This window comes from Aquarana catesbeiana, linkage group LG04, assembly GCF_042186555.1.
Source record: "Aquarana catesbeiana isolate 2022-GZ linkage group LG04, ASM4218655v1, whole genome shotgun sequence".
In the NCBI taxonomy this organism is placed as follows: domain Eukaryota; kingdom Metazoa; phylum Chordata; class Amphibia; order Anura; family Ranidae; genus Aquarana; species Aquarana catesbeiana.
In genome coordinates, this window is record NC_133327.1 from 165,701,417 (window position 1) to 166,278,132 (window position 576,716).

Here is a 576,716-nt window from a genome sequence, read left to right on the forward strand (position 1 = left end):
TCAGGACCAAACCAAAGTCATCCAAGGAAGGAAACCCAGCGACAGGGTCATGGGCAGCCCAGGCTCATTGATGCAGGTGGGGATCGAGGGCTGGCCCTTGTAGTCCGATCAATAGAAGAGCTACTGTAGGTCAAATTGTTGAGGTGTCCAAACACACAGAGCATCGCAGTTTGTTGCATATGGCGTTGCGTAGTCGCAGACCAATCAGGGTGCCCATGCTGACCTGTATTCACAGCCGAAAGTTCCTACAATGGACACGTGAGCATCAGAACTGGACCACAAAACAATGGAAGAAGGTGGCCTGGTCTAATGAATTCAAGAATAGTTTGAGAACATAGCAATGAGTTCAAAGTGTTTACTTGGCCTCCCAAATTCTCCAGCTCTCAATCCAATCAAGCATCTTTGTGACGTTTGACGTTGCTTCCGTCATCCAACGTCATTGAGTCGAGTGGGGGTCATCATTCTCTCACTCGACACAGTGCCTCAGAGGGGAAAGGATCGGATCGTCTCCGCCGCTACCGGGGCACCTCTTTCACCACCAATAAAAGTGATCTTGCGGCGAATCTGCCGCGGAGACCACTTTTATCCTAAAGAGGACCGCCCGCCATTTAAGAAAATGCCGGGGTTATGGCAGCTATCTGCTGCCACAATCCCGGCATTCTACGTCAAAGTACCGACGTACAATGATGGCGATTTGTGGTAAGTGGTTAAGGCTCCGTTCACATCTAGGCGTCCCAGATCATGAGCAAAATCGTCGCGATTCTGTCCGCGATCCCAAGCTGTGGGAAACACTTGCAACCCCATCACTTTCATTGGCACCCTGATCGTGAATGTCGCCCGACGAATCGTGGTAAAATTGTGCAAGCAGAATCGCGGGCAACCTGTCGCCCAAAAGAAGTTCTTCAGTCATTCATTCTTCTTCTTCATGTGCGGCAATTCAGGTTTGCGGGCAGAATCGCTACGATTCCACCTGTGATCCGGGACGCCTAGATGTGAATGGAGCCTAAGGGAGTTTTTCACAGAAAGGGAAGAAAAAAAAACAAAGTATAAACATTATAAAGTATTAACTGCACACTTGAAAATGAAAAAAACAGAAGCCATTTTTGATAGTAAGTTACTTTAAGGCTCCATTCACGCTTGTGTGACTTGTCATGCAACTTTGGACACAAAATAGTATGACCAGTCACAGCCCATGTGTTTCAATGGAAGGCGTTTAAATCTATGTGACTTAAAAAGTTTCCTGCACTACTTTGAAGTGACTTTCGCGCAACTTGAGTGCCAAAGACTGTAAACTCTCTAAAGTCGCACCTTCATGTTATCAATTGATACTACAGTGATCTCCACTAGCTTTTGGGTCTTGTGCTGGCAGCTGCTCTGCTGCATTGTGAACACAGGAGGTCACTCGCTTGGCACAAGCGCCATTCACAGAACATTTGGTATTTTTTCAATAATGCAACGTATTCTCTGATTGGAAGAGGTAGCGTCACAGGTGGTGATGTCACAATCTTCACCTCATCCAATGCCCTCCTATTCCACAGAATAGGAGGGTTCTTCTCCCTCACAGCTGCAGTCACTTTGGAAATCGGTGTGTGATCACAGTGACCTGTGAATGAATTGCAAGTCCTGTCCAATCGCAGACCTGTTGTGGTTCTTTATGAAGTGCGGTAATCTGCACCCTTGTAGTCCATTAACACTTCCTGCAGCTCTCCAACTAAAGCCCATATAGAAGTACAGACAGGGAGCTGCAGAAAGCGTCTGCAGGGGCCTGGCATTGCACCCACAAGTCACTGGGGGTTCAATGCTTTACAGGCTCCTGTGAAAAAATAATACATGAATATTTTTTTTCTTGCAAAAATATGTGCATTTATTTTATTTATAGGTGAACTTTAATCTAACCATATATCTTACCAATCTTCTTTAGATCTACCAACAACTATGCAGTCAAGTGCAAGGGCTTGCCTGGTTGGATACAAATTGACTGTCCAGTTTAGGAAAGTCCTCATATTACATAGTTTTGGTAAATTTAATGTTGGCCATATATAGTGTAAACTGAATGATCAATGTAAAATTTGAATCAGACATTGATCAAGCGAGACAAAAATGGCATGGTCGAGTAATGAGTAACGCATAGTGACAATTTTAAATGACCCGTGCAGGTTGGCTGTAGGGTGAAAAAAAAGATTGTACTGGGGTGAACAATAGCTTTTTTTTTTTTTTTTTTTTATTTGCGCAAATTGTGAATCACAATTAATCTAAATGTAAATAAACGTGATAGAAACTATGAGAATGTGAAAAGATATAATAATACTCTGTAAGTTAAAGCGGGGTTCCACCCAAATTTTGAACATTATCTCTATGCATTCTCTTCCTTGCCTAGATGCTGACATGCTGTGTAAAAAAATTTAAATCGCCGTAATTACCTTTTTTTTTTTTTTTTTTCTAATCTTCTTAGCACTTCCTGGTTTTCCTCCCATGGGAGTAGGCGTGTTTCTAGCCTCTCCCAGACCTCCCACAGTCCCCTGGGAGCTAGTCTCAAGCTTCCCAGCATGCATAGTGCAACAGCGTCATCACAACATCTCGGTGAATGCTGGGAGCACAGCATTCACCGCATCCAGGAAATACATGCTTGTGGGCTTCAAATGCCCACAATGAAGATGGAAACCGCCTTCAGTGAATTTTATAAGTTATTCTTTACAACGAAATCGGACACAGGCGGACTTATTACACAGAACATGTGAGTAGATAATCATGAGAAGAAAAGTTTGTGAATGAACTCCAAAAAAATAAAACGACAGATAGGTTGACCCCCGCTTTTGTAAAAAAAAAAAAAAAAAATCCTTTGCAAGAGCCAGCTAAGAAAAAATAAGTGGGACTTTATTTAATCACAGAAAGATACAAAGTCAAAACAAAAATAACAGTTTCAAATACAAAAAAATGTAGCTTAAAATAAAATTAAAAGAAATAAAAACAAGATGTTTGCTTTCTCAAGGCCTCATTCACACTTGTGCAACCTATCATGCGACTTTGGACCACAAAGTCGCATGGCAAGTTGCACCCCATGTTACCCAGTGAGTACTTTTCATATCTGTGCAACTTAGACTCATTCCAATGGGCAGGGCATTCTGGGAGCGCTCCCAACCCACCCCAAAGACGCTGCTTGCAGGACTTTTTGTAACGTCCCGCAAGCGCACCGCCTGAGTGTGAAAAGTCACACTTAAATGAATGGGAGGCGGTTTTCAGGTGCTTAGCAGAGGCTATTTCCAGTGCAAAAGTGCCTGAAAACTGTGTGAAAGGGGTCTTAGGGTCCTTTCACATGGGAGGTCTACCCAATGGACGCCGATTTGCTCAGTGGGGGCTCGATTCACTGATCCCCACTGAGCAGGCAGATGAATATGTCCTTCTTTGCTCACTGTGCTGAGACTGACCTGTCAGGGTCCTGCTCTCCTCTATGGGGAGATCAGATAAAAACGGACCGCCTGTCAGTTCTCATCCAATCCTATCCTCCAGACAGATGGAAAATAGGGTCACCATCCATCTGGATTTCACAGACCGGATTGGATCGGATAGCAGCGGGTGTCAGCGGACATGTTACCGCTGACATCCGCCACTCCATAGGAGTGAGATGAGTATCCGATCAGGTCCGCCTGAAAGACTGACACGCAGACCTGATTGGGAAGCCCGTGTGAAAGGGGCCCTAAAAGTAGTTCCTGCACTACTTTGGTGTGCCTTGAGGGCTATAGACTTCAATGTAAACCCTCAAAAGTCACACCTGCCTGAAATACATGCGACTTGTGTGTGACTTTGTGGAGCACAATCACATTATAAGCCAAAGTTCACTCTTCCAAAGTTGCATGAAATCGCATCAAAGTCACAATAGAAATCACACGGTTTTGGAGTCGCATAAGTGTTAATGGACTCTGACTATAAAAAATAGTGTGTGATTTCTATATTTAACATCATGTCCCACAGGGTGCAACACCATTGATTGACCTAGATCCAGATTTTTTTCCCATTACAAACCAATCGCCTTGGGTCAGTTGAAACTGTCACTATCTAGACTGCTGCTCATTGCTCAGTCATGCCATTTTTATCTTGCTCAGTCGATATCTGATTCAATAGTTTTGTTGAATTATTCATTGATCATCCAATTTTATTGAACCTTGTATGGCCTCCATAAAATGAATTGTACAAAATATGGTATGGCCAGACTGTAACAATGTGTGGTGATCTTTATAGCACATGCACACAGCAAATTAGGGCTGTACACCATACAGATTAGCGTATGGCCAGGTTTTCCGAGCAGTCGTGGACAGGAAGCCTGTACTAAGCAATGACAGGCCGATACTGTCCACTGCTGTCTGTATGTAATTGTACATGGAGTGATCACCTGCAGTTAGGGAAGGACATGTACCCCTGAAGGTGAACTGTCTGCACCCCTAGATTGTAAGCTCTATCGAGAAGGGCCCTCTGGTTCTTCCCGTATTGAATTGTATTGTAACTGTACTGTTGTAAAGCACTGCGCAAACTGTTGGCGCTATATAAATCCTGTATAATAATAATCCAGGGGTGCACATTTGTCCCTGACCACAGGTAATCTCTCCATGTGTGTTTACATGTAAACATCTGCTGAAAGACACAGAATATATATATTTTTTAACTTTATTGAAATGTCACAACATGACAATAGTATGCACTGCAGCACAATGCAGTGTAGTGATTCACTACACCACGCTGCGCTGTGTAAGGCTGGGTTCACACCATTACGAATTGGATGCAAATTCCTCGCATCCAATTCGCAACAGCAGATGTTGACCGGCTCTCTATGGAGCTGGTTCACATATCTCCGCTGCGGCTTCGGTGCAATTTGCACAGGGGTCCTGTGCATTTTTTTGGTCTGTTTCAGGTTGGAATTCAGTTAAAAATTCGGACTGAAATTGTTCCTGAAATGTTGAGGGACGCACTGGACCCCTGTTGGGAGCCGCATCGATATTAGGTGTGAAGCCAGCCTAAAACTGCATTCTCTCCTGTTTTTTTAAACCAACACAGCCTGTTGGTGTGGATAATAGGAACATAATGAACATGAAATAACAGGACATAAGGTAAAAAACCTTATCTTAGGTGTTGGGACTGTATTGGGTAACGCTGCGCAATGCATATGGTGCAAACAATGAGAATGTCTATCTAAAGGGAAGCTGTGGTTCTTTCTTCCTCACAGCACTGGCTGGCCCTGTGTAGACCTGTCCCTAGATAGGAAGTACACAGCAGGCAATGTGAATGCACATCTAAAGGCATGCAGGGCTGCATTATTTTCTGTAACAGCAGCCTGTGTGCAGCCATAGCCCTTGGTCATGTGACCTGGTAATAGGCGTCACATGCTGTGTAAGGAAGAGGGGGATGTGATTGATTTGGATGGTCATGCAGTGTGCTGTTCCACTCAGTGTCACCCACTTTGAATTTTCCTCTAGCATCGTGTCAGTAAGTGCATTGAAGTCCTAGACTACAGTGTGGCGGGAGCTCCAGGACTGCAGTCATGGCATATATGGTAAGAACGTCAGTGTTGCCTCTCTCATCTTGTTATGAGACCATAATGGACAGAATTCAGTCTACCATGCAAAAAAATAATATTGTTTTATGTTTCATAGTTTACAGATTACTTCTGGAAACCGCATGCTGTCCCACACCAGGACAACACAGTTTTTTGCAGACTATGGTGTTCCAGCTGGTGGGGAACTACTGACCTCAGCATTCCTGCTTGGACTTGTAGTTCTACAACCGTGCTGGGGAATCCTGAACATGGCTTCAGTCAGGCTGCAGACCTGGTGGTCATGGTTTTGTTCCCTTCAGCTCCTCCAACCTTGCAGGGAATTAAACGGTGCAAAACGTTTCTTTCTTGCAACTGTCCCCATCCCTCACGAGGCTGTCATTTTCTTCTGTGTGCGGGTCTTTGGTAATCTTCATTGGCCAGCGTAGACCGACATAACTCATGCGCAGGAGTTGGCCATCCCGGCACACACATGGATCGGCCTGGGACTGTAAAATGCACATGTGCAGCTCCGTTTACATTCTGGAGAACACTGTGAGCAGGTAGGTGTATTTTATTGCAGAAGAGATGTTGTATGTCTCTTCTATACTAAAAAGCCTGCCTGCTCACAGTGACTGACAGTGGAACTTTAGTTCTGCTTTAATAAACAAGAATGTGTGGACGTGTGAAAGGTAGAGTTTGTGTGGGAACACGTAGGAGAGACTCTGAGTTTTATATAGCTTCAAGTGAACTTTCAAGGGCTCGTTTGCATGTACGACAGCCATTGCAACCCCTCTGAAAAGTGATCTTGTCTGCTCACTGATAGGCAGTGAGCAAACCGTATGTCGCCTCCTCACTGCTTGATTTAACCTTGTAAGTGCCATTCTGCAATTTCGCTCATTTTGTGGGGCAGCTCCACAGATTTGCATGGTTTGAGTTCAACGTTATTAATGCCCCCTGCAATTGCGACATGCTGATCAATTATTACTGCGGCCATGAAGCACAGCATTGCAGCTACAGATGTGGTCTTTCCCGAATGGTTGCGTGCCTGTGTTCAAGTGGGCAGTTGTGAAAGGGGTAGTAAAATTGTAGCTCAACTGCCTGGCTGCACATGTGAACAGACTGTCTTCTGGAGGTCCAGGGGGTCACATAAGTGGGTTTGGTTGGTATTAATGAGGGATATGTCATTTGTTAGCCTGCTTCTTTGCATAAATGATCAAAATGATACAAGTATATCCTGAACTGTAAACAATTGAGCCCTTTCCTCATTGCTGCTAAAGTGTAATAAATTATTTATATATATATATTAATTATATTCTCACGATTATTAAATTTGGGTTTATATTTTCACCACACAAGACAGTGGTCTGGATTCTTCTACAATGAAGATAGATGAAGGTTACATAGAGCAGCATGGAGCTATCCCTTTAAAACTGAAAACATGTTCTGTGGCTGATTAAAGTGGTTATTAAACTCACTTGGTGCCTTTTCTGCATTCAATTAGCCTCAGAACCTGTGTAATTCATATGCGTTTGGGTTAAAGGAATGAGGTGGCAATTCTAATGAGCGCTCCGGTGAGTAGTTGGAGTATAATGTGTTTTCTTTGTTCTATTCTTTATGTACAGGATTGCAGAGGACTATACTTCCCGTCTCAGTTACCTGCTGTATCCAGAAAGATTCAGATTGGGTTCTAGGTCATTTCCATGTTTCTCCGGCCACTGAAGCTCATCCAGCCAAAGGACAAAAATGCAAAACCACAGAATCTGGTAACATTTGTACGGCTGCTGTGAATTCACTTGGGAATCCTCACAAGCGACACAATGGTGCAGGTTTACAATTGCCATCCTTTTGGCTCTCAGAGGATTGTGCAAACCAAGCAAGCACCGGAGGTATTTTGCTGTGGCCGGGATAGTGTGTTTGTGACCTGTGCCGGTGGATGTAAGGTGGAAGTCTTCACGGTCTGCCAAGAGCTGTGCCAACCTCTCTGCAGCTTTAACACACTTGGGAAAGTGCTTCAGATGCATTACAGTGAAGTAGGTAAGAAACCTCTGAAACCTGAAAAATTTTACAGGGGTTATGACCCTCCCCTACTCCAAAAAAAAAAAGTTTTGCCTTTAATTCTACTGTAAGTGATACTGAAGTCTCGTTTTTTTTTTTTGTTTTTTTTCGTTAAAAATAACAAGCATGTTATACTTACCTCCTCTGTGCATTGGTTTTGCACAGAGCAGCCCAGATTCTCCTCTTCTCGGGTCTCTCTTCGGTGCTCCTGGCCCCTCCCTCTTGTTGAGTGCTCCCACAGCAATCAGCTTGCTATGGGGGCACCCGAACCGCAGCTCCCTGTGTCCATTCAGACATGGAGCTGTGGCCTGGCCCCACCCCGCCCCTTTCTCTCTTTATTGGCTCACTGACTTTGACAGCAGCGGGAGCCAATGGTGCTGCACTGCTGTCTCAGCCAATGAGAAGGGGAGTCCAGGACAGCCCAGTCTCTCGTGCAACATCCGCTGGATCTAGATGGACCTCAGGTAAGTATTAGGTGGGCTGAGGGGGAAGCTGCACACAGAAGGATTTTTATCTTAATGAATAGAATGCATTAAGATGAAAAAACCTTCTGCGTTTACAACCACTTTAAGGAAAAAAATTATAAACAAAAAGTAGGGTCAAAGCTCTTTTGGCCATACTTCTCTCATGTGGGTCACTTATTTTTGCACTCCTGTGACCTAGATTTAGCCGACAACAGGCTAAAGCCCACTATCGGCTGACATCACAAAGTCGGTCTAGGCTCTTCAGGAACTCTAACAATAATGTTCAGATCTTCCCAGATGAATGTTCGTCAGCTTGCTCAGCCTCACAGTAAGCTACCGAGAGCCTGAGCTAGCCACTCCCGTCCCCTCCATAGTTCTCTGTGCTTAGAGTAAACCAGAGAGCTGAGGGATCAATGGTCTTTTATTACTCGGCTCTCGGGTTGTAGAGCCTGCAGGGGAAAGCTGCAGCTTTGATCGATGCTGCAGCAATCTAGGTGAATATGAATGTTTGTGTGTCCATGTAGATGCTGTATCCCAATTAACATGAATGGGACTGCCTGCATGCGGATGCAGGGCACACCTGTGCAGGAAAAACTTGGCCCACACATGGGTGTACACTTAAAGTGGGGTTCCACCCAAAAAAACAAAAATACATAAAAAATCCTAAAACAAAAAAAATTTGGATATTTTTTTTTTTTTTAACTTACCTCTAAATGCCTGTTGCTAGGGGGTCCCCCGTAGTCTGCCCCTTCCAATGCCTGGGCTGGTGACATCACTTCCCCCTCGGCACAGGAAGGGCTCCGCTCTGCTCCCTCCCTCCTGTCAATCATCTGGGACCCATTACAGGTCCCAGGTGACTGAGCAGCCAATCGCGGCGCCACTCGCGCATGCGCAGTGGGTGCCAGGCTGTGAAGCCACAGCCCGGCGCCCACAGTTGCAATGCCGGCGCCACTGAACGGAGGGGGAGACGAGCGGGGCTTCGATCCCCCACATCGCTGGACCCAGGGACAGGTAAGTGTCCAATTAAAAGTCAGCAACTGCAGTATTTGTAGCTGCTGACTTTTAAATTTTTTTTTTTTTTTTTTTTTTTTTTATGGGCCCCCTGGGTGGAACTCCTCTTTAAGTACGGCCCTGTGATCAAGGCCTAAAGGCCCGTACACACGATCGGACTTTTTGACAACAAACATGCAAATTAGCTGTTTTGGGGCAACATTTGACCGTGTGTACGCTCCATCAGACAAACTTTTTTTGGTTTTCATCGGACTTTTGTTGGCTGTGCGAACGGACAAACTTTCCGGCAACAAAAGTTCGATGGAGCAAAGTCCGATTGTGTGTACACAAAGCCATCGGACTTTTGTACAAACTACAGTCCCCGCCCGCGAGAATGTTTCCAGCGCGATCCCATCGCGCTGGTTCTCGGCGACAGGGTACTGTACATCTCGCGCTGGCTGCAATAGGAAAAACACATTTTCCTATTGCAGTGAGCATGAAAGGGAATTCCCCTCTGGTAGCATACCGGGCCATTAGGCCTGGTATGGATTTTAAGGGGAACCCCTACGCCGAAAAAACGGCGTGGAGGTCCCCCCCAAAATCCATACCAGACCCTTATCCGAGCACACAGACCGGCCAGTCAGGAAAGGGGGTGAGGACGAGCAAACGCCCCCCCCCCCCCCTCCTGAACCGTACCAGGCCGCATGCCCTCAACATGGGGGGGGGGGTGCTTTGGGGCAGGGGGCGCCCTGCGGCCCCCCCACCCCAAAGCACCTTGTCCCCATGTTGATGACAAGGGCCTCTTCCCGACAAACCTGGCCGTTGGTTGTCGGGGTCTGCGGGTGGAGGGCTTATCGTATTCCAGATGCCGGCCCCCCACCCTATGTGAATGAGTATGGGGTACATCGTACCCCTACCCATTCACCTGTGGGGAAAAAAAAGTGTCAATAAAAAAACACACTATACAGGTTTTTAAAGTAATTTTATTAGGCAGCTTCGGGGGTCTTCTTCCGACTTCGGGGGTCTTCTTCCGACTTCTCCGCTCTCTCCGGCCTCTTTTCCCGGTGTCCGGTTCTTCTCCCACTCTCCGGCCTTCTATCCCGGTGTCCGGTTCTTCTCCAGCTCTCCGGTCCTTCTGCCGGGCTCCTCCGATATCTTTTGCTGCTCTTTTGCTAGCGGTGGCCCGGTCTTCTCCGTCGTCTTGTTCCTTCATCTCTTCTGATGTTGACACGACGCTCTCCCCCACTGTAATGCTGTGTGCGAGGTGCGCGACGACTTATATAGGCATGGGGCGTGGTCACTGGGTGATGTCACGCCCCATGCCTATATAAGTCGTCGCGCACACAGCATTACAGCAGGAGAAAGCGTCGTGTCCACATCAGAAGAAAGAACAAGACGACGGAGAAGACCAGGCCACCGCTAGCAAAAGAGCAGAAGATAGCGGAGGACACTGGGAGAAGAGGCCGGACACTGGGAGAAGAGGCCGGAGAGAGCCGAGAAGTCGTAAGAAGACCCCCGGAGCTACCTAATAAATTACTTTAAAAACCTGTCTAGTGTTTTTTTTTTTTTTTTTTATTGACACTTTTTTTCCCCAGGTGAATGGGTAGGGATACGATGTACCCCCATACTCATTCACATAGGGTGGGGGGCTGGGATCTGGGGGCTCCCGGATTCCGATAAGCCCTCCGCCCGCAGACCCTGACAATCAACGGCCAGGGTTGTCGGGAAGAGGCCCTTGTCCTCTCCAACATGGGGACAAGGTGCTTTGAGGTGGGGGGGGGCCGCAGGGCGCCCCCCTGCCCAAAGCGCCAACCCCCCGATGTTGAGGGCATGCGGCCTGGTACGGTACAGGGGGGGCTCGCACGTCCCCACCCCCTTTCCTGACCGGCCAGGCTGCATGCTCGGATAAGGATCTGGTATGGATCTTGGGGGGGGGGGGGGGGGGGGGGGGGGGATGCCGTTTTTTTCGGCATAGGGGGTTCCCCTTACGATCCAAAATCCATACCAGACCTAAGGGCCTGGTATGCTCCTGGAGGGGAACCCATGACGGTTTTTTATTTAAAATTTGGCGTGGAGTTCCCCCTCATGATTCATACCAAACACATGTCGGCAATGCTTGTCACTCATCGCGAAAGGAAAAAACATATTTTTCCTTTCCTGATGAGTGAGCCAGCTCAGCGCTGGCTCCCGCGACGGGGCTCGCAGGTGTCAAATCTCACTGATACGGAAGTTGACCAAAGGGTGGCAGGAAAGAGCTGAACAACCACATTTGGTGAAAGTTGGATGAAAAAGTCCTGCCGTGTGTATGCTTAATTAGTTTAAGGCCAACGCCCTTTGTACAAAAATCCACGGGAAAGTTTGTACAAAGTCCTGTCATGTGTATGAGGCTTAAGGGTCATCCAGCAATCTTTTGTCTGCTGTGTGCTTCGACACTTACTCTAGTGACAGTGTCACTGTTTACAAATGCTGCAATTTTAATTTTTATGTGAAGTAGACAAGTTTTCTTCTGCAAGCCTCCAAGTGCCAGGGAGTGCTCAAATACATGTACTTATCACTGGCTTCTTTTGGAACTGGTGTGATGTAAATCTATTATTCCTGTTCTTTGTCCATAGGAATGGCCTTAATCCATTTTGAAAAATGCCTGTTACTTTATACAAGTCAGTGCCGCATGCCAGACCGGATTGGGCCCGCGGGCCTTGTGTTTGCCATCTGTGCTCTAGTGTGTGGAATTGGGTCAGGGTTTATTGCAGGTCAGGCTGGATGACTCATGCAGGCAGGTCTCTGATACCTCCCCCTGGATCCGAAAGTTTGGAGAAACTTCTAGAAGTTAGCAGGCATAGGGCTGATCTGCATACTTGCGGGAACTTGGCCAATCCCCAGGCAGAATGCTCTGGCAGGGTGGCTGAGTCGGCCCTTAAATATGGATGAGTCATGCCAGCAAAGGAGTCGGGTGGAAGATGGAGTGCTGAAAAGGCTATTGGTGGCCTAGGAGGGATCCCCCAGATCTAGGAGGGTGTCTCTACCTCCAGGCTGGGCTTGGGCTGAGTCAGGAAGACCCCTACAGCATTACGGTTTGTCTAGGAGTCTCATCTGAGAAGCAGTGGGAGTAAGGAGGACAGAGTGAGTACATCAGCACACCCAGGGAATTTCAAGGTGAGAGACTGCCACTTGTAGAAAGCTTTCTAAAGAACAGCATTGTGCTTAACCCTTTTATCCTTGCCTTGGGAGATCTTCAGTTTAGCCAGGAGGGCTGGTACTGCCTGCAAGCCGTGTAGCTGGAAGCAGTTCTACACAAGGAGAGGATACACTCCTCTGTTCAGTTTTCCTCCATTTTTGTGACCTCTCCAAAAGGGGCTAAGAGCTTCTGGTCTGTAAAGGACTTTTGCTACTAGTCCACTAAGGACTTTGTGGGGAAAGAATGGAAAGCAGTTCAGGGGTTTTTTTGAAAAAAAGAAGGAAGTTGTCCTCCTTTTGTTCTTTACTTTAATTTGGGCATCCCATACATCCCTTCACCCTATTCAAATTGTTACCCCTAATAAAACATCAAAAACAAAGCCAAGGGACTGACTTCTTGTGTTTGGATGCAAATGGAAAATGCGTGTTGCCTGGCTGTGCAGGAGTAGGGGAGCCAGTCACCGGCAGCCTCTGCAGGGGTAGTGCTACACTTATAATATCAAATTATTCAGATGTATCATCCAATATCAATAAGTAGAACAAAAATACGATATGAAGTGCACAACCTAAGAAAAATGTGTACACACAATTAATGCGATACAATTAGTGCAAAAATACTCCAAAGGTTCTATAAAAGTGCTGAGTCCAATAAAGTGCCCGTGAAATAAGTGATGATAAAAAACAAAAAACAAATAGGGGTTCATAGTAAAAAGTTTATCCAAATATAATCCAAGTGAATCCACCACTGACTGTTAGCAGCCACTTCAGTGCACCTTCACCCTCCATGTGAGCACTCTAATGGCCTTACCAGAGCCTAAGACCTCAATACCATGGGCCAAAACTTGCTTAAAGATATTCCAACAGCAACCACCACTCTGACCTGCCAAATCTATGCTACGGTAGTGAAGTCCCCATAGGTACCAACTGCTTGTCACTCTGTTTATCAGGGTTGCCAAGCTCCCGCAGCATTATTTACTTGCGGAGCACATTTTTTACTGGCAACCTGAGAAATTACAAAACTTCTATTGAAAACAGTGAATATTTGAACAGTATAAACATGATATGGAAACCCTGACAATAACAAAGTAATTTTCTTGAGTTACACGTAAAAAGTCAACACAGCATGAAGTTATCAGCCCCTGATATTTACTGGCAGTTGTAAAAAAAAAATCACAAATTTTTACAAACTGACGGTTGGCAACCATGCTGTATATTAGAATCTCCCAAAACGCCATATATGAAAAAAGCAAAATTCTCTATGGAGCATTACCACATGAAACCTGTCATTTATTGAAAATGTATTGCACTTACAGAGTAGTATGATAATCAAGTATCACAATCCTAGGTGCAGGTATTGCACGCCGCTCCATTATCCTCTGAGTACGCTATTGATTGAAATGCGCTGAGGCAGTGACATCATAGTGCAGCATAGTGCACATCAGCGTTTCGGAGCAGCATGCGAGTCCCACACTTAGGAATGTGATGCTTGATTATTATACTTTAAGTTTAATATACTATGCACAGAGGTTTTTGCATACAATAATAGTTAATACCATTATATCTCAAGTGGTTGTAAAGGCAGAAGGTTTTTTATCTTAAGGCATTTTATGCCTTAGGTTTTTTCACCTTATTGTGTGCAGCAGCACCCCCAATACTTACCTGAGCCCCATATCTATCCAGCGATTGTCCCTTTGGCCGCCCGGGAATCTCCCTCCTGATTGGTTAAGACACATCAGCGGCGCCATTGGCTCCCACTTCTGTCAATCAAACTCAGCCAATCAGGAAAGAGGGGGATGGGGCCGAACCACAGCTCCATGTCTCAATGGATGGACATTACTGCAGCTTGGCTCGCGTGCCCCATAGCAATCTGCTTGCTGTGGGGGCACTCAACAGGAAGGAGGGGCCAGGAGCACCGAAGAGGGACCTGAGAAGAGGAGGAACCAGGCTGCCCTGTGGAAAAACCACTGCACAAAGCAGGCAAGTATACAAGACAAGTATAAGACTTTACAATCACTTTAAAGTGTTTGTTACCCCAACCTTTCCTATTCCTGATATGTGCCTGCTGTACCATTTACTTGTATGCAAAAGTACCCTGTTCTCTTTTTATTGCTTCCTTTGTGTGAAATCCCTGGTGGTTCTTGCCAGTCCCTCCGCATTCCTATTAAAAAATGCTGGGAACTCGGCCTGCTATCCTCCAGTGATCAGACTTGTCCTGGTACACCTCCCCTGCACAGCTTTTCACTGGGAAGATCAGCATACTGCTGTTTCTACCCCCCCCCCCCCCCCCCCAGCTTTTATGCAGGGGAAAAAAAGACGTATTAAAAATGTTTTTTTTTTTTTTTTTTTTTATATCTATACACAAATGTTTTGCCTTTCACTTCTATTTTAAACTGTATGGGTTGTTTTACAAGGTGATTGCTTACAATCACTTTAAGGCCTCATTCACACGGGCAGCGTCAGTTTAGCCACGTTAAAAACGCATCAGCTCTTATCCGTCTTCATCCGTCTTCCGTTCCGTTAATCTCCATTTTCAGCCGTCTTCCCTTCCGTTAACATCCGTTTACATCTGTTAAATATACCCGTTTACATCCATTTTTGCATCCGTTTCGATTCGTTTTACAGCAGTTTCTGTGGCTTAGATGACATTACCCAGAAAGCATTGCTCCTCACATGCTGCATTGCAGTTTTCAGTGAGTGACTTGTCCTTTCTGTGTCCTTCCTTTGTCCTTGTCTGTGCTAACTGCATTTGTGCCATGGATTCCAACAATTTTTGGGACAGCGTGACATTGTTTGTCATATTTGCCTATATGTAGAGAAAGGAGAGCAAGAAAAGCAGATTGTGACTAGGAGCTGCACCTGGGAGACATCTCTGGCCATGGTTCTCCTTGGGAATGTACTTTCTATTGTCCAACTACTGCCTGGGTCATAGGTTGAGTTCACAGATAAACAAAAAAAAAATTATTTCATCAAAGCGGATCTTAACTGATCAGACGTTCACGGACATTGTCTGTTAATGTCAATTAATATCCGTTTTCACGGATCTCGACGTAGCCTTGTGCGTTAAAAAAAAAAAAATTATAAAATCGGAAGTTAACGGCTGGTCATCCGTTTGCCCATAGGAATGCATTGTCGTCCGTTAACGGATGGAAGAAAAATGGATGGGCAGTCCGTTCGCGTGAAAGGGGCCTAACTCTGTGAATGTATCTCCTTTCGGTGACCACACCCTTTATATACAATATAACATTGGGGTTTTGTTTTGTATGTAATTTTTTTTTTTTTTTTTTTTGTACCTTGAGAAATTGTCAATAAGAACATATTGAAACAGAAAGTAAAATGAATGCAGCTACCTCAGCTCAGCTAAGAACATGTAAATGGAACAATATTTCATTTCTGTTTTTTTTTTTTTTTTTTTTTTTTTTTTTTTTTACGTACTTTAAGCAAAGGGTCAAGAATAGACTTAATAAATAAAAAATGATAGATTTTCCGCTACAGAAATGAATAACTAGATAGAAGCATTCTAGTAGAAATTTAATTTTTATATTTGTGTTTTTACACCCCTCTAATGTTTTGTCCCTCAGGAGATTACTTGGTAACCATTGAGGAGAAAAATAATATTTCCTCTCTGCGGACGTATGTGAACTGGAGATGCCAGTCTTTAGGGAGCTCCCGTGTCAGTGTGCGAATGGTCGGACTCCAGTTGGATACTCTGTCTCCTGCCTCATCAAAAGACCAAATGGAGATTATCGAGATGCCACTTTCTGAGGACCCTCTCCGTGTCTCATGTTGTCCTGTGCGAGGAGATCTCCTGGTTGGGTGCAAGAACAAGCTATTGATTTTTAGTATGAAGTACATCCCCGTTAATGGCATGCCAGTGTTAGATTTTGACAGATCCTTGGTTTTACAAGTCTCTGGGATTGTGCCTGCTGAGGTGTATTTTTGTGCCAACCATGTCAGCATAATGAGTGATCTAGAAGTTCTAGTGTTCAGGCTGACATCTGAACATCAAGAGGTATTGCCAGATATATCCACTGCTATTACGGATCTGGGAAAACTGCAAGAGAAAGGTGACATGCCATATGTTTTTTTTTTTTTTTTTTCACACCACCTAATGTATTGCTGTTTACTATTTACCACTGTATGTGCCACTTACAGACCAGTCGGCAGTAAGCATTTGGGGTTGATTTACTAAAACTGGAGAGTGCAAAATCCAGTACAGCTGCAAATGGTAGCCAATCAGCCTCTAACTTCAGCTTGTTCAATTAAGCTTTGACAAAAAAAAAACTGGAAGCTGATTGGCTTCTATGCAGAGCTACACCAGATTTTGCACTTTTCAATTTTAGTAAATCCAACCACATTGTATTCTTCCCAGATTGGGTTAAAATTGCAGAATATTAAATACAGTAACCAATATGCTGTTTGGTTGGGAAAGCATTAAAGCGGTAGTAAACTGCAAAATATTAGCATAATGTGCTTGTATGCATTGCTGGACAGAATTTTTATGCATGCAAATACTCACATTTTTATACAACCTAGCCTCGTGTTTTTGCGGACGATATACATCAGTACTGTGTACAAGTACCCTATCTGTTGGATAAAGGTGCATTTAAAAAAAACAATTATTTAAATATGCATTTAATTATTAAAATATACCTCTAATTATAATAATCAGGACAGGCACTAAATAAGACTACCTTTTTGAAAAAGGAAAAAAAAATATATACAGTATCTCACAAAAATTAGTACACCCCTCACATTTTTGCAAATATTTTATTCTACCTTTTCACAACACTGAAGAAATGACACTTTGCTACAATGTAAAGTAATGAGTGTACATTTGCTGTCCCCTCAAAATAACTCAACACACAGCCATGAATGTCTAAACCGCTGGCAACAAAAGTGAGTACACCCCTAAGTGAAAATGTCCAAAGTGTCAATATTTTGTGTGGCCACCATTATTTTCCAGCACTGCCTTAACCCTCTTGGGCATGGAGATCACCAGAGCTTTACAGGTTGCCACTGGAGTCGTCTTCCACTCCTCCATGACGACATCATGGAGCTGGTGGATGTTGGAGACCTTGCACTCCTCCACCTTCCGTTTGAGGATGCCCCACAGATGCTCAATAGGGTTTAGGTCTGGAGACATGCTTGGCCAGTCCATCACCTTTACCCCCAGCTTCTTTAGCAAGGCAGTGATCATCTTGGAGGTGTGTTTGGGGTCGTTATCATGTTAGAATACTGCCCTGCAGCCCAGTCTCCAAAGGGAAGGGAGCATGCTCTGCTTCAGTATGTCACAATACATGTTGGCATTCATGGTTCCCTCAATGAACTGTAGCTCCCCTGTGCCGGCAGCACTCATGCAGCCCCTGACCATGACACTCCCACCACCATAATTGACTGTAGGCAAGACACACTTGTCTTTGTACTCCTCATCTGGTTGCTGCCACATGCTTGACACCATCTGAACCAAATAAGTTTATCTTGGTCTCATCAGACCACAGGACATGGTTTGCGGGCTTTCTTGTGCATCTTCTTTAGAAGAGGCTTTCTTCTGGCATGACAGACATGCAGACCAATTTGATGCAGTGTGCGGCGTATGGTATAAGCACTGACAGGCTGACCCCCCACCCCCCACCACTTCAACCTCTGCAGCAATGCTGGCAGCACTCATATGTCTATTTCCCAAAAAAAAGACTCTGGATATGACACTGAGCACATGCACTCAACTTCTTTGGTCGACCATGGCGAGGTCTGTTCTGAGTGGAACCTGTCCTGTTAAACTGCTGTATGGTCTTGGCGACTGTGCTGCAGCTCAGTTTCAGGGTCTTGGCAGTCTTCTTATAGCCTAGGCCATCTTTATGTAGAGCAACAATTCTTTTTTTCAGATCCTCAGAGAGTTCTTTGCCATGAGGTGCCAAGTTGAACGTCCAATGACAAGTGTGAGAGCGATAACCCCAAATTTAACACACCTGCTCCCCATTCCACACCAAAGACCTTGTAACACTAACGAGTCACATGACATCGGGGAGGGAAAATGGCTAATTGGGCTCAATTTGGACATTTTCACTTAGGGGTGTACTCACTTTTGTTGCCAGCGGTTTAGACATTAATGGCTGTGTGTTGAGCTATTTTGCGGGGACAGAAAATTTACACTGTTATACAAGCTGTACACTCACTACTTTACATTGTAGCAAAGTGTCATTTCTTCAGTGTTGTCACATGAAAAGATATAATAAAATACCTACAAAAAATGTGAGGGGTGTACTCACTTTTGTGAGATACTGTGTGTGTGTGTATATGTGTGTGTGTATATATATTATATTATATTTTGTTAACTGACACTACTCAATTTGGCCTAGGCATCAATGGCCCCTGGTCACAAAAGGGTTAAGTCTTATTCAAATGTGAGCAGTGTAAGTACCTGGATGTGATCTGGCATCAGCCTTTTGTAAACCCTGGACAGCATATATATATTATAACACAAAGTAGCAAGGAAACGTTTTTATATGTATTTGTATATTATAATTATTATTATTTTTTTTTTATTATACACACATAATTAATTCTATCTATCTATCTATCTATCTATCTATCAAACATTGACACATCAAAGCGGCGCTATTCTCAGTCACAAACTATGACTGGTAAGTAAATGTCTCTGTTAGAAATACTAAAAGAAGAATTTCAGCAAAGACACAAAGTAAAACTTGGTATGGAGTCTCCAGCTGGATATAACGAGTATGTGTAGCAGATCTGATGAGTGCACCTTTCATCATCTGTTATGTCACCACGTGGTGCACACACCCCGTTCGAACTCACCAAAACCCAAAAGGTTGATAGGCCTTATATAGCATCCTCATTCGATCACTCAGTTCAACTTTTCCAAATCCTCCAACACCAAGTGTGTCAATGATGTTAAAATCTGTAAGTTTGAGATTGCCAAAGAATGCTGCCTCCGCTTCATATATTTGCCATTAGCGATGATATCAGAGCCTGAGCATGTTCAGATCACCATCCTGGAAAAGCTCTAACCAGGAGCTATATAGCAAAAAAAATGAAAAAACCCAATGGTGATCAAATACCACTAAATAAAAGCTCTGTATGGGGAAATAAAAGATAAAAATGTAATTTGTGTACGTTGTATGACCGCACAATTGCCAGTTAAAGTAGCACAGTAATTTCTCGGCAAAGTATTTAAGGTTGAGATCTTCCCACTTGATGACAAGATGTATTATCTTTGTTGGTCCTTTGGAGGAAGTACATCTTTGTAGTTACAGCGACTCGAGCATTTGTTTTCACTATTCTTCTAATGATGTACTTTACACGATAGTATCTTGTACTTCAATAAAAATGATTGAAATATAAAGTAGCACAGTGCTGAATTGCAAAAATGCCCTGGTCATGAAGGGGGTAAAACCTTCTGGAGCTCACGTGGTTAATGGGCTATTTTTTGTCTTTGACTGGAGTTCCACTTTGTTCTTTTGCTACCGTCTCTGAAAGGCTTGTAAGTACTCACACAGTATTTTATTCTGTAGGTAAGAAAGATGTACTACCCCTGAAATCATCTCATTCATTGGAGTGTGAAGACTATGTTGTGTTTGACAGACCTGTGGAATTGATTGGTGAGGAATGTAAATCCTGCAGCATTGTGATCACTCCAGAATCCACTGGATTGTCCGTAGATCCACTAACAACTTTCCATATCAGCTATTTGCTTTACAGGTAATTGTTATATAGTTACTTTATGGTGTATTTTTTTTTTTTTTCCGCCACAGTTTTACATGGGCAGTCCCAGTAGATAAGATTGCATTGTATATGGCTATCTTTAGTGTATCGAAGTGTTTTACCCTATTTGGGTATTTTATTTTCATGTAACAAAACACTATTGTAAACCAGGCAGAAGAAGCGTTACATGCTTAAGGCAGTTTTATAAAAAGAAAAAAAATTCTGTGTATCTTCCCCCATATAGTCAACAGTGACTGACCCATCAGGATATGTGATTTCCACACGTCTGTTTCCTACCAGGTGTACTGTCAGTGGTACAGTAATTCTCCAGAATAATACAAATAAACCTGTATGCGGCCCTACGGTACCTGAAATGTCACATATTTCCTACATATCCAAGTCAGGAGTTCATATCTTTTATGTGTCCATGCGGAAGGAGCATTGTAATGGATCAACAACAGAAATAAACCAATGGTTTAGTGTAGTGAGACGGACTGTGTTATTTAGATACATTGTTTATCTTACATATATTTGGAATTTTTTGTATATGTAAATACCCCCACCCCCCCTACCCTTAATAAAGCCTTTTTGCATTTTTGTACCATAAGCCGTAGTTGACCATTCCCCTTTTTTGCTTTCTGGGGACTCCCTTGTCTCCTCTTTCTGTTGTTGATATAGTGCCATTGCTTTTAGGGCAGGTATCCCGTCACATATTGACGAATCGGCTGGTACTCTATTTGCTGTTTGCTACTTTGGTGAGTGTGGATTCAAGGACCTTTTACCCCCCATTTTTTGCATTGTAATGGAACCCACCTCAAAAATGCAGCAAGCATGCAACAAACCTAGACACATAGCTGTAAATGCATCTTAAAGCGTAGTTCCACCCAAAAGTGGAACTTCCGCCCATTGTACTCCCACCCCCCCCTCCCACTCCCGTGGGTATTGAAGTCATGGCTGGGGCTCCCTCCTCCCCCTTTCGCCCGGCCAGTAGGAGAGAGGAACAGAGCCTCGTGCATGTGCAGTAGGGTTCCCGGCGTGAAGCCGAAAAGCTACCCCGCCGGGTTCCCTTACTCACAATGCACCTGAAGGCTAATGGAAACATCGGCTGCGGTGCCGACATCGCTGGGCTCCAGGACAGGCAAGTGTCCGATTTATTAAAAGTCAGCAGCTCCTGGCTTTTAATTTTTGCAGCGGTGGGCGGACCTCTGCTTTAAAAGGGTTTATGAATATTGGTTTACATTTGGGACTAAACCCTCCTATAGTTTACAGCCAAAAAGGCTGCCATTGTAGCCTCTGTTTGATCTGCGGTTGCCAAGGTGCTGCACATGTGATCGATTATGATATCGGCCATTTCTTGGCTTGACAGTTTGGTAGAGAGCACAATCAACTGTGACAGTTATCATTCATGGCATGCCTTGAATGTACCTGTTTTGGGAAACAGTTGAATTGATAAGTTTAATTCTGCTTTAAAATAACTGCCTGTGCAGAGAACCCCGTACCTGCAGATGACTAACTCAGAAAACTGAATAAAATCTGAACTGGCAGGACCGTTGGAGGAAAAAACTCTCAAAGGAAAACAAGAAAAATGGTGAGAGGTTATAATCACAAACTTATTGATTATTTTTTTTTTATATATATATATTTTTGGAAGCTAGGGTGTGTTTAAAAAAAAAAAAAAAAAAATATATATATATATATATATATATATATATATATATATATATATATATATATATATATATATATATATATATATATATATATATATATTTTTTTTTTTTTAAAGTATCGCAAATGCACAACGCAGAATTCCCAGACTACAACAATTATATATCATTTACTTTTATACATTTATACATAAAGTGCTGCGCTAATAGAATAAAATAAAGTCTTTAAAGCGGTAGTAAACTCTGTAAGAAGAAAATAAAGAATTTCCACCTGCACGGCAATCTCATAATATGCTGGTATGCCGTTCTTTCTGAGCGAATGCGCCAGTGACATCACCGGCTGCTGCTCGCAAGAATATCTCCTAAACGGTGCATGTTTTAGGAGATATTAATGTTACTTACAGTTAAGCTTTTATTATAAGGGCACCTGTAGGTATAAATAAAATTTCAGGTTTTTTTTTTTTTTTACCACTTCCAAGTGGAGGGAAGAAGCCTTCTGTTTGCAGCAGCCTCCCCTTGGCACCCCCTAACACTTAACTGAGGTCCCTCTAGGTCCAACGATGTTGCAGGAATGTCTCGGCCACCGGGACTCCCCTCGTCATTGGCTGAGACCGCAGCGTGGTGCCATTTGGCTCCTGCTGCTGTCAGTCAGCCAATTAGAATAGAAAGGGGGTGGGGCCGGGCCGCAGCTCCGTGTCTGAGTGGACACGGGGAGCTGTGACTCGGCTTGGGTGCCCCATAGCAAGCTGCTTGCTGTGGGGGCACTCAACAGCAGGGAGGGGCCAGGATCGCAGAAGAGGAGGATCCGGGCTGCTCTGTGGAGGTAAATATAACATGTGTTTGTTATTTAAAAAAAATTAAAAAAAGTTACCTCCACTGTGCAGTTGGTTTTGCACAGTGTGGCCCCGATAATCCTCTTCTGAGGCCCCCCGGCGGCGCTGGTAGCTCCTCCCCGCATCATATAACCCCCCCTGGGAGAAGAGCTCTCCTAAGGGGGTTACCTTGCGGGCGCGCTCCCGAGTCCAGCATTTGCCTTCATAGACGCAGAATGACGGGTTCGACCCCGCCCCCCGGTGCCTGCGTCATTGGATTTGATTGACAGAAGCGGCAGCCAATGGCTGCTCTGCTATCAATCTATCCAATCAAGAGCCGAGAACCCCGGGCAGAGGAGGAGCGCATCTCCGCCGTGGGAAATTCCAGGACTCGGGTGAGTAAGACCGGGGGGGCTGGGGGGCTGGTCACTAGAAGAAGTTTTTTTCATCTTAATGCATAGGATGCATTAAGCGGAAAAAACACGTAGGTTTACAACCCCTTTAAACTTCCATCACTGACTTTACCTATAGGTAAGCCTTATTATAGGCTTACCTATAGGTAATATACTTATCTCCTAATTGGGCACCGTTTAGAAGATATTTACTGTACATGCAACCAGTGACCTCATTGGCGCATGCGCTGTAAAAGAACGGCCACCCATGCCATTCCTTCAGTTCCCTGTGCCGTAAACAGCGGCTCCCACACGCATGCGTGGGAGTGACGTCTTTGTGGCTCTGGCTAGTCACGGACCCGTAAGCAAGACAGGTGAAGATGGAAGCAGCATCCAGCTCTGACATCTCGGCGCGGGACGGCTTCGTTTTAAAGCTGGATTAACACATTGTATGTGGGTTTTCCCGCATCCAATTGGCATCACAGGAGAGTGTGTCTGGCTCTCAATGGAGCCGGTTCGCACATCTCGATGGCGGCCGCGGAGCGCATTGCACAGGAGTCCTGTGCGTCTTTGGCTCAGTTTTAGGTCTAAATTCAGGAAATTATTCGGGCCTGATTTGTGCCTGAAACGGAGAACAGGGGTGCACCGGATCCCCTGCTGTGAGCTGCATCCGCACTAAGTGTGAACCCAGCCTAAGGTAAATTTAACATAATGTGCTTGTATGCGATACATACTACCACATTATGGCTTTTCCTTGCAGGGTAAAGAAAAAAAAAAGCGGTTTACAACTGCTTTAAGTGAAAGAGCTCAAACACAAATCTAGTTCTTGAGTAAAAGACTTGCATGTAAAAGAAAATCTTCCAAAGTGAAAACAGAGCCCCACCCCTTCTTTGGAACCAACGACTATGTGGTAGATCAATCCGTCACCTACTGAAAAAAGCCACCACCAAAGGGAATCAGGTGTACTCTTGCCAAAAAAACAGGGGCCTTCTAATGAAAGAAAGGTCAAACAAAGCTATTTAACATGTAGTCCTCCAAACCCTCCACAAACGTGGGCGGCACTCTAGGAACTCCGGACCATCCTCAATCACCGATTAATGGCCATAAAAGAGATGTACAAACCATGTAGTGTAAAACCCTTTTTTTAAAAGTTTTAGTAAATATAAAAAATGCCACTCGCCGTATTTAAAATAGGATTGCACAATCATAACAAGCTTCCCGGCTGACAAAGATGGCGTTTACTGTCACTTCCAGTTGACGCAATGACGCAAGCCTGTCCCTCTGCCCTACTCGTTTCAACACAAAGAACTTCTTCCGGGGCATTTTTATACAATTGGTAGTAACAGTGTGAGCCTTAAGGATCATTTGAAAGAATATATGTATAACTATTTACAATATTTGATATTTTATTTATTATTCATTACAGTTATTTGGTGCTGACAGTTTATGCATTCCTTTTACATACTGTACATTCGCATAAGTCTCTGTCCTCAGGGAGCTTTTCAGTCTTGGGTCCTCATGTCACATCCATCTTGTATATGTGTGTATATATACATACATACATACATACATTTATTATTATTATTATACAAGATTTATATAGCGCCAACAGTTTACGCAGCACTTTACAATGTATAAGGGGGACAACACAGTTACAGTACAGTTCAATACAAAAGGTACAGGAGGGCCCTGCTTGTAGAGCTTACATTCTAAAGGGAGGGGGTGGTGGTACAAAAGGTAATAGCTGCAAAGAATGATTTTACATACATACATACATACATACATACATACTAGGGTCACTTTGGACAGAAGCCATTTAGACTACCAGCATGTTTTTGGCATGTGGGAGGAAGCTGGAGTAACTGGTCAAAACCCTCAAAAAGCACAAGGAAAGCATGCAGATGCCATGCCGATCATATACTGACCAGGATGGTGATTATAGATCTTGTGACCATTATTTGAACAGTTTGTTGCAGCAAAGATTTTCTACCTTGGGTGTGAAAAGCTGCTGTGTGCAGTGTTTTTCACAACTGTAGGAAGTGTTTTATTTCTGCATTTTATTAGATGCCATAGGTGTTTTATTAGATGACTTTCAGAAAAAGTATACAATATTTTAAAATATTAATGTTTGATATTTTACATAGGAGGTTTGCACCAGATTTTACAGATGGCTTCAGTGTTGAATATACAAGATTGCACTCCTTACAGCTTATGCCTACGTACAAAACAGGTAAATTATATGATGTATTATTAATGTTAATTGGGTTTTCATACAAATTGTTTTGTTGATCAGTTAAATCTACAGTTTAATCTGACTTGATCCAGTGTCCGTTATTTTCTTCGCTGTCTGCTTCTGTTTCACCCGATGTAGCAGCTTGCTGCGTGAACTCTGATCTGTGTTAGAAGATTCCTCGGAGCACTCATATTTGACACGGAGCAGACGTAGAGGGAAGTTAGATATGTGTAAAATCATGTGTAGATCAGTTTGAAAATAATCTCATCACCTAGTGCTAATGTTTTTAAAACACCTTTATGTATAAAGTGTAATTATACATGTACTGTTTCTAGCTTTACGGTGGTTTCACTCTACTGTTCTTTTTCACATAGCAAATCTGAGTCAATCAACTCAATAAAAAGGTTCTCCCTATTAAGCTGATATCTTGGCAGTTGCTAAAATTGAGACAAAATTATTGAACACTGAAGGCTAATCTACAAATATTAATTTTTAATATGATAACAATATGAAAGTGCAAGCTTGTAAATGTTATTAAAGGTAATCCCTGTAATTTTAACAAACTATGTGAAAATACACTATACCTTTCCTCCAAAATCAATTTGTACTGGGGAAATTTGTAGATGACATTGCAACATATCCTTCTACAAAAATGTTAGTTGCCTGGCTCTCATCATAAAAAACAATACTTGGAAAGTATTGAAAGTAACTGGGGTCTGGTAACTAGCATTTGTTGAAGGAGCTCTGCAGTTGCAGCCCCTATATCCCTCTCAGAACAGGCTTTCTTTAAAGTGGTTGTAAAGGGTCAAGGTTTTTTGCTTTAATGCATTTGGCAAGGGGAGGAGCCAGGACCGCCGGCGCGGGGACCCAAAAAGAAGAGGATCGGGGCTACTCTGTGCAAAACCATTGCACAGAGCATGTAAGTATAAAATGTTTGTTTTTTTTTTTTTTTTTTTTTTTAATTTTCTTTAGAATCACTTTAAGACTCCTGCTACACTACTTTACTACAGACAGACCAAACATCCAAAGTAGGCGTACACAATTAATAAGATTGCAATTGTATAGTAGGCATCATAAAGTAGATCATCATACGTATTAGAACTGCACGATTAGTCAAGATCGCGATAACAATTCTTGACGATTAAAGTGTTTCTCGATTTTCTTTCTATGCAAAGAATTCTCTCTGCTCTTCTGAAACCACAGCCATCAAAAGAAAGGAAGGAAAAAAATGGGCAGTCTGCCAAGAATCAAAATATTCTTTATCAGTTGAACTTAAGTATAAACATTGTAACAATTTGTCAATGGAATAGACTTCGTGTGTAAGTGAAAAAAAGTTTAACCACTTAAACACTAATACAACTGATATTTGTTGGTTTCAAGATAAAGATTTTTTTTGGCTAGAAAATTGAGAGAGAGAGATTTTTTTTAATAGACACCCTAGAGAATAAAATGGTGGTTGTTGCAATATTTTATGTCACACTGTATTTGCGCATCGGTCTTTCAAATGCAATTTTTTGGAAAATGAATTAATGATTCATTAATTCATTTTTTTAAAACTAACCAATAAAGTTAACCCCTTTTTTTTTTTTTGTATATAATGTGAAAGATTTTACGTCGCGAGAATCGTGATCTTTTTATTCTAAGCAAAAAAAATGATTCTCATTTTGGCCAGAATCGTGTAACTCTAATACGTATATTGTTATACTGCAGCTCCCCAAAATTACTGCCAGGGTTTCATGAAAACAGAAACATCTGGTTGTGGGTAGAGTAGGCACATCTGTCTCCCATTCACCTTGATCAAGGCTGTGCTCAGTGTCGGGGAGCTCAAGTATCAGGCTTGAATATTGTCATGTGTGTAAGTTTCAAAAAGTTTGTATGTGAATTTACAGTGCGGGTATCCTATGGCAATTTTTTTTATATGGCCATAAAGCAGGTTTATTTTAATGGCTAAAACTTTTTTGGTGATACTTATGGTTAGGGTCACAGGAGTACATTCACTTGTTCTCCTGCCGACAGATAAGCTGACTGATCAGCAGTCAGCAGATTGCTCAGTTCTCAATCAATCTTAGAGCTGGCGGCGAGGGACAGCGATGCTACAGCATGGAGGGGAGTATGTACATTAGTTTTTTGTGTAGCCCGTATTTCTCTATAAAACAGGGCTTCAGGCTCCTTGAGAAAAAAATAGAGTCAGCAGCTATAAATACTGTAGCTGCTGACTTTTAATATTAGGACACTTACCTGTCCACGAATCCAGTGGTGTCTTCAACTGAGCTGATTTTTCAGTCGGCTCTTGGGTGCTGCCGCCACCATCTTGGGTAAGGGAAAACGACAGTAAATCCTTGCGGCCTCACAGCCGGTTCCCTGCTGCGCATGCACAAAGCACGCTGTGCTTTGTGAATGGTCCGGCGGGGGAAGGAGGAATGGGAGGCTGACTTTCTGGATGAGTTTGCTGCGACAAAGTTATCCAGAAGTGGGAGCGGGTACCTAACAAAACCAGGTATTCGCTCCCCTTCCCCCCCCCCTCCCCCCCGCAATGGTGCCAAATGTGGTAACATTGAGGGGGGGCAAATAAGTGGAGCTTCCCCCTTTTGGGTGGATCTCTGCTTTAAGTATAGATGCAGTGTAAAAAGTACACACTATAGAGCGATATTCTTTGTTCATATTTCATGCCTGAGACTTACAACCACTTTAATGCAGAAAATGCATTAAGGTGGTTGTAATGAGTGAAGGCTTTTGCTTTGTATGCATGAAGGTAGAAAACCTTCAGTATTCCTGATCAAGCCATGTGTAGACTTCTCCAGGGTCTCTCTCCTCACTGGCTGAGACACAGCCAATAGCTCTCGCTGCTATCACAGCCAGGGGGGGGGGGGGGGTGACTGAGCCACACCCATAGACACAAAGAGGCGGCTCGGGAGCGAGCACGCATAAGTGATCCCAGAGCACTTTGCAAGGGGGAGAGGCCAGAAGCACCAGCCGGGGACCCGAGAAGAGGATGATCGTGGCTGCCCTGTGCAAAACTATTGCACAGAGCGGGTAAGTATAATGTGTTTATTTTAAGGGAAAAAATTGAACCTTCAACCTAGGTTTACACTGGAGCGATGCAGGAACCAGCGCAATTCCGGTGTCTGTTCCCGCATCGCTGGATGTATATATAATTAGTGTACTTACAAAATTTATCAAATATAATTTACAACCATTGGGACGGAGCAGGCAACCGGCTAGAAGCTTCAGGGGGACCACCTGGTGGTCCCCCTGAAGCTTCTAGCCGGTTGTCTGCTCTGTTCCAATGGCTGTACAATATATTTGATACCCTTTGTAAGTACAATACTTACAGTGGGAGCGGAAAATATTCAGACCCCCTTCAATTTTTCACTCTGTTATATTGCAGCCACTTGCTAAAACCATTTAAGTTCATTTTTTTGCTCATTAATGTACACACAGCTCCCCATATTGACAGAAAAACACAGAACTGTTGACATTTTTGCAGATTTATTAAAAAAGAAAAACTGAAATATCCCATGGTCCTAAGTATTCAGACCCTTTGCTGTGACACTCATATATTTAACTCAGGTGCTGTCCATTTCTTCTGATCATCCTAGAGATGAATCTACACCTTCATTTGAGTCCAGCTGTGTTTGATTATACCGATTGGACTTGATTAGGAAAGCCACACACCTGTCTATATAAGACCTTACAGCTCACAGTGCATGTCAGACCAAATGAAAATCATGAGGACAAAGGAATTGCCTGAAGAGCTCAGAGACAGAATTGTGGCAAGGCACAGATCTGGCCAAGGTTACAAAAAAAATTTTGCTGCATTTAAGGTTCCTAATAGCACAGTGGCCTCCATAATCCTTAATTGGAAGACGTTTGGGACGACCAGAACCCTTTCTTGAGCTGTCCGTCCGGCCAAACTGAGCTATCGGGGGAGAAGAGCCTTGGTGAGAGAGGTAAAGAAGAACCCAAAGATCACTGTGGCTGAGCTCCAGAGATGCAGTCGGGAGATGGGAGAAAGTTGTAGAAAGTCAACCATCAGTGCAGCCCTCCACCAGTCGGGGCTTTATGGCAGAGTGGCCTGACGGAAGCCTCTCCTCAGTGCAAGACACATGAAAGTGCGCATGGAGTTTGCTAAAAAACACCTGAAGGACTCCAAGATGGTGAGAAATAAGATTCTCTGGTCTGATGAGACCAAGATCTTTTTGGCCTTAATTCTAAGCGGTATGTGTGGAGAAAACCAGGCACTGCTCATCACCTGTCCAATACAGTCCCAACAGTGAAGCATGGTGGTGGCAGCATCATGCTGTGGGGGTGTTTTTCAGATGCAGGGACAGGACGACTGTTGCAATAGAGGGAAAGATGAATGCGGCCAAGTACAGGGATATCCTGGACGAAAACCTTCTCCAGAGTGCTCAGGACCTCAGACTGGGCCGAAGGTTTACTTTCCAACAAGACAATGACCCTAAGCACACAGCTAAAATAACAAAGTAGTGGCTTCACAACAACTCCGTGACTGTTCTTGAATGGCCCAGCCAGAGCCCTGACTTAAACCCAATTGAGCATCTCTGGAGAGACCTAAAAATGGCTGTCCACTAATGTTTACCATCCAACCTGACAGAATTGGAGAGGATCTGCAAGGAGGATTGGCAGAGGATCCCCAAATCCAGGTGTGAAAAACTTGTTGCATCTTTCCCAAAAAGACTCATGGCTGTATTAGATCAAAAGGGTGCTTCTACTAAATACTGAGCAAAGGGTCTGAATACTTAGGACCATGTGATATTTCAGTTTTTCTTTTTTAATAAATCTGCAAAAATGTCAACAATTCTGTGTTTTTCTGTCAATATTGGGTGCTGTGTGTACATTAATGAAGAAAAAAATGAACTTGAAATGATTTTAGCAAATGGCTGCAATATAACAGAGTGGAAAATGTAAGGGGGTCTGAATACTTTCCATCCCCACTGTATATGTGTGTGTGTATTTTGCCTGAAATAATCATATAAGCTAGTTTTATATTTTCTTTTTTGTACTCTTACTAGACCTATCCAGCTCCAAAAGAAGCGTTTTGATAAAGCAAAACTAATCGAGCAAATCTTCTGATCCTTTGAGATATAATATCAACATATTTTTAACTGGCTTTATAAATACCTGTTTTATTATTATAGGGTTACACCCTTTCAGGTTACTTTTATATATTATCCCCCTTTGGGGTATTGTTACCTCTAGGCCTCTCTAGGGCCCCGCAGTTTAGTCTACTTTGGGCTGCTAGGTGGTCACCTGAGATATAAATCCTATTTTAGTCACTTTCACTGATTTATGTTCTTTTAAAAATGGTCTGTGTTTTTTCATAAATAAAATTGTAAAACTTTTTAAATATGCCTATAAAGTCCATTGCTTTTTTCTCCATGGGTTTAAACATTCATTAGGGCGTGGCATAGTATACTCCTTTGTACTTTCCACAGTGCTACCCTGTGGTGATAGTCTTCTTCATATTTTGAATCTATACAGAGTGAGCTCCATAATAAAGGCATTTTACTCTGCAGATTTAAAGTGCTAACTAAAGCATTGGCTCTCTGCATAGGGCTTTATATGTAAAATGGCCTCTATATAAACTACATTTCACAAATGTAATAAAGGAAGATATGAACCAGGAGAACAGTTTTTTGCTTTCATGTTTGCGTTTGTAAAGCTCTCGGAAATGAAATATTGTCCCTCATTCATTGGTAATCTTATACTTTGATTTTCTGTACTGGTGCAAAAAAAAGTAACCGCCAAAATGTTTCTTTGTGTTTTTAAAACAGGAAGTCATGTTATCGCAGATGCAATCGGCACCAAAATAGACCTGTTAAGCCTATTTTGTTTCTTCTCCATGCCCCATGCTGGCTACTTGTACAGTTTATTGAACAATATACAGCTGATCTCTGTTTATCAGTACCCAGAGAGGTCCCAGCAGGCTGTCCTCACTCCTCAATTACTGCACGTCATCACAAGGTATTCTACTGTCTATAGAGCATGTAGTAGAATTCTAGAAAGTTTTTAGTTTTATTCTGTTTAAGTTGTGTTTTTTTTTTTTTTTTTTTTTTTGTATTTGTTTACTCTGGGGACTGGAACATCACATAAAAAATGAGTTATGATGCTAAATCACTGCTTTGGCTAATTCATTTGTGTGTGTGTGTGTGTGTAAATTTCAGAACATCAAAGAAGCGAACTAAGATTCTGAAAATGTCAAAACACGCATAAAATTTTATGTACAGTAGTAACTCGAGCAAAAAACATGAATTTAAAAGTATACATTTTATTTATATATAAGATTAAAAATTATTGATTAAATATTTAAAAAGAATATAGATTGTAGTCATATATGTGTATAACAGATCAACTAGTATGGTTACCAAAAACCTCAACCAAAATAAAGTGGTGAAATGAGACATCCGACGTGTTTCAAAAGTGAGGGATTACAGTCTTCTTCAGAGATGCTCATATAATGGGTATAGAGGTATTCAGGTCATTTTATAGTTCCTTCACATGGGCAAGCCAGGAATCGTAAAAACAAGTGATTGTGCTGCCTCAAGTGTTCTCAGACTAGGGTAGAGGGCGCTGTGGTTCGGCCTGCAGGGCCACAAGGGGCATTCAAAGTAAGGTCAGGTATCCACAGAGGGATCAATGCTGTAATACCGTGGACATCATTGCCATGCTACTAAATGTGGCCGTCATCCAATAATAAATGCAGTACTGGATAGAGGGTGGATGGCTGGATTGTGATCATCTAGTATAGACTCACAGGCAGAAGAAGGCTAGTGGAAGCAGATGAGCTGCAAAAATGGCATAGGTTTTTGGTTATCGTACTACTGTTGAGCTATTGATTAGAGAGATAGATATAGAGAAATAGATATAGAGATATATCTACAAGCCATATTCTTTTTAAATATCTAATCATTTTTTAATCTAATATGTAATAAAATTTTATACTTTTTATCTCCTGTTTTTTGGAGTTTATTTTTTCTGACATGTCCATAGTGTCTTCTCTGTTGGAGGGTATTCTTTGATGCTCCTGAAGCCCTGCTATTTTTGTGCCGGGTTCCTTTCCCACTAGTGCAGCTGCAGCCAAACGCACAGCTGTTCACTCTTCTGGCTCAAGAAACTGTCTAGGGGTTGCCTTCTTAACATTTATTGCTGAACAAACTTTGATAGGGCACAGGGAGCTGTTAGATACTCCAGAATACTAAACAGTAATAGGAGGGCATTCTTCACTCTGCAGCTACTTCTTAAAACAGTCCCGTCAACAATAGCTCCGGGAATGGACAGCACTGCCACACCATAACTAATGTTCCGTGCCAGGCAAGCCTTAGCATTAGTGCACCAGACGTTAACCGCAACAATCACCCAGGTCCTGCACTCAGGTCTGTACTCCCAGGTCCTTGGTACTTGGATGCCTCCCTCCAGTGTCATGCAGACATTTCCTCAGTGGACGCTCCAGATCCTAAGTGAAATCTCCTTGGTTTAGCTTTAGAGGTTCTTAGCAAGTAGTCCCCCCAGCTTTAGCATAGTTAGGACCTCGATGAGCTAAGGTAATTTTCAGCTGGGCTGCCTGGGAGAGCAGCAGCCCTCCATACTGAGAACTTCTCCTCCAGGACAAGAATCCCCACTGCTCCAGCCCTAGCCTATTTCTGTGCTCTGTAGCCACCCACTGGGCACACTTCCCCAGGGATTGGCTGAGATCCCATAAATATTCTGACTACTCATTTGGCCTGCTCCACTCCTATGTTCTGGAGTCTTCCAGGAAAGCAGGGAAAAGCAGTCAAGCCTACAGCTTGTGGGTCCACAATCCCATTCAAAGCAATCAACAACTTCTTCACTGATTACAGATTAAAAAGAACTTTAATTTACCTGACAGCCTAGCATCTAAAGAGAGTGCTACATCTTCAAGAGACCTGATGAAGATTTTTAATACATAGCACAGATAATATGCACTATTCTGCCTTTTGTACAGGAATAATTTGCAGTGTTTCACTGTAAGATGCAGTGCGGTAACAGTTCGGGAAGAAGATCCTTATATTGACACGACTATGAAGGTATGTAACTTGTGATTAGCTCTATGATGCTTCGTACCATGGTAGTTTATCTGCTCTGTGGGATGTAGATTTTACCAGCAAACAGTGGCGGCCTGTCCGTTAGGGGTGCCGCTCCTAATCCATGCGCCCGCACCCTAATCTACATGCAGGGCTCCAGACGCATGGATTTAAATGTGTTTTTATTTTTTTTGACGCAGAATAAGAGCCTGAGGCTCTAATTGGCTTAAAAAAAGGGTGGTGTTGGGGCGCAGAGCACTGCGCCCTGAGCCCACCCAGTTGTGTGACAATAGCCACCCCCCCCCCCCCCAAAAAAAAGGAACACCAGCCACCACTGCCAGCAAAATAGTCCTTTGTTTAACATTAGCGTGATTGACTTGCCAAGGACATTGTAGGAACACTGTCCCTTTTAACTTTATTTCATTAGTCTAGCTTTGTGGGTCAGTGTTTTTTTTTTTTTTGTCTGACAGATTTAAAGTAGTATTAAACCCAAAAGCAAATAAGCAAATATTTATTACATTGTATCACCAATTCTTAGATTTAAAGCATGCATTTGTTATTCTTTCCCTTATTTTCACCTGGTGATCTGGCCAGTAAGTCTGTTTTTCAAAAGAACAAGCTCTCTTGCAGATGTAACAGATTTATGAGCCAAACCAATTACCACTGACAGGGGTGCTTACAATGATCAGCATTTATTTATGTAAAACTTTTATCTAAATGTGCTGGTCCATCTTTGTCCTCCCCACAAATTGGCAATGCTGCTGTCCAAAAATGCCCCTGTGCCCCTTGATCCATGTGTATTCCTGGCCAGATCACCAGATGAAATCAGAGGGGAAAAAAAAAGAAAACGAATACAGCCACCACATCTAAGGGTTCAGAAGCTGCAATAAATTACATTCTTGATTTTAGGTTTAATGTCACTTTAAAGTGGAGGAAAAGGCTAGTTCACACCAAAAAATGTCTTCCAGATCCATTTCAGATGCATTTCTGCATGTGTGTTTTTGATGCATTTCGGGATGGGTTCCATATGCTGTTTTTTTTTTTTTTTATGTGTGTAGGTGTGTTCTGGTACAATCTTGCTGCCTTTTAACACATTCAAGTTCAGTTCAATGCAGGAAGAATGCAGCATGTGGTTTGTTTTTGTTTTTTTTTTGTTTTTTTTTGTTTTTCTCTCTCTAGAATTGGAGCGCACTGGAACTGCAAGCACTGATGTGAACTATGCCATTAAAAACCATATAACCTACTTTCTATGCGTTTTGGATGCAAAAAAATAACTATTCTTAAAAATGTTCTCTCTCCCTTCTCCTCCTCCTCCTCCTCCTACCTATCCTGTATACCATGTATAAAAAGATGCACTTACTTACCTATTTTTAATCCTTTTCAGTCTGGTCATGTGATCCTGCATCTTTGTATCCCCTGTATCAGTGAGTGGCTGCTGCAGTGGACAGGAGGGAATGCCAACAATGGCTGGGCCATGGGAGCCTATGGGTGACATCAAGGCTCTGGGAGTTCACAGCCATTGTCAAGCATTCCTTTACACAGGGAAGCCGGAGCTGCAGAGTTATGTGACCAGACGGGATTAAAAAAAAGAGGTAAATATACAGACCTTTTTTTTCAAAGGGTATGCGTAGAATGAAGGGGTGGAAACGTTTTTAAGAATAGTTAGTGCTAGATTTTTCGATCACTTTAAGCCTTTAGTGATAATGATCCTGGTTATAGGACACATCTCAATTGATCTTTTTTTGCTGAGCCCCTCATAGTTTTTCTAGCAAAAATTGTGTTTTATTGACACTTGTTCCCCTGTTCATGTTACCTCTCACTTTGAAAGCTTGCTGTGATCCAGTGACATACTGGATCTTTAGCGCAGGTTAGATCTCAAGCTAGAATCTGACTGGTTATCTCTTTGAATGCGTTTTCTATACTGTATTTCCTTGCGCTGCTCGGCGCTCACGTGACCGGCTGCTGCTCCCTCTCCCGATCGAACAGGTACAGTGAGAGGGGCAGAGAATCATCCGCTGACATCAGTCGGGAGGATGAGAGAGGCGAATGATCACATGAGTGGTGCTAGGAAATACAGTATAGAACGGCATCTTTTTAAATAAAACAGATGCACTAGAGACATTGCATTCGGGAAGGCAGATGAGTGCCTAATAATAGTTATTTCAGCAGGAGGGGAGGGGCAGGCCCTGACACAGAGCTGACAGGCAGGGAGGGGAGGGGGAAGAGGACAGAGGAGAGCTGTGGATGATGGAGGCACATAAACTGACCACGGTGTCAGGGCTCAGCAGCCATGATAAACTGTGGTCAGTTTACAGGGGGAGGGCAGAACCAGGCAGGATCAGCCAGGTATTTAAGATGATACAGGGGGCCAAATTACACAGCACAAGCGTGGTGCTGTATAACATGCTTTAAGGAAACAGGATCATTTTTATTTTATTTTTTTTTAGGTTAACAAACGTTTTAAGTTGAGATATGGCGTACCCAGGACAGCTGTTGGCTATTGCCACAATCTAAAATGTTATAGACCGATTTTTATTTTCAATATATTGTTTTGTAGCAGTGTACTTTGAGGAGAGGTGGTTTAAAATACAGTGCCTTGCAAAAGTATTCACCCCCATTGGCTTTTTACCTATTTTGTTACATTACAGCCTTTAGTTCAATGTTATTTTTTAATCTGAGTTATATGTGATGGATCAGAACACAGTAGTCTAAGTTGGTGACTTAAAATTAGAAAAATACATACATAAAACTATTTTTCAGAAATAAAAAACTGATAATTGGCATGTGCGTATGTATTCACCCCCTTTATTATGAAGGTCATAAAAAGCTCTGGTGCAACCAATTACCTTCAGAAGTCACGTAATTCGTGAAATGATGTCCACCTGTGTGCAATCTAAGTGTCACATGATCTGTGATATATATATATATATATATATATATATATATATATATATATATATATATATATATATATATATATATATATATATATATATATATATATATATATATATATATATATACACCTTTTTGAAAGGCCCCAGAGGCTGCAACACCTAAGCAAGAGGCACCACTAACCAAACACTGCCATGAAGACCTAGGAACTCGCCAAACAAGTAAGGGACAATGTTGTTGAAAAGTACAAGTCAGGGTTAGGTTATAAAAAAATAGCCAAATCTTTGATGATCCCCAGCAGCACCATCAAATTTATCAGAACCAAATAGAACATGGCACAACAGCAAACCTGCCAAGAGACGGCCGCACACCAAAACTCATGGACAGGGCAAGGAGGGCATTAATCAGAGAGGCAGCACAGAGATCTAAAGTAACCCTGGAGGCGCTGCAGAGTTCCACAGCAGAGACTGGAGTATCTGTACATAGAACGACAATAAGCCGCATTCTCCATAGAGTTGGGCTTTATGGCAGAGTGGCCAGAAGAAAGCCATTACTATCAGCAAAAAACAAAATGGCACAATTTTGAGTTTGCGAAAAGGCATGTGGCAGATTCCCAAAATGTATGGAGGAAGGTACTCTGGTCTGATGAGACTAAAATTTAACTTTTTGGCCATCAAAGAAAACGCTATGTCTGCCGCAAACCCAACACATCACATCACCCAAAGAACACCATCCCCACAGTGAAACATGGTGGTGGCAGCATCATGCTGTGGGGATGTTTTTCAGCAGTCGGGAATGGGAAACTGGTCAGAGTTGAGGGAAAGATGGATGGTGCTAAATACAGGGATCTTCTTGAGCAAAACCTGTACCACTCTGCGTGTGATTTGGGGCTAGGACGGAGGTTCACCTTCCAGCAGAACAATGACCCCAAACACACTGCTAAAGCAACACTTGAGTGGTTTAAGGAGAAACATGTAAATGTGTTGGAATGGCCTAGTCAAAGCCCAGACCTCAATCCAATAGAAAATCTGTGGTCAGACTTAAAGATTGCTGTTCACAAGTGCAAACCATCCAACTTGAAGGAGCTGGAGCAGTTTTGCAAGGAGGAATGGGCAAAAATCCAAGTGGTAAGATGTGGCAAGCTCATAGAGACTTATCCAAAGCCACTTGGAGCTGTGATAGCCGCAAAAGGTGGCTCTACAAAGTATTGACTTTAGGAGGGTGAATAGTTATGCACATTTACTTTTTCTGTTATTTTGTCTTATTTGTTTGCTTCACAATAAAAAAAAAAATCTTAAGTTGTGGGCATGTTCTGTAAATTTAAATGATGCCAATCCTCAAACAATCCATGTTCATTTCAGGTTGTGAGGCAACAAAACACAAAAAATGCTAAGGGGGGTGAATACTTTTGCAAGGCACTGTATCTGCATTTCTGTCATCATTCCACAAAGACTGATAATGTAGTCACTGTTGTGTTCCCAGACTTGCCCACCTGTCTCTATGGATGTTTGCACACTAAGAATGCAGCTCTTTATCGGACTGAAAGGCATTCAGCACTTTAACAACTATATAGTTATCTTGACAAAGGCAGATCTTGAAGATGTGCCAGAGAAGGGGAAGAATTCAAAGAGATTATCGTAAGTTTAAAGCTTACTTTTTTTCCATTTATTTATTTTAATAATTGTAGTTTCACAATACAACAACTTTATTAGTCTGTGTGTGTATGTATATGTATAAATCTCTATCTATATATAGATATATATATATATATATATATATATATATATATATATATATATATATATATATATATTATAGCCATTCCTTCATTCCTTTTCCCAGTGTATAATAAGTGTATAATAGGTATCTCAGAATAGGTCATATTAGTACCCTGCAGAGAGACCACTGCTTCTATACAGAGAGCATGGCACAGGCTTTTCTTCTTAGATGGTGGTTGCTTTCTGAAGAAAACAATCTGTAAGGCATCGATAAGGTATAAATGGTTGATCTGATGGCTCATTCAGTTCTGTAAACAATGGCTTAAAGCGGAGCTCCAGGCTCCTTCAGAAAAAAATACTGTAGCTGCTGGCTTTTGGCTTTTACCACGAATTCAGTGGTGTCTTTTACCCAAGCCAATTTTTCAATCAGCTCTCAGATGCTGCCGCTGCCATCTCGACTAAGGGCAACCAGCAGTTGCCTACTGCGAATGCGCTTTGTGAATGGCTCAGCGGCGGGGGCAGGAGGAGGGGGGACGAACGTCTTGCTGAGTTTGCCGCAACAAAGTCAACCAGAAATGGGTGTAGGTTCCTGTCAAAACCAGGTACCCGCCCGCCCCCCGAAAGGTGCCATATGTGGCAGCAGAAGGGGGGGAAGAGGCAAACGAGCAGATCTTGACCTTTTGGATGGCACTCCGCTTTAATGGGGTTGTAAACCTTCAAGGTTTTTCACCTTAGCTTACATGTCTGATAAAGTGCATGCGCGCAAAACATGTAAGCTACGGCAACCTTTTTAGCTTGTGGTCCGCCGCTACACCCAGGGTTCCTGCTTCCGGAATAGCGCTGATGTCATCTTGCGCGCCCGGCTCAAGTGGCTACATTCGGCTTCCCCGGCTCCATCCTCCAGCGGTGGCAGACACACTACATCCTAAATGACTTGGCACAACGCTGTTGGATTACAGAGGAGAGTTCCAGCCATCATTGCAGCTAGCCAGTGTCTCCCTGCTCACACGGTATTCCTCTGGATTCTGACAGTACCTCACCTCACGTCAGAAGCAAGAGGCAGTCCATAACCCCACTTTCTTCCATCAAGACAATACTATTCCCTACACGTTTTGGAATGATCTCTATCCATGTGTGACCGGCGAGCCTCCTGAAAGCATTTAACCCCTTCTCATCCAGACATGGTGGTACTGTTTTTAATTTTAATATAATAGTTACATAGCTATATGCTTTATTATCTGCTGCAGTTTTGTACCAGCACCAACAGCCTTTGTAATTTGCTGGGTAACTGTTTACAGTGCAAAAAAAATTAGTGTCTAGCTCCTGTAGAATTACAGTTCATGTGGAGAATTGAGACTAAGACCCCTTTCAAACTGGAGGAATTTTTTAGGCGCTAAAGGGCTAAAATTAGCGTCTGTAAAGCGCCTCCCCTGCCACCCCAATGTGAAAGCCTGAGTGCTTTCATACTGGGGCGCTGTGCTGGCAGAACATTAAAAGAAAAAAAAAGGCTAGCAGCATCTTTTGGGACGGTGGAGGAACAGTGTATACACCGCTCCTCTACGGCCCCTGCCCATTGAAATTATTGCATTGCTTTTCCAGGCGCATCGGCAGCGGCGCTACACAGGCGCTCTTAACCCTTTCTTTAGCAGGGGTTAAAAGCGCTAACGTGGCTGCGCTGTTAGTGTAAAAGGGCTCTAAGCATGAGAGCATATTGGTAATCACAAGGTAAACACATGCAAAACCTCTACATCTTCATCTACAGTCTTCAGTAAAAAGGTAAATGAGCCTATGTTGAGCAAAGAATGCAATTTTGTTAGAGGAATTGAGGAGTCTGCATTGTAATTAATGCTGGGTACACACATTAAGTTTAACCCAGCGGGCTGAATTAAAAAAAAAAAAAAAAAATTGGTCATCTTACTAACTAAGTAATATTCTGACAAGGGCAACTACTTCCCCACACGAAAACACTGATCAGGGCTTGCAGTTATTGGTAGCTGATTGGCTGCTGGTCGGATGCTGTTTTCTAGCAATAAAGTTCGACAGAAGCCAGGCGTGAGACCGGCTTCTGTCAGACAGGCAGCTGTACACACTGTCTGAATGACAGCCGGTTCCTGCTTGAACCAGCCAATATTCGGATCGTGTTTACCCAGCTTAAAGCCCCTTTCAAATGACTGTTCCGATCAGGTCCGCCTGTCAGTTTTTCAGGTGGACCTGATCAGACAGTCTATTCACCCCTATGGACCAGATTACCCCCGCCTACCTCTGATCTGATCTGCTCCACTAAGAACAAACAGAAGGGATCCATTCTCCTCTGTGCAGGCAGATTGCAGGGCATTCAGGTGTAAAGTGTGTTAGAAGATTTTAAGTTTATTATTATTTTAAGTGATAAAAGTTTCTGAAAAAATATGTTATATGTAATTTGTGATGGTCTCTGAAGGTTACAGGACAGAGGACAGAGAGGAGTGGTTTTGCTGGGTAGATATTTCTATTTTGAGTTGCTATGTCAGGACAATGGGTGGAGTTATACAACTGTATCTATAGACTGAAGCCATGTAAGAATGGGTGTTATTCTAGGATATGCTGACATAACATTATGAAACAGTATAAGGCCTCTTTCACACGGATGATCCGTATGTCCGTTTTTCATCCATCCGTTTTCGGATGAAAAACGGACATACAGTCATCCCTATGGAGCGTCGGATGTCAGCGGTGACATGTCCGCTGACATCCGACCCGCTCCGATCCGAAAAGTGTAACGGAGGAAAAACCTACTTTTTCCTCCGTGATCGGATCGGATGACGACGGACACTACGGACCGTCATCATCCGATCCCCCCATAGGGGAGAGCGGCGCTCTGACAGGTCCGTCGCTGCACAGTGTGCAGCGATGCACCTGTCATCTTCCTGCTCAGCGGGGATCGGCGGAGCTATCCCCGCTGAGCAAGCGGATGTTCACGGGGCGGATCATGACTGATCTGCCCCGTGTGAAAGAGGCCTTAGAGTGCACGAGAGTTATGGTAGGGAAGAATAGAGTAGGGTTGAAGAGATGGGAAGTAACCCTACTCTTTGGAGAATGTAACATCAAGATGTCTCCTCCTCCACCTGAGACCATCACCATGCCATATGTTACCGATGTCAGTCTTGTCTTTGCTTATCTTTCTGAACAAATAAACAAACAACCTTTTCTGGAAGCATGGTATGGACGAAGGATTCTTCAATTTCTACTAAGAAATGAATTCCTAAAAGTAAGTTGGAAATGCAGCCTTGGACAAAGTACAGAAACATATCTCCTATACACCCTACCCTCTAGGAGAGAGGACACTGACATATAACACAAACACATTGCTATACATCCAGAAACGCCTCTGAGAATAAGAATATATAGAATTATAGTATTTATACTTTTCTTCAAAGTGGCAGTGGACTCAGTTTGCATCCGGCCGCCAATAGAGCGCAGTGGGCTCTGTCCATGTCCACACTGCAGAAAGTGAGCAGACACAGACATGTCATCCGCCTGCTCTGCTCTAATGGGACAGATCCCCCTGATGATCAAAACTGAGTCCGTAGCGTGTGTAAGGGGTCTAAATGTCTAGCAATGTATAATTTTAGTTTTTCTTCATATTCTTCTTTATATTTACCTATTTTTTTTACATTGTAGCAGAAAGTCAGGAAGTACAAAGACCAAAGTTTCATCAGAAACAGAACATGGCTGGAATCTCTACATTGTGAGCACTACACCACCTATCCAGCTCTACAGAGAAATGGTATTTACTTTTTCTAAACAACGCAGTATACTAGAAGGGCATTCTCCTCCAGTTTTAGGCCCAAAGTCAAATGCGTTTGTTCTCATGACAACTGCTCCTCTCTCCATATAAGTCAACCGGAATGTGCAAGTAGTATGAATCAGGTAAAATTCTGCTATCAATACATTCTGAATGATCTCAGCAGCATCTCAAACTGGTGTCAAATTCTTTATTTTTTTTTTTTTTTTTGCCATTTGTGTCCCACTGCGGAGATTTCCCTTCACTTCCTGTCCCATAGTCAAACAGGAAATTAGAGGAAATCCCTGCAAATTGAGGGAATTCCTTGAGGACCCCCAGGTCACCAGAACCAGTGTCCCCATTGGAAGATGTCCCCCTAAATTTGGTATTTTCTTTTTACTTTCAATGATTATGGTAAACAGGACCATAGGAATAGAGAGGGTGAGTCTCCTTTTAACGGGGGCACAGACCGCAATAAAAACTGACACGTCCACTCTATCCAAAACGAAAAGAAATTGCCTTTAGTGATACATTCATTTACTTAGTAAGTATTAAATTCTTTCAGTCATTAGGACAGCCAGAAAACTGCATTTAAAGAAATGAAATTGCTTATTCCTTTTAATGCAAGTTTCCCTTTATGCCACGTACACACGAGCGGACTTTACGGCAGACTTTGCCCGGCGGACTTTTCGACAGACTTTACGACGGACTTTCTGAATGAACGGACTTGCCTACACACGACCAGCAAAAGTCCGTCGAATTCATACGTGAGGACGTATGACCGGACTAAAACAAGGAAGTTCATAGCCAGTAGCCAATAGCTGCCCTAGCGTGACTTTTTGTCTGTCGAACTAGCATACAGACGAGCAGACTTTTCGACTGGACTCCAGTCCGTCGGATAGATTTGAAACATGTTCCAAATCTAAGTCCATCCAACTTTTGAGTAAACAAAGTCAGCTGGAGCCCACACACGATCGAATTGTCCGACGAAATCCCGTTCCTTCCGGCAAAGTCTGCCGTAAAGTCCGCTCGTGTGTACGTGGCATTAGTGCTATTTGAGTTTCAAAAAAGGTAGCAAAACTTATAAAATCTGAAGTAACAAGGTTTCAATGCCAACAAAACTTTTTTTATGTGTTATCTTTAAAATGTTTGCTGAGCCCAAACCCCTGCTGAATCTGTATTTTTCTTCATTATACTGCTGGGGAGATGCTTGGCTCTGCTGAGAGCCTTGCTTCCCAAGTCATCCTGCAAAAGTTGTCACAGTTTCATCTCTTAAAATTCAATGAAGCACACAGCTTTAACTTTGATATAGAGTTGCAAATAAGACTCCATAATGCCCTGTACACACGGCCGTTTTTGCCGTCGGAATAAACTCCGAAGGTTTCTCCGACGGAATTCCATTCAAGCGGTCATGCCTTCACACGGTCAAACCAAAGTCCGACCAAAGTCCAACCGTCAAGAACGCGGTGACGTACAGCACGTACGACAGGACTAGAAAAGAAGTTCAATAGCCAGTAGCCAATAGCTTCCGTCTCGTACTTGCTTCAGAGCATGCGTCGTTTTTGGTCCATCGGAACAGCATACAGATGAACAGTTTTCCCGATAGGAATTGGTTCCGTCGGAAATATTTAGAACATGTTCTATTGCTAGGTCCATCAGAATTTTTGAAAAAAGCAGTCCGATGAGGCATACACACGATTGGAATATACGATGAAAATCTTCCGTCTGACTTTTTCTGTCGGACATTCCGCTCGTGTGTACGCGACTTTAGTCTGACTGTTAGGAAATACTGCAAGAATGCTTGGGCCCAGCCAGACAAGGAAGAGAGTAAAGCTGGCCACTTATTACATCTCGATTGCACAATCAATGTACAACCTAGACTCACAAACCTTTAGATTCACAAACTACTAAGTAATGCAAAAGATTGTACAAGTCCCCTCCCACCCCCCACAACTCAAAAACAATTGAGTGGTGTTCTGCTGATTACTATAGATTACTATAGATATTCAGTACAGGGGTCCAAAACATGGTTTGTCGAATTAGGCAATGATTTAAACTGTAGCAACTAAAGTAATTCAATATTATTATTTTTTTTTTTTTAGCTATTTCCATCTTTTTACCTTTCACTAGGTGGAATACAGTAAGAGATATGACACTGTGAAGACTCAGGGCAGTATCCATCTTCTCAGTGAGGCGCACCTGTTGCTGAGATCTGCACTAATGAATCCAGACATGGTAACCTTGGCAGATAAAGAAGAGCTGGAGGCAGCATTCAGAGAGAGTTGTGCCCACTTAGGGGACTGTTTCAGCAGGTTGGTGATCCTTCAGTAAATTCTCATTAAAATACATGAATACTCTTTTTTTAAAGAAAAAAAAAAAAATACTTTTATTAACTTAGGCTACGTTCATCCCTTTTGCATGCTGTGCGAGCTGCTTTTGCATGGTCATGGCAGCCTATTCATTGAAATGGGTTGCTGTGCCTTGCAAAAAGCAGGGAAAAGGACCTTGCACCTTTTCAGAAATCGCAACTCGCACGGTAGCCACACTACAGGGCGTTTCCCCATGCAGGTGCGACATCCAGTGCGGGCGGCATGCTGTTAAGATTAATGGCACCTGCCTGTGGGTCCCACGTTTTGTGTGCAGGTGGTTGCAGCTGCGGGATGAAGTGCGGGTCCTGCAGCGGTTTCCACCCACACAACTGTGAATGTAGGCTTAGAAGATGTTATTCAGAGACCATAACTCTTCAATATTATTATAAAAAGATATTAAGAGAAAATTGTATATTCCATTAGCTATACCTGCTATGAGCGCTCCCTTACCTATACAATTTTCCAAAGCGCTTTCAATCACTGTCTTTTGACTTAATTTTGTTCTAAATTACTATCTTGCTGTTATATTTTACATCAAAATACTTTTCTTCAATAGACTCTGCTTTCTTAGCTTTTCCTGTCATCTTCTAACCTAAATTTACCAGCAACCAAAAACCACCTTAAGACCCCTTTCACACCGAGGGCGTTTTGCAGGCGCTATAGCGTTAAAAATAGCGCCTGCAATCCGCCCTCAAACAGCTGCTCCATTGTTTCCAGTGTGAAAGCCCGAGGGCTTTCACACCGGAGCGCTGCGCTGGCAGGACGTCAGGAAAAGTCCTGCCAGCAGCTTCTTTGGAGCGGTGAAGGAGCAGTGTGTTTACCGTTCCTCCACCGCTGCTCCCCATTAAAATCAATGGGGCAGCGCTGGGATACCGCCGGAAAAACGCCACTATTGCGAAGCATTGCGGGCGGTTTTAACACTTTCTCGGCCGCTAGCGGGGGTAAAATGCGCCGCAAAACCGACGGTAAAATGCACCTAAAAATAGCAGCGTTTTACCGCCGACGCTATAGGCGGCTCGGTGTGAAAGGGGTCTAAAATGTTTCAAGGAAAGAAGGATCCGCTGCTCTAGGTGTATGTAATGCCTCTATTGGGACCTGATAGTGCTCGCCCCGGCCTGCCTCTGTAGTATAATTGAAGAAAAGACGGTTGCACATACAAAGGTTCCAGAATGCCTTTATTTGAAATCATCGTGATAACACCAGGGACACCAATAAAGCACTCCCGTAGATGCGTTTCACACAAACAACTAATCATTACAATGACTATCCTGGCTGGCAAAGCTTATACAAGACCACCCTTGCATCAACAGGTGCTTATTGTGTGCTAATAATCAGCAGCAGCTACACATCATTATCAATGATTTGCATAAATCACTAAACTAAAAGACAACTCTATCCTCAACAATCATTATATATAAATATAGATACGTGTATAATAACAAAAGCAGAATAAATGTACACATGTATGCACAAATAAATAAGGGACACCCCAGCAACATCAAATGTATTGAATATTAAAAACACTAATGGGGATCCTGCTCCACACATAAAGTCACTAACACTTTACATTCGATCTTTATATACATTTATCAAAAAAAGATGGGGGGGAGGAAAGAGCATATAAAAACAAAAGGGAAAAAAAGTTCCATGAGAGTTATGTAAAAACAAAAACAAACACCTCATGAACACAAATTAAATGCTAAACAATTTCGAAAAATATATAAAAAAACCTATATGTGTGAAAATAATTTGAATCAAGAATATAAAATTCTGTACATATAGGCCAGCAATGTACTACTATGTATGGAAACTCGCTAATGGTTCAAACACACCAACAATGTTTTAAAGGGCATGCCGACTTCTTAGATAACCACATATAAATACTGGCAGCTGGAAAAAACACAACTTGGGGTGTGTGCTACAATAAACTTGTAATATCAAAAAAACCTGTGTGTTACATAGAAGAAAGAGATATATGCACAAAGCCCTATATATCAAAAATCATAAGAGATAATTTTTATAGACCAGTATGTCGACCCTTGTAAATACCTTGAAGGTTCATTCCATATTATCCTAATGGGTACATAAATCAAGATATAGCTATGCTAAGTACACAAATCCCTAAGTAGCAGAACCATGTACGGCGGTGTCTTAAGAGTGATCACATGTATAGACAAGCAAGGAAAAAGTGGTAATAACCACCATACACCATACAGAACCCTCCAATACACTTCCCAACATTTTGGTGGACGGAGGTGCTACTGGATATATTCATTAAAAAGTGACTGACGTCCCATTCAAAGTTTAAGCCTCCGGAAATCCAAGTCTGTAAATCAAAGATCCAGAATACTTCCCTCTGACACAAAGTCCATAAGGCATCGCCCCCTCTTTTGGGGAGCCTAATTTTTTCTATGACCTGTACCCGCATTGCTGTTTTGTCCCCATTGTGGCAAACATTGAAATGCCACATGGTGGATAGATTTTGCTCCACACTGTAGACATGTTCCTGGAAGTGATCACGGAGGCGTCTCGTAGTTCTTCCTTTTTTCCTTTGTTTTTATGTTCTTCCCCCCCCCCCCGCATCTTTTTTGGTGTTTTTTTGACACATGTGTATAAATGTCAAATGTAAAGTGTTAGTGACTTTATGTGTGGAGCGGGATCCCCTTTAGTGTTTTTAATATTCAATACATTGGTGTTGCTGGGGTCTCCCTTATTTGTTTGTGCGAATATATGGATATTTATTCTGCTTTCATCGTTATTATATATGTATCTATATTTATATATAATGATTGTTGGGAGGATAGAGTTGATTTTTATTGTAGTGATTTGTTGTAAATCATTGATCATGATGTGTAGCTGCTGCTGATTATGGCCACCCAATAAGCACCTGTTGATGCAAAGGCGGTCTTATATAAGCTTTGTCAGCCAGGATAGTCATTGTAGTGATTAAGCACAAGGTGTTTGTGTTAAATGCGTGTACGTGACTGCTTTTTTGGTGTCCATGGTGTTATCAGTGTGATTTTTAAATAAAGGCATTTTTGGAACCTTTGGATGTGCAGCCGTTCTTCTAATAACGTGTTTACCTGTGATTTTACGTCTTCATTAGGGGGAGCATTTGTGCCAAAAGAAGTGCCTGTGCGTTAGTGCAAATACATATTAAAGATTGCCATTCGCATGAGGGACACCAGTCTTTTGTAGCCTCTCATAGGTGCCAAAGGATGCGTATTGCATTGTGTTAATCGCATCGCAACAAAAGCAGAACATTCGATTATCTATCAAAAGACAGTGATTTGGATTATATAGCTCTTACATAAAGTATATAGGTAAATTATAGCCTATACCCAGTATAGCTAATGATTCATAAGATGTTCCCCTAATATCTTTATAAAGATAATATTAAGCTGTTATGGGCACTGAGTTATATCATTTGTTGTGCAAAATTTGCAGGTAAAGCAATTTTGAATTAGTTGTAAGTAGCAGCAATTAGATGGAAAAAAAATAAAAATCAAGCTTCCTGTAAATCATACTTTTGGTATAGTTATTAGTGCAGTTAGAAAATACTTGGGGAAGGCAAATGGAAAAAGACACTGAATTAACATGGCAAGCAACCCACTTATGAGAGTTTAAACCTGCATGACTGCTAATGAACATTGAGTATTGAGAAAATTTCCCTTTGTTTAAAATAGACCCGTAGGAATTAATTACTAACATAGTATCAAAGTTTCACAGCCATCTTCACCACAGCGTGACAACTCTCCTTAACTGCCAGGCAGACTAGTCACATGACACTCTCAGACACGACCAATTACTTCTCCTCCCACCCTCACCTTTTCCAGCGAAGATATAAAAGTGCAGAAACTTTTTGAAAGACCCCTCATATATTGCAGTTTCCTAGTCGTTCAATGTAGTGGCTGCATCAGATTTTTTTCTTTGTTTTTTGGCTACTTACATTTTCAGAAAAATTCTTAATGATCCTTCAGGAAATATTATGCCCTTGGAAATTCCAACTTCCCGGCTGTCTTCTGTGAGCTACAAATCAATGCCATGCTATTCAATGGACATATTGAGAGAGGGGAAGCTGTTTGTGGTCTGGGGTAACAATTCGGCTCCACCTTAAATAAAGCGTGTTTGCCCAGAATGGTAGTAATTGGCTGACTTACCAGGTGAAAAAAAAGGGAAGGAAACCTGAAAAAAAGAAAGCTAATGCAGCCACAACATCTAAGGACAGGTTAGCTGCTAAGCTATTACATTTTTGTTGGTTTTTGATATGCCTTAAGACTTTTTGGTTTAAAAAAAAAAAAATGATGTGGCATATATGGGGATTAATAGCAAGTCTTTACTGATTTTTAGTCTTCACAGATATGGCTGCTATTACAGTATCCTAAAGTGATGATATATGGTATGGTCAGCATTTGTAGCATAAACATTTATACCCATATGGTGACATTTTGTACACATACTGTAATATAGCAGTTTTTACTGTGGCAAACATTAGCACTGGGTTTTTCAAGATGGTGGATGATCATCTACTAGTAAATAATTTAATTTGCCAAAGAAGCAGATCCTAATTGTTTGCATATGGTCTCTCTCCAAAGCTGGCCATATACTGACCGATTTATGTTTGTTTAGCCTGCAGGCTGAATGAAAAAATAATCGATTCCTCCATCCACAGATTACAGCATTGATGGATGAATCTCCCACCATGAACAATTGTGTTTTGACAGCCAACCCCGCTTGTTTAAATACCTAAACAGTGGCTATCTCTGATTGGATGCAGCCTCTTTTCATCTGACAATTTTCCATACAGCTCCTTCACTTTTTCAATTAAGGGATGTCAGATGGGAGGCAGATGACCGGGCCACCCACTAACTAAATTTTGACTTTCATTAGGAACCGCCCGAAATTCTTAGTGTATGACTAGCTTAACTAAATGTCTGTAGAGAACAGAAAGAGATGGGGACGGTTGCCATGAGTTCAATTTAGTCTTAGCCCTAAAAATTGTATAAAAATGCTAAATACAATTTAGGATTTTTTTTTTTTTTTTTTTTTACCTGTAACTATCTCGACCTTCAGATTGGACACCAAGAAATCCCATCTGGCACTTCCTTACTACAAAATGTCCGGTCTATCGGTGTCTGATGTAATAGATCGCGTTCTTTCCAAAGATTTTCCTCAGGAGTATGGGAAAGGCTTCATGTTCTACCTCAAACATTCTCTTTGTGAAGAGCTGGAGGAACAACTGAGTGAAGTATACATCTTTTTGTTAATGCATTGCTATCAGTAAAGTTTAACCGGATTGTAAAACAATTTAAAAGAAATCAATTTGTGAAAACGATAGGTGCTGTAATCAGTAACACATGATTAAAATGTCTATACTTATTTTGCATATCAAGGAATTTAGGGAAGGTTAAGATTACTTTACCACTGACTCATTGACTGTACACTGCATGTACATCTACAGTGTATATAGTCATTTTGTGTGCAACAACTTGAAGGAGCGCAGGAGGGGAAATTTTTGTTGCAGGCCATTCTGTAAAATTTGTTTGTAAAGTTTACTGCTGAGATTGTTTGGGGTTTACGGATCTAAAATTGTTTGTTCTTTATTCTGTTTTAAGGAAGCGGCCTTGAGAGTATTGCAGATATTTAAAGCTACAGAACCACAGCAGTTGCCTAATGTGTTATCCAGTCCTTGCATGGTTAATGTGTGTCCAGTTAAAGCGATAGATTTCTTGGAAAAATTAGAGTCTGTGGCATCTTCAGCTATAATCTCTCTTACAAAGGCGACCATGGCACTGAAAATGCATGATCTTCAGAAGTATGAAGCAGAGATGCAGCGTCATCCAGAGGTGAGACGTCAAAAGTGACAAAATGTTGGTGAAACAGCTTCAAGCTTGTATAATTGTTATTTCATGACTAGCTGGGTTCTGAAAAACAATGGGGCTACGCAAAGTGAATCTTGCATTAGATTTGCAAATAGGATGAAGCTGTGTTCCCCTACCCTAGTCAAGGACAGTTAAAGCGCTAGTAAAGCCCGCTTGGTGATTTTTACCTACAGGCAAGTCTATAGTAAGGCTTACGTCTAGGTAAAATGAATGTCGCCTAAACTGCACCGTTTAGGAGATATTCACCCTGGATGCAGCCAGTTGCCTCACCGGTGCATGCGCTCTGAAGGCATACCCCTTGCTGGACCTACAGAGCTTTGTGCGCACGAAACCAGAAGAAAGACTGGGGGAAGATGTCAGCGGTGACCGTGTTCTGCTGGAAGGCTTCATTCCAATTGCCTTACCTTTTTTTTCAAAAAACAGCCGTGGTTTACTACCACTTTAAACAAATGGGTTTTTATTTTCTTTCAAATGACCAAATAGTTAAAGTAAACACAGCTTCATTTTATTTAATAAGCTCAGTAAACATTCACTTTGCTAAGTGAACAGTCTTTATTCCTTTAGTGGACCAATCCCAATGCATTAGATAAAAAGTTCAGTTTACCCAAAAGTGAGACTGACCTTTTACACCCAATAAACTCCTGGTTCTCTTCCCTACCCTGTGCACTTGATCTTTAAGGGTAGATGTAGACATGTCTCAATCTCTCTTGCCTCCGAAGCACTCCAGAGGCTACTGACAGGTAATTTTCCATTGCTGGGAAAAACTGCAGTGTTTTTTTTTTTTTCATTCAGCTTTCGGCGGGGAAGGCCGCTGACAGCTGATGACTTATCCGTTGCAAAGGACGCAGCAGCCGGCTTCCTGGTCCCGCTCCTTAACAACCTATTGGCTGTGCACTCTGCGGGCAAACATCCCGCTGAGCGCACAGGAAATTTGGGTGTTTTGCAGAAAAACCCAAATGGGTGATGTTCAGGCCGAACTTGTGCCTGGCCCGAACCGCTCGCCCATCTGCCTAGGTATAAATCCACACTTGCCAAAAGAGATGGAGTTCTGACTAATTGCTCAGGAGGAGGGGAGGCATTACAGGCAGTGCATACAGAGCCCGCGCAACTCCTGCCCCCCTCCTCCTAAGCTGCCACACGAACCATTGCTCTGCTCTGCTGTGCTGACTCTTCATCAGTCAAGACTTGCTACCCACAGTCAGCTATTAAGGGCACAGGGAGTGTGAAAACTGTCAGCTTGTGATTTTAAATGATCGCAGCTAGAGTAGAGCACTTTTATTCACAAAAAAAAACACAAACTGACAACAGCACACACTAGCTTTTAACTAGTTTCTCTTGGACAAGTGTAGTAGCCAATGTGTGCTGTCATCATCTTGTGTTTTTCCGAATAAAAGCACTCTTGTTCAGCCACAATCATTCACAACACAAGCTAACAGTTCTTACTGTCTGTGCCCTGAAGAGCAGGTGGCAAGTCGAGACTCTTGTGTGCACTAAACAGGAGAGGTAAGAAGACATGGTGCTGCAGAATGGAGAGGGGATAGGGCTCAGTGCTAGTTGTAACTCTTTCCATAAGAATGCTCATATTTTTAAGCTTAGGTCACTCAGCTTAAGTGACCCCATTGGATGCTGGCGACTAGAAGGTTGTAATGGTGCACAATGAATACATGTGGCTTTTGTAACCTAGTCAGGCTTTATCCAACCGCTGGCTTGTATACAATTATTGGGCAATTTTTAGGCATTTTGCCAAGACACCCCTTAAGAAACCTTAAGGCATCTCAGGGTGCCTTGGTACCCTGTTTGAAAAAGACTAGTGTAGAACACTTGTGCATGTTTTTAGCAGTGTCTCCAGAATCACTGGGTTCATGTACTGCTTTCTGTGCCTTTGGTGATGATGTTCAGTAATGTATTGAGTAGATTGAGCGTTGGGGTCAGTCCATTGCAGAAAGGACTGCCCAATTTTTTGAGGGGAGAAGTACTCTCTTCTCAGCATACAAGATCTCAATCTATTTGTATTTTTACAAACTACAGATGAGTATCATTCAGTACATAAGTTTTTGTTAATATTTCAATGCTCTTTAATGTGTCACATTTTTCAGGATAAGAAAAACTTAATTCCAAGCTCCCATAAAAGCAGAATTGGTCAGTAATAGAATTATCTGCATACATAATTCATATAATTTATGGTTTAGCTAACATTATGCAATGCATCTTCAAAAAAAATAACTCTGGAGTGCAAACAATTCCTGTTGTTGAAATCACTGCAGTTTACTGCACAAATTGTCTCAGCAATCCTGGCTAACTAATTGCGTGGATAGGTCTAAGGGCCTGTTCATACGTTTGCGCATCAGAATCCTGGGCAGGATCGGGCTAAAATCCCTTTGCAACCTCTGTTTGGGTGCCATTCTTTTTTAATGGCACACCAAATGCAGCTACTAGATACACATTTTGCTGCGCTACGATGCTACACACCCAGTACCCAAAAAGGTGTAGGGGGTTCTTTGGCAACCCAAGTGAATGAGTTGCCCTATGCGTGATGAGCAAAAAAGAGCTAAGAGTTTTGGCAGAGCCATGAACAACAGTATTGCTCATGTAAACACCCAGACTCCTTATGTCAATCAATGAATGAGAGCACATTGGCTCTACCCACCAGCAGCATAGGATGCGTAGCCAAGGTGACTTGCTTTACACAGACAGCCACGGTGCAGGATCATTGGTCAGATTAAAAATGGCTTAGAGGCAGTATGGCACAGTGCGCTGCACCAGCTCGTACAGGACACAGTCTGGTTCCAGTACTATGTTTTTCTCTGTGTAGCACTATCCCCTGAAGGGGCCACTGGAAATAGACAGGTTCCCCCTAAGCAGTACAGAGTCTGCCTGCCACAGACACAGTTCAATGTACACTGACAACACGAGATGCCAAAACCGCTATCCGGAATCAATAGGAGGTCAGACTTCTTGGCACAGATTTTTATAGTAGCAGACACATATGCAAGTCCTACACCCAGGTTTTGCTCACAATGTCCCAGGAGCTGCCACTCAGATTTTACACAACATTCTTCAGTGAGGGTGTCAAAAGATTCTTCTCCAGACCAGGACTTCAGAACAGTGCCCTCCAGCAAAAATTCATTAGCAATCCTCTCCAGGCCCCTTAGCACAGCACCTGCTGAGACCTAAACTGCAACTCCTTGTCTCACACTAGCTGCCTCCGGAGAAAAGCCTTCCTTGTATAGGAAGAACACTGCCCAGGCCTCCAAAACATGTATCACCTTCCTCAGCCACATCTTGTCTGCTGCCTCCCAGTTATTGGTTCTGGTCTGATAAATATTCATAAATCAATGGTTAATCCTCCTACTCTATGTTCTGGAAGCTTCTTCCAGAAGCAGACAGGAGCAATCGACCACTGACCTTAGGAAAACCTGATCTGACCTAAAAAACAGATTACCACTCCACTGAGTACAGTGAAGCCAAAAACTAACGTTGGCCTAACTTTTGGCAGGGTACTACATCTGTCTTTAATATAAATCTTTTGAAGACCACATAGTTTGTGTGTTTTGGTTTTTAGTTTTTGGAAATTCATAGTTATGTATATCTATTGATCAGTTTTCAAAAATTCTCCTGCAGATTCTACTGCTGTATGGTTTCTTGGAGGAGCCTCGCCTGCTAATGATACGTAAGAACAAGGAGATCATTCCTACAGAGATGGCATTTTATTTAAGAGACACCTTGCCTGGACTTCTTATTGCTGCCTTAGTGGCTTTTCATGAAAACAGTAAAATGAATCTGAAGGAAGCAGAGTTATTTTTTAAGGTGTGATTGTTGTAATTATTGTAACTTTTTTCTTATTCATTGACTTCAGTGTAATAGTGTTTGGTCGCTCTTTAGAATGGAAAACTAAAAACAGATTTATGGAAAAAACATTGTAATAACAGTCATGGATGATTATATTGTAGAAAATGCATAATCACACGTAGGACTTCCTGTTCAGTAATTCTGTAGAAAAAAGTATCCCATGGAGTTCTTTCTGCATAACACTTCAAAGAGAATTCTATGATTGGAGAAGAGACCGGTCACTTGACTTTTATGGGTAAGATGACCAGGCCCCCCCCCCCTTTTTTTTTTTTTTTTTGTCATTCATTTGAATAAATGGCGTGCCGCTTGCTTCAGAGTCTGAATGTAGTGCACATTTTTTCACCTTTCACACCATGTGCAGTGATGCATTTTTCTGCACCTTGTCAATGCCAGTTTTAACAGGGCACATAGAAAACTGTAATGCCCCGGAAACAGTGCATCTCACTGCCAGGCAAAACAGACACCAGTCCACACATTATAATGTGTACTCTGCTTAGTGCTTTATAAATGTGCTTTTTGATAAAGCAGTAGTAAGGCCACACCACTGCTTTCAAAATATGGGCCTTAGAATTTAGGAGTTCTGTTAAAGAACCAGTCGCCAGGGAACTTACTTTTATTTGCAGCAATACAGAAGGATAAACAAATGTATGTGGTAGCCATGATTTGGTCCAGGGATGGGGACTGGCTTTTTGAATTAAAAGTTGTTAGAAATTCTGTATATAGCTCTACAGAACAGACAGTGCACAGTATAAATGGACTTTATCTGCTACTTAACTGCAGACAGGAAACCGGAAAACTTTTTATTCAGGAAAAAACATAGTTTACCCATAGATGCAGCTACAAAGTTATAAAACAGCCATCCACTGGTTGAAGAATATACATATCTCTATTAAATACTGGTGTAAAGTAGTTGTTGCACAAAATACAATTCTGTATTCCAACAAAAGTAACCCAGAATCATTGTTTCAGGACAGGTCAGTACTTCTAATAGGAACAGCTGATTGCTGTATTTTAAGTGTATTAAAATGCCTACTAATTCTTGCTTGTCAAAAGAAGTTTATTGAGTATACAATGTTATAAAGATATATAAAGTAAGTTTACAAGGATCTATAAAGTAAGCTCATTGTTTTACAGTAGGGTTTATATAGGTAAATATCATGAAATTTCAAATATTAAACATTGGGTTCACGTAAACCTAAATTAAAGATATATATCATTTCCTTAGTTACTTTTGTAGGTATTTAAATGATTTATACCTACTATACATATTTTTTACAAGTAGAGTGTATATAGGTCAAATAAATTCTGATAATGAGCTTTAATCGTAAGGTGGAGAAAAGGAAAGAGAAAGAAGAAAAAGGGTTGAAAGGTAGAGGTATGGTCCACAAGGTTGTCCCGCTCGTCAGTTTATTATTCTTTTTAGTTCTCTTTGAAGCCTTAGAATGGGTGTCACTGTAAGTCATTTAATCTGTTACCATGGCAACAGGACAGAGTCATTGAAGTTTGACAGGAACTGTTGTTTTATCCAAGGATGCCAAAGTTTTTCAAATTTTGGAATTTGATTTTGATCGATGGCTACCATCTTAGCATGGGACATTGTATTATTCATTCTGTGAATTGTTTCTGCTAGTACCAATGTAGGAGATTTCCATGCCTTGGCCACTGTTTGTTTTGCAGCCGTTATTAGTTGGATCATAAGTTTGAATTGAGAGAGTGTTAACCATTCCGGTTTTAGATTAAGTAAAGTTAAATATGGATCTGGTTGTATTATTTTTTTAAATATTTTAGATGCAATCACGAAGACTTCCTTCCAGAAGGTTTGGATTACTGGGCACGTCCACCATATGTGTAAATATGTGCCTATTTCTGGGCATCCTCGAAAACAAAGAGCTGAGGTATTAGGTGAATATTTTGCCACTCTAGCGGGTACAAGGTACCAGCGAGTTAGGACTTTATAATTTGTCTCCAGTGCTAAGATGTTGGGTGAAGATGACTTAGATGTGAGCCATATGTTAGACCAGTCCGTGTCTTCTAAAGTTCGTCCCAGGTCCTCCTCCCACCTCTGAACGTAAGAGGGTCTATTAAGATTTGCTACTCCATATAATTGATTATAAAGTGATGAAATTGTACCTTTAGCAAATGGATCTTTTGTACAGATTGATTCAAAAATGGATAATTGGGATAATGATGTATCCCCCTTTGGGAATGGTGTATAGAAATTTTTGATTTGGAGATATCTAAATATCTCAGAGTTTGGTAGATCATATTTTTCTCTAAGCGATGGGAATGAAAGGAATGATTTAGATGCTATGAAGTCATTTAGTTTCTGAATGCCTGATGTTGTCCAAGCTTTAAAAGAATTTGGGTAGATCCATGCCGGATAAAAGGCTGGATTTCATCGCTTCTCGGCCTTTTGGCTAAGATCAATGGTAGTATCTGTTCTTATCAGTTTAATATCTGATACGTCCCCTATCTGGGGACCATATATTAAATGGATTTTTAGAACAGGGAGATGGAAGAAGAGCTTGCTCTGTCCACTCCACGCATCGACCTGGTATTGCAGTACCTCCAGGACCGGTGCACAAAAAAAAAAAAAAAGGCTGGATTTCTGATAAAAGAAAGGAGAGGATTGTGTGGAGATTGTAACTGATATTTGGTTTTTAGTTTATCCCAGAGAGATAAGAAGTGTTTAGTTATGGGATTATGAATTTTAAAGCGGTCTTTAGGATCAAGCCATAATAAATTTGATATTAATAGAGGGTCATTTTCTGAAGCCTCTATAAATACCCATAATGGGATTTCCTGTTTTGCATGGTATTTGGACAGACTGGCCAAATGTGCTGCTCTGTAGTAGTTAGTAAAATTAGGGTATCCCAGGCCTCCTTTATTTTTGGGAAGATGTAGTGTGTGTATAGGTATACGTGGTTTAGAAGAGCCCCATATAAACGAAGTTGCTCTTTTTTGTACTATTCTCAAAAAATAGGAAGGAATTGGAATAGGGAGGACTCTGAATAGATAAAGCAATTTGGGTAGAATAGTCATTTTGATTGCATTAATCTTCCCTATCCAGGATAAAGGAAGTTGCGACTATTGTTTTATTAGATTTGTGATCTGTCTTAATACAGGAGGATAATTGGTTGAGAATAAGTCAGAATGAGATGCTGTTAAATGAATTCCAAGATATGGGATTGATTTTTCTGCCCATGTGAATGGGAGTGCAGCCCTAGCCGGGATCAATTCCATGTTTGTGAGTGAAATATTAAGCACTAGGCATTTCTTAGGATTAATCATAAGGCCGGATAGGGCTGCAAATCCATCAAGAGCTGGTATTAAGTTAGGACCAGAGACCTGTGGTGATGATAGAAAAAGTAATATATCGTCTGCAAATATACATAATTTGTGTGTAATACCTCCTACTTCAATGCCAGTTATAATTTGGTTTGTTCTGATGTATTGGGCCATGGGTTCGAGTATAAGGGCAAATAATAAGGGAGATAATGGGCAACCCTGTCGGGTACCTCTTTCGATATTAAAGGCTTCAGATTTGTATCCAGCATATTTTATATAGGCTTTGGGTTTATTATATAATGCTTTGATCCATGTTAAAAAGTGGGGTCCAAAACCCCATTTTTGTAATGAATATTGCATATATTGCCAGGATACTGTGTCAAATGCCCTCTTAATATCGAGAGATAGAAAACATAAAGGGATCTTCCGTTTTTTAGCAATATGTGCCAATAACACTGCCCTGCGTATATTATCGCCTGCCTGTCTATTTGGCATGAAGCCTACTTGATCTCTATGTATTAATTTTCCTATAATGCTATTGAGGCGTTTTGCTATTATTTTTGCTAATAATTTAATATCGAGGTTTAACAGAGAGATAGGCCGATAATTCACACAGGAAGTATCATCAGAAAGGGGTTTTGGGATCATACAAACAATTGCCATTAGTGTTTCTTGCCGAAAAGAATGTCCATCTAGAAGTTTGTTAAAAGTTTCAGTGAGAATGGGAGAGAGTATTTCTGAGAATGTTTTATAGTATAAAGCCGAGTAGCCGTCTGGGCCTGGTCTTTTGTTAAGTTTTAGGTCTTTTATGGCGTTAGCAACTTCATCTATAGTTATAGGCTCATCCAAACTGCTTTTTTGATTCTGAGATAACTCAGGTAAGGTTATTTTTGAGAAGAAGGATTCAGCCTCTGTAGGATTAAATTCATTGTTTGTCTTGTATAAAGTTGCGAGATGTGAGTGAAATTTATGGACTATTTTAACTGGATTACAAGTGTAAACATTTTTTGATAATTTCAAACGTATTGGTTTGAAAGATTTGTTAGTTGAATTTAATGCCCGAGCCAAATATGTACCTGGTTTGTTTGTATTCATGTAGAAATTGTGTTTGGAGCGTTTGAGGGATTTATCAACTGACTCAGTGAGAAATAGATCGTATTCCAATCTAGATTTTTCCAGATGAGATTTTGTACTCTGGGATGGATTATCTTGAAATGATATGTAGGCTGCATTAAAATTGAGTTCTAGTTTTTTTGCTAGATTTTTGCGTTCCCGTTTAAATAGTGCCATTTGTCTTTGTATTGTACCACGCAAGACCGGCTTATGAGCTTCCCACAGTGTTATTGGGGAGATGTCTGTTGTATTATTAATTGATATGTATTCCTTTAAAGCTTGTTCAATGGCCATCTGATGTAGTGGGTGTTTGAGCATTATGTCCGGTAAGTACCACGTTGGGTCATGCGCTTTTGGTATGGCTGAGGCTATAGTAGTGTATACTGCATTATGGTCAGACCACGGAATCGGAATTATATCTGATGCAATAATTTCTGGTATCATTCCTATTGTTAGAAAAATATGATCTATTCTGGTGAAGGTTTGATGAGGGTGCGAGAAATAAGTGAATTTCTTTTTCATTGGGTTACTTTCTCTCCATGAATCTACCAGATTGTATTTGGAAAGAAGTTGAGAAAAAGGTAATCTAGAGGTTATTTTGGATGGTGTAAAAGGTGATTTATCTAGAAATGGGAGGAGGACCTGGTTCGAATCCCCACACATTATCACTATTCCTATTTTGTGTGTATTAATCACTTGTAATATATGTAAGAGGAATGGTGTAGGTTGTTTGTTAGGAGCGTAGTAGGAAATCACCGTGATTGCTGTATCCATTATATAACCCATGAGTATCAGGTATCTACCTTCTGGGTCTTTAATTTCTGATGATAAAGTGAATGGTGTGGATCGGTGAAATGCAATTAGAGTTCCCCTTTGCTTGGTACAGGCAGAAGCCGTGTAAATTTGTTGATAAAAAGGAGAAATATATTTTGGAGTAGAATCTTTGGTGAAGTGTGTTTCTTGGAGGCATACTATGTGAGCCTTCTTGTTATGGAAAGTACGGAAGGCTTTGGTCCTTTTTTGAGGGACATTTATTCCCTGAACATTCAGGGAAAGTATATTCAGTGGTGCCATGGCAATAGATCAAATAGTTTTGACTTACTTTTTGTTATGCAGAGCTGACTGCGCAGATCAACCTGTGTGGACTGAAGAGATGAATAGATAGAAAAGAAACTAGTGAATTCTGGAGTAAAGAGTAAACAAAAAACATATGAGATTAGATGATACATTGTATAAATTATTTTTTGCAAGTAATCACAATTTACCCGTGAAAGAGAATAAATATCTTTCTCAGGGGAATAAGTGCCTTCGTCACACTCCCACATAATATGGTTGGGAGAATGAGGAGGGCTAATGGGGGTACACGGATCTTCCGCTTACAGGAGAGAAGTGCTATGTCAAAAGACATCAAAATGATGTTTCCTTAATTGGAGTGCAGAATATAGTTTTTGTTTAAATTATTTATTCCAGGGTGGTTGTATATGGTTAGTCTTGCCCTAGGCTAAATAATTCAGTTAGAAAGGTACTGTTAATAACTTTGGTATTGATGAAGATAGTTTGAATTATTTTGGGATTTTAACCCTTTTAGAGTAAACAATTACATATTTTATTCATATGTAACTGTTTAGATATGTTAACTCATAAAATTGAGGTTGTATTGCTTCAGATTAGAATAAACAAAAACATAATTCTAGGAACTAGTTAGGTAATAATATATTTGTTTTAAGAAAAGAAAGAAAAAGCTTCCATTACTTCTGGATTATTGAACATATTTGTCCTAAAAAGTAATAAATCTATTGTTATTACCTGATAATATATAACTGAACAAGAATTTCCTTATTTCACTTATATATTCTAAGGCTATATGAATCAGAAGTAATAAGAAATATAACTGGAATGTAACATGATCCCACACAGTGTGTGACTATCAGAATGCAGTTACATTCAGTTATAAATACAGGTTTTTTATAGAGAACCATCTCTTAGTATAATAAATGAAGAGATATCAGGAATTAGGATGTCAGTCCATTGAATCTTCTTGGTCCATGGATGATGTGGCATAACGGCCTCTTTTGTGAGAATGATGATTCCCATTTTGTTCTGAAATTTTCTGGGTGCTGCCTGAAGGTGAAAATGACGCCATTCTTCTGCGTGTGGGAGTGTTGCTGCTTGTGGGTTCTGTCAGATTTAATTTTAAAAGGGTTTGTTGTAGTTCATCTGCTGATCTGCTTCTGTAAATTGTACCTTGGTAGTTAAATCTGACTGAAAAGGGGAAGCCCCATTGATACATAATGTTGTGGCGTTGCAGTTCCATTAGTTGGGGTTTCATGGATCGTCTTTTAGTAATAGTAAGTTGGGATAGGTCAGCAAAAATTTGATAATTGTGTCCTTGAAAATTAAGTTCCTTTTTTTCTCTTGCAGCAATTAGTATTTGTTCTTTCGTTCTGTAATAATGAAATTTTGTGATGATATCACGTGGGGGTCCATCTTTCTTTTTGGCTGTGAGGGCTCTGTGTACTCTGTCCAGTTCTAAACGTTCAATAGGGATATCTGGCTTTAGTTCTTGTAATAGAGCAGTAATAGTAGATTGCAGGTCTGTCACAGTTTCAGGTATTCCCCTTATGCGCAAGTTTGAACGTCTGGCTCTATTTTCGTAATCTTCGAGCTTAGTTTGAAGTATTAAATTCTCTTTTTTTAATTGTTCCAATTCTGTTATATTTTCTTGGGTTGTAATTTCAATTTCATCCATTTTTATTTCTAAGGCTGCGGTGCGGTTTCCCAGCTCTCTTATTTCTTTGGTTAGGCTTTTTGTTATTTGGTCTGAGGTTTGTTTTAAAGCCTTGTGAAGCATCTTTTCAAATTGTAATAATATTACTGGGGATACTGAGGAGGCTTGTGGAGAAGTTTGTGAGAGAATTTGTTCTGTATCTGACTCAAATGGAGAGTCTTGCTGTGACATTTTCTGTCTGTGAGAGCGCCCTGATGCTGTATATTGTGAGGTGGCTGGAGCTGCTTCAGCTGCAGTGAGTGCCTGTGAGCTCTTTGTGAGGTGATTTTTATTTCTGCCACGGTTTCCTCCCAGTACCATATTTCCTGCCCAAACTTTCACAGTTTGTTCCCTGAGGCAAAAAGGTTCAAATGGATACCTTTTGAGCCTGCAGGCTCCGCTTTTTCCTTCTCTTCTCCCCTCAGCGGTGTGGAGCTCTAACAATGCATGTCTGCTCCACTAGGCTCCGCCTCCTGCCCCCCCCTGCCTACTAATTCTTAATCGAGGCTGACCGGCTCCTGAATTGTACATTAACCTGTCCACCCCTGGATTATGTTTGTTTAAAGTCTAAAATTAGTCAAAACATAAAAAAAGATCAGCATTAGGTACAGTACCTACAATGAATGTGAAGTGTCCCTTGTGCTGCAGATTTAGTTGAAATCTTAAGTCCTCTGACCTCCTACATACGGAGGTTAATACGAGCCACAGGACCTGTCGTATGTACTCATCAAGAGTGCAGATTATGCCTACCCTTTAGGGAAAGGAGATCTATGAATGAAGGAGTCAGCCTTTTCATTCATGTGCTCACCCTCCATTGATAGAGCACGTTTCATTTGGGGAAGGTAAAGTACAGCTTCTATGAATGGAGGAGGGGGGCAGAAGGAGCAGGCTTAATTGCCACTCTTGATGAGCTCATATGACGCATCCTCAGCTCATGTTCACTGTTGTGGCAATGGTAGATTTCTGCCATAGGGTACAGGGGAGATTAGAGGATTGAAGATTTCAACGAAACCCATTGCTAGTTAGGGACGCTTCACATTGATTGTAAGTACTGTCCCTTGTGCTGATTTTTTTTTTTTTTTTTTTTAATGTATTGACTAAACTTAGACTTTAACTTGAATTTTGTTAGTATCTTTTTGATTGCTAATGCTTCCATTGCTTTACCACAGGTATTGTCATGTCATGCTTCAGAATACCAAGGATCAACATCACAGCAGCCAGGCAGCTAGCATTTTCAGAAGGAGGGGTCAGTAATAGCAGCCTCCAACTTTCTCATGCCAGAATCCCTTTTAAGAAAAATCTGATTTTTAAAGATTTAAGGATGACTGCCTGGCAAATGCATTTACTTCGTCCATTTATAAAATCACCAGATGAAATTTCAAATCAGCCTTAAAGTGAGTTTGTCATGGGAAAAGTCATTGGGTTAAAATCACAGGCCTCCTTCATAAAATGCAAGTTGCCTGGCTATGTCTGATTTCAGTACTTTTTCTGACATGCTTTTTCTTGATCTGTAACTCAAAAAGTGTCATTGTTATGCCTAGCATCATAATGGCTAACTTTTTTACTTATGTGTTTTTTTAAGTTGTTTAACTGACTTTAGCACAGCATTTTGATATGGGAGATGGGCCTTCAATAAATAAGTGGACTTATATTGCAAGGTACACTTTAGTAATTTTGCATTGTAGAAAATACTTTAATTGAAATCTGTAATGAGAGAACCATAGTCTGTCATCTTGGGACTTTGAGTCATTGTCCCTGGGCTTGCATACAGCTAGTCAGAGCTCCTGATCTAGGTCAGCAACTCAGAAAGCATTGAAGCCCTTGGATCAAAACAATGCTTGGGTACTAGTCTTTTTGATTCATTTGAATGGGCTGCTGTACCTGAGGGAAATTCAGAGGAAAGGCCCCCGACCCCTTATCCAAAACACACCCGATGGGCAGCCACACAGAACTGCATGGTGCGATGGCACCATGCAGTTTCGCGCACCTGAACAAAATACTTTTTTAGATGTGTGGGGGCGCCATTAAGAATAAATGGCACCCCTGGGTGTCTGCTAAAGAGCAGTGCATTTTGGCTGTGGATTAGGAACGCCTACGATTTTATACCTGCTCATGTACCCGCAATGGTGTGAACCTAGCCTTAGGGCAGCTTCACACTGCTCCGGTGCTGTTCTGATGCTCTTTGAGCAAAGCGCAGATAACAAGCAGGTTTCCCATAGACTTCTATAAAGTCATGTGGCTTTGGTGCGGCTTCAGAACACACCAAAGATGCAGCATGCAGGAGTTTGGGTGCACTTTCTAAAACCACACCAGGACCTTTATAGAAATCTATGGGAAAGCGCAACTAACCTGCACAAAAATCTGGGCAGTGTGAAGTGGCCTTTAACCTTAATTCCAAAAGCAGCAGAAATCGCACTCTGTAGAGCTCAGTGAGGAGAGCTCTGACAGCTGATTGGAGGGAACGGACATACCCCTTGCACACAGAATTGGAACTGGTGTCAGGAAAACTTGTCCAAAGTGATTCATGATAGCATAGGAACAAAGCAGCAGTGAGAATTGACACTTAGTGCTCTTAATTGAGAACACACTATAGCAGTATATGCTTTGTTCATATTTCATGTCTGAGGTTTACAACCATTTTAAGAATTTTGTCAGAGGGAAAGGTGGCAACAAAGAGCAGTGGTGGTTTTTATAAAATAGATGTGCACGGAAAATTTCGGCTGCCGCAAATTATCGGCCAAAAACTGTTTTTTCATCTGGCCGAATGAAAAAAAAAACAGCCGATACCAAAAGGGGGTGGGTGCCGCCCATTGCGGGAGTGTCATCCTGGCGCACCCAGTCCTCCACTCCCTCCTTCTCCTCCCCTCAATCTCCGTGTGTCACGGAGCTGAATTGCCGGCTGTAGTAATAGTGTCCCGCCTCCTGTGATAGACTGCACACTGATCCAATGGTGGGACATTGAATCAGCGTGACGTGATTACAGGAGGCTGGACATTGTTACTGCTGCCTGGGCAATTCAAATCCAGCTCCGTGTCACACGGAGATCGCCGCTGATGCGGACACAGGCAGGCTGCACATGATAGGCACTGGTGGGGCTGCTGGGCACTGGCAAGCTGCATATGATGATCATTGATGGGGCTGCTAGGCACTGGCAAGCTGCATATGGTGGGCACTGGTGGGGCTGCTGGGCACTGGCGAGGCTGCATGTGACAGACACTGGCGAGGCTGCATGTGACGGGCACTGGTGAGGCTGCATTGATTTCTTGTATCATGTCTGCTAGAGGTGCACCGAATGAAAATTTTGCTAATACTATTAGCAGTGTGTTTAACCACTTCCCGCCCGCCCTATAGTGGTTTGACATCCGGGAAGTGGTTTTGTTATCCTGACTGGACGTCATATGACGTCCAGCAGGATAACATGCCGCCGCGCGCCCCCCGGGGGCGCGCATCGCGGTGATCTGTGGAGCGGTGTGTCAGCCTGACACACCGCTCCACCGATCTTGGTAAAGAGCCTCCAGCGGAGGCTCTTTACCACGTGATCAGCCGTGTCCAATCACGGCTGATCACGCTGTCAGTGGGAAGAGCCGTTGATCGGCTCTTCCTCACTCGCGTCTGACAGACGCGAGTAGAGGAGAGCCGATCGGCGGCTCTCCTGGCAGGGGGGGTCTGCGCTGATTGTTTATCAGCAAAGCCCCCCTCAGATCACCACACTGGACCACCAGGGATGCCGCTAGGACCACCAGGGAAGGGGCAACGTGGATGGCCAGGTATGTACCCCATGGCCTTCCACATGTGCCCAATCTGTGCCAATCAGTGCCCACAAATGGGCACTGATTGGCACCATTATGTCACTGATCTGCCCAGCAATGCCCAGATCTGCCCAGCAATGTTTTATCAGTGCCACCTGTCATTGCCGTCGGTGCCATCTGTCATTGCCCATCTATCAGTGCCACCCATATGTACCCATCAGTGCCACCCATATGTACCAATCAATGCCACCTACGAGTGCCCATCAGTGCCACCTACGAGTCCCCATCGGTGCCACCTATGAGTGCCCATCAGTGCCGCATACCAGTGCCACCTATCAGTGCCCATCATCAGTGCCCGTTAGTGCCACCTCATCAGTGCCACCTCATTGGTGCCACCTCATCGGTGCCCATCAGTGCCGCCATATCAGTGCCCATCATTGAAGGAGAAAGCATACTTATTTACAAAAAATTTTAACAGAAACAAAGAAAAACTATTTTTTTTTCGAAATTTTCGTTTCTTTTTTTATTTGTTGCGCAAAAAATAAAAACCACAGAGGTGATCAAATACCACCAAAAGAAAGCTCTATTTGTGGGAACAAAATGATAAAAAATTTGTTTGGGTACAGTGTAGCATAACCGCGCAATTGTCATTCAAATTGCGACAGCACTGAAAGGTGAAAATTGGCCTGGGCGGGAAGGTGTCTAAGTGCCTGGTATTGAAGTGGTTAAGTAAGAGATTGCAGACATGATATAAGACATGGTTAGAGGCTGCTGACTGCATTTTTCTTGACCTTTCTTGCACTAAAGGTGCCAATAATGGCCAACAAATTATTTTTAATCTGATGATATTAATTAAAAAGTTGAATATAATACAATTGTATATAAAAATATAAATATTTTTTCAAAACTGTCATTTTCGGTATTGGTTTCGGTTTTCGGCCTACTGCATCCTTCATTTTCGGTTTTGTGTTGGCATTCATGCTTCCCTCAATGAACTGGAGCTCCCCAGTTCAGGCAGCACTCATGCAGCCCCAGACCAGGACACTCCCACCACCATGCTTGACTGTAGACAAACACACTTGTCTTTGTACTCCTCACCTGGTTGCCATCACACACGCTTGACACCATCTGAACCAAATAAATGTTATCTTGGTCTCATCAGACCACAGGACATGGTTCCAGTAATCCATGTCCTTAGTCTGCTTGTCTTCAGCAAACTGTTTGCGGGCTCTCTTGTGGATCATCTGTAGAAGAGGCTTCCTTCTGAGATGACAGTCATGCAGACCAATTTTTGATGCAGTGTGTGGCGTATGGTCTGAGCGCTGACAGGCTGACCACCCCCCCCCCCACCCCTTCAACCTCTGCAGCAAGACTGCCAGCACTCATATGTCTATTTCCCAAAGACATCCTCTGGATATGATGCTGAGCATGTGCACTCAACTTCTTTGGTTGACCATGGCGAGGCCTGTTCTGAGTGGAACCTGTCCTGTTAAAACGCTGTATTGTCTTGGCCACCGTGCTGTAGCTCAGTTTCAGGGTCTTGGCAATCTTCTTATAGCCTAGGCCATCTTTATGTAGAGCAGCAATTCTTTTTTTCAGATCCTCAGAGTTCTTTGCCATGAGGTGCCATGTTGAACTCCCAGTGACCGGTATGAAAGAGTGAGAGCGATAACACCAAATTTACACACCTGCTCCCCATTCACACCTGAGACCTTGTAACACTAATGAGTTACATGACACCGGGGAGGGAAAATGGCTAATTGGGCCCAATTTGGACATTTTCACTTAGGGTGTACTCACTTTTTTGGCAGAAGTTTAGACATGTGTGTGTTGAGTTATTTTAGGGGACAGCAAATTTACACTGTTATACAAGCTGTACACTCACTACTTTACATTGTAGCAAAGTGTCATTTCTTCAGTGTTGTCACATGAAAAGATATAATAAAATATTTACAAAAATGTGAGGGGTGTAGTCTCTCTTGAGATACTGTATATGTACAGTATGTATGTATTAGGGTTTTTATTTATTTGTTTTTTGTTCTTTACTTTTTTGCTTGCAATTTTTAACCTGTTATTCTTTTTTTATATAGGTTTTGTGTGAAAAATCCGATGACAATGATGTTCCACAAATGCTTGTAGATTTTTGGGAGGCCCGTCTTTCCTCCTATCCTCCAGACTCCATTCTTCAAGACATTCTGTTTAAACTTACATCACATTATGTGTGTCGAATATGTAAACCTCAGCATGAGTGTGTCAAATCCTTGAAAAGTGCAGAGGATCTGGTGAGTCGATGGCTCACAACCATCCGTTTTCTTTTTATTTACTGTGTGGTACAGTATTGTATATCTACTTTTTTTACTAAAAAGCATTCAGCTTTGTTTTAAGATGATGGATGGATGCTGTGTGTTTGTACACTAAAAAACAATCTGTGTTTGTAGAGAAATTCCTGCAGCCATTTTGGAGTGATCAGCCCATGGGTATCAAAAATGGTTTCCTCAGGACCGTCATCTTGTGATCAGTGTGGAGACTTGATAAAGTTACAGGTATAATATTTTTGTGGTTCTTTACTTCAGTAAGGTCTTGTACCTGCTACAGAATTTAGAATAGGCGGTTTTCAGCCTAAATACAGTATATCTGAAGGGATTTTATGGTTGGTGCTGTTGGGTAGTGAAGCTCCTGTTTTGTGTGTGTGTGTGTGTGTGTACCTGAAATTAATATAATTGGTATGGGGAACAAACAATCTCCCTGGTCAATCAATATCCTTAGTCAGGATGGACATTCAATTTCTACTGCTGTGTTGTGTTTGCACAGCTATCGCTTTTGTTCCCTGAGCAGTCCTGAAGGTTATTCACTCAGATATAAATATTTTATATTTTGACTTGTGGATGACCTCCTAAAGAACCCTAAGGCTGCATTCACACCTGAGTGTAGCTTCTTAGAGTGTTTTCTCACACGTTTCTATGCACAATTTTGGCAAATTTTCATGTGTGTTTTTAGCACGTTTTTTACCGTGTTTAGGAGCTTTGGCTTTTTTTATTAGCCAATTGAGAAAGCTATCATCTGTTGCATCATTTTATTAATATTTCCTTTTTTTTTTTTTTTTTGTTAGGGTAAAGAGTTAAAGTAATACTAAAGGATTGTTTTTTATTTTTTTAAAATAACAAACTTGTCATACTTACCTCCATTGTGCAGCTCGTTTTGCACAGAGTGCCCCCGAACATCCATTTCTGGGGTCCCTTGGCGGCTCTTGCGGCTCCTCCCCGCATTAGATAACCCCCTTGTAGAAGTGCTCTCCCGAGGGGGTTACCTTACAGGCGCGCTCCCGAGTCCAGCATTCGGCGTCTATAGAGGCCAAATGTAGGACTCGGCCCCGTCCCCCGCATCATTGGATTTAATTGACAGCAGTGGGAGCCAATGGCTGCGCTGCTATCAATCTATCCAATCAAGAGCCGCAAACCCGTGGAGAGAGGGATGGTGGGGACGCGCCGACGGAAATTCGGGGCTCAGGTAAGTAAAACGGGGGGCTGGGGGGGCCGGTGACTGCAAGGTGTTTTTTCACCTTAACGCATAGGATGCATTAATGTGAAAAAACATGAGCCTTTACAACCCCTTTAAGGTTAGGATTAGAGGTTTGGGGTTAGGGTTTGGGTTAGGGGTTAATATTTTATTTATTGTCTTTTTTTATCAGTTTTTTTTGTTAGGGTTAGGGTGTTGCTACTACTGCTTAATAATTATTAATACTAATAATTTTATATATTTGTTTTAGGTTAGCCGCCACCATTTCCAGCACAGGCTCTAAAGGTCCGGAACTGTAAGCCGGACCTTCAGAGCGCATGCGCTGATAATGTTGCATGCATGAACTGTGTTTAAGAGATATTCACAGTACCTACAGGTAAGCCTTATTATAGGCTTGCCTGTAGGTACAAGTGGTAGTACAGAGTTTACTACCACTTTGATGAGTGGTCCAGTGTCGTTAACAACGGATGAGTCATCAGCTGTCAGCAGGATTCTCCGCTGACCGCTAAATGTAAATTAAACAATCGTTGGCAATATAAAATTGAGAAAAAAAAACACAGCCACGTTTTTTTTAAAAAAACGACTTGTTCAAAATGTCTTGTTCTGTCCTTACAAAGAGGCAGGGTTTGGGGCGGAGAATTTATTTCTGTAAATGTGGATGAGCACAGAATCGAACCAAAAGTTTGGGAAAAGTTTAGAAGAATGAAAATTATAATGTGGACATTTTCCTTTTCCTTTTTTTCAATTTTATGGACATTCATTAGCCATACACAAGACTTTTGTTTTTCTTTGGGACTATTTTTCATTTGGCCTAAAGGCTGTCATGCCCCTCCCACTTGCTTTTATGGATTGTCACGCCCCTTCCCCCTTTATATTTTATGGACAATTGCTATGCAGCTGAGATTATGTGTTTATTGTTCTCTGTTTTTATGTGTTCAACCTGTTCCCGTCCACGCTATAGCGGAATGACAGCTACAGCACTAACCTATATTGCCGGGAGGCTGTCAATAGACATCCTCCCCTTTGCACGCTCCACGCGCACCCCATGCAGGACGTGCGCAGCGCGCGGCTGCGATCACTGAGTCAATTAGATCCTGGCCCCTTACCATGTGATCAGCTGTCAGCCAATAACAGCTGATCATGTGATGTAAACAGAAGATCGGTAATCGTTTTTTTTCTCCTTGCGCTGATAGCGCGAGGAGAAAAAATTGACAATCACTGGCTTCTGTGTAAGGGACATCGGTCCTGAAGAGGCACAGCCGCCTCATCTGTGCCAACCAGTACCACCTGCCAGTGCCCACACAGTGCAATATTAGTGCCAACTATCAATGTCCACGAGTGCCACCTATCAGTGCCCACCAGTGGTGCCAATCAATGCCTCATTAATGCTGCCTATCAGTGTCACCTACCACTGTCCATCACTGCCACCTATCAATGCCCTTCAGTGCCACCCCACCAGTGCCGCCTATCAGTGCTCATCAGTGCAGCCTCATCAGTGTACATCGATGAAGGAGAAAAATTACCTGTTTGCAAAATTTTACAACAAAATATAAAACTGTTTTGTATTTTTTTCATTTTTTTAACAAAAAATAAAAACCCCAGAGGTGATTAAATCCACTAAAAGAAAGCTCTATTTGTGGGAAAAAAATTATAAAAGTTTCATTTGGGTACAGTGTAGCATGACCGCTCAAATGTCATTCAAAGTGTGACCGCGCTGAGAGCTGAAAATTGGTCTGGGCAGGAGGGGAGTTTAGGTGTCCAGTAAGCAAGCGGTTAAGATAGTGGTACATTTATGGGAAAGTAGTCCAGGTGAATGTCGGGGGCAACAGGGTTTGTGATTGTCACATTCGTGACAATAGAGAGGATTGAAAGGGTCATGTGAAAAGCCCCCCTGTTTTGCAATCTATTTTGCAGTTTCCACTGAGCGGATTGGTTCGGTTTGGTACGGTGCGCTATTTTGAGTGTTTCCATTATGAAAGCGGCCCATACAACTGAACCGCACCATTCTGGGTCCTGCTTCAGATGTGGGGCCGTAGAAAATGGTATGGTTCGGTTAGGGCAGAGCTACGATACATTCCACTGATTGGACGTGTGATGCCATGCTAGGCATTTTTTCTAAACCCACGTATGGCCCCTGGCAGTTCCACTTGCAGTGGAAACGCTCACCTGAATAGGCTGGACCATTCTAGGCCTTCCAAACTGTACCGAACCAATCCACTAGGCATTATATACTAACTGCACCTTTAAAAGTTATCTTGCTGATTAACCACTTAAGGACTGAGCCTCTTTCTGAGATTTGGTGTTTACAAATTAAAAACTTTTTTTTTTTTTTTTTTTTGCTAGAAAATTACTTAGAACCCCCAAACATTATATTATATTATATTATATTATATTATATTATATTTTCTTTCTAATGCCATAGAGAATAAAATGGCAGTCATTGCAATACTTTCTGTCACATCGTATTGTATTTGCACAGCAGTCTTACAAGCGCACTTTTTTTTAATTCAAAAATAAGATTTATATTGTGAAAGACTTGACCCTTAATCTCCATAGGCGACGTTTAAAAAAATTCTACAGGTTGCATGTTTTGAGATAGAGGAGGTATAGAATTATTGCTCTCGCTCTAACGTTCGTGGCGATACCTCACATGTGTGGTTTAAACACCGTTTTCACATGCGGACGCTGCTCACATATGCGTTCGCTTCTACAAGCGAGCTCGGCGGGACAGGGCGCGTTTACACTTGTTTAATTTTTTTCTTATTTTACCTTTTATTTTTTATTTTTACACTGTTTTTTAAAAAAAAAATTGTCACTTTTATTCCTATTAAAGGAATGTAAACATCTCTTGTAATAGAAAAAAGCATGACAGGACCTCTTAAATATGAGATCTGGGGTCAAAAAGACCCCATCTCATATTTACACTGAAATGCAATAAAAAAATAGAAAATTAAATGTCATTTAAAAAAAGTCTCTAAGAGCTGTGGGCGAAAGTGACGTTTTGATGTTGCTTCCGCCCTGCAATGGTATGGAGATGGGTTGGGGCCATATGTCCCTCACTTGTCTCCATACCACACACGGAAGAGGACCCGATGGCCTCCGGCGGCTCCGGTAAGCGGCAGAGGGCACCGTAGCGTGGCAGGAGGGGGTGGCCCTCTGCCGATAAGTGATCTTGCTGCGAATCTGCCTCAGAGACCGGATTTATCTGAAAGCGGACCACCCGCTGAAGAGGAGGATACCGGGGTTATGGTAGCTAGTTGCTGCCATAACGGTATCCCTCTTCAAAGTACCGACGTATAACGATGGCGGGGCGGTCCGTAAGTGGTTGAGTAAATATATATTGTTGTGTAAGAAGTGTCTTGTGTTGAACACAAAACTAGACATAGGAAGTGACGTATGTGTCATAATATGGTCTACATTTATATCTGTCTAGGTGACATAATGATATTGTGATCTAATAATATTGTGACATTGTGATTGGTTGATGTAATTTGAACATGTACCCTTATTGGTGGAAGGTGGTCAGTAACGCCCATATTTCACCCATATTTAACACCTTGTCTGAACTAGAATAAAGTGGAACAGTGTATTGTAGAGCAAACCTGTCTTGTGTCAATCATTGTGTCCCCTATGCATAGAGATATATTCGGGTAAAAGCAACGTAATCGGCCGATAAGGTAATTTGTAATTAGATAAGATAATAGTCAGGACTAGTGATTAAAGGTGAAATTGCACTTTTCAGTCCCTCTGTGTCTGCTGTTCCCCTGGACGATTTGTTGGCGGTCCTGGAATCCTTAATCTCGTGGGTTGAAGTGGCGTGCGGGCGTAAGGCGTGTAAACAATGCCCCCTCCATCTTCTGAGGAGGACTCCGATCCGGAGACGGGCTCCGCTGTAGTGGGTGGTCTCTGCCCGGAGGGCTCAGATGATGCGGCCCCTGATCCTTCGGACAGTGAGGAGGAATCCTCAGCGTCCATCGCTGCACATGAAAAAGCGCTGGTGGGTGCACTCATTATGGCAGTGCGCGTTTCCTTGAAAATTGAGGATCCGGTGGGGGTGTCTGAAGAGGTGTTGGTTCCCTGTGGGTCTCATAAGCCGGTTCGCACCGCTAAGGTGTTTCCTTACCTGTCTTATTTTGATTTATCTATAAGGATTGGGAACGCCCGCAGTGGTCCTTTTCAGTCCCGAGACGTTTTTTGGTGCGTTACCCCTTTGAGAAGAGTCTCCTGTCGTTGATCCTCCCGTATCTAGGTTGAACAGGGCAACCATGATTCCAGTGGAGGGGTCCCCTTCTTTCAAGGACCCTGCTGACAGAAAGCCCTAGGCAGTCGCTCGGTCTATGTTTACGATGGCGGGTTCGGCTGTTCATCCAGTGTAGGCCACGGCTCTGGTGTCTCAGACGCTTATTGAGTGGGCTAAGCTATTACACCGCCAGTTGGGTAATGAGCAAGTTTCTCTGGTCTGTGTGGAACTGGCAGACCAGTAAGTGCAGAGGCTCAATTATGTTTGTGATGCGGCCTTGGACACGACCCTGATACTTTCTAAAATCTCTGTGTCGGCCGTTGTTCTTTGCCGATTGCTTTGGCTTAAGTGCTGGTCGGCAGGCCAAACATCTAAGAAGGCTCTGGTGGATTTGCCTTCCCAGGGTGGGCGGCTATTTGGAGCCACTCTGGATGACATAAAGGATATTACTGGGGGAAGAGTACCTTTCTCCTGCAGTCCAAAAAGGGCAAGGAGTCCCGTCGCAGGCAGGGCCCTCCATTTCCGTTTTACAAGCGTTTTTTCGTCTGCCCGGTTCTGCAGGCAAGGGTTCCCAGCCTACCAAGGCTTCCGCAGGTGTACCAAAGCATCCTTGGCATCGGAAGTCTGCGGACAAGCCCTCTTCCGCATGAAGGTTTACCCCTGACTTGCGGGTGGGGGGTTGCCTTCGGTGGTTTGCGGACCGGTGGACTGCCCTTCTTTCCGGCCATTGGGTCCGCAAGTTTCTTTCTTGTCCACCAGACAGGTTTTATCCCTCCAATCTTCATCTTCCCCGTTTCGTCGGCAGGCTTTGTTTGGGGGCAGTGCAGGACTTCTTCGGGCGAGGAGATTCCGGTACCAGTTTCAGGGTTTCTACTCCAAATCTGTTCATAGTTTCAAAGAAGGAAGGGGTTCGTCCGATCCTGGAATTCAAGCCACTCAATTATTTTGGGAAGGTACGGAGATTCAGGATGGAGTCCGTTCATTTTGTGGTGGCCGTGCTTCATCAGGGGGATTTTTCTGGCCTCCCTGGACATCAAGGACACATACTAGCATGTCCCCATCTGTGTCAGGCACCAGTGTTTCCTTTGCTTTGCGGTTGGACGCGCACTATCAGTTTGTGGCACTTCCCTTTGGCCTGGCCTCGGTTCCCCCCGGGTCTTCACCAAGGTGCTGGAACCGGTTCTGACATTGCTGAGACAGCGGGGGGATCACGGTCGTGGGCTACCTGGATGATCTCCTACTGTGATCGCCATGCAAGCTTTACAAGAGTTCGGCTACGTGTTGACCCTCCAGAAGTCTGTGTTGCTCCCGGCCAAACGCCTGGAATACTTGTGGTTGAGTCTCGACTCTGCACGGGCGAGGGTTTTTCTTCTGCCGATCAAACTTCAGACCCTTCACTCAGCGGTTCGGTTGCTTCTGTCCCACAAGTCGTCGTTTCTACATTTTTTTGCATGCGGGTTCTGTGCCTCTGCAGTGAGTGTACAGTTTGTATAACATAAATTTGCTGTCCCCTCAAAATAACTCAACACATAGCCATTAATGTCTAAACCTTGTCTGGCAACAAAAGTGAGTACACCCCTAAGTGAAAATGTCCAAATTGGGCCCAATTAACCATTTTCCCTCCCCGGTGTCATGTGACTCATTAGTGTTACAAGGTCGCAGGTGTGTTAAATTTGGTGTTATCGCTCTCATTATCTTACTGGTCACTGGAAGTTCAACATGGCACCTCATGGCAAAGAACTCTCTGAGGATCTGAAAAAAGAATTGTTGCTCTACATGAAGATGGCCTAGGCCAGTGATGGCGAACCTTAGCACCCCAGATGTTTTGGAACTACGTTTCCCATGATGCTCATGCACTCTGCAGTGTAGTTGAGCATCATGGGAAATGTAGTTCCAAAACATCTGGAGTGCCAAGGCTCGAGCATGATCCCCTCCCTTCGGAGACTGGGCCGCATGGCAGTATTCCAACATAACGACCCCAAACGCACCTCCAAGACGACCACTGCTTTGCTAAAGAAGCTGAGGGTAAAGGTGATGGACTGGCCAAGCATGTCTCCAGGGCATCTGTGGGGCATCCTCAAACAAAAGGTGGAGGAGCGCAAGGTCTCTAACATCCACCACCTCCGTGATGTCGACATGGAGGAGTGGATGAGGACTCCAGTGGAAACTTGTGAAGCTCTGGTGAACTCCATGCCCAAGACCCCATTTAACCCCATTATGTTACTAAACGTCTTAGGCCTGGTTCACGCCTATGTGTTTGGTGCTTTTTGCAGAAACACACTACCATTCATTGAACTTGGTTTCCTATGGGACATGTTCACATCTATGCTTTTTTCAGCTGCTGCTTATTTGGATCAAGGACTTTTTTCAACGCAAAACGGTGCTTTTTTTGGTTCAATATACTTCAATGGAGAAGCTGCAGAAAAGCATGTAATGTGTTTTTGCAGTAATTTGTGTTTTTTTTAATTTGCCCAACAACAAATTGGCCAAAAAAAAATATGCAAAATGGCAGCAAAATCACCTGCGCAAAAATCAAAAAGCACTGCAGAAACAGATAAAATACAAACTGCATAGGTGTGTGCCGAGCCTTATGCTGTCCACACAGATCAATTTTCATGCAAGAATATTCATACGAAAAATCTTTGTACATTCGCTGAATGAAAAGAATGTTTGACATTTTCACTTGCTTTTAACATTCTGTTTTAAAATGAATGTAATTTCTGAACGAAAACAACATACACTGCCTGAAAATTCTTTTGACCAAGGAGTTTTCTATTTCTAAATTTTCCTGTCACTTTGGTTGAAAGCTAATGTCTATTTGACCCCACTAACAATTAGAAAATCGAACGAACGTTCTTAAAAATTAAATTTTTTTTTTTTTTTTTTTTTAAGGAAGACATTGTTTTTCTATGGCCAGTATATATTCTTTTACAGTTCTGTTTGAAAATCTGCAAAACAGTCTTAAACTTTTTTTTTTTTTTTTCTTTAAATAAAAAAATGTGATCTCGGAGTCTGATATTTACCAGATTCACCCTCCTAACAGTATATACAGTATATGTCTTCTGTCTGTTATTCTCAGAGTGGATTAAAGATTTTGCTCCCTAACCATATAGTTGGTTACTTATATTTACCACTGCATATTAGGATTTTTGACTTGCCGTAAAATCTCGGAGTTCATTGACAGACACAGCCTTCTTTATTCAGAACCATAGGGTTATATCGCCCCCTACAGGAGTAGGACACTAAGCAGACAAAAAGACTTGGCTACGCCCATGGGCAGTCGTAGGTGATATACACCCCCCTCTCTGCTACAGGCCTTCAGTTATGTAACAAGCAGTATCAGAAGTATTAAAAACTCCATAGAGGGGTGGGTGCTGTGTCTGTCAATGAACTCAGAGAAACGTATTTTACGGTAAGTCAAAAATCCTATTTTCTCTTTCGTTCATTGACAGACACAGCCTTCTTTATTCAGAATCATAGGGATGTCCCAAAGCAGTGCCAAACATGAGGGGTGGGGCAGCCAACAAAAAAAAAAAACCCAAGCCAACTAGACCACCTGGAGCTCAGTGAAAACAACCTGGAGCCCACCTGATCAGCAAAAAAACCCCTTCACAAGGAAAAAACCCTCTAGACCGCAGCCTGCAGAACTTTGCGGCCAAAAGAAGCATCCGCAGATGCCAGCACATCCACTTTGTAAAATTTTGTGAAAGTGTGCACCGACGACCAGGTGGCCACCTTGCAAACTTGCGTTACTGACGCCTGATGACGGAAGCCCAGGAGGCACTCGGCACCCGAGTCGAGTGAGCCTTCACCGGGAAGGGAGGAACCTGACCCTTGATAGAACAGACCTGATTCACCGTCTGCCTGATCCATCTAGAGATGGTCGCTGAGGAAGCAGATAGCCCCTTTTTTGGCCCGTCCATGATCACGAACAGTCTGACCTTCGAAAAGACTCAGTGGACGCCAAATACACCCTAACTGCCCGTACCACATCTAAGGTGTGCAAGGCCAATTCCCTCGGATGTTGCGGCCGGGGACATAGAGAAGGCAACATGATGTCTTAATTTAAATGGAAATCAGAGACAACCTTTGGAAGGAAAGAAGGACAAGGACGAAACACCACCTTGTCCTCGTGAATCACCAGGTAGGGCGTGCGACATGATAGCGCTGCCAACGCTGATACCCTGCAAGCAGAAGTAATAGCCACCAAGAAGGCCACCTTCTGTGATAGCGTGAGCAGGGGAGTTTCTTGAATATCCTCAAACGGAGGCTTCTGTAGAACTGAAAGTACAAGATTCAATTCCCACGGTGGCAAGGGGGATCGCACTGGTGGAACCACATGTCGCACTCCCTGAATGAAGGTACGCACCAGGGAATGCGAAGCCAGGGTTCGTTGAAAGAAAACCGCCAAGACCGACACCTGACCCTTGACAGTACTCAAGGCCAAATTCTTTTCAACGCCCCTCTGAAGAAAAGCCAAAATCCGAGCCACCGAAAAGGAACGTGGTGAAACCCCACTGACTCACACCATAAAATATACGCTTTCCACGCCCTATAATATACCTTCCTGGAAGAAGACTTTCTAGCTGTGAGCAGCGTTGGAATCACCGACGCAGATAAGCCCCTATCCTTCAAAACCTGGCTTTCAATAGCCATGCCGTTAAAGCCAGCAATGGTAAGGCAGGGTGGAAGATCGGCCCTTGGGATAGCAGATCCTCCCTGAGAGGCAGCCGCTAGGGGGCATCTGCGACCAGACGCACCAGGTTGGCGTACCAGGACCGATGAGGCCAGTCCGGGGCCACTAGAATGACCAGAATTCCTTCAGCCTCGATCCTGCACAACAGCCATGGCAGAAGCTTGAGAGGAGCAAAGGCATAGATCAGACTATTCTGGCCCCACGGAGCAACCAGAGCATCTGAGGCATCCGCCAGAGGGTCCCGAGACCTGGCCACAAACTTCTGCACCTTCCTGTTTCGGGATGCCATCAGATCTACCTCTGGAGATCCCCAGCGTAGGCAGATCTGTTGAAATACCTCCTGATGGAGAGACCACTCCCCTTGGTCCAATACTTGACGACTGAGGTAATCCGCCTGCCAGTTGTCCACGCCCGGAATGTGAACGGTGGAGATGGCCGGGATGAAACATTCCCAGGACCAATCGGGCATCGCTCCAGACAGAACCCCCTCGCCACCGAAGTGGGGGGCTGTCGGCCATGAGGGAAGCTGTGACTGGAGCCGAGACCCTGTCGTATGTGACGTTTAACTCGCAGGGCTAGCCCCTGTCCAGTGAGGCTATGTCGCGGCCGACCTAGCGCATAGCTGCGGTCTGCACACGCTCGCTGGTCAGACTGGGGTGACCACTGGATCGAATGTCCAGCCCGTCGCCCAGCCCGGTAGTTGATTTGTAGAAAAAGTCCAGGGAAAAAAAAAAATAAAGTTGCCAGGGAACTAGGTCCTTACTCCTGACTAGGCAGAAAAAACTGAAGGCCTGTAGCAAAGATGGGGGTGTATATCACCTAGGACTGCTCATGGGCATAACCAAGTCTTTTTGTCTGCCTAGTATCCTACTCCTGTAGGGGGCGATATAACCCTATGGTTCTGAATAAAGAAGTCTGTGTCTGTCAACGAACGAAAGAGATATTTAAGAATAAATTGCCTTTTTTAAAATTTTACATATTAACTAAATTATAAACCACACTTTTTTTAAGGTTATTAACCGATTAATCGAAACAATAATTGGCCAACGAATCGATTATGAAAATAATCGTTAGTTGCAGCCTTAAACGCAACATTATGAAATAAAGATTTTCCACTAATGGGTGTAAAAAAGCTATCATATGGTGTAAGAATTTTATTGATTACCCCCTGCCACGATAATGAACCAGCAAGTGAGAGAAAATCATCCTTTTTCCAAGTTAGGAAAATTTGATTTTGAAAGGTTTTACTGTACAGGTGCCCCCATGAGATTTTCATTCTACTCCTTTTCCAGATCCCCCATGACTTGTGGGGACACTACAGCCTGGAAATACTTGAGAGGTTGTAACCCTTTACCATCCTTGCCTAAACAAAAGCTTTGGGTGGAATTTCTGTGATCTGTGGTTGTCTGCATCACAGATAAGGGGCTATCTTACTAGCAAATGCACCTCAGGCCACACATACTTACATGCAGGTGCTGAGAAAGTGAGAGGGCCTTCTTCAGTATTGTCTACCCAACAGTAAATTGCTTTATGCAATTGTCCCTATAAAGAGTTGGTTTAGTTTTTTTTTCCTTTTTCTCCTTAGGAAAGGCAACAGTCAACCTATGTCAGCTTTTTTGCTCTCTGTGCAGTTATCGTTGTCTTGCCACACTGCCTTTATCTTCATCCCATGCCTAATAAGTGTCAGTACCAATAAGACATACAATGTGGCATTGGTTGTTGGTGGTAATAATTTATGAACGTGTTAATCAGTGGGAAGAAAATCAGTCCTAAACTTATCGTCTGTTTTGCATGTAGTCTCTTCTCTGTGGACCATCTCTAGAAATTGCATCATTCCTCCCATTTCTGGATTTCATACCGCAAGAAAACAATTCACATTTGAGCATACACCTTATATGCGCAACTCGTCTCCTTAACTACGAGAGCTCAATAGAGAGACTTCTGGATCGGTGTCCTGAAGCTGTTACTTTGTATGCAAAGCATGAGATAAAAAATGGAAGCCAGGTAAAGTCTAAACTGGTATTGATAAAATGAACATTATACAGTATGTTAATGAATACCATATGCATGTGTGATTTGTAGCTTAATATGTGACTTAGAATTAATGTTGCAACTGTATATACTGTATTTAGCCATGATTTTGTTTGTGTGGCTTTTATATTTATGTATGGTATGGTAGCAGACCGCTGATTCAAACATTTTGGGGAAGACATACACATCAGAACGGGTTTTCACTATACTTAAAGGACAAGTAGGGCCTAAGCTCTTTTGTCCATACTTCTCCTATGGGTCACAGGAGTGCACTTAGTTCTGCACTGACCCGTATTCAGCCGACAGTGGGCTAAAGTGCGCTGTTGGCTGATGTCACTCTGCTTGTCCAGACTCTGGAGGAATCCTGCTGAGAGCCTGAGCCATTCGCTTTGGCCTCCTGCACAGTACGATGCTCCAGTGAGCGCTGGAGGGGCAGAGCAGGTAGTAGTCTGTATTCTTTGATCGCTCAGTTCGCGGTCTTAGAGGCGGTGGGGGACATGCTGCATCCACCTAGGTGACTATGATTGTTTTGTTTTATTTAACCATGTACTTCACTTTTAAATGTAGCATTTATTGACTACAGGGTAGTATTAGATTACAAACTTTTAAAGGAAGTGAACAAATGAACCAGTTTACCATAAATAAATGTCCCTGTATTTGGCTGTTTATGGGGCACAAGCAGAAGGTGACAATACTTGCTACTGTTGAATTCAGAGGAAAAGAAAATGTAGAATTATCCTCATCTGCTTGACACAAATGCTGGAAGTATCTAGAGCTCATCTGTCAGTTGGCAACAGCACATGATACTATTGTCGCTAACAGGGTGTGGGGCATTAGATCCCCAACAAAAGCTTCTGCCTCTAATGTGCTACATTGCTACAATCATTCATCACCCACTCTTGTTCTATTGTGTACATGATGTGCTAAATGTAGCCAACATGTCACATAGAAGCACTCCATTTGGTAGTTGGTTTGCTTGGGGAAACAGAAGCATACACATCACCTTCTGTGTTTTTCTACTGAGCTCACATGATCACATACTAGTTCAGGTTCTGATCAGGACAATTATGTGTGCCCCAACACTTAGAGCAGACTTAGGCTTTCATATACAAGCCTGCCATGAACAGTATATATGGTATTAAGCAAAAAATTTCTGTTTTGAATTTCTTAAAATTTTACTTTATTTCAATCATACAGTATTATTAATCATTTATTGAATCAAGATGTGTTTATTAGTACATTTCTAGATTTGAAGCTCTAAAATTGTTAAACAATATGTGTAGATTTCCTGCAGATGTTGAAATGCATTCCTACTTTTTGTTTTTATCGGCACAGGCACTCTGGTGGAACAAGCTACTGCCTGAACTGTGCACTCGAATTCGAGAAAATGAGAACACTAATGACATATTTATTTCAGCTTTAAAAGGTGAGAGAGCATGACACATGTTGCCTTAAAGTTTAACTCCAGACTCATTTTTATTTTTAATAGAGTAGGGCAAGGGTTACATTCGCTGTTGGGTTTCATTACTTACTAAAGTCATGACAGAAGATTTCATTTGTCCTAATGACAGCATTGTTACTGCTACAGCAAAGTCTCCTATAGAGACATAGCAATAAAAAGGGAACATGGTCTTTACTTTTTGCTAAGCCTACTAGGAAACACGTTTTGTTTTTGTTTTTTGAGATTTCCCCATTAGTTCTGCTCTGGACACAGAAACAGACAGCAGGAAGAAATTGCCCCAGATGAGAAATGGGCAATAAACAAAAATCAAACAGAAGTCCTAGGAAAATTAGTAGCATATAAGGTGAAGTGATGGAACACAAACATTTTAAATCAGTGTAAATAGATTCACTCACACTCCAATCCTGTTGATGGGAAGCCATCTGTTGTCTTTGATATGTATGTATATTTATTACTATTTAATATTGTTAAGCCTAGGTTCAAATTGCAGTGATTTGGCATGCGATTTGACGTGTCAAATCGCATGCCAAATCAGCATCGACCATCCGAATCGGTGCAACGCCGACTTTGGGGCGACGCACCGATTACCAAAAGTAGTTTCTGTACTACTTTTGGCGAATTTGGGGTGCAATTTGTATAGACATCTGTGCAGCAACCTGCTCAGATGTCTGAACCTGGGCTAATTGTAACATACTGTATATTGTTGGACCTCTTGAACTGGTAAAAGTACCCCCTGTCTAATATGTTCTTTCTTCATCTCTTGCATACTCATCTTGTTTTAGATACTCTGGAAATTATATCCATGGAACTTGACCTTCAGGACTTTCTGAATGTGCTGCCTGATGATGGCATTGCAGCATTCTTCTTGCCTTACCTTGTAAACCAAAGTGAAAAAAAATTGATGGTTTAAATTTGCTGCTGCTGCTTTTATGTCTTAATCCATACCCAAAGTTACAATGTGGAATCTATTATGTAAAGTATAATACACAGCTCAAACTGAGTTTCTGTTCTATGGCCCTACGCACAAAAAAAATATGCCTCTAATGGAATGTTATGTGAATAAGTTAACGTGACTCAACGCTAACTGACTTTGGGACCAGCAGATAGAGAAGACCATGAAGAACCCGGAATCCAATACACCCAAAAGTATGTCAGATGTTGGAAATATATTCAGTCACCATAGCTCCTCATGAGTACTGGCACTGAGTGTAATTGTGATGGGACACCAGAGTATTAACCCTTTTCTATATAGACAGGCCATTTAATCTTGCAAAAAGAGTCCCTTTAAAGAAATTAAGTTCAAGGTCATATTTACTGGCTTTTAGACTCCATATGGCTCAAGCGCCAATATTTTGGTTATATATGTGTGATATACACAATTATTTTTCCTGTGCTGCTATTATGTGATAATTTTTAAAGCTTTAAAGCACCAATTTGATTCACACCCTACAAAACAAAAATATTCTAATTATACAAATAGTGCAGTACTACCCTATAACATACACTTCTAAGAAAATAATCTCACACGAAAATACATTTTCAAGTATAATTAACTGTGCTTGATTCCAGTTCTTTCAATGTGATTTACACACACAATAAATCACACAGTCCTTTCATAATAATCTTTTTGTGATCACTCTTCCACTTCCCATAAAGTTTTCTTCACCTTATAATATTTGTAAACGCTCTGTGCTCCACTTTCACCCAAGGTATGCTCTCATCTTATGAACAGGACCTATAACCACAAGGTCCAACAACCACTTTTTCCCCATCAGGGTTACATGAACTCTCCAGCTCTCTGTTGTCTCTGAAAGGACTGTAATCAAGCACTGTGGATTATATAAAAGTTTATTTTGGTGTGACATTATTTTCTTAGAAGAGTATTATAGGGTAGTACTGCACTATTTGTATATGTGTAATATGTGTGTGTAATATATTACAAAAAAATTGATCTGCCAACTGCTATTTTATACCCATGAGTCATTGGACTGCAGGGGCAAGAGTTACCATTGGTTATTCCAGCTTTGCTTTTTGGGATCTTTCTGCTGCAGTTTTGCTCCTTAAAAAAGATTTCCAAGAGGGAGAGGTAGACATTTCTGCATTTGCCACAGCAACTGTTTGGTTGGGAAATCAGGCGCTGAGATATTTGCAACTGGTTTCCTGGCACATATAGTATATGTAAAGCTGGTCAGTGATTCATCATTCTGGCATCGATTCAGAATTAGAAAGCTGCAGTTCTACTTGGAACTACCCTTAAATTCTAACCTTTCCTTATCAGTAATATATTGTATATCTTCATGGTCATTCTAAGAGACAATGGGTGCCTGCATACCACCACCGTATATCTTCCTAAGCTAAAAACCTAGGATTTGTAACTAATGCAATATCAATTCCTGGCATGTAGCTGTGGCTTTTTCTTTCTCATACCACACTATTTTACTATCACTGTTTTGTGTTGCTTCATTGACCAATAGTGAAGAAGCAGGGACAGAGCAGAACTCCGCTTCAGGATTGGAACTTGGGTAGTTGGACACTAGGAAGCATATAAAAAAGTGATATAAGTCAACCAAAAACCTAAAAAATCTGTTGTGAAGGGAAAAACTAAAAGTAATAAACAACAACATTGGCAAGTATGAGTGAACCACTTAGCAACTTTTGATCACAAACAGGGCACTTTGGAGATGATCAGCCTATTTGGTTATCAGGATATGCTTGATAGCAGTTCCTTAGTGCTTTCTGGGTGCACCCAAGAAAAAACTCGAGAGGTATGCAAATTCTTGCTCTTTCAACAGGATTGGATAGAGTCTGAGTGCTGTAATATTGCGGACAGGTTTTAGATATTTATCAACAAGAACTTGGCAGCTATAAACCCTAACCAGTCTTTGTGGATTAAATCGTCAATTAGTTGCAAGATTCGTCAGTATAATCCTATAATAATGATTGAAAAGCGTGATTGACCAATAAAATCGGCTCTGGGTCCTTTGTTCCAGGATGATATTGAGTTTCATTTTCCATCACTCTGTAAAAAAAAAAAATATACATATTAATACTATACAGAATTCCTGTAAACGTGTGTAAGTATATTGCTCATTCACAGTTGCTATATACACTACTGTGCAAACATTTTAGGCAGGTGTGGAAAAAATGCTGTAAATTAGGAATACTTTTATCAATTAAAGTAATATTAAAGGCAATTTTTTTCTAAAAAATAAGAAACATACCTGCTCTGTGCAGTGGTTTTGCACAGAGCAGCCCCAATCCTCCTCCTCTTCTTTCGTCCTCCCCGGCGCTGGCTCGGGAGCCAATGAACCAATGAGGAGGAAGAGACCCAGGAGAGCTGCTGGTTTTTTTTTTTTTTTTTTTTTTTTTTTTTTTTTTGTTTTTTTGAGATTGGGGCTCGCGTAAGTATTGGGGAGCTGCTGAACACAGAAGGTTTTTTTACTTTCATGCATAGAATGCATGAAGGTAAAAACCCTTAAGCCTTTAGAACCACTTTAACAAAATGGAAAGTAAATGAAGAGAAATATAAAGACCGTACACTGTAGGTTTTGTGTGTGTTTAATATTTTGTGTATTTTACTGTTCTTTGATGTTTCCTAATGTATAACAGTAAAATATACGGAAATTATAAAACAAAAAAAAATGGGTATGGTTATTTTATGCTTCTTATGACCTTGTCTAAAAGAAGTCCATTAAGAAAGGCTGAAAAAAAAGCTGGGAAAAATCTTAAGGAAAGACCAACTACTTTGGTCTACAGCCTTGGAGCTGCATGCAACTCTTCTGTATTTAGTGTGTAACCTCTGGGCTTGAGCAGCCAGTAGTTAGTGTTTTCTCTGTATATGTTCTTATGCTTGATCAGCTTTTGACCTGAACTTGAAGGCATGGACATCTCCCCTCACTGTGTGTTGCGTCAAGTATTCCCACTCCCAGAATTGCTACAATGTAGGAAATAATGGAAGCTCAGATAATCCGTTCCACAGCCACTGCTGGTCTATGCAGTACTGTATGTGGCCAGAGGTGCGGGGGCGCCGGTGTATGCAGTACTGCATGTGGCCAGAGGTGTGGGGGCGCCGGTGACCCTCAGAGACACTCGAACGGAGTGTTTCCGAGCGTCGCCGAGTTCTACATGAAGCGCTGCGAGCCACCAGCTCCCTCAGATCTCTGATCAAATACAGAAATGCACACACCAGCAGCTTAAATCCTGCTTGTCTTGCGAGACAATGCTCGCAAATCGAGTCAGAATTTAAGAAAAAGAAATTCGCACGTATTGCGAAACGCTCGTAATCTGCATTATCCGCAATCCGAGCTTCCACTGTACTAGCCAAAAATCCAGCCAGCGAAAGAAAATTTATTAAACGGGTTTCTGCTGGTTAAATGTTTTGATGGTATTTATTTTACATTCTTACCCTTTTTCTTTATACTGTGGCAAGTAGGGATGTCCGATACCACTTTTTTAAGACAAGTACCGATACTTTTTTTCAAGTACTCGCCGATACCGATACTTTTATTGTTAATGTCACGTGGCAGTATTTTTTTTTTTTTTTTTTTTACAATGCTTTCTTTTTCTTTCCTTTTTTTAGAGGGGGAGGAGCTGGACGCTGTCTGTGTGACAGCGAAACGGAGAGGGACAGCGGAACGGAGGGATCATGGAGGATGCGGTGACGGTCAGCAGTGATCGCGTGTGGGGGAGTTACAAGCACCAATCACCGCTGTATAAATTTCACTAAAGCAGCTGAAAGCCGCTGGGGGAGAAGCTTGTAACTCCACCACTCGCCGATCACTGCTGACTCTCACGGTATCGGGGGAAGCATCTGGAGCATTTGCCTGAGTAAAAGTACTAGGGCAAAAGCTCAGTATCGGTATCAGCACAACCCTTGGGGCAAGTCATTTCTTCTCTCATTCATTGGGGGACACAGAAAGTAATTTCTTTACTGATGACCCTCCTAACCAGCAGTTGTTGAAATATAAATTAGAAATGTGCTCTCTCCTCCACACATATTCCCTGATGATGTAAAGGAATCCCCTTGACAAAGTCTCCTATGATGAAACACGTTGGGGTGTGGTTTAGCAACAGGAAGTGAGCTGTCTACTCGGACTGTTTGGATGAGATGCTGAGACACAGAGCAGCTTGCGTCATAAGGTGTGCATGTGTTCTAGCCTAACAGTAACACCGGAAGGCAGTTATATTTGATGCCATGGATATTGTCAACTTCAAGTAGTTTTCTATTTAATAAAGTGAGTTTTTTTATGGCATTACACAATTTAGTCCCCTTTATATCTTCATAGAATATGTATGGAGGAGAGAGCACATTCCTGTGAATAGGGAATCCACAGGATTGAGCAACCATTAATTTGAGCCCTTAATGCTGTTCTTATGCAGGTGCATCTCAATAAATTAGAAAATCATGAAATAGTTAATTTATTTCAGTAATTCAATTCAAAAAGTGAAACTCGTATATTATATAGATTCATTTACACAGAGATATATTTCAAGCATTTCTTTCTTTTAATTTTGAAGACTATGGCTAGTGAAAACCCAAAATTCTGTATCTCAGAAAATTTGAATATTGTGAAAAAGTTCAGTCTTGTAAACTCATGGTGTCACACCCTAATCAGCTAATTAACTCAAAACACCTGTAAAGGTTTCCTGAGCTTTTAAATGGTCTCCCAGTCTGGTTTAGTAGGTTACACCAGTGGTTCTCAACCTTAGTCCTCAAGATCTCCCAACGGACCATGTTTTTCTTTACTTTGCACAGCTGCTTGAAATCCAATATCAATGACATATTTATAAAAGCTATTTTATCTAAGGGAAGTTCCCAAAACATGACCCATTGGGGGTACTGGAGAACTGAGGTTGAGAACCACTGGGTTACACAATCATGGGGAAGACTGCTGACTTGACAGTTGTCCAGAAGACAGTCATTGACACCCTCCACAAGGAGTGTAAGTCACAAAAGGTCATTGCTAAAGAAGCTGGCTGTTCAGAGTGCTGTATCCAAGCAAATTAATGCTCAGTGGTCCAAAGTCCTCTTTTTCCGGATGAAAGTAAATTTTGCATTTCATTTGAAAATGCAGGTCCCAGAGTTTGGAGGAAGAGTGGAGAGGCACAGAATCCACGTTGCATGAGGTCCAGTGTAGAGCTTCCACAGTCAGTGATGATTTGAGTAGCTAGTCCTCTGCTGGTGTTGGTCCACTGTGTTTTTATCAGTACAAAGCCAGCGCAGCCTTCTACCAGTAAATTCTAGAGCACTTCATACTTCCTTCTGCTGACCAGCTTTATGGAAATGCTGATTTCATGTTCCAGCAGGACTAGGCACCTGCCCACACTGCCAAAAATACCAATATCTGGTTTAATGATTATGGTATTTCTGTGCTTGATTGGCCAGCAAACTCGCCTGACCTAAATGCCATAGACAATCTGTGGGGTATTGTCAAGAGAAAAACGACACCAAACCCAACAATGCAGATGAGCTAAAGGCCGCCATCAAAGCCACCTGGGCTTCCATAACACCTCAGCAGTGCCACAGGCTGATCGCCTCTATGCCACGCCGCATCGATGCAGTAATTCATGCAAATGGAGCCCCGACCAAGTATCAAGTGCATACTATACTGTACATGGCCATACTTTTCAGTAAGCCAACATTTCTCTATTAAAAATCATTTTTATATTGGTCTTATGTAATAATCTAATTTTCTGAGATACTGAAATTTGGGCTTTCGCTAGCTGTAAGCCATAATCATCAAAATTAAAAAAAAAAAAAAAAGAAATGCTTGCAATACATCACTTTGTGTGTAATGAATCTATATATCATGAGTTTCACTTTTTGAATTGAATTACTGAAGTAAATTAACTGTTTGATGAGGTTCTATTTTTTTTTAGATGCACCTGTATAAGACAGGCATATAGTTCTGGTGAATGTCTGTTGGAGTGGTGACATACAGGAGCACTAGTGTAACACTAATGAAGTTGGGTGTCACGTTTAAAATCACTGAGAATCATTTTTACAGTGACACTTGATTGTGTAGAGTTTTTAACCACTTACCGACCGGCTCCTGTACATATACGTCGGCACTTTGAAGATGGATATCTCGGTAACAGCAGTAGCTGCTGCCACAACCGATGTATCCATCTTTACAGGAGCTGGTTCTGTGTACGATAATGGTGGTCTCTGCGGTGGGTTCGCCGCGAGATCACCGTTGGCGGGTTCGCCGCGAGATCACCGTTGGCGGCGGGAGAGGTGCCACCCCCCCTCCCGCCGCTCTCCGCCGCTTACCGGAGGCGATCGGGACCTTTCTGTGCCTGGGTATGGAGACGAGTGAGGCTAAGATGGCCCCCACCCGTCTATACCATTGGACGGCTGAAGCGACGTCATTACGTCAGCTCCGCCCACTTTTCTTAAAGGCATATTTTTTTATTTCATTTTTTCAAACGACTTTTTTTTTTTTTTTTTTTTTGCATCTTAGTCCAAATATGAGATCTGAGGACATTTTGACCCCAGATCTCATATTTAAGAGGACCTGTCATGCTTTTTTCTTTTACAAGGGATGTTTACATTCCTTGTAATAGGAATAAAAGTGATCCAATTTTTTTTTTTTTTAAAACAGTGCAAAAATAAATATAATAAAGTAAAATTAATAAGAAAATTAAAAAAAAATTTTTTTTTAAAGCACCCTGCCCGACGAGCTCGCACGCAGAAACGAACGCATATGTGAGTAGCGCCCGCATATGAAAACGGTGGTCAAACCACACGTGTGAGGTATCGCCGCGACCGGTAGAGCGAGAGCAATAATTGTAGCCCTAGACCTCCTCTGTAGCGCAAAACATGCAACCTGTAGAATTTTTTAAACGTCGCCTATGGAGATTTTTAAGGTTAAAAGTTTGACACCATTCCACGAGCGGGCGCAATTTTGAAGCGTGACATGTTGGGTATGAATTTACTTGGCGTAACATTATTTTTCACAATATAAAAAAAAATTGGGCTAACTTTACTGTTATCTTATTTTTTTTATTCAAAAAAGTTAATTTTTTCCAAAAAAAGTGCACTTATAAGACCGCCGCTCAAATACGGTGCAAAAAAAATGACCGCCATTTTATTCTGTAGGGTGTTAGAAAAAAAAATAGTATATAATGTTTGGGGGTTCTAAGTAATTTTCTAGCAAAAAAATGGTTTTAAACATGTAAACACCTAAAATCCAAAACGAGGCTAGTCCAAGTCTGCTACTGATACACTGGACGCCATTTTTTACATTCACGTTGTTTGCACTTTATGTATTTAGTTGATGATGTATATGATTTTGTTGTTTGGATTAATTTATGCACAGCCCAAAAAAAGTTTTTTACGCATGTGTACATACATGGGAAAACACGCATTTATTATACAGCCCATCCTCGCATTTTTACACAGGAATTTTCTGTCAGTAATCTGATGTTCATACACCAGCACTATGTGCAAGTACCCTAATAGAGCATTTTCCCAGTTTCCAATTGTCCCGGTAGTACTACCATAGTTTCTAGCTGTCTTCTGAAGCATGCTGTGGTAGTATGTGACAGTGTATTGTAACATTACATACACTCAGTGTCAAGGGTGGCAGTTAAAGTAGAACTATAGGCAAAACTTTTTTCTGGTGCCTCCATGGCAGCATACCTGTGATAAGCTTCACCTTGAGCTTCTCCCTCAGGACCAGTGAATATTATAAAAAGAAATTATAAAAAGAAAGGATTAGGGTACCCCCTGAATTTCAGGTTTGTTTCTGCTTCATGGGCAGCCAGAGCAAACGTATCTATTGAGACCATCTGCAGAGCGGCAACATGGTCATCCCAGTTTGAGACACTACAGGGTGGACACGGGCTCTATCATCTGTGAAGTTTGGCAGACAGGCTATTAAGTTGGCCTTTGCTTGTTCTGAATAACCTTTTTTCAAATAAATATTTCTCATTCATTGACAGACACAGACTTCTTTATTCAGAACCATAGGGTTATATCGCCCCCTACAGGAGTAGGACACTAGGCAGACAAAAGACTTGGCTACACCCATGGGCAGTCCTAGGGGATATACACACCCCTCTCTGCTACAAGCCTTCATTTTTTTTCTGCCTAGTCAGGAGTAAGGACCCAGTTTCGTGTTGGGATCTCTTGTCCTGGCAATTTTTATTTACTTTTTTTTTTTCCTGGATTTTTCCGGTGCGATCTACAATCAACTGCCGGGCTGGGCGGCGGGGCTGGACATTCGCTCCAGTGGTCACTCAGGTCTGGCCACCAAGCATGTGCAGACCGCAGCTACACGCTAGGTCGGCCCTGCGAGTTAAACGTCTCATGAGGTTGCATACAACCGGGTCTCAGGTCGAGTCGCAGCGTCCCTCATGGCCGACAGCCCCCCAGTTCGGTGGCGAGCAGGTTCTGTCTGGAGTGATGCCCGCTTGGTCCTGGTATGGTGAGTAAAGGTCCCCCTCTCCCCTTAGGGGTTTTTTTGTGGTGGACGCGGGCCCCTCCCCATGTTAGCCGGTCCTGCGCCCTGCACCCTCTTCCTCTCCCCCTCATATGAGCTAGTGTGTCTGTGGTCTTCCCTAGTACCTGAGGACTTCCTATGTCCGGGGGCCATTTTTCCATAGCCGGCGTCCTTTTCCCTAGTGCCTGATGACTCCTATGGCCGGCGGCCATGTTTGTGTAGCTCGGCGGACATGATATGGTGGATTTTTGATTCCGGCAACGGCGGCCATTACTGTGTAGCCCAGGACACTGTTTTTTTGCAGATGGAAGCCCCTCTTTTTAACTTGGCACTGACTCCTGTGCTTTCTTCTCCCTTGGACGCCACATGTGTGCAGGTTGACATCTGAGGCAGCAAGCGCTACATTAGTGGGGTGGTGGGTCTGGGGGATCCCTCCTCTCTCAGCTGCAGGCTGTGGGGTGTCTTGGTGGTCCGGTACCACTACCGGTGTGGGGGGGTGTCTCATTGTAGTGGTCACTCTTGGGGTGGAGCTCTCCTTTTTCTCTCTTATGGAGTTTCCCCACCTGACCCCCTGTTAGAGGCTGCAGGTCCCTCTGGGTCCCAGTCATCCATTGACACACTGATGGCGGCCCTGGAGTCCTTTGTGTCCCGGGTGGAGGTGGCTCTTGGGCGGCGGAATAGCAGGAAGCGTCCCCTGCCTTCCCCTGCTTCATCTGTCTCGTCAGATCCTGAAACTGATTCGGCTGCCATGGACGGGGCCCACCCTGCGGGGTCTGCGGCCGTGCTCTTAGATCTCTCGGACAGTGAGGATGATTCCTCGGCCCCAGTGGCTGCGCACGAGAAGGCGCTGGTGGATGCACTGATTGCTTCTGTGTGGGAAACTTTTAAGATGAAGGATGCAGCCACGGCTGTTGTGGAGGCGCCGGTCCCCTTTGGCACTCACAAGCCACCTCACAAGGCAAAAGTGTTCCCTTATCCCTCCTTTTTTGACAAGTTTGTCTATAAAGATTGGGAGCGTCCAAAACGCCCCTTTGTGATCCCAAAGTATTTTGCTGTGCGTTATCCCTTTAAGGAGAGTCTGCTCAAAAAATGGACAACTCCGCCTGTGGTGGATCCCCCGATTTCCCGGTTGAACAAAACCACTAAGATTCCTGTTGAGGACTCTCCGGCCTTTAAAGACCCGGCTGACAGGAAGGCAGAGTCTCTGAGCCGCACTATGTTCTCTATTGCGGGTTCAGCGCTTCGGCCGATTTTGGCTATTGCTCTGGTGTCGCAAACGCTGACAGAGTGGGCGAAGCTGTTGGGCCTTGAACTGGAAGGGGACCAGTTTCCACCTGCATTCATGGAATTAGCGGACCAACTGGTCCAGGGGCTGCAGTTTGTCTGCAATGCCTCTTTGGATGCAGCTCCCTTGCTTTCTAAGCTATCTGTTTCAGCGGTAGTGCTTCGACGGGTTTTGTGGCTGAAGTGTTGGACTGTGGACCAGGCCTCAAAGAAGGCCCTAGCTGATCTGCCTTTTCAAGGCGATCGTTCAGAGGGGCCGCTCTGAATGATATTAGGAATGTCACAGGGGGAAGGGTACTTTTATTTCACAGCCAAAGAAAGGAAAGGAGCCAAGTCGCAAGCGTGGCCCTTCCTTCTCGGCACACAAAGTTTTTTCATCCCTCAGGGTCCACTGACAAAGGCTCGAAGTCTTTCAAGCCCCCCTCGGGAGGTTCTAAGCAGCCCTGGTCAGGCAAACCGAGAGCGTTTCTCCAGACCCCCAGATAAGGCTCTTTCAGCATGAAGAGGCGCCCTCACCTGCAGTCCGGGTGGGGTGGACGTCTTCACTGGTTTCCGGCCCGTAGACCTCTCCGATAAACGACAAGTGGGTCCACGAAGTAATTTCATCTGGTTACAAGATCGAGTTCCAGACTTGTCCCCCAAGCAGATTTTTTTCTGTCCAATCTGCATCTGTCTCCAGACCGCTTGTTAGCCCTCCGGGGAGCGGTACAAGGCCTGTCGCTCCGAGGGGCGATTGTCCCAGTTCCGGTGTCGGAACTTTCCAGGGCTTTTATTCAAACTTATTTACAATCCCCAAAAAGGAGGGTACGGTACATCCGACTCTGGACCTCAAGGCCCCGAAACCGCTATGTGCGGAAGTTCAGAATGGAGTCCATTCGATCCGTGGTGGCATCTCTTCATCAAGGGGGCTTTCTTGCCTCCATCGACATCAAGGATGCCTACCTGCACATTCCGATTTTGTGCACAGCACCAGCGGTTCCTCCCCTTTGCGGTGGGAAAGGAGCATTATAAGTTTGCGGCGTTACCCTTTGGTCTCGCCTCCGCTCCTCGGATCTTCACCAAAGTGTTGGCCCCGGTTCTGGCACTGCTGCGCCAGCGGGGAATTTCTGTTCTGGGCTATCTGGACGACCTTCTGCTGCGAGCGGCCCTGAGTGGCGACGTGGAGATCAATGTTTGGATTCTGGCAGATTTTGGATGGCTGATAAATTACCCAAAGTTTGCGTTGACCCCAGTTAAGAAATTGGTTTATCTGGGTCTGACTCTGGATTCCGCTTGGGCCAGAGTGGTCCTTCCGCAGGACAAATTCCAGAAATTATAGGCGGCATCCCGCTTGCTGCTGTCCAGCAGGTGGGTCTCCCTGCAGACTTGCATGCGGGTACTGGGCCTGATGGTGTCTAAGTTTGAGGCGGTCCTGTTCGCTAAGTTTCATATGAGACCCCTGCAAAGGGAAATCTTGTTAAAATGGGACAAATGTGCTGAGTCTCTAGACAGTCAGTTTCGGCTGAGTCAAGGAGCCAAAGGGTCCCTGATCTGGTGGCTTCATTCCCTGACTCTTCGGCAGGGGAAATCCTTTCTCCTGCTGTACTGGACGGTGGTCACCACCGATGCCAGTCTGTCCGGATGGGGAGGAGTCCTGGGCCTGAGCTCAGCTCAGGGTCACTGGATGCTGCAGGAATCCAGGCTACCTATCAACATCTTGGAACTCCGGGCGATCAGACTCTGTCTGGATCATTGGACGGATCGGCTTCAGGGGCTCCTGATACAGGTCCAGCCAGACAATGCCACGGCGGTGGCCTATGTCAACCACCAGGGAGGAACGAGGAGTGTTTGCCGGCCTGGAAGTAGCCGGCATTCTGTAGTGGGCAGAACATTTCGTCCGGGCCATCTCCACCGTTCACATTCCGGGGGTGGGCAACTGGCAGGCGGATTACCTCAGTCATCAAGTAATTGGACAAGGGGGATTGGTCTCTCCATCAGGAGGTATTTCAACAGATCTGCCTATGCTGGGGATCTCCAGAGGTAGATCTGATGGCATCCCGATTCAACAGGAAGGTGCAGAGGTTTGTGGCCAGGTCTCGGGACCCTCTGGCGGATGCCTCAGACGCTCTGGTTGCTCCGTGGGGCCAGTATCGTCTGATCTTTCCTCCTCTCAAGCTCCTGCCACGGCTGTTGCGCAGGATTGAGGCCAAAGGAATTCTGGTCATTCTAGTGGCCCCGGACTGGCCTCGTTGGTCCTGGTACGCCGACCTGGTTAGTCTGGTCGCAGATACCCCCTGGCAGCTGCCTCTCAGGGAGGATCTGCTATCTCAAGGGCCGATCTTCCACCCTGCCTTACCGTCGCTGGCTCTGCGTCGGTGATTCGGACGCTGCTCAGAGCTAGAAAGTCTTCTTCCAGGAAGAAATATTATCGGACGTGGAAAGCGTATATTTCATGGTGTGAGTCAGTGGGGTTTCACGCATGTTCCTTTTCGGTGGCTCGGATTTTGACTTTTCTTCAGAGGGGCGTTGAAAGAAAGAAAGGTGTTGGCTTTGGCTTTTTTTTTTCAACATTCCCTGGTGCTACCTTCATTCAGGGAGTGCAACATGTGGTTCCACCGGTGCGATCTCCCTTGCCACCGTGGGACTTGAATCTTGTACTTTCGGTTCTACAGAAGCCTCCATTTGAGGATATTCGAGAAAATTCCCCTGCTCACGCTATCACAGAGGGTGGCCTTCTTGGTGGCTATTACTTCTGCTCGTAGGGTGTCAGAGTTGGCGGCGCTATCCTGTCGCACGCCCTACCTGGTGATTCACAAGGACAAGGTGGCGCTTTGTCCTTGTTCTTCTTTCCTTCCAAAGGTTGTCTCTGCTTTCCATTTAAATGAAGACATCGTGTTGCCTTCTCTATGTCCCCGGCCGCAACATCCGAGGGAATTTTTCTTGCACACCTTAGATGTGGTACGGGCAGTCAGGGTGTATTTGGCGGCCACTGAGTCTTTTTGAAGGTCAGACTCTGTTCGTGATCACGGACGGGCCAAAAAAGGGGCTATCTGCTTCCTCAGCGACCATTTCTAGATGGATCGGGCAGAGGGTGACTCAGGCCTATTCTATCAAGAGTCGGGTTCCTCCCTTCCCGGTGAAGGCGCACTCGACTCGGGCACTGAGTGCCTCCTGGGCCTTCCGTCATAAGACGTCAGCAACGCAAGTTTGCAAGGCGGCCACCTGGTCGTCGGTGCACACTCACAAAATTTTACAAAGTGGATGTGCTGGCATCTGCGGATACTTCTTTTGGCCGCAAGGTTCTGCAGGCTGCAGTCTAGTGGGTTTTTTCTCTCGTGAAAGGGGTTTTAATGCTGGTCAGGTGGGCTCCAGGTTGTCCTGGGGTTTTTTTGTTTTTGTTGGCTGCCCCACCCCTCATGTTAAGCACTGCTTTGGGACATCCCAGTGGTTCTGAATAAAGAAGGCTGTGTCTGTCAATGAACGAAAGAGAAAATAGGATTTTTGACTTACCGTAAAATCCGTTTCTCTGAGTTCATTGACTGACAGACACAGCACCCGCCCCTCTATGGAGTTTTTAATACTTCTGATACTGCTTGTTACATAACTGAAGGCCTGTAGCAGAGAGGGGGGTGTATATCACCTAGGACTGCCCATGGGCGTAGCCAAGTCTTTTGTCTGCCTAGTGTCCTACTCCTGTATAGGACGATATAACCCTATGGTTCTGAATAAAGAAGGCTGTGTCTGTCAATAAACTCAGAGAAACGGATTTTACCGTAAGTCAAAAATCCTATTTTTTTTTTTCTAAGCATGATCCTACCCGTTTCAGCTAGTTATTTATCACAGATATGCTGCCATGGAGGCACCAGGAAAACTGAAAATTGTGCCATACTTACTGTAATTTTTTTCTCCCTGGTGCCTATCCATGGCAGCATATGATACCGCTCTCGGCTGAGCTATATTATGGATAATGCTTAGGGTACCCTAATACTTCCTTTTTTAGAATAGTCACTGGTCCTGAAGGAGGACCTCAAGGCAGAGCTTATCACAGGTATGCTGCCATGGATACCAGGAAAAAAAATACAGTGGGTATGGCACAATTTTCTGTTTTTTTTTTTTTTTTTTTCTTTTTTTTTTTTTCTTTTTGGATAGAGCAAGGAAGGGTTTTAACCCCTGTCAGATTTTTTTTTTTCACCATCTCTGTGCCATTGTAGAGATTTCCCTTCACTTCCTATCCCATAGCCAAACAGGAAGTCCCTAAAAATTAAGGAATTCCTTGGGGACCCCCGGGTCACCAAAACTAGTGTCCCCATGGGAAGATTTTCCCTCTATTACTTTTCTGGGAACAGCCCAAATTTGGGATTTTCTTTTACTTTCTCTTTCAATGATAATGGTAAACAGAACAAATGTAGAGGGTGAATCTCCTTAAAGGGGGCAAAGAGAGCAATAAAAACTGACAGGTGAACCCTTCTCCACACTATCCAAAACTAAAGTTTTGCTTTAGTTATACTTAAGACCTTCTATATTAAGTAAGTTGATCACTACTGGTTAATCCTTATAATTAACAATGCATAATTTACATAATGACCTACGTGATACATCTCGGTTTGTTTTTATCACACACAAGAAAAGACATTTTTTTTTGCCTGGGTATATTCTACTTACTCTCCAGCACAGTGTACACAGTCACCATTCCACCATACAGATGGTCATCCACATGGCAGTGCAAAAGCCATGTTCCTGGGCTTCTGGCATTCATTGAAGCAGTTTGAAAAGTGCCAGGAAGAAAATCAAATACATCCGCCTGGAGTTTCCGACCCCTCTAAATTACACAAAATGAGTAACAGTTTAATGAATAGTTTGCATATTCAGCTTTAAAGCCTTAACTGACATTCTGTAACGTTAAACATATATAGTGCCAATTGGAGGATGTCTATACATATGAAAACACATCATACTGTTTATATAACATGAGACATATCCCTGCTAAAGTTACAGAAATTTGCTTAGACATAGTAAAGCTGATATATTGAAATCACAGAAAAGAATCTCAGCTGTTTTCCCATACTAGGTGATGCATTTCATTTTTAGAGTGTAAGCTCTAATGAGCAGGGCCCTCTGATCCCTCCTGTACTGTATTGTAACTGTACTGTCTGCCCCATGTTGTAAAGCACTGCGCAAACTGTTGACGCTATATAAATCCTGTATAATGATAATGGCCTTAGTTTAAAGTGGAAAACCAGGCTAACTATGAAATACTTGCCCAATAGTCGTTTACATTGAACTGGACCTTATCCTGTAATGTTGTAGATGTTTTGCTGCTAATCCAAGCTGCTGATTTTAGTCTTTCACACTGGGGGGGCGCTAGTGGTAAAGCACCGCTAATTTTAGTGGCGCTTTTGGAACACTAGTGGGGTGCTTTTAACCCCCACTAGCGGCCGAATAAAGAGTTAAAAGCACAGCTGCCGAAGCGCTTTGCTGGCGCTTCGGCAGCGGTGCCCATTGATTCTAATGGCAGGGGTGGTGGAGGAGCAATGTATACACCCAAAAGATGCTGCTTGCAGGACTTTTTCCTAACATCCTGAAAGTGCACCACCCCAGTGTGCAAGCACTCTGGCTTTTACACTGGGGCTGCAGGGAAGGCGTTTTTCAGGCACTTTACTGGCGCTATTTTTAGCCCAAAAGTGCCTGAAAAACACCTTATTGAGTTTCTGAATATACTGTACACTAGTATTTTCAGCCATGATGATGTCAGTCACCCTAATTCAATCACAATGGACTGTTTTAAGTTACTGTACAGGTTAATTGTCCAAGAACAAGATGGAAGCTGTGAAACCATTCTGTGGTAATTCTATAATCTAATCCCACTGTGTCATGAAGTCTGGTTCACTTGTTAATCAACCAAGTTACATGGCTGAAGATATGAACTGTCGAATTGCCAAGGTAGAGCTGTTGAAACGGCACTATGTATAAAGTATGGGTGATAGATACAGTTTAGGAATGTTTTTTTCAGTTTGAAGCGGATGATCTCTTTCATGCCTTTTGTAAACCAGTTGTCTTCTTTGTCCAAAATGGGTACCTCACGGTCTTTGAAAGACTATTCCTATTCCTTAAAGGAATGTAGGTGCATTAGGGTAAAAACATTTCACCATTTGTTCCCCCAAACACTTACCTGACTCCTCTCTGTAGCTCTTCTCTCTTCACTCCATGCTCTCACAGGACAATGAGAGGAGCAGGTTGCAGGGAAGAAATTTGCTTGATTCCTCCATCAACACAGATAGTGTTGATGTGGGAATCCCTGCTGGGTTCTTGTCTTCTCCCGGTAGGGGAAGCCATCCCCGCCGTGAGAAGACATGGATTATTGTTAGCGGCTATTGCAGCCGCTAGTGATAATCGCAGGTAAAATCCATCATGCTGGTTGTACCCAAGCTGATCGATCAACTTGGTACAATCAGCCTGCCCATACACCGTTTAAATCTCGGCCAGGTTCTTGCTGAACCAGCCGAGATTCAAGCTATGTATTGCCTGCCTAACTTCCGCTAACTTTACCACAACCTGGATAAACGAGAACCATCACAGATAGCTATATTAATAGTTAGCATATTGTTCTATCCCAAATATATTTGTAATTTTGTCCAGCCAGCCCTAAAGTTTGCACATCCCTAGCAGCCAGGACACCACGGAAAACTGGAATGATTTCCTGTAAAACCACATGTCCACCCAATTATTTTTAAAGAGGTCTCCCACCTAAATTATTTTATAGAAATCACACTATATTGACTGTACTGTGCCTTACCCCTTACATAACAAAACTGTATCACAAATACATTTGTAGGTGGATTTTTGAGGCAAAACTCACAAAAATAACCATTAAAATTCAGATAATTTTATTAAAGTAAAAAAAAAAAAAATCTTTATCAAAAGTTATCTATCTTCAAATAATCATTTCTTTTGATGCAAATTTGTAATTTTTTGTAAGGGGTGTGGCACAGTATAGACAACATAATGGGATATCTGTAAAATAACTAATGGTTCCTATGGTGCATTATTTTTTTTTTTTTGGCTTCCACTAAAATGCAGAAAAGAAACAATTGGTCTGGTGTCGCCCGTAAGACACCTCCATCCCAATAATGTACAACAAAACACAGAAAGGTCACCCTGGGACTTTAAATGAGGTGAATACGGTTAGCCAATGAATATAACGAAGTAAGTACAGTCTCAAGATTTATTCAGAAAATGTCATACATAACAGCATGAATGAATACCAAGCTGATGAGATGGTACATATAGTATAAAAATTGTCATTGCACGTACAATTATATATAAAATGCAGTATACACAAGCATCTATAATAACCCTGCATGTTTCGTGAGACAAGACTCTTCTTCAGGGGTGAATGTGTCTGTGATGTATCTAAAGTTAAAAATAGAAAATAAAACAAATGGGTATATGCACAATGATGATAATTATGGCAGAGGGGGTTAGAGGGTTCTAGCACGAGAGACCCCATACTCACGAATTGGCTAGGTCAGGTTGCCAAATGCTGGATTCCCAAACGGCAGCAGCAACAGATGTCCAGCTCGGGAGCGGAGGGGGCGTGATCAAAACTGACCCCAACAGGGGGCAACTGGAAGGCAGACATGGCATGGGTCGAAGTGTGTCTCCCTAAAAGTTTCACAATGTCCATTATGGCAACCTGACCTAGCCGATTGGCGAGTATTGGGTCTCTCGTGCTAGACCCCTCTGCCATAATTATAAATAATTACCATAAATATTTGTTTTATTTTTACTTTAGATACATCACACACACACACGTCCACCCCTGAAGAAGCGAGCCTTGTCTTGCGAAACGAGTAGGATTATTATAGATGCTTGTGTATACTGCATTTTATATATAATTGTACGTGCAATGACAATTTTTCTACTGTATGTACCATCTTATCGGCTTGGCATTCATTTATGCTAAAAAAAGGGGGGTTTGGCTAGATAGTCCTCAATATAATACGGCACCTCATCCCAATTAATTTTGTAACAGTGGGGAAAAGGTAGGGGGATTATAGCGGTGCCGGGATTTTGAAAAGAGTGTATTGCTCTCATGGTTTAGAGAAGCAGGATCTCCCAATCTATGGATAGTGTAGGACCCACTAATCATGGGGTACTTTGCCGCAGTAAGTGGGCTTAGCACCATATAGCAATATGGTGTGACCAAATCCCCATATTTTTTTTAAATGTTTTTTTTTTTAAATGTTTAGGTGTTTTAAACTAGCCTTGCTGGAAGTAAATGTCTTTTTTGCATGTGTGCGCTGTAATATTTTCTTCTACTGTACAGTCTTATGGCTGCACCATCTTTAATGCATCTTTTAGGGTGTGCCCACCAAATATCTTGTTTGTTTTTTTTTTTTTTATGTTATGTAAACAAACACGGAATGCTGGACAGACTGGAGAGCCAACCTAAACGGTGGCGCTCCAGAGTGCCAGATGATGTTATGATGATCCAGGTGGATCATACGAAGTGCTAATGGCAGAAAGCGGGCTGGCACTGCTGGAGGGCAGTGCCAACCTTGGGTGTCCATACAGCCAAGGCGGCACAGGGAACTGCACTTCTCAGGGGGCTGACCGAGCACGCCCCTGTGGCTAGGCCATCAGAAGGGGAGGGGTGGAGGGGGGGAGAAACTGGGGGCAGGAAAAGAAGAACCAGGGAAGGGACCGGACGCGGGCACCCAACAGTAGGGGGAGAAACGGGACGTAAGCTTGGGCAATGATGATATGATTTTCATTTTGAATATATACCATTATGGTAAAAAACATTATTTCCCCACTTGTTCTTATTTCCCTTTTTTTGTCCTTCCTTTTTTCAGTAACTACTCATCTGTGACCCCATCTAATTTTTCACATGATTATCAGCACACTGGGCGCCCTTATTTTCTCTTGTTTTTACTAAGATACAGACTGTGAGTCATTCAGAGGCTATGTTAGCACTATTTCCCTATGGTTGGATATTCAGACATATTCTGGGCATCCACCAATACGATGGCATTTATACTCTGTTCTCTTTTTTGTTTCTCGGGCCCTTTTTTTCGCCCCCTGCAGCCACCCTATTTGCAACATAGGATCTTCGGTTCACTCCGGGGGATTGTAGGTCCGCCTACTGTGAATTACCGGTAGGTACCTAACAACCATCGGAACGGGAGGTGGGGTTGGGGTGACCTGATGGCCGGGGAGGTGTTCCCATCGGGGGGGGTTGGAGTGGTCGCTCGTCCTGGCAATTTCTTTCTTGGGGGGGATTTTTGGCCATGTCCGGTAGCTTCTGAATGTGCAATTGAACTTGGTTTTGTCTATATATATATATATATATATATATTTACATTTTTTTCTGATTATTTATTTCTTTATTCAGAATTCATGAAATTAATACAGGTATAACCATCTTTCCCTGAGGAAGCCAATGTAGGCGAAACATGTAGGAACATAGTACCTGTTAACAAGACCTGCCGTCATACCACTGGCTGGTTCTTGCATTATCGCTGTATATGCTGGTTCTGTATTCTGTACTTTTTTTGTATACCCTTCTTTTAAATCTGTTTGTTAATAAAATATTATATTTTTAATACTTGTGTATTACTTTACAGTATTCAAAATCCTGGCACCGCTATAATCCCCCTACCTTTTCCCCACTGTTGTTACATTCATTTATGCTGTTAGGTATGTATGACATTTTTTTAATAAATCTTAAACTGTATTTACTCTCGTTATATTCATTGGATAATCGTATTCACCTCATTTAAAGTCCCAGGGCGACCTTTCTGTGTTTTGTTGTCCACTAAAATACAGGACAGAAAATAGTATTCTAAATTTACTGCTGTTCCAGTTATTTAGACCTCTTAGAGATCCTGGGTCAGCTTTGCTGGCAGCTAGAGTGTGATAGTAGAAGAACTCCAAACATTCATCTCCCCTTTTGTGCTGCCTATCCCCAACACAATCCTTCCTCTGGAGTTCCAAGGGTAAAGGCTGACCTTGGCTGCAAAGTGCTGTTCTCTGGCACCCCCAGCAATGTTGCCCAGAGGGATATTCGTTTTTATTGTGCCTTGGGCCTCTACTGCAGCATGAGTTTTTATAAACACTTGCATAATTTCTATTCTAAATCCTTTATTGACAATCCCAAATTAGCGCCACTTTGGCAACTGAAATCTGTGTTTTAAGCAAGATGCTCACAGGTTTGTACCTTTGTACTTTTAAACCTTCAGGTCACCTTGCCCAATCAAAAGCTTTGGGTGAGTTTCAACCCTTCCCAGAACTCTTACTCCTAAATCTAGGACTTGATGGACTTTGGCTCCAATTGAAGGCAGCCCAAAGGCCACAAATAGGTGTGTAAGCTCCAAATCAGGTGAAGTATTTTATTCTTTAAATATTTAAATCTTCATACCTATACTGGAAAACAAGAATTTTAGATTTCAGTGTTGGCAGTGCCTATGATCTTGTCTCCTGATAATAAAATTATGCTGTTTACTGCATTATTTGAGCTTGTAAAACAGTTTGTACAGGTTTTTTTGTATTCTTGATCTTCTTTTAAAAATCCTTTTGGCTGATTTTGAAACTAGAGCTGAACATTACATCTCACAATTCTTTCTACATCAAATCTAATGTCAGATGCTTGTGTAAAAACATTTTTAAAACTGAGTTAAATAATGAAAAAAGTATTTTCCAAATTACAGTAAATGTGGTTACCGTATATATCAGGCTATGGCCATGCCAATGTGCTGTATGTATATCAACTTCATTCCCCATACCCATGATGTGCCAGACTACATGATCCCCAACCTTCATGGTCAGTTCAACAGCATTGGCATACATTCTTCCATTGATACCTGTAAGAAAGTCTTTGATTACATTATTGCACAGCTATTTGATTAACAAAGTGTTAGCATCACTGTTTTGTGAAACTAAGTACAGCTATTTAGCAGTATTTTATGTATAGTCAGCCATTCTCAAAGTGCTTTATCCTGCTGGAAAGGACAATGCCACTGTCAGTGATCTGTTCTGCTTAGTCAGAATCCTGTTGTTTTAAAATTATGTACTTGTAACCAACTCAGGACAAGTGGTTGTGTAGCATTTAACTTTGCCACTATTTGTGATACCAGTGATATCAAATACTTACCGTAATTTTCCTTTCCTGATAGACTCCTTGGCAGCATACGTGTGGGTTAACTCCGCCTCCATTCCTCCCCTAAAGGACCCCTCTCCCATAAATCTTTGCTTCAAGCCAGCGGCTGTGTTCCGTAACTAGCTTTCTCCAGACATTTGGGAGGGAACTCCTGCTGCCATGGAGTCTATCAGGAAAGAAAAATTACGGTAAGTATTTAATAGGAAATTTTCCATTTTCCTGACAGACTCCATGGCAGTATATGTGTGGGAAATAACTCACCGTACACGTGCAGGTGGGCAAAAGAAAGTTTTACACTGTCAACCGACAGTACTTGTAAACCAAAATTAACTGATGATAGGGCGGCTGATTCAACACAGTAAAGGGATACAAAAGTGTTCATAGGCGACCAGGAAGCCACCCTGCAAATTACTACGGGAGCTACATGACGCAAAGCTGCCCAAGATGCAGACCCACTCCTGGTCGGGTGAGCAGACACTACCTCCAAAGGAGCCAAGCCCTTGGCTCTGTGAGCCTGTTGGATGACCTAGGCAATTCGTGTTTCATGTGATGTAAGTAAAGACAGCACAAGCCATTACTGCACTGAAGCCATGTTCAGCACAAGCCATTACTGTATAGAAGCCATGTTTATTGAATAATAACCAGCAGGAACAGGAAACACCACACAGGAAGTGAGTAAAACAGAGATTCACCATAGGAGTTGCATCTAAAGAAACATAACATCCATGACAATCTGTGCCCCAATCACCCTAGATGAGACACGTTTCTCTGTCCTTTCTGCCAAAATAATGAACAGGCGTTCTGAAGCCTGAAGCAAGCTGTAGCTTGTAGATATGACTACAAAATCTAAGGGATTCCTAAAATTGAAGGAAGGCACTTCTGGAGGTCAAATCAGGATTCTCTGTTTACTAGACATGCGCTTTAAAAAACTAAGCCACAGCACGCTTTCTCCCACGCAAGTTAGAATTCTAAGATTGGCAGAAAAATTTCTTGGCTCCCACAAAGACTGATGCACCCTTGGGAATTGAGTCAAGCATAGGTAACAGCACCGATTGACTTGAAAGAACATAAGAAAGTTCTCCATGACCAGTGAACCAATCTCTAAAGTTTTTTATGCCAACGTGATAACCGGGAAAAGGCAAACTTGACAGAGGCCTTTAACAAAGACAGCCCTAGAGCACTCCGATCCAATTCCCAAGGGGAATTTGAGTACAAGAGGGAGACTCCATTGGAAAACCTCTGCTTACGCCGAGGTCTGAGCCCAGCTGCTTCCTTGAAGAATTGTTGGACAGGAAAGATGCCTAGACTGGAAAACACCTGTGAAGGCCGATAAAGCTGACACTTGAACTCCAAGGGAGCTGACCGATAGAGCCAGAATTAAATCCGATTGGAGAAAGCCTAGAATATCTAAAACTTCTAGAACACCACATGATCTGACAGCAGCAGACATGTATTGAACAACTTTGACCAGATTCTCCCGTCAACTTTGTCTGCGTTCATTTTTCTAGTATTCAAGAGAGCGGAGATGACTCTGGAAGAGTAGCCAAGGACCTCCAATCTCGAGAACCAGACCGTCAGACGCAACCATGCCAGATATGGATGTAGAATTGTTACTCAGGGACAGAAGGCCTGGCCTGAAGAGAAGGTGAACTGGGTTCCAGAAGCTGAAGTCTGCTAGCAAGGGAAAACCATTGACCTAATTGGCCGATAAGGCATCACTGCCACCACAACCTCTGTTCTGAGTCGAGTCTTTGTAGAAAATCCGAGGTTGACCAGGACTGGAAGAAATGCATACGTTCTACTGCATTTCCAATGATTCATCAGAGCATCTGCACCTGAAAACCTCCACAAGTAGAGACCATTCGTTGTGGACTGGACTGGAAATAAAATCCGTTAGAACATTTTGGACTCTGGGAACATATGCCGCTGGGCAGTAGGCTCGATTCTTCTGAGCCCAAGACATAATTGGCTCCGCTTCCTGTAATAGAGAACAGGCTGCGAGTCCCCTGGCTATCTTTTAACACAGGAGACCTTCCAGAAAGGCCACCTTCTCCAGATTCTACTTGATCCTCAGATCCGTAGACACCATAGTGCCAATCATTTTAGACACTGAAAGGTGCGCAGGTGGGAAGAACACTGGGCCAGGAGTATTCAGATCCAAAACATCGGGATCCAGAGCCAAGGCAATGATCCAAGATTATATTGAACTGAGCCCCAAGGTCCACAAGACACTTAGTGGGCTCCAGGTGTCTCCTTGCCAGATGCAGAGCCAGACGAATTTGAAGAGAATAGAAAAAACCTGAGCTCTGGGCTCCAGCAGCTGTCCTCTGTCTTGGGACAGTAGGACGAGGACATCCATGTAACTAGGCAGGCGTATGCTCCTTGTTTTGATAAAGACTAACAACCAAAAAGGCCCTGAAAAAACGCAGGGTGATGTTGAAAGCCCGAAGAGCTGGAGATTGTCTTGACCTACAGTGAACAGAAGGAACTTGTGGAAGTCTTCTACAATGGGCACATGAAGGTAAGCATCTTAAGTCTATTGGAAACAAGCCAGTCACCTGGCTGGACCCCCTATGAATCGGGAATGATGTTTCCACCTTGAACGTCTCCTTTGCTGAGAATTGTCTCAGGTGTGCAAGGTCTAAAACTGTTCCTCTTCATGGCCATAAAAGGGGCAAGCACCTGCCCTGAAATCTCTTGCATTCAGAGACTGGCACAGCAGTACTTTGCGACACCAGCGACTTACTTAAAGCATGAGTATATGCTTTCTTTACCTCAAGGCGAGGAAAAATCCATGGAAATGCATTGGAGAAGATGGAGGACTTCTGATGGACCATGCATGTCCCGAAAGGACCACTTTGACGTCCCAATAGTCTGAAGCCCAATTCAGTAGCTTCTTGGATTCCAAGTAAAATGTAAAAATGTGCGATCCTCGCACGCTCTGAACTCTAGACTGTCCTCTTCTGGCCTAGCCAGTGCTGGTCCTGAGGTAGGACCTCAACATGCCAACTGTGGCCCGGTTCCGGTGCTATCCAGCTTGCCAAAAGATGAAGCTCCCTAAAAGGGAATGCTACACTATGCCTATTGTAGGTGGGAACAGCAAGCCCAGGCCCCAACCATAGCACTAATTTTGCCGTAACTGACGAAAGCATCACCCGTGCCACTATGTGACTGATGAAATTTGGAGCCTTATCATGGAAACCAACACCAGCTCCTGAACTACAGATTTCTTGAAAACGCTCCTGAATACTGATACTGTGCCCGCATTCTCCATCCACATTTCCATCCTTTTTCGATGTGGCCACAAGAGCCCAGGCCGACTTTCGGGCTATTCACTGCATCTTCCAAGGAAGAGCGACATGCTTGCTTGCCTCATCAAGGCCTCAGCTATTTAGAGAGGCAGCCTTTAGTTGCTTCACATCCTTATCTCTGAATGGATAGAGCTTGGCCATCTTACTCAGAAGGGAGGGATGTCTCGCGACCTTGCTCCACCTATCCAAAATGATGTTCCCTAGTTCTGTTAAGAATGAGAATTCAGAACACTCTCTATGGCGGTGGGTGCATAGAGGAGGATTCAGAGCTTCTGCTTTTGAAGGCTGGACCTTGACGGTGACCTATGACAAACACATCTGGAAAAAAAAAATGTTGTCTTTATCATCTCATGTGGTGTATTGTCAACCTGACCTAGAAAGACTCACAAAAGCAAAATAGGATAGAAAGGAAGTGATTAAAAAATCCCAAAAGTGTACCCAGGTCAGCAAGGAAAGGAAAGGGTTAAGCCCACCCTCTCATACCTCCTACACCAGGGCTGGCCACACGGGGGGGGAGCAGTGATACATCCACAGTGTGAAACTGCACAGAAAGACTGACAACCTGCACCGGTGATCAAATCATAGTAGAATCGCACAGAGACAGCATACAAGGGTGTTACTGCAGAGCATACCCTGTGATAATTGCACACAGCACATTGGGAGACTGCTGCAAGCTGCCTACAGAGAAATCCCTACATCATTTCTCCCCTGAAATTATGCCACCACCGCAGTGGGCAGGAGCAACCCAGGGATGCCCAGCTGGAAGAGAAAGCAGCGACTTGGAATGCAAATGCACCCTAGCTGCCATAGACTGGAAGACACTAGAGCCAGAGAAGAAACAGACAAACAGAAACACACAAACTGCTGCCATGGAATATGTACTATAAAAGCATACATCACCGCACACGGCAACTTCAATCCTGCTTCCACGATCAGACCAGGCAGGTTGATCATACCAGGCTTGGGGCAGATAGGGCCACCTGCTAACAGCTGGGCTGTCTGGCCATTGCACCGCTTGCCTGCCAATGGCCAGGCTTTAGCTCTTCCAGCGCCTCTTTCGTTTGCCCACTCCATACCCTGCTAACAGCCAAGGCTTATCATAGTATCTTCCGTTTAGCTCGCTCCATACCCTGCTAATAGCCAGGGCTTATCTGAGTATCACGACCTGTCTTCCCAGTGCTCGCTGCCGGCCGGTCTTGATCACGGAGAGAAAAAACTACGACGAATAACCAAACCGGTCCTTAGGAGGAGGACAAAAAAGGAACACGGCCGCTGGCTTTGGAGCAAAGATTTATGGTAGAGGGGTCCTACAGGGGAGGAGTGGAGGTGGGCTTAACCCACATGTATGCTGCCATAGAGGTTGTCAGGAAAACTTTATTTTGCCTACCCTTCATGGGAGACTATCTTTTCGACTCTAAGTACACACTTACCCCAGTTCTACGGGAGTAAGGATCAAAAGTGCAGGTGGAAAATGTTCCTCCAAGTCTGGTTTCAGTTCCCAGGGCCAGTGCCAAGACAAGGTCATCTCCAGTGCTCGAGGTGAAACTGTGCACTCTCCTTCGCTTCCCCCCCCCACTCCACAACCACCCCCTACCATCACCCACTCCCTGTAGGGCCAATAGCAGGGGGTGCCAACATGTTTGTGGACACTGCAGGCAAATTAAATGTTTAAAATAGGTGCACAAATATGGGGCTGACAGTGGGAAGGGAAAACATTTCCCTGAGTCAATGGTATCACTAAAGTGACAGTGGTGTCACTGGAAGAAAATATGTCCCTGAAATGATGGTGTCGCCGTGTCGCCAGAAGGAAAAAAATGTCCCTACCACGGTGGTGTAACTAAAAAAGTATAAAAGTGTCCCTGCCTCGGTGAAGTCACTGGAAGAAAAAAAAAAAAGAAAAAAAGTCCCTGCCTCAGTGGTGTTACTGAAAAGAAAAATATGTCCCCCCTGTAAGTGGTGTCACTTGAAGAAAAAAAATGTCCCTGCATTGGTACTGTCACTGGAAGTACCAAATGTCTATGTGATGGTGGTGGAAGATACACCACCAGATGCACCCCCTTCTCCCCCATACAGAGCTTTCCCTCAATCCTTCAACCCCCCCCCCCCCCAACTACAGAGCTCTTCTCCCAACCTCCACCCCCACCCCCCAGTATAGAGTTCCTCCCTCATCTCCCCCACTACGAAGCTCTTCACCCATCACCTCCCTAGTACTAAGCTCACCCCTAATTCCCCTTCCTCTACGATACAAAAGTTCTCCCCCCCCTTGAGTACAGAGCTTTTCCATCTACCCCACCCCCAACTGCTTACCCATTTAGGAGAAGTGGTTGCCAATAGGCTAGGTTGTCAGGGACCATGCTGTGTGAGAAGAGGCACGCTGTCACTCAAACACAGAAGCCAGATTCCTGTGTTGAATTCTAGGTTTACAAAAAGTGACTGTAGGGAACGCAGGGCTAGTGCCAGGGGTGGCAGTATCAAGTACTGCTGTGCTCTGCATGACAAAAAACCCTGCTGTCACTCCTTTCAGTGAGGATGGGAGAAGGCAGCTGCTGAACTCCCACCACACTCCTGCCTCTACATACAAAGGGTGTGACAGCTCGGGGTGACAGCTGAATGAAAAAAAAAAAAAAAAAAAACATTGCTTGCAATAGAAAAAAAGTGAAAAAACGTTTCTTTTTTTTTTTTTTTTCGGGACCGAAAATGTCCCCTGATGTAGATCCATCATCGATCATGACGCCGCTGCCACTGTTTTTTTATTTTTAATAAAGAAATTGTCAAAAACTGTGTGTGAGTTTTTAAAGGCCTGGTATGGATTGGGGGGGACCCCCACGTGTTTTTTTTTTTTTTTTTTTTTTTTTTTTTTTACATTTTTCTATTGTCAGCAATGGTATTGTATTGCCAGAAATTTAAATGCGATTTTTTTTCTTTTATAAATGTCAGTTTTGCTGCAGTAGGTTCTATACATGGTACAGATGCGCCACTTTACAGGCAGACTAAGGGGACCCCTCAGGCACAATATTCAAAGGAATTTTTCATGTTTACTGTTTCACTTTAAGCATCATTAAAATCACTGCTCCTTTAACCAGTTCCCGACCGGCCGCTGCAGTTGTACTGCAGCAGGTTGGCTCCCCTGGGCGAGCGGCCGTAACCCTACGTCAGCCCTTTAAGACACTGTAGGAGGCGATGCGAGTGCCCAGCGGGCGCGATGACCACTGGGCACCCGCGTTCGCTCATGACAGATCGGGACCGGGATCTGTGTGTAAACACACAAATCCCGGTTCTCTCGGGAGAGGAGAGAGATCGCGTGTTCATACTAAGTATACTGATCGCTGTATATTTGTCAATGGTCTCAAAAATTTGTCAAAAGTGTCCAATTTGTCCGCCGCAATATCGCAGTCCCGATAAAAATCGCAGATCACCGCCATTACTAGTAAAAAAAAAAAAATAATAATACTAAAAATGCCATAAATCTATCCCCTATTTTGTAGTCGCTATAACTTTTGCGCAAACCAATCAATATACGCTTACCAAAAATGTAGAAGAATACATATCGGCCTAAACTGAGGAGAAAAATTGTATTTTATTTTTTTAAATTTGGGATATTTATTATAGCAAAATGAAAAAGATATTGTGTTTTTGTCAAAATTGTCACTTTTCTTTTGTTTTATAGCGCAAAAAAATAAAAACCGCAGAGGTGATCAAATACCACCAAAAGAAAGCTCTATTTGTGGGGAAAAAAAGGACATCAATTTTGTTTGTGTACAGCCTCGCACGACCACGCAATTGTCAGTTAAAGCGACACAGTGTCGCATTGCAAAAAATGGCCTGGTCATTGAGCAGCCAAATCTTCCGGGGCTGAAGTGGTTAAAAACATTTTTTTTTTGCATTGGTACATGTCCCCCAAGGCAGTAGCTGGGCCCCCATACCCTTTTTACAGCCAATAACCTGCATATAATCCTTTGAAATGGGGACTTTTGATTTTTCAAGTTTAGGTCCCATAGACTTCAATAGGGTTTGGAGGCCGGGTCTGAACTTTTGCTATTGTAGCACGGCCCCCTAAGAGACTGCTTGGATTTACCTGCTCATCTGCACTGCCATGACCTGATTAACATTCCAACCCACCTGACACTCTGGGTTCAGACTTCTTTGCACCACCTTAAAGTAATAAGTCAGACAACTCGTCTGTGCGTTTATGTTCTGATAATGTTTACTAGAACAGTTTAGGGAAGATATTTTCACAAATAAGAGATCATAGATCTGCTGAGTTTTGGACAGTCAATTATATACACACATGTACGGTGGAATACTGCTTGCACTTGAAAGGATAAATAAAGATTAGGTAGTTATACTGACAAATTTCTAAAAGGAAAACCTCGGCCAGCCTATAAACCTTTAACCCTAATGAGAGGTCGGACTTAATGGCAGTGGTATATGGGCCTTGTAGTAATAATGACATCAATGTCCCCGTTGCAGATATGGTCTTCATCGGCAGTAGGAGCTTATTAACTTTATCCAATGAGGAGTAGTAGCAAGCAATAAGGTTTCTTGGAATGGTAGAAGCTAAAGGTGTCTATGCACAGTGTTCAAGAAAGGTTCAGTAAAGTATTCCCAAGGTAAAGAGGTCTGTGTAAATTGTCCCAGTGAAACCATAAGAAAGGGTTTGTAAAGGACCAGGCGATTTTAATGCCTTCCGGACAGAAGCTCCTGTAGCGTCACTCATGCAGCAGATCCGCCGTATCGATCTCCCAATGTGAAGCTCAGAACACAGGTTGGTGGGCGACCAAAGTGGTGCTGGATGGATGTCTGATGGACGGCAAGCAGTGCTAGGCCCCTCTCATCCGGGTTGAAATGTTGTACACCGCGTGGTAGGCCGCGACCTCTCTCTCCATGCACGGAGAGGTCTGTCTCGCATCAAGCCCAGGAGGAAAAGAGCGCAGGGTGGCGCTTTGGCTTCTTTTATAGCTCCTCCCAGCAATCTCTCTGATGGTAGTAAAGATCTCTGAGATATGTAGTCCAAGGGCATAGTCATGCGAAGTAATTATTAGTCTGAGGAACTACTCATCCCATAATCCCTCTAGTTTGACTCACAAACATGTCAGTTGGCAACACTGGGCACTAGAGGGTCACGCGATGCATAGAAACACCGGAGGATCACTGTGCTTGCAATTGTAGTCCACATTGCTACACTATCTTTGGGAGTTCTGGTTCGAACCGGGGGGGAGGTTCGGCACATCTCTACTCGCTGGCAGGGGACCTGAGAAGTGGAGGTTCGGAGCACAGAGCAGGTAAGTATATCATGTGTTTTATTTTTAAAAAAAAGAACTTTTATCTTTACAATCACTTTAAAGTATTTTTTGGTGGTTTTAACACATACAATGAAAATTAAATAAAATCAAAATCAAAAACTACCTTAAAATATACCCCTTTCAAAAACACACCCTCTAAATAAGTAGCCTTTTTCCAAGCAAATTTTGCCAAGTAGCTTAAAGGACTCATCTCTTGATGGGTTGAGACACAGCAGTAGTGCCATTGTCTCTTACGGCTGTCAATATAAGTCAGTCAGCCAATCAGGGGTGTAGAGGGGGGGCGGAGCCAGGTTGGGGCGCCGTGTCTGAATGGACACATGGAGCTGTGACTTGGCCTAGGTGCCCTCATAGCAAGCTGCTGTCTGTGGGGGCACTAGACAGGAGGGAGGGGCCAGGAGAGTCGATGAGGGACCCGAGAAGAGGAGGATCCAGACTGCTCTGTGCAAATCCACTGTAAGAGGAAGTAAGTATGACATTATTATTATTATTTTTTTTTTTTTTTAATGAGACTTTACAATCACAGCCTGTAATATCCCTTCATTACCAGGCCATTTTTCAGTTTTCAGTGCTGTGATAGTATTCCTGACAATTGCTCTGTTATGCAACACTGTACCCAATTGAGTTTTAGATCATTTTTGAAACAGATAGTTTTCTTTTGGTGGTATTCAATAACCACTATAAGAAAGAGAAAAAAAAAATGGTTACTTTCTATTAAAATAAAAATGGCAGAGTAGTTTTACCCCCCCCCCCCCCCCCCAATTACCCTTTATTTGGAAAGTAGACATCCAAAGTGCCTTCCAGTTCTTATGGAGATTTTTCTATGTCTGTGTCCCTCCCACCTCCTTTTGTCATCTGCATTCTTATTTGTATTAATTTCTCTAGAGAGCAGTTTTGCAATCTTCTTTGTCTTCATTTATGCACATGTAACTGTGTTATTATCACCATACTATTTTTGTTATAACTACATGTGACCATTTACTCTTTTTTTTTTTTTTTTTTGGATGGATATGTCACAGTGGTTTGTGTATAGATTTACATATTACTCTCTCACACATTATCTTTATTTTTGGTTTACCATTTCAGCCTTATGTGTAACCATGAAACTCCACTTTATTTGTAAATCTGCAATCTCTCTGGGTTCTGACCTATGTTCTGTCTTTTTCTGCCACAAGCGCAACCACCACCTAATTGAATAAATGTACCTTTTTAATATGCTATTTTTTTTAAGGCGGAGTTTGCTTAGGTATATATATCTTGCCATTTTTGTTCTAAATTAGCTACGACTAAAGCCGTGTACACATGAGCGGACTTTTCGACTGGACTGGTCCGACGGACAATTCGACCGTGTGTGGGCTTCATCGGACCTGCAGCGAACTTTTTTGGTCGAAAATCTGACGGACATTAGATTTGGAACATGCTTCAAATCTTTCAGACGGACTCGAGTCCGGTCGAAAAATCCGCTTGTCTGTATGCTAGTCCGACGGACAAAAACTGACGCTAGGGCAGCTATTGGCTACTGGCTATCAACTTCCTTATTTTAGTCCAGTCGTACGTCATCACGTACGAATCCGGTCTTTAGAAAGTTCGTCGTAGCTCCGTCGAAAGTCCGTCGGAAAGACCGTCCGACCTTTGTTGTCAAAAAGTCCGACCGTGTGTACACGGCATAAGGTTTCTGCTGCAACGTGTCAGCGGTATTGTTTTATTGTCACTCCGATGTAACCAATAAACCACAGTTCAAGGATTTCAGTGTTGCCGGCTCTTCCTATTGTTTAAGACACCCAAAGTGATCTAATTTGTGTGCCACAATTTATTTGTACATTGTATTTGATACATTAATGTACAGGTTTTATACAAAGGAAGTAGGAAGTAAAAGGGGTTAAAGTACTGGTCACATACAGTGGCATCATGGAGATGAAGAGATTAATGTTCAGATGTGCAGGATAAGGGGGTGAAAGTTTTAATATACAGGTCACATGATAGTAAAACGACAAACAATCGATGTGTCAGATTGTTGAGTGAATAGATCAGCAGCTGCTGATCCATTCATTCTGCCCCCATTCATAATGACACCTGTTATAAAGGCAAGGGGAGGGATCAACACTGTAAACGGTACCATGTGATCGCTGTGTTGACCATCTCAGCAATCACATGGTACCCAGCCCCTTGGATTGGCAAAGTTCAGTGTCTCTGTGTACCCAGCTAATGACAACTGGGGGCACAGTGATTACTTGGTGGATTTCCCACCCAATGGTTATTTATCCAGTGCTGTTCATAAACACCACAGGGTAAATAAAGGGCTGCTGACCCACCAAAAACATGCCCTAGTACAAAAGTAGTTAACAAGTGAAATTAATAGTTTGAACTTGGCGAAATTTGTACTTTTGCCAAATTCACTCTGCTCATCTCTAGGCAATATGTAAACTCGAACAATAAATACAGATATGGTCTTTTAAAAACACCATTGAAATTGATTTGGTATATCTGTTCAAAAAGTCAAAATAAAGCCTCCTGAGCCTGCCAGAAAGCTTGTGAGCTAATAACTTCTGGTGCTATTTGAGTTTAAAGTGATACTAAAGTCTGTTTTTTGTTTTTTTGCTTAAAAATAACAAACATGTTATACTTACCTCCTCTGTGCAGTTGGTTTTGCACAGAGCAGCCTGGATCCTTCTCTTCTCAAGTTCCTCTTTGCTGCTCCTAGCCTCTCCTTCCTGCTCAGTGCCCCCCACAGCAAGCAGCTTGCTATGGGGGCACACAAGGCGAGCCACAGCTCCCTGTGTCTATTCAGACACGGATCCATGGCTAGGCCCTGCCCCCTCTCCCTCCTCATTGGCTCACTGACTTTGATTGAAAACGGTGGGAGCCAGTGGCGCTCCACTGCTGTCTCAGCCAATGAGGAGGGGAGTCCTGGGCAGCCAAGTCTCTCCTGCAACATCGCTGGATAGAGATGAGCTCAGGTAAGTATTAGGGGGGCTGATGCACACAGAATGTATTAAGAATGCATTAAGATAAAAAAACATTCTGCCTTTACAATCACTTTGATGACCCATCCCAGTTCTTACCTTGCGCTTCTGCCAAGATCAACAGATATATTTGTCTGTACGTGAAGGATATTTGAAGGAATTCAAATGGAGAAATGTGCATGTATTACAGAGATAAATTGCCATTTTTTAAAAAGTTGTCCTTTCAACACTTCAATGCCTAATTAGTATTGTCACTTGTGTTTGGAACAGCATTCATATAATGTCAGAAAGTAGTGGATTGTGAACCAGGGATTTTGTATTCTTAAGCTGCCTTAAGGCTGGGTTCACACTAAAAACGGATGTGGCTGGCAGCAGGGGTCCGGTGGGTCCCGGTTCTCTGTTTCAGGAACAAATCAGGCCCCAATTTTTGCCTGAATTCAGACCTGAAACAGAGCCAAAGACGCACAGCACTTTTGTGCAATCCACTTCGCAGCCATCATAGAGATGTGTGAACTGGCTCCATTGAGAGCCCATCAGCCTCCTGTCATGTAACTTGGATGTGGTGAAATCCGCATCCAATTTGTACTAGTGTGAACCCAGCCTTATCCTTTCATTAGCAATGTGATAACTCTAAAGCTGGTCATAGATGATTCTTGTTTTGTTAAACCAGTGAGTTGAAAAAAAAAAAAAATTGATTCCCCCATCCACACATTTAAGGTGAATGGGGGAATCCTCTAGGTGTGCCCTTGTATTCTGACAGCGCTGAGACTTCCCTACTATCAGAATACGCTGATTACTGGTGCCCACAGAAATCAATCACCTGAATTTCGATCCATGTATAGCTGGCTTAAGGATACCTTGTTGAGCAAACAATTGCACATTCCAAATCAACACAAGTGTTTAGAAGAGTCTCTGTAAATTTACTAGCAAGCTAAATATTTGATTTGCCTTTAGTCCCAGGTCAGCCGGTGCAACTTGTCATGCAATTTGATAGTTTCAAATCTCATGACAAGTCGAACCCTATTGTCCACAATGGAAGCGGTCAAATCGGTGCGACTTGGACTACATCAGAGTGGCACCGATTTTGAAAGTAGTTCCTGCACTACTTTTTGCAAATTGAGGTGCGACTTGCATAAACATCTAATTCATGAAGTCCCACAGACGTACAACTTTGAAATTGTGCAGCTTAAAGTGATGCTGCACGATTTCAAAGTCGGATTCAGTGTGACTGAAGACTTATGTTAGCTAGGAAAAGTAATAATCCACCAGGAATAATAAATATAGTCATGTACTGCAAAAAAAAAAATACATACTGTGTTTCTTATTGCTTTCAATAAATTCATCACTCCCTTTGTCCACTTCATTTGGACTTAAGCAAAATCTTTTGATATTTTCCTCTATATACCAGGACCTACTTTCATCAAATATCATAAAAAGTAAGGCAAATCTTAAGATCGGGATCATTTGTGCCATTATTGGATTAAATGATCTTTTACAAATCACAATAGTTCCAATCAATCCACTGTAGGTATCCTAAGAAAAAAAAAAAAGATACAAATTGTCAGCTCCTTTTTCCAGTGCTTGTACTCTTAAGCATCACCCACAAAACAAACAATTTCTTATGGCACATATGGCCATTATTTTTCACTTATAGATGGCCGGGTTCTTGATCCATCATTTTAATACCCCAAATGAGGTATTCTTACTGGAGTACTTTCTAGCTTTATTCCTTAGCAAAACTGTGACTTTTCACTTTGCCAAAATTTAAGCAAAACTTGGGACATTTTAATGAAATGCATTAGAATCAATAGGGATAGCTAGATTTTAATATTTTGGGTATTTTTAAGGGTGTAGTGGCTTCTGAGGGTTAGATAAGCTCCTTTCAAATATCTTTTGACCTGTTCTTATGGTTTCAAAAAAATGCCCCCTTGTTAGCTAGGAAGATGATGGTAAATACTAAGAACCCTAAGAGAACCTTAACTCTTGTATATGAACAAAGTCATGTGATCGTCATATCAATGCTTACATACTGTAGTGATTAAATGTTTTTGACTATAAAACAAAGTGCTAAGGTTGACTTTATCAATTAATCCATTAAATCATTGCTGACACACATAAATTTGCCTTGTTAGAAAACAAACCCATGTGATTTGTGTTTTTGTTTTTTTTACATTCAAACTCATTTGGGCCAAGCAGTCCACAAGGTGCAATTCAAAGCTAATGTTGGCGAAGTTGTTAAATTAATTGTAAAATCTATTTTGGCACAATTACGCTGAACTTATTTAATATAAATATGGTAACTAGCCAGATCTGAAAAACATAAATTTCTTATAAGCTGATACTTCAAAGTGCAATGTACTTTGGCAAATCCAATTTAACTCAATCTCTGGGTCTTTTTCACATATTTGCTTTAACCGCTTAAAGCGGAGGGCCACCCTAAAAAAAAAAAAAAAAAATGCATTAATATTCTTAAAAAAAAAAATTTTACTTACCAGAAACCCCGGTTGCTAGGCAGTCTTCCTAATCAGCCTCTTCCTATTCCAAGGCGCTTCCTACTCTTCGGCGAGCGGCCCCTTTGCCTTCTGGGACATGTGTGTGTCCCAGAACACAACAAACACCATTCACAAAGCGCCGCGTGACTCATGCATGCGCAGTAGGAAATGGGCAGTGAAGCCACAAGGCTCCACTGCCCATTTCCCTTCGTTAAGATGGCTGCGCCAGCAGCCGATGCGATGGACGGATCGGCCTCGGGGGGGCCGACATCGCGGGCTCGCTGGACAGGTAAGTGTCCTTATTAAAAGTGAGCAGCTACAGTGTTTGTAGCTGCTGACTTAAAAAAAAAAACACTGCGGCCGGAACACCGCTTTAAGGACAGCCCCACGTACATATACTGCAGCAGGGCAGCCATTTAGCGTGAAATTACAAACCTGTTTTTTTTTTCTTCTGGGTGATTGGACACAGCGGGAGCCAATCAGCAGAACCCGCCGATCGTTCCCGAGGCAGACAGAAATGGTGATCTGTCTATGTAAACAAGGCAGATCGCCTTGCTAAGCAGGAACACGGATCTCTGTCTTCTTATAGTACAAGCACCCCCACACAGTTAGAAAGCACCCCCTAGGAACACATTTAACCCTTTGATTGCCTGATGTTACCCCTTCCCTGCCAGTGTCATTAGTACAGTGACTTTATTAGTGTTACTGGTCCCCAAAAAAGTTTCAAAAGTGTCACTTAGTGTCCAATTTGTTCGCTGCAATGTCGCAGTCCCGCTATAAGTCGCCGATCGCCGGCATTACTAGTAAAAAAAAATTTTAAAAATTCCAAAAAATATCCCATTGTTTGTAGACACTTTAACTTTTGCGCAAACCAATCAATGTACACTTATTGGGATTTTTTTTTACCAAAAATATGTAGCAGAATACATATTGGTCTAAATTGAGGAAGAAATTTGATTTTTTAAATTTTTTTTATTGGGTATATGTTTTATAGCGGAAAGTAAAAAAATATTGTTTTTTTTTTTTTTTTTTCTAAATTATCTGTCTTTTTTTGTTTATAGCTCAAAAAATAAAAATTGCAGGAGCTGATTTGGGTACAGCATCGCACGACCCTGCAATTTTGTCAGTTAAAATAAAGCAGTGCTGTAACATAAAAAATGGACTGGTCATGAAGGGGTTAAAACCTTCCAGAGGTGAAGGGGTTAAAGAAGAACCTTGCAAGTTTTGAACAGAATTGTAAAATGTTAGAACCTCTGTTGAGTTTAAATTGCTTTTGGTTTCCCTGCTATAGAGATTTCTGTCCCTATGATAACCTGTCACCAGAACAGGAAGTGAATAGAAATCTTCCTAACAGGAACATGTAGATAAAAATATGATAGAGTCCCTTCTCCACTCTATCCAACAAGTTTTGGCTAAAGTTCCAATTGCAGGAAATAAATTACTGATGTATGATCTAAACTTTAAATAAAAACAGTATTTGCATTGTTGTCCCTGTAAGGATAAGCAACACGCATTCCTGTTTTTGTTACCTCCTGTCACTAAGACAAGAAATAAAGAGTAATCGCTAGAGTTTACTCTACTCTTGTTTCTACCAATGACTAAGGTTGACCATACATGGTATGATCCTAGCTTGACTTGGGCATGACCTCTGACAATCAGCCTGTGTGGGAATGGCTAAGGGAGCAACATTAAACTCCTGAATTTCAAGAGGTATTTCTAAAGAGAACTTTTCATCTTGTACATACCCTGTCTCCCCGAAAATAAGACCTAGCGTGATTGTCGGTGATGGCTGCAATATAAGCCCTACCCCCCAAATAAGCCCTACCCTGTTTCCCTGAAAATAAGCCCTACCCTGAAAATAAGACCTACAAGGACTTTAACTAGGGCTTATTTGGGGGATAGGGCTTATATTGCAGCCATCACCAACAATCACGTTAGGTCTTATTTTCGGGGAAACAGTGTAGCATACTAGTACAAGTTACTGGAACAATCATTTCTCTGTGTATGACAGTAAGAAAATGGGATACAATCTGAAATTCATCCAAAATGCATGTAAGGAAGAACCAGTTTCCGTTTATAAAAAAGACCTCCTTGTCTACATGTGTTTGGTAATATACGTGGGACAAAAAAAGATCAGCAAATAAAAGTGTAGTATTAAAGTGGAAGTAACCCCTCCTATTGTTTCCAGCCAAGAAAGCTGCCTTCTTGTCCTCTGTTTAATCTTCAACTACCATGATGCTGCACATGTAATCAATTATGACACCAGCCATTGGATGGTTTGACAGTTTGGTTGAGAGCACAGCCAATGTGACAGTTACATTTCTGGCATGTGCTGGCAATGTAACGTTTTTTTTAAACTGTTAAATCGATGGGTTTACCTCCGCTTTAATGTTTAAAGGAAAGCTCTGTTGTGAGAAATACAGTATGTAGGGTGTCATTGCCTTTTGAAAAGTCCAGTTACTTTGATCTCTTTGGCCTCAATACCTTCGGAGTCACTCTGGAACAAGAATGCTGCTAGCAAATCACAATAATGTTAGAGCTCTGACTATATATACATATTTTAGGCCAGTGACTGAAAATTTATGGAAACCCTAGAAATAGCATAACAGCCAGTTAACTAGGATTTTCCAAGTAGAGTTTGGAAGTGATTTGTATTTTCTCAGTACATCCTACCTTTACCTTTGAACTGTATCAAACTCAAAAAAGAACAAATGTTACCTTTACTGGATCAACATCAGAGTAGTATGCCCATGTCAAACAATCTGTTTCATCCTTGTTAGGTCCGGCTCGTTCAGGAACATCCCAAACATATGTTTCTGTATGACCTGAGAATATAACATATATAAAACAAATACGTTTGAAACAAGAATACAGTATAAAAGTGAAAGAAAACGTTGAATTGATTGACTGGTGGTTATGATTTTTATTTATTTTTTTAAACAAAACTGAATAATAATACCCCACTAGTGACATCAATGTCCCCCCTTCCCCTAGTGTCCAATCACTCCCCACACTAAGCACCAATACCCCCCTTTTCCCAACTGAGCACCAATTTACCTATTTTCCCCACTCAACACCAATGCCCCCTTTTCTCCTTCATTGGTGCATTATTTTAGGCCACCGACACTAGGAAATTATTTTTTTCTTGCTGACCAACATTTTTTCTCCCAGCTGAACACAGACACATTGCCCTCCCACTGACCATTGATGCTGGCCATTTTTTTTCTCCTGCTGGCCACCTACACCTGGCCTTTATTTTCTTTCTGCTGACAACCATCAAGCATTTTTTACTGCTGTTGACATGCAACATAGGCTGCACTAGGTCACATACTACTGACTCTTGTGTAATACGGAACATGCTGTACATAACATACTCTTGACCAAAGTGTTTATTGTCTCAGTTTCTGTAGGCTAAATAGTTTTTAGCCGTTTATTGGTACTTCTATAAGGTAGGTGCAGAAACTCTAGCCAGTATTTGCAACTAAATGCATGGCTACAGTTGGGGTACTTTCACACTGGAGTGGTGGGTCCATTAGCAGTAAGGGGGCCGCTAGTTTTAGCGGTGCTTTACCGTCATTTTAGAGGTGCTTTTCAGCCACTACTGGGGCGCTTTTAACTCCCGCTAGCGGCCGAAGAAAGGGTTAATAGCGCCTGTGTTGCGGTGCTTCGGAAGCGCTTTTCAGGCGCTTCGGAAGCGCTGTCTATTCATTCCAATGGGCAGGGGCGGTGTGGGAGCGCTGTATACAGCGCTCCCACACCGCCCCAAAAATGCGGCTTGCAGGACTTTTTTTCCCGCCCCTCAAGCCCACCGCTGCAATGTGAAAGCACTCGGGCTTTCACATTGGGGAGGCATGAGAGGCAGTTTTCAGGTGCTTTACAGGTGCTATTTTTAGTGCTAAAACACCTGAAAACTGCCTCAGTGTGAAAGTAGCCTTATGCACATCCCCTAAGGCCAATGCGGCCACACCATCTTTTGCCACAGCACACACCATATGTTTTACCCCTTCTACGGTGTCCCTCTTTTTCAGGTTCTGATGTGGGTAGGTATGCAAGTCATAACGTGCTTCATTCTCACTGATGGAATCTCCCATCTGTAAGTGGACTTTCAAAGTTAATTAACTTTAGCATTCAGAAATAAGTTCTCATATTTTCTTTTCCTATCCTGTCTCTTTCCCAGTTTAATCATTAGAATTTGGGTTGTTCTTAAAAAGGTACTTACCAGGTTTAGTTGGCTTTTTTGTATTGCTTTCTGGCTTCAAGCCATGTGCATACATTGAATATGTTCTGGTAGCTTTGTTCATAAATATTACTTTGATTTTATCACCAATATTAGCATATAAGATTGGACCTGTAACAAACAAGTTTTTTCTATCTTAGTGGCAGACAGCAAACATATAGTTAAGGGTAAACTTAGTTAAAAGTGGAGGAAGTGGTAAACAATCTATGAAGATACGTAAGGTTCACAATCATATAAAGGAGTGCTTACCTTGGATTCCTAAATGAACTTCTTGTTTTGTTCTTCTTTTACGACTTTTAAAGGTTTCATCTGTGTAGCCCCGGTACACAACTTTCTTATATAGAGGACCAATAGTTGTGTTTGTTCTGTTTAAAAATATATCTCCGGGTCTTTAGGGGAAAGTCAGAGAAGTTTGTAGTTTAATTTATGCCCTACGTGAAATTGACACTAATAGTTATCAGACATGCAGTTCAGATAGATTTAAAGTAGTTGTAAACCTCAGACATGAAATATGAACAAAGCATATCCCTCTATAGCAGTGGTTCTCAACCTGGGGGTCGAATGACAATTTGCCAGGGGTCACCGAATCCTGGGCTGTTCCTGAAGCCTGCACCTCTCTCCCAGCCTTTTTGCGGCTGCCCAACTGGGCTGTTCCTGTAGCCCGCGGCCGCCCACTCAGCCTCTTCGCTGCTGCCCATTCAGTTCACGGCATGGCTGGGGGGCAGAGACTAGAGGTCAGCTGACTGGTGAGGAATGTGAAATGGGAGAGGCTGGAGGAGATCCTATCTCCTGATTTTGGCATAGATGTCACTGCTGCGAGACACCACAGAGCTGGAGACACAGTGAAGCCGGAGACACAGTGAGTAACGCCACCTGTGACCAGATCAGCAGATGACCTTGATCAAGAGCACCTGAGTTGGCTGATCAGAACTTCCTCCCAGCACTGCCACTCATCCCACCCCCTGCCAACACTGCCACTCATCCCACCCCCTGCCAACACTGCCACTCATCCCATTCTCCCCACACCCCACCAAGGAGTAAAAGAAGAATAAAAAAAAATAGAGAATACATGGAAGGGGGAGGAACAAACATAAAAGGGAGAGATCGAATAAGAGAGAACAAAAAAAAGACAGCTAGAGAAGGATGGGGGGGGGACAAGAAATTAGGATAGAGAGATAAAAGGGAAAGAAAGGAGAACACAGAGGAAGAGTGGTGCATCCTAGAATGTACCATAAGGGGTTTTAATACTGTACGAGTGGAATGGACTCGGGGAGCACTAAATGTCCATGGGTTAGGGGCGCAAATTACTTGTCTTGCCTTGGGTGCTGACAACCCACGCTACGAAAATAATTTTACTGTTAGGGGTCCCCACAACTTGGGAAATTTTATCAAGGGGTCACGGCACTAGAAAGGTTGAGAACCACTGCTCTATAGTGTGTACTTGTCTCAATTAAGAGCACTGATGCCCCGTACACACAATCGGACTTTCCAACAACAAAACCGTGTAATTTTGTTTGAAGGTTGTTGGCTTCAACTTGTCTTGTATACACACGGTCACACCAATGTTGGCCAACAATTATGAACGTAGTGACGTACAAGACGTACGGCAAGCCGATAAAAAGGAAGTTCAATAGTCATGCGCCACCCTTTGGGCTCCTTCTGCCAATGTCGTGTTTGGTGAGCATTGATTCCGAGCATGTGCGTTTGTACTTTGGAATGTGGTCCGACAGACTTGTGTACACACAATCGGAAGGTCCGACAACACGCATTTGTTGGCGGAAAATTTGAGAACATGCTAGGCAACATTTGTTGGCGGAAAGTTCGACAACAAGTGTCCAATGGAGCATACACAAGGTCGGACTTTCCGCCAACAAGCTTACATCCAACATTTCCCATCGGAAAATCCGATCGTGTGTAGGCGTCATAAGTGTCATTTCTGCTGCTTCATTCCCCTGCTATCAGCATGAATCACATTTGAGAAGTTTTCCTGACTCAAAGAGAAAAAAGGTGACAGGGGTGGGATCTCCAGCTGGCTGATAGCCTCAGCTTTGATCTTGTGTAAAGGGTGTGTGTGGGGGGGGGGGTTTGTCCCTTCTCCCCCAATCATCTCTCAGAGCTCTCCTTACTGAGCTCTACAGAGTATAATTTCATCTCTCCTTCCCCGTTTTCTGACAGCTCAGGCACACTTTATAAATTCTAGACTTTGAACAGATGTAGAGAAGAGATGACTGCAAATAGGAAGGTGCAACTTATGCAGGAGGATTTGTTTCATCTCTGTGTATCACCTGAGAACAGTCACTTCACTGTTTATTATATAGTGGCTTACCAATTCCTAGATGTAATAGTTGTGTTAGTTTTCTTTTATAGGCTTTTATTTTCACCTGGTGATCCAGCCAGTAAGTCTGTTTTTCAACAGAAAAGCACTCTTGCAGTTACATGGATGAGACAGACCATTTAACACTGGCAGGGTGCTTAAAATGATCAACTTTTATTTATTTCTGTAAAATCTTTACCCCAAAAGGAAAAAAAAAAATTGTCTGCTGTAGCTAATTATAAAGTATTAGCTGGAGTTTAATTTCAATTTCTGGTGTAGTTAAATGTGCTAGTAATTTTAACACCCCCCCCCCCCCCCCCCCGACTGACAGTGCGTCTGTCCAAATCTGCCCCATGTGCTTATTCATCCAGAGTGATGGGTGTTACTGGTCAGATTACCACGCGGGAAAACAGAGGGAAGAAAAGCTTAAGGCTGGGTTCACACTATCTTTGCATGATCTAACAGCAGGGGTCCGGTGCGTCCCCGTTCACCGTTTCAAGCCCGATTTCAGCCCTAATTTTTTGCTGAATTTGGACCTGAAACAGACCAAAAGATGCACAGGGCTCCTGTGCAAATTCGCACCAGAGATATGTGAACCGGCTCCATAGAGAGCCGGTCAAAATCTCCGGCTGCTTTGCGAATTGGATGCGGAGAAGCCATATCCAATTTGCAATAGTGTGAAGCCAGCCTAAAAGAAGAAAACTAATACAGACACTACATTTAAGGATTGGTAAGCTGCAATATACTGCATTTTTGGTTTTGGGTTTAACCACATAAGGACCGAGCCTCTTTTTTTACACTTGTTATTTACAAGTTAAAATTATTATTTTTTTTGCTAGAAAATTTACTTAGAACCCCCAAACATTATATATATATATTTTTCTAACACCCTAGAGAATAAAATGGCGGTCGTTGTTTCTGTCACAACGTATTTGCGCACTTTTTTTGGAACAAAAACACCTTTTTGAATTAAAAAATAATACAGCAGTAAAGTTATCCCAATTTTTTTTTAGATTATGAAAGATAATGGTACGCCGAGTAAATTGATACCCAACATGTCACACTTCAAAATTGCCCACGCTTGTGGAATGGCAACAAACTTTTAACCTTAAAAATCTCCATAGGCAATGTTTAACAATTTCTACAGGTTACCAGTTTTGAGTTACAGATGAGGTCTAGGGCTAGAATTATTGCCCTCGCTCTAACGATCGCGGTGATACCTCACGTGTGTGGTTTGAACACCGTTTTCATATGCGGGCGCTACTCACGTATGCATTCGCTTCTGCTAGCGAACTCTTTGGGACGGGGTGCTTTTTTCTTATTTATTTTAAATTTAAATTTTTTATTTTGACATATTCATTATATTAGAATGATTCATTTTCATAACTTGTTTACTATATTTGGAATTGTTTGGAATTGTTTCATATATAATTGTTTCATATACTCCCTTGTCACCTCATCCCATGCTCGCCTTCAGGACTTCTCCAGAGCCTCCCCCATCCTCTGGAATGCTCTACCCCAATCCGTCCGTTTTTCTCCTACTTTATCCACTTTCAGACGATCCCTGAAAACTCATCTCTTCAGAGAAGCCTATCTGGCCCCCACCTAACAACTGTACATTTATCTTCTCAATCAGCACATCACCCACAGTTATTACCTCTTGTATCTCTTGACCTCCCCTCTTAGATTGTAAGCTCTAAGGAGCAGGGCCCTCTGATTCCTACTGTATCAAATTGTATTGTACTTGTACTGTCTACCCTCAAGTTGTAAAGCGCTACGTAAACTGTTGGCGCTATATAAATACTGTATAATAATAATAATAATAATAATATATTCGGATTTGTTTCATTAATTTGTTGTTCCAAATAGATTCGTATTTTGGAAGATTGACTAAATTCGTTTAACATGTTAAATTAGTTATTTTGGGAGATTAATTATGAACTTATTGGATGAGGAATCCATCAGAATTTTCTAATCATAACATAACGAATGGAACTAAATTAATTATAGATTCATTAGTTATGTTATGATTAAGAGATTCTGATGGATCCACCTCCATCCAACCCTAATACAATAAGTAGGAATCATCATCTTTTTTCACTTTGATACCTTACTGTATTTATAGCTATATGTTTCCATTTTATAAATAGTGAATTTTTTATAATAACAACGAAGAATGTTAATGCAATTTAAAAACAAATTGGATCCGAATCAGTTTGTATTATTCATTATGTTGTTACATTATTTTGGATGCTGGAAATATTAAACTAAAAGCTCTTTGAATTTGTTGTTTCATAATAATTTATTTTGGATTTGTTGAAATTTGTTACCATTGTGATTCGGATATTCGAATCTGAATAACGAACATTTCATCTGGATTTCGATTCGTAACAAAACTAATTGCACGTGTCTAGTATGTATGAAATGTTTTCTTGTCAATATGCACTTTTACATCCTTTGTTAATCTAGTGACAGAATATGGTGAAAATATGTGAAGAAAATTCACTTTGCAAAGAATACCAAATCACACGCAAGGAAAAAAAACATGCTTGCACATGATTAGATGAGTGATTGGTTAAGTGAAAATTCTCTTGCAAAGTGATCTGCCTATTTGGCTTTAGGAAATAAACCCCTTTATATCTAAATGAACTCTCAATGCATGATAAAGATATTAAAATGTTACAACCAGAAGGTAAACAATGTATGTAAAGTACAGTGTATGTCTATAATTAATGCTAAAGTGTGTTTGTAGACTTCTTAAATACAAGAAGCTTGGTGCTAGAGTGTGTCTGTTCTAGTGATGATCTTAGGAGTATGAAAGAGAAACTTATCAAATGACATTATGATAGTGCTGTTGCATTATGTGTGATCTTATATATAGATACACATAATGCTATATTAAAGTGACCTTGTCAGGTTACTAAAACATCCAGCTGAAAGTTTCCTGCAAAAAGAGTTCTTACTTTGCCTCTTTGGCTGCCCCTATCTTCTAGCTTCCCTCCATTTCAAATCTGCAGCCTCTGTAAGACTCTTTGGCATTCAAAAATTCCATACCCATTTCTCCCACTGCAACATGGTTCCATCCTTTGACCTTCACGTCACTGCTGAGTCCTGTAGTAATGTGGTTTTGGAAGATGGAACCAAGGCCTGCAGCAAGGGACACAGACTATTGACTATCCCAGAAGTGTCAAATACTACATAGTCATATGGAGGCTGCAATACTGGAGTGGGTGTAAGGTAAGAAATGCAGGCTGCTGGAGAGGGGAGTATAAGAGTAATTTTCTTGCATGGATTTATCCTTCAAGCTCTGTAATATTAACAAGCTAGCTGAGACTTGAATTCATGAATGAAAAGGGCGGCAAAAACCAGTGTATTTATAATAGGGGATTTACCACCACAAAAATGACAGGTTGAAGGACACTGCTGCTCGAGCAAGATGATATCTAAAGTTACCACAGCTCACTTTTTTGAACAGTTTATAGAAGTAAGGCCCTTTTCACACGGGCGCCTCCGTGGAACGGATTCCGCTTGCTGAGTGGGAGATCGCTCTGCTAAGCAGGCGGACGACAGGCCCTGTTCGCTCCGCTGTATAGAGCAGACACGGACATAGTCCCGCTCTTCTCTATAGAAAAATGGGATGAAAAACCACCTGTCCATTCTTATCCGATCCTATCCGATCAGCCAGACGGATGGAAAGTAAGACCACCACCCATGTGGATTTTGACGGCAGGATCGTATCGGATAGTGGCAGATGTCAGCGGACATGTGTCCGTTGACATTCGCCGCTCCAAGGTCCAATCAGGTCCACCCGAAAAACTGACAGGTGAAAAAACGCAAAGATCACATCAGAGAGAAGATGAGAGCCAAAGTTTCACTTAAATGAGCCACAGGGATCTAGCAATGAAGTAGTACATAGTCATAAATGGTGATAATTGCATGGTTGAATAGTGAAGCAATCCAGCATGAAATTAAATGGAAATCACATCCAACCTGTGATGATCATGGTTGGGGGATGAAAGTTTTCTAGTGGCCAATGAAAGAGGTGTATCCAGATATGGCAATCCGATCAAAACACCTCACAAGCAAAATAACACCCCTTTTGTGTCAAATAAAAAAATCTGTTCAGCCGATATACGGCAATCAGAGCATGTAAAAGCGTGGAGCCAGTGGCCGGCGCAGGTGTGTGACAGAAGCTTGATCTTCAGTAATGAGCACAGGAGCTAGTGAAAAAAGGCAAATGGGAAGCAGAAACAGTCATGCATGTTTACATATTTCTTGTAGGAGAAAGGAACGTCTCCAAACATTATTTGGTAACTTGCAAGCTGGTCCTAGCTTCACAGGGTAATGAGCCTTGTAAACAGGTGATAAGCAGACGCCTTCCTGGGATATGTGGCTTCCGTGCTGGTTGTGTAACTGAACCCTGGAGCAGAGGTTTAGGCAATTCAGTGATAAAGAAGATTCCTTTCCAGACTGTGTGTATGATTGCTTGCCTTGAACATATCAAAACCTCATGCCAAATCCAGGGGCAGCAGATGATGGTAAAGCTGCAGAGATGCGATGTCTCGCTCAGCAACTGTGTGCACTAGACCACTGAACCGTCCAAGCTACAGTGGAGACAGGTAGGAGTGTGTAGTGGTGTCAGGCATGTGAAGACAAGACAAGACATCTACATGTTTCACTAGGGAAACCTAGCTTTGTCAGGACGTAAAAAAAAAAAAAAAAAAACTGAAAACTGACAGGTGCATCTGATCGGACAGCCCATGTGAAATGGGCCCAACATCTAGAAATTATGCTTTTGAGACAGTTTACAGCTCTCAAACAATGCAAAGATTATTGCAGATGTTCACATGAATGAAAATGTTGTAACAGTGACCAAACATGATGTGTTTATTCTAGACTATAAAAACTAGTACACAGTGCAAAATACAATTTAGTACACAGACTGTAAAAAGTATTTTCTTCATATAGCAATAAAAAAAAAATAACAATATACAAATTTATCAAAAAAGCTAAAATATAAGACCTGGACATGTAGACGCCATAAAATATGAGACCAGAGCGTTGGTTTCTGAGGAGAGCTATAAGGCATTAAATGACTCCTTTGACTCTGTGGGGTTGATTTAATAAAGACAAGTAGGCTTTTCATTTTGCAAGGAAATTTCACTTTTTGCTTAGTAAATGAAAAAAAGCTCTGCTCACTTCCAACATTCAATCATGTGCAAGTGAAACTTGCTGTTTTATTTTCCTTGCCCATAATTGGGCATTATTAGCAAAGTACTGTTCATTTTCACTTCATTCACTAAGTTAATGCTGTACCCTGGTCTATGAGGCTACTCTGTATACCCTGGTCTGTGAGGCTGCTCTGCATACCCTGATCTGTATGGCTGCCATTTTTACCAGACTGAGACATTAGGAGGGGGTTCCGGACGGAGCCTCACAGCCTTTGAGTCTATTGTGGTGAGAGGGCACCTGCCCATGCTATATTTCTTCAGTTAAGCAGTTATCAACATACCATTTATACAGTTATTTCTTCTGCTTTGCTTTGTGGATTACAAATACTGCAGTTTAAACTACAGGCTAGCTGAAGATATCTGGAGTCAAAGAACTTTTACCATCTTCCTTTTCTGCCAAACACTGCTGTTCTACCTGTAGTTTGAACTTTGACTTACAACATAGGGGGAGCAATTGAGTACATGTGAGACATTACACTGTGTTATTGTATGTAAGGAATTTTGTATTGCAATTTGGTGTGTGTACTGAGGCATCAGTGGGGAGGTGTTTAATATAAGTATTGAAAGATATTGAATACTTATCCCATTGTACACCTGTTAACTTTATAATCACACTGGGAGTATATGTAAACAGTTCTGCATATCTGAATTAAGTGATACCAGTTGTTAATTATTGCTTGAGTTTATTCATATTGGTATTGTGTTCCATTATTGACTCTAGTAAATTTTCTGAGTGGTTCAGTCACATTGTGTGAGTTTCTCATTGCTAACATCCTATAGCAGAATGGAACCCAAGGTTTCAGAGGTAAGAGAGGATCTGCAGAGTCGGGGTAGCCAGTGGGGTATAGAGTCAACCGGCAGCCCTCACAGGGGTACCGCTACATGTATACCCTGATCTGTGAGGCTGAGCTGTATACCCTGATCTATATACCCTGGTCTGTGAGGCTGAGCTGTATACCCTGGTCTGTGTGGCTGAGCTGTATACCCTGATCAGTGATGCTGGGGCTGTATACTCTGTCCTGTGATGCTGGGGCTTTATACTCCTGGCACTATGGGTGGAAGCAAGTGGAATACATGGGACGGAGTGGGTGGAATTTAGAAGGGGTGTGGCTTATGAGAAATGGGACTGGTTAAAAATGAAGGGCGGGGTCTGGCGCCCCCCCATCCTAAAACTTCACCAGCCGCCACTGGTTGGAATACTGCCCCGTCTCTGAAGGGAGTGGGTCATGCTCTGCTTCAGTATGTCACAGTACATGTTGACATTCATGGTTCACTCAATGAGCTGTAGCTCCCCAGTGCTGGCAGCACTTACGCAGCCCCAGACTATGACACTCCCACCACCATGCTTGACTGTAGGCAAGACACACTTTACTCCTCACCTGGTTGCCGCCACACACGCTTGACACCATCTGAACCAAATAAGTTTATCAAGGTCTCATCAGGCCACAGGACATGGTTCCAGTAATTCATGTCCTTAGTCTGCTTGTCTTCAGCAAACTGTTTGCGGGCTTTCTTGTGCATCATCTTTAGAAAAGCTTTCCTTCTGGGACGACAGCCATGAAGACCAATTTGATGCAGTGTGTGGCGTATGGTCTGAGCACTGACAAGCTGACCCCCACCCCCACCCCTTCAACCTCTGCAGCAAAGCTGGCAGCACTCATACGTCTCATTTCCCAAAGACAACCTCTGGATATGACGCTGAGCACGTGCACTCAACTTCTTTGGTCGACCATGACGAGGCCTGTTCTGAGTGGAACCTGTCCTGTTAAACCACTGGTCTTGGCCACCGTGCTGCAGCTCAGTTTCAGGGTCTTGGCGATGTTCTTATAGCCTAGGCCATCTTTATGTAGAGCAACAATTCTTTTTTTCAGATCCTCAGAGAGTTCTTTGCAATGAGGTGCCATGTTGAACTTCCAGTGACCATTATGAGAGAGTGAGAGTGATAACACCAAACTTAAACACACCTGCTCCCTATTCACACCTGAGATCTTGTAACACTAACAAGTCACATGACACCAGGGAGGGAAAATGATTGATTGGGCCCAATTTGGCCATTTTCACTTAGGGGTGTACTCACTTTTGTCGCAGTTTAGATATTAATGGCTGTGTGTTGAGTTATTTTGAGGGGACAGCCAATTTACACTGTTATACAAGCTGTACACTCACTACTTTACATTGTAGCAAAGTGTAACTTCTGCAGTGTTGTCACATGAAAAGATATAGTAAAATGTTTACAAAAATGTGAGGGGTGTACTCACTTTTATGAGGTACTGTATACAGATAAGCTGTGAGCACCATTCTGATTACCCAGCCAGTGGAGGCGATGCTTGCAGAGCATTATTGTGTGCCAAGCCAGGGACCAAGCAGGCCAGCAGAGTGATGCTTGAGGAGTATCTGTGAGTGCCAAGCTAGGGACCCAGCAGGGACGCGTGGGTGACGCTTGAGGAAGATACTGAGTGGGAAGATTGGAAGAGCTCAGGGGATCCAGTGGCAAGTGGACCAGGAAGTCTAGTGAAAAACTGGGAGCTCAGTAGAGTGAAGTTCTACAATAGGAGATAGTAGAAGAAGTAAGGAGTTTGTTGCAACCTTTGTTAGAAACTGTTACAAGATTATTGCCATAGGAGACAGCGATCCTACTCATGCAGATGTGGTGTCTGGATGGGTGCCTTTCCCTGCATTGCTGTCTGCCTATAGAAGTCTCGGAGTCTGCCAATTAACATTGCATCTACTTAAGGGTGTCCTGGCCCCAACCCTCTCTCCAACAGTTCTGTTCAAGAGACAATAAATCTCTTTGCATTCAAGAAGTGTCTGGTGCTGATCAATCTACCTTGCATCACACCCACCATGCCTTGTAACCCACTCTACACAGAAGGATGTCCCTAACTCTGGAGGTCACCATTAGGCCTCTGGGGGCTCGGGACCGCGCTACATAATTTTTCTCCCTTCTGCGCTGTTCACACTTGAGCATTTTTGACACTCAACAAGCAAAAACCTAATGTTTTCAATAGCCCTTGTTCACTTCTGAGCATTCTGTCGCTTGCAGAAAAACACCTGTTGCTCAAAAAGGTACATGAGCTACTTTTTAGGGAGAATTGAGAACTTTTGTCCCCATAGACTTCAATAGAAATACCTAAGAAGCGCAAAATCTGCTTTTTTTGAGTGTTTTGTTGTGCGTTTTCTGCTCAAACAGCAGCTATCTGTCCTTTTTTCAGCAGTACCCCACACCTTTTAGTTGAAAAACGCCTGACAAAAGCTGCAAAAACATGCAATTCTGCTCCAAAAAATGCTTGCCAAAAAAAAAGCTTGAAAAAATGCTTGAAAACTTAACGTTTGTGTGAATGTAGGATAACCGCTCATCCCAAGCAGCAGATCCCATACCATGATTACGCTCATCAGTTACCTCTCTCTACTCTCCCTGCCAAATTTATGGAAAAATTCTAGCCCATTATGTTGCACTTACCTGCAAACGAAGCCCGCGATGTCTCCACTGTCCCCACTGGTGGCTGCATCCATCTTCACCCCTCTTCCTTCCAGGGGCCGTGGACTCCAGTTCTGTGAGTGGCCGGAGTTGCCTAACGTCACTCCCACGCATTTGCACGGGAGCCGCTGGTCACGACACGGGCCCTGTAAAAACAGCACGATCGTGCCCTTTTATTAGTGCGCATGCGCTGATGACAATGATAACTAGGAATCTTAGTGCTCCAATAACACACTCTAACCAGTGACTTATACCCGAGTTTTATGAACCTGGTAAATTAAACTGACAAACCTTCCTCGGTAAAAATATATAAAGTGACTGGTGCTTTAAATCCAGCTAGTAATCTAGCAATTAATATATACACTTTCTAAATTCACAAATCATAAAGTGACAATTAAATGTGCAATCTTATATAAAGTGACTGGTGCTCTAGTGAAAAAAATATATATAATCATAAACACAGTCCTTTTAAATTCATAAAAGCAAAGTCTTTTTGAAAAAAGTGACAGGTGCTCTTCAGTCGTGTTTTCTTTTATCTGTGAACTTGTGCTGGTGCTCCCCTAAAGGTGTTGCATCACCAGAAACATTCACCCCTAGAAAGGGTATTCCGCATTTACAGTATATGCCACTGTGTAGCAAATCCACACATTTAGATAACTCTCCTCTCTTTACTCCTTTGAAAGTTCAGCCCCTCCGTCTCATCAACATGCAGAAAAAGATGCTCCCATAGCATGATACCCGTGCCACTTCTCTTTTCTTGGCGAGCGGGATTGTTCTCTCAGGAATGTTCTTTTCTTCCTTGTATCTGCACCATGCAAATAGTGGTCACACCAGATACTGACTGGTTTTCGGAACCCCCCCCCCTGCACATTTTAGAGTGGCCTTTTATTGTGGCCAGCTTAAGTCACACCTGTGCAATAATCACGCTGTCTAATCAACACCTTTATATGCCACACCTGTGTGGTGGATGGATTATCTTGGCAAAGGAGAAGCGCTCACTAACACAGATTTAGACAGATTTGTGAACAATATTTGAGAGAAATAGGCCTTTTGTGTACATAGAAAAAGTCATAGATCTTTAAGTTCAGCTCATGATAAATAAGGGTGTTGCGTTTATAATTATGCTCACTGTATATAATTTTTTTCACTAGAGCACCAGTTACTTTACATAAGATTGCACATTTAATTGTCACTTTATGATATATGAATTTAGAAAGTGTATTTATTATTATTTGCTAGATTACTAGCTGGATTTAAAGCATCAGTCACTTTATATATTTTTACTGAGGAAGGTTTATCCATCTAATTTACAGTACCAGGTTCATAAAACTCGGGTATAAGTCACCGGTTAGAGTGTGTTATTGAAGCACTAAGATTCCTGGTTAAAGCGGAGTTCCACCCAAAAATGGAACTTCCGCTTATCTGGTTCCTCCCCCCTCTGGTGTCACATTTGGCACCTTTCAGGGGGGAGCAGATACCTGTCTAATACAGGTATTCGCTCCCACTTCCGGAGATAGATCGCTGCAGAATCTGCGGCGATCTACGCCATGTCCGGCCCCTCTCCCCCATCCCCCCCACTGTCTTCTGGGAGACACACAGGTCCAAGAAGACAGCAGGGACCAGTCAGGGCGTCTCGCGCATGCGCAGTAGGGAACCAGACTGTGAAGCCACAAGGCTTCACTTCCTGATTCCCTTACTTAAGATGCCAGCGCCTCCACCCGGGAGCCGAGGAACAGGTCAGCTTCGGGTGAGGACATCGCGGGCGCCCTGGACAGGTAAGTGTCCTTATTTTAAAAGTCAGCAGCTGCAGTATTTGTAGCTGCTGACTTTTAATTCTTATTTTTTTTGCCGGAAATCTGCTTTAAGGATTTATTTCACTCATAAGAACAGCGCCACCCTTACTGCCTTAAAATCATCATTCACCATACACTCCACAGGTGGTTGTATTAGTAAGGGCAGCAGTTCCATTTATAAACCCACAGCCATTTGCGCGGGCCACCCTTAACTTCTTTTTCAGATGTTTCTTAGTTGGCGCTCTGGTCTCAGCATATTAGCAGGCTAGCAGGACAGACTCCGGCAATTGTGACAGAAGCAACCACTGACTTTCACTAACCTCTTTGCCAGGTCCGGACCCCTGTCCCTTTTAAAAACACACAGAACCAGGGAATTGGACCCAGGAAAGCTCTCCAAGAAAGAACCAGTAAAGGCAATTAACACTAATGCCGCGTACACACGATCGGAAATTTGGCCAGCAAAAGACCGATGAGAGCTTTTGGTCGGAAAATGCGACCGTGTGTATGCTCCATCAAACTTTTGCTGGCCAAATTCCAGCCAGCAAAAGATTGGGAGCATGTTCTCAATTTTTCGGTCGTAAAAAGTTCCTATCCGGAAATGCGATCGTCTGTAGCAACCCGACGCGCAAAATTCCTACGCATGCTCGGAAACAATTCGACGCATGCTCGGAAGCATTGAACTTCATTCTCTCGGCTCGTCGTAGTGTTGTACGTCACCGCGTTCTTGACGGTCGAAAGTTCAGTGAACGTTTGTGTGACCGTGTGTATGCAAGGCAAGCTTGAGCGGAATCCCGTCGGAAAAGCCATCATATCTTTTTCGGACCAAAATCCCAATCGTGTGTACGCGGCATGACTTTCCCGACTGGGGCAGTGTAAAACTCCACTTGCCTGCATATACAACAGCTATTTTCCGTTCCACTGTTCTCCCCTAAACTTGATATGTCCCATTGTCACCAGCCACATCCCCACATATTCCTATCCCTGCCCTATCTAGGTACTCTGCTCCTCTTTTCCGCCACCCTGAAATACTCCCATTCTTGATATCTACTTGTAAATCTTGCTTACGTCTTCAGGATGCAGTGACCCCGTGAACCATTCTACTCCTCAGCTCAGTAAATGCCTGAATGATCCTCATTCCATTACTGAAATCTACATCATCTAAGCCCTTTCTTTTTAGTCACTCTTTAGCAATATTTACACTTTTCTGTGCATGTTTATGCTCCTTAAAATGCAAATAATTATACTTTATATCTTTATACCCCAAACCTGTCTCATTTTGTAATATTTACTATTATAAAGAAAAGCTAGTAAAATAACAAAATGCAATTACCATACTGAATACAATAACTACATTGCTAACCTATGGTTTGTTTGGGATTCTATCTCCCTCATAGATAAGATACATTCATTTAATATAACAACATATATTAAATCATTAAAAACAATAAATATACATTATAATATAGCATTTTTTTTACCTGTTATTGCTATCAGGATACATTGCATATTCCCAGTCACGGCTCGGGGAATAGTTCCAATCTATTTCTTCAGCAGCAATAAAATATGTGACAATGCGGGAGGCAGGTGATTGTTTAACACTGCTTTTGCCGCATGCATCCACCCTGTAGTGCTGTCTCATTCCGGCTGTATAATGGTCAGCAACCACACATTCAACATTAAAAACACCTGATGGGAGCACAGACATATTTTAGTGTATTACATCTACATGCCCACGTATTAAAAGGCAAAAATAGGAATTTTAACTTACCTATAAGTACAGGACACACGACTGGTATTCATAGTCTATGGGTTAAATACAGGCTACCTTCAGGTGACTGGACACTGGCAAACAATTGGACTGGACCTCCAAGCAAAATAAAGAGGGACTCTTGCGAACAGAAGCTGTGGCTGTCAAGTAGACCCTGGCAGCACACTATATATATATATATATATATATATATATATATATACTATTGGGATTTGAGCATAGGTATATCTTATTTTTTCTGCATCATCCAGGAGGTGTGACGCAGTTACCTCATCCTTCTGAGACCAAGGAGGAGAAAATCTTCCAAATTTAAATTGCTTGCACCGAAAAGCATTAGAGACAAAATGGCAGGGTTTACTACAATAAATTGAATAACTCCCAAATCTTCTGCCTTTAAAACTGCACAGTGTGCTACACACTGCTGATAGTGTTTTAAAACCAGAAACTGGTGTCAATGTACAGGGAAACACTGTTTTATCTTGTCCACAACACTGGGCCTACTAAAGGTCCAAGCTATGAGGTGGGCATATATCTGAAGGGTATCATCAGAATGTGGGAATCATAGAAATGGACCATGACTCTGGATGTTTATAACATCCTCCAGCATGTTGCAGTTCATGTCAAGATGAGCCCCTAACAAAGGATCCAGTGCCTGAAGCAAACATTATAAAGTGAAGGTAAATTGGATATCTGGCGCTCCAGGAGGCAATGCCCTTAGTTTGTAATAATGTACATTTGATTAGTCAGTCTTTAGGTAAAAACAAAGTTGAACCACGGTAAGGGGGTGATTTAAAAAGAGGCAGCCATCCTCAGAGTGTGTCCAGCAACTCTGCAAAAGATATAAAAGAAACAAGGGGGGGGGGGGGGGTGCCTCTCTAAATGTAGTATTAAAACAGTATCATTTATTGCACAAGATTAAAAACACTTACAAGATATAAGTGGGAGTCATGCTGATCATAAGTATGTAGTCCTGGCAGTTCTACTGTGTCCCACAGGCTCCTCGCACGATCCGGGTAGCTGGGAGAGGTTCTGGTGTGATGTGCTGAACAGCTGTACATTCAGGAAAACCTGGAAGTAGTCAGATCCATGCTGTCCAGCTTGAACAGGGAGAGGAAATGATGTCACCAGCAGAGGGCGGGAGGAAGGGGTCAGGACTGTCTCTGTGGAATGAAAGGCTACACACTCACAGCTCTTTCTACTGGCCTGTGTTGTTCTCTGGAGGAGAGCATCATTAAAGACACCCTCCTGGGCATGACATCGGCAGCCATAGAACTACAACGGTCAGCAGACCAAAGGCAATGGGATGAAGGAATTTCGGAAAAATAGTAGATTATAAATAGTTTGGCTTGCAAAGGTTGACAGCTGATGCAAAACAGAGCACATACTGAGCTAAAAAAGGCCAAAAATCAAACTAAGGCTGGGTTTCCACTAGTGCGACTCATCATGCGACTTGGGACTGCAAATTCGCACGACAAGTCGTTCCCCGTGATTTCCAATGAGTACCATTCATATCTGTGTGACTTCAAATCAGTCCCTGTACTACTTTGGTCCCACTTTAATGCGACTTGAGGTCCATAGAACTTAAGAATACACAGGCATTGTTTCCAATCGCAACAAAATCCTGTTCAAGCTGGACAGCATGGAGCTGGCTACTTTCTGGTTTTCCTGAATGTACAGCTATTCAGCACAACATCACACCAGAACCTCTCCCAGCTACCTGGATTGTGTGAGGAGCCTGTGGGAAGCAGTAGAACTGCCAGGAATACATACTTATGATGATCATGACTCCCACTTATATCTTGTAAGTGTTTTTAATCTTGTGCAATAAATGATACTGTTTTAATACTACACTTAGAGAGGTGCCCCCCCCCCCGTTTCTTTTTGTATGTTTTGCAGAGTTGCTGGACACACTCTGGGGATGGCTCTTTTTAAATCACCCCCTTACCGTGGTTCAACTTTGTTTTTACCTAAAGACTGACTAATCAAATGTACATTATTACACTACTAATACTACAACTAAGGGCATTGCCTCCTGGAGCGCCAGATACCCAATTTACCTTCACTTGAATATTGTGCCCATTCTCTGTGCTGCGCCACTTGGAATCCCCTGATTAACTGTCCACCTATGTTTCACCCTCGTTTTTTTTTTTTTTTATATATATAGTTTTTTTGTTTTTTTTTTTAATTTACATATGGTTGCATTATTGTTGTTATAATGGAGCTTATTATGAGCATTGAAAGGGCAAAATATAATATATTAGACAAATGTTTTTCTTTGTTTCCAGCCCATTTCTTCAGCAACTGTCCTCTCCCTTTGGGTCATCTATTTAAATCCCTGTGCACCACATTTTGTAAATTAGAGGACGTAATTTTTTCTGCCAACCAGCAATGGTGGGATGGCTTTTTTCTAGAACAATACCTCCTCCACAAAATTACTCCTAGAGGACTTCGAGTCCTCAAGCATTGCTCCTTTTTAAACCCAGATTTGCTGAAGGATTGGGAATATATTTCCGAATTGTGTACGGAAAAATGGATGAAGGTTATCATTTCACAAAGAAATAGGAAATATGAGACCCTCATCCGAAAGATTAACCACTTAAGGACCGAGCCTCTTTCTGAAATTTGTTGTTTACAAGTTAAAAACAGTCTTTTTTGCTAGAAAATTACTTAGAACCCCCAAACATTATACATTTTTTTTCTAACACCCTAAAGAATAAAATGGCAGTCGTTGCAATACTTTCTGTCACACCGTATTTGCACAGCGGTCTTACAAGCGCACTTTTTTTGGAAAAAATACACTTTTTTTTAATTAAAAAATAAGGCAACAGTAAAGTTAGTCCAATTTTTTTTATACTGTGAAAGATAATGTTACACCGAGTAAATTGATACCCAACATGTCACGCTTCAAAATTGCGCCCGCTCGTGGAATGGCGACATACTTTTACCCTTAAAAATCTCCATAGGCGACGTTTAAAAAATTCTACAGGTTGCATGTTTTGTCTTACAGAGGAAGTCTAGGGCTAGAATTATTGATCTTGCTCTACCGATCATGGCGATACCTCACATGTGTGGTTTGAACGTGTCTCTCCCCAGAATTACTTTGGATCATCGTTGACTCCTTTGTTTATTGGGCCTCTTGCCATGCTGAATTTTGATACTGTGGAGAGAATTTTCCTTTGCAGTTGGCAGAATTCGTTGTCGCAGTTTTCATGGCCTACACTGGCTGCTGGTATTACCTGAGACAATTTGTTTTAGGCCCCTTCATTCTTATCATTCATGTATGGGGAAACAATGTAGGGCATTACCGGCCTGTAGATTCCACCTCCTCTATTAGGTATAGTATTGCTCCGTGTTGTGCCAGTTTTACCTATCTATTGTTTGGTCCAACATTGTTCCCCTTTTCTGGCTTTGACCGTCACAAACTTTATTCTTATTTCTAGTTCTTCTTTGGAGCTGATTCGCTGCAAGGTGAATGCCTAGGTTTTCAAATTTGTCCATAGGATTGGTGGCATTGTTGTCTGCCGCTGGGGTCTTGAGGGAGATAACAGTATTTATTAAGACCTGATGGGGTTAATTTAAATGGCCTAAATATGTTCACCTCAGCCTACAATTTGGTGTCGAGCAGGTGTTGGCTGCAGTGGGGCACTCGTCATTGTACCACTGTATTGCGTGTGGCAGTTTTGACCTTGCCAGCAATTGACATTGCTTTATGGGCTATGCCCTCAAGTTAAATTCTGGGGTCAGTCTAATGCCTGTTTGGCACTGATGGTAAGGACAGGCCCCTAAAGGCGCATACACATGATCGGACTTTCCGACAGGAAATATTCGATGACAGGCTGTTGGAGGTAAATCTGACCATGTGTATGCTCCACCGGACAATTGTTGTCGGACTTTCCGCCAACAAATGTTGGCTAGAAGGTTTTCAAATTTTCCGCGGACAAATGTGTGTTGTCAGATTGTCCAAGCATGTGTACATAAGTCCGTTGGACAAAAGTCCAAAGTACATACACGCATGCTCGAAAGCAAGGACGAGCTGGAAGTGGTCGGCCTTGTAAAACTAGAGTTCGTAATGGAGATATTACATTCGTGACATGGCAAATTATGAAATCTCTCAATGCAGCGCATTCTTTTCTTCTTTATAATGGTATAATAATGAAGCTGCTTTGCTGGTGATATTGACAGAGTTCTGCCAAACGTATTTCTTTTTTTTTTTCTAGTGATCTCCAGAATAATTTTTTTTTTCTAGTGATCTCCAGAATAATTTTAATAATTTTTTTTTCTAGTGATCTCCAGAATAATATTTTTTTTTCTAGTGATCTCCAGAATATTTTTTTGGGGGTCAAGTTGTGACAAAACCATTATTATCTCGTATTTTTGAAGCTCAAAGATACAACTATGTTGGTGTCCCTTGTTAATTTGACATTGTATTTTTGAAATGTCACTGATTATTTAACTCCTTCATGCAGCATAAAGGGGTTAATTAACACTGACACTGGTGCCACTAATGCAACACAAAGGGGTTAAGCAACTACCACTAATGCAGCAGTGACAGTACATTAACCCCCTTCATGCTGCATATTACAGAAATACCGTTTGTGATCAATTAACCTCCCCTCAGCCCCCCCCCTCCCAATAGAAAGAGTTCAATAACTCATCTGCAGACAGTTACATAGTTACATACTTAGTATGTGAGGTTGAAAAAAGACACAAGTCCATCAAGTCCAACCTATGTGTGTGATTATATGTCAGTATTACATTGTATATCCCTGTATGTTGCGGTCATTCAGGTGCTAATCTAATAGTTTCTTGAAACTATCAGTGCCCCCCGCTGAGACCACCACATGTGGAAGGGAATTCCACATCCTTGCCGCTCTTACAGTAAAGGACCCTCTACGTAGTTTAAGGTTAAACCTCTTTTCTTCTAATATTAATGAGTGGCCACAAGTCTTGTTAAACTCTCTTCTGCAAAAAAATGTTATTCCTATTGAGGGGTCAACAGTACGGTATTTGTATATTGAAATCCTATCCCCTCTCAAGCGTCTCTTCTCCAGAGAGAATAAGTTCAGTGCTCGCACCCTATCTTCATAACTAATATCCTCCAGACCCTTTATTAGCTTTGTTGGCCTTTTTTGTACTCGCTCCATGTCCAGAACATCCTTCCTGAGGACTGGTGCCCAGAACTGGAGAGCATACTCTAGGTGCGGCCGGACCAGAGTCTTGTAGAGCGGAAGAATTTTTGTTTTATCTTTGGAGTTGATCCCCTTTTTAATGCATGCCAATATTCTGTTTGCTTTGTTAGCAGCAGCTTGGCATTGCATGCCATTGCTGAGCCTATCATCTACTAGGACCCCCAGGTCATTTTCCATCCTAGATTCCTCCAGAGGTTCTCCCCCCAGTGTATAGATTGCATTAATATTTTTGCCACCCAAATGCATTATTTTACATTTTTCTACATTGAACTTAATTTGCCATGCAGTTGCCCACCCCATTAATTTGTTCAGATCTTTTTGCAAGGTTTCCACATCCTGCGGAGAAGTTATTGCCCTGCTTAGCTTAGTATCGTCCGCAAATACAGAGATTGAACTGTTTACCCCATCCTCCAGGTCGTTTATGAACAAATTAAATAGGATTGGTCCCAGCACAGAACCCTGGGGGACCCCACTTACCACCCCTGACCATTCCGAGTACTCCCATTTATCACCACCCTCTGAACTCGCCCTTGTAGCCAGTTTTCAATCCATATACTCACCCTATGGTCCATGCCAACGGACCTTATTTTGTACAGTAAACGTTTATGGGGAACTGTGTCAAATGCTTTTGCAAAATCCAGATACACCACGTCTATGGGCTTTCCTTTATCTAGCTGGCAACTCACCTCCTCATAGAAGGTTAGTAGATTGGTTTGGCAAGAACGATTCTTCATGAATCCATGCTGATTACTGCTAATGATACCGTTCTCATTATGAAAATCTTGTATATAGTCCCTTATCATCCCCTCCAAGATTTTACATACTATTGATGTTAGTCTAACTGGTCTGTAATTCCCAGGGATGTATTTTGGGCCCTTTTTAAATATTGGTGCTACATTGGCTTTTCTCCAATCAGCTGGTACCATTCCAGTCAGTAGACTGTCAGTAAAAATTAGGAACAATGGTCTGGCAGTTACTTTACTGAGTTCCCTAAGTACCCTCGGGTGCAAGCCATCTGGTCCCAGTGATTTATTAATGTTAAGTTTCTCAAGTATAATTTAAATCTGTCCTCTGTTAACCATGGAGGTGCTTCCTGTGATGTGTCCTGAGGACAAACACTGCAGTTTTGGTTACTGAAGCCCCCTGATTCCCTTGTGAAGACTGAGGAGAAGAATAAATTCAATACCTTTGCCATCTCCCCATCCTTTGTAACCAGATGTCCTTCCTCATTCTTTATGGGGCCAATACGGTCTGTCCTCCCTTTTTTACTGTTTACATACTTAAAGAATTTCTTGGGATTTTTTTTGCTCTCCTCCGCTATGTGTCTTTTATGTTATATCTTAGCTGTCCTTATTGCACCCTTACATTTCTTGTTGCATTCTTTATAAAGTCTGAATGCTGATGATGATCCCTCAACCATGTATTTTTTGAAGGCCTTCTCCTTTGCTTTTATATGCATTTTTACATTGGAGTTAAGCCACCCAGGACTTTTGTTCGCTCTTTTAAATTTATTACCCAATGAGATGCATTGGCTAATGCCCTTATTTAATATGCTCTTAAAGCAAACCCATCTCTCCTCCGTGTTCTTTATTCCTAAGATTTTATCCCAATTTATGCCTTCTAGCAAGGTTCGTAGTTTAGGGAAGTTGGCTCTTTTGAAATTCAGTGTCTTTGTATTCCCCTTTTGTTTCCTATTTGTGTAATTTATACTGAAGCCAATTGACCTGTGATCGCTGTTACCTAAATTGCCCCGTATTTCCACATCCCTGAACAGGTCTGTATTGTTGGTAATCAGTAGATCCAGTAATGCTTTATTTCTAGTTGGTGCGTCTACCATCTGACCCATAAAATTGTCCTGCAAGACATTTAGGAACTGGAGAGCCTTAGATGAAAGCGCGGTTCCCTCTGCCCAGTCTATGTCTGGATAATTAAAATCTGCCATTATGATAACACTTCCCATCCTTGCTGCTAATCCAAATTGTGATAGGAAATCTGTCTCCCCTTCCTCCCTCAGGTTAGGGGGCCTATAGCATACTCCCAGTATTATTTTCCCCTTAGCTTCCTTTGGAGCTCTACCCATAAGGATTCCACCTCCTCCCTAGCTCCCTTAGCGATGTCATCTCTCACATTCACTTGCACATTATTTTTGATATATAGGCATACCCCTCCCCCTTTTATACCCTCTCTATCTTTGCGATAAAGGGTATACCCTTCAATGTTTGCCAGCCAATCATGAGAGCTGTTGAACCAGGTCTCTGAAATTCCCACAAAATCCAAATCCTCCCCGTATAACAGTATCTCTAGTTCACCCATCTTGTCCGCCAGGCTCCTGGCATTGGTGAACATGCCACGTAGTTTAGACTGGTCGCATATTGTGTGTTCCGAGATTGCAACTAGGACTTGCTACTATATTTACCTTGGGTTTATGTGCTTTGGTCAACCTACCACTAATGCCCCCAATACTACCCTCTGGAATATGTTCCGCTGACTATCTCTACCTCTGGACCCTCCCCCCCATCACCTAGTTTAAAAACCCCTCTAACTTTTTGGCCATCTTCATTCGCAACTGATCTGCACCCTCCTCATTTAGGTGCAGTCCGTCCCATCTATAGTACCGGTTATCGACTGAGAAGTCGGCCCAGTCCTCCAGGAACCCAAACCCCTCCTTACTACACCAGCACTTCAGCCACTTGTTTACTTCCCTAATCTCCCTCTGCCTTTCTGGTGTGGCTTGATGTACCGGTAGTATGTACCTGAGAATACTACCTCGGAGGTCCCTTTCCTCAATTTAGCTCCTAAGTCCTTAAAAACGGTCTTTAGGACACTCCATCTGCCTCTGACTTGGTCATTGGTGCCAACGTGCATCATGACAGCTGGGTCTTCCCCAGCCCCTCCCAGTAATCTGTCCACCAGATCTGTGATGTGCTGAACCCGAGCGCCCGGTAGACAACATACTGTTTGGCGCTTCAGGTCTTTGTTACAGATAGCCCTCTCTGTCCTTCTAAGAATTGAGTCCCCTGCCACCAGAATCTGTCTTTCCTTACCTTTCCCTTCACTTCCCCCCCACTCTCACTGGAGGAGTTCTTCCCCTGGCAGCTAGGAGAGTCCCTCAGCTCCAGCAGTGCTGGTCCCTGACTGGTTTCACCAATGTCACTCAATGGAGCGTACTTATTGGGATGCTCCAGCCCTGGATCGGCCTCCCTGGAACTTCCCCCTCTACCCTTCCTGACTGTCACCCATCTACTCTTCCCTAGTGCCTGCACCTCTTTGTCTCCACCCGCCTCTGTGCTGGCCCCTGCCAGAACCTGCCGTGTACGTTCCTGGCTCTCCTTTAATATGAACGGATTTCTCAGTGCTGACAGTTGCTTCCCCAGATTCAGAACCTGGGCTTCCAGGGAAACAATGCACTTACATTTTGCACAGCAGTATTCATCCTCGAACGGATGATCAAGGAACGCATACATGCTGCAAGATGTACAAAGAGTCGCCTCTCCACACCCGCCGGGCATCGTACCTATTAAATTTAATGAGGATTGGTGATTATACCCTGTCCAAATTACCTAACAACTAGCTTCCTGACACTAATATTCAAGACAATACACAGGTACTCAACAAGACAATACACAGGTACTTGCAGACCTACGTGCACTCGCAGAACTACGTGCACTCGCAGAACACATGCAGAACTACGTGCACTCGCAGGCTACTCGCAGAACTACGTGCACTCGCCGACTGCTCGCAGAACTACGTGCACTCGCAGAACTACATGCACTCACAATACACAAGTATACAGTACACAATACACAAGTACTAACGATCCATACACACTACTCAGACAACACTCAGGTACTCACACTACACAGGTACTATGACCCCTGTTATAACCTCCTATTTTCAACTCTGGTTTTTAACTCACCACTTAGACCAGTTCCACTAACTCTGGTTTTTAACTCTCCACTTAGATCAGTTCCACTAACTCTGGTTTTTAACTCACCACTTAGACCAGTTCCACTTGGACAGAGTTCCAGCAGACTCAAAAATGAGCAGGCTCACAATGAGATCTACACGAAGTTATATAGGCCTCAAGCACCTGTGAGCAATTAACCACTCCCCTTAATTAGTAGGCTGAAGGAAGCAAAGAAAAAAAAAGTTGTTTAAAAAGTGTCAGAAAAAGGTGTTAAAAAGCTACAAGGAAAAGCCCCAAAAAGAACCTAAAAATGCAACCCAGCAATCACCAGCAGTCAAAAAGCAAGACTTGTTCACTCTCCACTCAAGGTCCCCACTGTTTAGCTTCCAGCCAGCAGTCTGGTTGGAAGCTAAATCTGCAATCTGCTTACTTGTGTGATGCACTGCTTGGCTCCTCCTTCTCTAGTTTGCACTCGCAGGTCGCAGCTGCGGCAGGCAGCAGTGCCTTATGCTCCTCTCCCAGTCCGCGGGGACTAGGAAGCACCTGTCAGGCGGAGACTACTCCACCTGACAGGGAGGTGAAGGGCAGGGCTGGTCTTAAGCTTGCGCCGGGTGCAGGAGCGCACTTGGCACATGCTGCAGCTATTAGCATGTAGCGTGGCCGATGTGTACAGTTAGTGTATGTGTCCAGCAAGGCTTTAGCAGCATGCTGCCGGCACTTCTCCTGCGCCCCCCTTCCTCCAGTAAATGGTGCCGCCCGGGGCATCCGCCCCTTTCACCGGCCCTGGCTGTGGGTAAATAGTTTGGAAAATGTGACTTTTATTTCACAGCAGGTCTGTTTGTGGACAGGGTCTGCTGTGCCCATGCACGTGGGGTACCACCTCGCCTGAAGGCATGCTTACCAATGCCTGGGACCAGGCGGAGGCTGCGGTCATGTGAGAAGCCAAACATTAAAACCATCCCCAACTCAGAGCCACCTGTGTGCAGCAGAACCACTCCCCCACAAGGGTTATTAGGTTCTTTTGCAGAACCGGTGGTGCCATTCACTTTGGAATTGTGTGCAGAAGTTGATTGGTGTGGTGGATTACATTTATTTGGACTTTTCCTTTTTTTTCACATGGTTTTTATATGAAATATATTTACTCATGAATTTATATTTATTAAGCACTTTATTTATGAAAGTGTATTCATGAGTTAATTAGTATTTTATTTTTTGTTGTTCATTTAAAGGGACAGCAAACCTTTATATAGTATTTTGTCAAGTTTGTCATATCTAATGCCCCTATAGGTGGAAGGGTGCTGCAGTTCTAATTTCACCTATTTTAGTTCACTTAGCGCAAGGATATACAATTTGGGGTTTTAAATATACAGAGTTCCTCTGTAAGATGTTTTGTCCCATGTCACTACACACTTGTGTTGTGTAGCTGTATCAGCCAAATGATCAGACCAGTGGTGATATGCAAATTCTACCTTACTAAACAATAGTAATCAACATAACATTGCATAGGGGATATCATATGAGCAGGGGAGTATAGTATAAAACAGTAAGGAACACAGCAATGAAACATATAAGAACAATTATACAAATGGCCAATAGATGGCAGTAGAGTTCATGATTTCAGTTCAGCTTCTGAGAGATAGAAGACAATTATTTCTAACATGTCCACCTTATGAAGGATGGTCTTGGGAAGCTCATGGCTGTGTGCATCTGGGTTGGCACAAGCTTCACACTAGCACTGCTGCTGTTGTCTTCGGTCAGGAGGTTCTGGTGGCTGAAGATAGGGCCACCCCACTGCATTGGCAGCCTCTCCAAATGGACTGTAGTAAAGTTCTCTCCGGTGACTGGGGCTTAGATAGATGCTGCGTGCTCTTGTGCTCACTGCTGGTGGCCCGCACACCAGACTTAATGGGGGAGAACCCACCACCTGGTGACAGCTCACTTGCTCAGTCACTGCCTGGTAGGGTTTCTCTAAGCACAGGAAGCAGGGAGGAGCTGGAATTTATATCCCCTGGGCGTGTCCAAGAGCTCAGGGGATGCTGGGAGCCCAGAGGATTGTGGGAGTTTGAACTAAAGGGACCTGCAACCTGACTGTAGATAAAGGGGCACTCCGCCACACTTGTAACTGAGATATTTGCATTAGGAGGGACACGCTGAGCCTGCGTCCACTCCACCAGTCCATCGCCTACTGCAGGGCTGCCCAACCTTTTGAGGAGCGAGGGCCACTTTAGCGACTTGGTAACAGGTCGCGGGGCACATTGAGCGTAGCAGACAGATAGCAGGTCTGTGTCCACTCGGCATATGTAGAGCAGACATAGATGCAGCCTGCTCTACCCTAAGGGCCCTCTGATCTGCCCAGACAGAAGGGGACAGATCCCCTTCTGTTTTTTTAAGCAGATCGGATTGCAGATAGGCAGTTGTAAGCAGACACAAGTCTGATAACATCTCCCGCTCTATAGAGGTGAATGGAGGGTACGATTGGGTCTGTCTGAAAAACAGGCAGACCCGATCGGACCGATCGTGTGAAAGGGGCCTAAGGCTGCTTTCACACTGATGCACAGCGGTTTACCTGCATTTCAACTGACCTCAATCTTCACTTCTTCCTCAGGATTCCTGCAACTGGTTGCTGCTGTCCCCCAGGTGGTTATAACTGGTGGCTACTGCTGGCTGTCCTCCAGGGCTGATACTGCTGTTGGGTACTGCCGACAGGTGCTGGTACTGCTGGCTGGTACTGCTGTTGGGTACTGCCTGCTGGTACTGCTGGCAGATACCGCTGGCTGGTACTGCTGGTTAGGTCCTGATACTGCTGGCTGGTACTGGTACTGCTGGCAGGTACTGGTACTGCTGGCTGGTACTGCTAGTTGGTACTGCTGGCTGGTACTTGTACTGCTGGCTGGTACTGCTGGTGGACACTGGTACTGCTGGCGGTTACTGCTGGCTAGTACTGCTGGCTGGCACTGGTACTGCTGACTGGTACTGCTGGTGGGTACTGGTACTGCTGGTTGGTACTGGTACTGCTGGTGGGTATTGGTACTAATGGCAGGTAGGGATGAGCTTCAAGTTCGAGTCGAACTCATGTTCGTCTCGAACATCGGCTGTTCGCCGAACAGCGAACAATTTGGGGTGTTCGCGGCAAATTCGAAAGCCGCGGAACACTCTTTAAAAGTCTATGGGAGAAATCAAAAGTGCTAATTTTAAAGGCTTATATGCATGGTATTGTCATAAAAAGTGTTTGGGGACCTGGGTCCTGCCCCAGGGGACATGTATCAATGCAAAAAAAGTTTTTAAAACGGCTGTTTTTTCAGGAGCAGTGATTATAATAATGCTTAACGTGAAACAATAAAAGTGTAATATTCCTTTAAATTTCGTACCTGGGTGGTGTCTATAGTATGCCTGTAAAGGGGCGCATGTTTCCCATGTTTAGAACAGTCTGACAGCAAAATTAAATTTCAAAGGAAAAAAAGTCATTTAAAACTACTCGCGTCTATAATGAATTGTCGGTCACACAATACACATAGAAGTTCATTGATAAAAATGGCATGGGATTTCCCTACAGGGGAACCCCGAACCAAAATTTAAAAAAAAATGGCGTGAGGGTCCCCCTAAATTCCATACCAGGCCCTTCAGGTCTGGTATGAATATTAAAAGGAACCCCGTGCCAAAATTTTTAAAAAAATGGCGTGGGGTCCCCCCAAAAATCCATACCAGACCCTTATCCGAGGGGGAGACGAGAGAGCGGCCCCCCCTCGAACTATACCAGGCCACATGCCCTCAACATTGGGATGGTGCTTTGGACCCCCAGATCCCGGCCCCCCCTGTGTGAAATGGTAATAGGGTACAAAATTACCCCTACCATTTAACAAAAAAAGTGTCAAAAATTTTAAAAATGACAAGAGACAGTTTTTGACAATTCCTTTATTTAAAGTCTTCTTCTTTCCATCTTCTTTGGGTCTCCTTCCTTCCTTGCTTCCTTCTTCCTTCGGTTTCTTCCTCCATCTTTTTCTTCCTCTGGTTCTTCCTCCGATCCTCTGCTTCATGCTCTGGTGTTCTCGTCCGGCATCTTCCTCCGCGGCGTCTTCTTCTCCGCTTCGTTCTTGGGCCGCTCCGCATCCATGGGAGGCTCCCACTGTGTGACGCTTCTCTTCTTCTGACACTTCTTAAATAACGGAGGGCGGGGCCACCCGGTGACCCCGCCCCTCTCTAACGCACAGGGACTTGACGGGGACTTCCCTATGGGTTTCCCGTGATGTCAGAGGGGGCAGGGTCACCTGGTTACGTAACGGGTTACCCCGCCCCCCTCTGATGTCACGAGGAAACCCATAAGGAAGTTTTGTTGTCAGACTGTTCTAAACACGGGAAACATGCGCCCCTTTACAGGCATACTATAGACACCCCCCAGGTATGAAATTTAAAGGAATATTACACTTTTATTGTTTCACTTTTAGCATTATTAAAATTACTGCTCCCGAAAAAACGTCAGTTTTTAAAACTTTTTTTTGCATTGATACATGTCCCCTGGGGCAGGACCCAGGTTCCCAAATACTTTTTATAACTTGCATATAAGCCTTTAAAATTAGCACTTTTGATTATTCATGTTCGAGTCCCATAGACTCTCCCATAGACGATGTTCGTGTGTTCGAACAAATTTTTTGCCTGTTCACATGTTCTGGTGCGAACCGAACAGGGGGGTGTTTAGCTCATCCCTACTGGAAGGTACTACTGGCAGCTACTGGTACTGCTGGTGGGTACTGGTACTGCCGGCTGATACTGGTACTGCTGGTGGGTACTGGTACTGCTGGTGGGTACTGGTACTGCTACTGCTGGTGGGTACTGGTACTGCTGGCTGGTACTGGTACTGCTGGTGGGTATTGGTACTGCTGGCTGGTACTGGTACTGCTGGTGGGTACTGATACTGCTGGCGGGTACTGCTGGCTGGTACTGATGGCTGGTACTGGTGACTATTACTGGTGGCTGATACTGGCACTGCTGGCTGGTACTGCTGGCTAGTACTGGTACTGCTGGCTGGTACTGCTGGCCGGTACTGGTACTGCTGGCTGGTACTGGTACTGGTGGCTGATACTGGTACTGGTGGCTGGTACTGGTGACTGGTGGCTGATAGTGGTGACTGGTACTGGTACTGGTACTGCTGGCTCTGGCATTGCTGGCTGCTGTCCAAGATTGTGGGTTCCTATGCATTAGTGTGACAGAAGCATGCGGCTGCAGTAGAGAGCAGAGCCGATGCTTCCTGTCACAGGCGGAGTACATTTGGTATCACTCCGCCTGTGAAGGAGCCGGCGCTATACAGGAAGCATCGGCTCTGCTTCCTCTAGCGGCGACATCATTCTTCGCGCTGATTTTTGAAGGTGGCGGGTCGGGAACCCGTGATCTGGGCTTTCTGACCCGCCATCTCAGAGCAAGACGTAGCGGGCCACATCGGAGGGCACCACGGGCCACATGTGGCCCGCGGTCCAGCGGTCGGGCACCCCTGGCCTACTGTTACCACACTTCCAGTAACAGAATGAAGCCCTGCCATGCACATAGCGCAGACCTCATTGTGCACTTATTAAATCTTTTCTTCCTGTACCTTAGGATCAGGTCTTGAATCTCCTTAACACTAGTCTGCTCCCGGTGACCGGGGGAAAAGGGACTGCTAAAGGGAGGCAGCCAGCGCATTGACCCCCTTGCTACCGGAGAACCTGTCACCTAACAAGGTAGCTTGCCAAATGACTGGTTGCTGTTGTACTCTTCGGTTACCCCTGGCAACTACCTCCTCTTTACCTGGCTGAGTTAACCCTTTGTAGTGATGTTACTCATACCCCATAGTGCTTTTCCAAACCCAGGTTCTTTAGGATACATAAGACCCAACATGCACCCCTTTGAACAACTTCGGCCTAAGCTCAAAGCAATTGGAATAACCTTACTGGAGATTTGGCATAACAGTTGCAACAGAGGAAAACATCTTTTCCCTAACTAAACCTATTTGTGGCTGTCCCAGCATACCTCCATAGGAATAGTCCTTAAGGGTAAAATCCATGAATGAAGAGTCCAAAAGACATTGTCCATAATGATGGTATCCCGATGAGTCAGTGACCCCTGAAGTGGACAACAAGTCCCAGCGACTCTATTGTTCTTGTCTGTCACATTAGCGTGCCCCCCAGGAACTCAAGCCCCTCTTCCTTTTATATGACACAGGATAGGAGGACGGACCCCAGAAAACCCGCAAACTTAGCCCGGAGAAGGCGGTAAAAACATTAACCTCTTCTCCCGGACCTGGGCAGCCAAACTAACTCACAGTTGGCAACCTGCCTATATGTTTGCAGCTCATTATAAAAAAATTTAAAAATAAACAAACTGTTTCCTGATAGACTTCATGGCAGTCTATGCGTGGGTTAACCCCGCCTTCTCTACAATGCTATAGGACCCCACTCCCATAAATTTGAGTTCACAGCCAAAGACTGCGTTCCTTTTTTGTCCTCCTCGTTGGACCTACAAGCAATGTACTCACGTTTACGGATGTCCAATCGATCCAGGTTGGTGCCGGGCATATGTTCTTAGCAGTGTCAAGATAGCCCAGGGCCCAGCCATGGCAGGGTGCGTGGCTCCAGGCCTTTACGTCCAGTGGTGGGAACGGCCTTTGTATGCCCAGGCGTGGAGGATCCACTGGTAAGGTCTGAAGATACCTCCATGGCAGCAGTTTGTGTATATGTGCCTCTTTTCTTTCTTCCCCTCATGCGCCCTGTCCCCTTTGTTTTGTTTTGTTCCCTCTATGGTGCCTGGAACGCTCCTGCCTCCCAGGACACAGCTCCCCCTCTCGGATCGAGGCTCCGTCGCTTCCGGTGCGCAATCCTCGGACGAAACCGAGGCTTGGTTCCGCGCATGTGCAGTGCGGCCGGGGTCTCGGCGGCCGTGCAGGCACTCTACGGCGGGTCGCCATTGCGAAGGCGCAGACCGGACACGGCGGTGACATCACTATGGCGGGGATATCTAAACCCCTGTGAGCCCCTGTCACGTTGGGGATTACTGTGGGCAGTTTGCGGCAGGCACCAGGCTCTCAGGTTAAGGTAAGCTCCGGCCTGGGGGTATGGTGCAGGGGGGGGCGGCGGGCAATTTGTCAGAGGCTTCGCCCTTGTTTCCCCACTAATTAAGGCGGTCAAAGAGGCCCTTAAGGGATAGATCCTTCCACTCCCCCAGCTAAGCAAAGGAAGTTCTTTAACACCTGGGGAAGGAACGTCCCAACTTCCCGGTCCTTTCCATGTGAAGTAAAACCTCCAGATTATACCCCTTCAAGGCAGAGGCAGTGAAACATCTGGAAAACGCTCCCCTCGTAGACACAGCACTGATGCGACTGGCCAAACACATCACTCTTTCCTTAGAGGATGCTGTATCCTTCAAGGACAGGCTTAAGAGGAGAACAGACCAAGACCTCAAGAGGATTTACAGGCTAGCCGGTATGGCTTGCAAACCCACCTTGGTGCTCGCGGCCATGTCCAAGGCCATGGAGGCCTGGACAGAGAATGTGGACTCCGTGCTTAGGGGAGCCTCAGAAGAACTGGCCAGCAGTCCAGGAATTGAAGCTGACAGCTGCCTTCCTGGGGGAGGCTTCGATCGACCTTATCTGCCTACTGGCCCAGACTGTGCTGTCCTCAGTCACGGCTAAGTGGGCCTTATGGTTACGCCCTTGGCTCACCGATCCAGCATCCAAACAAGCCTGGTGTAGGATCCCCTTTGAGGGGCCCTCATTGTTCTGCAACAGGCTGGACAGTGCTATAGCCCAGACCACGGGTGGGAAGTCGGGCTTCCTGCCTCAGGATAGGCGTCTGCTCGGTCAGAAGAGGCCCCAGCGCAGAAGACGCAGTACTAAGCAGTCAAGAAAGGCACGCTCTTATAGGCCCGGCCGAGACTTCAGAACGAATTGGAGCAGAGGGCAGGCATCCTTCCAAAAGCCCGATAAAAGCCAGGCGTCCAGTGGACGTGAGTCGGCTAAGTTGTTTTAAGATTGGGCCTGTCCAGGCGGGTCGGGGGGGAGGCGCATCTGCTTCTCTTCCAGCAGGTCTGGGTAGCCTCAATCTCGGACTAATGGACCATCAAGACGGTCTCCACAGGCCACACATGGTCCTTTACCAGTCATCCTCCCCCCAGATTTATTTCTACCCTGCTTCCACGGTTAGAAGAAAAGAAGCAGGTGTTACTGTCCTACGTGGATTCGCTGTTAGCACAGGGAGCAGTGGTGCCTGTCCGGAAAGGCGAAGAGTTCCATGGGGTATACTCCCCTCTCTTCTTGATGCAAAAGAAAAACGGTTCATGGCGCCCGTGATAGACCTAAATTATCTAAACAGGTTTATAAAATATGAAAGATTCAAAATGGAGACGGTCTACCATCCAGCAAGCGGACATACCCCGTTGGGTTGTGGCTCATCGGAGCACCCCGACACAAGGGGCCTCCAGACCTTTATTCTGAGTCTGGAGGCATCATCCCCCTTGGGCCGCAACACTTTATGCAATTGTCAGGACATTAAGTTGTCCTGTACATGCGCACTAGCTTTCAGCCATCTTGCCAGAAGTTGCTGCCCTCTTTGTGTATCGGCGGCTCTGTCGACGCCTGACGTCACTGAGTACATTACACGGTGATGCCGGGTGCTGATTCGGCCAAAGGACCGCCTATCGTGGATTGTCACTGCTCGACAATTAGGCTGCAGATGTCCGGGCGTGCCACCTGGTTGGGGCTCGCACGGTTCATCTGTCAGCCCTTCAGTGCAGGTGCACAGCATTGGTGGGATAATCAGTTAAGCCACCCCCACCCTATCCCCCATATATACCTGGCATGTTGCAGCAAATCACTTGCTGCACAGCCAGGACATTCGTTCTACCTCTGTCATTTGGAGACTATTGGTGGTCTAAGGTACGAGATGCATTTTCATGAGTCGGCTTTTTGTTCCTCTGCTTATACCTCCTTATATATTGCTTTTCCTATTTGATGAATGTAATGCTAGATCAATGCACTATTGGGGTTATGCAGCATATTTCCACACTGCAGGGGGGTCACCTTCTTTGCGTGCAGTCTCTGCTCAATACTGAATCTATGAACAACTGCAGGTTTCCCTTGCATACTATTTCGCCTACTTCTTATGCATCTCTACTATTTGAGGTTCAGTCTAACAGATTGACTTCCGCCTTTTATACATACATTTTCTTTCTTTTCCGGCTTATTTACGCCCCTCTTTCATCTACTTTCACTCCGGCAGGCATTCCGCTTTTGGCTATCCCTGTGTGCCCTGATTCGCCGCTCCCCTGCGGGGAAGATGCCCGTTCCAGCCATTCACATACTCTCATAATACATGCTGTTTGGGAATCTCTTAAAGACCTATCGTGGGGGAATATTGGTCTGCTGCCTCCAATTCTCCCCACTGAATCTTGTTATGTGACTTAGCATTTTTTGAGGCGTGAGGTACCATCTATTTTCAACGGGGCTGTGAACTATCTTAAAAGGAACATATGACCTGTGAGTATTATGTATTGCAAATGCTTGCTTTTCTCTGCCATGTTGAAACCAATTATCACACCAATTTATATCTGCCTACTAGTTAATTTATTTACTCATATGTATATATCTCCAATAGAATTATATCAGAATGCTTCCATTTAACCCCTGAGGAAGGAAATGAACATATTATCAATTTGCCCTTTGGTCTTTGTTTCGAAACATGTTGGGATTTGTTGCGACCACTACCTATATTTGACTTTATGTCTAGAATTTTGTGTGTCTCAACATCTAGCAGCTGTTATATTCTAATCATGTGTCCCATTCATATGTTTTTAGATGTTTATTGTTTACACTACCTTATATTTCCTCATTGAATAAAATGTATACATTTTTTATACCTTTTTAGTATTTTTGTCTCTTACATCTTGACATTTCTCCTACCCGTACCATCCCCTGGGGGCATTTTCTCCAATTTTACCATCCAGCAGGCCGTGCAGCCAGGCAATTGGCTAATCTCAGTCGACTTAAAATACGCCTATTTTCACGTGCCCTTGGCAGAAGAATTCCGCAAAAACCTCCTACTCAAGGTCGGGCAGGAACATCTACGGTTCACCTGCCTCCCTTTTTTGGTTGACGACCTCACCCTGAGTCTTTTCCAAAGTTCTTCTGGCCATGGTGGCCCTCATCAGAACAAAAGGACTACGCTTGTACCACTATCTCGATGACCTCCTGCTACTATCCCAAGACAGGGAGCAACTGCTGATCCACAGGGAGCAGGTTATCACCACACTGTTCGAATTTGGTTGGCTCCTAAACCTGGAGAAAAGACACCTGGAACCAGTCCAGCGCCTGATATACTTAGGGGCCCAGTTCGACATGGTGGAAAGTACCATCTCTCTTCCAGTGGAGAAGATCCCAGTCATTCGAGAGAGAATTTCATGGGCCTTGAGCTCCTCACACCTGAGGGCCTCAAAGTGCCTAAAAATTGTCGGCACGATGGTCTCTATGACCCCCAAGGTCAAGTGGTCTCTGTAGGGGTTACATCCTTTGCAGACAGGGTTTCTCCAGCAATAGAACTCAGGAGACAGCAATCAATCCATTCACATAACATCAGTGATGAGGAACAGCCTCTTTTGGTGGCCCATTGCCCCCGTCTCATGGGTTATGGTCACGACCGATGCCAGCGGTGCTGGATGGGGAGCCCTCTGCAGGTCAGAACTTGCACAAGGCAGGTGGGATGCCCGTCTTCACAACCCGGGCTCAAACTTCCTGGAACTACGGGCAGCCTGGTGTGCCCTCCAATCCTTCACTCATCTCTTGAAAGGGGAATCAGTTTTATTGAGAATGGACAACACCACGGAGGTCTCCTATGTGAAGAGGCAAGGGGGCACTCGGAGCTCCACCTTGCTCCAAGAAGTCCAGCCCATCATGTCCTGGGCTCAGAAAAACCTGGCCAATATTTCAGCGGTCTTCGTCCCCAGAGTCCAGAACGTCCAAGCGGACTTCCTGTCTCGCACACAGTTAGACAACAATGAGTGGTCCCTTCATGTGCAGACGTTTGAATGGTTCCTGTCCTTTGGAGTCAATCCCGAAGTAGATCTATTTGCATCCCCCTGCAACTTCAAGATCAATAAGTATTACACTCTGGGCCATTGCAGCCAGGCCTTCGGAATAGATGCCCTGACAGATAGGTGGAGCTTCAACAGGGTATACGCTTTCCCCTTCCAACCCGAAGCGGGGTCGAGGTGGTGGTGATAGCGCCTTACTGGCCGAACAAGCCATGGTTTCCCCTCCTGACCCAGCTCAGCTTCCAGGACCCGGTGCCTCTTCCTCTCAGGCCAGACCTTCTTTCTCAGGGGGCAGTCCTGCACCCTTGCCCGGCGTTACTGAGACTGATGGTCTGGTTCTTGAGAGGGAGAGGCCTGAGACTCTCGGGTGCGCGTCAAGAGTGATTTCCACCCTCATGAGCTCAAGAAAGGCGAGCACGAATAAGGTCTATAGGAGAATATGGACCAAGTTTGTTGAATTCTCATCCTCTAAAGACAGATCGTTCAGAGATCCAGGAATCTAGGATATCCTCAGCTTCCTTTAATCCGACCTAGATCTGCCTCTATTCATCAGCTCTCTTAGGGTCCAAGTCTCAGCCTTGTCAGCCTTCTCTGGAACATCATGGGCCATTCACCCTCTCATCCGGCCGTTCTTCCGTGAGGCGGCAAGACTCAGGCCCCAAAGAAGGCCAAGATTCCTCAGATGGGATCTTCCCCTTGTTCTCGACTCCCTGTCTGTACTGTGGGATCTGCTCCACTTTCTATCAAAGACCATTCTGCAAAAGTCACCTTCCTAGTAGCCATCACTTCAGCCAAGAGGGTTTCTGAGATCGGGTCCTTGGGTGATGAAGAACTATTCCTGACGTTTTTCCCGGACCGGGTGGTCCTCATCCCTATGCCCGACTCAAACCCGAAAGTTACTTGAGTGTTCCATGAGAACCAAGAAATTGTCCTACCTACATTCAGGGCCCCAGGGTGCACTGAAGTTCACCCTCTGGATGTAGGGGAAATACTGAAGGAATACCTGCAAGTTACTTCCTCCTTTAGACGTTTTGACTACCTGTTTATCCTGCACTCTGGCAGTAACAAAGGGAAGCAAGCTTCGACCAGAACGATTGTGGCCTGGATCACCCAATCCATCAAGCAGGCTTATAGGGCTAAGGGCTTGGCTCCTCCAGAGGCGTTGATGGCACATTCCACCAGGGGTATGGCGGCTTTGTGGGCAGCAGCCCGGCATGTGGCCCCAGACGTCATCTGCAAAGTGGCCTCATGGGCCTCCATCAACATCTTTATGTCACATTATTGCATAGAACCTGCTTCGCTATCTTCTGTGAACTTTGGTTTAAGAATCCTGTCGGTTGATGGGACAAATTAAATTTCTTTTGTTCAGCATACATACCCATGTAGTTTGGCTAGTTATTTCCCACACATAGACTGCATGGAGTCTGTCAGGAAAACTGAAAGTTTATTATCAAATACTTACCGTATTTTTCCTTTCCTGGTGGACTCCATGACAGATGGAGTTCCCACCCGTTGGTCATAAGTTGGCTAGTTACGGAACGCAGTTTCTGGCTGTGAGCTCAAATTTATGGGAGTGGGGTCTTATAGCATTGGAGAGGAGGCGGGGTTAACCCACACGTAGACTGCCATGGAGTCCATCAGGAAAGGAAAATTACAGTAAGTATTTGATAATAAATTTTCTGTTATTTGTCTTCTGCTAGGGTATCAGTAGTCTACAGCTGGCCATACACCTTACAAATTGATTGTACAGTCTCTATACAACCTCCCATTATGTATTTAAAGGACCACCCTAAGCAATATATTCAGCTGATATCCTTGGTCCATTGAGTACATAGTTGTTGGTAAATCTAAAGCAAATTGTACAATTGAATTTTACTTTGCACTGTCAGTTTACCATTTCTCTGCACTGTTAATAAATATGTATAAAATAATATTTTGAACTGATACATGCCATTTATTTCTAATTGCATTATTTAAACATTTAGTTTTGTTAGCTTGTCTAGTAAAAATGTATAAAGTGTTCTCCTTATAGCAAATCTGTCCACCCCTCCCTCACCTGTGGAAGAGTATTATGCTTGTTTGTTTAGGGGATGATCTAAAACAGATTACTTGCCTTACTCTATGGTCCATGACAATCGGTTGTCCTTTCCTCCACTCTCCAGTGCCATAACATGGATGGGCACTCCTACATTATCACATTGAGTGCAGGACCAGCAGTGGCCACTGATGCTGCATTGTACATAATGACGTTGGTGAGAGGGGTGGCAACAAAATTGGTTGTAGATCAGCAAAATGTTCTGCTTCAAGGTACTGGTTGTCACAAAGGGAACTGTTGGGGAAGAAGACTTAGGGACCATGGAGTAAGGCAAGTAATAATCTTACACTTTGTCCATTCAGGGAAAGCAAATGTAACCAGGTGCTTGGCTAAGAATGAGAGCGAGAAAAACACTGGCTGCAGCCGCTCTCTAGCTGCTGCCCTGCTGCGCTGAACTGGTTAACAGCTATTTCAGCAAAAGGAGTGTAGCCAGGTGCTGGACTATAGCAATATGGAAAAGGAGACATTGCCTTTTATTCTTCTCTCACTCAACTGAGATACTGTTGAAATGCTGCACCATTCTCCTCTAGTCAGCAGGAGGAGAGCTGAAGTCAAGCAAGCTTATAGACTTCTATGCAGAGCGCTGAGAATCTTGAGAGTTGTAGTTTGAGATGGCAGCCATATAATGGGAAGAAATTAAAATCCCAATAGGTACTGTTCAATAGGAAGAGTGGAGAGATGATTTTTATTGTACTGCCCAGGAAAGCTCTTCCTCTTGGTACCTAGGGAGTTAGAGAGAGCACCTCTTGTCTGGATATTTGGCTGTCAGCAGGAGAGCATACCTCCGCAAGAGACTGGGAATGAGGACATCTGAGGGCAGCGCAGCACCACCTACATCACAACACCTGCACCGCTGCAGCAGGGAGACTGGAATGTCCACTCGCCCTCTGCTTTACACCACTGATCACTGGATGTTTTTGAAGAGAGACCAAGGAGGGTCCCCTTCTACAGCAACAGGTCACTGCAGCATCCTGGGGACTGGTGAAAGGGCTATTTGCCTATTGCTGATACTGCTAGCATAGACTGAGCCACAGAGAGAAGGACACCCAATCTTTACTGCACCCATACTCACACTATACGGCACTTATTCCAAACCTAGACTGCACCTATATGAACACTATACTGCTTTATACCGAACCTTTACAGCATCTGAACCACATTTACCTCGCACCTGTGTTGACACTATAATGTACCTATACTGCATGCACGATAACTGGGGCTGTCGTTAAACCCACAACAGTAAAATCAGTCTGTATATCAAGTAAAGTATGCTTGTCATACTCACTGTGGAACCTAAGGGGTTAATCCTCTGCATCGTGTAAAAAGGCTGTTTGATCTTTTATGCACAGATCCTCCTTTTCTTCCACTGACTACAGAACAGGTCCAGATAAGTCAGAGTTACTGGAGTCAGACTGCACATGCTCAGTTTGGTGTGTATTGCAAGAGTTTTTTTTTTCTTAGGAGAGCGCATGTGATCAGCACAGGGCCAGTCAGCACTTTCCAGACAGAGGGTCAAGGGAAAATACCGCTGAGCGGTATCTCTCAGGGGACATTGCACTACATCCTAGCCATTCTCCTAGAATGCACTCTAAACTAGTTATAGTACTTTTATTTACATTGCATTGCTTAAATGCACTGTTTATTGCTTATTAATGAGGTAATTCCAGTTGAGTGGTACAACTCTATTCTAAGTTGGCATAGTGATTATACTGTCTAGAATACTGTGTCTGAACCTATCATCTGTGTGTTCATTTGGGCTGAAATCAGCATTGATTCTAACCATTCTAACTAGGGGTATCACTATCTGGTTAAATGTTGGCTGTGCTTGTGCATGTCCAGTATAAACAATCCATGCTCACCTTCGTTGTCTGGTCTCATCACAGCAGATAATGAGACATGTGGAGATATGCTTACAACATCCCTTGTGGTATTATATAACTGGAAAGTATTTCCTGTGAGGTGAATTCCATGAATATCATGGGCTGCACCAAGTCCAAGAAAATGCCAGCGCACTGTATGTCCTACACACAAATTCAAGCCAGGCTGATTCCCATACATGTACCCATTGATAGCTGCAAACAGAAAAGAAAAAGTTCCATCAAAACCCTCAAGAAACCCTCATAGTTAAGTCAAATTTAGGGTCCACAAAAAGCTTCAGAAGTGAAAATAATTACAATTCTTTTTTAGTCATGTAAAAATTACATAGCATATGAATATTTTGTATTCTTTTAGGCTGGCTAAACACAGTACAATATAATCATTCAACCACCTTTAGACCTATCAAAAACACTGCTCTCTCTTTCTCTAACCCATTGTGCTTTGGAACCCTTTGTCCTGGATATACTATATTACCAAAAGTATTGGGACACCTGCCTTTACACGAACATGAACTTTAATGGCATCCCAGTCCATATGGTTCACTATTGAGTTTGCCCACCCTTTGCAGCTATAACAGCTTCTCCTCTTCTGGGAAGGCTGTCCACAAGGTTTAGGATTGTGTCTATGGGAATGTTTGACCATTCTTCCAGAAGCGCATTTGTGAGGTCAGTCACTGATGTAGAAGAGAAGGCCTGACTCGCAGTCTCCGCTCTAATTCATCCCAAATGTGTTCTATTGGGTTGAGGTCAGGACTCTGTGCAGGCCAGTCAAGTTCCTCCACCCCAAACTCGCTCATCCGTGTCTATATGGACCTTGTTTGTGCACTGGTACGCAGTCATGTTGGAATAGGGAGGGGCCATCCTCAAACGTTTCCCACAAAGTTGGGAGCATTAAATTGTCCAAAATGTCTTGGTATGCTGATGCCTTAGGAGTTCGCTTCACCGGAACTAAGGGGCCAAGCCCAACCCCTGAAAAACAACCCCACACCATAAATCCCCTCCACCAAATGATTTGGACTAGTGCACAAAGCAAGGTCCATTAAGACATGGATAAGCGAGTTTGGGGTGGAGGAACTAGACTGGCCTGCACAGAGTCCTGACCTCAACCCGATAGAACACCTTTGGGATGAATTCGAGCGGAGACTGCGACCAGGGCTTCTCATCCATATCAGTGCCTGACCTCACAAATGTGCTTCTGGAAGAATGGTAAAACATTCCCATAATGGTCAAACACTCCTAAACTATGTGGAGGAATGAGGAAAAAATTAGCTTTTTAAAAAAAAAATTGGGGCGATTTAATACAAAATATTGTATTTTTTTCAAAATTGTCGCTCTTTTTTTGCTTATAGCACAAAAAATAAAAACTTCAGAGATGATCAAATACCACCAAAAGAAAGCTCTATTTGTGGGAAAAAAGGAAGTCTATTTTGTTTGGGTACAGCAACGCACGACCGCACAATTGTCAGTTAAAGCGACGCAGTGCCATATCGCAAAAAATAGCCTGGTCATTGAGCAGCCAATTCTTCCAGGGCTGAAGTGGTTAAAGTTCGCAATTTTTGGAATTTTGGACATGTTCGCCAAACACACTCCACAAATTGATTTCTAAAAGATTTGCCTATTGCTATCAGTGGTTGCTTGCAACCAGCAATTTCTGATATAATAAACACTTTGATCAGAAGTAATGGTGGTCAGTGACTGGCTGTACAAATAACCCATCACCGCCTCCCCAGCATTGGTGGTCAGTGGCTGCCTTTAAAAATGACTCCTTCAACATGTGGTAAATGGTTGGTTGTAAAAAACACCCCTCTCCCCTTCCCAGCATTGCTGGCGGGCACAGTAACCACCCGACCCCCCTTCCCATCAGGACTGGAGGTCAGTGGCTGGCACAATACCTCCCCCGTACTCTCCCAACCAGCATTGGTGGTCAGTATAAGGCTGTAACAATAGCATTACACCTCCTGTATTGGTGGTCAGTGGCTGGCTGGCTTGCTGGCACAATATTTCCCCTACCAGCCTTAGTAATCAATAGCAGGCTGTAACAATCACATCCTCCCCCTACCCCTAGCATTAGTGATCAGTGGCAGACTGTAACAAATCCCCATCCTTATCCATAGGGCATTTACAACCGAGAGCAGATTCCCTTCATTCCTCCTCTATAGGATGCTCACACTTCAGGTAGCAGATCCCCCTCCATCCTTTCCATAAGACACTTACCCTAGAGAGAGTTCCCCTCCAACTACCTATCACTCACCCTTCAGACAGAGGATCCTTCTCATCCCCTCTATAGAACACTAACCCCAAGTAGCAGATCCTCCCAACCCCCTCATAGACACTCACACATTAGCCTGCAGATTCCCTTCATCCATTCTATAGAACACTCTCATTAGGTAAAATATCATATCCACCCTTCTATTGGACACTCACCTTTAGGCTGAAGATTCACTCTCCCCAGGTATCTGATCCCCTCCACCCCCCATAGGTATCAGATCCCCTCCATCTCCACTCCAGCATGCTGGAGGCACTGAAGGGCAGGTAGGGGTGAAAGTCCAGCACCAGGTAGTAGAACCATTATCTGACTGCTCCTCCCACTGAGTATCAGAGTTGCTAAATGATCAATAGGTTGCTTAGTTGCTCTTATGCAGCGTACATACGGTCTGCCTTTTCGACCGGACTGGTCCGACGGACCGAGTCCGGTGGATGATCCGATCATGTGTGGGCTTCATTGGACCTTCAGCTGACTTTTCCAGTCGAAAATCTGACGGACTGTAGATTTGGAACATGCTTCAAATCTTTACATCGTAACTCCGCCGGACCCAGAAATCCGCTTGTCTATTTGCTAGTCCGACGGACAAAAACTGACGCTAGGGCAGCTATTGTCTACTGGCTATCAACTTCCTTATTTTAGTCCGGTGTACGTCATCACGTATGAATCCGTCGGACTTTGGTGTGATCGTGTGTAGGCAAGTCCGTTCGTTAATAAGTCAGTGGGAAGTCCGTCAAAAGTCCGTTGAAAGTCCATCGGAAAGTCCGTCAGACCAGTCCGGTCGAAAAGTCCGCCCGTGTGTACGCGGCTTTACTGAAACATGCAGTGCAGGACAAGTGTCAGGAAGTCTTGGTACACAGGACTGGTGCATTTCAACACAAAGGAATGGGAGCTTGTATGGCCTTGTGGATCTGAATTGAAGTGAGGTTTTATGAGGACATGCCACTTCTAAATCAAGAAATATTATTTTTTGTAGGAATATATATATATATATATATATATATATATATATATATATATATATATATATATATATATATTTGTGAAAATGCAAAAATGGCAATGGGGCTCCAGAACACACACATACTGCTATTGAGATATATATATATAATTTCATTGATAACTAATAAAAACTTTTTGTAAATGACTTACCTTATATATAAAAGTCCAGCAATATTAGTGAGACTCAAAAAAGTCCAAATAAACAACAAAAGTGATAAAACTCTTCCACAGCATAAAATAGAATCCTTCATGATGTTTGTTGAAAGGAAATCCAAAGATGCAACTGCATCACCTTGTTTCATTGAAATTTCATGAGTAAGACTTCTGTGACCATCAAAGTGAACCACCGCCACCACAACTGAAGCCAAGGCTAAGCAGAAGCTTGGACCTCAAAGCCTAGAGGTCAATCTAAGCATGGATATGGCATAATTCCATACAAGATTAATGGATGGGACCTTTGCAGGTGGACCTAACGCCACTAGCTCACTGTTCCCTTCTGCGCACTCCCTCATGAGACATCATATGAAGGTTCAGAATAAACCAGGGGGTCTGGAAGCCCCTTGCTTTGCCACCTCGAATAGGACTTATCCTACCTACTCTCTGATCCAAAAACTTTGGCTATAGGTGCGCATTTTACAGGGCGCTACAGGTTTTACAGACTACAGTTCACTATGGGGCAACTCTGCATAGGGAGAAATGAAGAAACTGTCTTGCACTGGGAGGTGGAAGAGATGGGGCATCACTCACTTAAGGCAGGTCTTTCGAAATGGCAATTTCTGCTCATTTGAAGACTTGCAGACCACGTTTCACCTCCCTTCCCTTGCCTTTTCTTTCATCTCAATTTGAGACATGTGTGTTCCAGTGTCTTTTTTTTAAGCCTTTTGTTATGTTGCATACGTGTTCCATGCAGAAAACATGCAGCAGGTTCTACTGACTGCATTGGACTACATTGCACTGGTGTGAACTAGGGCCATTGGAATACATGGAATGCACATGCATTTTTGATGCAGATTAAAAATTCACTGGACTGCATCTGGTGTGAACCATAGCGCAGATACACTGTATGACTATTTTACTTTAATTTTGGAAAGAATCTGATAAGATCTAAACTTACAATGTTTTGTATTAGCCTCTTGGAAATCAGGATCTTCCACATCCACTGACTCTGGGTTGCCTGTAAATTGATTGATGTTACTGTGAATGTACCAGCTTTGGTTCTCATCAAATACAGTAGGCATCACTATAAAATCATTATCTGCACCTGTCTGCAAAAGGTAGAAAAGGAAAGTCAGCTTATCCCTGATCTTAGACTCTTTTTTTTCAGTTTATAATTTTTATTGATTTTGCATAGGAAATACAAAGTACAATTTGGGATTGTACGTCGTGCAACAACGTTTTTGTAAACAATTTATGATATAAACATAAACAATATAAGATATAAACATAAGTCCACAAACAGTGTTCAAATGTAACCAGTAGTAAACATGCGTTGGTGAGGGTATTAATGAGTATATTCAGTCCATTCCGCTGGAGGGGCACCCCATGTGGGATCTTTAGTGCCCTTAAAGCGGAGAGGCCTGTCCGCATATTCAAACATGTTCACTGTACTTATCTATTAAGAACTATTTGATTTAAATGCAAATGTCTCCCAGTAGAGTTGCAAATATTGCTCGGTCAAGAAAGTGAAATCTAAGGTGTTGTGCTATTATGTGGGGTGTGCAGTTTTAGTCCAATCAGTCCATGGTTGCCAGTTTTTCTGTGCTTTTGCTGCATGGCCTGTGTACTCTGCAGTTGTGATCTCATAACTGCAGTGTAGGGCCACTATGTCGACAACTTGGGTTAATGTCGGGGGATTGTCGGATTTCCATTGTCTAGCAATATAAGTCTGGCCGCCAGTAGAATGTGTGTAATTACTAGTCTGAATGTAGGGTGTATTTCTTCTATATTTAGGTTTAAAATTGCAAGTGCCGGTAGTGGATGGATCTTGGTGCGGGTTATTTGTGATAGTAAGTGGAAAACATTTTCCCAGTATTTCTTAAGGGCAGAGCATGACCAGAATACATGAAATAGGTCACTTGGGGAGGATTTGCATCTCCAACAAGTGTTGGGAATTTGTGGGTTAAAGGATGTTATTCCTGATCTTAGACTCTTTTTGGACAGGAAAAGAGTGGTATTCTTTATAATGCAGTAGGAAGCAGTATAGAATTTTGTTTGGGCACCTTAACAGTGAGGTCCTTTTGAAGAATTGACCCTCCTGCGATACACCCAAGTAGAGAACATACATATGTGCAATTGACAAACACTGATATTTCAGATTTTGATAGATGTTGGCTGAGAATAGTGTAGCACCCTCTAGTGTGCTACTAGTGTTAGTGCAGACAAATTTATGTTATGACTTATGGTTAGTTTGTGAGTCTGAAATTAGGTCAGGGTTTACTGCAAGTCAGGCTGAATGACTCTAGGAGGCAGGTCTCTGGTACCCCCCCCCCCCCCCGGATCTGGAGGTTTGGAGAAACTTCTAGAAGTTAGTTGGCAGAGGCCAGGAGGACTGATCTGCATACTTGAGGAAACTTGGCCAATCCCAGGGCAGAATGTCCTTGCAGGGTGGCTGAGTCAGCCCTTAAATATGGTGGAGCCATGCCAGCAGGGGAGTCAGGTGGAAGATGGGGTACTGAGAAGTCTGTCTGTGGCCTAGAGGGGACCCCTGGGTCGGGGGGGGGGTTCTGCCTCCAGGATGGGCTCAGGCTGGCTTATGAAGATCCTGACAGCATTATGGCTAAGAAGCAGCAGGGAGCAAAGTGGACAGAGTGAGTACATCAGCACACCCGGGGGACAAGGGGAGAGAGACTGCCACATGTAGCAAACCTTTCAAGAGAACAGCACTGTGCTTAACCCTCCCTATCCCTTGCCCTGGGAGATCTTCAGAGAAGCACATCACTGCATACAGAGATTCCCCCCCTCCCCCAGCAGCCTATCAGGCACTCTCCTATAGGACTGACTCACGCTGAGCATCCCGGAGGGGTTTACAGGGCCGATTTAATGAGCAGGCACTTCCCGGTGACCCTGCACTTTCCTTGTGCTTTTAGCTTTGCAAATTTGTCCTGCTTAGCCATCGGGTTGGCAGGGGGCCCAGCGGTGTGTGGGGGTGGGGGCAGCGGTGTGTGTGGGGGCCCTGTCATCCATTTTCGGTTGTCCCCCGGGGATCTTCAATTCGGAGGCAGCCGGAGTTGGTGGGCGGAGCTGTGGGTGTGGCTACCTCCTTCACTCCTCCCAAAGACTCGTTCACAGGCTGATCCTGCAGCTGAAGGAGGAGACAGAGGAGAGAACACAGCAGCCATGGGAGTTTTAATTACCAGCCATGCAGTAAGTTACCGAGCACATTGTTACTACATACAGCCCTAGCCTGCCGTTATACCACCCCAACCTGACCTAGACCACCCCAACCCGCCCTAAACCATCCCAATTTGCCCTATACCACCCCAACCCGCCCTAAACCACCCAACCTGCCCTATACCACCCTAACCTGCTCTAGACCACCCTAACCTATCCTATACCACCCCAAGACTCAGCTCCTTGCACAGATGGAAAGGGCTGCAAGGGCTGGGACAGTGATAATAATGGGAGATTTTAACTACCCAGAAATTGACTGGAGTAATGGCACTGCTGGGACAGTTAAAGGGCAAAAATTTATAAACCTAGTACAGGACAATTTTATGGTCCAGTTTATGGAGGCCCCAACTAGGAATGAAGCTCTGTTGGACCTGGTAATCTCAAACCATGCAGAGCTTATTACTAATGTGCAGATAAAGGAACACCTGGGTAGCAGTGACCATAACATGATTTCATTTGATGTTAGCTGTAAACAAGAAATACATAAGGGAAAGATAAAAACACTTAACTTCAAGAGAGCAAATTTTCCAAGGATGAGGGCTGCTCTCGAGGACTTAGACTGGGAGGGAATATTGGCAGCGATAAACACAGAACAGAAATGGGAATTCTTCAAAAAGACTGTTTGGGACCTCACTGCAAAGTATATTCCCATGGGCAATAAGTTTAAAAGGCTAAAAAGAAAACCTATGTGGCTCACGGTCAAAGTTAGAAAAGCTATAAACAATAAGAAAAGAGCTTTTAAAAAATATAAAAATGAAGGAACACTAGAGTTGTTTAAATGCTACAAAGAATTTAACAGAATATGTAAAAAGGAAATCAAGGGTGCAAAAATTCAAAATGAACGACAGATCGCAAAAAATAGTAGGACAAACCCCAAAAAATTCTTCAAATATATTAATAGTAAAAAGGTCATGTCTGAGCATGTAGGCCCTTTACAAAATAATCTAGAGTGGGTGACTGGGGACAAGGAGAAGGCTAATTTATTAAATACTTTCTTCAGCTCTGTGTATACAAAAGAGCATGGGGAAGCTCATGTCCATAATGGGGGTGGTATTGACACAGCCCCCAATTATCCACAATGGCTCAAAAGGGATATGGTCCAGAAATATTTAGACAGAATAAAAGTGGATAAAGCACCTGGACCTGATGGCATCCACCCACGGATCCTAAAAGAATTGAGCTCTGTAATTTCAAAGCCATTGTATCTAATTTTTAGGGACTCATTAATGACAGCAATGGTACCACTGGATTGGCGCAGGGCGAACGTGGTGCCTATATTTAAAAAGGGATCAAAGTCTTTACCAAGTAACTATAGACCTGTTAGTTTAACTTCTATAGTCGGGAAGATACTGGAGCGTTTAATAAAAGACCACATAGACGAGTTCTTGCTGGAAAAAAACATTTTAAGCAACAGACAGCATGGATTCATGAAAGACAGAAGTTGTCAGACAAACCTGATTTCTTTTTATGAAGAGGTAAGTAAAACCTTGGACAGAGGGGTGGCTGTGGACGTGGTTTACTTGGATTTTGCAAAAGCGTTCGATACAGTTCCGCACACACGGCTCATGTGTAAGCTAAAGTCTACAGGGTTGGAAATATCAGTTTGTAAATGGATAGAAAACTGGCTAAAAGACAGAATTCAGAGAGTAGTGGTTAATGATTCTTACTCTGAATGGTCTAAGGTTATCAGTGGTGTACCCCAAGGTTCAGTGCTGGGACCCTTACTCTTTAATATCTTTATAAATTATATTGGGTCTGGGATCAAAAGTAACATTTCTGTCTTTGCAGATGACACCAAGCTATGCAGTGGAATAACGTCCTTACAGGATGTCTCCAATTTACAAGCCGACCTCAATGCACTGTCTAATTGGGCGACTATGTGGCAGATGAGGTTTAATGTTGAGAAATGTAAAATTATGCACTTGGGGGCTAAGAATATGCATGCATCATACATTCTAGGGGGAGTACAACTGGGGGAATCCGTAGTGGAGAAGGATCTGGGGGTTTTGGTAGATCATAAGCTCAATAATAGCATGCAATGCCAAGCTGCGGTTTCCAAAGCGAGCAAAGTTCTTTCTTGTATTAAGAGAGGTATGGACTCCAGAGAGAGAGATATCATTTTGCCCCTGTTCAAATCATTAGTAAGACCTCATCTGGAATATGCAGTTCAGTTTTGGGCACCAGTTCTCAAAAAAGATATCGGGGAACTGGAGAAAGTGCAGAGAAGGGCAACCAAACTGATAAGAGGCATGGGGGAGCTCAGCTATGAGGAAAGATTAGAGGAACTGAATTTGTTCACTCTTGAGAAGAGGAGAATAAGGGGGGATATGATCAACATGTTTAAATATATAAGGGGTCCATATAGTGAACTTGGTGTTGAGTTATTCACTTTACGGTCAACACAGAGGACAAGGGGGCACTCTTTACGACTGGAGGAAAAGAGATTTCATCTCCAAATACGGAAAGGTTTCTTCACAGTAAGAGCTGTGAAAATGTGGAATAGACTCCCTCCAGAGGTGGTTCTGGCCAGCTCAGTAGATTGCTTTAAGAAAGGCCTGGATACTTTCCTAAATGTACATAATATAACTGGGTACTGACATTTATAGGTAAAGTTGATCCAGGGATAATCCGATTGCCTCTCTGGGATCAGGAAGGAATTTTTTCCCCTGCTGTAGCAAATTGGAGCATGCTCTGCTGGGGTTTTTTGCCTTCCTCTGGATCAACTGTGGGTATAGTATTGGGTATATTGTTTTTTTGTTTTTTTTGTTTTTTTTATGGTTGGACTGGATGGACTTGTGTCTTTTTTCAACCTGACTAACTATGTATGTAACCTGCCCTTTACCACCCCAACCTGCCCTAGACCACCCTAACCTGCCCTAGACCACCCCAACCTGCCACTATACTACCCTAACCTGCCACTTCCCTATACCACCCTTACTTGCCCTATACCACGCTAAACTTCTCTATAACACCCCAACCTGCCCTATACTACCCCAACCTGCTACTATACTACCACAACCTGTCACTATATCACCACAACCTGCCACTATACCACCCTAACCTGTCACTATACTACTCTAACCTGACACTATACCGCCCTAATCTGCCACTATACTACTCTAACCTGACACTATACTGCCCTATACTACCCTAACATGCCACTATACTACTCTAACCTGCCACTTTACCACCCTATACTACCCTAATCTGCCACTATACCACCCCAACCTGCCACTATACTGCTGACTGACTGCTCTATTACTACATACCACTCACTGACTTCCCTGTCACTACATACCGCTCACTGAGTTCCCTGTCACTACATACCGCTCATTGACTGCCCTGTCACTACATACCGCTCACTGACTGCCCTATCACTACATACTGCTCACTGACTGCCCTGTCAATACATACTGCTCTATTGACTGACACTTCCTGCTTTTAAGGTAGTGTAAGTTTATAATTTTGCAGTACATTTGTTTAAAAAAAAATGTAATAGCTTTATATCGTTTTCCCTACTATTTAGTTATTCCTTGCCAATTCATTTCTTTTTTTTTTCTTAAAGTTTGCCTAACTCCAGTGATCTTTGAACTCTTTCACGTTGCTCAGGTAGATCTCCACCTCTCTAAGGTTGCCACCCCCCCGATCCAGGGCATTCAAAAGATTTTGAAGAAACTGTCCACATTTTGAAATACCTTCCCAATTCATTTGAATTACCCTTTCAATATGTAAATAAAGGTCTAAAATAATATCCACTTAGAGTATCTTGACACAGTGGGAGTATCTTGGCGTGCAATGGAAGTTGCGGGTGGTAATGGGGGGGTTCAACTTTTGCATCATGCATAGATGGGTTGAATTTTGAACAAAAATTCTTAAGAAAAGAATGTTCTTAGAAAGTTTGTTTTTCTAATCGTTAGTGGGTCAAATTGACGTTAATTTTCGACTTTAGTGACAGGAGAATTCAAAGCAGCAGGATGGAAATTTTAATTTATAAGTGTATGTGGTGTTCGTTCATTAAAGTCCATCCGTTCCAAAATAAATATTTAAAAGCAAGCAAGATCTTTCAAATGACATTTAAAATGATTGTAAAGGCTCGCTTTAAAAAAAAACAAAAACAAACCTGTTATACTTACCTCCTCTGTACAGTTGGTTTTCCACAGAGCAGCCCAGATCCTCCTCTACTCAGGTCCCTCTTTGCTGCTCCTAGCCACTCCCTCCTTTAAGTGCCCCTCAGCCAGCAGCTTGCTACAGGTTGTCACCCAAGCCGAGTCAGTGCTCAGTGTATCCATTCAGACACGGAGCCCAACCTGGCCCTGCCCCCTCTGTCCCCTGATTGGCTGACTGACTTTGATTGACAGCTGTGAGAGCCAATAGTGCCGCTGCTCTGTCTCAGCCAATCAGGAGGAGTGTACTGGATGGCTGAGGGGATCATGAACACTGCTGGAGAGAGAAGGAACTCAGGTAGGTAATTGGGGGGTGCTGGGGGGGGGCTGCTACACAAAGAAGGTTTGTAAAAAACCTTCTGCCTTCACAACTCCTTTAAAGTTTTACTAAACCCAGGATCCAGCATTCACTATATCTGGTCTCCCACAATACACAGAACATGGAAATACAATTATTTTAGTAAATCTAAACTGCTAAATACCTTTTTCTCATCAGCAGTATGTAGCAGTCTTGTGACTTCTATCAGTATCTGGCCAAGCACTGGTTAAAGCTTGTTAGGAGGAGTTTTCATTCTCCTCTGACTGCCCTATGAGGGTACATGACCCTTGACCCTGCCTGGACAGTACTGATTGGCCCTGTGCTGATCACATGCAGTCTCCCAAAAAAAAACAAAAAAAAAACCTCTCTGCACTTGGAGGCTAAGAATATGCATGCATCATATATACTAGTCGGAGAACAACTGGGGGAATCAATGGTGGAGAAGGATCTGGGTGTTCTGGTAGATCTGCATATACAGGCTGATTACTGTTGTGGGTTTAGTAACACTTTAAATGTTCTGAGAATTTTCATATTAATTTTCCTAAGACTTTTCCTGAGAATGTTCGTTCAAAATCCTATTCATCCATGAAGAGCTTGCATTAAAGCAGTGGTTCTCAATGCCTGTCCTCAGGACCCACTAACAGGCCAGATTTTAAATATTACCTTGGGGAGATGTAGACTAGAATACTGCAATCACTGAGCAGCAAATTATATCACCTGTGATGTATTCAGTTATCTTGCAAACCTGGCCTGCTGGTGGGTCCTGAGGACAGGAGCTGAGAACCATTGCTTTAAAGAAAGAAGGAGCAGGATTTACCTGATCAGTGTCAGTTAATGTTTTACACACTAACAGAGGACCCACAAGACCAGAGTAGGTGTCTTTGACTGGATCCACTGATGAAAAATAAAGCCATGCTATGCAGTCCGGGTCATCCTTTGTGGGAGCCACACTCTCTGGTACAGTCCATCTGTATGTTACATTGCCCCCTGGAGCCACATGGGAAGCACTAGATTGACCATTTTGATCTTTGGTAGCAAAACCTGTTGAAAAAAATGTAATTCAATGTCTTGTTTTTTTCAATTAATATATTTCCCACAGTATTATAAATGTAATTTTAATATAGCTACAACTGTTTATATGATACTACAAGTGTAGCACCCCTTAGTAGGTTACTAGTTTTAGGTAAACTTAGTTTTGACCTTCTTGTAACCAAGAAGAGCAGTTATAGTTAGTCTGTTCTGGGTTCTGCGGGTGCATGTAATCGGGTGTAGGGTGTAGCGGCTTCACAGAGGGAATCACACGTACTGACTTTATAAACCAGGCAATGTTTATTACCAGAGAGACGGTAGTAGAAAGAGTATTTACAGCAGTAATGCAAGTAGTTTCACTCCAAGCATGGAGGCACAGATACACAGCACAGTCACTTCTGATGTAAGCGGTAGTTGTATTCGTCAGCACTATAGGCACTTTCCACTGACTGACACAGTATAAACCCAAGCACACAATGCGTATCTGTAGAGGCTGATATTCACACACGTTACCCGGTAAAAGCGGTATTCCTTCAGCAGATGGATATAAGCATCTGATATGGGAAGTCTTTCATCCGACCAGGATTGCTGATGCAGGACTCCATAGGAACCCTGAGCTATCCCTCACAGGCCGGAACACTCTCCCTATCTTCTCCTAACTTCCCCTGATAAGCAGGTTCCCTCTTCCTGTCTATGCACACACTTGAACTGCACTAAAACATGACTGGATTTCTTATATAAAGCATCCACCCAAAAATGGCGACCAAATCTCCCGAGATTTGCTTGTCCTATTAGGACACCAGGCTTCTCCAAAATGATGCTGGAGACAATTATAGAGGCCAAACAGCTCTGAACATATATACACATAAACATATCAAATAGGCTGAAAAGTGAGAATATACACTTGCTAACCCACTACCTCTTGCAGCCAACTAGGCTGCCATGCACCACAGCTGCCTACATGCAGGTTTGCTACTTTCCTTTTCATCCCACTGAGCTGTGGGATAAAGTGGCCTGAAAACCTTTGACCCTGGCCTACATATTCATGCCTCTTCAGCCAATCCCTGGTCAGTGAGTGACCAGCAAGGGCTGAGAGGGGTATAAAGAGGCTGGGGCCTGGAACAGCTTCCTCTTGTTCCTGGTTGAGTAAGAGGCATGAGGGCTGAGGCATCCCTAAAAGATCAGCTGCTCCTTCTTGGGCTGGCGGGCTTCTGCAGTAAGCTCATCTGAGGATCCAGGACACAGGCAATTAAGTAAAGAAGCTGACGGATACTGCAGGTGGCAACACAGTATTCAGGGCACAGTGAGCACCAGCCTTTTTGGTCTGTAACCACTTGCCTCCCGCCATATAGCAGAATGACGGCAGCAAAGTGGTTGTGATATCCTGACCGGACATCATATGACGTGCCCAGGATAACACAGCCAGCGCGCGCAACTCCGATCATGGTAGGAAGCCTCTGACAGAGTCTTCTTACAACATGATGAGCTGTGACCAATCACAGCTGATCATCGCGTGAACCAGGAAGTGCCGGTAAACAGCAATCCTCGGTTCATGCTGACAGGGAGAGCCGCCGATCGGAGGGGGGGTCTGTGCTGATAATCAGCACATTGATTATCAGCACAGCCCCTATCAAAAGGTGATCATCAGCTGCAAATCAGTGTCCAACACCTGCCAGCCTGTCCCCATAATAAACGCCTGTCAGTGCCCATAACAGTGCCGATCAGTGCCCACAATAGTGTCAATCAGTGCCCAAAAAGTGCCACTCAGTGCCCCATCAGTAATGCCTGTCAGTGCCCCATCGAAGTGCCACTCAGTAATGCCTGTCAATAGCTCCTCATCAGTGCTGCCTATCCAGTGCCACCTATCAGTGCCCATCAGTGCCGCCTATAAGTACCCATCAGTGCTGCCTATTGGTGCCCATCAGTTTTTTTTTTAAACTGTCAGTTTTTCTTGTTTATAGTGCAAAAAATAAAAACTGTAGAGGTGATCAAATACCACCAAAAGAAAGCTCTATTTGTGGGAAGGAAATGATAAAAATTTAGTTTGGGTACAGTGTTGCATGATCGCGCAATTGTCATTCAAAGTGCTGAAAGCTAAAAATTGTCCAGGGCAGGAAGAGGGGAAAGTGCCTGGTATGCAAGTGGTTAAAGACTAATCTTTTCTTTATTCGGGAGAGCTTTTTCACAGTACATCCAGGACTTTACTCCTGCCATGGTGGATATAAATCAAGGATTTGAAAAAAAAAATCTGATTTTTTTGATTTTTATCAAATTTATTTTAATGAAATGCTTTTGGAGTAAAAATCTATCTAAAGATAATTTTCTATTTAGGATACATTAATAATTTAGTTTATTCAGCATTAAATGGAGCTTAGTTATGTAGCATGAGCCTGTATATTCTGCAATATTTAAATTTTTGGTAAACTCATTCAATTAATCCAAGCTCTGCAAGCTGAGATAGCATGCTCTGCATTGATGCATTCACACAATTTTACAGTAACCATGAGATAAACCAAAGTTCAGGAATATTCCTTTATCCCGTTGTTTTGCAAATCTATGCACACTACAAATTGTATGATTGAATCGGCTCTAATATCGCTGTTTTACTAACCTAACAGCTTATTATTCTAAATAGGAAACCTTAATTTAGTTTGCAAATATTAAAGATTCTAACTACCAGCAAGAATAATTCCTTACATTTAAAGAGCACCTGTCATTTCAGATCCATCACCTGTTAGCGGGCATCCACTCACCTGCTGCCGCCACGTCCCTCACCTTGTTGTGTCACTGCTGCATCATCAGCCATCCTATTAAAGTGAATGGGACTATCGGTGAGTCAACAACAGGTCAGAGGAGGAGCCGCTGCGAGACAGAGATGACAGTTGCTCTTTAAAAACTATGATTTAAATCGAGTTGATTTAAATCAAGCTCTTTTACTGGTGAATTAAATCATGATTTAAATCAACTTGATTTAAATAAAATCCACCCTTACTCCTGCTAAGGAGTTGCTGTTTGGAATCAGTTCATCCTCCACATTAAAGAGGGTGGTTTTCACTCTAAAGGAGCAGAACAACTTTAGTGTCCTCAACTACAGTTGGTTACTAGTTTTGGAGTATCCCAAGGCTCACCCTCAAACCATTCCCAGTTCTTTTAGCAAAATAAACAGCAAAAAGACATGTACGATCTGTTCTTTGACTTGAGTGCCTGTGAATTACCATGTGCCTGGCTATTGTGTGCCTATTAAAGTGGTTGTAAACCCTTTACTACCACTTTAACCTACAGGTAAGCCTATAAGGCTTACCTGTAGGTACTGTGAATATCTCCTAAACTTGCACCATTTAGGAGATATTCACTATATCTGCATGTGCAGAAATCATCGCAGTGGCGGAACTATAGGGGTCACTGCAGTCGCACGTTCCGTTCTGCCGCTGTGGGGGGCCCCAAGACCCCGCATCTCCCCCTGCACCTCTGGCTGTCCATTTAGAATGAAATGAGCGGAGGTGGGAGGTAACGATCGGCAGCTCTGTTGCCTGTGGGAGGTGGGATCTCCCTGGGGCTTGTAGTTCTCTTCCTGAGTCTACACAGTGGAGAGGGGAGGAGCCACTGACCCGAGCATCTAGCAGTTTTACTCTTCAGTGTACAAGTGAGTCGGCTCTGTACACTGTTACTGATACATGCTCGGTCAGAGGCTTCTCCCCTCTCCACTGTATACACTGGGGAAGAGAACTACTAGCCTCATGGAGGTCCCACCATCCATGGACACTATAGAGCTGCCGATCGTCGCCTCCCACCTCTCCAGCCCAGGTACCAGCCAGGTACACGGGGGCAGTCTCGGGACCCTGATGTAAGAGGGGGGCCCTCTGGGGACACTAATGTAAGAGGGGGGTCCTCTGGGGACACTAATGTAAAGGGGGCTCTTTGAGGACACTAATGTAAGGGGGGCCCTCTGGGGACACTAATGTAAGGGGGGCTCTCTGGGGACACTAATGTAAGGGGGGGCTTCCTGGGGACACTATTGTAAGGGGGGCTCTCTGGGGACACTAATGTAAGGGGGGCTCTTTAGGGACACTAATGTAAGGGAGGCTCTCTGGGGATACTAATGTAAGGGGGGGCTCTCTGGGAACACTAATGTAAGGGGGAGCCTCTCTGGGGACACTAATGTAAGGGGGGGTTCTCTAGGGACACTAATGTAAGGGGGGCTCTCTGGGGACACTAATGTAAGGGGGGGCTCTCTAGGGACACTAATGTACGGGGGGGCTCTCTAGGGACACTAATGTATTGGGGGGCTCTCTGGGGACACTAATGTAAGGGGGGGCTCTCTGGGGACACTAATGTAAGGAGGGGCTCTCTTGGGACCCTGATGTAAGAAAGGGGCCCTCTGGGGACACTGATGTAGGGGGGGGGTCTCTCTGGGGACCCTGATATAAGGAGGGGCTCTCTAAGACCTTTATGTAAGGAAGGGCTCTCTGGGGACACTAATCTAAGGGGGTGGGCTCGCTGGGGACACTAATGTAAGGGTGGGCCTCTCTGGGGATACTAATGTAAGGGGGGGCTCTCTGGGGACACTAATGTAAGGGGGGGCTCTCTGGGGACACTAATGTAAGGGGGGCTCTCTGGGGACACTAATGTAAGGGGGGCTCTCTGGGGACACTAATGTAAGGGGGGCTCTCTGGGGACACTAATGTAAGGGGGGGCTCTCTTGGGACCCTGATGTAAGGAAGGGGCCCTCTGGGGACACTGATTTAAGGGGGGTCTCTCTGGGGACACTGATGTAAAGGGGGCTCTCTAGGGACCCTGATGTAAGGAGGGACTCTTTGGGACCTTGATGTAAGAAGGGGCTCTCTGGGGACCCTGATGTAAGGAGTGGCTCTCTGGGGACCCTGATGCAATGAGGGGGGCTCTGGGGACCCTAATGTAAGTAGGGAGGCTCTCTGGGGATCCTGGTGTAAGGGGAGGCTCTCTGGGGACCCTGATTTAAGGGGAGGCTCTCTGGGGACCCTGATGTAAGTAGGGAGGCTGTCTTGTGACCCTGATGTAAGGGGGGGCTCTCTTGGGACCCTGGTGTAAAGAAGGGGCCCTCTGGGGACACTGATGTAAGGAAGGGCTCTCTGGGGACCATGATGTAAGGGGGAGCTCTTTGGGGACCTTGATGTAAGGAATGGTTCTCTGGGAACCTTGATGTAAGGAGGGGTTCTCTGGGGACCTTGATGTAAGGGGGGCTCTCTGGGGACCCTGATGTAAGGAGGGGCCCTCTGGGGACATTGATGTAAGGCAGGGACTCTCTGGGGACACTGATGTAAAAGGGGCTTTCTGGGGACCCTGATGTAATGAGGGGGGCTCTGGGAACCCTAATGTAAGTAGGGAGGCTCTCTGGGGACCTTGATGTAAGGGGGGGCTCTCTGGGGACCCTGATGTAAGGAGGGGCTCTCTGGGGACCCTGATGTAAGGAGGGGCTCTCTGGGGACCCTGATGTAAAGAAGGGGCCCTCTGGGGACACTGATTTAAAGGGGGGTCTCTCTGGGGACACTGATGTAAGGGGAGGCTCTCTGGGGACCCTGATGTAAGTAGGGAGGCTGTCTTGTGACCCTGATGTAAGGGGGGCTCTCTTGGGACCCTGATGTAAAGAAGGGGCCCTCTGGGGACACTGATGTAAGGGGGGCTCTCTGGGGACACTGATGTAAAGGGGGCTCTCTGGGGACCCTGATGTAAGGAAGGGCTCTCTGGGGACCTTGATGTAAGGGGGGGCTCTTTGGGGACCTTGATGTAAGGAGGGGTTCTCTGGGGACCTTGATGTAAGGGGGGCTCTCTGGGGACCCTGATGTAAGGAGGGGCCCTCTGGGGACATTGATGTAAGGCAGGGGCTCTCTGGGGGACACTGATGTAAGGGGGGCTCTCTGGGGACACTGATGTAAGAGGGGCTTTCTGGGGACCCTGATGTAAGGGGGGGCCTCTCTGGGGACCCTGATGTAAGGAGGGGCTCTCTGGGGACCCTGATGTAAGGAGGGGGGCTCTCTGGGGACCTTGATGTAAGGGGGGCTCTCTGGGGACCCTGATGTAAGGAGGGGCTCTCTGGGGACCCTGATGTAAGGAGGGGCTCTCTGGGGACCCTGATGTAAGGAGGGCCTCTCTGGGGACCCTGATGTAAGAGGGGCTTTCTGGGGACCCTGATGTAAGGGGGGGCTCTCTGGGGGACACTGATGTAAGGGGGGCTCTGGGGACCCTAATGTAAGTAGGGAGGCTCTCTGGGGACCTTGATGTAAGGGGGGGCTCTCTGGGGACCCTGATGTAAGGAGGGGCTCTCTGGGGACCCTGATGTAAGGAGGGGCTCTCTGGGGACCCTGATGTAAGGAAGGGGCTCTCTGGGGACCTTGATGTAAGGGGGGGCTCTCTGGGGACCCTGATGTAAGGAGGGGCTCTCTGGGGACCCTGATGTAAGGAAGGGGCTCTCTGGGGACCTTGATGTAAGGGGGGGCTCTCTGGGGACCCTGATGTAAGGAGGGGCTCTCTGGGGACCCTGATGTAAGGCAGGGGCTCTCTGGGGGACACTGATGTAAGGGGGGCTCTCTGGGGACACTGATGTAAGAGGGGCTTTCTGGGGACCCTGATGTAAGGGGGGGCTCTCTGGGGGACACTGATGTAAGGGGGGCTCTGGGGACCCTAATGTAAGTAGGGAGGCTCTCTGGGGACCTTGATGTAAGGGGGGGGGCTCTCTGGGGACCCTGATGTAAGGAGGGGCTCTCTGGGGACCCTGATGTAAGGAGGGGCTCTCTGGGGACCCTGATGTAAGGAAGGGGCCCTCTGGGGACACTGATTTAAAGGGGGGTCTCTCTGGGGACACTGATGTAAAGGGGGCTCTCTGGGGACCCTGATGTAAGGAGGGACTCTTTGGGACCTTGATGTAAGGAGGGGCTCTCTGGGGACCCTGATGTAAGGAAGGGGCCCTCTGGGGACACTGATTTAAAGGGGGGTCTCTCTGGGGACACTGATGTAAAGGGGGATCTCTGGGGACCCTGATGTAAGGAGGGACTCTTTGGGACCTTGATGTAAGAAGGACTCTCTGGGGACCCTGATGTAAGGAGGGGCTCTCTGGGGACCCTGATGTAATGAGGGGGGCTCTGGGGACCCTAATGTAAGTAGGGAGGCTCTCTGGGGATCCTGGTGTAAGGGGAGGCTCTCTGGGGACCCTGATGTAAGGGGAGACTCTCTGGGAACGCTAATGTAAGGGGGGGCTCTCTTGGGACCCTGATGTAAGGAAGGGGCCCTCTGGGGACACTGATTTAAGGGGGGTCTCTCTGGGGACACTGATGTAAAGGGGGCTCTCTGGGGACCCTGATGTAAGGAGGGACTCTTTGGGACCTTGATGTAAGAAGGGGCTCTCTGGGGACCCTGATGTAAGGAGTGGCTCTCTGGGGACCCTGATGTAATGAGGGGGGCTCTGGGGACCCTAATGTAAGTAGGGAGGCTCTCTGGGGATCCTGGTGTAAGGGGAGGCTCTCTGGGGACCCTGATGTAAGGGGAGGCTCTCTGGGGACCCTGATGTAAGTAGGGAGGCTGTCTTGTGACCCTGATGTAAGGGGGGCTCTCTTGGGACCCTGATGTAAAGAAGGGGCCCTCTGGGGACACTGATGTAAGGGGGGCTCTCTGGGGACACTGATGTAAAGGGGGCTCTCTGGGGACCCTGATGTAAGGAAGGGCTCTCTGGGGACCTTGATGTAAGGGGGGCTCTTTGGGGACCTTGATGTAAGGAGTGGTTCTCTGGGGACCTTGATGTAAGGAGAGGTTCTCTGGGGACCTTGATGTAAGGGGGGCTCTCTGGGGACCCTTATGTAAGGAGGGGCCCTCTGGGGACATTGATGTAAGGCAGGGGCTCTCTGGGGGACACTGATGTAAGGGGGGCTCTCTGGGGACACTGATGTAAGAGGGGCTTTCTGGGAACCCTGATGTAATGAGGGGGGCTCTGGGGACCCTAATGTAAGTAGGGAGGCTCTCTGGGGACCTTGATGTAAGGGGGGGGGCTCTCTGGGGACCCTGATGTAAGGAGGGGCTCTCTGGGGACCCTGATGTAAGGAGGGGCTCTCTGGGGACCCTGATGTAAGGAGGGGCTCCCTGGGGACCCTGATGTAAGGAGGGGCTCTCTGGGGACCTTGATGTAAGGGGGGCTCTCTGGGGACCCTGATGTAAGGAGGGGCTCTCTGGGGACCCTAGTGTAAGGAGGGGCTCTCTTGGGACCCTGATGTAAGGAGGGGCTCTCTGGGGACCCTGATGTAAGGAAGGGGCCCTCTGGGGACACTGATTTAAAGGGGGGTCTCTCTGGGGACACTGATGTAAAGGGGGCTCTCTGGGGACCCTGATGTAAGGAGGGACTCTTTGGGACCTTGATGTAAGAAGGGCTCTCTGGGGACCCTGATGTAAGGAGGGGCTCTCTGGGGACCCTGATGTAATGAGGGGGGCTCTGGGGACCCTAATGTAAGTAGGGAGGCTCTCTGGGGATCCTGGTGTAAGGGGAGGCTCTCTGGGGACCCTGATGTAAGGGGAGGCTCTCTGGGGACACTAATGTAAGTAGGGAGGCTGTCTTGTGACCCTGATGTGGGGGGGGGCTCTCTTGGGACCCTGATGTAAAGAAGGGGCCCTCTGGGGACACTGATGTAAGGGGGGCTCTCTGGGGACACTGATGTAAAGGGGGCTCTCTGGGGACCCTGATGTAAGGAAGGGCTCTCTGGGGACCTTGATTTAAGGGGGGGGCTCTCTGGGGACCTTGATGTAAGGAGGGGTTCTCTGGGGACCTTGATGTAAGGGGGGGCTCTTTGGGGACCTTCATGTAAGGAGTGGTTCTCTGGGGACCTTGATGTAAGGAGGGGTTCTCTGGGGACCTTGATGTAAGGAGGGCTCTCTGGGGACCCTGGTGTAAGGAGGGGCCCTCTGGGGACATTGATGTAAGGCAGGGGCTCTCTGGGGGACAATGATGTAAGGGGGGCTCTCTGGGGACACTGATGTAAGAGGGGCTTTCTGGGGACCCTGATGTAATGAGGGGGGCTCTGGGGACCCTAATGTAAGTAGGGAGGCTCTCTGGGGACCTTGATGTAAGGGGGGGCTCTCTGGGGACCCTGATGTAAGGAGGGGCTCTCTGGGGACCCTGATGTGAGGAGGGGCTCTCTGGGGACCCTGATGTAAGGAGGGGCTCTCTGGGGACCCTGATGTAATGAGGGGGGCTCTGGGGACCCTAATGTAAGTAGGGAGGCTCTCTGGGGATCCTGGTGTAAGGGGAGGCCCTCTGGGGACCCTGATGTAAGGGGAGGCTCCCTGGGGACCCTGATGTAAGTAGGGAGGCTGTCTTGTGACCCTGATGTAAGGGGGGCTCTCTTGGGACCCAGGTGTAAAGAAGGGGCCCTCTGGGGACACTGATGTAAGGAGGAACTCTCTGGGGACACTGATGTAAAGGGGGCTCTCTGGGGACCCTGATGTAAGGAAGGGCTCTCTGGGGACCTTGATGTAAGGGGGGCTCTCTGGGGACCTTGATGTAAAGAGTGGTTCTCTGGGGACCTTGATGTAAGGAGGGGTTCTCGGTTCTCTGGGGACCTTGATGTAGGGGGGGCTCTCTGGGGACATTGATGTAAGGGGGGGCTCTCTGGGGGACACTGATGTAAGGGGGGCTCTCTGGGGACACTGATGTAAGAGGGGATTTCTGGGGACCCCGATGTAATGAGGGGGGCTCTGGGGACCCTAATGTAAGTAGGGAGGCTCTCTGGGGATCTTGATGTAAGGGGGGGCTCTCTGGGGACCCTGATGTAAGGAGGGGCTCTCTGGGGACCCTGATGTAATGAGGGGGGCTCTGGGGACCCTAATGTAAGTAGGGAGGCCCTCTGGGGATCCTCGTGTAAGGGGAGGCTCTCTGCGGACCCTGATGTAAGGAGAGGCTCTCTGGGGACCCTGATGCAAGTAGGGAGGCTCTCTTGTGACCCTGATGTAAGGGGGGCTCTCTTGGGACCCTGACATAAAGAAGAGGCCCTCTGGGGACATTGATGTAAAGGGCGGCTCTCTGGGGACACTGATGTAAAGGGGGCTCCCTGGGGACCCTGATGTAAGGAAGGGCTCTCTGGGGACCCTGATGTAAGAGGGTCTCTCTGGGGACCTTGATGTAAGGGGGGGTTCTTTGGGGACCTTGATGTAAGGAGGGGTTCTCTGGGGACGTTGATGTAAGGGGGGCTCTCTGGGGACCCTGATGTAAGGAAGGGCTCTCTGGGGACCCTGATGTAAGAGGGGCTCTTTGGGGACCTTGATGTAAGGAGGGGTTCTCTGGGAACGTTGATGTAAGGGGGGCTCTCTGGGGACCCTGATTTAAGGAGGGGCCCTCTGGGGACATTGACGTAAGGGGGGCTCTCTGGGGGACACTGATGTAAGGGGGGCTCTTTGGGGACACTGATGTAAGAGGGGCTTTCTGGGGACCCTGATGAAAGGAGGGAGGCTCTCTGGTGACTCTGATGTAAGGGGAGGCTCTCTGGGGACACTGATGTAAGAGGGGCTCTCTGGGGACCCTGATGAAAGGAGGCGCTCTCTGGGGACACTGATGTAAGGAGGGGCTCTCTGGGGACCTTAAGGGACCTTAATGTAAGGGTGGGCTCTCCAGGGACCCTGATATAAGGAGGGGCTTTCTGGGGACCTTGATGTAAGGAGGGGTTTTCTGGGGACCTTGATGTAAGGAGGGGTTTTCTGGGGATCTTGATGTAAGGGCGGCTCTCTGGGGACCCTAATGTAAGGAGGGGCTCTCTGGGGACCCTGATATAAGGAGGGGCTCTCTGGGGACCCTGATGTAATGAGGGGGCTCTGGGGACCCTAATGTAAGTAGGGAGGCTCTCTGGGGACCCTGGCATAAGCGGAGGCTCTCTGGGGACCCTGATGTAAGGGGAGGCTCTCTGGGGACCCTGATGTAAGGGGACGCTCTCTGGGGACCCTGATGTAAGTAGGGAGGGGCTCTCTGGGGACCCTGATGTAGGGCGGGGCTCTCTGGGCACCTTGATGTAAGGGGGGCTCTTTGGGGACCTTAATGTAAGGGGGGGCTCTCTGGGGACCCTGATGTAAGGAGGGGCTCTCTGGGGACCTTGATGTAAGGAGGGGCTCTCTGGGGACCCTGATATAAGGAGGGGCTCTCTGGTGACCCTGATATAATGGGGGAGCTCTGGGGACCCTGATGTAAGGAGGGAGGCTCTCTGGGGACCCTGGTGTAAGTGGAGGCTCTCTGAGGACCCTTATGTAAGGGGAGGCTCTCTGGGGACCCTGATGTAAGGGGAGGCTCTCTGGGGACCCTGATGCAAGTAGGGAGGCTCTCTGGTGACCCTGATGTAAGGGGAGGCTCTCTGGGGACACTGATGTAAGAGGGGCTCTCTGGGGACCCTGATGTAAGGAGGGGTTCTCTGGGGATCCTGATGTAAGGAGGGGCTCTCTGGGGACCTTAAGGGACCTTAATGTAAGGGGGGCTCTCTGGGGACCCTGATGTAAGGAGGGGCTCTCTGGGGACCCTGATGTAATGGGGGGCTCTGGGGACCCTGATGTAAGGAGGGAGGCTCTCTGGGGACCCTGGTGTAAGTGGAGGCTCTCTGGGGACCCTTATGTAAGGGGAGGCTCTCTGGGGACCCTGATGTAAGTAGGGAGGCTCTCTGGGGACCCTGATGTAAGTAGGGAGGCTCTCTGGTGACCCTGATGTAAGGGGAGGCTCTCTGGGGACACTGAAGTAAGAGGGGCTCTCTGGGGACCCTGATGTATGGAGGGGCCCTCTGGGGATCCTGATGTAAGGAGGGGCTCTCTGGGGACCTTAAGGGACCTTAATGTAAGGGGGGCTCTCTGGGGACCCTGATGAAATGAGGGGCTCTCTGAGGACCCTGATGTAAGGAGGGGCTCTCTGGGGACCTTAAGGGACCTTAATGTAAGGGGGGCTCTCTGGGGACCTTGATGTAAGGAGGGGCTCTCTGGGGACCTTGATGTAAGGGGGATCTCTGGGGACCTTAAGGGACCTTAAAGTAAGGGGGAGCTCGCTGGGGACCTTGATGTGAGGAGGGGCTCTCTGGGGACCCTGATGTAAGGAGGGGCTCTCTGGGGACCCTGATGTAATGAGGGGGGCTCTGGGGACCCTAATGTATGTTGGGAGGCTCTCTGGGGACCCTGATGTAAGGGGAGGCTCTTTGGGGACCATGATGTAAGTAGGGAGGCTCTCTTGTGACCCTGATGTAAGGGGAGGCTCTCTGGGGACCCTGATGTAAGGAGGGGCTCTCTGGGGATCCTGATGTAAGGAGGGGCTCTCTGGGGACCTTAAGGGACCTTAATGTAAGGGGTGCTCTCTGGGGACCCTGATGTAAGGGGCTATTTGGGGACCCTGATGTAAGAGGGGCTCTCTGGGGACCTTGATGTAAGGGGGGGCTCTCTGGGGACCCTGATGTAAGGAGGGGCTTTCCAGGGACCTTGATGTAAGAAGGGGCTCTCTGGGGACCTTGATGTAAGGGGGGCTCTCTGGGGACCCTGATGTAAGGAGGGGCTTTTTGGGGACCTTGATGTAAGGAGGGGCTCTCTGGGGACCCTGGTGTAAGGAGGGGCTTTCTGGGGACCCTCATGTAATGAGGGGGGCTCTGGGAACCCTACTGTAAGTAGGGAGGCTCTCTGGGGTCCCTGGTGTAAGGGGAGGCTCTCTGGGGACCCTGATGTAAGGGGAGGCTCTCTGGGGACCCTGATGTAAGGGGAGGCTCTCTGGGGACCCTGATGTAAGGGGAGGCTCTCTGGAGACCCTGATGTACGGGGAGGCTCTCTGGGGACCCTGATGTAAGCAGGGAGGCTCTCTGGTGACCCCAATGTAAGGGGAGGCTCCCTGGGGACCCTGATGTAAGGGGCAGCTTTTTGGGGACCTTAATGTGAAGGGGGGGGCTCTCTAGGGACTCTGATGTAAGGAGGGACTCTCTGGGGACCCTGATGTAAGGAGGGGCTTTCTGGGGACCTTGATGTAAGGAGGGGTTTTCTGGGGACCTTGATGTAAGGAGGGGTTTTCTGGGGATCTTGATGTAAGGGCGGCTCTCTGGGGACCCTAATGTAAGGAGGGGCTCTCTGGGGACCCTGATATAAGGAGGGGCTCTCTGGGGACCCTGATGTAATGAGGGGGCTCTGGGGACCCTAATGTAAGTAGGGAGGCTCTCTGGGGACCCTGGCATAAGCGGAGGCTCTCTGGGGACCCTGATGTAAGGGGAGGCTCTCTGGGGACCCTGATGTAAGGGGACGCTCTCTGGGGACCCTGATGTAAGTAGGGAGGGGCTCTCTGGGGACCCTGATGTAGGGCGGGGCTCTCTGGGCACCTTGATGTAAGGGGGGCTCTTTGGGGACCTTAATGTAAGGGGGGGCTCTCTGGGGACCCTGATGTAAGGAGGGGCTCTCTGGGGACCTTGATGTAAGGAGGGGCTCTCTGGGGACCCTGATATAAGGAGGGGCTCTCTGGTGACCCTGATATAATGGGGGAGCTCTGGGGACCCTGATGTAAGGAGGGAGGCTCTCTGGGGACCCTGGTGTAAGTGGAGGCTCTCTGAGGACCCTTATGTAAGGGGAGGCTCTCTGGGGACCCTGATGTAAGGGGAGGCTCTCTGGGGACCCTGATGCAAGTAGGGAGGCTCTCTGGTGACCCTGATGTAAGGGGAGGCTCTCTGGGGACACTGATGTAAGAGGGGCTCTCTAGGGACCCTGATGTAAGGAGGGGTTCTCTGGGGATCCTGATGTAAGGAGGGGCTCTCTGGGGACCTTAAGGGACCTTAATGTAAGGGGGGCTCTCTGGGGACCCTGATGTAAGGAGGGGCTCTCTGGGGACCCTGATGTAATGGGGGGCTCTGGGGACCCTGATGTAAGGAGGGAGGCTCTCTGGGGACCCTGGTGTAAGTGGAGGCTCTCTGGGGACCCTTATGTAAGGGGAGGCTCTCTGGGGACCCTGATGTAAGTAGGGAGGCTCTCTGGGGACCCTGATGTAAGTAGGGAGGCTCTCTGGTGACCCTGATGTAAGGGGAGGCTCTCTGGGGACACTGAAGTAAGAGGGGCTCTCTGGGGACCCTGATGTATGGAGGGGCCCTCTGGGGATCCTGATGTAAGGAGGGGCTCTCTGGGGACCTTAAGGGACCTTAATGTAAGGGGGGCTCTCTGGGGACCCTGATGAAATGAGGGGCTCTCTGAGGACCCTGATGTAAGGAGGGGCTCTCTGGGGACCTTAAGGGACCTTAATGTAAGGGGGGCTCTCTGGGGACCTTGATGTAAGGAGGGGCTCTCTGGGGACCTTGATGTAAGGGGGATCTCTGGGGACCTTAAGGGACCTTAAAGTAAGGGGGAGCTCGCTGGGGACCTTGATGTGAGGAGGGGCTCTCTGGGGACCCTGATGTAAGGAGGGGCTCTCTGGGGACCCTGATGTAATGAGGGGGGCTCTGGGGACCCTAATGTATGTTGGGAGGCTCTCTGGGGACCCTGATGTAAGGGGAGGCTCTTTGGGGACCATGATGTAAGTAGGGAGGCTCTCTTGTGACCCTGATGTAAGGGGAGGCTCTCTGGGGACCCTGATGTAAGGAGGGGCTCTCTGGGGATCCTGATGTAAGGAGGGGCTCTCTGGGGACCTTAAGGGACCTTAATGTAAGGGGTGCTCTCTGGGGACCCTGATGTAAGGGGCTATTTGGGGACCCTGATGTAAGAGGGGCTCTCTGGGGACCTTGATGTAAGGGGGGGCTCTCTGGGGACCCTGATGTAAGGAGGGGCTTTCCAGGGACCTTGATGTAAGAAGGGGCTCTCTGGGGACCTTGATGTAAGGGGGGCTCTCTGGGGACCCTGATGTAAGGAGGGGCTTTTTGGGGACCTTGATGTAAGGAGGGGCTCTCTGGGGACCCTGGTGTAAGGAGGGGCTTTCTGGGGACCCTCATGTAATGAGGGGGGCTCTGGGAACCCTACTGTAAGTAGGGAGGCTCTCTGGGGTCCCTGGTGTAAGGGGAGGCTCTCTGGGGACCCTGATGTAAGGGGAGGCTCTCTGGGGACCCTGATGTAAGGGGAGGCTCTCTGGGGACCCTGATGTAAGGGGAGGCTCTCTGGAGACCCTGATGTACGGGGAGGCTCTCTGGGGACCCTGATGTAAGCAGGGAGGCTCTCTGGTGACCCCAATGTAAGGGGAGGCTCCCTGGGGACCCTGATGTAAGGGGCAGCTTTTTGGGGACCTTAATGTGAAGGGGGGGCTCTCTAGGGACTCTGATGTAAGGAGGGACTCTCTGGGGACCCTGATGTAAGGAGGGGCTCTCTGGGGACCTTAAGGGATCTTGATGTAAGGGGGGGCTCTCTGGGGACCCTGATGTAAGGAGGGGCTTTCTGGGGACCTTGATGTAAGGAGGGGCTCTCTGGGGACCCCGGTGTAAGGAGGGGCTCTCTGGGGACCCTGATGTAATGAGGGGGGCTCTGGGAACCCTATTGTAAGTAGGGAGGCTCTCTGGGGTCCCTGGTGTAAGGGGAGGCTCACTGGGGACCCTGATGTAAGGGGAGGCTCTCTGGGGACCCTAATGTAAGTAGAGAGGCTCTCTGGTGACCCTGATGTAAGGGGAGGCTCTCTGGGGACCCTGATGTAAGAGGAAGCTTTTTGGGGACCCTGATGTAAGGGGAGGCTCTCTAGGGATTCTGATGTAAGTATGGAGGCTCTCTGGGGACCCTGATGTAAGGGGAGGCTTTCTGGGGACCTAGATGTAGGGGGAGGCTCTCTGGGGACCCTGATGTAAGGGGAGGCTCTCTGGGGACCCTGATGTAAGGGGAGGCTCTCTGGGGACCCTGATGTAGGGGAGGCTCTCTGGGGACCCTGATGTAAGTAGGGAGGATCTCTGGGGACCCTGATGTCATGAGGGGGGCTCTGGGGACCCTGATGTAAGTAGGGGATCCACACCCAGATATGTAACAATTATATATATATTTACAGTATCTCACAAATGTGAGTACACCCCTCACATTTTTGTAAATATTTTATTATATCTTATATATATATATATATGTGACAACTCTGAAGAAATGACACTTTGCTACAATGTAAAGTAGTGAGTGTATAGCTTGTATAACAGTGTAAATTTGCTGACCCCTTAAAATAAGTCAACATACAGTCATTAATGTCTAAACCACTGGCAACAAAAGTGAATACACCCCTAAGTGAAAATGTCCAAATTGGGCCCAAAGTTTCAATATTTTGTTCGGCCACCATTATTTTCCAGCACTGCCTTAACCCTCTTGTTCATGGAGATCACCAGAGCTTCACAGGTTGCCACTGGAGTCCTCTTCCACTCTTCCATGATGACATCACAGAGCTGGTGGATGTTGGAGACCTTGCACTCCTCCACCTTCCGTTTGACGATGCCCCACAGATGCTCAATAGGGTTTAGGTCTGGAGACATGCTTGGCCAGTCCATCACCTTTACCCTCAGCTTCTTTAGCAAGGCAGTGGTCGTCTTGGAGGTGTGTTTGGGGTTGTTATCATGTTGGAATACTGCCCTGAGGCCCAGTCCCTGAAGAAAGGGGATCATGCTCTGTTTCAATATGTCACAGTACATGTTGGCATTCATGGGTCCCTCAATGAACTGTATCTCCCTAGGGCCAGCAGCACTCATGCAGCCAAAGACCATGACACTCCCACCACCTTGCTTGACTATAGGCAAGACACACTTGTCTTTGCACTCCTCACCTGGTTGCTGCCACACATGCTTGACACCATCAGAACCAAATACGTATATCTTGGTCTCATCAGACCACATGACATGGTTCCAGTGATCCATGTCCTTAGTTTGCTTGTCTTCAGCAAACTGTTTGCAGGCTTTCTTTTGCTTCATCTTTAGAAGAGGTTTCCTTCTGGGATGACAGCCATGCAGACCAATTTTATGCACTGTGTGACGTATGGTCTGAGCACTGACAGGCTGACCTCCAACCCCTTCAACCTCTGCAGCAATGCTGGCCGCACTCATATGTCTATTTCCCAAAGACAACCTCTGGATATGACGCTGAGCACACGCACTCAACCTCTTTGGTCGACCATGGCGAGGCCTGTTCTGAATGAGACCTGTCCTGTTAAACCACTGTATGGTCTTGGCCACGGTGCTGCAGCTCAGTTTTAGGGTCTTGGCAATCTTCTTATAGCCTAGACCATCTTTATGTAGAGCAACAATTTTTTATTTCAGATCCTCAGAGTTCTTTGCCATGAGGTGCCTTGTTGAACTTCCAGTGACCAGTATGAGAGAGTGAGAGCGACACCTAATTTAACTCACCTGCTCCCCATTCACACCTGAGACCTAGTAGCACTAACGAGTCACATGACACCGGGGAGGGAAAATGGCTAATGGGGCCCAATTTGGACATATTCACTTAGGGGTGTACTCACTTTTGTTGCTAGTGGTTTAGACATTGATGGCTGTGTGTTGAGTTATTTTGAGGGAACAGCAAATTTAGACTGCTATACAAGCTGTACACTCACAATTTTACATTGTAACAAAGTGTTATTTCTTCAGTGTTGTCACATGAAAATATATAATAAAATATTTTCAAAAATGTGAGGGGTGTACTCACTTTTGTGAGATACTGTGTATGTGTATATATATATATATATATATATATATATATATATATATATATATATATATATATATATATATATACACACACACAATATATATATATATATATATATATATATATATATATATATATATATATATATATATATTTATACATATATATATACACACACACACACAATATATATATATATGTATGTATATATATATATATATATATACACACACACACACGTATATTATATTATTATATACATTTGTATGACTTTCTTTACTTCGCTGCTATGGGCTCTAGCCCGAGATCTTTTGTAGCCAGACTAGTCCCTGGTCTTCGCTGCACAAGAATGACACAAATCTACACTTATGAATGTGTTAGCGTTATAAATGTGTCATTTTAACCACTTCAGACCCGGAGGATTTGGCTGCTCAATAACCAGAGCACTTTTTACAATTTTGCACTGCGCTGCTTTAACTGGTAATTGCGCGGTCATGCAATGCTGTACCCAAACGAAATTTGCGTCCCTTTTTTCCCACAAATAAAGATTTCTTTTGATGGTATTTGATTGCCTCTGCGATTTTTATTTTTTGCGATATAAACAGAAAAAGACCGAGATCTAGCCGGGATCTTTTGTAGACCCAGCAACGCCCCTGGTGGAGGCCCTTCATGGTTTCTTGCACCGGGGCAAAGAAGATTCTAGTTACGCCTCTGCATCATCGGCACATGCGCACTGAAGAAACGGCTCGCTCATGCTGTTTGTTAAGTAGCTGTGCCGTTAGCAGCGGCACCCGCATGGGAGTGTCATTGCAGCTCCGGCCAATCACAGCGCTGGAGCCCGGAACCCAGACATAAGATGTCTGCGATGTACTGGGAGGGCGGACGCCAATCCAGGGCATCGTTCTAAGGTAATTATTTCATAATTAGCTAGTATTTGATGCATACTAGCTCATTATGCCCTTGTTTCGCAGGGTTTGTTTTAATTTTTTTTTCTTTTTTTTTTGGTTTTTCCCCGAGGTTTACAACCTCTTTAAGGAATGGAACCTGGGACCAAACAGCCAGACTAGTCCCTGGTCTGTGCTGCACAAGAATGACACAAATCTACCCTTATGAATGTGTTAGCGTTATAAATGTCATTTTAACCACTTCAGCCCCGGAGGATTTGGCTGCTCAAAGACCAGAGCACTTTTTACAATTTGGCACTGCGCTGCTTTAACTGGTAATGCAATGCTGTACCCAAATGAAATTTGCGTCCTTTTTTTCCCACAAATAGATATTTCTTTTGATGGTGTTTGATTGCAATTTTTATTTTTTGCAATATAAACAGAAAAAGACCAAACATTTTGAAAAAATATTTTCTACTTTTTGTTATAAAAAAATCCAATAAACCCAATCTTAGTCATACATTTAGGCCAAAATGTATTCAGCCACATGTCTTTGGTAAAAAATCTCAATAAGCGGATATTTTTGGTTTGCGCAAAAGTTATAACGTCTACAAACTAGGGTACATTTTCTGGAATTTACGCAGCTTTTAGTTTATGACTGCCTATCTCATTTCTTGAAGTGCTAAAATGGCAGGGCAGTACAACCCCCCCCCCCCCAAATGACCCCATTTTGGAAAGTAGACACCCCAAGGAAATTGCTGAGAGGCATGTTGAGCCCATTGAATATTTTATTTTTTTGTCACAAGTGATTGAAAAATGAAAAAAAAAAAAAACATTACACAAAGTTGTCACTAAATGATATATTGCTCACACGTGCCATGGTTATATGTGGAATTACACCCCAAAATACATTCTGCTGCTGCTTCTCCTGAGTATGGGGATACCTCATGTGTGAGACTTTTTGGGAGCCTAGCCACGTACAGGACCCCGAAAACCAAGCACCGCCTCCAGGATTTCTAAGGGCATACATTTTTTATTTCACTCCTCACTACCTATCACAGTTTTGAAGGCCATAAAATGCCAAGATAGCACAACCCCCCCCCCCCAATGACCCCATTTTGGAAAGTAGACACCCCAAGCTATTTGATGATAGGCATGTTGCGTCCATGGAATATTTTATATTTCACCACAAGTTGCGGGAAAATTAAAATTTTTTTTGCACAAAGTTGTCACTAAATGATATATTGCTCAAAAATGCCATGGGCATACGTGAAATTACACCCTAAATAAATTCTGCTGCTTCTCCTGAGTATGCGGATACCACATGTGTGAGACTTTTTGGGAGCCTAGCCGTGTACAGGACCCCGAAAACCAATCGCCGCCTTCAGGCTTTCTAAGGATGTAAAATGGTGATTTCACTTCCTCACTACCTATCACAGTTTCGGAGGCCATGAAATGACAAGATAGCACAAAAACCCCCCAAATGACCCCATTTTGGAAAGAAGACACTTCAAGCTATTTGCTGAGAGGCATGTTGAGTCCATGGAATATTTTATATTTTGCCACAAGTTTAAAGAAAATTAATTTTTTTAAATTTTTTTTTTTTACACAAAATTGTCACTAAATGATATATTGTTCAAACATGGCATGGTTATATGTGGAATTACACCCCAAAATACATTCTGCTGCTTCTCCTGGGTATGGGGATACCACATATGTGAGACTTTTTGGCAGTCTAACCACGTACAGGACCCGAAAACCAATCACCGCCTTCAGGCTTTCTAAGGGCGTACATTTTTATTTTCACTCCTCACTGCCTATCACAGTTTCGGAGGCCATGAAATGCCCAGATAGCACAACCCCTCCCCAAATGACCCCATTTTGTAAAGTAGACACCCCAAGTTATTTGCTGAGAGGCATGTTGAGTATTTTGCAGATCTCGCTTTTTGTCACAAAGTTTTGAAAATTGAAAAAAATAAAATAAAACTTTCTTTTCTTTCTTCATTTTCAAAAATAAATAAGAGCTTCAAAATACTCAACATGCCTCTTAGCAAATACCTTGGGGTGTCTACTTTCCAAAATGGGGTCATTTTGGGGGGTTTTGTGCTATCTGGACATTTCAGGGCCTCCGTTAGGGTACTTTCACACTGAGGCATGCGGGCGCTGGCGGTACAGCGGCGCTTTGCCGGTGGGTTTGCAGCGCTGCCCCATTGTTTTCAATGGCAAGGGGCGCTTTAGGAGCTATAAATACACCGCTCCTACAGCGCTCCAAAGATGCGGCTTGCAGGACTTTTTTGACCGCCCTGCAAACGCACCGCTCCAGTGTGAAAGCCCCAAAATCTCACACATGTGGTATCCCCACACTCAGGAGAAGCAGCAGAATATATTTTGGGGTGTAATTCCACATATAACCATGCCATGTTTGAACAATATATCATTTAGTGACAACTTTGTGTAAAAAAAAAAAAGAAATTGTAATATTCCCGAAATTTGTGGCAAAATATCCATGGACACAACATGCCTCTCAGCAAAAAGCTTAAAGTGTCTTCTTTCCAAAATGGACTAATTTGGGGGGGGGGGGGTTGCTATCTTGACATTTCAGGGCCTCCCAAACTGTGATAGGTAGTGAGGAAGTGAAATCACCATTTTACGCCCTTAGAAATCCTGAAGGCAGTGATTGGTTTTCAGGGTCCTGTACGCGGCTAGGCTCCCAAAAAGTCTCACACATGTGGTATCCCCGTACTCAGGAGAAGCAGCAAAATGTATTTTGTGGTGTCATTTCACATATGTCCATGGCATGTTTGAGCAATATATCATTTAGTGACAACTTTGTGCAAAAAAAAAAAAAAAAGAAGAAAAAAAAGTTTGTAATTTTCCCGAAACTTGTGGCAAAATATAAAATATTCCATGGACTCGACATGCCTATCAGCAAATAGCTTGGTACTTTCCAAAAAGGGGTCATTGGGGGGGGGGGGGGGGGGGGGTTGAACTGTCCTGGCATTTTATGCACAACATTTAGAAGCTTATGTCATACATCACCCACTCTTCTAACCACTTGAAGACAAAGCCCTTTCTAACATTTTTAAAAGCCTTTAAAAAAACCTTTACAGGTTACCACTTTAGATTTACAGAGGAGGTCTACTGCTAAAATTACTGACCTTGATCTGACCTTCTCGGTGATACCTCACATGCATGGTGCAATTGCTGTTTACATATGACACCAGACCGACGCTTGCATTTGCCTTTGCGCGTGAGCACGGGGGGACATTCATTTTTATTGTTATCTCAGGGAATGTAAATATCCCCTATGATAGCAATAGGTAGTGACAGGTACTCTTTTTGAAAAAGTTGGGGTCTATTAGAAAAAGGGGAAAGAAAGAAACTGCACATAGGTGAAGTGTATAAACAGTGAAAAAATGAAAAAAGCTGCGAATTCCTGTATGCAACACAAACACAGTAAATCAAAAATAGAAAGAATGAAATCGCGCTGAAGAGGGGACTGGTGACCATACAGATGACCATCAATCCTCCTTGTTAGTGAATAAGTGAAAAATATATAGAGCATATATAATATAATGAAATACAAATGTGAATAAATAAATAACAAGTAAATAGTCCATCAAGTATGCATTACTCATATGCAACAGTGGAAAATGAAAAGTCCATATGTAGACAATATAGATGAATCACCCAGGTGATTAATAGAAATCAGTTGAAATCTTGCTGAATAAAAGCAAAGTGCTTGGTCCACCACCATATATAGAGAGACTGGCCGCTTACCAGAAACTCATGACCCTCCACTACAGAGGGTCAGAGTGAGCTGTTTAAACTGTTACTCCGGGTCACCATCGAAAGACCGAAAAATTGGCACTGGGATGGGACATCAGGGGCCTTGGTGTGATGATGGGACATCAAGCTCTCAACACAGTGGATATGATATAAAATAGAAAAGCTCCAATAGTGTAAAATCGTTTAACTTTATTGTAAAATCAAAAAAAGAAAACACTCACATGTTGGTATTCAATATTAAGCGACTAGGAAAAAAGTCTGGAGCGCCGGCCGGAAGCTCATAGACAACCCGTCCTACTGGTACTGGTATCACAGCAGTGGTGGGAGGTGACGCGAACACGTCGCTCCGCCCTACGCAGCGTTTCGTAATAGAGTTACGTCGTCCAGAGGCCATATTATATATGCTCTATATATTTTTTCACTTATTCACTAACAAGGAGGATTGATGGTCATCTGTATGGTCACCAGTCCCCTCTTCAGCGCAATTCCATTTTTTCTATTTTTGGGGTCTATTAGACCCTAGGTCTCTCCTCTGCCCTCAAAGCATCTGACCACAGCAAGATCAGTGTAATTAAATGCTTTCCCAATTTCCCAATGGCGCTGTTTATATCCGGCGAAACTTAAATCATGAAATACTCGTAGCTTCTGGCTTCTTTGGCCATAGAGATGATTGGAGCCATTCTGGTCTCCAATCAGCTCTATGTTCAGCTGGCGGAACCACCGGCTGCATTCTCGGGTTCCCTGTTGGGATAGGAGAGTCTGAGAAAACCATGGAAGACGGTGGGAGGGGGGGGACGTTCCCTCCCACTGCTTATAAAAGCAGTCTAGAGGCTAATGACGTAAAACACGTACGTCGGGACTATAAACGGGGCAGTAGCCAATAGCTTTTGTCTCTTAATTTATTCTGAGCATGTGTGGCACTTTGTGCATCGGATTTGAGTACACACGGTCGGAATTTCCGACAACGGATTTTGTTGTCGGAAAATTTTATAGCAAGCTATCAAACTTTGTGTGTCGGAAATTCCTATGGAAAATGTGTGATGGAGCCTACAGGGTCCTATCACACATTTTCCATCGGAAAATCCTATCGTGTGTACAGGGCTTTAGACTTACCATACCTGCAAAGCAAATACAATAAAACATAGTCAAAATAAAACATTTGAAAAAATATATGCTGAAGCATTGGGGCAATCCGCCCCTAATGTTAGGAGCAAATCGCTCCTCCACCCCTGCCCCCATGCTTCGGCATATATGCTCTTTTTTTTAATTGTGGTGGTGAAATCACCTCCTACAGCACTGGAGTCACGGCTTTTTGTATCGTGGGAGCAAACGCTTTTGCTGTCAGAATAAATAAACCCATGCTGCAGCTGAATGGCGTATCTGCTAAGCAAATGATGGTTAACAATAACAGTATAACAGTAAGACTTACCATACCTGCAAAGCAAATACAATAAAACAGAGTAAAAATAAAACATTACAGTTCTAAAATACAGTAACAAAAGAGAGAGAACAATAGAGCAGACAATAGAGAGCTAATGTAAGAGAGAGAACAATAGAGAGAAGAAAAATAAAACCACAACTATTTTTGGCTTTTTAATTTTTAATGTTTTTTTTTTGTGTGTTTATTGATTTATTTATTTATTGATTTATTTATTTTGCACTTTTATATAAACTGTAAACTGTAAATGTTCCAGATTATTGTCTCTTAAAATGTGATGGCCATCTCTTCTTTCGAGACCCTATGTTAGTATGCCTAGGACTGTGCAATGCTGTACCCTACGCTAATACTCCACTAGTGTGTGGTAGCGTTCGAAACAGTCACCAATGCAAAGACCAGGTTGGTCAGGACAGGAGGGACAATAAAAGCGGGTGTCACACCTATATCTGCGCTTTCTACAGACACAACATCTTCTTTGGGGTTTCCCTGGGTAGGGGTACCAGAGAGGACATGCGGAAAATGCCTCTCATGCAGCCGGCTCATTGCATTTGGATTGGGTAGTTGGGCCACAGCACCGTCTGGAAACAGAAGGGCTGTGATAATCTCTTCCTGGAATTTAAGGAAGGATCCAGTTCGTTCTGAAGCTTTGTATAGCACATAAGCATTCAGCAGAGCCAGTTGAAATAAGTATACAGACACTTTTTTGTAACAGAGTCTGGCCTTACGGGCAATTAGGTACGGCGCCAACAACTGGTCGTTGAGGTCCACCCCTCCCATATTAGGATTATATTCGTGGATACAGAGAGGTTTCTCCACAACACCAGTTGCCGTAGGAATTTGGACCGTCGTGTCTGCGTGAAGGGAGGACAGAACAAAAACATTCTTATTATCCCTCCACTTCACAGCGAGCAAATTATTACACTTCAAGCAGGCTCTCTCCCCCAGCCTAAGATGGGAATATACAAGCCGCTGGGGTAAGCCCCGGCGATTAGATCGCACGGTGCCACATGCGCCAATTTCGTGATCAAACAAGTGACTAAAAAGTGGCATGCTCGTGTAATAATTGTCAACATACAAATGGTACCCCTTTCCGAATAAGGGTGACACCAAGTCCCACACAATCTTACCAGCGCTCCCTATGTAGTCTGGGCAGTTCTCCGGCTCTACGTGACTATCTTTTCCCTCGTAAACCATAAAACGATATGTAAAGCCTGTGGCCCTGTCACAGAGTTTATACATCTTGACCCCATATCTGGCACACTTGCTGGGAAGATACTGTTTGAATGACAAGCGGCCAGAAAACTTAATCAGGAACTCATCAACGCAGAAAACTTGATGTGGAGTAAACAAGGCTGCAAACTGTTGGTTGAAGTGGTTTACGAGGGGCCAAATTTTTTAGGGCCGATCAAATCCAAAGTCACCCCGAGGACGACAGAGTTAATTATCATTGAAGTGCATGAACCGCAAGATCTGCTTGTATCGTGTCCTGGTCATGGAGGCAGAGAACACGGGCATATGGTGAATTGGGTTAGTGGACCAATATGACCGCAACTCACTCTTTTTAGTTATGCCCATGTCGAGGGATAGGCCCAGAAAGGTCTTGAATTCGGAAACCGTAATTGGTTTACAATCTCTGGCAAGGGAGGACTGGGGATTAGCGGCGATGAATTGACCAGCATACAAATTACTTTGGTCCACAATAGATCTATAGAGATCTTCCATGAAAAACAGTGAATAAAAATCAAGTGACGTAAAATCAACTGTTTCCACCTGAATTCCGGGTTGGCCAGTGAATGGGGGAAGTACGGGTGCTGCAGAAGTGGTGGGCTCCCAATTAAGATTGGCAAATGCAGCAGGAAGGGCTCTATGGGCTCGACGGGCCTGTCTTTGTCTTCTTCTTGGTGGCAGCGGGACATTACTCGTGTTAGCCACCTCACCAGCTTGAACTGCACTTATGGGACTCGCCACGTCACCACGTGATACTGCAGTGCTGGATGTGCGACCAGGATGTACTAGGCTGCTGGTGCTTGTCGGTTCACCAGAAGGATGAGCGGCACTAGCACTGGCTCTCTGCTCCATACGAGAGCCGTGCGTTTCTTGCACCTCAACGACAGCAGAAGAACAGGGTCAGATACACCGCCCCCCTCTGACGCACGGGGACTTCCCTATGGCTTTCCCCGTGGTGTCAGAGGGGGCGGGTCACAGGGTGGCCCCGCCCTCCATTATATAAGTGCTGTCACCTGAACAGAAGCGTCACACAGCGGGAGACTCCCATTGAGGCGGATCGGAGGACAAAGCGGAGAAGGAGGAGCCGGAGGAAGATGCCAGACGAGAAGACCGAAGGAAGAAGCGGAGGAAGATAGAGGAAGAAGCAGGGGAAGAACAAGATGGAGGAAGAAGAAGAACATCGAAGGAAGACCAGAAGAAGATGGAAGAAGAAGCGGGGAAAGAAGAAGTCATTAATAAAGGAATTGTCAAAAACCATCTATTGTCTTTTTTAACATTTTTGACACTTTTTTTGTGAAATGGTAGGGGTACATTTGTACCCCATTACCAATTTACATGGGGGGGTGGGATCTGGGGGTCTCCTTGTTAAAGGGGGCTTCCAGATTCCGATAAGCCCCCCGCCTGCAGACTCCCACAACCACCGGGCAAGGGTTGTGGGGATGAGGCCCTTCTCCTCATCAACATGGGGACAAGTTGCTTTAGGGGGGCTACGCCAAAGCACCTTCCCAATGTTGAGGGCATGTGGCCTGGTACGGTTCAGGAGGGGGGGGCGCTCTCTCGTCCCCCCCCTCTTTTCCTGTGGCCTGCCAGATTGCGTGCTCAGATAAGGGTCTGGTTTGGGGGGAGCCCACGCCATTTTTTTAAAAATTTTGGTTCGGGGTTCCCCTGTGAGGGAATCCCATGCCGTTTTTATCAATAAACTTTTATGTGTATTGCCGGACCGACAATTCATTATAGCCGCGAGTGGTTTTGAATGACTTTTTCCTTTAGAAATGTCATTTTGCTGTCAGACTGTTCTAAACACGGGAATCATGCACCACTTTACAGGCATACTATAGACACCCCCCAGGTACGAAATTTAAAGGAATATTATACTTTTATTGTTTCACTTTAAGCATTATTAAGATCACTGCTCCTGAAAAAACGGCCGTTTTCAAAACTTTTTTTGCATTGATACATGTCCCCTGGGGCAGAACCCAGGTCCCCAAACACTTTTTATGACAATAACTTGCATATTAACCTTTAAAATTAGCACTTTTGATTTCTCCCATAGACTTTTAAAGGGTGTTTTGCGGCTTTCGAATTTGCCACAAACACCCCAAGTTGTTCGCTATTCGGCAAACGGGCGAACAGCCAATGTTCGAGTCGAACTCGTGTTCGACCCGAACATAAAGCCCATCCCTATTGGGTAATATACGGCGGGTGCCCTGATGCTATAAAAAAATATCTAGCTAACCAGCGTCACCCGTGACAGTAATACAGTGATCACTGGTGACAGGGGGTGATCAAGGGGTTAAACCTTTACTAGGGGGGGTTGTGGGGGTCCCTAGACCTATCTGGGCCTACACAAAGTACCCTAACACTGTTTTTTGTCACTAATGACACCAGTACACTGATCAAAAAAAATATGAACACTGCACTGGGTGACACAGTGACAGGGAGTGAAGGGGTTAACTGGGGGAGGGGGGATCGGGGGGGGGGGTGAAATATATGCCTTTGTGTACTTGATGTCGGTGTAGTGTTGGTGCAACTCACGGTTAGATGTTATCTCTCCTCTCTCTGGAACAAAAAGACTTCCACGACAAGACATCACTTCCCCTGCAATGTTTACACTTACACATGCAGGGGAAGGATCTCATTCGCCAGGAGCGATCACCAGGTCCAGGCCAGATATCAATGGCCTGGGCCTAGGGATTGATCGGTTCTGGATCAAATCCAATCATCGCGGCCGCTGAGGGGTCGCGACCGTGCTCCTGACGTAACATGATGGCGATTCGCCCACCCATGCCATTCTGCCACAGTAAAACTGCGGCGGCTGGTCGGGAAGCGATTAAACGAAAAAAAAAAAATAGAATACCACATCATTCAATAATCATTTAGCATTCTGAATGATAAATTATACAGTGCCTTGCAAAAGCATTCACCCCCCCTTGGCATTTTTCGTGTTTTGTTGCCTCAGAGCCTGGAATTAACATGGATTGTTTGAGGATTTGCATCATCTAATCTAAAAAACATGCCCACAACTTTGAAGATTTTTTTTTTAATTATGAAGCAAACAACGAATAGGACAAAATAACAGAAAAAGTCAATGTGCATAACTATTCACCCAACTAAAGTCAATACTTTGTAGAGCCAACTTTTGCGGCTATCACAGCTCCAAGTGGCTTTGGATAAGTCTTTATGAGCTTGCCACATCTTACCACTGGGATTTTTGCCCATTCCTCCTTGCAAAACTGCTCCAGCTCCTTCAAGTTGGATGGTTTGCGCTTGTGAACAGCAATCTTTAAGTCTGACCACAGATTTTCTATTGGATTGAGGTCTGGGCTTTGACTAGGCCATTCCAACACATTTACATGTTTCCAATTAAACCACTCAAGTGTTGCTTTAGCAGTGTGCTTGGGGTCATTGTCTTGCTGGAAGGTGAACCTTCGTCTTAACCTCAAATCACACACAGTGTGGTAGAGGTTTTGCTCAAGAATATCCCTGTATTTAGCACCATCCATCTTTCACTCAACTCTGACCAGTTTCCCATTCCCGACTGCTGAAAAACATCCCCACAGCATGATGCTGCCACCACCATGTTTCACTGTGGGGATGGTGTTCTTTGGGTGATGTGATGTGTTGGGTTTGCGCCAAACATAGCGTTTTCTTTGATAGCCAAAAAGTTCAATTTTAGTCTCATCAGACCAGAGCACCTTCCTCCATACATTTTGGGAGTCTCCCACATGCCTTTTCGCAAAATCAAAAGGTGCCATTTTGTTTTTTGCTGAAAGTAATGGCTTTCTTCTGGCCACTCTGCCATAAAGCCCAACTCTATGGAGTGTACGACTTATTGCCATCCTCAGGGCCGCCATCAGGGGGGTACAGGCAGTACTGAAGTAAGGGGCCCGAGTGTCCCAATGGGCCCGGCTGGCCAGGGCCCGCTCCACCTACAACACAGCAGCACAGTTTATTTTATACTGAGATTGGCCGGGACAAGGTCAGGGGGTGTGGTCAGCTCGTGAGCGCGGTGACCCAGCCCTATCAGGTGCATGCATTGCAGATACCAGAGAGCAGCATGGAGGGTAAGTCACAAAAGTTGTGTGTGTGCTGCTGTGCCCCTGTGCTAACAAGCTGGCATGATTGAGTTGAATTGTAGAAAATAGATGAGGATGGCTCTGGGTGGAAATGAGTTACATTGTTTAGAGCCTCTTCATTATGTAACTCATCCCCACCCAGAGTCATCCTCATCCATTTTCACAATGCAACTCAATCATCTTCATCCCCACCCAGCACCATCCATCCATCCCTCTCCACCATGCATCCCCACCCAGCACCATCCATCCATCCCTCTCCACCATGCATCCCCACTCAGCACCATCCATCCATCCCTCTCCACCATGCATCTCCACCCAGCACCATCCATCCCTCTCCACCATGCATCCCCATCCCCACCCAGCACTATCCATCCATCCCTCTCCACCATGCATCCCCATCCCCACCCAGCACCATTCATCCATCTCCACCATGCATCCCCACCCAGCACCATCCATCCATCCCTCTCCACCGTGCATCCCCACCCAGCACCATCCATCCATCCCTCTCCACCATGCATCCCCACCCAGCACCATCCATCCCTCTCCACCATGCATCCCCACCCAGCACCATCTATCCCATCCCTCTCCACCATGCATCCCCATCCCCATCCAGCACTATCCATCCATCCCTCTCCACCATGCATCCCCATCCCCACCCAGCACCATCCATCCCTCTCCACCATGCATCCCCACCTAGGACTATCCATCCATCCATCCCTCTCCACCATGCATCCCCACCCAGCACCATCCATCCATCCCTCTCCACAATGCATCCCCATCCCCACCCAGCACCATCCATCCATCCCTCACCACCATGCATCCCCACCCAGCACCATCCATCCATCCCTCTCCACAATGCATCCCCACCCAGCACCATCCATCCATCCCTCTCCAGCATGCATCCCCACCCAGCACCATCCATCCATCGCTCTCCACCATGCATTCCCACCCAGCACCATCCATCCATTCCCTCTCCACCATGCATCCCCACCCCCACCCAGCACTATCCATCCACCATGCATCCCCATCCCCACCCAGCACCATCCATCTCCACCATGCATCCCCACCCAGCACCATCCCTCCATCCCTCTTCACCATGCATCCCCTTCCCCACCCAGGACTATACATCCATCCATCCCTCTCCACCATGCATCCCCACCCAGCACCATCCATCCATCCCTCTCCACAATGCATCCCCACCCAGCACTATCCATCCATCCCTCTCCACCATGTATCCCCATCCCCACCCAGCACCATCCATCCCTCTCCACCATGCATCCCCACCCAGCACTATCCATCCATCCCTCTCCACCATGCATCCCCACCCAGCACCATCCATCCATCCCTCTCCACCATGCATCCCCACCCAGGACTATCCACCATGCATCCCCACCCAGCACCATCCATCCATCCCTCTCCACAAAGCATCCCTATCCCCACCCAGCACCATCCATCCATCCCTCTCCACAATGTATCCCCATCCCCACCCAGCACCATCCATCCATCCCTCTCCACAATGCATCCCCACCCAGCACCATCCATCCATCCCTCTCCAGCATGCACCCCCACCCAGCACCATCCATCCATCCCTCTCCACCATGCATTCCCACCCAGCACCATCCATCCATTCCCTCTCCACCATGCATCCCCATCCCCACCCAGCACTATCCATCCACCATGCATCCCCATCCCCACCCAGCTCCATCCATCTCCACCATGCATCCCCACCCAGCACCATCCATCCATCCCTCTTCACCATGCATCCCCTTCCCCACCCAGGACTATCCATCCATCCCTCTCCACCATGCATCCCCACCCAGCACCATCCATCCATCCCTCTTCACCATGCATCACCACCCAGCACCATCCATCCAACCCTCTCCACAATGCATCCCAATCCCCACCCAGCACCATCCATCCATGCCTCTCCATAATGCATCCCCATCCCCACCCAGCACCATCCATCCCTCTCCACAATGCATCCCCATCCACACCCAGCACCATCCATCCCTCTCCACCATGCATCCCCACCCAGCACCATCCATCCCTCTCCACCATGCATCCCCACCCAGCACCATCCAACCATCCCTCTCCACCATACATCCCCATCCCCACCCAGCACCATCCATCCATCCCTCTCCACCATGCATCCCCACCCAGCACCATCCATCCATCCCTCTCCACCATGCATCCCCATCCCCACCCAGCACCATCCATCCCTCTCCACCATGCATCCCCACCCAGCACCATCCATCCCTCTCCACCATGCATCCCCACCCAGCACCATCCATCCCTCTCCACCATGCATCCCCACCCAGCACCATCCATCCATCCCTCTCCACCATGCATCCCCATCCCCACCCAGCACTATCCATCCATCCCTCTCCACCATGCATCCCCACCCAGTACCATCCATCCATCTCCACCATGCATCCCCACCTAGCACCATCCATCCATCCCTCTCCACCATGCATCCCCATCCCCACCCAGAACTATCCATCCATCCCTCTCCACCATGCATCCCCACCCAGCACCATCCATCCATCCCTCTCCACAATGCATCCCCATCCCCACCCAGCACCATCCATCTATCCCTCTCCACAATGCATCCCCATCCCCACCCAGCACCATCCATCCATCCCTCTCCACCATGCATCCTAACCCAACACCATCCACCCATCCCTCTCTGCCATGCATCCCCATCCCAACCCAGCACTATCCATCCATCCCTCTTCACCATACATCCCCATCCCCACCCAGCACCATCCATCCATCCCTCTCCACCCAGCACCATCCATCCATCCCTCTCCACCATGCATCGCCACCCAGCACCATCCATCCATCCCTCTCCACCATGCATCCCCATCCCCACCCAGCACTATCCATCCATCCCTCGCCACCATGCATCCCCATCCAGCACCATTCATCCATCCCTCTCCACAATGCATCCCCATCCCCACCCAGCACCATCCATCCATCCCTCTCCACCATGCATCCCCACCCAGCACCATCCATCCATCCCTCTCCACCATGCATCCCCATCCCCACCCAGCACTATCCATCCATCCCTCTCCACCATGCATCCCCACCCAGTACCATCCATCCATCTCCACCATGCATCCCCACCCAGCACCATCCATCCATCCCTCTCCACCATGCATCCCCATCCCCACCCAGGACTATCCATCCATCCATCCGTCTCCACCATGCATTCCCACCCAGCACCATCCATCCATCCCTCTCCACAATGCATCCCCATCCCCACCCAGCACCATCCATCCATCCCTCTCCACAATGCATCCCCACCCAGCACCATCCATCCATCCCTCTCCACAATGCATCCCCATCCCCACCCAGCACCATCCATCCCTGTCCACCATCCATCCATCCCTCTCCACCATGCATTCCCACCCAGCACCATCCACCCATCCCTCTCCACCATGCATCCCCATCCCCACCCAGCACGATCCATCCATCCTTCTTCACCATACATTCCCATCCCCACCCAGAACCATCCATCCATCCCTCTCCACAATGCATCCCCACCCAGCACCATCCATTCATCCCTCTCCACCATGCATCCCCACCCAGCACCATCCATCCATCCCTTTCCACCATGCATCCCCACCCAGCACTATCCATCCATCCCTCTCCACCATGCATCCCCATCCCCACCCAGCACCATTCATCCATCCCTCTCCACAATGCATCCCCATCCCCACCCAGCACCATCCATCCATCCAGGGGCGTAACTAGAAATAGCAGGGCCCCATAGCAAAATGTTGTATGGGGCCCCCCTGCAAACAGCCCCCCCCCCACAGCTGCCCTAGTGTCAATACAGCGTAACCTGTGCCCAATACAGCGTGACCTGTGCCCAATACAGCGTGACCTGTGCCCAATACAGCCTGGTCTGCCTGTGCCCAATACAGCCCCACCTATGCAGAGGAAGAGGCAAGCCACCCGGATCAGCAGAGAGTGGGATTGCCCGCTGTAATAGCTTTCATTTGAATTTCCCATCTTCCCGGGGCTCATCGTCACATAGCCCCACCTCTTGGCCCGACGCCTTTGATGACGTCACATGTCCCGCATTGGATCGGCGTTCTGTCTATCAAAGGCGCCGGGCCAAAAGGTGGAGCTATGTGACGTGAGCCCCGGGAACACTGGAAGTTCTAATTAAAGCTATTACATCGGGCAATTCAGCTCTCTGCTGATACGGACAGCTCACCTCTTCCTTTCCTCTCTCTTACCCTGGCTGGGAGACTGTGCCGGCGGTGCTCTTATCCTCACTGGGCCCCACTTGGCTGCGACCCGCATGGGTCGCTATGGTGGTAGTTACGCCCCTGCATCCATCCCTCTCCACAATGCATCCCCATCCAGCACCATCCATCCATCCCTCTCCACCATGCATCCCCATCCCCACCCAGCACCATCCATTCATCCCTCTCCACCATGCATCCCCATCCCCACCCAGCACCATCCATTCATCCCTCTCCACCATGCATCCCCATCCCTACCCAGCACCATCCATCCATCCCTCTTCACAATGCATCCAAATCCACGCCTAGCACCATCCATCCCTCTCCACAATGCATCCCCATCCACGTCCAGCACCATCCATCCCTCTCCACAATGCATAGCCATCCATGCCCAGCACCATCCATCCATCCCTCTCCACAATACATCCCCATCCACACCCAGCACCATCCATCCCTCTCCACAATGCATCCCCATCTACATCCAGCACCATCCATCCCTCTCCACAATGCATCCCCATCCACACCCAGCACCATCCATCCCTCTCCACAATGCATCCCCATCCACACCCAGCACCATCCATCCCTTTCCACAATGCATCCCCATCTACATCCAGCATTAAAATAGTGTTAAAATAAAAGTGAGTGCACCAAAGGACTCCAGAGATGGCCAGTGGGCGGATTTGGTGGGACAGACAGTGGGCAGGCCCTGAGGAATGTTGGTGGTCAGGCCCTGGGGGGCCCAGGCCTAAAGCTGTGTGGGAGCCCCAAAATTTCTGATGGCTGCCCTGGCCATCCTATGTACAGATACTCAAGTCTCTGCTGTGGAACTCTACAGCTCCTCTAGGGTTACCTTAGGTCTCTGTGCTGCCTCTCTGATTAATGCCCTCCTTGCCCGGTCCATAAGTTTTGGTGTGCGGCTGTCTCTTGGCAGGTTTGCTGTTGTGCCATGTTCTTTCCATTTGGTTATGGTAGATTTGATGGTGCTCCTAGGGATCATCAAAGATTTGGATATTTTTTTATAACCTAACCCTGATTTGTACTTCTCAACAACATTATCCCTTACTTGTTTGGAGAGTTCCTTGGTCTTCATGGTAGTGTTTGTGCCTCTTGCTTAGGTGTTGCAGCCTCTGGGGCCTTTCAAAAAGGTGTGTGTATGTAATGACAGATCATGTGACACTTAGATTGCACACAGGTGGACATCATTTCACTAATTATGTGACTTCTGAAGGTAATTGGTTGCACCAGAGCTTTTTATGGGCTTCATAACAAAGGTGGTGAATACATACGCACATGCCAATTATCAGTTTTTTATTTCTGAAAAATAGTTTTATGTCAATATTTTTCTAGTTTTACTTCACCAACTTAGACTATTGTGTTCTGATCCATCACATATAATTCAGATTAAAAAAACCATTGAACTAAAGGCTGTAATGTAACAAAATAGGTAAAAAGCCAAGGGGGTGAATACTTTTGCAAGGCACTGTAGTAGCTATGGGTTACAGCACAGGATAACCCTTAGGGCTCATTCAGACAGGCACTGAGATCCATCCTTCGCGCTGAGCTGCTGTCTTCTTCGTATTTATCAAACCTCAGAGCTGCATGCAGGCAGCCTATAGAAGTGGATGCAGACACAGTAGTTGCACAGACACAGTCACATGTCAAAATCTGACATGCATGCAGGAGTGGGTGCACAGAAGCCTGCACGCAGCTTCAAGGTGGATGCAAACAATGAAAACAGTAGCTCAGCTTGCAGGACAACGCATGTCTGAATAAGCCCTCAGAAAACAGAACAAATATGTTCCACGTTTTCCTTGGATACTAAAAGATAGTTAATAGAAGTCTCAAAGTATACATAAACCCAGTTACTATAATCTCATATAATCTTTAATATGGCAATGTTGTTTCAAAAGCAGTTTTAAATCTTTTTAAATTTACAGCATAACCACTTCAATACAGGGCGCTTAGACACCTTCCTGCCCAGACCAATTTTCAGCTTTCAGCGCTGTCGCAATTTAAATGACAATTGCGCGGTCATGCTACACTGTACCTGACCTAAATTTTTATAATTTTGTTCCCACAAATAGAGCTTTCTTTTGGTGGCATTTGATCACCTCTGAGATTTTTATTTTCTGCTTAACAAATATAAAAAAAGACCGAAAATTTGGAAAAAAAAAATTTTTTTGGGGTTTCTGTTACAAAACTTTGTAAATAAGTAAGTTTTCTCCTTCACCGATGGGCACTGATGGGGCTGCACTGCGGGCACTGATAAGGCGGCACTGATGGGCACCGATGAAATGGCACCAATGAGGTGGCACTGATGAGTTGGCACTGATGGGGCACTGATAGGTGGCACTGATGGGCACTGATAGGTGGCACTGATATGCAGCACTGATGGGTACACATAGGTGGCACTGATGGGCACTGATAGGCAGCACAGATGGGCACTGATAGGCAGCACGGATGGGCATGGATGGGCACTGATAGGTGGCACTGATGTACAGTAATTGATGGTACGGATGAATGCCAATCAGTGCCAAACAATAATGCCTGCCAATCAGTGATTCCCATTGTGGGCACTGATTAGCATCCATTGTGGGCACTGATTGGCATCCCTGGTGATCTAGGGTGGCATACCTGGTGGTGACATCCCTGATGGTCCAAGTGGCGTCCCAGGTGGTCCAGTGTGGGCATCCTCAGGGGGGCTGCGCTGATAATCAATCAGCACAGACACCCCCCCCCCCATGAAGGGAGCAGCCGATTGGCTCTCCTCTACTCAGGTCTGACAGACGCGAGTGAGGAAAAGCCGATCAACGGCTCTTCCTATTTACACTATGATCAGCCGTGATCGCACACGGCTGATCGTGTGGTAAAGAGTCTCCGTCAGTGACTCTTTACCTAGATCAGTGTTGCGGTGTGTCAGACTGACACACCACTCACCGATTGCCGCGATATGATGCCCGGTCAGGATAATGAAACCACTTTGCCGCCGTCATTCTGCTATAGAGTGGGCAGCAAGTGGTTAAAAGAAAAATAAAATAATACTTGGTGATATTGGTACAAAAGTACTTTTTTAGCAACTTCCTTGTATAAGGTGAGAGCACTCTGTCCCTCTCTACCAACTGTGCTCTTGATTTACCACCCTGTCACATGCACTTCTGGTGGCATAGTTGGCTGTTCACTTTGCAAATAAAGTAATACTTTGCATGGGAATTGCCACTAGAAATTAGTGAATGTGGTGAAACTTCCCATTGCAAAGAATACCTAAACATGAGCAAGAAAAGTAAAAAAACAAAATTTTTGTTTGAACATGTTTGAATTAAGAAGTTAACAGAGGTTCAACTCATTCACTAAGCTCTTGGAAAAATTCCCATGCAAAGTGCAAATTCCCTTGCAAAGTGCAACCTGTTAGAGAGGTTGGAAACCTCAGAATTTGAAATGAACACAGCATATTCTTCTATAGTGTGTGCCTGCTTCAATCAGAAATACCTAGTGTGAATCTTGTCTGCTCTCTCCTTCTTCTGCTATCTACATGAGTCACTTTTGATAGTGTCAGAAACAAGCAATCCTGGGAGATGATCCAGCTCCTCTTGCAGCACACAGTAGGTAATTTACAGCCTCAGCTGTGCAAGTTTCCCTATGAGACTGTGTAGAAGGGAGATGTGTGTCCTTTACCTCCACTCAGGTTTCAGATTACACGCCCCCTGCCTTCTTGAGCTCAGAAATGTAGTGTAAACTCTGTAATTTGAAGAGCTGCGGAAAAGAGTGGGCTGCAAATAAACAAGTACAATTTTTGTAGGAGGATTTGCTTCATCTCTGTGTATTATTTGGGGCTAGTCACTTCACTTGGTATATGTAAGAATTTACAACCACTTTAACCTTTGTTTATAGTTTTATTGAGATGGCTAAATAATGAGTAGTAGGAGGGCTGACCCCCCCCCTGCCCCCCCCCCCCCTCCTTTACTGGAGAAGAAAGACATTGAAGGTTTTGCATAAATTATTTTCATTGTTACGGTCAGAGGAAATAATTGGAAGCCTTATCAAACCATGGATAAGTAATAACTGTAGGAATGGTATTCACCTTTAACAGTATCACCAGCTTCGTGGACAGCACCTTCTATATCCTTTTGATTGCTCACTCCATGGGCCTGAATGTTGTATGTACGGCTTGCTTTGTTCTTAAATATAACCTCAATTTTATCTCCTACTTGTACCCTAATGAGAGGACCTAATAATTGAAAGAATCAATATGGTTTTACAACAAAAAAATAATTAAAACACATATCTCATTTTCTCAAACTGGCCACATACTGTACATCATGGTTAATGCTTTTGCAGTGCTTTTACATTGTCCACAGATCAGAAAACACACCTGCCTTAATTTATATCCTGAAGGAAGTGTCATGCTGTCCATACACTAGATGAAAAATCGTCCGAGTGCGCTTTTAAAAAACTAACATACGTTCGTGAGAGCAAACGATCATGCCATCAGGTAATGACCGATTTTCGAACAATAAATCGTTTATGAACATCAACATATAAAAAGGAAGTAACAAAATGTATTTGAATTCTGCACCCTGGCTTCCTGTGGTTTACGTATACAACCAGAAGAGCAACGTGCGTTCAACAGAACAAACCTTGTGCGTAGTGAACATCTCTACTGCATCACCTACATCAGCACCACTTTCAATATGGATGTGGATGAGAGGACCATTTCCATAGTAATGCTTGGAGTGATGGCTATACAGCAAGCAGAGGAGCCCAAAAGCAAAAGGCGAAGGTTATGGAGTAAACAGTGGCTGAAGAACCGTGATAACTTCTCTCATATGAGATTGGCTCAAGGAAAACAATCCCGATGATTATCGGAACTATCTGATGATGCCTGATGAGTCCTTTCAGCTGCTCCTGAGTCAAGTGTCACCCCTCATAACAAAAAAGGACACAGTCTTAAGACTTAGCATCACAGAGGAGCAGAGACTGGTAGCAACACTTTGTTTCCTGGCAACTGGACGAAGTTTTGAAGATCTCAAGTTCACCACTGGAATCTCTGCCCAGTCGCTAGGCCGCATCATACCTGAGACCTGCCAAGCCATCATAACAATCATGCAAGACCAATACTTAAAGGTAATGACATGGTGCTTTTATTTTTAACTCTCAAACACTGTACAACAGAGCTTGCTTTGTTAATCTTTGCATTTTGAAGCTCTAAACATATGAGAAAACTCAAACTAGTTCATAACATGTCAAACTGACAAACATAAAATGTTTTAAACCAAATGTATGTTCACAAAGATGTGTACTGATAATGTCCCCAGTTGTTTTGTGGATGATCCTGCTGTGTGAATGGTACATGCCACTGATGCATTTGTTTAGGTTGTTGAGATGATTGGGTGTGTGTGGTTTTGTGCTCAGCTAAGTGCATATTTGTGGTGAGCTCCCCTCTTAAGCCTTTATTAAGAAGCTGAATGAGTAATGGTTCCAGTAGTTGTTTTTGGTCTTGTGACATCCGGCGTATTTTCTTGGCAGTAAATGCACCCAGGTCAACACTTTCATCCCTCTTCTGATTTAACGCTGCAGATGCTTGTAGTAGAAAGTTGCCTGTAGGCTCAGGCCTTGTCTTTCTCTTTTTGTTCCTGCTTTCTGGTGATGATGTCACAGTTTGTGATTCATTGCCAAATAGATCCTGTATAATAAAGGAAAAAATAAAAATGTATAGATAATTAAGCCTAAAAATGTTTTCAACATATATTTTCACCTTTCACAGCTACTGGCATCTGTGGAGGAATGGAAAGCAACAGCTAAACAATTTAACGACTATTGGAATTTCCCCAGTTGTGATGGTGCCATAGACAGGAAGCGTGTTCGCATAACGCCCCCAGCAAAATCTGGCTCCTTCTATTTTAATTACAAAGGCTACTTTAGCATTGTCCTAATGGCAATCGTGAGTGCAAAGTTTGAGTTTATGTTTGTGGACATGGCATGGCAAAAATGGACGCATTTTCTCATTGTTTAAAAAATGGACTTCTGAATCTACCATCCCAAGAGGACACTGTGGAAGGACTAAACTTTATATTTGTTGCAGATGATGCATTTGCATTATCTGACCATGTGTTGAAACCATTTGCCCTTAAAAACCTTACACCTGATCAAAAAATATTTAATTACAGATTATCTCGTGCTAGACGAGTTGTAGAAAATGCATTTGTATCTTCCATACAGCAATAAATGTAGCCCCCCAAAATTGACACTATAGTTCATTGTTGCTGTGTGTTGCATAATTTCTTAAGGTGTACTACCTCCACATACATGCCACAATCCATGGTTGACTGGGAAGATACTCTGTCTGGGGATGTCATGCCTGGTGAGTGGCGTAATGATACTGAAGGGCTTTTAAACCTAGGCCGTGCCCCAACATGTCTCTCTAGTCAACTAGCCCGTCAGAATCGCCTGGATTATATGCAATATTTTCTGGGTCATGGAGCAATAGATTGGCAAAACAACCTCTAAATGGTATGTAAATTGGATTGTCCGCACTTTAGCAATTATTTCAGTACTAACCACAGGTGTCATGTTATTTTTACCTTAAGAACTCAAATGTACAAAGGTACTGTTAACTTTTGGCTTTAAATTTTGATGTGTGGTGTAATTTTGTATGACTTATTATCATTAATATAGATTTTCTTACCTGTATATATAAAAGTGTATAATAAAAACCTATATGATTACTTACCTAACTGTCTGCCATTTCCTCTAGTGTTCCATCTTCTTCATCTCCTGAAATATTTCCAGTGATACAGTCTAAACTTGACACCGATGGTCATGCTTCCTCCTGGTCAGTCAGAAAACGGAGACTCTCAAAATACCACAGGCGTGGCATGTATACTTGATCTGCACCTGCACCAGAATTTTTGGAACCATTAATTTTATTCAATTCTTTTTTGAATATAGTACGCAGATTTGCTATTTTTTTGGTCACATAGGATATATCTGCTTTGGCATACACAACCATGCATAGTTCCGCTAATTTAGTATGCGCTTCATTACACTTAAAACGGTCTGAATAGTCTTTGGAGCGTACTTTCCATAGTCATGGAAGGTCTCTGTACATTTCAATGAATTGGGGCAGGAAATGTGGTGAGGTAAATTTGTCCACCATTGCTCCTGAAATAAGAAACAACGCATCATTATGCAGTTGCCAAACTACACCAAACAATTAATACCCTAGAACTATTGTACTGGTCTGCTTACCTTCAGCTGTTATGAATCTTCTGTGGATTGGTCAGTGTAATCGTTCGTGACAACGTTCTGTATGCCGGGTCGGCGTGTACTGTGGTGCTCTATGGGAGTTTCCAAGCTTCGCCCCTCTTCTTCATCCGGCACCATCTTTAGCAGCAGAACGATGGCTGAAGAAAAGGAGCATGCCATTCCCGAACGAATAAGCCGCCACAGGGTGAAAAAAAAAAAGCAACACTTAAATACCTGGATGAGATGAAAACTATGGTGAAGATTCTTGATAAAAATTATTATGATGGAAGGCTCTACAACTACCCCAGGCCTAATACAAGAAAAGACACCATCATGGAGAAGGTTGTCCATGTGATTGAGAAGAAGTATGGTGTGGAGCGAACAAAGGACCAGCTGTGCAAGAGATGGTCTGACTTGAAGCATAGGGAGGAAGCCCAGTTGCAGAAAATACATAGAATGATCAAAAAAGGTATTTTAGATTATTTTCTGCCATTTCTGCTCTCAGCTAGGCATGCAATCCATCTAGTCTTCACTGCAATGTCTTAATCAATGCAAACCATATTCTTTAGCATGCATGCTTCTGTGATTACATTATTATGTGCAAGAATACTGTACTGTGCTGCAGGAAAGGTGTTTTTTTTTAATATGTGTAAACTGTCTGAGGAACAAGGATTCAGTTCCCTCACTGCTCAAAGATTGATAGCTGATCTTTTGAAGTTCTCATCAGAGTTAGGCCTCATGCACACGAGACGCTGTTAAACTCGCGTTCAGAGGCAGTTGGACACTTTTTTCTGACCTCACTTTGGGGCCCCATATCTCGGGGCTACTTAGTGCTAGGAACCCCAAATTTTGTGTGAAAATACAGTGGACCTAGCACTAGAACATTTTCAAATTTGGGGTTCCTAGCACTAAGTGGCCCTGAGATATGGGGCCCCAAATTTTGGGTCACAAAATGTCAAGCACTTTTCTGCAGCAGAGAATGACATTTTCTGACCTGAATTCAGGGCCCCATATCTTGGGGCCACTTGATGCTAGGAACCCCAAATATGGATATGTTGTAGTGCTAGGTCCACTGTGTTTGCACACCAAATTTGGGGATCCTAGCACCAAGTGGCCCCGACATATGGGGGCCCCAAAGTCAGGTCGGAAAATGTAATTCTCTGCTCTGCAGGCGCTTCTAGACGCAAACGCGGTAAAACGCGGCAAAACGGGCATTTCTAAACGCCGGTTTCAGCTTTTAAAAACATGTGTTCAGCAGAGTTTGCACCAGTGTCTCGTATGCATGAGGCCTTATGCCCCGTACACACGGTCGGATTTTCCGATGGAAAATGTCCGATCGGAGCGTGTTGTCGGAAATTCCGACCGTGTGTGGGCTCCATCGGACATTTTCCATCGGATTTTCCGACACACAAAGTTGGAGAGCAGGAGATAAAATTTTCCGACAACAAAATCCGTTGTCGGAAATTCCGATCGTGTGTACACAAATCCGACGGACAAAGTGCCACGCATGCTCAGAATAAATAAAGAGATGAAAGCTATTGGCTATTGCCCCGTTTATAGTCCCGACGTACGTGTTTTACGTCACCGCGTTCAGAACGATCGGATTTTCCGACAACTTTGTGTGACCGTGTGTATGCAAGACAAGTTTGAGCCAACATCCGTTGGAAAAAATCCTAGGATTTTGTTGTCGGAATGTCCGAACAAAGTCCGACCGTGTGTACGCCCTATTAGAGAAATGCAAAGATCACTTGACCTCTGTCCAATAAAGTTTTATGTTTGTAGTTTGTAAATTGTAACGTGTCACTTTTGTCAATGTTTTTTTTCTTTCCTTTTTGTATACTTCAGTTCATGTGCTCATTGTTTGCAAAAATTTGCACTAAAACGTCAGCTATTTCTAATGTTGAGGACAAGCACTTTATTGTGGAAGTATTATGTTTTACATACTGCATCTGTAATGTGGGTGCTTCATGCACATTTATACTTCAGGGCTGCCTAGGAAAAACCTGGTTTGAACAAAGCTGTCTTTAAAGTTTGTGCAGCCAGTCACCTCTACTATAGTTTTATGCAGGCACAAGTCAAATATGTATGGACACATATGGTAGTAGTGTTTTCATGCACCCAAATATCCCATATGTGGGCATACACTCATTTCACTATAGGGGTGACTGCCATCACAATCTTTAAAGATAAACTCAAACCAGGTTTATTCTGCAGGCCAAAATCTCCAGGCTACTGATAATGTTTGTCAAAAAATTACAGTTTTGAAAACCATGAAAGATAATTAAAAATCATTGTTTTATGGATGTATAATGTTATGTAAAATGTGACAATAATGTTTAACATTTTTGGAGGATATTAAGAAAAAAATATAGACAGGAAAAGTTTGTAAAACTATTTCTTTACTTTATCAAAAAAAAACAAAAAAACAATGGCAATAAAGTTTTAATATTGCATATTTGGTCTGTTGTATTAGTTTTTTACAAGATAGGTATATCACGATTGACGAGGTTGCAGGTCATATAGTTGATGATGTGTATTATTTGGCGTGACCTTTTGACGTGAACGTTCTTTGGCACAAATATTTCCGGGTTAAATGTTCTTCACCCATGCGCAGTAGCAACCATTCATTTTTTCACGGACGAATAACGCATTAACCTTGCAATTTATCGTTCATACAGCAGAAGTTTTCCAAACTTGCCGCTCGTTTTTTTTGCCACAAATATGTCACAACCGATTAACGATTTGTGCCCATTAACTGGCCGAAAAATGAACGAAGTGTCTAAATTACTGATTTTCATGCGATTTTTTATCTAGTGTATGGTCAGCATAAGTTAGGTTTGTTCTATCTGTATATTGTTAAGATACAGAATACCTGGAGTCTGGAATTGTGAAAAACTCATTAGAGGCTCATACAGAGTTTCCCCTTACAAAGAACTGTGTTCTCCTAAAATATAGTTTAATAATCTGTTCTAAATTCATACGTATTACACAACTCTGCTATTGTGTTATTGTGGACAAAGTTGCAATGTACTGCCAAATGACATGTGTACTAATTTGCTGTACATTGCTCCTTTTCTGGGAAAGGGCTATTAACAACAAAAAGTCCCTTTTGGATAACCCCTCTGTTTTGTTATCATAAGTTGGATTTATTGAGACCAGTATGACAAATAACCTCTACTCATAACCCAGAGGTCAAGAAGACCATATGTAATGTTGAAGTAATTAGTTGATGACTTGTGTTTTGGGACCATGCCATGCATAGACAAACATTCTGTAATTTCTTTATAAAAGCTGAACTCACATTTGTTGGATTACCACACTCCCTTCAGCTGTGGTCCAGTGTACACTGTTTTATCTGTATGAATGTAGCACCCTCTACCAATAGGTAGGTGCTAGTAATGTTTTTTTTCTTACTAGGGACAGTCAGCACAGGCAAATTTAGGCAGGCCTATGCTGCAGGCTAGGCCTGTCTGTTTTGATCTGGGGGCTGGGAGCGGTCGGAGTAGCAGTGGGTGTGACCACCTGTGCTCTACTTCTGGGTGCCTCCCCTGTTTCCAGGGAGAAGATTTTGGAAGAGGGGTTGGGCCTGGAACTGGAGTGGCAGGCAGCTCATGTGGGAGCCCTGACCAATCCCTAATTGGTATTGGCAGGGGGCGGGCCTCTTATATAAGCTGAAGTGATATGCCACGGGGGGGGGGGAGAAGTCGGCTGAGTGAAGTGAGGAATGGAATGATAGGCAGCAGCAGGAGGGCACCCCCATCTGGGGGGTGTACAGATCGCAGGAGGAGGCCCAGGGAGAGCTGTGAAGGAACTTTACCTCTACACGATCATTGGCAATGTCTTTATCACCACACAGTCGGTGGTAAAGAACTCCTGGAGCAGAGGGGCAGGTGAATCTGTTGGAAAGCATGGTCCGGTCAAGTTCTTCATTAAGGACTCAGGGCAGTGGAAGGTCAGTGAGTGTTACCACAGTGGAGGGCTGGATGTGCCAGGAAGTCTGTGAGGGAGCTCTGCTTCTACACGGTCATTAGCAGAGTCTTCATCAGTCACACAGTGAATGATGGGGAGTCCTGGATCAGAGAAGAGATTGTGGGGATCTGTGTCAAGTTGATGTGGCCTGAGGGCATAGGATTTGCAAGTTGGGCTGGCTGGGAACAGTAGTCCACCATCTAAAAACATGCTTTTAAACTACCAGGGAGAGGTTCTGCAGGTCTCAGGCCTAGTAGCGGCGAGCAACCAGAGCCTGTCTAGGACCTTATTCAGAGTGGGTCCCTATTACTCAATAGAAGAAGATGTGACATGACTTTAACTTTGTACCTACATGTAAGTTTGTGCAGGAGGAAACAAGTCTGTGCAGGAGGAAACAAGTTTGGGCAGGAGGAGAAAGAGTTCTAAGACCATCATTTTTACACGGTCAAATGTGATGTCTTCATCCTTCACACGGTGATGGATGGGGAATTCTTAGAAGGAATAGTGTGCGGAAGTTGAGCAGAGGAGGAGATTCATACTCAGTTTAAATGCACATTCAATCTTCTGGCTCTAACTTGATGCTATTTTACTTGAATCCTAAAATATGATGGCAATGATATGTTCTATGGGTATCCCATATCCCTGTTCCCTATCCAAGTTGTACCCCCCCCCCCAATAAAACAACAAAAACAAAACCAGCAAAAGACTGTTCATTGTCTCTGGAAGTGATGTATGAAGTCTGGCAGCGGGGTGAATTGGTGGATTGTTTGTTACTAGCGGCAACTACATCACTACATGTATATTCTCAAGTAAACTTGAACAGGCAAGAATGCTATCAGATCGTTAATGTCTTTTATGTCAAAGGCGTACTTAACAGTATGCACATTGTGGGGTTATTGACAATGAATGTCAATGCACTACAACTCGCATATACAACTGGTTGAACCAAGCATTAATGCTCGGAAGTGACCTCAAACTGCCTGTGTATGAGCCCCCTTAGACCCTATCCATTAATTAATGTATACTCAGATACTGTATACAGTATCTCACAAAAGTGAATACACCCCTCATATTTTTGTAATTTTTTTATTATATTGTTGTGACAACACTGAAGAAATTACACTTTGCTACAATGTAAAGTAGTGTGTGTACAGCTTGTATAACAGTGTAAATTTGCTGGCCCCTCAAAATAACTAAAAACACAGTCATTAATGTCTAAACTGCTGGCAACAAAAGTGGGTACACCTTTAAGTGAAAATGTCCAAATTGGGCCCAATTAGCCATTTTCCCTCCCCGGTGTCATGTGACTTGTTAGTGTTACAAGGTCTCAGTTGTGAATGGGGAGCAGGTGTGTTAAATTTGGTGTTATCATTCTCACTCTCTCATACTGGTCACTGGAAGTTCAACATGGCCCCTCATGGCAAGGAACTCTCTGAGGATCTGAAAAAAAGAATTGTTGCTCTACATAAAGATAGCCTAGGCTATAAGAAGATTGCCAGGACCCTGAAACTGAGCTGCAGCACGGTGGCCAAGACCATACAGTGGTTTAACAGGACAGGTTCCACTCAGAACAGGCCTCGCCATGGTCTACTAAAGAAGTTGAGTGTACATGCTCAGCGTCATATCCAGAGGTTGTCTTTGGGAAATACTGTAGATGTATGAGTGCTGTCAGCATTGCTGCAGAGGTTGAAGGGGTGGGGGGTCTGCTTGTCAGTTCTCAGATCATACACCGCACACTGCATCAAATTGGTCTGCATCTCTGTCATCCCAGAAGGAAGCCTCTTCTAAAAATGATGCACAAGAAAGGCTGCAAACAGTTTGCTGAAGACAAGCAGACTAAGGACATGGATTGCTGGAACCATGTCCTGTGGTCTGATTAGACCCTTTAGACACTTTTACAAACATAAGGCATTTTTTCTGCAAAAAGCTTCTGGCTTCTAGAAGAGTTAAATAAACGTCCTGTGTGCATGATGGCCTGTCTATTGCCTTGATAAGAAGCTATACCTGATGTTTAAACTGAAGCTGACAAATAAAGCAGACTTTTAAGTTTATAGAACTGTGGTGGATGTCTGTTTTTTCTTCTGATCCTGACAACACACACTGAAAGGAAAGAAAAGTTGCATTTTTATGCATTTGATCCTTAGTCTCTAAAAAGAGAACGATAGCTTGCTAGGTGACAGACTTTCTCAAAATATTTAAGTAGAAATATGGCAAAAGCCAAAAATGATATGTCTGATGCCTTCTGTTACTTTTATTAACACAGCAGCTTTATTTTTCGGAGTTTTCCCATTAAAATAATCATTTCAAATGATGATCCTGTCAGTAGATCCATTTTTTTTTCACTTCCTTCAAAGAAAAAAATGCGAATTTTCTAGCAAGTTCAAAGACACATTGCAAGTGAGCAAAAAATTATTTGTGGATGGAAAAGCACTGCAAGTAAGCATTTACACTATTTATATATTTTTTTTTACCTGCAAATTTTTAAGTTTGTGAGACATTTTTTTTAAAGTATGGTATTAGTATCTCAGAGCCTCCTAAACTACCTGGATATATTTCGAAGTCCTGAAACAGATTCTTTTGTATAGTGTGGACGGGCGAAACTACAAAAACAGTTCTAATTTTTATGCTGCTGAAATTGTAACCATTAGTTGTAGTTACCTGCAAATGAGGTAACTACAATTAAAAGTGTTCTGTCTCCAATTGCCTAAAATTAAAATAGCCTCTGTATTTTTAGGCTACATGCATATTGGCTTAAAAAATGTTGCTTCTACAGGAATTTTGTGTTCTGCCTGTAGAAGCAGCTCAATGTTATCCTATATGTCCATGTACATTAGAGGCATATTTTGAGCTCAACATTTGGAGGCAGAAAAAAACCCTTTTGGTTTAAGTTTCTGATTGGAGCTTACTGGCAGAAAAAAATGTAAAACCCTCCTAAACTTTGTACAAAAAATGCTCTATATGAGCGTTTTTTTACTGCCAAGAGAACAGATGTTTTTTAAGCCCAGTGTGCATGGAGCCTAAATCTTAGAGGCTTTTATGGGACATAATCCAATCAATGACAAGATATTTTATACACCAAGCATCTATTTTATACCTCTTTGTATTTCTGTAAGAAAAGTGTAGTAAAATCACCAATTACCCAACATTCCAAGATGTATTTCCTTTTTAGATCTCGGTTTTTCCTTAGTGAAGGTTGAGTCTGTGAATTCCCTATACAAGGCTTTCATATAACATCCTCCAATTCTGTTGTCATTTTGGACAAAATATGTTGCTGACTCACTGAAAGTTATTGATAATAGAAGTTATATGTTATGCAATGGTTATCATTTGGTTATTTACATATCTTGATTTAACAATAGGTTTAGACATTAAGGATGAGAATGAATTTAAGCATAATTAAATACATAATTAAACTAAAGCTGAACTGATGGATTTTAGTAAAAACAATAAACTTGCACTGCATGGGTAAACTGCTCATTGAGTCTAGGGTTAGAGGAATATCCTGCAATATATACTTTATTCATTGCTTCCTGGGTAGCCAGCACTCTTCTCTCCAACTAGTTATGGGTGGGCCCTTGCCATCCTCATGTACAACACAGGACTACTAGTCCTGCATTGTATTTAATTATGGCACAGTGCAACCATCGGCTGGAGAGCCTTAGGAAAGAGGCTTCCAGACACCCTTCGCTGAATGTGCTGGAAGCCTGCTGGAGAGTGGAATAATTTTTGTGATGTTGGGAGCGCTGAACCTTAGATAGATGTGTTATAATACTATTGACGGTTTACGGTCCTAGAGACTGCTCACCAGCAACTGTGGGGTCTTAAGAAATCGTTTGCACACCAGACACAACAGATGTTTGAAAAAGAAGTCCTTTATTGCCGCATGCCAGACATATATGCAGGGTATAGATAGTTGACGCATTTCACACGGATATCCCGCACTTGTTCACAACACCAAACTGATCTCTGTTCTGGCTATTTAAAGGTATGTCACTAGCTAGAAATACACCTGAAAAACATGCCTGAATTAGGAGACCAGCTAATAAAGAAGACACTGACATTGGGATTAAAAACATTTTATGACTAGTAGAATAGAAAAATACTAATAAATTATCAAATTAATCACCAATAAAGTAATAGATGAAAAATTAGAAAAGAAATGAAAATGGTGAAAAATAAAAATAAAAACAGACCAAAAATACAAAAACACAAAGACAACACATCGATTATACAAAAATAGGAAATTAGGATTGTTTAAAAATAAGATATATAAAATCATTTCATTAGAGATAACCAGCAAAAACTATGAAACTAGTAAGTTATGACCCCATAAAGGTTATATAACCCAACATAAATGGAGTAAAACATTCATGTTTAACAGTCATCACTTCAGGTATGTACTTACAAGAAGTCTAGTAACTATTCCACAGAATTGAAATACGGAATCTAACATACCAATAATACAAGCAAAGATCAAAAGTCACAGCTGACATTATCAAAAGTTTAGAAACATACATATATCACATGTGTCAGCAGGAGAAGATAAATTGTGTGATGTGTGGAAATGGAACAATAAAGTGTGGCGCTAGTATAGCATTAGAAAGAAAGTGGTAAGGAAAAATAATAATGGTGTCTAAAAAAGGGGGATCAAAGTCCTAAATAAGTGATGATTACACCAGTGATGAAGGGGTATCTCTTCAGAAGTAAAACAAAATCAATAAATGGTACAAGGTGAGAGCAAGTACAAAAAATCTGAAGAGTAACTGTGATCCAGTGTGTCTGATGTGATGGGAGTGACCCAAATGACAAATATCTCAAAACTAAAATCTCAATGTATATATATAATGAAAAAAAACACACATAAATATACTGTGAATAAACTCAATATTAGATGTCCATCAAAGTGATAACATGGCATAGCCCATGGGTGAACTCAACCAAATAGACATGTGGGATATTAGTGTCCATCACTATCGAGTAGGATGATCATGGTGTCTATGCGACACGGTGGGTGCTCCAGTCCTCATATATGTTAGAGGGAGACTGTTAGAAGCATCTCTGTGTGTAGATGAGTTCTTCTCTCAGCATGATGGTAGGTATTAAAACAAAAAAGCATAAAATGCCCTTACCAGAAAGGGTGGACTCACTGGCTGTGGGCGGTGAGTCAGAAAGGCTTGTACCGTCAAATGGTGTGATGGAGCAGACCGTAGGGTTATTCCGACCAGGATCCTATCGGTGGACTTGGCTTTGAGGGAACGACCGAAGTCCCCGAATGATGTATCCCTGGGGGAGTTGAACCGGACTGGGATATGTTTAAAGCCCACTTCAATCCTCGGCTGAAAACCACCCCATCAACGATCATCCATGCGATAAAGCGAAGAGAAAAGCAGAAAAACCTCCACATAGTGTGAATCCATTTAAAGCGTTGTTAATTTTATTGGTATAAGAATTACAAAAGATTATATCCAATAAGTAAAATAATATGTAAAACCTGGGCAGTAAAAATACGGCTCAAAATAAAATGAATAGCGCAGTGAGTGATGGTGAGGGTAAAACAAAAGAACCCGACGTGTTTCATCCTCTAAGACTTCTGCTGGGGTATGAATCTGCCCTCCATCCACTGCGCTTTATATAAAAATAATAGATAATCATGTAAAACAGCTGTTAGCAGTAACGTGTGGCATGACTTCCAGGTTCGGCAACGTCACAGACAATCTGCGCTCATGTGACAATTGAAAAGCCAATCGTGTCCCCCTCAGGCTGGACAGGAGCCAAGCCTCACTCTTATCCTCCAATCAACGCTCCTACGTCCTCCTTGTAGGGCGATGGTCACATGATAACCACGTGATCCATCTTATGCGGGATGACGTAAAGGCCGCTCCGGCGCAGCGTGTCATAGGAGGCAAGAAGTGGAGGCTCACCGATCCAAAACCTGGAACGCATACATTTGAGTGATCATGTACCCTCAAGGCTGGACAGGAGCCAAACCTCGCTTTTATCCTCCAATCAGCGCTCCTACGTCCTCCTCGTAGGACGATGGTCACATGATAACCACATTATCCATCTGGTGCGGAATGACGTAAAGGCCGCTCAGGCGCAGCGTATCATAGGAAGCAGGAAGTGGAGGCTCGCCGATCCAAGGCCTGGAACGCAAACATTTGAGTGACCGGAAGTGGAGATATAATTCCAACATAAAGTCAATATGTGCGACTATGTCGGAAACGGAAGTCAAGTCACAAAAGCAGTCTGTAGTAAACCATAATTAAAAAGGGAAAACTCATGCATCAAACACCAATGATGGCTGGTGTGCATCAATAACCCATAATGATAATGTATATAACTTAACCCCCTGTCAGGGCGTGGCCTGACCTGGCATGGAGACGGACGTCTAAACCCAGAGCTCCGTCCACCACGGGAGAAACTCTAAGAAGCCGGGAGGTATTCTCACACTAAACTACCCTTGGACAATGGGCACTGCTTCCCGATCCTCCTCTGCCTCCCGCTCGAGGTCCCCCAGGGATCTAACCGGGTCACAAAGCCGCCATATACCGGAGATGTTCAGAGCCGGAAGAGGCAATATGGCGCCTGTCCCTCACGGCACACCACACTCTGGAACACAGCCACTGCCACTAACCAACTCGAACACATCTGACTCTAGTCAGAACCGCGCCAATGCTGAGGGAGACGGGATAGTACTCATCCCCCAGCCTCAGCTCAACATCCAGGATCTAAGATTGATTGCTGACGACATTAAGGACACTTTATCCGCCGCCATCGCGGAGCTGCGGCTGGATTTTCGCGCCTTGAACGAGCGAGTCCTGAGAGTGGAGACAGTGACTGAACGCCACGACACCGCCATTCACACAGTCACTGAGCGCATTGACTCCCACACAATGCAGATGCGCGATATGCAGCGACAACAGGGGTCGGAGGCATAATCTCCGTGTCAGAGGCCTCCCGGAGGCCATTGAGGGGGAGCAGGTCTCTCGAGAGGTAGTGAGCCTTTTCAACGGCCTTCTCCACCAACCCCCGCAAACCCTCATTCAAATGGAGAGAATACATCGCGCACTGCGCCCCAAGGGATGGGAGACAGACCCCTCACGGGACATAATATGCTGCATAGTGGACTACAAATTAAGAGGACGTCCTAAAACAAGCCAGGGGCAGTCAGCAGATTATACACGCGGGTGCACATATCCAAATATACCAAGACCTTTCTGGGATCACACTACAACATAGAAGAGACCTGAGGCCACTCCTGGATGTCTTAAGGGAGAAACGTATTCTCTACAAATGGAAGTTTCCCTTCTGCCTCTCGGCTTCCAATAACGGCCACACAGCACTACTCAAAGTACCAGAGGATCTGCCTCATTTCTGCGCCACACTTGGAATCGCCACAGTGCCAGTGCCTAATTGGTATGCCGCCTTTCGCATGGTCCCATCACACCCTGATCAGCCTAGAGATGAACCTATGGATGCTCAAGAGTCCAGACACCGCAGAAGACGCTCACCCTCCACCCATAGGAACCAGCCCAACTATCGGAGCGGTCCTGGAGCTGACTACATCATCACCTCCCCACGATCCAGAAGGAGGCGCAGGGACTGCTAACATCTGGGCGCAGGGATTCTCCCTCTCTGTTACACGTTTATTTTTATTTTTGTTGAGTTTTGTTCAGTGCCTTTGCTGAAGACCTTTTGTTCCGGGACCCAATTTTTGTCTCCCATACATCACTACAGATGTGAGGACACTAATGGCTGTATGTTGTATTTCCAATCACATCCGTACATGTACGCTGGGTCACAAGATCTCCACAAGGCACCCGTGCTCACTGTCAGGCCTTTCTGTCTGTTTGCAGATCAGCATTCAGTTTGCTGCCCACTTCATCGCTCAGAACTCCCTGGTTACAGCCTCAGGGCATAATACTGAACTACTCCCAACCTGGCACTACAATCCCCACAAGTCTGAGCGACCTCGGACGCCGCCCGGCAACACTCGCGGAATCTCCTAAACCGAGCCTCCTGCGGCGGATACACTCGGATCTCTCGACCACACAGACGCCAGCATTACACTCCCACCCGAAGGGACAAGAGCTGCTCCTCTTCATTCAACAACACTGAGTGCCCTGCTGAACTCAAAACTCCCACTCTGACCGCCTGTCCTACCTTAGGCTCCAGATGCATCATCCTCAAAGGAACCGACCGGCTGGTACACCAAGACAGACGCCCACTTACATCGCCGTCAAGTTATTTACGGACTCACGCCTACAATGTTCCGGTAATATCACAGCCATTAAGGCAAGATTCTAAGTACGAGTTTTATCTTTTGGTTCTCCGTTTTTACTTTATATCTTCCTTTTCAGCACAGCGGACTGTTGGCTACATAGCTGACCTGCACCAGTTTATTTTCCTAGCAGCTCAGTGTAAAGTAATAGTTGTTAGAGGTTAATTATGCTGTTAAGATAGTTAAAGTATGCGCTGATACACACAAGTCACCTTACCAAGGCTAAACAAATCTCCCTATTAGGTGTTTTTTAAGGTTGCAGAGCTTAATTTTTGACTGACGCCGCCACCCTTCCCTGCCTTTCACGGAACACGAGGTGGGTGTGGGGGGTGAGGAGGGGTCAGTTTGGCGCCCTCTCCCATGGATGGGGAGCATGGCTGACACGTAAACCTCCCCACTGCTAGCCTATACATTACCCATAGCTAGGGTCACCTCTCACTGCCACACCACTACCGGAGCACTGCCTTGTTACTGCCCTATCCATTGGGTTGATGACCCACCCACTATGGATGATCCATTAGGTATACCTACCCTTCTCACACTACCAACCATCCCGTGGTGGCGACTCACATCACGTTCACTGAACGTTACCCTCATTTAGTCCCTCACTGCCAGGGTTTTCGGCCAACCCCCATACGGACTCGGTTAGGGGTGTTGTCCCACCCATCGGGACTCTCTCCCTGCACGTGTTCCGTTCCACACCGATTGCTACCCACGAGGTTGTTGGATAAGTACTTCCACACCTCTTCGGATACTTTCCGGGTACGCGCACACCTGACTCACATACACCCTCAGCTTCCCGGATTTCTCCCCTTCCCCCTTGCTACCCTCTTCTTACCCCCTCCCTCCACCTATGGCGGGCACACAGGACGACAACTTTCCTACAGACACAACTTCACAACAGTTACACTCGCTCAAACTATACTCCATAAACATCCGGGGCCTTAACGTTCCGGAAAAGCGATCCAAACTTCTCCATTCTCTACAACAAGCCCACACCCACATCGCACTCATACAGGAGACCCACTTCCGGTCGGACTCTATCCCTAAACTTAAAAATCACTACTTCCCCACAGCCTTCCATTCTTCCAACTCGGAAGCTAAATCGAAAGGTGTCACCATACTCATCTCCAAAAATTGCCCACTCCAAGTATCAGAAGTACAAACAGACCCAATGGGACGTTTTCTTTTTATCAAAGGCACCCTGAACCAAATACCTCTCACCATTGCAAATATTTACGCTCCTAATACTGGCCAGGTAACCTTCTTCTGTAATACTCTACAGCAACTTTCCAGCTTCCAATCAGGAACCCTCATCGTGGGCGGCGACCTTAACGTTTCCCTATCCCCCTCCATTGATACTTCAAATGGGACATCTTGCCTTTCCTACAGGGCCCTAAAGTCGATCAAGCAACAATTTCATAACCTACTACTCCATGACACGTGGCGCACGCTACACCCCAAGGAAAAAGATTTTACCTTCTTCTCCTCCCCACTAGGGATGAGCCGAACACCCCCCCGGTTCGGTTCGCACCAGAACCTGCGAACGGACCGATAGTTCGCACGAACGTTAGAACCCCATTGATGTCTATGGGACTCGAACGTTCGAAATCAAAAGTGCTCATTTTAAAGGCTAATTTGCATGGTATTGTCCTAAAAAGGGTTTGGGGACCCGGGTCCTACCCCAGGGGACATGTATCAATGCAAAAAAAAACTTTTAAAAACGGCCGTTTTTTCAGGAGCAGTGATTTTAATGATGCTTAAAGTAAAAAAAAAAAAAAAAAAAAGTGAAATATTCCTTTAAATATCGTACCTGAGGGGTGTCTATAGTATGCCTGTAAAGTGACGCGTGTTTCCCGTGTTTAGAACAGTCCCTGCACCAAATGTCATTTTTAAAGGAAAAAATCTCATTTAAAACTGCTTGCGGGTTTAATGTAATGTCGGGTCCTGGCAATATGGATGAAAATCAGTGAGACAAACGGCATGGGTACCCCCCAGTCCATTACCAGGCCCTTTGGGTCTTGTATGGATATTAAGGGGAACCCCGCACCCAAATTAAAATAAGGAAAGGTGTGGGGCCACCAGGCCCTATATACTCTGAACAGCAGTATACAGGCTGTAGGTTTGTTGTTAAGTAGAATCTCTTTGTAATTTTGAACGGGTACATTTTTAACGTGTTTAGCTCCAGCCAAAAAATCTTTTTTAAGCTTTTTGGAAAACATAGGGAAGGGTTATCACCCCTGTGACATTTGTTTTGCTGTCTTTCCTCCTCTTCAGAAGATTTCACCTCACTTTTTGTCCCAATGGATTGGAAAGCATCAGTGGAAAGGAGAAATGTTTTTCCCATATTAACTCTTACAGGAGAGAATTTCCCTTCCTAGAGGTAGATTTATTCTCACTTCCTGTTGTCTCCTTCCGTTTGCAAGTAGGAGTCGTTTGTAAGTTAGTTGTTTGAAAGTAGGGTCCTGCCCTATATACTCAGCAGAAATTTGGGCCTTAGGTGTTGCTGTGGCCACAACACTGTAAGCCCTCACAGGGCTCTGCTGTGAAATATTAGATCAAGAATTGTAATTACATGCCCCTGTTGAACAGGAGCTGAAAAATTAGGCCTTAGGCACTGGTGCTGGTGCCACAACACTGCAACCCCTCACAGACACTCTAGTTGGAATGCAGGAACGAGCCCTGCTGCAAAGTATTGCATCAAAAATTGTAATTACACGCCCCTGTTAAACAAGGGCTGAAAAATTGGGCCTTAGGCACTGGTGCTGGTGCCACAACACTGCAACCCCTCACAGACACTCTAGTTGGAATGCAGGAACGAGCCCTGCTGCAAAGTATTACATCAAAAATCGTAATTACACGCCCCTGTTAAACAGGGGCTGAAAAATTGTGCCTTAGGCACTGGTGGTGGCGCCCAGAACCAAAAATGCTCTTACAAGCTATCAGCGTGATGATTGAGGAGGAAGAGGATAATTACTCAGGAATAGTCACTCAGCATCAGCATAGGCAGTCTTTGAAGGGATCTGAGATTTCAAAAAAAATTATTCAGTTACATCAGCATCAGGTGCTTGGTAGCTGGTGGTGATCCAAGACTCATTCATTTTTATGAAGGTCAGTCGATCGACCGAGTCAGTGGACAGACGCACCCTGTGATCGGTTACCACGCCTCCAGCAGCACTGAATGTGCGTTCCGAAAGAACGCTGGATGCAGGACAGGCCAGTAGCTCAATTGCATACTGTGCAAGCTCTGGCCAGTGATCCATCCTCAAGACCCAGTAACCCAGAGGATTTTCGGTGGGAAAGGTGTCCAAGTCTGATCTTGCCCCTAGGTATTCCTGCACCATGTAAAACAGACGCTGGCGATGGTTGCTGGAACCGATCATACCTTGGGGCTGCGGACCAAAAAATTGTCTGAACGCATCGGTCAGACGGCCACCTTCTCCACCGCTCCTTCTTTGACTGACCGAAGCCTCAGCAACACGTTGTCCAGAAACAGGAGTTTGTAACCTCCCAGTCTCTGGGAACGCGTTGCACAGACCTTTCTGCAAGGCCTCCCGAAGATGTTTCATCCTCTGCTCCCTCTGCGATGGCAAGATAAGGTCCGCAACCTTACCCTTGTAACGTGGATCAAGGAGGGTTGCCAGCCAGTATTGGTCCTTCTCCTTGATACCACGAATACGAGGATCCTTACGCAGGCTTTGCAGGATCAGGGAGGCCATGCAGCGTAGGTTTGCTGAGGCATTGGGTCCGGAGTCCTCTGGGTCACTAAGGACGACATGGTCCGCAGCCACCTCCTCCCAGCCACGTACAAGTCCATGTGTTTCTTGGGACTGATCCCTTAAAGACTGCTGCTGATGCTGAGTGCCAGGCTCCACCTCCATACTGACACAATCTTCCTCCTCCTCCTCCTCCTCTTCCTCCTCGTCCTCTTCCTGTGTGATCGGCGGGCACGCAGGAACACTGTCTGGATAAAGGGGGCCTTGAGAGCTAAGGAAGTCCTCCTCTTCCTGCCTCTGTTCTGCCTCAAGTGCCCTGTCCATTATTCCACGCAGCGTGTGCTCCAACAGGTGGACAAGGGGGACAGTGTCACTGATGCATGCACTGTCACTGCTCACCATCCTTGTGGCCTCCTCAAATGGTGACAGGACAGTGCATGCATCCCTGATCATGGCCCACTGGCGTGGGGAAAAAAAAACAAGCTCCCCTGACCCTGTCCTGGTGCCATAGTCGCACAGGTACTCATTGATGGCCCTCTGCTGCGTGTGCAGCCGCTGCAGCATGGCCAACGTTGAGTTCCACCTGGTGGGCATGTCACAGATTAGGCGGTTCTTGGGCAGGTTAAACTCCTTTTGGAGGTCCGTCAGCCGAGCACTGGCATTATATGACCGGCGGAAATGCACACAGACTTTCCTGGCCTGCCTCAGGACATCCTGTAAGCCCGGGTACCTGCCCAAGAACCGCTGCACCACCAAGTTAAGGACGTGAGCCAAACAGGGCACATGGGTCATTTGTCCCTGTCGGAGGGCAGAGAGGAGGTTGGTGCCATTGTCGCAAACCACCATTCCTGCCTTAAGTTGGCGTGGCGTCAACCACCTCTGAACCTGCCCCTGCAGAGCTGACAGAACCTCTGCCCCAGTGTGGCTCCTGTCCCCCAAGCACACCAGCTCAAGCACCGCATGGCATCTTTTGGCCTGCGTACTTGCGTAGCCCCTTGAACGACTACGGAGCACCGCTGGTTCCGAGGAAGAGGCCATGGAGGAAGAAGAAGAGGAGGGGGTGGAGGAGAGAGGTGTGTCACAATCATTAGCATTTTGGAGGCGTGGTGGCGGAACAAACTCCAACACTACTGCACCTTGTCCTGCATCCTTCCCAGCTGCCAGCAGAGTCACCCAATGCGCCGTGAAACTTAGGTAACGTCCCTGTCCATGCCTGCTGGACCATGAGTAATATGCACCTTACCGCTGACCGCCCTGTCCAGCGAGGCATGGACATTGCCTTCCACATGCTGGTAGAGAGCCGGAATCGCCTTCCGTGAGAAAAAGTGGCGTTTGGGTACCTGCCACTGAGGAACTGCACATTCCACAAACTCACGGAAGGGGGCAGAGTCTACCAACTGAAAAGGCAGCAGTTGAAGTGCTAGCAATTTTGCCAAGCTAGCATTCAACCGCTGGGCATGTGGATGGCTGGGAGCAAACTTCTTTCGGCGGTGCAGCAGCTGGGGCAGGGAAATTTGCCTGGTACAATCTGACGTCGGTGTACCAAAATCAGATTGCCCACAAGTACGTGGCTGTGACACACCTAATTCTACACCTTCATTCCTCTCAGTGCAGGTCTCAGAGAGGACTGAAGGTCTAGTGGGGTTGGAAATCTCAGCTGATGAGGAGCAAGCAGAGGTCCTCTTTGTTCTTTGGTGTGGGTCTTTTAGATACGCTTGCCAACGAACTGCATGGCAGGTCAACATATGTCTGGTCAAGCATGTGGTACCCAAGCGGGAGATGTTTTGGCCACGCGAGATACGCTTGAGACATATGTTGCAAATAGCAGCGGTGCGATCTGATGCACTCGTCTCAAAAAAGGCCCACACCAAAGAACTTTTTGAATAACGCGCAGAGACTGCAGCGCCCTGCACATGTGGAGCTTTGGGGTGTGATGCAGTCAATGTGCTGCCCTTAGGCTGGCCCCTGGAGGGCATCCTGCCTCGTTGGTGATGTGCCGCCTCCTCCTCCTCCTCCTCTCTCCTATCAGGCACCCACGTTGAGTCAGTGACCTCATCATCCCCTCCCTCCTCATCACTGGAGCAAACCTGGCAGTATGCTGCAGCAGGGGGAGCATGACTGCCAGATTGCTGTCCTTCTTGGGCACCCCCTCTGTCCGTGCTTGTGTTACTGCCTTCATCGAGCTCAGTATCATCATCAGAGCCTTCCAAACGCTGGGCATCCTCCTGGAGCATGTACCCAACACTGTGGTCAAACAGTTCGAGGGACTCCTCAGGAGGACATGGTGGGGCTAGGGAAGGAGTCACTGATGACATTGAGCTGAGGGAAGAGGCCGCTGCTTTGCCAGACAAAGCACCCTGGGCATGGGTGAGAGAGGATGAGGAGGATGAGGACGGCTTGGTCATCCACTCGACCAAGTCTTCCGCATGTTGCGGCTCAACATGGCCAGCTGCCGAAAAAAAGGCCAAGCGTGTCCCATGGCCACGTGCTGATGAGGATGCACCGTCTCCACGACCAGCACTAGACACAGAGCCTGCTTGCCCTCTCTTATTGGCTTGTGACTGTCTGCCTCTCCTTCTTGGCCTTCCAGACATACTAATGGCCTGTAGCTGCACTAAGCTGGGATATATATATATATATATATATATATATATATATATATATATATATATATGTACTGATACTGTAGCTAGCAAAATCAACTGCCTGCCTGTAGTATGAGAACACCACCAACCTTCTACAGGTAGCTTTAGCTGAACACTGTGAGCAAGACGCACCCCACTAACTTGTAGGTTTAGCAGAACACTGTGAGCAAGACGCACTGCACTAACTGTAAATAGTCTAGCTGCCTGACTGTAGTACTAATAGGATCAAAAGAACACCAGCAATTTTCTTTAAAATACTGTAACAAGACAAGCCTGCCTGTCAGTAAGAAGATAACAGGAACGGATCTAGCTGAACACTGTGAGCAGGACGCACCCCACTAGCTTGTAGGTTTAGCTGAACACTGTGAGGTGGACGCACCCCACTAACTTGTAGGTTTAGCAGAACACTGTGAGCAGGACGCACTGCATTAACTGTAAATAGTCTAGCTGCCTGACTGTGGTACTAATAGGATCAAAAGAACACCAGCAATTTTCTTCAGGTAGCTGTATTTACTGTAACAAGACAAGCCTGCCTGTCAGTAAGAAGATAACAGAAACGGATCTAGCTGAACACTGTGAGCAGGACGCACCCCACTAGCTTGTAGGTTTAGCTGAACACTGTGAGGTGGACGCACCCCACTAACTTGTAGGTTTAGCTGAACACTGTGAGCAGGACGCACCCCACTAACTTGTAGGTTTAGCAGAACACTGTGAGCAGGACGCACTGCACTAACTGTAAATAGTCTAGCTGCCTGACTGTGGTACTAATAGGATCAAAAGAACATCAGTAATTTTCTTTAAAATACTGTAACAAGACAAGCCTGCCTGTCAGTAAGAAGATAACAGGAACGGATCTAGCTGAACACTGTGAGCAGGACGCACCCCACTAGCTTGTAGGTTTAGCTGAACACTGTGAGGTGGACGCACCCCACTAACTTGTAGGTTTAGCTGAACACTGTGAGCAGGACGCACCCCACTAACTTGTAGGTTTAGCAGAACACTGTGAGCAGGACGCACTGCACTAACTGTAAATAGTCTAGCTGCCTGACTGTGGTACTAATAGGATCAAAAGAACACCAGCAATTTTCTTTAAAATACTGTAACAAGACAAGCCTGCCTGTCAGTAAGAAGATAACAGGAACGGATCTAGCTGAACACTGTGAGCAGGACGCACCCCACTAGCTTGTAGGTTTAGCTGAACACTGTGAGGTGGACGCACCCCACTAACTTGTAGGTTTTGCTGAACACTGTGAGCAGCACGCACCCCACTAACTTGTAGGTTTAGCAGAACACTGTGAGCAGGACGCACTGCACTAACTGTAAATAGTCTAGCTGCCTGACTGTGGTACTAATAGAATCAAAAGAACACCAGCAATTTTCTTTAAAATACTGTAACAAGACAAGCCTGCCTGTCAGTAAGAAGATAACAGGAACGGATCTAGCTGAACACTGTGAGCAGGACGCACCCCACTAGCTTGTAGGTTTAGCTGAACACTGTGAGGTGGACGCACCCCACTAACTTGTAGGTTTTGCTGAACACTGTGAGCAGCACGCACCCCACTAACTTGTAGAATTAGCAGAACACTGTGAGCAGGACGCACTGCACTAACTGTAAATAGTCTAGCTGCCTGACTGTGGTACTAATAGGATCAAAAGAACATCAGTAATTTTCTTTAAAATTCTGTAACAAGACAAGCCTGCCTGTCAGTAAGAAGATAACAGGAACGGATCTAGCTGAACACTGTGAGCAGGACGCACCCCACTAGCTTGTAGGTTTAGCTGAACACTGTGAGGTGGACGCACCCCACTAACTTGTAGGTTTAGCTGAACACTGTGAGCAGGACGCACCCCACTAACTTGTAGGTTTAGCAGAACACTGTGAGCAGGACGCACTGCACTAACTGTAAATAGTCTAGCTGCCTGACTGTGGTACTAATAGGATCAAAAGAACACCAGCAATTTTCTTTAAAATACTGTAACAAGACAAGCCTGCCTGTCAGTAAGAAGATAACAGGAACGGATCTAGCTGAACACTGTGAGCAGGACGCACCCCACTAGCTTGTAGGTTTAGCTGAACACTGTGAGGTGGACGCACCCCACTAACTTGTAGGTTTTGCTGAACACTGTGAGCAGCGCGCACCACCCTAACTTGTAGGTTTAGCAGAACACTGTGAGCAGGACGCACTGCACTAACTGTAAATAGTCTAGCTGCCTGACTGTGGTACTAATAGGATCAAAAGAACACCAGCAATTTTCTTCAGGTAGCTGTATTTACTGTAACAAGACAAGCCTGCCTGTCAGTAAGAAGATAACAGAAACGGATCTAGCTGAACACTGTGAGCAGGACGCACCCCACTAGCTTGTAGGTTTAGCTGAACACTGTGAGGTGGACGCACCCCACTAACTTGTAGGTTTAGCTGAACACTGTGAGCAGAACGCACCCCACTAACTTGTAGGTTTAGCAGAACACTGTGAGCAGGACGCACTGCACTAACTGTAAATAGTCTAGCTGCCTGACTGTGGTACTAATAGGATCAAAAGAACATCAGTAATTTTCTTTAAAATACTGTAACAAGACAAGCCTGCCTGTCAGTAAGAAGATAACAGGAACGGATCTAGCTGAACACTGTGAGCAGGACGCACCCCACTAGCTTGTAGGTTTAGCTGAACACTGTGAGGTGGACGCACCCCACTAACTTGTAGGTTTAGCTGAACACTGTGAGCAGGACGCACCCCACTAACTTGTAGGTTTAGCAGAACACTGTGAGCAGGACGCACTGCACTAACTGTAAATAGTCTAGCTGCCTGACTGTGGTACTAATAGGATCAAAAGAACACCAGCAATTTTCTTTAAAATACTGTAACAAGACAAGCCTGCCTGTCAGTAAGAAGATAACAGGAACGGATCTAGCTGAACACTGTGAGCAGGACGCACCCCACTAGCTTGTAGGTTTAGCTGAACACTGTGAGGTGGACGCACCCCACTAACTTGTAGGTTTTGCTGAACACTGTGAGCAGCACGCACCCCACTAACTTGTAGGTTTAGCAGAACACTGTGAGCAGGACGCACTGCACTAACTGTAAATAGTCTAGCTGCCTGACTGTGGTACTAATAGAATCAAAAGAACACCAGCAATTTTCTTTAAAATACTGTAACAAGACAAGCCTGCCTGTCAGTAAGAAGATAACAGGAACGGATCTAGCTGAACACTGTGAGCAGGACGCACCCCACTAGCTTGTAGGTTTAGCTGAACACTGTGAGGTGGACACACCCCACTAACTTGTAGGTTTTGCTGAACACTGTGAGCAGCACGCACCCCACTAACTTGTAGGTTTAGCAGAACACTGTGAGCAGGACGCACTGCACTAACTGTAAATAGTCTAGCTGCCTGACTGTGGTACTAATAGGATCAAAAGAACATCAGTAATTTTCTTTAAAATTCTGTAACAAGACAAGCCTGCCTGTCAGTAAGAAGATAACAGGAACGGATCTAGCTGAACACTGTGAGCAGGACGCACCCCACTAGCTTGTAGGTTTAGCTGAACACTGTGAGGTGGACGCACCCCACTAACTTGTAGGTTTAGCTGAACACTGTGAGCAGGACGCACCCCACTAACTTGTAGGTTTAGCAGAACACTGTGAGCAGGACGCACTGCACTAACTGTAAATAGTCTAGCTGCCTGACTGTGGTACTAATAGGATCAAAAGAACACCAGCAATTTTCTTTAAAATACTGTAACAAGACAAGCCTGCCTGTCAGTAAGAAGATAACAGGAACGGATCTAGCTGAACACTGTGAGCAGGACGCACCCCACTAGCTTGTAGGTTTAGCTGAACACTGTGAGGTGGACGCACCCCACTAACTTGTAGGTTTTGCTGAACACTGTGAGCAGCGCGCACCACCCTAACTTGTAGGTTTAGCAGAACACTGTGAGCAGGACGCACTGCATTAACTGTAAATAGTCTAGCTGCCTGACTGTGGTACTAATAGGATCAAAAGAACACCAGCAATTTTCTTCAGGTAGCTGTATTTACTGTAACAAGACAAGCCTGCCTGTCAGTAAGAAGATAACAGAAACGGATCTAGCTGAACACTGTGAGCAGGACGCACCACACTAGCTTGTAGGTTTAGCTGAACACTGTGAGGTGGACGCACCCCACTAACTTGTAAGTTTAGCTGAACACTGTGAGCAGGACGCACTGCACTAACTTGTAGGTTTAGCAGAACACTGTAAGCAGGACGCACTGCACTAACTGTAAATAGTCTAGCTGCCTGACTGTGGTACTAATAGGATCAAAAGAACACCAGCAATTTTCTTCAGGTAGCTGTATTTACTGTAACAAGACAAGCCTGCCTGTCAGTAAGAAGATAACAGAAATGGATCTAGCTGAACACTGTGAGCAGGACGCACCCCACTAGCTTGTAGGTTTAGCTGAACACTGTGAGGTGGACGCACCCCACTAACTTGTAGGTTTAGCTGAACACTGTGAGCAGGACGCACCCCACTTACTTGTAGGTTTAGCAGAACACTGTGGGCAGGACGCACTGCACTAACTGTAAATAGTCTAGCTGCCTGACTGTGGTACTAATAGGATCAAAAGAACACCAGTAATTTTCTTTAAAATACTGTAACAAGACAAGCCTGCCTGTCAGTAAGAAGATAACAGGAACGGATCTAGCTGAACACTGTGAGCAGGACGCACTGCACTAAATGTAAATAGTCTAGCTGCCTGACTGTGGCACTAATAGGATCAAAAGAACACCAGTAATTTTCTTCAAAATACTGTAACAAGACAAGCCTGCCTGTCAGTAGGAATATAACAGGAACGGATCTAGCTGAACACTGTGAGCAGGACGCACTGCACTAAATGTAAATAGTCTAGAAGATAACAGGAACGGATCTAGCTAAACTGAATACAGTGTATATATATATATATATATATATATATATATATATATATATATATATTTATATATGCAACACCTGGGATGCATATATATACACAATACACTTTAAGTGCAGCTAACTGACTGACTGTCCTGCCTAATCTAGCTAACTCAAATGAAATGACACTGTCTCTCTCTCTCTCTCTAAGCACACCGGAACACACTGCACAGGGCCGCCGTGCAGGCGGCCTTATATAGTGTGGGGCGTGTACTAAATCCCCTGAGCCATAATTGGCCAAAGCCTCCTTGGCTTTGGCCAATTATGGCTCTCTGTTAAGGCGGCGCTGTGATTGGCCAAGCATGCGGGTCATAGTGCATGCTTGGCCAATCATCAGCAAGCAATGCACTGCGATGCCGCAGTGAATTATGGGCCGTGACGCGCCACACGAATTTGGCGCGAACGGCCCATATCGTTCGCAATTCGACGAACGATCGAACAGCCGATGTTCGAGTCGAACATGGGTTCGACTCCAACACGAAGCTCATCCCTACTCCCCACACAACAAATACTCAAGACTTGACCACTTCTTTCTCTCCCAGACAGAGCTCTCACACCTAGCCAAAGCAACCATCGACCCGGCCATCCTCTCGGACCACAATCCCATTTCCATGACTCTACGACTGCACTCACCCACCAGGAAAGCACATATCTGGCGTCTAGACAGCTCCCTATTGACAGACGAGATATACATTCAGAGACTGACCACTTGCCTTTCCAACTTCTTTCGGGATAACTCGTCCCCAGACGTGGCTCCCACGGTTACATGGGCAGCTCATAAATGTGTCGTTCGCGGGGAATTGATGACTATAGCTGCACACTGTAACAAACTCAAGAACTCTTGCCTAGCGGAGTTGATGGCTCACATTCGTACACTAGAGCAGACACACAAGGCCTCCCTCGCCTTATCAACACTTGCTGAACTTTCTCAAGCTAGGGAAGAACTCCTGGACGCACTGACGACAGCGGTCAAACGCAAGTACACCTTATCACAAAAGCTATATTACGAATTCGGCAATAAAGCCGGTAAACTATTGGCGAGAGCTCTTCAATCCAAAAAAGCTTCTCACACCATTCATAAGCTTACTACTCCCAAGGGAGAGGCAGTGGTCACAAACGAGGGCATCTCTGCGCAATTCGTACAATATTTCACCAAGCTATATAACCTCCCGCGTACCCAAAGTACTGATGCAGCGGCTAACCGTAGGAAGACCCTAACTGATTTTTTAACACGATTTGGCCCCACCCAGCTCACCCCAGAGGACTCGCAGACACTTGACCTCCCAATAACGTCAGACGAAATCCTCCTTGCCCTCAAACATATGAAGACAGGCAAAAGCCCGGGACCGGACGGCCTCACGGCAGCATATTACAAATCGTTTCCGACAATTCTCCTACCACATTTAACCAAAGCACTTAATGACCTTACAACAACCTCGGTAGCTCACAGAGACCTATTGGAAGCTCACATCACCCTCATCCCGAAACAGGGCAAAGACCCCTCTTTGGTACCCAACTATCGCCCCATATCGCTCCTCAATGTCGATCTAAAAATATACGCGAAAGTTTTGGCTAATCGTATCATCCCCTTCATCCCATCCCTGGTTTCTCTAGATCTGGTCGGTTTTGTCCCGGGCCGCGAGGCCAGGGACAACACCACGAAGGCCCTCAACATTCACCATTGGCTTTCTAAAACTGCCACACAAGGATTCTTTCTCTCACTGGATGCAGAGAAGGCGTTCGACCGGGTCGCTTAGGACTACATGGAAACTACTTTGCAGGCAGCGGGCTTACCACCACGCATGCTAAACATGATTTTAGCACTATATGCCTCCCCGACCGCTAGACTCCGGATTAATGGTGGCCTGTCGGACGCCTTCTCTGTATCCAATGGGACGTGGCAGGGGTGCCCCCTGTCGTCCCTTATTTTCATTCTGACGTTAGAACCCCTACTCCATAAACTGAGAGAAAATCCAGCTATCAAGGGAATTAACATCCACCCAAAACAGTATAAATTAGCAGCGTACGCTGACGACATTCTACTTTTTTTGACAGACCCTATCACGACCATCCCTAACCTTCTGGCGGACTTTACCCTTTTCAAAACTTTATCCAATCTTCAAATTAATTCTGGTAAATCCAAGGCCCTTAATATCACTTTACCAAGGGAGACGGTGAACCTGTGTCGTAGTAATTTCCCATTCGTTTGGGAGAAAACCGAAATACTATATCTAGGGATCAAAATCACAACTGACCTAAGAGACCTCTACGCCAAAAATTTCCTCCCCCTACTCCGTTCCATCCAAGGCGACCTACAGAAATGGAACCTAGGTTCCTTTTCCTGGTTGGGCAGAGTAGCAATATTAAAAATGAACATTCTACCCGGATTCCTCTACCTCCTTCAAGCCCTTCCGATCTCGTTACCTGCTTCCTTCTTTGCCTCCTATAAACTTCTTTCCTGAACCTTTGTGTGGGCCTCCAAAACTCCACGTATTGGCTGGGACAGACTAGTTCTCCCTAAAAGATTGGGGGGTCTGGGTCTCCCAGACCTCCAAAAATATCACTTGGCCTGCCACCTGACCAGACTGGTGGATTGGCATCTACATCGTCCCTCCAAGGACTGGATTGCACTAGAAGCATCATTAGCACGCCTGCCCTTAGCCAACACACCGTGGATGACCCACACCAATGTTCCCAAGGAATTCACTACTCACCCTCTCATCGGGACCACACTTTCTCTGTTCAAAAGAGCATGCCAAATACTGGCCTTCACACCCTTACCAGGCCCCATGACCCCTCTGGACGATAACCCAGCCTTTCCCTCGGGTCTTTTCCTAAAAGACCCTGCCCCTGAAACCCTCATTGCACCAGCTAGAGCACAGAAATTCTTCCAAAATGGGTCTCTCCTCTCTTTCCCTACACTTGTAACTACCCTGCCTAATTACGACATACCCTTTTACAAGTACTTGCAAATCAGACATTTCCTCCAACCCTCTATCCAACACTCTCACTGGCACAGAGATCTCACGCCATTTGAATCTCTTTGTACTTCAACAGAACCTCAAGGCCATCTCATTTCCTCAAATTACGCCCTACTGTTTGCAGGCCACAAGTTCAAGGATGACACCCTTACACAACAATGGGAAAAGGACCTAGCCCTAAATCTCACCCCCACAGAGTGGGACCACATATTTACCCTCATGCACAAGGGTTCCATTAATATCACGACACAGGAAAATAGATACAAAATTTTCTAGAAATGGTACCGAACCCCCGACAAAATACACCACTTCCACCCCTCTGTTCCTTCTACCTGCTGGAGGTGTAATAAAGCTAGAGGTACTCTACTTCACATCTGGTGGGAACGCCCCCTTATCCAACCCTTCTGGTCAGACATCCATGAACTGATCTCCCAAATCACCACATATACTCCACACTTCTCCCCAGCCGATATTTACTTCACCACAGACAAGGGTCCCCCACCTCATACAAAAAAACCCTAACTATTCACCTGATCAATGCAGCCAACCTCTGCATCCCTGCACGCTGGAGAAACCCCTCCCCCCCCACAGTTCAGGACTGGATTCGCAGGGTAGACCGAATAGCGGAAATGGAGCAACTCATCTCCCAAGCCGCGGATACTCCTACCAAATTTCAGGCCACTTGGGCCTGTTGGACTCATTATAGAAACTCACAAACACAACAGGCCTTGATCCAGCCACCCCCTCAGACTCTCTGAGGAGCTCACGCGACATGTTCACTGGTGTCCCCCCTTGATAACACACCTGCCCCCTCTGTCCCCCCTCTCCTCTTACCTCCCCCCACCATCGATACTGACCTGTCATTTTCATGAAGCCTAAAGCTCGCCGTATCTCTGCATATCACACATGCCGTTACTCAATAGTGGCTTCATATAATCTTCCTCCGAGCGACCGCCTCACCCTCGGCCCGCCCTACACCTTGGACGACTTCACTTCTTTGTACAAATTCTAAATTTCAGCCGCCATGCCGTTATGTTACATGCTACATATGCCTTGTCAAGTATCCCGTTCTCGTTCACAGCTATAATCCCGTCGGGGGTGAACGGAAACGGGATTATTCATAACGCGGTTTGGCCTTGCTCCGCAAACCACACCCGCCCTCTCTGAGCTTACATCCATGGTTGTAAGTGGCAATATCTACTTTATTATACTGTTGAGCCACATGCATGACTACATGTGCCTATATTTGCTCTTGTTCTTATTCTTCTGATCTATATGTGCATATTGCCCATTGATTGTTTGTTTCTCTATGATGTATGGCAAACTTTACATGTTAACCTGTAAAATTTTAATAAAATCTTTTGAAAAAAAAAAATAACTTAACCCCCTGTGTGCCATACATATGAAAAAATCATATGTGGAAATAATAACCAGAAGACACAAAAAATATATGAATACATGAATAAAGAGGGTTATCGGACAGACCATAGTTAGTGCCAACAAGGGTCTGATGATATTGTTAGTGAAAAGGAAAATTGAAAACATAAATGGGAGAAAAATAAAAATATGATATGAAGTAACTATTATTAGATACAACCCTCATTACAAAGGGAAAGCAGAAAATATATGTGTATGGAGATTATAACCTAATTCCACCAATCAGGGTAGAAAAGGAAAGAGTGGGGGAAGGGACTAAAGTAGACGGGACAAATGGAGAAACTGGTAAGCTATGAAGTAAATGTTTCAATTTTCCGTGCTTTACATGTGTTAAGCCTACATACTGTACACTTCTGACAAGGATAAAAGCCTTTTAGGTCATGAAAAAAAGATGGAATTTTAGCGGAGTCTATTACATTTGGTGCAATTTGGCCCCCCTAAAATTCCATCTTTTTTTCATGACCTAAAAGGCTTTTATCCTTGTCGGAAGTGTACAGTATGTAGGCTTAACACATGTAAAGCATGGAAAATTGAAACATTTACGTCATCTACAACTGGAAAGGTATATATGATGAAACAGTTTGCTACATGTACCACGAAGTTCATTGTTTACCTCATCACTTGTCCCTGTGGAAAACAATATATAGGGCGCACAATACGCAACTTTGCTATAAGAGTGAATGAACATATCACAGCCATAAAAAAGGACACACTAATCACAGTGTACCCAGACACTATCTGCATTATCACAATCAGAACCCATCAGGAATGAAATTTCAAATTATAGATAAATTCGTGCCACACTGGAGAGGAGAACCTAATGTAAGAGGAGTCTCTAAGTTAGAAACTTTTTGGATACATTTAGTCAAATGTTACGAACCATATGGACTTAACATTGACTGGGATATCAATGCCTTTATTAATCAATCTTGAGCATTGGTGTCCCCTTATGCTTCCTTGAGACACTTCTTTTGATGGTCTACATTTTTATTTTATTTTATTTTATTTAGGGATCTTATTGGACCTTTTCCAGTTTCTACTAGATTTTTTGGACCACTGGTTAAGGGACACATAACATAAGTATCCTGGTAGTCAGCCATTACCTTTTATAAACACGTAGTCACTGTATCAATTTTAACCATATACTGTAAGCTTGAAATCTTAGCTTACCAGTTTCTCCATTTGTCCCATCTACTTTAGTCCCTTACCCCACTCTTTCCTTTTCTACCCTGATTGGTGGAATTAGGTTGTAATCTCCATACACATATATTTTCTGTTTTCCCTTTGTAATGAGGGTTGTATCTAATAATAGTTACTTCATATCATATTTTTATTTTTCTCCCATTTATGTTTTCATTTTTCCTTTTTACTAACAATATCATCAGACCCTTGTTGGCACTAACTATGGTCTGTCCGATAACCCTCTTTATTCATGTATTCATATATTTTTTGTGTCTTCTGGTTATTATTTCCACATATGATTTTTTCATATGTATGGCACACAGGGGGTTAAGTTATATACATTATCATTATGGGTTATTGATGCACACCAGCCATCATTGGTGTTTGATGCATGAGTTTTCCCTTTTTAATTATGGTTTACTACAGACTGCTTTTGTGACTTGACTTCCGTTTCCGACATAGTCGCACATATTGACTTTATGTTGGGATTATATCTCCACTTCCAGTCACTCAAATGTTTGCGTTCCAGGCCTTGGATCGGCGAGCCTCCACTTCCTGCCTCCTATGATACGCTGCGCCTGAGCAGCCTTGCGTCATTCCGCACGAGATGGATCACGTGGTTATCATGTGACCATTGTCCTACGAGTAGGACGTAGGAGCGCTGATTGGAGGATAAAAGTAAGGTTTGGCTCCCATCCAGCCTTGAGGGTACATGATCACTCAAATGTTTGCGTTCCAGGTTTTGGATCGGTGAGCCTCCACTTCCTGCCTCCTATGACACGCTGCGCCGGAGTGGCCTTTACGTCATCCCGCATAAGATGGATCACGTGGTTATCATGCGACCATTGCCCTACAAGGAGGACGTAGGAGCGTTGATTGGAGGATAAGAGTGAGGCTTGGCTCCTGTCCAGCCTTGGGGGGACACGATTGGCTTTTCAATTGTCACATGACCGCAGATTGTCTGTGACGTTGCCGAACCCGGAAGTCATGCCACACGTTACCGCTAACAGCTGTTTTACATGATTATCTATTATTTTTATATAAAGCGCAGTGCATGGAGGGTAGATTCATACCCCAGCAGAAGTCTTAGAGGATGAAACGCGAAAGGTTCTTTTGTTTTACCCTCACCATCACTCACTGCGCTATTCATTTTATTTTGAGCCGTATTTTTACTGCCCAGGTTTTACATATTATTTTACTTATTGGATATAATCTTTTGTAATTCTTATACCAATAAAATTAACAACGCTTTAAATGGATTCACACTATGTGGAGGTTTTTCTGCTTTTCTCTTCGCTTTATCGCATGGATGATCGTTGATGGGGTGGTTTTCAGCCGAGGATTGAAGCGGGCTTTAAACATATCCCAGTCCGGTTCAACTCCCCCAGGGATACATCATTCGGGGACATCGGTCGTTCCCTCAAAGCCAAGTCCACCGATAGGATCCTGGTCGGAATAACCCTACAGTCTGCTCCATCACACCATTTGACGGTACAAGCCTTTCTGACTCACCGCCCACAGACTGTGAGTCCACCCTTTCTGGTAAGGGCATTTTATGCTTATTTGTTTTAATACCATCATGCTGAGAGAAGAACTCATCTACACACAGAGATGCTTCTAACAGTCTCCCTCTAACATATATGAGGACTGGAGCACCCACCGTGTCGCATAGACACCGTGATCATCCTACTCGATAGTGACGGACACTAATATCCCACATGTCTATTTGGTTGAGTTCACCCATGGGCTATGCCATGTTATCACTTTGATGGACATCTAATATTGAGTTTATTCACAGTATATTTATGTGTGTTTTTTTCATTATATATATCCATTGAGATTTTAGTTTTGAGATATTTGTCATTTGGGTCACTCCCATCACATCAGACACACTGGATCACAGTTACTCTTCATATTTTTTGTACTTGCTCTCACCTTGTACCATTTATTGATTTTGTTTTACTTCTGAAGAGATACCCCTTCATCATGGGTGTAATCATCACTTATTTAGGACTTTGATCCCCCTTTTTTAGACACCATTATTATTTTTCCTTACCACTTTCTTTCTAATGCTATACTAGCGCCACACTTTATTGTTCCTTATACATTCACAAGTTGTCAGATTGTTGTGTTGGCTGCTTCACTATATATATTTTGTGTCAAGAGTTGGCGCAGCATTTTTTCACATAAATCTTGATGTGTGGAAATGCACAACGTAATATGACCATTTCCAACAAAAAGTGATACATATAGAAACCACATGTTCACTGGAATATGGAAAGCCGAAGAAGAATACGTCAGCTAACAAGTGGACCGGGGAAAAAACATGAACACTTGGACCGGGATGTTGTTATTCATGGTAATGTGTAACATCCCATTCATAGTTCAACCCATACGGAATGCGAGTTTTGAAATGGAATATCCAAAGAAACTCCCTTCTACATTGGAGTTTAAAAACATCCCCCCCTCTCTTGGGTGTATTAAACCTTTCTATAGTCTGTACCCCCACCGCTGAGTTCTTACCATCATGATATTGGTTAAAGTGTCTGGCAATATTCGTTGAATGATTTTTTTTCAATACTGTAGAGATGTTCTTGAAATCCATCCCGAAGTCACCTAGTAGTGTGACCTATATATTGCACATTACAGATGGTACATGTTACAATATACATGACATACCTACATATGTATTGCAATTATAAAAAGAGGTCAGCCTGTGCTCCCCCCCATTGGAGGGTGAGCAGACCACATCACCCTTCGTGATGTACTGCAGCAGGAGCAGCCAGTCACCCCACAGCCATAATTGCCCTTGAAATACAACCAGGTAGTGGAGGTGATTTTAGTAGATCTAAACAAACTAGGTAACAAAAAGTTTCCTAAAGTAGGAGCATGTCTGGAAACAAAGTTAATTCCATCTTTCAGAAGGTCAGCACAAATACGATCTTCACAATATTCCTGATATCATTGAATTCTTCACTGAAGGGCGTACTGATAGTTGGCCTGTTTCTGTTGAACTGTTTCCTATTTCCCACACAATCAGTGCGCTGAGTTCCTCTTAGGAGATCTCTTCTATGTTTCGAATTGGCAATTGATAGTGCCCTCTCAAGTATATATCTTGGATAGCCCCTTTGTAGAAAACAAAGATAAAGAGACTGCACTTCCCTGTCATAAGTGTGCTGGTCATTACTCCCCAGCTCTCCACCCTAAACAATAACACCCCTCCCCACCTCTTCACCCTAAACAATAACTCCCCTCCCCACCTCTCCACCCAAACAATAACTCCCCTCCTCACCTCTCCACCCTAAACAATAACACCCCTCCCCGCCTCTCCACCCTAAACAATAACACCCCTCCCCACCTTTCCACCCTAAACAATAATTCCCCTCTCCTCCCTAAACAATAACCCCCCTCCCCTCCTCTCCACCCTAAACAATAACTCCCCCCACCTCTCCACCCTAAACAATAAGCCCCCTCCCCACCTCTCCACCCTAAACAATAACTCCCCTCCCCACCCTAAACATTAACTCCCCTCCCCACCTTTCCACCTTAAATAATAACACCCCTCCCCACCTCTCCATCCTAAACAATAACACCCCTCCCCACCTACGTGCTATGTCGCAGTAAATTGTGGGCGTGGTCAAGCAGTGGGAGGGGCTTAAGTTATGTGGTTAAACAAAACCTATGCTTCCTTGTATCTTTAAAATATGCTTTGATTTCTTTGTCTGAGCGTAACATAAAGATCTTCGTTAAAATAGTCAGAGACTGCAGAGGCATGGTCATAATACAGAAGACTGTCAGAGACTGCAGACATGATATAAGAGATTACATAGTTACATAGTTACATAGCTGGTAAGGCTGAAAAAAGACAATAGTCCATCCAGTTGTAAGGTACCTGTGATAGGTAGTGTCCGAAGTGGAGCTTGTGTGCTGAGGATTCAGGTGAAATCAGGTTGGCAAAAGATCAGGCAAAGCAGTACACAATCAAAATCCAGAGAGTGGCCAGGCAGGCAAAGGTCATACACGAGCTGGCAGTGAAGTACAAAATCAGCAGGCTAGAGAGCAGTCAAGAATTCAGGCAGAAGTTCATATACGGTATTCAGAGTCACAAACCAGTCACAACACCCAGGGAGCTAGTCCACACAAATGGGCACTGAGAGATAGGTATTTATGGGCTGCTTTGATTGTAGATTGTCCACAGCTGGCAGCAGGTGGGGCTAGTGAGTCCAAGGTAATGCATCAAATTGAGAAAACATAGCCATAACTCCAGAGCTCTTCTGTGGCACAACAAGTAAGACTGCAGCTGTGGGACCAGGAACATCCCTGTTCAAATACACCCAGGTACATGACAGGGCCCCCTCCCCAGTGGACCCCTCCGGGGGCATAGCGGGGCTTAGTGGGAAAGGAGGCATGGAAGTCTCAAATAAGAGCAGGAGCATGCAAATATTTGGCTGGGTCCCAGGTCTGTGACGGGATATCCCTTCCAATGAACCAGATACCGTAGGCCATGACCCTGTCTTCTGGAATCAAGAATCTTAGAGACTTTAAACTCATTTTGTCCATCAACAAGAATAGGAGGGGGTAGCTGTTGCGTTCTGGAGTAGCGATTGAAGATTGCCTTTTTGAGGAGGGAAACGTGGAATACGGGGTGCATCCGGAGAGAGGAGGGCAATTTCAACCGATAGGAGACTGGCCCGACTCGAGCAATAATTCTGAATCGAGGGCCCAATTTGGTAGAAGGTTGTTTCAGTCTCACGTATTTGGTTGATAGCCAAACTCTGTCCCCCACCACATATGGAGGTATATGGCGTCTTCGTTTGTTGGAGAAAAGCGCATACTTGCCTGCTGACTTCCGTAGTAATAAGCAAATCTTTTTCTAATATAGCAGAATATTTTTCACCCGCTGATCTGCTGCTGGTAGACCAGAAGAAGGCTGAAGTAGGGCAAAAGTCTGAGGGTGATAGCCTAGGGCTGTGTAAAAAGGTGTGGTATGAAGAGCACTGTGTCAATGGGAATTTATGGCGAACTCAGCCAAAGGCAAATACTCAGACCAGTTGGAGTGTAAGGCATTGACATAATGTCGAAGATAGGTTTCTGGGGTCTGGTTCATGCATTTGGTTTGACCATCTGTTTGAGGGTGATGTGAGGTAGAGAGTGAGAGCGTTACCCCCAGTTTCTTGCAGAACGCTCTCCAGAATCTGGAAACAAACTGGGATCCACGGTCTGAGATGACAGTGGTAGGTATGCCATGATATCTCATAATATGGGAAAGGAAGAGGGTAGACATTGCTTCTACTGTAGGTAATCCCGGGAGCGGCACAAAATGAGACATTTTTGAAAACCGATCCACTGTGACCCATATAGCAGTCATGCCCTCAGACTTGGGTAAGTCTGTAATGAAGTCCATAGTCAAATGGGTCCAAGGCTGGCGAGGTGCCGGAAGTGGTTGTCCAGTCCAGTAGGCAATGTGCGGGGTATTTATTAGCAGCACAAGTTGGACAGGCAGCCACATAGTAATATCCCTTTTCATATGAGGCCACCAGATGAAACGCTGCAAGGTCTTAAAAGTGATGGTGACACCAGGATGACCGGATAACACACCATCATGTGCCCAGAGGAGTACAGGTTTTCTGAGGCTATGGGCTACAAACAGGCGACCTGGTGGTATCTTCAAGCCTTGGGGAACATGATTCTGGGTTTCTTGTAACTGTTGGGAAAGAGCCGTAGAGATCTGTGCGACAATTTTGTGAGGTGGGATTATATACTGCTCGGTAGGTTGATTTTCTTCAGAGGTAGCGAACTGTTTTGAAAGAGCATTGGCTTTCGTGTTTTTATGCCCAGGAACATAAGAAAAAACAAAATTAAAATGGGAAAAAGACAGAGCCCATCAAGCCTGAGGTGAGTTCAAATGTCTTGCAGTCTGAAGATACAGCAGGTATGTCTGCTATACAGATGTCGCCATTCAGACAATGCCAATTTGATAGCCAGTAGTTCTCGATTCCCAGCATCGTAACTCATCTCCACTGGAGAAAACTTTCTAGAAAAAAACTCTACAGGATGGATTCTACCGGACTTAGGCTGTCTCTGGGACAGCACGGCACCTACTCCTACCTCAGAGGCATCAACCTCAACTATATACTGGAGATCGGGATTTGGATGCTGAAGAATTGGAGCCTTGCTGAACATGTCTTTTAATTGCTGGAAAGCCGATTCCGCTTCTGAGGGCCACACCTTGCAATTTGTACCTTTCTTAGTCATAGCAGTAAGGGGGGTCGCAATGGAGGCAAAACCTTTGATGAAGCGTCTGTAGTAATTTGCGAACCCTAAAAAGCTTTGGAGCCCTCTTAAAGTGGTCGGTTGGGGCCCATTGCAAGACAGCGGAAAGTTTTTGAGGGTTCATTTGAAAACCAACAGCACTTATAATGTATGCAAGGAAAGAAATACGGCTTTGCTGGAAACTGCATTTCTCAATATTCGTGTAAAGATGGTTTTCTTTCAGTCATTGTTATACCTGCTTTACACGTGAGATGTGCTCTAGACGAGTCTTAGAAAAGAATAAATTGTCGTCCAAGTAGATGATCACAAAACTGTTGCTGAAATCGTGAAAAATGTCATTAATGAAACGTTGGAAGACAGCAGGGGCAATACACAACCCAAATGGCATAACCAGATATTCAACATGTCCATTACGAGTGTTGAATGCAGTCTTCCACTCGTCCCCGTCTTTAATTCGAATCAGATTATAAGCCCCTCGTAGATCCAGCTTAGAGAAGATAACGGCTCCCTTAAGTACATCAAACAGTTCAAGAATGAGAGGCAAGGGGTAGGAGTCTTTTACAGTGATTTGATTTAACCCTCGATAGTCTATGCATGGTCGAAGAACCCAATCTTTTTTTTCAACAAAGGAAAGACCAGCCCCTACTGGAGAAGTAGGGGCCAAGTTGTCTTTTTACGTATTCCTCCATTGATTTTTGTTCAGGCAAAGACAGGGGATAGGTCCTTCCTTTGGGAAGAGGTGCTCAAATTAATCAAATTCATTGCACAGTCAAAAGGACGATGTGGACGATGTGGAGGTAAAACCTCTGCCTTTTGCTTGCAAAATACGTCTGCAAACTCATGGTATTCACGAGGCAAGGTAGGTGGGATGGCCACGGAAGCCAACAGACAACCAGAAAGTCTTTTGGGTTGAGACAAACAGTTGACGGAACGACCCCCAAGAGGTTAGTTCTCCATTTTCCCAATCAAAAGAAGGGTTATGTTGTTGTAACCAGGGGTAACCAAGGATAATGGGCAGAAGGCAGAGAATCAATAAGAGACAAGACAACTTCTTCTTTGTGTGGTACACCTACCTGAAGGGTAATTGTTGTATTCTCAAATTTTACAGTGCCATCTCCCAAGGATTGTCCATTCAGGGTGGTGATGTTCAGGGGTCTAGACTAGGAACAAATGGGATGTTATTTTCTTTAGCAAAAGTGTAGTCCAAGAATATGCCAGCAGCTCCAGAATCCACAAAAGCCTCACATGAGACAGGTTTAGAGGGTTAGGTGGAGATGGCTTACTTCCATGTGTTCCACAGGTGCCTGAGGTTCAACTGAGATTTCAGATTCTGGCTGAGATGGTGCTTGGAAGTTAGGGGCCAAATGGTAAACTGGCCTAGAAATCTTGCGAGTTCTAAGTCTCTCTTAGCACCTTTCATGATACCGGACATCCAGACGAACACACAGCTCTATGAATTTCTCAAGGTCTTCTGGACTATAGACTAATTTGTCCTTGATGCGATCTGTAAGACCTTTTCAGAAGGCTGTACATAATGCCCTTAAGTTCCAATTAGTCTCAGCAGCCAGGGTATGAAACTCAATAGCATATTGTGCCACAGACCTGGTACCTTGTTGTATGTCCAAAAGTGAGTACTCAGCTGCAGAAGCTCTATCTGGCTTGCCAAATACAGTCTGGAGAGAATCCTGAAATTTGTCAGCGTCTTGCAGCACAGGATCATTGCATTCCAGGTAAGGAGAGACACAGGCCTTGGCTTTCCCCTTTAACAAGGAAATTACAAAAGTCACTTTGGCAGACAAAGTGTTAAAAGTCCCAGGGTTGTTGCGGAAATGCAAACGGCAAACATTTAAAAAGCCTCTGCAGTCCTCAGTATCACCACCAAATTTTTCAGCCAGGGGAAGTTTGGGTGGTACGGAAGAGGCAGGTTTGATTGGAGCAGGAGTCTGGACCATTGCAGAAGTACCAGGCAAGCAAGATTTAAGCATAGTACAAAGTTCATCTAACTTGGCGTCCAGGGAAGAAAGATGCTGTTCACAAGCTCCAATCAATTGTCCCTGACGTGAAATCGCCTTAACAATCTCAGCAGGGTCCACTGCCATTGTGGCTCGTTTGCAATTTAAGGTACCTGTAATGGGTAATGTCCGAAGTGGAGCTTGTGTGCTGAGGATTCAGGTGAAAACTTAGTCAGGCAGATCAGGTTGACAACAGATCAGGCAAAGTGGTACATGATCGAAATCCAGAGAGTGGTCAGGCAGGCAAAGGTCATTCACGAGCTGGCGGTGAAGTACAAACTCAGCAGGCTAGAGAGCAGTCAGGAATTCAGGCAGAAGTTCATATACGGTATTCAGAGTCACAAAGCAGTCACAACACCCAGGGAGCTAGTCCACACAAACTGGCACTGAGAGATAGGAAGTGCTGCTATTTATGGGCTGCTTTGATTGTAGATTGTCCACAGCTGGCAGCAGGTGGGGCTAGTGATTTCAAGGTAATGTATCAAACTGAGAGAACATAGCCATAATCCAGAGCTCTTCTGTGGCACAACAAGTAAGACTGCAGCTGTGGGACCAGGAACATCCTGGTTCCAGTACACCCAGGTACATGACACCAGTTCAACCTGTGTAGGTGCATGTGTATCAGTGTCTATAATGATTTCCCATATCCTTGTATGTTGTGTCCTTTAAGATGTATATCTTATGCCCTGTACACGCGGTCAGATTTTCCAACGGAAAATGTGTGATAGGACCTTGTTGTCGGAAATTTCGACCGTGTGTGGGCTCCATCACACATTTTCCATCGGAATTTCTGACACACAAAGTTTGAGAGCTTGTTATAAAATTCTCCGACAACAAAATCCGTTGTCAGAAATTCTGATCGTGTGTACACAAATCCGACGCACAAAGTGCCACGCATGCTCAGAATAAATTAAGAGACGAAAGCTATTGGCTACTGCCCCGTTTATAGTCCCGACGTACGTGTTTTACGTCACCGCGTTTAGAACGATCCGATTTTCCGACAACTTTGTGTGACCGTGTGTATGCAAGACAAGTTTGAGCCAACACCCGTCGGAAAAAATCCATGGATTTTGTTGTCGGAATGTCCGATCAATGTCCGACCGTGTGTAAAGGGCATAAGAGTCTTTTAAAGATATCCATACTTCCTGCATCCACCACTAATTGTGGTAGAGAGTTTCACATTCTTATTGCCCTAACAGTGAAGAACCCCCTACGTAGTTTAAGGTTAAACCGCTTCTCCTGCAGTCTCATTGTGTGGCCCATGTCGTTTTACACTCCCTAGGACAGAATAGTTTATTTCTTATGCTGGGGTCCCTAATGAGATATTTGTAGATCACTATCATGTCCCCTCTCAAGCGTATTTTCTCCAGCGACAAATTTAGTGTTTGTAGCTGTTCCTCATAATTGAGGTCCTCCAGTCCCCTTATTAGTTTTGTTGCCCTTCTTTGGACTCTCTCCAGTTCCAGCATGTCCCTTCGGAGGACTGGTGACCAGAACTGAACGGAAAACTCCAGGTGAGGTCCAGGTGAGGTCTGACCAGACCTTAAAGTGGCAGAATTATAGTTTTGTCCCTGGAGTGTATCCCCTTTTTTATGCATGCTAATATTCTGCCTGCTTTGGTAGCTGCAGCTTGGCACTGCATGCTGTTGCTCAATATGTCATCTATTAGCACTCCTAGATCCTTCTCCATCCTTAAGTCACCCAGCTGTTCTCCACCTAGTGAATATTTTTCATTAATGTTTTTTGGCCCCAAGTGCATTACTTTAAATTTCTCCACATTAAACCTCATTTGCCATTTTTCTGCCGACTCTTTTATTAGTGTAGCACCTTCTACCACAGGTAGGTGCTAGAGTGAAGATTTTTGTCAGGGAGACTGCCAGTGCAGGTAAATTTAGGCAGGCCTAGGCTTTAGCCTAGGCCTGCTTGTTTTGATCTGGGGGCAGGGAGGGGTTAGTGCAGCAGTGGGTGTGCTCTAGTTCTGAGGCGCCTCCCTTCTTCCAGGGAGAATGTTCTGGAAGAGGGGCTGGGCCTAGGACTAGAGTGGTAGGCAGCTCATGTGAGGAGCCCTGACCAATACCCAACTGGAATTGGCAAGGGGCAGGCCTCCCATATAAGCTGAGGTAACAGGCCACTGGGAGGAGTTGTCGGCCCCCCTCCCTGCCTCTTCACCCTAAACACCCACCCGCCTATCCACCCTAAACAATAACTCCCTCCCTGCCTCTCCACCCTAAACAATAAAACCCCTCCCCACCTCTCCACCCTAAACAATAACCCCCCCTTCCTGCCTCTCCACCCTAAACACCCCCTCGCCTCTCCACCCTAAACAAATAACCTCTGTGTTTAATGATGGGATTCGTATGAGGGAGGGGTCCTGTGTAACAATGGGGGCTAGTGTTGAGGAAAGGGTCCTGTGTAATGATGGGGAGAGGGATGGTGGTAGGGGGTTACCATCATCCCTCTCCCTTACCACCATGCTTACATCAGCCTCAAGTGTCACGGCCCATAATTCACTGCGGCATCGCAATGCATTGCTGGCTGATGATTGGCCAAGCATGCACTATGACCCACATGCTTGGCCAATCACAGTGCCATCTGTACAGAGAGCCGTAATTGGCCAAAGCCAGGGTGGCTTTGGCCAATTATGGCTCAGGGGGTTTAGTACACGCCCCACACTATATAAGGTCGCCTGCCTGGCAGCCTTATGTAGTGTGTTGCGGCGGCGGAGAGCGATAGACAGAGAGACAGTGTCATTTGATTTAAGTTAGATAGAGTAGGCAGGCGAGTCAGTTAGCTGCACTTACAGTGTATCGTGTATATATATGCATCCTAGGTGTGTATATATATTATATATATATATATATATATATATATATATATATATATATATATATATATATATATTCACACACTGTATTCAGTTTAGCTAGATCCATTCCTGTTATTCTCTTCCTAATATACTGACAGGCAGGCAGGTGTTTTTACAGTATTTACCGTTAGTCTACTGTGTCCTTTGCACAGTGTGCACCTAAAGCTACCTGAAGACAATTGCTGGTGTTCTTCTGATCCTATTAGTACCACAGGCAGGCAACTGCAGTATTTACAGTTAGTGTACTGTGTCCTCTGCACAGTGTGCATCTAAAGCTACCTGAAGACAATTGCTGGTGTTCTGATCCTATTAATACCACAGGCAGGCAGTTAATTCTGCTAGCTGCAGTACAATCAGTACATATATATACATACATCCCAGCTTTGTGCAGCTACATCTCACTGCAGGCCATTAGTATGTCTGGAAGGTCAACAAGGAGTGGAAGGCCAACAAGGAGTGACAGACAGCCACAAGCCAATAAAAGAGGGCAAGCAGGCACTGTGTCTAGCGGCAACAGTGCTGGTCGTGGACACGGTGCATCCTCATCAGCACGTGGCCGTGGGACACGCTTGTCCTTTTTTTCGGCAGCTGGCCGTGTTGAGCCGCAACATGCCAAAGACTTGGTAGAGTGGATGACAAAGCTGTCCTCATCCTCCTCATCCTCTCTCACCCAGGCTCAGGGTACTTTGGCAAAGCAGCTGCCAACGCGGCCTCTTCCCTCGGCTCAATGGCATCAGTCACTCCTTCCCTAGCCCCATGTCCTCCTGAGGAGTCCCCCAAACTGTTTGACCACAGTGTTGGGTACATGCTCCAGGAGGATGCCCAGGGTTTTGAAGGCTCCGATGATGGTACCCAGCTAGAGGAAGGCAGTAACGTGAGCCCAGAGAGAGGGGGTGCCCAAGAAAGACAGCAATCTGGCAGTCATGTTCCCCCAGCTGCAGCATACTGCCAGCTTTGCTCCAGTGATGAGGAGGGAGGGGATGATGAGGAAGTCACTGACTCCACGTAGGTGCCTGATAGGAGAGAGGAGGAGGAGGCGGCACATCTCCAACGAGGCAGGATGCCCTCCAGGGGCCAGCTTAAGGGCAGGACACCGACTACATCACACCGCAGAGCTCCGCATGTGCAGGGCGCTGCTGTCTCTGCGCGTTATTCCAAAAGTTCTTTGGTGTGGGCCTTTTTTGAGACGAGTGCATCAGATCTCACCGCTGCTATTTGCAACATATGTCTCAAGCGTTTCTCGCGTGGCCAAAACATCACCCGCTTGGGCACCACATGCTTGACCAGACATATGTCGACCTGCCATGCAGTTAGTTGGCAAGCATACCTAAAAGACCCACACCAAAGAACAAAGTGGGACCTCTCCTTGCTCCTCATCAGCTGGGATCTCCAACCCCACTATACCTTCAGTCCTCTCTGAAACCTGCACTGAGAGGAATGAAGGTGTAGAATTAGGTGTGTCACAGCCAAGTAGTTGCGGGCAATCTGCTATCGGTACACCAACGTCAGATTGTACCAGGCAAATTTCCCTGCCCCAGCTGCTGCACCGCTGAAAGAAGTTCGCTCCCAGCCATCCACATGCCTAGCGATTGAATGCTAGCTTGGCTAAACTGCTAGCACTTCAACTGCTGCCTTTTCAGTTGGTAGACTCTGCCCCCTTCCGTGAGTTTGTGGAATGTGCGGTTCCTCAGTGGCAGGTTCCCAAATGCCACTTTTTCTCACTGAAGGCGATTCCAGCTCTCTACCAGCATGCGGAAGGCAATGTCTTGGCCTCGCTGGACAGGGCGGTCAGCGGTAAGATGCATATTACCGCTGACTCATGGTTCAGCAGGCATGGACAGGGACGTTACCTATCTTTCACCGCACACTGGGTGACTCTTCTGGCAGTTGGGAAGGATGCAGGACAGGGTGCAGTAGTGTTGGAGGTTGTTCCGCCACCACGCCTCCAAAATTCTATTAGTGGTGATTCTGCCACACCTCTCTCCTCCACCCCCTCCTCTTCTTCTTCCTCCATGGCCTCTTCCTGTGCTGATTTGTCCTCGGAACCAGCGCTGCTCTGTAGGTGTTCAAGGGGCTACGCAAGCACGCAGGCCAAAAGATGCCATGCGGTGCTTGAGATGGTGTGCTTGGGGGACAGGAGCCACACTGGGGCAGAGATTCTGTCAGCTCTGTAGGGGCAGGTTCAGAGGTGGTTGACGCCACGCCAGCTTAAGCCAGGAATGGTGGTTTGCGACAATGGCACCAACCTCCTCTCCGCCCTCCGACAGGGACAACTGACCCATGTGCCCTGTTTGGCTCACGTCCTTAACTTGATGGTGCAGCGGTTCTTGGGCAGGTACCCGGGCTTACAGGATGTCCTGAGGCAGGCCAGGAAAGTCTGTATGCATTTCCGCAGGTCATATAATGCCAGTGCTTGACTGGCTGACCTCCAAAAGGAATTTAACCTGCCCAAGAACCGCCTAATCTGTGACATGCCCACCAGGTGGAACTCAATGTTGGCCATGCTGCAGCTGCTGCACATGCAGCAGAGGGCCATCAATGAGTACCTATGTGGCTATGGCACCAGCACAGGGTCAGGGGAGCTTGTTTTTTTCTCCCACGCCAGTGGGCTATGATCAGGGATGCATGCACTGTCCTGTCACCATTTGAGGAGGCCACGAGGATGGTGTACAGTAACAGTGCATGGAGCACACGCTGCATAGAATAATAGACAGGGCACTTGAGGCAGAACAGAGGGAGGAAAAGGAGGACTTCCTTACCTCTCAAGGCCCCCTTTATCCAGACAGTTTTTCTGCATGCCCGCCGAAAACACAGGAAGAGGAGGAGGAGGATTGTGTCAGCATGGAGGTGGAGCCTGGCACTCAGCATCAGCAGCAGTCTTTAAGGGATCATTTACAGTCCGAAGAAACCCATGGACTTGTACGTGGCTGGGAGGAGGTGGCTGCGGATCATGTCATCCTTAGTGACCCAGAGGACTCTGGACCAAATGCCTCAGCAAACCTACGCTGCATGGCCTCGCTGATCCTGCAAAGCCCGCAGAAGAGTCCTCGTATTCGTGGTATCAAGGGGAGGGACCATACTGGCTGGCAACCCTCCTTGATCCACGTTACAACGGTATGGTTGCGGACCTTATCTTGCCTTTACAGAGGGAGCAGAAGATGAAACATCTTCGGGAGGCCTTGCAGTTTGTGCAACGCGTTTCCAGAGTCTGGGAGGTTACAATTTCCTCCCGGAGAACGTGTTGCTGAGGCTTCGGTCAGTCACAGAAGGAGCGGTGGAGAAGGTGGCTGTCTGACTGATGCGTTCAGACAATTTTTTAGTCCGCAGTCCCAAGGTACGACGGGTTCCAGCAACCATCGCCAGCGTCTGATTCACATGGTGCAGGATTACCTAGGGGCAAGATCAGACTTGGACACCTTTCCCACTGAAAATCCTCTGGGTTACTGGGTCTTGAGGATGGATCACTGGCCAGAGCTTGCACAGTATGCAATTAAGCTACTGGCCTGTCCTGCATCCAACGTTCTTTCGGAATGCACATTCAGTGCTGCTGGAGGCTTTGTAACCGATCATAAAAAATTAATCAGTCTTGGATCACCAGCTACCAAGCACCTGATGCTGATGTAACCGAATAATTTTTTTTTTAATGTGAGATCCCCTCAAGACTGCCAATGCTGATGCTGAGTGACTATCCTGTTATGCTGAGTGACAATCCTCTTCCTCCTCAATTTTCATGCTGATAGCTTGTAAGCACATTTTTGGTTCTGGGCACCACCACCAATGGCTAAGGCCCAATTTTTCTGCACCTGTTTAACAGGGGCGTGTAATTACAATTTTTGATGCAATACTTTGAAGCAGGGCTCATTCCTGCGCTCCAACTAGAGTATCTGTGAGGGGTTGCAGTGTTGTGGCACCAGTGCCTAAGGCCCAATTTTTCTGCCCCTGTTCAACAGGGACATGTAATTACAATTTTTGATCTAATATTTCACAGCAGGGTCCATTCCTGCACCCACCAAGAGTAACTGTGAGGGCTTACAGTGTTGTGGCAACACCACCACCACCACCACCAAAGGCCCAATTTTTCTGCCCCTGTTCAACAGGTGCATGTAATTACAATTCTTGATATAATATTTCACAGCAGGGCCCATTCCAGCTCCTACCAAGAATAACTGTGAGGACTTACAGTGTTGTGGCACCAGCACCACCACCACCACCAAGGCCCAATTTTTCTACCACTGTTCAACAATGGCATGTAATTACAATTCTTGATCTAATATTTCACAGCAGGGCCCATTCCTGCGCCCACCAAGAGTAACTGTGAGGGCTTACAGTGTTGTACCAACACCTAAGGCCCCAATTTCTGCAGAGTAGATAGGGCAGGCCCCTACTTTCAAACATCCAACTTACAAACGACTCCTACTTGCAAACGGAAGGAGACAACAGGAAGTGAGATGAAATCTACCTCTAGGAAGGGAAATTCTCTCCTGTAAGAATTAATATGGGAAAAACGTGTCTCCTCTCCACTGATGCTTTATCACCAATCCTTGTTTCACCCAAATTTTCAAAAAACATTTGTCATTGGGACAGAAAGTGAGGTGAAATCTTCTGAAGAGGCGCACAGACAGCAAAACAAATGTTACAGGGATGATAACCCTTCCCTATGTTTTCCAAAAAGCTGAAAAATAGATTTTGTGGCTGGAGCTACACGTGTACCAGTTCAAAATTACAAACAGATTCTACTTAACAAACCTACAGTCCCTGTCTTGTTTGCACCGCCTGTATACTGCTGTTCAGAGTATATAGGGCCTGGGGGCCCCACGCCTTTCCTTTTTTAATGTGGGTGCGGGGTTCCACTTAATATCCATACAAGACCCAAAGGGCCTGGTAATGGACTGGGGGGGGGTACCCATACCGTTTGTCTCACTGATTTTCATCCATATTGCCGGGACCCAACATTACATTAAAGCTGCAAGCAGTTTTAAATTACGTTTATTCCTTTACAAATGTAATTTTGTGCAGGGACTGTTCTAAGCACGGGAAACGCGCGCCACTTTACAGGCATACTATAGACACCCCCAGGTACGATATTTAAAGGAATATTTCACTTTTTTTTTACTTTAAGCATCATTAAAATCACTGCACCCGAAAAAAACGGTTGTTTTTAAAACTTTTTTTTGCATTGATAGCCTGGGTCCCCAAACCCTTTTTTAGGACAATAACTTGCATATTAGCCTTTAAAAATAGCACTTTTGATTTCAAACGTTCTAGTCCCATAGACCTTAACGGGGTTCTAAAGTTCGCGCAAACTTTTGGTCCGTTCGCAGGTTCTGGTGCGAACCGAGGGGGGGTTGTTTGGCTCATCCCTAGTCCTGTGATGCTGGGGCTGTATACTCTGTCCTGTGGTGCTGGGGCTGTATACTCTGTCCTGCGGTGCACGTATCATGACCACTGGGTCCTCCCCAGCCCCTCCCAATAATCTGTCCACCCGATACGTGATGTGCCAAACCCGAGCACCCAGTAAACAACGTACTGTTTGGCAACCCGGGTCTTTTCGACAGATTGCCCTCTCTATCCTCCTAATAACTGAGTCTCCCACTACCAGCACTTGTTTGGCCTTACCTGTATCACTGCTCCCCTCCTTACTGGAACCATCACTCCACTGGCAGCTAGGGGAGGGCTCCGGCTCCAGCTCTGCCACCCCTGAGCCTTTATCCCCATCATCATGCAACTTAGCATATTTGTTGCATGATACCAACTCAGGAATGGCCTCCCTAGCGCTCTTCCCTCTACCCCTCCGAATTTCTATCACCCAGCTTGCTACCTCTGGTTCCTGTGCTTTCATTTCTCCAACCTCCTCTAGGCTGGCCCCCGCCAGCACCTGCTGGGTAATGTCCAAGCTTCTCTCCAGGTTGCTAATGCTTCTCAGTGTAGTTACTTGATTCTCCAAAGCCAGGATCTGGATGCTTCCAGAGAAACAATTTTCTCACATCTCTCACAGCAGTATGCGCCCTCGATTGGCTCATCAAGGAACGCATACATGGTACAGGATATGCACAGAGTGGCATCACCAATCCTGTTGGACATTTTACCCTCTATTCTTGTGGGGAAATTAAGTAAGACTAACTGTTTGAACCTACCCTATTTGTAGCTCTCTACTTTTAGTGCACCCACAATACACGGGCACTCCCAGTATACAGGCACTCACAGCACACGGGCACTCGCAGCACGTGGGCACAGGTGGCATACGGGCGCTCACAGCGCATTGGGTGCTCATGGCACATGGGCACTCACAGCCCCAGGCACTCACAGCCCCAGGCGCTTACAGCACACGGGTGCTCACAGCCACGGGCGCTTACAGCACATGGGCGCTCACAGCCCTGAGTGCTTACAGGCCCCCCGGCGCTCACAGCACATTGGCGCTCACAGCCCACAGTGCTCACAATACACGGGCACTCACAACACATGGGTGCTCACAACGCACAGGCACTCACAACACACAGGTACTCCCAATACACTTTTTTCACATGTTTATTTGTAAAAAAAAATTAAAAAACATTTTTATAATTTTTCCTTCCACTTCACAATTATGTGCCACTTTCTGTTGGTATATCACATAAAATCCCAATAAAATACTGTACATTTACGTTTTTGGTTGTAGCATGACATAATGTGGAAAATTTCAAGGGGTATGAATACTTTTTCAAGTATTTTCTGTAACTGCTGCAATCTATTGGGATGCTATATGGTTTAATTTATAAAGCTGCTATCAACTGGGCATTCCTTTTATTTCTTCTAACAATATAGGCATATCTTCTTTGACCAATCTATGAATTCTTCAAAAGATTAGAAGTGGAAACCCCTTTAAATATTGTGTTCCAGTGTACAGTATATTGTGTTAGAGTGAAAAATTAGAACCTCTGTCAATTTATATTGAATTTATATACTGTGGCTCTCTTAAAGCGTAACTAAACCCACTGATTTAATGGTTTCCCAAAACTGTTACAATCAAAGCATTTCCTGATTGATAAATGTTAATGTTACAGTACTAGTGTACTTATGTTAGCTCTCAACCCAACCGTCAAACCATCAAATGGCTGGTGTCATAGCTGATCACATGTGCAGCACCATGGTAACTGCAGATCAAACAGAGGCTAAGTTGGTAGCTTCCTCTGCTGTAAGGGATAGGTGGGTTGAGCTCTGCTTCGAAGAGGTTTCCCCTGATTTCTAGTCCCTCCGATAGTGTTGTGACTAAGGCAGGAAATGAGGGGAATCGCTGACACAAATTTTAGTAGGCATAAGCTAAGCTGAAGACCTTTCCTCACTTTCTGTCCTGGGCTACAACATTGTCCCCAGGAAAGGGACTGATAGGAAGTCTCCCTAATAAAGAGCCCCATATGGTAATAAAACTTGACAGAGGTGCTAACATTGCAACAATCTTCAAAAAAAAAAAAAAGAAAAGCTGTGGTTGATGTTACACAGATTGATGTTAGATGATAATATGCCACTGTTTACCAGAACACGTCATCCCTAAATGGCAGGTTCCTATGGAAGGGAAGACATAGGTGTGGTGGAAAATAACATACATGTTTGAATATAGACTTTAGCATTTAAGTGTTCAGGCCCAAATGTTTATATGACAAAAATGTAATTGGTTCAAATACCAGCAAGGCATTACTCCTTGACCCTATTTTCTTTATTACCAACAAACTGGAGAGTTGAGTGATATACAATGGCACTGTTCCCTATTTGCTTACGTCATTAATTTAAAAAAAACATATAGTTATAAAGCTTACCTTCCAGGTTCAGTCAAGTTTTGCGCAGTGAATTGGTTGATTGAGGTTGGACCATAATCCCAGATGGCTTCTATTGCAGCAATATAATATCGTCTAATTGTGGAACACTGTGGACAAGGGCTCACTTTGGAGCAGTTCCTGACTTCATAGATTGCCTGCATGCCACCTGTGAAGCAAGATGAAAGTTAAATGTATTCGCAATAATGCATTTTTCCAAGTAACAATGTGCAACTCCTGGGATCATAGGAAGTAAGTATATTCAGACCCAGAATTTTAGGAGGAACGATACGAGAAGAACTTTAAAAGTAAATAATGGGCATAAATATGCTGGTTTCAAAACCGTATAAAGCTATAAAGCTTCAGAAAATGACTTACCTTGAAGATGTTCAGTAACCTGAGAGTTGACAAACCACTTTCCGATATTTTCTGTATTCATTGAAGCCTGGGTCATTGATGCAGGGAAAAGACTGAGAGTGTCCACACGCCTGTGTTGGTATGTCAGTACATTACCATAGAAATAAACAGAGTGCACATCCAATTCATTTCCCACACTAAATATGTACCACTTTACATCTATGTTATCACATACAGACAGGCCAGGGAGATTGCCAAACACGTATCCATTGATGGCTGTAACACAAATTCAAGAGTATGTTAGGAATTACTGATTTATCTCCTCATTTCGAGTAGTGCCATATATTTACCAACTTGATCAAAATGTAGAATATCTAAACTTTTTTTCTCACTCAACCATAGGCCCTTAATAAGCAAAACTTAAAAAAAAACTTTTTTTGTGTAAATGTGTTTGCTGCACTAAAGTAGTGATAGCGTGAATGAAATGTGTAACAGAGACCAACGCTATCATAAAGAGAAGTGGAGACGCTGACACAGCAGCAAAAGTCAGATTTTCTCAAGCCTACAGGTATAAAGTCTTTGGCGCTCAAAGCAAGAACCCTCAGCTAGGGTCACCTCATTTACACAGACCAAAAATAAAAGTTTATGTACATAGTAAAAAATAATTAAAACATTTAGGAACATGCTTGAAAACTTTTAAAAAGTTTGCAAACCAAATGGCATGACGTAGAATTTTCAGAGCAAAATCATAAAGTAACATGTTCAAAATCATAAAATAACAGGTTCTCTGCAATACTTTGTTACTTCCCCATGCTCTGTAAATACTGTAAGTACAGAAATACGCCTGTTGATCTGCCAGGAATCTGCCGTTCTCTTAATTTTCTGTTTGACCTGACAACACAGAGTCTCTGCTGCACTAAAATCCCAAATAGTGTGATCAGTTCTACCCGGTTTCTCCTTGTAAACTAAAGAACACCCCTGCTCATCTCCATAACATAAGGGGAGGTGTTCTGTAGTTCAGGAGAAAAGAAATGAGTAAAGCCTATAGTATATATACTAAAATATGTTCTTTTATATTTTGTCCCCAAAATGCATACATACATAAATTAATTAATTTTAAATTAAATTCTGTCTTTGGCAAAACATGAAACTTGCAATACTAATCTCTTTCTCAATTAGCTAGTTCTTTGGTTGTAATGCTGATCCAGTTCCTTTACTACTTTCTAAGTGACTGATCCAAAACAAGTTTGCATTGAGTGAACTCCTGATATGCATTAGTGTTCCAGATTAGTAACTCAAAAGCATTAAAGCCAAAGGATTAGCATTACAGCTAGGGCATTGGAATTTTCATCTTTAGGCCATGAATTGCAGACAAACAAACTTCACTCATGACAATGCTTCCCTACATATGTACAACAAAATTGTGCCCAAGGTTGGGGTGGTGAAAGCATCAGTCGTGCAGTGTTGACAGCAGGCACAGTTTGTGATAAGGGAAGGATGGCTGCAAATTCTGTGAGCAGTGGTGGGGGGTTGTAGGTGCAGTGGGTGATGCAGGCATTAAGGGTGATGAGGAAAGGGAGGAAACAGGTGGCTGCAAGCTTGGTGGTTAGTGAGAAAAGGGGTGCTGTAGAGAGTGGATATGAGAGAAGTGGGGTGTAGGCACAATGGGTGGTGAGGAAAAGAGGCTGCAGGGGTTGTGGATGGTGAGAGAAGGGTGGCTGCAGGTGTGATAGATGGTGAAGGAAGGGAGCTGCAGGAGCAGTGGGTGGTGAGGAAAGGGTGTTCAGGCACGAAAGGTGATGAGAGAAGGGTGGATGCTTTCAGTGCCTTCTGGCCAGGACACCTCTGTGGGTTTTGAGAGGGTCCTGTCTGCACCCGAACCCAGGCCCAAGGTCACCCCCCCCAGACTGGGGAGCTCCCTCAATGGCCACAACAGCCTAACACCCCATCTCTAGCTTCCACTCAACCCCCCCCCCCCAGCTGGGCTGACCCTGAGTTTTTGAGGGGGCTTGCCCCCTGCCAACCCAAGTTGGCGTTTGGTCAGGGCCTTTATGATACTCCAGGAAGCTCCACATTATTTCCCCTCCCATTTTTTAGAAGGGTCCTGTACATTCTAGAAATAGGAGGAAGGTCTCAGTGATCCTGCCCGTGAGTCATCCATCTCTCTCTGGATCTCTGCCCAACCCAGGAAACCAGAGACAGACTTGGCTGCCAGCCAAGCCTGCACAAATTTACCTACACTTAAATTCACAAAACTATCTACACTTCTAGCACTAGAGGGTGGTATACTACCACTGCAACAGATAGTGTGGGCTGTAGGCACTTGCAGTTCTGGTAAAGTAAATGTAAACCCTACTGAATGTCCTGCTGTGTATCTTAGAGAATTGGGGGGTTACTTTTTTCATCCTTTGCTACAGCTGAATTCTGCCATTGTCCTGCAGCCTTTTTACAGCCTGCACCTGTCCTAATGCATTACAGTGATTACAGGCTGCAAATTATTATTATTGAATGCGCAATATGTGGTAAGGGAAGGGGGGCTGGTGAGAAAAATGGAATGGAGACAAGGAGGGTGTTGAGATAAGGGGGCTGCAGATGATGTGGGTGATGAGAGAAGGGAGGCTGTGGGGTGCTGTGAATGGTGAAAGAAGGGGGGTTGCAGGCACAGGGGAGTGTTAGAGATGAATGGGACAGGTACAGTGGGTGGTGAGGGGAGAGGAGTGCAGGCTCAGTAGGTCATGAGAAAGGGGGGGATGCAGGGGTAGCGGATGGTGAGGGATGGGGCTGCAAACACAGTGGATAGTGAGGGAAGGGGGGTGCAGGCACAGTGCATTGTAAAGGAAGGGGAACTCAGGGATGGTGGGTGTTAATGGAAGGAGAAGTCAGGTATAGTGGGTGTTAAAAGAGGGGAGGCACAGGGCTGCAGGGGCAGTGGATGGTGAGGGAAGGAAGGGGGGGCTGTAAGAGAGGTGGGTGGTGATGGAAAGGGGATGCAGAGCAGCCCTTGCAGATCACTGTGTACCACCTGTCTTTATTGAGGCTTAAGGAAGGATAAGACTCTTACAGTGCTTTAAATTGCTTTCCTGAAAGTCCACATCTTCTGTATCCACCGAAGCAGGATTAGTGCAGTAATTATTGATGTTTTGAACAAGATACCAGCTTAAATTTTCATCCATCACTGTAAACATTAAGACATATGCCTCCTCCCTTTTCTTCTTTTTTTTTTCCAGGACCCCTGTTGTAAAATAAACCAGTATACTGTAATAACAAACTCATTAAATGAATAATATAATTGCAATGAAATGTACTGTCATGGTATCATTTTACACACACATTAAAGTGGTATTAAAGGCTGAAGGTTTTTACCCTAATGCATTCTCTGCATTCATTTTAAAAACCTTCTGAGTGCAGCCCCCCCCCCCCCCCCCCCCAGCACTGTGCACGAGACCAGAGGCTCTCTCCACTCTCTCTCCTCATAGGCTTAGAGAGAAGGGAGGGAATCAAAGGACAATAGGAGCACAAAGTGGCTCAGGAGCGATCCCGCATGCGTGCCCTAATAGCAAGCGGCAGGAGGGAGGAGCCAGGAGCACCAGCGGAGTACCCAAAAAGAGGAGGATCAGGGCTGCTCTGTGCAAAATCATTGCACAGTGCAGGCAAGTATGGCATGTCTGTTATTTAAAAAAAAATATAGGTTTACAATCACTTTAAATGGTAAGCTTCAAGCAACAGGTTTTTAATGTACATTTAGAACTCCCAGAGCAGTTTATTTCAGAGTTTTTAGCAGAACTGATTATAATTGTACTGCTCAGTAGGAATGCAGTTTGGGTTTACTGCTTATGGGTTTCAGGTGAATCCTTTGTGTTTGAGATTTAGATTCCTGGTGCATTTATTGTGAAATTCATCCCCAACCAACTCTTGGTAATCGTAATGTACTGCCTGATCAATGAGTATTTTTTTTGTGGATAAGCCAGCCCGCTTACTATAAAAGTGTAGGGTCATAACAGCCGTATTACCAATGTGCTTTATCCATGATAAGGAATAGATAGGGCATGCTGCTAATGTAGCGCTACCCCCATAGAGGCTGTTGGTGAATGTGGTTGTCCTCCACCCTGCACAGCCAGGCACAAGAATTTCCAGTCACTCAGAGACAAGAAGCAGCAGCTTTATTTTTGTTTTTTTATTATTTAGGGGAATTGAACTTGGATGGGGAAGGGTACATATGGGATGCCCATTTGATCAATGAAATTTGTAGGGACTTGAACTATATACACTCCAGTTTATACATTCTCTCCTCTTCTACCTCCAGCACACATTTGCTTGCAGACTATCACCCAGAACCAGCTAGCGCAGGTTTTAGATCCAGCTGGATCTTAGGAGAATGCCATTTGCAGACAGGGACAGCGGGCCCCATTGGTGTAGCAAAATGGGAGTCTTTGGTGCTAGCTGTCCTATCTGTGGTTACTGCTCCCAGTACCACCTCTTCAGGCACTGACAGCCCTCCTGGCTGCAGCTGCCCCTCTCCACTGCCCGTGCTACCACACTCCTCCTGACTGCCTCTACACCCATCCCAGACTGTTCCATCCCTGTACTCTCAGGCATGCCTCCTAGTCCTCTTGACTGTGTGTCACTCACTATCCCTCTTGGCTGTTACTGTTCCTCCTGGAGATTTGCCTGGAATTGTTCTCTATTGTCCTCTCCTTGATCCCAGTGCCTCCTGGCCAGGACACCTCCGTGGGTTTTGAGAAGGTCCTGTCTGCACCCGAGCCCAGGCCCAAGGTCACCCCCCCAGACTGGGGAGCTCCCTCAAAGGCCACAACAGCCTAACACCCCATCTATAGCTTCCAATCAAACTCTCCTCCCCAGCTGGGCTGACCCTGAATTTTTTGAGGGGGCCTGCCCCCTGCCAACCCAAGTTGGGGATTGGTCAGGGCCCTCATGATACTTAGTGTGGGCTGTAGGCACTTGCAGTTCTGGTAAAGTAAATGTAAACCCTACTGAATGTCCTGCTGTGTATCTTAGAGAATTGGGGGGTTACTTTTTTCATCCTTTGCTACAGCTGAATGCTGCCATTGTCCTGCAGCCTTTTTACAGCTTGCACTTGTCCTCATGCATTACAGTGATTACAGGCTGCAAATTATTTTTTTATAGACTTTTTGGTGTGTAGCAATAACTCTCGGTGGAGCTGCTGGTTTAAGCGGGCTTGTTACCTTCACTCTCGATACCTCTGTTTCACCGTCACCGGGTCTAGGGTTCCGTTGAGTTTATCTCTGGATGATATAAGCACCAAACACTTGAGTAGGTTTTCCAATGCTTTAATATAACGAACTAGGGAAGTAGCAGGAAAGAGGTAGTAGGAAAGCTGCAGGGAAGCTCAAATACCTTTCTGTTGTATTTCTTCAGAACATTCTTTGTAATTGAATAGTCCCCCTTTCGTAGGATTTAATCTTTGCTCGCCTGGATAGACATCTCTCACTTGCCTAGCAGCCAGCACGTAGCACGAACAAAAGTCTCTGCCACAGACTTATCTGGAATAAAACCCATATGATTCTCTGCCACAGGATGTATTGGTTTGTGATGAATGTCAGATACAGTACTTGGACCTTTAAGCCAACCCGGCAGTACTATACTGTAAGATTACTTCGGAATGCGCCCTCCAACCGAGTCACCAGGCCCCTCTCCAGACCAGCACTCTGCATGATCCTTCCATGACGGGTCCTCCCCTGGGATCTCCTCAGTTGTCCAGCTTCTTCATTCAGGATAGACAGCTCAGGACCATTCCTCCGCTGCTGTGGTAGGCCCCAGACAGGCTTTTGGGCCCACCCACACGACACAGCGACGCGGGCCGGAGGACCACAAGGTGGTATTCCTAGTGCATACCTGTCGGCCAGGAGGGCCAGCAGGTGGCTGAAAACGAACCCTAAAACATGGCGTCAGTCCCATAAATACCCTCTCCCAGAATGCAACTCGGAGGACCACCTCCACCGAGTTATCTCCGGGACAGAGGAGCACTCATTCGCTTCAACACGTTGCTTTTCCAACACCTGCCGATGGTGACAACGACACCCACCGGCACAATGTGGAACTGCATGCAACGTCAGCCAAGCTGGAACAGAGGCAAATCTAACTTCCTATAATAAGCGACCCACTAAATTTACCTATCAGTGGTAGATAAAAAATCTACCAGCGCTACAGGTGTAAAAGTGAAATATGGCTATTTTGTTACACCAAACATAAAAGCCTACTGTCCCTGATTTTTTGGGGTAAGCCAGAAACAAATTAATCAGCAGCAAGCTAGTCATTTGCCGTGTCCAGGTAGAATAGTTAAAACTGTGCAGACACAAAGCAAATGTATTTTCAACAATACAAAATTAGTGTAGTGTGGTAAATACACTTTTGAAAAAAATAGGCAGAGTCAGGACAGTATGTAAGTTGCTAATTGACCAATATGTGAAAAAACAAAGCAGTTTTTTTTTTGGTCAACAATTTACATTTTTTAAGAAAAGATCTGAGTGTACCAGGGTTCATCGCTCCTTACAGGGTGGGCGGGTGAATACTAACAGCACCCTAGACTTTGTGACACAGGCCTTTACAAGACAACAAGCACAGGCCTAATTGTAGAAACACAAGACATTGGGAACAAGACCAAATGTTGAGACAAAAGGCTCAGCGATTTCTCTTTCAAACCAATTAGTACTTCAGCAATTTTTAGATTTGAGAAGGTTAATTTATTTTCTGGCAAAGGGAAGGAGGGCTAAGGGGAAGAGGTGCCAGGAAGCTAAAATGTTGGCAGCAGTGATGGCAAGGGCTACAATAACAGGGAAAAGTGCCTTATCTTTTCTTAGTTAAATGTATATAAAATAAATATATTGATTTTATCAGTAATGTCTGCAATGGGTATTTGGGGGTTCTCTGTAATTCAATCCTAAAAGTCATCTTCTTAGTCACAAAGCTACAAGCTGTGCAGAAGGCCCTTTTTGACATGTCAAGTACAGCAGGGCAGAGTAGTAGTACCTCGAGTGCATGTTGGACCATTGTTTTGTCCTTAACACCCTGCAGTCCATGAATATGATGTGTTTTTTCAACTACAGCCTTGCAGCCTCTGTTTGCTTGACCAATTAAAAAATAAAACGCAAAGTATGGCATAAGTCCATAATAACAAGAACAGAAAACAGAAAAGAAAAAAAAGAGCTATGGCAGGTGGGAAAATGTTAATGTGGAACTGTCCAAGCCAAGTACTAGAGTAAGGGGGTTGCTTTCCCCAGGTGGTATAGAAGTAGTTAAAGTGCCAGTATGACATACATGTGCCGGGCATATGGGGTGGTGTGTGGACATTTTTTCTCTTCACTCCAGCAAGAAGCTGGCATGGGACAGTTTTTAGTGGAGATGGTGGGGGGACAGTTTTTAGTGGAGATGGTGGAGTGATTGTTGGCAACAGTTGCTTTGAGTTTCAAGCCTTAACTCTGGGAAGGGCAGGCAACCTATGCTCATAGGATTGTCTGCTTAATTTTTGCTGCTGCCTGCCCTTCCCATCTTGTCCCTGGACAAATACAGAAATACAGATGCTGTACAATATTTGTGGTCATTTTCTCTCAAATAACACACTCTAATGTTTATTTCAAGATAAAACCTGCCTCAACTCTCCTGTAGAGATGTGTGCTCACATGGACTGGACAGGGGGTCTGAAGTCATTGAGGAGGTTGAGGCAAAGAACAGAGAATCAATCCTATCCAATGACCCCTGCGGGGGGGTGGGGGGGGGGGGGGGTGGGTGGGTACTGCTACATTTGATAAGTAATGAGGAATTTAATTGTGATTTGTAAACATAATAAATTAAAACTGTTCATTTACAGACAGAAATATTATTATATGAGAAGGTAATAATAAACTCTTTGTTGTTATATTATATATTATGGAATTAAGATTTTAAATGAATGACTCACCTGGTTTACAGATAATCATGGTTCCCACAAGTCCAGAGTAAGTGTCTCGTACAGAATCATAGTGTGAATGATATATCCTGGTAATGCAATCATCATCCCATTCAGTTGGGCCTTGATCTTCCACAACTTGCCACGTGTAAGTTTGTAACTTACCAGGTGGGACATGATCATCGTTTTTATCATTTCCTGAGGTATTGTCTGGATAAAATCCTCCTGCAGATGCATATGCGGTATTAAAATGAAATCCAACTTCACCTCTATAACCAAGTATGCTTACAGCCATGTTCTTTAATACCATAATGTTGGTTTGGTATAAGGCTTCATGTACACTTGAACCACTATGACCGCCGGCCGTGAGAAAACGCAAAATGCAGCAAAATCACACCTTGATTTTGCGCATTTTGCGGCAGGCGGTCAAAACTTTCCTATCCTGAATGTGATTCTTCTGTGTTCAGGAGAGGGAGGTTTGGGGAGGTTGAACCTCTTCTAACCTCAGCAGCTCCTAAGCTCTGCTAAAAGCCTATGTGTACATGAACACATAGGCTTTTACAGAGTTGAGTTTAGGAGCGTTGGCCAAAAAAACACCAAAAGCCCCTAAACTCAAGTTTAGGAGCTACTAGTGTACAATAGATGGGAGCCTAATGACCCGTACACACGATCGGACTTTCCGACAACAAAACCGTGAATTTTGTTCAAAGGTTGCTGGCTTCAAATTGTCTTGCATACACACGGTCACACAAATGTTGGCCAACAAATACAAATGTAGTGACGTACTAGACGTACTACGTGGTTTTTCAGCTCTTTAGCGCCACCCTTTGGGCTTCTTCTGCTAATTTCATGTTAGTAGAAGTTTGGTGAGTGTTGATTTGCGCTATTCTTTTTGTGTTTTTCATTTAGCGCTATTATTATTATTCTTGACATCACTTGAAAAAAAAAGCCTTTGAAAATTAGTTTGCAATAACTCCATCAGTTTCACCAGCAAAGCAGCTTCATTATTATCCAATTAAAGAAGAAGAGAATGTGCGCTGCATTTGGAGATTTCCTAATTTGCCACGTCACGAATGTTAATTCTCAATTACGAACGCTAGTTTACAAGACCGGCCGCTTCTGCTTTTGAGCATGCGTGAAATTTTGTCTGATGGACTTGTGTCACGATCGGACTTTCCGACAACAACGTTTTGTTGGCGGAAAATTTGAGAACCTGCTAGCCAACATTTGGTGGTGGAAAGTCCAACAGCAAATGTTCGATGGAGCATACACACGGTCGGACTTTCTGTCAGCAAGCTCACTCCAACATTTCCCGTCGGAAAATCCGACCATGTGTACCAGCATAAGAAGTCTAAATTCGCTGAGTTTGGAATATTAAGAAATGCAGATTTATAAGCTTTTCTCTTTTCCTTTATAAATCATTTAATGTCCTGTTAAGTATTTTTCCTCTTCAAATTAACATTGTTTGAAACTGGATAAAAGTGTTCATAAACCTTCTAGGATATGGCAAACATCGATGCACAATGTGGTTACCCATAATCGGATGGCACTGTTACAAATAAAAATGTCTAGCTTAAAATTAAAAAAAGAAAAACGCTGACAGGCAGGGTTTTTATAACAGAAGAAACTCTAATGCCGCGTACACACGAGCGGACTTAACTCCGAAGGAGTTGCCTACACACGATCCCACCAAAGTCCAATAGTTTCAAACGTGATGACGTACGACCGGACTAGAAAAGGAAGTTCAATAGTCAGTAGCCAATAGCTGCCCTTGCGTCATTTTCCGTCCGTCGGACTAGCATACAGACGAACATTTTTTTCGATAGGAATCAAGTCCGTCGGAAAGATTTGAAACATGTTCTATTTCTAAGGTCTGTCAGATTTTTCAACAGAAAAGGTCAGATGAAGCCCACACACGATCGGAATGTTCAACAGATTTGTTCCGTCTGACCTTTTCTGCCGGAAAGTCTGGTCATGTGTACGCGGCATAAAGGTCTCTTCTGTCATAAATGCTTCCCTCTGCCAGTCAGCAGTAATGCACACTAAGCTGCACGTGTGCAGCTCAGAGTACATTTATGGCGCTCACTCTATGTCATGATGAAGTGACTCCCATATGCATGCGTGGGAGTAACGTCATGACAGCACCAACTGTGACTGAACGCTGTGAGCTCAGAGGGGAAATCAGGAGAAGATGGAAGCGCTTGAGCACGGATAGCACATCGCTGGAGGGCATCCTCAGACAAGTAAGCCTGTCATAATGTGCTAGTATGTGGTTCAAATTAGCACATTATGGTAAAAACCTGCAGGGGGCTCATTTAAGAAAACATTTTTTTTTTTGCTGAGTTTAATACCGCTTTAACCAAACATCTGTTGATGTGAATAAAAAAAGGGAGATATGTGAAAATGCTGTAGGCAGCTTATCCATCTGGAGCTGGGGGACGGGTCAGCTTCAGGCACAGGTAAGTGTCCTTATTTTAAAAGTCAGAAGCTGCAGTATTTGTAGCTGCTGACTTAATTTTTTTTCTCTGGTGGAACTCCGCTTTAAGCATGCCATACATGGATCGAAATCTGGCCAGTTTAGCAGGGAACAGCCACGTTTCGACCCATGTACCGATCCACTTCTGTACCACCAGCCTGTTGGAAAATTTCCACACAATCAGCACTGTTGGCTATAGACAGCATTGCTGACCAGTGTATTTTATAAAGTGCTTAACAATACCCTCTCCCCAGATTGACAATGCTCCCGCCCAAGGGTGTTTCTTTTTGCTCCTCCATCCAGGGTGGAAACACCCTAATGCAGGAAGTACAAACAGATGGCCACTCCCCTCATCTATAACTGGCCTTTGCAGCAAAAAGCACATGGAAGGGCAACGCGTTAAAAACATGTACAGTCAGGTCCATAAATATTGGGACATCGACACAATTCTAATCTTTTTGGCTCTATACACCACCACAATGGATTTGAAATGAAACAAACAAGATGTGCTTAAACTGCAGACTTTCAGCTTTAATTTGAGGGTATTTACATCCAAATCAGGTGAAAGGTGTAGGAATTATAACAGTTTGTATATGTGCCTCCCATTTTTTAAGCGACCAAAAGTAATGGGACCATTGGCTGCTCAGCTGTTCCATGGCCAGGTGTGTGTTATTCCCTCATTATCCCATTTACAAGGTGCAGATAAAAGGTCCAGAGTTCATTTCAAGTGTGCTATTTGCATTTGGAACCTGTTGCTGTCAACTCTCAATATGAGATCCAAAGAGCTGTCACTATCAGTAAAGCAAGCCATCATTAGGCTGAAAAAACAAAACACACCCATCAGAGAGATAGCAAAAACATTAGGTGTGGCCAAATCAACTGTTTGGAACATCCTTAAAAAGAAAGAACGCACCGGTGAGCTCAGCAACACCAAAAGACCCAGAAGACCACGGAAAACAACTGTGGTGGATGACCGAAGAATTCTTTCCCTGGTGAAGAAAACAATCTTCACAACAGTTGGCCAGATCAAGAACACTTTCCCGGAGGTAGGTGTATGTGTGTCAAAGCCAACAATCAAGAGAAGACTTAAACAGAGTGAATACAGAGGGTTCACCACAAGATGTAACCCATTGGTGAGCCTCAAAAACAGGAAGGCCAGATTAGAGTTTGCCAAACAACATCTAAAAAAGCCTTCACAGTTCTGGAACAACATCCTATGGACAGATGAGACCAAGATCAACTTGTACCAGAGTGATGGGAAGAGAAGAGTATAGAGAAGGAAAGGAAATGCTCATGATCCAAAGCATACCACCTCATCAGTAAAGCATGGTGGTGGTAGTGTCATGGCGTGGGCATGTATGGCTGCCAATGGAACTGGTTCTCTTGTATTTATTGACTGCTGACAAAAGCAGCAGGATGAATTCTGAAGTGTTTCGGGCAATATTATCTGCTCATATTCAGCAAAATGTTTCAGAACTCATTGGACGGCGCTTCACAGTGCAGATGGAAAATGACCCGAAGCATACTGCGAAAGCAACCAAAGAGTTTTTTAAGGGAAAGAAGTGGAATGTTATGCAATGGCCAAGTCAATCACCTGATCTGAATCCGATTGAGCATGCATTTCACTTGCTGAAGACAAAACTGAAGGGTAAATGCCCCAAGAACAATCAGGAACTGAAGACAGTTGCAGTAGAGGCCTGGGAGAGCATCACCAGGGATGAAACCCAGCATCTGGTGATGTCTATGCATTCCAGACTTCAGGCTGTAATTGACTGCAAAGGATTTGCAACCAAGTATTAAAAAGTAAAAGTTTGATGGATGATTGTTAATCTGTCCCATTACTTTTGGTCCCTTAAAAATGGGGGGGGGGGGGGAATATACAAACTGTTGTAATTCCTACACCGTTCACCTGATTTGAATGTAAATACCCTCAAATTAAAGCTGAAAGTCTGCAGTTAAAGCACATCTTGTCTGTTTTATTTCAAATCCATTGTGGTGGTGTATAGAGCCAAAAAGATTAGAATTGTGTCGATGTCCCAATATTTATGGACCTGGCTGTGTTTGCAAATGTGTGCAAACTAAACCCCTGTTTTTAATGCATACTGTTAGAAAGGATAATTTGTTTGGTTGCAGGCTGGTCAGTAAGTTGAGCTGGGAATTTCTTTGGTTTCCTTTTGCATGTGTTGCCCTTTCATATGCTCCTTGCTGCCAAGGCCAGTTATAGGTGAGGGCAGTGACCATCTGTTTGTACTGTTGAAATATTGGTGAGGGGATACACTGGGCATCTTTGCTGCCATGGTGCTATATGCTGGGTATTCAGTGTGCCCTTGTGCCCCATATAATGCATGTGCTTTAATGAGGAGGCTTTCAAAATGTAGAGTTAGGACTACAGAAAATACTGGGGTGCCTTGACAGGGCTCTTAGCTTACTCATATATTTGCAAATGTGTGCAGACTAAACCCATTTTTAACGCATAGTTACATAGTTAGTTAGTCAGGTTGAAAAAAGACACAAGTCCATCCAGTCCAACCATAAAAAAAAAAAAAAAAAACGTACAATCCAATATACCCAATACTATACCCACATTTGATCCAGAGGAAGGCAAAAAACCCCAGCAGAGCATGCTCCAATTTGCTACAGCAGGGGAAAAAATTCCTTCCTGATCCCAGAGAGGCAATCGGATTTTCCCTGGATCAACTTTACCTATAAATGTCAGTACCCAGTTATATTATGTACATTTAGGAAAGTATCCAGGCCTTTCTTAAAGCAATACTGTTAGACAGGATAATTCAGTTGGTTGCAGGCCGTTTGAGACGTTGAGTTGGTTTTGTTCTAATGCAGGAAGCATGTTACTGGCTGGATCACCAGGTGAAAATAAAGGGGAAAAGAAAGCCTAAAAATTAAAAGGCAAACAGCCACCACATTCCAAGATAAGCTGCCATACATTATTTTTTATTTTGGAGTTTAATACCAGTTTAAGATTGAATTGTTTGAATAGTCCATCCATTCCATCTCTAGTTCAATTTTTGTAAATGCACTGCAGGCATCATCCCCGTACCGTTTTTTAGAGCGGGCAGTCAGCTCTTTAGGGATAACAACCTACGAGGCTAAAAAAAGCTGCTCGGCTGTTATCGCAAAGGGAGGGGGGGGTGGGAGGGTTCTTCCCGGGCCTCCCGTCCCACCAGGAGACCCGAGCAATGATCCGAAACTGCCGCCGGCTAGAGAGAAACTGCTTCGATCGAGTCTCCTTTGTGTAAAGATGGAAGCGACATCACAATTTCACTTCCGGTTTACTCGGCTGCCAATGGTGCTGTTTTAAAAAAACCTACAGTATTCAGAATCACTGTTTTTGGTGATATGAATACTTAGAATTATGAAGCAGGGATTTGGGGTCTTTTAGATCCCCGATCCCTCCATAAAGAGTAAATATATGGATACTGCGCTATAAAAAAAAACAAAAGGACTAAAAAGTGTTATACTACACCAAATAGAAATAAAAAGAGCAAGAAGTCGCGCTAATCAGTGAGTAATGCAGATTGATGGGCATAAGCTAAAATATTGAGTGACAAAAACAACCCATAACACAAATTAATAATGCAAATAAATAACCAAGAATGGAACTAACGTGCATCTACCGGCACATATCAAAATTGTGCACCAGATGTGCGGGTGCAAATACTAAATAAATATAAAAAAATTGACGAAACAAAAAATCAAAGTAGCAAAGGTCCATAACTAAATTGTGAAGACAAAGTCAATCCATATTATAAAAAATAAAACATCAGAAAATCCAATAGTGAAGGCAAGTCCACAGTGATATACTGCCACAATATCGATTCTTCTGCTGACTACTTCCGCTGATGCTTTGGAGTCCAGTGCTTGCCAGGGAGATCCCAGGCTGGGGTTACAGCCATCTGCCCAGTGTGGTCCCCTGTAATAAGGGACTATCGTTTTCTGGTAAGAGGCAGTACTTTTCAGTGGTGGAGGAGATTCAATATTGCACCTATCACTTCAGTGTGGAACCTCACTATATATCACTGTGGACTTGCCTTCACTATTGGATTTTCTGATGTTTTATTTTTTATAATATGGATTCAATTTTCTCACTTATGGATTGACTTTTTGTCTTCACAATTTACTTATGGACCTTTGCTACTTTGATTTTTTGTTTTGTCAATTTTTTTTATATTTATTTAGTATTTGCACCCGCACATCTGGTGCACAATTTTGATATGTGTCGGTAAATGCACCTTAGTTCCATTTTTGGTTATTTATTTGCAATATTAATTTGTGTTATGGGTTGTTTTTGTCACTCAATATTTTAGCTTATGCCCATCAATCTGCATTACTCACTGATTACCCCTCCATAAAGAGTACCTGTCACCACCTAATACTGTTACAAGGGATGTTTACATTCCTTGTGACAGCAATAAAAGTGATCAAAAATCATGTCAGTGGGAGCAGTTTTATGGACATTGCCTTTGAAATAAAGTAGCATTTGGAAGAGACACTGCAAGAAAGTTGTTTAGCGCAGTGGTTCTCAACCCTGTCCTCAAGTACCCCCAACAGGCCATGTTTGCAGATTTTCCTTTATCTTGCACAGGTGCTTTATATCAGAGTCAATGGCTTGGTATTTTCCTCAGCTATTTTAGCTAAGAGAAATTCACAAAACATGGCCTGTTGGGGGGTACTTGAGGACAGGGCTGAGAACCACTGGTTTAATCGAATGTTATGAACTGTGTATTCCTGGATCGGCACTGTAAAATGTTTGGGTGTGGTGCTGCTGCTCGTTGAGGACAATCCTCTCTTTGCTCTTTGGATGTGCAAGTGTTCTGTGATCTTTGAAGGAAACTCAAAAGATTTCAGCAGTCTTTTTTTCTTTTACTCAGAGATTTAGGCTGGGTTCACACTGGAGAACGCAGCCGCTCACAGTAGGAGTCCGGTGCGTCTCCATTCACCATTGCAGGTCTGATTCCAGCCTGAATTTTGGGTTCAATTCAGACCTGAAACGGATCAAAGGATGCACAGGACTCCTGTGCAATTCGCACTGGAGCCGCTGCGGAGATGTATGAACCGGCTCCATAGAGAGCCAGTCACAATCTCCTGCTATGCAAATTGGATGTGGTGAAACCCACGCAATAGTGTGAACCCAGCCTTAATCGATAATTCCTTTAGATCCTCTAAATTTAACAGGCAAGAGGTCATTGAGGTTCACACACTAGAGTAAAATAAAAATAGTAGTATGTGACAGTCCTACAATTAGATGGTAGTTTGCATATTTTACAATGACCTGAGTGTAAATACATGGATTAGTACAATTGTTCTAGCTTATCTAAATATTTGAAATAAAGCTTTTTTACCTTCATTTCCTTTTGTGTATCGCACTCCATGTGCATGTATGCTATATGGTCTGGAAGCATTGTTGAAAAGATGAATAGTAATATTATCACAAATTTCTGCTTTTATGATGGGACCCAGTAATCCCAGCCAGTCTGGTTTCTTTTTTTCTTCAGTGTATGAGCCATCTGTGTATTCATTATAGGTGACCTTTTTACAGATTCTGCCTATTCTGTTGGTGTCCTGTTTTAAATAGATGCTGGCTTGCCTAGAAAGAATAGTAAATTGTATTACAGTGGGCTTAGCTGTACATTGAAGCTTTCATATTGTAGTTAAACTCACATACTGTAATTAGGGCTCTAGCTGATGCAAAAGCTGTAAAAAGTGTGTTAATCCATGGCAGTTTATCATGGTTTATTTTATCAATCATTTGCCCACAGAAATGTATTGGTTGTAGTAGTTATCACAATTTGTACTCTTTACGACTCGTTCACACCATGTGTAATGACTTGCGTTTTTATGCAAGAGCATATAGAAAATTATGGTTCTTTGTCTCGTTCACACACAGTGTTGTGTACATGTGTGTTGCATTAAAATGCAACCTGTTTGCATTTTAATGTAACACACTTGAATGCATGCAAATGCATTGCAATGCAACTGATAGTAAAAGTATAAAAAAAATAAATAAAAAAGTTAGTATTTTTAACCTTCCAGGGACCTGTCACTTCACGACAGATGATATGAAAACACACGCCACACACATAAAAACACAATGTAACGCAATGTAACACAATACGCATGAAATTACATGTTGAGTGCACATTAACACACATGTGTAGCAGGTACCTCTCCAGGCTGATTGAATACATGAGGGAGAGAGCTGCCTGCTAGCAGCTGCATGGGCTTTTCAGCCCCCTTCCTCTCCTCTCACACACACAGACACACAGAACTGTTTACTTTGTAGCCTCCCTATTGGAAGAGACTGAGAGCCAATCTTTAGGGAACAGCAGCAAAGAACTGTGGAATATGAAGTCCCAACACAAGGTAGCCTGATTTACTGTGTGAGGGGGCAGGACTGCAAATCCCAGGCTGAACTGCCCAGAGTCAAGAGACTTGTGGGAGAGACTATAAAAAGCACAGGGCGGACCAGGCCAAAAAGCCTTGTCCCTGGATCCCATCGGGAGAGCAACCCTCTGTTCAGAGGCGTAGCTTGAAGCCCGTGGGCCCTGATGCAGAAGTTGACCTGGGGCCACCCGCCACTTCCACTGCGTGTCAACATTTTTCCACTATGCGTCACGATACTTTAAGTGGCTAAAGAGTTATTAAGCCCTGTTGGATGGGGCAAAACATGTCAGGGGGCGTGACCCGAAGATCGGCATTGACTGAGGCTTTTACATGTATATATCCATACTAGGACTGACTAGGGTGAGTGGCAGTTTCTTGCTTAAAATGTGAGCCTGACTAGGATTATAATGGCCCCGGCCAGATATGCTAGGGAAGTGTTTTTCAAAGTAATAAATCATGGAGCAATGGATGGATTGATGTGTTTACTTTAAACATTAAAAGTAAATTAAAGTGGAAGTAAAACCCTATTATTTTCAGTCAAGGAAGCTGACATTTTGGCCTCTGTTTAATCTACAACTGCCATGATGCTGCTCTTGTGATCAGTTATGACTTCAGCTATTGGATGGTTTGACAGTTTGTTTGAGAGCACAACTAATGGGAGTGTTACATTCCTGGCACATGCCGGAAATGTAACTGTTTTTTTAAACAAATAAATGGATGAGTTTACTTCCGCTTTACATATTGTTTTTTAGTTTGTGGAGCTCAGATGCCATGTAGTTACGCTTTAAAAAAGAACTTCAATAAAACCAGCAACTATTGGGACAATGAACACCTTGGTCAGGACTATGTAATGCACAACATAATGTATAGAGTGCAGGGGTCAGGAATAAGTAACATACAAAACAACATGTAAAGTGCAGCAGTTAGAATGAACCCTGTGTTCACATTGGAGTCCCTCCTTATATCAAAGCATTTCCCTATACATCAGGGTTCCAGGAGTCCCTTCTTACATCAGAGTCCATAGCATTCCCCCTTACATCAGAGTCCTCAGGGTTACCCTTTACAGTGTAAGGGGGATCTCTGTGGACCCTGATGTAAAAGGAGTACTCTGTGGACCCTGATGTAAAAGGAGAACTCTGTGGTCCCTGGTGTAAAAGGAGAACTCTGTGGTCCCTGGTGTAAAAGGAGAACTCTGTGGTCCCTGGTGTAAAAGGAGAACTCTGTGGCCCCTGGTGTAAAAGGAGAACTCTGTGGTCCCTGGTGTAAAAGGAGAACTCTGTGGTCCCTGGTGTAAAAGGAGAACTCTGTGGTCCCTGGTGTAAAAGGAGAACTCTGTGGTCCCTGGTGTAAAAGGAGAACTCTGTGGTCCCTGGTGTAAAAGGAGAACTCTGTGGTCCCTGGTGTAAAAGGAGAACTCTGTGGTCCCTGGTGTAAAAGGAGAACTCTGTGGTCCCTGGTGTAAAAGGAGAACTCTGTGATCCCTGGTGTAAAAGGAGAACTCTGTGATCCCTGGTGTAAAAGGAGAACTCCGTGGTCCCTGGTGTAAAAGGAGAACTCTGTGGTCCCTTATGGTATAGGAGAACTCTGTGGTCCCTGATGTTAGGGAGATCTGGAATAAAAGGAAACTCTGATGTAGGGGGTCTCTGAACAATAGAGCCTCCCCCCTCTTACAAAACAATCTCAGTTCCCCCTTACATTCAGGTCTGCATCATTCCCCCTACATCACAGTCTACAGTGTTCCCTTTTTATATCAGGATCCACAAGAGTTCTCCCTTGCACTGTAAATGGGAATTTTGCAAACTATGATGTTGTAAAGGGGAATGCTGAGGACTCTGATTTAAAGCGGTAGTGAAGGCATTTTAAACAAAAACAAGCCCTGCAAGGTAAAGGCATAATGTGCTAGTATGCACTGCTGAGCATTTTGTCACCTGAAGCAAAACACCTGAAAAACACCTTAAGCTCAAAAAAGAACATGAGCTTCTTTGGGGCAGATTACAGGCGTTTTTCTGCTTTTTTTTTTACATTGGTGACCTGAACAAAAACGCGGAAAAAACTTGCAACTTTGAAACGCTCAGGTGTAAATACAGCCTAAAGGGGCAAAGCTTTGCACCACTTTGCTGCTTTTGGAACTGCGCATGTGCAGTTGCAAGATGACCTGTGGCCTTATTTTGTTTATGGCCAGTGGCTGCCATTCCTAGACATTTAGCCTGGTTTCACACTGATGTGTGCAGAACACTGCATGTGATTCGCACAGGAATCGCAACGCATTCTTGTGTACATCACATGCAATGTCTGTGCAATGCGATATGAGCCATACATTTTGTATGGCTCAAATCACATCCGTGCAAAAATGGTGCAGGACCCTTTTTTCCCTGCACCTGAATGGGTGTTCACATCCATGCGATGTGATTCTGGCAGTCGCACTGTGTTTTGCAATCTGTTTCGGGGGGGTCATTAATCGAACATTGACACATGCAGCAGATGACATGGATGCCACGTGATTGCTATGCAGTGCAATGGGGGGAAACGCAGTGAATCTTCTGCGTTTCCCGCATCGCATCAATGTGAACCAGGGCTTACAGGCACAGTAAAATTGGCTGAGTTTTACAAATTGTCTGTAAATTTACCTGTGCCCCCCTCCTGGTAATGATACATGCACCCCCTTAGTAATGACAAATGTCCCCCACCTCTAGGTAATGATAGGTGTCCTCCTCCTGGTAATCACACATGCCCCTTGCTGTAAACGCTAGATTCCCCTGCCCCCCCATCTTCTAGAACTACTCTAATTGACACAAAACATTTTGGCCCCTCAGGAAGTGTTATGCAGCGTACACACGGTCGGACTTTTCGACTGGACTAGTCCGACGGACCGAGTCCAGCAGAAAATTCGATCGTGTGTGGGCTTCATCGGACCTTCAGCGGACTTTTCCAGTCGAAAATCTGACAGACTTTAGATTTGGAACATGCTTCAAATCTTTATGTTGTAACTCCACCGGACCCAGAAATCCGCTCATCTGTATGGTAGTCCGACGGACAAAAACCGACGCTAGGGCAGCTATTGGCTACTGGCTATCAACTTCCTTATTTTAGTCCGGTGTACGTCATCACGTACGAATCCGTCGGACTTTGGTGTGATCTTGTGTAGGCAAGTCCGTTCGTTAAATAGTCCATCGGAAGTCCGTCAAAAGTCCGTTGAAAGTCTGTCGGAAAGTCCACGGGACCAGTCCGGTCGAAAAGTTGTGCCGTGTGTACGTGGCTTTAGGGGATTGTTTACCAACATTTCTGTAAGTGTTGTGGGGGGTTGTGTGTCTGTTCCCAGCTGTCAGTGTTCCCACATGAGCAGACATGTCAGGTTGGGGGTACACTGAGTGACATGACTGAGCAGAGCAGTGTCATACCTCAGCTAAAGCCATCCTGTCCCGACTATCAGGCGCTGCTCTCTCCTTCCTCCTCTTCGAACACAAGCACACACAAAGACACAGGTCTTTGTGACGGGGGGCAGCTCACTGTCACCACAACTTATCAGCAGCATACAGCAGCACAGAGCCACACTCACCTGTCCCAGGCTCCACGGCACTCAGTCCTCCACTCCGTACAGGAAACAGCACAACTTCTCCCCAGCCAATGAGAGCAGAGGAGGGGTGTGGTCTGGGGGTCTGGGGAGAAGGCAAACTAGAAGCTCCGGACTGGATTGCAGAGCTAGGCTGGGGCCCTGGGAAACACAGGGTGGATCGGACCTTGATTCTATTTCCAGGATTTTGTGATTGTAAAACCCAGCATGTAAGATGACAGCTCATAGCAGGGAGCTGCGGGCCCCCTGGAGCTGAATGCGGGGTTGCTATGGCGACTCCTGCACTCCTTCACGCTACGCCCGTGCCTCTGTTGCTGTGCGAGGGGATTGCGGCCTACCAAGGGGCACACAGTCTGCAGCTCCAGCCCAGAGGAACAGAATCCGCATGCTTCCAGAAGGACGCTCTGCAGCAGCGTGGAATGTCACAGAATCGGCCAATTTAACGGGTCAGAGACTGAACGCTATTGCGACACATCTGCAGCCAGGTTGAATCGGTTGATCGTTCTTTGAAGGACTACTGAATGCGTACAGGTTTGGTGAGGAGGCTTTGCCCAGGAACCCTACTGCCTTCCATAAAACACCACACCTGAATACTGTGCACAGACACATATTATCCGGATCACGTAGAGGAGTGCTATATCACAGCATCAGCTACTTTACATTCCTTCTCATCACCCTGTTACATTGAGGGATCCTTGTCCACAGAGCTCCTACATGCCGATGAAGAGAACAAATGCAAAGCTTTGCTCCTAGAACATTATTGTTGTTGCTCTTAAAGGGGACACGCCACTGATGTTTATTACTTCATTGTGTGTGTATTGGAGGTACTATAGGCCGGCCTGTGGTTCCCCTTTAGCCATAGCATTCTACATCAATCAATAGCTTGTTTGGGGGAGTCTATTTAATCTGTGTACATTGTTATTATTCTTTTATTGTTGCATAGTGTTATTGACTGTTTTGAGAACTGTTTCAACCAAATCCTGGCTACTTATACAGGACTTGGCTGACTAATATTACTTTAAACTTTTCTCTGGCCTAAGTAAACTTGAGAGAGCAGAACTGTGTTTGTGTGTTATCACTGGGTTATTCCATTAATCACATTGCTAGGTGTGCCAGAGGGGCTGGGACAGTTCTTTGGGGTAGAGAGGCAGAGTAAACTGAACAAACAAAAGCAGTTCCTTCGGGGGTATTGCTACACGTGGGGGCTTTTCCGGGATTTCCGTTTCTCTGCAATCAACTCCCCTACAAGCGCCAGCATGGACCTTGCCACTGCTATCCAGCGGTTTGAGGAAGAAGGCGCCCGCTCAGAGTCGAGCTTGGTGATCAAACTCCCTGGGGAGGCCTGGGCTAAGGAACAAATCAGCCAAGCTATGAAGACGCTGTCCCCAGACAGGAAGGCATGGGTGATTGCTGTCAAAACAGACCGTGAGATCTCCCGCACCTATGCACTATTAGAGTGGAGACAAGGAGTCCCTGAAAGTTTCAAAGGTGCCAGTGTGCAATTGGCCAACAAACCGGAGCTTTGTATAATCCATCTGAAGTTTCCAGACGAGGGTCCTACCAGCTCCAGTCAAGCCGAGTCAACTACAGAAGAAGTTCCCTCCCCGTCACCTCTGACCACGATTGGACCAGAATTCTTTGCTGCCCTGGGAGACTTTGTTTCAAAATGTCAGAAAGACCCTCCAACATACTCGGCAACTGGGTATCAGAAGCTCAGGGCCTTCTCTGGAAGAAAACCAGTGCCTACAGGGGAGGACAACTTTGAAGAGTGGCTGTACCAGACCACACAAGCCTTGGATGAATGGAACATTCCTGAGACCCACAAGAAACAGGGAATCACAGAGAGCTTACAAGGGTCTGCCTCAAAAGCCATCCGCAATTTGAAGCTCAGTAAGTGAGATTGTTTTGCCCAGGACTACCTGAACATTCTGCAGGATGTGTTTGGGTGCACAGAGAAGGTTTCTTATCTTATTTGCCATTTGGAGCACACTTACCAAAATGAGGGAGAGAAGCTGTCAGAGTACATGAGATGTTTGGACAAAACTATGCACCAAATTTTGCTTAAGAAGGGTCTAGAACCCCAGAAGGAGGATGAGGTCCGTGCCCAGCAAGTCTTGAGGGGTGCCCAGCCCTTGGACCCCATCACCCTCCTGTTGAGAACCCGGCAAGATGGTGGCATCTTGAAGTATCCAGATCTGATCCGGATTGTGCGGAAAGAGGAGACCATGCTGGAAAACAAAACAAAAAAGTCAGAGGTCAGAATCTGTTGTTGGGGTCAGGGTGGCGAGTGCAGCTGATGGCGTCCCCAAGGTCAAGCTTCTTAAGATTCAAGTGTCACAGCTGATAGAGATGATGGCCATGTTGACTGCCAAGCCCATTGTTCTACCTAGTGATGAAGTCTCAGTGCCCAAGAAGTCTTTAAGCTCTATAGTTGCTCAGGTGGAGAAGCCAACAAACCAAGGGATTTGCTTCAACTGTGGAGGAGTTGGACATTATCGATGAGAATGCCCAAGCCCAGTGAAGCCTGAAGTGCAACACCAAAAGCTGACGGGAAACTCCAGAGGGCCCCGGTGAAGGAGTCAACCGGTTGCCCATCTACATTAGCTAGCTCCAGAAAAACCAATGAAGCAAGGAGACCGCAGCAGGAGTCCAAACCCCCAAGAGAGCTCCCGTTGTTGCCTCAGAGCGACCCACTGTCCCACTTCCTTTGCCCCATGATACTCGGCATTGGAGAGTCAGTGCACACCAGACTCCCAGAACTCAACAGAGACTCAAGCCAGATCAGAACTTCCGCAAGAAAGGAGTGCGGATGCAAGCCACTGAACAGGCCAAGCCTGCCGCTTCCCACAAATTCCCTGCCAAGCTAGTGGGACCTTCTCCGGTTGTCTCCATCCAAGCGGAGGGAATCTATACCAAGGCTCTCCTGGATACTGAAGCTCAAGTGACCCTACAAAGACTTCTATGACAAGCACCTCAAACACCTGCCATTACAGAAGTTAGAAGAGCTAGAGATGTGGGGCATTGGGACTCAGAACTTCCCTTATGATGGCTATCTACCAGTCAAGCTGACCCTCGATCCCTCCATAGCTGGGAAAGCTGAGACCTTTGACACTTTGGCAGTGGTCTGTCCTCGCCTACCAGGGGCTTGTAAAAGTTCTCTCATCATAGGTACTAATACTGATCTTGTCAGAAGACTGTTGACACCTCTTGTCCAAGAGCAGGACACTTCGACTACAAGTGTGCACCCCATGTTGAGACAAGCCTGGTGCAAGAACAGAAGGCTCCAGCTGAAGGAGTGGGAAAGATCTGGCATTTGGACCGGAGTGAGAAGGTATAACAGCCTGGGGAAGTGACCTGTTTTACGGGCATCTGTCAAACTGAATTGGAAACAACCAGGCCCTTTCATCGTCCTTGAAGCGGACAGACAGAAAGAAGACATGGGAGTGGAGATGAATTCCAAAATGATTTCAACCAAAGCATTGCAAAGAAGCCACGGGAGGATCTCGGTCAGTGTCCATAACATAATGGCCTCGCCAGTGAAGGCGCCAGCTCGGATGTTGCTGGGACAAGTGAATCCAGCTACCCCAATCTCACCATCTGATTTGGTGGGGGGAGAAAAGGATGGGATCCCCGTCGAGTTCTATCCGAAGAACACTACTCACTCACCTGAATGGAAAGAAAGAGCCAAGACTCAGCTTCTGAGATGGCAGGCCGCATTCTCGAAGAGTGTATTCGATGTGGGGCGTGCAAAGAGTGCCCAACACTGAATCCGTCTGCAACAAGACAAGCCGTTCAGAGAGACGGATTCCTTTAGGGGACTTGGAAGATCTGCGTGAACAATTAACAGAATTGAAGAGAGCAGGTATCATCCGAGAGTCCCAAAGTCCATACGCTTCCCCGATAGTGGTGGTACGGAAGAAGAATGGGTCACTGAGGCTTTACATCGACTACAGAACGCTGAACAGAAGGACCATTCCCGACCAGCACACTACCCCATGGATAGAAGACGCCTTGCAGAGCCTGTCAGGGGCCAAGTGTTTCAGCGTGCTGGACCTAAAGAGCGGGTACTACCAAATCCCATCCATTCTGAGGATAGAGAGAAGACCGCCTTTATTTCCCCAGTGGGGTTCTTTGAATTCGACCGCATGCCTTAGGGCTTGTCTGGTGCCCCAGTCACTTTCCAAAGGCTCATGGAGAAGACTGTAGGTGACATGAACCTGATAGAGGTGTTGGTGTATTTAGAAGACATCATCTTGGGAATCCCTTGAAAGAGTATGAAGAGCGTCTGGAAAAGGTTCTGAAGGCGTTGAAGCTGTCTCTGGAGAAGTGCCATTTTTTTTAACCCTCGGTCAACTACCTTGGTCACATTGTGTCTCCTGATGGGGATGGCCACTGACCCCCAGAAGCTGGAAGCTGTCACCTCCTGGCCAAAGCCCACTAATGTGACTGAACTCAGGTCATTTCTGGGATTCTGTTCCTATTACAGTAGATTCATTGTGGGATTCGCTAAGATAGCCCACCCACTTAAAGTGGTTGTAAACAATTACAGACCACTTTGACCTACAGGTAAGACTAGATTAAGGCTTACCTGTAGGTCCAAGAAATATCTCCTAAACCTATACGGTGCTAAAAGACAGGCACTGCTGTCTACGGAGCATGTGCCCTAGACAGCGGTGCACAGGCGCACTGAGCACGCTGCTGCTAACCACGATATGACCTTAGTGGCGGCTCCCGTGCGCATGCATGGGAGTGATGTCATCACAGCTCCGGCCAATCACAGCGCCGGAGCCACGATACCCGGAAGAAGATGGACGCACCGTACCAAAGGGGACATCGGTCACATCGCAGGCTCCTGTGTCAGGTAAGTGACACATAATGGGCTACTATGCAATGCATAGTAGCCCATTATGCTTTACCCTTGCAGGGAAACAAAGAGGAAGTAAACCCATCAGTGTTTACTTCCTCTTTAATGAGCTACTAAAAAGTGGGAAGGAAAACGATGACCCGACAAAGCCTGTCAGACCAGCTGGAGGACCCAGAAAACCCAAAGAGTCCATTCACGAACAGTGGACTGCCCAATGTGAAGAGGCCTGTAGGCAGGTGAAAGGGAACCTAACAACTGCTCCAGTCTTGGCCTATGCAGATACAACCAAGCCATATGAAATAGACGTTGACGCCAGTCGAGATGGGTTAGGCGTGGTGCAGTATCAAGAACACAACGGCCACCTACAGCCCTTGCCTATGTGAGTCGGAGCCTGGCACCCACCGAGAAGAACTACCCTACACACAAACTCGAGTTTCTGGCCTTGAAATGGACAGTAGTGGATAAACTGAGGAATTATCTATATGGAGTGGAGTTCGTCATTAAGACCGACAATAATCCCCTCACCTACATCCTCACCACTGCCAAGTTGAATGCCACAGGTCACAGATGGTTGGCTGCCCTATCAGGGTTTACTTTCAGCCTGAAGTATCGACCGGGGGGTCGGGAACAAAGACGGAGATGATCTGTCAAGAAGGCCCCATTGCTCCAGTGACCCTCCCGAAGAATGGGCCCGGTTGACACCTGAAGGGGTACGAGCCTTGTGTCAAGGAGCAGAACACCAAGCTGGAGGAGGATCCAGGGCTGAAGACATTGGAGATTCAGCTGCTGGTGTCCCCAAATATTATTGCAATGTCACTTAAGTCGGGGATGAAGGTCTGCCAAAGCTTTCGAAGAAAAATGGCAGTTATTTCTACTGGAAAAACACAGGGAGATAATATTAACTTCCCTTGACGACAACCATGGCCACCTAGGACCCGAGAGGACTTTCCACCTGGTGAGGAACCAATTCTACTGTCCCTGCAAGAGGGCTGAAGTCGAGGGCTATTGCCACTCTAGCATCAGATGTATCCAAAGAAAAACTTTGCCTTACCGAGCTGCCCCAATGGGCCAGCTTCAGAGTCAGGGACCCATGGACCTGGTGTGCATTGACTTTCTGTGATTGGAGCCTGATCTGAGTGGAGAGGGAAAGGTATGCCAAGGCATTTCCATCAACATCAACAAGCATCCATGGTGGCCAAGATCTTAGTGGAGAAGTTCTTTGTACACTATGGCCTAGCCCAACGTATCCACTCTGATCAAGGGAGAGATTTCAAAAGCACCCTCATCAAGAGACTTTTAGACTTGTTAGGCATTAAGAAGTCCAGAACCACCCCATACCATCCTCAAGGGGATCCTCAGCCAGAGAGCTTCAACCAAACCCTCCTGGATATGCTTGGGACCTTGAATTCGGAACAAAAGCAGCACTGGAGTAAGCATATAGCTGCTATCATGCATGCTTATAACAGCACCGCAAACGATGCTATTATCGTCTGTTGTTTGGGCGGGAGGCCCAGCTGCCAGTAGACTTGGCCTTTGGCACGTCCTTAGACCATACTTCAACAACCTCCCACAAAGGGTATGTGGACCGCCTACGAAAAAGTCTGAAGACCGCCTATGACAAGGCCCAAGCTGCCTCAGATGACAGAGGAATAAAAGAAACTTTGACCTCAGGGTACGAGTGCAGGACTTGCAACCAGGTGACAGGGTGCTGCAGAAGAATCTGGGTGTCCCTGGAAACAGCAAGTTGGCTGACCGCTGGAAGTCGCAACCCTATGTCATTTGCAAGCAGCTGCCAGGACTCCCAGTGTATCAAATCCGACCGGAGGGAAGCACAGGCCCGCTGAAGACTTGGCACCGCTACCATCTATTGTCTCTGTCAAAAGCAGTTTGTTTGCCACCACAGCCAGATTCACAGTGCACACCAACGGCCTCTCAGAGATCCCGACCAGTCACTAGATCTCAGTCTGTACCCCTCGCTGTAGACGATGAGGGACGGCGAAGATGAAGAGATGGGGATAGACTGGTTGTGGCCACCTCAAATGCCAGGGTTTGCCACCCCCCATTCATCGCCTCCTAAAGTGACAGATGCTGGGATTCTCAGACCAGAGGCTCCTGAGTTTGTGCCTCTAAGTCCACCTTCTGAAGAGTTGAAAGACCCTCAATCTTCCTTGCTGACAGCAGACCCCGAAGATTTCCAATCCTTCTGAAGAGGGAACTGAGGCTGATATGCATGAAGAAGAAGAAGCTGTGGATGAAGCAAAGACCAGTGTACCTGTAACACCAGAGCCTAAAGAACACAGAGAGCGAAGAGCTATTTACCCACCTAAGAGACTGACTTTTGATATGCTGGGTGAAAGCTCTGAGGAAGCTGTTTTCACCTCAAAAAGGACTCTTGAGGCACCTGGTTCTTCCACCACACATTTAGTGGAGGACAACCTCAACTCACCCCACTGGCACATCTACATAGTTACATAGTCAGGTTGAAAAAAGACACAAGTCCATCCAGTTCAACCTTAAAAACAATAAATAAATAAAATAAAAAATATCGTACAATCCAATATACCCAATTTTTTACAGTCAATTGATCCAGAGGAAGGCAAAAAACCCCAGCAGAGCATGTTCCAATTTGCTACAGCAGGGGAAAAAATTCCTTCCTGATCCCCCAAGAGGCAATCGGATTTTCCCTGGATCAACTTTACCTATAAATGTCAGTACCCAGTTATATGATGTACATTTAGGAAAGTATCCAGGCCTTTCCTAAAGCAATCTACTGAGCTGACCAGAACCACCTCTGGCGGGAGTCTATTCCACATTTTCACAGCTCTTACTGTGAAGAAACCTTTACGTATTTAGAGATGAAATCACTTTTCCTCTAGACCTAAAGCATGCCCCCATGTCCTCTGGGTTGACCTTAAAGAGAATAACTCAACACCAAGTTCACTATATGGACTCCTTATATATTTGAACATGTTGATCATATCCCCCCCTTATTCTCCTCTTCTCAAGAGTGAATACATTCAGTTCCTCTAATCTTTCCCCATAGCTGAGTTCCTCCATGCCTCTTATCAGTTTGGTTGCCCTTCTCTGCACTTTCTCCAGTTCCCGGATATCCTTTTTGAAAACTGGTGCCCAAAACTGAACTGCATATTCCAGATGAGGTCTTACTAATAATTTGAACAGGGGCAACATTATATCTCTCTCTCTGGAGTCCATACTTCTCTTTATACAAGAAAGGACTTTGCTCGCTTTGGAAACCGCAGCTTGGCATTGCATGCTATTATTGAGCTTATGATCTACCAAATGCCCCAGATCCTTCTCCACCACGGATTCCCCCAGTTGTACTCCCCCTAGCATGTATGATGCATGCATATTCTTAGCCCCCAAGTGCATAACTTTACATTTCTCAACATTAAACCTCATCTGCCACATGGTTGCCCAATTAGCCAATGCAATGAGGTCGGCTTGTAAATTGGAGACATCCTGTAAGGACGTTATTCCACTGCATAGCTTGGTGTCATCTGCAAAGACAGAAATGTTACTTTCGATCCCAGACCCAATATCATTTATATAGATGTTAAAAAGTAAGAGTCCCAGCACTGAACCTTGGGGTACACCACTGATAACCTTAGACCATTCAGAGTAAGATTCATTAACCACTACTCTCTGAATTCTGTCTTTTAGCCAGTTTTCTATCCAGTTAAAAACTGATATTTCCAAGCCTGTAGACTTTACCTTACACATGAGCCGCGCGTGGGGAACTGTGTCGAACGCTTTTGCAAAATCCAAGTATACCACGTGCACAGTCACCCCTCTGTCCAAGGTTTTACTTACCTCTTCATAAAAAGAAATCAGGTTTGTCTGACAACTTCTGTCTTTCATGAATCCATCCTGTCTGTTGCTTAAAATGTTTTTTTCCAGCAAGAACTTGTCTATGTGGTCTTTTATTAAACGGTCCAGTATTTTCCCGACTATAGAAGTTAAAGTAACAGGTCTATAGTTACTTGGTAAAGACTTTGATCCCTTTTTAAATATAGGCACCACGTTCACCCTGCGCCAATCCAGTGGTACTATTCCTGTCATTAATGAGTCCCTAAAAATTATATACAATGGTTTTCAAATTACAGAGCTCAATGCCATCAGGTCCAGGTGCTTTATCCACCTTTATTCTGTCTAAATATTTCTGGACCATATCACTTTTGAGCCATTGTGGATCATTTGGGGCTGTGTCACTACCACCCCCATTTGGACATGAGCTCCCCCATGCTCTTTGGTATACACAGAGCTGAAAAAAGTATTTAATACATTTGCCTTCTCTTTGTCCCCAGTCACCCACTCTAGATTATTTTGTAAAGGGCCTACATGCTCAGACCTGGCCTTTTTACTATTAATATATTTGAAGAATTTTTTGGGGTTTGTCCTACTATCTTTTGCAATTTGTCGTTCGTTTTGAATTTTTGCATCCTTGATTTCCTTTTTACATATTCTGTTAAATTCTTTGTAACATTTAATCAACACTAGTGTTCCTTCATTTTTATATTTTTTAAAGGCTCTTTTCTTATTGTTTATAGCTTCTTTAACTATGGCTGTTAGCCACATAGGTTTTGTTTTTAGCCTTTTAAACTTATTGCCCATGGGAATATACTTTGCAGTGAGGTCCCATTGCAAAGCTGGGCCATTCCAATTCAGGTGGCCTGTAGGCAGGACAACCTCCCCTCCTATGCTAATTGGTGGGAGGTTCCCCTGCCAGGTTTTTATGCAGATGCAAATTGTCTGATTTCCTGTGCACACTAACTTGCTTTCTCCGCTTGTATATAAAAAGCATGTAGCAGGTCATAGACTTTCTACTTCCTTTGGGGACCAAAGGTTCTTTGGTGGGGGGAGTGTGTAGCAGGTACCTCTCCAGGCTGATTGAATCCATGAGAGAGAGAGCTGCCTGCTAGCAGCTGCGTGGGCTTTTCACCCCCTTCCTCTCCTCACCCAGACACACAGAACTGGCACATTTTTATGTGCAGTATAGTGTGAAAGGACTGGACTCATTCACACTATCTGCAGCGAACTTCTCCACACTGGTCAATACAGATCATGGCTAGGGTATATATAAAACTGTGAGGATTAAATGCTCACTTAGCCTTGGGGTAGCTGATAAAGGCATACTTACCTTACTCCTTGCTACCTCCAGTGCTGCAACCAGTACCCCGCAGCTGTTCTGTAACCCGCAAGCAGCTCAGGTCACACTCCAGCATTCTCCTTTTATTGTGCGTGATAATGCTGAAGCTCCACCCACCAATCAGACCTTTGGGGGGATGAAGAATGACTAACTGGACCAAGGAATCAGGTAAGAGAAAAAGCCTCTTGTGAAACCCCCTAGACATAATGAGCAATTAACCCTTGCAGCGCACGGGGGCTTGGCATCTGCAAGCTGGATGTTTTAAATTGTTCTGGAATTGGGCTTTAAGCCTTGTTAGCGGTTGGGGAGAAGCACCACACACATAGCCCCCTAAGGGCACCGGATAGCATTACAAGACTGTAAAGCAGCCCTCTTCTCCATGCACAGTACAAGTGAGCTGTCGTGCTTCAACACAGGCGTTTACTCTTACCTGGCCTAAGGCCAGTCAATTCTGCACTCCCGAAGCACTGGTGCCCACAGTTAAATAACACTTCTCTAGTTGAGCACACATCTAGGGGAGATAATTTTTTGAAGCCAGAAGCCTGTAACATTATCACCCATTTTAAACACTGGCAGAAGGTGCAAGCTTGCCTGCACTAGAACCGATGTTCCAGTCCACCTCTCGTCACAAAGCCAACGGCTCCAAGCATTGTGAGAAAATAATATTGAATATACACTTCTCTCCACAGGTATTATGTGGAGAAAATCTTGACTGTTTCACTCCCTTCCCATGACTTGAGGTTATTGCTTTTGCATATTTGTTACACACACCTCAACCATAAAGGTTGCACAGAAAATCCTCTGAACAAACACATAACCTCACTGGTTATCTTATCACATTTCTTCCAGCATGAGATTTATCTTTCAGCTCAGAAGATAAGATATGACTTCACTCAGTTCTGTGCGATACACTGTGAATACGCCACTTGGATATACTGCATTCATAAATAGTATCTCCAGACCAGGCAATTCACTTGTTGTAACTCATGTTACATAACATAATTATTTCTTACACACAAATAGAACATTTTTTAGGCAGTGCAGAAATAATATTGAAACCTTCTGTGTGCCCCTGGTGCCCTGCCCCACATTACGTTCCTTTATTTTTAGTGTGACAAATCATTTACAACAGTCCACATACAGGAACCCTGCACAGAGTTACTACCGAAGGGCTCTGTTAGCAGAAGATCTTTGCAATTCATCACAATAAGTACACACTCCTGACTTCCCATGCCCTGGACAGACCATGAGGCTGCTGTTTTCATGTATTTATGTGCTTCCATCAAGGGGCAGGCACATGTTACCTCCCTGTCTTCTGGAACTCTCTGGATAGTTCTAGAACTTAGTGGGTGGAGGGACAGGTGCTGCAGCCTGGACATTTATATAATTTCCACCAATCCCTGGGGAGGCAGAGCCCAGAAGGTGGGGAAACAATCCATAAATACTCAAGGGACTGGCAGTCTGGGAGCAGAGCCTGGATCCAGTCGTCTGGAGAAAACTTCTATGCTGGGAGCTCTGAACCTGGGGCAAAAGAAAGTGCAAGAGAGAGAGAAGTTGGAAGCGTTATGCCTTCACTCAGCCCAGTCTCATTACTACTCAAGAAGGATCGTGACTGCACTTACAAGGCCATAGATCTGGTAAATGAACAAGGAGTAAACACACACACGGGGGAGATTTACTAAAACTAGTGCACTCAGAATGTGGTGCAGCTGTGCATGGTAGCCAATCGGCATTTAGGCTCGATTCACACCTATGCATGTTGCTTTTGAGCGTTTTTGGAGGTTTTTTTTTCATGCTTGCCACGTTTTTGAGCAGCGTTTTTGCGGCGTTTTTGCAGGGTTTTTGCCGCGATTTGCGTTTTGCGTTTTTTTTTTTTTTTTTTTACAGTTTTTTTTTACAGTCTTAAAAAAAATAAAAAAAAAAACCGGCAAAAACGCACCAAAAACGCTGCAAAAACGGTGCACTTGCGTTTTTGATGCTTGTCCATTGAAATCCATTACATGCAAAACGCTGCTTTTTGCATGAAAAAAAGTCCCCGACCCTTTCCAAAAATGCAGAGAAACAAAAAGGCATTGATGTGAACATGTTCCATAGGAACCCATGTTAAAAAATTCCCGTGCATTTCTTCAAAATGCAAAATGCATCAAAAAACGCGCTAGTGTGAATGGAGCCTAAACTTCAACTTGTTCAATTAAGTATTGACAAAATAACCTGGTAGCTGATTGGTTTCTTTGCAAAACTGCACCAGATTTTGCACGCTCCAGTTTTAGTAAATCTTCTCCACAGTCTTTAGTGCCACAGTGAAGCAAAGCCAGGAAGAGCCTTCCCAGCAGAAAAGTCAGTGCAACAGCTTTTTGTATTTGAGAAACTACTTAAATAAGACTGAGTGAGTACAAACCAGCATCATACCCAAAGCTACAGAGAGGACCGTGAAGTGCAATAACTTACACGCCTGGGACCAGGGGAACCTTAAAGTGGATGTAAACCCGAACATTTTTTTTTTTTTTTTAATGTCATAATGTAGAGTATAAGATTTCCTATCATTTGAGCCCAGCCTTGCCACAAAGAGTTAATCCAGCTCTGAGCAATCCTCTTTTATTGTTCAGTGAGATAAAACTTGACAAATAGAAACTTTGTCAAATCCTCCCCCTTGCTGTGAGTGACAGGTGATTTACATATCTCGTGCACTAGCCTAAGACACAGGCATTATTTTTTAATTCCCACCCCCACGCCTTTCTTCAGCAGCTCTGCAAGGATTGGCTGTTCCACACCTCAGCATGATTTGGCATGCTGAAGTCATGTGGTTACTTTCCTGTCTTTTCACTTGATGTTAGAGATCATAGCAGAAGTTCCGTGTAAGAAATACACAGGAGAAAATGTATATTGACAAGGGGAGTGTAGAGGTGGGCGGGGAGTCTACTGACATCATGACTCCACCCACCAAGCTCAAGACAACAGACCCACCCACAGAATCTGCCGTTTTTCGGGTCTCATAACAGACAGAGGGGAGACATTTGACAGGTGAAGATACATGCAGGAGGCATGTATATCCTTATAGCAGTGGCGGCTGGTGAAGTTTTAGCCAGACCCCGCCCTTCCTTTTTGATCCCTCCCACTTGGTGAAAATGGGCGTGGTTTCAGTGAAATAGTGGGCGTGGCTCTAAGGAAGTGTGGTTAGCGTCTGAGATGAACGAGGGATGGAGGGAGAGGGAGAGAGGGACAGCAGGCCCAGATCCTACACAACAATAGAAATATGTGTATTCTAGAAAGTTTAACAATCAGCAGATAAAAATACTCCAAACACCTGGTGTTAGCACTTCAATCATCCCCGCACCATGGTTGTTATAGTGTCAGGATGATTGAAGCGCATTATTTCTATTATTACATTGTAATATAAAATTAAATCAAACTCACTATAATGTCTATCTTCTTCCAGCTCTTTTGCTAGCGGGGGCCCGTTCTTCTTCTTCTACGTCGTCGTCTTCTCCCCTCTTCTCTTCTTCCGATGTTGACACAACGCTCTCTCCACCTGTAATGCCGTCTGCGAGGTGTGCGGCGACTTATATAGGCATAGGGCGTGGTCACCGTGTGATGTCACCGGGTGACCCCGCCTCTTATGACGGCATAGTCCCGGGGCATGATGAAACTATGCCGTCATAAAAGGCGGGGTCACCCGGTGACATCACACGGTGTCCACGCCCTATGCCTATATAAGTCGCCGCACACCTCGCAGATGGCATTACAGCTGAAGAGAGCGTTGTGTCAACATTGGAAGAATAGAAGAGGGGAGAAGATGACGACGTAGAAGAAGAAGAACGGGCCCCCGCTAGCAAAACAGCTGGAAGAAGATAGCGGGGGATCCGGCAGAGGATACCGGAGAAGAACTGGACAGCGACAGAAGATCCGGACAGCGGCAGAAGACCGGGCCCCCGCTAGCAAAAGAGCTGGAAGAAGATAGCGGGGGAGGCTGGCAGAAGATACTGGAGAAGAACCGGAGAGTGGCAGAAGACCGGGCCCCCGCTAGCAAAAGAGCTAGAAGAAGATGGGGGGGAGGCCGGCAGAAGATACCGGAGAAGAACCAGACAGCGGCAGAAGACCGGGCCCACGCTAGCAAATCAGCCGGAAGAAGATAGCGAGGGAGGCCGGCAGAAGATACCGGACCCCGGGAGAAGAGGCCGGACAACACGGAGAAGAACCGGACACTGGGAGAAGATGCAGAGAGCGTGGAAGAAGACCCCTGAAGTCGGAAGAAGACCCCCGGAGCTGCCTAATAAATTACTTTAAAAATCTGTGTAGTGTGTTTTTTTTCTTGACACTCTTCTCCCCCAGGTGAATGGGTAGGGGTACCATGTACCCCATACTCATTCACGTAGGGTGGGGGGGCCGGGATGTGGGGGCACAATTATTAAAGTCTGGATCTGATAAGCCCCCCGCCCGCAGACCCCGAAAACCAATGGCCAGGGTTGTCGGGAAGAGGCCCTTGTCCTCATCAACATGGGGACAAGATACTTTGGGGGGGCTCCGCAGCGCGCCCCCTTCCCCAAAGTACCCATTCCCCATGTTGACGGCATGTGGCCTGGTACGGTTCACATAGCACTCACTCGTCCCCACCCCCTTTCCTGACCGGCCGGGCTGCGTGCTCGGATAAGGGTCTGGTATGGATTTTGGGGGACCCCTCACACCTTAAAATCTATAACAGACCGAAGGGCCAGGTATGCTCTTGGAGGGGAACCCATGCCGGTTTTTTATTTAAAATTTGGCGTGGAGTTCTCCCTCAAGATTCATATCACAGTGCCTGGTATTGGCGGGGATCCAAGTCGGATCCCCATGCTTGTCGCTCATTGGCAGGAAAAAAAATGTTTTCCTTTCCCGATGAGCGAGCCAGCTCGGCGCTGCTATCTGCAGCTGACACAGTGCAGTGCGATTACCTGCGGTTATGTGCGGATAGCTGCGCTAAATCGCTCCTGGACGCAGTCAATTCTATTTTTTCTATTCGCACCAAACCGCATTTAATCAAAATGCAGTGTGTGAATGGGGCCATAGGAAAGCATTGTGTGCGTTTAGCTGCGGTAGAAAACGCAGCTAAAAGCACAATTCTCTCCATCCGTGTGAAAGGATAAGGCCCCTTTCACACTGGCGCATTTTTCAGGCGCTAAAAATAGCGCCTGAAAAACTCCCTAAAGAAGTGGCTCCATTCACTCCAGTGTGAATCGGGCTTTCACACTGGAGCGGTGCACTAGCAGGACAGTAAGGCCCCCTTCACACTGGGGCGGTGGGGGCATCTGCGGTTAAGCGGCGCTATTTTTAGCGCCGCTTTACTGTTGTTTTAGCGGCATTATTCAGCTGCTAGCAGGGGCGGTTTTAATCCCCCTGCTAGTGGCCGAAAAGGGGTTAAATACACCTGCAAAATGCTGCTGGAGCTGCATTTTGCTGGCAGTATCACAGCGCTGCCCCATTCATTTCAATGGGGAGGAGCGGTGAGTTCACCGCTCCAAAGAAGCTGCTGGCAGGATTTTTTGTGACGCCCTGCCAGCGCACTGCTCCAGTGTGAAAGCCCTCACTGGAGTGAATGGAGCCACTTCTTTAGGGCATTTTTCAGATGCTATTTTTAGCGCTGTAGCGCCAAAAAAGCCCCAGTGTGAAAGGGGCCTAAAAAAAAGGCCTGCTAGCAGCACCTTTGGAGCAGTGTATGCTATGCGACTTCAAGTTGCAGCAACTTCAAAGTAGTCCCTGCACTACTTTGGTCCCACTTTGATGCGACTTGAGGTCCACAGACCTCAAAAATACACAGGCATTGCTTCAAGTTTCGGCAAAAAGTTGCAGGAAACTCGCGGCAAAAAACACGCAACTTTGGGCTTGCAATAGTGGAAACCGAGCCTTAATGCCATGTCATGCGACTAGTTCAAAACATCGGAGAAAAAGTCGCACTGAAGTTGGAACAAAGTAGTGCAAGAACATTTTTTTGGAGTTGCACCAATTAGAACGGGGGAACATGTGTTTTGACTTGTCCTGCGACTTCACATGTGTCAAGTCGCACAACAACTCGCAGTAGTGGAAAGAGAGCCTAAGGCCACTTGGGACTGAAAAGTTGCATCACAAGTTCTATCCCATAATTTACAATGGGTACCGTTCATATGTGTGTGATTGCTTACGCCCATGCCGTATACACAGCGGGCACACATCTTTATTACAGAAATCCATATTTGGCATGGAAATTAACCACTTGCTTACTGGGCACTTAAACCCCCCTGCTGTGCATACCAATTTTCAACGCTGATGCACTTTGAATGACAATTGCGCGGTCATACTTAGCCAAATGTTTTTTTTAAAGTTCCCACAAATAGAGCATTCTTTTGGTGGTATTTGATCACCTCTGCGTTTTTTTTCTTTTGTGAAAAAAAAAAAAAGAAAAGACAGAGTTTTAAAAATAATTTTGTTTATTTTTGGATATTTTGATATTAAATTTTGCAAACAGGTAATTTGTCTCCTTCATTGATGTACGCTGATGAGGCGGCACTGATGGGCACTGATTGGTTACACTGATAGGCAGCACTGCTTGGGACCACTGGTGAGCATTGATAGGTGGCACTGGCAGGTGGTACTGGTGGGCACAGATGAGGCAGAATTGCCTCTTCGGGACCAATGTCCCTTGCAGCTAAGCCGGTGATCAGCTTTTATTTTTATCCTCATGCTGTCAGCGTGAGGAGAAAAAATAAACAATTACTGAGCTTTAGTTTACATCATGTGATCAGCCATCATTGGCTGACAGCTAATCGCGTGGTAAGGGGCTGGAATCGGCCCCTTACTCGGATCTGTGATCACCCAAGTCTCAGTGACTCAGTGCATGCAGCAGGGAGCACACGGGGAGCCCGTCCTATGACAGCCTCCCAGAAATTCAGGTCCACGCTGTGGCCGTCATTTGGCTATAGCACAGACACCAAGTGGTTAATACAAAAACAGAGGCAGATTCCTAGGATTGGCCAAAAATAATGTTTAGAGTCAAAGGCAACTGATGACTTTCTATTAAAGGTCTAAATGGGCCATTAACATGCATCACAATTGAACTTAGGAATGTGTCTTTGCAAAGTTAAACTAATTAAAATCCTTTCTTATTTTTGCTTGGGGATAGACTGCAGAGGGATTAGAAGTTTTGGGGGATGGCTACACCCCTGATAGGGTGAAGACACCTCACAAATTTTGCCAATTTCTCATTCAAAATTATTCACTTCCTGTCACATAGCCAAACAGGAAGTGAGGGTAAAACCCTACCAATGTATGTCCTTGGGGACACACAGGTCAATATAAATAGTTTCTCCATTCGGGAAATTGCACTCTAGCATTTTGCCATGTACATCCCAAATTATTCTGTGTCTTGGGGTTTATTTACTAAAAGGTAAATCCACTTTGCACTACAAGTGCACTTAGAAGTGCAGTTGCTGGAGATCCGAGGGGGACAAGCAAGGAAAAGAAAAAAAAACAGCATCTTTGCCTCTACATGATTGGATGATAAAATTACCAGTACTACCTGTGACGAAAATATAAGCGTAGGATAGTTTTGCCTTAACTAGATGTGGTGTGATCTGTAGATGTAGTTTAATTCTGGGTTATTAGAAATATAGTATTCTATGTCAGTCATGCACATATGTTCTTTCATTAGCATTTGAAAGTACAGAGATAGTTTTTTCTAGGATCTAAGTGACACCTAGATGCCAATAAAAGTTCCCATTTGAGTAAACACAGATTGCCACCTTCCTGAGGCTCAAAGGAATCTGCTAGTCATCTTGGCTACACAGATCTGCAGGGGGCATTCACAAGGCTCCGGACAGTCTGTAAGCTTTGATTAATATCGAGAGATCTAAGGAACCATTTTTATCTCTCATAAAAGCTAAAATATTAACGGCAGAGAGACGAAAATAATTCCTTTTGATCGTACACGTGATGGGTTACGTGTACATGTAACTCTGTATGTTTAGCAGAGGTGGAATCCTAAAGAACCACACAAAACCGTTATATGGCGCCTGATTGCGGCAGGCAGGCAGTGATTGGTACTGTTGCGATCGGCATGATGCGCTGGTATCGGAAATCCTATCCATGACCCAGCAATCAGCGCCGTTCTGGGCCAATGTGACTCTGGTCATTTCAGAACACAAAACATTTGTGGGCGGAGACAGGAACACCCCCCCAGGGTTGATTGGCCAAGGGCTAAAGTCCAGCCCGCATCCATATTTCAATAAATTGGGTAGCCTGAGATATGGACATGGTTCTTCCACGAAGCCAGTTCGAAACTGGGGAGTTCCCACATGTTCCAGTATGCTTCTACTAACGGAAAGATTTACTTGGTAAAGTTTATTTCTGTTTTTATCCCTTTTTATTTTCATAGCAAATTGCCAATTGTGTGTCTTTCTGCATTTTTTGTATCTTTTTTGGTAAATCCTTTTTCTTTGTATATCTTATATGCACTGCCCACTTTCGGGATATTAAATGATAAAATTAATAAGTGACTTCTGTGTACTAAGCTAGGACTCATATCTCTGGAGAGGTTGTTGTATTTTAGTGCCTAAGTACTCGGTTTAATTTACATGCCAATCGGTATGCAATTGCACTGTGTGTTGGCAGATTGCATGCAGATTGTAAGCTAACAGATCTGCCAGACAGAGATCTGTGTGTGTGGTGGCTCAGCAGACCAGTCTGCGGACAAACTGTTGGGTGGTGGCAGGCTATCGTTTATTGTGTATCTGATGTGTGGGTGTGGGGACAGTGGGAAGAGTGATTAACACCAGGGTTCAAGCTTGCAGGATAGCTGGAGGAACCCTAGAAGTTTATAGTAATTGCTAGACTGCTCCCCAACCCTTAGAGTGCACCAGATTGTATGTAAGATTTGTATCTGCCTGTGTGTGGTCAGCTAGCTGGATTGGAGTGGAGTCTCCCTCTAGTGGTGGCCAAAGGTAGTGCAGGCTGTGAAAATACTACAGCCAGTCTTACATGCGCAGTATAAGTTCCCCCTTATTCCCTTAGTTCCTCATATACCCCGGTCACGGAACGCACGTCGCGGTTAGTTAGTAGCCGTGGGGTGTGAATTCGTGACAGATTGGCGGCAGCGGTGGGATTTGCTTAGTACATTAGTACATGGTTTATTCATTTAACCTATGTACTAAAGGTTGGAAGCTTGTTAGAAGCAACTGACCTACAGAAGCTCACTCAGTGCATAATTTTTGTTTTGTAGAAGACATACTTGGCTATTTGCTCCCCACCCCCTCTTGTTTCTTCTTTTCTATCTTTTATTTGGGCAAAAAACTTGGAGATGGTAACCCACGAGATGATATGCTGGTACAAGAGGCAATCCGAAGAGACCGCGATTGACCTCTGTGAGCTAAGAGGCATCAGTACAGTCGGCAAGACGAGGACCCAGCTTTTATGTGCGTTGATAGAGGATGACCATGAACAGTTCACCATGGCATCTAAACCCAGAGACTGTGCCATTCCAGATGACTGTGTGAGACAGCATGATTCTGTTCTCAAACCCTCTCAGCGGAAGAAATCACTACAGCAGATGAAGCAAAGAGAGAGAGAGCACAAACTGAACAGTACCCAAATCCAGCATGGAAATGCAACATCACCTCTATCTGCATCAAGAACTACAAGAGCCAGACCTACATCTGTGGAAACCTTGAAGTGTTTTGTCTGTAACCAAGGTGGACATTACTCAAGCCTTTGTCCAAAGAGGAGGAGGCCTAGCCCACCAGCAAGTGTAAAAAGTGCTCCCCCTACTGTGTTGCTTGTTGGGGAAAATGTAGGAGACCGAGCGGATAACCTGCAGCCAGTTACCGCAAGTAACAGCGTTACAGTCGGACTCCGAGGTATGGGATCAGAGGATGTCCTAGCTCTTCCAGGATTGAGGTGCTGTGAGGATGTGATCCCAGGGGAAGCCATGTTTGTCACCGGAGGTGGTGGAGCCATCTCTGCCGTGCCTATGGCTTGTGTTTCGTTGAACCTGGACTCTGAAAGCCAAATGAAAGAAGTGGGCAGAACAGATCCCACGTATGTAGGAGGCCATGCGGATAGCCTGCAGCTGGTTACCGCAGGTAACAGTGTTACAGTTGGACTCCAAGCTATGGGATCCATGGATGTCCTAGCTCTTCCAGGATTGAGGAGCTGTGAGGATGTGATCCCAGGGGAAGCCATGGTTGTCACAGGAGGTGGAGGAGCCATCCCTGCCATGCCTATGGCTTGTGTTTCGTTGAACCAGGAATCTGAAAGCCAGGTGAAAGAAGTGGGCAGAGCAGATCCCACAAATGTAGGAGGCCGTGCGGATACCCTGCAGCTGGTTACCGCAGGTAATAATGTTTCAGTCGGACTCCGAGATACGGGATCCACGGATGTCCTAGCTCTTTCAGGATCGAGGAGCCATGAGGATGTGGTCCCAAAGAAAGCCACAGTTATCACAGGGGTTGGAGGAGTCATCCCTGTGTTACCAACAGCTTGTGTTGCTTTGCTCAGAGGATCAAAAAGCAAAGTGAGAGAAGTAGGCATAGCAGATGCCAGTAATGTACTATCGGGTACTGACCGGGTGCAGTTGGTAGCCCGCTATGAGCCAAATTCATCCCCCCTGGAACCTGCATCTCCACCTGAAGCCCCGGATTCACGTAAAGTACTGTTGGGTGACTCAGTGCACGTTGGGAACTCTGGGGAGGGTCAGGGGACTAGTGACTGTGTGCCAGGTCCAGGCCCTAATGGGTTTCTGGAGCCAAGGCCCAGAGAGGAAACTAAAGTCACAATGAACTCTGAAATTGATAATGTTTTGTGTGATGTAAAAAGTCATGATCTGTGCTGTGCAGACATTCCCTCTGCTGCAGTGGTGACTCCCGGGGCCCACCGGGCTGCCCTGAACTGGTCATTGCCCACTGCTACAGAGGGACTGTCTGTGAAAGGGCCCAATCCAACTGGGTCGGACCCTTGTGAACTTGGTCAAGCAGGCCTGAGGTCTCCTCAACCTGTTGTCTCCCTGGCGTCTGTGGCAGATCGCTCTGAGTCCTCTGAGGCTGTTAAAATTGACATCAGCCTGGAGGAGTACAGAGGTCTGGCTGATGGACTGCCAGTTGGGGATGGCGGGATGAGGGTGTATGGGGAACAGGACTGTGACTCTGTAACCACTTGTAAAGAAAAGGAATGTTTTGAAGTACCTGCTGAAAAGGAAAACTGTGTTTCAGTAGAGCCTGGTAAGGACAAGCAAGGTGTGCTTGTAACCTTATGTGAGGCAAAGTCTTCTGTGGCTTGCTCCTCTGCCATCACAGCTACCAGTACTTCCATTGTGGATTCTGGGCTGTGCATCACAGAGGAAGGACCACAGGGTGAGGGGGCAAATCTGATCCAATCTGACTCTACTCCCTTGGCAGTTGCAGCTGACAGCACTGAGTTCTTAGGGGATGATACATTTGTTGCCAGCCCAGAAGAACTCAGGTGTTGTGCCAACAGGTACTCTGCTGAGGATGGAGTAGGAGTATGGGATGTGGGTCAAAGGACAACCCCAGGTGGAATTCAGTCTTCTGTGATCTTCTCCTCTGTCACCATAGTTGCGAGTACTGCTATTGCGGATTCATTGCTGTGTGTCACTGAGGGAATATTACAGGGTGACAGGGCAAATTTGGCCCCATTAGGGCCTACCATCTCAGCAGCTGCAGCTGACAACACCGGGTACTTTCTGGCTGATAAGTCTGATGTTGGCCCGGAGGAACTGAGGTGTTGTGCTGGCAGGCCTTCTGCTGAGGAGGACAGAGTAGGAAAGTGTGACACGGGTCAAAGGATGACCCCTGGCAGAATAAAGTGTTTTGTGGCTTTATCCTCTGTCCCCACAGCTATGAGTATCATGATTGAGGATTCGTTGCTGTGCATAACAGGGGAAGAACCACAGGATTATGGGGGAAAACTGACCCCATCTGAATCTGCTCTCTCAGAGGCTGCAGCTGATGGCACTGAGTTCCTACAGGCTGATATGTTTGGTGTCAGCGTAGAGGAATTCAGGGGTTGTGCTGGCAGGCCTTCTGTTGAGGCAGAACGAGAAAAAGTGTGGGAGACAGGCCAAAGAGTGGAGGCCCTGGTACCCAAGTCATGGAACCAGGCCCGGACCACCCAGGGACGGCCTTATGCCAGGCTCAAACATCTGGGTGTGGTAGCTCATAGAGTACCACCAGATGGCCAGGGCCAATGGCTGAGAATGCTGACAACACACAATGACAAATTTGCCTGTACCCTTTCAGTAGGTAGTCAGTGGCCAGTGGATGAAGTGGATCCGCAGGGCAATCTACTGGCCAATCCTGATCCAGACCCCTTAGGATCAGTCAGAGAGGGGTGCGGTCGCCCTCTCCTATCTGCAAAGGGACAGGCTGAAATGTCGGTGGTGCCAAGCTTCAGTTGGGGGAACCTTCACCCCCATCTTAGGGAATCTTCCATGCAGACGCGTTAGCTGACCCGTTTAGGCTCAGCTGTGCGTCATCTGGAAGGGGGAGATGTGACGAAAATATAAGCGTAGGATAGTTTTGCCTTAACTAGATGTGGTGTGATCTGTAGATGTAGTTTAATTCTGGGTTATTAGAAATATAGTATTCTATGTCAGTCATGCACATATGTTCTTTCATTAGCATTTGAAAGTACAGAGATAGTTTTTTCTAGGATCTAAGTGACACCTAGATGCCAATAAAAGTTCCCATTTGAGTAAACACAGATTGCCACCTTCCTGAGGCTCAAAGGAATCTGCTAGTCATCTTGGCTACACAGATCTGCAGGGGGCATTCACAAGGCTCCGGACAGTCTGTAAGCTTTGATTAATATCGAGAGATCTAAGGAACCATTTTTATCTCTCATAAAAGCTAAAATATTAACGGCAGAGAGACGAAAATAATTCCTTTTGATCGTACACGTGATGGGTTACGTGTACATGTAACTCTGTATGTTTAGCAGAGGTGGAATCCTAAAGAACCACACAAAACCGTTATATGGCGCCTGATTGCGGCAGGCAGGCAGTGATTGGTACTGTTGCGATCGGCATGATGCGCTGGTATCGGAAATCCTATCCATGACCCAGCAATCAGCGCCGTTCTGGGCCAATGTGACTCTGGTCATTTCAGAACACAAAACATTTGTGGGCGGAGACAGGAACACCCCCCCAGGGTTGATTGGCCAAGGGCTAAAGTCCAGCCCGCATCCATATTTCAATAAATTGGGTAGCCTGAGATATGGACATGGTTCTTCCACGAAGCCAGTTCGAAACTGGGGAGTTCCCACATGTTCCAGTATGCTTCTACTAACGGAAAGATTTACTTGGTAAAGTTTATTTCTGTTTTTATCCCTTTTTATTTTCATAGCAAATTGCCAATTGTGTGTCTTTCTGCATTTTTTGTATCTTTTTTGGTAAATCCTTTTTCTTTGTATATCTTATATGCACTGCCCACTTTCGGGATATTAAATGATAAAATTAATAAGTGACTTCTGTGTACTAAGCTAGGACTCATATCTCTGGAGAGGTTGTTGTATTTTAGTGCCTAAGTACTCGGTTTAATTTACATGCCAATCGGTATGCAATTGCACTGTGTGTTGGCAGATTGCATGCAGATTGTAAGCTAACAGATCTGCCAGACAGAGATCTGTGTGTGTGGTGGCTCAGCAGACCAGTCTGCGGACAAACTGTTGGGTGGTGGCAGGCTATCGTTTATTGTGTATCTGATGTGTGGGTGTGGGGACAGTGGGAAGAGTGATTAACACCAGGGTTCAAGCTTGCAGGATAGCTGGAGGAACCCTAGAAGTTTATAGTAATTGCTAGACTGCTCCCCAACCCTTAGAGTGCACCAGATTGTATGTAAGATTTGTATCTGCCTGTGTGTGGTCAGCTAGCTGGATTGGAGTGGAGTCTCCCTCTAGTGGTGGCCAAAGGTAGTGCAGGCTGTGAAAATACTACAGCCAGTCTTACATGCGCAGTATAAGTTCCCCCTTATTCCCTTAGTTCCTCATATACCCCGGTCACGGAACGCACGTCGCGGTTAGTTAGTAGCCGTGGGGTGTGAATTCGTGACACTACCCCCTCAGATTTTCATCAACTACACTTGTATTGCAGAAAGGATTTGCCTTTAATAAACCCCAAAATACCTAATATTTTGGGGTGTACACAACAAAGTGCTAGAGTGCAATTTGCATAGTGGGAGGACTAGTTAGATTGACCTGTGTGTCCTCAAGGAAAAATATTATTAGGGTTTTACTCTCACTACCTGTTTGGCTATGTGACAGGAAGCGAAGCCAATTTTAAGAAAAGGGACACAAAGCCCAACCTTAAAAAAAAAAAAAAGAAATCAATCTTGATTTCCCTCAAATGTCCACAATTAGAATAGAATTGTCTTCAGCTTGATTTTAGTTCAGTGCTCTAAATCAGTGGTTTTCAACCCTGTCCTCATGTACCCCCCAACAGGCCATGTTTGCAGGTTTTCCTTCATCTTGCACAGGTGCTTTAAATCAAAGTCAAAGTCAATGGCTTTGTATTTTGGACAGCTATTTTAGATAAGATAAATTTCCTAAACATGTCCTGTCGGGACATGTTAAAAAAGGGATTTGTCTAAGACATGCCAATCAGCCTAGTTAAGCTGCAGCTGGGAAATCCGTTGCATGAAAACACATAAAACATAAAAGATTTGAAACAATTTTATTGGTCCAAAAAAAAAACAAAAAAAACACAGGACTTGGAAAAGAAGCAAGGAAAGCAAAATACACACATGTATGTTAATGTGAGTCACTAACAGAATATGTTTGAGGTTTGACCCTTTTGCAGTGTAAATTAACAGGAGTTAAAAGGAGTGCACCCACAAATGGACATCTATTAAGGATTAAAACAACATTAGGCACAACATCTTGAGAAAGAATTTTAAAAATAATGCAGCACAAACAGTTAAATCAAAGTGAACAATGTAAAAACAACAAAAATTGCCAACATAAAAAAGATTTCATGATAAAATAACCACCACCCAAAAAAAAAACAAAAAAAAAAACAACAAACCAAAGTAACACATAAATTGCATAAAAACACATCTGTTTTGCAACAACATAATAAACAAAATACAAATCGAAAATACATGTGTTAGAAACTCAATTGCAAACACATGGACAGTCCATGAAACACACAAAATGCAAGTTCACCCAATGTAGAGAGAACTTAAAAGTGAATACACCTTAAAAGTGGATGTCCTTAAATAACTAACCCAAAAAACAAACTCTGAGCACGCCCAGAAACATCCAAGTAATGTTCACACATAAAAAGCACCACCAAAAAAACCAAAGTCCCTGAGCATGCCCAGGCCAACCCAAATGCATTTCACACACCAAAAGGCACAAAAAAAATCAAAGTCCCTGAGCATGCCCAGAACAACCCAAATGCAGCTAGCACAAAATAAGCCACCCCCAGTCCAAAATTAAGCACATCATCCAGCATGCACCAAAATTACAGATGGTACAAAACACCCCCCAGTTCAGGGGGGCAACTAAAGAGCCTGACATGTGCAATAGTTATACAACAAATACCATTGCAGTCTAAAGGAACTGACTTGGCAATTTTACTAGTCCCCACTTGGCTGGCTTATCTTCTAGTTATTGGCCTTAAAATGGGTATGGGGCCCAGGTCCCACCCTAAGCGACATATATCAATGTTACCAATTGGACAACCCCAAAAATGAAACAAGGAGAAATGCCTTTAAATATGCCAAATTGCTTAAGGGCCAGTTCACACCAATGCAGTCCAGTGCATATTTTATGCATCAAAAATGCATGGAAATTCGATTATATGGTTTTCAATGGCATAGTTCACACCAGTGCTTGCAGTTCCAGTGCATTCCAGTTCCAGAAAAAAAGCAAACATGCTGTATTATTTCTGCACTGGACTGTACTGGAAAGCTGTAAAACGCATCAAAAACGCACTGGAACGCACTTGTCCTTATTTAAGGTTAAGAAAAAAGAGGGGGGGGGGGAAAGCACTGGACTGCATCAAAAATGCACCAAAAACGCACTGGAACGCATCAAAAACGTGCATGCAGAAAAGCATCTGGAACTCGTCCAGACTGCGTTTCTATGGTGTGAACTAGCCCTAAGGACCCTAAGGGCCAGATCACACTATAGAAACGCAGTCCGGATGCGTTCCAGGTGCTTTTCTGCATGCATGTTTTTGATGCGTTCCAGTGTGTTTTTGGTGCGTTTTTGATGCAGTCCAGTGCTTGTTTCCCCCCTCTTTTTTCTTAAGCTTAAATAAGGACAAGTGTGTTGCAGTGCATTTTTGGTGCATTTTACAGCGTCCCAGTACAGTCCCGTGCATAAAAAATGCAGCATGTTCTACATTTTTTTCTGGAACTGGAAACGCACTGGAACGGCAAGCACTGGTGTGAACTATGCCATTGAAAACCATATAACCTACTTTCCATGCGTTTTTGATGCAGAAAAAAATGCACTGAACTGCATGTGGTGTGAACTGGCCCCTAAGGAATAAAAGTTATTTAAAAATACTCACGGCTATAATGAAATGTCGGTCCGGCAATACACATCAAGGTTCATTGATAAAAACAGCATTAAGAAAAAAAACAAAATTAAGAACAAAAAAATGTGTGGGGTTCCCCTGAAATTCCATACCAGGCCCTTCAGGTCTGGTATGGATATTAAGGGGAACCCCGCACCAAAATAAAACAAAAAATGGCGTGGGGGTCCCCCTCAAAATCAATACCAGGCCCTTCAGGTCTGGTATGGATTTTAAGTGGAACCCTGCGCCAAAAAAAAAAAAAATGGCGTGGGGGTCCCCCTCAAAATCCATACCAGACCCTTCAGGTCTGGCATATATTTTAAGGGGAACCCAAAGCACCTTGTCCCCATGTTGATGAGGACAAGGGCCTCATCCACACAACCCTTGCCCGGTAGTTGTGGGGGTCTGCGGGTGGGGGCTTATCGGAATCTGGAAGCCCCCTTTAACAAGGGGACCTCCAGATCCCGGCCCTCCCCTGTGTGAAATGGTAAGGCCATTTCACAAAAAAAGTGTCAAAAATGTTAAAAATGACAAGAGACAGTTTTTGACAATTCCTTTATTTAAATGCTTCTTCTTTCCATCTTCTTTCTTCTTTCTTCTATCTTCTTTCTTCTATCTTCTATCTTCCTTCGGTTTCTTCATCCATCTTCTTCTTCCTTCGATTCTCTGCTTCTTGCTCCGGTGTTCTCATCCGGCATCTTCCTCCGCAGCGTCTTCTTCCCTTCTTCTCCTCGGGCCGCTCCGCATCCATGGGAGGCTCCCGCTGTGTGACGCTTCTCGTCTTCTGACGGTTCTTAAATAACGGAGGGCGGGACCACCCGGTGACCCCGCCCCCTCTGATGCACGAGGGCTTCCCCGAGGCTTTCCCCGTGACGTCAGAGCGGGCGGACAGGGAAGTCCCCGTGCATTATTTAAGAACCGTCAGATGACGAGAAGCGTCACACAGCGGGAGCCTCCCATGGATGCGGAGCGACCCGAGAAGAAGAAGGGAAGAAGACACCGAGGAGGAAGATGCCGGACGAGAACACTGGAGGAAGAACCAGAAGAACCAGAAGAAGAAGAAGAAGATGAAAGAAGAAACCGAAGGAAAATAGAAGATAGAAGAAAGAGGATAGAAGATGGAAAGAAGAAGCATTTAAATAAAGGAATTGTCAAAAACTGTCTCGTCATTTTTAACATTTTTGGCACTTTTTTTGTGAAATGCTACCCCCTTACCATTTCACACAGGGGGGAGGTTCGGGATCTGGGGTCCCCTTGTTAAAGGGGGCTTCCAGATTCCGATAAGCCTCCCGTCCGCAGACCCCCACAACCACCGGGCGGGGGACCCCAAAGCACCCTCCCAATGTTGAGGGCATGTGGCCTGGTACGGTTCAGGAGGGGGGGCGCTCTCTCGTCCCCCCCTCTTTTCCTGCGGCCTGCCAGGTTGTGTGCTCGGATAAGGGTCTGGTATGGATTTTTAGGGGGGGCCCCACACCATTTTTTTTTTGGCGTGGGGTTCCCCTTAATATCCATACCAGACCTGAAAGGCCTGGTATTGAATTTCAGGGGAACCCCACGCATTTTTTTTTTCTGAATTTTGTTTTTCTTCTTAATGCTGTTTTTATCAATGAACTTTTATGTGTTTTGCTGGACCGACATTTCATTATAGCCGCAAAGTGAACCAGCATAAAAAAAAAAAAAAAAGTCTAGAGGTGCGCCCGTTCAACCTAAGCAAATGCATTTACATTGCTTGACATCTACTAAGATTTTGCCGGCGCACTGAACCAAAGCATTTGAACAAGCGCAAATGCCGTTTGAGCATGCGCAGTGTATAAATTCACCTCCTGCAAGCTCAAATGTATTTTCCGGCGCTGCCGCCTTGTCAGAAAAAGACACTTTCTCATTCTATTTTGGCCATATTTTTTACTTGGACAGTTAGTACTATACTTCCCCACATCACCCCCATAATATTGGCACTTCCAGCTTGTTTAAATTTTAAGTTAAAGATGCCGTGCGCCATGTCTATAGTGGTGTACCGTTCACCTCTTCCCGTGCGCCGGGAAGAGAATAGTAAATGGGGGATCGCGCTGTGTTACCGGCGCAAATGCTTTGTGAATATGAAAATGTCATTTGCGCATCGCCGTGCACCGCAAGTCATGGCGCAAATGCTTCATAAATCAGCTCCACAGTCTTTATTGTCACAGTCAAGTCAATTGCAGCAGCTTTCTAGACTAATAGTAAAACTAGTAAACTAGTAGTAAACCATTACTACTCAAAAAGGATCGTGACTGCTCTTACAAGGCCATAGATCTGGTAACTGAACAGGGAGTAAAAACAGACAGTCTTTAGTGCACTGAATTAATTTGTATAAATCTGTACAGGTTGCCAGTTATCAAACCAGATCATTCTCTGAGCCCCAAAATAAGGCAATCCAGTTACTGTAGTATCACAGTATTATCTGCCTTTTAGTTTGTATTACTAGAGGATGGCTTCCGCTGGATGGGTGGCAATATAAGTTTTACCTGACCGGTACTGTTTTACTCTACGGGGGGGCAGTACCCCACACCGAAGGAGTTCTCCCTAGGCTGCACCTTGTCAGGATGTTTGAACAATTAATTGAGTGAGCGATATTGATTGTTTAATCGATTGATATATAACAGTGCTTCCAATATAAAAATAAATTATTAAAAATAATTAGGCCAACCAATTAATTATTCCTGAGATGTGTTGAGAGGTGATGCTTTAAATTTTTTTTACGGTTACGAGGTTAGAGTTACAGAGGAGGTCTAGGGCTAGGATTATTGCTCTCGCTCTGACGATCGCGGCAATACCTCACATGTGTGATTTGAACACCGTTTACATATGCGGGCGCGACTTCCGTATGCGTTTTCTTCGCTGCGCGAGCTCGCGGGGACGGGGGCGCTTTAAAAAAAAAAAATTTTTTTAATGTATTTTATTTATTTTTATACTTATAAATTGTGTTTAAAAAAAAAAATGTTTTTTTTTTTACTTTTATTGCTGTCACAAGAATGTAAACATCCCTTGTGACAGTAATAGGTGGTGACAGGTACTCTTTATGGAGGGATCGGGAGTCTAAAAGGCCCCGATCCCTCCTCTGCACTTCAAAGTTTTCAGATTGCTGAAAACGGCGATTCTGAATACTGTATATTTTTTTAAAACCGGCGCCATTGGCAGCCGAGTAAATGGGAAGTGACGTCATGACGTCGCTTCCGCGTTTACAATTAGAAGGCTGGAACAAAACCATTCATGGCTTTGTTCCAGCCCGCCCCCAGCCGCCGGAGGCAGCCGATTGGACACCGCATTTCCCGATCGCACGGGAGGCCCGGTAAGAGCGGCGGGAGGCGGCAGGAGGGGGGGCGTCCCCTCCCGCTCCTCCGGTATAACAGCCGAGCGGCTTTTAGCCGCATCAGTTGTTATATACGGATAGCTGATCGCGGGCTAGAAACAACGGTACCGGGATGATGCCTGCAGCTGCGGGCATCATCCCGGTATAACCCCCGAAAGCCGAGTACGCACATCTGCGTACGGTCGGCGGGAAGGGGATAAAAACTGTGATGTGTTGGCTCATGCTTCTTTGTGAGAAAAACTAAAATGGAGTTTTGGCAAAGAGCATACCGTCATATACTTAGTATGCAATCATGTAATCCAGATCTTCCTCTAGGAAGACATGTTACCACTATACATGGGGGCATTTTCCATAGAATTATGTTCTTGATTTTGGACTGAGTACACCCTGGTATGCAAGGGGGGGACTGGAACAAAATCCTGTTACAACGGGAACAAAGATGGATATTTAGACTAAATGCCACATTTCCACCAGGACTAAACAAATCAATATCATACAAACCCTTCTTGGAGGGTTTTGTGTAAGGGGGTCCAGAAATAGACTAACACCCCCAATTATCCATCTGGAATGGTAGTGCAGATAGCCCTACACAATTTTTTCACAATTTCATTTACCTTTGTTATTTTCTCTTTTATCTACTATCCTCTTAGTCTCATGGATATCTTTATTGTAAGGGTTATTATAGCATATATCTGCCTGATGTATTTCACAATTGTTTAGTATTAATCTTTTGTGTTAATCTGTGTCAGATGTCTAAGAATGTAAGAACTTCAATATTGTGATTATGTAATTCTCTGCCGTATTCCTGTTTTTGCTGAGCATGTGTATCTTCTGGGTTTCTGCTGCTGTCCGCTTCATTGATCTTACCCCAGGTGGTGCTGTCCTCAGATCCATGTCTCTCTCCTACCCGGCGCACGTGGGCCAGCAGTGACGTGCAAACTCTGTCACTGTTGGCTTCTCCTCAGGTCTGGCGAGCCGGTGTTTGGTTGGAGTTTCTGATGGGTTGGAGAATTTGACAAAACACCAGTGGAGTCACGTCATGTGTTGTTGACCCACCAACGCACATTTGGTCTCAAAGCAACGGGGACACTACCAGTTTTTTTGTCAAATTTTCCAACCCATCAGAAACTCCAACTGCGTCACTTCCGGTTTATTTAAAACCTTAGTAATTGGAGATTTTGACAAATTGGTGCTTAGACACAACACCGAGTCCAATACAGCAAAATTGAGCTGTTCTGACAGCACAGCGGCTAACGAGGACAAAGTTGTCGCTGCCTCGGAAGCAGCCATTTTTTTGGCTAGTATCGGAGCAAGAATCTCTGCTCATAATATCCTGCACCGGACTCTATTCTGTGGGCGGCGTTGTGTCCAACCACCAATTCGTCAAAAACTCCAATTACTGCTGGTACCCAGAACTGGAAGGGTACTCCAGGTGCGGCTGGACCAGAGCCTTGTAGAATGCGAGAATTATCGTTTTTCTCTGGAGTTAATCGCCTTTTTAATGCATGTCAATATTCTGCTTGCTTTGCTTGCAGCAGCTTGTTATTTCATGCCATTGCTGAGCCTATCATCTACTAGGACCCCCAGGTCCTTTTCCATCCTAGATTCCCCTAGAGGTTTTCCCCCTAGTGAGTAGAATGCATACATATTTTTGCCACCCAAATGCATTATTTTGTCATTTTTCTACATTAAATCTCATTTGCCATGTAGTTTCCCACCCCATTAATTTGTTCAGATCTTCTTGCAAGGTTTCCACATCCTGCGGAGAAGTTATTGCCCTGCTTAGCTTAGTATTGTCTGCAAATACAGATATTGAGCTGTTTATCCCATCCTCCAGGATGTTTATGAGTGAATTAAATAGAATTGGTCCCAGGACAGAACCCTGGGGGACCCCACTTTCCACTCCGGACCATTCCGAGTACTCCCCATTTATCACTACCCTCTGAACTCGCCCCTATAGCTAGTTTTCAATCTATGTACTCACCCTATGGTCCGTGCCAACGGATCTTACTTTGTACAGTAAACATTTATGGGAAACTGTATCAAATGCTTTTGCAAAATCCAGATACACCACGTTTATGGACTTTCCTTTGTCTAGATGGCAGCTCACCTCCTCATAGAAGGTTAATAGATTGTTTTGGCAAGAACGATTCTTCATGAATCCATGCTGATTACTGCTAATGATACCGTTGTCGTTACTAAAATCTTGTATATAGTCCCTTATCATCCCCTCCAAGAGCTTGCATACAATTGATGTTAGGCTAGCTGGTCTGTAATTCCCAGGGATGTATCTTGGCCTTTTTTAAATATTGGTGCTACGCTGGCTTTTTTCCAATCAGCTAGTACCATTCCAGTCAGTAGACTGTTCATAAAAATTAGGAACAATGGTCTGGCAATTACTTGACTGAGTTCCTTAAGGACCCTCTGGTGCAAGCCATCTGGTCCCGGTGACTTATTAATGTTACGTTTTTCAAGTCTATTTCTAATTCTGTCCTCTGTTAGCCATGAGGGTGTGACCAGTGACATGTCATGAGGATACACATTGCAGTTTGATTCCCTTGTGAAGACTGAGGAGAAGAATATGTTTAAAACCTTCGCCATCTCTCCATCCTTAGTAAGCAAATTCCCTTCAGAATTCTTTATGGGACCAATATGATCTAATCTCCCTTTCTTACTATTTATGTACTTAAAGAATTTCTTGGGATTTGTTTTACTCTCCTCCGCTATGTGCCTTTCGTGTTCTATCTTAGCCGCCCTGATTGCACCGTTAGATTTCTTGTTGCATTCTTTGTAAAATTGGAATGCTGATGATGATCCCTCAGGCTTGTATTTTTTGAAGGCCTTCTCCTTTGCTTTTATATGCATTTTTACATTGGAGTTAAGCCACCCAGGACTTTTATTACCTCTTTTAAATTTATCTCCCATTGGGTTGCACTAGCTAATGCCCTTATTTTATATGCTCTTAAAGCATACCCATTTTTCCTCTGTGTTCTTTGTTCCTAAGGATTTTATCCCAATTATTATCCTCTAGCAAGGATCGAAGTTTAGGGAAGTTGGCTCTTTTGAAATTCAGTGTCTTTGTATTCCCCTTATGTTTCCTATTTGTGTGATTTACACTAAAACGACTTGACCTGTGATCGCTGTTTCCTAAATTGCCATATTTCCACATCCGCGATCAGGTCTGTATTGTTGGTAATCAGTAGGTCTAGTAACGCTTTGTTTCTAGTTGGTGCATTTACCATCTGACCCATGAAATTGTCCTGCAAGACATTTAGGAACTGACGAGCCTTAGATGAATGCGCAGTTCCTTCCACCCAGTCATTTGTCTTGATAATTTTAATCCCCCATTATAATGACACTTCCCATTCTTGCCGCTAATCCAAATTGTGATAGGAGGTCCGCCTCTTCCCTCTGGTTAGGGGGCCTATAGCATACTCCCAGTATTACTTTCCCCTTAGTTTTCTCCCTTTGTAGCTCTACCCATAAACATTCACATCTATTTTGCCCCCTGCTAATGCCCTTTGCTAATGCCCCCAATACTACCCTCTGGAATATTTCCATGCTGACTATCTCTACCTCTGAACCCCCCCCCCCCGTCGCCTAGTTTAAAAGCCCCTCTAACTTTTCAGCCATCTTCACTCCCAGCAGATCTGCACCCTCCTCATTTAGGTGCAGTCTGTCCCTTCTATAGAGCTAGTAACTGACTGAGAAGTCGGTAGGGTTTCCACCTCATCCCTTTAAACCGAACACATATTAATTGCACAGGTTCTGTGGCTGCTTAAGGTGGTCATTTAAACTCACTTAGTACCTTACCTGCATTCAATTAGCCACAGAACCTGTGTAATTAATATGTGTTTAGGTTTAAAGGAATGGGGCAGAACTCTAGAAGTCGGCCCAGTTCTCCAGGAACCCAAAGCCCTCCTTACTACACCAGCTCCTCAGCCACTTGTTTACATCCCTAATCTCCCACTGCCTTTCTGGTGTGGCTCGAGGTACTGGTAGTATTTCTGAGAATACTACCTTGGAGGTCCTTTACCTCAGTTTCACTCCTAAATTCCCTAAAATCGTTTTTTAGGACTCTCCATCTTCCTGTGACTTTGTCATTGGTGCCAACGTGCACCATGACAGCTGAGTCTTCCCCAGCCCCTCCCAGTAATCTGTCCACCAGATCCGTGATGTGCCAAACCTGAGCGCCTGGTAGACAACATACAGTTTGGCGCTTCAGATCTTTGTGACAGATTGCCCTCTCTGTCCTTCTAAGAAATGAGTCGCCTACCACCAGAATCTGTCTTCCCTTTCGCTTGGCTTTACTCCCACCCTCACTGGAGGAGTTATTCCCATGGCAGCTCGGGGCATCACTCAGCTCCAGTAGTGCTGGTCCATGACTGGTTTCATCAATGTCACTCAATGGGGCATACTTTTTGGGATGTTCTAGCCCAGGACTGGCCTCCCTGACTCTTTCCCTTCTATCCTTCCTGACTGTCACCCATCTATTCTGCTTTGGTGCCTGCCCCTCATCTCCACCCGCCTCTGTGCTGGCCCCTGCCGGCACCTGCCTGGTACAATCCCAACTCTCCTTTAGTATGGAGGGACTTCTCAGTGTTGACAGGTGCTTTCCTAGATTCAGAACCTGGGATTCCAGGGAAACAATGTGCTTACATTTTGCACAGCAGTATTCGCCCTTGATCAGATGATCAAGGAACTCATACATGCCGCAAGATGTACACCGAATCACATCTCCACACCCGCTGGGCATTGTAACTACTAATTTGATAGGGATTGGGGGTTATACTCTGTCCAAATTAACTAACAACTAGCTTCCTACAACAATACACAGGTTCTGAACAAGACAATACACAGGTACTCAACAATACAATACACAGGTACTCAACAATACAATACACAGGTACTCGCAACACACGTGCACTCACAGCCCATGTGCACTCACAGCCCACGAGTACTCACAGTCCATGTGCACTCACAGTTAGTATATAAACAGTAATACTATGGTCCCACTGTAAGCTTTTCCTTTGTCTTTTTTCACTATATATATACAGTATATACGGTATCTCACAAAAGTAAGTACACCCCTCCCATTTTTGTAAATATTTTATTATATCTTTTCACGTTACAACACTGAAGAAATGACACTTTGCTACAATGTAAAGTAGTGAGTGTACAGCTTGTATAACAGTGTAAATTTGCTGTCCCTTCAAAATAACTCAACACACAGCCATTAATGTCTAAACTGCTAGCAACAAAAGTGAGTACACCCCTAAGTGAAAATGTCCAAATTGGGCCCAATTAACCATTTTCCTCCCTGGTGTCATGTGGTAAATTTGGTGTTATCGCTCTCACTCTCGCATAAAGTTCACTGGAAGTTCAACATGGCACTTCATGGCAAAGAACTCTCTGAGGATCTGAAAAAAAGAATTGTTGCTTTACATAAAGATGGCTTAGGCCAGTGGTGGCAAACCTTGGCACCCCAGATGTTTTCGAACTAAATTTCCCATGATGCTCATGCACTCTGCAGTGTATTCAAGCATCATGGGAAATGTAGTTCCAAAACATCTGGGGTGCCAAGGTTCGCCATCACTGGCCTAGTCTATAAGAAGATTGCCAAGACCCTGAAACTGAGCTGCAGCATGGTGGCCAAGACCATACAGCTGTTTAACAGCACAGGTTCCACCCAGAACAGGCCATGATCGACCAAAGAAGTTGAGTGCACGTGCTCAGCGTCATGTGCAGAAGTTGCCTTTGGGACGCCTTATGAGTGCTGCCAGCATTGCTGCAGAGGTTGAAGGGGTGGGGGGGCCTGTCAGTGCTCAAACCATATGCCGCACACTGCATCAAATTGGCCTGCATGGCTGTTGTCCCAGAAGGAAGCCTCTTCTAAAGATGATGCACAAGAAAGCCCGCAGTTTGCTGAAGACAGGTAGACTAAAGACATGGATTACTGGAACCATGTCCTGTTGTCTGTTGAGACCAAGATAAACTTATTTGGTTCAGATGTCAAGCATGTGGGGCGATAACTAAGTGAGGAGTACAAAGACAAGTGTGTCTTCCCAAAAGTCAAGCATGGTGGTGGGGCTGCATGAGTGCTGCCAGCACTGGGGAGCTACAGTTCATTAAGGGAACCATGAATGTCAACATGTACTGTGACATACTAAAGCAGAGCATGAGCCCCTCCCTTCGGAGACTGGGACGCAGAGCAGTATTCCAACATAACAACCCCAAACACACCTCCAAGACAACCACTGCCTTGCTAAAGAAGCTGAAGGTAAAGGTGATGGACTGGCCAAGCATGTCTCCAGACCTAAACCCTATTGAGCATCTGTGGGGCATCCTCAAATGTAAGGTGGAGGAGCGAAAGGTCTCTAACATCCACCAGCTCCGTGATGTCATCATGGAGGAGTGGAAGAGGACTCCAGTGGCAACCTGTGAAGCTCTGGTGAACTCCATGCCCAAGAGGGTTAAGGCAGTGCTGGAAAATAATGGTGGCCACACAAAATATTGACACTTTGAGCCCAATTTGGATATTTTCACTCAGGGGTGAACTCACTTTTGTTTCCAGCGGTTTAGACATTAATGGCTGTGTGTTGAGTTATTTTAAGGGGACAGCAAAAACCTGAAGAAGAAAATTATTAAAATTTCTAAACGCGTTGGGATTTCTTCTGTCCTATACCTTCTGAAAGTTGGAAAATGGTTATTCCTGTTTCCATACCCATACTGATGTGTAAAATTGCAGCATTTTTATGATGTCTACATGTTCTATTTCCTTTTCTCTATACAAATATATGTCAATAAAATTATTGTTGTAAACTTTTAATCTATCTATCTGTGTCTTTTTAAAAAATCCCACTTGCGTGTCCTTTGTAGGGATGAGCTCGATGTTCGGGTTGAACATATGTTCGACTCGAACATCGGGTGTTTGCTCGTTCGTTGAAGAACAAACATTATGGGGCATTCGTGGGAAATTCGAGCGCCCACAGAACGCCCCATAATGCACTGCGAGATTTTTCTATGGATGTGGGATCCCTTGAAGACTGCCTATGCTGAGTGACTATCCTATTCCCCTTTAACAGGGACATGTAATTACAATTTTTGAAATAATATTTAACAGCAGGGCCTGTTCCTGCGCCCAACAAGAGTAACTGTGAGGGGTTACAGTGTCACCCCAACACCTAATGCCGCGTGCACACGGTTGGACTTTCCGAGGGGAAATGTTGGATGTGAGCTTGTTGTCAAAAAGCCTGACCGCGTGTATGCTCCATCGAACATTTCCTGTCGGACTTTCCGCCAACAAATGTTTGCTAGCAGGTTATCAAATTTTCTGCCAACAAAACTTTGTTGTCGGAAAGTCCGATTGTGTGTACACAAGTCCATAGCTCAAAAGTTCACGCATGCTCGGAATCAAGCAAAAGAAACCGCACTAGCTATTGAACTTCCTTTTTCTCGGCTCGTCGTATGTCTTGTACGTCACCACAATCCCACGTTCGTAATTATTGGCCAACATTTGTGTGACCGTGTGTATGCAAGACAAGTTTGAGCCAGCAGCCTTTGAACAAAAATCCACTGTTTTGTTGGCGGAAAGTCTGATCGTGTATACGGGGCATAAGGCCCAATTTTCTGCAGAGTATATAGGGCAGGCCGTATAGTATATATACTTCTGTTCAGAGTATATAGTGCCTGGGGGCCCCCCATGCCATTTTTTTTAAATTTGGGTGCGGGGTTTTCCTTAATATCCATACCAGATCCAAAGAGCCCGGTAATTAGCTGGGGGGGGGGACCCATGCCGTTTTTCTCAATGATTTTCATCTATATCGCTGGGACTCAACAATACATTACAGCCGCAAGCAGTGTTAAATGACTTTTTTTCCCTTTAGAAATGTCATTTTGCTGTGGTATTGTTCTAAACACGGGAAAACTGAGTCACTTTACAGGCATACTATAGACAACCCCCAGGCACGATATTTAAAGGAATATTTCATTTTTATTGTTTCACTTTAAGCATTCTTAAAATCACTACTCCCGAAAAAACTGCCTTTTTAAAAACTTTTTTTTGCATTGATACATGTCCCCTGGGGCAGGGCCCAGGCCCCCAAACACTTTTTTATGGCATATAAGCCTTTAAAATTAGCACTTAGACTTTAACGGTGTTCGCGTAGTCGAACAAACTTTTTGCATATTCGCATGTTCTGCTGCAAACCGAACCTGGGGGGGTGTTCGGCTCATCCCCAGTCCTTTGTCCATTTTCTGTATTTATCAGGGATGTGGGCATGATACAGTCTCCCCACTCAATAGGAAATTTTATTCTACAGGTACACAATTTGGCGGCAAGTGGTTAAATCAAATAATGAATTTCCTCTTGTAGATACCATACCTGATTATAACTAAACCTGCCAGACAATAGTCTGCATTTGACAGATTACAACCATATTCCTCTACAGAAAGAATACGGGCCTAAATCTGTCTGTGGGTTGCACCAATACAGCAAAAGAAAAAATAATATTAAAAAAAGAACAACTTTTTTTCTCTAACCCTTGAGGTTATGATAATGGGAGCGGAATATCAAATGAACACAACAAAGACTATTGCAATTGTAATATAAAATGAAGGAAACAAAAATCATCTAGATAATAATACACTATTACCCTCAGAAGTAGATGAATGGGTAGGGCCTACGATGGTTGCCAACCAAACCCTCAAAATGTCTACCGATGTGTGGAGCTGTTTCAGACAAGATGGAGTCTGTTTTTAAAATGGAGCAGATCTAAGATGGAGTCCCTCTTTCAAGATGGCTTTTTTTAATGGTGATGGTGTTAATGGTGGTAAATGGTGGTCGTGAATAGTCCTGATGGGTGGTGATAATTGCTTGATTGATGCGTGTCCTGTCTCTCCGAGCTTGCTTATTTATCTCCCCCAAAAACTATTTTGACCTAGGGATCCTCCCAGCAATAGATGGTAATATTTACTCACTCCTAATTGGAGGGCCATATTATCGATTACGATTTGTTTGCAATTAATAACTCAATTTGACCACTAGATGGCACTCTAAGATCAGAGATTCCCATATTGAGTTTTTGGGAACAAAATAGATTCATTGGATTGAATCTTTACATGATAAACCAATAGTTATCCTTAGATTGATTTAACTATGTTATTTTATTTAGTGGGTATATGTATATACAGTATAATCCCCAGAGGGTTTTGTGGCATTATTATTGATTTAAAAATGTTGGTAAACGTTAAACTATTACTATTTTCCTTCTGAGCATGTCTAAATGATGAAACACACATAAGGCCCCTTTCATGCGATCGACCCACTCGGATGAGTCCACTGACACCCGTCTGTCATCCGATCCGACAAGATCTGCTCAAAACAGATGGATGACCATATGTTCGCCATCTGTCCAGCGGATCGGATGAAAATGGACAGGCTGTCCATTTTCATCTGATCTCCCCATAGAAATCAGCGGGGCTCTGACAGGTCCGTCCCTGCACATTGAGCAGAGATGGACTTGTCAGGTGCCTTCACAGCGGGGATCAACGGAGCGATCCCTCGCTGAGCAAAGCGGAGTCTGTCCAACGGATCCGCTCTGTGTGAACCCAGCCTAATTCATATGATAATGATTACAATCAAACAAAACATGGTAATAATATAACTAAATCCTTTTTAGGTAATATGATATCTTGTATAGATATGTATATAAATTAACAAGTGTCTTGTCTTTTTCAGTCTTTTCTAAAATGTTGCAAAAGTATCATGTTTTGTCTGATAAATTATTGCCAAGTTAAATCCATTTATCCTTTAACTCCATGACACTTATAAAATTTGACTTTTGAAATGTCCTTTACTTCAGTGAAACAATCACTGTCATTGACTTGAGTATAACATGGAACAGGAGTTTTATTTAAAGTGGTAGTAAACTGAATTTTTAAAAAATTGCTGACAGACAGGACAGACCCTGTTGGTCTCTTCTGTCATAAAAGCAAAGACGAAAGCACCAGGGGCCCCGCCGGATCAATTACACCACATCGCTGGGCTTCTTTGGCGGGTAAGTCTGTGCTAATGTGCATACCAGCATATTATAGCATAACCCATCTGTGCCCCCCACCCCCCAAAAAAGTTATAGCGAACTTAAAGTGTTACTAAACCCAGTAATATGAAAATAGTTCATCTGCCCCCCCCCCCCCCCCCCCCCCAGTGCCCACAGCTTATTAATCATCTTTTTACATTAAAATACTGCAACTATATACATTTTTGAAAGATCTGTATACCACAGTTACATTATTAACTGCAGAGTTTCTCCAGTGCTGAGAGTTCAGGAAGGAGTAGATTTTCACTGCAGCCTGTATACACGCCCACATGTGTGATGTCAATATCATGTGACCTGGCTTGATCAACAAGTAAATGTGCTCTCCAGCATAAAAGACACAACTGAGCATGTGCAGGTCAGCTACTCTGCCTGTGTTAGCTGGCTTTCCCCAGATAGACAGTGCAAGGAGGGGGAGGATCTGTGCATACAGGATAAAACAGCCTTTTTACACAATGCAGAGGATTAACCCCTTAAGTTCCACAGTGAGTATAACAAGCATGCTGTGCTGCATTTAAAGACTGATTTTACTGATGTGGGTTTAGTAACACTTTAACTACCTCTTTAACTTTCACGTATTGTCCATAGGAAAATTACTATGTCCAGATTTCTGATACCATGCCAGTATACCCAGGTAGACATGTGCAATTCGTTTCATTCCAAATTAGTTTTTTGACGAAATTCGTTAATTTGGAAATATTCGAATTAACGAAAATTCGTTTTAACAAATTTTTTTAAAAATTTGAAAATTCGGGAATTTGAAAATTCTAAATTCGAAAATACGAAAATTCGAAATTTGAAAATCCGAAAATTTGAAAATAAGAATAAAAAACAGAAAATTCGAAAACCCGAAAATTCAAAAATCCAAAATAATAACTAACTAACCAACTAACTAACTAAGTAACTAACTAACTACCTAACTAACAATAATAACTATTACTAACTATTAAATTATAGGTATTGGCATTCCCTTTCAAATTTGGCTGTTAGTGAACATAACAAATACGAATTCATAAAAATTTGAATTAGTTATATTTCATTTGTTTAGATGCAGTATTCAGTATTTCGATAATTTGAAAACATCCGAAAATCCGAAATAATAACTAGCTAACCAATAATAATAACTGTTACTAACTAATAAATTATAGGCATTGTTATTTCCTTTCAAATTTGGCTGTTAGTGAACTTAACTAATTTATCTGAAATTGCGAATTATCCAAAATAACGAATGCCGCTTCTAAACAAATGGAACGTAACAAATTATTAATAATAAATAATAATATTAATAAAAAGTTTTTTTTATTATTATTATTATTTATTATTATTAATTTGTTATGTTCTATTAGTTTAGATGCGGCATTCGTTATTTCGGATAATTTGTAACTTCAGATAAATTTGTTACGTTCACTAGCAGCCAAATTTGAAAGGAAATTCCAATAGCTATAATTTAATTGTTAGTAATAGTTATTAATAGTCAAAAAAATTAGAAAAATCTGAAATTCTAACAGATTTTTCCGAATTATCGAAATAACGAATACCGTATCTAAACGAATGGAACATAACAAATTCATAATGAATTCGATCATAATGAATAACCCAAAAAAAAAAAAAAAAAAAAAGAATGAAACAAATGAAAATGAACACATTTTTCTGCAGTGCAAATGTCTATACCCAAAATTGTCACTTTTTTCAGCATTACCATTAAACATTAATGGAACTCTAGATTTTGGCCTTTCTGAAATCTAAACCATTTTTCCTAAAAACTAGGTCTTATAAATCATAGAACCATATGTCATAATTTGAATTTATGGAGGCTCTGACACACTATTTGTCAGAATATTTCCCTGTGCCGATCTCTTAATCTAACCAGCGGGTACCTGTCCCTGACTTACCACTAATTCGAGGCGTGGAATGATATGGGCCACCCTGTTTATAAGGTTCCTCGTCAAGATGGCTGTCTGAGATTTCAAGGTATTTCAGTATCCAATCAGACAACTGTTCACCCAAAGAAGACTGATGTGGTTCACAACTGGACATTTCCCTTAATAAGCTCCTCTCTAGATGTAAAAACAGCACCGTGGCAACTATAGATTCGAGAGACATCTGCACTTTGCCTACATGCTGACTTGGCACCATCCACAGAAAGGTTAGTTTAATAAGTTTTTTTTTGAACATCATTGCATACAATTTTACTTTTACATGGTAATCAGTAAATAAATATGCTGGCAATCCACTGTAGGGGCATTACAACAACCAAGGAGGTTAACAAATACAGAGTGAGAACATATAAATGTAAAACAATTATAGCAAGAGTGATGGCAACAAGTAGATCTGTCTACTGCATAAGTTGCCGGAGTCCTATTGTGCTATGGAAACCATCCGTCTGACATGAGTGATGATGGTCACATAAACTACCAAATTTGGGGGACATAGGGAAAAGAAAAGAAAAAGAAATCATAAGCTCCAGATGCAAATCTGTGCTGTATCAATTAGGATCACATTCAAGCATCAAAAAGCTGGCAACAAAAGTGAGTACACTCCTAACTGAAAATGTCCAAATTTGGCCCAAAGTGTCAATATTTTGTGTGACCACCATTATTTTCTAGCACTGCCTTAACCCTCTTGGGCATGAAGTTCACCAGAACTTCACAGGTTGCCACTGGAATCCTCTTCCACTCCTCCATTACGACATCACGGAGCTGGTGGATGTTAGAGACCTTGCGCTCCTCCACCTTTCGTTTGAGGATGCCCCACAGATGTTCAATAGGGTTTAGGTCTGGAGACATGCTTGGCCAGTCCATCACCTTTACCCTCAGCTTCTTTAGCAAGGCAGTGGTCGTCTTGGAGGTGTGTTTGGGGTTGTTATCACGTTGGAATACTGTCCTGTGGCCCAGTCTCCAAAGGGAGGGGATCATGCTCTGCCACAATACATGTTGGCATTCATGGTTCCCTCAATGAACTGTAGCTCCCCAGTGCCGACAGCACCAGACCATGACACTCCCACCACCATGCTTGACCGTAGGCAAGACACACTTGTCTTTGTACTCCTCACCTGGTTGCTGCCACACACGCTTGACACCATCTGAACTAAATAAGTTTATCTTGGTCTCATCAGACCACAGGACATGGTTCCAGTAATCCACGTCCTTAGTCTGCTTGTCTTCAGCAAACTGCGGGCTTTCTTGTGCATCATCATAAGAAGAGGCTTCCTTCTGGGACAACAGCCATGCAGACCAATTTGATGCAGCGTGCCTCGTATGGTCTGACAGGCTGCCCCCCCCCCAACCCTTCAACCTCTGCAGCAATGCTGGCTGCACTCATACATCTATTTCCCAAACACAACCTCTGGATATGATGCTAAGCATGTGCACTCACCTTCTTTGCTCGACCATGACCTGTTCTGAGTGAACCCTGTCCTTTTAAACCGCTGTATGGTCTTGGCCACCATTCTGCAGCTCAGTTTCAGGGTCTTGGCAATCTTCTTATAGCCTAGGCCATCTTTATGTAGGAGCAACAATTCTTTTTTTCAGATCCTAACAGAGTTCTTTGCCATGAGGTGCCATGTTGAACTTCCAGTGACCAGTATGAGAGAGTGAGAGCAACAACATCAAAATGAACACACCTGCTCCCTGTTCATACCTAAGACTTTGTAACACTAATGAGTCACATGACACTGGGGAGGGAAAATGGCTGATTGGGCCCAATTTGGACATTTTCACTTAGGGGTATGCTCACTTTTGTTGTCGGCGGTTTAGATATTAATGGTGTGTTGAGTTATTGTGAGGGGACAGCAAATTTACACTGTTATACAAGCTGTACACTCACTACTTTACATTGTAGCAAAGTGTCATTTCTTCAGTGTTGTCACATGAAAGATATAATAAAATATTTACAAAAATGTGAGGGGGGTTGTACTCACTTTTGTGAGATACTGTATATATCACGTGTTAATTCAAATAATGGAAAAAGCAGTTCTAGGTTGTACTACATTTTAGGTTATGATGACCGAGTAAATGTATTCATCATTGTTCTTGGTTATAAACCGACTAAGAACTAATGTCAACATAACTCCAGGTGGACACTGACATGGGAACAGTGACTAAATCTTAAAAGTAGTAAGCACAAAAATGTGAACATTAGCAAAATGATAATTCTTATGATAATGTCATTATACAGTATCATGCATGCGCAGGACAAATTGTGAGGATATGCTACTGTAGCACCCTCATAGAAAGAGTGGGTTCTTAGGTAAATTTATTTAGCGCCTCTGTAAGTGAAGGAGCAGGAAGATTGATTGTTTTGGGTTGTTTGGTGTCTCACAGGCTGCTGTTCTGCTACTTCCCCCTGTCTTCATGATGTTTCCAGAAGTATAGTGGAAGGGAAGGCAGTACCAACAGCCTGAATGTTTGTGGATCCCTAGCTATTACCTGGAGAGGGTGGCCGGTAGGTGGCTGTGGAGTCTATAAATATTCTAAAGCCTGGCAGCTAGGGAGCAGAGTTTGTGTCCAGCCATCTGGAGGAGACCCCTGTGCTGGGGGCTCTGCCCCTGGGGCAGAGAGGAGCAGAGAAGCCTCAGGAATCTGGTGCAGCCATTAATATCCTAGTTAGAACTTGCTGGGGACCCTACTAGAGAGAGCGAGACAGGGTCCGCATTTGGGCAAAGACAGGAGATCAGGAGTGAAGAAGCTCCATTTTCTGAGTCAGTACTTGATCCAGCTATTTATTGGAGAATTTTCACTGTGGAGTGATTCACACTACAATTTGGTACTGGGTGCAGCCAGAATTTGTGCAAGACAACCAGGTGCATGCCATTTTAAAATCTAGCTCTTAGTACAGCCAGGAGCAGTGCAAGACAGCCAGGAATGATACTACTACTTCTAACCAGGATAAAAGGTATTGCAGCCTAGGTTGTGCAAAACATCTTACAACTTGTACAGAGCAGCCAGAAACCTAGCAGTCATCAAGTTCTACAGTTTCTGATTTGGGGTTTTCTATGCTTTCCATTTCCATCCAAGTTCCTTGTTTCCAATAAAAAAAAAAACAAAACCAAAACTCCTACACTGATTACTGAGCCAGTGGAAGAATGCCAAAAATGCCATGTGCCTGGCTGTGCGTGCTATGAATGGGGAAATAGTCCCAACTGCCAGTGGCTCCTGCGGGGGTAGCACTACACTTCATTAACCTCTTTGCGCCTAAATTGCCAGGAGAGCATCCATGTATGTCCTCCTATGCATGAGCTGCCTGTGTGCCCTCTGCGGGGCGTGGGCAGTGCGCTCTGTGAACAGCAAGTCCATGAGACTCGGCTGATCACAGATCGGAGTAGGGGGCTGATCCCGGCCCCTTACCACTTGATCAGCTGTCAGCCAATAACAGCGTGAGGAGAAAAAACAAAAGCCAATTACCGGCTTGTGTAAAAGGGACATCAGTCCCGCACACAGAGAGCCACTGCCGCCTCACCAGTGCCCACCATTGCCACCTACCAGTATTCATAAGTACTGCTAGACAGTGCCCACCAGTGCCACCTATCAACGCTCATCAGTGCAACCTAGCAGTGCTGCCTATCAGTCACCTATCAGTGCCCATCAATGTCACCTATCAGTGCCACCTATCAGTGCCCTTCATTACCGCCTATCAGTGCCTATCAGTGCAGCCTCACCAGTGCACATCAGTGAAGGAGAAAAATTACCTATTTGCAAAATTTTTTAAAACTTATGAAAACTGTTTTTGTTTTGTTTTTTCAATATTTTCGGTTTTTTGTTTGTTTAGCAAAAAATAAAGACCCCAGTAGTAATTTAATACCACCAAAAGAATGCTCTATTTGTGTGAAAAAATGATTAAAAAATTTCATATGGGTACAGTGTAGCATGACCGTGCAATTGCCATGCAAAGAGTGACAGCGCTGAAAGCGAAAATTGGCCTAGGCAGGAAGGGGGTATATGTGCCCAGTAAGCAAATGGTTAAGGTGGACCTATTATTACAGGAGCATTAAACCCAAAAACAAAAATCTAATATATTACAGCTTACCAACCCTTAAATATGGTGGCTGCATTTGCTTTCTTCTTTTTAGGGTTTTTGCCTTCATTTTAACCTGGTGACCCTGCCAGTAACACACTTCCTGTCTTAAGGTGTCTTCACTCTGGATGAAGAAGTAACAAAGCCCCCCTTAGGCAACAGCATTGTAGATCTGGGGGTGAGTAGTTACATGCACTAGAAAACTTAAATGGACTTGACTAACAAATTAAAGCTGAACTGTAGCTAACACTTTTTAAGCTTTTACAGAAAATGTTTTTTTTTTCCTTTTGGGATAAAGGTTTTACATAAGTGAATTAAAGTTGACCATTGTTAGACCCCTGCCATTGTTAAATGGTTTACTGTCACTTTGCTGGACAGTTTGGTCTGTTAAAGAAAAAAATAATAGACTTATTGTTGAACGGATCACCAGGTGAAAAAAAAAAGAGAAAAAATCCTCTAAAATAACAACAATGCAGCTGCCGCATCTAAGAATTGGTAAGCTGCAGTTTAATTTTCTGTTTTTGGCTTTAATACCGCTTTAAAATTATTTCATATCTAAGCCCCCCTCTCCTTACATCATAGTCTCCCTTCACATAACAGTTCCCCTTTTAAACCACAGCCCTTTTTACATCACAGCCTTCCCCTTTTACATTGCCTTACATAACAGGTCCCCTTTACATCACAGTTCCCCCCTTCACATCACAATCCCCCCCATCACATCACGTTATCCACATCTTTTCATCACAGATCGCCATTTACTTCAGTGCCTTCGATTCCCTACTTTACATTACACCCCCTCCCCCCCTCCTTTGCATCATATTCATTGCCCTTTCCATCACATCCCCCCCTTATATCATACATAGTTACATACAGTGCCTTGAAAAAGTATTCATTACAACCAAAAACTTAAATGTATTTTATTGGGATTTTATGTGATAGATCAACACAAAGTGGCACATAATTGTGAAGTGAAAGAAAAATGATAAATGATTTTCAAAATTGTTTACAAATAAATATCTGAAAAGTGTGGCGTGCATTTGTATTCAACCTCCTTTACTCTGATACCCCTAACTAAAATCTAGTGGAACCAATTGCCTTCAGAAGTCACCTAATTAGTAAATAGAGTCCACCTGTGTGTAATTTAATCTCATTATAAATACTTTGTTTGGTTTGTTAGAGAACCTTAGTGGACAAACAGCATCATGAAGGCCAAGGAACACACCAGACAGGTCAGAGATAAAGTTGTGGAGAAGTTTAAAGCAGGGTTAGATTTAAAAAAAATATCCCAAGCTTTGAATATCTCACAGAGCACCGTTCAATCCATCATCCAAAAATGGAAGAGTATGGCACAACTGCAAACATACCAAGACATAGCCGTCCACCTAAACTGACAGGCCGAGCAAGGAGAGCATTACTCAGAGAAACAGCCAAGAGGCCCATGGTAACTCTGGAGGAGCTGCAGAGATTCATAGCTCAGTTTGGAGAATCTGTCCACAGGACAACTATTAATCGTGCACTCCACAAATCTGGCCTTTATGGAAGAGTGGCAAGAAGAAGCCATTGTTGAAAAAAAGCCATAAGAAGTTCAGTTTGTAGTTTGTGAGAAGCCATGTGGGGGACACAGCAAACATGTGGAAGAAGGTGCTCTGGTCAGATGAGACCAAAATTGAACGTTTTGGCCTAAAAGCAAAACGCTATGTGTGGCGGAAAACTAGCACTGCACATGACCCTGAAAACACCATTCCCACTGTGAAACATGGCGGTGGCAGCATTATGTTGTGGGGATGCTTTTCTTTAGCAGGTACATGAAAGCTGGTCAGAGTTGGTGGAAAGATGGATCGAGCCAAATACAGGGCAACCTTAAAGAAAACCTGTTAGAGTCGGCAAAAGACTTGAGACTGGGGTGGAGGTTCACCTTACAGCAGGACAACATCCCTAAACATACAGCCAGAGCTACAATGGAATGGTTTCGTTCAAAGCATATTCATGTGTTAGAATGGCCCAGTCAAAGTCCAGACCTAAATCCAATTGAGAATCTGTGTCAAGACTTGAAAATTGCTGTTCACAGATGCTCTCCGTCCAATCTGACAGAGCTTGAGCTATTTTGCAAAGAAGAATGGGCAAGAATGTCACTCTCTAGATGTGCAAAGCTGGTGGAGACATACCCAAAAAGGCTTGCAGCTGTAATTGCAGCGAAAGGTGGTTCTACAAAGTATTGACTCAGGGGGGCTGAATACAAATGCACGCCACACTTTTCACATATTTATTTGTAAAAAAAAAAGTATGGAGGGGGCAATGGGGACCCTGGTATATAGATAGGATAACTCTGGGGATCCTGATTTAAGTTTGGGGGCTCTGGGGAGGGAAAATGGCTGATTGGGCCCAATTTGGACATTTTCACTTAGGGGTATGCTCACTTTTGTTGTCGGCGGTTTAGATATTAATGGTGTGTTGAGTTATTGTGAGGGGACAGCAAATTGACACTGTTATACAAGCTGTACACTCACTACTTTACATTGTAGCAAAGTGTCATTTCTTCAGTGTTGTCACATGAAAAGATATAATAAAATATTTACAAAAATGTGAGGGGGTTGTACTCACTTTTGTGAGATACTGTATATATCACGTGTTAATTCAAATAATGGAAAAAGCAGTTCTAGGTTGTACTACATTTTAGGTTATGATGACCGAGTAAATGTATTCATCATTGTTCTTGGTTATAAACCGACTAAGAACTAATGTCAACATAACTCCAGGTGGACACTGACATGGGAACAGTGACTAAATCTTAAAAGTAGTAAGCACAAAAATGTGAGCATTAGCAAAATGATAATTCTAATGATAATTGCATTATACAGTATCATGCATGCGCAGGACAAATTGTGAGGATATGCTACTGTAGCACCCTCCTAGTAAGAGTGGGTTATTAGGTAAATTTATTTAGCGCCTCTGTAAGTGAAGGAGCAGGAGGATTGATTGTTTTGGGTTGTTTGGTGTCTCACAGGCTGCTGTTCTACTACTTCCCCCTGTCTTCATGATGTTTCCAGAAGTATAGTGGAAGGGAAGGCAGTACCAACAGCCTGAATGTTTGTGGATCCCTAGCTATTACCTGGAGAGGGTGGCCGGTAGGTGGCTGTGGAGTCTATAAATATTCTAAAGCCTGGCAGCTAGGGAGCAGAGTTTGTGTCCAGCCATCTGGAGGAGACCCCTGTGCTGGGGGCTCTGCCCCTGGGGCAGAGAGGAGCAGAGAAGCCTCAGGAATCTGGTGCAGCCATTAATATCCTAGTTAGAACTTGCTGGGGACCCTACTAGAGAGAGTGAGACGGGGTCCGCATTTGGGCAAAGACAGGAGATCAGGAGTGAAGAAGCTCCATTTTCTGAGTCAGTACTTGATCCAGCTATTTATTGGAGAATTTTCACTGTGGAGTGATTCACACTACAATTTAGTACTGGGTGCAGCCAGAATTTGTGCAAGACAACCAGGTGCATGCCATTTTAAAAGCTAGCTCTTAGTACAGCCAGGAGCAGAGCAAGACAGCCAGGAATGATACTACTACTTCTAACCAGGATAAAAGGTATTGCAGCCTAGGTTGTGCAAAACATCTTACAACTTGTACAGAGCAGCCAGAAACCTAGCAGTCATCAAGTTCTACAGTTTCTGATTTGGGGTTTTCTATGCTTTCCATTTCCATCCAAGTTCCTTGTTTCCAATAAAAAAAAACAAAACCAAAACTCCTACACTGATTACTGAGCCAGTGGAAGAATGCCAAAAATGCCATGTGCCTGGCTGTGCGTGCTATGAATGGGGAAATAGTCCCAACTGCCAGTGGCTCCTGCGGGGGTAGCACTACACTTCATTAACCTCTTTGCGCCTAAATTGCCAGGAGAGCATCCATGTATGTCCTCCTATGCATGAGCTGCCTGTGTGCCCTCTGCGGGGCGTGGGCAGTGCGCTCTGTGAACAGCAAGTCCATGAGACTCGGCTGATCACAGATCGGAGTAGGGGGCTGATCCCGGCCCCTTACCACTTGATCAGCTGTCAGCCAATAACAGCGTGAGGAGATAAAACAAAAGCCAATTACCGGCTTGTGTAAAAGGGACATCAGTCCCGCACACAGAGAGCCACTGCCGCCTCACCAGTGCCCACCATTGCCACCTACCAGTATTCATAAGTACTGCTAGACAGTGCCCACCAGTGCCACCTATCAACGCTCATCAGTGCAACCTAGCAGTGCTGCCTATCAGTCACCTATCAGTGCCCATCAGTGTCACCTATCAGTGCCACCTATCAGTGCCTATCAGTGCAGCCTCACCAGTGCACATCAGTGAAGGAGAAAAATTACCTATTTGCAAAATTTTTTTAAAACTTATGAAAACTGTTTTTGTTTTGTTTTTTCAATATTTTCGTTTTTTTGTTTGTTTAGCAAAAAATAAAGACCCCAGTAGTAATTTAATACCACCAAAAGAATGCTCTATTTGTGTGAAAAAATGATAAAAAATTTCATATGGGTACAGTGTAGCATGACCGTGCAATTGCCATGCAAAGAGTGACAGCGCTGAAAGCGAAAATTGGCCTAGGCAGGAAGGGGTATATGTGCCCAGTAAGCAAATGGTTAAGGTGGACCTATTATTACAGGAGCATTAAACCCAAAAACAAAAATCTAATATATTACAGCTTACCAACCCTTAAATATGGTGGCTGCATTTGCTTTCTTCTTTTTAGGGTTTTTGCCTTCATTTTAACCTGGTGACCCTGCCAGTAACACACTTCCTGTCTTAAGGTGTCTTCACTCTGGATGAAGAAGTAACGAAGCCCCCCTTAGGCAACAGCATTGTAGATCTGGGGGTGAGTAGTTTTACATGCACTAGAAAAATTAATGGACTTGACTAACAAATTAAAGCTGAACTGTAGCTAACACTTTTTAAGCTTTTAAAGAAAATGTTTTTTTTTCCTTTTGGGATAAAGGTTTTACATAAGTGAATTAAAGTTGACCATTGTTAGACCCCTGCCATTGTTAAATGGTTTACTGTCGCTTTGCTGGACAGTTTGGTCTGTTAAAGAAAAAAATAATAGACTTATTGTTGAACGGTTCACCAGGTGAAAAAAAAAAAGAGAAAAAATCCTCTAAAATAACAACAATGCAGCTGCCGCATCTAAGAATTTACTTCACAGCACCCTTTCACATAACAGTCTCCCCTTCACATCACAATCCCCCCCCATCACATCACGTTATCCACATCTTTTCATCACAGATCGCCATTTACTTCAGTGCCATATATTCCTTACTTTACATTACACCCCCCCCCTCCTTTGCATCATATTCCCTGCCCTTTCCATCACAGCCCCCCCTTATATCATACATAGTTACATACAGTGCCTTGAAAAAGTATTCATTACAACCAAAAACTTAAATGTATTTTATTGGGATTTTATGTGATAGATCAACACAAAGTGGCACATAATTGTGAAGTGAAAGAAAAATGATAAATGATTTTCAAAATTGTTTACAAATAAATATCTGAAAAGTGTGGCGTGCATTTGTATTCAACCTCCTTTACTCTGATACCCCTAACTAAAATCTAGTGGAACCAATTGCCTTCAGAAGTCACCTAATTAGTAAATAGAGTCCACCTGTGTGTAATTTAATCTCATTATAAATACTTTGTTTGGTTTGTTAGAGAACCTTAGTGGACAAACAGCATCATGAAGGCCAAGGAACACACCAGACAGGTCAGAGATAAAGTTGTGGAGAAGTTTAAAGCAGGGTTAGATTTTAAAAAAATATCCCAAGCTTTGAATATCTCACAGAGCACCGTTCAATCCATCATCCAAAAATGGAAGAGTATGGCACAACTGCAAACATACCAAGACATAGCCGTCCACCTAAACTGACAGGCCGAGCAAGGAGAGCATTAATCAGAGAAACAGCCAAGAGGCCCATGGTAACTCTGGAGGAGCTGCAGAGATTCATAGCTCAGTTTGGAGAATCTGTCCACAGGACAACTATTAATCGTGCACTCCACAAATCTGGCCTTTATGGAAAAGTGGCAAGAAGAAGCCATTGTTGAAAGAAAGCCATAAGAAGTTCAGTTTGTAGTTTGTGAGAAGCCATGTGGGGGACACAGCAAACATGTGGAAGAAGGTGCTCTGGTCAGATGAGACCAAAATTGAACGTTTTGGCCTAAAAGCAAAACGCTATGTGTGGCGGAAAACTAGCACTGCACATGACCCTGAAAACACCATTCCCACTGTGAAACATGGCGGTGGCAGCATTATGTTGTGGGGATGCTTTTCTTTAGCAGGTACATGAAAGCTGGTCAGAGTTGGTGGAAAGATGGATCAAGCCAAATACAGGGCAACCTTAAAGAAAACCTGTTAGAGTCGGCAAAAGACTTGAGACTGGGGTGGAGGTTCACCTTACAGCAGGACAACATCCCTAAACATACAGCCAGAGCTACAATGGAATGGTTTAGTTCAAAGCATATTCATGTGTTAGAATGGCCCAGTCAAAGTCCAGACCTAAATCCAATTGAGAATCTGTGTCAAAACTTGAAAATTGCTGTTCACAGATGCTCTCCGTCCAATCTGACAGAGCTTGTGCTATTTTGCAAAGAAGAATGGGCAAGAATGTCACTCTCTAGATGTGCAAAGCTGGTGGAGACATACCCAAAAAGACTTGCAGCTGTAATTGCAGCGAAAGGTGGTTCTACAAAGTATTGACTCAGGGGGGCTGAATACAAATGCACGCCACACTTTTCACATATTTATTTGTAAAAAAAAAAGTATGGAGGGGGGCAATGGGGACCCTGGTATATAGATAGGATAACTCTGGGGATCCTGATTTAAGTTTGGGGGCTCTGGGGAATTTATTATAAGAAAGGTGACTCTGGGGACCATGATATAAGGTGGGGAAACTCTGGAGACTCTCATGTAAGAAGGGGGGCTCTGGGGTCCCTTATATAAGGGGGGCTCTCTTGGGACCCTAATGTAAGGGGGGGCTCTATGGGACCCTGATGTAAAGAGGGGGCTCTGAGGACCCTGATGTAAGAAGGGGAGCTCTAGGGACCCTGATGTAAGAAGGGTCCCTAGAGTAAGAAGGGGGGCTCTGGTGACTCTGAAGTAAGGAGGGGGCACTGGGGACCTTGATATATAGAGGATATAACTCTTGGGATCCTGATTTAAGTTTGATTTAAGTTTGGGGGCTCTGGGGACCTTAATACAAGAAAGGTGACTCTGATCCCATCCCACACCAGCACTGCCACTCATCCCATCCCCCCAGCACTGCCACTCATCCCATCCCTCCCCCCACTGCCATTAATCACACCACCCCCACAGCTCCAGCAACCAATGAGTGAGCAGTAATGATGTGCGGTAGCCTCTAGCAACCAATCAGTGAGCGTAAGGATGTGAAGTAGCCTCTAGCAACCAATCAGCGAGCGTAAGGATGTGAAGTAACCTCTAGCAACCAATCAGTGAGTGTAAAGATGTGCAGTAACCTCTAGCAGCCAATCAGCAAGCAGAAATGATGTGCTGTAACCTCTAGCAACTAATCAGTGAGCCATAATGTGTGCTGCAACCTCTAGCAACCAGTCAGTGAGTGGTAATGTTATGCCGTAACCTTTGACAACCAGTTGCAATCGCTGCCTGATCTGCTGCAGTAAACAGATTTTGAGTCTAGCTGCTATTTATTGTATGTCTCAGAGCAGGTGGACAGCGAAATTGCATGGTGGGGGCCCAAAAAAATGTTTGCCCAGGGTCCAATCAATATTAAAGACGGCCCTGGCCCCCTTAATCTACTCTTCTCAAGAGAGAATAAGTTCAATTCCTCTAATCTTTCCTCATAGCTGAGCTCCTCCATGCATCTTATCAGTTTGGTTACCCTTCTCTGCACTTTCTCCAGTTCCCCGATATCCTTTTTTGTGAACTGGTGCCCAAAACTGAACTGCATATTCCAGATGATATCTTACTAATGATTTGTACAGGGGCAAAATGATATATCTCTATAAAGTCCATGCCTCTCTTAATACAAAGGATTTACCTTGCTTTGGAAACCGCAGCTTGGCATTGCATGCTATTATTAACAGCTTCAGCCCCGGAAGATTTTATCCCCTTCCTGCCAAGAGCACTTTTTGCGATTCAGCACTGCGTCGATTTAACTGACAATTGTGCGGTCGTGCGACATTGCACCCAAACAAAATTGATGTTTGTTTTTTCCCACAAATAGAGCTTTCTTTTGGTGGTATTTGATCACCTCTGCAGTTTTTATTTTTTGCGCTATAAACAAAAAAAGAGCGACAATTTTGAGAAAAAACGCAATATTTTTTACTTTTTGCTATAATAAATATCCCCAAAAATATATAAAAAAACTATTTTTTTCCTCAGTTTAGGCCGATGTGTATTCTTCTACATATTTTTGGTAAAAAAAAAAAAAAATCACAATAAGCGAATATTGATTGGTTTGCGCAAAAGTTAGAGCGTCTACAAAATAGGGGATAGTTTCATGGCATTTTTATTATATATTTTTTTTTACTAGTAATGGCGGAGATCTGCGATTTTTATCAGGACTGCGACACATCGGACAATTTTGACACATTTTTGGGACCACTGGCATTTTTACAGCGATCAGTGCTATAAAAATGCATTGATTACTGTAAAAATGTCACTGACAGTGAAGGGGTTTTACCACTAGGGGGCGATCAAGGGGTTAATGTGTTCCCTATTGTGTGTTCTAACTCGAAGGGGGGAGGGGACTGTGTAGGGGAGATGACAGATCGCTGTTCATACTCTGTATGAACAGACGATCTGTCATACTCTGTATTACACATACAGATCCCGGTTCTCCGTGTGCCCCGAATGATCGCGGGAGCCCGGCAGTGATCGCGACCACTGGGCACTCGCATCGGTTCCGTGGGCGAGCAGGGGGCGCGCGCGCCCTTAGTGGTCAAATCTAGAAGCAACATGACGGCGCTTCACGTAGCTGTGCCATGTTGCCGCAGTACAACTGTGGCGGCTAGTTAAACTTATGATTAACCAGAACACCTAGATCTTTCTCCACCATGGCTTCCCTCAGTTATACGCCCCCTAGTATGTATAATGCATGCATATTCTTAGCCCCCCAAGTGCATAACTTTACATCTATCAACATTAAACCTTATTTGCCACACAGTTGCCAAATGAAACAGTGCATTGAGTTTGGCTTGTTAGTTGGAGACATCCTGTAAGGACGTTATTCCACTGCATAGCTTGGTGTCATCCGCAAAGACTGAAATGGTACTTTTAATCCCAGACCCTATATCATTTATAAAGTTATTAAAAAGTAAGGGTCCCAACACTGAACCTTGTGGTACACCACTGATAACCTTAGACCATTCAGAGTAATGCCGCATACACACGATCTGACTTTCCGCCAACAAAACCGTGGATTTTTTTCCAAAGGATGTTGGCTCAAACTTGTCTTGCATACACACGGTCACACAAATGTTGTCGGAAATTCCGAACGCGAAGAACGAGGTGGCGTACAACACGTATGACGGCACTATAAAAAGGAAGTTCAATAGCCAGTGCACCACTCTTTGGGCTCCTTCTGCTAATCTTGTGTTTATCTCATGTTAGTAGAAGTTTGGTGAGAGACGATTCACGCTTTTCAGCCACATGCTTTTCAGTTCATTACTGCTTGCCAGTTTGTGCTTGTGGGTTCGTATCTGTTCTTCAGTGCGCGTTGTCAGTTCGTTCCTGTCTTTCAGTTCTATCTAATGCCGCGTAAATACGATTGGAAATTCCGCCAGCAAAACTCCGATAAGAGCTTTTTGTCGGAAAATGCGACCGCGTGTATGCGCCATCAGTCTTTTGCTGGCAGAATTCCAGCCAACAAAAGATTGAGGGCATGTTCTCTATTTTTCAGTCCGGAAAAGTTCCTATCCGAAAATGCAATTGTCTGTACAAATTCCAATGTGCAAAATTCCTACGCATGCTCGAAAACAATTTGACGCATGCTCGGAAGCATTGAACTTCATTTTCTCGGCTCGTCGTAGTGTTGTACGTTACCGCATTCTTGACGGCCGAAAGTTCAGAGAACTTTTGTGTGACCGTGTGTATGCAAGGCAAGCTTGAGCGTAATTCCGTTGGAAAAACCATCAAAGTTTTTTCTGACGGAAAATCCGTTCATGTGTACGGGGCATAATAGTTCGTATCTGATTTCCAGCTCACTCTTCTCAGGCCTTTCTGATTTTCAGTGCGTTCTGTTAGTTCGTTCTGACCAGACGACCATTTTGAAACCATGTTTTGGGTACGTACTAATCTTAGATTTTGTGCTGTGCTTAGGCTTGGTATTGGAGTTCATACTTTGACCCAAGTCCAGTCCATGAACAGGGCAAGGAGGAGTTCATGGATGCAGAATTGGTTGCTCCAGCGTGACCAATTCTCGCACATGCCTTTGCTGCGGGAGATCCAGGAGAATAATCCTGATGATTTCAGGAATTATCTCTGGATGACGGACCCCGTTTTTCACCGTCTGTTGACTTTGCTGTCCCCTTATATTACGAAGCAGGACACCTGCATGCGGCAAGCCATCACTCATGAGCAGAGGCTCATCGCCACCTTGCGGTACTTGGCGACGGGGAGAAGTCTCCAGGACATCAAGTTCATGACTGGAATCTCCCCCCAGGCTCTGGGAATCATTATTCCAGAGACCTGTTCTGCCATCATACAAGTCATGTAGAAGGACTATATTAAGGTAAGTTTTCTCCTTTAACATCACATTATATGTATTTAATGATTGCTAATGTATTGTATTTCTTTCATCATTCCCTAATTACCATGATTGTAATATGCTGTGAATGTCCTTTTTGTCCTCATGCATGCTGTAAGCTTTTAATGCCTTTTTTTTTTTGTCCTTCATGCATATTTGCCTTCACTAACGTCCCCAGCATGCTATCCTGGGCCCATACACACCTAGCCTAGTCACTTAACAATGTATTTTGTCAGATCCATTGTAGTGCTTACCCTAAACACCCCCTAAAATGTGTCCAAATGTTATTGTTGTCCTTAAATTCAGGCATAGTGCAAGAGGCTTTTTTTGGGGCCCAAACTCATTTGAATCCCTCCTTCCCCCCCAACCGCTAAGTCAACTGATACCTATACTCTATCTGCTGACTTTGCCAAACCCATACACACCATACCTACCTCTTTTGTGTTCATATTTATGGATGAATTCACCAAAGCATGTAGTGCAAGGGCCTGCCTGAATACTTTCAAATGGTACTGTTTCAAGTTTTGTTCTCCTATTATAGGTAATTGCAGAATGTAAAAATGTCCTTCAATAAGGACAGTGTGTATTTATATTTTTTTTATTATGACACTTCTTACCTGTCCAGTGGGCTGCCAATAGTGTAAGTAAGGCTGGGCTGGCTAAAGTAACCCACATTATTTATGCATTCAGCTCTCAATGAAGTAGAGAAGGTTACCTGTCCAAAACATCCCCCCTAAAATTTTTACAATGAGCCATCAGAGGGGGTGAGGAATCTGATAAGTGGACCTTATACTTTTGTCTTTAAATACTTCTTAAAATAAATGTTATACTTATGTTGGCCAAGAATGTTTGTGTCTAATCTGCTTGCAATGTTATGTGCAAAAGTACCAATTTTTTTTTCTTGTTTGACTCCACAGTTTCCTTCAAACCCACAGGAATGGCAGACTGGTGGGACTTTCCCAACTACGGTGGGGCAATAGATAGGAAGCACGTCCACATCGTCCCACCCCCCAAACTCGGGGTCATACTATTATAATTATAAGGGGTTTAATAGTATAGTGTTGTTGGCGGTGCTGTCAGCGTCTTATGAGTTCCTGTATGTGGACATGGGGAAAAATGGCCGGATGTCGGATGGTCATCTCCCAGACGAGTTCTACAGATGGCTCCAGAATGGCAGCTTGGGCTTGCCACCTCCGGAAGACAATGTGGCTGGACTCCCGTTCGTCTTCGTCGCGGATGAAGCTTTTGCATTTGGGGACCATCTTCTGTGGCCATTCCCGATGAGGACCCTCACCCCGGACCAGAGGGTTTTTAATTACCGGATGGCCAGAGCCAGAGTGGTGGAAAATGCCTTTGGAATAATGGCTAGCCAGTTCCGCCTATTGCTCACTGCTATCAACATGGCAGAATATAAGCTCAATCATATAATTCTTACATGCATTTTACATAACTTTTTGCGCAAAAATGCAGCAAACTATGTGGCCTCAGTTGGGACTGAGGCCGGCTTATTACCGGATCCAACAACTCGGATGGCTCTTGAACCTGGCCGTCCTGGCTTGCCCCCCCAAAGTGCTGCGAAGTTCGCCAAAAGTATCTAGAGTACTTTGCGGGTAGGGGGGCCATTGATATGCCAGAGAATATCTAAACATGTTTAAAATTTTTTTTTTTTTAGAAACTGAACTCATATTTCATTTGATTTACTGCTTGTGTTTCTTTTAGCTGTCTCCTAGGTTCTCCAATGGCCTTTTATTTTTGGCCATTTTCTTCAATAGTGCAAACGTAACTTATTTGATACATGAGGTGACAATCTCTTCTTCAGCTAACTATTATGTTGTGGGTCTCCTACACACACACATTGTTTTTGTTGTTAACGTATGTAATGCATTAATGCTAAAAATAATCATCCTTTTCAGCTCCATGAATTAATTGCTTTGAGTCCATAAAATGGCCTGAATGGGTCAAATTTTAGAGTACTGTGGGGGTTATTTACTAATGGCAAATCCACTTTGCACTACAAGTGCACTGCAAGTGCAATTGAAACTGCACTGAAACTGCACTGAAAGTGAACTTGTAGTGCAAAGTGGATTTGCCTTTAGTAAATAATCCCCATTGTCACTGTAACTACACCAGCTTACTCCAAAAACTGTTATTGAACATTGAAAGAAGAAGCCACACATTGTTGAGTATAAAACATTTTACTCCAAGCACATTCACATGTGCGTTATAAAAGGGTTTTTTAACAAACCAATATGTTTGGTGTATAACATGTATGTGTGACAGTATATAGCCTTTTTTGGCTAAACAGGCATGTTTAAAACCATAAAACATCCACATCCACAACTCAGGAACCTACAAAGTTCAACTTTGATCAAGTGAAGGTAATATGAGACATTAGTATGTCAAAACTGTGTTGATTTTGCCTTCATCAGATGGGGTGATGTCACCCCTGTAAAAGCCAAATTTTGAAGATACACACAAATTGGGAGTCAAAATGTAGATTTCCCTCCTGATCCAATGTTTAATGTCAACATGTGCTAGCTCCCATAATGGGGGATCAATGGACGTGTTTCGGGGGTGCAACCCCTTCCTCTCATCTACTTTAGTTGCGGGAAGGGGTAGCACCCACAAAACACGTACATTGATATCCCGTGTTGGCAGATAGCACATGTTGACACATTGTATACATCTTCAAAATTTTGCTTTCAAATTACTATAAATAAATACAACCAGCAACTTTTAAATTTTTTGTGGTTTTAGATTCTGCCTAAAACATCAATGATGTTGGTCATTTTTTTTGTACATCAGTGATATTTTGCTTGACCATCTCTAAATCCCGATTGCACACCATGATCTCACCGATGAGGATCTGTGCACTTGCACTGTTGAAATGAGTTTCTTCTTCCACAACATAAACATCACCTAAAGATAAAAAAAAAAAAACACACCATGTATTATAAATATGCAGGCATACATCTATTACCTGAAGTTGTGGTCTCAGACACTGACCTGTTGTGGTCACTATTTCGCCCACTTCACGAACCTTGGAATCCACATCTTCTTCATGGTGTGTGGGGAGTTCCCCTTCTTCAGGAGGTGGGGGGTTCCTGGTGTCCTCATATGTCCCAATTCTTTTCTCCCCTATGTGAATACAAAAAAGGTATACTTAGCACACAGATATTTGAGGCAAGAAATAGGAATATGAAACATTGCTTGGAAGTGTTGTATAATTGTCTGTTTTGGCAGAGTTCCAAGCTGAAAACATGTTTTTTTTCCTTTCTAAAGCTGGAATATTTACCTTTTTTGTTAAAGTTTCACACATGGAGAGACCCCTAGTATTCACTGGAGCACCTGTGTGGGACACCCTAAAAGGGTTGTTCTGGTGTCCCACACTAGTGCTCCTGCGTCCAGATGTGTAAACAGCTGCTGAGTGTCCTCTCCGTACACTGAATCAAGTTTGCATTTCATTCTAGTTACAAACCCATCTAGACAACAATGTACTAAATTTCTTTTAATACAAATAGGCATGAACAAATGTAGTTCACCTGCATCTGCCAAAAACATCGTATTAGTCGGCAAACGAACAATGTTTACTACAAACGATTACTGTGCCCACGAACCTGAAACTTGCCATTTTAAACTGTACAACAGTAAAGAAAAGCACATGGAGCAGCACTAAAGTAATAATAATAATAATAGGAACACACGACAAATACTTACTTTTTAGAAGCTGTTTCCTGATCCTTCTGTACTGATCATGCTCCCTCAATTTCAGGTCTGACCAGCGTTTCCTCAATTGCTCCTTGGATCGTCGTACCCCAAAATTCCTGTGCAGACTTCTCACAACTTTAGTCATGACTAAATGTCTATCCATCTCTACAAAGGACATATTTGAGGCTGTAATGGAAATTTGTAAGTTCTGTATATAATTTTATTGTATTTTGTATGTATTGCACATTGCCTTCACTGTGCAACAGCACTAATAATGTTTTCAGTAAATGTTTACATTCTTTCGAGTCCTGATTAGAATAAGCCTGCCTATGTAACGCCCCTTGTTACGATAAACCTACAATTGTAATATTAATGTGATACCTACGTAATCATGTGCATAAAAACCTTCAATTGCGTCATAATAAAGCAGAACAGTTATTTGGAAAGATGCTGAGCGTATCTTTTGTGTCTGTTCCCTACTGCAGTAGTTATTATTAATTTGGAACCACTAATCAATATGAGGATAGGAGTTGCCTATCATCAATTTAACCAAGTCAGCATGGCGAGCTTTGCCTTAGGAGGGGATTCCAGGTGACCCTGAGTATCCGAAACGAGGAGCTTGAGACGATCCGGGAATTTCTGATAATCAGCCGGCTGAGGTAAGCCTTTTGCTTACATTTGAGTTATCAGACTTCCTTGATCGGTAAGGCATTTTCGGGACAAAGGGTACCTATTTTACTCCCCTTAATCGAACTGTATTGATTGGTGGTTATATGTTATGTTGTCCCTGTCTATTGTCCATTGGAGTGTTATAGATAAGAAAGGGAAGAATAGTGTAGTACATCTGCTAGATAAAGTAGTTTAGAGGCAAGAGGGTATAGGCACAAGTAGAGAAGAGAGAAGACTGGCCAGTCATTATGGGCATTGAATTAAGTAAGGGAATGAAGGGTAAGAGACCCTCAAAAATGCCCAGCGCAAGAGGAGCGCTATATATGAACCGAAGGTGCGGTTCCGCCTATACTGAGCCCCTAGATTAATGGTTAGAGTGGACAGGGATCCACAATGGGTAACTGGGTTACCAAGGTCCACAGGGACTAAGAATCATGCAGAGTAAACAGCTAGAGAAACAGCTATCTATGTGAGCAGGATGGATCAAGGGTGACAATAATACTAGACAGGAAGGGACATTTTCATGTTAAGTTGTGGGATGAATTTGGGGTCAGGCACTACAACTATTAGAGTCAGAAACAGAGAAATGAGAGTTAAAACAGAATACTTTATATGTTGTCAGAGAGGGAAGATGGGATGAGCACTCTGGCTGCCCATCTGATCATAGAAGCTAGATATAAAAGATATCTGAACAAAATAAAGAAAGTAGAATTTAGGCAGGAAAATATTAATAAGAGTTAAAAGAAAGTGAGAGAATGATATGCATGTGTTGTGTACAAATGGGAAAATGTAAGCGATTTTAGAGAGATATTGGTGTATGTGTGTGCGAATGCTGGGACCTTTAGTTCTATTGCTTGTGTGTGTCATGTACGCAGATGTGACCCCCTCCTTTGTGCTCTCCTGAAAGAATGTCCCTGAGAGGTCAGTGATAAGCTGGAAGGACACCATGCCAATTCCAGTTTTTTAGACAAAACATTTATAACAAAATGTGCCGGGTTAACGAATCTAATGGTAAACAATGTGATCACAATTATTTTTTGAATCTTTTACAGACATGGTAAAATGAAGGTTACATTTAACCGTGTATTACACAAATTGAATATCCTTTGATAGTGGAAACAGTGCATTTAAAAAAGGGAAATTAAGTAAAATTAAGTAATAATGAGTATTAATTTCTAATATGAGTTTAACAATTTTATTAATAATATAGATATATTGAAACTGGTTTAGACAACCTTTGGTTGGAAATGAAATCCAGGTTATTGGGGAAATTTGTAAAAATGGGATTAGTTTAGATTAAGATAACAATTTTGTCATTTTACATTTATACAATAAGCCCTTATTGAGAGAAAAAAAAGATTAAGATGAGGTTGTTATTTTGAATAAAGCTGCCATAATATTTAACAAAGCCAAGAAGGATGGAATACATAAGAAGTTTTTCTACAAAAATGAAATTTCAAGGTTCTTGATAATAACTTGATGTGCGGTCCATGATGTGAGAGTAATAATAAATAAAATTTAAATATAACAGACCCATCACATCAAGTCCACACACACTGTTAGGATAGATGCCACCTGCAGCCAGTTGTTTTATAGTTTTTGATGCTTTCTGGTCCATCATACAGATTCTTGGTCCTTTTGTTTTTATTTATTTTTATTTTTGAAATCCAAAGCAGAATGTGTGGATTGTGAAATGATGTGCCTCTTTTTCTTGTAAATACAGTGGTATAAGCAGAAGAATATTTTGGATGTATGGGCATCTCTCCATGACCGCAGGGTATTGTTATAATTTATTATAATATTGGCAGGAAGAAGTTGTCTTTTGAAACATGAAACTGGAGTTCTTACACAAATAGCATGATAGAAAACAAGCCATTGAAATATATTTATGGAAGCTGGACCCAGTAATGAAGGGTTCACCCCGATATATCAGAGCTGTAGCTTTTATGCAAAGGTGCTATTAGACAAAGCTAGATATTGTTTTGGTCAAACATTTACTTTTTAATGGTCCGACATTCTGCGCAGCAAATATACAGCTAACTAAATGTTTGTCTAATGAAAGGTTTAAAATATGAGTTTGTTTATGTACAAATCTAACAATGAAAAGTGCGTACATTTGAATCCAGTCACCTTATTGCCTCTATTGGAGGAGGCTGGAGACAAAGGAAGACACGTGTGTTAAATTGATGTGGGAATCAGCTTCTGTGAGCCCAGTGCAGGACAAACTCCCTGAAGACCCAGATATTAAATTTTTTGTAGATTTGAGTATGCAGTTTATCACCCAGAAGGATACTCTGTATTCAAAGTAATTGGATCCTTTTTGCCCAGCTCAAGAAGCAGAGCTCCATGTTTTAGCAAAGCCTGTGAGCTATAAAAAGAATGTATATTTATATAGATAGTCGAGATATAGAGAGCTTTTGGTTCCATTTGAAGGGCCAGAAGTTTGTTTTTACTTCAGCAGGTAAACCAATAAAGCATGCCAAGTTAATTTGATTGGCTGTTTTCAGCCTTCCAGGTTCTTGCTGAGGTAGCCATATTAACTTTCACACATGGAAGCAGACCAGGTGACTAAGGATGCTATATTTACAGCCCTGGACACTTGATGGGTCTGTGCAACTCACAGATTCCACCCTAGTTCTGGCCCAGTATAGCTGGGATTAATAATTCAACATTAAGGACCCCAGAACGAGAAGAACAAGTGGTCCGCAGGGGGCAACTTCTTATGATACAGGACTTTGGAAAAGGTGATCATTTATGTCTTTCAGCCACTCTTTTCCCTCCAGCTTGAAACATGGACCGTGTCATCAGTCACAAGAAGTTATGGCTGCCTTAGTAAATGAGCATGGGATAGAGCCAGGGTTCTCCACAGTTGTTTTTATAACATACCACTTCTTGTTTTACCTGTTACCAAAGGTGTTACCAAAAGCTGAACATCCCTTCCAGAGATTACAAAAAGATATATCCAGATGCCCAAGTCAGGATCTTACAAGTATGCATTTTGTCTGTATGGACATGTTTTTTGGATGTCCAGTGGCAAATGCTACTGCAAAGGCCACAGTAAAATGTGTTATCAGAAGTAGTTTGTAAGTACAGAGTGCCAGAAAGTACAGAGAGTAACAGAGGAAATAATTTTTTATAGGAGAGTCCTTACTAGAAGTTTTGAGGTTTTATTTTTACACCCCCTACTGTCTACAATGTAGCGGACAAAGTAGAGTAAGAAACTAGAAAACTTTTGCCTGAATGTTTTCTTATATTTTATGAAGCCCCTAAGGGGGATGTTGGACTATCTCCCTATGGGATTTGTTTTGGTAGCGTGTTACTCACTTGCATATATTTTGTCTCAGCAGCTGAAGTCCTCCATTCGGATCTCACAGAGAATGTTGCTGATCTTTTAAGGTTTTTTGACAAACTCATTTATGTGTTTTCTCCCCAATTCCAGATCCTAAAAGTTTGGAAGGATCTAAAACTAAAGCCAGGTGACTTGTGGATTGTTAAGAGACATTTATATATAAGGAAATGTTTGGAGACTCAATACAGCATCTATTTCATGTACAAGTTGTGCAAATCTTGAAGGAAAAGTCACCTGGATCCACACCAGACACTGCAAAAATGACTAAATTAAAGAAATCTCTGTGTTTGATTTCTTTCCCTCTTGTGATCACAGTCTAGGGTACTTTTTGATTCAATTACTTTAATTGTAAGGGATATATATATATTTGAAAAGTAGTTAGCCATGTTGAAGTCATATTTTGTCTTTTGTACGTCTTCCATTTTATGTAGAATTGTCTGTGTTTACATATGCTGATAAGTCAGCATTCTCACAATTAAGCTAGAAGGCCATTCTGGCCACAGGAGTGTACAGCCAGTACTCTGTAAATATGTCTTATCAATCATTTGTTTTTCACAATGAAAAGTCATTTGGCAATGAAAAAGTTGCTCAGCTATTATTTTCTCCACAATGGAGTTTTTGCTCTTTGGCCAGGACTACCTCCACCTAAGCGTGTGGAGGTTCCAGGTTAAAGGTGATAGCAGGTATGGTTAGTGATCAAAATATTGATCAAAAGAGGGGAGACTGTAATGGAAATTTGTAAGTTCTGTATATAATTTTATTGTATTTTGTATGTATTGCACATTGCCTTCACTGTGCAACAGCACTAATAATGTTTTCAGTAAATGTTTACATTCTTTCGAGTCCTGATTAGAATAAGCCTGCCTATGTAATGCCCCTTGTTACGATAAACCTACAATTGTAATATTAATGTGATACCTACGTAATCATGTGCATAAAAACCTTCAATTGCGTCATAATAAAGCAGAACAGTTATTTGGAAAGATGCTGAGCGTATCTTTTGTGTCTGTTCCCTACTGCAGTAGTTATTATTAATTTGGAACCACTAATCAATATGAGGATAGGAGTTGCCTATCATCAATTTAACCGAGTCAAGGCCTTATATCTCCTCCTGGATCGGGACGTTTCTTGCTCCGGGCTTTCGTCATTGCTGCTCTCTGCTGTGTCTCCGTCAAGTGCTCTCCCACTGCAACGAAAGAGAAGGGGCGGGGAATATACTAGAAAGAAGGTCAGGGGCGGAGTTTCACGCATACGCAGTGTATATAAAGCATAACACGCATGCATCATACGTACAATCTGTGAGCGGAGGACGGAGTAGTGTAAGCGCCAATCGTGCAAACGAAGGTACAATTTTAACTTGGGGCATCAGTGGTTAGTGGCCTATACTGCTTATAGATTGAGGCCTATATTGGGACAAGATTAGGAGAGTTTAGCCTGACATTAGGGTTTGTCTTGTGTTGTGGCTTGCAGAGAATATGGATAAATTTACCGATCCAGATTTCTTGTCAAACTTTATTGATAAATACAGAGAGTTGCCCTGTTTGTGGCAAGTAAAAAAACAATATTATTCCAACAAACTAAAGAGGAAGGCAGCGCTGGAGCAACTGTTGGGATTGGTAAAGCCGGTGACTCCCAGGGCAGACATCCCCTATTTGAAGGCCAAAATTGGTGGCCTAAGGAGCACATATAATAGGGAGCACAAGAAGGTCCAGGATTCCATGAGATCAGGAGCAGCAGCAGATGACATATATGTCCCCAGGCTCTGGTACTACTACAGACTGCGGTTTATGTCAGACCAGAGAGAACCCAGGCCATCACTTTCAACCCTTCCTTCCACACTTCCTTCCACATCAGACGAGGCTTCCGAAGTACAACCTGGGCCTTCTACCCAGGAAGATGTGGAGGAGCCCAGCTTGAGCCAGGTATAGCATTGTTCAACATATTTCTTGTCAAAAAATTAATGATGTTAACTAGATGCTATTATTGATCACTAATTTCTGATTTAACAAAGTGGTTTACATATCAATAGACAGTAGTGGCCAAAAATGTTCGGGACAAGAATGAAAAATGCTGGGGTCAGAATGATAGTCTTTTCTATTTGTTAACATTCAATTTGCAACAGTCATGAGCGCAAAATTGTGTGTGATTGAGGACCAAAAAACTGAAACTATGTCCCATTTTCATACACAGGAAAGTCTCAGCCAGGAGGAGGCCATAGAAAGTGGCAGCCAGGAGGTGGCGGTGGAAAGTGGCAGCCAGGAGGTGGCCGTGCCCAGTAGCCTGACAGAATCCCAGGTTCCTCCCCTCCGCCTATCAACAAAAAGGAGCAGGAAGGCGAGGAACCTGGAGGAGTCAGCGACTACTTTGATTCGGCAGGCTACTACGGTCTTCACAAACACCCCTAGTGTCCACGAGGCCTTTGGCTGTATGACGACCAGTAAAATGCAAGGAATGGAGGAGGGCCAATGCCTCATCTGTGAGGAGGTCATACTTCAGGCCCTAAATAAGGCGGTGAGGGGCCAACTCACCAATAAAAGCCACGTCTGTGAGTTGGACCATATGACTCTTCCACCACCACCTCCAACAACACAGCCACAGCCTGGAAGGAAGCATGAAAGGAAGTGTAGAGAGTAATGGCCTGGGTTTGGTGTGGTCTGGCAAAAGACGCAGGCTGTTGTAAGACCACAGCCTCGGGACATATCTGTCATCTGCTGCTGCTCCCGATCTCTTGGAGTCCTGGACCGGATTGTGCTCCCTTAAATGGACTCTTCAGACTACCAATTCCGCCTGTCAAATAGTTGATGTGTGCCCTGGGGTACAAAGGCTTCGCCAATTTCAACTGTTTCTCCAGCGTTTGCCTTTCTCTTTATTTTGTTATGACCCCTAATACATTTTTAATTTTTGTTTTGACAAATACTTGGCTTTGTGTTTTACTTCAAAAAGAACAGTTTGTGAGTAGGCAGGTAGATTTAAAAAATTTAAGGTTAAAAAATACAATAGAATAATGGTGTTGTGGTAACTTGACACACAAAACGACAAAAAATATTATGGAGATCACTATAACAAAAAAAAATATTCTGGAGATCTTGAGAAAAAAAAGAGATCACTATAAAAAAATAAAATAAAGATTATTCTGGAGATCTTGAGAAAAAAAACAAACAAAAACAAAGATTATTCAGGAGATCACGAGAAATAATAAGAAATCCATTTGTCAGAATTCTGTGAACATCAGCAGCAAAGTAACTTCATTATTATAGCATTATAAAGAAGAAGAGAATGCTCTGCATTGAAAGATTTCAAAATTTGCAGCATGATGAATGTGCTATCTCCATTATGAATGCTAGTTTTACAAGACCGAGCGCTTTCGTCTTGTACTTGATAACGAGCATGCGTGGACTTTTGTGCGTCGGACTTGTGTACACACGCTCGGAATTTCCGACAACAAAGTGAATATGGCGGAAAATTTGAGAACCTGCTCCCAAACATTTGTCTGCGGCAATTCCGACAGCAAATGTCCGATGGAGCATACACACAGTCGGACTTTCCAACAACAAGCTCACATCGAACATTTCCCGTCGGAAATTTCGACCGTGTGTACGCGGCATAAGAGTCATTAACCACTACTCCCTGAATTCTGTGTTTTAGCCAGTTTTCTATCCATTTACAAATGGATCTTTCCAAGCCTGTAGACTTTATCTTACACATGAGCCATGTGTGGCGAACTGTGTCAAACGCTTTTGCAAAATCCAAGTATACCATGTCCACAGCCACCCCTCTGTCCAAGGTTTTACTTACCTCTTCATAAAAAGAAATGAGGTTTGTCTGACAACTTCTGTCTTTCATGAATCCCTGCTGTCTGTTGCTTAAAGTATTTTTCCATCAAGAACTCATCATGTGGCCTTTTATTAACCGCTTCCTGACCGCAGCACGCCGATGTACATCAGCAGAAAGCCATAGGTGCACAAAAGGGCGTACCTGAACGCCCCTTCGTAATCACGGGCGCGCGCCCGCGGAGCCCGTAGACTCGATGTCCGCCGGCGGCCCATGATTGCGACGAGGAGAGGCAGAACGGGGAACAAGGCATTTCCCTGTTCTGCCTAGTGACATGACAGGGATCTACTGCTTCCTGTCATCGGGAGCAGTGATCTCTGTCATGTCCTAGGTAGCCCATCCCCCCTACAGTTAGAACATGCTGAGGGAACACAGTTAACCCTTTAATCGCCCCCTAGTGTTTAACCCCTTCCCTGCCAGTGACATTTACACAGTAATCAGTGGCTATTTTTAGCTCTGATCGCTGTCTAAATGTCAGTCGTCCCAAAATAGTGTCAAAAGTGTCGGATATGTCCGCTGCAATGTCACAGTCCCGATAAAAATCGCAGATCACCGTCATTACTAATAAAAAAAAAATTATAATAAAAATGCCATAAATGCTATAAATCTATCCCCTTAATCCGTTGTCTCTCTCCTCTCTAGGCCTGACAGCTGCAGTTGGCAGATCTTATAAAAGATCTTAGACAAACACCCAAAAGCCCGCTGACACCACCACTTCTGCATAAGTTGTGAAGAGAGCCAACGAGGCTGGACAATGGAACTTACTACTTTATAAAAGAAAGCTTGTTCTGTTGAAAAACAACAGATTTACTGGCAGGATCACCAGGTGAAAATAAAGGAAAGGAAGTCTAAAAAAGAAAACTAATCACATCACATCTAAGAATTGAACAAGGAAAAGGAAAAACCAGCAAGGCTGATTTCAATGCCATCTTCGTCTGCTTTACATGGATGGATCCTAATGGGGTGTGTGAATTCATGCTTTGCTAGGCTCCTATAACGTGGAGTCTATCTATCCGGTAAGGGCACATCTTTTATCATGGTGGAAGGTGCACTTTGGGTGTCTCTGTTATCCTTCATTCCAGGAATCATGAGGAGTGTTTGGACACTTATATGGACACTTATATTAGACACTAGTGCGGCAATCTTTTGTTGTTTTACATTTATTACAAATGTTCTGTTGTGTGATTGCCAGCTGCTTCTTTTTTTGATTCGTGTTTATTTTTCACCTGCGCAGTTACTACATTTTCTTTTCTACACATTACATTAATACGTAGAGAGGATTATGTAATTTTAACCACAACTTAAGCAGCAGGAAGGGAGGGAGTTGGGGAGCAGAGCGGCATGGACACAGAGCTGACAGGCAGGGAGGGGGAGAGAGCACAGAGGAGACAGAGCAGGGCTGTGAATGACGGAGGCTCGTAAACTGACCACAGTCTCAGAGCTCAGCAGCCATGATACACCATGCAGGGGGGGAGGGTATAGTCAGGCAGGATCAGCCAGGTATTGCAGGTGATAGAGGGGTCAGCATGACACAGCACAAGCACTGTGCTGTATAACACGCTTTAAGGGAACAGGATTTATTTATCAATTTATTTTGGGTTAAAAAACACTTTAAACTAACAGGTCTATATTTACTTGGTAAAGACTTTGGTCCCTTTTTAAATATAGGCACCAAATTGGTCTTACGCCAATCCAGTGGTACTATTCCAGTCCTAAAGAGTCCCTAAAATGTGAAACAATGGCTTTGAAATGACAGAGCTCAATTCTTTTAGGATCTGTGGATGCCATCTAGTGCTGGTGCTTTATCCACCTTGATTTTGTCTAAATATTTCTGGACCATATCACTTTTCAGCCATTGTGGATCATTTGGGGCTGTGTCAATACCATCCCCATTATGGATTTGAGGTCCCCTCATGCTCCTTTGTATACACAGGGCTAATGAAAGTATTTAATACCTTTGCCTTCGCTTTATCCCCAGTCACCCACTCCAGATTATTGCCTTTTTACTATTAATATACTTGAAGATTTTTTGGGGTTTGTCCTACTATCTTTTGCAATCTGTCATTCAGTTTACATTTTTGCGGACTTGATTTCCAATTTACATATTCTGTTATATTCATTGTACCATTTAAACAATGATAGTATTCCTTCATTTTTATATTTTTTAAAATCCCTTTTCTTGTTATTTATAGCTTTTCTAACTTTGGCCATGAGCCACATATGTTTTATTTTCAGTCTTTTAAACGTCATGCCCATGGGAAAATAATTCTTTATTGTACATCATGGGACACAGAGCCATAGTAGTTACTATGTTGGTTATAGGCCACCTTTAGGTGATGGCACACCCTAAGACAGGAAGTTCACTCCCTATATAACCCCTCCCACTACTGGGAGTACCTCCGTTTTTTGCCAGTGTCTTAGGTGTTGGTCACGAGTAAAGATGTGCTATGCTGAGCTCCACTGGAATATTCTTTTGCTGGGGCAAGCTATGCAACCGGATCCATTCAAAGTGTCTTTTCAAGCCGAATTGAATGGTACCCGGGCCTCGTGGTGGAAGAAACGAGGTTTAGCCTGTAACGCTTCTCTTTTTAGAGAGCTGGACCCCAGGATCCAGTGCTTTGTTTTTTTCAGCCATAAAACTTCCTGGCGGGGTGCTTTATGGGTCCAGGGGAGTGGAACCCCCGATCAAAAGGGGCCTCAGTCCCTGAAGGTTTTTTTAACGGAGCCCACCATGAGGGGTGAAGATTGGGTCTGTTAGTTTTACCACAGAATGCCTGCAGCAGTATAAGGTAAGTGGAGATTCCTAAGGAATTTTAGAATTTCTTATGGATTTTCTCCTTTAAAAGTAAATGTTGTCATACCTAAAGTCACCACTGGGGCTGTATAGAGCACATACCTTTTTCATGCCTTCCTTAGATCGCACAGAAGCTGCAGACTTGCTCTGGCTAGCGGTCCCAGGCCTCCAGTAAGATGTTGGGAGGATTTTTTTTAAAAAACACCCCCCACCTGGGCAGAAGCTCTCTCTCTCTCCCTGGATAGGTAGAGGGAAGCCAGAATGCCGCCCCATTCTTCCACCACCTCTGCACGGTGGTTTGTCACCTGCTCTCCTCCTCGCTGCCCCCCCACACACACGCCGATGCCCTCGGATCGGAGGCCCGCGCTCGCGCAGGAAAATGCCCTTTTGAAAAGAGAAGGGGGCGCAGTGGGAGGACTGAGCATTAATAGCAGTGGCAGTTGCTGGACTATTTGCTCAAGCAGTGGATGCAATTTCTTCTGGTAGTACCTCTGCATTTGTGCATCGGGCTATGGTCAGAAGGCGAGGTAGAAACACCCCAAAAAAGGGCTCAAAAGTGTCTCCTTCAAGCTCTGAGAAGCTTAGTCTCATCTCTACAATGGCATCCTCCCCTGAGAGATCTGAGATGGTTAGTCAGAGTGAGCCATTGGGGCCATCAAATGTTGCAATTGTTTCCAACAATGCAGCCCCTGTCTATATTACTGAAGAGGTTTTTTCCTCAGTTATGATAGGATTGGAGGAAAGGTTAGTGGTTTTAATCGCATCTTCCCAGAGTGGGACAAAACGCGGCAGGTCCCCTTCCACTACCCGGGACCCTCAAACAGAGGAACTGGGGGCAGGAGAAGATGAATTTCCCTCAGGGGACCGTGAAGAGGCTGATGACTCCCCTTCTGAGGGGTCAAATGCGGAAGGATCTCCTTCAGCTTCACAATCTGAAATATTGATGGTGTAATCTCTTACTGAGTTGGTCTGCTCCACTTTTATGCTACCCTAAACTGAATTGGTTGATAAGCCCCTGGATGACATAACCTATTACAAAACGCGTAGTGCGGAGTGACGTGCTTGCGTCACCTCGCATCATCGTGGTTGTTTCAGCAGGATGGGTTTGTCTATGTGCTCACCGGCCAGAGCACCGGACATTATATGGCGCTTTTATCCACTGTTTACATGTGAGTGCAATACATGTTGTTTTTATTCAATAAATTGAAACGTTTTTACACTATTGGAGCTTTCTATCTTCCACGTTATATCTATTCAAATGAGCTAGGGAGACTTGATGGAATCTGAGTTTCTATAACCCTATTTGGTATCTCTGGATGTCCAATCACCACCTATGAATCTTGGATCCAAGTCCACTCATTGAGCTCTGGAGGGCTAACTTTACACAGGCTTCCCCTGATCCTCTGTAGTGGGGGATCACGGGGCTCTGGTAAGCGGCCAATATTTCTCACTGGTGGTGGATTGAACACAGCATTCCCTATGTCACAGAAGATTACACATGTTTATTAATCGTTGGACTTTTCTGTATTTTAATACTCATTTGTTCACGGGTGTTGGACATTATTTTTGGTTGAATATGTTATCTTATTTTTAATATTTTGTATGCATCAAGTACTTTTGTATTTTTGGTACTATATCACTTTGTGGAGTCTGATTATGCCACATATATTTCTGTTTCATAGACATTAATATTACCAATTTACACACTATTGGTTCAATGTGGTAACGCGCTTCTAATATTTTTTCTTTATTTTACACTGTTTTTGTTGTGCAGAAAAATCGCAGCTTTTATCATTTATATCAATCACTTGTACAATTTTTTACATTGTGCTTCCAGCATATTATCTAATACACCTTAGCACAGTTTTTCTTTTCTTTTCTGTTTCTTTTTGGTTGATATATATATAGCTTATATATTCTGAGTGGGAATAGCCCAGATAAGCATTTTTTTCCTCCCAAAAAGTTTTGAACACTTTATCCTATGGAGGAAAAATTCACTAAAAAGTAGGAGACACAAGCAGTTGACGCTGCTATATCCTCTGTGAATAAAAGTTTGACTTGTCCGGTAGACAATAATCAAATGCTTAGGGATCCATCGGATAAAAAATTGGAATTCCTGTTAAAAAATGCATTTTCTCTGGCAGGTTCAGTGACTCAACCTGCAGTGGCAGCAATTGGTGTATGTCAATCCTTAAAATACAAGTTTAAACAAATGCTCAAGGTTATCCATGACCAACAGGCCCAGGATTTAGCTGAGCTACCAGGTGCCTTATGTTTTGCAATAGACGCTATGAGAGATTCTATTCTTCAGGCCTCGCGCCTTACGCTTGGGCTGGTACATATGAATAGAATACCATAGTTGAAAATTTGGTCAGCTGAAGCGCCTTGCAAAAAGCTCCTGGCTAGTTTTCCTTTCTGCGGTGAACGGCTGTTTGGGAATGATTTGAATAAATACATCCAAAAACATTCTAGTAGGAAAAGTACCTTTTGCCAGTTAGGAAAAGGAGTAAACGTATTTCATTTAAACTAGCTCCTTCTCCAGTGCCAGGGGCATCAGCCTCTAGGCAGTCACAACGGCCTTCACCATCAAGTTCAAGAGGTAAACCCTTGGGTCAACCCCAGGGACAAAAGAAATCCTGGGGGAGGAAACCTACAAAACAAAATACTAAAGCCTCCTTATGAAGGGGCGCCCCGCTCGCTCAAGTGGGGGGAAGACTTCTGCAGTTCTCAAAGGTCTGGCAGGAAGAGTGTTGAGACAGATGGGTGACTTCCTCTATAGCTCTAGGGTACAAACTAGAGTTCGGAGAGTCCCCGTCTCCTCGTTTTCTCAGATCAAATGTTCCCAAGGATCTAGAGAAAAAGAAGTCTCTCTTTCAAGATTGGACCGTCTTTTGTCTCAAAAGGCGATCTTGGTGGTCCCCATGGAAGAGCAGGGATTGGGGTTTTATTCAAACCTTTTCACAGTGCCAAAACCAAATGGAGATGTCAGACCCATTCTAGATCTCAAAGATCTAAACTGGTCCCTGAATATCTGCTCTTTTCGCATGGAGTCAATCCGATCAGTGGTCTCCATCCTACAAGGAGGAGAACTTCTAGCGTCAATTGACATCAAGGATGCATACCTCCATGTGCCTATTTTCCCCGTTCACCAGAAATATCTACGTTTCGAGGTAGAAAATCTTCATTTTCAGTTTGTAGCTCTGCCTTTCGGTCTAGCTACTGAACCTCGGGTGTTTACAAAGGTCCTGGCCCCTCCTCTGGCCAGATTAAGGGCCCAAGGTATAACGATTATAGCTTACCTAGACAGTCTGCTCCTGATAGACCAGTCGGTAGCCTGCTTAGACCAAAGTATGGTCACCACAGTCAACTACCTGGAATACCTAGGTTGGATTCTCAACCTAGAGAAATCTTCCTTAAAACCATGAAGGAGATTAGAATACTTGGGTCTAATCATAGATACAGCCCAGAGAAAGGTATTCTTGCCCCAGGCCAAGATCAGCACCATAAAGGATCTGATTCAGGTGGTCAAAGCAAAAAAGAATCCTTCTATTCGGCTTTGCATGAGGTTGTTGGGAAAGATGGTGGCTTCATTCGAGGCCGTTCCTTATGCTCAGTTTCATTCAAGACTGTGGCAAAACAGTATCCTATCGGCTTGGAACAAGAAGGTCCAAGCTCTAGATTTCCCAATGCGTCTGTCTTCAAAGGTGCGCCGGAGCCTCAGTTGGTAGTTGATAACCAAAAATCTGTGGAAGGGAAAATCCTTCCTACTAGTTACTTGGAAGGTGGTAACAACAGATGCCAGCCTTTCGGGTTGGGGAGCAGTCCTGGAAGAGGCGACTGTCCAAGGGAAATGGTCCAGGTCAGAAATGATTTTGCCCATCAACATTCTAGAGATACGGACAGCGCGCTTTGCCCAAAGGGCCTGGACATTCAGGTTGCGGAATTGTCCTGGCAGGATCCAATCCGACAATGCCACAGCAGTGGCCTATATCAATCACCAAGGGGGCACAAGAAGTCATGCGGCCCAGAGAGAGGTGAATCATATCCTAACTTTAGCAGAAAACAATGTACCTTGTTGGCAGTCTTCAATCCAGGAATAGAGAATTGGCAGGCGGACTACTTGAGTCGCCAGCAGTTGTTCCTGGGAGAATGGACCCTTCACCCCGATATCTTCCTGGCAATATGCCGGAGATGGGGGATCCCGGACGTAGACCTGTTTGCATTCAGGTTCAACAAAAAGATCGACGACTTTGTGTCAAGAACAAATGATCCTCTAGCATGCGGAACAGATGCCTTGGTGGTTCCGTGGAATCAGTTTTCACTGATTTATGCATTCCCTCCTATTCTGCTGCTGCAACGACTTCTTTGCAGGATCAAGCAGGAAGGGAAGTCAGTGATTCTTGTGGCCCAGAAGATCTTGGTATGCAGAGATCATAAAGATGGCGGTAGGGGACCCATAGACCCTACCACCACGTCTGGACCTGCTCTCTCAAGGTCCGGTATTCCATCCTACCTTACAAATGCTAAATTTACAAGTTTGGCTATTGAGACCCACATTCTGAAGAAGCGTGGGCTGTCAGGTTCAGTGGTATCTACCTTGATTAATGCAAGGAAGCCGGCCTCTAGAATCATATATTGTAGAGTCTGGAAGGCATTTGTTTCCTGGTGTGAATCCAGGGGTTAGCATCCCAGAAAGTATGTCATAGGGAGAATCCTTGACTTTCTGCAAATGGGGTTAGAGATGAAGCTGGCCTTGAGTACTATCAAAGGCCAGATCTCAGCCTTATCAGTATTATTTCAATGACCGCTTGCTTTGCATTCTTTGGTCTGTAGCTTTATACAGGGGGTAACGCAGCTTAATCCACCGGTTAGATCACCCCTGAGCCTTTGGGACTTGAATTTAGTTCTGTCGGCATTACAGAAACAGCCTTTTGAGCCGATTCAACATATTCCCTTGGTCCTTTTGACAAGGAAACTAGTTTTTCTGGTAGCCATATCTTCTGCAAGAAGGGTATCAGAATTGGCTGCTCTTTCTTGTAAAGAGCCATATTTAATTATTCACAAGGATAGAGTAGTATTGCGTCCTCATCCTAACTTTCTACTGAAGGTAGTGTCAGGTTTTCATCTGAACCAGGATATTGTTCTACCTTCATTTTTTTCAGAGCCCGGTTCTACAGAAGAAAAGTCGCTACATTCTCTTGATGTGGTGAGAGCAGTCAAAGTCTACATAAAGGCGACTGCTCAGATTCGAAAAACTGATGTTTTGTTTGTGTTGTCTGAAGGTCCTAAGAAAGGACATGCAACATCAAAATGTACTATTTCTAAGTGGATTCAGCAAGTAATTGTTCAAGCTTATGGGTTAAAGAGGAAGATTCCACCCTTTCAAATCAAAGCGCACTCCACCAGGGCTGTTAGTGCTTCATGGGCAGTGCATTACAAAGCCTCCATGGCTCAAATCTGCAAGGCCGCTACTTGGTCTTCAGTCTATACATTTACCAGATTCTATCAGGTGGATGTAAAAAAGCATGAGGATATTGCCTTTGGGCGCAGTGTACTGCAGGCAGCAGTATAAATCCTCTGGTCTCATGGTGCCCTACTTTTGTTGTGTCTCCCTCCCCTCAGTTGGCATTGCTCTGGGACATCCCACATAGTAACTACCATGGCTCTGTGTCCCGTGATGTACGATAAAGAAAATAGCATTTTTATAACAGCTTACCTGTAAAATCCTTTTTTTGGAGTACATCACGGGACACAGAGGTCCCTCCCCTCTTTTAATACACGTATATTGCTTTGCTACAAAACTGAGGTACTCCCAGTAGTGGGAGGGGTTATATAGGGAGTGAAATTCCTGTCTTAGGGTGTGCCAGTGTCCATCACCTAAAGGTGGCCCATAACCCACATAGTAACTACTATGGCTCTGTGTCCCGTGATGTACTCCAAAAAAAGGATTTTACAGGTAAGCTGTTATAAATATCCTATTTTTGCAGTGTGTTCACACACTGTCTTTTTAAAGAATTCTCATTTCTGTTCTGTGTTCATCGATGCCAATATTCCCTCCCAGTCTTGTAGAGCAGCCCTCATCCTTGGAAAATTTGCTCTCTTAAAGTTAAGTGTTTTTATCTTTCCGTATGTGTTTGCTGCTTACAGTTAATATTACATGAAATCATGTTATGGTCACTGCTACCCAGATGTTCTTTTATAGGAACACTAGTAAGAAGCTCTGCATGGTTTGAGATTACCAGGTCCAGCAGAGCATCATTCCTGGTCGGGGACTCAATAAACTGCAACATAAAATTGTCTTGTAATAGGTTTTCTAAATTTTTACCCTTTAACTGTTCCATTACTCCAGTCAATATCAGGGTAGTTAGAATCCCCCATTATTATCACTGTCCCAGCCCTTGCAGTCCTTTATATCTGTGCAAGGAACTGAGTCTCCACCTCCTCATTAACATTGGGTGGCCTATAACAAACTCCAATGATAACCTTTGTATTACACACACCCATGTGCAGTTCCACCCATAATGCTTCAGACTCATCACACTCTCCATCAACTAGGTCCTCATTCACACTGGCTTTGAGATCACTTCTGACATAGAGACAGACACCACCACCCCTCCATTTTACCCTATTTTTCTGAAAGAGAGCATAGCCATGAATATTAATATCCCAGTCGTGTGAAGAATGAAGCCAAGATTTAGCAATACCAAGTAAATCATGGTTCTCTTCATGCACCAAAGCTACCAACTCACTTAATAATTATTTTGGCAGACTTCTGGCAAACAAACACTTTAATTCATTGTCACATTTTTCACACTTATTTTGCTTATTTTTTTTATTTTAGCACAAATAGTAGCATTTCCAATTGTTGTTTGTAGCATGGGAACCTTCTTATCTGCCTTTGTCCTCCCCCATCTTTCCCCTTTCCACCCACCAACAGGGACTGACCCCTGCCTGACCTGTCTGCCCCATTGTAATCAAATTCACTCTCCCCCTCAATCTTAGTTTAAATACTCTTCCAGCCTTCCCATTAACCTCTACCCCAGCACAGCAGACCCCCTTCCATTTAGGTGCAAACCATCTTTATCATATAGGTTGTACCCCAATATAAAGTCAGCCCAGTGCTCTAGAAACCCAAATCCTCCTTCTTACACCAGGTCTTTAGCCATGCATCCAGCTCTCTAATCTCCCCCTGCTTATCCTGTGTTACGCATGGCACAGACAATTTTTCAGAGAGTATCACCTTGGAGATCCTTCCCTTCAACTTGAAGCCTAGTTCTTAAATTGATTCTTAAGGAGCCTCCACCTTTCCAACATGGGCCAAAACAGCTGGGTCATGCCCAGCCCCTCCCAGTAATTTATCAACTCAGTTCACCACATTCTGAACACTGGTGCCAGGGATACTGCAAACCAATGGTATTAGTGACATCTAGGGCTGCCACCCCTGAGCTTGCCACCCCACATCCTCCCCCAACTTGACAAATCAGTAAAGGGGCTCAAACCCAGGCCTGACCTTTCTTTTCTGTGAGCCCCTACCACTCTCTCTGACTACAGTAACACATCTTCCTACCTGATAATCCTGACCCCTCCACCCACCACATCAGCCCTACTAACCACCTGCTCTGCCCAGTATTGCAATTTACTCCTCCAGATCTCTAATGTGAGCTTCCAGAAGGGAAACATGCTCATATCTGTCACAGTGGGATCCATCCTGGAGCTGTTGCTCCATTGTTGTATGCGGCACACTGTGCACTGCACAAAACCTTCAGCCTTGCTAGAACTCATTATTCCAGTTACAAAATTAATATTGCTAACAGGTAATTCAGATGTTACTTACAGATCAGAAGACTCTTGTTATAAACTCTGTTTTTTAACTCACCAGCACCTGCGACCAAAATAACTACTCCCCTTAATTAGCAGACTGAAGGAAGGAGCGAATAAAAAAGCTATTTAAAAAGTGACAGAAAAAGGTGTTTTAAAAACTACTAGCAAAGACCCCATAGAAGAAAACAACTGCAATCACCAGCAGTCAAAAGCAAAACATTTTTTCACATAAATTTCCCACTCTTTGGCTTCCAGCCAGCACAATGTGGCACATTCATATTCCCTGCCCTTTATGTCATGTCCTTACATCACAGTATCCTTCCTTCAGAGTCCTAACCCAAGCTGGCCATACATGGAACATAATTTGGCCAGTTCAGCAGGGACTGGCCAAATTTCGATCTACGCGTGTTCACTGTGGTTGAACAGAAGTTGATCTACCAATTGACACCCTTCATAAAGACCTACTGCATCTCCCACCCTTTGCTCTGCTGCGAGATAAAATTGACCCCAAAATACAATAACTTCACTTTATTTTGTTATCATAGAAGCAGCTATTGCAGTAAGAAAACATGGTTATATTCACATTTCAAAGTGGAGTCTACTCCTTCTGCTTTAAAAAAAGGCCTCATATTTTCCTTCACATGAAAAATAAATCAAAATGCTTGCTGAAAAAATGAGCCCCCTTTGGTAAAAGATGTTAGAATGTGGACAGACCAGAGAGACCTTATCTATAGAGCTATTTTTAAAATGTACTGCATAAAACTTGAGAGTAACAATGAAATTAATTTGCAAATATTGTATAATTGGATGATAAGGATTTAGTATTAAATAAGGAATTTTAATGAGAGTTAAAATTGAAGAATAAAAATATGATAGATATATAATATATACACCAGAGAGGTCCAGAAACATCATCACTGGGGGCCTCATATGAGATGATGCTTGGTGTATCAGCCTGAAAATTAGGTTTTGGTTAGGCTGATGTTTTAAAAATGAATAATCAATAAACAGAAAAGAATATAATTATTAGTTATTAACTTGTTAAACACTGAGGAACAGACCTAAAAATGCCAGAGGGAAAATGTTTTAAAATATTTAGATCGTTATGCGTTACAAATTTTATTATACTGTGACAACTCAATTCATTAAAGTTTTCTATATTTAAAAAGTAATTTAAAAATGTAATTGCTTAATACTTACTCATCCTCATTAATAGGTTTTCCAGAAATGACATTGAAGCCACTGGGAGCATAATCCCATGTTCTTTCACTAATGGCAAACCAATATTCTCTATTTTTACCTGCTTTACCTCCAGCATATAAGAAACAGAGCAGGAATATTGCAGAGATCATCATTGGGCTGGTGTGTGGCTTAAAGCTAGTGACTGTAACCATTTATAAAGCACAGCTAAAGCACTAGAACAATGGCTTCACACAATTATATACCTCAACAAATCTTATTTGTTGGCACCATGCATACGGATGTTTCTGTGAAACTCTATATACATTGTAGTACAGTGAGCAAAGACTTTGTTAGCAATGTCAGCAGAAGGGCAAGTAAAAAAGTGAGTAGGGAGCAGCAAGCTAAGTAGGGAAAAAAGCGTGGAAGCGTAACAGGTCATATTAGGTAAGGTCTTTGAGTTTACATGTTCAACGCTCTGAAGCGTTACTTTGGCCTACTTCTGGACTTTGTCTTTTCCTGTCAACTCGGCACCTTCTTGTCCACCTGTTAATGACCTTGGCTTGTTTTTCACCTATGCATCTGTCTTTTGTCTGGTATTTCGCTGCCCCCCATTTATGACCTCTGCCTGATGCTAACCACATCTTTGTCTCCAGTCTTGTACTGCATTATTTACTTGTTGATCACCTCATCCTAATGATGATTATGAATCTTCTGCCTGAGGTATCCCATAAGCACTCATGCTAAACCAATGTTCTTCATCTTCAGAAGAACTTGAATTGGAGAAGAGGAAGAGAAACCACCCTCAACATCCTGTCCTTCCCTAGGTATGTTTGAGGCAGTTTTATTTCAAGTCGGACTTTAACAACCAAGGCTTGGTGGTGGCAACACATCAGTAAAACACACCATCAGACTCTTAACACTCAATTTGCTTGCGGCCTTTTTTTCATTCCTGTCACTACTGGCCTTTTAAAAATAATTTAGGCTCAACCCTCACTGCAGTCTACTAGAATCATGACATGCAGATTAATGGAGAAAGGTTGCAAAGCAAAAATAATTAGTGGCAAAGCCACAATCCCTTACAGATATCTTGTGAAACCCTGTTTAGTTGTTGTAAGTTGTGTACGGTTAAAACATTTGTCTCATTGTCACTGTCGTTTGTCTTGTCGTAGGGGTGATTTATCTTCAGCTCCCGCTCCAGTGAAAGTAGACAAAAACCCGTTAAAGCAAAATTGAAAGGGGCAGCAAGTGGGAACACTTGCAATAATGGGCAAGTATGTGTGGCATATTGATATTATGGTAATTTACCCTGTGTATCTGCTCTAACCATGGCAACTCTGTATTCACAGCTGCTTCACAGCTGTTGGTGCCATTTTTGCTGAAGCTTCTTTCCCTGTTAGCTTCTTCCACCTTTGACCATGGGGCATCCAGTGATGATGCAGCTTTTGCGTATGCATGATGAAGTTGCACCAACTCATCACAAGACTCCACCCTCTGATATCTTACAGATGGCAAAAAAATACACTGCACATGTGCAACAGCTAGCAAAAGAATCACCTGAACTGTTCTATGGGCATTTTATTCCTGTGTACATTTCCACTTTACAAGTGGGCAGACAGAATTAGCAATTCACTGAAATATTTATCGTTACCTGAAGATCTCTAAGGATAGCATACAATAGGCTCTTGGATGTCATTGCTGAAAATGGCAATTGTAATGGTACATAATGATTGTTGTGGCATAGTTGAGTTTCCAATTTACATTCTGATCATTAGCTGGGAAAAATCCTTTTTTTTATGCTACTATTGATGTACAGCTTCTGCATCTCATCTATCTGTCTGAAGCATGCCAGATCTTGTCAGGGCTGGGCTCAGCCCTTCCTTCTCTGAGCTGGCTGCTCAGCTGTCGGCTAATTGCCAGCTCCCATCTCTCTCCACAGTTACCCAGCTGTTGTTGATTCTGCTCGTCAGTCCTGCCTACTTAAAGTCGTCCAGCTCACTTGATCTCTGCCTTCGCCTTTGTCAACATCACAGAGACTTTCTCCTGCGTTCCTGTTGAAGACTTGCTCGGCTGACGTTCCTTCTGGATCCTGATCCTGCTTGCTGTACTACTACGTTTATCTCTGGCTCTCTGACATATGCTTGGCTGACTAGCCGATCCGGTTACTGAACGCTGGCTTGTTTTGACTACGCTTACTCCGTTTACCTTATTATTATTATTATTATTATTAATAATAATAATAATAAGCAAGGGTGATTTAACTTTACTTCTGTCTCTGTCTGATTCATGGTTCCTGATAGTAGGCGAAGGCCATGAATTCAGAAGATACAGTCAATCCACTTGTTGGTAATATTTTTTCCAGATTGGATGAGCAAGATCACCGCATGGATCAGTTTACCATAGCGTTACAAACGCTCCTGAGTCGCACGGCTCACCTGGAAACTCCCACTGTGGCTGCTCTGGTACAACCTAAGTTGCAGGCTGTCCCTGCTGCTGCGCCAGTCTCTGTGCAGGCACCCGCCTCGAGTATTACCTCTATAAGAGGTATGTCTGGTTCCGCTCTGCTTCCCCAGCGATTTGGGGGCAATCCAGTTCAATGCAGAGGGTTTCTCAACCAGGTTGAGATTTACTTTGAGATGCTGCCCCAGGCGTTTCCCACGGACTGAAGCAAAGTAGGTTTCATGATATCTTTGCTTTCTGAGAGAGCCTTGGCCTGGGCAAACCCTCTCTGGGAGACGCAAAAACCTGTTGTCTTGAGTTACTCCGACTTTGTGGCCTCCTTTAAAAGGGTATTTGACGTTCCCGCACGCTCCGCTTCTGCTGCCAAGTGCCTCATGTCCATCAAACAGAGTATGAGAACTGTTGCCAACTATTATCAGAAGTTTATGCGTAACTTCTCGTCTCTGGTCACGCCCCTGACTGATATGACAGCAAGGACGGTAACCCACAGAGTTGGTCTCCGGAGCCCATTAAGGCCTTTGAGAGTCTCAAGGCTGCCTTTGTTTCTGCTCCTGTGTTGGCACATCCTGATCCTACGTTGCCTTTTATCCTAGAAGTTGATGCTTCTGAGACTGGAGTTGGCACCCTTCTGTCTCAATGTCCTAACTCTGAGAGCGCTATGCATCCGTGTGGCTACTTTTCCAAGAATTTGTCACCTGCATAGTGCAATTACAAGATTGGTGACAGAGAGCTGTTGGCGATCATTTTAGCCCTGAAAGAATGGAGACATCTCCTTGAAGGTACCACTGTGCCAGTTCTCATTTTTACTGACCATAAGAGTCTCACATTCTTGTCTGAGGCTAAGCGCCTCTCTCCCAGAAGGGCGTGATGGGCTCTTTTCTTGTCGAGTTTTAATTACATTGTCTCATTCTTACCCGGTACTAAGAATGTAAGGGCTGATGCCTTGTCACAACAATTTTCCTCCACTTCCAATTTGGAGTCGGTTCTGGTTCCTGTGATCCTCCTGATCATATCCTGGCTACGGTTCGCACCAGCCTTACTTCTCCTTTGGGTGACAAAATTCTTGCTGCTCAGGTCCATACTCCTCCTGAGAAACCTTGTGACTGCTGCTTTGTCCCAGAGAGTCTCCGTACTGCTGTGCTCCAGACTTACCATTCTCCCAAGGCAGCTGGCCACCCTGGGAAGAATCAACTCGTTTGGGCCATCTCCCAACAATTCTGGTGGCCTAGTCTACAGGCTGATGTAACTGCCTTCGTAGCTGCCTGTTCCTTGTGTGCTCAGAGTAAGACTCCACGACACCTTCCAGTGGGCCTCCTACAACCCATACCCAATGGAGAGAGGCCCTGGACCCACCTGTCTATGGATTTCATTGTGGAGTTACCCAACTCCCAAGGCAACACTGTTATCCTTATGGTGGTTGACCGGTTCTCAAAGATGTGTCATTGTATTCCACTTAAGAAGCTGCCCATTTCTAAGGAACTGGCTTCCATTTTTGCTCGGGAGATCTTTCGCTTACATGGACTACCCAAGGTGATTGTCTCGGACAGGGGTAGTCAGTTTGTCTCCCAGTTCTGGCAAGCCTTTTGTGCACAGTTGGGAATTCAGCTTACTTTCGCCTCTGCGTATCACCCGCAGTCTAATGGGGCTGCAAAAGGAGCCAATCAGTCCTTGGTGCAATTCTTACGTTGCTATATTTCTGACTAGGGATAGGCTGTCTGTTCGGGTCAAACATGAGTTTGACTCGAACATTGGCTGTTCGCCCGTTCACCGAATAGCGAACAATTTGAAATCCGCGGAACACCCTTTAAAAGTCTATGGGAGAAATCAAAAGTGCTAATTTTAAAGGTTAATATGCAAGTTATTGTCATAAAAAGTGTTTGGGGACCTGGGTCCTGCCCCAGGGAACATGTATTAATGCAAAAAAAAGTTTTAAAAACGGCCGTTTTTTTGGGAGCAGTGATTTTAATAATGCTTAAAGTGAAACTATAAAAGTGAAATATTACTTTAAATTTTGTACCTGGGGGGGGGGGGTGTCTATAGTATGCCTGTAAAGGGGTGCATGTTTCCCGGGTTTACAACAGTCTGAGAGCAAAATTACATTTCTAAAGGAAAAAAGTCATTTAAAAGTACTCGCGGCTATAATGAATTGTCGGGTCTCTGCAATAGACATAAAAATAATTGAAAAAAAACGGCATGGGGTTCCCCCACAGTGCATTACTAGGCCCTTTGTGTCTGGTATGAATATTAAGGGGAACCCCGAACCAAAATTTAAAAAAAAAATGCGTGGGGTTCCCCCAAATTCCATACCAGACCTTATCCGAGCACGCAACCTGGCAGGCCGCAGGAAAAGAGGGGGGATGAGAGTGTGCCCCCCCTCCTGAACTGTACCAGGCCACATGCCCTCAACATGGTGAGGATGTCCCCATGTTGATGGGGACAAGGGCCTCATCCCCACAACCCTTGCCCAGTGGTTTTGGGGGTCTGCAGGCGGGGGGCTTATCGGAATCTGGAAGCCCCTTTTAACAAGGGGACCCCCAGATCCCACCCCCCCTGCGTGAAATGGTAATGGGGTACAAATGTACCCCTACCATTTCACAAAAAAAGTGTCAAAAATGTTAAAAAAGACAAGAGACGGTTTTTGATAATTCCTTTATTAATGTCTTATTCTTTCCCCGCTTCTTCTTTCATCTTCTTCTGTCTGGTCTTCATACGGTTTTCTTCCTCCATCTTGTTCTTCCCCTGCTTCTTCCTCTGCTTCTTCCTCTGATCCTCTGCTTCTTCCTTCGGTTTTCTCGCCCACATCTTCCTCCGGCTTCTTCTTCCCCGCTTTGTTTTTTGGATGATCTGCATCCAGGGAAGTTCCCGCTGTGTGACGCTTCTGTTCTTCTGACAGTTCTTATATAACTGAGGGCGGAGACACCCAGTGACCCCGCCCCCTCTGACGCACGGGGACTGCACTATGGCTTTCCCCGGGATGTCACAGGGGGGCGGGGTCACTCGGTTACATAATGGGTGACCCCACCCCCCTCTGACACCATGGGGAAAGCCATAGGGAAGTCCCCGTGCATCAGAGGGGGGGCGGGGTCACCGAGTGGCCCCGTCCTCAGTTATATAAGAACTGTCAGAAGAATAGAAACGTCACACAGTGGGAAACTCCCATGGATGCGGATCATCCGAAGAACGAAGCAGGGAAGAAGAAGCCGGAGGAAGATGCGGACAAGAAGACCGAAGGAAGAAGCAGAGGAAGAAGCGGGGGAAGAACAAGATGGAGGAAGAAAACTGAATGAAGACCAGAAGATGATGGAAGAAGAAGTCTTTTTTAACATTTTTGACACTTTTTTTGTGAAATGGTAGGGGTACATTTGTGCCCCATTACCATTTCACACAGGGGGGCGGGATCTGGGGGTCCCCTTGTTAAAGGGGGCTTCCAGATTCCGATAAGCCCCCTGCCCGCATTCCCCCACAACCACCAGGCAAGGGTTCGGGGGATGAGGCCCTTGTCTCCATCAACATGGGGACATCCTCCCCTTATTGAGGGCATGTGGCCTGGTACGGTTCAGGAGGGGGGGGGCGCTCTCTTGTCCCCCCTCTTTTCCTGTGGCCTGCCAGCTTGCATGTTCGGATAAGGGTCTAGTATGGATTTTTAGGGGAACCCCCACGCCATTTTTTAAAAACTTTTGGCTCGGGGTTCCCCTTAAAATCTATACCAGACCCGAAGGACCTGGTAATGCCCTGTGGCGGAACCCCATGCCATTTTTTTCAATGACTTTTATGTGTATTGCAGAAACCCGACAATTCATTATAGCCGCGAATACTTTTAAATTACTTCTTTTTCCTTTTAGAAATGTCATTTTGCTCTCGGACTGTTGTAAACACGGGAAACATGCGCCACTTTACAGGCATACTATAGACACCCCCCAGGTACGAAATTTAAAGGAATATTTCACTTTTATTGTTTCACTTTAAGCATTATTAAAATCACTGCTCTCGAAAAAACGTCCGTTTTGAAAACTTTTTTTGCATTGATACATGTTCCCTGGGGCAGGGCCCAGGTCCCCACATACATTTTATGGCAACAACTTGCATATAAGCCTTTAAAATTAGCACTTTTGATTATTCATGTTCGTGTCCCATAGACTTTAACCACTTCAATACCAGGCACTTAGACACTTTCCTACCCAAGCCAATTTTGAGCTTTCAGCGCTGTCGCAATTTGAATGACAACTGCGCGATCATACAACACTGTACCCGAACTAAATTTTTATCATTTTGTTCCCACAAATAGAGCTTTCTTTTGGTGGTATTTGATCACCTCTGCGGTTTTTATTTTTTGCTCAACAAATAAAAAAAGACCGAAAATTTTGTAAAAAACAAGTTTTTCTTTGTTTCTGTTAAAATTTTTTGTAAATAAGTATGTTTTCTTCTTCAATGACGGGCACTGATATGGCTGCACTGACAGGCACTGATAAGGCGGCACTGATGGGCACCGACGAGGTGGCACCAATGAGGTGACACTGACAGGCACTGATGATAGGCACTGATAGGAGGCACTGATAGGTGGCACTGATGGGCACTGATAGGTGGCACTGGTATGCGGCACTGATGGGCACTCATAGGTGGCACTGATGGGCACTCATAGGCGGCACTGATGGGTACTTATGGGTGGCACTGTTAGGTGGCACTGATGGGCACTGATAGGTGGGCACTGATGGGCGTGGATGGGCACTGATGGGTGGCACAGATGGACACTGATGGATGGTACTGTTGACACTGATTGGTGGCACTGATGAAATTGATGGGTGGTATTGCTGGGCATCACTGAATTATAATGGTGCCAGTCAATGCCCATTTGTGGGCACTGATTGGCACAGATTGGGCACAGACTGGGCACATTTAACACATGTGGATGGCCATGGGGTTCATGCCTGGCCATCCACATGTTGCCTGCTTCCCTGGTGGTCCTGGCGGCTTCCCTGGTGATCTAGTGTGGGCATCTGAGGGGGGGCTGCGCAGATAAACAATCAGCGCAGACCCCCCCTGTCAGGAGAGCCGCCGATCGGCTCTCCTCTACTCGCGTCTGTCAGACGCCAGTGAGGAAAAGCCGATTAACGGCTTTTCCTAATGACATCGTGATCAGCCGTGATTGGACACGGCTGATCGTGTGGTAAAGAGCCTCCGCCGGAGGCTCTTTACCAAGATCGGCGGAGCAGTGTGTCAGACTGACACACCGCTTCACCGATCGCCGCGATGCATGCCCCCTCGGGCGTGCGGCTGCTGTTATCCTGAAGCACATCATATGACGCCCAGTCAGGATAACTGAACCACTGCCCGGCTGTCTTTCTGCTATAGGCCGGGCGGGAAGTGGTTAACGGTGTTCGAACAAATTTTTTGCCTGTTCGCATGTTCTGCTGTGAAACGAACAGGGGGGTGTTCGGCCCATCCCGATTTCTGACCATCATAACAATTGGTCAGACCTGTTACTGTGGGCAGAGTTTGCTCACAACAGTGCCTTGAATTCTGCTTCCCGATTGTCCCCGTTTATGGCGAATTATGGCTTCAAACCTTCCATGTTACCCGACTCAGTGTATTCCTGTGTTAGAGGATCTCTGTGGTCTTCGTTCCACTTGGGCACAAGTTCAGGAGGCTTTGCAACATGCTAACGATAGGTACAGACTCCATGCTGACCGTAGACGCCTGCCTGCACCTTCCTACCAGGTTGGGGACAGAGTCTGGCTGTCGTCTCGCAACCTCCGACTACGAGTTCCATCTTTGAAGTTCACACCTTGTTTTATTGGGCCTTTCCTAATCCTTCGTAGGATTAAACCAGTGGTTAACGCCTTGGACCTTCCTCCTAGTATGCGCATCTCAAATGTGTTTCATGTCTCCTTATTGAAACCTTTGGTCTGCAATCACTTTACCATCTCAGTGCCACGTCCTCACCCTATACAGGTTGAGAACCACAAGGAGTATAAAGTCCATTGTTGACTCCCGTAGGTTCCGTGGGCGCATACAGTATCTGGTGCATTGGAAGGGGTACGGTCCGGAGGAACGCTCTTGGGTCTTATCCCCGGACGTACATGCCCCTGTCCTCCCCTGTGATTTCCATAGACGTTTTCCCCTCAAGCCCGGTGGTCCTCCGAGGGGGAGGGGTCCTTGAGGAGGGGGTACTGTTAGGGCTGGGCTCAGCCCTTCCTTCTCTGAGCTGGCCACTCAGCTGTCGGCTAATTGCCAGCTCCCATCTCTCTCCACAGTTACCAAGCTGTTGTTGATTCTGCTCGTCAGTCCTACCTACTTAAAGTCGTCCAGCTCACTTGATCTCTGCCTTCGCCTTTGTCAACATCACAAAGACTTTCTCCTGCGTTCCTGTTGAAGACTTGCTCAGCTGACGTTCCTTCTGGCTTCTGATCCTGCTTGCTGTACTACTACGTTGATCTCTGGCTCTCTGACATTTGCTTGGCTGACTACCCAATCCGGTTACTGAACTCTGGCTTGTTTTGACTATGCTTACTCTGTTTACCTTCTTATTATTATTAAACAAGTGTGATTTAACTTTACTTCTGTCTCGGTCTGATACATGATTCCTGATAGATCTCTAGTCTGCTAATAGTTCTTTATTTTCATATTTTCTTTTTGTCCTGAGATATTAACTACCTTACCACCATGGCACAGTAATAAAAATAGGCAGGAGGCCTGTGCTGCCAATCAGGAGTGCTTCGGTCAGAGGTAACATAACACCACTCACTAAACCTGAAAATCCTACAAAAGGAGCATCCAGCCTGGGAAATTCCCGAACTAAACTCTCACTCACCCTTCAAAGTAAAGTTCTTTTAATATGTGGTTCAGTGCCAGATCCCCAAATGCACTTCCCAGTTCAAATGCATTAAAAATGCAGCAAGAACGCATCATTAACGCACCCGTGTTATGTTTTTTGATGTGGTTTTTGAGTCACATGTCCTATGAAAAACACACCATAAGCACAGCAGATCAAGGTAAAATGGTCGCAAAATCATGTTAAAATTGCTCAAAAAACTGCAAATTCATGGTAAAAACGCCACAAATTCGCTGCAAAATCGCATGCATTTTCGGTGCCATTATTGGTGCATCTTAACTACTAATTTAGACTTAAAATGATATTAACCACTTGCTTACAGGGCACCTAAACCCCCCTCCTGCCCAGACCAATTTTCAGCTTTTAGCGCTGTCACTCTTTGAACGACAATTGCGCGGTCATACAACACTGTACCCAAATAACATTTTTATCATTTTTTTTCCCACAAATAGAGCTTTCTTTTGGGGTCATTCGGCTATAGCGCAGATTTGAAGGAGTTAAAGCTTCATTATTTTAATTTTTTTAAAGAAAATAATAAACATGTTATACTTACCTGCTCTGTGCAATGATTTTGCACAGAACACCGCTAATCCTCTCCTTTTCGGGTCCCCTGCTGGTTCTCCCGTCTCCTCCTTTCAGCCTTTAGAACCACTTTAAACTCAAAACTGTGTTTGACTGTCACCTGCCCCATAACTGTTATCAAAACTGTTAAAAGTGAAACTTTAGTTGGAAAGGTACTCCGCTATCTTGGGGCCTTGGGTCTACCTGTCTTGTGGCTGGTTACACACACAATGTTTGACCGCAATATTGTGTAATTGAGAATCTCCTGTGATCAGTCACGGCATTATCAGTGATCTATAGCTTTGGGTCAATAGTCACTCATCAGTTCTGCTACACAGTTATAAATACACAAGGCCAGTCAAAGTATTGTGAGGTCTCAACCTAAGTCCATGTCACAAATGAAGGAATACCTGTACTTAATGAATTAGATCTACACCAGGGGTGCGCAACCTTTTTCAAGAGCAAGGGCAATTTAGGTGATTTGGTAACTGATTGTGGGCCACAATGAAATGAAATGGTTGAAAATTTTGAATTTTTTTTATTTTGAATAATGAAGCATAATGAAGACTTTCCTCCTGCAGTTTCTGAATACCGACGGGAAGGAGAGCAGGCAACGCCAGCTATCAGTGGTTGCAGGGGGAAAATGGAGAGTATATGTCCCTGTATATGCCACACCCACCACCCCTCCTGTCCAAGTGTAAAACAGAATGAGACAGGGAGGCCGCACTGGCCCCCTGGAGCATGGGGCGGGGTCGCCATTGTGACCCCTGACGCTACATCAGTGGTTGGGGGTATGTGGTAAAAACACATCTCGACTATGGGGTTTTAGCCCCCACCCCCTCAAACCGCAAACCTAAACAAGTCCTTTATGTGGAATGGGAAAGGAGAAGGGGGATTGTCTTCGTGCTTACAGGTATGGAATAATAATAATATATGGATAATGGAAACCATATATTTTCTCAAAAAATATATAATTTTAATGAGAATAAAGTTAAAACATAACAGGGCCAATTCATTCAAGAGTATTCAACATTTCATGATGAAGGTGGTCGTATGGCAAATGTTCAGCTTAAACAGAAGTTTCATATTCGTATATTAGCCCGACACGTTTCGTCTACTAGCTTCATCAGGGGATATACGAATCAGTCAGAAAATGTGTTATGCCCCGTACACACGGTCGGAATTTCCGACGGAAAATGTGTGATAGGACCTTGTTGTCGGAAATTCCGACCGTGTGTAGGCTCCATCACACACTTTCCATTGGATTTTCCGACACAATGTTTGAGAGCAGGATATAACATTTTCTGACAACAAAATCCGTTGTCGGAAATTCCAATTGTGTGTACACAAATCCGACGGACAATGTGCCACGCATGCTCAGAATAAATAAAGAGATGAAAGCTATTGGCCACTGCCCCGTTTATAGTCCCGACGTACGTGTTTTACGTCACCGCGTTTAGAACGATCGGATTTTCTGACAACTTTGTGTGACCATGTGTATGCAAGACAAGTTTGAGCCAACATCTGTCAGAAAAAAATCCTAGGATTTTGTTGTCGGAATGTCCGAACAAAGTCCGACCGTGTGTACGGGGCATAAGACTGTACAAAAATACAAAAAGTACAGACTATCAAAGACATATACAGTGGGGATGGAAAGTATTCAGACCCCCTTAAATTTTTCACGCTTTGTTATATTGCAGCCATTTCCTAAAATCATTTAAGTTCATTTTTTTCCTCATTAATGTACACACAGCACCCCATATTGACAGAAAAACACAGAATTGTTGACATTTATGCATATTTATTAAAAAAGAAAAACTGAAATATCACACGGTCCTAAGTATTCAGACCCATTGCTGTGATACTCATATATTTAACTCAGGTGCTGTCCATTTCTTCTGATCATCCTTGAGATGGTTCTACACCTTCATTTGAGTCCAGCTGTGTTTGATTATACTGATTGGACTTGATTAGGAAAGCCACACACCTGTCTATATAAGACCTTACAGCTCACAGTGCATGTCAGAGCAAATGAGAATCATGAGGTCAAAGGAACCGCCTGAAGAGCTCAGAGACAGAATTGTGGCAAGGCACAGATGTGGCCAAGGTTAAAAAAAAAATTCTGCTGCACTTATGGTTCCTAAGAGCACAGTGGCCTCCATAATCCTTAAATGGAAGACGTTTGGGACAACCAGAACCCTTCCTAGAGCTGGCCGTCCGGCCAAACTGAGCTATCGGGGGAGAAGAGCCTTGGTGAGAGAGGTAAAGAAGAACTCAAAAATCACTGTGGCTGAGCTCCAGAGATGCAGTCGGGAGAAGGGAGAAAGTTGTAGAAAGTCAACCATCACTGCAGTCCTCCACCAGTCGGGGCTTTTTGGCAGAGTGGCCCGATGGAAGCCTCTCCTCAGTGCAAGACACTTGAAAGCCCGCATGGAGTTTGCTAAAAAAAACACCTGAAGGACTCCAAGATGGTGAGAAATAAGATTCTTTGGTCTGATGAGACCAAGATAGAACTTTTTGGCCCTAATTCTAAGCAGTATGTGTAGAGAAAACCAGGCACTGCTCATCACCTGTCCAATACAGTCCCAAAAGTGAAGCATGGTGGTGGCAGCATCATGCTGTGGGGGTGTTTTTCAGCTGCAGGGACAGGACAACTGGTTGCAAAGTACAGGGATATCCTGGAAGAAAACCTTCTCCAGAGTGCTCAGGACCTCAGACTGGGCCGCAGGTTTACCTTCCAACAAGACAATGACCCTAAGCCCACAGCTAAAATAACGAAGGAGTGGCTTCACAACAACTTTGTGACTGTTCTTGAATGGCCCAGAAAGAGTCCTGACTTAAACCCAATTGAGCATCTCTGGAGAGACCTAAAAATGGCTGTCTACCAACGTTTACCATCCAACCGGACAGAACTGGAGAGGATCTGCAAGGAGGAATGGCAGAGGATCCCCAAATCCAGGTGTGAAAAACTTGTTGCATCTTTCCCAAAAAGACTCATGGCTGTATTAGATCAAAAGAGTGCTTCTACTAAATACTGAGCAAAGGGTCTGAATACTTAGGACCATGTGATATTTCAGTTTTTCTTTTTTAATAAATCTGCAAAAATGTCAACAATTCTGTGTTTTTCTGTCAATATGGGGTGCTGTGTGTACATTAATGAGGAAAAAAAATGAACTTAAATGATTTTAGCAAATGGCTGCAATATAACAAAGAGTTAAAAATTTAAGGGGGTCTGAATACTTTCCGTCCCCACTCTATGTATCATTAAATATACAAGTATACATCACTTGGCATACACAAGTCCCTATTGTCTTGAGGCAGTTTTCACCCTAATACGCTGTGGTTTTCCCACACTGTGGGTGCAGTGCACCTGCAGCTTTCCTGCGAGTTAGCTGCTCTCTGCTATAGACTTCTATTATATTCTGTGTGTGGGGTGCACTTTCTGAAAGAACACCAAAAAGTCCTGCAATCAGTTTAAAGTCGAGGGCCACAGCAGTGAGCTCAGAGTGCCACATGTGGCCCGTGGACCACAGATTGAGCACCCCTGATTTACAACAATATTACAAAAACTCCGAAAACACATTTATAGAATAATTTTAAGAACTGCAGGGTGCTTTCTATTTGTCAGCATATACTGTGTGTAAATTCTTATAAACGTATAATGCCCCGTACACACGGTCGGATTTTCCGATGGAAAATGTCCGATCGGAGCGTGTTGTCGGAAATTCCGACCGTGTGTGGGCTCCATCGGACATTTTCCACACAAAGTTGGACAGCAGGAGATAAAATTTTCCGACAACAAAATCCGATCGCGTCAATTCCGACCGTGTGTGGCCTGTTCCGACGCAAGTGCCACGCATGCTCAGAAGAAATTCCGAGACGGGACAGCTCATTCTGGTAAACTTAGCGTTCGCAATGGATACAGCACTTTCGTCACGCTGCAATGTTAAAAATGGTTTAATACAGCGCACTCTCTTCTTCTTTATAATGTGACAAGAATTAAGTAGTTTTGCTGCTCATATTCACACACACTTCTCACAAACTTCTTTCGTTACTATTTATCGGGATTCCCTCAATATATTTTGATTTCTCACATCTGACAACATATTTTTGTATATTTTTTATATATTTTTGGGCTTTAATGTAGATTCTTTTTTTGTGTTTCTATTTTATTTTTTTTATTTTTGCGATTTTGATTTGTACTCCCGAAAATGTTTGAGTGTGTTTTTTGTGACAAGTTCCCACAACACCATTGATATGTTGTTCTATTTAATCTGTAGGAGATTGTTTGGTGTTGTTGTCCCTTGTTAATTTCACATTTTATGTTAGAAATGTACCTGAATCCTCACCAACAAACTGTCCTTTTTGGATGAAAACACACACAGGAGAATATAATTTACCTAAAAAATTTATTAAGGGCTCACAACTATAAACAAAGCGGGAGGCAACGCTGGAGAAACTGCAGAAGTGGGTGAAGCCTTGGACCCCCAGGGCAGACATCAACTATTTAAAAGCAAAATTGGTGGCCTAAGGAGTCCTTATCTAAGGGAGGGCAGTGTGGTCCAGAAGTCCCAGAGATCCGGAAAGCAGCAGATGACATTTATGTCCCCAGGCTGTGGTCATACGAGAGACTGCATCTTTTGTCAGACCAGACTGAACCCAGGGTCATCACTCTCTGGTCTTCTTTCCACGCCTCCTTCCACGTGGTGGCTCTGGTGGTGGAGTTGTGGCAGCAGGAGGAGGAGGAGGATCGTCCATCTCAATGACATCCGTCTTGGGTGTTAGTTCCCCACTCACCCCCTTATGTAGGACTTTATAAATAAGGTCCTCAGAGAGCCTGCGTTGGCCCTCCTGCATGCCCTGCAATTTAGTGGCAGCCATGCAGGCAAAGGCCTCTTCAGGAGTTGGTAAGGCTCTGAGGGACGCAGAAGCCTCCTGGATCAGCCTGAATGCTGAATCCTGCACGGGACTCAGAGTCGTCTTCCTGGTTCGTTTATGTGGCAGGCGGAGGGGAGGGACCTGAGACTCAGTCAGGCTGCGACTTGTCCCAGGCTTCTCCTGGCTGACACTTAGCCCCGCCTCCTCCTGGCTGCCACTAATCCCCGCCTCCTCCTGACTGCCACATTCCACAACCTCCCCCTGGCTGAGGTCTTCCTGTGTATGAAAAAGGGACATAGTTTTAGTATTTTTTTCATCAATCACACACAATTTTCACCTCCTGACTGCTGCAAATTGAATGTTAACAAATATAACAGACTATCATTCTGAGCCCAGCATTTTTCATTCTTGTCCCAATTTTGGGTGCCCACTACTGTCTATTGATATGTAAAACACTTTTTTCAATCAGCAATTAGTGATCAATAATAAAATCTAGTAAACATCATTTATTTATTGACCAGAAATCTGTAGAAGAATGCTATACCTGACTCCAGCTGGGCTCCTCCATTTCTTCCTGGCTGGAAGGCCCAGGTTGGACATCGGAAGCCTCAGCTGGGGTGGAAGGAAGCGTGGAAGGAAGAGTGGAGAGGGATTCCCTGACTTCAGTGTGGTCTGACAGAAATCGCAGTCTCTCATAGTACCACAGCCTGGGGACATAAACGTCATCTGCTGCAGCTCCAGATCTCTGGGAATCCGTGACCTTCTTGCGCTCCCTTAGATAAGTGCTCCTCAGGCCACCAATTTTAGCTTTTAAATAAGGGATGGTTGCTGTGGGGACCAGCGGCTTCACCAACTCCAGCAGTTTTTCCAGCGCTGCCTGCCTCTTCTGTTTGTGGTTATAGTGGGGGTGTCTCACTTGCCACAGACAGGGCAGCTCCCTGTACTTGTCTATGAACAGGGGCAGGAAATTGTGGTCGTTGAACCCATCCATTTTCTCTGCAAGACACAACACAAGACAAACCCTAATGTCAGGCAAAACTCCCCTAATCTTGTTACAATATAGGCTTCCATTTCGAAGTAGTATAGGCGCAAGTTTAGATCTTACCTTCGTTATCATGATCGGTGTCTCCGATGCTCCTTCCTCCGCTCACAGATCGTACGTAATACGCACCTGTGTTACGCTTTATACACACTACGCATGCGTATAACTCCGCCCGCCCCTGACGTTCTTTGTAGTCTATTCCCCGCCCCTTTTCGTTCGGCGCAGTGGGGGAAGAGCACATGGCGGATAGACAGCAGGTGCGTGCTAATTGTAGCAACGAGGAGGAGGAGGAGAGGCCGGAGCCTGAAACATCCCGATCCAGAAGGAGATTTAAGGACTCAAATATGTCCTTTGGGGAGATGTTGGAGATTGTGGACATCCTGAAGAAGGCCGACTATGATGGAAAGTATGAGCCTTACCCCAACCCCAATGTCCGAAAGGCCAAGATCATGGCGAAAGTGGTCAGGAGTCTGCACCGGAAATTCGGAGTATGACGATTGAAAGATCAGCTCAGGAAGCGGTGGTCGGACCTGTAATTACGAGAACATGAGCAGTACAGAAAGATCCGGAGAGTGCTGCAAAAAAGTAAGTAGTTGTGCTGTGTTCCTATTCTTTTTGTGTTTATTACGTTCGTGCTGCTCCATGTGCTTTTAGGAACTGTTGTACAGTTTAAAATGGCAACTTTCATGTTCATGGGCACATTATTCGTTCGGATCAAACATTTTTCGTTCCAAATATAAAATACCATTGTTTAGCCCATATGCATTTGGCCACCATTTTGACGCCCTATACTTGTCTTCAAAGAATTGGGTTGTGTAGATGGCTTTGTTACTAGAATGAAAAGCAAACTAGATTCTGTGTAAGGAGAGGACACTGAGCAGCTGTTTTCACATCTGGACACTGGAGCACTAGTGTGGGACACAAAAACGCCATTTTTATTAGGGGGGCCACACAGGTGCTCCAGTGTATACTATAGGGGGGGCTACATCTGTGAAGCTCACACTAAACAGGTAAAGTATTGCAGGTTGACAAAGGGCATTCAAAAAATTACAACTTGGAACTCTGCTAAAATTGACAATTGTACCCCACTTCCAAGCAATGTTTCCTATTTATAGTTCTGACATTAAATATCTGTGTGCTAATCATACCATTTTGTTTCACATAGGGGAGAAAAGACTCATTTGAGGAGACCAGAGCCCCCCCCTCTGGAAGAAGGGGAAATCCCCCCAACACAAGCTGAGCAGGAGGAAGAAGACGTGGTGGAACTAGTCACAACAGGTGAGTGTCTGCAACCACAGGCTCAGATAAGAGATGGATGGCGGCATTTTTTTGAAACCAAATTTATTTTGGGGTTCCTCTCTTTTTAGGTGATCGTGAGGTTGTGGATGAAGATCCTTTCACATCCGAAAGTGCCCAGATCCTGATCGGGGAGATCATGGGGTGTAATTTACAATTGGAAATCATCAAGCAAAACATCAATGATGTTATTCCAAAATATAAAAACATCATTGATGTTTTGGGGCGAGTTTAAAACCCATCCAAATCACTTTCTTCTTTTGTGTGCTACAATGTGCTAAATGTTTTTGTGATTTTTCCCAAAGCCAAATTTGGAGGATGCACACAGTGTGCCAACATGTGCTATCTGCCATCATGGGAGATCAATGGACACGTTTTGGGGGTGCAACCCCTTCCTCAATAATAAAGTAGCGGTGAGGAAGGGCTTGCTCCCCCAAAACACATCCCTTGATCCCCCGTGATGGCAGGTAGCACATGTTGACATTGGGAAATTTGTGTGCATCTTCCAAATTTGGCTTTTACAGGGGTGATTTCCCCCCATCTGAACGCAATATCAAACACAGTTCCTAAATACTCATGTCTGATATTGCCTTCAAGTTCTACCAAATGTGAACTTTGTAAGATCAAGATTTGTGTCTTTCTTGTTGGTTTTACACAGGCCTGTTTTCTATAAAATGGACATTTTGATTTTGGATAATGTCACCACAAAAATTGGTATACAACAAACATGTTGGTTTGTGTGAAAAACCTTTGGTAAATGCACATGTGATTGTGCAGGTATTAAAAAGATTGTTAATCAAGAATGTGTGGATTATTGTCTCAACGCTACAACACTTTTGGGGTGATGTAATTGTTGTTTGATGAGAAAATGGGGGTTATTTCCTAAGGGCAAATCCACTTTGCACTACAAGTGCAGTTTCAGTGCAGTTGCAAGTGCACTTGTAGTGAAATGTGTTTTTGCATTTAGTAAATAACAGCCAACAGTGCTTTGTATAAGGTTACACAATCACGCCATTTTCTGCACTCCAAACATTTCTGTCAGGGTCAGCTAAAACAAACACAAGCAGTAAATGTCCACAAAGATTTATTTTGTTTTTTTTTTATTATAAAAAGGCTTCACAGATTGTCTGGCATATTGATGGCCCCCCTACCCGCAAAGAACTCCTGGTATCGTAACCGGACATCACGGGCACTCAGGGAGGGCAAGCCAGGACGGCCGCTTTCAAGCGCCGTCAGTGTGGTTTGATGTATCATTCCGGCCTCAGGCCCAACTGAGCCAGCATAGTTGGACTAATGTTTCCTTAAAAAGTTATGGAGAACACAGCACACAAGTATTATATGGTTCAGTTTATACTCCGCCATATGGATGGGTGTCATAAATAGGCGGAACCGGCTGGCCAGGATTCCAAATGTGTTCTCCACCACTCTTCGGGCTCTGACCAGCCGGTAATTAAAAACCCTCTGTTCTGGGGTGAGGGTCCTCATTGGGAATGGCCGCATCAGGTGGTCCCCCAGCGCAAACGCTTCATCAGCAACGAACACGAATGGGAGTCCTTCCACATTGTCCTCTGGAGCTGGCAAGTCCAAGCTGCCATTCTGGAGACGCCTGTAAAACTCCGTCTGGGCGATGACTCCACCATCGGACATCCGGCCATTCTTCCCCACGTCCACATACAAGAAGTCGTAATTAGCCGACACCACCGCCAACATCACTATACTATTGAACCCCTTGTAATTATAATAGTATGACCCCGAGTTGGGTGGTGGGACGATGTGGACGTGTTTCCCATCAATTGCCCGTCCGCAGTTAGGAAAGTCCCACCGCTGGGCAAAGTGGGAGGCCACAGTCTGCCATTCCTGTGGCGTGGAAGGAAACTGTTGAGGAAAAAACAATAAACATTACTATTTTTACTCAGAAACATGGCAAGCAGATTATACACAAACATTATGGGGCAACCTCCAGATAGCATTTATTAAGGGGAATTTAACAATGCCAAAGTATAAGGTACACCTATCATATCCCCCCCCCTCTCATGGGCCATTTCTAACATTATGGGGGGGGTGTGTAAATCTTGGACAGGTAACCCTCTTCACTTCATTGAGAGATGAATGCCTAAATAATGTGTATTACTTGGAACAGCCCCTCCTTAGTTACACTATTGGCAGCCCACTGGACAGGTAAGAAGTGTCATAATACAAAGATATAAATACACACTGTACACATTTGAGGACATTTGGACATTCTGCTATTACCTATCAAGATAATTATGGTATACAAAAACTTTAAACAGTACCATTTGAAAGTATTCAGGCAGGCCCTTGCACTACATGCTTTGGGGAATTCATCCATACATCTGACCAGTAAAGAGGTGGGTATAGTGTGTATGGGTCTGGCAAAGTCAGCAGATAGATGATTGAGGATAGATAGAGAATTGGGATCAGCTGACTTAGCAGTTAGGGGGAGGGAGGGTTAGTAAAAAATATTTGGGGACACCACAAAAAAAAGCCTCTGGCACTCTGCCTGAATTTAAATCAAAAATTACATTTCCAAACATTTTAGGGGGTGTTTGGGGTAAAGCACTACTATGGAGCTGATAAAATACATTGTTAAGTGACTACATGAGGTGAATATAGGGCAGGAGACACCATGCTGGGGAGGTTAGTGAAGGGCAAATATGTATGAAGGACATAAAATAATAATTACATAAAAATCCAGCATGCATGAGGACAAAGGGGACATTCAACAGCATATTACAATCATTGTAATTAGGGAATGAGGAAAGAAATACAAGATATTATCAAACATTCAATACAATAAAATGTGATATAAAAGGATAAAAATCTTACCTTCATATACTCCTTCTGCAGGACCTGTATAATGGCAGAACAGGTCTCTGGGATGATGATACCCAGAGCCTGGGGGGAGATGCCTGTCGAGAACTTCAAGTCCTGCAGACTTCTCCCTGTGGCCAAATACCGCAAGGTAGCGACCAACCTCTGCTCCGGAGTGATGGCTTGCCTCATGCAGGTATCCTGCCTGCTGATATAGGGGGTCAGCGAAGCCAACAAACGGTGAAACACGGGGTCCGTCATCCTGAGAAAGTTCCTGAAATCATCAGGATTATTCTCACGGATCTCACGGAGCAAAGGCATATGAAAGAACTGGTCACGCTGAAGCAACCAATTCTTGGTCCATGAACTCCTCCCCACCCTGTTCATGGACTGGACTTGTGTCAAGGTCAGGACCCCAACACCAAGCCCCCACACAGCACGAACTCTACGAGGAGTACGCATACGAAACATGGCTAGAAAACGGTCGGCTGCTCAGAACGAAGTAACAGAACGCACTGAAGAACAGCAAGGCCTGTGAAGAGCGACCTGAAAAACAGTAACGAATGAACAAGAATACAATGACTACCTAAAGTCACGCGGAACTTGCTGCACGCACTGAAGAGCAGATACAAACCCACAAGCACAAACTGAACGGCAGAAAACGATCTGAAAGCCACGAGTCTGAAAAAGCACGAATCGTCTCTCACCAAACTTTTACTAACACGAGATTAGCAAAAGGAGCCCAAAGGGTGCCGCGCTTGGTTCTGAACCGGCCTTTTCTAGTCTCGTCGTACGTGGTGTATGTGACCGCGTGGTTGGCGATCGGAAATTCCGACAACTTTGTGCGACCGTGTGTAGGCAAAACAAGTTTCAGCCAACATCCGTCGGAAAAAATCCTAGGATTTTGTTGTCGGAATGTCCGAACAAAGTCCAACCGTGTGTACGCCCTATAACTCTTCATATTTCTGTTTTCAGCTACATGAAGAAAAGTGCAAAAAGGTACCATTCCTTCATTAGTATACCAAACTTCTCAATAGCGTGCTAGTGAAGGACTTATATAGTGGGTATAGAAAAGAATCACATTTTGTTGCTTTGCAGCCTGAAATGAAGACAGACACAGTTTATGTTTTATCCAGCTGTATTTACTATTATAACTTATAACATCCAAGTGAAAGATATAACACCAATATGTCAGGAAAAATAAAAACAATTCAAAAACAGAATCACTGAATTGGAAAAAGGATCACCCCCCCTCCTAAAAATGACTTGCAAACTCAATCATGTGTACCTTCTCAATGGCACACAAAGGCATGCAACTGTGATCAGCTGTGGTCATTTAGATTAGCTCAGCATGAAAATAGCTTTCCTGGAGCACTTCAGTCCCTGGAAGTGCAACTGAAGCAAACAATAAATCGACTTAATACCAGGGATACATCTAATTAATTGTACCTTGCTTTATTAAAAGGTTGGGTGTGGAGGGCATTTTCGTAGCGGGGCCTTTATGTGTCACCGGTTTTCCCTGTCCGTCTAGATGGGACGGCCCCATCGTTATCTATGAGCTGGCGCTGCAGTGTCCTGTATTTCCCTTCCTGGGGGGTGGAATGCAGTACTTCACTTCCACCCTTCCCGCTCTCCCTTTGTGGGCATGGCTTAGCCAACAGCATGTCGGCGGCGCCTGACGTTGTCCTGCCCCCTGGGTGGGGTGGTGCCGTGCATCATCCCACGGGGGCCCTTCCTTCCATGCTGTTTTGCCCGCCATAAGTTGTTTGGCGAGCCAATTGGTGCCAACTGCCCAGCTGCAAGCCAGTTGGAGGACTTTTTTCCTCCCCCTTTGAAGGGGGTATATTTAGGACATTTGGCTGTTGATAAGCCCTTGTTCAAATGGAACCAGGCCCAATCATCAGTTTATTTATAGCAAACACTCCCATATGGTGAAATGCATATGTTTCTTGAAATTTGGTCTCAAGTAGAGGTTTTACCTACTAGTGACTAATGGGTCTATGGTTGGGCTTATTGATTAATCATTTTTTTCATCTTATATACTATCATATTAATTTACTACCATTACTCATCCATAGTTTGCCTCACCATTAGTTTTATGCTCATTACCTTAACTTAAAAATTACACATGCCTCTATTCTGGTGCTTTGATTTTTTTTGTTTTTAGGGGGTTCTTGTGGCTTAATGGCAGTCTGTCTGTGTCCCCCTCCCCCCATGGGAGAGTGACATATATTAGCCCCATTTGACAGGATTGATTTCTGTTTGAAGGATTGTAAGTTGGCTTTAGATACAGAATATTCCATGTATAGCTTCAATATGTATGTATGCCTTTTTGATGATATGTACCGTGATGTGATTCAGTACTAATTGTTACATATTACATTCTAGAAGTATTTACACCAACTATTTGCCCTGCTTCCTGATTGGCGGAGAGGAGATTCAGTGTGAGAATAGGGAATATTTATTCCCTATTCTCACACACCTGAGTGGGCTTCGTTCACATTCTCTGCGCCCCAAGCCTACCCTATTTTAAAGCCTATTAGGCTCTAATCAGTGCTTCAAAAAAACATCCACCCCGCAATGGAATTCATGCATCTGGCGTTCTGAAAGGGGCCGGACACATGGATGGGGGGGGGGCGGTGTACATGCATCCTTAATGGGCGAGCCGTCGTAGCTTTACGTCGGCACACGGGGTCAGGATAGCAGGAGCGTGCCCGCCGCACAGCGGGGGTGCTAATGCTCGTGGCTGACGTTCGCGATGACTGCCGGCCATGAGCGTTTGTGAGCAGGAGACACAGAACAGGGACGAGTGTATGTAAACACACACTTCCCTGTTCTGTTCTGAGAGGAGTGACAGATCATGTGTTCCTATTAGCTAGGAACCACGATCCGTCACTTCCTCTAGTCAGTCCCCTCCCCCTTCAGTTAGAATCACCTCCCAGGGGACACAGTTAATCCCTCGATCCCCCCCTAGTGTTAACCCATTCACTGCCAGTGACATTTTTACAGTAATCAATGCATTTGTATAACATTGATCGCTGTATTAATGCCAATGGTCCCAAAAATGTGTCAAAATTGTCCGATGTGTCCACCATAATGTCGCAGTCACGGTAAAAATCGTAGATCGCCGCCATTACTAGTAAAAAAAATAATAATAAAAATGCTATATATCTATCCCCTATTTTGTAGAAGCTATAACTTTTGGGCAAACCAATCAATATACGCTTATTGCGATTTTTTTTTTTTTTACCAAAAATATGTAGAAGAATGCATATCGGCCTAAACTGAGAAAAAATTGTCTTTTTTAAAAAAAAAATGGGGATATTTATTATAGCAAAAAAGAACAAAATATTCTGTTTTTTTCAAAATTGTCGCTCTATTTTTGTTTATAGCGCAAAAAAATAAAAACAGCAGAGGCGATCAAATACCACCAAAAGAAAGGGAAAAAAAGGATGTCAATTTTGTTTGGGTGCAACGTTGCATGACCGCGCAATTGTCAGTTAAAGTGGTTGTAAACCTTTACAGACCATTTTCACCTACAGGTAAGCCTAGATTAAAGCTTACCTGTAGGTGCTTGAAATATCTCCTAAACCTATACGGTTTAGGAGATATTTACTATTTCCCCGAACAATGCCATCTTCTGCACATGCGCCGATGTATTCGGTGCATGCGCACTCTTGAAAGGGCACGCTGTGCCGTTTCAAGCTGGGGCCATGCCGTGACTGGCGGCTCCCGCGTGCATGCGCGGGAGTGACGTCACGTGACTTCGGCCAGTCACAGAGCCGGAGTTCGCGGCCCCGGAAGGAAGAGGGGTGAAGAATGGATGCTCGCTGCCAGTGAGGAAATTGGGGACATCGCAGGCTCCTGTGTCAGGTAAGTAACACATAATGGGCTGCTATGCGATGCATAGTAGCCCATTATGCTTTACCTTTGCAGGGAAACAAAGAGGAAGTAAACCCCACCAGGGTTTACTTCCTCAGCGACGCAGTGCCGAATCGCAAAAAGTGCTCTGGTCAGGAAGGGGGTACATTTTTCCGGGGCTGAAGTGATTAAATATACAGTATATTTTTTTGCTCCTTGTAAATCTTAAACAATATGGGAAGTATTATTTGTCCTGCCCAAACACTGTAGCAATAAGGTCACTACAACTGAGTAGATGTTTCAGAGCAATCCATTCACCATCTATGGCAGTTTTGTATTTATGATAGGCTGTTGGTCTGTGGAAGTTTCAATTGGATGGATGAATTACAACATATAACTAGGAATGAGCCGAACACGCCCGGTTTGGTTCGCACCAGAATATGCGAACAAACAAAAAATTTGTTTTAACACCATTTAAATCTATGGAACACGAACGTGAAAAATAAAAAGTGTTAATTTTAAAGGCTTATATGCAAGTGACATGGAATTTTATAAATAGGCAACTTCTCATATTGATTAGTGGTTCCAAATTAAGAATAACTACTGCAGTAGGAAACAGACACAAAAGATACACTCCACATCTTTCCAAATAACTGTTCTGCTTTACTATGACGCAATTGAAGGTTTTTATACACATGATTACGTAGGTATCATATTATTTTACAATTATACAATTGTATTAAAGTGAAACAATAAAAATTAAATATTCCTTTAAATATCATGCCTGGGGGGTTCCCTTAGTCTACCTGTAAAGTAGTGCATCTTTCCCATGTTTATAATAGTACCACAGCAAAATTACATTTCCAAAGGAAAAAATGTAATTTAAAATTGCTTGCGGCTGCAATGTATTGCTGGATCCCCGCAATATACATAAAAAATCATTGAGATAAACAGCATGCCCCCCCCGCCCTTCAGGTCTGGTATAGATTTTAAGGGGAACCCTGCGCCAAAATAAAAAAAATGGCGTGGGCGTCCCCCCAAAAATCTATACCAGTCCCTTATTCGAGCATGCAACCTGGCAGGCCACAGAAAAATGGGGGGGGGGGAACGAAAGAGCCCCCCCGAACAATACCAGGCCACATGCCTATATATATATATATATATATATATATATATATATATATATACTAGATTGTGTATATATATATATATATATACAATCAAATACACTGCCTGCACTGACTGAATATAGAGTATACACTGAATATCTAGTCTACGCTAAATGCTTTTATATCAGGCGCAATATCCACCAATATCTGGTGAGTGTGGGCTCTTAAGCTTGGGAGCATGGCACAGTATGGCATAAGTATAACCACTTGCGCAAGGACTGCACAATAATATACAGTATTTCACAGAAGTGAGTACACCCCTCACATTTTTGTAAATATTTTATTATATCTTATTATATCTTTTAATTGTGACAACACTGAAGAAATGACACTTTACTACAATGTAAAGTAGTGAGTGTACAGCTTGTATAACATTGTAAATTTGTTGTCCCCTCAAAATAACTCAACACACAGTTATCAATGTCTAAACCGCTGGCAACAAAAGTGAGTACACCCCTAAGTGAAAATGTTCAAAATGGGCCAAAAGTATTTATTTTGTGTGGCCACCATTATTTTCCAGCACCGCCTTAACCCTTTCGGGCATAGAGTTCACCAGAGCTTGACAGGTTGCCACTGGAGTCCTCTTCCACTCCTCCATGATGACATCACAGGGCTGATGGATGTTAGAGACCTTGTGCTCCTCCACCCTCTGTTTGAGGATGTCCCACAGATCCTCAATAGGGATTAGGTCTGGAGACATGCTTGGCCAGTCCATCAACTTTACCCCAGCTTCTTTAGCAAGGCAGTGGTCGTCTTGGAGGTGTGTTTGGGAATACTACCCTGTGGCCCAGTCTCCGAAGGGAGGGGATCATGCTCTGTTTCAGTATGTCATAGTACATGTTAGCATTCATGGTTCCCTCTAAGAACTGTAGTTGCTTGACTGTAGGCAAGACACACTTGTCTTTGTACTCCTCACTAGGGATGGGCGAATGGTTCGGCCCGAGCATAAGTTCGGGCCGAACTTTCGTTGTTCGGACATTCAGCGAACAGCCGAACAAACGGGTCATTCGACTGTTTGTTCGGCCCCCTGATCCGACCACAATGCACTGTTGCGTTGAACAATGCATTGCAAGCCCTGATTGGCTGAAGCAGTGAAAGCTTCAGCCAATCAGGGCACAGAGCACTGTCAGAGTCATGATTGGACACTGTCATCAAGACTTTATCTAATCATGGCTCATTCCTGTCCCACAGTATAAAATTATTCTTTCAATGGCAGCCATTTTCAGTGTGATTTTGGTGTGGAGAGAGATAGAACAGGGCTCTGTTCAGTGCTATTAGTTAATGTGCTATACTGTGTTATTTTGCTTCAATTGTCAGTGTAGAATATTAGATTAGTGTCAGTCTAGGGATAGTGTGAGTGTAGTGAGGGGGACCATCATTCAGCTTTTCATAGTGTGCAGCTAGAGTAGGGACAGCTCAGATAGTTTCAGTGTAGTGTATTGAGACCGTGTCAGTAATCTTAACATTAGTATATAGCTAGAGTAGGGACAGTTCAGATAGCTTCAGTGTAGTGACGGTTGAACACCGTCTATTTGATTGTGTTACTGCCATTTTAACGCCATATCGTATTGCATGCGTTACTGCCAGTTTAACGCCATATAGTTTTGCGTGTGTTACTGCCAGTTTAACGCCATATTGTATTGCGTGCGTTACTGCCAGTTTAACGCCATATAGTTTTGCATGCATTACTGCCAGTTTAACGCCATATAGTTTTGTGTGCGTTAATGCCTGTTTAATGCCATATCGTTTTGCGTGCGTTACTGCCAGTTTAACGCCATATCGTTTTGCATGCGTTACTGCCTGTTTAACGCCATATAATTTTGCGTGCGTTACTGCCAGTTTAACGCCATATAGTTCTGTGTGCGTTACTACAAGTTTAACGCCATATAGTTTTGTGCGTTACTGCCAGTTTAATGCCATATCGATTTGCGTGCATTACTGCCAGTTTAACGCCATATAGTTTTGCATGCGTTACTGCCAGTTTAACGCCATATCGTATTTCGTGCGTTACTGCCAGTTTAACACCATATAGTTCTGTGTGCGTCACTACAAGTTTAACACCATATAGTTTTGTGCGTTACTGCCAGTTTAACACCATTTACTTCTGTGTGCGTTACTGCCACTTTAATGCCATATAGTTCTGTGCATCACTGTATGTTTGGCGCATTATATTTCAGTATATTATATTGTATCCGTGGAGTGTGTCTGTGTAGTGTGAGTACTAAAATTAAAGGGCACGCCAATGGCTGATCATTAAGGATGCATGCACTGTATTGTCACCATTTGAGGAGGCCAGAAGGATGGTGAGCAGTGACAGTGCATGCATCAGTGACACAATCCCTGTTGTGTTCCTGCTGGAGCAGACTCTGCGTGGCATTATGGACAGGGCACTGGAGGCAGAGCAACAGGAGGAAGAGGAGGACTTCCCTTCCTCTCAAGGCCCACTTAATGCAGACACCATCATTCCTATTGGAAAAACAAAGAAAAAAAAAAAAAGGAAGGAAAAAATAAACTGCGCTATATAGTGAAAATGCAAAAAATCAATATATGCAATAAACACACACATATACTTCCAATGACATCAGATCATTAGTGCAAAAAAATGGTAGCAAAGTCCATAGATGTTAAGGAGGTAAGAGGAGTCCCCTAGTAGTTCTCAGTGAAAATCAGGTGAGAAAATGGAAAGCAAACACACCCTGCACAGTGATCCTCCACCACCAAACATATGCGCTTACCAGATGGAAAGCACAATAGGCATGTCTCAGGACTACATCCAGGTCAGGCTGCTAAGCAATGAACATTCCTCCAGATACCACTATAGATGATAATCGTGTAAACTGGGTCCCGGTGTCCTATCTACGATATCCCTCCTTACAACGTGGCTCCAACCATACAACAACCCGAATTATGCACATAAGGGTAGAAGAAAGGCAGGCATAGCATGAATCCGTTAAGGTAATTTATTAAAATAAGGTAAAACACTTACAAAATGGTAATTTAAAAGGAGCAATCGCCGGCCGGCAAGCGAGCGCCCGTTCGTGGTTGAGTGAGATGACGTCAGAGCGTCAACCTCCCGACGTATGTTTCGTCTGTCACTGACGTCGTCTGGGGAACTGGAGCCACGTTGTACGGAGGGATATCGTAGATAGGACACCGGGACCCAGTTTACACGATTATTAAGTATGTTTTTGGTATAGGTTTCATGGGCACAATTAATACCCAAAGACCAATTTTTCTGCACCTGTCTGACAGGTGCATATCATTGCAATTTTTTAAAGCAAGGCAAATTCTGGCTTTCATCAAGAGTACCTCTATAGGGTTATGGTGGGAAGGCGCCACTGACACCCAAAGACCAATTTTTCTGCACCTGTTTGACAGGTGCATGTCATTGCAATTTTACAGCAAGGCAAATTCTTGCTTTCATCAAGATTATCTCCATAGGGTAATGGTGGGAAGGCGCCACCGACACCCAAAGACCAATTTTAACGCACCCGTTACTTCTATCCAAAGTCAAAGTGACACCAGAATGTATCCAAAAAGTCTCTAATCTTGTTCCCAGTGCACTAAATTGTGGCCTCATCATACACACTGGCTCCCCAGATGTTGCTGAGCAAAATAAAGGCAGCTTGCAGGAAAAATGTCATTTATTTGGCTTTATAAATTCAATTATTGCTGCAGCAGATTCTAGACATGGTACAAATCTGCCACTTTACAGTTAGACTAAGAGGACCCCCTGGCACTATATTGGAAGGAATTTTTCATTTTTAGGCTTTCACTTTAAAAATCAAAAAATCACTGCTCATTTAAAAATGATGTTTTTACAAACTTTTTTTATTGATCCATGTGCCCCAGGGCAGGACCCTGACCCCCATAACCACTGAAAGCCTATTTACTTGCATTTAAGCCTTCAAAATGGGCACTTTTGATATTTGACATTCGGGTCCCATTGACTTTAATGGGGTTAATTATTCGGGTCCGAACGTTCGCGGTGTTCGGAAGTTCTGGTCCGAACTGAACAGGGGTCCGTTCGGCCCATCCCTATTCCTCACTAATATGGTGAACATTATAAGAATACAAACGGTAACAGCTGGGTTACAAATAGGGTAAAGATACCTGGGGGTAATAGTATGGGGTTTAGTCTGGGGAGATGATGCTTGTATTGTATAGAGTGGGGGGAGCTCCACGTCTAGAGAGGAGGAAGAGAGAGGAGAGAGAGAAGGAAGAAAAGAAGACATTGGCGAGGAGTCAGCTATGTAATTCCGTTTTACCCGAATTTTGAACTGCTTATGTGTTTTTGATGGTTGGTTTGTCTGGTTTTCAAAATAAAAGTACAGATTGCTTTTTTATTTTGTAATTCCTTTCATTAAAAATTTGAATAATAGTACCAATTGCTCACGCAGGGGCCAGAAGACACTGATCAAAGCAAAAAAAAAAAAAAACTTAACACCAACTACATGTACGTGTGTGTGTGTGTGTGTGTGTCTCACGCCTTTACCTTGAGTATTCAAAAGAAGATAAAGTACTGCACCTGGTCGGAGACTGATTAGGGCCTCAAAAACACCCCTACCACACCCTAATCATTAGCAAACATAGAAAATGGAACATTAGCTAGGAGTATCCAATATCAAAGCTGTAGAATTATCATGAAGCCATTTGGACCATGCTTTGTCATATTTTTTTAGGGCATCCCCTGTTATTGTAGGTGTCTTTATACAAAGGCAGCGCTGTATTAGCCAGTTGTTTCTAGAATGACACCATTGGTAGAGTGGGCTTCTTCCATGCAAGAATGATGACTTTCCTTGCTTGGATTTATAGAAATACCAATTATGTTCTTTAGGCCATCGTGGGGGCTAGATCCTCGACTAGGCCCAGTATGCATGTAGGTAAAAAAAAAGGGGAAGGCTATGTCTGAGATCAAATGGATAATACAAGCTACTACTGACTCCCAGTATTGAGCAATGGCAGGGCATGTTCAAAAGACATGAGTAAAATCCCCCTGGGGGTGAGAACAAGCCTATCCCTGAGGGGCACCAGTAGTTTAAAGTGAAAGTCTCAGATGTCAGACCAGTCATCTTCATCATGTTCTGGTATGTCAGCCAGCCATCTTCTCCAAAGTAAGATCAAGTCTGTGAGGGTGACTGTGCACAGATGATTATATAGTACAGACATAGTACAGAGTACTGATTTACCAATTTTGCTGGCTGATGTTCCCATGCTACTTCATATTACAATATAAAGTATGTATAAACCATTATAAAGACATATAGTAAAGAATATTATTTTCCTTAAATGTGTTCCCTTTTTTTTAGCTTTGACCATCTTTTGGATCTTCTAACACTGGACCTTGAGCGTCAGGATACTGCCTACTGCAACTCCATGACAGAACGTCTCCTAGTGATGCTGTGGTAAGTCAATACATATCCGTTTCTTTCCCTTTACATGTCACTCTCTAGGATTCAAAGACAGATCTCTGTACAGGATCCAGGCAACGACCCATTGGTCGAAATGCATCAGGTGGTGCCTTGAGGACACAAGCACGGCTACCATAACTTTTTTTGTGCTAGTTTTTTAACTCCGTTTGTGAGAACTTTTCCAACAAATTTACCAAATATTCATACGTGCTTCACTATGCGCTTACTTATATTCATTTTTGGGTGCATTCCCTTCATTGGATAATCGAGTGGAGCATTCTGTGACATCTGGATCCTGTACAGGGATCTGTCATTGAATCCTGGAGAGTGAGAGGAGTTGTGGTGCCTGCAGTGTGGGAGAGCAGTTCATGCTGGAGCTTGGAGATATCCTTAGCATCTATGCTTACATGCTTGTTTGATCTGCCTTCTGGTAAGAGTAATTTATGAGTGCACTGTGGTGTGGCGTGTTGTTACATACATTGAATTTGGTGGGAGGGTCCTGTCTATTCCAATCACCATCTCCCCTGGATTTCATCTTCTTTTGACCTACCTCTTCAGCGCTGCATACAAACTCTTTATATATCCCCATCAAAGTTGCTTTCTGTTCTGTTGAGAGATAACAAAACATTTTATAGTGATTTCTATTACCTTACAAAACCTTTTTTAAAATGCAAAAAAAAACTTTTACTATCGAAGCTCCACAATTGGGTGCAGAAAATCCAGGTTACAAAAGTGCACATAAAACTGTCTTTTCACTCACTTCTCAACTCACTTCTTTCCTCCTGTCTCCTTTTCCTCAGTTTTTTGGTGTAGCAGTCCATCACACTATACAACTTCGTCTTGAGGCAACAAACTGAAAAACTAATAAATAAATAATAAATAATAATAAATATAATATTTTATTAATTATTTTCTTCTTCACAGGTTTCTGGCTACTGATCACTGGTCACTACACAGCTATGCATTTTCAGTTTCACATGGGCAAATCAACTATCTACTACATTGTTTGTGGGACTTGCAAGGCAATATGGTACAATCTGCAGAAAGTAGTAAGGCCAGCTCCCACTGTGGAACAGTAGCTACCAATTGCAGATTTATTTTGGTCCAGATATAATTTTACAAACTGTTTGGGCACACTAGATGGGAAGAATATCAGAATATATATGCCACCAATGAGCAGAAACAGATATTTTACCTATAAAAAGTATTTATCAATAGTACTGTTGGCAGCTGTTGATGCTGATTATAAATTTACATTTATTGACACTGGGTCTTATGGTAGCAGTTGTGATTCAGTTATATTTAAGCATTCCACATTGGACAAAAATTGAGGAATAAACAATTAAATATTTCTAATGAACAACCATGGCCTAGAACCACTGAACCATCCCAACTTTATGTGTTTGTGACCGATGAAGCATTTGGGTTAAGTGGAAATATAATGTGCCCCTACTCACAACGTGACCTAATCCATGTCAAATGCATATTTAATCACTGGCTAACACGTGCTTGTAGAATGGTGGAATGCACATTTGGTATTCTAGCCAATAAATGGTATATATTGCATACAACTATGCAGCTGACCACTGAAAATGCAATAAATGTTGCTAAGGCAACCTCTGTGCTTCATAATTATGTTAGAAACAGCTATAATTTTGAAGACTTATTACACAATGCCCTTTAGCAGGCTCAATGGAATGCTAGAGGGAATGTCCTTGATAAAAAAGATAAATTGGTAGAGTAAGTTATGTCATCTGTGGGTGCTCCTGACTGGCAGGAACATGTGATCCAGCGACCATTTTCTGCTTGTCCTATATTGTAAATTTATAAATGCATGCGATGATGATATTGTTGTTTGGTAAAGATTTTTGGACTTGTTTCAATTGATGAGGTTATGTTAGCTCAAAAAAAAAAACTGTTCAATAATGTAATTTTGTTTGTCTTTTTTAAACATGTTTTCTATGTGTATATAGATTAAATTATATTTTATATAGAATAAAATGGGATTTTCCTTCACAATAACTACATTACAACAAACCCCTCCTGAAAAACTACTTAAAATTGCATATGATATTTTATATTCACTTTTGAAGATATCATGACATGGAGGGATATCAGAGGGAGAGATAGCAAACATCTCTGAGTTGTTGTAAACTTTCTCCATTCTGCAAACAGCTCAAATATGTTTATGGAGGGATTGAGGGAGAAGGGGACAATCAATATTCAATACAGGAAAGGTTTTATTTCTTACCAACATCCTGCTGTTTTGCTTGTAGGAAACCGGGAATAACTTTAATATTTTTATACCAGTAAATTTAGAGCCCAAAATGGCAAATCAAAGGTACAGTAGTGAGGAGGCCTACACGTTTCTGAGCATGACAGATAGTGAAGAGGAAGTCACTCATCTGTCAGATTCAGGCTCAGAATACGATCCTGTAGAGGACAGCGGCTCCATGACAGATAGCTCTGACGACGTAGTTGTGGTCCCTGCCAAGGTCAGGCGTACCAGACCCCGATTTTCTTCTGCTGTTGAGGTGTAAGAACCGCAGGGCTCTCGTATGGAGCAGAGAAGTACTGGTGCCGTTATTCCTTCTGGTGAACTGGCAAGCACCAGCGGCCTAGTACAAACTGGTTGTAGTCAAACAGCACTGCAGTAACACGTGGTGACATGGCGAGTCCCATAAATGCATTTCAAGCTGGTGAGGTGGCAAGCACAAGTAGTGTCCCGCTGCCACCAAGAAGAAGACAAACACAGGCCCGTTGTGCCCACAGTGCCCTTCCTGCTGCATTCGCCAATCCTAATTGGGAACCCACCTCTTCTGCAGCACCCGTACTTCCACCATTCACTGGCCAACCCGGCATTCAGGTGGAAACAGTTGATTTTACGTCACTTGATTTTTATTTGCTGTTTTTCACAGAAGATCTCTATAGATCTATTGTGGACCAAAGAAATATGTCTGCTGGTCAATACATCGCCGCTATTCCCCAGTCCTCCCTTGCCAGAGATTGTAAACCAATTACGGTTTCCAAATTTAAGATCTTTCTGGGCCTATCCCTCCTCATGGGCATGACTAAAAAGAGTGAGTTGCGGTCATATTGGTCCACTGACCCAATTCACCATATGCCGTGTTCTCTGCCTCCATGACGAGAGCACGATATGAGCAGATCTTGCGGTTCATGCATTTCAACAACAATGAACTCTGTCGTCCTCATGGAGACCCTGGATACGATCGGCTCTACAAAATTCGGCCCCTCGTAAACCACTTCAACCAACGTTTTGCAGACTTGTTTACTCCCCATCAAGTTGTCTGCGTTGATGACTCCCTGATTACGTTTTCTGGCCGCTTGTCTTTCAGATAGTATCTTCCCAGCAAGCGTGCCAGATACGGGGTCAAGATGTATAAGCTCTGTGACAGGGCCACAGGCTATACATGTAGTTTTATGGTTTACGAAGGAAAAGATAGCCACGTAGAGCCACCAAACTGCCCAGATTAAATAGGGAGCGCTGGCAAAATTGTGTGGGACTTGGTGTCACCCTTATTCGGAAAGGGGTACCACTTGTACGTGGACAATTATTACACAAGCGTGCCACTTTTTAGTCGCTTGTTTGATCATCAGATTGGAGCATGTGGCACCGTGCGACCTAATCATCGGGGCTTTCCCCAGCGGCTTGTAGATTCCCGTCTTAGGCTGGGGGAGAGAGCCTGCTTCAAGTGTAATAATTTGTTTGCTCGTGAAGTGGAGGGATAATAAGAATGTTTTCGTTCTTACCTCCCTTCATGCAGACACGACGGTCCAAATTCCTACAGCGACTGGTGTTGTGGAGAAACCCCTCTGTGTCCACGAATATAACCAAAATATGGGAGGAGTGGACCTCAATGACCAGTTGTTGGCGCCATACCTAGTTGCCCGTAAGGCCAGACGCTGGTACTAGAAAGTGTCTGTATACTTATTTCAATTGGCTTTGCTGAACACTCATGTGCTATACAGAGCTTCAGGACAGACTGGATCCTTCCTTAAATTCCAGGAAAAGATCATCAGAGCCCTTCCGTTTCCAGACGGTGCTCCACCTCACCTTCCCAATCCAAATGCAGTAAGCCAGCTGCATGAGAGGCATTTTCCTTATGTCCTCCTGAGTAGCCCTATCCAACGAGCCCCCCAAAGAAGATGTCGTGTCTGCAGCAAGTGCGGATATAGGCGTGACACCTGCTATTATTGTCCCTCCTGTCCTGACAATCCTGGTCTTTGCATTGGTGAATGTTTTGAACGCTACCATACACTGGTTGAGTATTAGTGTAGGGTACAGCACTGCACAGATTAGGTACACTTTCACAGGGTCTCCCAAGATGCCATCGCATTTTGAGAGACCAGAACTTGGAACCGTTAGTTACAACAGTTACAAAAAAAAAGTAAAAAAAAAACCACAAAAAAATATATAAAATAAAAAAAACAAAAATAGTTGTTTTATTGTTCTCTCTCTCTCTATTCTCTCTCTATTGTTCTGCTTTTTTTTACTGTATTCTATTCTGCAATGTTTTATTGTTATTATGTTTTATCATGTTTGCTTTTCAGGTACGTAATTTTTTTTATGTTTTATCATGTTTGCTTTTCAGGTACGTAATTTTTTTTATACTTTACTGTTTACTGTGTTTCATTGTTAACCATTTTTTTTGTTTTCAGGTACGCCATTCAGCTGCAGCGTGGATTTATTTATCTTGACAGCAACAGCCTTTGCTCCCACGATACATAAAGCCGTGACTCCAGTGCTGTCGGAGGTGATTTCACCACCACAGTTAAAAAAAAGAGCATATATGCCGAAGCTTGGGGGCATCGGACATTTTCAATCGGATTTTCCGACACACAAAGTTTGAGAGCAGGCTATAAAATTTTCCAACAACAAAATCTGATCGCGTCAATTCCGACCGTGTGTGGACAATTCCGACGCACAAAGTGCTACGCATGCTCAGAAGAAATTCCGAGATGGAACAGCTTGGTCTGGTAAAATTAGCGTTCAGAATGGATAGAGCACTTTCGTCAGGCTGCAATGTTTAAAATTGTTTAATGCAGCGCACTCTCTTCTTCTTTATAATGTGAGAAGAATGAAGTTGTTTTGCTGCTGATATTCACACAGACTTCTCACAAACTTCTTTCTTTATTATTTATCGTGATTTCATCAATATATTTTGATTTGTAACATCTGACAAAAAATCTATATATTATTTTTTTTTTGGTTTGTATTTTTTTCAAGCCTGATTTTTTTTTTTTGGTTTGTATTGTTTTCAGGCCTGATCTTGTTGTTAATTTTTTTTTTTATTTATTTTACATCCTGAATATTTTTGTGTGTGTTTTGTGTGTCAAGTTACCACAACACCATTATTATCTTGTATTATTTAATCTTTAATCTCAAGGAGATTGTTTGGTGTTGGTGTCTCTTGTTAATTTCACATTGTAGTTTACAAATGTACTTGCCTCCTCACAAACAAACTGTCCTTTTTGAAGGGAAACACACATAGGCGAGTATAATTGAAACAAAAAATCCTTTATTATGGGCTCAGAACCAAACAAAGAGGGAGGCAACTCTGGGGAAACAGCTGAAACTGGCGAAGCCTTTTGCCTCCAGGGCATACATCAATTATTTTACAGCAAAATTGTTGGCCTGAGGAGTCCATATCTAAGGGAGTGCAGTCTGGTCCAGAAATCCCAGAGATCATGAAAGCAGCAAATGACAGGTATGTCCCCAGGCTGTGGTCATACAAGAGACTGCATCTTTTGTCAGACCAGACTGAACCCAGGGTCATCACTGTTTGGTCTTCCTTCCACGTTTCCTTCCACGCTGTGGCTCTGGTGGTGATGTTGTGGCAGGAGGAGGAGGAGGAGGAGGGGAATGGTCCAACTCAGGTGGGTATTGGGTGTGATTTCGCCCCTCACCCCCTTAGTTAAGACTTTATAAATAAGGTCCTCACACAGGAGGCGTTGGCCCTCCTGCATGCCCTGCCGTTTGGTGGCAGCCATGCAGGCAAAGGCCTCTTCAGGAGTGGGGGTGGCTCTGAGGGACGCAGAAGCCTCCTGAATCAGCCTGAGTGCTGAATCCTGCACGTGACTCCCCTTCCTGGGTCTTTTGTTTGGAAGGAGGAGGGGAGGAACCTGCGATTCTGTCAGGCTCCTACTGGGCCCGGCCTTCTCCTGGCTGCCACTTAGCCCCGCCTCCTCCTGGCTGCCACTAACCCCCACCTCCTCCTGGCTGCCACATTCCACAGCCTCCTCCTGTGTGGCACATTCCACAGCCTCGTCCTGGCTGAGGTCTTCGTGTGTATGAAAAAGGGACATAGTTTTAGTTTTTTTATTCATCAATCACACACAATTTTCACCTCATAACTGTTGCAAATTGAATGTTAACAAATGTAACAGATGATCATTCTGAGCCCAGCATTTTTCATTCTTGTCCCAATTATTTTTGCCCACTACTGTCCATTGATATGTAAAACACTTTATTTTTTTAAAGGGGTAATTTTTTATTGTTTTATAAACAGTAACAATAATTGTTAAGCAGGTTCACAAGGCACATCAAATATTGCATTATTCAAGGTTCAGTACAGTGGACAGGTATACAGATTGACCTTATATAGTAATACACACAGTACATCTTGCATTATATTACATTGTCTCTATCGAGAGGTAGGTATGGGGAGTTGCAATATCTTTAAACCAGTGTTGTGTTCACTAATTAAGCAGGGGGTATGGTACTCTCTGAACTCACCCATGAGCTCCAGATTTTTGTGAATTTTTTGGGGCATCCCCTTGCCTCGTATGTCAGCTTATATAATGGTATAGCTTGGTTGACAATAGTTAGCCAGAGTTTCACGGTCGGGGTCGTACTAGATTTCCAATGCATGGTTATTGTTTTTTTGGCGTAAAACATCACTATACGTATGAATGATTGAACATGTTTGGATAACTCTTCATCATCGATATATCCTAGCAGACATCTAAGAGGATTACAGATATTTGGTATATTGGCTACAGTGCTGATAAGGGCCGTAACCTCTGACCAAAATTGCCGTATCGGCATGCATTCCCATAGTAAATGGAAGAACGTGCCCTCAGCCATCCTGCATTTAGGACATAGAGAGTCGGGTGCTCTCTTTAGTTTAAATAGTAGTCGTGGTGTGAAATATGCTCTGTACAATAATTTGGTCTGGATCACTTTATCTCTAGAAGAGATGACAGAGGGGACCTGTACGGGTAAAATTTCCCCCCAAATCTCCTCCGTCAGCTCGGGTATATCCAATTTCCATTTATGTTGAATAGCAGTGAGCCTAGAAGTAGTAGAGTGTAGCAGAGTCTTATAATAAAGCGATATAAGTTTGTCGTGTGAGGGGTCAGTCAGTAGGAGTTCAAGTTGAGAAGGCTGCATCTCTGTATTGCGAAGCCCAAATTGTGCCGCTGCAGTATGTCTTATCTGTAAATACTGGAAGTATGCCGTGTGTGGAAGCCCATAATCCCTCTGAAATTCTGTAAAAGATCGGAATGTATTGTCTAAAAACAGGTGTGCTATAGTTTTAACCCCTTTTTTTGCCCAATATCCCCCGTCAGTTCTCTGATTAAATTCAGGTAAGTTTGGATTTCCCCATAATGGAGCATTAGGAGACAAGACAGCTCTAGAGCTAGGGGGTAGCAGTTTAGATATTTTAAAGATCTGTATTGTCATGGCTAGAACCTTTACTCCCTCTCTCCCCCTTAGTGACATGCGATGTATTAAGTTTTGGAGGGATTCGTATGAGGTGAGTATGGCTGCCTCCAGAGCAGTAGCTGCATTGTTGGCCTCTGGGAAGAACCACCAATGGGCATGTGCTAGTTGTGAAGCAATATAATACGTTTGAAGACACGGTAGCGCCAGTCCCCCCTCTAGGGTGGGTAATTGCAAGGTATGCTTGGCAATCCTCACTACACCACCCCTCCATATAAATTGGGTGATTATAGAATCTATTTCCTTAAATTTGGCTTTTGTTACATAAATTGGTGAGTTGCCCAGAACGTAAAGGAATCTTGGGAGGTATATCATTTTAAAGATATTTATTCTTCCTAGGAGTGTAAGCGGGAGGTTATTCCAGGTTTTCAATGTATTTTTCAGTCTACTAATGAGAGGGTCTAAATTAATCTTGGCATAGGAAGAGATAGGTTGTTCAATTAATACCCCCAGGTATCTAAAGCTGTGAACTATTTGTAGTGGGCAATCTTGAGGTAGTTCTACTTGAGTCTCTCGGTCAATCTGGAACAATAAAGATTTATCCCAGTTGACCTGAAAGCCTGAGAAATGGCCAAACCGTCGGATGATCTCCAGCAGGGTTGGGAGTGACGACTGGGGGTCCTCCAAATATATCAACATGTCATCCGCATACAAGGACACCTTTTCTTCCAGGCCCCCAGTCGTCAGTCCCCTAATTTCCCCACTGGTTCTCACCAATGCTGCCAGGGGTTCTATTGCTATTGCAAACAGGAGTGGCGACAATGGACACCCCTGTCTTGTACCTCTCTTTATCTGGAAGGCCCTTGATACAGATGCGTTCACTCTCAGTCTAGCAGTAGGATTGAAATAAAGGAGACGTACCCACTGTATAAAAGTAGAGCCAAACCCAAATTTGGCTAAAACTTCAAACAGATATGGCCATTCGACTGAATCAAAGGCCTTGTGAGCATCTAAAGCCAGGACAGCACGGGTACCAGTTTTGTCATGGATTGCCTGCAGATTAGTATATAGCCTACGTAAATTAATAGAGGTTGACCTTCCAGGTATGAACCCTGTTTGATCCGCCCCCACAATAGTCGTAATCACTGCATTTAATCGTTTAGCAAGTATTTTAGCTAAAATCTTCACATCAGTGTTAATAAGTGAGATTGGTCGGTATGACTCGCATAAGAGGTGATCCTTATGAGGCTTGGGAATTAACACTATCAATGCTTCTGACATGGAGGGTGGCAACCGACCTGTTTTAATGGCAAAATTATACATCTTTAATAAATGAGGTATTAGCAGGTCCCTAAAGTGCATGTACCACTCAATAGGAAATCCATCAAGGCCTGGAGTTTTGTGTCTAGCAAAAGATTTAATTGCGTCTCCTATTTCGTCAACCGTCAACGGGGCGTCAAGTGTGATTGTCTGCAGTTCTGTTAGTTTGGGGAGTGAAATTTCGGAGAGGTAGTCATCTAGTTCCACTATCGTGTAGTGAGCTCTGGTTGTATATAGGTTGGAATAGAACTCAACAAACGCTTCTACAATATCACTGCTCTGTTCCACTATTATGCCCGCCGAGTTTTTGATTCTGGGAATATTGCATGGTTGATATTCTGGTCTGGCTATGTATGCTAATAACCTACTATTTTTATCTCCAAATTCAAATATCCGCTGGCTTTGATATAGGAGTTTTTTTGTGTACGTTCCACCAGTACCAAGTCCAGCTCTCTTGCCCTATGTCGCCAAGTGGCGTGTGTCGCAGAGGTAGGGTTGTCAGAATACACAATCTCCGCGTCCCTGAGCCCATCCTCTGCGTCCATTAGTCTGGACTGTGATGCCTTGCGGGCTTGCCCAATCGCTGCTGTAAAGGAGCCACGAGTGGTGGCCTTAAAGGCATCCCAGACCGTCAGGGTGTCTGCACTATGTTTGTTATTTATCCAATAAATTTTCATATCAGCAGAACTCTGGTCCACCACGGCCTGATCCTCTAACCAGAGTGGGCTCAGCCTCCACACTCTGTACGAGGAGGGCGTGTCAAGGGCCAGATCCACCATCAGAGGTGAGTGGTCCGATAGTGCTCTGGGCAGATACTTAATTCTTGTTATTAAATGAAGAATGCTAGAAGAGACCAAACAGAGATCAATTCGTGATAGAGTATTATGGGAGTCAGATTGACATGAGTACTCTTTTGCCCCCGCATGTCTCCACCTCCAGGCCTCCACCAGGTCAAATTGAGTGAGATATGATCCTAAGGGCGTTGGGGGCATTGTAGAACATCGGAATCTGTCTATAGAGTTGTCTAGCACCGTATTATAATCCCCTGCTATGATTAGTGGGCCTTCAGCGATTTCGAGTATTGTTCCCATCACCCTTTCAAAGAATTTCCTCGTAAAGGGTGGTGGGATGTAAATATTTACCACCGTATATGGTTTACCTAGAAGTTCCATTACCAAGATGACAAAGCAGCCATTTGGGTCAAGTTTAATGTGTTTAATGGAGATTGGTGCTGATTTGGCAATGAGAATAGACGTCCCCCTGGCAAATGAAGAATAGGTGGAGTGTAGGGCATAAGCTATTTTAGCTCTTTTAAGGGCCATAACTCTGGAACCCTGGAGATGGGTCTCCTGGAGGAGGATCACATGCGGCTTGTGGCGTGCTAAATAATCAAACATCACTGAACGCTTTATCTTGGAATTAAGCCCCCTAACATTCCATGATATCAGACGTAAATTATTCATTTTTGGGTGTAATACAAAAGGTTGCACGACCGCCTCCCGAGACACCCCATGGTCAGCCATCCTGTGGGTCCCCGGGCTCCTCGAGAAGCGGCGGCGCAATTCCGGATATTTGTCTGAAAAATTTGTATGTTATCTTGTACATATACCTGAGCACCTTGATGGTTAGTCTGATCCATGAACCTGCAAATATATATCGTAAAATAGTAATAAACATGTAACCAAGGCATAAACGATGCCAACACCCAAAAGGTTTTCCCACCTTCCCAACCCACCCTAACCCTCCCGGCTCCCATACCCCAACTCATGAGAGCTTTATACCCTAACTTGAACCTGCGTAGCAGGGGGTGTTTAGAACAGTCCCGTAGTCAACAACCTGGGGTAGCACTAAACAGATGGAGATTATAGACACAAGCTACCACCCGTGTATCAAAGTATTCCTCAGCCCGGCCTTAGCAAAATATTCAGCTGGATGATGATAGAAAAGTTCCAGTTCCAGCCCGCCTAGTTGTAACCAGTTTGGTCAGCCAGTGGAAGGATATGAACAGTTCCATCATGGGACGTACAGCATTGGTCTTCTCTGCCTTTCAACCGTTCAGTAGGAGCTAATATGGAAATGTCAATGTCCTGGAGCTTATTTGCAATCTTCATTGTGGATATTAAAGATCAATAGTTCAAGAATATCAGTGAACAAAGAGCTTTGTTTATGTTGGAACAATAAGGGGTTATATTGGTCATCGGGGGGGTGATCTCCGTGGTAGGTTCCTTTGATCTAAAGGTCCCAGCGTGTCTGCCCAGTGAGCCGCTTCTTTCGGATCAGAAAAGAAATGGGCTTTACCCTGATAAATGACCCGAAGGCGTGCAGGATATAGCATGCTGTATGGTAGTTGCAGATCACGCAAACGCCTCTTGACTGCTAGGAAAGTGGCACGTTGTTTCTGTGTGGCCACCGAGAAGTCAGGGAAGATAGTAATACCGTTACCATTGAAGAGTATGTTCCCTTTTTCCCTGGCTGCTCTAATGATGGCTTCTCTGTCCCTGAAATGCAGCATCTTAATAAGCATAGCACGTGGGGGAGCCCCAGGGGGCAGGGGGCGTAGTGGGACCCTGTGTGCTCTCTCGATGGCAAACATGGTGGAAAAAACATTGGCGCCAAATACTGACATCAGCCATTGTTCCATAAATTTTTCTGGGGCCTTGCCCTCTGCCCCTTCCGGGAAGCCTAGAAAGCGGAGATTATTACGTCTTAGACGGTCTTCCATATCTGTAAGCTTATCAGCCATATAATCTTGGGCCTGGCGCAGCTCCCTTACAGATCCCTGCAAAGGGCGCGTGTCATCCTCTAAATCTCCTATGCGCTGTTCTGCATTTTGCACTCTATGTCTTAGGTTTTGTACATCATGCTTCAGGAATGATAAATCAGTTTTAATTGAATCCATTTGTGTGGTGAGGGAAGCATGGCTGTGCTGTATGGCCTCCATAATTTGGGAGAGAGAGGGCTCCGCAGGGCCTGCAGCCACATCAGCCTTAGGATCAGATACTGAGTCTATGTCATCCGGGGAGGAGGATAGAAGGGGGGTTTTCAGGGCTGCTGCCAGGGATATATTGTGACTCACCCTTCCCTCGATGCTGCTGGATTGTCAGGGAGGTGGATGGCTGACCTTGCTTCTGAGCGTGGCGCCGGCCGGCGCCATTTTGCTGCGACGGGCATGGCTGCGATGGCGGACCGAATCCTGATGTTTCCTCCATGGCCGGACCGTATTTCACCATGGCCCGAGGTGCTCTGGAGTCCTGGGAGGTTAGTAAGTGTGAGGATGGTTGTGGATGGCGGCCGGGCTAGCAGGATGGTTGAAGGATCTGAGTGAGGCGGACGGAGCTCAGGCTTTGCACGTCCTCACATCCCGGTCGTTGGCCACGCCCCCCCGTAAAACACTTTATTAAATCAGCAATTAGTGATCAATAACAACATCTAGGTAACATAATTTCTTTCTTGACCAGAAATCTGTAGAAGAATGCTATACCTGACTTTAGCTGGGCTCCTCCATTTGTTCCTGGCTGGAAGTCCCAGGCTGGACATCGGAAGCCTCAGTTGGGGTTGAAGATAGTGTGGAAGGAAGAGTGGAAGAAAGAGTGGAGAGGGGTTCCCTGACTTTAGTCTGGCCTGACAGAAATCACAGTCTCTCATAGTACCACAGCCTGGGGACATAAACGTCATCTGCTCCAGCTCCTGATCTCTGGGAATCCGTGACCTTCTTGCGCTCCCTTAGATAAGTGCTCCTCAGGCCACCAATTTTGGCTTTTAAATAGGGGATGGTTGCCGTGGGGACCACCGGCTTCACCAACTCCAGCAGTTTCTCCAGCACTGTCTGCCTCTTTTGTTTATGATTATAATGCGGGTGTTTCACCTGCCACAGACAGGGCAGCTCCCTGTATTTGTCTATGAACAGGGGGAGGAAGTTGTGGTCATTGAAGCCATCCATTTTCTCTGCAAGACACAACACAAGACAAACCCTAATGTCAGGCGAAACTCTCCTAATCTTGTCACAATATAGGCCTCAATCTAGAAGCAGTATAGGCCCAAGTTTAGATCTTACCTTCGTTATCACAATCGGCGCCTACGATACTCCTTCCTCCGCTCACAGATCGTACGTACTACGCACTCGTGTTACGCTTTATATACACTTCGCATGCGTGAAACCACGGGGGGAAGAGCACATGGCAGAGACACAGCAGGTGCGTGCCAATTACAGCAACGAGGAGGAGGAGGAGGAGGAAAGCCAAGAGCCAGAAACGTCCCGATCCCAGAGGAGACAATTTAAGGCCTCAAATATGTCCTTTGGGGAGATGTTGGAGATGGTCGACATCCTGAAGAAGGCCGACTATGACGGGAAGTATGGACCTTACCCAAAGCCAATGTCAGAAAGGCCAAGATCATGACGAAAGTAGTCAAGAGTCTGCAGAAGAATTTTGGGGTACAACGATCGAAAGATCAACTCAGGAAGCGGTGGTCGGACCTCAAGTTAAGGGAGCATGAGCAGTACAGAAGGATCAGGAGAGTGCTGCAAAAAAGTAAGTAGTTGTGCTGTGTTCCTGTTCTTTATTTTTTTTACGTTCGTGCTGCTCCATGTGCTTTTCTTAACTTTTGTACAGTTAAAAATGGCAACTTTCATTTTCATGGGCACATTATTTGTTCGTATGAAACATTGTTCGTTTGGCCTAGAAAACACCATTGTTTTGGCCATATGCATTTGAATAGATTTTTTATGGCCTACTTCTCTTAAAATAATTTGGTTGTGTAGATGGGTTTGTAACTAGAATGAAATGCAAACTAGATTTTGTGTAAGGAGAGGACACTCAGCAGCAGTTTTCACATCTGGACGCTGGAGCACTAGTGGGGGACACCAGAACACCCTTGCTCCAGTGTATACTATAGGGGGGTGACTCCATCTGTGAAGCTTGTACAAAACAGGTAAGTATTCAAGCTTGACCAAGGACAAAAAAATTTCTGCATCTTGGAACTCTGCCAAAAGAGACAATTGTACCCCACTTCCAAGCAATGTTTCATATTCCTATTTCTGCCATCAAATATCTGTGTGCTAAGTATACCTTTTTTTTTTACATAGGGGATAAAAGACTCGGAGGACACCCCTCATCCAAGGAGACAACAGACCCCCCACCTCTGGAAGAAGTGGAGATCCCACAAAGCTAACATGAGGAGGAGGAGGAAGGAGACATGGTGGAAATTGTCACCACATCAGGTGAGTGTCTGCGACCACAGGCTCAGGTAAGAGATGGATGCCGGCATATTTATTATACATGGTGTGTTTTTTGTTTCTATCTTTTTAGGTGATCGTGATGTTGTGGGTCCAGGTCATTTCACCTCTGAAAGCGCACAGATCCTGATCGGGGAGATCATGGGGTGTAATAGGAACTTGGAAAACATCCAGAAAAACATCAATGATGTTCAAAAAAAATGAAGAACATCATTGATGTTTTAGGGAGAGTTTAAAACCCCTCCAAATCCCTTCCCTTTTTGTGCTTTTTGTGATCTAAAAATTTCTAACATTTTTTGACATATTCACGAAAAGCCAAATTTTGAAGATGCACACAGTGTGTCAACATGTGCTATCTGCCATCACTGGAGATCAATGGATGCGTTTTGGGGTCGCAACCACTTCCTCAATAACAAAGTAGATGGGAGGAAGGGGTTGCGCCCCCAAAACACGTCCATTGATCCCCCATGATGGCAGCTAGCACATGTTGACATTCGGCAATTTGTGTGCATCTTCAAAATTTGGCTTTTCCAGGGGTGACTTCACCCCATCTGAATGCAATATCAAACACAGTTTGTAAATACTCATGTCTGATATTGCCTTCAATTTTTTTTAAAGTTGAACTTTGTAAGTTAAAGATTTGTGTCTTTCTAGTTGGTTTTAAACATGCCTGTTTTATCATAAATGGACATTTCTACTTTTTCTAAGGTGACCCAAAAAATTGTTATACAACAAACATGTTGGTTTGTTTTAAAAACCTTTGACAAATGCACATGTGATTGTGCTGGTATTAAAAAGATTGATAATCAAGAATGTGTGGATTATTGTTTCAACGCTCCAAAACTTTTGTGGTGCTCAAATTGGTGTTTTCTGTGACAATGGGGGTTATTTCCTAAGGGAAAATCCACTTTGCACTACAAGTGCAGTTTCAACTGCACTTGTAGTGCAAAGTGTCTTTGCCTTTAGTAAATAACACCCAACAGTGCTTTTTAATGTTACACAATCACGCCATTTTCAGGACTCACCACATTTCTGTCAGGGTCAGTTAAAAGAAACACAAGCAGTAAATGTCACCAAAGATTTTAGAAGTTAAAATGATTTTTTTATTTGAAAAATGTTTCAGACATTGTCTGGCATATTGATGGCCCTACCTGCAAAGTATTCAAGATATCTAAGACGGACCTCACGGGCACTCAGGGGGGGCAAGCCAGGACGGCCACTTTCAAGCCCCGTCAGGGTTGGTTCATTAGGAATTCCAGCCTCAGGCCAAATCGAACCAGCGTATTTGGCAGAATTTTGCCTTAAAAAGTTGTGTAGAACACAGAACGCCAGGATGATATGATTCAGTTTGTACTCCGCCATGTGTATGGGTGTAAGAAATAGGCAGAACCGGCTGGCCATGATTCCAAATCACTTCTGGCTCTGGCCAGCTGGTAAATAAAAACCCTCTGGTCCGGGGTGAGGGTCCTCTTCGGGAATGGCCGCATAAGATGGTCCCCCAGCGCAAACGCTTTATCAGTAATGAAGATGAATGGGAGTCCTTCCACATTGTCTTCTGGAGGTGGCAAGTCCAAGCTGCCATTCTGGAGACGCCTGTAGAACTCCGTCTGGGTGATGACTCCACCATCGGACATCCGGCCATTCTTCCCCACGTCCACATACAGGAACTCGTAAGTAGCCGACACCACTGCCAACATCACAATACTATTGAACCCCTTATAATTATAATAGTATGACCCCGAGTTGGGTGGTGGGACGATGTGGACGTGTTTCCCATCAATTGCCCCTCCGCAGTTAGGAAAGTCCCACCGCTGGGCAAAGTGGGAGGCCACAGTCTGCCTGTCCTGTGGGTTGGAAGGAAACTGTGGAGTCAAACAAGAAAAAAAATTAATCATTTTGCACATAAACAGGGAAAGCAGATTAGACATAAACATTCTTGCCTAACATCAGTATAACATTTATTTTAGGGAGTTTTGAAAGACCAAGGTATAAGGTCCACCTATCAGATTCCCCCCCCCCCCGCTTTCATGGGCCATTTCTAACATTATAGGGGGGGAGCTCTTGGACAGGTAACCCTCTCCACTTCATTGAGAGATAATTGCCTAAATAATGTGTATTTCTTTGGCCAGCCCCTCCTTACTTATACTATTGACAGCCCACTGGACAGGTAAGAAGTGTCATAATACAAAGATATAAATACACACTGTACACATTTGAGCACATTTGTAAATTCTGCTATTACCTATCAAGATAGTAATAGGATACAAAAACTTTAAACAGTACCAGTTGAAAGTATACAGGCAGGCCCTTGCACTACATGCTTTGGGGAATTCTTCCATACATCTGACCACAAAAGAGATGGGTATAGTGTGTATGGGTTTGGCAAAGTTAGCAGATAGATGATTGAGGATAGATAGGGGATTGGTATCAGCTGAGTTAGCAGTTGGGAGGAGGGAGGGAGGGTTCCAAATGATTTGGGGACCCAAAAAAAAAGCTTCTGGTACTCTGCCTGAATTTAAAGCACACATCACATTTTTAAACATTTTAGGGGGGTTTTAGGGTAAAGCACTACTATGGAGTAGGGATGAGCTTCGTGTTCGAGTCGAACCCATGTTCGACTCGAACATCGGCTGTTCGATCGTTCGCCGAATTGCGAACGTTATGGGCCGTTCGCGCTAAATTCGTGTGGCGCGTCACGGCCCATAATTCACTGCGGCATCGCAGTGCATTGCTGGCTGATGATTGGCCAAGCATGCACTATGACCCGCATGCTTGGCCAATCACAGCGCTGTCAGTAGAGAGAGCTGTAATTGGCCAAAGCCAGGGTGGCTTTGGCCAATTACGGCTCAGGGCATTTAGTACACACCCCACACTATATAAGGCCGCCTGCACGGCGGCCCTGTGTAGTGTGTGTTCCGGTGTGCTGAGAGATAGAGAGAGAGAGAGACAGTGTCATTTGATTTGAGTTAGATAGATTAGGCAGAACAGTCAGTCAGTTAGCTGCACTTACAGTGTATTGTGTATATATATGCATCCCAGGTGTTGCATATATATATATACACTGTATTCAGTTTAGCTAGATCCGTTCCTGTTATCTTCTATCTAGACTATTTACATTTAATGCAGTGCGTCCTGCTCACAGTGTTCAGCTAGATCCGTTCCTGTTATCTTCTAGACTATTTACATTTAGTGCAGTGCGTCCTGCTCACAGTGTTCAGCTAGATCCGTTCCTGCTATTTACATTTAGTGCAGTGCGTCCTGCTCACAGTGTTCAGCTAGATCCGTTCCTGTTAAATTCCTACTGACCGGCAGGCTTGTCTGGTTACAGTATATAAAGCTACCTGAAGAAAATTACAGGTGTTCTATTTGATCCTATTAGTACCACGGTCAGGCAGCTAGACTATTTACATTTAGTACAGTGCGTCCTGCTCACAGTGTTCAGCTAGATCCGTTCCTGTTATCTTCCTACTGACAGGCAGGCTTGTCTGGTTACAGTATATAAAGCTACCTGAAGAAAATTACAGGTGTTCTATTTGATCCTATTAGTACCACGGTCAGGCAGCTAGACTATTTACATTTAGTACAGTGCGTCCTGCTCACAGTGTACAGCTAGATCCGTTCCTGTTATCTTCCTACTGACAGGCAGGCTTGTCTGGTTACAGTATATAAAGCTACCTGAAGAAAATTACAGGTGTTCTATTTGATCCTATTAGTACCACGGTCAGGCAGCTAGACTATTTACATTTAGTACAGTGCGTCCTGCTCACAGTGTACAGCTAGATCCGTTCCTGTTATCTTCCTACTGACAGGCAGGCTTGTCTGGTTACAGTATATAAAGCTACCTGAAGAAAATTACAGGTGTTCTATTTGATCCTATTAGTACCACGGTCAGGCAGCTAGACTATTTACATTTAGTACAGTGCGTCCTGCTCACAGTGTTCAGCTAGATCCGTTCCTGTTATCTTCCTACTGACAGGCAGGCTTGTCTGGTTACAGTATATAAAGCTACTTGAAGAAAATTACAGGTGTTCTATCCCAGCTTAGTGCAGCTACAGGCCATTAGTATGTCTGGAAGGCCAAGAAGGAGAGGCAGACAGTCACAAGCCAATAAGAGAGGGCAAGCAGGCTCTGTGTCTAGTGCTGGTCGTGGAGACGGTGCATCCTCATCAGCACGTGGCCATGGGACACGCTTGGCCTTTTTTTCGGCAGCTGGCCATGTTGAGCCGCAACATGCGGAAGACTTGGTCGAGTGGATGACCAAGCCGTCCTCATCCTCCTCATCCTCTCTCACCCATGCCCAGGGTGCTTTGTCTGGCAAAGCAGCGGCCTCTTCCTTCAGCTCAATGTCATCAGTGACTCCTTCCCTAGCTCCACCATGTCCTCATGAGGATTCCCTCGAACTGTTTGACCACAGTGTTGGGTACATGCTCCAGGAGGATGCCCAGCGTTTGGAAGGCTCTGATGACGATACTGAGCTCGATGAAGGCAGTAACATGAGCGCGGACAGAGGGGGTGCCCAAGAAGGACAGCAATCTGGCAGTCATGCTCCCCCTGCTGCAGCATACTGCCAGGTTTGCTCCAGTGATGAGGAGGGAGGGGATGATGAGGTCACTGACTCAACGTGGGTGCCTGATAGGAGAGAGGAGGAGGAGGAGGAGGAGGAGGAGGAGGAGGAGGAGGAGGAGGCGGCAGCACATCACCAACGAGGCAGGATGCCCTCCAGGGGCCAGCCTAAGGGCAACACATTGACTGCATCACACCCCAAAGCTCCACATGTGCAGGGCGCTGCAGTCTCTGCGCGTTATTCAAAAAGTTCTTTGGTGTGGGCCTTTTTTGAGACGAGTGCATCAGATCGCACCGCTGCTATTTGCAACATATGTCTCAAGCGTATCTCGCGTGGCCAAAATATCTCCCGCTTGGGTACCACATGCTTGACCAGACATATGTTGACCTGCCATGCAGTTCGTTGGCAAGCGTATCTAAAAGACCCACACCAAAGAACAAAGAGGATCTCTCCTTGCTCCTCATCAGCTGAGATTTCCAACCCCACTAGACCTTCAGTCCTCTCTGAGACCTGCAGTGAGAGGAATGAAGGTGTAGAATTAGGTGTGTCACAGCCAAGTACTTGTGGGCAATCTGCTTTTGGTACACCGACGTCAGATTGTACCAGGCAAATTTCCCTGCCCCAGCTGCTGCACCGCCGAAAGAAGTTTGCTCCCAGCCATCCACATGCCCAGCGGTTGAATGCTAGCTTGGCAAAATTGCTAGCACTTCAACTGCTGCCTTTTCAGTTGGTAGACTCTGCCCCCTTCCGTGAGTTTGTGGAATGTGCGGTTCCTCAGTGGCAGGTACCCAAACGCCACTTTTTCTCACGGAAGGCGATTCCGGCTCTCTACCGGCATGTGGAAGGCAATGTCCATGCCTCGCTGGACAGGGCGGTCAGCGGTAAGGTGCATATTACCGCTGACTCATGGTCCAGCAGGCATGGACAGGGACGTTACCTAAGTTTCACGGCGCATTGGGTGACTCTGCTGGCAGCTGGGAAGGATGCAGGACAAGGTGCAGTAGTGTTGGAGGTTGTTCTGCCACCACGCCTCCAAAATGCTGATTGTGACACACCTCTCTCCTCCACCCCCTCCTCTTCTTCTTCCTCCATGGCCTCTTCCTCGGAACCAGCGGTGCTCCGTAGGCGTTCAAGGGGCTACGCAAGTACGCAGGCCAAAAGATGCCATGCGGTGCTTGAGCTGGTGTGCTTGGGGGACAGGAGCCACACTGGGGCAGAGGTTCTGTCAGCTCTGCAGGGGCAGGTTCAGAGGTGGTTGACGCCACGCCAACTTAAGGCAGGAATGGTGGTTTGCGACAATGGCACCAACCTCCTCTCTGCCCTCCGACAGGGACAAATGACCCATGTGCCCTGTTTGGCTCACGTCCTTAACTTGGTGGTGCAGCGGTTCTTGGGCAGGTACCCGGGCTTACAGGATGTCCTGAGGCAGGCCAGGAAAGTCTGTGTGCATTTCCGCCGGTCATATAATGCCAGTGCTCGGCTGACGGACCTCCAAAAGGAGTTTAACCTGCCCAAGAACCGCCTAATCTGTGACATGCCCACCAGGTGGAACTCAACGTTGGCCATGCTGCAGCGGCTGCACACGCAGCAGAGGGCCATCAATGAGTACCTGTGCGACTATGGCACCAGGACAGGGTCAGGGGAGCTTGGTTTTTTTTCCCCACGCCAGTGGGCCATGATCAGGGATGCATGCACTGTCCTGTCACCATTCGAGGAGGCCACGAGGATGGTGAGCAGTGACAGTGCATGCATCAGTGACACTGTCCCCCTTGTCCACCTGTTGGAGCACACGCTGCGTGGAATAATGGACAGGGCACTTGAGGCAGAACAGAGGCAGGAAGAGGAGGACTTCCTTAGCTCTCAAGGCCCCCTTTATCCAGACAGTGTTCCTGCGTGCCCGCCGATCACACAGGAAGAGGACGAGGAGGAAGAGGAGGAGGAGGAAGATTGTGTCAGTATGGAGGTGGAGCCTGGCACTCAGCATCAGCAGCAGTCTTTAAGGGATCAGTCCCAAGAAACACATGGACTTGTACGTGGCTGGGAGGAGGTGGCTGCGGACCATGTCGTTCTTAGTGACCCAGAGGACTCCGGACCGAATGCCTCAGCAAACCTACGCTGCATGGCCTCCCTGATCCTGCAAAGCCTGCGTAAGGATCCTCGTATTCGTGGTATCAAGGAGAAGGACCAATACTGGCTGGCAACCCTCCTTGATCCACGTTACAAGGGTAAGGTTGCGGACCTTATCTTGCCATCGCAGAGGGAGCAGAGGATGAAACATCTTCGGGAGGCCTTGCAGAAAGGTCTGTGCAACGCGTTCCCAGAGACTGGGAGGTTACAAACTCCTGTTTCTGGACAACGTGTTGCTGAGGCTTCGGTCAGTCAAAGAAGGAGCGGTGGAGAAGGTGGCCGTCTGACCGATGCGTTCAGACAATTTTTTGGTCCGCAGCCCCAAGGTATGATCGGTTCCAGCAACCATCGCCAGCGTCTGTTTTACATGGTGCAGGAATACCTAGGGGCAAGATCAGACTTGGACACCTTTCCCACCGAAAATCCTCTGGGTTACTGGGTCTTGAGGATGGATCACTGGCCAGAGCTTGCACAGTATGCAATTGAGCTACTGGCCTGTCCTGCATCCAGCGTTCTTTCGGAACGCACATTCAGTGCTGCTGGAGGCGTGGTAACCGATCACAGGGTGCGTCTGTCCACCGACTCGGTCGATCGGCTGACCTTCATAAAAATGAATGAGTCTTGGATCACCACCAGCTACCAAGCACCTGATGCTGATGTAACCGAATAATTTTTTTTGAAATCTCAGATCCCTTCAAAGACTGCCTATGCTGATGCTGAGTGACTATCCCTGAGTAATTATCCTCTTCCTCCTCAATCATCACGCTGATAGCTTGTAAGAACATTTTTGGTTCTGGGCGCCACCACCAGTGCCTAAGGCACAATTTTTCAGCCCCTGTTTAACAGGGGCGTGTAATTACAATTTTTGATGTAATACTTTGCAGCAGGGCTCGTTCCTGCATTCCAACTAGAGTGTCTGTGAGGGGTTGCAGTGTTGTGGCACCAGCACCAGTGCCTAGGGCCCAATTTTTCTGCCCCTGTCTAACAGGGGCGTGTAATTACAATTTTTGATGCAATACTTTGCAGCAGGGCTCGTTCCTGCGTTCCAACTAGAGTGTCTGTGAGGGGTTGCAGTGTTGTGGCACCAGCACCAGTGCCTAAGGCCCAATTTTTCTGCCCCTGTCTAACAGGGGCGTGTAATTACAATTTTTGATGCAATACTTTGCAGCAGGGCTCGTTCCTGCGTTCCAACTAGAGTGTCTGTGAGGGGTTGCAGTGTTGTGGCACCAGCACCAGTGCCTAAGGCCCAATTTTTCTGCCCCTGTCTAACAGGGGCGTGTAATTACAATTTTTGAAGCAATAATTTGCAGCAGGGCTCGTTCCTGCGTTCCAACTAGAGTGTCTGTGAGGGGTTGCAGTGTTGTGGCACCAGCACCAGTGCCTAAGGCCTAATTTTTCAGCTCCTGTTCAACAGGGGCATGTAATTACAATTCTTGATCTAATATTTCACAGCAGGGCCCTGTGAGGGCTTACAGTGTTGTGGCCACAGCAACACCTAAGGCCCAAATTTCTGCTGAGTATATAGGGCAGGACCCTACTTTCAAACATCTAACTTACAAACGACTCCTACTTGCAAACGGAAGGAGACAACAGGAAGTGAGATGAAATCTACCCCTAGGAAGGGAAATTCTCTCCTGTAAGAGTTAATATGGGAAAACAATTTCTCCTTTCCACTGATGCTTTCCAATCCTTGTTCCACAAAAAAACCCAAATTTTCAAAAAACATTTTTCATTGGGACAAAAAAGTGAGGTGAAATCTTCTGAAGAGGAGGAAAGACAGCAAAACAAATGTCACAGGGGTGATAACCCTTCCCTATGTTTTCCAAAAAGCTTAGAAAAGATTTTTTGGCTGGAGCTAAACACGTTAAAAATGTTCAAAATTACAAACAGATTCTACTTAACAACAAACCTACAGTCCCTGTCTTGTTTGCACCGCCTGTATACTGCTGTTCAGAGTATATAGGGCCTGGTGGCCCCACACCTTTCCTTATTTTAATTTGGGTGCGGGGTTCCCCTTAATATCCATACAAGACCCAAAGGGCCTGGTAATGGACTGGGGGGTACCCATGCCGTTTGTCTCACTGATTTTCATCCATATTGCCATGACCCGACATGACATTAAACCCGCAAGCAGTTTTAAATGAGATTTTTTCCTTTAAAAATGACATTTGGTGCAGGGACTGTTCTAAACATGGGAAACACGCGTCACTTTACAGGCATACTATAGACACCCCCCAGGTACGATATTTAAAGGAATATTTCACTTTTTTTTTTTTACTTTAAGCATCATTAAAATCACTGCTCCCGAAAAAACGGCCGTTTTTAAAAGTTTTTTTTGCATTGATACATGTCCCCTGGGGTAGGACCCGGGTCCCCAAACCCTTTTTAGGACAATACCATGCAAATTAGCCTTTAAAATGAGCACTTTTGATTTCGAACGTTCGAGTCCCATAGACGTCAATGGGGTTCTAACGTTCGTGCGAACTTTCGGTCCGTTCGCGGGTTCTGGTGCGAACCGAACCGGGGGGTGTTCGGCTCATCCCTACTATGGAGCTGATAAAATACATTGTTAAGTAAATACATGAGGTGAATATAGGGCCAGGAGACCATGCTGGGGAGGTAAGTGAAGGCAAATATGTATGAAAGACAAAAAAAAATAATTACATAAAAATCCAGCATGCATGAGGACAAAGGGGACATTCACAGCATATTACAATCATGGGAATTAGGGAATGAGGAAAGAAATACAATATATTAGCAAACATTAAATACAATAAAATGTCATGTTAAAGGATAAAAATCTTACCTTAATATACTCCTTCTGCAGGACCTGAATGATGGCAGAACAGGTCTCTGGGATAATGATCCCCAGAGCCTGGGGGGAGATGCCTGTGGAGAACTTCAAGTCCTGCAGGCTTCACCCCGTTGCCAAGTACCGCAGGGTGGCAACGAGCCTCTGCTCCGGAGTGATGGCTTGCCTCATGCAGGTATCCTGAGTGCTAATATAAGGGGTCAGCAAAGCCAACAAACGGTGAAATACGGGGTCTGTCATCCGGAGAAAGTTCCTGAAATCATCAGGATTATTCTCACGGATCGCACGGAGCAAAGGCATGTGACAGAACTGGTCACGCTGAAGCAACCAATTCTTGGTCCATGAAATCCTCGCACCCTGTTCATGGATTGGAGTTGTGTCAAGGTAAGGACCCCAACACCAAGCCCCCGCACAGCACGAACTGTACGAGGAGTACGTATACGCAACATGGCTAGAAAACGGTCAGCTGCTCAGAACGAAGTAACAGAACGCACTGAAGAACAGCAAGGCCTGTGAAGAGCGACCTGAAAAACAGCAACGAACGGACAAGATTGCACAGAAAAATCCATTACGAACTGACTGCACGCACTGAAGAGCAGATACAAACCCACAAGCACAAACTGAACAGCAGAAAACGATCTGAAAACCACGAGTCTGAAAAAGCGCAAATCGACTCTCACCAAACTTTTAGTAACACGAGATTAGCAAAAGGAGCCCAAAGGGTCCCGCGCTTGGTTCGGACCTGCCCTTTTCTAGTCTCGTCGTACATGGTGTACGTGACTGCGTTCTTGGCGATCGGAAATTCCGACAACTTTGTGTGACCGTGTGTACGCAAAATAAGTATGAGCCAACATCCGTCGGAAAAAATCCATGGATTTTGTTGTCGGAATGTCCGATCGTGTGTACGGGGCATTACTGTTATGCCCCGTACACACGGTCGGATTTTCCGACGGAAAATGTGTGATAGGACCTTGTTGTCGGAAATTCCGACCGTGTGTGGGCTCCATTCCACATTTTCCATCGGATTTTCCGACACACAAAGTTTGAGAGCAGGCTATAAAATTTTCCGACAACAAAATCCGTTGTCGGAATTTCCGATCGTGTGTACACAAATTCGACGCACAAAGTGCCACGCATGCTCAGAATAAATAAAGAGATGAAAGCTATTGACTACTGCCCCGTTTAGAGTCCCGACATACATGTTTTACGTCACCGCGTTCAGAACGATCGGATTTTCCGACAACTTTGTGTGACCATGTGCATGCAAGACAAGTTTGAGCCAACATCCATCGGAAAAAATCCTAGGATTTTGTTATCAGAATGTCCGATCAATGTCCGACCATGTGTACGGGGCATTATAGTGTAATGTTACTTTGTTTTATTGTTAACCATCATTTGCTTAGCAGGTATGCCATTCAGTTGCAACGCGGATTTATTTATCTTGACAGCAACAGAGTTTGCTCCCATGATACATAAAGCTATGACTCCAGCGCTGTCGGAGGTGATTTCACCACCACAGTTAAAAAAAAGAGCATATGTGCCGAAGCACGGGGGCAGTAGGGGCGAAGGAGCGATTTGCTCCTAACTTTTGCGGGCGGATGCCCCCATGCTTCGGCATATATATATATTTTAGGCACAGATTGCGTTAAAAAATGTTTTATTTTTTAATGTTTTTTTTGTATTTGCTTTGCAGGTATGGTATGTCTTACTATTATACTGTAATGTTACTTTGTTTTATTGTTAACCATCATTTGCTTAGTAGGTATGCCATTCAGTTACAGCATGGATTTATTTATCTTGACAGCAGCAGCGTTTGCTCCCACGTCACATAAAGCCGTGACTCCAGCACTGTAGGAGGTGATTTCACCACCACAGTTGAAAACAAAATGGTGCATGTATGCCCCCTCATTAGAAGTGGGTGGATGAAGGGAGGTATTGTAATGGTGGGCATACCCACCAATCAATCTCTTTTTTTCGTTCAGCCCACAGGCTGCATGAAAAAAAAGATTACAATATATGCCCAACAAGGACCAGCAACATACTGGTATGTTGCTGGACTTTGAGTGTTTATACCAGAATGATGCCTGCGGGTTTAGGTATCATCTTGGTATCATTCTTTTCAGCCAGCGGTCGGCTTTCATGTAAAAGCAATCTTAGAGGCTAATTAGCCTCTAGACTGCTTTTACAAGTAGTGGGAGGGAATGTCCCCCCCCTCCCACCGTCTTCCATGGTTTTCTCTTGCTCTCCTGTCCCAACAGGGAACCTGAGAATGCAGCCGGTGGTTCTGCCAGCTGACCATAGAGCTGATCAGAGACCAAAGAGGCTCCAATCATCTCTATGGCCTAAGAAACCGGAAGCTACGAGCATTTCATGACTTAGATTTCGCCGGATGTAAACAGCGCCATTGGGAAATTGGGAAAGCATTTTATCACACTGATCTTGGTGTGGTCAGATGCTTTGAGGGCAGAGGAGAGATCTAGGGTCTAATGGACTCCAATTTTTTCAAAAAAGAGTACCTGTCACTACCTATTGCAATCATAGGGGATATTTACATTCCCTGAGATAACAATTAAAAAAATTAAAGGAACAGTTTGAAAATAAGATAAAAAAGTAAAAATAAAAAAAAATCACCCCTGTCCCCTCCTGCTCTTGCTCAAAGGTGAACGCAAGCGACGGTCTGGCGTCAAATGTAAACAGCAATTGCACCATGCATGTGAGGTATCACCACGAAGGTCAGATTGAGGGTAGTAATTTCAGCAGTAAACCTCCTTCGTAAATCTAAAGTGGTAACCTGTAAAGGCTTTTAAAGGCATTTAAAAATGTACGTAGTTAGTCGCCACTGCACATATGAGCGCAATTTTAAAGCATGCCGTGTTTGGTATCCATGTACTAAGCCTAAGATCATCTTTTTTATTTCATCAAACATTTGGGCAACATAGTGTGTTTTAGTGCATTAAAATTAGAAAAATGTGTTTTTTCCCCCAAAAAATGTGTTTGAAAAATCGCTGTGCAAATACTGTGCAAAAAAAAATGAAACACCCACCATTTTAATCTGTATGGCCTTTGCTTTAAAAAAATATATAATGTTTGGGGGTTCAAAGTAATTTTCTTGCTTCTAAATGTTGTGCATAAAATGCCAGGACAGTTCAAACCCCCCCCCCCAAATGACCCCATTTTGGAAAGTAGACACCCCAAGCTATTTGCTGAGAGGCATGTTGAGTCCACGAAATATTTTATATTGTGACACAAGTTGCGGGAAAAAGACAATTTTTTTTTTTTTTTGCACAAAGTTGTCACTAAATGATATATTGCTCAAACATCCATGAGCATATGTGAAATTACACCCCAAAATACATTCTGCTGCTTCTCCTGAGTATGGGGATACCTCATGTGTGAGACTTTTTGGGAGCCTAGCCGCGTACGGGACCCCGAAAACCAAGCACCGCCTTCAGGCTTTCCAAGGGTGTAAATTTTTGATTTCACTCTTCACTGCCTATCACAGTTTCGGAGGCCATGGAATGCCCAGATGGCACAAACCCCCCCAAAATTTACCCCATTTTGGAAAGTAGACACCCCAAGCTATTTGCTGAGAGGTATGGTAAATATTTTGCAGACCTCGCTTTTTGTCACAAAGTTTTGAAATTTGAAAAAAGAAAAAAAAATACATTTTTCTTTTCTTTCTTCATTTTCAAAAACAAATGAGAGCTGCAAAATACTCACCATGCCTCTCAGCAAATAGCTTGGGGTGTCTAGTTTCCAAAATGGGGTCATTTGGGGGGGGGGGGTTTGTGCTATCTTGGCATTTTATGGCCTTCGAAACTGTGACAGGTAGTGAGGAGTGAAATCAAAAACTTCCGCCCTTAGAAATCCTGAAGGCGGTGATTGGATTTCGGGGGCCCCATAAGCAGCTAGGCTCCCAAAAAGTCCCACACATGTGGTATCCCCATATTCAAGAGAAGCAGCAAAATGTATTTTGGGGAGTAATTCCACATATGCCCATGGCATGTTTGAGCAATATATCATTTAGTGACAACTTTGTGCAAAAAAAAAAAAAAAAAGTTTGTCATTTTCCCGCAACTTGTGGCAAAATATAAAATATTCCATGGACTTAACATGCCTCTCAGCAAATAGCTTGGGGTGTCTACTTTCCAAAATGGGGTCATTTGGGGGGGGTTTGTGCCATCTTGGCATTTTATGGCCTTCAAAACTGTGATAGGTAATGAGGAGTGAAATCAATAATTTACGCCCTTAGAAATCCTGGAGGCAGTGATTGGTTTTTGGGGCCCCATACGCGGCTAGGCTCCCAAAAAGTCCCACACATGAGGTATCCCCATACTCAGGAGAAGCAGCAGAATGTATTTTGGGGTGGCTCAACATGCCTCTCAGCAATTTTCTTGGGGTGTCTACTTTCCAAAATGGGGTCATTTGGGGGGGGGGGGTTGTACTGCCCTGCCATTTTAGCACCTCAAGAAATGAGATAGGCATTCCTAAACTAAAAGCTGTGTAAATTCCAGAAAATGTACCCTAGTTTGTAGACGCTATAACTTTTGCACAAACCAATAAATATACGCTTATTGACATTTTTTTTTATATTAAAGACATGTGGCGGAATACATTTTGGCCTAAATGTATGACTAAAATTGAGTTTATTGGATTTTTCTTATAACAAAAAGTAGAAAATATAATTTTTTTTCAAAATTTTAGTTTTTTTCCATTTATATCGCAAAAAATAAAAATGGCAGAGGCAATCAAATACCATCAAAAGAAAGCTCTATTTGTGGGAAAAAAAAGGACGCAAATTTTGTTTGGGTCCAACAATTATCAGTTAAAGTGACGCAGTGCCAAATTGTAAAAAGTGCTCTGGTCAGGAAGGGGGTAAAACGTTTCGGGGCTGAAGTGGATAATGTATCATGGCAATTCAGTAGAATGGGGAGACAAAAAGAAAGGAAATGCCCCAGATGGAGATCTAGTGAATTACCATGAAAAGTGAAAAAAATCTAAAAAACCATCAGATGCCATCTTGTGGACAAAACATAAACTGCATCAGATGTATTTTACATAAACAAAAAAGGTAAAAAAATATCAAATAAAAGGATAGGAGAGGATTGGAACACCATTACAATTTTTAATAATTTGAGATAAAACAATTGACATCAATATCGATGTTCATTCCTAGAGGAGTAAGAGTATTTAATTTATTGATCCATTCAGTTTAGTTCTTAGAGATCTTTTGCTTCATATTGCCTCCCCTCCAGTGAGGCTCAACTTTGTCAGTACAAAAGGAAGCCAGACTGGGATCTCTGTTGTGGTAAATCCTGAAATGATTCAACAGACTATGTTTTGGGAATCTGCTTTTTATATTGTTTAAATGCTCATTAATTCTGATCCCCAATTTTCTTGTGGTGCGTTCAGCGTTCAGCTCGATTCCCAGGTAGATTTGTATGGGCGTAAGTAACGCGATGACACGGTGTAACCTTTGGCATTTCAGCCTATCACAAAGCCATCATCAGGAGCCTGATTTCAACAGGCTCCCTAGGGTTATCCCCACATGCCTAAATGACCATACTAGCGATAGTTGGTCAACATCCAGGGTGAGTGTACATCTATGTGGGGCACCCAGTCTGAACACCATTGCACAGGAGTAGGGATGAGCTTCGTATTCGAGTCGAACCCATGTTCGACTCGAACATTGGCTGTTCGGTCGTTCGCCGAATTCCGAACGTTATGGGCCGTTTGCGCCAAATTCGTGTGGCGCGTCACGGCCCATAATTCACTGCGGCATCGCAGTGCATTGCTGGCTGATGATTTGCCAAGCATGCACTATGACCTGCATGCTTGGCCAATCACAGCGCCATCGGTAAAGAGAGCTGTAATAGACCAAAGCCAGGGTGGCTTTGGCCAATTATGGCTCAGGGGGTTTAGAATACGACCCACACTATATAAGGCCGCCTGCACGGCGGCCCTGTGTAGTGTTTTCCGGCGTTGAGATACATAGATAGACAGAGAGACAGTGTCATTTCATTTGAGTTAGCTAGATTAGGCAGGACAATCAGTGAGTTAGCTGCACTTACAGTGTATTGTGTATATATATGCATCCCAGGTGTTGCATATATATATATATATATATACACTGTATTCAGTTTAGCTAGATCCGTTCCTGTTATCTTCTTACTGACAGGCAGGCTTGTCTTGTTACAGTATTTATAGCTACCTGAAGAAAATTGCTGGTGTTCTTTTGATCCTATTAGTACCACAGTCAGGCAGCTAGACTATTTACAGTTAGTGTAGTGCGTCCTGCTCACAGTGTTCAGCTAAAACTACAAGTTAGTGTACTGAGAGCTCTGCACAGTGTTCATCTAAAGCTACAAGTTAGTGTAGTGCGTCCTGCTCACAGTGTTCAGCTAAAACTACAAGTTAGTGTAGTGAGACCTCTGCACAGTGTTCATCTAAAGCTACAAGTTAGTGTAGTACGTCCTGCTCACAGTGTTCAGCTAAAACTACAAGTTAGTGTGGTGCGTCCTCCTCACAGTGTTCAGCTAAACCTACAAGTTATTTTTTTGCGAGCTCTGCACAGTGTTCATCTAAAGCTACAAGTTAGTGTAGTGCGTCCTGCTCACAGTGTTCATCTAAAACTACAAGTTAGTGTGGTGCGTCCTGCTCACAGTGTTCAGCTAAAACTACAAGTTAGTGTAGTGAGACCTCTGCACAGTGTTCATCTAAAGCTACAAGTTAGTGCAGTGCGTCCTGCTCACAGTGTTCAGCTAAAACTACAAGTTAGTGTGGTGCGTCCTCCTCACAGTGTTCAGCTAAACCTACAAGTTATTTTTTTGCGAGCTCTGCACAGTTTCATCTAAAGCTACAAGTTAGTGCAGTGCGTCCTTCTCACAGTGTTCAGCTAAAACTACAAGTTAGTGTGGTGCGTCCTCCTCGCAGTGTTCAGCTAAACCTACAAGTTATTTTTTTGCGAGCTCTGCACAGTGTTTATCTAAAACTACAAGTTAGTGTAGTGCGTCCTGCTCACAGTGTTCAGCTAAAACTACAAGTTAGTGTAGTGAGACCTCTGCACAGTGTTCATCTAAAGCTACAAGTTAGTGCAGTGCGTCCTGCTCACAGTGTTCAGCTAAAACTACAAGTTAGTGTGGTGCGTCCTCCTCACAGTGTTCAGCTAAACCTACAAGTTATTTTTTTGCAAGCTCTGCACAGTGTTCATCTAAAGCTACAAGTTAGTGTAGTGCGTCCTGCTCACAGTGTTCATCTAAAACTACAAGTTAGTGTAGTGCGTCCTGCTCACAGTGTTCAGCTAAAACTACAAGTTAGTGTAGTGAGACCTCTGCACAGTGTTCATCTAAAGCTACAAGTTAGTGCAGTGCGTCCTGCTCACAGTGTTCAGCTAAAACTACAAGTTAGTGTGGTGCGTCCTCCTCACAGTGTTCAGCTAAACCTACAAGTTATTTTTTTGCGAGCTCTGCACAGTTTCATCTAAAGCTACAAGTTAGTGCAGTGCGTCCTTCTCACAGTGTTCAGCTAAAACTACAAGTTAGTGTGGTGCGTCCTCCTCACAGTGTTCAGCTAAACCTACAAGTTATTTTTTTGCAAGCTCTGCACAGTGTTCATCTAAAGCTACAAGTTAGTGTAGTGCGTCCTGCTCACAGTGTTCAGCTAAACCTACAAGTTAGTGTAGTGAGACCTCTGCACAGTGTTCATCTAAAGCTACAAGTTAGTGCAGTGCGTCCTGCTCACAGTGTTCAGCTAAAACTACAAGTTAGTGTGGTGCGTCCTCCTCACAGTGTTCAGCTAAACCTACAAGTTATTTTTTTGCGAGCTCTGCACAGTGTTCAGCTAAAACTACAAGTTAGTGTGGTGCGTCCTCCCCACAGTGTTCAGCTAAACCTACAAGGTATTTTTTTTGCGAGCTCTGCACAGTGTTCAGCTAAAGCTATCTGTAGAAGGTTGGTGGTGTTTTTCTGATCCTATCACTACCGCAGGCAGCTAAATAAGCTGCAAGTTATTTTTTTGCGAGCTCTGCAGTGTTCAGCTAAAGCTACCTGTAGAAGGTTGGTGGTGTTTTCCTGATCCTATCACTACCGCAGGCAGCTAAATAAGCTGCAAGTTATTTTTTGGCGAAGCTCTGCACAGTGTTCACCTAAAGCTACCTGTAGAAGGTTGGTGGTGTTTTCCTGATCCTATCACTACCGCAGGCAGCTAAAAAAAGCTACAAGTTAGTTTTTTGCGAGCTCTGCACAGTGTTCAGCTAAAGCTACCTGTAGAAGGTTGGTGGTGTTCTCATACTACAGGCAGGCAGTTGATTTTGCTAGCTGCAGTATCAGTATATATATATATATATATATATATATAAATATATATATATATATATCCCAGCTTAGTGCAGCTACAGGCCATTAGTATGTCTGGAAGGCCAAGAAGGAGAGGCAGACATTCACAAGGCAATAAAAGAGGGCAAGCAGGCTCTGTGTCTAGTGCTGGTCGTGGAGACGGTACATCCTCATCAGCACATGGCCGTGGGACACGCTTGGCCTTTTTTTCGGCAGCTGGCCGTGTTGAGCCGCAACATGCGGAAGACTTGGTCGAGTTGATGACCAACGAGTTGTAGTCCTCATCCTCCTCATCCTCTTTCACCCATGCTCAGGGTACTTTGTCTGGCAAAGCAGCGGCCTCTTCCCTCGGCTCAATGGCATCAGTGACTCCTTCCCTAGCCCCACCATGTCCTCCTGAGGAGTCCCTCGAACTGTTTGACCACAGTGTTGGGTACATGCTCCAGGAGGATGCCCAGCGTTTGGAAGGCTCTGATGATGATACTGAGCTCGATGAAGGCAGTAACATGAGCACGGACAGAGGGGGTGCCCAAGAAGGACAGCAATCTGGCAGTCATGGTCCACCTGCTGCAGCATACTGCCAGGTTTGCTCCAGTGATGAGGAGGGAGGGGATGATGAGGTCACTGACTCAACGTGGGTGCCTGATAGGAGAGAGGAGGAGGAGGAGGAGGCGGCACATCACCAACGAGGCAGGATGCCCTCCAGGGGCCAGCCTAAGGGCAGCACACTGACTGCATCACACCCCAAAGCTCCACATGTGCAGGGCGCTGCAGCCTCCGCGTTATTCAAAAAGTTCTTTGGTGTGGGCCTTTTTTTGCACCGCTACTATTTGCAACATATGTCTCAAGCGTATCTCATGTGGCCAAAACATCTCCCACTTGGGTACCACATGCTTGACCAGACATATGTTGACCTGCACTGAGAGGAATGAAGGTGTAGAATTAGGTGTGTCACAGCCAAGTACTTGTGGGCAATCTGCTTTCGGTACACCGACATCAGATTGTACCAGGCAACTTTCCCTGCCCCAGCTGCTGCACCGCCGAAAGAAGTTTGCTCCCAGCCATCCACATGCCCAGCGGTTGAATGCTAGCTTGGCAAAATTGCTAGCACTTCAACTGCTGCCTTTTCAGTTGGTAGACTCTGCCCCCTTCCGTGAGTTTGTGGAATGTGCGGTTCCTCAGTGGCAGGTACCCAAACGCCACTTTTTCTCACGGAAGGCCATTCCGGCTCTCTACCGGCATGTGGAAGGCAATGTCCATGCCTCGCTGGACAGGGTGGTCAGCGGTAAGGTGCATATTACCGCTGACTCATGGTCCAGCAGGCATGGACAGGGACGTTACCTAAGTTTCACGGCGCATTGGGTGACTCTGCTGGCAGTTGGGAAGGATGCAGGACAAGGTGCAGTAGTGTTGGAGGTTGTTCCACCACCACGCCTCCAAAATGCCACTACTAATGATTGTGACACACCTCTCTCCTCCACCCCCTCCTCTTCTTTTTCCTCCATGGCCTCTTCCTGTGCTTTGTCCTCGGAACCAGCGGTGCTCCATTGCCGTTCAAGGGGCTACGCAAGTACGCAGGCCAAAAGATGCCATGCAGTGCTTGAGCTGGTGTGCTTGGGGGACAGGAGCCACACTAGGGCAGAGGTTCTGTCAGCTCTGCAGGGGCAGGTTCAGAGGTGGTTGACGCCACGCCAACTTAAGGCAGGAATGGTGGTTTGCGACAATGGCACCAACCTCCTCTCTGCCCTCCGACAGGGACAAATGACCCATGTGCCCTGTTTGGCTCACGTCCTTAACTTGGTGGTGCAGCGGTTCTTGGGCAGGTACCTGGGCTTACAGGATGTCCTGAGGCAGGCCAGGAAAGTCTGTGTGCATTTCCACTGGTCATATAATGCCAGTGTTCGGCTGGCGGACCTCCAAAAGGAGTTTAACCTGCCCAAGAACCGCCTAATCTGTGACATGCCCACCAGGTGGAACTCAACGTTGGCCATGCTGCAGCGGCTGCACACGCAGCAGAGGGCCATCAATGAGTACCTGTGCGACTATGGCACCAGGACAGGGTCAGGGGAGCTTGTTTTTTTTTCCCCACGCCAGTGGGCCATGATCAGGGATGCATGCACTGTCCTGTCACTATTTGAGGAGGCCACGAGGATGGTGAGCAGTGACAGTGCATGCATCAGTGACACTGTCCCCCTTGTCCACCTGTTGGAGCACACGCTGCGTGGAATAATGGACAGGGCACTTGAGGCAGAACAGAGGCAGGAAGAGGAGGACTTCCTTAGCTCTCAAGGCCCCCTTTATCCAGACAGTGTTCCTGCGTGCCCGCCGATCACACAGGAAGAGGAGGAGGAGGAAGATTGTGTCAGTATGGAGGTGGAGCCTGGCACTCAGCATCAGCAGCAGGCTTTAAGGGATCAGTCCCAAGAAGCACATGGACTTGTACGTGGCTGGGAGGAGGTGGCTGCGGACCATGTCATCCTTAGTGACCCAGAGGACTCCGGACCAAATGCCTCAGCAAACCTACGCTGCATGGCCTCCCTGATCCTGCAAAGCCTGCGTAAGGATCCTCGTATTCGTGGTATCAAGGAGAAGGACCAATACTGGCTGGCAACCCTCCTTGATCCACGTTACAAGGGTAAGGTTGTGGACCTTATCTTGCCATCGCAGAGGGAGCAGAGGATGAAACATCTTCGGGAGGCCTTGCAGAAAGGTCTGTGCAACGCGTTCCCAGAGACTGGGAGGTTACAAACTCCTGTTTCTGGACAATGTGTTGCTGAGGCTTCGGTCAGTCAAAGAAGGAGCAGTGGAGAAGGTGGCCGTCTGACCGATGCGTTCAGACAATTTTTTGGTCCGCAGCCCCAAGGTATGATCGGTTCCAGCAACCATTGCCAGCGTCTGTTTTACATGGTGCAGGAATACCTAGGGGCAAGATCAGACTTGGACACCTTTCCCACCGAAAATCCTCTGGGTTACTGGGTCTTGAGGATGGATCACTGGCCTGAGCTTGCACAGTATGCAATTGAGCTACTGGCCTGTCCTGCATCCAGCGTTCTTTCGGAACGCACATCCAGTGCTGCTGGAGGCTTTGTAACCGATCACAGGTTGCGTCTGTCCACCGACTCGGTCGATCGACTGACCTTCATAAAAATGAATCAGTCTTGGATCACCACCAGCTACCAAGCACCTGATGCTGATGTGACCGAATAATTTTTTTTGAAATCTCAGATCCCTTCAAAGACTGCCTTTGCTGATGCTGAGTGACTAGTCCTGAGTAATTATCCTCTTCCTCCTCAATGATCACGCTGATAGCTTGTAAGAACATTTTTGGTTCTGGGCACCACCACCAGTGCCTAAGGCCCAATTTTTCAGCCCCTGTTTAACAGGAGCGTGTAATTACAATTTTTGATGCAATACTTTGCAGCAGGGCTCGTTTCTGCGTTCCAACTAGAGTATCTGTGAGGGGTTGCAGTGTTGTGGCACCAGCACCAGTGCCTAAGGCCCAATTTTTCAGCCCCTGTTTAACAGGGGCGTGTAATTACAATTTTGTGATGCAATACTTTGCAGCAGGGCTCGTTTCTGCATTCCAACTAGAGTATCTGTGAGGGGTTGCAGTGTTGTGGCACCAGCACCAGTTCCTAAGGCCCAATTTTTCAGCCCCTGTTTAACCAGTGCCTAAGGCAGGGATCCTCAAACTACGGCCCTCCAGCTGTTGCAGAACTACACATCCCATGAGGCATTGTAAAACTCTGACATTCACAGACATGACTAGGCATGATGGGAATTGTAGTTCCTGAACACCTGGAGGGCCGCAGTTTGAAGACCCCTGGCCTAAGGCCTAATTTTTCAGCCCCTGTTCAACATGGGCATGTAATTACAATTCTTGATCTAATATTTAACAGCAGGGCCCATTTCTGCGCCCACCAAGAGCGAGTGAGGACTTACAGTGTTGTGGCACCAGCACCACCACCACCACCAAAGGCCCAATTTTTCTGCCCCTGTTCAACAGGAGCATGTAATTACAATTCTTGATTTAATATTTCACAGCAGGGCCCTGTGAGGGCTTACAGTGTTGTGGCCACAACAACACCTAAGGCCCAAATTTCTGCTGAGTATATAGGGCATGCCCCTACTTTCAAACATCTAACTTACAAACGACTCCTACTTGCAAACGGAAGGAGACAACAGGAAGTGAGATGAAATCTACCCCTAGGAAGGGAAATTTTCTCCTGTAAGAGTTAATATGGGAAAAACATTTCTCCTTTCCACTGATGCTTTCCAATCCTTGTTCCACAAAAAACCCCAAATTTTCAAAAAACATTTGTCATTGGGACAGAAAGTGAGGTGAAATCTTCTGAAGAGGAGGACAGACAGCAAAACAAATGTCACAGGGGTGATAACCCTTCCCTATGTTTTCCAAAAAGCTTAAAAAAGATTTTTTGGCTGGAGCTAAACACGTTAAAAATGTACCCATTCAAAATTACAAACAGATTCTACTTAAAGTGGTGTTCCGGCCGAAATGAGACTTTTTAAATAAAAATACCCCTATAATACACAAGCTTAATGTATTCTAGTAAAGTTAGTCTGTAAACTAAGGTCTGTTTTGTTTGTTTATAGCAGTAGTTTGTTATTTTATAAACTTACAGCAGGCTGTGGCCATCTTAAGTGTGGGCAACTGAAGCCAGACTGTATTTCTTCCTGGATCTCATCCTTGCAGATCTCGCACATGCTCAGTGCAGCACAAGCAGTGTAATAGGTTTCAGGTCAGGTTTCCATAGCAACGGCAGTGTCAGAGGAAGTTGCCGCCCCTTCCCAGAAGGCACTGCAAACAGGAAATGATGCGATGGGCCATGGCCAGGGAGGAGGAAGTGAAAAATGAATACAGCAGATATACAGTAAGTGCTGAGAAAATTTTTTTTAAAATATCCAATTCGTTTACAGTGCACAGTTTAGTGAGGGATGCTGAAGAGTTGTAAAAGTGGGTGGAACTCCACTTTAACAACAAACCTACAGTCCCTGTCTTGTTTGCACCGCCTGTATACTGCTGTTCAGAGTATATAGGGCCTGGTGGCCCCATACCTTTCCTTATTTTAATTTGGGTGCGGGGTTCCCCTTAATATCCATACAAGACCCAAAGGGCCTGGTAATGGACTGGGGGGTACCCATGCCGTTTGTCTCACTGATTTTCATCCATTTTGCCAGGACCTGACATTACATTAAAGCCGCAAGCAGTTTTAAATGACTTTTTTTCCTTTAAAAATGACATTTTGTGCAGGGACTGTTCTAAGTACGGGAAACACGCGCCACTTTACAGGCATACTATAGACACCCCCCAGGTACGATATTTAAAGGAATATTTCACTTTTTTTTTTTTTACTTTAAGCATCATTAAAATCACTGCTCCCGAAAAAACGGCCGTTTTTAAAAGTTTTTTTTGCATTGATACATGTCCCCTGGGGCAGGACCCGGGTCCCCAAACCCTTTTTAGGACAATACCATGCAAATTAGCCTTTAAAATGAGCACTTTTGATTTTGAACGTTCGAGTCCCATAGACGTCAATGGGGTTCTAATGTTCGTGCGAATTTTCGGTCCGTTCGCAGGTTCTGTTGCGAACTGAACCGGGAGGTGTGTTCGGCTCATCCCTACACAGGAGATGTCAATTTAAGCACGAGCACTTTGTTTCATCACCTAATGGGACTTTATTAATTTTTTGTGTGTTCTGCATGTTTACATGAATGTGATCAACCCTAAGCGCAGCAAACTCTTTTTATAGACTGAAGAAAATGCTTCATTTTCACACACCAACTCTCAGGCTTCATGTGCACGGGACATTTTTACAAACTCTCCTGAACAATTCAACTTGACAGATAGTAACCCACATTTAAAACGTCAGTTTACATGCCACGTTTTGCCACGTTTACTTTGTTTACTTTTAGAAGTGTTTTACATTTTTTTTTTCAAAATAGACAAAAATTAAAAATGCCTGTAAACAAAATGCGGCTAAATGCGAGTTACCATGTTTAGAAGCGTTTGGAGCCTGAAATGCCTGTAAACTCAGCTTCTGAATGCATTTTTTGAACCCCGAAAAATGCCTCTAAACTCAACTGCCTAGAAACGACTGTAAATGACCCTGTGTACATGGACAGATAAGATAACATAGAGGAGAGTTCAGGGGCAGCTGAAAAAAACGCCCAACTGCTCCTAAACGTCCTTTTACCAGCAGCAGTGTACACGAGGCCTCAATGTCCTCATGTTTCCAGGATATGAGTTATAAGAATATATGCCTTGGGTACAGGACCTCAATTGATTTGAATCGCATGTTCACTCCATCTCCTAAGACTTATTGGAGGTGCATGGAAGAAGTCGGTTCCTACCTGCGTATTTGGTTGGGTTGCCATCTGATTTCATCGTTGTGGCAAACAGTGTTTACCTCTACCTCCTACAATTCCATGCGTAACTCTAACATCCAAGCTTCCCCAGGGATTGCCCCCTTGTTGATGATTCCTGGGTCCACCTCCAAAATCTTGAGACACTGTTGGCTGCTCGTATTGCCACCTCAAGTATATAGAAAGTTTCAATGCAGCCTGAAGCAGAAGCAAACTGCAGGTCAGATGCATCTATCAATATATTTTGAATGCACTCAGATACTTCTCCAATGGATCTTTAAAGCAAGCTGCAGTTGCAGTTGCTACCACAAGCCCACAGCCCCTGGACAGAGGCCCTTACAATTGTTCTTGGCTCTTACTTGCTAACTTACACTTATGTACACTGACCTTTAGTCTGTGTATTTTATATATAGTATTTTACAGATTTTTCTTGTGGTTATCGTGCTTATCTGTACAGATTCAAGTCAGTTGTGATTGTATACTTGACTCTGCGTATAATATACTATGTATTAAACTTGTATTCTTTCTTTGCCCGGCAACACTAAAATTTTCATTGCGTTTAGATTTTTGTGGCATAATTTTTTCTTAAATAATATTTTCATTGTGTGTAGTGATTTTCCAAGAAGAGCTGTCATACACTGAGCGAGCTGTAGATTGTAACTATAAAGTATTAGCATGTCATTTATTTGCCTATATGCTGTTATGAGAGCTCACAAATTGACAGGAAGCTAAGACAATAAGGTGATTATTTCTAAACAATAAACAAAGAGTTCTTAGCTAAGTACTTAGCACGTAGTTGGCTAAAGAAACAGTTCTGTGTGGATGCACCCTGTTGATGTTGGCTGCCTGGTTATTGTATTTGCTAATAACCTTTCTGTTAGTGAATGTGGTAAAGATTCAATTTGAATCAATCCACATTGTTTTCTTTTGACACCTTGAAGAATACCTAATCACATGATTAGGTGATGGAAGTCAGCAGCACTCTGCGGAAAATTCACTTGCAAACTGCAAAAGATTGAGAGCACGTTCTCTATTTTTCGGTCGGGAAAAGTTCCTATCCAAAAATGCTTTTGTCTGTATGCAATTCGGATGCGCAAAAAATCACGCATGCTTGGAAACAATTCGACGCATGCTCGGAAGCATTGAACTTCATTTTCTCGGCTCGTCGTAGTGTTGTACGTCACCGCTTTCTTGACGGTTGAAAGTTCAGAGAACTTTTGTGTGATGGTGTGTATGCAAGGCAAGCTTGAGCAGAACCATCCATGTTTTTCTGACGGAAATTCCAATCGTGTGTACGCGGCATAAGAAGGCTTAAAGTGAAAGTGCAGGCTAGCTCTAACTAAGCTTAAAACTGCTACTAGTCCCCTTTTAACACCTAACTACCCTGTGGAAAAAAGATGCTTATACGTACCTATTGTCAATCGATCATGTGGTCCAGTCACATGATTGATTACCAAAAGCCAGCATTAGGGGACAGGAGGGACAGCCGGAAAAGGATGCCCCATAGTAAGCTTGCAATTTCACCAGAACTCCTATCAGGCCCTTTGATGATAATACCTGTTTGTACATTGGATGTATGTACTGTTATTAATCTCTACCTGTATAACACTTGTATCATTTCTATACTGGTGTACATCTACACTCACCGGTCACTTTATTAGGTACACCTTGCTAATATCAGGTTGGACCCCTCTATTGCCTTCAGAACTGCATTAATTCTCATGACATAGATTGAACAAGGTGTTGGAAACATTCCTCAGAGATTTTGGTCCATCTTGACATGATAGCATCACGCAGTTTCCAATCTTCTATTGTCCAATTTTGGTGAGCCTGTGGGAATTGTAGCCTCAGTTTCTTGTTCTTAGCTGACAGGAGTGGCACCCAGTGTGGTTGTCTGCTGCTGTAGCCCATCTGCTTCAAGGTTTGATGTGTTGTGCATTCAGAGATGGTATTCTGCATACCTTGGTTCCAGTTTGAACCCGTCTGCCCATTCTCCTCTGACCACTGACATCAACAAGGCATTTTCGTCCTCACAACTCCCACTAACTGGATATTTTCTCTTTTTCAGACCATTCACTGTAAACCCTAGAGGTGGTTGTGCGTTAAAATCCAAGTAGATCATCAGTTTTTGAAATACCCAGAACAGCCCGTCTACCACCATGCCACATTCACAGTCACTTAAATCCCTTTTCTTCCCAATTCTGTTGCTCGGTTTGAACTTCAGCAAGTCGTCTTCACCATGTCTAGATGACTAAATGCTGCCATGCTATTGGTTGATTAGAAATTTGTGTTAACAAGCAATTAAACAGGTGTACTTAATAAAGTGGCTGGTGAGTGTATATACTTATGGTTAATGTTATATGCTGGTTGCAGTAGTTCTTCTGCTCCCAATTACTTTGTTTAGATTATTGGTTAATTTCCCAGGGAGGGAATCCCTTCTGTTCACAGAGACCCTGCCCTGGGTGGAGGGACTGCCAACTTTATTATCAAATCCTTTCTTATGGTTGGTTCACATCTATGCTGGTGGATGCGGGTGCGGGAATCACGATACCCGCCCCTACAACCATCTGCAGTCAAAACACGCTGCCATTTATTCCCAATGAAACTCCCATGCATCTAAAAATGCAGCATGTTTGCGGGTGCTGGAACCACAGAGAAAGTGCATGGTGCTTTTTTAAATGCTGCATGCACTTTTTTTCTGTGGGAAACGCAAACCCGTGAAGGCTCTGGTTCTCTTATTTACAGTGCCTTGCAAAAGTATTCACCCCCCCCCCCCCCCCCTTGGCATTTTCCGTGTTTTGTTGCCTCACAACCTGGAATTAACACGGATTGTTTGAGGAGTTGCATCATTTAATTTACAGATGTTTTTTGTTTTTTATTGTGAAGCAAACTACAAATAGGACAAAATAACAGAAAAAGTAAATGTGCATAACTATTCACCCCCCTAAAGTCAATACTTTGTAGAGCCACCTTTTGTGGCTATCAGAGTTCCAAGTCTCTTTGGATAAGTCTCTATGAGCTTGTCACATCTTATCACTGGGATTTTGCCCATTCCTCCTTGCAAAACTGCTCCAGCTCCTTCAAGTTGGATGGTTTGCGCTTGTAAACAACAATCTTTAAGTCTGACCACAGATTTTCTATTGGATTGAGGTCTGGGCTTTGACTAGGCCATTCCAACACATTTACATGTTTCCCCTTAAACCACTCAAGTGTTACTTTAGCAGTATGTTTGGGGTCATTGTCCTGCTGGAAGGTGAACCTCCGTCCTAGTCTCAAATCACACACAAAGTGGTACAAGTTTTGCTCAAGAAGATCCCTGTATTTAGCACCATCCATCTTTCCCTCAACTCTGACCAGTTTCCGAATCCCGACTGCTGAAAAACATCCCCACAGCATGATGCTGCCACCACCATATTTCACTGTGGGGATGGTGTTCTTTGGGTGATGTGATGTGTTGGGTTTGCGCCAGACATAGCATTTTCTTTGATGGCCAAAAAGTTCAATTTCAGTCTCATCAGACCAGAGCACCTTCCTCCATACATTTTGGGAGTCTCCCACATGCCTTTTCGCAAATCCAAAATGTGCCATTTTGTTTTTTGCTGAAAGTAATGGCTTTCTTCTGGCCACTCTGCCATAAAGCCCAACTCTATGGAGTGTACGGCTTATTGTAGTCCTATGTACAGATACTCCAGTCTCTGCTGTGGAACTCTGCAGCTCCTCCAGGGTTACCTTAGGTCTCTGTGCTAACTCTCTGATTAATGCCCTCCTTGCCCGGTCCGTGAGTTTTGGTGTGCGGCCATCTCTTGGCAGGTTTGCTGTTGTAGATTTGAGGGTCAATAATGCGCTAAATATCAACCTTCTAATACTGCACAGTGCCCCAACAAACTAAAATTCAATAAATATATCTTTCACCATAATAATCAAATACTTCGAGCACACTATCTGATGTGACTGGTGAAAAAGTGTGACACAGACACAAAATAAAATAATTCCACAATAAAGTGTGACACAGATACCAAATAAAATATATGATTCCACAATAATTCCAATAATAAAATTTTAGTCTTTTCTGATTAATTCACATGTGATGAATAATTTTCAAGCCTCAATATATGATCACAGTGACAGACGGTCAAATAAGAGTTCCTGCTGCTTTTTCACATACGCTGGATTGAATACAAGCCTCGCTGTGTTTCCGCAGTACTCAAAAAGAAGAAAAAAGAGCCATTGCGCAGATGGTATAACATAAGATATCCTGTGTGATTAGAGCAACATACACTCACATTTCCTGCAGAGTAGATCACATATAAATGTGGTCAGTTGCATACAATTCCGTGCTCCTCATACGCCGACAGTACGTCCACAACGCCGACAGTATTGTGGAATTATTTTATTTTGTGTCTGTGTCACACTTTTTCACCAGTCACATCAGATAGTGTGCTGGTAGTATTTGTTTATTATGGTGAAGGATATATTTATTGGATTTTAGTTTGTTGGGGCACTGTGCAGTATTAGAAGGTTGATATTTAGCGCATTATTGACCCTCAAATCTATCACTATTTTTTGTGTTATCAGTACACAACTTAATAATTGCAGCTCATTTGGTTATCTTTTAATATTTTATCACAATATTTATTTGTTTATTCACTTCAACGCTTTAGTACTGGTATTATCTTTACACTTTCAGGTTTGCTGTTGTGCTGTTGTTCCATGCTCTTTCCATTTGGTTATGATAGATTTGATGGTGCTCTTAGGGATCATCAAAGATTTGGATATTTTTTTATAACCTAACCCTGACTTGTACTTCTCAACAACATTGTCCCTTACTTGTTTGGAGAGTTCCTTGGTCTTCATGGCAGTGTTTGGTTAGTGGTGCCTCTTGCTTAGGTGTTGCAGCCTCTGGGGCCTTTCAAAAAGGTGTGTATATGTAATGACAGATCATGTGACAATTAGATTGCACACAGGTGGACATCATTTCACTAATTATGTGACTTCTGAAGGTAATTGGTTGTACCAGAGCTTTTTATGGGCTTCATAACAAAGGGGGTGAATATATACGCACATGCCAATTATCAGCTTTTTATTTCTGAAAAATAGTTTTATATATAGTATACACCCCTCACATTTTTGTAAATATTTTATTATATCTTTTCATGTGACAACACTAAACAAATTAAACTTTTGCTACAATGTAAAGTAGTGAGTGTACAGCTTGTATAACAGTGTAAATTTGCTGTCCTCTCAAAATAACTCAATAACCTTGCGCTCCTCCACCTTCTGTTTGAGGATGCCCCACACTTCTTTAGCAAGGCAGTGGTCATCTTGGAGGTGTGTTTGGGGTCATTATCATGTTGGAATACTGTCCTGTGGCCCAGTCTCCGAAGGGAGGGAATCATGCTCTGCTTCAGTATGTCACAGTACATGTTGACATTCAAGGTTTCCTCAATGAACTGTAGCTCCCCAGTGCCGGCAACACTCATGTAGCCCCAAACCATGACACTCCCACCACCATGCTTGACTGTAGACAAGACACACTTGTCTTTGTACCCCTCCCCTGGTTGCCGCCGCACATGCTTAACACCATCTGAACCAAATCCGTTTAACTTGGTCTCATCACACCACAGGACATGGTTCCAGTAATCCATGTCCTTAGTCTGCTTGTCTTCAGCAAACTGTTTGCAGGCTTTCTTGTGCATCATCTTTAGAAGAGGCTGCCTTCTGTGATGACAGCCATGCAGACCAATTTGATGCCGTGTGCGGCGTATGGTCTGAGCACTGACAGGCTGACCCCCCACCCCTTCAACCTCTGCAGCAATGTTGACAGCACTCATACGTCTATTTCCCAAAGACAACCTCTGGATATGACGCTGAGCATGTGCACTCAACTTCTTTGGTCGACCATGACGAGGCCTGTTCTGAGTGAAACCTGTCCTGTTAAACAATTGTAAGTCTTGGCCACCATGCTGCAGCTTAGTTTCAGGGTCTTGCCAATCTTCTTATAGCCTAGGCCATTCTTTATGTAGAGCAACAATTCTTTTTTTCAGATCTTCAGAGAGTTCTTTACCATGAGGTGCCATATTGAACTTCCAGTGACCAGTATGAGAGAGTGAGAGCGATAACACCAAATTTAACATACCTGCTCCCCATTCACACCTGAGACCTTGTAACACTAATGCCCCGTACACACGGTCGGACATTGATCGGACATTCCGACAACAAAATCCTAGGATTTTTTCCGACGGATGTTGGCTCAAACTTGTCTTGCATACACACGGTCACACAAAGTTGTCGGAAAATCCGATCGTTCTGAACGCGGTGACGTAAAACACGTACGTCGGGACTATAAACGGGGCAGTGGCCAATAGCTTTCATCTCTTTATTTATTCTGAGCATGCGTGGCACTTTCTCCGTCGGATTTGTGTACACACGATCGGAATTTCCAACAACGGATTTTGTTGTCGGAAAATTTTATAGCCTGCTCTCAAACTTTGTGTGTCGGAAAATCCGATGGAAAATGTCTGATGGAGCCCACACACGGTCGGAATTTCCGACAACACGCTCCGATCGGACATTTTCCATCGGAAAATCCGACCGTGTGTACGGGGCATAACAAGTCACATGACACCGGGGAGGGAAATTTTATTGGTTAAATTGCTAAGTGCTCATCATGATTTATAAAAAGCCACTGTAAATTCCACCACACTCATGCAGCTCGGTCTCTCTACTGACTGTCACCCCATAACTCTTTAGGGAAAGAGATGACTGAGGAAATGCTTCCTTCTGCCTGCAGTATACTAAGATGATAGGTCTCCAGAAACCTCTTCTCAGACACAGCTTGAGAGACAGTCTGATTCTTGATTTAGTAACTATACATACAGCACTTCTATGGCAAAACCAATATTTATTTTAAAGAGCTAATCCAATTGAATTTGTTTATAGATAATGCTGCTCTAATCTTTGTATTGATGTCTGTGGTTCTCAGGTGACAAGGTGGACAAGAACAAGTCCCTTTACATGTAATTCTGGGTGCACTCCAATATTTTTAAACAGCAGTTATAATTACACAAACAGTGCAGATACTTGGCCTATTGGTAATCCATATAAAATAATGGAACCACTCCAACTCCCTGCATCCCCATAGCAATAACACGTTTAGATCTGACCAATTTGGCTTTGGTAGACATTCAGCATAATATGAAATATAGCAATATCATTGTGATATTAGTAAATAAAGCATAAAATAATATAATAGCATGATAAAATTGATGATTATGATTTGTATCTGACTACATTTTTTGTTCTGCTACTGGGATTAATACTTTTTATTGGTAATTGCTTGCTCTATCTCCTTATGCTATATTTTTATTTAACCCCTTGCCGACCGGCTCACATCGGCAAAAGGGCACGTACAGGCATATTAACGTACCTGTACATTGCCCTTTAAGACACGGCATTGTTGGCACGCGCGCACCTGCCGCGAGCTCCGTGAGTGTGATCGCGGGACCCGCGGACTCGATGTCCATGGGGATACCCGCAATCGTCTCACGGAGAGGAAGAACGGGGAAATGCTGATGTAAACAAGCATTTCCCCATTCTTCCTAGTGACAGGACACTGATCACAGCTCCCTGTGATCGGGTGCGGTGATCAGTGTCGTGTCACACGTAGCCCAACCCCCCCACAGTTAGAATCTCAGTTAGAATCACTCACACTTAACACCTGCAGCGCCCCCTAGGGGTTAACCCCTTCACTGCCAGTCACATTTACACAGTAATCAGTGCATTTTTAATCACATTGATCGCTGTATAAATGTGATCCCAAAATAGCGACAAAAGTGTCCGATCTGTCCGCCATAATGTCACAGTCATGATAAAAATCGCAGATCGCCGCCATTACTACTAAAAAAAAAATTATTAATAAAAATGCAATAAAACTATGCCCTATTTTGTAGACGCTATAACTTTTGGGCAAACCAATCAATAAACGCTTATTGCAAATTTTTTTACCAAAAATATGTAGAAGAATATGTATTGGCCTTAACTGAGGAAAAAAATGTTTTTTTATATATTTATTGGGGATATTTATTATAGCAAAAAGTAAAAAAATATTGCATTTTTTTCAAAATTGTCACTATTTTTTTGTTTATAGCGCAAAAAATAAAAACCGCAGAGGTGATCAAATACCACCAAAAGAAGGCTCTATTTGTGGGGAAAAAAGGACATCAATTTTGTTTGGGAGCCACGTCGCACGACCGTGCAATTGTCAGTTAAAGCAACGTAGCGCTGAATCGCAAAAACACTCTGATCTTTAGGCAGCCAAATGGTCCGGGGCTGAAGTAGTTAAATCAGTTATATACGGGTATGTAATGCACGGGCCGATACCTAGGTCAAGAACTAAAGCTGGCTGGTGTTTCTTCTGCCTATAGAAGTTCCCATTCCCTTAAGGCAAGCAGGCATACCAGTACTTGGTTGCTTCCAGGTTTTATAACACAATTCTATGGTTCTTGGCCAGACAGCACTGGGCCAAGGATACCTGTAATTCCAAGGTAGGCCAGATAGTGACTGGAATGTATCCTGAGTTTAAGCTCTGTAAACAAGATTTAATCAAGATATCAGAATGAAAGAAAGGAAGTGTGGGTTCACGCCAATGATGGTTTTACAGTGAATCATTGGGACTCTAATTTGCATACCCTGGCAAATTTATGCACGTTACATAGTTTTTGATCATACTTGTGACCTTGCTGCAATGTACCAGACCCACATATACCAAACCTACACATGTGTAGTGTTTACTGCTGAGTTGAGGAAGTACATTCATTGTACAATTGAATGTTTCAAACTAGTTATTGTGATGCTGGGAGCCGGCGTCTAACAATTGGAGCATAATGGCTCTTGGGCAGGATATGGCTGATCACTTTGGTGGGAATATTTGTGGCAGGCTGGGGGATATCAGTAATGGACTACGGGTAAAGCATTAATATTTGTTCCAGAGTGGTGCAAATGCCCTCTTTCACACCTTTTGTGAACCAGTTGTACTCTCTCTCCAAATTGTAAATCTTACTGTCCTCAAAAGAATGTCCCTTTTCCTTTAAAATGTTGGAAAATTGCTGGGTCTTGACCTGTTGAATTGGTACTCCTATGCTGGGCCACCTGTTTGTCTTGTCTACACAAATGTACAGGTTTTTGAAATCCTCACTACACTGTACTGCATATACCAGGTTACCATGCTTGTATTTGGGTGTTGGGTCATTTGGCTGAAAAAAACCTCTATCTCAGCGCATTGCAGGGCTTGAAAGACACAGGGATGCGATTTTTGTTAAAAAACTTTCAAAGTTCTTCTGACACTCCAGCTACATATGAAATGACTATATTAACTCAGTCTACATTCTTTGTATTTACTTTCTGTGTTTCTTGTTACCATTTCAGCCCAGTGCTGCAGACATCTAATAACCTGGTTTGTCTTTCAGTTGGTGGTGTGAGTTAAAAAGCAGATACTGGTCCATGTCTCTACTGTTCCGATAACCTGCACGCTTTACACTCCATGCCCACAGGCACAATCCCTACTTGCCTCTTTCAACCCCACCACTATAGACGAGGTTGCTAAACTACTTGCTAATGTCCACCTTACCACCTACCCTCTGGATCCTGTTCCCTCACAAATGCTACGTTCACCCTCTGGCTCTATGCTACACTCTCTAACCCACATCTTCACTCTCTCCCTCTCTTCTGGCATCCTCCCCAACTCTCTAAAACATGCACTTGTCAGACCCATACTTAAAAAGCCCTCCCTGGACCCATCCAATCATAACAACCTATGCCCCATCTCCTTGCTCCCCTTCTTATCCAAACTCCTCGAACGTCTGGTCTACAACCGACTGAGCGTCCACCTTGCTAATAATAGCCTTCTTGATCCCCTTCAGTCAGGATTTCGTCCTCAACACTCCACAGAACCTGCTCTCCTACAACTAACAAACAATCTACTAACGGCCAAAACCAATCCACTCTATTCTGTACTCCTACTCCTGGACCTCTCTGCTGCCTTTGATATTGTTGACCACCCCCTCCTCCTCAAAAAACTCCATGCCTTTGGTCTCCGTGACTGTACTCTTCACTGGTTCTCTTCATAATTATCCAACCGCACCTTTAGCGTTTCTTACAACTCTACTTCCTCTTCCTTTCTCAGCTGGGGTCCCCCAAGGTTCTGTTCTTGGACCTCTCCTATTTTCAATCTATACCTCCTCCCTGGGTCAGCTGCTAGCCTCCCATGGCTTCCAATACCACCTCTACGTTGATGACACCCAAATCTATTTCTTTACCCCTCAGCCCACTCCCTCTGTAGCCTCACGTATATAGTAATTTACAATCAGATATATCAATCTGGATGTCACACCACTTCCTCAAACTCAATCTATCCAAAACCGAACTTATAATTTTTCCTCCCCCATACATCCCTTCTCCTGATCTCTGTCAAAATCGATGGCACAACTATAAGCCCGTCTCCACATGCCAAGGTTCTAGGTGTAGTCCTGGACTCTGAACTCTCCGTTAAGCACCACGTCCAATCACTGTCTAAATCCTGCCGCCTCAACCTCTGCAACATCTCCAAAATACACCCCTTTCTAACCAATGACACAACAAAGCTCTTAATTCACTCGCTGGTCATCTCTCGCCTCGACTACTGCAATTCCCTTCTCATTGGCTTACCTCTACATAGTCTATCACCTCTTCAATCCATCATGAATGCTGCTGCCAGACTCATTCACCTTATCAATCGCTCTGTCTCTGCTACCCCTCTCTGTCAATCCCTCCACTGATTTTCCGCTCAACCAAAGAATTAAATTCAAAATATTAACAACTACGTACAAAGCCATCCACAATTTAGCCCCCAGCTACATCACTAGCCTAGTCTCTAAATACCAACCTACTCGTTCTCTTCGTTCCTCTCAAGACCTTCTGCTCTCTAGCTCCCTCGTCACCTCCTCCCATGCTCGCCTCCAGGACTTTTCCAAAGCCTCTCCAATACTGTTGAATGCCCTACCCCAATCTGTCCGCTTATCTCCTACTCTATTAGCTTTTAGACGATCCCTGAAAACCCTTCTCTTCAGAGAAGCCTACCCTACCCACACCTAAAAACATTCATTTTCTCCATCAGCTCACCCCCCACAGTTATTACCTTTTGTTTCCACTTGACCCTCCCTTCTAGATTGTAAGCTCTAACGGAGGCCCTCTGATCCCTCCTGTATTGATTTGTATTGTAAGTGTACTATCTGCCCTCATGTTGTAAAGTGCTGAGCAAACTGTTGGCGCTATATAAACCCTGTATAATAATAATAATGTCAGTAGGTTCCCTGTAGACTTTAACGTCCAAGCTATCCCCTTCCTTGACATGTAACACACAGTCCAAAATGGGTTGTTTTTGTTCATTGAGTTCACTAAGGCCCCTTAGAGGTCCAATCGGACCTTTCACATGGGCTGGATCTGGCTTTGCTCAGCAGGTGATCAGTATGTTAACTGATGGAGAGGAGACTTAGAAAATGCCTAATTCTGCTTGCAGCAGACTTCTCTGGATGGGAGCATATGCTGCTCTAACCCTAGATATATCTTAATGTTTTAATCGTTCCTTTCCAAATGTGCCAGCTGCCCATTTTATATTTATTAATGCATCTTTATACCATCAAAGATTCTAGCTTTTGATCTGAGTGCTGATAACAAGCTGGAAAATCCCTCTCTTCTTTAGTCAGGATGCAAAATCCAAGGTTGCCAAAAAGAATGTCAAATTTCGATTCGTCTGACCACAGAACAGTTTTCCACTTTGTAACAGGCCATTTTAAATGAGCTTTGGAGAACATGGCGGCATTTCTGGATTATGTTCAGATATGGATTCTTTGCATGATACACCTTCACCTTGCATTTTGGTCGGTACGATGAACTGTATTCATTCACTGACAGTGATTTTTGGAAGTATTGATTGATGTCCATCACAGAATCATGCCTGTTTTTAATGCAGTGCTGTTTGAGGACCAGAAGATCAGAGGCATCCAATATTGAATTTCGTCTATGTCACTTGTGCACAGAGATTTCTCTAGATTCTCAGAATCTTTCGATAATATTATGTACTGTAAATGATGTTATATTTAAAGTTATTACAATTTTACATTGACGGACATTATTCTGAAGTTGTTTGATGATTTTTAGACACAACTTTTTACAGATTAGTGAACCTCTGCCCATATTTATTTCTGAGATATCTTGACTCTCTAAGATGCTCTTTTATACCCAATCATGTAACCAATCAACCTAATTAGTTGCAAAATGTTCTTCCAAGTGTTCCTTGTATCACTCCTTTTTTGTTGTCCTTTCCCAATTTTGAGACGTGTTGCTGCCATCAGTTTCAAAATTACCTTATTTTTTTCTTAACCACTTAAATTACCTTATTTTTTTCTTAACCACCTTCATGCCCATTCCAATTTTCAGCTGTTGCACATTTTTATAATTTTTTCACACAAATAGAGCTTTCTTTTGGTGGAATGTCATCACCACTGGGTGATTTTTATTTTTTGCTAAATAAATGAAAAAAGGCCGAACACTTTGAAAAAAAAAAAGTTTTTCATAGTTTGTTATACAATTTTGCAAATAGGTAATTTTTCTCCTTCACTGATGTGCCCTGATGGATGAGGCTACACTGATGGACACTGATAGGCTGCACTGATGGGCATTGATAGGTGGAAATGATAGGTGGCACTAATGGGCACTGATTGGCAGCATTTATGGGCACTGTTGGGGCTGCACTAATAATCAGGACACTGATAATCAGTGCCCTGATTACCAGTGTAGATGTCCCTTTCATACAAGCCAGTTACTGGCTCTCCTCTTCTCATGCTGCAAGCGTGAGGAAAGAAATGCCGATAACTAGCTTGTGTTTACATTGTGATCAGCTGTGATTGCACGCAGCTGATCACATGGTAAAGGGCCGCTGTGATTGGCCCTTTATCCCGATCACAGAGCACGCTGGGGGCTCGCCGCAGTGGGCACGGTTCTGGGAGGACTTCATATGATACCCTCCCAAAACTGGACAGCTGTGCTGTAGCCGTCATTTGGCTATAGCATGGTCGGAAAGTGGTTAAAATGGTGCATTTTCTTAGTTTAAACATTTGATATGTTTTCTGAATAAAATATGGGTTTATGAGATTTGCATATCATTGCATTCTATTTTTATATAGATTTTACACAGCATCCCAACTTTTTTGGAATTGGGGTTGCACTTCCTATTCTACAGTATGTATCTTTGGAACAGGTAGAAAAAGAACACCTCCACAATAGCACACAAAGAAATCTTGATAAGGGCTTTAACCATTCCATAAATCCCCCTGATGAAGGCACGTGATCCCTGTGCCGAACACGCGTAGGGGAGGGGCCAGGACGGAGCTGTCAACAGAGAGAGAGAGTTTTTGGATACTTACACCGCACCGCACGCCATATACAAACGATCGGCTTGTTATACCTGTATAGGATGGTGCTCTTATGCACCCGCAGTATGTGAGTACCCCTAATAAGGGAGAGCTTTGTTTTGAATAAAAGATCCTTTTTATATTGCAATATTGCGCTATGGAGTTTCCTTTCTTTTCCATATGTTAATATGACGTTGTTTGGGAGCATTGGAGACCTACACAGCTGATCCCATTGAGCACAGGAGTGGCTCCAAAGTGTGTATTGACAGAGTTTAGTTACTGTGTCACACACATCAAGGTGAGCGCATGCGCTTTTGGGGGTCACAGGAGAGCACTAAGGCATGCTTTATGGTGATACACTTATGAAATGAGCAGGATGGATGGACTTCACTAATTATGGACACACTTTTTTGAGCACTTTATATTTTATGGACTATAAGGACTTTTTATAAGGATTGGTGTATATATTTTTTTACATTTTTTTACATTTTTTATTCTTTCATTTCTATCTTGACACTCAGATTTTGGAATAATTTTACACATTGCACTTTTGTGGGTTATGTGGATTAAGCACTAACAGTCAATTAATTCTGATTTTTTGATATTCAGTATATATTTATTTGATTTATTCATTTTTGCACGGAGCACTTTTTGGATTTTTCAGCGCAGACACATTTATATATATTTTTTCAACCATTCCATACACTTGCCAAAACTACAAAAAAGTTTTGGATTTAGATATACTTTAGGGTAGTTATACAAGACAGGTAATTTAAATTAGCATCTATATAGCTGCCCTAATTAACTTAATGCATAACAGAAACCCATTGAGTAGAAAATGTATAATAGTTTGTGCTTAAATAAACTACTATTTTACTTTGTGTTTTTTTTTCAGTAAAATATATTTAGGATGTAAAAAAATGCTGAAATTCTACAATAAATCATTTCTTGACCTAGTTCAAAGTTTCTTCTTGTAATTTCTACATCCTGATTTTGCCAGGTATATGTTTTACAAGCGTTTGGAGTATCGATTCCTTTCCTGCAAAATAAATAAATAAATAAATTAAATAAATAAATAAATAAATAAATAAATAATTGCATTCATTAAAATGTAAAAAAAAAAGAATATGCAGAAAGATGTTTTGGATAATTTAAAGATTTAAAATAAAGGGAACTCACATTTAAGAAAATGCAATATTGTTTATTAATATAAAAGCAGTAGTGCACTGTACCATTATTACAGTAAGCCAGACTTAAGACCCATACACACGATATGAAAATCAGACGGAAAAATTTGTACGACAAGCTCTCTGCCGATTTTTGGATCGTCAGTATGGTGCTTTCGACAGCCGATTTCGCTTTTTAGTCAGACAAAAACTGGATGTGCAGACTATAACATTTTTGTTGGATGTGAACTCAACGTCCGATTTTTGTCTCATTAGTACGGCTTTCGTACGTAAAAAATTGCATGAGCAAGACTACGCATGCTCAGAATGCATACAAAACTATTCAACACAATACGTCACTTCCGACGTTGTATTCTGTCATACGAAAATGTTCGTATTTTGAGTAACCTTTCGACATGAGACTTGCATGCCACAAAAATGTCCAAAAATCTAAGAATAGAATTAAAACAGGACACAGCAACAGAAAGTGCCTGATAGAAAAAAATAGGTCCCGGCAACACAACGGCTTTGTTGACCTTTCAGGTTTTTTTTTACGTTGCTGCCACATTTGGAAAAGCATTCTTGAGAATAAAGTGTAAATTAACCCAAGACCAATAATGTCATTTCTAGTCTTCTGCTGAAAGTAACACTTTTATTAACCGCTTGCCGACCAGCCACCGTCATTTTACTGCGGCAGGTCGGCACGATCCCGCGAACCGTCATAGCTATACGTCGTCTTGCGGGATCGGGATAGCAGGCGCGTGCACTCTGCCGGATGCACACGCACATGACCGCTGCACAGGAGGGGTGCTGATGCTCGTAGCCGACAGCCGCGATGACCACCGGCCACGAGCAATCGCAAGCACGAGGGACAGAACACGGAAGTGTGTGTGTAAACACACAAATCCCTGTTCTGTTCTGAGAGGAGTGACAGATCATGTGTTCCTATTAGCTAGGAACCACGATCCGTCACTTCCTCTAGTCAGTCCCCTTCAGTTAGAATCACCTCCCAGGGAACACAGTTAACCCCTTGATCGCCCCCTAGTGTTAACCCCTTCTCTGCCAGTGACATTTACACAGTAAGCAGTGCATTTTTATAGCACTGATCGCTGTATAAATGCCAGTCCCGATAAAAATTGCAGATCGCCGCCAATACTAGTAAAAAAATAAATAAATAAAAATGCTATAAATCTATCCCCTATTTTGTAGATGCTATAACTTTTGCGCAAACCAATCAATATATGCTTATTGCATTTTTTTTACCAAAAATATGTAGAAGAATACATATCGGCCTAAACTGAGAAAAAATTGACTTTTTTTTTTTAAAAAAGGAGATATATATTATAGCAAAAAGTTCAAAATATTGTGTTTTTTTCAAAATTGTCGCTCTTTTTTTGTGCAAAAAATAAAAAAACGCAGAGGCGACCAAATACCACCAAAAGAAAGCTCTATTTGTGGGGGAAAAAAGTACATCGATTTTGTTTGGGTGCAGCGTCGCACGACCGTGCAATTGTCAGTTAAAGCAACGCAGTGCGAATCGCAAAAAATGGCCCGGTCATTCAGCAGCCAAATCTTCCGGGGCTGAAGTGGTTAATAGATGGTGCACTTCTAAACACTCTTAAACTTCTACACTACATCCTTATTTGCATTGTGGTCCAGAGTGGCGACCCGTTTATATGGGCGCACAGGCCCCACCCCCCATCCATGCGTCCGGCCCCCTAATCCACATGCGGATTCCAATGGGGTATTTTTTTTTTTTTAAGCATGTCATTAGAGCCAGGGACTCTAATAGGCTTCAAAAAAGGGTGGGCTCGGGGGTGAAGAGGGTGGTGCGAGAAACGGCTAACCTGAGGAGGGAGGGGGAAGAGTGGACACCATATTATACACATCACAAGATTTATTTATTTTTTTATTTTTTTGACATGCTTGACATTGAGTAGTGCTGATTAGCATGTACTATGAACACATTGCTATATGATCTAAACCAAATTAAATACTCTATGGGTTTCAGAGAAAGTGGCTGTGGGTTTTGGTATCTCATCCCTGGTTACCTATAAATGACCATAAATTATGTATGCTAGGTTTTTAGAATACATTTCACCAGTGAATGCGATAAGTGAATCGATTTCTGCAGCTAACAGTAGTCAATTATTGCCTATTCCATGGAGAAAAAGTTTCTCCAGGAATCTGCTGCTGACATATATCAAATGAATTGGCTAGGAGAAATGAGTAGGTCCAAATGTTTCGACAGCAAGTCTGAGGAAAGAAAGAGGTCTAACCTTCAACTGTTCTCAGTGGGTCACCTGCCCATGTAAGGCCAACTTTAGATTTACTGCATATAAATGTTTTTACCATAGCAAGATTTTTTTAATTTGTATTGTAAATTACCATGCACATTGCCAGTAAGAAAATTACTCACTGTCCTGATTTTCAAGTACTGAATACAATGCCACCATTCCTGAGTGAATATGATCAGCCACATGACAATGTAGTAGCCATGTTCCTGGGTTCTTTGCAGTCATTTCAACAGTTTGAAATGTCCCTGGATACAAATCAAATACATCTGTTTGGTAAATAGAACCCACCTGAAAAGCAAGCAGTAAGAATTAGGTACTGTCCTTACAATCTTTGTATTTAACAAAAAGTTTATTGTCTTTTCATTCTGAAATATTTTGTTTTTTATTGAATTTGATGTACAGTGTGCACATATTAATTAATTCTCAACTGCCTATATATTTATTAAATACTGTAAATATTATTTAAAAATCTATAATAGACTTTGGTGGTGAAATGGGTTGGCGACAAACTCAAAACAAGCACCAACATCCCTGAATAGACAGTATAGACAGAAGGATATTTTTTGGTGGGATTTTTTGGGTGCTGATACAGTGAAAGCAAATATTGGGTATACAAGTAAAATATTTTTATTAAGACATACATAAAATAAAATCACAAATAGTTGCTAATTAAACAACATAAACATCGATACAGCTTAGAGAGACATATGCCGTATATAGGAAAGTATCTTATCATGTAGATGATGGCAGTTATGAAATTATCCCAACATTTTTCGCCACCATGGGCTTCCTCAGGGGATATATTAAGCGACACGATACAGTCCACTAAATATAAAATAAAATAGATTTAGAACATAATATTTACAATTCATGATCATGTCTCAGAAAGATCAGAAAATCAAGACATTTCTAGCTATTGGCCACAAATTTATATGAGTTAATATATGTTGTGACCAACAATAGCGAGCAATGTCTTGATACTCTGATCTTCCCTGAGACATGATCATGAATTGTAAATATTATGTTCTAAATCTATCACGATAAGATACTTTCCTATATACAGCTATAATAGACTTTGCCTGTTGCCCCTTGTTGGAGAAATTACAGGGTTGTGCATTTTGATACTCTGTCTTTGTGTCAAATACCAAAACAATGCTTATTTTTATTTTTGTCAGCGTTCACCTTCAAATAATGAGCATACAAAGGCAGTCCACTCATGGAGTATTGGTTTCAGTGAGGTTGACACGACTTTTATTGATTCTATAAAATCACAACAGCACAGATTCCTCCCATGCTGAGGGTATTTCCGGCAAAATTCCAAATATAAGTAACCTGGTAGCTCTGGGCTTTGTCTTTTAATTACACAAACAACTTTCTGCACGTGGTTGTGTGCACAAACACACACACAGGAACATCCGAATTCTTTAAACATTTTACTTGTTGCCATAAACTAGTTGTCCTCAAGACTTTGGGAAAACTTGGCCTATAGTGCCAGGGGGCCAACCTCTCTCCTTGACCAGACTACAGAACCCAAAAAATTGGGAGAACTATATTCTTTACAAGACGTAAAGTATAACTAAGGGCAAAACCCTTTGGCTTTGGCTAGTGAAGAGGGCTTAGAATCCCTCTCATGTTTTTACTGCTATCCATGACCTTGTTAGGGAGATTTAACCTCTCAGTTTTTCCGGTTTACTGTCATCACCAAGAGTAAAACTGAGAGAAAATATAACATTTTCAGTTGTAACCAAACAGGAATAGAGGGGAAATATTCCAATGGGGACACTAGATTTGGTGACCCTAGTGACAACCATGGATTCACTTTCAAGGGATTTCCTATCTCTTCCTGTTTTAGCTATAGGACAGGAAGTGAAGGGAAACCTTCTCTATGGAACACGAATGGCAAAAAAAACTGATAGTGGTTAAAACCCTTCCTTACTCTATCTGAAATGAAAAAAAAAATGCCTTTAGTTCTACTTTATACTTCTTTTAGAACCTATATAACCTGCTAAGGCTTGGGCAACGGATACATTCTCTTGCAGATTATCTTAGGCTGTTCATCACAATGGGGGTTATTTACGAAAGGCAAATCCACTTTGCACTACAAGTGCACTTGGAAGTTCAGTCGCTGTAGATTTAGGGGGACATGCAAGGAAAATAAAAAAAGCATTTTAGCTTTCACATGATTGGATGATAAAATCAGCAGAGCTTCCCCTATTTCAGATCTTCTCCTCAGATTTACAGTGATTGCACTTCCAAGTGCACTTGCAGTGCAAAGTGGATGTGCGTTTCGTAAATAAACCCCAATATGCTTTATGTATTATACTTACAGAATATTTAAAGCTGTGTGCATGAAAATGAACTGTATGCAGATCCACTTCATTCCCCAAGCCAATTAAATGCCAGTCTACAAGATCCCCAACATGCATTGTAAGTCCATGCAAGTTGGAATACATTTTTCCATTGATAGCTGAAAAAAAAAAATGCTTAAATCCATTTCAACTTCTACTGTAATAATAGTCTTCTTCTTTATATATTGTTCTCTTTAAAAAAAAAAAAAAATCACAGAATTTATATAAGCCAGCCCACAAAGACAACTTAAGCTATACCCTAAAAGTGGTAGTAAAGTGTTATTCCCTGTACCTACAGGTAAGTTAAAAATATCTCCTAAACCTGCACGGTTTAGGAGATATTATTCACAATGCATACAGCCGGTGACTTCACCAGCGCATGCGCTCTGAAGGGACGGCATGTCTGTGCCGTTCCTTGAAATCTTCCTGCCAGGGACGCTACTCTCGTGCACATCACAGCTCGGCCAATCGGAAGGCCGGAGCACTCAAACTCAGAAGGAAGACCAGGTGAAGATGGAAGCCCTGTCAGCAGTGACAGCGTGCCCCTAGAGGGCTTCCTTCTAAGGGAAGTATTTCATAATGTGCTAGTATGCAATGCATACTAGCACATTATGTCATTGTCTTGCAGGTTTTTTTTTTTCTTTTAAAGGTGCAGTTTACTACCACTTTAACCTTTGAAAATAAACAGCTATACCTTTCATAATGTTGTCAAAGAATATAATGTAACAAAATGACAAAAAACTGAAAATTTTATTCAAATACTTACCGTAATTTTCCTTTCCCGACGAGCTCCATGGCAGCACAGCTGGGTATAGGCTCCGCCCCCCCCATGCCTCCAGGACTTAACTCATATAAATTTGAGCCCACCTACAGCCTCGGTGTTTTGTAACTAGTCCTACCAAGCTGGGTGGGATCTGTGCTGCCATGGAACCGTACCTATGTCCACAGAGGTGCCACATAGTGCCCATAAGGCATGTATGGGTGTCACAATCCCTAAAATAACAGAAAGCATCCTGACGTGGAACTCTTTACTGACTTCTTGGTTTATGCGTTGGCTTCCCAGTTTTTCCTGGACTCCCAGCAAGAAATGCAGAAGCTAAGCTCTCTGGAGTGAGAGTGAGCGTGGAAACTGACTCTTGAGTTTTTCGGTCTCCTTTAACTCAGAAGAAATTCATCTTGAAGCAGGAAGCCAAATTGACCACTATTAAATTTAGGCTTGACCTTCTATGATCAAGGAAAATGCAGTGATAGCGTTTGTCCTTGAAGGCCACAACATCTTCTGATGGTAAGGTCATGTATATGGCCAATCCCACAAGGGACACACACTGACCAGAGGGGTGATCCCAACCCCTGGACATCTTTCAGTTCAAAAGGGCATAACATTGACATCCTGCTGTAATATCATACTCCATTCTTGTAGAATGAGCACTTGATCCATCCAACATAAGGACATTGTTTATTATTTCCAAAGCTTCACATCTACTCAAAGGCATTTCACCAACCTTACCAATCTGGACAAAGGTCGTCCTCATCTCCCTGTTCAGAAGAGACTGAAGAGGATTCATTGGCTTGAGAAGGCCCTGAACAGAAGACTGGACATTGCCAGAATAGATGGCCCTAGCAGAAGATGAATTCAGCAATTCCTTTAGAGTGTCTTGACCATATGCTTAATTGTGACAACTTGGTCACCATCATCTTAATCACAGCCTGCCTGAACAAAGTAGGAATCACATGTTTATTCACCTCTACTTGGGAAGAAGCTGACAAGGGTTTTTTTGCCTGAGGAGGTTTTGAGACTACTCATTGGCACCATATATGACCCCTTCACAGAGTGAGTGGAAAATACTCCTTTAGGGTGTATTGACCACATGCTTAATGAATGTGACAACGGGTTAGGTGTTGTCATCATCTTTATCCTAGGTTGCTTGAACAAGGTAACATTCTTGCAGTCATGTCTGTCTGTCTTCTCTTTGGAAGAATCTGAAGCAGATTGTTTGCCTGGGAAGGCTTGGAGACTGCTCGGTAACTATTTCACAGGGTGAGTGAAAACACTCCTTTAGAGTGTATTGACCACAGGCTTAATGAATGTGACAACCTGTTATGCCGCGTACACACGAGCGGACTTTTCGACCAGACTGGTCTGACGGTCTATCCGACGGACTTTCGGCGGACTTCCGACGGACTTTCCTAACGAACGGACTTGTCTACACATGACCACACCAAAGTCTGATGGATTCATACGTGATGACGTACGACCGGACTAAAATAAGGAAGTTGATAGCCAGTAGCCAATAGCTGCCCTAGCGTCGGTTTTATGCCCTGTACACACGGTCGGACATTGATCGGACATTCCGACAACAAAATCCATAGATTTTTTCTGACGGATGTTGGCTCAAACTTGTCTTGCATACACACGGTCACACAAAGTTGTCGGAAAATCCGATCGTTCTAAACGCGGTGGCGTAAAACACGTACGTCGGGACTACAAACGGGGCAGTAGCAAATAGCTTTCGTCTCTTAATTTATTCTGAGCATGCGTGGCACTTTGTGCGTCGGATTTGTGTACACACGATCGGAATTTCCGACAACGGATTTAGTTGTTGGAAAATTTATAGCAAGCTCTCAAACTTTGTGTGTCAAAAATTCCGATGGAAAATGTGTGATGGAGCCCACACATGGTCGGACTTTCCGACAACAAGGTCCTATCACACATTTTCCGTCGGAAAATCCGACCGTGTGTACAGGGCATTAGTCTGTCGGACTAGCATACAGACGAGCGGATTTTTCGACTGGACTCGAGTCTGTCGGAAAGATTGGAAACATGTTTTATTTCTAGGTCCGTCAGACTTTTGGGGAAAAAAATTCCGCTGGCGCCCACACACGATCAAATTGTCCGACGGAGTCCGGTCCGCCAGACCAAGTCTGCCAGAAAGTCCGCTCGTGTGTATGCGGCATTAGGTGTCGTCATCTTTATGCTTGGTTGCTTGAACAAAGCAGAAGTCATGTCCATTTGGAAATTCAGAAAATGGGCTGTTTCACCTGGTATGGCTAGGCAGCTTCTCATTGCCAGAGCAGATAACCCTTTCAAAGGGTGAGCAGAAACCACTCCTTTAGAGTGTGTTGGCAATGTGTTTATTGAATGTGACATCCTATTAGGTGTCATCCTTATCCCTGGCTGCTTGAGCTAGTGGGAAACATACTGTCATGCCCATCCGTGTATTCCTCTTCTAGAGTCTGAAGAGGGATGTTTGCTTGGGAAAGCGATGAGACTGCTCCTTGCCAAAGAATTTAACCCCTTAAGAGGATAAGTGGGAATAACTCCCTTGAGTGTATTGGCCACTTGTTTAATAAATAAGACAACCTGTTAGGTATCATCATCCTCATTCACACAGTCATGTTCATCCACATCTTCTTTATTGAAGAGACTGAAGGAGGGCTGTTTGTTCTGAGACTGATAATTACCAATAGATAACCTTTCCACATGGTTTTGCATGCCAATTAACAAACCAGCCCATAAAATAATTAAATGCAGTAAAATAGTTTGCTTAGTAACAAACCTTAAGGGGTTAACCACTGCTAGAGGGAGACTGAAGCCTCCATCTACAGCTCTGATTCACCAAGTGGTTAATGAGCTAAACCTTGCCCTGCCAGGAATCAGAACATAATGAAAAATTTTGTGCAGAACAGCAACAGAAAGGTAGGAATTTGCAACAGAATGGCACTAATATTCTGCAATGTACACAAACCAAGGGAATTGTAGACCTCATGAACATGCTTCTCCCCTTTTTTTAATGAAAAACTGGAGAACACATAGAAATATAAAAGGATATCCCATAACTCAACAGGCCAAGGCTGGCCCAGTAGTCATCCACAGGTGATCTTATGTACCTGTTATGCAGAGTACTCCCTGTGGACGATCTCAGGCTATGCATAGTGGCTGCAGGTAGCAAGGCACAACAATACCCAGAAATGCAGCATTCATTTGGATACAAAGCATTTTTCAAATTTAGCTCACCCATCCTCCGTCATTCGACCGCAAACACTGGCACAGCGCGGGTACGCATGCATAGGGGAGACTCTGCCAACACTGCTGTACACTTTACATGGACTCAGCGGACCCCAGACAAGGCTGTTAGCCCTGATAAAAGCCGCCCCAAGGACCAGCAGCGGAGCTCCCTGGATTATGGGTCATTTATCCAAGACACCATGTATCAATGCAAAAAAAAAAAAGCGGTGATTTTAATGATGCTTAAAGTGAAACAATAAAAATGAAATATTCCTATAAATATCGTGCCTGGGGGTCCCTTTAGTCTGCCTGTAAAGTGTCGCATCTGTGTGATGTATAGAACTTGCCGGAGCAATAATGACATTTCTAAAGGAAAAAATAGCATTTAAATTTGCTTGCGGCTAGAGGAAAAAAAAAAGAAAAAATGAAAAAAAAAATGAAAAAATGAGAAAAAAAATGGCATGTCAAATAAGTGAAAACCACAAGAGACAGTTTGACAAATCTTTTATAAAAAAGGAAAAAAAAAAAGTGTCCCACGATGTAAATCCACTGTCAATCACACCGCCCGATGAACCCGAAAAAATAGAAAAATTTGGGGGGGACCCCATGCCGTTTTTTTTTCTTAATTCAGTCATAGGATTCCCCTTAACCACTTCAATACACTGTATTATATACTCTGCACTGCACTATATACTCTGCACTGCGTTATATACACTACACTGACTGCACTATAAACTCTGCACTGTATTATTTGCACTACACTGACTGCACTATATACTCTCCACTGTATTATATGCACTACACTGACTGCACTGTATTATATAGTCTACACTGACTGCACTATATATGTCTGCACTGTATTATATGCACTACACTGATTGTACTGTATTATATATTCTACACTGACTGCACTATATACTCTACACTGTATGATTATATACACTACACTGACTGCACACTCAATCCACTAACTAACCTGCCTAATCTCTCTCTATTCATATTATACACTATATACGGTCGCAGTGTAAGCAGCCTTATATAGTGTGGGGCGTGGACTTGAGCCATGATTGGCCAAAGGCACCCTGCCTTTGGCCAATCATGGCTCTGACAGCACATCGCGTTGTGATTGGCCAAAGCATACAGATCAGGTGCATTCTTTGACCAATCAGCAGCCTTCAGTGCACTGCGATGTCGAGTCGAACTTCGGGCCCATCCCTATACCTTAGTACTGAAATGTTACACTTATTAGGATGTAACTGCTTTAAGATACACATTAGATGGAGACAAAAGAAATTTGTAGATAGGTAGAAAAACTGTATAAATGTACCAGTTAAATACACACAATATCATTGTAGCCGTTTTGTAGCTGAAAATATTCAGTACACCTCTAACAGAGCGATGTCGAAAGAATAAAGTCAACTGATGGTGTGTTGTTAGACTTTTGTATTTCAGTACATATTAGTGGGTATTATTTCTGGTGTAAACAGTGTCTTTAGGAAACTAACCCTTCAAACAGCACTAGCAAAGTGCCTAATAATGTATAAAGATAAATGGTGAAATAATCCTCTGCAAAAAGGAAATAACAATTAACAATCCAAAGAAATATTAGATATGGATATAGATATATAGAGAGAGAGAGAGGCAAATGGTGGTCACACCAGATACTGACTGGTTTTTCGGACCCCCCCCCCCAATACAGTAAAACTGCACATTTTAGAGTGGCCTTTTATTGTGGCCAGTTCTGTGGCCAGCACACCTGTGCAATAATCATGCTGTCTAATCAGCATCTTGATATGCCACACCTGTGAGGTGGATGGATTATCTCGGCAAAGGGGAAGTGCTCACTAACACAGATTTAGACCGATTTGTGAACAATATTTGAGAGAAATAGGCCTTTTGTGAACATAGAAAAAGTTGTAGATCTTTGAGTTCAGCTCATGATAAATAGGGGCAAACACAAAAGTGTTGCGTTTATAATTTTGCTCAGTGTACATATTATCTGTCCATATGTTGACTTTTCTGTAGGATTGCTGGTCATTTATATAGTTATCTAGTTTTCTATTAAATAAACAAAGTATTAGAAAAAAATACCATGCATCAAATTGCTTTCAACAAATTCTTCATCCTCTTTGTTCACTTTATCGGGGTGCAGGGAATATGTTTGGATATTTGCATCCAGATACCAGGACTGATTTTCATCAAAGACCATAAAAAGTAGAGGAAATCGCTTCTTTGGCACAGGTCTTAAGGAAAATGGAAAATGAGGTTTCTTGCAGATCACAAGAGGGCCAATGAGTCCACTGTAGGTGTCCTGGGAAGAAGTACACCACCTGTCAGAGTATGCTTATACACTGAATACTTTATGTGGAACCAAAGAATATATATAAGCTCTAAGTAATTTCTTACAATTGATATGGAGTGGAAATGGCTTCTCTTATACCATAACTTAAGCAGAGGAAGTAATACTGTAAAATACAATAATAACTTAAGCAAGAAAAAGTTTACTCAGTACATAAACTTTATACAAAGCTGACTACCTGTTAACAACATACTGTAGGCATCCTCTGCTTTATTTTTCCCAATCAGCATTGGCTGATTACAAAGAATAATATGCTAGCTTCCCATTTTTTTTATATAGGGATTCCTCTTTGTGACCTGATTTATATAGTGGTCTACGTCTATTGAATGGGATTGACATTTCAAAGTTTGGAAGGTCAACTTGGACAAATCAGCATTTTTTTTCACCTTAAAGAGGAACTGCAGTCTGTGCACATAATTTGTAATAATTTTTTTTGTCATTCTGACGCTTCCCTCCAACCACTTTGCATATTATTTTATATATACTGTGATTCTGTACTTGCCAAATATGCTGCAGAAATCTCCCTCCACTGTGTCTGGCTGCATCCATTTTTACTGTGGGTAGGTGAAGCTTTTGCCTGTTCACTTCCTGGATTTACACAGACACACAGAGGCATACCTCCAGCTCTGCAGCTCTCATTGGCCCTCTTTTGACTCATCCCCTTCCCTTCCTGGCAAACTCTCATGAGAGTGAGAGAGAGAGCTGAGCATGATGTCATACGCCTAGGCTTTTTACCAGACAAGAAACAGGAAGTGGGCTGTATAAGGTATTTACTGGCAGAAAAAAAAATTTTACTATCCAAAGTTAAAACAACAAGGGCAGAGGATTTAACATAAACCGTACCTTAATTTGATCAACTGTGGAGTAATAAGCCCAAGTCAAGCATGTTTCCTCCTGATTGCTAGGCCCAGATCTTTCTGGTACCATCCATATATAAGTTTCCACGTTACCTGCAAACCGCAGAAATATTGTTTCATAAGGATTACAGTAAATTGATACTTGTTTAAGTAGAGTAGACAAACTGGTCAGTAATTTAGGAAAAATGCATACATTTAAAGGCTAAATTCACCTTTTAAAAATATGTTACATGTTACACCTGTATTTAGGGCAGTGTCTAAAACTTTTGTCAGTCAAGGTATTCTTTAAAATTATGCACAAGACACCCCATTCTAAAATGTAAAAAAAACGAGCCTAAGGGTCCTTTCACACTGGGGCGGGGGCGGCGTCGGCGGTAAAGCGCCGCTATTGTAAGCGACGCTTTACCGTCGGTATGCGACCGAGAAAGGGTTAAAAACCACCGCAAAGCACCTCTGCAGAGGCGCTTTGCCGGCGGTATAGCCACGCTGTCCCATTGATTTCAATGGGCAGGAGCGGTGAAGGAGCGGTATACACTCCGCTCCTTCACCGCTCCAAAGATGCTAGCAGGACTTTTTTTCCCGTCCTGCTAGTGCACCGCTCCAGTGTGAAAGCCCTCGGGGCTTTCACACTGGAGACAAAGCAGCGGCACTTTCGGGTCGGTTTGCAGGCGCTATTATTAGTGCAATAGCGCCTGCAAAAACCGCCTCAGTGTGAAAGGGCCCTAATACATAACGCAGCAACATCCACACATGTAGGGCACCCAACGTGATTTATTCTTCCAAAAGCAACATGACCTTTTCACACTGGTTCTGACTAGCATTGCAATGTTTCTCTCTCTCACTCAGCTAATGTGACCCCAGTGCTGATGGAGAGGAGCAGGGGAGGGGCAAACAAGGATGCTGTGAAGGGGCCCGACGTCCTCCATATTAACTGATTACATCATTGTTTATTAGGATACCAGGGGCTGGAAAGTTGTAATGTTGTACAATGAAAACCTGCAACTTTGTGTAACTAAGACGCAGGTTTGATCCACCCGCTGGCTGGTATACAGTTTTGGGGCAATTTTTAGGCATTTTGTCAAGGCACCCCTGAGGAAACCTGAAGGCACCCTGGTTGGAAAATGCTAATTTAGGGAACAACATGCAACATGTTCCAGCACATAAATAATGCGTCACTGCTGCTTTCATATTGCCAGTTGGTGTAACGCTGGTGATTACAGGAAGTAATACCTTGCTTGTATGTAATGCAAGAATTTTTACAAAGTAAGTGGATTTTAAATGTTTTTATGGTATAAATGAAAAAATAACACTATTGGATCCTGCCTCCGGTTCTTTTCTCCTCCCACATGCACACATATTGGAAAGGGACTGGGGAAGAAGACTTCTTATTGTGCGGGGATATTAGAGCCACAGGAGGAGATATTACACATCCTAAAAGTGCTTGAGACCCACTTATGCTGCATAAGGGGTCAAGGAATTCTTACGAGTGAGGTAGATGAGGAGGGAAGCACAGAGTGATTTGCATGCCGAAGATTGAGAGTTTTGAGAACCTGTTACTTTTCACAGCACTTTATGAATGTCAGACTTTATTTGTATTTTATACAGAGACTAGCCACTTTATACAGAACTTTATGAAAATTGGACTTTATTGGTACTCTTTACAGAGACTTTTTATATTTTAAGAACTTCATATTGCTTTTATATACTGTATGTACTAATGCACAATGCACATTATAATGGGACAGATGGCACATGTATACAGTATCTCACAAAAGTGAGTACACCCCTCACATTTTTGTAAATATTTTATTATATCTTTTCATGTGACAACACTGAAGAAATGACACTTTGCTACAATGTAAAGTAGTAGTATACAGCTTGTATAACAGTGTAAATTTGCTGTCCCCTCAAAATAACTCAACACACAGCCATTAATGTCTAAACCGCTGGCAACAAAAGTGAGTACACCCTAAGTGAAAATGTCCAAATTGGGCCCAATTAGCCATTTTCCCTCCCCAGTGTCATGTGACTTGTTCGCGTTACACTCTCACTCTTTCATACTGGTCACTGGAAGTTCAACATGGCAAAGAACTCTCTGAGGATCTGAAAAAAGTATTGTTGCTCTACATAAAGATGGCCTAGGCCAGGGGTCTCAAAACTATGGCCCTCCAGTTGTTCAGGAACTACAATTCCCATCATACCTAGTCATGTCTGTGAATGTCAGAATTTTACAATGCCTCATGGGATGTGTAGTTCCGCAACAGCTGGAGGGCCATAGTTTGGAGATCCCTGGCCTAGGCTATAAGAAGATTGCCAAGACCCTGAAACTAAGCAGCAGCATGGTGGCCAAGACCATACAGCGGTTTATTAGGACAGGTTCCACTCAGAACATGCCTCGTCATGGATGACCAAAGAAGTTGAGTGCACATGCTCAGTGTCATTATTTCAGTGGTTGTCTTTGGAAAATAGACATATGAGTGCTGCCAGCATTGCTACAGAGGTTGAAGGGGTGGTGGTGGTGGGGGGGGTCAGCCTGTCAGTGCTCAGACCATACGCCACATACTGCATCAAATTGGTCTGCATTACTGTCGTACCAGAAGGAAGCCTCTTTTAAAGATGATGCACCAGAAAGCCGCAAACAGTTTGCTGAAGACAAGCAGACTAAGGACATGAATTACTGGAACCCATGTCCTGTGGTCTGATGAGTCCAAGATAAACTTATTTGGTTCAGATGGCGTCAAGTGTGTGTGGCGGCAACCAGGTGAGTAGTACAAAGACAAGTGTGTCTTGTCTACAGTCAAGCATGGTGGTGGGAGTGTCATGGTCTGGGGCTGCATGAGTGCTGCCGCCACTGGGGAGCTACAGTTCATTGAGGGAACCATGAATGCTAACATGTACTGTGACATACTGAAGCAGAGCATGATCCCCTCCCTTCGGAGACTGAGCCGCAGGGCAGTATTCCAACGTGATAATGACCCCAAACACACCTCCAAGATGACCAACGACCACCACCACTGCCTTGCTAAAGAAGCTGGGGGTAAAGGTGATGAACTGGCCAAGTATGTGTCCAGACCTAAACTCTATTGAGCATCTGTGGGGCATTCTCAAATGGAAGGTGGAGGAGCGCAAGGTCTCTAACATCCACCAGCTCCGTGATGTCATCATGGAGGAATGGAAGAGGACTCCAGTGGCAATCTGTGAAGCTCTGGTGAACTCCATACCCAAGAGGGTTAAGGCAGTGCTGGAAAATAATGGTGGCCACACAAAATATTGACACTCTGGGCCCAATTTAGACATTTTCACTTAGGGGTGTACTCACCTTTGTTGCCAGCAGTTTAGACATTAATGGCTGTGTGTTGAGTTATTGGGGACAGCAAATTTACACTGTTATACAAGATGTACACTCACTACTTTACATTGCAGCAAAGTGTCATTTCTTCAGTGTTGTCACATGAAAAGATAGAATAAAATATTTACAAAAAATGTGAGGGATGTACTCACTTTTGTGAGATACTGTACATGTCACTACAGAAATTCCCCAACACTCGCTAGTTATCAGTTTATTTATTTACAGTAAGTAATATAATAAGTGCCACACCAATTTTATTTTTGTTCCAGCAAGGTTCCCTCACCCCATAATCCCCAACATGACAGCGGGAGGGTGTTCCTCCTCCCCGCAGCCACTGTCACATTTTAAAATTGGAGTGGCTGAGCGGGGATCTGCCTGCACAGCCAAGTCATTCATTCACAAGTGGATTTTCAGTTTCAAAGGACGGAGAACATGCGTTTATTCACAAGGCCTGCAGTTTTCAAACAGAAAGCCCATACAGAGGTACGAGCAGAAAGCTGTAAGACTTAACTGCAAAAGCCTGAAATTGTACCTGCTATCCACTAATCGGGATGCAATGCTTTTCAGGGAAGGCTATCCCACACCCACATAACAACTATCTCCGAGCCACCCCCATCAAATCATTCTCTGCAGCTATTACCTTTTGTAACACCACCCCCTCCCTTTAGAATGTAAGCTCTACGAGCAGGGCCCTCCTGTACCTTTTGTATTGAACTGTACTGTAATTGTGTTGTCCCCCCTATACATTGTAAAGCGCTGCGTAAACTGTTGGCGCTATATAAATTGCGTATAATAATAATAATAACTTATAGTCTCCAGGGTGAAAAAATAATAAATGCACATATACTTTCCTGAAAAAAATATGTGCATTTCCTATTTTTATCCAAAGGTGAACTTAACCTTTAAGTTTGTCCAAACTCAGGTCCAAAATATATATATATTGATGCTCTCTAATCTTTAGATGCAGTAGCTGCATTTGTTTTCTTTTTTATAACTTTATTTTCACTTGGTTATCTTGTCAGTAATGCACTTCTTGTCCTAGGGCATACCTCCCAACATTTTGAGATGGGAATGCGGGACACCTACTAACAAACGAATGTAGGCATAGGACACACCCCCCTACTTAAAGGAGAATTAACCAAAAAAAAAAAAAGGTTAATCAAATCCAAAAGGACTTTTTCTTACCACTACTATTCCTTTATATTGGCTTTTAAAATGTACAAATGCAGAAATTGGATGAAAGGTTTAGCACTGAGATACACCTTTTGAAAGATAAAAAGTGCATTTTATATACAACTATAAAGATCAGGCCAAAATGAGGGACAAATGAGGGGGGAAGAGGGACAGAGGGACATTGTCAGGGACAGTCCCTCGAAATCAGGGACAGTTGGGAGCTATGCTAGGGTGACAACTCCCACTCATACTACTGTATGCATGGGGGAGCAGAATTGTCACCCTAGGACAGGCAAGCAAATAACAAACAGAAACTCATTGTTAGGGTTTACATACACTTTAAGTTGCACATGTAAAGTCTACAAAATGATGCCTTTTAAATATGTACTTACCAGGTTTAGTTTCTTTTACGTTATTATTTTGTGGTTTGATACCATGTGCATTAATTGAGTAAGGCCTACTGGCTTTGTTCTTGAATATAACTATGATTTCTTCACCAACATTTGCTTGTATAAGTGGGCCTGAAAGAAAACAAACACAAGCAGGAATAAAGATCAACTTTCCCTTCCTTGTTAACTAATCAATTTTTATTTTTGAAGGAAGTTTTCATTAAATTTCAAACATCAACTACAATTTTGGGAAGGGATGAGCAATCAATTCACACCAATCAATACTTGCTAAACATCTTGACAGTTCATTATGAGTCCTAGTTTTTGGGGAATAGGGGATGTGTTTTGCTAGCAAACCTGATTAACTCTGAACTAGAAGATTGGTCCAAACAATAACTTACCCTTTCACCTATGACCCTCCCACCCTTCCCTGGTGGAAAGTCTGACTTAAAAGGGAGGAGGGCATTTTACAAAAATGTTAACTCTGAGTCCCAGATAAAGTAAAAAACAAATAATGATAATTAAATAATATTTAACCACTTCCAAAGCAGTACCAAAGCATTTTTTTTTCATTCCTTCTTAGTTCTGCGGATTATATTTTGCAGTCTACCCTAATATATTATATATCTTTTTTTTAGGACAGACAGGGATATAATTTTGTTGCAATTTTGGCTACATATGTGTAGCACCCTGATGTTTAGGCAGCGATGCTGTTAAATTTGGTTGCCAGGCGGTAGTTGCCTCGGCCAATTGTTAGAAGGTCAATTGATTTCACTCTAATTCTGGAATTGCTGCACTTCTCTCTTCTGTCCCTAGGTGGCCGGCTACCTGGTGACATTAGATAAGACAAGGGCATTGTAAGGACAGAGTAAGAATGAAGGGGGTGTCTCATCCAATGGGCAGGGATTTTCTTGGATTCCTTGGCCTGCTGAGAGAGACTATTTATTTGGGTGGAGTCAGGTGATCGGGGTTCTGTGCCACCTGGATGGCTGTCTGGGTGGACATGTGTTGTGCTGCTCTGGGCTGCTAGGCCAGAGCCTGAGGCCTATCCCGGGGACATCTGGCTGCTAGGCTGTCTGCGGAGCCTATCCAGAAGCAAGAGAGCAGCGTAGGGTTGGGACTTCGGCTTGCAGTCCAACTAGGTTCTGCCGGCCGGAGAACCTGTCTTGGTCGGAGGTAGAGGCGAAGCTGTCGCCACTAAGGGACCATCCACCTTATTACCAGGGACCATTGTGAGTAGCTGAAGCAAGTACCAGAGCATTATTCTCACCAACCGGGGATGGTGAAGAATTGGGAAACTTCCGCAGGTGCCAAGCCAGGGACCCAGCCAGTGGAGGTGACGCTTGCAGAGCAGTATTGTGTGTCAAGCCAGTGACTGAGTCAGGGACTGAGACTGAGCAGGCCAGCTAGATGATGCTTGAGGAGTATCTGTAAGTGCCAAGCTAGGGACCCAGCAGGGATGCGGGCGTGACGCTTAAGGAAGATACTGAGTGAGAAGATTGGAAGAGCTCAGGGGATCCAGTGGCAGTGGATCCGCAAGTCTAGTGAGAGAGACTGGGAGCTCAGTTGAGTGAAGATCTACAAGAGGAGATTGTAGAGGAAGTAAAGGAGTTTGTTATAACTTGTGTTAGAAACTGTTACAAGACTGTTGCCATAGGAGACAGCAATCCTACTCGTGCCGATGTGGTGTCTTGCTGGATGTCTTTCCCTGCATGGCTGTCTACCTATTGAAATCTCGGAGTCTGCCAATTAACATTGCAACTACTAATGGGTGTCCTGGCCCTAACCCTCTCTCCCACATTTCTGTTGAAGAGACAATAAATCTCTTTGCATTCAAGAAGTGTCTGGCGCCCATTAATCTACCTTGCATTGCACCCACCATGCCTTGTGACCCACTCTACACCAAAGGATTTCAGCTGTCCCAAACTCTGGAGGTCACCATTAGGCCTGGAGAGGCCGGGACTTGGCTACATATGTTTTTATTTTTTTGCTTTCATTGGAAATAAATAGTAAAAGAATTGGGAAAAAAATAATTTTTTTAATGTGTGTGTTAAAATCAGAGCTGGGGGATCAGACTTAAAGTGATTGTATATGATCACCTTGTAAAACAACCCACTCAGTTTGAAATAGAAATGGAAGGCAAAACATTTGTGTATAGTTTCAAAAAAAGAAATTATAAATACCTTTTTTTCCCTTTTTTATAAGTGATCACCTTCCCGCCCCGTCTGTTCTCAGCTGCATAAGAGCTGGGGAAGCAGAAGCAGCAGGACACTGAGCTTCCCAGTAAAAGCTGTGCAGGAGGGATGTGTCAGGACAGGTCTGATCATTGGAGGAGAGCAGGGTGAGTTCCCAGCATACTTAGAGAACTGACCATGGTGTGATGTCCTGTTTATGGTCAGTTTTTTAAAGGAAAGCAGGAAAGAGGGACTTGCAGGAACACTAGGGATTTCACACAAAGGAAGCAATACAAAGAGAACAGTATAACTTATTATACAAGTACATGTCACAGCAGGCACATGTCAGGAATATGAAATGTTGGGGTAAAAAACGCTTTAAGTTTTAAGAATTGCTTTAATATCAAGAAAAGAATATGCCTGAAAAAGTTTTGTTTTGTTACCTAGAACTCCCAGATGATCTTCATTTTCTGTCCTTTCTTTACGTGTTGCAAAGGTGTTATCTGTATATTCCCGGTATACAGCTTTCTTATATTTTGAACCAATAGATGTTTCACTTTTATTTAAAAATACATCACCAGGGCTTTGGGAGAACAAAAAAATATGACGTTATGACAAATACACGTTCTGGATAGTACATTGAATAACTAGGGAACAGAGACAAGGTGGAAAATACCTCTGCATACAGAATCAACTCGGAGCAGGCTATTGGCCAGACAGCTGCAGCATAACACCAATGTTGCAGCATGGAGGAGGTGAGTATGTGTATTTGTTTATTTTCAAAATTCCACATTTCTCCTTTAAGATCAAGAAGCGTATCTCTCCTCATTAGAAAACAAAATTTGGTTAAAAACTAGGAACATTTAACACCTGTATTTAGGGTGTATTATAACATGTTCCCAAGCACATGCTTCCCACTCCCAGAACTCCCACGTGACAGTGTAGGGGGTTCCTCTCCCCTGCAGCCGCTGTCACATTTAGAATCAGTGCAAATGCGCGGGGCTACGCATACACAGCTGTATTGTTAATTCACAGAGATCTGAGACAGAATAAAATACAAGTCCCTTCCGTCACCATTACAGACGGACTTGTAGTTCTCAATGGACTACAATTGCAGTAATCAGCTTTCTCCAGTTTTTTAACTGAAGGACTATACCGAGGTATGAGCAAAGAGCTGGAGGAAGTACCTTCAGGAGCCTGACACTGCACCACTGATTCTTTGATCATGGATGCAATGCTTTGCAGGCTCCTGTGGAAAAAAATAATAAATGTACATTTTTTTCTGTGAAAATAAATATGTGTATTTATTTATTTTTTTTCTTAAAGGTGATCCCTGCTTTTAAACTCTGAGACTTGACTGCAGTGTGAGATATCAGTGGTTCAGAGGTAGGATCTACATTATTACCTCTCCGGGTGGTGTGAAAGCCACTCATATTCCCAGGTCCGGCTTGGAGCATAGTCCCATTCTATTTCCTCAGCTGCAATGTAATATTTCTTTATCCGATGTAGCCCAAACTCAACCTTCTCTTGAGCACATGACTTTACCGTGTAGTGCTGTCTCATTCCTCCAGTGTAATGGTCTGTGGTCATACATTCTACATTGAAGACACCTGCGAGGAGGAAAGGGAAAACAATGCATTCTGCTAAACTCTGTACATTTTAGGATAGATCATTCTGTAAAAATGCCAAGATGAAAAGATGTAATGTACACAGTGCAATAAATCATAAATTGCTATTTATGTGAAAAGATGCTTGTTACTGTTCACAAACATTTTTGACACTTGATAAAATAGATTTTCCTTGAGTTGTGTATGCATTGTCATTACCATGTTTCAACATGCATTAGTTAAACTGTACATTTTTGTACTGCACAAGACTGAAAAATGTTGTTAGCTTGTTGCTAGTCAGTAGCCATGTGATATGGCACATTCATTATGCCCCTTTCATACTATGCATTGTTTAAATACGCCTTTGTTAATATGTGAGTTACTTCGTATTAAAGTGATTGTAAACCTTCCTTTTTTAAAAAAATAACATGTTACACTTACCTGCCTTGTGCAATGGTTTTGCACAGAGCAGCCCCAGTCCTCCTGTTCTGGGGTCCCTCGCCGGCGCTCCTGGCTCCACCTCTTGGACGAGTGCACTCGTGCAGGCTCGATCCCAAGCCATAGACAAAGACAACGCTGCCCAGCCCCTCAACACAAGATTTGATTGACAGCATTGGGAGCCAAAGGCGTGAGAGTGGATAGCGCTGCTGCTCTTGGGCACAGTGTTGGATCGAAATCGGGCTCAGGTAAGTATAAGAGGGTGGGGGGGGGGGGGTGAGCTTGGAGATATCATGTGGCACAAAAGGTTTTTTATCTTAATACAGCATTAAGAATTAAGCATTAAGGTAAAAAGCCTTAAACCTTTAGAACAACTTTAAGGTGTACTAAATTAAAGAATTACCAAAATGCTACATTTTTCCAGGCTAAGATTATTTTCAGCAAGTACTGAAAATGCCCATTGATCTTGCTCAATATGAAATGTTTCTTTTAACTTCCTATGAGCTTAATAAAAAGGACAAACAACCTTATCTTTGTTCTGTAAACTATTTATCCCATCAGTCTCAATATAATTTATGAACAAAGACATGTTTGAAGTCCAGAGCAGACTTTTTCAATGATGATGCTTCCTGAGGAGGTTAGGGGGTGCAGCGGCATCTGGGTGTGGATCAAGCTCTCAGTGTGCTGGCTCCGCCAGTCTCAGCCCTGCATAATTAGATCAGCAAAACTCCAAATTCTACATTTGCATACTGGGAGCTCAATCAGGGGATCAAGCAGAGCAGTGGAAGGGGAGGCGTCTTTTTGACTCCAGATCTCTCCGCCTCCCTCTACAGGCAACAGTGCAAACAAACCATTCACCTTGCAATGCAAGTGCAGTTTCGGTCTGCATTTGGCAAAAAGACTGTGTGTGTACTGTATGTGAGCTTGTGTGTGTGTGCGTGTGGGAGATTATCCCTTTCACGCCTAAGCCTATTTCTGACATTTTAAAATAGCAAAGAACAAGTGCGCAAAACCACAATTCCACAGCTTAATGGACAATGGTAGCAAAATTAGAACAGCTGCCAACATAAGGGGTGTCCTCACCCACCCTAATGTACAATGTCTTAATGGTAAAAGTATGTGGCGCTCATCTAGATGTACCATTCACAATGATAAATCAATTGCAAAGTAGCCAGAAAAAAACTGAGTACTACCTTATCATAACAAATATATGTTGCCTATAGGTGATACAGCAACACATACATACTACGAGGGAGTAAGTATAGCCAATATGTCTGTTATATTCACATAAATGATATGCTGCAGTGGACACTCCAACCTTCTCATGTGGAGGAAGTAACTAAACAAATCTCAAGTGTTTAAATACTAGTGGTTGGTCTGGATAAACCTGTAACTAAAAATCACCTGTGTAAAATTGCGCAAACTTGTGGAATGGCAACAAACTAAGGTACCTAAAAATCTCACATATGTGATTTAAACACCGTTTACATATGCGGGTGCGAATTACGTGTGTGTTTTCTTTGCTGCATGAGCTCGCGGGGACAGGGGCTTTTTACATTTTTTTTTTTCCTTATTTATTTATTTTTTTTTTTTTTTACATTGTCCCTTAAAAAAAAAAAAAAAAAAAAGATTACTTTTATTGCTGTCACAAGGAATGTACTTACCAACAGTCCCGTTTTTCCTGGGACAATCCCGATTTTGGGACCCTCGTCCCAATCGGAGCTCGTGCCAATTAAAATCCTAGGATTTTGTCTCAGGAAATCTGGAATTTTTTTGGCAAAAATGGCCAGCGGGCTACAAAAAAATGGCTGCTGCCACCAAGGACTATTTCCCTGTGTGTTCAGTGGAGAGGGGAGGGGCAGCCAATCGGCTTCTCTCTTCAGTGTACAAGTAGAAAATTCTCTTGTACACTGAAGCTGATTGGTTGCATGAATCGGAGGCCCCTCCCCTCTCCACTGAACACGTGGAGAAAGCCAGTGAAAGAAGCTATCCTTTGCTGCTACTGTGCATGGTTTCAGACAAAACAAACCGAGCGCAGAGCTACAGCTGACGCGACGAATACAACTGAGTTGGATTAACCCCTCACAGGATGACAGCGGGACACAGCGACGGGTCATGACGGAGACACAGGTTGGTTGCGAGGAGGAGACAGCAACAAGCTGTATCGGCTACACACAGGCTGGATGCCACAGGGGGCTCACGATGGTTGGCACAGGCTGGCACTGGCTAGATGTCACAGGGGCCATATGATGGTTGGCACACGCTGCCTGCAAGGCACAGGGGGCTCATGATGGTTGGCACAGGCTGGCTGGATGTCACGGGGACACAGGCAATACAGGCTGTGTGTCACAGGGGGCCCCAGGCTCACATGGGGCCACAGGCTGCATGGCACAGGGGACACTCAATGGTTGGCACAGGCTGGCTGCATGGACTGGCTGCATGGCACAGGGGGCACACGATGGTTTGCACAGGCTGGCCTGGGGGGCACAGGCAACACAGGCTGAATGACATGGGGGCACAGGCTGGATCGGAGGGGACAGTGGGACACAGGCTGGATTAACCCCTTGCATGACGATTTATTAGTGCTTATCCCTGGGGATTTCACAGCGGCTCTGTAGCATGAAGATGGGGGCTCTGTTGGGGGTGGGGGGTGGCGGGTTAGGATGAGTGGTTAGAGGAGTGGGGGTCTATCAGTGAAGGCCAGGGGTCATTATATTTAGAGGTGGCAATATATCAGAGGTGGGGCTCTCTTGGTGGGGAGTGGGGATCTGTTAGTGGCGGGTGAGTGTTTAGTTTGTGGGCTAAGGATTTGTGAGTGGGGGGGCAGGAGTTGCAGGGTGGGGATCCCGTAGTGGGAGGTGGGTGTTAGTTTGAACTGTAGCTGCTGCCAACCCTCTGCCCCATGTCCGACAAGAGGGGACAGACACCAGATGTAAGGTGGGGCTCCGCTGCTGGGGACACTGGTGTAGGGAGGGGCTCCACTGGGGGCACCTGATGTAAGGAAGGACTCTGCTGAGAATGCTTGATGTAAGGGGGGACTCCGCTGGGGGCACCTGATGTAAGGACGGACTCGGCTGGGGGCACCTGATGTAAGGATGGACCCTGCTGGGGGAACCTGATGTAAGGACACACTCCGCTGGGGGCACCTGATGTAAGGACGGACTCCGCTGGGGGCACCTTATGTAAGGAGGGACTCCGCTGGGGGCACCTGATGGCATCTGGTGGCAGGTGACATGCTCAGGCTCCCACTGATTCTGCATTATGGTGAGTTGAATGATTTAATTTTATATTACAATGTAATAATATAAATAATGCGCTCCAATCATCCTGACACCATAACAACCATGGTGTCGGGATGATTGAAGAGCTAACACCAGGTGTTTGGAGTATTTTTGTCTGCTGATTGTTAAACTTTCTGGAATACACATATTTCTATTGTGGTGTAGTATCTGGGTCTGCTGTCCCTCCATCCCTCTTTCTTTCCTTCCTTCTCTCTCCTTCCCTCCCTCCTTATCTCTTTATTTCTCACTCCCTCCCTCTTTCTCCCTTCATCCCTCGTTCATCACAGACTCTAACCACACCCGCTTTGAGCCATGCCCCCTTTAAGCCACGCCCAACACGTCGCTTAAACTACGCCGCGTTTTTCTTTCCCCCCTATGCCACGCCTACAAATGAATGCCTCACCCCCTAATTATAATAAGACTCCGCCTACAGGCAAAAAAATGTCCCTATACATTTTTTTACAATGTTGGCAACTATGCCATGCATGCCATTCCTCTGCAGTGTACACCGTATTGTGTCACGGGTAACAATCACCCCAGTTTGGCTTTCTACTTCTTTAGCTAACTGCAGTGAACTTGCATGGCGATTTTCTTCAACCCTTCTCATCAGAAGACGCTCCTGTTGGGGTGTTAACTTCTGTGGATGGCCTGGACGTCTCTGTGAGATGGTTGCAGTTCTATCTTTACATTTTTGTATCACTTTTGCTACAGTATTCTGACTGATAAGTAAAGCTTTGCTGATTTTCTGGTAGCCTTCACCTTTCTTCTTTAAAGAAATTATTTTCTTTTTCAGGCCTTGTGACATTTCTCTTCCATGTGGTGCCATTGCTGACAGCATCAAATGGGAAGGTGTTTTCTTCGTTAAAGCGGAGGTTCACACAAAAATTGAACCTCCGCTTTTCGGAACCCCCCCCCCCTCCGGTGTCACATTTGGCACCTTTCAGGGGGAGGGGGGTGCAGATACCTGTCTAAGACAGGTATTTTCACCCACTTCCGGCATACACTCCCACGGGAGTCTATGCCTCTTCCCGTCCCCACCGTGCTGTCTGCTGGGACACACACGGGTCCCAGAGACAGCGGGGACCAGTTAGGAAGCGCAGCGCGACTCGCGCATGCGCAGTAGGGAACCGAGAAGTGAAGCCGCAGCGCTTCACTTCCTAATTCCCTTACAGAGAATGGCGGCGGCAGCACCCGAGGACCGAGGGACGATTCGGTCTCGGGTGCCGACATCGCTGGACCCAAATGCATGGTTTTACCAACCACCCAACCTCCTGTGTTAGTGAGCCTTTAGTCTGGCTGTCCTCAAGACTGAAAAAGGGCGCCTTGACTGAAAAAAGGTTGACAAAACACTGGTCCAGAGCATAGTCATGAAGGGAAAGGAATTATTTGCAGGACTATATCTATCTATATATGTATATATATATATATATATATATATATATATATATATATATATATATACACACTGAGCAAAAATTAACAACGCCACAATAAAAGGCCACTCTAAAATGTGCAGTTTTATCACACAGCAAAATGCCACAGATGTCGCAAGTTTTAAGTGAGCGTGCAATTGGCATGCTGACTGCAGGAATAACCACCAGAGCTGTTGCCTTTGAATTGAATGTTCATTTCTCTACCATAAGCCATCTCCAAAGACATTTCAGAGAATTTGGCAGTACATCCAACCCGCCTCACAACTGCAGACCACGTGTAACCACACCAGCCCAGGACCTTCACATCCAGCATCTTCACCTCAAAGATCATCTGAGACCAGCCACCCGGACAGCTGCTGCAATAATCGGTTTGCATAACCAAAGAGTTTCTGCACAAACTGTCAGAAACCGTCTCAGGGAAGCTCATCTGCATGCTCGTCTTCCTCATTGGGGTCTCGACCTGACTGCAGTTCATCGTCATAACCGACTTGAGTGGACAAATGCTCACATTCGATGGTGTCTGGCACTTTGGAGAGGTGTTCTCTTCACGGATGAATCCTAGTTTTTATTGTACAGGGCAGATGGCAGACAGCATATATGGTGTCGTGTGGGTGAGCGGTTTTCTGATGTCAACGTTGTGGATCGGGTAGCCCATGGTGGTGGTGGGGTTATGGTATGGGCAGGTGTATGCTATGGACAACGAACATAGGTGTATTTTATTGATGCCATTTTGAATGCACGGAGATACCGTGACGAGATCCTGAGGCCCATTGTTGTGCCATTCATCCACGACCATCACCTTATGTTGCAGCATGATAATGCACGGCCCCATGTTGCAAGGATCTGTACACAATTCCTGGAAGCTGAAAACATCCCAGTTCTTGCATGGCCAGCATATTCACCGGACATGTCACTCATTGAGCATGTTTGGGATGCTCTGGATCGGCATATACGACAGCATATTCCAGTTCCTGACAATATCCAGCAACTTCGCACAGCCATTGAAGAGGATTGGACCAACATTCCACAGGCCACAATCAACAACCTGATCAACTCTATGTGAAGAAGATGCGTGAGGCAAATGGTGGTCACACCAGATACTGACTGGTTTCCGGACCCCCCAATACAGTAAAACTGCACATTTTAGAGTGGCCTTTTATTGTGGCCAATTCTGTGGCCAGCACACCTGTGCAATAATCATGCTGTCTAATCAGCATCTTGATATGCTACACCTGTGAGGTGGATGGATTATCTCGGCAAAGGAGAAGTGGTCATTAACACAGATTTAGACAGATTTGTGTACATAGAAATGCTTTCAGTCAGCTAATTGATTTTGAGGCACCTTAAAGTACAGAAAACGAGACCCGACATTTTTTTTGTCTAACACAGCCCACCACTGCATGGCATGTGTGCTGTAGTGCGCTGCAGTGCAGGTGCATAGCCCACAATAGTAACCGTCCATTATTGGCAATTGGCATTAGTGTAATGCAGCAGTGTAAAGGAAGCCTGAAGTTCCATTATTTTAACACATTCCCAAATGCAATTCTACAATGGACATTCCCATTGTCAGGTGACTTATATTGCTGACCTCTTTCTTAAAATGCTAGTTGTCTAGATGTTCATTGCTTTCTAACCAGTGACCCATAACAATTGAGAAAAGAGAAAATGCAAAGTCTTTATCTGCATACTTGACCCATTGCAGTTACTCAAGAAGATACTAAAACTGACCACAGGGTCAGCATGACAGTCAGGTAACTAGCATTTCAGATTGAAAGCTCAGGAATGGTGGAATCCATTTTTTCTCATGGCAGCTTTCCTTTAAAATTTTCATTGTTGCTATTTTAGAACAGTTTTCTTTAACTTACCTTTATTGTCTGGATTCATTATTACTGAATATGAGATGTGTGGAAATAAACTTGCAACATCCCTTATGGTGTCACGCACTTTAACAGTGTTTCCTGTAAAGTGGATTCCGTGTATATCAACTTCTGTACCAAGTCCCAGCATGTGCCAGCGTATGGAATCTCCTACACACATATCCAGGCCGGGCTGATTTCCATACATGTACCCATTGATAGCTGAATGATGTGTATAAAAAAAAACAGAAAACCCTTAGGAATACACAATAAAATTACACTTCCAAAAATCTTTACCGTACATTTATTAAGCAGAGCATCTCAGAGGAAGAAGAAAACTGCTTCTGCTGTGGGTCTCTTTGAAAAATCCCTAATGCTGCCTGAGTCCTGTGTCATGGCCCCAGGTATTTCTGGTTTAGTTGTGCATTAAATATAGAAAACATAATAGTTTCCTTCTAGTAGAAAAAAAAAAAACAGATGGAAGGTATTTTAAAGCAGAAGTTTGGGTTTGATTTTATTATAACACCAAGGGAATAATAAAAACCAGGTTGAGACTCCAACTCCAAAATTGCCTTTATTTCAATCTCTCCTATATACCAAGTCAATCCAGGAATACAATTTCCATGATGCAAATAAGAGGTGTTTTTTTTTTTTAAATCTCATCTCTGATCAAGCAAAATACAAATGAAATTGCGTGGTGTATTGTGGTTTTCTCATGTACTGTAAGTAAACTCAGACCAGTTCTCACGTGTAGACAAAAACCACAAGTCCAGATTTCACATTAGATGCTATATAAAAGAACTAACTAGTGTTGTAATAGTCCTTATATTTATTCTATCTGACAATATTGCTACACGTGATTGGATCAATCAATGGAAGGGACGTCATTCAAGGGACAGAAGATTCCATCCAAGGATTGACTCAAATTGAAATAATTATGCATATGCCTGATGCCAAGACGATCCACACAATTCTTCGCTAACAACACCATGCACTACTAGAATCCTCAATGCCCAGAGCAGGATGAATTTGGACCCCGTTGTTTTTCAGCAAGACCAAATCTCGGGTCCATTATATGGGTAATATACTTGTCCATTGAAATGTCACCATATAGCAAATCTATTTGTAGTACTGGACTTTGAGGAATTTAATTATATTGGAGTTCCTTACCTAACAGATTCCTGTGTAAGCTGCAGATCACTGTAGTAGTCATCTACTTCAGTAGTTCAGTATTGAGAGTCTGCTCATCTGTATAGTAACCACAGGGGGCTGCTGCTTGGTGCTGCCACCATTAACCACTTCCATACTGGAAACTTTCACCCCCTTCCTGACCAAGCCAATTTTCCTCCTTCAGCGCTGTCACACTTTGAATGACAATTGCGCGACCATGCAACACTGTACCCAAATTGAACGTTTGTCATTTTTTTCACACTAATAGAGCTTTCTTTTGGTGGTATTTAATCAGCACTGTGTGTTTTATTTTTTGCTAAGCAAACAAAAAAAGACTTTGAAAAAATACTTTTTTTTAGTTTCTGTTATAAAATTTTGCAAATAAGTAATTTTTCTCCTGCATTGATGTGCGCTGATGAGGCTGCACTGATGGGCACTGATAGTCTGTGTCCCTTTGGGGAAATCTTCCTGTACTTCCTGTCATGCAGGCATACCTACAGGTAAGCTTATAACACAGCATACCTGTAGGTAAAATGATTGCACCATTTAGGAGAGTGAGCAGCAGCCGGTGACATCATCGGCTCATGAGCTCTAAAGGAACGGCATATCCATGCTGTTCCTTCAGGGCACTGTGCCGTGGTTCCTGCACGCAAGAGTGGGAATGACATCATCGCAACTCGGCCATTCAAGCAGTTGCAGCCCACGAACCTGGAAGGAAGACCGGGTGAAGTTGGAAGCCTCTGCAGCGGTGACAGTGCACTGCTGGAGTGCTTTGTTTCAAGGTAAGTCTTTCATAATGTGTTAGTATTTGATGCACACTAGCACATTATGCCTTTACTCTGCAGGTGGGAAATCTTTTTTCTTAAAGTTTAGTACTGGTTTAAAGCTTTCATAAGATTTAATGATCGAGTTTTCATACTAACTTTCTACCTTATCTGGCTGTTTCAATAAAAAAAACCATGCAATAGAAGCAGCAGCAGACATTTTCTACATTGTGGGAATGACTTAGGACCATATGTCAGCATACAACACTTACAGTGCATCATATTGGATTCCTGGAATTCTTCATTATCTGTGTCCACAGACTCTGGTTTCCCTGTAAATAGGTCAATGTTGTCCTTCAAGTACCAGCTCTTATTCTCATCAAATACAGCAGGCATCATGAAGTAATTGTGAGCTACACCTCTCTGCAAAAAGCAGGATTTCACTTGTGAGAATAAGGTAACACAGATTAACAAAACTTGCCAGTTAGTTACAAAATTTAGACTATCTTCAGTTAGTCTAGACCAGGGATACGCAATTAGCGGACCTCCAGCTGTTGCAGAACTACAATTCCCATGGGGCATAGCAAGGCTCTGACAGCCACAAGCATGACAACCAGAGGCAGAGGCATGATGGGACTTGTAGTTTTGCAACAGCTGGAGGTCTGCTAATTGCATATCCCTGGTCTAGAATATAGTCCACTAACTATTCATGGAATCGCTGACTCACTGTCTCTGCTGCCCATAGCCACAAGCCTACTGTGCCTATAGTCAATCTGATCTTGACCGTTTGGTTCCACCAACAGCAGATAAAATTGATCTTTTTTTTTTCCTATCATTATGAAGTTCCTCTTGTAATATCATCCCTTTCATCATAAGTTTATCAAGTTATGGTCACATCGCAAAGTAATACAACAACAGTTTAGTTCATGTACAACACAAAATATACCTGTTGATTATTGATTAAGCTCTTACACACTAACAACGGGCCGACAAGACCAGAATTGGTGTCTCTGACTACATCCACGGATGAATAATAAAGCCATGGTAAGCAGCTTAGGTCATTAGTTGTAGATCCCACACTGTCAGGAACTTCCCATCTGTATGTTATTGTGTCTCCTGGAGCCACATGAGAATGATGAGAGTGCCCACTTTGTTCCCCAGACGCACCATGTTCTAAAGAAGAAAAAAAATATAGCTCATATATAAGTAACACAGGTGGTCTAGCTGGACCATAATGGGTGTAACCTGGTAGGGAAAAAAAAAAAAAAACACTTGCTGTACCAATTACAATATGAAATCACTAAAATGTAACTAATGGGATGGAGCTCACAAACCTCACTTTTCAAAATGTCTGGCTGGCCAGACATGTTCAATTTTCTTGTACAATTTTCCTTTAGATTTACCTTAAAATATTTAGTGCAAGGGCCTGCCCAACTGGACACAATTGAAAGCTGTTTAGATTTGACATAATATTATATGGTTTTTGGTAAATCTTGTTCAAGAAAATTGAACATGTATGGCCAGCCTTAATCTCAGTAACCTTTACTTGTGCTTCCTCTTCCAGTGGTATACTTGTTTCCAATCTTACCTGTTAATTTTCCAGTAATTCTCAGAGTCTGCCATAAAACCCCTTTAGAACTACAATACTGTACATACTGTACAATGGATTTTAATGTATTTTGACTTTAAACCCCAGTCTAAACAAAAAATATTTCTTAACCCTATCACGCACACCCTTCCAACCCATTGGGATAGTCTTCAACACCAACGTTTCTGATATAGGTACCTAAGGTGTTGTTATGTCCTTCTTCCGGTACTACTTCCGCTCTACTCTGCTGAACTGACATTACTGTAACATATTTGGTAAATGTCTTCTGCTGTCATATCTTTAAACTTCTATATTTAATGCTAGCTATATAACAACCACACTACAATAGCAACATTACTGGTGATTGATTCTCAACCCCATTTGGCTTGAGTGATCAAGAGAGGTAATTAGCTTTATGACCCTAGCCTGTGTTTGGTCTGGTATTGGCCATCTTCTCTCCCATATTCAGGTGTCTCAAATCAGACCCTATGATGACCAATAGAGAAATACATCCCTGCTTAGTCTCCCTATAAATGTAAAGCAGCCTATGGGGTGGTGCAGACAGGGCCAAGGCGCAGACATCATGGCCCTGTCATGAGTGATGCGCAGTTTCACCGTCACAGTTTACCTAAAGCTGGATGAAGATACAACAAGAACTCTGCTTCACTCTGCAGGACGGCAAGCAAATCAGCATTTGACATTTATTTTATATCAAGTCAGATTCCCACTCTATCCACTAACATGCTCCTCATTCTCTTCCTTCTCACATCAGTGTATTCTATCCTCAAATTATCTTTACTCTACCCCTCCTCTCTACCCTGCAGCATGCACATATCACCCTCACTCCTACCCTCTCCCTACTACTGCACCCATCATCTCCTGCATTTGCTGCACCCACATGCTGGCATAAACACCAGGGCCACTAGACATGTGCGCTCATGCACATCCCACTCCCATCTTGCCTTCCTCACCCTCCTCCTTCTCCTAATCTCAGGTGACATTTCTCCTAATCCTGGTCCGCCATTTTCAAACTGCAATCTCCAATACCCCTCCCTCTCTGGCAACCACCGCAATCCACTTAATTTAGTTTCTATCCCCCTGCTTCCTCACAGCAGCCCACCTATCTCATACGCTCTTTGGAATGCCCGCTCCATCTGTAACAAGCTAACATCTGTACATGACCTCTTCATCTCTCATGGCTTTAACATACTCGCCATAACCGAAACCTGGCTTCAAAATTTGGACTCAGCTTCTAATGCTGCCCTCTCCCATGGTGGACTTCATTGGACTCACTCCTCCAGACCCATCAGACAGAAAGGAGGTGGAGTTGGCTTCCTTCTATCCCCACAAAGCACCTTCCAAATCCTTCCTATCCCTCCCTCTCTTTCCCTCTCTTCTTTTGAGATGCGCTGTATTTGTCTGTTTTCTCCTATTTCTCTGAGGATTGCAGCAATTTATCGGCCTCCTGGACTGGTGTTGCGCTTCCTTGATGACTCTGCTGCCTGGCTACCCTACTTTCTCTCCTCTGAAATACCCATGATCATTCTTGGCTACTTCAACATTGCTGTCAATGTTAACAGCCCAACTACAGTTAAACTTCTCTACTTAACCTCATCGTTTGACCTAACCCAATGGACACATACTTCCACTCACTCCAATGGTAATACCCTTGACCTTGTATTCTACCATCTCTGCAACCCTGGCAACCTCACAAACACCCCCTTTCCTCTCTCTGATCACAACCTCATTAGTTTCACTGTATCCCTGCCTCCAACCACCCATCCCTCCAAGCAGCAAACAATTACTTGTAGGAACCTTCGCCACTTTAACCCTTCTCTTCTCTATTCTGCTACTGACCACCTATATGACATAATCTCTCCCCTGTCCTGTCCTGACCTGGCCACCTCTGTCTACAACAGTTTGCTCTCATCATCACTAGATGCACTTGCTCCTCTAACCACACACAGAATCAGGCCCCGACCGTTACAACCCTGGCAAACTAACAACACTAGAAATCTCAAGAGACATTGTCGTGCTCTTGAACGACTGTGTCGTAAAACCAAATGCCTGCAAGACTTCATCCTATATAAATCTGCCCTTCCAAAATACAATTCCTGCATCCATGCTGCCAAACAAGCCTACTTTGTTTCTCTTATTAATACTTTGTCATCCAGTCCCCGTCGGCTCTTCTCAACCTTTAACTCTCTGCTTCATCCCCCACCCTCTCTCTACCCACTAACTCACTCACTGCCCAAGAGATTGCCAATCACTTCAAAAGCAAGATTGATGCAATACGTGAGGACACCTCCACTTGGCGTACATCTTCCCCACCCCACATACCTGGCCTAACAGCACATTCAACACTCTCCTCTTTTGAACTGGCTACTACTGAAGAGGTTACAAAACTTTTCTCAGATGCCCACCTAACCAATTGTCCCTTGGATCCTGTTACCTCTTCTTCTATCCTATGCTCCCTCACTCACATCTTCAATCCTTCCCTCTCTAGTGGCACCTTTCCCTCCCCTCTAAAACATGCGCAGATCACTCCCATACTTAAAAAGCCCTCACTGGACCCCACCAATCTAAACAACTTAAGACCCATCTCATTGCTCCCATTCACCTCTAAACTTCTAGAACGCTTAGTCTGCAACCATCTTAGCTCCTACCTCAGTGAAAATAACCTTCTTGACCCAATACAGTCTGGCTTTCGCTCGCAGCACTCCACGGAAACTGCCTTACTAAAACTCACTAATGATTTACTAACTGCTAAAACCAACAGCCAATACTCCATACTCCTACTACTTGACCTCTCTGCGGCCTTTGATACTGTTGACCTCCTTCTCAATAAACTACATTCCCTTGGCCTCCGAGATTCTCCTCTATCCTGGTTCTCTGTCTATCTATTACAGCGCTCCTTCAGTGTCACCTACAACTCTATCTCCTCCTCTCCATTGCCCCTTTCTGTGGGGGTCCCCCAAGGCTCTGTTCTTGGACCCCTTCTCTTCTCTATCTACACCTCCTCCCTTGGTCACTTGATAACTGCCCCACAGCTTTCCACTTATATGCCGATGACACCCAAATCTATCTGTCTACTCCTCACCTCACTCCTTCAGTCTCCTCTTGCATTACTAACTTACTAACTGATATATCAGCATGGATGTCGCACCACTTCCTTAAACTAAATCTCTCTAAAACTGAACTATTAATATTCCCCCCTGCACATGCCCCCCTCCATGACTTTTCCATCAAAATTAACAATGCAACCATCAGGCCCTCTCCTCACGCCAGGGTACTAGGTGTAATCCTAGACTCTGACTTGTCACATTTCAACCCCAAGACCAATCGATGTCAAAAGTTTGTAGAATTCACCTCCGTAACATCGCAAAAATTTGCCCCTTTTTAACATATGAAACCACCAAGCTCCTCATTCACTCCCTTGTTATCTCTCGTCTTGACTATTGCAACTCCCTTCTCATTCGCCTGCCTCTCCATAGGCTATCCCCTCTTCAGTCTATCATGAATGCTGCTGCCAGACTTATCCACCTTACCAACCGGTCAGTGTCTGCCAACCTCCAATCCCTACACTGGCTCCCAATCACTCAGCAAATTAAATTCTAAATACTAACCACAACATACCAAGCCTTTCACAACTCTGCCCCGAGCTACATCACCAATCTTGTCGCCAAATATCACCCAAACCGTCCTCTCCGCTCTTCTCAAGATCTCCTACTCTCAAGCTCTCTCGTCTCCTCCTCCCATGCTCATCTCCAGGATTTCTCCAGAGCCTCTCCCATCCACTGGAACTTGCTACCTCCACTGGTCCGGCTATCCCCTACTCTTGCTACCTTCAGGCAATCCCTGAAAACTCATCTCTTCAGGGAAGCCTATCATGTCTCCAACTAATCTCCTACCACTTCCATCAGCTCATTCCCCACAGTTACAACCTTTTGTACCACCTGTCCCACCCTATTAGATTGTAAGCTCTTCTGAGCAGGGCCCTCTTAATCCTCTTGTATTTTATTGTAACTTATATTGTAAAGCACTGTGTAAACTGTTGGCTCTATATAAATCCTGTATAATAACAAATAATACTACTTAAATCCCAAAGCCCATGTTATCTAAGCCCTCACTTTTTCCACTTGGCATACCAGTCTTGTACATGTTTGCCATAAAGAGGTAAGGTTATGAAAAAGTTCTCATCAAAGTGGAACAAAGCTTTGCTGCCAGTCACCATACAAAATACAGGTACTAAACAGAGCATGAAATTATCACAGTCGGACATATACATTCTGAACATATTGCAACTCTCATGAGCCACTAAAATGGCCACTGGATACAAATACAAAGATTATCCAAAACAAATGGCTCTAAACCACAGGGTTTGTTTATCAATTTATTTTCTCCCAAAATTCACATAACTAACCCCATAACTTTCACACATTATTCTAATTAAATCTTGGGTGAAAGTTGAGTGACTTTTGGGTGAAAACAATGTTCTTTACCACAGTAGCAAGTCATCGTATTTGAATCTGGTGGAGTTATAATAAACATGATGTTGCATTTGATTTGGTGAGTGTGAGACTCTGTTTTTTTATTTTTAGGATAGGGTTGAGTTTTGTGCCATGTCCTGTTATGTTTTTTTATCCAATCTGTCTTCCTTGCATTGCCTTTAGCAGATAAACCATGTAGATGCACAGGCACTATAAGAAGTCTTAAAATGAAATATTCCAATTGTAATAAAAGCTTAATCACAGGATAGAAATACAACGTTGACTTGTCCCACCATCCACCTAAACATCCAATATTTACTATATTCTTATAGGTGGCCTTTCACATCTTATTAAATTCAGGAATAAGAACTTGACCTATTTAAACCTTCAGTATAGAAGAATCAAGCGTCTTTTTCACTCAGTCATATGTATATAGATGTGCAGAGAATATTAGCAGTAACATAAACATATTTGTAATTCCATGGTCACCTTCAGAATCTTTCCCAGTTTTGTAGGCAGCACCTTCCATGTCCTTTGTGTAGCTCACTCCATGGGCCTGGATACTGTATGGATGACTTGCCTTGTTCTTAAATGTAACTTTGATAACATCTCCTACCTGTGCAATAATAATAGGACCTAATAAGGGAGAAAGGACTATTATTTTGTGTACACAGAGCAATGCTACATAGAACTATTTTTGGTTTTAGCTATTTTAACAATTAAACATAAATGGTTTAAAATGTTTTAGTAGCAGTCAGAATAAATATTTAAGAGTTAAAAGAAAACTGATCAGAAATGAATGCGCAGTATTATACAATACAAACTACATTTCTTCACACACTAGACTGAATGTACCTAAAAGCTTGCAATCCTACAACCATTATTTTATTTTTATAGAGCCCATGGCTTTCATAGATTAAATCATTTTTCATAAGATTTCATAGATCAAAGAAGCGTATTTAGGTAAATATGAAAAGTTTTAAGCATAGAGACGACCATATGCAATAGTGAGCACCAGGCTTTGGAGATTTTTTATCAGGATAGGTTACTGATTTATATGATTACAAAATATTGGTTATATACTTTCATTCATATTGTAGTCTCATAGTTACAAGAAAACATTTATTATATTGCACTGATTCCTAGATGTGATGCCTGCATTGTTTTTCTTTTTTGGCTTTCTTTGCTTTATTTTCACCCGGTCACCAGCAAGTGTGTTGTTTTTCAACAGAACAAGCTGTTCTACAGATGTAGCAGTTAGAGGGTTGAGAAAAACCATTTACTCCTGGCAGGGGTGCTTACAATGATCAGCTTTTCTTTTTTTAATGTAAAACCTTTTTACCAGAAGAAAAAGCGCTTTACATATATATTGTGCATTCACATCAGTCCCCTCCCTGGCGGTATTTCCGAGTCTGGCTCGGGGTGGAATTTCAGAACCAAAATCGGTAACCCTGAGCCAGACTCAGGATCGCATCGCAGGATCCAGGAAGAGCTTACTTAAATTGTCCCCTGGATCCTGCAATGTCTCCCTGTAGTGTGAGCGGCTCGTCCTCCGCTCAATTCATCACGGAGCCGGGCTCCGTTCCCTGCGAGCGTTGCGACGCACGGGGACGGAGAACGGCGCCAAATTCAAAAAGTGAAACACACACAATACATACAGTATACTGTAGTCTTACAGATTACATTACTGTGTAAAATTATTTCACATCCCTTTTGTCCCTAGTGGTCTGCCCAGTGCCCTGCATGCAGTTTTATATTTTAAAAACTGTTCTTTCTGCCTGGAAACTGGAGATTGTCCATAGCAACCAAAACCGTCCCTTTACATCAAAAGTGGCTTTAGACCAGCTAGAAAACAGCGATAAAAAATTAGAATCACTCGCAGAATTGAGCGATAGTGATTTGTGGGGAGATCCGTCATCAAACACTGAAAAGTAATGACAGTGACAATTCTGCAACTGAGCAAATTTCAGTGTTTTTTATTTGATTACATTATTGAATAATTTTTATTATTATTATTTGGTATAATTATTTATAGTTATTTATTATATTGTAATTTATGATTTCGTTTTTCAAACTTTATCATACCCGGGATGTCTACTAGACTCTGGTTTGGACAGATTTAAGTGAATTATTCCTAAGAATTACAGGCCTACAATATAAAATGCCAAATTTCCATGCAAAATAATTGTACCGCTTTCAGCACCAAAAGTCTGAAATAATCATACCACCAGGGAGGTTAACAAACTTACAATCTAAGGTCCCCAACTCACATTCATACATACAGATAATAGGGACAATTTAGACAGGAGCCAATTAACCTACCAACATGTCTTTGGAGTGTGGGAGGAAACCGGAGTACCCGGAGGAAACCCACGCAGGCACAGGGAGAACGTGAAAACTCCAGGCAGGTAGTGTCATGTTTGGGATTTGAACTGATGACCCTAGTGCTGCTAGGTGGAAGTGCTAACCAATATATTGCAGCTTACCATGCTTTATATGTGATGGTTGCATTCTTGGGGCTTTTTTCCTTTATTTCACCTGGTGATCTGTCCAGTAAGGGGGATCAGGGCTGCTCTGTGCAGAACCATTGAGAACAGTTAGTGAACTTTTTTTGCCGTAATGCAGGGAATGCATTAAGGTAAAAAAAAACTTTTTAACTTTAAAACCACTTTAAGGCCTTTTTCTCTTAGGTAAGAAAGTTAGGGATTGTTACATTCACCCTGTGAAAGGCAACACATGGAAACTGGCATTTCACGCATATAAACAGTACATGTCTCAGGATGCTGAGACAGTTACATGGCAACTTGTTTTATTAAATTAACCCTTATATGTAGATATTTGCAGATTGCTTCCTCAGAAATTGGTTTTGACCTGTACCATAGCTTCCCTGATTTCGAGGGACTGTCCCTGATTTGGAACAAAGTCCCTCTGTTCCCCTTTGCTCCTCATTTGTCCCTCATTTTGGTGTGTTCTATACAGTTGTATATAAAATGCACTATTAATCTATCAAAAAGTGTTTGCCAGTGCTAAACCTTTCATCTAAGTTCTAAATTGCTGCATTGGTAAATTCTAAAAGCCAGTATAATGGAATAGTAGTGGGAAAAAATACTTGTGGGTTTAATCAATCATTTTGTTTGTATAATTCTCCTTTAAGGGGGTGTGGCAGGGGGTGTGTCCTATGCCTACATACTGTTGCTAATAGGTGTCCCTCATTCCCATCAGAAAGTCTGGAGGTATGCGGTATGTCTCTCAGAGGACAGTAGAAGGAAGGGCCACTTCAAAAGTTATATTTACAAAGTTGCCTTATTTGCCTAAGTAGAACCTAAGTTAAAAGTGCTCTTATTTTGTAAGCTTCTGTTAGCCTATAGATATTTTATAAAAAAACATGAAAAAATGCAGTGCTAATGTGATATACACAATCCCCAGAGTGGCCCCCAGGAGTAAGTATATCTTTTGCGGTAAGCATACCCAATCTTCCTTTATTTCACATGCATATCTGCAAATGACATATGGAGAAGCCTTTGAAGTTTCACCTATCATCTGTGGAAGGGACATCACCCTATTATTTCCCTTACATGGGACTATATCACACTCTATAGAGGAGCATTGCAGTTGAAATTTTTGTTCACCACGGACTGTCTGTTGTTTTTTTGGTCACAAAAACCTTATATGTTTTTTATTGGTATTTATTTCTTTTTTGTCATTTACTGCACACTGACTTTGTGATTTATTATATGTTATACTCACTAGACATTGGCTTCTCATCTATGAATGGCCATTGGTCCTATATTTACTCCTGGGGGCCACTCTGGGGATTGTGTATATCACATTAGCTCTGCATTTTTTCATGTTTTTTGGTCATTACACAGTTCTCTACACTGTCGATGCTGGCTGCTGATCTACTGTTTCACAGATTCACTAGTAGCGCAACTTTTTTCACTTATACCAGCTCTTTATAGATATTTTATAAATGACAAATATTCAATTTTCTAAGCAGGCATTATTATATTTTAGGCCTCATTCACACGAGGGGACTCCGTTTCCACGGAGCCCGCCTCGGTCCGCCGGCTCAGCGGGAGATCCGTCCGTTGATCTCCGCTGAGCCGGCGGATGACAGGTCCCTCTCTGCTCACTGAGAGGGGAGGGGCTTGTCAGGCACCGCTGCTGCCTATGGAGGGATCGGATGAAAACGGCCAGCAACGGATTTGGACGTAGGGCCATCCGTCTGCTTTTAGCGGATCGGACGGGGTCGGATAGTCCATAGGCTAACATGGAGCGCCTGTTCAGGTCCGCCGTAAAAACTGACAGGCGGACCTGAACGGTCCGATCGTGTGAAAGGGGCCTAATAATGAAAGTTAGTTGTAGATTTTTATGGTTCTCTAAATTATAACTTGAATATGGTAGTATTAGAAAGCTGGTGCTGTTTTTTTAAAACTTTTCCAGCATGAAAAAAAACCCTGGTAAGTAAATGAAGGCCTTCCAAAACATTTACCCAGCAGTCCAAGATGTTCTTCCTCTTTGGACCTTGGTTTCTGGGTTGTGAAAGTTGAGTCTGTATATTCTTTATACACTGCTTTCTTATACATTCCTCCAATTCTCACATCATTTTGCTCGAAAAATGTTGCTGATTCACTGTAAAATATACAGAAAGATAATGTCATTTAACATAAAAAATGATTATAAGTCCCATATTGAACAACTTTAGATAAGTATAATGATTATTTTTAAACATGATGTATTTTATGAAGTAATTAATTTATCGATATGGTACAAAGCAGGAAAAATGCATATGGGTTCTATGGATCAGATCAAAAACACCAACCTGTAAACAAGGAAAATATTTAGAAAGCCAACCTTGCCATGTTTTTATTGCTATCTCTGGTGCAGTTGTTAAAATGGCTTCATTCATATAGGCATACTGATCCATATACACTTAGGCTGGGTTCACACCTATGCGAATTGGATGCGGCTTCCCCACATCCAATTCCACATCCAATTCGCATAGCAGGAGAATTTGACCAGCTCTCTATTGAGCCGGTTCACATATCTCCGGGGCAGCTGCAGAATGCACTGCACAGAAAACGCTGTGCATCTTCGGCTCAGCGGATCGCACAGGAACAGCGATCCTGTCCGATCATCAGCCGGTTCCAGTGTGAACTGAGCCTTTTGCAAAGAGCTGTCTTAACCTGTGTGGGATGCACAGGTGTTCCCTTCAGCCCTGTGCAGGCAGTCTGTCTAAATCAGTGACAGGCGGCCAACTGTATGGACATCTCTAAACACATCTTGGAGTGTACATTCATGTGGGTCTGATCACAACATACCCCACTTTTAAAGAGGAGTTCCACCCAGGGGGCCCATGGAAAAAAAAAAAAAATTAAAAGTCAGCAGCTACAAATACTGCAGCTGCTGACTTTTAATTGGACACTTACCTGGGTCCAGCGATGCGGGGGATCAAAGCCCCGCTCGTCTCCCCCTCCGTTCAGCTGCGCCGGCATTGCAACTGTGGCCGCCGGGCTGTGGCTTCACAGCCTGGCACCCACTGTGCATGCGCGAGCGGCGCCGCGCGCCGTGATTGGCCGCTCAGTCACCTGGGACCTGTAATGGGTCCCAGATGATTGACAGGAGGGAGGGAGCAGAGCGGAGCCCTTCCTGTGCCGAGGGGGAAGTGATGTCACCAGCCCAGGCACTGGAAGGGGCAGACTATGAGTGATCCCCTAGCAACAGGCATTTAGAGGTAAGTTAAAAAAAAAAAATATCCAAATTTTTTTTTTTTTTTTTAGGATTTTTTATGTATTTTTGTTTTTTTGGGTGGAACCCCACTTTTAAGTACACAATGGGGTTTATTTACTAAAGCTGGAAAGTGCAAAATCAGGCTCCCTTCTGCATAAAAACCAATGAGCTTCTAACTCCAGCTTCTTCAATTAAGCTTTGGTAATAAAACCTGGAAGCTCATTAGTTTCTATGCAGAAGTGAGCCTGATTTTGCACTTTCCAGCGTTAGTAAATAAACCCCATTGTGTACTTAAAAGTGGGGTATGCCTGTAGTCTGCTTTCTGATCTGTGCATCAGACCTGCATAGGTGTACAATCAGTGATACATTTGGAGATCCTGCAGATCTGTGCAGCTGGCCGTCTGTAATTAATTTTAACAGGCTGCCTGCACGGGGCTGTATGGAACACCTGCTCATCCTGCGCCAGTGAAATTGGCTTTTTGCACAGGTGTACAGATCAGTACACTTGTGTGAGTGAGGCCTTCAGTTCCAGTCTAGGTGACCATGCAGTCACTTGTACAGAAATTCAAAGGAGATTTCCTAAACAGAAATAAAGTCAATCTAATAATAATAAAAAGCAATCAGAATTCACTCAATATACCATAATCAGAAAAGACCGAGATGACTTCTGATAACAACACTTAATAATTTAAATTGATAGTTGCCAAAGACTGAAAAACTTAAAATCTACCTCTACTAACATTTTTCTAGTTTTGAATATGCAGAGGAAGAGTTAGGTACCTTTCACACGGGGAGGACTGTGGCTGTGTTCTGCTTGCTCAGCAGGGGATCTCTCCGCTGATCCCCGCTAAGCAGGCGGATGACAGGTCCATGTCCACTCTGCTTATGCAGAGTGGACATGGACACAGATTGCTCTCCTCTATGGGCGGCCGAATGTACACGGACCACCTGTCCGTTTACACCCGACTGCCATCCGATCCGCTGGACGGGAAGGGAATGAATCCTCATACGTCTGTTATTGGTGGATCGGATTGGATGTAGGCAGGTGTAAACAGACACATGTCCATTTACACCCGCCGCTCTAGAGAATGAAGGTTCCAATCGGGTCGGCATGAAAAACAGACAGGCGGACCCGATCAGAACGTCCATGTGAAAGGGGTCTAATGCCCTGTACACACGATCGGAAATTCCGCCAGCAAAAGTCCGATGTGAGCTTTTGGTCGGAAATTCCGACCGTGTGTATGCTCCATTGGACTTTTGCTGGCGGAATTTCCACCAGCAAAAGATTAAGAGCAGGTTCTCTATTTTTCCGACGAGAAAAGTTCCTATCGGAAATTCCGATCGTCTGTAGCAATTCCAATGCGCAAAATTCCTACGCATGCTCGGAAACAATTCGACGCATGCTCGGAAGCATTAAACTTCATTTTCTCAGCTCGTCGTAGTGTTGTATGTCACCGCGTTCTTGACGGTCGAAAGTTCAGCAAACTTTTGTGTGACTGTGTGTATGTAAGGCAAGCTTGAGTGGAATTCTGTCGGAAAAACCATCCAAGGTTTTTCCGACGGAAATTCCGATTGTGTGTACGGGGCATAAGAATTTCTATTAGTTTTTGTTTTTCTGTTTGTGACTCCATTGGAGAGATTTTCCCTCATTTTCTGTGTCTGTGTCTCCTAAACAAGAAATAGAGAGTTTGGTCATCACTGGGACAGGTAAGCAAGAACACCAGTAAAAATGTTGCCAAATGTTCTGACCCTTCAACAGATATGTGATTTTGTTTTAGGGCCCTTTCACACTGGTGCACTTAAGAACGCAGTATGTGTTTTTAAAAAAATGCATATCACGTTTTTTTAACGCTCTTTTAATGGACTTTTTGGTACAATTTTGATGCACTTCCTGGTTTCCTGACTCCCAAGCATGCATCTGTGAAACATGAACATGCGACTCAGAAGCACCAAAAACACAGAAACAGAGCCATTTTCATGATCTTTTGATGCATTTGCATTGATTTGGAAGGTGTGTTTTTGGTGCACTTTTGAAAAGTGCTCCAAAGATGCAGCATGCAGGACTTTTCAAAACACAATGCAAAAGCAGCGCAGCAATGCGAGCAGTTACTAAGGATTTAAAGGGGAATCATTTTCATGCACTTTTGTCACACTGGAAAGGTAGCATTGCAAAAGTGCACCAGTGTAAAAGGGGCCGAAGTCATTCCTGTGTTGCAGAGATTTGCCATCCAGTTTCTTGTCCTAACAGTAATTAATGGAAAAAAAAATCGCAATAGAGACAAAAACCACAATAAAATCCAGATAGACTGTCTAACCAATCCCTTTATAAACGTAATAAAACGTTTTTGACTGGAGTTAGGCTTTCAACTAAATAATGGTGTACAAATGCTACTATTTCTGTACAGACTCTGCATGGTCTCATGCTCCACTGATGTAACTGAGATACAGTTGAGGCAAGTTAAAAAATAGCACTGGACATGTAAGGTTTTCTTATTGGTATTATTATCTATTATCTTAAAGTATTGATGTTGATGTAAGTAATCTGGTTCCTGGACAGTAGGCTTCTACAGCCAAGAGGGTCTACACGGTCTCCTTGGCTTGTGGGTGTAATGTAACAAAAATGTAAACTGAAGCAATGAGGTCCATAAACAACTTTCATCCAATAAAAGTTTGGAGGACAATCAAAAGAGTAGCTAACATGTCTAAAAACCCACTTTTCAGCAGTTGGTGTGGCAGGAACGTGTGGTTGCTGCCACACCAGCTGTTGACAAGAGCTGTACTTGTAGGCACACTGGAAGAATACCATTATAAGTCACGTTCACTGATAGTCCATTCACATTGTTGTCACTCTCCGAGTCCCATTTTTGGACCCCAAAACACATTGGCTACTCTATGGATTGCTGCCCTGACTTTTATTGGAATAAAGTTATATCTGGACCTTTTAGCAGTCATGTGGCTCTTCAATTTACATTTTTGGTAAATGAGAGGCAGATCCTATCTTTTGATTACTTTGAGAAAATATATACTTATTTCTTATCATGCTTTTGTGAAAACCAGATAATAGAGAGAATTGTGTGCCAAAAACTGTAGCCAGATAATGAATCCTATAAAGTTGTGTATCTATTCAGCTGTATTTCTGTAAAACTAAATATGAGAATGCTTGGAATTCACTCCAGTTCTAGTAACATTCCCTTTGCCAACAATGACCTGTTTACTCAACCACAGATACTTGGAATACAGTACTATGGAATGTTTAAATTTGTCTATGCAATGACAGTTCATACAAGCATGTGAAAATGCTGCAATCAAAGGTCAACATAACAGTGTTTAAGATTGTATCTAAGATACAAGTTTAGTGTGTCATAGGTCTGCCCTGTCTACTTATTCCATATTTGCATGATACAACATTACCCTACCTGTCAGGATCATCTAGCTTTTGTCCTGTGAACTGATTCACTGAACTTGGTCCATAGTTCCAGAATATCTCTTCTGCAGCAATGTAATATTGTTGAATCTTTGTATTAGACTTGAAGGGCTTCTTTCCTGTGCAGTTTCTTACTTCATAGAGTGCCTGCATACCACCTGCACAGGAGAACCATACAGCATTATACAATGAGACCATGCTGCATACGGTTTGGTAAAGTCATAAAAAAGAATTACTAGCTCTCTTCTAACCATCTAAACATAACGTACCTTCTAAATGGTCATTAACTTGACAACTGAGAAGCCATTTGCCAGGGTTTTTAGTATGCATAGAAGCCTGAACCATGGAGGCGGGGAAGAGACTGAGAGTGTCCACACGGTATCTCTGATATGTTAACACTTGGCCGTGGAAGTAGGCTGAGTGCACATCCACCTCATTACCCATACCAAACAAATACCATTTCACATTTGTGTCATCACATACAGAAAGGCCTGGGAGGTTCCCATACATGTATCCATTGATAGCTGTAACACAGAGATAATTTTAATGAGTGGACTTCCTTTCTCAGCATATAAAAGAAGACAAGTCGGCAAGGAACTTACATTACAGGTACAGTACATATGCATAAAAGAGCAACAAGTACAGCACAAGAATAAACTAACTTCATCAAACCATGTGTTTGCCTTTGTTTAAAGCTTTGTTAAATGCACCTTAAAAGATTGCGTGTGCATGCAAACTGCTCAACCTGCCACAACATCTTTAACCTGCTTTGGCACACTTTGAAAACTATGGTCAGTATTGAAAATGAAGCCTTGTGATTAACATAAGGGACCCAGACTAACTGCCTGTTTTTTTTGCTGTTTTATGCTTTAGGCCTCATTCACATGGGAGTTTAGACCTTTTGTCTGTGAATGGGCCGTGTCTTAAGGGGCTGGCTGCCAGGTGCTACATCCAAATTTGACATCCCTACACGTTTGCTGCCCCAAACTCACACTGTCTGTGTTCAGGGCTGCTCACCCATACCCGCATAGCTGTCATATTGACATGAGCAGCTGTACCTACCATGAATGTGCTGCCTGAATACTGCACCTGGCAAATCCACCTACTTAAAAACACAGACCATTCATTGAAAATGGGTGTAAGTGTCCATGGAAATAAAACTCTACTTAGGCATGTGTTTGTTTTTTGAGGGAGGTTGTAGTTAGGATAATTTGGTTTATTTCATTTAGGTTTTTGTTTTTTTGTTTTTTTTAATTTTGTGGTTTTCCTTTTTCCTCTATTTAGATGTTCAGCAATCTGGCAAGTCTTTACACAATTTCACCTGTCCCATTGATTGTGCTGTTTGTAAAAAAAAGATGGCTGGAGGATGGTGTGCAATACAGAATCATATGACACAAAGCTGTAGTCTAAGCCAGAACCATGGGTGGGCAGAAGCTGAAATGAGATGGAAACTGTGTTAGTGTAAATACTAAATATGTCTTGAAAGAGAAGTCTTACAATGCATTTTATTGCTCTCTTGAAAGTCCTCATCTTCTTTATCCACAGCAGTATCGTTGATGAAAGCATTGATATTTTCATCTATATACCAGCTTAGATTTTCATCAATCACAGAAAACATCATGATATATTCCTCTTTTTTGTCTCTTTTTTCAGGTGTCTTTTTACTATCCAGGGCACCTTAAAGATATAACACAAACACATAAAAAGTTATATCTTTGAATTATTATTACTATAATAGAAACTACGATTCAAGTATTAGTAGAAAAGGCACACCGAATATTGAGCTCACATTCCCCTACTTATTTTACTCCTAAAATATAAGATATGTTAAATTTGTTATATTTTAGGAGTTACTGAGGGCTATGTACAGTGAGAGGAAATCTTCTTTGTTTAATGAATGTTCCAGTTAGGACAGAAACCATTCCCGTAACAGCAATACTTATGCAAAGTTATAACAGTCCATATGCTGAGAAAAATAGCTCAGCACTGTAGACTGATATACTGTATAAACAGAAATACAACACATTTTAACTTGTGTACGAGTGTTGCTTACATAGTTGCCTAATATCTGACCCAATATTAACTTCGTATAGTTCTCTGGGTGGTCAGAGAGATAGGTCAGGTGGTTAGCCAGATTCATGGCATAGACTCTGTATGGTGGTCTCTCTCTCTCTCTCTCTCTATATATATATGTATACGATATTAAAATAAATAATCACTACATAAGAATATTCCCAAGACATGTTGGTTTACTGCTGTACCTGTTAAATTAAACTGTATACCTGGCTGTAAAGGTTCAATAAAAACCTATAGAAATAGAAAAGGAATGCCATAGCACTGTGGGTTAGCTAAAGAGGCAGCACAAGAAATGCAGCTTGCTTTGAGGCAAACTTTGTCTGACTGAAACTTCAAAATGAACTGCTGAAGAATTTTGATGTGAAAGCATGATTCCTTTATCAAAGTAGCAAACAGAGGGCCATTAAAATGGGAACAAGAGCCAAAAGCTTCCCCTGCCTGCTCAGTAGCAGGGAGCTAAATATTAATGTGCTATATGTCATTTGCCTTACAAAACACCTAAAAACACTCGCTTCCACAGACACAGTTTTAGGAAAAACTGACAGCTAAGTAATTTATGTTTAATGGTATGCATTGATAGCTATTAAACTTAAGGGAGAAAGCTTTGTTCAAGACAAAAGAATCAAATTATACAACACAAAACAAAACAACACACATACAATAAAAAAAATGTAAATGAACATGGTAGTGCTGGTTCCCATTTGCAGTCCAAAAATGCTTTGCAAGGTTAATTGGCCTTACAACCAATCTTGGTTGTGATATGTGTGTGTGTATGGAGCAAGGACATTGGATTGCAAGCTCCTCTGGTGACAAGGACTGATTTGAATGGTTCTATATGCCATGTGAAGTACTGCAAAACTTTTCATGTGAAATAAATAAATAAATATGAACAAATAAATGTATTGCTCACCTGCCTTACAGATAATCATTGGTCCCACAAGTCCAGAGTAAACATCCTTTGGGCCATCGATGTGTGAGTGATATAGCCTGACAATACAATCATCGTCCAATGCAGATGGACCTTGGTCTTCCACTACATCCCACTTGTAAGTATAGGATTCTCCAGGTTTGACAGCATCATCTGTCTTTTTGGTTCCTGAAGTGTTGTCTGGGTATAGGGCACCTGTAAATGTGTGTAAGACATGTGACTCTGTACACCAGTTCTAAATTAAACGAAAGCTGCCATGACAAAAGTGAAAAAATCACTCAACATATGTGTATAGAAATATGCTGCGCTGATTCATATACCAAAAACAACAACCAAATCAAAATAGTGCTACTATATTATAATTGCTTCATCAATTTTAGCACGAAGAATGTAGTTTAAGTTGTAGAATGCACCATATGTGCTATACAGTATGTGGGATGTACATCTAGATCCCTCCGGGTTAGAATAACTGAACACTATAATGGTGCAGCTTATTCTAATGACAAAATCTTTCAAAAGTGTCTAAACACTTTAAACATGTACACGCAGGGAACATGGAATCTTTGTTTTCAAAGGTTTAGAAAGGTTTAATAAACTTCCCCCGGGGAGGGAATCTCCACCATAGGCTTCTTGAAAGAGAAGTCTGGTGGATTTTCTCTTTAAGTACCAAAATTTCTGCTAGCATGAATTCTAAGTGTGATGTGAATTTATTTTTTAAATAATCATCCTGTTATAAATAGACATTGCAAGTTATGTGCCTTGGAAATGTAATATAGTGTATATGTGAATAAAGAATTTTATTTTGTTCCAGGTGAAAACGTTCTGTACTTTGACATCTCCTCTAAAATGTGTGATACATGTTTAATATAAATAGGATCCAGTGCTGTGTTTTCTCTCTGTCCTCTGCTGGGAGTTGATTCTAATTGAATAATTGTTTTATTATTGTTATACACCCTAAAATGAGGATTGTAGTACATATATATATATATATATATATATATATATATATATATATATATATATATATATATATATATATATATATATATATATAGTGTTTTGTCTCTCACTTGTAAAATGTGCTGTGATCAAGGCTATGAGCTGAAACATGTAAGCTGTTTTTAATCCTGACCTATCCGGACCAAAAGACGCACAGGGCTCCTGTGCAATTCACTCCGGATATGTGTGAACTGGCTCCATAGAGAGCTGGTCACAATCTCCTGCTATGCGAACTGGATCCGGCGAAATCCACATCAAATTCGCAGTAGTGTGAACCCAGCCTAAGGCTCGATTCACACCTATGCATGTTGCTTTTGGGCGTTTTTGGAGGTTTTTTTTTCATGCTTGCCACGTTTTTGAGCAGCGTTTTTGTAGCGTTTTTGCGGCGTTTTTGCCGCGTTTTTGCCGCGATTTGCGTTTTGCGTTTTTTTTTTTTTTTTCTTTTTTTTTTACAGTCTTAAAAAAAAATTACAAAAAAAAAAAAATAAAAAAAAAAAACGGCAAAAACGCACCAAAAACGCACCAAAAACGCTGCAAAAACGCTGCAAAAAAGGTGCACTTGCGTTTTTGATGCTTGTCCATTGAAATCCATTACATGCAAAACGCTGCTTTTTGCATGAAAAAAAGTCCCCGACCCTTTCCAAAAACGCAGAGATACAAAAAAGCATTGATGTGAACATGTTCCATAGGAACCCATGTTAAAAAATTCCCATGCATTTCTGCAAAATGCAAAATGCATCAAAAAACGCGCTAGTGTGAATGGAGCCTAACAGTCCTTCATACTGATGTCCATGAATAAGGTTGTAATACAAACCACCAATCATGATCAAGTCCACTTGTTCAATTCGTTGAGACCAGATTGTGTAATAGCAGACACCTGCACCAATCCCCTGTTGTGCACATGCTCACCTTATGGATTGACCCTCTTTAGAAAGGTATTGCGCCTTTAATCAAATCAATCGGAATCCACAAACCCAGCTGGATTCTTCCAGGGTGCAAACAATCCTCCCAGGATTTCTGACTTGGTAAATCCAGCGATCCTGTCAGCTCAGGTGAGGTGATAAAGCAAGGCTCAGTGCTCAAAAAGATACAAAAGCTGACATAGTGCTCACTGATTTATTTTTATTAATAAAAAAAGAAGAAAATGCACTCACATAATAACTAAGAGCCCTTTCACACTGGGGCGGGCGTCGGCGGTAAAGCGCCGCTATTGTTTTACCCCCCGCTAGCGGCAGAGAAATGGTTAAAAACCACCGCAAAGCGCCTCTGCACAGGTGCTTTGCCGGCGGTATAGCCGCGCTATCCCATTGATTTCAGTGGGCAGGAGCGGTATACACTCCGCTCCTTCACCGCTCCGAAGATGCTGCTAGCAGGACTTTTTTTACCATCCTGCCAGCGCATCGCTCCAGTGTGAAAGCCCTCGGGGCTTTCACACTGGAATGAAAGCAGCGGCACTTTCGGGTCAGTTTGCAGGCGCTATTATTAGCGCAATAGCGCCTGCAAACCGCCCCAGTGTGAAAGGGCCCTTAATAAAACTGCCAAAATCACGTTGAGCCCAGGTTCACACCTATGCGAATTAGATGTGCGTTTCCGCACATCTAATTCGCATAGCAGGAGAATGTGACCGGCTCCCTATGGAACCGGTTCACATATCTCCGGGGCGGCTGCGGAGCGCACTGCACAAAAACACTGTGCGTCTTTGGCTCCGTTTCAGGGCCGAATTCAGGCATAGAATCGGCCCTGATTCGTCCCTGAAACGGGGAACAGGGACGCACAGCGCTCCTGTGCGATCCGCAGCCCATTGTAGTGTGAACCCGGGCTAAAACATTCTAATGCTGCTCGGGTGGAAGGCTCTAACACTGGTAATATACAAATACCTCCAGCTGCATGGAAAAACCCGTGTTTTGTAAAGCACTACTAGGCCAACCTTTTTCATGGACATTTGTATGAAGGACTGTTCTATAATAATTTTGAATCACAATTATACACAGGTTTATATGTAGCACTATCTTAAATGTGGTTGTTTTTTTTGTATATGTCTCAGTGCAGCATGTTTCTATACACACCTGTAAATACTGTATAATCAAGAACTGCAGCTGAACCCTCACATTTAAGATATTTTTTTATATAAAATAGTGCAAGATAACCTTGTACTCGAATGAATGAATAAAGAAACCTTATAATGCATTATGTTTGAGGAGCTTCTGCTAAGAAGACTATTACCTGAATGCATCTGCTCTAACCTACAGCCCTAAGCCCACACCTCCTGCTAATACTTTCATAGTCTAGAGTTTTCTTGCTGCTCTAGTAGTCATGTTAGTTTTTTTTTTTTTAATTTCCAGTTCTTCTAAAATAAGGATGGTGTAAGAATAAAATTTGAAAGGAAGGGTTAAAAGTGTGCTAGAGTAAGTTGTTTAGATTATAAGATTTTATGGGTTTTATAGCTTATTAATGTGTTTTAGGTGGACATATACAAATGCATTTTTCTAGTTGTATTCCTAGCAGTTTTTAAATGTTTTTCTTCAACTTCCTGCACTTGTGCACACATCCATAAAGTTACTTACATAGCTTTTTACTAGCCAAAATTGAAATGTTCTTGCAAAAGCAGAAAACAAGGCAGTTCATTTCAAAGCAAAGTGAAGAAGAGCGAATCTTCCTAACAGGGACACAAACAACAATAAAAACCAGATAGGGGTTCCTAACCCTTCACCAGTAGCAGAAGATTTGACTACCAATAAGTGATTTTTAAAGCAAATATCTATGGTTCAGGAGGACTCAAAAGGCTATTTACAATGTATCAATGTTAAAATGAGTTGAACATTTTAGAAAATATGTTTACCTTCATTTTCCTTTGTATACTCTACTCCATGTGGATGTGCGCCATATGATCTAGAAGCAAAGTTTTTAAGATGGAAAATTATAGTATCTCCAACTTCTGCTTGTATAATGGGACCTAAAGATCCCAGCCAATCTGGTTTCTTTACTTGGTTTGTATACAAGCCATTGGTATATTGGAAATAAGAAGCCTTCTTATAGACTCTGCCTATTCGTTTTGGGCCTTGTTGTAAATAGATGCTGGCATGCCTGAAAAAAAACATAAGTAGAGAGAGCACTTAGGGGGTCACTTTATTAGGTACACCTGTATCACATTCAAACATTTGCTGACACTTGTAGTCCATGAATGAGTGCCTTGTTCAAATAGATTCAGATGTCAGGTGCTGCTTGAAGGCAGCCCATTTATGTCTATTGAGACCCAGTGGCTGCACTGTCTGTCTGTGTTCGGAACTGCTCACCTGCAACCATACAGATGTGAAATTGGGATAAGCAACTGTGTCTGTGCAGCCACTGCCTACCAATAGACATGAATGGGCTGCCTGCATGCAGCACCTGGCAGTTCATTGACAGGGAATGGATGCTAGCGTCCATGTGCATGAGCTCTTAAATAAATACTGAGTTATGTGCCTGTGACTCATTGCATTAGCATAAATACATAGACTGGAGTTTTAAGTGATCTTCAATTAAATTGAAGATTGGAGAAAAAACAGGATCCAAGCAGCGTTGATTGTAGAATGATTCTTGGTGCCAAACATGATGGTTGCATCGTTGTGAAACAGCTGGGAATTTCACACATTATGGTATCTGAAGTTTACAGTGAAGAGTGCAAAAGCAAAAATATACCAAGGGAGTGGAGTTTTCTAGGGGAAATTTAAAGTGATTCTAAACCTTCTTTTTATAAATTAATAAACTTACCTCACTTACCTGCTCTTTGCAATAATTTTGCAGAGCAGCCCCAATCCTCCTCTTCTGGGGTCTCCCGCCGGCGCTCCTGGCTCCCCCTCTTTGGTGAGTGCCTCCATAGGAAACTTACTCCAGTGGGGGCACTCAATTCTGAGACGTGCTGCCTCTCTATCCTGTGTGGATGGAGAGAGCTGCTGTAGTCAAGCACAGCCCTAGATCAAGATCAGGCTCAGGTGAGTATTTAGGGGGAGGCTGGGGGGATCCTAAACAGAGAAGTGTTTTGTCCTAATGCAGAGAATTCATTAAGGTAAAAAAAAAAAAACTTTAAATACCCTGTTAATTAGAGGAATATGGCCAGCCTGTTAAGCCCACCTTAATACAGATTTTTGTTTTTGTTCAGTATTGAATAGAATGGGGAAGGATAAGAAACACAATAAGATCCTAATGCTCACTGTACTGTAACTCCATGGGGAGGGGGGGGGGGGGGGGTCCCATTAAAGTGTCTCTCAGTGACACCCCAGGGCAAAAAATGAAAGGGAATGGGGGTCGCTGGGGGAGGAAGACACACATAGCATCAGAAACCTGACAGAGGGTTTACCCTTTCCCCACAATATTAAAATATATACATTTTTTGTTGATGCCTGCTTCCCAATTGGACAGACTGACCATCACTTTCTGTCATTATCACTCCCTGTCAGTTGGACAAGAGACAGAGAAATGACAGGACATCTCACCAATGGCAATAAAAAAATAAAATAAAAAATAACTAACAAGTTTTGGGTGAAGTTTGGCTTTAAGAGACAGGAAGTTCACACCAGTTCAAATTATCATTCTTTACAGCAGTGCTGTGCAGAAGGCCACTCTAAATGTAGAATACGTTTAACCTTGTAGGCAATGAGCTACAACTGCAGAAGACAATGGGGGTTATTTACGAAAGGCAAATCCACTTTGCACTGCAAGTGCACTTGGAAGTGCAGTCGCTCTAAATCTTAGAGGTAGATCTGAAATGAGTGGAAGCTCTGCTGATTTTATCATCCAATCATGTGCAAGCTAAAATGCTGTTTTTTAAATTTTCCTTGCATGTCCCCCTCGGATCTACAGCGACTTTACTTCCAAGTGCACTTGCAGTGCAAAGTGGATTTTCCTTTAGTAAATAACCCCCTATGGCATTTTTTACTCTAAAACTCTCTCAGCGATAACTCTAATTTAAGATATCTTTATGAGTCATGTCCTAAGCAGATTAAAAATGTGAAATGCGTCTACGTGACCATAGTTTGGTGTCTTTGGTGTTATCTTTGTGAAACAAAATAAAAGGCAGTCGAAAGTTCTGGATGTGCAGCCATTTCTTTCTTCTTTCCAAGCTGATTAAAAAGATCTGTAGAACTTCAGAGAACACATACAGAACTAGTGCTTTAAATATACCTGATCTAATATGTAGCCTATTAATAGTCATTAAAAAAACTATGTGCTTACTATCTTTACATCAAAAGAAACCAGTAATCAGAACAAAGTGTAAGAAAAAAATCCTTGATGTAACTATGCAAATGACATTATTGTGTTTGTACAATAGACAATATAATATGTTGAATAACAAAAATTAAACAGTCATTCGTTCCCCTATCTAACAGAGTATCTAAAGCCATTTTTAAAGATTTGGATAAAATAACAAAAAAGGGGCTCCTGTCAGGTTTTATAGCTGTCTACGCTCCCATTGGGGAGATTCACCATCTCTATTTTTCCTAGTGACCATATTACAAACTATGGGAAGTGATGGAAAATTCAAGATGTTATGGCTGTCAACAAAACATTAAGGCCTCTTGCACACTGCAGCTTGAAAAAGCTCAGTACAGCTTTTTTTTTTTACTGAGCTAAAATACAGCCCATTAATGTGCCTATGGACATGGCGCGTAAACAAGAGCCGTGCATTGTTCAGTAAAAATACGCAAATACGCGCGACTATTCGCAATTGCATGCAAAATGTGTGCAAATACCCATTTACATATTGTGCAGAAAAAAATGCGAGAGTAAGTTTTCACACGTGCACGAATTTGCGCTTACGCATATGTGTGAAAATGTGTGCAAATACATACAAAAAAAAAAATTTGGAAAAAGTAGATGCTCAAACAGGAGTATCATGTGCAAGAGGCCTAAGTGGGAAGTAATCTTCCACTGGGGAATTTGGAGAGATCTCCTCTCACTTCCTCTTGTGCCTCTAAAACAGGAAGTGATGAAAAATCACCCCCCCCGGAGAACTTGGCAGTGATCTAACTATTCTCTACTCAGTTTAAAACTTTAAAAACTAAATTTTCCTTAATAATGTTAGGAAAGATCTGCCCCAATCCTCAAACTTCTTAGTATGGTGTTCTGCTCATTTGAGAAAAATGTCAGAAAGATTACTTACTCATCTTTATCAATGGGATTTCCAGAAATTATATTCTTTCCACTAGGAGCATAATCCCAATATATTTCTTGAATTCCAATGAAATACTCCCTGTCTTTGCCCACAACACATACAACAAACAATACACAGAGTAGGTGTATTACGAAGAGCTTCATTGTACTTGTGTAATGAGCAGAGCTTAGTGACTGACTGCCAGCATTTATAAAGCACAGAGCTTCCTAAAACACTGACTTCACTTTGGAGTTTCCTATCAAAGTCCTATCTGCTGATAAAAGCAAACACATCTTCCAGTAAAATCACTTGGCAAGTCTGTATTATTGGGCAATGTTCTAACAGAAATTGATTAGTTAATACAAGTATATTTCCCAGACAAAACACTGAGCTCTGGTAGATTATAAACTGTTTTATGAGAATATTTTTGATGTGCTTATTATTTTATAATTTTTTTAGTCTTTATAAAAATAGGATTATGAATGTATTCATGTGCATTTTACATCAATCAATTAGACTGTCTCAAGTGTTTAAGAATCATTGATAGCAATACAACCCCGATTCCAAAAATGTTGGTATGCTGGGTAAAATGTACATCTCATAAGCCCATATCTTATTTACAATAGAAAACGTTTATACCAAACCACATATAGACAGCGCTACAAGAACCCTTTTTGCTGGCTGCTTGCTGATCAAGCGCATGGAGACATGTTATTTTAACTTATATGAAATGTTTAAACTGAGGAAACATACCATTTTAGGAAAAAAAAATAGGTAATTTTGAAACATCTCAAAAAAGTTGGGACAGGGCAACAAAAAGCTGTCAAAGTAAGCTGTACTAATAAGGAAGAGCTGGTAGAATATTTTGCACCTAGTTGGGTTAATTGGCAACAGGTCAGTAACATGACTGGGTATAAAAAGAGCATTTAAGAGAGTCAGAATGTCTCAGAAATAAAGATGGGTTGAGGTTACCAATCTATGAAAAGTTGCATCTAAAAATTGTTGAACGATTTCAGAATAATGTTACTCAATGTAAAATTGCAAAGATGTTAAATACATAATCATCTACAGTACATAATATCATCAAAAGATTCAGATAATCTGGAGAACTCTCTGTGCACAAGGTTGAAAAAGCAATATTGGGTACCAGTGATCTTCGCGCCTTCAGGCGGCACTGCAATAAAAACAGGCATGATTCTGTGATGGACATCACTGCATGGGCTCAGGAATACTTCTAGAAATCACCCTGTGAACCCAATTCACAGTGCCATTCAAAAATGCAAGGTAAAGTTCTATCAGGCAAAGAAGAGCCAGAAAAAAAATGATCCAGAAATGCCATTGTCTTCTCTGAGCCAAATTGTATTTGCAATGGTCTGTTGCAAAGTGGAAAACTGTTCTGTGGTCAGGTGAATTGAAATTTGACATTTTTGCAACCATGGATGCCATGTCCTCTGGACTAATGGAGAGTTACCTTTTGGCTTGTCATCATCGTTCAGTTCAAAAGCTTCTCTGATGGTATGGGGGTGCATTCGTTTGTATGGAATGGGCAGCTTGCAAGGAAAAGGTACTATCAATGCTAAAAGATATATCCAGGTTTTAGAGCAGCATGTGCTCCCATCCAGACAATTTATTTTTCATGGAAGGCCTTGAATATTTCAACAGGAAAATGCTAAACCTCAGACTGCATCTTTGACAACAGCATGGCTTTGTAGTTGAAGAGTCCGGGTGCTTAACTGGCCTGCCTGCAGCCCAGACCTTTCACCAATTGAAAATATTTGGCACCTTTTACATTGAAAAATATGACAAAGAAGACCCAGGACTGTTAAGCAGTTAGAATCCTATATTTTGCACAAATGGGACAACATTCTTTTCCCAAAACTCCAGCAACTGGTCTCCTCAGTTTCCAGTTTCTCAGTTTTATTGAGAAAAACATAATATTTTGACAAACTGCAGCATATATGTGCTTTACGTTACACTGTACCATATTGTAATGATGTTAAAACACATTTCACATAAGTAACTTTTAAACATGAGTTAAACTATGCCTTATGGATGCTACATAAAAGAAACATACGTGCTCATCCTCAAGACATTTCTTGCAGCTGTATAAAGTTATTCAGTGAAAAAATAAAATCTCCACAAACAAATAAAGAAACAAGCATCTAAAGCTAACAAAATAACATTTGAAAGATAGGGAAACATCTTCACATACTAACTCCTCACTATCTGGATAATTCCTCGCCATATATTCCTTAACCCTCCAATAATCTGTTCAACACTAGTTGATGTGGCGCAAGACCGGGAACATCTAGCCATGGCTGCCATATGGAGAATCATTTTCTATGAAGGTAGGTTAATTTTTCTTTAATAATCATTAAATTGACCCGTTCTATCAATTGTCCCCTGGTGGGCACCCTGGGAGAGATCCAAAACCTAGTAATTAATTTGTGCGCAACGTAAAGTAAACGTAATATTGCCACATGTTCATTCTGAGTTCGTTTATCCTCCTCCAGAGCACCCAACAGAGAGACAACAGGGTCACTCTTTATCTGGTAGTTGTAAACCTGGGATATGGTGGATTTAACCTCCTCCCAATAACGAAAAAAGCTTGGGGCATCTCCACAAAATGTGTTTTAGGTCCCCATGTTCTCGTTGGCACTTCGGACACAAAGGACTATCTCTACAACCCCATTTATGCAGCTGCTGAGGTGTCCTATAAGCTCTGTGAAGCAGAAGGAGATGAGAGAGTTTCTGCATGGCCGACACTGACACCAAAGGAGCAGCGGATAGGCAAGCTTCTCATATATCTCCATCTATAGCACCCACATCTCTCTCCCATCCCCTCCTGCAAGGCAGATCCGAGGCCCATGGGCGTCCGGACCATAGGGCAAGGGGGGTCAATTGCCCCCCCTGAAATCGTAAGAGTGTTGAAGTCCTTCAGAGTGAAGACACTTGACTTGCCCCCTGTGTTGCAATGGCCACTGCGGCTGCCTCTGCGGCAGCCGTGGACTTTTTTTTCAAAGTCTGCTGCTGGCCTGGGGGCTGGGGCTGCTCTCAGTCTTTTCTGACTACACATGCATCCGTCCCTCCCTCCTCACCCCCGGCCCGAACATCAGATTGGTTCTGCCTCTCGGGCCTCTGCTTCACTTCAAAGTGACACTAACCTGGCTGTCCTCAGCCTGCCTCTGCCTGTGTAAATGTATGTTGTGGCTGTGCTGTGCCTATGCCGGTCCGGCCGGCGTGGAGCTGACTCCTCCCACAGGTCACAGGTGCGTGGCGTGCAGTGGCCGAGATGACAGAGAATACACTGCCTGGCTGCCAGTGCCTGTCCTGGGACTATCGCTGAAGAACCACAGGTAACAGCAGTGCCTGTACAACCACACCACTGTGTACATCTTTTTGTATTGCAATACAACTGTTGTGGCCATATTTTGATCTTGCATTGCATGAATCATGCATTGCATGAATCTATCTGTGGCCGCCGCTGCCACCCCCTACTCAGGCGCCCAGCCCCTTTTTGGGCACAGGATGCCTGAATTACAGCGGCAGGGTGTGTTTTTTAAGCACCTGATTAGAGCCATAGGCTCTAATAGGCGTCAAAAATGGTGACCTACAAGCGCCATGCTGGGCGCTCGCAGGTCACTCAGCTGTGTTAGAAAAGCGAATGACTATTCACTTTCCTAACACTAAACCGCCTCTCCGCCAATCATGATGGGCACACTGGCAGCATATGATGGGCACACTGGCAGCATATGATGGGCACACTGGCAACATATGATGGGCACACTGGCAGCATTTGGCACAGTGGCAGCGTTTGGCACAGTGGCTGCAATTGATGATTTTTTTTCAACATTTTTTGCGCCCCCCCAAAAAACTTTGAGCACCAGCCGCCACTGCCATAACAGATGTATTGCAATATAAAAAGATGTACATTCTCTAGGCTTGAAAGATATATGTGTTATATAAGAGATCATTCAGCTCCACATTGTATTGGAAGTTGCTCAGGCCAGGCGTACCAGTCCATATAAATATAGCCTAGAGAATGTACATCTTTTTATGTTGCAAATTTGCAATTTATAGCAATACATGATGATCTGTTATGACCATATTTTGATCATGATGAAAACAGCCTATACTTGAAATTTTTTGGTGGTTTTTAAAAAGTCAGAATTGTTCTTACAGCCCATTTTCCAGGTTTCCTCCACAAGACTGAAAATGTTTCAGTACTCACTATAACGGGGGTCGGCAACCTGACGATCTTAGTCTACCTGTCCACTGCGAACGGTTTCTGTGCCGCCGACCTCTGATTTGTATGTGCCAGTCCTTGTCTCCCATTCCAGCCTCCTCCGTGGGTGGCTCCACTATGCCATCTATGTCACGGTCTGTCTCTCACCCTCCCGCCTCTATCCTCCTCCACCACCATCAGATTTCTCAAACCTTTGCCTGCCTGCCTGAGCTTTATGTGATAATGACTAAGCCCCTCCCCTTCATGACATTGTCGAAAAGATACCGAGCATGGGTGTCCATAAAATTATGCCCCCCCCTGAAAAAAGTTCTGCAGACGCGCATGCCGAGGCCCCCTGTAATGCATTTAGGAGCATGGAATAAACCTGAGAAATCATGCCATTTTTGTCTGAAACCATGAATACCTCCTCTATGATAGGGTGGTCTATCAATATGAGTCTTGAGGCCCGAGCTTGGGCAGTCAAGGCATGCATTAGTTGCAGATATTTATAAAAGTGTTTCCTAGGGATATTATAATCCTGTTTTATTTCTATAAAGGCTTTAAGTATAGGCCCCTGATATAATTGAGAAATATATTTAATACCTACTTTCTCCCATTCACAAAACTCTTCCAACTTCAGTATCTCCCTGTATTGGGAATTACGCCAAAGTGGGGTACATTACACAAAGCCAGTCACATTTAAAATTGCCTTGGTATATTTCCACAAAGTTTTTAGCAGAGTAACTATTGGAAGATCTGAAGATAGATGAGGAAAGCCTTCCTCCAAATGAGCAAGAGCAGAATAGTCCAATCCCTTAGGAATAAGCATGTTTCTAACTGAGTCCATGGGATCTATTAACCCCCATCCCCCCAGTTGTTGAATCTGAAATGCTATATAATAGGCTCTAGAGCAGTGATGGCGAACCTTGGCACCCCAGATGTTTTAGAACTACATTTCCCATGATGCTCAACTACACTGCAGAGTGCATGAGCAGCATGGGAAATGGGACATCTGGAGTGCCAAGGTTCGCCATTACTGCTCTGCAGTGTGAGACAGCCAGTCCCCCTGATCCTTTCCTATTTGAAAAATAGTTAATCTAATGCGGGCCATCTTTTTACGCCATATTAATTCCCTAAACTGTGAATCTATATGCAAGAACCACTTTTGTGGAATCCAAATTGGAGAATTGTTCAAGATGTATAACAACTGGCGAGCCCACACCATTTTTATCAAATTAATCCTCCCCGCCACCAATAAAGGAAGTTTATACCACATAGAACACTTCTCACGGAATTTACATAGTATCAGTAATAAGTTCAATCTAATATATTCGGTTGAGTCAGGGGAAATCTGTATTCCCAGATATCTGAAATTGGCAACCACCTCCACTGCCCTCACACACTCTGGTAGCAGACAAGGAAGTGGGTCAGAAGCACTGACTTATACCAATTTATAAAAAATCTGGACAGTTTTCCAAAATTATCGATAAGTATCATCACTGCCTGCAACGATCCCTGCGTATCACCCAGATACAACAGGGTGTCATCCGTATACGAGACAACATCAATTCTTTATCCTCTTTTAAACCCCACTATCCCAGGCGAAGCATGAATACGAGCAGCCAAGGGCTCCAATGCCAGGGCAAATAGCAGGGGTGACAAAGGGCACCCCTGCTTAGTGCCCCGGTGCAGCTCAAAGGACTCAGATAGCTCCCCATTTACTCTGATGCAAGCAGAGGGGGCAGCATAAAGCACCTTTATCCACTTAACAAATGTTTTACCCACTCCAAAACGCTCCAAGACCTCAAACAGATAGGACCATTCCACACTGTCAAAGGCCTTGGCAGCATCCAGTAAAAATATTGCCCTGTTACCTGTGTTGTCTATAGGTATTTGCAGATTCAAGAAGAGACGTCTAAGATTTCGTGCTATAGAGCGAGCAGGAATAAAGCCACATTGATCCCTATGGACTATCTTATGTATGACTTTCAACAATCTCGATGCCAACACCTTGGCCAATAGTTTGACGTCCGATGTTAACAGGGAGATGGGTCTGTATGAATCTCCCAACAGAGCATCTTTACCCGGTTTTAACAGAACAATAACAATTGCCTGGTTCATTGATTGAGGTAGCCTCCCTGACTCTAGTGCCCCATTATACACTTTGAGCAATGTAGGTAGCATTTGTTTTGCATAACGCCCATATACCTCAGATGGAAGTTCATCTGTTCCAGGAGATTTCCCATTAGGAGCCTGCTAGTTCCTCCTCGGTAATTGGGTCGTTGAGCAATTTTTCATCCTGGGCCGAAAGGAATGGTACGGAGCATTCATCCAAGAAAGAGGCTATTTCGATCCCAGTGGGGTGCACTTTAGATTCATATAGATCATTGTAAAATAAATAAAACACCTGCAAAATGTCTTGTGTTGAATTCCTAAGACAGCCCTGAGAATCATACAATTTATCAATATGCGCTGAACATTGTTGATTACGTATTAGCATCGCTAGCATATAGTATGTCCTGTATTTTCTCCCTCCTCATGTTTTTGTTGTAGAAAAAAACATTTGTTCTCTGCTACCTGGAGTTCTACCTGTCTCGACATCGACTGTGCAGCCAACCAAGCCCTCTTAGTGTCATCTGAAAGATTGTTAACATAGGCCTCCTCTGCTCTCCCTGCTTCCACCAAAATAAATGTTTCCCAAGCTTTTGTAGAAGTTTTAATATTTTTATAAAGTGTAGCATGACCCCCTTGGGGACTGCTCGTCTCATCCGGGTTGGAATGTTGTACACCGCGTGGTAAGCCGCAACCTCGCTCTCCATGCACAGAGAGGTCCATCACGCATCAGGCCCAGGAGGTAGAGAGCGCGGGGATGGTCTCTGGCTTCTTTTATAGCTATATCCCTGATGGTAGCAAAGATCCTTGGAATATGTAGTCCAGGTGTATAGACATGCGGAGCAATTGCCATTTTGGGGAACTACTAACCCCATAATCCCTTTAGTATGGCTCACAAATATGATGTCAGTAATGCTGGGCACTAGAGGGACATGCGATATATAGAAAGACCGGAGGATCACTGCACTTTGCAATTGTAGTCCACATTGTTACATAAGGTATATGAATTGACCTCTCAAAAAGGCCTTAGCTGCATCCCACTCCACCCCTATATCTGCTGAATCTATATTAGAGTGGAAGAAGGATGTTAACAATTCAGGGATGGGGCCTGGATCAGGAAACAGAGTTAAACAAAATAGATTTAGTTTCCAGCTAAAGTGCCTCGGGACTGTAGGGAACACTAGTTCCACCCAAAAAGGGGAGTGATCTGAAATATGCCTTGGTTCATATTGGGAAGCGGCTAGAAAAGAGACAATAGAGTGGTTGCCCAGGCCCAGATCTGTCCTGGATAAACCATAGTAAGTAGCAGAATGACATGAGAACATTTTGGTAGCTGGGTGTCTCAGCCTCCACACATCTATGAGACCAAGCTCTCCCACCAGGCAAGAAAAGGGAGTTGGTCTCCCAGTAGAGGAAGAATTTAGTAGGAGATAATTTATCCCAGTGGGAGTCTAGAAAATTGTTATAGTCTTCCACCACTAGCAGCGGTGTATCAGGATAGCGGGCCATAAAACTCACCAATGTTTTGAGAACCTTAGCCGAAAACAGTGGAGAGATGTACACCCCTGCGATTATACAAGACACCCCATACAGTTTACATAGAATAAACACATAACAACCATTGGGGTCAGTGAGCACTTGATGGCATGTGAATTGAGTCCCTTGCTGCACAAATATGCTCACACCTCTAGAATAGGTTGAATAAGTTGCAAGATACTGGCAACTAAACAACTGTGGTGACAGACAAGGAGGTGTATCGGTGACAAATTAATTTCTTGAAGGCACACAATGTCCGCTTTCAGACATTTAACATTTTGAAAGACAGCCAAACATTTCACAGAGTTACCGAGGCCTTGAATATTCCAGGACAAGATCCGTATTGTATTAGCCATAAAAAAAGAAACCAAGCAATGGGCAGCTATCAGACAGGCTCGTAGTGCAGGAGTGTTCCTTGTATTCGAACAGCGGTGAAGTCATCTGAATTATTACTATTATGCCCCACTCACATCAATCCCTGAAGTAACAATTGGTCGTGATAGGGAAGGCAGAGGTATAGGCATCCAGGAGGGTAAACATAAACCAGGAGGGCATTCGTAGAAAGGTCAGCACAAAAAAGTAGAAAAAACTAAAAATAAGAATATAAACTTCACAAAACCGTATGTGGTCCAACCTAAACCATCAGAATGAAACTTGTGAATCCAACTGTCCACTTGGGACTTCCATGGGGGGAACAGTGGAAGTTCAAAGATGTTACAGCAAACTTCTCAAACAGCAGAATATGCCAATTGAAGATTATACAGAAAGATTGCCATCTGTAATCCTCTTGAACGCCAGGTGTTGAGAGGTGACCTCATCTTATTCATAAAAAGAAAAGCACTCAAAACGTATCAAGGCATCAAAGGCCTCTGAGGTGTACGCACACCAAGCGATCTTTCTTCCCTGTCAAGCCATTGTGTCACAGCAGAAGGTTATTCAAAGAAATGTGCCTCCCCGTTGGCCACCACTGGGAAGAGCATGGCGTATCGTAGATTGAGGGCCCTGAGGCGTCGTTTTACATCCGTAAATTTCGCCCTCTGCTTCTGCACTTCTGCAGAGTAATCCAGGAATAAGGAGATTTTAGTATTATCCATAGCCAATGCACCATTCATGCCTCGTGCCTTAGCCGAAATCACATTTCTGTCTTTGAAATTTAACATTTTAAACAGAAAGGTGCGAGGTAGGGGGCGCATGGGCACTCTGTGTGCCCTCTTCACAAAGAACATGGGAGTAAATTACTCCTTTCCAAACACTGTGAGCAGCCAAGATTCAATAAAAGCAACAGGATTTTTCCCCTCTGCTCTCTGGGGTATACCGTTTGCCCGCACAATATTGTGCCTCATTCTGTTCTCCAAATCATCCAGGCGAGCGGCATGTTGGGCATTCATCATCTCATTTTGTTTTACATCCCGCATTAATGGCTCCATGTCATCCTCCACTGTACTGACCTGTCCCTCCAGGGCCGATGTTCTTTTCCGCAGTTTTTTTATGTCATGCCTGAAAGAAGATATTTCCGCCTTCACCCCTTTATCTCAGCTGTCAGAATGGTAATAGAGGTCGTGCAATTAGTAACCGCCACCATAATGTCTCTAAGAGTGGGCTCCAGGCCCTCCCCCAGGGAATAGGGATAGCGCAGTAATAGTCTGTGCACTTACTGTGTCCCACTCTGCCAGCAGGCCGGTTGGATCCTCCAGCGGCACCGTGTCATCTGCCTCGGATTTAGCGCCTGAGATTTCTTCCCTGAAGGTGGAAGAGGCGTGTGGTTCCTTCGGGGAGGAGCAAACAACAAACAGGGAATAATACTGCTCCAAGTGATGGTAACACCTTCCTTAATGATCAGGTGCAGGTCCAGTCTGTGATCCGGGTAACTGATGCAGGAAACAAAATGATTGACCGCACTCCAAGGATAAGGAAAATTGCTTTATTGGTATAAAAACATCCAATATGAAAAACCATAGAGGTTACAGCATCATGACAGCACAGAGGGGAGAATGGTTGATGCATTTAATGAATTTCTTTGCTTAGTCATAACTCAATCAGGGATGCAGGAGTGGCAGTAACCCTCAACATTAGCCCTCATGCAGGGCCAGTAGAATCGGTCCCTCGTCAGGTAGAAAGTTCTTTCGGGTCCTCAGTGGCCATGACTGTCGTGCAGGGCCATTAATACTGGCTCCCTGTGTTTTTCTGGCAGGAACAACTGCCATCTTTCTTAGAGATCTTCAGCGGTAGACCACCCCTTGATGCAGACGATCACAAACGAGCCTCCTTCAGGGAGTCAGTGAGGAGCAAGTCAGAGCATTGGCTCTCCAAGGCCTTAAATGCCAAGCTACAGGGAGGATCTTCCAACTGATCCCTTCGCAAGTCCTTCTTAGAAAGCTTTGGCAGACCTTCATCCCTGACCTGGGTGACATTGCAATAGCTTCTGGGGACACCAGTGGCTGATACTCCAATGTCTTCGGCCCTGGATCCCTCTCCAGCTTGGTGTTCTGCTCCTTGACATAAGGCGTGTACCCCTTCAGGTGTCAGCTGGGCCCATTCTTCTGGAGAGTCTCTGGAACAATGGTGCCTCCTCGATAGAGCATGTGCGTCTTTGTTCCCGACCCTTCACCAGGCTGAAGGTATACCACGATAGGGCAGCCAACCATCTATGACCCGTGGCATCCAACTTGGCGTTAGTGAGGATGTACGTGAGAGGAATATTGTTAGTCTTGATCACAAACTCTGCTCCATACAGGTAATCCCAAGTTCTGATTCACACAGAGTGCCAAGTTCTGATTCACACAGGCAACAGACCGTAGGTGGCTGTCATGCTCTTGATACAGCACCCCGCCTAGCCCATCTCAACTGGCATCAACGTGTAGTTCATATGGCTTGGTTGGATCTGCATAGGCCAGGACTGGAGCGGTTGATAGGCTCCATTTTAGTTGCCTAAAGGCCTCCTCACATTGGGCAGTAAAGGGAGACCTGTGTTTAATGAGTATGGCAACCCCTGCTCATTTATGGGGACCTAAGGAGTGGTATATTTGGGGAAATTGTTTAGAGGCGAATGCAAAGGAGCCCCCTTTATCAAAGTGTGTCTTTTGGACAAAAATAATGTCCGCTCCAGACTGTCTAAACTCCCTCAGCGCTAGATGTCTCTTTCTATTGGAGTTTAGGCCGTGGACGTTTAGAGATAGGATCTTAGCCATGACGTCAAGTGAGGGGAGGAGGGTGCCTTACCTGATGTGCAGAAGAGGTTCCGAGAGCCAGGGACCAGGAGTGGGCATACTTCGGGAGGAGAGCCAGGCAGATTCCGTTAGCTTCGTGGTGGAACATACGATGATGAAGAAGAAGGGTAGAAAGAAAAGTGGAAAGAGAAAAAGATAGTTAGTACACAGTAAACACATAGAAACTCGAACAAGTGTTGTCTCACGACCTTGGGAGGCTGTGAGGCCTAGGTCGGTACGGGTTCCCAGGGATTCTCCCAACTTAGATCCTAAGTGACCGGTCGGGTAGATGCAGGGGAGCCCAAAATTGGTTATATAAAACATAAACTGTAAAACAGCGATAACTGTTGTCATTTAACCAGGAGGGGGGTGAGTGAGCATTACAATTCCAACTCTCTCGAGTCTCCACAGAGACATGCCCATAAGGTAGACTGAAAAGTAAAACTGGGGCGTAAGGGGGGGGCTGGATATGCCGTAGTGTCCAGGGCAGAGTCACCAGTATTATTGGATGGTAGAATAGTCCATCAACAGGTAACATATGGAGGGGTTGCGGATAGTTCAGCCATTTCTGTGTTTGGTGCTCTTGCGGGACGCGTCCCTGTTCTGGGACCTGTTAGATGAAGGGACCTTCTGCCAAGTTGTGGGCGGTGTTGGAGGTGTGGTCACAAGATCCCAATCCAGGAGTCGGGAACAGAGATTCCTAGGTCGTCGCAAAAGGCTTGCAGATCCTCCGGGTATCGCAGAGTGGCAGATTTGCCTTAGTTTTTAGCTGTGAGGCTAAAGGGGAATCCCCAGCGGTAGGGGGTGTTTTTGTCTTGCAGGGTGCGCAGTAAGGGTTGAAGGAGTCTGCGTTTTTGTAAGGTGATCCATGAAAGATCCGGGTACAATTGCACTTGGGCATCTTTGAAAGTCACTTTGCGTGCTAGTCGAGCCTGCCGCATAATCTCCTCTTTCAGGGGATACAAATGATGTCCCTTGGTTGTGAGGTGGCGTTCTTAGGACGTAGGGCTCGGTGGGCTCTGTCCATTTCAATGTGTTTGGTGGTGGGTACGCCTAGGAGATTGTTAAACACATCCTGTAGGGTATTCTGTATGTCTTCAGGGCCATCGGCTGGATCGGCTCGGATGTTTTTTCTGCGTCCCCTATTGTCCAGGTCCTCCACATGACGTTGCATATCTCTCAACAAGGTGTGGTGGTCTGCTCCCTGGATTGGGCCCTGTGGACCACTAGCTTAGTTTCTTGAATTTCTTCTTCGGCCATTTCCACTCTATCTGCTAAGTGTTTAAAGCCTGACTAGAGCACTTGTATTTCTGAGCGACATGTGGACTTTATGTCTTCTATCAGCTGTCTAAAGTCCTCTTTAGTGGGGATCGCCTGCAAGTATGTTTGCCATTGTGGAGGTGCAGGGTGGGGGTGGGCTGACACTGAGGTCCGCTGTGCTGGGGATGTGCAGGGTGGCAAGGGTTGATGGCTAAGGGTAGCGAGCGCCGGGCCTGATGTGCTGGTCTTGGTGGTGAGTCCCATGGTTCTCCCCAGGTTGGTGCCTGAGCAAGCGTGGGGACCACTATTGTCCCGACTCCCTGAAGGTGGGGATCGGGGGGGCACACTTTCTGTGCATAGGTGGCCGGCGATACTGCCCGTTCTCTGGGGGAGCCGGGGGCCTGTGGGAAGGCCAGTCTCTGGGCCTTGGAGGGTGGTGATTTAAGCTCTGTATGGCAGAGGGGTGCTGGACTCATTACAGGCTCTTGTAGCATCTGGCTGGCTGGGTACATAGGACCTGGCAGGGCTGGAAAGTCCACAGAGAGGTCTGAGGGAGTTGGAGAACCAGGATCAGTTCCATGGAAGCAGGGGTCTGATGCCGTCCTCAGCAAGCGAGGGAATGCATCTGAGCATTGTGTGTATTGTTGGAGGGGGGGCCCGTCATGGCGCTCTGTAAGCCATGCGGTGCTGCCTCATGAGAAGCGGATCCGTAGGGAGGACTCACCGCTCCAGATAGGGAAGGCATGACTGTGGTGTCCATCGGATCTGGCGCATAGTCCGTGGAGGTCAGGTGCGGTGGATGAGGCAGTGGGGAGAACCGAGCAGAGGTCCGGGAGCAGGCCGCGGAGGTGTCCGGCGCCATTTTGTCTGCTCCACTGTGAGGCATGTCCGTCGGCGGAAAGAAGGACCGGAGGTCCGTGGAGGATCCTGGCGGGGGTAAAGATGATCCCCTGGCTGTTGTGGATCTGGTGGTCCTGGATTTGCCCATGTGGAAGCAGTGAAACGTCCCCAATGCGCTGGTGTTTCACAGGCTGAGAGAGAGCAGGAGAATCAGGCTGCCATCCAGAACGGCTTCCGGTCACGCCCCCCGATGTTATGTGTTTTAATGCATTTGTATTGCATTTTCGAATGGCAGCTGTACTGATTAAATGAAAATCGTACGATCTGGCATTGTACGAAAGATTTTTTCGTGCATGTCCGATCGAATAATAAAGGATGAACTGTCCTGATCGGCTCTTGAAAGCTCTGTACTAACGATCAGATTATCGTACGATCGATCCAAAATCGTTATTTTTTGTATGATTTTCTGATCGTGTGTACTGGGCATTAGACTAATGCTCTTCTATGCTAAGAAAACACTTGCTCTGCATTGTATCAAACTAGATGGTCCCCACATGGGTCTATGGAAAAATCAGAACCTGCCACTTTATAAGCCAACATACGAGGCAAGAGGTTGCCCCAAAAATTTTCTTAAAATATGGGGACCATGGATAGATTCTAAGGATAATAGTGACTCCTTACTTCACTTAGTCACTGACTCTCCTCCCTAGTAAATAATTTCCTTGAGTCTATATATGTTGATGAAGCAGTGATATGTATACGAACCTACTTTGATCTTTGATGACTTCATGACGAAATGGGAAATATGGGTGAGCAAAAGTTACTATGCTATTGTGTGTTCACTATAGTTCGGTACCCCGTAAGTTTATGGGTAATTGTGTTGGTTTTGTTTATATGTATTCTTTGTGTATCATTAGCAATATACTACTGACTAGTACTATATGGACTCATATATTGTTAATTCTGTACAATTTATACCGGTGATATATTTCTATTTTTATATTGTACACATGATAAATATAAATTTGTTGAATAAAGACAAGGTAAAAAAAAAACACATTACAAAGTCTATTTGCCTTTTGTAAATTCATCCCTGTAAGTTTCAGTCTACATTAGTTCAGAATTTGATTTGATCAGGAATTAGGTATGGAGGGAGGAGTATTACATTATACATACACACAATACATCACCTGAGGGTATCCTTTGATAACACCCTGTGAGGGGGCAAAACGTGTCAGTGACCACGGGTAGTAACGTCATTTCCGGCTGGTGAGAGACAGGGCATCGTGGACATCTGGGACCGGTTTTATGCTTATTTTTTCCTATACCATGTGAGTGGGTATGTTTTAAACTATTTTATTTTATAATAAAACGGAATTACTCTATGTGGATCTTTCTCTGCCATTTATTGACACCATGCACAAGCATCCCATTGCCCAATAATTAAAGAATGACGAAGGAGGACTACAAACCTCAGCAGGCCCAGGATATCAGCACAAGCGCATATGACTCCTGTCATTGGGAGCCCATAGCAACTGGAGTGACAAAGGAGGACTACAAAGCTCAGCAGACCTAGGATATTTGCACAAGCACATATGACTCCTGTCATTGGGAGTCCATAGCAGCTGGTGAGTGAGTGGGCACACAGGAGGGGAGCACTATTTGCACCGCATTTAAGTTTACAGCACTTGGCATTTTAGCATGATGGAATTTTATTTCACTATTGAGAAGATTTGAAATAATGGACTTTTTGTGAATTATGATGCACTGTATTTGATTTATTTGTATTAATCATTCATGGTTGATAGATATTTCTTTTGTTTATATTCATAGATAATGGAAAGAACCCTTATAGGGTAGCACTCTTTATATACACTTTATCACTATTAGTTCAGAATGGCTGGGGAGGGTGCATTTAGAGTTTCTCTGCTTCAAAATCTCCCAACTATAACTGTGAGAATTGTAAGAGCTTTACTTTAAGGGCTTTTTAAACATATCCTTTACCATTGTGTTGCACTGATATGGCTTGGTTTGTTATTTCCTATGGTGGCGATTATCTAATTAAAAAAGGTTAGAAAAATGTTTATTACTTTAATATTTTAAAGGCAAGAATTTGATTTATAAATATTTAAATTCTGATCCTAAAATTCCTACTAATATTTTATCTGAATTTTTCTCTTAGCAAATACACATTGTGACCTAGTTAGCAAATACAATGTGGCCTAGAGGTTGTGCTTGTTAATCATTGGGACATGTTGTGCAAGGTGCTTTCCATCATTGGGCAACATGTAATTCTTGCAAGAGAAAGCACACAAGCCATAAAACAACAATGCTTCTGTTTGGATGATATACAAAGATTGTTGGAATCACTTTAAATCACAATCCTCTAGCCCTCGTTCGCATTGAATGTGGCTTTGAAATCATGCAACTTCACTTGAAATCGCAATCAAGTGCGACTTGGCTGATATCTGTGCAACTTCATACACGGATGTTTATGCAAGTTGCACCTGAAATCGCCAAAAGTAGTGCAGGCACTACTTTTTCAAATTGGTGTGGCACCACAAAGTTGTCATTACACTGATTTGAACAATTCAGTTGCTGACAATAGGGTGCGACTTGTCATGTGATTTGGACCTGTCAAGTCACACCAGTGTGAACGGGGGCTTATGAAGTTTGCTGGATATAAATATGCTTTTGCAAATATGCTTATTTTAATATCAAGAGAGATCTCAGGAAGCTTATTATGTACAGTCTGGAGGAAAAAAGGGAGAGGAGGACATGACTGCAGCATTTAAATACATTAGAGGTGTAAATGAGGTTCAGGAGGGCAGTATTTCAATAATAAGCTAAGATCAAAAAAACAGGGACAGGACTTCAAACTAGCAGGAAGACAGTTCAAAACTAATCATATAAAAGTATTGTTGTACTGAAAGAGTAGTTGATGCTTGAAATAGACTTCCAGCTGAGGTGGATTCAAACATGATTGGGACAAACGTAGAGCTATTTGGTCGTTTAATATACTAACTACTGTATTCTTTTTTTTAAATCTGCAGTTACATCCATGGCAATGCCTAGTGTATACTATACTGTAACTCCAGCAAGTACAAAACACTTAAGCACTTGGGCTTTTAAGGTACCATATTTTAAATTAATCACAACCATACAGTATATCAACATACGTAATTTTACTTTAAATAATAAGGGAAATTGTACAATTAAACAACATCTACTATGACCTAAAAAAATATTCTGATAAGTATTACTATTGGTGTACCCAAACCAAATATCCAACCCACTACAAACTTAATGCATTATGAGTCAAGGCACCCAACTAGTCTGTCTCAGAAATGTAGACAAGAAAGAGAGGGGGGAGTGGGGAAAAGAAGGGTCACCAATAAGCCCTACACATTTCGCAGCCAAAGCTGCTTTATTAGGAGCAATATATATCAGAATCTGTAATTTAATATATAGAATAGCAAATGTATACAGTAACAGATTATGAAAATATTACAAGCAATATTAACATACATATCATATATTCTTTATCATATTATATCTTCTTACCCAAGATGTATGTGATTATCCAGGCCTAGCCATTGGTATGTAACCCCCTCCCTGAAGCAACGGTTGCTGCAAAACTCATTGAGCTGATCATTGACTCGTCTTTTCCTCTCCCTCTTTCTTGCAAAGGCCCTATCTGCCAACGGCAGTATATATGACCCATTATTGGTACAGATCAGTTGGTTATCTTGACTTTTATTGTAATAAAATTGTAGAGGGTTACATTTTTTATGTACAAATAAAATTATCAGTACAAACAAATGGCAACTGCCCCAACCTATAACTGACCTTAACAGCAAGGAGCACATGGAAGGGTGACTCATATCAAACGAAAAAAAAATAGAAATAACCGAATTGTACTAACAGTTTACTTTAAAAACAGGGGCTTAGTTTGTACGCATTTGCAAAGACGTAAGCTACAAAGGCTGTGACAAGGCACAGCAGTATTATCTGTAGTCCTAACTCTATACATTTTGAGAGCCTCCGTAGTAGGATCAAATATACATTAATGGATAGATTGAGGGCAGGCTTACCTGGTGGGAGCCCACTGGGTTACCTGAAGGGAGCCCACACCCAGCAAATAGCACAATGGCAGCAAATGTGTCCAGTGCCCCCCCCCCCCCACCAAATGACCAACAGTTCAAACAAATGACAACTACCCCAAGCTATAACTGGCCTTAACAGCAAGGAACACATGGAAGGGCAACGCATGTCAAATAAAAACACAGAAAAATTCCAAGCTCAACATTTCTATAAATAATTTTCATCATATTGACATGAAATTTTCACCACATATCGCTAACAATCCATGCAATTCATACATACAAAGAAACCAAAAGAAATATGTTCATAAATATAAGGGGTTGTAAAGTCAGAAGGTTAAAAAGCCTTCTGTGTGCAGCAGCCCCCCTCGGCCCCCCTTATACTTACTGGAGCCCCATCTCTGTCCAGCGATATCCACGAGTGTCTCGGCAATCCAGAACTCACGCTCCTGATTGGTTGAGACACAGCAGTGGCACCATTGGCTCCTGCTGCTGTCGATCAAAGTCAGTTAGCCAATCAGGAAAGAGAGGGGGTGTGGCCGAACCGCAGCTCCATGTCTGGATGGACACGTGGAGCTGCAGCTCGGCTTGGGTGCCCCGAAGAGGGACCCAAGAAGAGGAGGATCTGGGCTGCTCTGTGCAAAACCACTGCAACCGAGCAGGTAAGTATGACATGTTTATTATTTTTATTGGGAAATAATGAGACTTTACAATCACTTTAAGTTATGTGTACTAAAATGGAATGACACAGGTAAAAAGCATTGAACACGCTAACTAATTTATTTAATACTTAGTACAAAATCCTTTGCTGCTAATGACAGCTTCAAGACGCCTCCTGTATGGAGAAACTAGTCACATGCATTGGTCAGGTGTGATTTTGGCCCATTTTTCCACACAAACAGTCTTCAAATCCTAAAGGTTCCGTGGGCCTAGTCTATGAACTCTGATCTTTAGTTCTTCCCATAGATTTTCTTTTGGATTCAAGTCAGGTGATTGGCTGGGCCATTCTAGCAGCTTTATTTTCTTTCTTTGAAACCAATTGAGAGTTTTGTGTTTGAGATCATTGTCTTGCTGAAGTGTCCACCCTTGTTTCATCTTCATCATCCTGGTAGATGGCAGCAGATTTTAATCAAGAATGTTTTGGTACATTTTTCTATTCAATGACATGAAGTTTCCAAAGTGGCCGATTTTAACCAAAGAGGAGGGGCAGTAAAATAGCTAGAACTAAGTACACACATACAGCCAACTTACTTTCACTTACGATTTGCTAGCAGAGAGAGACACACACACTGAATAATTTCAGAAGATAGTCAATCTTAGCTGGTCCCTTTGTCAGAGAACCTGAATTATTTAGCAATTAAGCATAAGCACAGCAGCAGAACAATAGTGAAGCAAGCTACGGTTCAACTTAACTTTTTCATAATAATCTGCTGCTATTGTGTTAGTGTTGTGAACTTGATAGTGATACTAGTGTTGCTAGTGTTGTGATAGCCTCAGAGGCTGCCCGTGTTGTGGGGGGGGGATTTATTATTATAGATTCTATATTATAATGCCATATCAATATCTGACACAATGTCAGATACTGCGCCCGCCATTGCACTTGGAGATTGAGAAACAAATGTGAAAGTTGGCTGACTGTTGGGGTAGAGTAGACTATTCAACATGAACGATGAAGATTCGACAAAGCAACGAAAAACATACAAACGTTGAATCTTCGGCTTATGGTGTCTGTCGAAAGTTCTAAGAAGATTCGACGGAGCAGCTAAACTATACGACGCTGCAATCGTACATTTCCAGTCAAATGCATCCGCCCATAGGCTATAGAAAAATTCTAATGTTGGTTGACTAGTAAAATAATTAATAAATATAATTATTACTAGTCATACAACATTAGAATTCTACAACAGCTAGCTTGTAGGCGGAAAATTCGACCAGAAATGTACACGTACAGTTTAGCTGCTCCGATTTTCGGACGAATGCAATTTTTAACGAAAAACAAATTAAATAAAAAGGAATTTCGGGAGTAACTAAATAAATTTACTTTTCGGACGAAATATTTCAGTGTACACATGTCTAATGTGCAGTGCCATTTGACCTCCAAACATGGTGTGTATTATGGCATCCAAAGTTCAGAGTTCAATTTTGGTCTCATCTGACCCGACTATATTCTCCCAGTATTTTCCAGGCTTGTCTAAATGTTGTGTGTGATGGACCCCCGTACTCCTGAGGAGTATGTCCGCCGTATTAGCTTCCCTTGCCCGGTACCAGCACGATCCAAGATCCCTCAGCTCATCCAGTCATTTGTTGAGACAGCAGTGTATGGTGAATAAAAGCATAAGACGTTATTGAAGAACAGACAGTATATATCTCTGGAGACAATTCTTCCTTTATGTTGGCATAGACACAGGGTGAGGTAAACTGTACATCCAATCACATGAGGCACAGGTAGGTAAACTGCACATCCAATCACATGAGGCACAGGTATATTCAAACATTTCAACAAATCTATAACCAAAAACTGGGAATGCAGTCAACAACTAGTGGTACTGAAACATTTAAACTTTCCACAACTATTTAAAACAGTAACTGGGCACGCAGACCACTTCTTTAATGGAGAGACCTTTTAAAGAAGCTTCTCCTCTGCTATGACTTGGGCATGCGTGCCTGCACACAGTTAAAATGTCCAATTCAGTGTTCTAAACATAGTGTAAACAACATGGCTGGTTTAAGGGTAAAATTAAATGCTGATTCCAGTGTGGTTGTACTGAGTCTGGTTATATCAGACGAGACTGGGCTTCTCAGGTCAGCCTGTGCCCCTAATAGACATAGAGTAACTTACACATAAGAGGGGGAGCTAAAAAAGGAGTTTCCTGACCCCTCTAAGGTAAGCTGGGTTCCAGGGGCCCCCCACCCATAGTGACTCCCGTCACATTGTGCAACAAACTTTAAACAAGCTTCAACATGCTTTTTCTTCAGCAATGGAGTCTTGCGTGGTGAGCGTGCATACAGGCCATGGCGGGTGAGTGCATTACTTATTGTTGCCTTTGAAACAATTGTACTTGCTAATTCCAGGAAGCTCTTCACAAGTGGTCATTGGCTCTTGGACAACTCTTCTGATAATTCTTTTCTGTCAGAAATCTTGCGTAGAGCACCTAGTCGTGATCGGTTTATGGTGAAATTATGTTTTTTTTCCACTTCCGGATTCCGACCCCAACAGTGCTCACTGGATCATTCAGAAGTTTAGAAACTCTTCTGTTGTATGTTTTGCAACAATAAGGTTGCAAAGGTTTTGAGAGAGCGCTTTACTTTTACCCGTCATGAGATGTTTCTTGTGTGACATTTTGGTAATGAGACACCTGTTTATAGGCCATCAGTTGAGACTAAACCAGCTGATATTAATTTGCACTGACAAGAGGCAGGATTGCCTTCTAACTACTGATAGATTTCAGCTGGTGTCTTGGCTTTCCATTCCTTTTTGCACTTCCCTTTCTTCATGTGTTCAATACTTTTTCCTTGTGTCATTCCATTTTATTACACACAACTTAATTTCTGAATTTATTTTGTTTTGTTTTCTTTGTATGTATGGATTACATGGGTTGTAACCGACATGTAGTGAAAATTTAATGTCAACAGCACCTTTAGAGATATTTTACCCAGAAGAATTTACGCACTGTATACTATATATATATATATATATATATATATATATATATATATATATACTGTATATAGTATATACCTCAAAGCTACACAGGAAATAAATCCACTTTGTGAGCATCAAATGTCTTCAGAAATACAAATATTACCATATAAATATAGCAGTGACATCATTACTGTGCTGTACACAGTAGAGAGCAGAGCTGTGGGAGTGGCCCAACAGTGATACCCACTACATACAGGATGCCTGCAGAAAACTATAGGAGGGGGAAGATACAAGACCAGTCACCCTGCACAAGGGGTGAGAGCAGCAGTGACTAGTCCAATGTTACAAAAAGCTCCCCCACGGAGGCAAAGTTTCAGGGTGGGTTACTGGACAGATCTGGAAGTAATACTCAAAGCACACCAAAATTCAAGTAACACTACATAACCCTCTTGTATTTAGACAATGTTTGTTTATCCCGAAGTTTAGCCTTAAGGAATAACAGGATTATTTTCCATTCTTCAATTCATATTTCATAGGTTATCAGGCTGCAAAAGGAAAAGAGACATCATTATAACTGTTGTGTGTGTGTGTATGATACTGTAAGTTTCTTCACATGCTTCCAACAAATCATATACAGTAAATAATTATCCTTTAAATTACAAGTCAAATCTCTATTAATAGTAAATAGTACAATAATCATTACCATTCATTATTCACATTAATGTAAATGCAATATAAACCCAAAACTGGTATAGAGGCACCCCCCAGGTCTTGCAGAGGAAGCTCAGTCTATCTTTCTTAAGACACTATCACAAGGAAGTGAACAAATCAATAAACCCAAAGTCTTACCAACAACACGCCCTAGTGATGGCATCACACAGTGCAAGGGTAAAAGACACATAAGATCACAAAAAGAGTAAATCACAATAGTCCATCAAAAAAAGCTAAATATCTGGAGTATTACATTACATACACTTGTATGCATTTTTATCTTTGTGCGCACTCTGTGTTTTCTATGAATCTATTGTCTTTGTCTTATGGGGAAGGGTAGTTCACACTCTTACACCTGTTTACTTTTGTTGCATGGGGTGTTTGGGTTTGTGTAGTATTTTTGTGGCTATTTTGGTGATTTCTCATTTGTCTAGCACATCACTTGTTGGTTTATTATTATTTCATGTCACTGATTATGGGTGGTCTGAGCCTGCCTGGTGTTTGCCATGTGCAATGCCAGCCATCTATGTCCTGAGTGTTTATAAAGTTTGTTTTATCTATGTTTTCAGCATTTTGCCATTTTTTTGCAAGAGCTATTTCTGGATAGCTTTGTTTAATCTAGGATTTTGTATGTTTTGCTTTTTTGATGTATTGATGTGATTTGCTCTTTTTGTGATCTTTCTTTGATTCACCCGGACAGTTCGGGTTTTGAATCATGTATCCAGGTTTCAGACTGCCTGGGCGCATGGGCCAGGTGTGCCTGGGCTCACCTTTATCACCAGGGGTTGCCAACTATCTGGAGGGCTAACTGCAGTTGTCTAAGCCATGCGTCTGTGACACTCTCTCACACACTGCCCAGAGGCAGTACAGTTCTGCCCCCCACCCCACATGGATGGGAGAGGAGAGACGGCTCGATCTGCTCCTCCCGCCCCTACCCCTCTGTATCTGCTTCTGTGTGGGTGGGAAATTTGAAGCCCAGCAGCACACAAATACAGTACATGGTGGATGAAAGGTGCCGATGCCTGAGCCTCCATCCTCGGGTGAGTGAGCTCACAATCCACTATCTTTGACTTAAGTCTCCCCCTTCCCTCCCTTCTCTCTCTTACCTGAGTGAGTACACTAAGGCGAGGGGGACTCAGATGTAAGGGGTGCTCTGCAGACTCTGATGTAAGGGAGGCTTGGGGATCTCTGATTTAAGGAGGAATCTAGGGAACGCTGATGTAAGTGGGGGCTTTGGTGGGCAGAAACCCCCTTACATCAGAGTTCCTGTCTACAACAGAGTCTAGCTGCATTCCCCCTTAAAAAAAAATGCTGTGTGCCGCTAAAGTGTTTGGGTACCTCTACCCTGTATGTTTCTTTTTACCCTTGCACTGTGTGATATCATCACTGGGAGTTTTGTTGGTATTTGGGACTTTGGGTTTATTGGTCTGTTCACTTCCATGTTGTAGTGTCTTGAGAAAAATTAACTGAGCTTCATCTAAATGTTGACAATAAAAACACTGCTGTTTTTACCTCCTCTGCAAGACTATATCTATACTAGTTTTGGATTTGTGAGGATTTCTTAGTGGGTTAGCAACTGGGTATTTACCTCAATCATAGAGTGCTATGGCTACTGGGACTGTAATATAGCTATAACATGAAACACATCAAAAACATAAACTATACAAAGCTAATTTCTTTCCTCCTTTAATTGAATATATATATATATATATATATATATATATATATATATATATATATATATATATATAGATAGATAGATAGATAGATAGATAGATAGATAGATAGATAGATAGATAGATAGATAGATAGATAGATAGATAGATACATGGATAGATAGATATACAGTGTCTCACAAAAGTGAGTACACCCCTCACATTTTTGTAAATATTACATTATATCTTTTCATGTGACAACACTGAAGAAATGACACTTTGCTGAAATGTAAATTAGTGAGTGTACAGCTTTTATAATGGTGTAAATTTGCTGTCCCCTCAAAATATCTCAACACACAGCCATTAATGTCTAAACCGCTGGCAACAAAAGTGGGTACACCCCTAAGTGAAAATGTCCAAACTGGGCCCAAAGCGCCAATATTTTGTGTAGCCACCATTATTTTTCAGCACTGCATTAACCCTCTTGGGCATGGAGTTCACCAGAGCTTCACAGGTTGCCACAGGAGTCCTCTTCCACTCCTCCATGACGACATTACGGAGATGGTGGATGTTAGAGACCTTGTGCTCCTCCACATGTTTGAGGATTCCCCACAGATGCTCAATGGGGTTTAGGTCTGGAGACATGCTTGGCCAGTCCATCACCTTTACACTCAGCTTCTTTAGCAAGGCAGTGGTCGTCTTGGAGGTGTGTTTGGGGTCATTATCATGTTGGAATACTGCCCTGTGGCCCAGTCTCCGAAGGGAGGGAATCATGCTTTGCTTCAGTATGTCACAGCATGTGTTGGCATTCATGGTTCCCTCAATGAACTGTAGCTCCCCAGTGCTGGCAGCACTCATGCAGCCCCAGAATATGACACTCCCACCACCATGCTTGACTGTAGGCAAGACACACTTGTCATTGTACTCCTCACCTGGCTGTCGCCACACACGCTTAACACCAGTTGAACCAAATAAGTTTATCTTGGTCTCATCAGACCACAGGACATGGTTCCAGTAATTCATGTTCTTACTCTACTTTTCTTCAGCAAACTGTTTGCGGGCTTTCTTGTGCATGATCTTTAGAAGAGGCTTCCTTCTGTGACGACAGCCATGCAGATCAATTTGATGCAGTGTGCGGCGTATGGTCTGAGCATTGACAGGCTGACCCCCCCACCCCTTCGACCTCTGCAGCAATTCTGGCAGCAATCATACATCAATTTCCCAAAGACAACCTCTGGATATAACGCCGAGCACTTGCACTCAACTTCTTTGGTTGACCATGGTGAGGTTTGTTCTGAGTGGAACCTGTCCTGTTAAACTGCTGTATGGTCTTGGCCACCGTGTTGCAGCTCAGTTTCAGGGTCTTGGCAATCTTATTATAGCCTTTGCCATCTTTATGTAGAGCAACAATTCTTTTTTGTAGATCCTCAGAGAGTTCTTTGCCATGAGGTGCCATGTTAAACCTCCAGTGACCAGTATGAGAGAGTGAGAGCGATAACACCAAATTTAACACACCTTCTTCCCATTCACACATGAGACCTTGTAAAAGTCACATGACACCGGAAAGGAAAAATTGCTAATTGGGCCCAATTTGGACATTTTCACTTAGGGGTGTACTCACTTTTGTTGCCAGCGGTTTAGGCATTAATGGCTGTGTGTTGAGTTATTTTGAGGGGACAGCAAATTTACACTGTTATACAAGCTTTACACTCACTACTTTACATTGTAGCAAAGTGTCATTTCTTCAGCGTTGTCACGTGAAAAGATATAACAAAATATTTACAAAATAATGAGGGGTGTACTCACTTTTGTGAGATACTGTATATATATATATATATATATATATATATATATATATATATATATATATATATATACACAAATAATGGATGAAAGCATACTAAATCCATGCAACCGGTACCTTTCCTACACACTACTAAAATATTATTGATAATGTGAACCTTTTTGTCATAGTGTAATGCAAATGACAACCAAACAATAAAGGGCTGACTAAATTTACACATTGTAGTCATCTAATTATTTTTAATTCCTCATAAATATCTATTATACTGTAGATTGAAAAAAGAAAACATCCTGGATAAAAATCTCACTACACATGTGCCCAGAAGAAAAATTTGTAATCAGGGAACACATACTTAAAAATAAATACAGGGGGCTGCACATACAGGGGGTTCTTCCAAAGAAGTGGGGTTCTTAAAATAAGTGGCACTTCTGCTCTTGCACCATCCATCTGAACATTTTCTTCTCTCTTCACAGGTAATCTGCGTTTATATTCCCATGTCCTGCAAACTGAAAATTTGACTGACCGCTTATATACATTTTTGGTAATCTGCGTTTATATTCCCATGTCCTGCAAACTGAAAATTTGACTGACCGCTTATATACATTTTTGGTAATCTGCGTTTATATTCCCATGTCCTGCAAACTGAAAATTTGACTGACCGCTTATATACATTTTTGGTAAATCTGTTTGTCACCGCTGTCTCAACTACATCTGTAGCCATGCTCACATTATTTCAATGTTTATTTAGCCATTAAGTCTTACCTAAATTATGGGTTTCCTTATCTTTACAATTTTGGCCTTTTAGTCCCCTTGCAGTTTGATTGTGGTGTGAAAGTTATGCCCTGCTTGCTGTGTTCCTAATATGCCCTCCTAATTGATTAATTGCCAGATTCCATCCACACCCAACACAGTATATAACAAGGCTTTCTTTACGGGGGAACATACAGGGGGCTGCACATACAGGGGGTTCTTCCAAAGAAGTGGGGTTCTTAAAATAAGTGGCACTTCTGCTCGTGCACTTCAGCGATTTGCACAAAGCAAACCATAGCAGATTGCAGGTGATCTCATTTTCATATTATCTCACCTTCTCTGAAACATGCACTCTTTACCTCTCCTCCTCTTCACAATTGCAGCCTCTCTCCTCAAGCTCTCTTTTCTACATCCCTCTGCTCCACCACACAATCTGTACATATCACCCTCACTTCTCCCCTCCCCCTATTACTGCACTCATCACCTCTTTCTAACTCTAAGCCCACTTGCTAACATACCCCCCAGGATACTAAAGCTTGTCCCCTCATACAAATCATATTCTCATATTACCTCCCTCACTCTTCTGCTTCTCCTAATCGCTGGAGATATTTCCCCAAACCCTGGGCCTCCCTTATTTAACTGTGCCCAACACACCCATCACCCTACACCCTCTGGCAGTAGTCGCAATCTACACAATTTAGTCTCCATTCCTCTTCTTCCCAACACCAGCCTCCCTCTCTCCTGTGCCCTCTGGAACGCCCGCTCTATCTGCAACAAACTCACTGCTGTTCATGACCTCTTTGTCACTAATTCCTTTAATCTACTTGCTCTCACCGAAACCTGGCTCCACGAATATGACACCCCTTCTCCTGCTTCCCTCTCCCAGGGTGGCCTTCACTGGACTCCCTCCCCTAGGCCTAATGGACGCAAGGGAGGTGGAGTGGGATTCCTCCTATCCCCCCAGAGCACCTTCCAGGTTATTCACCCTCCTCCCTCTTTTTCCCTCTCATCATTCAAAGCCCACTGTATACAATGTTCTCTCCTACTTCCCTAAGAATTGCTGTGATCTACCGGCCCCCTGGACCATTATCGATTTTCCTTGATGAGTTTTCTGCCTGTCTACCCTACTTTCTCTCTTCGGATATTCCCACAATCCTTCTCGGTGATTTCAACATTCCTGCTAATACAAACACTCCTGCTACTTCTAAACTTCTTAGTCTAACCTCTTCATTTGACCTGAAGCAATGGGTACAGGCTTCTACTCACTCTGATGGCAACACCCTTGACCTTGTATTCTCCTACCTATGCACTCCATGCAACTTCTCAAACAATCCTTTTCCTCTCTCCGACCATCACCTTATTAGTTTCTCTCTCCCCCTGTCTTCCACCACCTTTCCCTCCAATCGCCTAACCATCACCCGTAGAAACTTTCGCAACTTCAACTCCTCTCTCTTCTATTCTGCTACTGACCACCTCTATGACAAAATCTCTCCCCTGTCCTGCCCCAACCAAGCCATGTCCATCTACAATAAATCTCTGTCCTCCACCCTGGACAAGCTCGCCCCCCTCACTACACGCAGAATCAGGCCTCGACCCCTACAACCCTGGCAAACAGATGACACTAAAATTCTCAAAAAACATAGTCGCGCTCTTGAGCGTCTGTGGCACAAGACTAAGTCTCTCGAAGACTTCAACCAATACAAATCTGCCCTCCAAATATACTATTCTTTCCTCCACACTGCCAAGCAAACCTATTTTACAACTCTTATTAACACCTTCTCATCCAATCCCCGTAAACTCTTCTCTACCTTCAACTCTCTACTTTGTCCTCCACTGCCTCCACCCACTGACTTACTCACTGCCCAGGAAATCGCTAATCACTTCAAAAACAAGATTGATACAATCCGTGATGAAATCTCCATTCTACAGGTATCTCCCCCAGCTAAGACCCCATGTCAACAGGTACAACTGACACTCCCCCTATTCAAATCTACTACTACAGATGAAGTTGCTAAACTCCTTTCTATCGCCCACCTAACCACCTGTCCCCTGGACCCTATTCCCTCTCAAATGCTACGGTCACCCTCTGACCCCATCCTACACTCTCTAACCCACATCTTCAATCTCTCCCTCACCTCTGGCATCTTCCCCGATGCTCTAAAACATGCACTGGTCACCCCCATACTCAAAAAGCCGTCCTTGGACCCTACCAATCTTAACAACCTACGCCCAGTCTCCTTGCTCCCCTTTTCCTCTAAACTCCTTGAACGCCTGGTTTACAACCAACTGAGTGACCACCTCATTAAAAACAACCTTCTTGATCCCCTTCAATCTGGATTTCGCCCTCAACACTCCACAGTAACTGCTCTTTTAAAACTCACAAATGACCTACTAACTGCAAAAACCAATGGACACTATTCTGTACTCCTACTTCTGGATCTTTCAGCTGCCTTTGACACGGTTGACCACCCCCTCCTCCTCAAAAAACTTTACTCCCTCGGTCTCCGTGACTGTGCTCTTCAGTGGCTCTCATCCTACCTATCCCAATGCACCTTCAGTGTCACTTACAATTCTACTTCCTCCACTCCTCTTCCCTTCTCTGTCGGGGTCCCCCAAGGTTCTGTTCTTGGACCTCTTTTATTTTCAATCTACACCTCTTCCCTGGGTCAGCTGATAGCCTCTCACGGCTTTCAATATCATTTCTATGCTGATGACACACAAATCTATCTCTCCACCCCTCAACTCACTCCATCAGTCTCCTCACGCATCACTAACTTACTAACCGACATATCTGTATGGATGTCATACCACTTCCTCAAACTCAACTTGTCCAAAACCGAGCTTATAATATTTCCTCCCCCACGTGCTTTTTCCCCTGACTTCTCTTTCAAGAGCAATGGCAAAACCATCCACCCGTCCCCACATGTCAGGGTGCTAGGTGTTATCCTAGATTCTGAACTCTCCCACATCCAATCACTTTCCAAAGCTTACTGCCTCAACCTCCGCAATATCTCTAAACTACGTCCCTTTCTAACCAATGAAACCACAAAGGTCCTGATTCACTCCCTGGTTATCTCTCGCCTTGACTACTGCAACTCACTCCTCATTGGCTTACCTTTAAACAGACTATCCCCCCTTCAGTCCATCATGAATGCTGCTGCCAGACTCATCCACCTTACAAACCGCTCAGTGTCTGCTACCCCTCTCTGCCAATCCCTCCATTGGCTACCACTCGCCCAACTAATTCAATTCAAAATACTAACAATAAGTTACAAAGCCATCCACAACTCTGCCCCCAGCTACATCACTAACCTAGTCTCAAAATACTAACCTAATCGCCATCTCCGTTCCTCCCAAGACCTCCTGCTCTCTAGCTCCCTCATCACCTCCTCCCATATCCACCTCCAGGACTTCTCCCGAGGACTTCTCCCGAGCCTCGCCCATCCTCTGAATTTCCCTACCCCCAATCTGTCAGACTGTCTCCAACTTTATCCACCGATCCCTGAAAACTTTCCTCTTCAGAGAAGCCTATCCTGCCTCCATCTAAAAACTGCACTATTTTCTCCATTAGCTCATCCCCCACAGCTATTACCCTTTTGTATAACTTAACCCTCCCTCCTAGATTGTAAGCTCTAACGAGCAGGGCCCTCTGATTCCTCCTGTATTGAATTGTATTGTACTTGTACTGTCTGCCCTAATGTTGTAAAGCGCTGCGTAAACTGTGGGCGCTATATAAATCATGTATAATAATAATAATAATAATAATAATAATAAATAAACTGAATTAGTGAGCAACTTCTAAAATAGTTTGCCATAGATATATTGTTTGTCTTTGATCAGCCAGCTTGCTGATGATAAATGTAAAATGAACATGTTCCTTCATTGACATATTCAATGTGGATGAAGAAATCCTCCCCACTCTGCTATTGTATTCTAAAAGTGGGACTCCTCCACTGTCAGAATACACTGATGAGTGCTGCAGCCGAATGGGCTGCATGCACTGATCGAGTGAAAAATTTCCAACAGACCCGTTTGAGACAAGCTGGTCTTTAAAGTAGTTGTAAACTCAGAAAAAAAACTGCAAGACAAAGACATAATAAACTAGTATGCATTGCATACTAGCTCATTATGAAAGACTTACCTTAGATCGAAGCTATTGCACACCGCTGTGACCGGCGACATATCTCCTGGAGTTATTTACAGGTTTGTGGGCTCCGGCGCTGTGTTTGGACAGAGCTGCAATGACGGCACTCCCGCGCATGCTCTCGGGAGCCGCCGGTCTTGGCACGGCTACTGAAGAAACGGCTCGAGCTTCAGTGCGCATGTGCCGATGATGTCGGCACATGCGGATACAGTGAATATCTCCTAAATTGGCAAGTTTAGGTGATATTCACTGTACCTACAGGTAAGCCTTATTATAGGCTTACCTGTAGGTAAAAGTGGTGTGACAGGGTTTACAACCACTTTAAATCGACTTCTCTCTAGTGGGAACAGCCATAGATGGATCAAAATTCACCCAGTCCCAGCTGAACCGGCCGAATTTCAATACATCTATGGCCAGCTTTAGTTTAGTATATAACTGGAGTCCAAGTGATTGGAGAATCCCATCCAACTATATTGATGTTGTTAAAAAAATATTGTTACCATTTACCTGTGTTAAGATCCTGTGAGTCCCACAAAATATATCTCTTAAATCAAATATTGTTTTACAGAAGCAAATGATAACTTGTAAAGCACTGAGAACAATTTGGATGGAAAATAAGATGAGGTTCCATTGTACCACATAGTTAGGCTCCAGACACTGTGACCATGTAGAAGAATCTGAAAGATACCTATAAAAAAAATCCACATAGATAAGATAAGGTAATATTTTATTGTCATTGTATACATACAACAAAACCAGGATGATTACATTAATATAATAAATGTGTATGCAATCATATTTATTTCTATCAGTGCATACAATAGGGTTGGTGTATTCAAATGTCTCATCTTCTAATGCCGCGTACACACGATCGGAAATGCCGCCAGCAAAACTCCGATGAGAGCTTTTTGTCAGAAAATGCGACTGTGTGTATGCTCCATCGGTCTATTGCTGGCGGAATTCCAGCCAGCAAAAGATTGAGAGCAGGTTCTCTATTTTTCGGTCGGGAAAAGTTCCTATCCGATAATGCGATCGTCTGTATGCAATTCGGACGCGCAAAAAATCACGCATGCTCAGAATCAAGTACGAGACAGAAGCGCTCATTCTGGTAAAACAAGCGTTCGTAATGGAGATAGCACATTCGTCACGCTGTCAATTTTTGGATCTTTTAATGCAGCGCATTCTTTTGTTCTTTATAATGCTAGAAGAATGAACTAGGAGGGCTTAAGGCTTTGAGCCCGACAGCATGGGCATGCGGTTGCTCCTCCCTTTATTAATAAAAGAATAGAAGCAATAGTGTAAATATTTAAGGCTATATACAGGTTAATATATTTGGGTTAATGTCCCTTTAAGAGAATGGCAAATAGGGCAAGGGGCGGGGTTAAGGGTTGCAAGGCTATTAGTGATATCCCAAATGGTCATGTGACCCCTGGGGAATGTTCTAGAAAGGGCCGAGCAAAGTGTATTTGCTGAGACACAGTCAGAACAGTGTGCGGTGGAAGTGCCTATCAATTCCCCTGAAGTTAGAGGTAGAACAGCTGTTATTAACATTCAAAACCACCGGTCCCGCCACCACGGACTGTCTCCGCGGCTGCCGGTGTCACAGGACAGAGAGGACAGCAGCACAGCACGGCTGGAAGAATCAGCAGCCACTATGCAGTGTCGGATCAGCTTGAGAGAAAAGAAGAAGAGGAGGGTCCGGTCCCGGCGCCGCCCAGAGGTAGTGCTGGGCGGGCTAGAGGAGCGTCATTCATGCAGAGGACAGAGGCAGTGTCTGAGGTTGTAAGTGAGGAAAGACAAACCCTGCCCAGTCTATCACTATCGCAGCATGAGGCTGCAAGCAGTGTGAGTATCACAGACATTCCGTGGATGGCCACTGGAGGCAACAGAGAGCAGCATTATGCTGCTTCAGGTATAAAAAATGCTTCAGCGCCACCTGGTGGTAGAGGTGAGTTAGCACACACAGTTAATAGCATTATGGAATCCATTAACAGATTAGCTGACAGCATGAATACACCTGCAATTGAAAATAGTAATTATGGTAGTGTTTGGTCTAATGAAAATATACATTCTGTCAGCTTAGGCAGTGTAAGTAATGTCAATAGCACTCAGTCAGCTAATATTAATTCGCAATATCTATTACCAGCTGAGATTAATATATCTAGTGCATCTGTACCAGAAGTGTGTTTTAAAGAGACATTACCATGTGAGATCTCGCCGTTAGGTTACCACCTTTCTCCTCAGACTAAAGAAAAAATATGGAAAGGTCAATTCATAGATATTCTGTCGCTTATTCCATCCACAAAAGAATTTGTCAACCGAAATGACACAAAATCAGATGAGAAAGATGAGGATGATAGGAGAAGACCTGTGGCGAGGTCTTTTAATAATTGGTTGCAGTCATTTGCAATATACTCCAGTGTGCTAGGTGAGAAGCACCCAGAGTATTGCAGTGGGCTGTTTCAACACATGGAGCATGTGCTAGAAGCGTATGAGAGTTTCGGAGGTCTAAGATGGTTCCAATATGATGAGGCATTTAGACAAAAATGATCACAATACCCATCATTGAAGTGGGGCAATAAGGACGTCAGGTTGTGGCTTAATCTGATGGTGCCACAGAAAATCCCACAACCTACAGTGTCCCTTCATAAAAGGGGATACTGCTTTGCTTACAATGAGAATCAGTGTAAATAGGGGGGGGGGGTCGTGCAAGTACAAGCATGAGTGCTCGAATTGTTCTGGACCCCACCCTTTGATCAGGTGTTTCAAAAGGAATTCCAATTTCAAAGCTCCCAGAGGGGTATTTATGCAAAAAGCTCACACCCCAGTGAAACTAGCAAGCACGCAGCAATGGTTGGCCATATATCCAGACCAGGAGTCAGCCAAGTTCCTAATTGAAGGTTTCTCCAAAGGCTTTCCTTTGCCAGTATTTCAGGGTGAAGGGTGTGAGCCAGTCCAAAATTTAAAGTCAGTGGATACTTACGCACACATTGTTAAAGAGAAGTTAATTAAGGAGATTAAGGAAGGTAGGATAGCAGGTCCATTTGATTCCCCTCCTTTCTCACCCTTTAGGATATCGCCGTCAGGCATCATACCTAAAAAGGAGCCAAATACCTTTCGCCTAATCCACCATTTATCATTCCCAAAAGGTAGCTCTTTAAACGATGAAATAGATGCCTGTATGTCATCGGTATCATATTGCACGTTTGAAGAGGCTATTCAGCAAATTAGGAAATTTGGAAAAGGTGCGTTGCTTGCGAAAGTAGACATAAAGGCGGCCTTCAGGTAGCTTTCAACTCCTTGGGTATGTATTTTGAGGGTAAATACTACTTTGATATGTGCCTCCCTATGGGATGTTCCATATCTTGTGCATATTTTAAAAAATTTGCAACCTTTCTCCAGTGGGTTGTGGCTTTTCAATCTGGCTACCAAGGTATATTACATTACCTGGACGACTTCTTATTCATTGGTCCAGCGCAATCTCCTATCTGTTATTTTATGTTACACCTGTTTAGTGCGGTAGCGCAACATTTCGGTATCCCACTAGCTAGCGAGAAAACTGTTTTTCCTTCCTCGATGATAGAATTCCTAGGTGTCAAGATTGACACTGTTAATCTGGAATTTCAGTTACCTGAATCTAAAATCTTTAAGATTAAAGCTTTAATTTCAGTGTTGATTAGGCAAAAAAAAAGTGTTATTAAAAGAACTCCAATCTTTAGGCTTCTGGCATTCGCGACAAGGATTATGCCAGTTGGCAGAATATTCTCACGGTGCTTGTACTTGGCCATGTCAGGAATGAAATCACCATTTTCTTACATCAGATTGACAGTTGACCTCAAGGAGGACCTGTCAGTTTGGTTTAAATTTATGATATATACAACGGCAGATCATTTTTTCAGGAGCAATTTGTGTCCTCATCCGACCTTGAGCTATATACAGATGCTGCGGTCTCATATGGATTCGCAGCTATTTGCAAGACTCACTGGTGCTGTGGTAAGTGGCCTGTGAGTTGGGAGACGAATAAAGCCACTAAAAGCATAGTCGTGTTGGAGCTTTTCCCTTTAGTGGTTGCGATAGAAATATGGGGTGAACAATTTGCAAATAAAAGAATCCTGATTAATTCAGATAAGAAAGGGGTCATATATGCTGTGAATTGCTTGTCAGCTAAATCTATACCAGTGGTCAAATTACTAAGATACTTAGTGTTTCTTTGTCTTAAATGTAATATTTGGCTAAAAGCCAGGCACTTCCCAGGGAAGGAGAATCAAATTGCGGACGCATTATCTTGATTTCAGGTATACCGACTTCGCCAACTCCTGCCGAATGCGGACAAGGAAGGTTATGCGTGTCCAGAACATCTGTGGAGCCTAATTTAGAAGTTCTTACAAATGAGATAAGACACTCTGTGGCAGAAAGTACATGGGTTGAGTACTCAACCGCATGGAATAGGTGGCGTAATTTTGCTATGGAAATGGATATACAATGTGATTCTCCTTCTGATACTGACATTCAGATTTTTCTATGTAGTTTAATGCAGTTAGAGTGGTCACATTTCCAAAATCATGGCGGGTTTATCCTTTTTCTTCAAATTAAGAAACTTACCTCCATGTGCAGCATTCTTTTTTATTAGGCAGGCATCTGATTTGCTGCCAAAAAACAAAAAGGTAGTGGTGGGTTTACTAAAAAAGAATGTGATTGTCTCTGAGACAGGGATCAAATTGTTCATCCAGGTGTCAAAGACGGATAGGTAAGGAAAAGGCAGTTGGGTACCTTTAGTCGATGTGGAGATGAGAATATATGTCCAGTTAGAGTCATAAATGGTTACCTGACAGTTAGGCCAATAGGAGAGGGGAATTTTTTGATTCACGCTGATGGGTCCCCTGTTACTCAGTATCAATTCAATTACATATTAAAGGCTTGCTTGAGAAAGTTGAATTTACATCAATTTAAGTTTACTTCTCATTCTTTCAGGATCGGGGCAGCTATGGAAGCTGCTAGGATGGAATTGGATGATGCAATAATCAAACGGTTGGATAGATAGGAATCTCAACGTTTTCAGATTTATGTCAGACCTGATCTTTTTCTTTAATTCTAGGCAATAGAAGATATGTTTGGATTCTGGGCCACTCTTTTATATACTGGGCTAAAAAAGAGCCGAGAAGCGCTGCTATACGTCCAATTTGTCTATGGATCCTGGAGAAATTCAAATTTTCTGGAAAGGAATTAGAGGTCTTCAATGGGCTAATTTGTTTTTTTTATGTCTCTAGGTTGATTGAGTCATGGCCAGCTCCGGATGTATTAATAGTGCACCTAGGGGGGAAACGATGTGGGGAAAATTAGAACTCTGGACATCATGTCTTTGTTTAGACGTGACCTAATTAGGGTTAGGTTATCTTTTCCGAATATCAGAATGATCTTTTCGGAGATAGTCCCTCGGCTAATATGGCTCCAAGAAGCTCCTTTAAAAAATTTCGAGAGAATTAGGAAAGGATTGAACAGGTTTATGGAAAAATTTATGTTGTGCATTGGAGGTTTCTCGTATAGACACATTGATATAGAGGGTGGTTTCCCTGGATTATATAGAGCAGAGCAGGAGTTCATCTGTCTGACATAGGATTAGACTTATTTACTGTAGGATTGCAAAATTGCATTGAATTGGCTGTGGTTGTGGGGTAGGCCGGGCTTGAAATTCTCAAACCCGGCATGTGAGGACTTTGGTTAAAAGATTTATGTATGCTCGAGTCCTTTAAGACTGAGCTGTCTTAAAGTTGATCGTTTGAAATATAAGAATTTTATGACGCAATAAAATTATCAGAATATGGTTATTATTTATTTATTGATTTGAATACACCAATAAAGTGCAGCGGCCAATTCTTTGCCAATAAGTTTGTTGAGTTATTATTTAAATAGGCTATATAAGCTTTGGTATTCAGAGAGGGTAGGTGCGGCCTGCATTCCCATGAATTCTCACAAACGTATTTCTTTATTATTTCTCATGATCTTCTGAATAATCTTTTTTGTTTTTAAAGCCAGATCTTCACAACCTGAAGCAATTTCTCCAGTGATGCCTTCCTAGATGGTTTATTTCTATATAAGGGGTTTTTAACCTGCCACAAATTTCTCATATCCCTGTATCTGTCTATGAACTGGCCCATGAATTCAGGGTCTTTGAATTGTTTTATATTTGCTGCAAGACAAAACACAAGACAAAAACACTAATATCAGGCTAAACTCTCCTAATCTTATCCCAATATAGGCCTCAATCTCGAATCAGTATAGGCCACTGATGTCCCAAGTTAAAATGTTACCTTCGTTATAATGTTCGGCGCTTCCGGTCCTCCTTCCTACGCACACAGAACGTAGGTACGACACACGCGTGTTAGCTTTATATACACTGTGCATGCGTGAAACTCTGCCCACCCCTGACGTCTCTTTCGGCGCAGTGGGAGATGAACATGGCGGAGATACAGCAGGTGCGTAATAGCAGTAACGAGGAGGAAAGCCCAGAGCCAGAAACATCACAATCCCAGAGGAGAAGATTTAAGGCCTCAAATATGGCCTTTGTAGAGATGGTGGAGATGGTGGACATCTTGAAGAGGGTTGACTATGATGGGAAGTATGGACCATACCTAAACCCAAATGTGAGAAAGGCCAAGATCATGACTAAAGCTGTGACAGCTTTAAGTCTGCACAGGAATTTTGGGGTACGACGATCCAAGGAGCAATTGAGGAAACGCTGGTCAGATCTAAAATTGAGGGAGCAGGAACAGTACAGAAGAATCAAGAGAGTGCTTCTAAAAAGTAAGTAGTTGTTGTGTGTTCCTATTATTATTATTACTTGCATGCTGCTCCATGTGCGTTTAAAATGGCAACTTTCAGGCTCGTGGGCACAGTAATCGCTCATAGTAAACATTGTTCATTCACCAACTAAATACGATGTTTTTGGCAGATACAGGGTTAACTACATTTGGTCATGCTAATTTGTATTAAAAGAAGTTTAGAACATTGTTGTCTAGATATGTTTGTAACTAGAATGAAATGCAAACTTGATTCAGTGTAATGTAAGGAGAGGACACTCAGCAGCTGTTTACACATCTGGACTCAGGAGCACTAGTGTAGGACATAAGAACAAACTTTTTAGGGTGTCCCACGCAGGATACTCCAGTAGATACTAGGGGTGTCTACATGTGTGAAAGTTGTCCAAAAAAGGTAAGTATTCCAGCCTTGGAAAAAAATCATGTCTTCAACTTAGAACTCTGCCCAAACAGACAATTGTACCCCACTTCCAAGCAATGTTTCACATTCATATTTCTGGCCACAAAGTATACCTTTTGTTTCATTCTCATAGGGGAGAAAAAACTCTGGACATCTGAGGACACCAAGAAACCCCCATCTCCTGAAGAAGGGGAAAAGAGGACACCACAGCCTGAGGATGTGGAGGAAGGGGAGGTGGTTGAGACTGTCAACACAACAGGTGAGTGTCTGACACCACAGATTAAGGTAATAGATGTATGCCTGCATATTTATAATACATGGTGTGTATTTTTTCTTTTAGGTGATGTGCATGTTGTGGAAGAACAATCTCCTCATTTCACCACTGACAGTGCACAAAGGCTAATCCAGGAGATAATGTTTTGTAGTCGGGATTTAGACATCATAAAGCAAAAAACCAAGGAGATTGAACAAAGAATGAAGAACATGATTCATGTATTAGGGAGAATCTAAATCCAAAAAATATTACACCTTTTTTTTTTTTAAATAAAATTTAAATAACATTTTAATACAGTTTAACCGCTTCAGCCCCGGAAGAATTTACCCCCTTCCTGACCAGAGCGTTTTTTGCGATTCGGTACTGCGTCGCTTTATCTGACAATTGCGCGGTCGTGCGACATGGCTCCTTAACAAAATTGACGTCCTTTTTTTCCCACAAATAGAGCTTTCTTTTGGTGGTATTTAATCACCTCTGTGATTTTTATTTTTTGCGCTATAAACAAAATAAGAGCGACAATTTTGAAAAAAGCGCATTATTTTTTACATTTTGCTATAATAAATATCCCCCAAAAATATAAAAAAAACTTTTTTCTTCCTCAGTTTAGGCTGATACATATTCTTCTACATATTTTTGGTAAAAAAAAAATCTCAATAAGCGTTTATTGATTGGTTTGCACAAAAGTTTACTAAATGGGGGATAGTTTTATGGCATTTTTATTAATAATTTTTTTTTTACTAGTAATGGCGGCAATCAGCGATTTTTATTGTGACTGCGATGTTATGGCGGACATGTTGGACATTTTTGACACATTTTTGGGACCATTGTCATTTATACAGCGATCAGTGCGATTAAAAATGCACTGATTACTGTGTAAATGACACTGGCAGTGAAGGGGTTAACCACTAGGGGGTAGGGAGGGGTTAATCAGTACTAGGGGAGTGTTTTCTAACTGTAGGGGGGAGGGGCTGTATGTGTCACTAGACTGATCACTGCTCCCAATGACAGGGAGCTGTGATCAGTGACATTGTCACTAGGCAGAACGGGGAGATGCTGTTTACATCAGCATCTCCCCGTTCGCCCTCTCCGTGAGGCGATCGTGGGTATCTCCATGGCGATCGACCCGACTCACGGAGCTCCCGGCCGGCGCGCACGCGCACCATGGCATGGCAGGGAATTCAAATGGACGTACAGGTACGCCCATTTGCCCAGCCGTGCCATTCTGCCGACGTACATCGTCGTGCGCCGGTCGGGAACTGGTTAAAAGCCAAATTTGGAAGATGCACACAGTGTGTCAACATGTGCTATCTAAAAAAAACAGAAAAGAAAGAGGGCGCACCAACCTAGTGCATTACCACTGATAAACTTTAATGCAGCATAAAAACAGCAAAAATTATACTCACAAACGAGCTAGTATAAATAGCTTTCAAAAGGGCGCAAAAGCACTGTTTCTGTGGATCGACACCCCAGGACCTGTTGCCGAGAGGATAAGACCAGCGCAAAGCCACCAGCCATTTGTGCTGGTCTTATCCTCTCGGCAACAGGTCCTGGGGTGTCGATCCACAGAAACAGCGCTTTTGCGCCCTTTTGAAAGCTATTTATACTAGCTCGTTTGTGAGTATAATTTTTACTGTTTTTATGCTGCATTAAAGTTTATCAGTGGTAATGCACTAGGTTGGTGCGCCCTCTTTCTTTTCTGTTTTTTTTTAGCTTGAATACCCATTGTTCAAATGAGGGCTGCAAGACGCTAGGCATTACTTCTATAGGTGGCTGCACCACATATCCAGTTCATGGACACCTGAGCGCAGGAGAGGTCTTCTTTCTTGTGTTTAACATGTGCTATCTGCCATCAGGGGATATCAATGTACGTGTTTTGTGGGTGCAACCCCTTCCTCGCAACTCTAGTAGGTGAGAGGAAGGGGTTTCACCCCCAAAACACATCCATTGATCCCCCATGATGGGAGATAGCACATGTTGACATTAGGAATGGGATCAGGAGGGAAATCCCCATTTTGACTCCCAATTTGTGTGCATCTTCTAAATTTGGCTTTTACAGGGGGACATCACCCCATCTGATGAAGGCAATATCAACACATTTTTGACACTATAATGTCTGATATTGCCTTCAGTTTTTCAATGTTGAACTTTATAAGTTCCTAAGTTGTGTATGTTATGTTTTGAAAAATGCCTGTTTACGTTCAAAGTAAAACTTTATAAAACCAAGATGTTATTTTTTTACCAAAAAATGTTTTATAACGCACATGTGAATGTGCACGGAGTCAACCAAATTTTCCATCCCACAATTTTGATAGTCCTAATATTGTTAAAAATAATCAAGATCACGGGGGGATGGGTGTGTGACGTCCGCACGTGGGAGGAGCCCAGCGTCAGCTCCGGCGGAGGTGCTGAGACAGAGCGTCCGGATGTCTCGCCGTGTGAGAGACCGCTGAGGCACGGAACGGGCTAGGTGCGGTGGCCGCCTTCCGTGTTGGTCTGCCTGGCCTCCTGCCGCCCTCCTCCCCCCCCCCCCTGCCCCTCCATCGCTGAGGAGACCGAGAGAACGGCGGTCGCGGACTTTCTCCTACTAAGTGTGTAGGAGCTCAATCCGGGCTCCACACACCCAAGTAGCAAGGCAAAGTGGATGATTTCTTCAAGTGACTGACACCATGATTGACTTAGCTGCTGCGGCTTCTAAACTAGGCTGAAGTCCTGTGACCCTCCACCGGCAATGGTAGGAAACAACATATTTGCTTATACCCTGAACCCTGAGTCGTATGCCTCACAATTGGAAAACAGTGGTTAAATGAAACAGAGCTATCGAAAGGAGGTATAATCAACAAAAAAGGAAGGGGGAAGGGAAGAGGAGAGAGAGGGAAGAAGAAAAGGAGGAAAGAGGGGAAGAAGGGGAAGGAAGAAGGGGGAAGAGGAAGGAGAAAAAAAAAAAAAAAAAAAAAAAAACCCTGGTTACTAGGAGCCAGCAATGCAGCTTGTCTACCGATAACCCCCTGTTTTATGTACGGTGTTTTTCCTTATGGTCACAAGTGTCACAAGAATTAACAGGCACTAGAGGGAAAATAGAGGACTTTAGATACGTTCAACATGTCTGTGCACTGATTACCTCCCCCTATGGGCGGTAAAAATTAGGCCAAAAGCTTGCTCTTTAGTCGCTGCCTCTGCTCTTCTTCGTTGATTCTGAACTGTTAACAAAACCCTACAGATTTTCTTGTGGACTATTCACTAACCATATGTTTCGGGCCCTGGCTGTTGCAGACTGAGGGGCGAGGTGTGTTTCCCCCCTCCCCCACCCCTACTCCCTTTTCTCCCTTTCCTCCCACCCCGCCTGACCTCCACGCCTGGACGGCTCCATCACTCACCCATAAAGTTAGGGTTCACTACAGGACACCCCTAGCCCCTGGAGGGGATAAGAGGCCCAGGGTATATAGGCCTGCGTGAGAGGCAGCAGCAAACAGCAATAAGAGGTGAAAGTATGAAAGGCCGCTCAACGCGTACAACTGAACCTCAGAGCACTAGAGATAGTCTCAATACCAGCTCCATCCAAAGATACCTGAAAGAAGCAAGCATCAAAAGCCCAGGTATGGAGACAAAACAACCAGGGTCAAAGGAAAAAAAGAAAGAGCAACAGAAGCAAAAAGGGGCTCAGGGAGAAAAAGTCCGTGAAGATTTGGACTTGGAGGGGGCACCTGTCTGGAGTTTGGCGGAAGAACAAAGGATAATGACACTTGTGCCAAGTAAAACAGACCTTATAGAAATGTTCACTAAGTTAGAAAATGTGATAAAAACTGAAATATCCAATGTCCGGGCGGATATGGGCCACCTCCTGCGCCGAGTGGAGGAGATGGAAGAGGACTCAGGGCGCCACACTAAAGAAATCTCCGAATTAAAAGACCAACTTAGCAAACTGCGGATAGAAAACCGCAACATGGCATTTCAAATGGAAGAACAGGAGAATCAAAGTCGGCGACAAAACCTACGCATTAGGTCAATCCCAGAGCAACAAGGCGAGGACCTGAGGGAAAAGATGAAGAAAATCTTCAACCCTATATTGGGAAAGCGAGAAGACGAGCCTATCTTGATAGACCGGGTACACAGAGTAAGAAGACCTACTCATACAAAACAGGACCCTCCTAGAGATGTGATCATTAAATTTCACCAATTTGAGGATAAGGAGAAAATATGGAAGAATCTGAAGGGAGCCCCTCCCATAATCTTTGAAGACAAAGAGCTACAGATATTTGCTGACCTTTCAGCAGGAACTCTCGCCCGAAGAAGACAGATGAGACCAATCTTGGAGCAGCTAAAGAAAGCAAATTTTAAATATAGTTGGGGGTTCCCAACATCCCTCATAGTGCTAAAAAATGGTAGATCAATAGGATGAGATACCTGGAGGAGGCTCGGGACTTTTGTGACAACCTGGGTATCCCCACCCCAGATTTGTCTCAGGTCAAGACAGATTGAGAGACTCTGAGGACTAAAAACATTGAGGTGTCTTGATTGCAGTTGGTCTGGGGGGAGGGAGGGGGGGGATCGGTGAGACAGTGGAGAGATTTTTTTTTTTTTTTTTTTTTTTTCTTTCTCTTCGCTTCTCCCTGTCCCCCCCCCCCCCCCCCCCCCCCCCCTGGCCCTAGCCTGGGCCATTCCGTCTTTCTTTTTGGGCACTGTTGCGGGGGTGGAGGGGGGGGGTCGCAGGCTTTAAATTAAATTGTTGAAAAGTGGGGCGCCGAGGAAGGTGGTGACCTGCTGACCTGGGGGGGGGCACGGGGGGGTGGAGGGGGTTGGGGGGCGGACCCACCGCACTAAGGAGATAAGTTACCTCTTATATACTCCCTTCCATTGGGAGGGAGTGTAGAAGCCGGAGCTCTCGCTGGAGCTCTACCCTGAGGAGGGAGTTTCACATGATCGGAACACGTGAAGTTCCAATCTGGTGGACTCTGGGTGATATTTTCGCCTCGGGTGGGGGGGGGGGGGGGGGGGGGCTTTGGGGGGTGGTGGGGGAGGGGGGGGGGGGTATGGTGGAGGGCACTGCAGGACGTGCTGGGATCGAGGGAGGATTTCTTAGACGAGTCAACCCCCATCTATGCTAGAAATTAAAATTGTTTCATACAACGTAAAGGCTTAAACTCTCCCTGCAAAAGACATAAAATTTTAAAAGAGCTGGAACGACTGAGGGGGACATAATCTTCCTGCAAGAGACTCACCTGACCCTGGATACTAGAGTTAGGCTTTTTTCAACCAGGTTCCCGCAGTGGTTCTACGGGGACTCCCCCGATAGGGGGTCGAGGGGAGTCGCCATCGGGCTATCAAAGGACATAAATTTCTCCCTAAAAGACAGGCTGGTAGACCCTGACGGCCGCTTTATTCTATTAAAAGGCAAACTTGGCCCTAAATTGATCACCCTAGTAAATGTCTATTGCCCCAACAGGAAACCTACGGTCTTTTTGGGGCAGACCTTGAAAAAACTGTCTGAGTTCGGAGAAGGTGAGGTGATCTTGGGAGGGGATTTAAATTTCTGTCTGGACCCGGAACTGGATGGTACGTCCCGTGCACAGGGGATAGGGAAGGCGTCACTCAGGGTTATTAGGCGCAAGCTACACCAAAGTCAGTTAATGGATGTTTGGAGAATCCAACATCCCAACGAGAGGGACTATACGTTCTTCTCCCCTGTGCATGGGACCTACTCTAGACTAGATTATTTTCTTATAGATCATAACCTACTAGATTGGATAAAAGAAACAAAAATAGAAGTTTCGACCCTATCAGACCACGCCCCGATTGTGTTGCAGTTTAAAATACCAGATGGGCAAGGGCGTTCTTACTCATGGAAATTGAACGAGGATCTACTTAGAGATCCCGAGATAGTGGAAAGACTCCAAGAAGAAGCAGATTTTTTCTTTAAAGCAAACGACACGGGGGACGTATCACCAGCTTTATTATGGGACACACATAAAGCCTATATGAGGGGTATCCTAGTCTCAATAGGGGCAGGTCTGAAAAAAAGGAAAAGAGAAGCCAAGGGAAGACTGATAGAGGAAATTCATTCCTTGGAACAAACACACAAAAATACTAAGGGACGGGATTTAGATAGTTACCTTACGCTGGTCGCCAAGAGGGAGGAGTTAAGAGACATGATGGATCTAGAGGCCAAGAGAGCCATAAATGTTATAACTAGGAACAATTACTTCTGGGCTAATAAGCCCAGTAAACATTTGGCCAGGATAATTAGGAAAAAAAAAAGCAGGAACTACGTAGAGAAAATACTTAGCAAAGATGGGGCAGTGAAAGTTTCGAACAGCGACATAGCAGATGAATTCCAGAAGTACTACAGAGACTTATATTCGATAGGGCATCGGGGAGCAGAAGACCCATCCCACTCAGACAGGGGTAAGGATTTCCTGAAAGAGGCGGGACTAAGGGGTCTGTCAGCAGAGGATAGTTTACTACTGGACAAACCTTTGGTAGAAGAGGAAATCTTGGCAGCATTAAGGGAGTCCCCGAAGGGGAAAAGCCCAGGACCGGACGGTTTCACCACTCTCTATTTAAAAAAAATGAAACATATCTTGGTCCCGAGGCTTTGTCATTTTTGGAATGGGTTGGGAGCAGGAGGTGAACTGACAGTAGAGGCCCTGACTGCTACAATTACACTTATTCAGAAGGAAGGGAAGGACGTCAGGATGTGTTCTAGTTATAGACCAATTTCCCTTCTGAATGCAGATGTCAAACTTTACGCAAAAGTCCTAGCAAATAGGCTTAAAGAGAAGATGACAAATCTTGTGCATCCGGACCAGACAGGCTTTGTTAAAGGGAGACAGTGTAGGGACAATGGGATTAGGGCGGTGCTTCTATCAGAAGTATGTAAGCAAGGTGGACCCCCAGCTCTATTCCTGTCAATTGATGCTGAAAAAGCTTTTGACAGGGTAGACTGGGGGTTCATGATGAGCACCTTAGAGGCCCTAGGGTTTGGCCAGAGGTTCGTCTCTTGGGTTAAGGCTCTATATAGCTGCCCGACAGGGATGGTGAGAGTAAACGGGACTACTTCCGGGCCCTTTAAGATGCTCAATGGAACGAGACAGGGTTGTCCCCTGTCCCCTCTCTTGTTCGTCCTGACCCTTGAACCACTGCTAGCCACCATCCGCAAAAGCGTGGACTGTGGAGGAGTAAGGGTCGGAACGGAGGAGCATAAACTAGCGGCTTTCGCCGACGACATTGTGTTCTTTGTTACCAACCCTAGAATAACTCTCCCCAACCTACTCCACATTATCGGAAAGTATGGAGAAGTTTCGAATTTCAAAGTTAATTCTAGTAAGTCCGAATGTTTAAATATAAATATAAATAAGCAAGAAGAACGTCATTTAGCCGCAGTTTTCCCCTTTCCTTGGAAAGAGGAGATGGACTATTTAGGGATTAAAATGGCTAACTCCTTCAACAGATTATTTGTAAAAAACTTTTTACCTATGCTAGATGTTATCAGACGAGAAGCGAGAAGACTCCAGACCAGACCTCTTTCGTGGTTTGGGCGAGTCAATGCGATAAAAATGAGTTTAACACCCAAGATCCTGTTCAAATTTCAAATGCTGCCCATTCCCTTACCTGGGTACTTCTTGAAGGCTCTTAGGAGGCTAATAAGCGGGGTAGTATGGGGGGGTAAAAAACCACGCATTGCCTATACATTGCTTAGTAGGGGGAAGAAAAAAGGGGGTATCGCCCTGCCGGATTTTAGCAGATACTATAGCGCTGTAGTGCTATCTAGGATCACGGAATGGAACAAAAAAGACACAGATAGACGCTGGGTGCACATAGAACACTTTTTGAGCGACACAAATTTAGGACAGGCACTTTGGAACCCCCCAAAATTCAGATCACTGAGCACCCACACATCACATTTAACGCAAAACACATTTAAACACTGGGATAGGATACACTGTAAGAACAAATGGTCATATAACTCACCTTTGATTCACATGAAGGACAATATCTTTTTTGAGCCAGGGAGGAGGGAGGTGGGAGGGAGTTGGTTGAAGAGTGACTTGGTACAACTGAAACACTTTCTACACAAGGGGCAAATCCGCACATGTTTAGAATTAAGTACAGAATCTAACCTTTGGACAATGAACAAATGGAGGTACCTCCAGCTCTCCCATTTCATAGAGAGACTTCCTAAACCTCTTAGGAGTATGGAAGAACTTAGACCATTCGAGCAGCTCTGTATAAAGGAACAAACAGGAAGGGAAATAACGCAAATTTATAGGATCTTGGGCACTGAGGAGGAACTGGAGATACCCCCCTACATTAAAAAGTGGGAACAGGAACTGGGGTCTCACTGTAGCGAAGATGGGATAGAAAAGATCTTGAAGATGGCCCACTATGTAGCTAAAGACACTAGAAGAATAGAAGGCCATTTTAAATGTCTTGCGAGATGGTACGCCACCCCAGATAGGGTCAGTAAAATGGATGGGACTAAACCAAACACTTGTTGGAGAGGATGCCTAGTTCTAGGAACAATGGCCCATATCTGGTGGGGGTGCCCTGTTATAAAAACCTTCTGGGAAAAAGTACTAAAGTTAATAAAATTAATTACTGGAATAGCAATTGACGCGGACCCATGGGTCTGTCTTTTCCACAAAACCTCGGACTCGGTAAAAAACTATAGGTCCTCCCTAGTCCCCACTATGCTGGACGAAGCCAAGAGGCAGATATCCTTGAACTGGACGAATGCCACGAGGCCCAGCACTCGTGACTGGCTGATCAGTCTCAACGAAATTTACAACATCGAAAAATTAGACAGGGAGGAAGAGGGAATGGAGCAATTAGGGAAATGGGCAGCCTGGACCAAGTTCAAAGGGACGTGGGATTACTTGAGGGAGATCGTCAATTTACCATAATTTGATAGCATACAGATGCATGTACCTTTTTGACTAGCACGGTCCTGTAGGGGGGGGGGGGGGGTTTTTGGGGAGGGTGGGATGGGGGGGGGTGGAGGAGATATAGCGTTTTTGTACCATGTTTTCTTTTTTTTTTTTTTCTTTAGGCTTAAGTTGAAGCTATAGCCCTGTAAAGGAATATATTGTCATTTTATAAAATGGAAAATAAAGAGTTTAAAAAAAAAAAAAGAAAAAAAAAAAAAAAAAAAAAAAAAATAATCAAGATGATGATAGGCTTCTATAGCAATTACATTTAATCATTCTCAGTCTGGAGCAGGCTTAATGGAATATAATTACTAGTTGCTTACTATCACTTACTGTACCTTGCATGTTGCTTGTTGCCTTTTTGAATTATGGCCAAAGGGGAACTGAATACAAACACACAAAGAAAAAAAAAAAAAAAAAAAAAAAAAAGAATGTGCACGGAGTAAAAGGTTTTATACTCAACAATGTGTGGCTTCTTCTTTCAATGCTCAATACCAGTTTTTGTATTAAGTTGGTGTTTACAGTGACAATGGATGTTATTTAAATAATGGAAAAACCACTTGGCACTACAAGTGCACTAGGAGAACCTAGAAGACAGCTAAAAGAAACACAAGCAGTAAATCAAATTCAAGATTTTATCATATCAATTTTATTTTTATTTTGAAAACTTTTAAAAATTTGCTGGCATAGCAATGGCCACCCTATCCGTAAAATAATCCACATATTTTTGACGCACTTCATGGGCGCTTTGGGGGGGCAAGCCAGGACGGGCAGCTTCCAGGGCCGTCATTGTTGTTTCATGAAGTCCGGCCTCAGGCCTAACTAAGGCTACATAACTAGTAATATTTCACTTTAAAAAGTTGCGCAGCATGCAGCATGATAACATGATGTGGTTAAGTTTGTACTCCGCCATATTGCTGTTAGAAATAGGTGGAACCAGCTGGCCATTATCCCAAAGGTATTCTTCACGACTCTTCTGGCTCTGGCCAGCCGGTAATTAAAAACCCTCTTCTTCCGGGTGAGGGTCCTCTGGAGAAATGGCCTCATCATGTGATCACCCAGACCAAATGCTTCATCAGCGATAAAAACAAACGGGAGTCCTTCGACGTTCTCTTCTGCAGGTGGCAATCCCAAGCCACCACTCTGGAGACGTCAGTAGCGTTCGGTCTGGGCAAAGACTCCACCATCCGACATCCAACCATTCTTCCCCACGTCCACATAGAGAAACTTGTATGTCGCTGACACCACCGCCATAAACACAATACTATGAAACCCCTTATAGTTAAAATAGTATGACCCCGAGTGGGGTGGTGGGACGATGTGGACGTGATTCCCATCGATTGCCCCTCCGCAGTTGGGAAAGTCCCAACGATGAGCAAATTGGGAAGCCACAGTTTGCCATTCCTGTGGCATTGAAGGAAACTGTGAAGTCAAAAAAGAAAAAAAATGATTAGTACTTTTGCACATAACATTGCAAGCAGATTAGACCCAAACATTCTTAGCCAACATCAGTATAACATTTATTTTAAGGAATATTTAAAGACAAAAATCTAAGGTCCACTTATCAGATTCCTCACCCCCTCTGATGGCCCATTGGAAACATTTTAGGGGTGGGGAGGGTTATAAATGATTTTTGGACCCCAAAAAAAGCCTCTGACAGTCTGCCTGAATTTAAGGACAACAATAACATTTGGACACATTTTAGGGGGTGTTTAGGGTAAAGCACTACAATGGAGCTGACAAAAAACATTGTTAAGTGACTAGGCTAGGTGTATATGGGCCCAGAATAGCATGCTGGGGAGGTTAGTGAAGGAAAATATGCATGAAGGACAAAAAAGGAGCATTAAAAGCTTCCAGCATGCATGAGGACAAAGGGGAAGTTCACAGAATATTACAATCATGGTAATTAGGGAATGATGAAAGAAATACAATACATTAGCATACATTAAATACATAGAATGTGATGTTAAAGGAGAAAACTTACCCTAATATAGTCCTTCTGCAGGACCTGTATGATGGCAGAACAGTTCTCTGGAATAATGATCCCCAGAGCCTGGGGGGAGATACCTGTAGAGAATTTGAGGTCCTGTAGACTTCTCTCCGTCGCCATGTACCGCAACGTGGCGACACGTAATATAAGGGGACAGCAAAGCCAACAGACGGTGAAAAAGGGAGTCCCTCATCCGGAGAAAATTCCTGAAATCATCAGCGTTATTCTCCTGGATCTCCCGCAGCAAAGGCATATGAGAGAATTGGTCACGCTGGAGCAACCAATTCTTGGTTCATGAACTCCTCTCCACCCTGTTCATGGACTGGGCTTGGGTCAACACCAAGCCCCCGCACAGCACGAACTCTACGACGAGCACGTACCCGCAACATGGCTTCAAAATGGTCAGCTGGTCAGAATGAACTAACAGAACGCACTGAAGAACAACAAGGCCTGTGAAGAGAGAGCTGAAAATCAGAAACGAGCGGACAAGAACGCACTGATAAACAGATAGGAACTGACTACACGCACTGAAAACCACATACAAACCCACAAGCACAAACTGAAGAACAGTAACGGACTGAAAAGCACAAAAGCTGAAAAGTTTGAATCGTCTCTCACCAAACTTCTACTAACACGAGATAAACACGAGATTAGTAGGAGCCCAAAGGGTGGCGCTCTGGGTATTGAACTTCCGTTTTATAGTCCCATCATACGTGTTGTACGTCACCTCGTTCTTGACGGTCAGAATTTGGTGTGACCGTGTGTATGCAACGCAAGCTTAAGTGGAATTCCTTCAGAAAAACCAAGTTTTTTCAGATGGAAATTCCGATCGTGTGTACGCGGCATTAGACTACTACTGCTTTTTCAAAGCATAAAAAAACTCTGATTTGGCCATTCCCACTAGTAAATGTGGTCGGTCTACTTGGGTTCAACTAGGCCCTCAGGAGCTGTTAAACGTATCACTTCCCCAGACATTTGATGGAAACTGTATGTTGTCTAAATCTTAATGAACTCTATGTAATTATTAAATCTATTAACCACCACCTGTACATATAGTACAACGTGTAAAACTTCCATTTTGATGCCTAGAGTGTATTACATTGCAACCTGGATTGAGCATTGTTCTTGCCTGTACGTTGAGGTGTCGTTTCCAATAAAACTTTTTTAATGAGAAAAAAGCCTCATGGGCAAGGAAAGGTCAGAAAATGTTGGTAGGGGTACTCCTTGATTCATTATCTGAACACATTTAACTCTTTAGTAAGCATTCAAGTGTAACACAAATTATTTAAAAATGAAAGTACTGTACACTATTTCAGCTTAAAACTCTAACAAGTAGGATTTTTATAGCAGAAGAGACCCTATTGGTCTTTTTTGTCTTAAATCCTTGACCCTGTTCACCTTGCCTGTTAGCATTTATGTATACTGAATCACGTATTTGCAGCTCAGCATACATTTATGGCACTGCTCTTTGTCGTGTTGACGTAACTCCTGTGCGCATGCATGGGAGTGATGTCATCGCTGTCTGGACAATCAAGTGGCCAAGGAGTCTGAACCTGGAAGGAAGGCCAGGAGAAGATGTAAGTGCTCCTGACAGCTGAGAGCACGGAAAAGAGGATCACTTGGCAGGTAAGTCTGCCATAATGGGCTAATATATGGTGCATACTAGTACATTATGACAAAAAGCTCCCACGGGAAATTTTTGCAGCGTTTTAATTCCACTTCAAAGTTTGGCCCTGGGACTTATACTCATACTGTTAGCAGATTGGTAAATTGAGAGCAGCAAAATGAGCAGGGGATCTAAACTGGAGCTGAACATGATGGATGTCAGTCCCATGATAGCTCTATGGGTGGGTGGATATAAATGGACTCCGCTGTCCATTTTCATCTGGCTACCTCCGATCTGTCATGTTTAGGTCCGGAAATACTGTTTTTTTTTGGGCCTAGACAGACTTGGAGGACACAAGTCCATTTACATCCACCTGTCCATATGGCTGCATGAAGCTTCCAATTAGGTCCTCCTGAAAAACTGACAGGAGGACCTGAATGGAATCCCTGTATGAAAGGGCTCCTACAGTAAGTGTTTTTTATACTTTTGTATGTAAGAAAATAATGCAGTACCCCCCGGCAGTGTTGGCAAATGGGTACATCCATCCATCTGTTGTCCTGCAGTATGGACCTTGTGCTATTCCCAGAGCAGAGATGATCAACGTATATGCTGAAAACAACATACCCAGGGCAGCAAATATCATGGATCCCAGCTTCTGAAAAACACATTAATACAGCCAAGTTTGAAGTAATGTTTGACCTAAATAGTACATTTATATATTTTAACTGGTGAATTTTAAAACATATAATAAGAAAAACAAAAGTGGTGTTTCTGTTAGAAACTACACTACAGCACCTTTTAGTTTTTACTGCTATACTCTGGCAGGAGAAGGAGAGGTGCTGCTTTATCACACAGCAGCCGCTCTGCCTGCCCCGCAATTTATTTTGTGAATGGGTCCACATAGTACAGAGAGCTTCTTGATTGGCCAACAGGAGAGGAGGCATGGGCAAAAGAATAAAAGAACATGATTCTGCAGGGTGGAGCACTAGAAAGTATAGGGATAGCTGTTCTCCCAGCCCTCAATAAAAGTTTAAATTATAAATCAAAGAGATAAGTCCACAAGGTGGCATGCACCTCGTTTGACTGAACCCACAGCGACTTGGCACATTTTAGAAAGTGTCTAAATTCCTTGAGTTTAGCTTTAGCTTTTTAAACACTATCTTGCTTGAGGTGGCAAATTATTGAAAATAGAAGCTAACACCCTACTTCCAAAAGGTCTCTGCCTTAACATAGCAGCAATGAAAACTAATGATCCATATAAAATAAATGAGGCATGAGGCAAAGGTCTAAATAATGAAAAATAAATAGATCATACTTACTGGAAAATGTACATAATATCTCTTTTTCCCTGAGCAGCATGATGTACAGCATTTATAGAAATCCACTAGTAAAAGTACTGTGGCTATAATAATCATCTGAAATAAAGGAAATAAATGTACATAAGTCAGATATAAAATGCATTAAACCCTGCTTTGAAAAAAAAAAAAACAGTTGTGCAATCAGTTTTTGTTCCAGTGCTGTGCATTTGCAGCACCTGTAAAAAGAACAGGATGCCTTCCGATGGAAGCTCTTTAGCTTCCCATAACTTTCTCTTACCTCCTTCTCAACCATTTAGTAGCTTTAAAATGACCTTTTGTTGTTATGTTTTACTTACCTAACCGGTGCATTCAGCACTGTAGTCGGTGTCCTGCATCTACCGATCCCTCTTTGTGACATCATCACACTGTGGAGCCTGAGAGAACCCCACCACTGGACAGCTGACTGGAAAAGCCCACGTCACCCAGGCAGTGACATAGACACATGAAGATGGACCCCTTCTCTGCAGTGAAGACTACAGAAGACTTGGGACTCGATACATCACATTATTAAGGTAAGTATTTAGTAAGTATTTGAGGCTTTCAGTTTGAGATTATAAAAAAAAGATTAGTTGGGGTGGGAGTTATTTCTGGGTTATTCTAGGATTTAAGCCTATCACAACATTAACATTCATTTGTAACTTACTGCAATAAAATGGGCAGATATGAATGGGTCTTAAGAACCAACATTACCTTTGGAAAACGTGTCCTTTAATTAACTACTACTTGCCACCCACCTGGTAACCAACTTAGCTTTAGCTCCAATCCAGCAATGTTTGCTATGTAACCCTGCCTGACCACGCAGAGCTATCACAAATAAAAACCTTACCCCACAAGAGAGTAATGAATCAGAAGTTTATGCACTTGCCTTGCCATCCTCAATATCCTGATTTGTTCATAAATGTAGATACCATGCAGCGCTACCCCTGTGATTTAAATAACAGTGCACTATGTGCTGTTATCTCTACGTATGCACATATGACAACAATTTAATGAATAAGAAAGGTATTACTATACATACAAATATCCTATAAATTGCAGAAAAGTGAAACAAATAAAATAATGTACAAATTGCCTCAACCTTGGTTACTAGGGGCAAGGACTGGCAGGTTACCCATAAACAGGTGATCCCAGACGAGCCCCCAAATGTAGCGGTACCCCCGTAGGGGCTGCTGAGAAATTGTGGCCCACCTGTCACCCAGCCCAGCATTCACTTCCAGATACTCCAAGACATTGTGGGAACACAACAGGTGCTAACAGCTGCCATATTATTATTATTTATTGATGTACTTATTATTTTGGTTATTTACTGATAACATAGGCGTTAGTTCTTACTTTATTACATATCCCACATGTAGCGGTACCCCCTAGGGGCTGCTGAGTGATTGTGGCCCACCTGTCACCCTGCCCAGCTCTGGCATTCACTTCCAGACACTCCAAGACAATGAACCAGTCCATCAGCTTTGTTTTTGTATTTTTATTGAGGGATTAGAACTTGGATGGGGTTAAGGAATTCATGGGATGCCCAGAAAATTTTTCTTGCATGGTTTGGGACAATTTAGATATTCTCCTCCTGCACAATACTTGCTGCAGACTATCTCACCTTCTCCCTCCAGCACAATTCGTCAGGTGCAGCTAGCACATGGTTAGGCCTAACTCTGGTTTCAGCCAGGCCTTAGCAAAGTTCCTTATTACAGGCAGGGATCATGGGCCCCTGTAGTGTAGCAAAAGAAAGTACTGGTGCTAGCTGCCCTCTTTGGTGGACTACTGATCGCAGTCAACCCTTTGCAGACCCTGACAGCTCTCCCAGCTGCAGCGGCCCAACTCTACTGCCAGTAACATCACAGTCTCTCCTGCTGGCTCTACATCTATCTCAGACTGCACACTCCCAGTTTGCTCAGGCATGCCTCTCCCAGCTCTCCCAACTGTGCCTGCCACTCACCAACACCTGCTGGATCCCTTCTGGAGACTTTCCTGGCAGCGTTCCTCGCTGTCCTCTCCTGTTCCTGTTCAGGACACCCCTTGGGTTGTGTGGGTTTCCCGTTCAGCTCCGAGCCCCTGGCCCAAGGTCACCCCCCCAGAGTAGGGGACTCCCTCAAAGGCCCCGACAGCCTAATATCTCCAGTTCTTCCACCCGAACAACTCCTCCCCAGCTGGGCTGACTCTAGGTATTTAAATAGGCCTGCCCCCTGCTAATCCTGGTTGGGGATTGGTCAGGGATCCTTAGAACACCCCAGACAGCTCCACCTTTCTTCCCCACCTTCCTTCTAGAAGCCTCTAGAAGCAGAAGGGAGGTAACTGAAAGATTAAACTTTCACCAGCCCACTTTAAGCCACTCCCAGCCCACAGATCAAAACCAACAGGCCTAGCTTTTGGCTAGACCTGCTTAAATTTACCTGCACTACCAAAAAAATCTCACTCTAGCACCTACACTAGGTAGAGGGTACTACACACAATCCCTGGGTCTCTCAGTCTACAGCAGGTCCTGTATTTAAGCTCTGGCACAACCACAAGCAGACAGAAGGTCACAGATACACAGAGAGCTCACCATGCAGCTGAAAGGTTTTTTATAAAATTATATTAGCACTCCCATATAGCTGATGTGACACATAGTGGGTGGTAACACATGCATTGGATATTGTGTGACCTGGAACAGGAAGGTTTTTTTTGGTGAATAGGGACAAGCTGGGTGAATGAATACATGGACATAGGGGAATTGATCAGCCAAGACATTACAAACTGCAACCACAACATGTGTGCCCAACTACACCAATAACGGGTTAAAACAAGAATGCCTTTGAGTATTTTTCAGCACTGAAAAACCATCTATTTCCTATAACAGGTTTACCTATAGAGTGTGTTTTCAATATGCATTAAACACAGGTTGTCTTCTGAATAGTTTACTAATTAATTAATTCATCAAAAAGGTGGTTTTGGTTACCATTACTGTTTTTTTTATTTGTCAGTTTGGAATTCTGAAGAAAGTGACAGATCATATGTTGTACAACATTGAATTTAAGTGAGATTTTATTATTCTTCATAATATAAAAGCTAATTTAGAGTGTTATTTTCAAAGTACACTTTTTTTCCCATTGATGATAATGCCTTAGTAAGAGTTTTGTTTTACCACTGTGGGATTCTGCCTTCAGTGGAAATTTTCCTCCCTCTTTCCTCTTCCACCCCCTACCATTTTCGCTTTGTTTGCCAATTAGACTGTAAAAAAATGACTGTGCAACCCCCCTGAGCAGTCGTCCCCTCCAAACCACTACAGGCCAAGTGAGAGTAGACTCCCATCCATGAAGTTTACCTATAGGTAAGCCTATAATAAGGTTTACCTATGGGTACTGTAAATATCTCCTAAACATGCACCATTTAGGAGGTACTTACTGTAGATGCAGCCGGTGCCGTTACCGGAGCATGCGCTCTGAAGGAACAGCCACCATTCCTGTGCCGTAATCGCGGACTCCACTTGTGTGTGACCCAGAAGGAAGACAGAGTGCAGATGGAAGACTATGTAACACTTACCTTAGAACGAAGCCCTTCAGCGGTGACAGAGCTCCACTGGAGGGCTTTGTTCTAAGGTAAGTGTTACATAATGTGCTAGTATGAGACACATACTAGCACATTATAACTTTGCCTTGCAGGTTTAAAAAAAAAAAACAGCCGGTTTACTACCACTTTAACTCCCACTCCCGCCCAGGCAACTCCACTTCTGGCTAAAGAAAGCCTTGTCCAGACTGCTCCACTCTCAGCCAGTGCACCCTCTCTCAGACTTCCCTGCTCCCTACCTATACAAAGCTTTACTGTGCAGGGAAGTCAGGCAGCTCTCACCATCTGCTTCTGTGCTTGTCAACATCATGGTGTGAAAGAAAAAGAAGTTCCAGGAGCCACAAATCACACAAAACCCTCATGTAAACAGTGGAAGCAGCCTCAGCTTAGACTCCATCCAGGCCACACCCCTGACATGTTTTGCCCTGCCCACAGGGCTTAGTCATGGGAATAGAGATTCCACAGACAGGGGGAGATAAATACATCATCGTGTAAGCGGGTTGAAGTTATGCTACAGTAGTTAGACGCTGCCCCAGATGGAAGGGTAAGAGTTAATGTCTTTCCCGATCCTTTGGTTTTGGGGGGTTATCTTTGGGTTCAACCCACTAGTCCTGTGATATAAAAGAGGTCTGGAGCCCATATGTATGTGGGTGGGTGTGTGTGGATAGAGAAAGAGAGCCCCCGAGCAGAGAGGCCCTGTGTCTGTAAGAGAACCCTGTAAGGGATAAGATTGGATAGCTGTACCAGGGAAGAGCAAAGGAATGTCGTTTGCTACTGCCGTGATGTAGAAGGTCACCTGGGGTGTGTCCCTGAACATCCCAGCACTTGGAAATGCCACTAATGGATCCTATTCTTCATACATGGACCCTACCTTTGCAGGTATGCTGGGGCAGCACACAGCCTGGGTTAGGAGTACAGCTGTAGGAAAAATGTTGTTCTTGCATGTTGGACTTTGAGATGTTCATTTTGCACTTTTCTTAGTAAAGCTTTGAAACTTTGTTCCTGCCTGATCTGAAGTTACTCAGTGGGTGTAAAACAAGTAGCTGGCACACATGGTCTGCACTTCAGGTTACTAGACACACTGGGGAATGGAGACATCAGTACCAAAGTTAGTGCAGTGTGCAGATTCAAGTGGTTACCAATGTTAGTGGAAGTCTACCAAGCAGCCTGTCGTTAAGCGTGTGCCTGGGGCAGGTGGGATAGCCTCTTGCAGGAGGGTGTTGTTGTTGGCACTCTCTCCGTGAGTGGTTTGTCTCCCATAAAAATGGGAGAAGATTAGCCATGCAGAGGTCCCCAGCCTGTAGGAATGGAACAGTCAAGTGAAGGTTAGTGCATGCATGTAGTTTGCGCTGGGTACACGGTGGGACCCCATACCGTTACTGGGAGGGAGGTAGCAGTGATACGCTGGTGCATGCATGTAGTTTGCGCTGGGTACACGGTGGGACCCCATACCGTTACTGGGAGAGCAGTAGCAGTGATACGCTGGATAGGTGGATGTGGACAAGGCTCAGCGTGTCCCTCCTAAATGCAAGTTACAGAGAAAGTGTACAATGTTACGGGGACCTGAGAGTTAACTAGAGAACAGTTACAGTATGGTGCAATTGTACACAGTGCACATTTATCTCCAAAAAGGAGGTCCTATAATGGAAGCGACGTATGCGTACCACGCATACGTCATGGTTACGTGGTACGCATACGTCGCTTCTTTGTTTTCTTACTATGAACTTCCGGTTTCCTGGTACGCAGGCTGTGGAACGCACGCCGCTACCACGCTGTTTGCTACGGCTATCGGCTCTTAGCCGGCCGGTGGAGCACTGTTAGCTCCTCTTTTTTAAATTGTTTTTACAATAAATATTGTTTTTTCGGATTACACTATGAGGTTCCTTTTTTTCTATAACATATGGATGCCTATCGCTGGGGATTATTAATAGGATACCATTGGCATATTGGAAAAGGATAAACGGCAACCGTTTTGATGATCATCGATCGCCAAGGAGCACTACTGCTGGATCCTAACCTACACGCTTATCACCCCTGCAGGGGTTAGGCGCTCTGGTGAGTGTGGGCACGATTGGGGGTGCAGCAGAAGAAGGGGAGCACTTGTTACATCATTACATCAAGATTTTTATTGGATTGATACACTACAGTTTTTTTCAGACTTTATTGATTCTTTTAGGACACTGGGATTTTTATCATCAATTTTTTATCACTCCCTATATCACCATTTTGGTGTTTTTGTTATCTCACAGTGTTTTAGAATTTTTATATATTTTTCTGCCACATGACATTTGATGTTTTATATCACTGCTAATAATTTGTTGTGCATTATATTTTATGAATCACATATTTTCTAGCACTTTGCACTTTATAGTATAATATAATAGTTTGGAACATTTGCACTTATACATTCTTCTTTATTTTATATTGTATCTTTTATTTTTCATCCGTTTATCTTTTACCTTGAAATATTTTTTATTTTTATTTTCATATATTAATTATCATTTAGTATTTAATACATGTTTGAACAGTGCCAATTCCTCTATTATAGGATCTCGTTTATTTGAATTTCACTTAGGTGAAATTCTCTGTCGGAGGGGCTGCAGTTCCTTTGTTTTTCCTTAGCGCGGAATAATTGAATTTCATTTGAGGCCAGCAATAAGGTTGAGCCCAGGGCATTGATGAAAATGGCACAGAACAAAGGTACCCCATGTGTAATACAGTGACCCTGTTCAAGGTGCCTAGCGTAGCCCAGAAAAAACCCACCCAGGGTGGGCTCCCTATGTGACCCATACTTGGCACTCAACAAGGAGGGGAACATGGAGTAGGTACCACCCACCTACCCGCTTACAATTGGCTGCTTAATTGAGGAAAGATCAATATTAGGTAAATGTCTGACACAGAATGGAGCCATGAAAAAAAAAGTTCTAGCGAACAATATTTCAAAAAGATGTCCGAAGGATACAAAACATCCTAAAGAATGCGGGATACAAAAATGCTCAAAAACCTGCGTTTACACACTGTTAAAGGAAAACATTAGGAAAAAGAAATGTGCAATAAAGAAACAGCCCAAAAGAATAAAGAAGATAAAAAGTAAAAAAAAAAATAGTGAAAAAAGACCAAAAAAGGAGAAATGTTAATAACGTCCTTAAAATGGAAACCCCCCCCCCCCCCCCCCTTTTATACTTTAAGCCTATGATTCCACAAAGTTCAAGAACAAAACCACTTGACATGCATATACTACAAGTTGGCCACTAGATGGCAATACAAGTCATTTTTATTGCAATGTTTCAATTATGCTTTCAGCGTCTTCTGATAACTTGCATTGTGTTAAAAGAAAAAAAAAAAGAATCAATTATAAGTATCATGGACAGGCTATTATAAACCTAAAAGTAACGTCTGATTTTCTTTGCACAAGCAAAACATACATTTCAACTGTAACTTTCTGGATAAATTTAAAGTGGTATTAAACCCCAAAGCAAATTATTATTATATTGCTGTTTACCAATTCTTACATGTGATGGCTGAATTTGTTTTCTTTTTTAGGCTTTTTTCTTCTATTTTCATCTAGTGATCCAGCCAGTAAGTCTGTTGTTTTTCAAAAGCACAAGCTCTCCAGCAGAATGTATCAGTTTACATGGATATGACAAACCATTTAACACTGGCAGGAGTGTATAAAATAATCAGCTTTTATTTATTTATGTAAAACCTTTATCCCAAAACGGGATAAAAACTGCCATAACTGATTATAAAGTGTGAGTTTGGCTTCAATTTGTTAGTATATTTGTGATCTGCTAATACATTCAATGCTACCCTCCCCTAGACTGTCAATGCTGCTGTTTGCTGTACCTCCTGTGCTTATTGATCCAGAATCTACATTCTAATACAGTACGTGTGTTATTGGCCAGATCACCAGGTGAAAACAGAGGGAAAATGCCAAAGAATTGCAGCCACATCTAATGATTGGTAAGCTGTAATATATTTTGGTTTTTGATTTAATACCATTTTAAAATATTAAAATTAATGTTGTGAAAACATTACTAATCCTAATTTTTACCAGTTTTATAGCTGAACCACAGCAGACCTGGGCATCATTGCAATAACAGGGTTTCATAACTAGGGTTCCGCGCAAGGTCTCTAATGCCGCGTACACACGGGTGGACTTTTCGACCAAACGGGTCCAAAAGACTTTCCAGCGGACTTTCGACTGACTTTTGACGAACTTCCGACGGACTTTCTAACGAACGGACTTGCCTATACACGATCACACCAAAGTCCGACGGATTCGTACGTGATGACGTACACCGGACTAAAATAAGGAAGTTGATAGCCAATAGCTGCCCTAGCGTCAGTTTTTATCCGTCGGACTAGCATACGGACGAGTGGATTTCTGGGTCCGGCGGAGTTATGACGTAAAGATTTGAAGCCTGTTCCAAATCTAAAGTCCGTCAGATTTGCAACTGGAAAAATCCGCTGAAGGTCCGTTGAAGCCCACACACGATCAGATTGTCCGCCGGATTTTGTCCGTCGGCGTCCGTCAGACCAGTCCGGTCGAAAAGTCCGACCATGTGTACGCCCCATAATGCTGCGTACACACGGGCGGACTTTTCGACCGGACTGGTCCGACAGACTTTCCAGCGGACTTTCGGCAGACTTTTGACGGATTTCCGACGGACTTTCTAACGAACGGACTTGCCTACACACGATCACACCAAAGTCCGACGGATTCGTACGTGATGACGTACACCGGACTAAAATAAGGAAGTTCATAGCCAGTAGCCAATAGCTGCCCTAGCGTCGGTTTTTGTCTGTCGGACTAGCACACAGACGAGCGGATTTCTGGGTCCAGCAGAGTTACGACGTAAAGATTTGAAGCATGTTCCAAATCTAAAGTACGTCAGATTTGCGACTGTAAAAGTCAGCGGAAGGTCCGGTGAAGCCCACACGCGATCAGATTGTCCGCCGGATTTGGTCCGTCGGCGTCCGTCAGACCAGTCCGATCGAAAAGTCAGACCGTGTGTACGCCCCATAAGAGTTCCATTGCTGGGGGTGCTAGAATGGGTTGAGGAGTAGTCGCAATGTGCTCAGGAGGAAAGAAATGGTGGGGGTGGTGAAGACGGAGATGTTTGGTGCACATTCAGTGTGAAGTATGGATATACAGTATGTGTAGGATGCTGACTGTGCCTGGATACAGGAAAAGATGTTACCTAAAAATACACTTAAAAAGCTTTACATAAGATAAAGCTTTTTACATAAGATAATCAGTTTTACAGCTGAGTCCCAACAGATCTGGAATCATAGCATATAAGTTTCAAATCTGTCTAAAGTGAACAAATGTATCTGAAGGGTGACAGAGTAAAACCTTTGGTGAGGCAAGGCCCTCATCTGAGGTCAGGCCTGGACCAAATGATTATACCTCTATTTACCTATCTGTAGCCAGGTTCTGGTATAAAGTCTTTGTAAGTAATGTTTAACTGAACAACACCAAACTGCTGTGGGACAACAGGTCTCAGCATGTCCATATTATGTTCCTATTGACTTTCATTGCTCTTTTCTGATTGGCCAAGATCGGGTGCCAGAGGGCAGAATGTGCCAAAGAAGAGGATCATGGGATGCGTAGTTCCATTCCTTTTATGTGGAATTGCGCTCTGTGGGGAAAAAAAGTCCACAGCTTCCAGGAGTCCCAGCAACTGGAGAGGAGGGGGAGAGAGAGGTTTCTACATGCTGCCAGGGAAGGTTTGGAGCACTTGGCACCAGACCAGTGAAAGAGAGGTTTTCGGAACAGAGTGCTGGGATAACGGACCACTGTTTGCCAGTCTGCCAGTCTATCCTCAGCTGTCCCTGAGACACAGAGAGGGATCGCCAGTTTATCCTCAGCTGTTCAAAGACACAGAGTGGGATCACCGATCACCAGCCTACTCCTAGCTGTTCCAGAAGTGTCAAGCGTGTTCCCTGGAGTCATAATATCAGTCCATGATGGGCTCCTCCACCGTCAGTACTGACAGCTGAAGCACAGGATTTCAGTGAGTTGGTTGTTCACCCATTCCTTACACTGTACAGCAGAAACTGATACTTAAGGCTATCATTGCCTTACCTTATTACCCACTGAGAGTCTTTCAGCCTATTTAGTCCATCATCAAGGCTACTGCCTCATTTATCCATCACTGCATTTCTGACTCAGTATCACTTTTGTTAACTCTCCTCCCTTTCTGAATTTATTGTAGCCCTGCTACTGGATTTGAGTTCTTTGGTGAGTTAAACCCTTTCAGTTGTCCTCCTGACTTTAAGCAAGCAATGACCATTAAACTCCACCAATTGTGCAAATAAGGGCCCCAACCAAGCTAGCAAAACCAAATCCTCTTTTCCTCATATGCAGGGGGGGGGGGGGGGCTTTTTTTTCCTTTCCTTTTTAATATCTAGTCTCCACAGACTTTACCATCCAATCCTTGCTCAATTATTGGGAGTTGCTTAATGTGTGTACAATAAAGTCCTGCAAGCAGGCTTAAAGATAGGCAGGTCACTTCAAGATCTCCCGAGGGATTGGTACTATATTGCTTGGCTGCCATTACTGCATCCCTTGTGGTCCCAGTTGTCAGGGCTGGGCTCAGCCCTTTCTTCTCTGAGATGGCCGCTCAGCTGTCGGCTAATTGCCAGCGCCTATCTCTCCACAGTGACTTACCTGTTGATGATATCCTGCTCATCAGTCCTGCCTACTTAAGCCGTCCAGCCCAGGTGATCTTTGCTATCACCTTGGTCACATCTCTAGAGACGCTCTCCTGTGTTCCAGTTAAGGACTTGTGTCACGGACAAATACTCACCGAGGCCGAGATGCCGAGAGCGGCTCGCCCTTACGACCACGCGCACCCAGACCCCCGAAGTGGGTACGGAAGGCTGAGGGCACGCGGAGGCACGGGCTTCCGGTAGATAGTGGGTACCTAGGCTGGAAGCGGGTGTCCTGGGATCCGTAGAAGCAGAACCGAAAATGCAAGCAGAGGTTAGGGAACAAGCAAGTGGTAATCAGGGTGTCACAAGATCCAGCAGAGTGGTGGTTAAACAGGCCAGGGTTCGGTGCACAGATCAGGCAGGTATTTAACAGGAGAGTCCAGCATAGTAGTAGTTAACAGGCCAGGGGTTTGGTACACAGATCAGGCAGGTTATTAACAGGAGAGTCCAGCAGAGTAGTAGTTAAACAGGCCAGGGGTTTGGTACACAGATCAGGCAGGTTATTAACAGGAAAGTCCAGCAGAGTAGTAGTTAAACAGGCCAGGGGTTTGGTACACAGATCAGGCAGGTTATGAACAGGATAATCCAGCAGAGTAGTGGTTAACAGTCCAGGGTTCAGTACACAGAGCAGGCAGAAAGGTACAGGGGCAATCCGGAAGAGTGGTGTTTCAGGCAAGCTAAGGGTTCGGTACACAAGTCAGGCAGGTCACAAGGTAAACACAGGCACAAGGAACAGGGAGAGCTGACGACAAACCAGCAACCCGACTGGGCGCTGGAGCCGTCAGATATAGTCTCCCTGCCCGGCGAGCGCGTCAGTGTGACGCGCTACCGGGCACCCGCACGGGCGACGGCGCGCACACGAGGACCGCCGTGCACCCGCGCGCGCCGCACCATCAGTCCGCGGACGGGTGTGCGGCGAAGCGCCCGTCCCGTGCGCATGCGCACCGGAGCCCGGCGAGCGGAGACGCTCCCTGGCTCCTGACAATTTGCTTGGCTGACATTCCTTCTGGCTCCAGATCCTGCTTGCTGTTCTACTACACTCATCTACTACACTCATCTCTGGCTCCCTGACATTTTGGTTTGTCTGACTATCCGTTCCAGTTCCTGAATTCTGGCTATGTTTTAAATACGTTTACCTTTTTTTATTATTATTAAACAAGTGAGATTTAACTGTACTTCTGTCTCAGTCTGATTCATGGTTTCTGACACCAGTACCATTAAAGCTGATTTTAATATCTGGTCAAGCTCAGGCCTGGTTTTTCTTTGCCTTATTGCCCACAAATTAAAAGTCTCTGCCTAGAGTTAGGGGTATTGTTTCCTTTTGTTCATTGGATGTGTTACTTTACTCTGCTTTGAACTGTTTGATATTAATAGATCTACAGTTACTTCTCCATGTGTTGCCTGTCTTATTGAACAGGGGGTGTGTCAGAGTGGTCAAAGTAGTAACATCAATAGTTTGACCATCAGATTAGACTCAAAGGGATTATTCATTCAGTGGCTCCTTTAGGGATGCGCTACATGTCAAAAGTGTTTTACCACACAAAATCTTTTATCCAACCTAGTGGTGGTGAAAAAACAAAAAATTTATGGGTTTAACCAATAATTTTTCGTGTGCAGAATTTCATAATCTGGGCAATTCAATAAAGTATTCACAATACTTTTTTTTTGCACTATGGTCGTATTAGAAAGTCCTACTCTAAATACATTAAAGCAGTGGAACACCTTTCTTGCTATTTTTGATGCATGCATAAAAAGTAGTTAGTGCTACACTTTTACATTCTGGCACTGTGGCTATGACGAATTTATTAAGAAATACTGCCATACTGGATTTGAGATAAAAAGGGCTTCTTCCATGCTCCATGCATGTGTAAATATAGGGGGAATTCATAAAAAGTGTCTTAGACACCCTTTAAAATTACAGTATGTGGGGCCTCTACACCAAAAATGTCAGAAACAGGTACATGAATCTGTCAGAGGCCGGCACTGAAGTTGGAGTGTCCATACTGTCCTCAGATTGTGTTGTAGTCAAAATTTTGTCTGAGACAAAACTCTGTGAAAATTTTGGAACAGATTCATAAATGTATTTATTTATTTTTTATAGGTACTTATATAGCGCCATCAATTTACGTAGCTCTTTACATAAACTGTAAACAGTGGAGCAGGGGTTGATTGTTTAGGGCTGTTCAGTGTTTCACAGGCTTAAGTTCTGTTACTCCGTGTCTTTTGAAGACTTCTAAAAGTATACTGGGAGGTTGAGCAGCACAGACAGCTTAAATATTTAGGGGGCTCCAAACAAACAAATACAGTTAAGAGACTGCAGTGCAGCCAGAGGTTGTGCAATACATCTTGAATTTTGTGCAGAGCTGCGAGAAGCAAAGCAGTTTTCAAGTTGTTCAGTTCTGCAGCTCTGGGGTATCCCATTTTCCTCATCCCTATCAAAGTTACTGTTCAAAAAAAAAAAAAAAACCCATAGACTGATGTTTTTGAGCCTGAGAGTGCTGAAAATACTGCGTGACTGGCTGCTTGGGCTTTGAGGAAAGAAATAGGACCAAACTACCTGTGGCTCCTATGGTGGTAACGCTATAAACACCTATCAACATGAATCTGCATAAATCTGTTGCGCCATTTGTTGCACAGAAGGGAGACATGTCTCTAAAGAGTGTTTCAAACACTCTTTATGAATTTCTATACTTCGTGTTACAATGTGTCCCTCTTTCCCATCTCAGAATGTTGGAAGGTATATTAAGGCCTATTATATTTTAGTATAGTTTATTCCAATTACAATTAATTTACTAAAGAAATTAGGAATGTTCGTTCATACAATACATTTTGTGAATATTCACTTAAATTATTCAATTTATAAAAAGTAAACAGGGATTTTCTTTTCACGTGATTAGAGAATTAAAGTGAATCTTCACACATTTTATAGTGTGATGAGTCAGAAATCCTTTAGTAAATCAGCCTCATTGTCTTCTGTATAAGTGAAATATTGCAGTAGTATCTACTGAGTGCCTTAATCTTGGCTACAGCTAAATGATGGCAAGGTTGGTTTGTTGGAGTCAAATGCATTTACTCAAAGAAAAAAGTGAAGGTGACTTCCTAAAATGATAGTACAGCATTTTTCCATGCACACAAGACACACATCATACAGTGCTTACCATGATGCCCCCAAAACAGATTCCTTGAAAAAACCAGACATAATTAGTGAGCTGGTTGCTTGCTGCATAAGTGTTATCACCATTAGGAAAGTATAAGAGGATATTGACGACAATATTCCATACTGCCAGTGGGATGATAGCAAGGATTGAATACTCAGAGCACTTCTTCAGAAACATGATCAGATGGCAAATCAATCAATGTAGGCCTGTATTGTGAATATTTTGGAAGTAGAACTTGGATCTCTATGCTTCCTGCATCTGATCTAAGGACAGCGTGGTTGCTGAGATATTTAAACAAACAATTCAGGCACTTAGTAACTGCACAAGACCAAAACAGACACATTACTAATAGTAGAAGCGACAGCATTCCTATATGCTTGTGCAATTAAGGGTACAGTACTTGTACTACGAGTTTTAAGGAAACCCGTAGAGAAAACAATAAGCCTGATGCTGCACAGCAGGAACCATAGCCTGTCTGATTGTAAAGTGTATCTCTAGACAAAACCTATTTTTTTCTTAAAGCCAAACTTAAGTATCACTATCAGAAACTGCGAGCAGACAGGCTCTTTATTGCAGAAGAGACATGCAATGTCTCTTCTGCAATAAAATAAACCTACTTGTCTGCTCACCATCTTCTTTGTAATGTACACTGAGCAGAGCAAGCACATCTAAGGTTTACATTCCAGCACAATTCCCGTGTGCTGGAGTGACTGCACTCCTCCAAATGCACAGGAGTGACATCATCCTGCGCCGGCCAATGAAGACAACCGAAGGGCATCATCCAGCAGAGGAAGACAGCTGCAGCAACGCTGGTGATTGATGCAGACCATTAACCACTTCAGTCCCAGGAAGAGTTTACCCCCGTCCTGACCAGGCCATTTTTTTGTGATACGGCACTGCGTTGTTTTAACAATTTGTTTTTGACAATTGCGCGATCGTGCGATGTTGTACCCAAACAAAATTTATGTCCTTTTTTTCCCACAAAAAAGAGCTTTCTTTTGGTGGTATTTGATCACCTCTGCGGTTTTTATTTTTTGCGCTATAAACAAAAGAAGAGCGACAATTTTGAAAAAACACAATATTTTTTACTTTTTGCTATAATAAATATACCAAATAAAAAAAATAAAAACATTCTTCATCAGTTTAGCCCAGTTTAGCGACAATTTTGAAAAAAACACAATATTTTTTACTTTTTGCTATAATAAATATACCAAATAAAAAAAATAAAAACATTCTTCATCAGTTTAGCCCAATATGTATTCTTCTACATATTTTTGTTAAAAAAAATCGCAATAAGCGTATATTGATTGGTTTGCGCAAAAGTTATAGCATCTACAAAATAGGGAATAGATTTATGGCATTTTTTTTTTTTTTAAATTTTACTAGTAATGGCGGCGATCAGTGATTTTTATCGGGACTGCGACATTGCGGCGGACAGATTGGACACTTTTAACACTTTTTTGGGACCATTGGACACTTTACACTTTTGTGGGACCATTGACATTTATACAGCGATCAGAGCTAAAAATAGCCATTAATTGGGATGGGACTGACTGGGGGAGGAGACCAATCGTTGTTCCTAAGCATTCCTAAGCGTTGTTCCTGAGCATCTCCTCACCCCTGACAGAACGGGATTGGTGTCAGGAGCGATCGCGGGTTCCCGGCAGACATCGCGGCTGCCGGGCACGCGCATCAGCTCCTAAGTGATGCGGCAGCGCGTGCGCCCCATATTCCCCTTAAAGTGCCCACCGTACAGCTAATCAAATGTTGATTCCTTCATTTTTTTTTGAATCGCAAGGCCCATAGGGTAGCAAGCTCTGTGATCTTCTCCCCTAGGCATCGGGGGGGTCTGGGGCCCCCGGATGTTTATAAATATTATTTAGCATCCCACCTTTGGGCAGTGGTCTTCTGGTCCAGCCTAGAGGCACCAAATGGATGGGCGGAAATCGAGATGGGCTTGTTTTTTCCCACATACCCCTGCTCCCTTGTCTGGTCGCCCACCCTGATTCAGGACCTGATTTGCATTACTCTTATCTCCAAAAAAGTCATTATCTGTCAGCTTTCTCCCCTACCCTTATCTTACCTAAACCAACGACCTTTAAACTCATCTGCTCCCAAGGCCCCCATCAAACGCCATTCATTTCTGCTATTTACCAAATACTTCAGGACTCCACCACTCCACCTCCCCACTTTCAGATGATCTTCACACCTACATGCAAAAATGGGACCAAGTCATCCAAAAGCCTATCTCTATCCCTCAGTGGGGCAGGGTTTGGACCCCCACCTCCAAAATATCCCGATGCATGGCGCAGAGAGACAATGTTAAAAATACTGTTCTTCTGTTATAGAACACCAGAGATCTTACACCGTTATGATCCCTCTATGTCCCCTCTTTGCTGGAGATGTGGTAAGACCAGAGGTACCCATTACCATATATTCTGGCAACGTGAGTCAATAACACCTTTTGGTCCATGGTGATGTCTCTGCTCCAACGACTATTTGAGTCTCCTCTCCTGTTGGACCAGTTACATCTCCTGCTTGGTCTTCCCTTCCCAGGTTTGGGGAAAAACTCGAACAAATTATCCTCATACATTTTATTAGCAGCTAAGAGAGTTATACCAATGTGTTGGTTGGCCCCCACCCCTCCCTCTCAGGAACAGCTTCTCAATGTCATTGCCGAAATTCGCAGAATGGAGCACATGACGGCATTGGTGGAGGATGCTATTGACAGGTTCGATGGGGTCTGGGAGTTATGCGAAAAATCTGAGTATGGTTCTCCCCCCTGACCCTATCAGGTTCACATCAACCCTTTCATCCCCGCACCTTCCTGACATAACTCCCCTTTATACACCCACTTCCCTTGTTGACTTCTGGATGCCACCCAGATCACTATCCCCTCACTAGGGATGATCCGAACACCCCCCGGTTCGGTTCGCACCAGAACCTGCAAACGGACCGAAAGTTTGTGCAAACTTTAGAACCCCATTAAAGTCTATGGGACTCGAATGTTCGAAATCAAATGTGCTAATTTTAAAGGCTAATATGCAAGTTATTGTCCTAAAAAGGGTTTGGGGACCCGGGTCCTGCCCCAGGGGACATGTATCAATGCAAAAAAAAGTTTTAAAAACGGCCGTTTTTTCGTGAGCAGTGATTTTAATGATGTTTAAAGTGAAAAAAAAAGTGAAATATTCCTTTAAATATCGTACCTGGGGGTGTCTATAGTATGCCTGTAAAGAGGCGCTTGTTTCCCGTGCTTAGAACAGTCCCTGCACAAAATGACATTTTTAAAGGAATAAAAGTGATTTAAAACTGCTTGCGGCTTTAATGTAATGTCGGGACCCGGCAATATGGATGAAAATCAGTGAAACAAACGGCATGGGTACCCCCCCCAGTCCATTACCAGGCGCTTTGGGTCTTGTATGGATGTTAAGGGAAACCCCGCACCCAAATTAAAATAAGGAAAGGCGTGGGGCCCCCAGGCCCTATATACTCTGAAAAGCAGTATACAGGCGGTGAAAACAAGACAGGGACTGTAGGTTTGTTGTTAAATAGAATCTGTTTGTAATTTTGAACTGGTACATTTTTACAGTGTAGCTCCAGCCAAAAAATCTATTTTTAAGCTTTTTGGAAAACATAGGGAAGGGTTATCACCTCTGTGACATTTGTTTTGCTGTCTGTGCAGCTCTTCAGAAGATTTCACCTCACTTTCATTCCCAATGACAAATGTTTTTTGAAAATTTGGGAGTTTTAGTGAAAAAAGGATTGGTAATAAAGCATCAGAGGAGAGGAGACACATTTTTCCCATATTAACTCTTACAGGAGAGAATTTCCCTTCCTAGGGGTAGATTTCATCTCACTTCCTGTTGTCTCCTTCCGTTTGCAAGTCGTTTGTAAGTTGGATGTTTGAAAGTAGGGGCCTGCCCTGTATACTCTGCAGAAATTTGGGCCTTAAACGTTGGTGTTGCCACAACACTGTAACAGTTGTAGAAAAATTGGGCCTTTGGTGGTGGTGCTGGTGCCACAACACCGTAAGTCCCCGCAGTTACTCTTGGTGGGCGCTGGAATGGGCCCTGCTGTGAAATATTAGATCAAGAATGGTAATTACATGTCCCTGTTGAACAGGGGCAGAAAAATTGGGCCTTAGGCACTGGTGCCACAACACTGCAACCCCTACAGATACTCTAGTTGGAGCGCAGGAATGAGCCCTGCTACAAAGTATTGCATCAAAAATTGTAATTACACGCCCCTGTTAAACAGGGGCTGAAAAATTGGGCCTTAGGCACTGGTGCTGGTGTCACAACACTGCAACCCCTCACAGATACACTAGTTGGAGCGCAGAAAGGAGCCCTGCTGCAAAGTATTGCATCAAAAATTGTAATTACACGCCCTTGTTAAACAGGGGCTGAAAAATTGGGCTGCACTGGTGCTGGTGCCACAACACTGCAACCCCTCACAGATACTCTGGTTGGAGCGCAAGAACGAGCCCTGCTGCACAGTATTGCATCAAAAATTGTAATTACCAGCCCCTGTTAGACAGGGGCTGAAAAATTAGCTGGTGGTGATCCAAGACTGATTCATTTTTATGAAGGTCAGTCGATCGACCGAGTCGGTGGACAGGCCCATCCTGTGATCGGTTACAAAGCCTCCAGCAGCACTGAATGTGCATTCCGAAAGAACGCTGAATGCAGGACAGGCCAGTAGCTCAATTGCATACTGTGCAAGCTCTGGCCATTGATCCATCCTCAAGACCCAGTAACCCAGAGGATTTTCGGTGGGAAAGGTGTCCAAGTCAAATCTTGCCCCAGGTATTCCTGCACCATGTAAAACAGACGCTGGCGATGGTTGCTGGAACCGATCATACCTTGGGGCTGCGGACTAAAAAATTGTCTGAACACATCAGACGGCCACCTTCTCCACCGCTCCTTCTTTGACTGACCGAAGCCTCAGCAACACGTTGTCCAGGAACAGGAGTTTGTAACCTGCCAGTCTCAGGGAACGCATTGCACAGACCTTTCTGCAAGGCCTCCCGAAGATGTTTCATCCTCTGCTCCCTCTGCGATGGCAAGATAAGGTCCGCAACCTTACCCTTGTAACGTGGATCAAGGAGGGTTGCCAGCCAGTAATGATCCCTCTCCTCGATACCACGAATATGAGGATCCTTCCGCAGGCTTTGCAGGATCAGGGAGGCCATGCAGCGTAGGTTTGCTGAGGCATTCGGTCCGGAGTCCTCTAGGTCACTAAGGACGACATGATCCGAAGCCACCTCCTCCCAGCCACGTACAAGTCCATGGGTTTCTTGGGACTGTAAATGATCCTTTGAAGACTGCTGCTGATGCTGAGTGCCAGGCTCCACCTTCATGCTCACACAATCCTCCTCATCCTCTTCCTGTGTGATCGGCGGGCACGCAGGAACACTGTCTGGATAAAGGGGGCCTTGAGAGCTAAGGAAGTCCTCCTCTTCCTGCCTCTGTTCTGCCTCAAGTGCCCTGTCCATTATTCCACGCAGCATGTGCTCCAACAGGTGGACAAGAGGGACAGTGTCACTGATGCATGCACTGTCACTGCTCACCATCCTCGTGGCCTCCTCAAATGGTGAGAGGACAGTGCATGCATCCCTGATCATGGCCCACTGGTGTGGGGAAAAAAAACAAGCTCCCCTGACCCTGTCCTGGTGCCATAGTCGCTCAGGTGCTCATTGATGGCCCTCTGCTGCGTGTGCAGCTGCTGCAGCATGGCCAACATTGAGTTCCACCTGGTGTACATGTCACAGATTAGGCGGTTCTTGGACAGGTTAAATTCCTTTTGGAGGTCAGCCAGCCAAGCACTGGCATTATATGACCAGCGGAAATGCACACAGACTTTCCTGGCCTGTCTCAGGACATCCTGTAAGCCTGGGTACCTGCCCAAGAACCGCTGCACCACCAAGTTAAGGGTGTGAGCCAAACAGGGCACAGTTGTGTCTGTCGGAGGGTGGAGAGGAGGTTGGTGCCATTGTTGCACACCACCATTCCTGCCTTAAGCTGGCGTGGCATCAACCACCACTGAGCCTGCCCCTGCAGAGCTGACAGAATCTCTGCCCCAGTGTGGCTCCTGTCCCCCAAGCACACCAGCTCAAGCACCGCATAGCATCTTTTGGCCTGCGTACTTGCGTAGCCCCTTGAACGCCTACGGAGCACAAAGCACAGGAAGAGGCCATGGAGGAAGAAGAAGAGGAGGGGGTGGAGGAGAGAGGTGTGTCAGAATCACCAGTAGTAGCATTTTGGAGGCATGGTGGCGGAATAACCTCCAACACTACTGCACCTTGTCCTGCATCCTTCCCAGCTGCCAGCAGAGTCACCCAATGTGCCGTGAAAGATAGGTAACGTCCCTGTCCATGCCTGCTGGACCATGAGTCAGCAGTAATATGCACCTTACCGCTGACCGCCCTGTCCAGCGAGGCCAAGACATTGCCTTCCACATGCCAGTAGAGAGCCGGAATCGCCTTCCGTGAGAAAAAGTGGCGTTTGGGAACCTGCCACTGAGGAACCACACATTCCACAAACTCATGGAAGGGGGCAGAGTCTACCAACTGAAAAGGCAGCAGTTGAAGTGCTAGCAATTTAGCCACGCTAGCATTCAACCGCTGGGCATGTGGATGGCTGGGAGCGAACTTCTTTCGGTGGTACAATCTGACATCGGTGTACCGATAACAGATTGCCCGCAAATACTTGGCTGTGACACACCTAATTCTACACTTTCATTCCTCTCGGTGCAGGTCTCAGAGAGGACTGAAGGTATAGTGGGGTTGGAGATCCCAGCTGATGAGGAGCAAGGAGAGGTCCTCTTTGTTCTTTGGTGTGGGTCTTTTAGGTACGCTTGCCAATTAACTGCATGGCAGGTCGACATATGTCTGGTCAAGCATGTGGTGCCCCAGCTGGTGATGTTCTGTCCACGCGAGATACGCTTGAGACATATGTTGCAAAAGCAGCGGTGCGATCTGATACACTCGTCTAAAAAAAGGCCCACACCAAAGAACTTTTGGAATAACGCGCAGAGACAGCAGCGCCCTGCACATTCAGAGCTCTGCAGTATGATGCAGACAATGTGCTGCCCTTAAGCTCCTCTTCCTCCTCTCTCCTATCAGGCACCCACGTGGAGACAGTGACCTCATCATCCCCTCCCTCCTCATCACTGGAGCAAACCTGGCAGTATGCTGCAGCTGGGGGAACATGACTGCCAGATTGCTGTCCTTCTTGGGCATCCCCCCTCTCTGAGCTCACGTTACTGCCTTTCTCTAGCTGGGTACCATCATCGGAGCCTTCAAAATGCTTGGCATCCTCCTGGAGCATGTACCCAACACTGTGGTCAAACAGTTCGGGGGACTCCTCAGGAGGAAATGGTGGAGCTAGCGAAGGAGTGACTGATGCCATTGAGCCGAGGGAAGAGGCCGCGTTGGCAGCTGCTTTGCCAGACAAAGTACCCTGAGCCTGGGTGAAAGAGGATGAGGAGGATGAGGACGGCTTGGTCATCCACTTTACCAAGTCTTCTGCATGTTGCGGCTCAACACGGCCAGCTGCCGAAAAAAAAGAACAAGCGTGTCCCACGGCCACGTGCTGATGAGGATGCACCGTCTCCACAACCAGCACTGTTGCCTCTAGACACAGAGCCTGCTTGCCCTCTTTTATTGGCTTGTGACTGTCTGCCTCTCCTTGTTGGTCTTCCAGACATACTAATGGCCTGCAGTGAGATGTAGCTGCACAAAACTGGGATGTATATATATACTGATTATACTGCAGCTAGCAGAATCAACTGCCTGCCTGTAGTATTATTAGTATGAGAACACCAGCAATTGTCTTCAGGTAGCTTTAGGTGCACACTGTGCAGGGTACACAGTACACTAACTATAAATACTAAAGCTGCCTGCCTCTGGTATTAATAGGATCAGAAGAACACCAGCAATTGTCTTCAGGTAGCTTTAGGTGCACACTGTGCAGGGTACACAGTACACTAACTGCAAATACTTAAAGCTGCCTGCCTGTGGTATTAATAGGATCAGAAGAACACAGGCAATTGTCTTCAGGTAGCTTTAGGTGCACACTGGGCAGGGTACACAGTACACTAACTGTAAATACCAAAGCTGCCTGCCTGTGGTATTAATAGGATCAGAAGAACACCAGCAATTGTCTTCAGGTAGCTATAGGTGCACACTGTGCAGGGTACACAGTACACTAACTGTAAATACTTAAAGCTGCCTGCCTGTGGTATTAATAGGATCAGAAGAAGAACACCAGCACTTGTGTTCAGGTAGCTATAGGTGCACACTGTGCAGAGTACACAGTACACTAACTGCAAATACTTAAAGCTGCCTGTCTGTGGTATTATTAGGATCAGAAGAAGAACACCAGCACTTGTCTTCAGGTAGCTATAGATGCACACTGTACAGGGTACACAGTACACTAACTGCAAATACTTAAAGCTGCCTGCCTGTGGTATTAATAGGATCAGAAGAACACCAGCAATTGTCTTTAGGTAGCTTAGGTGCACACTTTGCAGGGTACACTGTACACTAACTGTAAATACCAAAGCTGCCTGCCTGTGGTATTAATAGGATCAGAAGAACCCCAGCAATTGTCTTCAGGTAGCTATAGGTGCACACTGTGCAGGGTACACAGTACACTAACTGTAAATACTTAAAGCTGCCTGCCTGTGGTATTAATAGGATCAGAAGAACTCCAGCACTTGTGTTCAGGTAGCTATAGGTGCACACTGTGCAGAGTACACAGTACACTAACTGCAAATACTTAAAGCTGTCTGGCTGTGGTATTATTAGGATCAGAAGAAGAACACCAGCACTTGTCTTCAGGTAGCTATAGATGCACACTGTGCAGGGTACACAGTACACTAACTGTAAATACTTAAAGCTGCCTGCCTGTGGTATTAATAGGATCAGAAGAACACCAGCAATTGCCTTCAGGTAGCTTTAGGTGCACACTGTGCAGGGTACACAGTACACTAACTGTAAATACTAAAGCTGCCTGCCTGTAGTATTAATATGATCAGAAGAACACTAGCAATTGTCTTCAGGTAGCTTTAGGTGCACACTGTGCAGGGTACACAGTACACTAACTGTAAATACTTAAAGCTGCCTGCCTGTGGCATTAATAGGATCAGAAGAAGAACACCAGCACTTGTGTTCAGGTAGCTATAGGTGCACACTGTGCAGGGTAAACAGTACACTAACTGTAAATACTTAAAGCTGCCTGCCTGTGGTATTAATAGGATCAGAAGAAGAACACCAGCAATTGTCTTCAGGTAGCTATAGATGCACATTGTGCAGGGTACACAGTACACTAACTGTAAATACTTAAAGCTGCCTGCCTGTGGTATTACTAGGATCAGCTGCCTGCCTGTGGTATTAATAGGATCAGAAGAAGAACACCAGCACTTGTCTTCAGGTAGCTATAGGTGCACACTGTGCAGTGTACACAGTACACTAACTGCAAATACTTAAAGCTGCCTGCCTGTGGTATTAATAGGATCAGAAGAAGAACGCCAGCACTTGTCTTCAGGTAGCTATAGGGTGCACAATGTGCAGGGTACACAGTACACTAACTGTAAATACTTAAAGCTGCCTGCTTGTGGTGAAAATAGGATCAGAAGAAGAACACCAGCACTTGTCTTCAGGTAGCTATAGGTGCACACTGTGCAGGGTACACAGTACACTAACTGTAAATACTTAAAGCTGCCTGCCTGTGGTATTAATAGGATCAGAAGAAGAACACCAGCATTTGTCTACCTGCTATAGGTGCACACTGTGAAGGGTACACAGTACACTATAAAAACTTAAAGCTGCCTGTGGTATTAATAGGATCAGAAGAAGAACACCAGCACTTGTCTTCGGGTAGCTATAGGTGCACACTGTGCAGGATACACAGTACACTAACTGTAAATACTTAAAGCTGCCTGCCTGTGGTATTAATAGGATCAGAAGAAGAACACCAGCACTTGTCTTCGGGTAGCTATAGGTGCACACTGTGCAGGGTACACAGTACACTAACTGTAAATACTTAAAGCTGCCTGCCTGTGGTATTAATAGGATCAGAAGAACACCAGCAATTGTCTTCCGGTAGCTTTAGGTGCACACTGTGCAGGGTACACAGTACACTAACTGTAAATACTTAAAGCTGCCTGCCTGTGGTATTAATAGGATCAGAAGAAGAACACCAGCACTTGTCTTCAGGTAGCTATAGGTGCACACTGTGCACACTGTGCAGGGTACACAGTACACTAACTGTAAATACTTTAACTGTAAATACTTAAAGCTGCCTGTGGTACGGCCTTATATAGTGTGGGGCATGTACTAAACCCCCCTGTACAGACGGTGCTGTGATTGGCCAAGCATGCGGGTCATAGTGCATGCTTGGCCAATCATCAGCCAGCAATGCACTGCGATGCCGCAGTGAATTATGAGCATGACGCGCCACTCGAATTTGGCGTGAACGGCCCATAACGTTCGCAATTTGACGAACGGTCGAACAGGCGATGTTCGAGATGAACATGGGTTCGACTCGAACTCGAAGCTCATCCCTACCCCTCACCCCATGGTATATATATTTGTGTTATTTAAAAATTGCTATACACTTCCAGCTGTAATCCAGAGAAATATTGTTATAGCCCTTAACTGGTCTGCCTGACACAGCTCTTTTTTTGGATACACATCTATTCTCGACCTAGATGCCTGTAACTTTTTTCATTTTGTTTGTTTTTCGTTTGTTGTTTGATTCCTTCCAGCTCTCACCAAGCTTATTGAGCTGTATTTGTAATGTGAAAATCTTTAATAAAAATACAATTATAAAAAAAGAAAGTGTCAGTTTTAGAATTTTGTTCCAAGAAGGGGAATGAGGTAAAGGAATAGGAAGAATGAGGTCTTCTAATGGAAAGAACTGTCAAAGTGGGGAATTTCCATAACTATGGGATATTCTTTCTAACTTCCTGTTGCATCTATGTTACAGGAAGTGACAGTAAATTTCCCTGATGGCATACAGACAGCAACAAATTAACTGGCAAGAGTTTTAACCCTTACTTAGTCTTTCCAAATCTAAACAAACACTTTAACTCTAAATCTACTTCTGCTTAAGATTGGTGCAAAATCCACTGAAAATACCCACTACCTCTAGCTATAGGGAAATACATATACAGTCTCCCTGACTTCCACAATGTAGTATCTGAATGCTTTCTTACCCCAGTGCAAGTTTTTCTAGGCAGCAGGGCAATAAATCAGAGGTAAGAGCAGCACCTTATGGGTTCTAATATGCAGTATCAGAATAATTATTTATTTTTACTCCCTGCAGCAGCGATTTAAGAGACCAGCTGGTAAGTAAAGTGTAAGTTCACATTTGCACCTAAAAAAAAAATCAGTCACAGTGGTGGACGCGTTTGCGCAGGAACAGGAAGATACGGAAGTGACTGTGATGGTGACAGGTATGAGGTGGAGGTAAGAGGTAGAGGTAAGAGGTATGACCCAATGAACCTAAAAGAGAAGGTTCTGGCTCCTTCACCTCAGTTGCTACACACAGCTCTCCATAAACGTGGCCACCTTGAAACAAAAAATGTCCTCAGTCAAACGGGACTTGGCCCCTTCCCCTAAAGGTGAGAGCCTGTTGCAGAGAGACCCAGAAGAGGACTGGAAGTGCTAATGGTTCGGCCTCTTTGGATATATAGCCAAGAGTTGTGTCCAGCCAAAAGTACACCCAGGCCGCAGTTAAACTAATGGCTCCAGGGGCAGAGGGACGACCCCTGGGGCAGTCATCACAAGGTCCCAGCAAGCCAGAGTCCATGGTCGCACCCAGTCCGATGATGACCACCCTGGTTAATGGACAGGAAGTCTCATGGCTGATTGACACAGGCTCTGAGGTCACTGTCATGGAATATGACTTCTATGGTCAGCAGTTCGGGGGGCGAGACCAGCTGGACCCCTCCTGGCTAGACCTTAAGGCAGCCAATAACCCGTCTATCCTGGTAGGAAGTGTCACCTGGGTTAAGATCCAGATCAATGACTAGGTGGTGGATCAAGTAGGGGTAGTGTCAGCAAGGGCATGCCAGCAGACTTCTGTCTAGCGGACTTCTGTGCCTCTTCATAGGCTCCTTCCTGTTTGCGTTCCGGCCTGGAGCGCAGGGGGGCGGGCCTCACGCGCTTCTTCCTGCTTGCGTTCCGGCCTGGGGTGCAGATGGGTGGGCTATACGCGCGCCGGTGGCAGGGTGATGCGGCTCCGTCCCCTTGTGGCAATATCTGCTTCTGGATCAGCATTTTCAATTACTGAAAATGCATATTGACAGGAAGCTTTTACATTACTATGAGGGAAGGGAGTGGTTACCTGTTCTCATGTATAGCTGCACAGGCCTTGTTATTCCATGTGTAATAAAAATAAAAATTGAAAAAAGCTATTTGACATTATTTACTGAATAAGCTGTACTTTTATTTCAAGCATAATATTTTTATATGCACTGCATTTCACCTTCCCAGTGTAACAAAACAACTTTTAATTTGTAAAACTACTCCACACTGAATTTTCCAGAAAATATAACTTTTTTCTAGAAAAAAAACAGGAAATTTTTTTTTTTTCATTGCTTCAAAATGTCCGAAAATTCTACTTTTCTAGGTATTACTCAAGTGGCTAATAATTAAAACTATGGAAACCATTAGGTGTACTGAGTATTCTGTAGCATGAACACCAGCTCAGGAGCTCATCAGTCCAGCTTCTGGGCTTAATGCTGGACTG

The 576,716-nt window shown here is 43.9% G+C and overlaps 4 protein-coding genes and 1 non-coding gene across 6 annotated transcripts; 2 read left to right on the plus strand and 3 right to left on the minus strand.

Annotated features, from left to right (window-relative positions):
• The first annotated feature begins 5,335 nt into the window (after positions 1 to 5,335).
• Positions 5,336 to 81,431, plus strand: HPS3 (HPS3 biogenesis of lysosomal organelles complex 2 subunit 1). Of its 2 annotated transcripts, none has more exons than XM_073625915.1 (18): positions 5,336 to 5,542; positions 7,147 to 7,558; positions 15,786 to 16,271; positions 19,740 to 19,926; positions 24,945 to 25,030; positions 30,829 to 31,018; positions 33,018 to 33,099; positions 37,474 to 37,628; positions 41,370 to 41,472; positions 43,600 to 43,781; positions 48,912 to 49,086; positions 49,454 to 49,684; positions 53,342 to 53,527; positions 66,577 to 66,768; positions 66,925 to 67,029; positions 78,736 to 78,942; positions 80,305 to 80,395; positions 81,214 to 81,431. In XM_073625915.1, the coding sequence occupies exons 2-18, from the start codon at positions 7,342 to 7,344 to the stop codon at positions 81,339 to 81,341; spliced, it is 3,003 nt and encodes a 1,000-aa protein (XP_073482016.1). In that variant the 5' UTR covers positions 5,336 to 5,542; positions 7,147 to 7,341; the 3' UTR covers positions 81,342 to 81,431. The 2 variants fall into 2 exon arrangements, with proteins under 2 accessions (XP_073482016.1, XP_073482015.1); XM_073625914.1 differs by having other exon boundaries at positions 5,338 to 5,542; positions 41,367 to 41,472.
• On the plus strand, positions 55,967 to 56,157 carry LOC141141786 (U2 spliceosomal RNA). The gene has a single exon (XR_012244231.1). It is a non-coding gene; the product is annotated as a U2 spliceosomal RNA (small nuclear RNA).
• On the minus strand, positions 80,120 to 361,136 carry LOC141139611 (ceruloplasmin-like). Its single transcript, XM_073625912.1, has 19 exons — positions 360,927 to 361,136; positions 276,171 to 276,415; positions 268,347 to 268,559; positions 263,472 to 263,642; positions 260,432 to 260,686; positions 260,057 to 260,222; positions 219,066 to 219,205; positions 208,794 to 208,940; positions 171,254 to 171,477; positions 163,679 to 163,829; positions 159,282 to 159,494; positions 134,896 to 135,103; positions 120,851 to 120,990; positions 120,584 to 120,712; positions 119,083 to 119,189; positions 115,186 to 115,405; positions 101,863 to 102,002; positions 95,803 to 95,959; positions 80,120 to 83,450 (listed from the first exon to the last, which is right to left on the minus strand). The coding sequence occupies exons 1-19, from the start codon at positions 361,118 to 361,120 to the stop codon at positions 83,446 to 83,448; spliced, it is 3,225 nt and encodes a 1,074-aa protein (XP_073482013.1). The 5' UTR covers positions 361,121 to 361,136; the 3' UTR covers positions 80,120 to 83,445.
• Positions 361,137 to 443,737: 82,601 nt separating this feature from the next.
• On the minus strand, positions 443,738 to 499,394 carry LOC141139613 (ceruloplasmin-like). The gene is made up of 19 exons (XM_073625916.1): positions 499,191 to 499,394; positions 495,891 to 496,135; positions 492,035 to 492,247; positions 490,546 to 490,725; positions 489,318 to 489,572; positions 489,041 to 489,206; positions 484,387 to 484,526; positions 480,384 to 480,530; positions 474,763 to 474,989; positions 474,089 to 474,239; positions 471,892 to 472,104; positions 464,673 to 464,877; positions 463,711 to 463,850; positions 461,097 to 461,225; positions 456,169 to 456,275; positions 455,058 to 455,277; positions 448,940 to 449,079; positions 446,735 to 446,900; positions 443,738 to 444,188 (listed from the first exon to the last, which is right to left on the minus strand). Exons 1-19 carry the CDS (start codon positions 499,343 to 499,345, stop codon positions 444,130 to 444,132), a joined length of 3,258 nt encoding a protein of 1,085 aa, XP_073482017.1. The 5' UTR covers positions 499,346 to 499,394; the 3' UTR covers positions 443,738 to 444,129.
• A 16,136-nt stretch (positions 499,395 to 515,530) lies between these two features.
• TM4SF18 (transmembrane 4 L six family member 18) lies at positions 515,531 to 564,227 on the minus strand. The gene is made up of 5 exons (XM_073625917.1): positions 563,959 to 564,227; positions 550,496 to 550,591; positions 549,689 to 549,831; positions 529,678 to 529,858; positions 515,531 to 520,651 (listed from the first exon to the last, which is right to left on the minus strand). The coding sequence occupies exons 1-5, from the start codon at positions 564,133 to 564,135 to the stop codon at positions 520,637 to 520,639; spliced, it is 612 nt and encodes a 203-aa protein (XP_073482018.1). The 5' UTR covers positions 564,136 to 564,227; the 3' UTR covers positions 515,531 to 520,636.
• Between the last annotated feature and the right edge of the window lie 12,489 nt (positions 564,228 to 576,716).

Coding starts and splice junctions, on each gene's coding strand:
- LOC141139611 (XM_073625912.1), bottom strand. CDS start 361,120: ATGGTTACAGTCACTAGCTTTAAGCCACACACCAGCCCAATGATGATC. Junction 120,991..134,895: donor TATCCTGATAGCAATAACAG/GTAAAAAAAATG, acceptor TTTCCCCTAAAG/ACCCGGAGATATATTTTTAA. Junction 119,190..120,583: donor AAAAAAGCCAACTAAACCTG/GTAAGTACCTTT, acceptor TTATATTCTCAG/GTCATACAGAAACATATGTT.
- LOC141139613 (XM_073625916.1), bottom strand. CDS start 499,345: ATGAAGCTCTTCGTAATACACCTACTCTGTGTATTGTTTGTTGTATGT. Junction 496,136..499,190: donor AATCCCATTGATAAAGATGA/GTAAGTAATCTT, acceptor GTTTTTTTTCAG/GCATGCCAGCATCTATTTAC. Junction 490,726..492,034: donor AATGATTATCTGTAAGGCAG/GTGAGCAATACA, acceptor TATATCTTTAAG/GTGCCCTGGATAGTAAAAAG.
- HPS3 (XM_073625914.1), top strand. CDS start 7,342: ATGGTGCAGGTTTACAATTGCCATCCTTTTGGCTCTCAGAGGATTGTG. Junction 66,769..66,924: donor TGAAAAGTGCAGAGGATCTG/GTGAGTCGATGG, acceptor CTGTGTTTGTAG/AGAAATTCCTGCAGCCATTT. Junction 78,943..80,304: donor AGATAAAAAATGGAAGCCAG/GTAAAGTCTAAA, acceptor TTATCGGCACAG/GCACTCTGGTGGAACAAGCT.
- TM4SF18 (XM_073625917.1), bottom strand. CDS start 564,135: ATGTTTCTGAAGAAGTGCTCTGAGTATTCAATCCTTGCTATCATCCCA. Junction 550,592..563,958: donor TCTGTTTTGGGGGCATCATG/GTAAGCACTGTA, acceptor CCTTTATTTCAG/ATGATTATTATAGCCACAGT. Junction 529,859..549,688: donor TTTGCCAACACTGCCGGGGG/GTACTGCATTAT, acceptor TTTTTTTTATAG/GTATCTTTCAGATTCTTCTA.